Genomic DNA, 551,636 nt, shown 5'->3' with positions numbered 1-551,636 from the left:
GGCCCTTCATGCGCAGGACAGTGCATGCAGAGGCATTGAGCAGCACACACACGATTCAGGGGTTTCTGTTGGGACAGAAACAACATGTTAGTCATTCTTTAAAAGATAGTGCCACTCCACAACAGCACAGTAATAAAATGGTGGCTACGAAATGTTATTTGTAATACAACTTACCGAATTTCATTACACAGGGTCGCTCGATTGTATCAGCCCTGTGTCATTGCCCGCATCAGCATTCAGCAATGACGACAATAGCTGTTCCCTTGAGACAGTTGCATATTATCGGAGAATTACTCTCTAATGTATGGGGACATGTTAAAATTTATGTATTTCGTCATTTCCGATCGCTGGCTCTTTCTCCTCGTTATCAATTGGCAAGGACATGTAGGTGTCTATCGACACCATTTTGAAATAATCAGGAACCTACTGTTTCTTTTTAATTATTTTAGTGAGCGCCGCCATTATCATCATCATTACAGCCATAGGACGTCCACTGCTGAACATAGGCCTCCCCCAATGATTTCCATAATGATCGGGTTGGTAGCTGCCTGCATACAGCCAACTGAAGAAAACGATGATCACTTAAAATTCTTATTTTATTGTTTTGTTATTGAATGTAGGTAATTAAGTATTAATCTGTTCAATGCTGCGGCTTTATACTTTTTTTGTAGTCACGACAAATTACTATAAATAAAATGCTTTGAAGATGTCTGACCCGGTGATATTATTGTAATTCTAAAAGATCAATTTCAGAACTCAAACTATTTAAAACATTGAATAAATTATTAATCACGTGTCGGATACCTTAAATTGTGCTAAGTGACTTAAGTCGTATTAACTTTTAATAAACAATCATGGTTCCTGTTTATCAAATAAATTTAATGATCTTTGTTTCAAAATTTGTGTCCACCCCAGGATTTTGGGCTACCGATTGGGAAATATCACGTATTTATTACTCTCCCGTAATCTCTCTGACATGGCATGTCAGGAACCAGCCTCCCCCTGAAAAATAACCCTAGATACGCCAATGGCAACCGACGTGATACGAGGCTTATTTTGCTTTTGTTTTTCTGAAGGTAATTAACTAAAACCTAGCTGACGTCTTCTTAGACGTAAAAACAGGCAAATACAAATCATTGTCAAAACATTGTGGGTGGGGAAACTACGTCATAGGTATACATTCATCACCAATTATCCTCTTTGGGGCTCGACGTGCCTTACCTCACACAAGTGCTTACGTCAATTATTTACCTATTGTAGGGTTTTCACCTGTTATTTGTCAATATCATAGGTTGTTTATGTATTTGTCACCGTAATATTGTGAATTCCGTCAGATTATAATCTAACGTAGTTAAATTACAATCTAAGCTAACCTAACCCACTGTTAGTTTACAATCTCACGCGTTATATTGTAAACTGTCGGAGTTCACAATTTCGCGTTGACATATTCGTAGCGAAATATGACCGCAACTACATTCCAACGGTATGCTTTATTAAGCATTTATCTTTTTTTAGCTCTCATTAGGATGCTGGAAGATTGGGTAGCACCTATGCATCTTTATTGCTATTTCAAAAGATGCAAATCAGTAAAGCTGGTAAAGTTTCATAAGGTACTGCAATAAAAGATACGCAACAAACGTCATAGAATGTAAAACAAACGCGTTTACCTGTACATGCGGTATTCCCCTGAAGTAATGTGAAGATTCTGATTTCTGAGTTGGTAAAATTCACCAGGAAAAGTCAAAAGGATAGGTAGATCTATAGAGATTAGATATTATAGGCATTTTAATACCTTTAACCTCTATTTAGATCCTACTACGGTATTACTTTAGGAAGCACTGCTTGTGCAAATATTAATTGACATACATATTACATACATTGTATTTTTAAGGAAATAAACTTAATAATCTACGAAATATTTATTTTTTATCCTGCTAGCATAGCAACTGCGTGCCTGCTTAGAACCTGGCTCTACATTGAGAGTTAAAAAAATATTTTTGTCACGAAGTTGTATCTATTAAAGCCTTAAAAAAGCCTAGGCCTATGTGTTGATAAGTTTAAAACAGAAAATCTAAATTATCTATTGGTTAGTGAACTTTACCTTCAGAGTAGGTAGGTACCGCTCAATTTTCAGATTCTTCTCAAGAAAGGAATTGACGAAATGATTTCGCCTTTACACATATTGTATCAAAACACAACAGCACTTAATTCAGCGTTAACAAACCCGTGTCATTATCAAGGCATTTTTATCTTTAGCGCGCGGAAACTGCTCTCAAGGGCCGTATTAATTAGCGCATAGCGGCGGAAGATAAACTCATATGTAGGTCGACTTTCTGAGCCTTATGGATTATCGTTGTTATTGTATGAATTTGGAACATTTTATAAGATAGTCAAATTAACAGGCTGTGGCATTAAATAAGTAAGCTTCTGAAGTATGAGTAAACAAAGTTTTTGGTCTTAGAAAGCTTATTTGCTCCGTCATCCATCACATTACTATTCCTTGAGGTGACATTTTAATGAAGAGTCAGCCCAAAAGTTAGTTTAACGGCTTCTGAAGTAGGCTGAACAAGTTTTGGTCATAAGAGAGCTTAATTTTTATCATTTCGTCATACAATACATTTTTATCTATACCTACTTACTACTAGGTGTGAGACCGTGGTTTTAAAGTGTTTGCCAAATCTGAACCCAAAAAGGTAGCAAACAACCCAAAGTTTGGCATGAACCAAGAAGGAAAACTTTTAAAACTAAATCTAAGTGAATTGATTAGTTGCTTATAAGGAAAGTAGCATATTTCAACACACTATAGATCAAGCAGTTCATTCGGTTCAAATTGCACAAGTCTCTATCTTGATAGCAAACATTTTCTTGAACTCATCATGTCGCCTTGATCTTCCTTATTCTCTCCTTTTCTCCCTTATCCTCTCCTATCCTCCCTTACCTCTCGTCATCTATTTTATATAAATTATATGTATGTATTTATGTACATATTTTGTATAAATATATATTATAATATTTTATGTATTATATTGTGTACATGTTTGTAGCTTTTTAGCACCGCCTACTCAATATCTCTGTTTTGCTCAAGGTCAGCTGGTAAAAAATGACTTATGGCATTAAGCTCGCCTTTTTGTACGGAACATTGTTGTGTGTGCAATAAAGTCTTTAAATAAATAAATAAAAAATAAATATCAAATCGTATTGTTTTAAAACTTCCGCTGAGGTTGTGCAATGGGTTAAAACTAGAGCAAATAGAAGCTTATTCTGGCACATTTATGGCTTTGGAACTTGTGGACAACCTAAATCATTACCTGTTATTTTATACTCTATAAGCGTGCGATTTTTTTAGAATTTTCTTACTTTAGTGTGATAGTTGGATTATAGAGCTAATAAACTTTTTTTTATTGTGGTGTATGTCGTAGTATTAGCACGAATTAACTTAAGTATGTACATCATTTAGGATAAAATTTAGTCACGTTTAACATTCAAATGAAGTATAAGTATTTATTTGTTAGTTTTCTCATACTTATTCAATTGATTTGATTAGGTACGATTCAAAATCTATTTTTCTAAAGACTAGATTTTGCCCGCAGCTCTCTCACATGGAGTTAAAATACTTGTACTGTAAAGTTTCATCAAAATCCATTTAGTAGTATTTGCAACCAGTTATCCGTCCGTCCACACAAACTTTCATATTTATAATGTAGGTACCTAAGTGGAATAGGATTAGATAAGATTATAAATCACGTGCAATCTGTTTCAAAGTAAAAAAAGTCCTGCACAAATTACCTATTCATTCGAACGAATAGCACATGTCTGTAAGTTTAGTATCTAATAATATGTAACACAGTGAAGAATAAATAACCAATACAATACACTATAAAGCTAGTAATTTTTGAGTAAATGGTCCATCTAATGTCCTAACAAAATAGCTACTTATTGAGGTAGCTAAAATGTTTATTTGCAAAACACATCGTTGACACACAATAAGCAAGAAGTGTAAGGCTGGGATGCACCATCTTAGTTAAAAATGGAAATGAACTGTGAAATTCTATTTCAAACACCGGTTATGGTTATAGTTACGGTTAAAGTGAAGTGGTGCAAAAACTCAGCCTAAAAGAGTGAAACAAAAACGGAGTAAGGATAAAAATAGTGACTTTAGAAGGAAAACAAAAGAAAAACCAAACCTGCGTATTGGTGACGTCTTTGTCTTCAATATCCAATTAACTAATTTATTCAGAGGTGTTTGTAAAGTCTAAATTAGAATAATTACTTCAAAAAACGTGCGTAGAGCGTGCATTCCTGAAAATATTTCCATTATAGCAGTTGTTTATTGCGATATTTATTACAGTGTTATTTCTAATCAATGAACTACGCCACAGCAAATAACTTTATTAATAAACATACTTTTACATTTCACTGGGAAAAATACCATAGGATTTATTGTTTTCTATGGTTATTATGTGTTTGCACCGTTAACTCACAATGTTTGAGTATTCATCGACTTTGAGATTGCTCTACATCCAATATTCACACAGAAATTTCTATATGTATTTCAAGCATAGTTAGTGTATGGGTATTTAGCAACAACAACATTAGTTCTAATCCAATAAGAGTAGGTATTATAATACGCAATTAATATGGCCCGGTGTACCATCGTACCATGTAGAGTCACGCTATCTCTGGAGTAATCATTATTTATATTCTATTTTACTCTAAATGTAATTGAGCATTTAATTAGTTATGTTTAGTTTTATTTTATTTTACTATTTAAAAACATAATTATTGTTTTATGAAACAAAAGTAGCTAATCCGTAAAATAATATTAAAATCTTACACAAACAATAGAATGATATAGAAATCATTAAATTCTAGTAAAATCTAACGCCATCAGTCACAATATTTATTATAATTAGTTGTTTTATTCCGATCTAGAATGTTGTTGTTTATTTCATTTTCTCTACATTTTCCATTCGTATCCACGTTGTACCTATACCTACCTATACTAGTTCTTACGGATTAAAAGTAACACGGTAAATGTAGACTGAAAAGGCCTTGCTAAGTCAAAATTGTTACGCTTTACTTACGTTTCTAGGGTAACTGTAAGAGTCATAAATGATTATGGTTAAAGACAAAAATAGGCCCGGTTTGTAACAACGAACTTAATAATAACCTGGTCAGTAAAATTAATGTTGAAATTAACTCTAACCAAACATGTAGTACTGACTGGTGAATTTATTTAATGACATAGTTAAATAGTTAACGATTTCTATTATTTTGTTACGCATTTCACGATTAAGATTTAAGGATTAAGGTGTGATATACCTCTTTTTACCACAATAACCTCTTACATACTGATAAGTAGCGCTAAGTCTCTTTGTTTTTCGGTTGGTATTCTATTACACCCATGAGACAAAACTAGCCCAGTGTTACATAGAATCTTGAGTTCCATGGCTATGTATTGTAAATTGGTAAATAAAGTTTTATTTACATATCAAATGTCTTTAGGGGTTTAACTGAAGTAACAGTGCGCAGAGCACGTAGCGTGAAGAGCCTGATAGGGCCCACAGGGGAAAAACTTTAGAACCAAGACAGCAGTACACACGTGTGTAAAGAAAGACACAGATGCAGGCATTGCAGAATGTTATTGTGTCTTGGTAAAGAGGCTAAAATAAGTTATTGGAACAGGTATTCATGGACTGTACTTGCAGGATGATAATTAGTGAATTATAAAGGGCTTAAGCAGTTTTCATATTATTAACCTAATAATGACGGAGAGTAATCTCTTAAACACGTGCTCTACACACACTCGAATCCAGAACTAATTGATTCATGTTTCGAATTTTGCACGCACTATGCGCTGGCCTATCATAAACAATGCCTGAAAGAACGTCTCTACAGAGACGGAATATAAAACTAATCACTCTAGTATCTATGAAGTTGTATAAGGTTGCGTAGGTTGTAACAAAAAACAAAAATCTTCGGACGGGATTAGGTGGTCCTGTCGACTCACCATAGAGGGAGGGCGTGGTGAGGCCTACAGATTAGGGCGGAACGTCCGTGGAAAGCGTACATCTTGGTTATTTCTATTACCCAAAACGCACTAAGCGTTAGTAACATCCCAGGTTTTAATGGGTCCTGGCCCCACATAACCTGCCACCCCCCGGCGCCATGAGGCCATTTTCCTGGGATTAAAAGAACAATCTGATATGCCATCGACTGCAACTGCATTTCATACTTGACCAGTATAAGAAGGGTTTTGCGGAAGTCCAGATTCTTGCCCTTACGAGCGAGTCAAGATAAATGCTGAGCGGGACCTATTGACGCAGTGGCCCACTATTTTCTGTGTTCTATTTGTGTTGTTATTGTTTATAATTTGTGCTTACTGTGATCAATAAAGTCAATTCTATTCTATTCTATCCTGCATCCGTATATCTACGGATCAAACTTTGTAAAGATTCTCTCGCACCTCATCTCAAGTCTTCGTTATCAAGCTGTATAAAAATCGTTGTCGAAGCCCTGAGACCTCAAGGCGGCAGAGTAGCGCTTGCGCCGGTGAGAGGCGCACGTCGACGCACAATGTCACGATAATCGATCCGATACATCGAGAAACTGTTCGAAATAACAACTTTTTGAACAAAATAACAAAGTTAAAAGTGCGAACGAAGACTTCAAAGAATTTAGAAGTGGATAAGAAAAGTTTTGGACGCTAAAGAGGTGCTAAGGTGAACTAATTAAGGTAAGGATTCGATTTTTTCATTGGTAAATCGATATTTCATGTAAATAAGCAGGTAATTACGTTTGTAGGTATATCAAAATCGTTATGAAAACGGTAAGGCAGTACAGTTTTTGAATCTGACACTTGATGGTATACTCGGTGGTCTATCATCGCACTCGTATTTTTATCTAAGTACCTAATCTAATAATGTAAGTATCAGATTATGAACACGACTTCATTGTAGAATATAAATCCATTCCTTAGTTTTAATAAAATTTAATGAAATCGAATCCCAACAATTTTGACACGTTATCGGTTGCTGATTTAATTTTTAGGAAGTAAAAAAGGCCAAATGCATTTAAAGGACACTCCATTATCACCTTTAATTTAAGATACATTTTATACTTTTTAGATAAAACATTACCTTAGTCTAAATGAAAGAGACATTCATACCTATCGTCAACAAAAAATATAATATGCACCTACTTAAAATTAATTTTACTACCTAATACTCTAATGCAGGACTGAGAAGCGAAATGTAACATAGCGGCGATCAAAATTCGTCCAAACCGGTATAAGACTCAATTGAACTAATAACAGCTAAGTACACTACTAATGAAAAAATAGTTAAGTAATCAATTCATGTCTTAGTATTAAGTAGTAACAACAACTGAATAATTTTGAAGTCACCTGTCGTTGACAGGTTTCAGGTGAAATATCTCTATTCCTTATATCTTATTTATTATCAAGATAGGTCACTCACAGATTACACACATAAAAATACACTGTAGGTATCTATTACAATTTATCGGAGTTAAGGAGGCCTTCTTTATCGGTTATTCAATTTAACTGACTTGGCTTTATGCTTGGAGTGTTTGTCTAAGTTGAGAATCAAACCAGTTGCTTTCATAGTACATATTTAGCACATAATTGGGCATACAGAATAGTATTAAGTCCCGAATTTACCTAGGTATGTCTGGACTCTATTGTTACATTACATATCGCGTAACCTATGTAACAAGAAGCTAAATTCAACACAAAGAATACTAATTATAGAGTCAGAGAATAATTAATTAACAAAATAACATTACTACCGGATGTTGTGGTAACTGAAGCAGTCAATTTTAACAAAAACGTGTCTCGCCGCAGATTGCAAGTTAATGTAGAAACACAAGTTATAATAACGTTAATCTTGTGATGAACACCTATTAGGCTCATGTCTTATAACTAGTTGTCAAGGAAGCTGTAGGCAAGGGCATGTAAGACTAGACCAAGATAAATAAAAGCAAGTTAATTCAGGAACAGATTTTGCTACAGCGGTCTTAAAGAGAGATTAAAAAGACCTTTAAATATTTGTTCTAACTTTTGTTTGTTCTAAATGTTGACAGGTAAAGAATACCATACTCTACAATTAATTTCTAAATAAATAACTTTTAAACAATTGGTTACAAGGACAAACAATAATGCTACAACAAATAACAAACTACCTCTGATACAGAATTGTCTGTTATATTTTATTCGACATGGTTGCCGAAGTCTCAGCTCAGTACGTGTTGTAGTAGCCAGACCAGATGAAATGATGATGATTAAAATAATAATAATAGTTATCTATGAAAATAAGGATAAAATCATTATTAGGTGGCTTGTAGGTATGTCTTTCCGTAATGCAATACGAAGAGATATAATATAATAAGTATAAGTAGGAAAATAGCTTGGGGGCTCGCTTGTTCGTCAATAGAATAGGATTCTTTAGTTTGTATTGAATGATTCAGCATGGGAATTATAACAATAACAATGTATTTCGTATGTGATACTCCTACTTTTGCGGTTGAGGATAGGTACCTAATCTTAATGAGTTAATTCACGTAGACAACACTGACCATAGTTTAAAGTAAACAGTTAGTTCATAATAACAGAATGAATGATAGATTACTACTTATAAGATTAATCTGAAATCATACTTGCAATTTTGTTTTTCCTACACACGCGCATGAGTAAAGACACTTCTTAATAAGATTACATTCAGGCAGATTTTTAATTTTGATTATATTGTAAAGATTACCGTAGTTTGAGTTTTAATCATCCTTTAATCAAGAACCGTTTCAACCTCCTCTGTGGTCTAGTGGTAAGACCACCTGCTTCAGACGCAGAGGTTCCGGATTCGATTCCCAGTGGGGGTAGATTTTTCTGTTCGGATTGGTTGGTTGTAGGGCTTGTTCTAAGTCCGCCTAGCTAGCTACCACCATCTTACCTAAGTCTGTCGCCATAACAACAATGTTAACAGCATGTTGTGTTCCTGCAGTTAGAGGTAAGATAGCCAGTTCTTCTGTGGTTGAGGAATGAGGATTCCGGGTGAAGCTCGCTTCCACCTTCGGCCTGATCATCACTTACCATCAGGTGAGATACGCCAAGAGCTTCCTCGTTGTGGATAAAAAAAAAGATTTCTTATCCTCTCCATAGAAGGACCTTTATTTGTTTTTTGATAGGTTGGTCTGGCCGTTGTTTTTTTCTAAGACGAGTGTGCGGGGATTAAATTGCCGGCATTACACGACGAATCGCTTATCAACAAAATGACAACCGTAAGAATCGCTGGCTAAATGACTTATTCACGTTGCACATAATGACATTATTTTGCAGTGCGCTATGCGCTTGTAGTATGTAGAGACGACAGAAAATGAAGCTAAACACTGTTTCTTAAGCAGTTGCAATAAATACTATTTTGGAAAAATTTATAGTGTGACGTGCTGTCTGTACAAAGTTATTTTTGTCTTGAAAATGACCACGTATGCGCGAAATAATTGTCAGAGCTATTTTAAAAGCAATAGAAATATCATTATTTATAAATCAATGTCACTTAGCATCATTTAAATTCAGTCCAATATTTTCGTTTATGTAGATGATATGATAGAGTTATAGAGTCATAAACTTGTATTTTAATAAATAGTTTTGCATAAAATCCGCGTCGTAAACCTCAATAAAATGTTACTGGGAGGACTGATGGCTTACCCTTGACATTTCATCCTAACGCACGATTTACCAACCTAGGTACGTCTATGTCCTGTTTCCCTGTATTGTAAATTTAATGTTAACTAACGTATCAGATCTAGAATAAACTGCATTTTGAAGAATAAACTGCCCTGAGTAAGGGTAATAAATAATAGTTTAGTAAAATTACACATACCACAACCATATTCAGGACATCTGACGACGTAGCTTCTCAACTCAACCCCTTTTCACCAGAAGGAATGCAAACTTTTCCTATGTTCTTTGGGTTATTTCGTTGCGCGCCCAATGACAGTTTAACTTTCTCTCCAACCATCAAAAAAGGCCTTTACTAGCTGTGTTTTAGTTGGTGGATCAACTGTAACAGCCTGGCTACATCAACAACAGTAGACGTGCTGGGAATAGTCCCGTTGAAGCACTTTATAGGTACTAAGATCTATGAGAGTTTGATTTTGAAAGTACCCACTGGAGGTAGGTTAAATATAGGCATAAATAACTTAAACCGGATCCCAAACAAGTGTCAATAGATTGGCAAACCGCAAATTGGTTAGAGGTTAATCGATTGGGTTGTCGATCAACCTGCATGATAGGAAATAGGAGGATTCCGTTGACTGGGACCGCAATTAACTAGGACCGCGGTCCCAATCGCCGGATCCGTAAAAAATAATTATTTTTCTTCCGGCGACTAGGACCAACTCATGAATTTTAGTAGTACTGTACCGATTTTGGCTTGAATAATATTTTCTTAAGTTATCTATGAGTGGTCGATCGCCGGAGGATAATTATTTAATTTTTACGGATCCGGTGACTGGGACCGCGGTCCAAGTTAATTCCGGTCCCAGTCGCCGGAAGCCTGGAAATGAGGGAAACAGCAAACTATTTGTAACATACCTATAACTTGTCTCGTTACCTTCATTTATGATCTAGAAATTTAGGGGTTACATTCGTTCTGCTTATAAATAATTGTAAAACATAATATTTTGAGGGAATGTAGTTTTTTAGTACATTGTAAGAAAAGAGATTTGATTGGTAAATTAGTTGTAGGTACTATAACGTTTGCATTGCAATCGATTCGAAAGTAATAAACAACTCAGAAACTTTATTAAAGAATGAAAGTAATATTCGTTCGTTCGTTTCAGCCAAATGACGTCCACTGCTGGACAAAGGCCTCCCCCAAGGTTTTCCACAATGAACGGTCCTGCGCTGCCCGCATCCAGGCTCTTCCCGCGACCTTTACCAGATCGTCGGTCCACCTAGTAGGAGGCCTGCCCACGCTACGTTTTCCAGCCCGTGGTCGCCACTCGAGAACTTTCCTGCCCCAACGGCCATCGTCTCTACGAGCTATGTGCCCCGCCCACTGCCACTTGATTTTAGCAATTCTGCGAGCTATGTCGGTTACTTTGGTTCTCCTACGGATCTCCTCATTTCTGATTCGATCACGCAGGGAAACTCCGAGCATAGCCCGCTCCATCGCCCTTTGGGTGACCTTGAGCCTTCTTATGAGGCCCATAGTAAGCGACCACGTTTCGGATCCATATGTCAACACTGGCAACACACACTGCTCGAAGACTTTCGTCTTGAGACACTGCGGTATTTCGGACATGAGTATATGGCGAAGCTTCCCGAACGCTGCCCATCCGAGTTGGATTCGACGATTGACCTCTTTCTCGAAGTTGGACCTACCTAACTGGACTGTTTGTCCCAGGTATACATAATTGTCGACAACTTCGAGTGTAGAGTCTCCAACCTTCAGAGGAGTGGGTGCAACACGGACATTAGACATGATTTTTGTCTTGTCCATGTTCATTCTGAGGCCCACTTGTTGAGAGGCTCTACTGAGGCCATCGAGCATTGTGCCTAGATCCTCCAAGGTCTCAGCCATGACTACGATATCGTCCGCGAATCGAAGGTGGGTGATGTACTCGCCGTTGATATTTATGCCAAATCCGTTCCAGTCCAGAAGCTTGAAGACATCTTCCAGGGCGGTGGTAAACAGTTTTGGAGATATGACGTCTCCCTGTCTTACCCCTCGCTGCAACTGGATAGGTTTCGAATCCCGATCCTGGAGGCGGACCGACATTGTGGCGTTTTTGTACAAACCCCTCAACACTTCGATATATCGATAGTCAATTTGGCACCTTTGGAGAGACTGTAGCACTGCCCAGGTCTCGACCGAATCGAAGGCTTTTTCATAATCCACAAACGCCAGGCAAAGTGGTTGATTATACTCCTCGGTCTTCTGTATAATCTGCCTTAGCGTATGTATGTGGTCTATGGTACTAAAGCCTTTTCGGAAACCGGCTTGTTCGGGAGGCTGGAAGTCGTCGAGCCTGCGAGCGAGACGATTCGTAATGACTCTTGAAAACAGCTTGTAGACATGGCTCAGAAGTGAGATGGGTCTATAATTCTTCAATAAGGTTTTGTCACCTTTTTTGAAGAAGAGTACCACCACACTTCTGTGCCATGTCGTAGGCGTTTTTCCTTCGAGGATGACGGAATTGAACAGCTTCTGAAGAGCCCTCAGTACCGGCGTTCCGCCTGCCTTCAAAAGCTCAGCCGTGATTCCATCATCACCCGGTGCCTTGTTGTTCTTCAGCTGTTTGAGAGCCATTCTAATCTCGTACAGACTGACGTCCGGGATATCTTCGGTATAGTGTCGGGTCAGTCTAGCTCTTGGGTCTTCGGCTAGATTTGTGACAGGTGCACGTACACTCGTGTATAATTGTCCGTAGAACTTCTCGACCTCTTCCAATATCTCCGGCCCCGACGAAATGGCTCTGCCATCCTCTGTCTTCAGCTTGGTCAGTTGACTTTGGCCAACAGACAGATCTCTTGCGAACACTTTAGAGCCCCTGTTTCGCTCAATCGCCTCTTTAATACGGTCTGTATTAAATTGGCGTAGGTCGCGAGTCAAAGACTTGGAGATCTGTCTGTTAAGGCGCCGATACTGAGCAGCATCTTCAGAGGACTGCAGAACCAAGTTCCGTCTCTCTTCCATGAGTTGATTGGTGAGGTCAGAGATCTTTTTGGTTCCTTTTGAACGACGGGTTTTAAAGAACTTAGACCCAGTCGTTTGGACAATTTCCACGAACCTGTCATTGTATTTGTCCACATTTTCGCAGTCTCCTAGGCATTCGAAACGATTTTGCAACTCGAGCTGAAAGCTTTCGGGGTTTTGGAGTTGGATGGGCGCTGGGCGGAGCGTAGACTTCATCAGTCGACATCTCTCGAGCTTGGGTCTGATATTCAATGTGCCTCTTACCATTCGGTGATCGCTTCCTGTTTTGACCGAATTGATCACAGAGACATCATTGAATATATGCTTCTTCGTCGACAAGATGAAGTCTATCTCATTTTTTGTAGCGCCATTGGGATGCAGCCATGTCCACTTTCGCTGTTTTGGCTTTCTGAAGAAGGAGTTCATCATAAAGAGGCCCTCCCTCTCCATAAAGCCAGCCAGCAGTTGGCCACGTGCGTTCCTCTCTCCGTACCCAAATTGCCCCACTTTCGGCTCATTATCGCTTCGTTTACCTAGCTTCGCGTTGAAGTCCCCCATCACAACGGTAAAATGGGACCGGGAGCCATGTATGGCTCTGGAAATATCCTCATACATGGTCTCCACTTCGTCGTCGGGGTGTTCCGTGGTCGGTGCGTATACCTGTATGACCTTCAACGAATACCGTTTGGTGATTCTGAGTATCAGGTACACTACCCTCGCCGAAACACTCTCGATCTGGACCACGTTGTTGACAAGGGACTTGTGGACGATAAACCCGACACCACCCTGGGACTGCTGGTCGCCCTCCCGGAAATAGAGCAGGTTTCCGGATTTAAGAATTACGGTGTCCTCCCCCTCTCTTCGGACTTCACATAATCCTACGATATCCCACCGTAACCTGCTCAGCTCTTCCTCGAGTTCCATTAGCTTCACGTCTGTACGCAGTGTGCGAGCGTTATAGGTTGCCAGGGCCAGAGGTCGTCGGTGTTGGTAGCCTGGCATCCCCCGGGGATTCTTCGCACCCCTTGCCCCACCGTTACCGTGACCGCTACCGTGGTCCGGGATAGTGGGGCCGCCGGGGACTAGGGGCCGTTTTTTTGTTTTTGCCACCATTTGGAGGGTTTTGCCCTAATCGCCACGCTTGGCAGGCGGGTTGGCGATCGCAGTTTTTTTGCTTGGTTTCGCACGCAGACGCTGCTGCCCGTCCGGTGCTACAGGAGTTTGTCGCCTCTTACGACACGCCTCCTGTTGGCGGTGGGGAAAAGTATTCTTTTACGGCCGTCCCCACACAGCACAGTAAAACCACAACCAAACCACACAGAAAGTAATATTATTAACTCTATTTTACGACTTGAACTTGAAAATAATATAAAACTATACTATAAAAGTATGTTGTTATTAGTAATAAAATGTGTTAAAAATGAACCATCAAAATCGATTCATCTTAATACAAGATCGAATGCGCACGTGCTAACATTCTCAATTTATGTTTTTAAATTGCAAGTTTATGGTACAAGTAAAGTATTTTCAGAACAAAAAGAATGTTGAATTGATTGAGCCATGAAAATTCTTAACTTATTAATAAATAAATGATTTGAAACACTCGCAAGCATTTACTTTAAGTAACACAGATCAAAAACACCTGAAAATGAATCTATCCTGATAGTATTCAAAATATTATTTTATAACTGTACATCCTCTACTATATGACTAAATTAATGGAAGAGCGTTGTTCCCTGATACAGGCTCATTAGCTTGCTAAGGGCAGCTGATAAGGGCGCTACGGTCACTAATACAATAATAATATACCCATTGTTATGAAATAAATTATTTATTTATTATTATTTATTCTAAGAACTACGTAAACAAATAAGTAAGTAATCCTACGTTACATAAAAAGGACTCTAAACAAAACTCCCCCGGGAAAAACACTAGCGTACCTATACAGGGTGGAACGATAAGTGATCTCACTCAATTATTTCTAAACTATACAAGATATCAAAATAATAGTTACTGATCCTGAAAGTGCTTCATGAGCTCTATCAAACGGTACCTATTAATAATAATAGGTTCTATCCGAAAATTCAATGTTTCCATCCTCCATACATTTGGTAAAGTCACATTATTTTAAAAACTACACATGATATCGTAAAACTGATTACTGATTCTAAAAGTGCTTCACAAGCTCTATCCAATGGTATCAATAATAGGTTACAGAATAAACTGGATCTAACCAAAAATTCAATGTTTCCTTCTTCCATACATTTAGTACTATCACAGTCATGACACTCATCTCTTGACAATATTACAGCAAGTAAAGCCTTAAACCAATGTTTTCCTATAATAATTTTAAATAAGAATACAATTTACGAGTTTATTAATCAATAAAAAATTACACTTCTAATATTGTGTGTCTGTCATACATTTAGTATGGAAGCTGGAAACATTGAATTTTCAGATAGATCCAGTTTATTCTGTAACCTATTATTAGTACCGTTTGAAAGAGCTCATGAAGCACTTTCAGGATCAGTAACCAGTTTTTCAATATCTTGTATAGTTTAGAAATAATCGAGTGAGATCACTTAACGTTTCCACCCTGTATATTAAATGGATTTCTTGCTATCAGTGCGGCGCATAGCCAAGCAGAAAAGCTTACAGGTTCGTTGCATAATATCCTAGGAAAGATTTTACTATATCACACAAAAAGCCACGCATAATAACTAGTTTTACATTATAATACATACACCTAAGTATTTACCTATTATACAAGATCAAACTGTAGCCTAGGGAACCTTGGCTACATGGCTGTTAATTCTAGAACAACTGGTAAAATAATTTCTTTTCATGATTGTTATTACCGCAGAACAATAATTTATTTATAGAATAACAATTATTGAACTAGGGTTTATTTTAATGGGCAACTCAATTCCGAGGACCTATCAGGGAAATCATGTTTCCCCAATAAGGAAAATTCAATATTTCCGTTTAGGAAAATATTTTTCACGCATACAGCCGATTACAGTCATCGAAAGCTCACTTCTCACGTCATTACTTACTGGGTTTCATCCAAATCAGTCCAGCAATTGTTCCGTGAATAAGTACAAACGTCGGGCAAATTCCTATTGACTGTCGATTTGTAATATTATAATAGTTGCTTGATCATTGGGCTGCGGTCATACGTACAGAAGAAATATTGATAAAAGTGATCTAGAGTTATGACTCTATTATGAATCAAAGGAAACTAAATAAATGAGAACATTCTACATTTACCTGAAGAAAATTCTTCTAATAAACATTCGATAAAATTGCGATATTTATCTGCTACTCGGAAACGACATGTGTTAGCGAAATAATTACGAATCGATATCAAATGCTATACATAAATTATACATTTACTGGCACTAATTAGGCATTTGGTCACCTGTCCTTTACGCCATGTTATAGGACGGCAAATCAATCTGTTACGCTTCATTAAAAGAAATTGCGCATATTGTAGCCGTAGCTTTATAATCTGACGAGTATTTAACATAACAATTCGCATTTTTTAAAATAAACGTATTGAAACGTTATCAGTTCAAGATGTGATAAAAGCAGGATAACAATAACATTTATCTATCATCATAATGGCGGTACTTTCCGGACACTTCGGGCACAATCAGGCACTCCTGATAATGTTCTCTTGACACACAAACAACCATTGATGTGCATGACAACATTCGGTAACGTGATCGCTACCATTTGAGAGAGATTATTTTTGATGATGGATAGATGGCCCCCCCATCATTCATAGCTAGGCTATTTTCCACTGAAAAACTTTCCATCTGTGTAACTTTCCATCGAAATAGGCGTATTTGGGAAATTCTATCAGATCTAGGTACGAAGATTCCATCTTTATTTAAAAACTTCCTATGTATTTTTCTAATATTTCAGGACTATGTGCGTAGGTAAATGAAGTATATGGAAGTCACCTGACTTCAAACAATTACGCACGCATCAGGGAATAATTTCATTGTGCTGAATTGACGCTACGAAAATTACGACGATAAAACTCTATTGTTTTTCAATTTCTATCGGGTCGTTATATTTGTTTAAAGTCTTTTGTTTTACAGTTTTATGGGTAACTATAAATTACCTTTTTAACATCTGATCGCAAATTAATGGGATATTGATTACCCTAGTAATAAACTCTAACACCACGTGAAAGAAAACGTTTCAGGGGTGAAGTGCACAGTGCTGGTAAAAGTGCTCACCTGTACAAGTTAGGCATTTAAATTTTAATCATTTCTATCTTAACTAGAACTGGAAAACATCTTTTACAAATATTATCGAAGAATCCATCTGAAATACTCGTAAACTGAAATTATGATGCTAATGAAGAAAAATATGCAATAATACTCGTAGCACCAACTAATATTCAATTTCCAAAAAAAAACTAAAATACTACATTTTATCACAATCTAAAGTAACCTGTTCGGTAAGTAGACCACCTGAAATTTTCTGTAACTTACCACTCTACCCAGTTGAAGTAAGAGAGCCTCGAATCTGCAGGATAGTTGAAAAATGTAAACTGTCTGAAAAAAAAAGTTAAATATCACATTGCATTAAATAACAGATTTATTTCCAACACTTGGGACATAAAAATCGCTAATAATAATGTTAGTTAGCCAATTTATATGCATATTTGCGAGTAGGTAATAAACTTCTAAGGGTTTATTCCTCGTTGATTTCGTCAATAAGTGGATGCGAGTGCATTTTCACGTAGCCTTTATTATTGTCACAAGTAGGCAGTAAACAATGTAGGTAAATTAAAGTATTGTATTGTATAGTCAAAGATTTTCCCTGTTGAGTGGACTAACTACGTTACGTGGTGTTGACGCTTTCGCACTAGTGGTTAGTATAAATATGAACTTGTGTGGTAAAGTTGGACAGTCTTCCTACGGTGTACAATAAATAATTACTGAAATCAATTGAAAGTTTTTGTGAAATAATTTATTTGAAATTCATCGGCAGTTGTTAAGGTTAGTAGCTTTTTTAATTCTTTTTTTTTTCAGTTTGGGAAAATATGTTTGGAACCTACTTAAAATAAATATTTGTGATCTGGTTTTGTTACATCTTTTTTTTGTTTTTCACATTATTTTATACTAAAACTACAGGTGAGATTTAATCTGCTTTTGACAATAATCGAATCGGTAATAGTCTGCCGGATTGCAATTAAATAGGATTAAGGATAGTCTAACCTATTCTGGATTAAATTACCGGAGGGACAGTGGGAATTCTTTTGTTCGGGAATACTCATACTTTCCTGAATCAAAAAAACCGTGTTTAAAAGAGATAACATGAAACTAACTAATTTAATAAGATTATCCCTAAGTTTAATCGCATGCTGAAACTGTTTGAACAAGTTGACAAATGTAAAAGAAAAACATTAATTTGGATTTGTCCCATTCATCGTCGGTAAATCTCGACACGCAAATCTTGTAGAAAAAGCGATTCGCATTTTCCTCGTCGACTCGAACTCGAACTCATCGAAGCCTACCATCCGTGTTGAGGCCACACAGTGCGGACAAAATGTAGAGCAGTTCCGTATGTTTCTATTTTTTTAGATTACAATTTAAAAATGTTAGATGTAGAGTCTAAATTGTTGAACCGTATCATGAAAAGACACTAAAGTAATAATAAAGATAAGTCTTTTAATTGTCCCAAATTGAAAATCTACTAATGATAGCGCTTGTTTCAGAACTTGAGAATGGTATTTTGACCAAGTAAATTGGGTGGAATTGCATTTTTTTAAATCTGTGGATTCTTCATTTTCCAATTTAAATCTATCAACATCAATAAGTACTATCGGCAACAGTGTTAACTACCCATTGCCGGTCATGTCGTCTCGTTCTATCACAAAGAATCACCATTTGATGACAGCGAGAGCAAAAACAGAAATGGATAGTTAACACTGTGGCCGTGTGTACATAGGTTAAATCTGAATTACTAACATGATTGCGCAAACGTTTCTTCATTTGACCCTTTTGCATTGTGTGAGCAAAATAAGAACTGCCCTACCCAACCCTAAAACGTCGCGAGCCGTACGTGACGTCACGTGCGCGCGCGCGGAAAATGGCCCTATTTCCTATTTGACTCACTGGGCTTCTATTCGAGTAACCGCCTTGAAGATTTGCCTCACTGTCCTTGTGAATATGTGCCAGCAACCGGCCTTTGATGACTAGGTGCATATTGCATAATGCTAGGAGCATATTAATAGAATGTCCCAGTTCGATTCCAGGCGGGGTCAAAACAGCTCGTAACATAAATGCATATTATGTCATATTTGTAGATCAATTTTATCCTCAGTGTCTTTTTAACATATTATTCAATATAGTTAATTATTTGTGAATATTAGAGACCTTTGCAGTTAGCTAGAGACCATTGGTTTAATGTTTATTGTTGTGTTTAGTACTGTATCTCATGTTGATAGCCCAATAAATGAATAAATATCCGTCCTGTTTAAGTAGAAGTTAAAATGAAAAAAGTAGGTATTATACACACACTCACGTGTTGATTAGAAAAATGAGCGCTTTTTGCATTTTAATTAACAGATTAATAATGTCGTTTTAATTAAATACTTACTCGATAACGTTGACGCATACTTAGCTCTTAATTCTATGCATTTAATATATTTTTTAATTTAGTTAATTAAGTCATGACTTTTCCTTAAACCTCTAAAAAAATTAAATCTTAATTTCCTGTATATATCGTTTATTTTAGTTATTGATTGATTGATGTTCGTTCAACAATTTATTTTAATTTATTACTTCAATCATCTTCAATCGGAAATAAAGATTATAAAAGTAAGGAAAAACATTTTACCAAATAGGTATAATGTTTCGAATTATGACTCTACTAGGTACCTACTTACTCTATTTGGAAAAACAAGTATTCTACGGTAATATGGTTTATCTATTTTATTTCTTCGAAAACCAATGTGTAAGGCAATGTGAACAGCCTAGATAAGATATGGTATCAGCCACTGAAGGGCACCTGTCTACTCGAAATTCTTGTGAAACACTTATGCCAGTATTCACAAACGATGCTTGCTTAAATGAAACAGCAAATCGAACTCACAGCGTTGAATACAGCTCTGTGATTGGTTCGTGTGTCGCCCAGTGCGTCCACGCGCACTGTGAGACCTCATACTAATGTTTGTGAATAGGGGCGTTATGTACAAACGATGGCATGTCAAGCTTACACTATTATAAGCTTTAATGCAGTTGTAATATGAGTGCTTATGCAAAAAAAAATTAAGAGTAAGACATGCTGTTTTAAAAAAAAATTGCAAATGTTTTGCTACGTATTTCAGTCACGATTGCTTTGAAATTAAATACCATACGTAGGTATAATTACAATGAATGTTAGGTACGCTATTTTAATTATTTTGATTAGTTCTTTTAAGACGTTGGCATTAATTGAGAAGCATGACATGCAGTGGACTACCAGAGGTCAGATTTGCCCGATTGTTTTTGTTGTTAACAGTATTCATAAAAAGTTATAGTTGTTGCAATTCACGAAGGCGAGTGAGCTTTGTGTGGTGGCTCGCTGCTGTTCATTTTTCAAAAGTTTTGATAGATATATTGCACTAACGTTATGTGCATGTAGGTCGTTTTTAAAAGTTTTGGTAGACATTGCACTATCGTTATGTGCATGTACACGTACACACACAAGTAAAGCTCACTCGCCTTCGTGAGTTGCAAGAACTAGGTATGTAAGTATTAGAGTCACTTTTGGTCGTTTTAAAAGTTAACTTCGTTATCTATCTGAAATGAGTAAGGCCCAGAACAGACGGTGAAACGCAACTGCAACGAAACTGCAACTTTCTGATGATTCTTATGAATGAAACTGAAACTGAAAGTTTCAATCTGGTCGCGTCATATGTGGTCTCTCAACGGACGCTATGGCAGAAAGTTAGATGCAACTCAAAAGTAACTAGCAGTTGCAGTTTTGTTGCAGTTGCGTTTCACCGTCTGTTCTGGGCCTAAGTGTTAGAAACCATTAAGGTTTCATTCATAGATCGTTATGAAAGCAATAAAATCATCAATCGGTGAAACAATGGATACTTAGGATCATTGTGTTGCTTATAAGTCATCAGTGACGTTCGTTTCCTCAACAAATTACTTTATGAAATTAATATAAATATAATAGGTACCTACCAATTTTCCTTCTGACGTATGATAATAAGTCACGTTTTGTTACGGTAGGATTAGCAAAAGGACTTTTTGTATTTAAAATAAGGCAAGCTCTCATTATTATCGCTTAAATGCTTTTCAGTGAGATAACACAATGGGTTTTTTTTTTTTTATCTTTGGACAATTTCACACAGCGCCAGCTAGCCCCAAAGTAAGCAATTTAATGCTTGTGTTATGGGTGCTAGCTTAACGGATATACTACTTATATACTTTTTTTTTTTTAAATACATACATAATATACATAGTAACACCCAGACCCGTCACAGAAATTAAAATTCATCATTTCAATTTCTGCCCGGCCGGGAATCGAACCCGGGACCTCTCGGCATAGTAGTCCGTTCTGAACCACTACACCAAACGGCCGACAAAGTAAGTACTATTATGGAAATTATCTATTTTTCACGACCAATTTAATACCAATTTGCAGAATTGTCAGCTAGGTAGATTTGCCTATGTCCTGTGCCTATAATAATAAATGAAAATTCGTTATTATAGTAATTTATTTCGTTAGGTAAACGTTTATATCCTCGTTTATGAACCTATAACAAAATTGGTGACTCTAGCTCTTACATGCCCGACTTTTCCTCTTTTAACAATCGCTTTAGTAACAAACCTTATTGATAAATCAAAGCTGAAGAGTTTGTTTGTTAAACGAGCTCGAGGAACTACTGTCTCTAATCGCAAAAATAATTTTGTATTGGAGAGTCCATTTATCGAGAAAGACTATTAGGCGATTATCATTATTATAACATTATTGATGATGAGGTGAGGAGGGATTAATTAATTTTTTGAAAAAAAAAAAAAACGGGAAAAATCTCAAACTATTTCACGATTGCGAATTCACGGGTATAGCTAATTATAAAACGAATTGATAATAAACCTTAATAAATCGTCTACAGGCACAGTTTTCATAATTCAGAGTCTACGTACCTATTGTGGAAAAACCAACTAAATATTAGTTAGGTATTTTAATTAGTTAGTTTTTATTAATATTTTTTCTAACAATAGGGAAGCCTGTCATTGGCTATACTATCAGTCTAAATCTTAACTAATATTTTCAATGTATCGCTGTTGGTTTCTATAAATAAATTAGAGTGGGAATAAATCCGGCGAGACGGCGCCGGCGCTTAGCAATTCTTTACCAATTATGTCACATGTTACGTACTTAATCAGCTTTAAAACTAAAGATTAACGCTTTCGTTCTTATTAATAGTAAACCAGGGCGATGTTTGACACCAACGGGACCTGTTTTACCTGTTTCGTAGTCTATGATTAGTTCGTTATGTAAAGAAGCATTTCCTCCGCATAAATTAGTAGGTACGTTTGATTGAAGACAAGTCCCTTTTCAAACACATGTAAATGCCTGAATATCAGTTATTTGATTGCCTTTTAATTGCACATTTTTATCTACATATTTTAAAGCATAGTCTAGGTACACGCCACACTGTAAAAATAAAAATGGGTCACGAATATCACTAGTTTCAGAATCTTATAAACAAGAAGTTTTGGACTCGTTGTTCAATTTAACTGTGCTTGTAAAATAATTATGTACTTAATTTTGTTTGTCTCTGTTTTATTGATTAAACATGATATTAAATTTAATCCAAAGGCCGAATGAGATACAATACCTACCTAGTTGTTACTTTTTCCTTACAAGCTTCTTCAATATTGACAACTTGTTTATTGATTAAAAACTGTTCCAGCAATCACATTAATGTAAATTGTAAATTGCCCAGCCTCAAACTGTAGGTTTTTAAAGGAAAACTTAAATATAAAATATACCAATGTCTGCCCAAGGCTTTAATGCTCATGAAAATCTCACAAAGTTTTGCCCCCTGTTGGATTCAAACCCGAAACCGCAACTGATGGTCACTAAAACCCACAAAGACCGCCATATGCGGAAAAAGGGGTTTATATGCGTAATGCTCTACATTTTGTATGCGTAACTAAGTACTTAGGATTTCAAAAAGTAGGCTTCGCTTGTAATCCACATCTAACTTATATACTAAGTAGGTACTTGGGTTTTGGGGAAGATCAAGAAAAATTGGCTCTACTGCCAATATTTTTGCACATGGAGAGGTGGTACTCTATGACTTATGGTGCAAAAAGTTTGAAAATTCAGCAATTTATTATGGCAATAACGAGAATTACAATAAAATCTCAGTAGGTAATTGATTAAGCTAAAGAAACATCTATCACTTTTTGTGCGAATCGACCGTTGGCGATAAAAAATTAAACGCTCTATCATTGTAACATTTGGACGTAAAAACGTACCGAGGTCAACCGAGTGACCAGACCACAGTACAGTTTGAGAAATGATATAAATGTGCAAAAACAAAATTATATAAGGATCTAATAAGTTCATCAACAAGTTCGTTCCTTAAATAGTTGTTTCAATATATCATACGTGTAAAAAGAAGTAAACAACAAAAAATAATTTATGTATTAGCATTAGTATGTATTTGCACAACACAGCCAAACTGGCCAAAGTGACTAGTTTGCAAAAATACTGGACAATAGGTCAAGGCGCCGAAAAGCAAATAAAATTGGCTATTCGAGCAGCGCTAATGATCGTACTATTAAAATGCCATCTCTAGCGACATGCCAGGGTCAATTAATTTTATATTGATTGCGTGACATTGAAAAACGATTTTTGAAAATGTTAAAAACCTTTTTTTACAATAGTTCGCCTTACCAGACTGATATGAATACAGCCAATTTATTTGCCTTGTCAGTTAAAAAAATATGCCTACATCTAGTTGCTTGAAACAGCAAGTAATACCAGATGGCCTTTATTGGGAAACGAGATTTGGAGACTTTATTTATACATAGTAATTACATTATATTGTTAGCTCTTTTACCAACTAAGGCTGATATCGTATAGATTTCTGATGCGAAGTGTGCATAATATTTATACGTGCGTATGGAATTTTGATGCTTTGCGAATCGAAACACCACCCATATTGGTCTGAAAAACTCTGAACTGGAGATAAGGAATTAAGAAAGGTACTTTTACATTTTCAGATGATACAACTGCTGCTGCTAGCGGCAGTCGCCGCGAGCTGCCTCGCTGAAGACCTCCCCCCATCATGCGAGAAGCCGGTCTACTGTGACAGCGAACTTCTCCATCACGTCCAGACCTCCAGTGTCTTCCCGGACTCCAAGACCTTCGTCGACCTCCACATGCTTGCAGACCCTGAAACAATATTAGAAGAATTCGACCAACTCCTAAACGAAACCAACAATAATCCTACTAAAGAACAGCTCCAAAGATTCGTCGAATCAAACTTTGATTCCGAGGGAGAACTCGAAGACTGGACTCCTAATGACTTCTCAGATAATCCCAAATTCCTTCTGGGCATTCGAGATGAAGAACTAAGACAATATGCAAAGGATATTCACAATATTTGGCCCACTCTCGGTCGGAGAATCAAGTCAGCAGTGTTTGAAAAGCCCGAGAGGTTCAGTCTTATACCAGTGCCAAACGGCTTCATCATACCAGGAGGTAGATTCAAGGAAATTTACTACTGGGACACGTACTGGATTATCGAGGGTCTACTTATCGGTGGAATGAATGAGACAGCAAGGGGAATGATCGAAAATCTAATTGAATTGTTGAGGAAAGTAGGTCACATACCTAATGGCAGTAGATGGTATTACCAGGAGAGGAGTCAACCTCCACTGTTGTCGGCTATGATGTCGCTATACATCCGCGAAACCAAGGATATCAAATTTTTGAAGGATAACATCGACGCCTTACAAGAAGAGCTTAACTATTGGCTTGACAGTCAGATTATTACATTTGACAAAGGAAACTCAACGCACACTCTGCTCAGGTACTACGCCCCAAGCAAAGGGCCTCGCCCGGAGTCGTACCGTGAGGATTACAACGGAGCTCTCAGGTACACTGCAGATGAACGCAAACAAGAGTTCTATATTGATCTAAAGAGTGCTGCGGAAAGTGGATGGGATTTCTCGTCACGGTGGTTCATCGGAGACGATGGGAAAAATGGTGGCAACCTCACTAATATTCACACACAAGATATAATTCCGGTTGATTTGAATGCCATATTCGCTAATGCTCTACAAAATATGGCTTACTTCGAAGGTATCCTGAAGAGGCCGCGAAGAGGCTCGCACTGGGCTTACCTTGCGCAGCAGTGGCGCAGTAATATAGAGGCTGTATTTTGGAATGAAGAAGATGGAGTATGGTACGACTACGACATGGTTCACGGCACGCACCGAAAATACTTTTATCCAAGCAACGTAGCGCCTCTGTGGATGGGGGCAGTCGATAAAAAACTGGTTGTGAAGCATTCTGCTCGAGTGCTTGAATATCTGGAAAAATCTCACGGTCTGGATTTCCCGGGAGGAGTTCCATCGTCGCTGATTAGGAGCGGGGAGCAATGGGACTTCCCTAATGCCTGGCCGCCTCTAGTGAGCATTGTTGTGAACGCGTTGGAGGCTTTGGGGTCAGAAGAAGGGAAGAAGGTGGCTTTTGATGTCGCTCAAACGTGGGTGAGGGCGTGCCGTAAAGGTTTCGTTGAAAACAAGCAAATGTTTGAGAAGTATGATGCTGAACAGCCTGGCAAGGTTGGCGGTGGCGGAGAGTACGTCGTGCAGTTTGGTTTCGGCTGGTCGAACGGAGTTGTCCTAGAGTTCCTCACCAAATATGGCAGACAAATGACTGCTACTGATGCAACCTCTTACTCCACACCTCATGAAATCGAATCTAAGGAAAATGTGTACACAATAGACACAAAAGAAAGTAGGAGATAGGCAATTCACGGAAATGTAGAGTCGTCAGATGAATAGCAATCGATAAAACGTTTAGACATAGCTATTTTCTTTACCTCTCAGTTGGTTGTGAATCACAAATAATAGGTTAAGAAGTGCCATAACAAGAAACCTTTGAAGTACATAATGAACAAACTCAGAAGAAATTTAAATAACAAATAATGTTACTCCCGATTTGGAGGGCTTTTCATGAAGGTTGAAAGTCGTGTTTTTACATTTGACAAAGGAAGTAATACAAACTTATTTATCCAGCGATAAACGCTCATGGCAAGATTAGATCACAACTCATTTAACATTTTACAAACAAGTCATCTAGAACATAGTAAACGAGAGCTTGGCATAAAATAACATTAACTTATAAAAATAGTTTGATAACCAATGATACTACTTCAATATTTATGTTTATGAAATAAGTAGATTTAAAGTTACTACTTTTGTAATTTAAAATGCAGGAAAACAATAGGGTATTATTTTATTTACTTTTAATATTCACAAGTATTCTTTTTTCTTTAATGGCAAGCTAAGTTTTACGTTTTTTATGTAATAACCGTGTTGGTACGTAAATAACTAAGAGTAGGTACTAAAGAAGTTAATAAAAGAACAGAAATATTTTTTTCTGAAAATTCAACTTCCAGACACTCCATACAAAATAAATAGTTTTATAAGTACAAGTAATCCACAATTTTACGATTTTCTCTACTCGTATTTTAATTGTAGAACTAAAGTTAGAGTGAATGAGCGAGCACGTCAAGCTACCACAAAATTGCACATTTCTTAGGTTTCGCACTCTATTATTGTAACATAGGATCTAAATTTGATTTGATTAATGAAATCACTACTTTTGTGGTTAGGTTGATAGCACAAGTTACCATGCATTTTTATAAATAAGGATTATCGTTCCTATGGCACATCTTTTAAAGTGATTTTTAAATTTATCATGATTTAAGATAATGCATAACGATTTTATGATACCTACTTGATATTTATTTGATTTATATTTATGAGTTCTTCTGTTGGTATATTTAAAGTAAAGACAAATAAAGTTGTATTACCATCTGTGCCAGCTATAAAGAATTTGTTATACTAGATAACAAGGACTATTATATTAAATAGCTTTTGCTGTAATTAACACATTGTTGGACTCGAGACATCATAATTATTTAAGTATACTTAATTACAATTATCAATTATAGACAAATATGGTATTAGAATACTAAGCACCACGTTTAGAATATATAAACAAATGTTACCACATCCCTCCTAAGTGTGATTTTTAAAGTATTTTAATTATAATATAAATACATAGTATTATTTTTATGTATTATATAGATAGATAGACAGCTATACATAATAAAAGTTTACGTACTTATTAGATGTAAATAAAAGGCTGTGTGTTAATTTCAAGCGGTTTTATTTTCCCAAAATGAACTCGTAGTAGTTAATACCTATCTGAATAACTTTAATTACTTACTCAGGCACTATTAACATCATTCAGTTATCTTCTAATGAATGATGAAATCAGGTAATGTAAAGTTTATTCGCGTAAAACAGTTTCATTTCAACATTGTTTCTATTAACGTACAGTTTGTATGACACCTTAGAATAAAATAATACCTCTTCATTTTCCTAGTATTGGCCCAATAGGCCATTGTGGAAATCATTGGGAGAGGCGTTTGTTCAGCAGTGGACGACCTATGGCTAAAATGATGATGATGATGATGATTATCCTAGTGGAGTACGGACGACAGTGATTGCTAAGAAAATGAGACCACAATACATAATAAGTAGTTATGAGATTCTCTGGACTGGATTCGAAACCTAGATAGGACTTACTTAACTAATGAATTTTACTACATATGATTTTCCATGAAAAAGGAATAAGTACTTGCTACGTGCTGAAAAAAGCCATTTTTCAACGAATAACGTATACTTACCTACTCGTACCTACTATGTCATGGGAATCACTACAGAATAGCGCACATGATTAGGTCATTGACACAACATGCTACATGAAATAAAAATAATTAATAATTCACTCAAGCGATTTGAATAAAAAATAATAAATTGCAAGCGCGAATTCGATAACAGCTTTTTACGATCATCAAAAAAACTAGTCAAAAGTTGTTTTATTGGCGGATCATTAAAAACTTGAAATGGACTGGTTTGAGAGAACTTGATTTTGGTTTGTTGTCTAGATTATTTAAATTAGTTTTTTAGTAGTAATACTATACGAATTGATATATTTATTCATGATGTTTATTAAATTACTATAGCAAATCATTAAACTCCTGATAATATTCAGTTTGCAATTAAAACTCGGTGAGTTAATGCTATATTAATTAGTTTAGTAGAATAGGTAGAGTTTTTCGCGGGAAGCGAAACAATGACGAACAAACTTTTTTCGATTTTTTGGACTTTTGAGTGGTAAAATAACAAATTGTCTTTGGTAGCAATAACAATGCGTATCTACTGCATATTTGTGTCATACTTATTAATATTCTGTGGTCATAGTACAATATTTGTCTTTTTGAGCTAGCTTATAACCAAATATGTCACAATCACTGTCAATTACATATAGATGACCCACGCTGAACTGTCCCGCCAAACTCAATGACAGGGGGGCGCTACCATCGTTCAACTATATGGTTTCCAACATGGCAAAAATCGGAACCAGCGATCCGGTATTGACGGTGGCGCCCCACTGTCAATGTCATCGATAGGACAGTCCAATATTTTGGAACTATAAACCGGTTTATTACCTCCTAGCTCAGTCTACACTTGCAACAATGTATGGTGCATCTAATTTCTTGCCCAGTTTGGTCTCAAAGAAAATTGCGAAAAGTTAGTAAAAGTGTGTCACATTGATAACTTTCATAAATCACCTGTAAAAGGTAGCCATCAAGAAAAACTGGTCAACTTCGTTAAAAGGAAAACTTAAGTGGATAGGTAATTGACTGATGGTGTAAAATATCTAAGGATATTTTTAAGTATTAATAAATTATATACGCTGAAAGGTAAACCTAAAGTAAAGCACTATGGACTCTCCTCAACAATGTAGTGTGGAGTCAGAAGATGAAAGAAACAGATTTTATCATAAAAGCAGCAATAGTGTTCCAGTAGCTCTTTTCAAAATCAGACTGATAAATCAAGGATTTTGTTAACACTAGAATAAAATCTCATTCCGTGGTTTGTAAGTTTTCTAGCAGTATTGAATAGGATTGCGTTATCTAATTCAGTGTGATCATGGCATTGGACTCTATCAGCTGATGCTTAGCGTGCGTGACGCAGTGATAACGTTACGCTACGAGCTAGCTCGTGCACATATTAGAATAACATTTGCTGTGATTGGTCGCGAGTGTCCAGGAAATAATATTTATTGGCTGCCGAGAAGCGGAATTCCTCACATTAGATTGTCAGTAGAGCTCATGTCGCCAAAGAAATGCCACGTGTTTTGTCTCAGACCGACCTAGTTAGCGAGTTGTAGGCCAAGGCCTTGAGCGTCTCGTACCGTATGCGAGCGCGCGCCGCAGTCTCGCGCGCCTAATGACTGCAAGCCGGGAGTGAAAGCGGGGGCTCGTCGTCATCTATCCGCGTTGCATCAGCGATGGGAAAAAGGCGGAGCACGGAGCTAGCTCGCTGACACACTGAGGGCGCGCAATGTGTGCTCTACCGGCCGACCGGACTCGCGGCCACTCGCCCCGCGACGTCGGAGCCCGCGCCACGCCGCTCGCGCGCGAATGTTATGTTTACTCCACGCGTCGGAAATCTCGATAAACAAACATGTTGAAGTTAAGGCGACTCCGCAGCGTGCCTCTGTATCCAGTGCTGGGACTGTTGGGCGCTTATGCTCATGCGTTCTCGACAGCACCTGCCTGCAACTCCTCGATATTCTGCACCGGTGAACTCCTGCACACAGTTCAGCTCGCGCGTGTATTTCCTGACTCGAAAACCTTCGTTGACTTAAAACTCGTTCAAGACGAAAATGTAACGTTGGCAGATTTTACGAGATTGATGCAAGAGACCCAAAGAAACCCGACACGAGAGCAACTTACGGACTTCGTAAACAATCATTTTTCGGAGGGAGATGAACTCATGCACTGGATGCCGCCTGACTTCGACCCTGACCCCCCCTTCCTCAAGCAAATCATTGATCCGAAGCTGAAACAATTCGCTAAAAGTGTCATCGGTATATGGGCAAAATTGGGTCGTAAAGTTGACCCTGCAGTTGCAAAAAATCCTGACAAATACAGCTTTTTATATGTACCCAATGGTTTCATAGTTCCTGGTGGAAGATTCAAGGAACTTTACTACTGGGATTCATTTTGGGTGGTGCGAGGACTTCTCATCAGCAATATGACGCAGACCGCTAAAGGCATGATAGAAAATCTTTTGTATCTAGTGGAGAAACTGGGATACATTCCAAACGGAAGTCGGATCTACTATCTGGGCAGGAGCCAGCCACCACTTCTCGCTGCAATGGTGGCCAGCTACTTTACCGCAACTGGAGATCTAGCTTGGTTAGAACAGCATTTGCCCACCGTGGAGAAAGAATTGCAGTACTGGTTGGACAAGAAGAAAGTGACAGTTAAAGTGAACGGTAAAAAGTACGTGCTACTTAGATATTTTGCTGATCCAACGGGTACAGGTCCTCGCCCTGAATCATATTACGAAGATTACAGAAGTGGTTTAGAATTGCCTAAAGATGAACGCGAGGATTTTTACAACGAAATGAAAAGCGCTGCTGAAAGTGGATGGGACTTTTCCTCCCGATGGTTCGTGACTGCCGGCGACATAATCGGAAACCTGACAGACGTGCATGCCACTCGTATATTGCCAGTCGATTTGAACGCTATTTTCGCCAACGCACTTGAACTTGCCGGTGACTTTCGAAACCGACTGAAGGACAGACGCGAAGCACAGAAATGGTGGAGTCTTGCCAAGTACTGGCGAAGTGCCATTGAGAACGTCATGTGGGACCCGGTAGATGGCGTCTGGTACGACTATGACGCCCAAGCGAGAGCGCCGAGAAAGCATTTTTACCCGAGCTGTGCGACTCCTCTTTGGGCTGGTACAATTGAAAAAGCCGATGGTGCCTTCTACGGTGCGAAGTTAGTCAAATATCTTTTAGCATCTGGTGGCATGAACTTCCCGGGGGGCATACCTGCATCAGTATTATACTCTGGTGAGCAGTGGGACTACCCTAACGCGTGGCCTCCGCTGCAGAGCATCTTGATAGGAGGTTTGGATGCGAGTGGAAATTTAGAGGCTGAGGAACTGGCTAAAAAGCAGGCGAAGTTGTGGATAAGAGCAAATTATATTGGTTACTCTACATGGCAGAAGATGTTTGAGAAGTACAGCGCGGAAAACCCTGGGCATGAGGGTAGTGGCGGAGAGTACGTGGTGCAGGATGGCTTTGGATGGACCAACGGGGTGGCGCTGGAACTTCTTCAGAGGTATAGCAAAGATCTGGTTTTGGACGAACAAGCGCAATCTACTGAGCCCTACGTTAGTCAAATTCGTTAAGTTTTAACTCTGGATTCAATTATTGATTAGTAAAGATTGTATTTGTATTTTTAAGAAAAATGTTCCGAGATAGAATAAGTAAATGAATTTAATGTTTTTGTTTGTACAAAGATGTGATATTAGATAGAGACTTTTATTGGGCTAACTAGTGTTATTTGTGTGAGAGTTTTTAATTACTATTTATTTCAATTAAGTTTAAGATTTAAAAATATAACATTTTATACGAGTGTTTTGTTTATTTATTCAATTAAGTTTCCTTATACGTAAAATTCACGCACTTTTAAATATTGACCTTATAATATCATAATAAATATAATAATAATATTATGTAGGTAGGTACGTATCGTACATAATTTTATGCACATTTACAGGAAATTACAATCAATTCCAACATTGCGGTTTCATAATTATTGTTGCTACATCATATTATAAGTAAGTAGAACAACAGTATTGATTACAATTGAATCCTCTGTTGGCTATTAAGTAGTTATTTACAAAGTTGGATTGTCTCGATCCAGAGGTCCTAGGTTCGATTCCCAGGCGGGTCAGATAAAATTTAAACCTCACTTTGAGCCAGTTTTTTTGGGTTTTAAATCAATCTGAGTATTGAATATAGAGCAAAAAAATTACAAATTACCTATGTACTAATAGCACCGTTAGCTCCTCGCAGTAAGTCAAATGTGCTTGTGTTACGAGTGGGTTTACTATAATTTTCTTTTCATGATAGACCCATGAAATTGTTAATAAAATAAGCTGAAATTCTCGCGGACGAAGTAATAGGCGAAAGCTAATTAGATTCCTAATAAAAATGTAATAAAAAGAAACACAAAGATCATCGATTAAATTGTCTACTAGTTAATCGTGTGGCCTACATATTCGTTTGTAAAAATTAAATCACAACACGACATTTAATATTGTTATCGTTTTTACGCTTACGCACAGAATTTTCGCCTTTTAGAGGTAAGTAGGTAGGATGGTAGCTAGTTTAATTAATTGAAAGGCTTTTTCATCGTTGATCGTAAAAAATACCATAATATCTTTTATTATACCTTTCAACCGAAAGAGCAGAGGAGAGCACAAAATTAATTATAATTTTATAGACGAAGTGCATACGTTAAAGAGAGCATTTTATAATTAAGTAGTTATTGTTTAATAAAAGAAAAATCTAGTGAAATGTTATGAGATCCAGAGATCTTATTACAATTTATTAGCTGGAAGCAGTGGTAGGGTTTAATACTGGGACGTGCAAAACAGCCTTTTAAAAGCCCAACTTGCAATTTTAATTAAATGAGTTTAATGAGTTTTACTACGATAAGGTGGTTTCCGAGTAGGTAACATCTATTTTAAAAAGTCATGTTCAAAATAAATTATAAGAAAGCCTATGCTTCACATAAACTGCGAGTTCCGTACCGTACGCACTTATCCGGTTTCATTGCGATATTTTCTTTTAATTGCAATTAGATAATTGTGCAAGCGCAGTCCATTGAATCGGCTGTTACTTTTTAGTAGCAATTAATGCCTTATTTTTAACATGGTTTCCTAATAACTCATGGAATAAGTATACTTTAATATATTTCAGATTTGAAATTTCCTTTTAATTAACTTTAATTAATAGAAAAATATCCTACTATTTATAATTTACTACACTAGAACTTTAATAATTGTAACAAATAGACAAAATAATTAATTATGCACAGGTTTTTAATGATACAATGGTGTTGTCGCTACAACATCTAGTGAAAGGCATGAAAAAATCCAAATCAGAAATTACGAATAAGTACCTATAGGTATCTAAATAATCCTGCAGGCAAATGAAACAAAACATAAACTAGATTTTCTGAGTCCTAGAGTCCTAATTCGTTGTTTTAAAACTTGCACGCGCGTAGTCTTTCTATATCCATGCGAAAGGTCACTGACTCACTCACTCATCACGAAATCTCAGAACAAGTACTAACTAGGAGCCTCAAATTTTGCATGGGGGCTGCTACCTTTTAGAACGTAGGTGCTCACTAAGACAGGATTTTGCAAAATTCAACCCCTAAGGTAAAACGGTATCCACGCGTACGAAGTCGCGAGTAGCCGCTAGTATAGGTATAAGTACTCGCTTAAAATACGATACCTAACATGTGACATTATTAAGTAGCGTCGACTGTTGATTACGAATTAGTCCAGTCATTATAGTAAGTTCACCTCGGAATTCGAGATACCCAGCTGTAAGTCTGTAAATACGTGTATATTGACACCCTAAAAGTTGTCTCAAAACCTACATATGGTAGGGTGTAAGCAACTATTAAATTTCAAGGTCAACGGTCACAAAAATCGGTATTTTGCGCGTTTTTTAGAAATATCTCATTTCCTATGGGTTTTTTGCTATTTGTATTTATTATCAATATTGTAGAATACTAAATTCTCTACAAATTTGCTTCAAAAAATTTTTTTAAACGGTGAACCGTTTTCGAGATAGAGGGCGGAGAGCGCGCGCTCACTGCATCACTTCAGGTCAACTTAAGCGCTAATTCCCGTGGGAATTTCGGGAATTCCTTGTTGTAAATAAGCTTTAAGTTTACTAAGGTACCTACATGCCAAAGGACAATGACCAAAAGTGGTCCAAATGTCCACCACTAACGAGACCCATATTGGCTTATAGTCCATTAAATAGAGATTAACTTTCAGTATGGGACGAAAAAAAAATAAGCTGTCAGTAAAAAGTTATGACTGTTTGAAATAATGTACTGGTCCGATTTGAAAAATTATTTTTCTTATGGATAGCCCATTTATCAAGGATAGTTTTAGGATAAATAACATCACCCTACAACCAATACTAGGGGCGGAGCAGTAAAGACAAATGTTGTAAAAATGGAAAATATTATTCAAACTATTTTCACGCGTACAAAGTCGTCGGCACAGCTAGTATAATATTTAATAAAATTCATCTATAACCCCGCTTTACATGCGACATGACATAACATGCGTAGATTAGTCCAAAATGTGCAATGGATAGAATGATATCAAGAACATTTTTCGGATGAAAAGGTAAAAAACAGACTTTTCATTCAGTCATAACTTTTCACTGACAGCACATTTTTGATTGCGATTTGGTTATAATGAATCAGTATTTAGTAGACTATTTTACTACATAGGTCTCCTTAGTGGTGGACATTTGGACCACACTCCATACATTTTTGGTCATTGTCCTTTCAAGCGTCTAACTTTCGTTAAGCGTTTAGATTTTTCATACAAAAGGATTTTCCCGCTAATTCCTGTTCCCGTGGGAATTCCTAAGTATACTATAACCTGCCCAGGTGTATGAAGAATAATTGTACCAAGTTTCGTTAAAATCCGTCGAGTAGTTTTTGTTTCTATAAGGAACATACAGACGGACAGACAGACAGACAAAAATTTTACTGATTGCATTTTTGGCATCAGTATCGATCACTAATCAACCCCTGATAGTTATTTTGAAAATATATTTCATGTATAGAATTGACCTCTACAGATTTATTATAAGTACTAGCGGCCGCCCTCTATCTCGAAAACGGTTCACCGTATAAAAAATTTTTTTGAACAAAATTTGTAGAGAATTTATTATTCTACAATATTGATAATAAATACTAATAGCAAAAAACCCATAGGAAATGAGATATTTCCAAAAAAAGCGCAAAAAACCGATTTTTGTGACCTTTGACCTTAAAATTTAATAGTTGCTTACACCCTACCATATGTAGGTTTTGAGACAACTTTTAGGGTGTCAATATACAAGTATTTACAGACTTACAGCTGGGTATCTCGAATTCCGAGATTCTTACCTAATTTAAGCTTAAATGACTGGACTAAATGGTAATTGAAACTAGAAGCCGTAATTGACCCAGCCGTTGACATGCGAGTTGTGGATGCAAAACTTATTCTTATTGTGAAGGGAGTAAGATCCAGTTTAAAATAAAGGGGATTGTATTGCTGTAGCACGCAACTCGACCTAAGTAAGTACTAAGTAGAATATAAGACGGTATGGTTAAGACTTTAATGAATACCTAGCTAGTATTAGGTCTCTATTTTTAATTCGTGTCTCGTTTCCCTAATTTGTCGGCCGTTTGGTGTAGTGGTTAGTAATCGTAACGCACTACTATGCCGAGAGGTCGCGGGTTCGATTCCCGCACAGTACAAACATTTGTGTGAATAAACATATTTGTTTGTATTGGTCTGGGTGTTTTAAATGTATTTATTTACAAAAAAAAGTATTTAAGTACATATGTTTTTATCCGTTGTCTAGTACCCATAGTACAAGCTTTACTTAGTTTGGGAATAGAGGCGCAGTGTAAAATCACAAAATAATAATAAGTACTTACTACTAAAATCTCCAACGATATTGATTTATTTATTTATTTAATTTTGCAAAATTGTCCAACGAATTTAGACCGTGATTCATTAGTGAGCAATGTAGAGCGAGATAAACAGACACGACACAACACGACCACGAGGCGGACGACGCGAAATATTCCACGGAAGTGACAATCAACGGAAGTACATTTTGCTGCGACATTAAAAAATAAAATGAAATGAGTAAGTAAGCAGTACAAAATGACGTTTTATCTTACCAATTTATGACGAAGCCAGATATAAAGATTTTTAATTATTCCAAAATCAGTTTCATGTAGAGTTCCCAAGATGAGAGCATATGACTCGCATTATGAAAAAGTTATAGGATCAGACCCCATGTAGCTTCTAACTCCTAGACTCTCATATGTTTCATTAATAAAGATAAATAAAAAAAAACAAATAACTCTCTAACTCTATAAGCCCTAAACTTTACAAACTCTACATCTCATCTTCAATCAAAATATGTGGCTTGGGAGTTACAGTATGATATGAACGTTTTTCGGTTATAAACAATAATATTGTAGTTTCATCAAAATCCGTTCAGTAGTTTTAGCGTGAAAGAGTAACAAACATCCAGACATGCAAACTTTCGCATTTATAATATTAGTAGGATGCGAAAGTAACTCTGTCTGTCTGTCTGTGTCGCTTTAACGCTTAAACAACTGAACCGATTTTAATGAAATTTGAAATAGAGATAGTTTGAGTCCAGGGAAAGGACATAGGATAGTTTTTATGCCGAATTTAAAAAAATAAACACGCGGGCGAAGCCGCGGGCGGAAAGCTAGTAAGCTATAAGTAAGGGCGTAAGATGAAAATTTATTCACGCTTCAGTAATTTTCTGTTATACAATACTTACTGAGTTCTCGTAGTAACGAAATGCAAATAGCCGTGCTGAAGATGTAATGTGATTGAGCAACCATCTCGTAAATGGTTGTTTAAATCATTTGATCGTCTGTACTGAGAGTTTCCCTACTTTTACGAGGATCGTAACATTCTAAGAAGGTAACTTTCCTTTTTGTTTTCCAACCTTCCGCAAGTAAGGTAGGTACGCTCTTTACGTTTTTTTTTTCGAGAGACATCCAGTACATCCACAGCTGGACTAAGCCTCAACCGAGGTTTTTCAAAACAGGTGCTCTTATTGCTTTAATTTCGCTTGTAAAATTCTGTTTTATTTAAATTTATGAATAATAAAATTATCTTTCAATCTGTAGAGACAAATTTTCACCGCCGTAGGTGCGAATTTCTAGGAGCACTTATATTAACAATCTGATTCTACACGGGCATTTAACATATTTAAAACGTCTAATTTTGTTTTTCGTTAGATATTTATAACTACTTGGGGTTAAAGTATTTTAAGAGAGATAAAGAAAATACACAGTGAAAATGGTTTTATTTTTAAAATCTTAATTAATATAATAATGAAAATATCAACAGATCAATGACTAGATTTGTAAGTTATCTTAAATTATTTGGTTCTGTGGACTCGAATGACATCTTAACTAGAGGCAGCACAGAAATTGGAAGAGTACCGGATTCACATTCACCCTAGCAGCTAATTTACTGTATTTTATACTTAGTTACGTAGCAATTTCATTTTTATTCAAAGCTATAGGACTGTTTATACAGGGTGGAAACGACAATATGTAAAATAACAATAAAATAGTTACATCGAGCTCGAGCCAAATATGTATTACGTACAAATTGTGAAAAATTATTTATCCTAATCTATGCGAGAGTTGGTGTTATCAAAATGTACACTTTTTTGTCATCTCCAACCTGTACGAGGTAAAATGAACCTCACAATCCGTTTATTATCAGCTAGTCAATTTATTATTTAAACTTATTTATTAAGCAATTATAGTAAGCAAAAAGCCCACTTTAAAAAATGTCCTTCTGTTATGTAAAACTTGCTTATGACTATGACATATTGTTTCTAAGTCTCCTGTAAAGTGTATACCGAATTATTAACGTGTTTAAAATCGACTTGAGCTTTGATTTCGCTTATGAGTAATGGATGAATTCGAATATGGGCACTTTTGAGTCATATTTTAGTATCACTGTCCACTTTACCGCAATAGCAATGAAATGTATAAAACCGTCTTGTGTTTCTTACTTACGAAGTTTTATTGTACATAGTTACTGCACACTGTCAATAATTGCACCGTGATGTTTAAACCGGTCCGTATAGCGGGTGTAAAAAAACTTATCACGAATCCGAAGCTGAAGAAGAAAATGTTCTATACATCTTGATGATATTTTTTTTCTTCAAGACTATTACCATACAAACATGGCTTTGGAGATATTAAAGGTCAAAATCCAAGTCCCCATGAATGGTTTGAAATATTCAAAGCAATTTTAAAACTTGAAAAATTAATTAGGCGGGAAATGAACTCGCTTGCCGGGCGATTTCTCTGACGGAGACAATTTTAGAGCATTTTTAACCCATCAATACCCAATGGGTCGCATATGGGCGCGTAACAATTGACTTGAAGGGATAATGCAAAAGATCCTTATATTATATTTTCGTCATAACTCACTTAGTGAAGAGTGCTTCAAGCTTCTTCGTGCGTGAAGTATTTTTACACCCTGTATAATTCTATGGCTCCTGCCTGTTATTGAGTCCAACAGTCCACTTATTCTATGGTCCGTACTGCACTGTTTAGTCTACCGGCTCGTGTAAGTCCTGTATGACCCCTATGACCTCGCCGGCCGGTGTGAGGTAGGGTAACTCTGCCTGCATTCCGAATTCGGCTTCGTACAGCACCTGTAAAGAAGATAGCATGCTGGTCAAAGAGGCAATAAGATACTATAAACATGACGTGGATGGCGGCGTTAAGATAACTCAAAGTAGATTTAAATAGCTGGCATAGCACATAACTGAGTACCTAGGTTTCTGCAGTAGTGTCGAGATTATATAAATGTCTGAATCACATCTGAAATCTCACTGATGTTTGACGTAGCAAAAACACACGTTTTCGCACCATTACACAATAACTCACTCCGTTATGCGTTATGTCTGTAGATTATGTGAATTGCTGAATCTTAGTTCAAGCGCCACTGCAATAAGATTGGCAAAAAGTTTGGCAGGAAAGCTCCTCCGAGTCGTTCCTGTAGCAATGACCAGGAATTAAACTCACCTTCTGAAACTGCTTTGCGCTTACCCGCTGCAGGCTTGAATTGAAGATGAAAAAGTTGCAGATTTCTAGTCAGTAATAATAAAACTCACCTGCTGAATCTTTAACCGCGCGCCAGCATTCTGCTTCGCGCTCAATCTTTGCAGGATCGGCGCACAGCTCAGCAAGAACAGTTCGTCCGGGTCATTCCTGTTGCAGTGGCAGCCCTCCTCGTCCGTAGAGTTCAGGCGCGGCTTCTTGGGCGACGGCTGCGAGTCCTGGTCCTCCTCGTTGGTCTAGTCGCTCGGTAAGGACAGGTCGGGGAAGGAAACCGAATTGGATTTTGCCACATTAGTAAAACTCACCTGCTGAAACTATTTTGCGCTCTGCCACTGAAAGATGGATGCACAGCTCAGCAGGAACAGCTGAATGGTCGTTCCTATCACAGTGGCAGATAGCAGTATTCCTTGCTGATAACACTGACCTGCTGAATCTTTAACCGCGCGCCAGCATTCTGCTTCGCGCTCAACCTTTGCAGGATCGGCGCACAGCTCAGCAAGAACAGTTCGTCCGGGTCATTCCTGTTGCAGTGGCAGCTTTCCTCGTCCGTAGAGTTCAGGCGCGGCTTCTTGGACGACGGCTGCGAGTCCTGGTCCTCCTCGTTGGACTCGCTCGGGAAGGATATATCCGGGAGGCTCACCATTAAGGAGACGCAGTGGAACCGCATTGTATTCTTCCACATCAGTAAACTTACCTGCCGAAACTGCTTTACGCTCAGCTGCTGCAAGATGGGCGCACAGCTCAGCAGGAGCACCTCATTGGTCTTTTAAATTACAGTAGCAGACAGCTGTATTCCTCTCCGATAAAACTTACCTGCTGAATCTTAAGCCGCGCGCCAGCATTCTGCTTCGCGCTCAACCTTTGTAGGATCGGCGCACAGCTCAGCAAGAACAGTTCGTCCGGGTCATTCCTGTTGCAGTGGCAGCCTTCTTCGTCCGTAGAGTTCAGGCGCGGCTTCTTGGGCGACGGCTGCGAGTCCTGGTCCTCCTCGTTGGACTCGCTCGGGAAGGACAGGTCGGGAAGGCTCGGCATTGAGGGCACGCAACGGAACCGCATCGGAGGGTCGTCTTCTGTGTCCGATTCCTCTTCTCTTTTGATGACGCTGGAAAGATTGATAGTTGAGGATATAGTAGTTGTAAAGAGCGATGATATTTTATTTAACCTTTAAGCTAAATTCAGATGGTCGTATGACTCATAGGTCATGAGTTAGCACACATCAGGCAGATACTGACCACTAGACAAGACCTAAGTCTAGCGAATAACAGAATCAGCATCAGTTTATTAAAATTATACAATAATACAGTATCAGTATCGTCTAGCATTGTATTTATACAATAATACAGTATCAGTATCGTCTAGCATTCAGACACTTCATTAATATCTCGAAAGGACCTATCTAATTATAATCAGGGCCGGATCTACCATATGGCTTTTTGGGTTTCAGCCCAGGGCCCCGTGGATTCAAGTGGCACCCTAGTTAATTCAAGTCAAAGTAAAAAAAAGACGATAATGCAGACATAGTAGGTCCCTAAGAGCTCTTATACACGAGCAGCACATTGACGACAGCAAAGGCGACCGCAGTCGCCGTCACTTGTCGGCAGCTAGCCGTCGACGTGCCCGCAGCAAGCTGTCGACACGTCGACGTCTGCCGTCGACGAGTCGACAGCTTGCTGCGACGACCGTGTCGGCGTACGTCTTTGTACAGGAGCCAGCCAGTTGAAAATGGATTTCATTGAAGAAACACTGTTGTTGCATTTACTCCGTCGTCGTCGACGAAAGAGAAAGAACCGGTCATGATGGGTTTAAGAAATGGGATTGAACAGAGAACGAGACTACACACACCGACGCCCATGCTCTATTTTTTAATGTTTTATTATGGTAGCCTTCTAAATTCGAGTTCCATATTATTTCATTGTTTTTGACAGCACTAATTTTTTAGCAATTCCGAATCAATTTGTTTGGAACTCATTAGGTGTGCGTGTAAGCTCCTGGACTACTGACAGTTGACCTTCAAAATGGCGGAGGCGGCTAGCTGTCGCCACCTGCGGCGGCAGCCGCGAACGCGTCGACAGCACGTCGGCAGCATGTCGACAGCTAGCCGTCGCCTTCTGACGTCGACTGCAGTTACATGCGTCGACAGCAAAATGCTGTTCGTGTGTAAGAACCCTTAGGTGTGCGTGTAAGCTCCTGGACTACTGACAGTTGACCTTCAAAATGGCGGAGGCGGCTAGCTGTCGCCACCTGCCGGCGGCAGCCGCGAACGCGTCGACAGCACGTCGGCAGCATGTCGACAGCTAGCCTTCGCCTTCTGACGTCGACTGCAGTTACATGCGTAGACAGCAAAATGCTGTTCGTGTGTAAGAACCCTAAGTAGTATTAGCCCAGGACCTTAAACTCTCGGTCCAGCTCTGCCAATAATATTCAATTTTGTAATTGCTGTGGCTATGGGCAGGGCATAATATTACGCAGAACCACAGAATACATAATAGTAGCAACAGAAATTGCACTCCTTTGTGTAGGATCAGATGCCGGCATTTTAACGGTAATAATAATAATGCAAAATATCCAACGCACATGGTGCATTCGAAATCGCACCTTACTGCTACGCTCACAAGAGCGCAATTTTTTTGTGTTCAGAATTGATCTACCTTACAGCTCAAGCGCCAGGGTTGTATAAGCAAAGTAAAATAAATAAAAACTTAATTTTAAGAAGCATTTATTGTATTTACGATTGGTAAACTTTAATCTAGTGGTGTTTGTATAATCGTACCATCTTTAAAGTACCTACCTATTAATAAACTTCAGTGTTGCGATAATTCAAAATTGGACAAACAGTTTTAAAAGGTGTATTGTCGGAAAATAGACATGGTGATGTAAAGTTAATGTTTTATTAGCTAAAATAGTTTTTTGTCATAAGTATTTCAAAATTATTTAAAAAGTGTAGTTTTTTTAATTATTTAAATCACTACAGTTAATTATTATTCCTAAATATTACGATTTTCCATTAAAGTATAATAACAGTGCTGTTGGAACAATAAACCTTGATTGCGACGATGATCGACCGAGCGTGTATAGAAATACGCATGTGCTCACAGGCGCGTGGCGGCCCTGATTGATTTGCAACTTGAAGTTGTCGCGCGCTGTAGGTAATTATCTCGGCCGGCATAGGCGAGTGACGGAGGCCTGGCAGAACTGACGGCCGATGGGACAGCAAGTTTCTGGAGTGAAGGCCACGTAAGTACTGGAAAGCGCAGCGTAGGACGTCCACCCACAAGGTGGACCGACGGCCTCATAAAGGTAGCGGGAAGGCGCTGGATGCAGGCCGCCACCAACCGGCCATTCGGGGAGACCTATGTTCAGCAATGGACGTCCTATGGCTGAAATTATGATGATGATGATGTGGATAAAAGAGAGTAGGTATTACTTGTTCTCCATCTTGGGCTCGACGTGCGGCAGCAGGAAACGCATGGCGTGGTGGTAGGGCCAGCGCGTGCGCCCGCCGTGCGTGCGCTGCAGCTTGATGAACGAGTCGCGCAGCGAGCGCCAGCGCTTCTTGCACTCCGCCTCTGTGCAACACTGAAATAGACTATTACTTGTTCTCCATCTTGGGCTCGACGTGCGGCAGCAGGAAGCGCATGGCGTGGTGGTAGGGCCAGCGCGTGCGCCCGCCGTGCGTGCGCTGCAGCTTGATGAACGAGTCGCGCAGCGAGCGCCAGCGCTTCTTGCACTCCGCCTCTGTGCAACACTGAAATAGACTATTACTTGTTCTCCATCTTGGGCTCGACGTGCGGCAGCAGGAAGCGCATGGCGTGGTGGTAGGGCCAGCGCGTGCGCCCGCCGTGCGTGCGCTGCAGCTTGATGAACGAGTCGCGCAGCGAGCGCCAGCGCTTCTTGCACTCCGCCTCTGTGCAACACTGAAATAGACTATTACTTGTTCTCCATCTTGGGCTCGACGTGCGGCAGCAGGAAGCGCATGGCGTGGTGGTAGGGCCAGCGCGTGCGCCCGCCGTGCGTGCGCTGCAGCTTGATGAACGAGTCGCGCAGCGAGCGCCAGCGCTTCTTGCACTCCGCCTCTGTGCAACACTGAAATAGACTATTACTTGTTCTCCATCTTGGGCTCGACGTGCGGCAGCAGGAAGCGCATGGCGTGGTGGTAGGGCCAGCGCGTGCGCCCGCCGTGCGTGCGCTGCAGCTTGATGAACGAGTCGCGCAGCGAGCGCCAGCGCTTCTTGCACTCCGCCTCTGTGCAACACTGAAATAGACTATTACTTGTTCTCCATCTTGGGCTCGACGTGCGGCAGCAGGAAGCGCATGGCGTGGTGGTAGGGCCAGCGCGTGCGGCCGCCGTGCGTGCGCTGCAGCTTGATGAAAGAGTCGCGAAGCGAGCGCCAGCTCTTATTGCACTCCGCCTCTGTGCAACACTGAAATAGACTATTACTTGTTCTCCATCTTGGGCTCGACGTGCGGCAGCAGGAAGCGCATGGCGTGGTGGTAGGGCCAGCGCGTGCGGCCGCCGTGCGTGCGCTGCAGCTTGATGAAAGAGTCGCGAAGCGAGCGCCAGCTCTTATTGCACTCCGCCTCTGTGCAACACTGAAATAGACTATTACTTGTTCTCCATCTTGGGCTCGACGTGCGGCAGCAGGAAGCGCATGGCGTGGTGGTAGGGCCAGCGCGTGCGGCCGCCGTGCGTGCGCTGCAGCTTGATGAAAGAGTCGCGAAGCGAGCGCCAGCTCTTATTGCACTCCGCCTCTGTGCAACACTGAAATAGACTATTACTTGTTCTCCATCTTGGGCTCGACGTGCGGCAGCAGGAAGCGCATGGCATGGTGGTAGGGCCAGCGCGTGTGGCTGTCGTGGGTGCGCTGCAGTTTAATGAACGAAGCGCGCAACAAGCGCTAGCGCTTCTTGCACTCCGCCTATGTGCAACACTGAAATAGACTATTACTTGTTCTCCATCTTGGGCTCGACGTGCGGCAGCAGGAAGCGCATGGCGTGGTGGTAGGGCCAGCGCGTGCGGCCGCCGTGCGTGCGCTGCAGCTTGATGAAAGCGTCACGCAGCGAGCGCCAGCGCTTCTTGCATTCCGCCTCTGTGCAACACTGAAATAGACTATTACTTGTTCTCCATTTTGGGCTCGACGTGCGGCAGCAGGAAGCGCATGGCGTGGTGGTAGGGCCAACGCGTGCGGCCGCCGTGCGTGCGCTGCAGCTTGATGAACGAGTCGCGAAGCGAGCGCCAGCTCTTATTGCATTCCGCCTCTGTGCAACACTGAAATAGACTATTACTTGTTCTCCATCTTGGGCTCGACGTGCGGCAGCAGGAAGCGCATGGCGTGGTGGTAGGGCCAGCGCGTGCGGCCGCCGTGCGTGCGCTGCAGCTTGATGAACGAGTCGCGCAGCGAGCGCCAGCGCTTCTTGCACTCCGCCTCTGTGCAACACTGAAATAGACTATTACTTGTTCTCCATCTTGGGCTCGACGTGCGGCAGCAGGAAGCGCATGGGTGGTGGTAGGGCCAGCGCGTGCGGCCGCCGTGCGTACGCTGCAGCTTGATGAACGAGTCGCGCAGCGAGCGCCAGCGCTTCTTGCACTCCGCCTCTGTGCAACACTGAAATAGACTATTACTTGTTCTCCATCTTGGGCTCGACGTGCGGCAGCAGGAAGCGCATGGCGTGGTGGTAGGGCCAGCGCGTGCGGCCGCCGTGCGTGCGCTGCAGCTTGATGAAAGAGTCGCGAAGCGAGCGCCAGCTCTTATTGCACTCCGCCTCTGTGCAACACTGAAATAGACTATTACTTGTTCTCCATCTTGGGCTCGACGTGCGGCAGCAGGAAGCGCATGGCGTGGTGGTAGGGCCAGCGCGTGCGGCCGCCGTGCGTGCGCTGCAGCTTGATGAAAGAGTCGCGAAGCGAGCGCCAGCTCTTATTGCACTCCGCCTCTGTGCAACACTGAAATAGACTATTACTTGTTCTCCATCTTGGGCTCGACGTGCGGCAGCAGGAAGCGCATGGCATGGTGGTAGGGCCAGCGCGTGTGGCTGTCGTGGGTGCGCTGCAGTTTAATGAACGAAGCGCGCAACAAGCGCTAGCGCTTCTTGCACTCCGCCTATGTGCAACACTGAAATAGACTATTACTTGTTCTCCATCTTGGGCTCGACGTGCGGCAGCAGGAAGCGCATGGCGTGGTGGTAGGGCCAGCGCGTGCGGCCGCCGTGCGTGCGCTGCAGCTTGATGAAAGCGTCACGCAGCGAGCGCCAGCGCTTCTTGCATTCCGCCTCTGTGCAACACTGAAATAGACTATTACTTGTTCTCCATTTTGGGCTCGACGTGCGGCAGCAGGAAGCGCATGGCGTGGTGGTAGGGCCAACGCGTGCGGCCGCCGTGCGTGCGCTGCAGCTTGATGAACGAGTCGCGAAGCGAGCGCCAGCTCTTATTGCATTCCGCCTCTGTGCAACACTGAAATAGACTATTACTTGTTCTCCATCTTGGGCTCGACGTGCGGCAGCAGGAAGCGCATGGCGTGGTGGTAGGGCCAGCGCGTGCGGCCGCCGTGCGTGCGCTGCAGCTTGATGAACGAGTCGCGCAGCGAGCGCCAGCGCTTCTTGCACTCCGCCTCTGTGCAACACTGAAATAGACTATTACTTGTTCTCCATCTTGGGCTCGACGTGCGGCAGCAGGAAGCGCATGGGTGGTGGTAGGGCCAGCGCGTGCGGCCGCCGTGCGTACGCTGCAGCTTGATGAACGAGTCGCGCAGCGAGCGCCAGCGCTTCTTGCACTCCGCCTCTGTGCAACACTGAAATAGACTATTACTTGTTCTCCATCTTGGGCTCGACGTGCGGCAGCAGGAAGCGCATGGCGTGGTGGTAGGGCCAGCGCGTGCGGCCGCCGTGCGTGCGCTGCAGCTTGATGAAAGAGTCGCGAAGCGAACGCCAGCGCTTCTTGCACTCCGCCTCTATGTAACAAACGAATTTTAACGCTTTACAAATCATATCATTCATTGTTTAACACATTCGTTCGTTCGTTATGGACGAATGACGTCCACTGCTGGACAAAGGCCATTTCTACAACGACCGGTCCTGCGCTGCCCGCATCCAGACACCTCCCGCGACCTTTAATAGATCGTCGGTCTACCTAGTTTAGGACATTAATGCCCATTTTCACCATCAATCCCTAATTTTCAAGTGACCCCTATGGTAACAAATAGCAGGAATTTTGTTTACATAAGAGTCACTTAAAAATAAGGGATTGATTGTGAAAACGGGCATAAGACAAGCGAATAAGTGGAAACTAATTCTTAACTAAGTCCCATGCCAAAAGAGTTAAATAAATAACTATCCTTGTATTCCTTGTAGGTACCTACATTTTACACTGCGCCTCTAGTCCCAAACTAAGCAAAGCTTGTGTTATGGGTACTAGACAACGGATATGAACATATAATACTTAAATACTTTTTTTTGTAATTATTACACATAGAAAACACCCAGTCCAAACAAACAAATATGTTCATGCACACAAACGTTTGTACTGAGCGGGAATCGAACCCGCGACCTCTCAGCATAGAAGTCAGTTTCTAAGTAACCACTTAATAAAATATTGTGTAACTTTGTTTCTAACTTTAAATATGAGGTGTGCGTACTATCGATAGACTTCAATAGTGAGGGAAAAACCTCTAAGAAAATTACCCTGCCTATAGAAAGGTTTGCATAAGAAGAAGATAACTTTGGAGCTTTGTAATTGTTGTTATTGTTTACCTGTAACATTCAGGGCTTCCTGCACCTCTTTCCACGCGTCATCCCGGAGCTTGGTTTTGTTGAAGCCACTCACAGACTTATCGTAGAGGATCGGTCGTTTCTCCACCTCCTTGATCAAGTCGAGTTCGTTCATCGCAACTCTACAGCTCAAACTGGCTGGAGAACTTGACAGCTGCGATCCTCAGAAAAAGTTTACACAATTCGCGCCTAAATTTGACAGCTTATTTTTATTATCACTTTTCTTTTGTCTACTAACCTAGTCACATGCGATTCACGTCTGCTTATCAATTTCGCTTACGATAGTTTAAAAACTACTGAACATTAACTTGAGGTAGAACATTCGTTGTTTACATTATCCGACTTAAGTAAAAATCCTTAATCTAATTTGTATTCCGAATAACTAGATTCTAAAATAATTATTTTTTTATTTCAGGATTGCACAGGGCTGTTGCCGGTGAGTGTTTTCGGCACACTGGGCCATGACATTCCCTTCGGGGCTCATAGCCGCGCGGTACGCGCGGCGCGCGTGTATTGAGCGGCGCGGCAGCCCTCGACGCATTCGCCGCGTCGACGATTTCAACCCCACTTGGCGACGGAATCAGCAACTCTATTACGTTGGTGCTACAGTCTAAAATAACACGCTTACATTTTATCAAGGTATTTTAGATAGGTATGTAGTTAAGCATCTACTTTATCATTGCGGAAAAAAGGGTAGTGATGCAAGAAAAATATTTAACTACTCGTATTGATGACGCTTATAGATGGATTATAGAACTGAGTTCCTTTTAAAGTAATATTTGTGGTAGATATCTAGCAACACATTAAATGGTTAAAATGCTATCTTTCATGAAACAAAACAACATATTAAGCAAGTATTGGAAGAATCTATCTATTTAAAAGAGGGAAAATGGACATCGCCATCATAGATAAAAACAACAATTCTCCTCAAAATACATCAGTATTTTATTAATCCATAAATCATCATTTAACGAGTTATTTTAAAAGTAAGTAAATTGATAACACATCTAGTCAGTCTGATATATTAATCATATTGAATTCAATAATTAAACGATACACAATCTTCTTACAAACTAGGATTTTAACAAAATTGATTGTTTTCTGTAAACATTTCACTAAACTTAACTGGGTGGTATAATATACACATACATACTTAATAGGTACTTACATATTTTGTTTCGTAAAACTTATTTTATTTATTTATTTATTTATTTATTGCAATAAAATACATTGTACACTAAGAAACTTAAAACTAGGTAACTTAGGTAACTAATGCACACCCGGTTGGGTACAGCAATCTACTTACATATTAAGTAGGTACTATATGTTATCTTACATACTTATTTCAGTTATTAATAGATTTATATAAAATATTATATTATATTTATATAACAAATGACAATAATATATACCTCTACTACTTCTAACAAAAACTATTATTTATCTTCCATAAAATCTTTAACACTATAGAAACATTTATTTATTAGGAATGCTTTAAGCTTTTGTTTAAATATATGAATGTTATCTATATCTATATTTTTTATACTATCAGGAAGTTTATTAAAAATTTGTATGCAACGATATGCCGGGCTATTTCTAAACATTTCACAGTTAGGGGTTGGAAGGAGAAGTTTAGTCCTGCGGCGGGGGTTTGGATCTTGCTGGAATAAGTACATGTGCTTTCTTACGAATATTGCTGCTTCTAAAATATAAATAGATGGTAGAGTTAACATTTTTTCATTAATAAAATGTGGTTTGCAACTGACTCTTTGTTTTATATTTATAATTATTCTTAAGCATTTCTTTTGCATAATGAATAAGTCTGGAAAATCACAGCTATGACCCCACATGATGATGCCGTAGCGTAGCCAGGCGTACGCATAGGCGTAGTAAGCTGAGAAGGCGGTTTCTTTTGAGGAATTGGTTTTTAGAACGCTTAACGCATATAAGAATTGAGATATTTTAGATTTTACTACTTCAACATGTTTTTTCCAGTTCAGGTGAGTATCTAATGTGATGCCTAGAAGAGTAAACTCGTTTATTTCTTGTACATTTATTGTTTTAGTTACAGAGTTAAGGTTAAGTTGTTTCTTTTGATAAGGTTTAAATTGGATTAGTTTAGTTTTTTTATTGTTAATTTCGAGATTATGTTGTTGGAGCCAAAGTTTTAATGTGTTATAAGATTCAGTTATGTTATTAAGGATATTGATTGAGTCGCAATTTGGTATTTTAAATAGTAGGGATACATCATCTGCATATCGCACGTTCATAATCAAACTGTCACTATACAAAAAAGTCGATTTTTCAGGAAAAGCATTTGAAATGCTCAAATTTTAAAACCTTTGCAAAATGAGCAAAATGCTATTAAATGTTTTGTTTTTTGTTAAATACCAGTAGTGGCTTGTTTGGCTTTTACGGAAATATAATTATCTTTCAAATTATCATAATGGTTTATTTAATATTTAATTTTTTCCCTAAAAATAGTGTCACTTTTCCACTAAAATTGAGACCGTGACAGTTTTCAATTAAAAACATGTTAATGTTGTATTATTAATTCCGGTAGAAATGTCACTATTTTCATATAAATTTGACGATGAAAAATTAAAAAATGACTATTATTAAATAAAACTAACATAGAAAAATCAGTAATTTTAATGAACTTAAAACGTAATAATTTGGATTAAGTGGTACCAATGGTAACAGTAATAAATGTAAATTCTCGATCAGAAATAAATACGTTACACACATGAAATTACTATAAAATTACATCACATAAATCAACTTCTTAGAAAATAAGGTACTCTCTTGTTCAGGCAGCCTTTAAACAACCAGAACTTGATGACCTCGATGAACTTGACGAACTAGATAGTGATTTTTCATGGGAAAAAGGCTCAGAGAAGTAGGTTTAAATTCTGGATCATTATCCAGCGGCCATTACCTCTGCGAGCTATGTGCCCCGCCCACTGCCACTTGATTTTAGCGATTCTGCGGGCTATGTCGGTCACTTTGGTTCTCCTGTGGATCTCCTCATTTCTGATCCAATCACGTAGGGAAACTAACTGAGCATCGCACGCTCCATCACCTTTTGGGTGACCTCTCAGATTCATAAAATATCACTGGCAACACACACTGATCAAAGTTTTGTCTTGAGGCACTGCGGTATTTCGGACGTGAGAATATCACGAAGCTTCCCGAACGTTGCCCAGCCGAGTTGGATTGACGATTGACCTCTTTCTCGAAGTTGGACCTACGTAACTGGACTCTTTGTCCCAGGTCAACAAACTTTCGAGTGTAGAGTCTCCAGATAAGTGGATACTACATGGACATTTGACATGTTTTTTGTCTTGTCCATATTCATTTTCATACTCATTCATCAGGCCAACTTGTTGAGAGGCTCTACTAATCTACTTAGGCCATCGAGCATTATGCCTAGATCTTCCACAGTCTCAGCCATGATTACGACATCGTCCGCAAATCGAAGGTGGATTATGTACTCGTTGATATTTATGCTGAATCCGCTCCAGTTCAGAAGCTTGAAAACATCTTCCAGGGCGGTGTTGAACAGTATCGGAGATATGACATCTCCCTGTCTCACCCCTTGCTGCAACTGGATGAGTTTCGAGTCCTGATCCTGGAGACGAACCGACATTGTGGCGTTTTCGTACAAGCCTTTCAACACTTCGATGTATCTATAGTCAATTTGGCACCGTTGGAGAGACTGTAGCACTGCTCAGATCTCGATCGAATCCAAGGCTTTTTCATAGTCCACAAACGCTAGACAAAGTAGTAATTACCTTGTTAATTTCTTTGATTTTACTAGTGTTTGGATTGACTGGTGGCACTTTTGTTAGATAAAATTATAACTACTTAATCATTTAAAAATCTTTCTTGTTGATTTAATATTTCACTATTTGGATAAACACAATATTCTACGAAGTGATAACAATATTTTTAAAAATTTAAGAGAAATATTGTCACTTTTTGTTTTAAGGCGTTTTTCGTATTACTTTATTGTGACTTATCTTATGGTTTTGGAGTAAAAGCGTCTTTATGCTAAAAATGACGTTTTTCAACACAGAGTTTACATAACTATCACGGGGTGCCCGTCCAGATCCCGTCACTACTAAAAACGTGTCACTGTTACTCACAACAAATGCCGGTTTTCCCATTAAACTCCATAACGACACTAGTGATATCTGCCGAACTATTTGAGCTTTAAGCGTGGGATTTTTACAGCATGCACTTTTCACGGAGCGCTGATAAATGGCGTTGTTAACTCAATTTCTCCCAATTTCGTATAGTGACGGTTTGATTATGAACGTGCGATATAATACGCTAAGTGTGTTGCATACTTTAGGTAAATCATTGATGTATATCAAAAAAAGTATGCATCCTAAGATACTTCCCTGGGGGATTGACCAGTTAGTAGTGATGAGTTTTGATTTTACATTTTGTATTTCGCAGGAAGATTCATTGAAATATTGTAATTGTACACATTGTTGCCTATTCTTAAGATATGACTGAAGCCAACAATATGCGTCGCCACGAATGCCTACCCCGTAAAGTTTTGAGAGTAAGGTTTCATGGGAAACTCTATCGTAGGCTTTAGTCATATCTAGTAGTAGTCCTACGGCGTAACTCTTGTCATTGATGTAACTAAGTATCTCTTGAGTGTATGTGTACACAGCTAAAGTGGTTGAGCGATTTTGACGGAACCCATATTGATTAGTGTCGAGAATATTATATTTTTCTAAGAAGTTGCAAATTCTATTGGCCATAACTTTTTCAAATATTTTAGATATTGTTGTCGGAATGGCTATTGGTCGGTATTGGCTTACGTCTCTGGCGCTGCCACCTTTTTTCAAAATTGGTTTTATTAGTACTGTCTTTAGGCGACTTGGAAATACTTTTTCAGAAAAAGATTGATTTATAAGTTTTGTTATTGGGGGGGTTATTTCTTTGGCACATAGTTTGATTAAGGCAGGGGGAATTTCATCAATACCGGAGCTGTATTTATTTGATAGGTTTTTAATAATTTTAAATATTTCTTGTTCTGTTGCAGGTTGTAAAAACATAGAGTTTACGGCGGGACTGATTACCGGGCAGCTCTTATCGGGATTATGTATTAATGGACAGTTAGATGTTTTTGGTTCACCTATTGACGCAAAGTATTCATTAAAGATATTTACGATGTGGTTTGGACATATAATGCTGTTGTTGGTTTGGTCAATAGTTATATTTTTTGTGTGTATTTTATTAGATTTAGGGGTAGTTACGCGTTTTATTATATCCCACATTTTCTTTGTTTTGTTATTTGCGTTAGTCATTTCTTTTACGAATGATAATTTTTTTGACAGTTTTATACATTTTTTTAGGATATTGGAATATTGAGTGAAATGTTTTTTCAACAATTTATCATTCGAGCGATTTTTTAGTGTGTATAGAAACCTTTTATATTTGCAGGAGACTTTTAACCCATTTGTTAACCATTTATTATCCTTCCTAGTATTATAGCTTAATTTAACCCTTTTTACAGGTATTCTAAGGTTGAAGATTTGTTTTATAGTGTCATCAAATAAATCGTAATTAATGTCTACGTTAGTGTTACAGTGTAAGATATCATCCCAGTTTATTAGGCCGATGTCAGTTAAAAAAGCTTGTACATTATTTGTATTATTTATATGGCGTATGTTTTTATAGACTACTTTTGAGTTATTTTGGCATTTAGTTTCAAAACTATATAATATTGAATTATGATCTGATATGCCTAGGTCTTCAACTGTTACAGTATAAAATTTATTGTTTGTAAAAAGAAGATCAATACAAGTAGCACTCGTAAGTGTTTCTCTTGTAGGCTTATCAATGATTTGGTGCAAATTAAATTCTAACATCACTTCTACAAGTTTTTTGTATTCTTTAGGATTCTTTAGGGCGTTGATGTTAAAATCTCCAGTAATTATAACATGTTTTTTATAATGGTGTGATTTTAGTTTGCTAAGTAGGCGGTCTAGAAATTCAAAAAAAGTGTGTAACTCGCGGTCACCGCGGTATAGACTAACTAGCAATACATTAGGTTTCAACTCAAGTGCACAACATTCGATAATATATTCTAAGGATAAATCTGTTATGTCCTGTCTTTCTGTGTAGCTGGTCCCGTCGGGCAGCAGGATGGCAACGCCCCCGCCCGCGCGCCGGCGGCGGCAGAAAGAGGCGGCGAACTCGTAGCCGTTCACTTGCACGTAGGGTCGCTGCTCCTCGGTAATCCAGGTTTCTGATAAACATATCGCTTGATAATGGTGGTCTTCTAAGAGGCTTTCAAGGGTGGAGATCTTATTTTTGATACTTCTTGCATTTTGAATCAGTATGTTGAATTTAGTTTCGAAAGGAATGGTTGGTTCTACTCTTAGTTTGAGTTTTGTTTGATGCGGTGGAAGTTGCAGGTTCTGTTGTATCATGTGTTCTTGATGTAGTTTGCTGGATAGAGGTTTGAGAATTGCTTTCATGTAATTGATTGTTGTATTGTCGTCCATTTATTATTAGTGAATTATTTCTAATCACAGCATGATGACCTTCTTTGCGTGCTTCGTGGAGTAGTTTTCTCAGTTCATTATGTTTTTGAAGATCGTCATTTTCGAGGAACTCGCTAACCGCCATGCCAGATCGGGCAAAAGCTCGTTTACAGTTTAGCACCATCTTCACCATTTTTTTACCAATCAGTTCTATTACTATCGGACGACGGTATCTATTCCTTCCTAGTCTCTTTACGCTTTCAATGTATCCATCTATGTTTATATTTGTGAAGTCACGGATGATATTGACTAGCCGGTGATGTAGCTCATCTTCCGTTTCCCACTTATGCTCTTCCAATCCAAAAAATACCAGTTTTTTACCTTTTTCGGTGTTTATATTCTCAGTGTTTCGTACGGTGTCCAATTGACTGTTTAAACGAGTTATTTCCTCCTTCATTAGGGTAATTTTTTGGTTTAAGTTATCTATTTCAGATTCGAGATGATGGTGTTTGTTAGTCACAGATTCTATGCGCTGGGTAACCTCATTATTCAATTGTTTTATTGAGTCTTGGATTTCTTGCTTTACTAGTGATTTTATTGCATTTTCTAGGAGTTTAACTATTTTATTTTCATTTTGTTCCAGTTTTCTATCGAGAAGTGTACTGATTTGATCAAGGGTGAGCGCTGATCCACTAGGTGTTTCGCGTCGACATGGGAGTATATGTGATATGCGAGGGGTAATTGTTTCCCCCAGAAGGCTTTCATCATTTAACACATTCTCAGCTACCGAGGTTTCTTCCATTTCTGCCGTTGGTTCAACTGGAGGAAGTTTATTTGACTTGCAATTTTTTCTCAGCGTAACATTTGCGTTTTCTTCATTTTGTGTTGCAGGTCGTACAGGTGTATTTATGTTATTTGTCTTCGGTTTGTTACAAATACAGCACGGGCATTTCCATGTTTTTCTGTGTTCAGCGTCCAGTGTGTTGTAAAAACGTTGCTCAGAGACATTAGCACAAATCAAGTCATATACTTGGTCACATAAGCTACATACCAAATATCGTCTGCTATTTATCTCATTGCGACATCCAGAGCAAATCTTTTTTCCAGCCATTATGAAGTCCTGTGCAGGCTAAGAACCTCAATTTAGCATCCAGCACAGTTAGTTAGAAGTTTCAGCTCAAATTAATAGATGGCGCTATTCCGTAATTCCTTCGAAAGTTCTTGTTGTTAAGCGGCAATTTGAATGGTAACGGATAAGTGGAAAAAATATATTTTGCACATTATCATCACTAAACCAGGTTAAAAGTAGCTACAATCAGTCCATGTATCACACTGAAGATATTGCGTAGTACTTTATTATGAGTTTTGTTCCGTTTTAACACTTTTATTCACTTTTTTAGTCAATGTTTACAAATTGTTATTAATCCATAACTACTTCATATTAACTTTTACCAACAATCACACACAATATTTAAACACTTTTGACTATTTTTAACAAGTTTTCACTTAAAGTTATTTGTTTTTACTATTTTTAAACACAATTTATTTACGGAGCCTTTGTTTACGTGGCAGTGGCGCTTATTTAACTGAATAATTGTAATTGATATAAAACCTATACAGTACCTATTCCGTATTTCTTGAGATTCATATCAACGATGAACCATAATAATTATCATTCAAAATTTAACATTAAAATGGAAACAATGGAACAGACAACATTCCTAATATATTTTTTAATTAATAAGGTTAAACAATTTCATTTCTCATGTTTCCAAAATTTATTTGTCTTATAACAAAACTTCAACTGCGTAAAATCACAACAATAGCACAGTGGAATGCGAATAATAATACGTTTGACATAAACGATTTATGCTTTGATAATATGATTTTTCTATCATTCCAACAATAAAAAATAGGTCCTATAACTAGTATTTTTTCATGTTACTGGCTCTCGGAGATTAAAGAGAGAGAGAGCATTAATATTTATTCAGAACCTAATATTTATTTATGAACACAATTTTTAGCTTTGTCCCCGATGAGTTGCACCATTTTATGTTACACTAGGAATAGGGAAAAAATATACCAAATAGTTACAATGTAACTCAATGCTCATTCTCGAAGTACCTATCTCATTAGACTAAATGGCGAGCTAAATGATTTTGACAATTAATTACATAAAAACCTCGTTTTTATTTATCTAAATGAGTTAACATTAAGTTTATAAGGCACGTCTATTCTAAAATACCACAATTATAGCCCAAAGAGCCCTTATTACTTTTCAATTGATATTAAAATTTGATTTTTAAGTTTGAAACCAAAATAATCAATTGACTCGCCGAAAATATTTCGCCATAACCATTTATGGGAATTTTATGGGAGAAAAGTAGGTATTCTCTGGGTCATCAACTAGCCTGGATTGTTGTATGGGTATTACTTGACTTCTCAAAACAATCGCACAGATCATAATAATATTTTATAATATTTGAATACAATAACATCTTTTATTATGTATAATCTGTTCTTTTGCCAACAAAATTCCATAACGATTACAACAATGTGCCACATTTTGGCTTATTCCCAAAGGTCCTATTATTTCAGCCTCTATGATTTTCAAAAAATGTAAGTTCAAACTTTGATTCCCAACGGGTTCGACGACATTAAAAATAAAAAAGCAATTTTTTTCGAACGGGTCCATGAGTTTAAATGTATTTGTTAAAATCAACAGTAAAAGCTGGGTATGGAAATTAATTGTACTTCGGAAGTTCGGAATGTCTTGTGTAACAATAGAGCAGTGGACCGTGAACTTCAGTTTTGAAAAATTACAAGTTTACAAAGTATTTCAATAATTGAATGAACATCACTATTTAGAACGTTTTGATTTAGTCTGGTAAATATATTTATGACTGAATTTAAGGTGTCGAAGCATTAAAGATCTGGTTTTAAATTTGCTTGGACAAATGTCGCAATGAAAATTCAATTTTTCAGTATGAACATTCAAATGTGATACAAAACCGGACTTAGACGTTAGAATCTTGTCACAAATCTCACATTTGAACTCAGAGACACAGTTTTTTTTAGCTTTGTGTTTCTTCAAGCAGGATTCTGAAATGAAACTCTTCCGGCAAGTATGGCAATACAAGAGTGTTGAATGTTGTGAAAATATATGATACCGAAGACTCGATTTCAAATAAAACCGTTTACCACATTCATCACATTCATATCTCGTTACATTGCTATGAACTTGCATGTAATGTCTCTTGAGTAAAACATTCTTTTTAAATTTTCCATCGCAATAACTACACATGTGAACACCCTCATTCCCAACAGTGTAGTGTTTAACTTTATCAGGAAACATACACATGTGCATATTTTGTATGTGCTTCACTAAATTATGTTTGACTCTACACCGGAACCCACAGTAGTCGCACTCAAATCTTTCTGTACGAAATATATGCATGTGCTTAATTTGTATGTGGGTTGCTAAATTATGTTTGTTCCCAGAAAGGTGCCCACAGTAGTCGCACTCAAATTTTTTATCTTCGTGAATTCCCAAGTGTAATTTGAGGTAACATTTCCGCGAAAATCTCTTGGAGCATATTCGACATTCGAAGTTCTTTTCGTTTCTGTGAACGGTGAGGTGTACATTTAAGGCGTTTTTATTCCAGAAATATTTGGGGCAATGCGGACATTTGACGTCTTTCGTGCCGCTGTGCCGTTTGCGGTGCACGATGAGCCCGCTGGCGTCGCTGAACTTCATCCCGCAGAAGCTGCACTCGTAAGGTTTCACGCCTGTGTGCGTGCGCTCGTGGCGCTTGAGCGCCGACGGGTCGCTGAACGCTTTGGGGCAAAACGAGCATTTGAACGGCTTCACCCCCGTGTGAATCCGCTCGTGATTCCTCATATTGTGCAGGCTTAGAAATTCTTTTCCGCAATAACTGCAGCGGAACTCCTTGACGCCGCTGTGTATCTTCATGTGCGTGGAGAGCCCCGACGTTTGCGTGAACCTCTGACCGCACAATTTGCACGCGTACGGCTTCACCGGGGCGTGGGAGGCGAGATGCACCACCACGTTGCGCTTCGTTTTGTACACCTTACGGCAGGTCGGGCACGAGAAAGTTTTGTCGTCGTTTGCTATTATCAAATTCTCTTCTTTGCACCTGTACGTCGCCGTCATGGATCCGGTCCGACGTCTGGCTTTTTTCGCTTTTTTGACCGGTTCGGCTTTAATTTCCGGTTCCTTTTTGACGGTGTAAAGCACGTTCGGCTGCCAGATCTCGTGTTTGAACGCCCTCTGTTCCCGTTCGGTGAGCGCTGCGAGCGTCTGCTGTATCTGGTCGAGGTGCAGCAGGTTCCTGTGGGCGCGGAGGTCGTGCGCGCGGTAGAAGCCGACGCCGCAGGGGCAGGCGTGCGGGAAGGGCTCGTGTAACGCCGCGTGCGCCTGCAGCGTGCTAAGCTGCACGAAGCGCCGCCCGCACACGTCACACGAGAAACGCTTCACGAATCTGTCGTCGACGTCATCGTCGTCGTCCACACTTTTCCTGGAAAATTATACGATGATCAGCCCCACAATGCTCAATGCTCCCCATCAGAAAAGGAGTTAAGCAGATGGCACAATGAGCTAACTGTTGATTGATTTTACGTAATTAATGTTTTTTCAAATATTTTATGTGCCAGATTCTAAAGCGATGTAATTACAATTTCTTTAACTAATTGTAATAATATCCGAATTTACGCCTCTACACTATCTGACTATTCACTAACCAGAATAAAAACACTAATTGAATAATTATGTCCATCAATATGAACAACTTTTACTGTACCATAAAAATCAATTAACATTTTTGATTCACAAGTCATCATTATATTTTGGTTCCCACTGCTTGCGTTAAGGTTGAGGTTTGATTCTCGAAAAATTACTTAAGTTTGTTATTTTTAATTGAGTGTGGTTTTTACTCGAATATGTAAATTACATAAATCGTATACGATTTGAGCTAATTCGTATGTGAATTAGAATTTATTTTAGAAATACGCCTGTAGTACAAATTGCCTGAAATTCTAGGACTTTAATACTAGTATAAGTTTTGGTTGATCATATAAATATTTTTAAAAGATATTAGCATAAAATATAAGGTGTTATTTTTTGTACTGATCATACTTTACCAACGCATCTAATAAAATCATACAAATACAACCCAAGTGTTTTTAAAAAAAAAATCAGGCTAGTTTTCGAGTAAAACGACAAAGAATGTTTCGAAAAAAATAAAAAATAAATCATCCTTTGAGCGCGGTGAGTATTCGTTTGTACGCACTATCGTAGTAGCCGGCCGAGGGCAACGACCACTGCCACGTGCCGCGCCGCGTGAGTCGGCCATATTGATATCGCTGCCAGTCGCTCCGCGCCCACAGCCCGCGCCGAGCCGCCGATCGGCATGCGGGAGCGCAACAACATAAATAATCGTCCCAGTCCGTCCAATGCGCCCAAACGTATTGCAGTGTATGTGTGTGGTTTATTACAATGCCGCGCTTGATCAATAACAAAACGCAGGTGAAATTATGTTTCGGGCACACTAACTGGCCGACGAGAAACATTGACGAGTCGAAAACCTTCATACCTTGCTTGTTTGGAGCCGCGCAGCGCTTCAGGGAGCGCAGCCGTATCCTGACTTGACGAGATTCCGTGCGCTTCGAGGACGAAGTTCTGGATTTCAATTTCAATCACCGGCACAGTGCTGGCGGTACCCAGATGCGAGCGCCGCAGACGGCGGCTTTTGCGTAAAAATACAAGGAGTTGTTGCCAGAGGGCCACGACCGCGACCTAGTTCTATCGATGGTTATTGCGGAAGTCTACCTAGGTACATAGTATGTACCACATACCTACAGTGTGATTTGGACAGATGAGTGCTTGTTTACGCGAAAGGGACTTTTTCCGTAAAAAAGTTAGTGCGCGAATTGTGAATACAACATCCGACGTGGTGTCTAGTGAACAGCAAGCAAGTGTGCAGCCCGAAAGCATTACCTCAATTCGATCGTGGCTAGATTAGACAGTGCAAGACAGTGTTTACGTGAACATTTAACAAAGGCTTGACGTTCAAAATGTATTGTGATTAGTGTAATAATAACCTAGGAACTTTAAATAACAACATTCAAAATAGGTAAATGTGTGAATAAGTAAAATCAATGAATCTAAAGTGTGATGGCAAATCATAATTTAGGAATTAAAACCAGGAAAATTGATCAGTGAGTTTTATTTACAACACATTCATATTCAATATTAGGGTGCATTTCCACTGAAGCGAAGCGAAGTAGTAATAGGTATGTACCTATCAATTTTTTATTACGTCTCTAAATAAATTGCGTAGGCATTACGAAACCGTAGATATTGAATTCCAATTTCTATCCTTTTTTAAATTTCTAGTTTAACGCGGATGATTCGCCTCGGTTCGTTGGAAAAGTCCCCCGCTATTACACTAATGAAAATACACTTATTTACCTACTTATGTAGCTAGATTTTGTTTCTCCCAGCGCGTAGTACCTATTAACATGACGTAACATCGTACATACTCACGAGTGATAATTTTTGGTAACGTAGGTTTAGTGTAATCTAACCTTTATGTGTGTGAACGTTGAATGAATGCGCGCGGCCATTGTTCGTACTCGTATGAATGAAATGAGTAAAGAAAGAGAGAGAGGCAGTGAGTGAAGACAGGATGGTTGTAAAAATAATATCTTTTTTTTGTTAGGAAAAGTAAAAACAAAAACTAGCCTGAATTTTTTTTTAAAAACACTTGGGTTGTATTTGTATGATTTTATTAGATGCGTTGGTAAAGTATGATCAGTACAAAAAATAACACCTTATATAAATAGGCGTGATAATTTGAAAAATATACTTACGTAGGTTGTATATGTTTTACTGCATGGAGTTTTACATCCTTTGGTCGGAAGAATACAAGATTACATTTGTCGCATCCATAGTACTTTGTACGTTTTAACAACACTTTTATTGACATCATCTGAAAAAAAAAAATGCGTGGTTAGGTAAGGCTTCAGTATTAAACCCTGACATTAAAACATTTTAAAAATTATTTCGTCTGCAAAAAGAGTGACAATACAATTCCCAGCAGAGAAACCTACAGTTTTTTAAATACTCGCTTATACTTACATGCTCTAACTTTACAATTGAAATGTTATTCTTTTTATCACAATTTTCTGGACTTCTTCTCACCTAAAAATTTCAAAATTTTAATTATAAATTGTATTGCGTACCACATTAAATTTTTACTTAGCCCTATGTAATAAATTACCTCGAGACTAACTTCGACCTTAGTATTGCTGCTACTGCTGTTGTCTGAATTTGAATTATTTTGTGGGTCTAGTGCCTAGAAAATAAATAAATTGGTATTAACAAAACATTTACATCATAATGGAAGCACTTTGACCAGCCCTTAGCGTTTGACTCTGTACCACATACCTACAAAACTAGTACTGTATAACTTAAGAAACCATTAATTTAATGGATAGTCATTTGTGATTGAAACCTATTTTAATAATAATGCATACCTACATTTTTATAAAAATTTAAATAAATTTTAAGATTGGACTTCCACAAGGACAGATTCTAGGTCCTCATTTATACTTTATTCATTAAATACCTTTTTTTAGAGTTAAAAACCATTATCCATTATTTCAGAAGTTCTAGAAAACCAAACTCTATGGATCCATACTTTTAAATAGTTAGCAGGATGACTGGCTATAAGAAAATCGAGACAGTTTAAACTCCTTAGCACTTCTTAGGGGGAAAACTCCAAATTTAGCAAAGGACTGTTACTAGACAATGATTAATCTGTGCATTTATAGGCTTCTATGAATGTTCTATCTATACATTTGAGTGACTAGATTACCTTTGTAATATTTACTTCAGAAATGGTAGTATTTTGATCTTCATCTTTAGTTGTGCTGCTGACTAAGGTGTCAGGACTTTTTTCATTGTTATTATTAGACAGTTTGTTTACCTGAAATATGATATTAAGTACATAATATTAATTTATAAGACTATTCTTATTTTATCATTAATCTGAAATCTTTTAAAATATTGCAACTAAGTACCTCAATATTATTATTGTTCACATTGAAACTCTTGTCTGAACTATCATGTGAATTTTTATTAACAATAATAGATGGTTCCATGACCTGAAATAATAATAATGTTTGAATTATTTCACTATTACTATTAAACATACCTTACATGCACTTATTTAATAATAATAAAAATCTATTTATTTGCTATGTACAGAAGCAGTTTTCATAGTGTCATTATCACCATTATCTAGTATGATCATTATTATCATGAGGTGTTTTATCAATAATGTGTTGCATTGTATCAATTCCCTAAAACAAGGCCATTCAATCTCAATGTACAGGTGTCAGTACATCAAGATAAACACTGTGGCACGTTAGGTGGCTGTGATAGGTAAATGTTTGGCCACAAAAATGTATAGCTTGAAGCTGTTGACTGTACTACTGTTTGTTGATGGATAAACACAACACATTTTTACATATTAAAAAACAACGTTGCCCTCTCCCAGTGTCTGTGCGCTTAGATCTTTTAAACTATGCAATAGATTTTAATGTGATTTTCATCTAAAGATAATGATCTACAAGGAAAGTTTATAAGTAAGTGCGAAGCTGGGACAGTCATATCACTATTAAAAATATAAACAATGTTTAAATTACCTCTGCATCAGTTTCTAGCTTCAAATCTAAGTCATTTGTAATCAAATTATTATTGCTTTGTGATATTTCATTCATAATTTCACCAGGTACCATTACCTAAAACGAAGTATTAAAAAAAATCAACTATTACAATCACCAATAGTGATTTTATGTCAAAATTAATACAATAGAATAGACTGTTAGACAAAAACAAAATGAAATATTAGTATAGAAATCTTGGTGAATAAAATAAATAATTGAATTACCATTTTATTTGTTGAATTACTATCAAAATATTTATTTTCTTCATTGTTACTTTTCAGTGGTTGTAAAACCTTGAAGACAAACATTATTAAACATTTTCAAACCGATGGTTATTGATAAAAAATATGTTGCTAACAATACTTTCATAACATCAACTATTTTTTATCTAATGTTTTTAACATAAATTATTCTAATATGAAAATATTGAAAGCTAAAATAAATAAATACCACCTTAGTATTATCATCAGTCCCATTCATGTTCAAATTAGTTTCAGTGTCATCCTCAGCCATTTCTGTACCAATTTTTTTAAATTAAGTATTAAAAAACAAATTCAATTTGAATTTACATTTAAATCAGCAACTTCAGTCATGGATCATTAACTTTGTCAACATTTTTAGAAGGTTCTTCTACCTAGAACAAAGCAATACAATATTACATTAAAATATTCCATTCATTTCAATTTGTAATGTAAGAACTTTTAGACTAATCACAGACAGGTAGGTAAGGATTGTGATATAGTAGCAAGTGTCAAAATAAAACAAAAGCTTGTGTGAATTAGTTTAACACTGTTTAACATAAACATTTAAGTAACATTGCTGAATTGAAAAAAAAGGAGGAGCAATACATTTACACGTAGAATAGGATAAATACCTACCATCTTTGTCTTAAAAGCTATTAGTTTTCAAGTTCAACCTAAGAGTTGAGGTTATAGTTATTTTAGTTTACGTATAAATACTTAGATAAGTAATATCATGAATAGTATTTATTAGTAGAGGCACTCACATTTTTTACTTCTTTCTTTTGTTTTTATAACAGAGCATTTGTCTAAAAAAAAAGGTTTAATTTCGTACCGGGCCACAGCACAGAGACAGACTAAAAAAGTCAGATTTTTAATTCGAGTTTCGACGGAAATTGACGGAATTCTGACAGCTGTCATTTTTTGACAATTCAGATGTAATAAGCCTTTTTTGCTTTGAATTATTAAAATGAATATACTTCTTCTTCTTTTTTGATGATGTTGGCAATACACGTCGAGGGCGACGTGATTTGTGCTCTAATCCATATTCTGTGTTTGTGCTATTTTCAAGTATTTATGTGATACGAGTTACAAAATGAGATCAAGTAATGATAATAATGAAGGATGATAGATAATACCCCTTCCCACCCTTTGCTTTGAGTCTCAGTAAAGTTGTGGTACTTTACTGAGACCTCCTATGGACAACTTGAGAGAACCAGAAGAATCACGATGCAGGGCCGAGCCGCCCCTGTGTGCGAAGTGTGCGGCGCACACAGGCGCCAAGACAATAGGGGCGCCGCGCCGCTATTGCCACTTAATTTTTTTTAAAATGGAATATCGAGTAAGTAGGTACAGCATGCGCAACATAGGCCTTGTACACAACAAAACAAATATTACGCTTATTAACCCATTCTCTCAATATTTATATGTTTATTATGATTCACGTTTATGGTTTCATTTTACGCTTAGGGTTTTACTTTACATTACATAACGTTAAAACGGCGCCAGTTCTTTTAAACCTCAGATAAAGTACTAGTTATTTTGAACCGTAGAGGCGCCGAGTTTGTCATACAATTTTTTTTATGACTATGAGTGAGTTTATGAACGCAACCCGATGCGATGCGTGCGACACAATCGAGATGGGGTCACGGGGATTCCCCACCAAGGGGATTTTAACGAACGAGATAGCCAAGCCAAAACCACAGTATACAGGGTGTTTGGCGGAAGGTTAGACAAACTTCGTGGGTGTACCTATAGGTAAGAAGGTCATTTTAAGAATTTACAAGTTCGCCCATTTTACCCTAAGTTTTTTTTTCTTCCTCTTATTATCTACCTCATTATCTACGATCGGCCATCCATAGCCATAATTAGATGTGTTCTGGGAGCGGATTATTTGACTGGTATTCCATCGAATAGCAAAGTCCATCACTGGTAAAAGCTCTACTTTCTCTCGCTGAGCTCGAGGATGTGCCATCTCTTGAGGCGCTTTGTATCTTCGTCCATTAGCAGGTTCTTGGCCAGCGCGTTGCTATGTCTGTCGAGTTTCTGCCTGTACTTTTTGCTGTAGTTGCTCTTCCTCCTCAATAGTCGGCATCTCAAGGTGTTCATGTATTTCTGCGTTTCTCACAAACCAGTGGGCGCTGGAGACTGTTCTCAATGCAATGTTTTGGAATCTCTGTAATATTTCCAGGTTGGAGTTGCTAGCAGATCCCCAGAGTTCTATTCCGAAGGTCCAGATTGGTTTGATAATAGACTTATAGACGAGCAGTTTGTTGTTGATAGAGAGTCGGGATTGTCGTCCTATCAGCCATGACAGAACTCAGGAAGTTGCATATTTGCTTCAGTTCTCTTGGCTTTAACATGATTTACCCAGGTTAGCCTTCTATCAAGGTGCAAGTCCAGGTACTTCACAGTGTTATTGGTTGGCAAGGGTTTGCATTTTACCCTAAGTGAGCTACTTTTTTTAAATTGATGTTTTTGTTTTTATTGAATTTTTTCCAAAATATGACCTAAAACCTGTTTCAATTCTTTTTCTCGCATGTTTTCAACCGCTTTTTTTATTTGATATTAATATCGAATATGTCTTTAGTTAAATAAAATAAATTTCAGATCCAGATAATGATTGAATAGGTAATTTACGAACCGCCAAAGTTTAACAAAAGTACAAACCACGATAAAAAATTCAACTTAGAATTCGATTTAAAAAAAAATTAAAGGTGATAATGGATTGCCAATGATCTTAAAAACATCTCTAGCTTCTCTTCTTTTTTTTAATTAGATATTGAAATTCGTCAAAAATTCAAAGTTTAGGGAAGAAAATGGAATAATAATACAAAAATTATAATTATTATAAAAGGGTCAAATGGGCGAACTTGTATTCTTAAAATGACCTTACCTATACACCCACGAAGTTTATCTAACCTTCCGCCAAACACCCTGTATTATTTGATAGAAAGGGAGTGTAAGGTGCGCATTGAATTATTATACCTAATTGAGTTTACTTTTTCGTAGTAGGTAATTGGCAAGCAGAACGAACGGGATTTACCTATTTAGTAACCTAATTCCTAAGTGGTATGATAATTTATTATCTAAGTAGCTACTGTAAAACTGGAGAACATTTATTTTAATCAAAATTAACAATTAAAATATTCGTTAAAAATTTAAATTCGTTTTTTTATGACGATTCATTAGAAAAGAGGCGCTTCATAAGTTCCGCCTTAGATTAATTAATCTAAGATTTCCGCACACAGGCGCTGCTGGCGGTCGGCGCGGCCCTGTCACGATGCACTGTTTTGCTTCACTTGCCCACACTCATGTACGTTCATGAACACTTAATGGTTAATAATCCACCATTATTACACATTGAATAGTAATAGTCGCCCAAACACGAATTTGAGGAAATGAAATAAAACAAAACCGCTAACATGACGCTTCAGATTCCCGCCAAGAAGTCGACAGATACACTTTTGAAGTTTGTTAAGAATGCAACCACAGATAAAGATGTGCAACCCAGTCTTATGCCTTGTCGAGTGGCGAGTAATTTAGTGCTAAACATGTCCGAACACCAAATAAAGTTGAATTGCACTCACAATATCTCAGGAGCGGATCCACCGTTGTGGGCACTGTGGGCATGCCCACAACCCTAATTTGCTTGTTTTAATTATGATCTATTGATAAGATCGATAGGCATGTATGTATGTCCGGGCATGTAGTGATCCAACTCTCACTTTGCTAAGTTGGTGGCTGTGCCCACAATCTTTTTTGAGGGCTGGATCCGCGCCTGCAATATCTACTAACTATTGTAGAATATTTAGTAATGTACCTACGGTACAAGATTTGCAACACCCTTACAGGGTCATAAGTTGAGACTAAGTTTAAGATCACCACCTATGTACACTTATGAAGCAATAAATAAATGATTATGATTATGATTATGATCTGTAGTTGCACTACTAAATTACTCGACCAGTGCAAACAAAGCTTTAGTCTTGCTCAATGTTGGTCTCGAAGCGCTCACAGAGCATGATAAAGCAAAAAGATTATAAGACATGCAAAGGCTAAGAGTAAAACTCATTTTTAGTTTGACATTTATGTACTATTTTAATAGTATTATATCTATACAAATACAGAACCTTTTAACTTGACAAAACATGATCTCAACTTTTATCGGCTTATTCCACGATTCCCCGTTGACAATCCCCGTCAACGGGGATTAGTGAACTTTTTGTTCATTAATCCCCGTTAACGCCAATTTGAGCTATTACCATTACGTTAAAAATAAAATACTAATGCATGCATGAATCAGGTACCTTCTATTTATTATTGGATAAGAACTCGCTTATTGATCGAATTAAATTTAAGCCTAATTACAATACTTAAAAAAAAATACTTAAATTAAAAAAACTTTTTAGTTCATTAATCCCCATTATGAGCTCCATTTGGCGTTAACGGGGATTAATGATCCCTAATCTCGGGGACTAATCCCCGTTGACGGGGATTGTCAGCGGGGATTATTGAAATAAGCCCTTTTATCAATTATTATTTTCCATTTACATTCCAGTTCCGTTCTACGTGTTGACGCATTGAATCTCGGTTACTGGGACAAAGGCCGCAATGACAAAATTAGATTTTACTGACTTTGGCACAGATAAAGTTCCAATATACTGAACTGTCCTATCCGTGACATTGACAGCGGGGCCCCACCGTCAATACCGGATCGCTGGTTCCGATTTTAGCAATGTTGGAAACTATACAGGGTGTTGATTTCTTTGAACTTTCTCTTTGACGCAAGGACCTTGTCACTTTCTCATTTGAACCCAGCGACACACTCTTTTGACATTGGCAGAATCACCGCGGCAATAAATCCGCGGGACACAGTCCAAAACAAAAAAAAAAAGAGTAAAACTTACTGGCACACTCTTTTTACACGACTGCGTCAGAAGGAGGATTATGATTTTTAGCTTTGTGTTTCTTCAAATCGAAAATGAACTTTTCACAGCAAATATAACAATTTAACAATACAACAACGTTGAATGTTGTGAAAGTATATGGTACCTATACAAGATTAGATTTTTCATAAAATCGTTCACCACATTAATCCCATTCAAACCTCGTTCGTTACATTGCTATGAACTCGCATATAATGTTTCTTCAATAACAAATTATTTTTGAATTTTTTATCACAATAACTACACATGTGGGCACCCTTACTATGCACAATAGAGTAGTGTTTCTTTTTATCAGTAAACTTAAACATATGCATTTGTATGTGATTCTTTAAACTATATCTGTGTCTAGAACGGAACCCACAGTAGTCACACTCAAATCTTTCAACTTCGTGAACTTTCAAGTGCGCTCTGAGGTAACATTTTTGCAAAAATCTTTTTGAGCATATTTGACATTCGAAGTTCTTTACGTCACTGTGAACGGGAATGTGTTGTCTTAAGGCCTTTTTATCCCAGAACATTTTGGGGCAATGCGGGCATTTGACGTCTTTTGTGCCTTCGTGCTGCCGTTTGCGGTGAGCGATGAGCCCGCTGGCATCGGCGAACTTCTTCTCACAGAAGTCGCACCTGTAGGGCTTGACGCCGGTGTGCGTGCGCTCATGGCGCTTGTGCGTCGACGCGTCGCCGGACACTTTGGGGCAAAACGAGCATTTGAACGGCTTCTCCCCTCTGTGTATCCGCTCATGTGACCTCAAATTTTGCAGCCTTCTAAATTCTCTGCCGCAATAACTGCAGAGGATCGGCTTAACTGGGGCGTGGGTGGCGAGATGAACCACCATGCTGTCCTTAGATTTGAATATCTTATAGCAAGTTGGACACGAGAAGCTATTGTCGTCGTTTGGTTTGATAAGATTCTCTTCTTCGGACCCGTATCTCGTCGCCGTGGATTCGGTACAACGTTTTTGTTTTTTGACTGGTTCGACTGTAATTTTCGGCCTCGGTTCCTTTTTATGCATGTGCTTATTTTGTATGTGTGTCATTAAATTATATTTGTGTATAGAAAGGAACCCACAGTAGTCACACTCAAATCTTGCCACTCCGTGAACTTTCAAGTGCACTCTGAGGTAACATTTTTGCGAAAATCTTTTTGAGCATATTTGACATTCGAAGTTCTTTTCGTCACTGTGAACGGGGATGTGTTGTCTTAAGGTCTTTTTATCCCAGAACATTTTGGGGCAATGCGGGCATTTGACGTCTTTTGTGCCTTCGTGCCGTTTGCGGTGAGCGTTGAGCCAGCTGGCGTCGGCGAACTTCTTCCCGCAGAAGTTGCACCTGTGGGGCTTGACGCCGGTGTGCGTGCGCTCATGGCGCTTGTGCGTCGACGCGTCGCCGGACACTTTGGGGCAAAACGAGCATTTGAACGGCTTCTCCCCTCTGTGTATCCGCTCATGTGACCTCAAATTTTGCAGCCCTTTAAATTCTCTGCCGCAATAACTGCAGAGGATCGGCTTTACCGGGGCGTGGGTGGCGAGATGAACCACCATGCTGTGCTTAGATTTGAATATCTTATAGCAAGTTGGACACGAGAAGCTATTGTCGTCGTTTGGTTTGATAAGATTCTCTTCTTCGGACCTGTATCTCGTCGCCGCGGATTCGGTCCAACGTTTTTCTTTTTTTACTGGTTCGACTGTAATTTTCGGCCTCTGTTCCTTTTTATGCATGTGCTTATTTTGTATGTGTGTCATTAAATTATATTTGTGTATAGAGAGGAACCCACAGTAGTCACACTCAAATTTTTCAACTCCGTGAACTTTCAAGTGCACTCTGAGGTAACATTTTTGCGAAAATCTTTTCGAGCATATTTGACATTCGAAGTTCTTTTCGTCACTGTGAACGGGGATGTGTTGTCTTAAGGTCTTTTTATCCCAGAACATTTTGGGGCAATGCGGGCATTTGACGTCTTTTGTGCCTTCGTGCCGTTTGCGGTGAGCGATGAGCCCTCTGGCGTCGGCGAACTTCTTCCCGCAGAAGTTGCACCTGTGGGGCTTGACGCCGGTGTGCGTGCGCTCATGGCGCTTGTGCGTCGACGCGTCGCCGGACACTTTGGGGCAAAACGAGCATTTGAACGGCTTCTCCCCTCTGTGTATCCGCTCATGAGACCTCAAATTTTCCAGCCTTCTAAATTCTTTGCCGCAAAAACTGCAGCGGAACTCCGTGACGCCGCTGTGTACTTTCATGTGCTTGTAGAACCCCGACGTTTGCGTGAACCTCTGACCGCACAATTTGCACGCGTACGGCTTCACCGGGGCGTGGGTGGCGAGATGAATCACCACGTTTCGCTTAGATTTGAATATCTTATAGCAAGTCGGACACGAGAAACTATTATCGTCGTTTGGTATGATAAAATTCTCGTCTTCGGACCTGTATCTTGTTAGGGATTCGGTCGAACGTTTTTGTTTTGTTACTTTTTTGACGTCACTGTGAACGGGGATGTGTCGTTTTAAGGCCTTTTTATCCCAGAACATTTTGTGGCAATGCGGGCATTCGACGTCTTTTGTGCCTTCGTGCTGCCGTTTGCGGTGAGCGATGAGCCCGCTGGCGTCGGCGAACTTCTTCTCACAGAAGTCGCACCTGTATGGCTTGACGCCGGTGTGCGTGCGCTCATGGCGCTTGTGCGTCGAGGGGTCACCGGACACTTTGGGGCAAAACGAGCATTTGAACGGCTTCTCCCCTCTGTGTATCCGCTCATGTGAAATCAAATTTTGCAGCCTTTTAAATTCTCTGCCGCAATAACTGCAGAGGATCGGCTTCACCGGGGCGTGGGTGGCGAGATGAACCACCATGCTGTCCTTAGATTTGAATATCTTATAGCAAGTTGGACACGAGAAGCTATTGTCGTCGTTTGGTTTGATAAGATTCTCTTCTTCGGACCTGTATCTCGTCGCCGTGGATTCAGTCCAACGTTTTTGTTTTTTGACTGGATCGACTGTAATTTTCGGCTTCGGTTTCTTTTTATGCATGTGCTTATTTTGTATGTGTGTCATTAAATTATATTTGTGTATAGAAAGGAACCCACAGTAGTCACACTCAAATCTTTCAACTCCGTGAACTTTCAAGTGCACTCTGAGGTAACATTTTTGCGAAAATCTTTTTGAGCATATTTGACATTCGAAGTTCTTTTCGTCACTGTGAACGGGGATGTGTTGTCTTAAGGTCTTTTTATCCCAGAACATTTTGGGGCAATGCGGGCATTTGACGTCTTTTGTGCCTTCGTGCCGTTTGCGGTGAGCGTTGAGCCCGCTGGCGTCGGCGAACTTCTTCCCGCAGAAGTTGCACCTGTGGGGCTTGACGCCGGTGTGCGTGCGCTCATGGCGCTTGTGCGTCGACGCGTCGCCGGACACTTTGGGGCAAAACGAGCATTTGAACGGCTTCTCCCCTCTGTGTATCCGCTCATGTGACCTCAAATTTTGCAGCCTTCTAAATTCTCTGCCGCAATAACTGCAGAGGATCGGCTTCACCGGGGCGTGGGTGGCGAGATGAACCACCACGCTTTGCTTAGATTTGAATATCTTATAGCAAGTCGGACATGAGAAACTATTGTCATCGTTTGGTATGATAAAATTCTCGTCTTCAGACCTGTATCTTGTTAGGGTCTCGGTCGAACGTTTTTGTTTGTTTACTTTTTTTACTGGTTCGACTATTTTCAGCTTCGGTTCCTTTTTGGCTGCTTTAACCACTTTTGTCTGCCGGATCTCGTGTCTGGACGCCCTCTGTTGCCTGTGGGTGAGCGCGGCGAGCGTCTGCTGTATCTGGTCGAGGTGCAGCAGGTTCCTGTGGGCGCGGAGGTCGTGCGCGCGGTAGAAGCCGACGCCGCAGGGGCAGGCGTGCGGGAAGGGCTCGTGCAGCGCCGCGTGCGCCCGCAGCGTGCCGAGCTGCACGAAGCGCCGCCCGCACACGTCACACGAGAAACGCTTTACGAATCTGTCGTCGATGTCGTCGTCGTCCACACTTTTCCTGGAAAATTATACGATGATTAGCAGCACAAAATTGACAATTTATTTTCTTTGTTGCTAATCTGAAGACGAACGAAAATCTGCTTTTTGAGAAATCCATATCGCGGTAGCGTTTTGACATCTAGTTCAAACGAAGTTGAAACGTAAACGGAGCGCAACTGCGCCTTTACTCAAAAGCTGATAGAAAACTACTTTTTCTCAAACGCAATTCAAACGCTGCACGAACATTTGCTTTTAGTTTCAAAAATAAGGTTTTCGGACTTTTAATGGAAAGTGCATCTGTTGTTTCGTCTTGTTAGCTCGTGAACTTACCGTGATACCGAATTGCACATCAGTTGTAATTACAAATTAGAAAAATCAAGGCCCTGAGCTAGGACAAGATGACCAGATTGTTTAAAAGCGATATAATTACTAATATACATTTTTTTTTATCTATCATCCCGAATCTATGCCTTTACAGTTCTACACTATCTGACGAAATATTACCCAGTTATTATTTTAACTATTCGGTTGTGCCCATCAATATTTTCATTTTCTTTATTAGGACAGACATAATATAAATCATAAGTATACGAATTACAATTTAGTATATTTCTAAACACGGACTGAAATTCTAGAGCTTAAAAATACGTCTTCTACAAAAGCTCTAAAGGACAATGGGCAAAATGGTACCCGGCTCCAATAGATATGCTTCTAGTGTCGTTTGAAAGGTCTTACCAAGACGAACAACTTTTACTATGGCCACCAGCCTCAGATCTGGTTGTGTTCGAAGATAAACATATTTTTTTGCAAAATGGTACCCGGCTCCAATAGTTATGTTTGTAGTGTCATTTGAAAGGTCTTACCAAGACGAACAACATTTACTATCGCCACCAGCCTCAGATCTGGTTGCGTTCGAAGATAAACATACTTTTTGTGTAACCGAAGTATCATACGTGTCCATCTTATGGTACTTAGGTTATGCGAGGCATAAAGGGTTTACTGCTCCAGCATCCTTCCTTAACTCTATAATTATTGGTAGAGATAATTGTGAAATAAATGTTTTTATTTGAAGAACACTACCCCCTTATTTAAAAAAAAGTTATACCTAGGATGAACCTTGGATTAAAATGACATTTCCATACCAAATGACAATTTAAATCAGAGTTCAACTAGGGTGTAACTTTTATTAATAAAGGGGTTGGAGTTTTATTATTTTTTAAGGGTTTTATTATGGGTTGCTAAAGCGAATAAATCCACAAGACCCAATAAGTCCACCCATAAGATGGACCGACGACCTTATAAAGGTAGCGGGAAAGCGCTGGATGCAGGCCGCCACCAACCGGCCATTGAGGAAATCATTGGGGGAGGCCTATGTTCAACTGGACGTCTTATGGCTAAAATGATAATGATGATGATGATGAAAGCGAATAAAGGGATAATAGCTTGGGTAGTTCATCGTAGGTATAATCCTTTCCTTTTCAAGGCTTCTTTTAGTTATATTAATAGATTGTAGTCATAGTACATACTCGTATACATGGATGATTGTGTTATACACACATTATAATACTTAGTGGAATTACTGCTTTCAAAACGTGAATTAGAACTGGCCCCATAGCAGACATTTTCCTACATCTAAAGGCCTTTTGAAATATATATTGGTTATGGCTATTGGAGCGGGTACCACTTTCCATACATTTGTGCCCATCATCCTTTAAAGGATGGGCACAAATGTATGGAAAGTGGTACCCGCTCCAATAGCCATAACCAATATATATTTTAAAAGGCCTATAGATGTAGGAAAATGTCTGCTATGGGGCCAGTTCTAATTCACGTTTTGAAAGCAGTAATTCCACTAAGTATTATAATGAAAGTATAACACAATCATCCATGTATACGAGTATGTATTATGACTACAATCTATTAATATAACTAAAAGAAGCATTGAAAAGGAAAGGATTATACCTACGATGAACTACCCAAGCTATTAGCCCTTTATTCGCTTTCATCATCATCATCATGATCATTTTAGCCATAGGACGTCCAGTTGAACATAGGCCTCCCCCAATTATTTCCACAATGGCCGGTTGGTGGCGGCCTGCATCCAGCGCTTTCCCGCTACCTTTATGAGGTCGTCTTTCCATCTTGTGGGTGGACTTATTGGGTCTTGTGGGTTTATTCGCTTTAGCAACCCATAATAAAACCCTTATGAAGTAATAAAACTTTAACCCCTTTATTAATAAAAGTTACACCCTAGTTGAACTCTACCTTAAATTGTCATTTGGTATGGAAATGTCCTTTTAATCCAAGGTTCTTCCTAGATGTAACTTTTTATTAATAAGGGGGTAGTACTTCTTTAAATAAAAATATTTATTTCACAATTATCCCCATCAATAATTATAGAGTTAAGGAAGGATGCTGGAGCAGTAATCCCTTCCTGCCTCGCATAACCTAAGTAGCATACGATGGACACGTATGATACTTCTTCTTCTTCTTCCTCGGTCCCTCACTGATGAGGATCGCGACCACAGATAGTGTTCCACCACAGACTGCGGTCATAAGCTGTGTGGACCGCACGATGCAAACTCCCGCCCACCGTCTTCCTCACCGCGTCCGACCATCTCGTCGGTGCCCTGCCCCGAGCGCGTCCCCCTTCATACTGTATGATACTTAGGTTACCCTAAAAGTATCTTTATCTTCGAACGCAACCAGATCTGAGGCTGGTGGCCATAGTAAATGTTGTTTGTCTTGGTAAGACCTTTCAAATGACACTACAAACATAACTATTGGAGCCGGGTACCATTCTGCAAAAAAGTATGTATATCTTCGTACACAACCAGATCTGAGGCTGGTGGTCATAGTGAAAGTTGTTCATCTTGGTAAGACCTTTCAAACGATACTAGACACATATCTATTGGAGCCGGGTACCATTTTGCCCATTGTCCTTTGGCTTATTCCGCTATTCCCCGTTGACAATCCCCGTCAACGGGGATAAGTGAACTTTTTGTTCACTAATCCGCGTTAACGCCAATTGGAGCTTATAATGGGGAATAATGAACTAAAAAGTTCATTAATACCTGTTATTATTAGGATTTTATTTTGAACGTAATGGGGATTAATGAACTTTTTAGTTCATTATTCCCCATTATAAGTTTCAATTTAACGTTAACGGGGAATAGTGAACAAAAAGTTCACTAATCCCCGTTGACGGGGATTGTCAACGGGGAATAGTGGAATAAGCCCCTAAATTTTCAGTCACGCGTTATGTAAAAGATAGCTTGATTTTTTACAAGATACTTACATAATATCTTGTTTATGTTTAACTGCATGAATCTTTACATCTTTTGGTCGGAAGAAAACAAGATTGCAACGGTCACAACCATAGTATTTGGTGCGTTCTAACAACACTTTTGTTGATATCATCTGAAAAAAAAAGAATGGATGTAAAACCCTTATTATACAATTTTAAATCCTGTTTCCCCTGAAAAGAGAGTAACAATCTCTAGCAGAGCAACCCATTAGTTTTTAAATTGTCTATTTTTTTATACTTGAAATCTTATTAGTTTTTTCACTATTTTCAGAAAATCTTCTCACCTAAAAGTGTCAACATTACAATTTCAAATTGTAGCACATTAAAATTTTACTTAGGCCTATTTAAGGGCCTATTGTAATATACATTACCTCGAGGTTAACTTCGGCCTTAGTATAACTGCAGGTATCTGAATTTGTATGATTTTGTGGATCTATTACCTAGAAAATAAATGTTAAACATTTACAAAATCATTATTTATTTAATATACCATAATGAAAGCACTTTGATCTGTCCATAGCATTTGACTTTGTATCATATACCTACAATGTTCTAATCTAGGGCCTTATAACATTAGAAACCTTTCATTAAAAAATAATGCACAAAATAATATTAAAATAATAAAACACATTTAAGATTGTGCTTCCACAAGGAGTCATTTTGGGTCTTTATTTATACTCTGTTACATTACATTAAATGCTATTTTTAAGAGTTAGAAGATTAAGAGGTTTTATTTTAAGAGTAGTTTTTTATTTTAAGAGATTATTAATCAATGAAAAAAATTACACTCTAATATTGTGTGGCTGACATACATTTAGAATGAAAGCTGGAAACATTAATTTTCAGATAGATCTAATTTATTTTGTAACCTATTATCAGTACCGTTTGAAAGAGCTCATGAAGCACTTTCAGGATCAGTAACCTGTTTCCGATATCTTGTATAGTTTAGAAATAATGGAATGAGATCACTTATCGTTTCCACCCTGTATAACTTAATATGCTGTTGAATTACTTTGAAAATTATTTTCAGTTTCTCCGTTGTCACTTTTTGGTGTTTGAGAAACCTAAAAAGGACAAATTAACATCCTTACACAACGTCTCCAATAACACAAAGGGGCGAACATCATACAAATGGTCAAAAATATAGAAAGAAAGAAAGAAAGAATTCTTTCTTACAAACGGTCAAAAATATGTTGTTTTTTGTATACAGGAGTATAATAAAAAAAAAGGTTCGCTCCTTTGCGGCGTCGGTGACGACAAAATCTGTGGTTACAGACTTAAAAAACCATTTAAAGCTAGAATAATTATTTACCTGCTAAGTAATAGGTATATTCACTCACATTTGTGTTCACCGAATTTCAGTATAATCTTCAGCCATTTCTGTACTCATGTATTCACCTGAAAAGTAAGTTTATGTCCCTTTGTGTGGTAGAACCACTCACATTTTTTAAAACTTACTTCCATTGATTTTACGCCGATTTGTATTTTTGTACCGGTCGGCCGATGAGAATCACAGAGCACGTACCTAAATCTGAGAAAGACAGACAGAGACAGACGCCAGCAGACGACCATACCGTGATCAGTCCGAATTAAGTTGAATGGTTTTTAATTTAATATTAAATTGATAGAAAATATTTCGATAACTTTTGTAATTTTACTTTAAATTGCAAAATATTATCAATGTTACGTATGTTTGTCCTCTTTTACATTTTTCTTGTTTCTAAAACGCTGGTGTAGTGCTTTATTGTTATTGAGATTGCAAGTATAACAGTAAAATTCGGACATTTCGGACCACAGTTTTTACTGTCAGTCAGTCCACAGTGCTGTCATCTGTGGTGCTGTCCAGGTGCTGTCACTACACGCTAGTGATGTCGGACAATAATTATCGAATATCTATGTAAGGACTTGAACATTATCCATTTGAATCATAAGTTAGTATAGCCCGACCAGAGCTATACTAACTTATGATGGTCGGGCTATAAGACATTTATTATGACCATTCAATCAATCTTAATAATGTCTAAAAATACATTTGTTTTTACCCGACTGCGCCAGAAGGATGATTATGTTTTTCGAGTGTATTTATGTGGGTATGTATGTATATTTATTTGGCACGGCCTACAGCCTAAACGGCTTGACGTGTCGTTAAATTCGTCTTAATCGTGAGAGTGACACTGGCTCGTGTTAAAATTGATTTTAGGAGCCATAATGTCTTCAAAATATTTTTTTTCTCTCAAAACCTATAGTGGGGTATCAAAATAAAAGGTTTCTTAAGTAGCTTACAAAAATGTACGTTATTTAACTAAATGGCGAGCCAACAACAAAAAAAAAAAGATAAAAACAAGACAACTTAGTGTTCACAAATGCAGTCGGAAGCATCAAATACATTATATCACCAACAAAAAATTAGATATTAGACTATCGATAGATATCACAAGCGTACCAAAAACAACAACACTGGCTGGTGGGCAGTAAATTCGGACTGTCATTTTTGTGACTGACTGATCTTGTGAGTTTGCGGTTTGCGCAGCCCAAAATAATACCTTCCAATAATCTAAGTTCCAACCAACTCTTTGTTCATAGAAGCCGGTATTATTATACAAGCAGTACGTAAGTATTTTGACTAATTAGCTAAAATTATGTAAATCTGATGTATAATTATTTTAACTACTATGCTATAATTTATTTCTTTAACTCATAGCGAGCTGAGTAAAAAATCTTATAAATTCCAATTCAACTAGATATTTGGATATTTAATAGTCTTTATCAATTTAAACATCATATTGTGCCAGTTTAGAGTTTAGATGTGATCATTAGCTTAGAAATAAGTGTTTCAAATGTCTTTATCTACTGCTGAAGTAAACACTCATATAGATGACCCACGCTGAACTGTCCCACCAAACTCAATGACAGGGGGGCGCTACCATCGTTCAACTATATGGTTTCCAACATGGCAAAAATCGGAACCAGCGATCCGGTATTGACGGTGGCGCCCTACTGTCAATGTCATGCATAGGACAGTTCAGTATTTTGGAACTATAACTCTGTTTATTTTTCACTATGATTTATTGTAGCAGGTAAGAAAAGTATGCCTCATAAAAATGGCGTACATAAAATTTGCTACCTTTGCAAGTCTAGACTACAGATCAGATCAATAATCGATTGACAATTTATTTTAATGTATGTTGTGACAATTAATCTGATTATTCACTTATTTTTGTCACTCCTCAATTCTTATAGCTCTTGTTAAGTTAATTTCTATTTTAATAATAAAAAATGTCAGTTTCAATACTTTCATTAATGTATTGTAATCTGTAGTTAAATAGTAAATAGTATAGCCCGACCAGGAACATAAAAACCCTCGCCATGTTGCGGAAAACTAATGGTACTAATTTCTTTTAATGGCAACAGTAACTGAAAACTTCATTGACATGTCACCTTGCATGTCAGTCTATAGCTGTCAAAGTGTAAACAAACTTTATTTTAAATGTGCGCAATTGATTTTGTGAATTAAATTGCTAAAATCTTTTCATAGTCGTGAAAGAAAAGTGATTCACAATGTGTTAAAGTATTTGTCGAAGAGAAATAGTAAGGGTTCGGACAATATTTTCATTGAATAATGTTTCCGACAGAGGTTGTCAAATTGACTGACATGTTTATCGTATAGTACAGTCCACTATGAAAATTAGCTGTGGTTTGTTTCAACTACCTATTTTAAAATTTTTTGTCACTTTCTAAGTGTTGAATTTTATGGAATGGACATGGCGCACAATTTTTGTTGAAGATGCCAAAAAATACTACAAAAAATTAGAATGAATACTGTATTTTTACTTTTTTGATATCTTTAAAAATGACTGAAATATTCAAGCTCAAAGTGCGCTTTTCCGCTAGGAGCGATTTTCCGCGCGGATTTTGAAAATGTGACGTAGTAACATGAAAAGCTGCATGTAAGATATTATCTGTGTACAATGGTTAGAATGGTTAGTAGGGGAGCCGAAGCGGGGATTTCGGGACTTACTAAAGAGTGGCAGACTAACATACAAGGAAATACTTTGTACCTGGTTGATTACCTCTAAGTATGAATTTTTGATACAAAACGGCATTAGTTCTTATGCCTCTCACCCAAAAAATACCTCAATTAAGCCCAAATTTGAGACCGCAGCCAAACTTTGAGTGACGATGGAAACTAGCCTAGATGGAGGACACATGAAATTGAACTTCTGCTTCTTCATTGATAAAGACTTATCATTTACCATACCTTATCATTTTGTATTCCATTTTCAAGTCACTTTTTTTTCGCTTACTGTTTAAATAAAACGTGGGATTTTTTTAAATCTCAGGTCTTTTGAACGCACATCTGAACGATGTCTGGTTTTAATTTCTTCAGTTACTCCGTAACCATGGCGTGCCATGGCGCTTACAACAGTGCCGAAATATTGGAAACTCAAAACTAAGGTACCTACATGGTAGCAATCCCGTCAGTAATAATAATAGGAAAATGTCTTGAAAAATAAGTAAATCGTATATCACTTTATGTAACTAATTTTATTATGTATCATACTTATAACTAATCACTTCATTCAGAACTAGAAAACGATTCCAAGGATTCCACTTTTCTTCAATAGATGATCAAGATAATAGAGTTATTTATTATAAATTGCTCTTCCACCATTTCAATTATTCTATCTTACATCTTACTTGATGAAATCTTTTTCAATTTTATTTACATGGTCATAACATTTTCACCATTCCTCTGCACCAATTTGTGAGGTACACCTGAAACCCCCGATAAAGCAGCTATTATAAGAATAATATTTAAAAAAAACCCTCCTTCTGACGCAGTTAGGTAATAAACTAAATGTATCCAATTTCACTCCAACTTACTGTCAACTCAACGACGCGCTTTAAAATCAAAGATCTTTTTTTTTTTCGCTCACCCATCGACCAAACTTTGTTTTTTGATTACTAAATAGTGTAATAAACCAAACTTACTATGACATGTATACCTCTAAACTCAGTCTGAACTGAGTTACGAGCATTAGAAGTTTGATGAATTTCATACTAGATTTGCTTTTTGCGCGCAGTTTTGTAAGAAATTGCAACAAAATAGTGAGATTGTATATGTAAACAAACAATACCATCCATTAAAGGCTCCAGAAATCAGTATGGAGCAGAATCAGCGCAATAAAAAAATAGCGCAATATTTTGTTGCAATTTCTTACAAAACTTGCGCACAAAAAGCAAATCTAGTATGAAAATCATCAAACTTCTAATGCTCGTAACTCAGTTCAGACTGAGTTTAGAGGTATACATGCCATAGTAAGTTTGGTTTATTACACTATTTTGTAATCAAAAAACAAAGTTTAATAAATATTTTTCTTTTTATCATCAAGCTTAGCAGTCTAATAAGTTACTATGACACTCGAGTTAATCCACATTCAGCACTATAGCCTCCCCTTCTACAAGGCCCTCTACAAATGTCAAAACGTCACTTAACCCTTTTAGCACCAGTTCTTTTGTTTTTGAGAAGATGTACCCAAATTTTTATATCAATTTAATTATAGTCCAGTCGTTTGGTACAAATTAACGTGGTTACCTGGAAAGTGTTCCGGGAGTTTTGAAAATTGGTGATTAAAATAGATTTCGCTATGTTCTCTGTTAGTCTGTTAGTTAAGTGTGATTGCCGCGCTCGTTGCGAAATTGGAAAAATGCTGCCTTAGAGAAGATTTTTGATAGTTACATTCTTTCCTATTTCGTCGTTCCAAATGACGTTCACTGCTGGACAAAGGCGAGAGGCCTTTGGGTTTTCCATAGGTTTTTCATAATGAACAGTCCTGCGCTCCCCGCATTCAGGTTATTCCCGCGACCTTTGCCAGATCGTCGGTCCACCTAGTAGGAGGCCTGCCCACGCTACGTCTTCCAGCCCGTGGTCGCCACTCAAGAAATTTTCTGCCCCAATGGCCATCGTCTCTACGAGCTATGTGTCCCGCCCACTGCCACTTGATTTTAGCAGTTCTGCGTGCTATGTCGGTCACTTTGGTTCTCCTGCGGATCTCCTCATTTCTGATTCGATCACGCAGGGAAACCCCGATCATAGCCCGCTCCATTACCCTTTGGGTGACCTTGAGCCTTCTTATGGGGCCCATAGTAAGCGACCACGTTATATTGTACAGTTTCAACAAAATCCGTTGAGTACTTTTTGCGTGAAAGAGTCACAAAACAAACCCGAGACACAGGAATCTTCCTAGTTCAGGTATCAACCCACCAACATTCTTACTTTTTGTTTTTCCTAATTGTTTGTTATCATAATATTATCTGTTATATTGGTGAGAAATAAACATTACTTTACTTTATTTTAACCTTCCAGACATCAAAAAAAATGTATACTTCAGCAACGCGAATTTTTTTATACTTCAGCATATTTAGAACACCCGGCAGCGTGTCCTGCCATGATCAAAGAAAAAAGAACTCGCAATTTAGCAGGTACATTAATTTGACTGTTTCACAACTCTAAATCTATTTAACTTACATTACATGAAATTTATCACATTTATCAAAGCTTCTTAGCTTGTCTATGTCAAAAAATAATAAAATGAAAAAAGTAGTTGTCAAAAACCTTTTATAAGGCGGATTTTTTTCAATAAGGCGGGCGCGCGCACGGCTATAAACTAGGTCACAAAATTCGGAAAGAACATATAGCGAAATCTATTTATTCACCAATTTTCAAAAATTCCGGAAAACTTTCCAAGTAAAATTAACAAATAACTGGACTATTTACTTGTTATTGAGCACAAAGACACAAACTTGGTTATTTTTCCAGAAAATTTATATTTAAGTGCATAAATGTAAAAATGGCTTCATAGTGCACAAAATTGGCAATAGGTGGCATAATAATGGTAACTTTTTAGCGCCTAGTTTAAAATGTGATTGAACGATGACAACCAACAACAGTTGTCAGTTAGGTAAAATTTTATTTTAGTTGGAAAAAGACAAAAAGTGGTAAATGGGTTAACGTGCGGGGGCTGCAAAATCATGTTGTGACGTCACGCGCGAATATTGGAAATTTTTGAAAATTTTAAAAAGTCCGTAAACTTCTCGAGGCTCTATCTTCGGTAATACTGGATGGATTGAGGTGAAATAAAAACTAGTGTAATGTGTGTGATCTAAACTTTAAATTAAGTCATAATTTAACTTAATATTACAACTTATGCGTGTTGTCCATTGGGAAAGAAGTACCGAGTTTGAAGCGTTCATGAGCAGACATTGCAGTTGAATATTCAAGTTCTGAATTTGATTATTGATGAATAATAAAATAAATCCTACTAGCTCGATTGATGGTTTTATTTAATTTATTTAAACCAGGTTACCTATAATAATATTTTTTCGTTATTTTATGAAAATATCAAATTAGCCCGTAATCCTGAATCCTGATACATAAAGTTAGCCTATTAATTTAACACAGGTACGACTGTACTCGGTGTTGCACTATCAAATGCAATTGACGCGCCTCTATGCCAGGGTTTTTATGTTCCTGGTCAGGCTATAATCTATTGTACTCTCCCTACAAAGATGCTCAACTGAAAACATAAACTTATCTGTCTAATGTTGGTAATTTTCAATTTACCTATAATTTTATTGAACATTTATCACTTGGAGACACAATGTTACGTTGTTTTTTAAGAAGTTATAAGCTTTTTATGAAATTTACTAAATGCTTCATCATCTTTTCAGAGAGATCATATGATCAAAATGGCGTCACAGGTATGTTGGCAAATTTTTGTATTGTATGTACATAATATACCTACTGCTATGACTAATGTTGTGGATGACTCTATGAAAGAGGCCTTAGGTTCCTAGCCTGGTTGATTTAGAAAACTTCTTTCTTAATATTTTTTCTGCATTTACTGGGTGACAATTAATTGGATTTATGTCGACTAACTTGCAAACCATTTAAGGCAAATCATAAGACTTATAATATCAAATAAATTCTACTTTTGGTAGTGAATGTGAAGCAAAACATACTACTTCCTATTCTATGACTTAAAAAAATATTTTCATTGTATTTACAGATTGAAAATATGATAAATGCCTACAAAACATTGTCAAAAATACCTTCCGTTTTGGGCGGTAGGCTTATTAAACATGGTACCAAAATATCATCAAGGTGGTCAGTCAAGAATCTAGATAAAGGGAAGAACACTAAGTTCCTTTACAACTATGTGTTGAATGACAGCTTCAATGTGATAGCAGAGAGTGAATTTGGAATTGATATTAGTACTGAGTGAGTATTATTTTATTATAGCACTAGCTGATCTTGCGAACTTCATACTGCCTATGTTCATCAGAAATAATATAGGGTTCTAATGGTGAAATAATTTTTCAAATCAATCCAGTAGTTTCAGAACCTATTCAATTCAAACAATCAAATGTTTTTTTTTTGCAATATTAGTGTAGACCGTAGATTTATAAAGCAGCTGTGCTTAGTTTTTTTAATAGGATAGGTAAAGGGGTCACAATATACACATTTTGCGAGCTTATTAAGATGTAAAATGATACTGAGGATGTAAAAAAGTATGTTAATTAAATCTGATGAAATTTGAAAGGAAACATTTTTTCAATTTAAAAAAATATATTGTGCTAAAAAAAATATCAAGTTAAAAATAACTGGGATTTTTTATAAGATTTTAAACTTTCGCGTTTCATTTCAACTAAAATAGAAAGATTCTGTTTGTGAACTCGGCTGCAGCATAGCAGGCGAAACTTCAAGCCGTGAGTACATAATGTAACTCATTCATAAATGTCGCGTTATGACCCATGTCTTTCTATTATGGAGTTTTTCGTTCTAAAATTCTGAGCCAGTTAAATTCAATGATCTGAATGGATGCTAAGAATAGCCGTAATAGTTAACTCGCGCACCACTTAGCAACACTGCTCAGAAATTGGCGAAGAGAGCATTGAATGACGTCATACCGTTTGGTGTAGTGGTTCGAAACGGACTACTATTCCGGAGGTTGCGGGTTCGATTCCCGCACAGTACAAACATTTGTGTGCATAAACATATTTGTTTGTATTGGACTGGGTGTTTTCTATGTATAATATGTATGTATTTAAAAAAAAAATGTATTTAAGTATGTTTATATCCGTTGTCTAGTACCCATAGTACAAGCTTCGCTTAGTTTGGGACTAGAAGCGCAGTGTAAAATGTCCAAGGATATTTATTATTTATAATTATACCACTTTTGCAGGGTGCTCTCATCAGTGTCGCCTCGCGAGACGTTCAAGGCAGTCATTCGTGAAGAAAAGGACAAGGATGTGAAGAAGCAATACTTGGAGGTGTGGAGGAAGAACCAACTGCTGCACAGCATCAACCTTACCGCGTTGGACTTACACGGCGACGTCTATGCCGACCGTGAGTGCAATTTTCACCTAATTGGGCATTTGACACCATTCCCCAATAATACCAGAGTAAATACAAATGAGTAGGTCATCTTCATAGAAACGCACCAAGCGCGGTTTGTATGTGAGCGCGCCAATACGTATGCGGTGCACGCACACACTGACACATTTTAGCGGGGATTAGCGGGGTGTTGCGCCGAATTTTGTCAGTGTGTGCGCGCGCCGCATACGTATTGGCGCGCTCACATATAAATCGCGCTCGGTGCGTTTCTATGAAGATTACCTACTCATTTGTATTTACTCTGATAATACTAAAGCACAACAAGGTTTATATCATTTCAACATTATTTTCTTTCCCATCATGTTGAATCAAAATAACGTAACCATTTGGCTTTTCACCACAATTACCACAGTTGATGTTATCAGCGGAAACTGACAAGAAGTTAGCACACCGCATTGTTTTCGCTGTGGTTGTTATTGAGATATCAATATTACCTTCAGAGAGAAGATAATGAAAAAACTGCATTTTGTCTGACTGATTTTATAACTGAAGAAGTGAAAATGGCTTCTAAACTTACTGGTCAAATGGCGAAGACATAGTGTCCTAAAAGCTTACCCCTCTTCCCTTCCACTCATTCAATAGGATATACATAAATATTTCTCATTTTGAGTATGCTTAAAACTATGTGGGCTATCTGAGCATATGCCCAATAAGACGTAATGCCAACCTTTTACATTATAGCTGAATTCGGCGGACTGGACTGGTCGCCCGACGAGTCGGCCGTCTTGTACGTGGCGGAGAAGAAACTGCCTAAACCAGAGCCGTACATCAAGAGGAAGCCCGAGGAGAGGCCACAGTGCAATGGCGGGACCTGCGAGACTGCGCCTAATAATAAGGTATGTAAATAGCAGTCGAGTGTTGCAGTACCTAATAATATATTTTGTTGTTGGTGTATTGTATAATATATTTACAGATTTTATTTTTGTTTTCCAGTCTCTGTGTGTGTGTGTTTTTTTTTACCAACTGCAGCGCCCTCTGTTGCGCGCCTTTTTGCCAAGTAGGTATACTACGAACAGACACGAATTAACAATAAACCGTCACCACAAAATATAACAGAAGGTAAACTCATATACCTATGTACTTCGCTTTGCATACCTACGCTTGGCCATCGCGCTAGGGTTGTCCTGTTGTGTTTTACGTTATTTATTTGTAATAGAACAATGACTCAAGCGAACGTCAGTCGCGCTCGCTTTCATCCGAGACAGTCCCAGATAACGCGTACGTGAGCGGTGTCTGTGTGCGTAACTCAAGCGCGCTTAGTATGGAGTTTACCTTCTGTTATACAGTGTGAGTCACGTTAAAGTGTACATATGAAAATAGATGAAACTAGACCTATTTTTATCGACAAAAAAGAGGTCAAAAAATTTTTGAGATTTTTTTTACATGTGATTTTTGGTTTTACAAAGATAATACAATAGAGAATAATACAAAGTAATAAAAACCACCTGTTATAAGGGCATTTTTTGGAGAAATTTATCAAATAACCAAAAAAACACGAATTTAAAAGCAGATTTTTTCAAAAAGTATAATTTTTTATTATTTGTTGGCATTTTTTGTGTATTTTATGTATTTTTTTAGTATTGCCTGTTATTTAGCATTATTACTGTTTTTATTTTATCAGGATATACCGCTTAGTTTAAAAGTTATTACGTTTTCTTTACAATAAGTAATTGGAAGAAAAAAAAATACTATAAAAAATTTAAAAAAAATCTCAAAAATTTTTTGACCTCTTTTTTGTCGATAAAAATAGGTCTAGTTTATTCTATTTTCATATGTACACTTTAACGTGACTCACACTGTATTTTGTGCCGTCACTGTCAAAAGGGCGCGTAATCCCCCCCGTCGTGCGTCGGTACCCGCTGAAAACCAGCTTCGTGACTTGACGACTTGTCATGTCACGATTTTTACTGAGCGGGCGCCTTTTCAGCATGCCTCAATAAAGTAAAATATACAATGTATGCACCTAAATGTTATGTGCTGAATTAAGTAATTGTATTCTATCTATTCTATAAATAAGTTTATGCGAAACGCGAAAGCCAAATTAGACCGCAATGTCTATAAAGATAGCACATGCTACAACGATATCTTTGTGGTCATTGTGTTACTTTACAATATTTTACATACTTGCTGTATGTATATGAAAGAAAAAATTGTTTAAAGTTTGTTATATTATCTTATCTGGTACCCATAGAACAGACAATGGCACATCAAACTAAACAGAGGCCTTTTTGTATCAAGTATAGAGGCGATTTTGTAAAAATGTACTATGAACAAAGTTGACGCATAATCAATTCTCATTTTTAATGTATATTATTCCTTAATGTATGCGTAATATAATATCAAAATCCTACCAATGTACAACTCTGTACACGGTACCCTAATGGTCGTTCACTTTTACATAATTATGCACGAAATGACCATACTCAGTCCCGCCTACATTTTTTTCTTATGTCTTGTCTATTATTTGAAAAGAAATAAATGACGGTTGGGTCTAGTCGCTGCGGAGAAATATAAGCCGGGTCTCCAGCGCGTCAACAACATTCATCATTTTTTGTAGGTAATTTTGTTAAATGTTGACATGTTTTTGTTGATTGTGTAGCGCAATACATGCGCTGCAGACCCAGCTTAAGGTGTTCAAGCGTCAACTTTGTTAATGCCATAGTCTGATGTGCTGTTACCTAGGGTTTGCTCCCGGGAAATCCCGGTACTCACTTTTCCCGGGAATTCCCGATAATCTAATCCTTTGTCTAGTTCCGGTACTGACGATGCAATTCCCGAGACTTTCAGTACTTTCGGGACTTCAATAATTTATTTTTTTAAAACAATTTTTTGACTAGATGCCATCATCTTTTTACGTACACACTATCAACAAATGAAAAAAATATTCATAAAGTTCCTAATTCATTACTATCCTTTTAAGACTGATTGTTTTATCTGATTGTACTTAGGTACTACTTATTATTTCTTATACTAGCGTGTTTTTTTATAAACCTAATTTAGTTAATTTATGTTTTGTCCCTAACTCTTGTCGCTGCCAGTATATGACATTGATAGAAAGTGAGAAAACATATTTTAACTAAATTATTAGGTTGATTAAACGATTGTTGTTTTTTATTAATATGGCGGTTATGATTTTTAATGGGCATTTATCACTAGTTTTCTCAAGCGAAACCAAGTATCTAGGGGTAACTTTTGACCAAAAGCTTATTTGGAATTCGCACCTAAACAACATCATTCAAAAAGCCAAAATGACTCTGTGGAGTTGTTGTCGAATGGCAGGGTCAAGAACTCAAGATGGGGACTAAAACCCGCAATCGCCCTATGGCTGTACACAGCGGTCGTGAGACCGATAATAACCTATGCCTCTGCCGTCTGGTGCAGCAAGGTCAACCAAATGACAACAATACAGAAACTGAGCAGCCTACAACGGCTAGCCTGCATCACAGCAACCGGAGCACTATCAACGACACCAGGGGCTGCATTAAATGCTCTGCTTGATCTTATACCACTGCATATGCATGTGCAAAAAGAAGCCAAGCAGAGCACATATAGAATCTGCACCCGCACGAAAGTCAGATGGGCTTCTCAAAATCTGATAAGACTCAAGGAATCAGTACTTGAAAACAAACTTCTGTGCATGCCCAGTGACGACATGCATACGGAATGTAACTTCACCAAACTATATTCCGTAAACATACCTCCTAGAGACAAATGGCTAGAAGGCCAAATGTCATTTAAGGAAGGTAGTCACGTCCTTCAGTCGGTACACGGACGGATCCAAAAAGGAAAATGATGTAGGTTGCGGGATCTACGGAGAGAGGCCTAAGCTTAAAGTTAGCCTAAACATGGGGACTGAAGCCTCAATCTTCCAAGCCGAAGTCTTTGCCATAAACAAATGTGCAGAGATAAACTTGGAAAGGAGGCTCCGGGATCAACACATCTACATCAACTCAGACAGCCAAGCAGCACTGCTGGCCTTAATCCTTCGAATACACGTCAAAATTGGTGCAAACATGCACCGACACACTGAATGCACTGGGAAATACCAACAAAGTAACGCTTACATGGGTACCAGGACATTCGAATATAGAAGGAAACGAAGTAGCAGATGAACTCGCCAGAGATGGAGCCGATAACCCTCAAATCGGCGTAGAACCGTTCTGTGGCATCACCAAACAACGAGCCACCACGCTACTAACCGCCCTCTGCAAACAAGAGTCTATTGAGTGGTGGAAGTCTACATCGGGACAAAAACACTCAAAAGCACTCATTCAGGGATATAGCAACAAAGTAACTAAGGAACTGCTAAAGTTCAAAAGATACAAAGCCTGTGCAGTGACTAGAATACTAACCGGCCACTGCAAACTAAACAAACACAAATCAAACATGAACATGACCGAGGAAACTCTGTGCAGATTCTGCCATACAGAAGAAGAAACGGCCATGCATGTTCTTTGCTCATGCGGCCCGCTTATGAGCAAAAGAAGTATCCATCTCGGGCGACACATCATGCACCCGGATGAGATAGCAGATATCACGCTCCAAAGAATCTGGAAATTTATAGAATCAACGGGACTAAGCAGTGAACTCTAAAGACAAGGGCTGCCACAATAGATCAAACCTGGTCGAGCTGGCGCAAATGAAGGCCCAAAACCAATAATAATAATAGTTTTGTCATGTTGTGTAACTGTTTTGACTGGTTTATTATTAAGGTAACAGACCAATTGAACTGAACAGAAAAAGTTAATTTTATTAAAATTACGTACAAATTAGATAATTTGTTTTACTAACCATTCACGTGGGTACCGAAATTCCCGAATTTCCCGGTTTTCCCGGTACTGGCTTAGACCTGGTACCGGTAATTCAGTAACACTCCTTAGTACCGGGACTTGCAACCCCTACTGTTACCTGTATTTGCTTAGTTTGGACATAAAGAACGGCCAACGAGAAGCGATACCAAATGTAAACAAACCCAATGGCATGGTCATTTGGAATAGTAAGGGTGGGTTGCACCATCTATCTTTAACGGTAACTATGACGATAACCGGTGCTTTTTGTATGGAATTTGACAGATTTTTGACGTTGTCAAAGTTAAAGTAAGATGGTGCACCCCAGCCTAAGGGCTTGACTTTGACATATTATGGCGGGAGAACGAGACATTACGACAAATACACAAGATGGGAAGAGACAGAATAGATTGTCAAAGTCGAATCGACCTTTTGTATCGCTTCTCGTTGGCCGTACTTTAGTATTGCTGTGTGACCAAAGATATTCTTGCAGGGCGAAGAGTTCCTGTACAGACAAGACTGGGGCGAGCAACTAGTGGGCAAGCACTTATCCGTGGTGGTGGTATGTCAGCTGGAGACCGAGAAGGTCTCGGTCCTCGGAGGCCTGCCGGAGACCTGGTGCCCGGGACAGGTGAGTCTCATATTACGTCTTTAAAATTACAAGCGTCTTTTTTTATTTTTATCCACAACGAGGAAGCTCTTGGCCTGTATCTCACCTGATGACTCTACTATTAACATTAATATTGACATCTTACATTGATAATATTGGAATTTATTGAAATGTTTAATAATTAATTAATTTAATATTTGCATGTCAGAAATGACTAATTGTGAGATCTAACCATTAACTGTATCCACCTTCTGTACCACATTTAAAGCAAATAAATGATGATTCTGATTCTGATGGTAAGACGATCTGGCCGAAGGTGGAAGCGAGCTTCACCCGGAATCCTTAACCACGGAGGAACTGGCTATCTTACCTCTAACTGCCGGAACACAATAGCAGAGTAAATACAAATGAGTAGGTCATCTTTATAGAAACGCACCGAGCGCGGTTTGTATGTGATCGCGCGCCAATACGTATGCGGCGCGCACGCACACACTGATAAAATTCGGGGCAACTCACTAGTGTCCGACCGAAACTAGTTTTACGACCGAAACCGAAACCGAAAACGAATTTCGGCAACGGTGTCTATTTCGGCCGAAACCGAAACCGAAACTTCCTTACAAGACTCATATTTGAGGGAAAAATAAAGAAAACGTTATTATAAATCAGTCAGTCTTTAATAAATAAATATCCTTGGACATTTTACACTGCGCCGCTAGCCCCAAACTAAGCAAAGCTTGTACTATGGGTACTAGACAACGGATATAAACATACTTAAATACTTTTTTTTTGTAAATACATACATATTATACATAGAAAACACCCAGACCCGTCACAGAAAATTTAAATTCATCATTTCAATTTCTGTCCGGCCGGGAATCGAACCCGGGACCTCTCGGCGTAGTAGTCCGTTCTGAACCACTACACCAAACGGCAAACCAGCCGTTTGCCTTTACTTTATTGTTTTCTCTTTAAATTGCATTAAAATTGAACTTATAAAGCACCTTTTTACTCTAAAAGGTATCAAATTATGTATTAAAAAAGAAAAAGAAGGATTTATAGTCTAGATTTTTTTTAATTATTCGCAATATTCAGGACATCTACATAACCCGTCCCATGGTCGGGTCTTTTACCTTAATAATTTCTCAAAACAAATTTGGTAGTACGTAAGTTAGTATCTACTGTAGGTACTTGTCACTTGGATACCTTGGTGATAATTATACTAAAATGAACTTTGAAACTCTGAATCCATAATATTATCACCATGAAATGCACTATAGTCATTACTACTACCTAACTAATGTTTGTTTACGTATAGCATTTGCCAACCAAAAAAAAAATTATAGGGTAGATTAAACTTGATTATACTTTTATCAGTCATATTGAATTTTTTTTTTATGTTTACTACCCGCTCTTATGTTATAACGACTTAAAACGAGATAAAACTTACCAAATTCAAAATAAATCACTCGAAAACTCGCCACCACAACAAAACAAAACTAACAAGCAAACAAACAAGCGAGCAAATCACGACATTGGCTCTGATCGGATTCATTCGCTCATTGAACGCGCCGAACATGACCGATAACAGCGCGGAAACTCCCGAATGCACATTCGGTTTCGGTCGTAGTTTCGGCAAGTTTGCCGCCGAAAACGAAACTAAACCGAAACTCGTGTTTTTACCGAAACTCAACCGAAAACGAAACCGAAACCGAATATTCGGTTTCGGTCGGACACTACAACTCACCGCTAATCAACGCTAAATTTTGTCAGTGTGTGCGTGCGCGCCGCATACGTATTGGCGCGTTTACATATAAACCCCGCTCGGGCGTTTCTATGAAGATGACCTACTCATTTGTATTTACTCGAACTTGACGGCCAGTGCCCGGTGGGAATACGTGGAAATGTGAATTCATTTCAATTCAATACTAAATAAGGTTCAATATCCAGGTTGTTTTCGCGCCGGACGGCGAGAGCGTGGTGGGCGTGGCCTGGGAGACGGAGCCGCGGCGCCTGGGCCTCAAGTTCTGCACCAACAGGCCTAGCTACATCTTCAGCCTCACCAATGATGGGACTATGAGTGAGTATAACAGTATTGCATCATGCATAGGTTTTTAAAGTCAATTATTCCATAAATAAATAAACAGTTCAGTTAAAGCCTAGTCGATGTATGGAACAAGGTGTCGAAATAGGATGCAAACACAAAATATACAAGCTTTTCAACTTCATGGAATCGTGACGTCACAAAAAAGATGAGACTCTTTTAGGTAATGTAGATACGCGACACGTGCCCACGCCACGTCCCTTCTATGAGACCGTTTTTTGACATCGGAAAATGCTTTGCGCATATCCACTGATCCAAGAGGTCGGCCAGTGGGTTATATGGGACTCTCCTCATGCTTGACTTATGGTCCTATGTCCCCTAGATGGAGCAGAGGGCGTCCACAACAGTCCTCCATTGCGTTCGGTCTTGAGCTATGTGCCATGTATACCGGCACAAGCTATAAATAAATAAATAAATAAATCTTTGGACAATTTCACACAGCGCCAGCTAGCCCCAAAGTAAGCAACTTAATGCTTGTGTTATGGGTGCTAGCTTAACGGATATACTACTTATATACTTTTTTTTAAATACATTAATATTATACATAGTCACACCCAGACCCGTCACAGAAATTAAAATTCATCATTTCAATTTCTGCCCGGCCGGGAATCGAACCCGGGACCTCTCGGCATAGTAGTCCGTACTGAACCACTACACCAAACGGCCGACAAATGTGACTATGTGTTTGATCTCGCTCCAAGTCTTGCCGATCTTCTTCGCCTCGTCTGCCACAGTGCGCCGCCAAGTTTGCTTGGGGCGACCACGTTTGCGTTTTCCTTGCGGGTTCCAATCCAGAGCCTGCTTGGGGATGTGATCGGGATCCCTTCGGAGAGTGTGGCCAATCCAGTTCCACTTGCGGCGCTTGATCTGCTGGTCTATCGGAATTTCGTGGCAGCGTTCCAATAGCTCGACGTTGGAGATTTTCTCAGGCCAGTAGTAATACTCTCCTCATGCGGGGCCATAATAATATGATATCACTAGAATAATAAACAATATTTTTTCTTGTGTTTCAGAGAAACTATCTAGCGAAGGCATGGCAGTAAGGTCGCCTCGCTTCTCGCCCGAGGGTGATCTGGTGTGGTTGCAAAGAACCACGGGCGGGCCACACCACGCGTGCCACGCGCTTGTCATGATGAAGAAGGGACAGGTAAGAAAGAAAATGAAAGAGAGAGATAGACAGAGAAAGATAGATGAGTAATAGTATGAGAGAGAGAGAGAGAAAGACTGTCTAGTGTTGGTATGACCCTGAGGTCGCCTCGCTTCTCGCCTGAAGGTTACTTGGTTGTTGGTTGGTTGGCGAACCACGGGCGGGCCACACCACGCCTGCCACGCGCTTGTCATGGTGAAGAAAGGACAGGTAAGAGAGAAAATGAAAGAGAGAGATAGACAGAGAAAGATAGGTGAGTAATAGTATGAGAGAGAGAGAGAGAGAGAAAGACTGTCTAGTGAAGGTATGACCCTGAGGTCGCCTCGCTTCTCGCCTGAAGGTGACTTGGTTGTTGGTTGGTTGGCGAACCACGGGCGGGCCGCACCACGCCTGCCACGCGCTCGTCATGATGAAGAAGGGACAGGTAAGAAAGAAAATGAAAGAGAGAGATAGACAGAGAAAGATAGGTGAGTAATAGTATGAGAGAGAGAGAGAGAGAGAAAGACTGTCTAGTGAAGGTATGACCCTGAGGTCGCCTCGCTTCTCGCCTGAAGGTGACTTGGTTGTTGGTTGGTTGGCGAACCACGGGCGGGCCGCACCACGCCTGCTACGCGCTTGTTATGATGAAGAAGGGACAGGTAAGAGAAGAGAAAGTGTAAGAGAGATAGAGAGAGAGAGAGTAGGAAAGGTGAGTAATAGTATGAGAGAGAGAGAAAGAAGTTGTCTAGTGAGGGCAGAAAAAGGAGAGTAATAGTAGGGGGTGAGAGAGAGGGCGACTGAGTAAGAGAAATACTGTGAGAAGTTGTCGAGCGAGGGCATGGCAGTAAGCTCGTCTCGCTTCTTTGGTGTGGCTGCAGCGAACCACGGGCGGGCCGCACCACGCCTGCCACGCGCTCGTCATGATGAAGAAATGACAGGTAAGAGAGAAAATGAAAGAGAGAGATAGACAGAGAAAGATAGGTGAGTAATAGTATGAGAGAGAGAGAAAGACTGTCTAGTGAAGGTATGACCCTGAGGTCGACTCGCTTCTCGCCTGAAAGTGACTTGGTTGTTGGTTGGTTGGCGAACCACGGGCGGGCCACACCACGCCTGCCACGCCCTCGTCATGATGAAGAAGGGACAGGTAAGAAAGAAAATGAAAGAGAGAGACAGAGAAAGATAGGTGAGTAATAGTATGATAGAGAGTGAGAGATAGAAGTTGTCTAGTGAGGGCATGGCCGTGAGGTCGCCTCGGTTCTCGCCCGAGGGCGACTTGGTGTGGTTGCAAAGAACCACGGGTGGGCCACACCATGCCTGCCACGCGCTTGTCATGATGAAGAAGGGACAGGTAAGAAAGAAAATGAAAGAGAGAGATAGACAGAGAAAGATAGGTGAGGAATAGTATGAGAGAGAGAGAGAGAGAGAAAGACAGTCTAGTGAAGGTATGATGACCCTGAGGTCGCCTCGCTTCTCGCCTGAAGGTGACTTGGTTGTTGGTTTGTTGGCGAACCACGGGCGGGCCACACCACGCCTGCCACGCGCTCGTCATGATGAAGAAGGGACAGGTAATAGTTAAAAATCAAGAAAAAAAGAGATGGAAATGAGAATATTAGTAGGAGAAAGAGAGAGGGCGAGGAGATTAAGAGTTGTCTAGTGAGGGCATGGCGGTGAGGTCATCTCGCGTTTCATTCGACGTTGATTGACTTGGTGTGGCTGCAGCAAACCACGTGGAGAGTAAAGGAGGAGAAAGACGGAGAGAGCGAGTTTAAAGTCAGTTAATAGCAGTTTCTATTAACGATCATTATCCTTTGCGATGAAGGATTTCTCTAACTTACCTTCTTTCTTTACCCAATCTTAAAGGTGTCCGAACGGATATGTGGATTTTAGCCTACGCGCAGACCACCGACTTTTAGTTGGCCAATAGTTGGGCCCGATTCTAATTTGAATGAAGAATCGACTGATACCAAATTGGTGTAATGTGCGCACTTTCATACATCTCCATACTGATCAACAGCCCGACCCAACTATCGGCCAACTAGAAGTCGGTGGTCTGCGCCTAGGCTTAAAAAGAGAAGTATAAAGCATCAGTCCATCCTGTACCTTTACAATAACATTCCAGAGCGAAGTGTCAACCATCATAGACATTGTGGAGACCGAGATCCAGATCGCCAACGGCTCGTTCCACGGCCTGTACTGCCAGGCGCTGCCCGAGCGCTGCTTCGTGGACAACAAGCGAGTGTTGTTCTCCACGCCGCAGCAGACTGAAGTTAGATCCTACGTGGTCAACTTAGGCAAGTGTAGCACTTGGAAAAAGGACCTATGTTTATTTGTTTTACATGGTTTTTTCCGCAGACAGGTAGCAACTTAAGAAAAAGTACAACTTCTACCAAAGATTTTCACAGAGCCTATCCTAGGTGCTTCCTACGACCTTCACCAGATCTTCGGTCCACCGATTGAGAGGCCAGCCTAAAAACGTATTCAGGTCTTTTCTGTCACAACGGACATCAGTTCTACGAGTTACGTGAACCGCCCATTGCCACTTAAGTTTGGCAATTCTGCAGGCTATGTCGATAACTTTGGAGGAAATCTTCGGGGGAGACCTTTGCCCAGCAGTGGACGACATTTGGTTGAAACTACTTAAGTATCATGCGGCTTGTTGCCAACGGCTCGTTCCACGGATCGTACTCTAACATGCAATAATTGTTTTTACAGAAAGCAAACACATTGTGGACATATCGAACAGGACGACGCCCGGCTCTACGTCGGTGCTGGACATACAGTCCAATGTAGTCCTGGCTGTTTGCTCCAACATGACCACTCCTGGACAGGTAATAAAGGAATAAAATTTAAATATTTGTTGTTCGATGGAATTGGATTTTTTACCTATTTGAAAAAAAAAAAACCATATTTTGGTCTGATTTGGCGTGTTTGAAAACTCTACTACTACCTACTTCAGAAGTCACAGGTTTGGTCCCTGTAGTATACAAACATTAGAGGGCATGGACATTTATCTGTCAACTAGCTGACCCGGCGAACTTTGTTCCGCCTTAATGGCAATAAATAAGCAGACTTTTTTTTTATTTCGAACGGGATAAAAAGTATCCTATGTCCTTCTCCTGGCTCTAAACTACCTCCCTGACAATTTTCAGCTAAATCGGTTCTGCCGTTCTTGAGTTATAAGTGGAGTAACTAACACGACTTTCTTTTATAAATATAGATATTGACGATGTATTGTGTCCATAGGTCGCAGCTTTATAGGGTTACACATTCTCTTATTTATTTGTAGTAAGAGCGACTTTGCTAATAGTCAGATGTTCAGTCGACTGCACAACTTAGATCAAGTGTCCGCAAATTATAGAATGTGTGTGACCGGCATAAAGTTCACTTTGCTTTACAGTTGTTCGTGAGCCGAATGCCGACGGCGGGAACAGAGGCCGACGCGCGCTGGGTGCGAGTGAGCGAGGCGGCCGACGTGCCTCTCTCTCTTGCTACCAGCTCGGTGCAATACTTGCAGCTTACGCATGAGAATTCGGAGGACAGCGTCAGTATGTATCGCTCTTAGAATACATGTTACAATAACGGGCAATAAATATTGCACATCGACCTTTGGAAAGAGAATCGGTTAATTTCGGCTCGTAGAGCGTTATCTCTGTCGCACACTACCTATACCATTGACAAAACATTATTCAATGAAAATATTGTCCGAACTCTTAGTATTTCTCTTCGACAAATACTTTAACACATTGTAAACCACTTTTCTTTCACGACTATCAAAAGTTTTTAGCAATTTAATTCACAAAATCTATTGCACTATTTAAAATAAAGTTTGTTTACACTTTGGCAAAACGTCATTGTCAGTCATTGTTCAAGTGCGACAGTGATAACGCTCTACGAAACCGAAATTAGCCGATTGTCTCTTTCTAAAGGTCGATGTGCAATATTTATCGCCGGGTATTGTACATTGATACTCGACCTTAAGACAAGGCGGTACGGTTCACATTTGGGTGCGAGTGAGTGAGCCGGCCGATGTGCCTCTCTCTCGCCACTAGCTCGGTGCAATACTTGCAGCTTGCGCATGAGAATTCGGAGGACAGCGTCAGTATGTATCGCCCTTAGAACACATGTTACATTGATTCATAATCTACCTTAAGCTGAGGCGGTACGGTTCATATTTCGGTGCGATTGAGTGAGCCGGCCGATGTGCCTCTCTCTTGCTACCAGTTTCGTGTAATACTTGCAGCTTACGCATGAGAATTTGTATCGCCCTTAGAACACATGGTACATTGATATTAGACTTTAAGACAAGGCGGTACGGTTCATATTTGGGTGCGTGTGAGCGAGACGGCCGACGCACCTCTCTCTTGCTACCAGCTCGGTGTAATACTTGCAGCTTACGCATGAGAATTCGGAAGACAGCGTCATTATGTATCGCCCTAAGTGATACATTGATAATAGACTTTAAGACCAGGCGGTACGGTTCACATTTGGGTGCGAGTGAGCGAGGCGGCCGACGTGCCTCTCCATTGATACTCGACCTTAAGACGAGGCGTTACGGTTCACATTTGGGTGCGCGTGAGCGAGGCAGACGTGCCTCTATCTTGCCACCAGTTCGATGCAGTATGTATTTGCAACTCACGCACGAGAGACCTCGGAAGATAGTAACTGTAGTATCTATCGCCCTTGAAGATGAGGTAGTACCTGTGTTAGCACGGTCTAATGATAGTCGCGTATGGCAAACAGTTGGTGTCGTAACTGAGCCGATCGAATCTTCAGTTTAGAATAATAACTCACAGCTTTTCATTGGTTCCGGAGGGCACTATCAGGTTTTAGTAGGTAGGCCCCTCCAGAGTCCCACGTAACCTGCCAGTGGGTATGCGAAAAGCCTTTCCTGATGGAAAAGCGGGTGTTTTAACCCTTTATACGGTAGTGGGAATATATTTCCCTCTATATTTTGAACTTTATTCCCTTCTCTTAAGGTCCAAAAACAAAAGAGCTCATAGACTAGTTAAAAGTTAACCGCCTCTGTGGTCTAGTGGTTAGACCACTTGCTTCAGACGCAGAGGTCCCGGGTTCGATTCCTAGTGGGGGTAGATTTTTCTGTTCGGTTTGGTTGGTGGTAGGGCTTGTTCTAAGTCCGCCTGGCTAGCTACCACCATCTTACCTAAGTCTGTGGCCATAACAACAATGTTAACAGCATTGTTGTGTTCCAGCAGTTAGAGGTATGATAGCCAGTTCCTCTGTGGTTGAGGATTCCGGGTGAAGCTCGCTTCCACCTTCGGCCTGATCATCACTTACCATCAGGTGAGATACAGGACAAGAGCTTCCACGTTGTGGATAAAAAAAAATCTTTTGGGCATACCGTTAATGGTTAACTAGTCTATGAGCTCTTTTATCATCGCACAGGTTAAATACATACATATGTCATTAACTTTGTCGCTGTCCACAGAATCATTCACGGCGATATACATGGCGCCGCAGAAGGAAGGCAAGCTGCCGCTGGTGGTGTGGCCGCACGGCGGGCCGCACTCGGGCTTCGTCAACGCCTTCGCTAGCGAAGCCGCTTTCTTCGCCATGCTCGGTGAGTCTGCTTACTAACGAAGTCCGGTCGCCGAGCAGATAGAACTTCGTACAATGACCCCAAGCTACCCATCCTTATCCTTACCGTCACTGTGCGACGGGCGGCCGCAGTGAATGTGCGAGCGCGACAGCAATATAATTACGCGCGCGCGCGAGGATGGGTAGCTTGGGGTCATTTTACGAAATTCTATCTGCTCGGCGACCGGACTTTTAGGCATAGCGCATAATTAGCTAAGTTCCTGTGGTGGTACAGTCAGCGTCAAGTAGTTCGTGATACCCAAATTGGCCAAAAAGTTATTACAATTGTAACAAATACTTGTTGCGAACTTTTTGGCCACTTGGGTGTCATGAACTATTTGACGCTGACTGCACAATGTGGGGGACATAATGTCACGAGTCGAGATTTCAGGAGGGTAGTAAGCTATATTACGTCACCCCTCCCGCACCCTTCTACTACCGCAGGAAACTACATAGAGCGCTATGCCTCTAACAACAGATCTGATATGCTATTGGAAACAAAAACCCAACGGACATAGCAAATTAACATTACGACACACCTAGTTAAAATTTAATGATCGCTTGCTTGCTACATATCTTCCTGTTGTCACTTGCTGGTAACAACAGACAGCTTAAACTTCATCCTCGCTTCTTCCTAAATTATCCTCTATTGCAACATACACTAAACACACATGCTCGTGTTACGTCGACGTTTGTGACCCAACCAAGCCTTCCTTGCAGGCTTCGCGATGCTCCAAATTAACTACCGAGGGTCCACAGGCGGCGGCCAGGCTTCCGTTGGCTTCCTGCCTAAGCGGGTCGGCTCAGCTGACGTCGTAGACTGCAAGCTCGCCACAGATATAGCCCTAAAACAGTTCCCGATCGATGAGAACAAGTTGTGCCTTGTCGGAGGCTCGCACGGAGGCTTCCTGGTCACGCACCTCAGTGGACAATACCCAGATCTATATAAAGTTGTGGCAACGAGGAACCCGGTGACAGATGTCGCTACGATGTTCAATTCCACTGACATCGCGGATTGGTAAGTGGTAGACTAGATTCTGTTGCGGTGTTGTGATTGATTTAGCAGCTGGACTTCTTCAGTCTACGTCGTCAGATTTTTGGTAAGTATTTTAGAGTATAGCAACGGAGGCCTGACCTAAACCGCCTGTTACATTTGGGACAAATTATACTTCGACATACACAACAGTATAACTCGAATGAGTCGCGAGTTTTGTAGTTTTTTGACAGTTGCATTAATTCAGACTGACAATGACAATTACCGTAGGTGCTCAATCTTTCAACTGACGTAATGCTCACACATTTATTTGCTTCTTTCTCTTCTTTGCTCCTTTTTATGCCAATGACATGGGTTTTGGAAATCACACACACATAAATACAAATATCCACTCACTACTCACGAACTTAGAAAATAAATCCCGCACAATAAAATTCTGCCTTACTAATAAAAATCTATTTGCATCCCACAGCGCAAATTTCTTTTTAAGATTACTAATTTATACCCATTACTTATAAAATTCCTTGACTAATATTGAATCTGTTTAAAACTAGGGTATAAACTTACGTAGAATACGCGGGGCGAGTGACATTGAGACAAATATCGCACGTCTCTAGTATGCTACGAAACAATGAATTATCTTAATTAAAATCAGATTTAATATCCATCCATATCAAATAGAAATTGCATAAAATAAGTAGTAAAAGAAAAAATATCTGACAGTTAAAGTGACATGAAGTTTTGCATTAGTGCCAATAAATACCATAATATACTATTTTTTTTGACAAATGGCTATCTTTAGGTCTGGCCTCCGTCCGGATAAACTACCGCGGCTCGACCGGGCACGGCGACGCGAACGTCCGATGCCTACCCGGCAACACCGGCAATGACGTCACCGACTGCCTTTTCGCTCTCACCTCCACGTTAGAGCGGGACGACCAAATCGAGGGAGTTCTGTTGTACGGGAGCAGTTATGGGGGCTTCATAGTGGGGCACATGGCTTCGGAATGCCCGGACGAGTTCTTGGCGATGGTGATGAAGAATCCGTTGATAGACATGGCCACTAAAGGACAGTATGCAGATAACTCTGACGGGTAAGTGAGGTCAAAATGCCTGTTTCGATTAACTTACTTGTGTAAAATAAAAGTTGCTCTCATAGAATCAAATGGCTAAGTTTTTATTCTCAAAATGGCTCTACCTATACGTCCAACGTGTTTGTCTAACGCCCGTTTACAAACGATGCTTGCTTAAATGAAGCAGCAAATCGAACGTACAGCGTTGAATAGAGCTCTGTGATTGGTTCGTGTATGACCCTGTGCGTCCACTCCACGCGCACTGTGAGACCTCATAGTAATGTTTGTGAATACGGGCGTAACACTCTTTCAAACACCCTGTATGAATATATGAACATATCTGAAAAATACAAACAATTTTAGGTATCCCTTCTCTTAGCACAGAATCCTATGGTAGGACCCAAAAGATAAAGAGACATGTAAAGTGCCCCATAAGGGCTACCTTTTCTATAACTATATTTTGACGTTCATAAGTGCCACTTGTGGTCTAAACCAGCGGTTCCCAAACTTATTTAGTCTACTGCCCACTTTGAGAATAAATTATTTTTTAGCGCCCCCCATTTTTGTAGTCAAGAGTCGAGCTCAGTCGGTGTCTAAGAGTCCTCCTAGTAGATGACGCCTCCCAAGCCTCTACACAACGTCCCGATTTTTTTTTCTGGGTCTTTTACCGCCCCCCTTTAAGCCTGCAGCGCCCTCAAGGGGGCGTTATCGCCCACTTTGGGAAAGACTGGTCTAAACTATGTGCCACTTGTGGTAAATATTTTTGAATTTGATTTTTTTTTAATCAAATATCATAATTTGTACACAGGTGCGCAGTAGAAGCCGGATTCGAATTTACAGAGAAGGGCCCGGTGTCCGAGGAGCATATGCTCGCCATGCGGCGTTGCTCGCCCATCGCGCACGTGCACAAGGTCAAGGCGCCCACCGCTATGATGTTGGGAAGCGGCGATAAGAGGGTGCCGCTCTTCCAAGGACTGGAGTACGCCAGGAGGCTCAAGGCTAATGGGGTTACCACTAGGTCAGTGTGTACAACGGATTTTTATGGATATAGGTCGCATAACGAGAGTTGAGGCTATCAACACAAGCAAAGATTTGTATCAGTATACGCTGTCGTCTTGCGTAGTCGGACTGACAAGTGCTTTCTATCTCGCTTGCAGACATTTAACAAGAGCGAGGTAGCTAGTGTATTCGATTTGGACTTGGATGTGTAATGTGTCGTTTTTGTTATTCAAATATTACGTCAGTGTAAATACGTGTTCGCCTCAACTTTCGTTGCGCGCCCTATACAAAATCTTTAGTGAGCCATGCGGCGTTGCTCGCCCATCGCGCACGTGCACAAGGTCAAGGCGCCCACCGCTATGATGCTGGGAAGTGGTGACAAGAGGGTGCCGCTCTTCCAAGGATTGGAGTATGCTAGGAGGCTCAAGGCCAACGGGGTTACCACTAGGTCAGTGTGTACAACGGATTTTTTTATTAATTTAGATCGCACAACGAGAGAGAGAAAAAGAAAAGTTTTGCGTAGTAAACATTACAATCCAAAGTGAATAAAATTAGGACCGTTTGGTCAGGCGGGGTTAATGGTACTATTCACTCGAAATAAGAATAATCATTAAAATTCCACTATCGACAATGTTAGTTGGAAAATATTGCATTAATCGAGCATGAATCATCTCATGAGTTATATATGCTACACCCCAAGTCATATTGAGTGACAACCTGAAGTCAAGGCCAGTGTGCCACAGCCACTAGAATTGCGTAGATTCCGTTATTGGACTGTCAAAATATAGATAAATCACTCTGCCCGCATTGTAGTCCGAAACCTACTTAATTTACTTATTTAATGAGTACTATTTAATTACTTCCTATCTCAGTGAACAGCTATTTGACGTTAATTGAAAACTGATATAGGTAGTGTGTGGACACTGAAAAAAAGCTTTTCAAAGCATACAACTTTTTACGGCCCAAATATTCTTTGTAAATAGGTCCTCTTCGGACTGCGGTGTACGTACAACCCAATCGCCTTTTTCGAATTGCGATTCAAATTCGAGGTCCTATAAAAAATTCATTTTTTTCGATGATTCACACCAGTGTGAAAACTCCTTTTCAATGCGGATCGCATTGAAAAGGAGTTTTTAAATGCCCGGGTGGTCCGAATTTCTCGTAGTGTGAAACGACTAACGCCCCATTTGCTTGGTCTAATTTCTATTTTGTTTTTCCAGGATATACATGTATGACGACAACCATTCGCTGTCTTCGCCGGCTGCTGAAATGGACCACGTTATCAACACAGCCAGCTGGTTCTTCCAGCACCTCTCGTGAACACCTTGACTGATTGACGTAGCATCCAACCAATTTTTATACCTTCATAAAATATTCTCCGACGTAGTATTCAACCAATTTTTATACTTTCATATTCTCCCATTTGCTAACTATAGATATAAGGATGTTTTGTATAAGTAAAGTAGTGGAACTGACAGGATAAATATCGAATAAACATAAGTAGGTACTTTTTGGATACGAATTTGTGATAAGCCTAAAATAAAAATAGCTAGTCCTTTTCAATTCTTCACATCAGGGGGTTCTTTACAGCTTTTGATATCATTTTCTGGTTTATCTGACTTTGTCGCTTATGCCAGAATGAGAGAAAGATAAATAGATCTCACTAAGCCCCAAAGCTTTAGGATTTTGTACAGAAAAATAATTTCCTTTTAGATATTAATTTACCTACTATTGAAATTTAGATATTAGTTTTCTGTTGCTATTATGTTATTACTTTTTGAACCTATTTAGCGAATGTTTTCGTGCCAGATCTATTGTTAAGCTTTATTTAATATTGCATTTTTTCTTATACACGCAAATATTTACTTGATTTATTATGCGAATCATTTTATTTTATTATTATTGAAAGCATTTCTTTTTATCATTGTACAGTCAGTTCTGGAGTTGGCTCAATTTTGTAATCAATATTATATGTAATATTATTTAACAACTTTTTGCTGACTGTACATCGTTACTTTAGTTTATTAAAATAAAAAAAATATTTGTTAGATTTTTTTGTGTTTTATTTAAATACATACGAATGCTAAAATATTCCATATTATTTGATATTAAACCAGGCCTGTTCATCTCCGCGAGTTTGCATCGAAAACAAAACACGCGCGACAACCCCTCCTGAGGTACCTAATCGACAGGACAATCACGAGCGAGTATTGACGCACGCACGTGTATTCTTCACCCATTTGCATTGTAAAGACAATAAACTATATGTAAAATCGGTGGTGTAATTAATACTGTGCAGTATTTTTTAACTGCCCGAAGAATAATAGAAACACAAAATATAATTAATACTTAATCATGTATTTACTCCGCCATTTTCCGTAGTTTGGCACCTCACGTCACACATCAATTTACCGAAGTCAGCCCTATGGCTTCGGCGCAGTACCGAACACTGACGTTTGTCAACAAAATGGTGCTTGACTCTTGAGACAGGCTAAATTACACCATATTGTTAACGACATTAAGCATACATTTTTTTAAATACCTTCGCGAAGTAAAACTTCTGTACGTAGTACTTATTATTATTCTGTGATTAAACCCTAAAAGTCGTGTTGAATAAGGTTGTTTCGCAGCACTGGGGAAGGAACTGACTCAAATCATTCTATGAATATCTCAAACATTTTTTTATTGAATACAAAAGTGTACCACCTGCTGTGACAGTAGATTTTGTATTTATCAAATTCACATCCCCAGCGAAGCTCCATAAAATTTTCTGCTCAATTTAGTCCAAACCCAACCTTATACCCATTAATTTTGAAGTAATTACGTCCAAACAAATTGCCAGTGAACATGTCCACGATTGCACCCCGCTGCCAATAAAACAATATAAATAAAAGCTACTCGGTCGTTTGATTGCTACGTGCACTTACTCCCTACTCTTAGGCGCTTGAAAGAAAAGTGTAGTAAGCGCCACTGGGTAGTAATTTAAAAGACGAAAGGGGTGTATTAAGACTGCTGATAATGTCCCTGATAGACTATCCATTATAATAAACTACAACAATTTCACTGGTCTCGGATAAAGGTATTGGCAGATAGACAGTTAATCAGAAACCTTTATTTGTTAGATAACTAAGTTCATGACAACAGCTGCATGAGAACGGTGTGCCGTGACAGTTCCATATAAATTAACAGCTGTGTGCGTGTGCAGTGGCTACACGACGACTGTCAAATTGTGACTTCAGGACTGATATCCATGCAGGTGGAGCCACGAGTAAAAGCTGGCGTACTATTCTTGTGGCATTTACGACATTTTACTTTACACATCCATCCACCCCACAGGTGCGTACGACATATGCTGTAACGTCGATCACGGGTAGCGCACTGTCCTAGGGGACCGTTAAGTGAGGGCGACTCAAGTTACCGTGAAACTAAGCTACGATTAGCACGATTAAAGTTAAGTGCGACGATATCAGCGCGTTAAGTTGTTTGGGGGATCAGGAACATAATACGGGATTTCATTTACGAGGTGGTCAAAGTCAGTCATTTGGTTTTAATCTGTTAATATAGTACGAAAACTACAACAGCGCCCTTGTGATCTAAGTATGAGAACTGCTTGCATGCAACTTATTTCAAAATTGTCACGTTATCGAAGATTGAGTATGGAATTTTGTCGAATACGCAAACGATTCGAAGACGAAAGTTGTTCATGTTAGAGGTACCTACGGTAATGTGAGATTCGATAGTCGCTTTTTTGAAACAGCGGATAAAATCGAATGATACCATCTCCTACTCTACATTGTCTTAAGGTTAGAGGGAGTCACGGGGAATCATGAGTAGGTACCTACCTACTGACATACCTATGTCACCAATAAACTTTGGCAACATTGCAAACATTTGAATCCTCTAACTAATGATCTTAGTTTTAAGTAAACTTTACCAATGGCCAACATTTGCAAGTATCAAGAAAGAAAGTCCCAAAATCATGCAAAATCTAGAATTTCCTTAAAAGGCAAGCGGACTTAAGTAAGGCAATAATTCGCAAATAATTATATGCCCGAAGCCGGAAACGAGAGGTCGATACAATACAACAGCTTTGACATTCCCATAGAAAGCGCAATTAAAAGGGCATTTCAAACAGGCTGCCTACTCCTTATGGGTTATGCAGAAATATTTGGGTGCAAAGAAATAAATATTGTACTTAAAATCATTACCTACATTCAGAAACTTATTATTGGATTATCAGGTCATCTTGTGTTAAGCTAATTAAGTAAGCATACCTATAAAAATATATTAAACATTTTTCTTTATTTATGAATAACACCTACCAACTGACCTAGTGATTCGCATACCAGACTACAACGCCATCGTGGTTTCGGGTTCGAATTTCGCGAGCAATTTACTCATCGCACTTTTTTTTTATTCGGAGTTGTCTGTCATATTTAGGGTTATTAGTGCGATAAATTAAAACAATTTACTCATTTCTACTAGGACCCTGACAAGCTATTCCTATTAGCTCTCAACGGTTTCGAGCAACCCCTATCCACCATACTGCAAGGTGCTGCGTAGCGTAGCGGAACGTGCCAGCCTGTCCCGGCGCCCGGTCCCTCTCATTGCAATACTGCACACCCGGGGGAGTTACAAATCGGCTGGTTTTAGGGATACTGGTCTTTATTAATACTAGCTTTATCGCAGTTTTGCTTGCTTGGTTTTCGGTCAGCCACAAAGATTCGATTCACGCGCATTTCCCGTCCAAAGATGTGACTTTTATTTAAATAACTTGTACTTTTCTTATCGGCAACACGATGACTAATTCCCCGAACAAACTCGTATCCTCTACATACCTACAAGTTTCACCCCCTTGCCCTTCAAGTTTTATTTTTGTGACAAAAGGTAGCCTACGTCCTACTCCAATGTCCAATCTATCTTTTAAACTTATCAAACTTGGTTCTTTAAGCGTCAAATTAAAAAAATCTGTAAATCTTTTACGAACACAAAAACGGGGGTTGCTGAACTTGGTAAAGGAAAACGCGGTTTATCACGTTACCCATATGGACACATTTCCAATTCTCCATCCAGTTTATTTTGACGGCCGAGCTCAACAACCTCCGGATTGACCTTTATGTGATTGGGCAAAAGCCCGGGTCAACGTCTCTTCGATTTAACTTTATTTGGGCCCTTGGACCTAAGGCGGTCAATATTGTACCTAAGTACTCGTAGGTAAGTCAATAACTTATTCGTATCGTCTGAGTTAATGTTGTCCTAAAATCATTACATACTAGGTACGTAACTGTCGAATTCGAAGAATTTTCTTCATGGGTCACATGACTCACGGTGGTTACGTAGAAAACTAAGTTTGTTTTTCACTGAATAATGAAAACATAGTAAACCAATGGCAGATGTATCATGCATTCTGGTTTCAATTTCTTTTTGTGGTGTAAGAGTTTAAACTTGATTTAAGAGAATTGTTTCTTGATTAGCTATTACGAAACCAATGTTAGTGAATGTCGATAGAGAGAATAAAGACCTTTGTTTAGGACGAAACATTGGATAGGAGTTCACTGCCAGTGAACTTTTCGGTGTAAATTTCATTAATCGACAACGAACCCAACCCCTCCACGACATTCTGTCATTATCGAGTAAAGGCAAACAGTGGGATGGCTATGAAAACAAGTATCGGACGCCACCACTCGTGCCTGAAGGGCGCCAATTGCCAAATGCTTACGTAAGTACTCGAAGCGAATATTCAGATATGTTACTCAAAGGAAGTACCCGCAGGGTCGAAGACTCCGATAACGGGCGTTGAGATAGCCGTGACTAATTGTCCGGAGCTATCGTCGCCGATGCGGGCGGTTTTCTTGCGGGCGGAAAAATATCGATCGCTCGGCACACACCTGTTCGACGTGGAACACAATGGGGACTCGCACCTGCCACAACCGCGCGCGCCGCCGCCACCACCACACGCAGCGAGGGAGGGGCGCGCTGACCGCCGCGACGTCACTCCGTCCGCGATCGATCGCCGTCCGGCATCTTGGACTACACCACTCAAAGCTCCTCATCTTCTTCAGGTACCAATCCATTTATTCCCCAAAAAACTTATCCCACCATCAAAAATTCATAAAAAAATCATAAAGCAATCACTTCAACACCACCCGATCAAAGAAACGACCCAATAATGACTCATCAATTTCTTTGTCGCAATTCCAGGGCCGACGAGCGATGTAGTGACACACCATGCATATAACGTCAGGACTGTCGCCGGCGTCCGGCGAAATGCTGGACACATCTGCGCTGAATTTCTACGGAGATGCGGGAGATCAATGCGGCGTGACTTACTTCGCAGCGGATCACGCGGTGCCGGAGTCCTCGCACACCGTTGAAATTGAATACGTGTACGAACAACCAGAAACCTACGCTCAAAATGACCTCGCAACGGATTTAAACTTGCCTCAAATCGAAACGGCTGCTGCGAAACCTGCAGATCAAGATGAATCTTTGAAAAAGATTCGAACGAAACACAAGCCCGAGAAGCCACCGATTGAAGACAGTGAAACTGATCTGACGAATCTGACATGGCTTCAAAATATAACAAATATTATGTCAATTCCTCAGTTCCCTATTCCGCCGGTGTCGCCGAGTCCCCCTGTGAAAGTTCCACCGCAAAACACGAGGCTGCAGAAGTTCAATCAAACGATAGCGAAGTGCCAGAAGGACTTTACGGAGAACAAGCACGAGTATCAAAACAATAGTGAGAAGAAGCCGCCGTACTCCTACAGCACGCTCATTTGCATGGCGATGAGGTATAACAACGACAAGATGACCCTTTCGGCGATATATTCTTGGATAAGGGAAAATTTCAAGTACTACAGGAACGCAGACCCCACTTGGCAGGTGAGTGAGTGTTATCATTGCAACCGTGCGGTAGTGAGTAGGGAAACCCCGATAGATTTATTAAGCGTTCAATTTGTTTACATTACGCGATAAAAACTAATTGGATACGGTTGAGTGGCGCGGATTGATAGGACATGAGTGATATTAATATTTGATTACGTAGATGATTCACCTTCGAATTCTAGCTAAAGGAAAATACCTATTGATGGAAAAAACTCATTTGAATTAACGTTATGTAAACATTCGACACAATAGAAAATGACTCAAGCAGACCTAACAAATCAAGTGTATTAAATTGTGTAAAAAACAAATAAGTTTAAGAAAGAATATTTCTTTTCAGAATTCAATCAGGCATAACTTGTCGCTGAACAAAGTGTTCGTGAAAGTAGCTCGCTCCAAACATGAGCCAGGCAAGGGCGGCTTTTGGAAGCTGGATCTTGGGCATTTGGAAGGCACAAAGCGCATATCAAACCGACCTCATAAGAAGAAGAAGTCCAACGCAGCTGCAGGACCAAAAGAAACGCCCAACGAAGACGGAATTGCCGTAGCGAATATACCTCAAGCTAAGACAATAGAAATAGTCGAGGCGATGGTAACCGACGTGGACAATTCTGTCACCTTGCATCTACCGGATTTCAACCTAGGAAGCATCCAGTCCATATCGAATATAGACTTGGAAACCAATATAGGGGCAAATGTGATTGTGGAGCCTGTCGCTCCTTCGCCCCTGATACCTGAAGATGACCTCTCCTCTCTCCTCCTCAACCCTACGGACTGGGATGACCTGCAGCTGGATATGTTGGACAACTACCTGGATTCGTGTTTCAAGTAAGTTTGTGATTTCCTAGTTTTTTGCATGATTGATAAATGTGTAGGACTACAGATAGAGACGAAACTATTAGTATCTAACGTTATACGAGTAGGTATTTGTAATATCCTCATAAACTTAAACAGTTTTAGGGTTTCTGTTTTTAACAATCAGTAAATTGTAGCATTGTTTACTTACATCAATAGTTATAGCACAAAAAAAACCGATACCGAATACTGATAATCGAATTTTTATTGTAATAAATAGCTAACGATTACATTATAAAACACCCAAACCAGTAATATAATAACCTGTACATCTTGGTAAATAAAAAAAAAATCATAGTTTGTGAATCTGTTTCGTAGATATCATTTACAACGTTTATTTTTATAATTCTTAAGTGTATTATAGTAACCGAATAGTCTAGTCACAAAATGCGAAAGATGTAACGTAAATTAATTATTAATTTATTTTTGTTATTTACGTAGAGTTAAGGCGATAGGAGTTTGTGCACTATTTAGTATCATTTAAGGGCGTTTATTGTAACAGTATTAAATACTTAGTTATTGTTACATTTTGCTCAATAAAATGGCTCAAAATTCAAAAGCAAGTTAACTTAAAATAACAGTATTAAAGCGAAGCTTATTTGAAAAAATATTTTATTTACAAAATGAAAAAGTATTTTCTTCTTCTTTCACAGTAATAATAAACTTAAATGGGATAAATAAGAATCTGTATTTGCTGGCAGTAGGTATTACTTTAAAAACATATTCGTAAATTCGTATAAACGCTCATATTTTAAAAATTGTGTTAACTACTTTATTAAGAATTAAATGTATGTAGATATTGCATCATTGACTTTACCGCTCAGTATTATATTGTACAAAGTTAATTATATTGTGTGGCAATGTTAGATAACAATTTATTTATTTAATTAGTACTTTAGCGTGTTATTTAAAACGTTTTTCAATAGAAATTTTCTGTCAATTTAAATGGGAACGAGATTTAAATACAAAAAAATTAGACTACCCTACCCTAATACCTACTTTATGAGTAGGTAAATAAATCATAAAAGAGAATTTCGAAATAAATATCTAGTCTGAAAATGAAAATTTCTATTGAATTTCAAATTAAATGTATGAAAAATGTTATCAGATAATCCGTCCAGTATTACGAAAAGCGGTCTTTACTGCAATTGGGTAATTTTTGCTCAGCACAAAGTGTAATTTGTCAATAATTATAATTTAAATTATTGATATTCATTGATTTCATTCAAGTATTGAGTGTTAGACAATGTATTAAAAATTTGCACAAAAATATGTACCGATGTAAATCGGGGTTTTATGTATAAATAAAAAATAAAATTATGATATGTTAAATTATTAGTACTAATAAATCTTCCGTCCATGAGTGTCTTAATGTAAAAATTAACAGCATAGTACAGTGGTACCTACCTAAAGTTTAAATAATGTAAGTACCTTTATTATGCATTTTATCTATCGTAATATCAAACAAATAAATATGTAGTTACGAACGACAAACATTTATTTACAAGTTTAGGTACTTTAATGAAAATATAATTTTTGTGTTACAATAAGTACCTATGTAACAAAGTAAAGTTACTTACGGAATCTTCAGCCGCTTGCCCAAATTATTCGACAACTCAACTGACTATTTTAGTGTTTCTAATATAAAGGAAAAATTCTAACGAAAAACGAAATTTTTGACGAAAGAATTGGTACCTACGCAAAAAATGTGGTCAAAAGTGCAAAAAATTGAAGGGAAAATTCGCGCCCCAAGTTAGTCGGTACAAAGGTTTCTAAAGTTTGGTTAAAGTTAATCTAAGGTGTCATTATAAAAATACGCGCCACTTTGATTTTGGTAGAATTGACCCCAAATCTAGTCATTTAAAAATATTTGTATGAAATTGTAGGTTTTAGTGTTTAGTGTAAAAGATTTTATGAAACAAATGTGTAATCGTAACTTAGACAAAGTCGTTTTGATTGAACGCGAACATAACTAAAGATTTTTGTATGTGTTTCAATGATACTATGTTATGTTAAAGAATACCATGTAGACACGGTACTGTCTTGAAGTATGTAGCTCTACTGTGAAGTGCCGTGGGTATCTTCCTTCAGAGACAGAGTTACAGTAGAAATATTAGTTAATTAACTGACCCGAACGGGAATCGAATCTGGGGTTGTATCTATGCGTACATATCTACCCACAGCGCCATGGTTCAAAGAATTGGTATAATGTAACGGGTAGAATTTAAATTGATGGTGTTATCTAAAAATCTATTTCGTCCAAGTTTGCCTTAAATATATTTTTATGTATATTAAATCAATTTTGTCTGTAGTAACTTAAATATTGAAATGGTTGTCTGATTAACGAGGCTCAAAATGTGTATCGCAGTGTTTCATGTTTAGAAGTGTCCTTACTACTTTCAATAAAGTGTTAAGAAAACTTTAACAATGTTTTATTGGGGTTATGTAGGCAATAGCCCTTAATATCGTACCATCATGACATATTTTTATATGAATTTGAGTTAAATTATCGATACTATAGACCAGTACGTTTGTCATCTTTTTTTTATACATAACACGGCAGGTATTCGACCACAATCGCACCGATAAGTGGGATGCAGTCTAGGATGGTACATATATCTGCCCTGTAAGTGCCTATATCCCGGTCGAAATACATAGCCCTTCTCTAAACGTTCGACCATGCTAGGATTTACTTTCTAAGTAAGTAGATTGACAAACGATTTCTGTTACTTACTTTCGAAAACTAAAATACCTACCATAAGAAATTTAGCTTTTTCTGCTGCTAAGAAAGGATTTTAAAATAGTTAAACACTTTTTTAGACTAGATTTTTATTGCACTATTTGGCACTATTTCTAAAAGACTACAAATTAAATTATCCCTACTTATCTACTGTGTTGTTTACGTAAGCATACATTTTGTAAATTCTCAAAAATATAATCTGATTTGTGACAAACTAAACTTATATTAACCCTGTGATAAGTATTAGACAATTTTATACCAGTTTCAAAGAACAAACTAGCCATCATAGCTATGGCAGCATTTATATTTCCACTTGGCAGAGTGGGTAACACTGAGGCATCAGCAATGAATAGGCTTTCTACACCATGGACTCTGAAATTAATATCTACCACACTGCTCGATGAAGAAGGCCCCATAGTGCAAGTCCCTACAGGATGATAGCTGGTCAGAGTCAAGTGTCTGACATAGCATTCCCAATATTTATCACTAAAAAAAACAAATTCTTCACACCCAGGGAAATGCATCGGATTTATATGAGCTCCTAAAGCTTTCATAGGCAATGTGTTTACAAATTTAATGACTAATTTGATCCCATCTATTAAAGTTATCACGTCATCGTTATTTGATAAGTACTTAGGGTCTACGCAAGGAGGCATTTTGGGGTCGTTACTATTGATATAAACTTGTCCTTTGCTTTTTGGATGTAAAATTATTGGTAAAATCGTTGCGGCGTGTTTATCGAATGCTTTAACAAAATAATTTTCCCATACTGTTTCGTTAATACCCAAGGATTTCTTTAAATGTGTACCTCTATCTGCTGATATGCCTACAGGCATGACCATGAACTGTAAATCAGGTGTTTCATCATTTTTCGTGGATAAAAAACCAATGGCTTCACAACCAGGGGTGGTCAAAGGTCCTCTACCATTTACAAAATATTCATGAACATTAAAAGGGTTGAGCATATTCATAGGATTCACAGCTAAAGACTTGTTGAATAGAACTAAGTCAAGTCCAGTTGCAATGTGGTCTTGTAAATTAAAACCCACTGGCAAATCCTTTATAACTGGAATATTTAAAGGATCCAATACACTCTTAGGACCAATTCCTGATAATTCAAGAATTTTAGGAGTATTGTAGGCCCCTGCAGACAGAATAACACCTCTCTTAGCTTTTATTTTATGACTTTTATTTGAAACAAATACAGTGACTCCATTAGCTATGCCATCCTTAATATTAACCTTTTCAACTAAAGCATTTGTTAGGATATGTTTTGAAATATCTAAATTATCAGATGTGGACCATCTTTTGCCTTTATTTTGTGACACTTTGCTTTTTCTAAACCCTTTATTGAATTCCTCTATAGTGCTATACCCTAGCTCTTTTGCAGCTTCTACGATGGCAGTAGCTAATTCACTTTCATATTGAATATTGTCTAAATGTAAAATATTGTCTTCTACAAATTGGAACTGTTGTTTAATGAATCCCTTAGTATATTTGCCTTGAAACCAATCAACATAATGAGATATATTTCCTCTTACATGTATCATGTTGTTCAGTTTTGAAGAGCCTCCAACAATTTTTCCTTGTGGCAGTTTGCATATCTAAAATAAACATAAAATTATGTTACATTTATTTATAGCTCTGTGTATGGTTCATCACATTAAATGTCAAACTTTTTAAACAGATGATTTTGATGAATATTCGAGTACAAGACAAGTTATCTTTTAGGGTTTTATGTAATGCTTGAGAGCATACAGCATACAATACTGTGAGCAGTTGAGCACTCATGACAAGAACTTATAGAACATTCCTATAGAACAGTATCACAAAATAGGCAAGTTCTTCTTTCTATTAAGTAATAATAATTAGGGTATCAGTACTTATGAGCCATACATAATCACAGTAACATCTCATGAAAGAAAACCATAACCTACCTTATCATTCATAGCCAAGCAAGCATTCTCCTGCGGTGTAGTTTCCAGCTGCCAATCATAAACGGATCCATGCAGCATTGGGCCAAGTACAGGTATGTCGAAGAGTGGACTCCCTTTCCCTCCTGCCTCCAAGACTATGAAGGTGAAGTTCGTCTCTGTAGCCAGTCTGTGGGCGATTACTGATCCTGCAGTGCCAGAACCCACTATAAGGAAAACAGGGTAGATTAAACAAAATTCAAACAAACAAAGTATACCTAACTGTAGGTAGACACTAGGTACGAGGTTTAAAGTAAGCATGGTTGATTTATTAAGTATTTAAAAAGTACTCACCGATAATGTAGTCGTATTCGTTTTCAAATGTATCAAAACATTTCGAAGTTATGAGTTGACCATAATAAATTAAATAAATGAGACATGAAAATGAATTAACACATATAAATAGGATAAACCAATGGCAAGTGTTAAGAATCCACATATTGAACATATTTTATCTGTTTAATTACATGAATGAAGAACTTTACAAACTTTTTAGGTTATGTTTATTATTTACTTGAACTGACACTATTGACAGCTTGACAAGAATTTTCGAAAGCTATCTGTAGCAATGGCAATGAAAACTATACAGCATTTGAATTTTGAATATATCAGAGTTAATATTAGTTCTCGTCTCGTGTTATATGGATTCTGTTCAATAACTTTGTAAAGGAGGAAGTCGAAAGACAGATCAGTGTATAAATTGTGATTTTATTAAAATAAAATTATAATAAAATAAATATGTTAAAGCTTATAATTAAATATGCAGCACTTGTGGTTCTAGCTTTAGTCTATCGATAGTTTCTTGTGGCATACAATAGGTAGGGTTCACGAGTTTTATGCTAGTATTTCCTAGTAGGGATAGTCCAGCTAGCCCAAACAAGGTGTGGAAAGGGTCTGGTATGTCGCCAGGGCGGTCGCTGAATCCACCAGTTTCAGCGTCTTGACACGCGAGGATGTATTCTTCTAAACTCTTTTTGTCTACCCAGTGTATCCTGTTCAGCATAGATAGTGATGACATTACCCACCTGAAATAAAAAAAACATGCATGAACTATTTTTTTTTTCATTTATTTAACAATTAAAAAATTATTACATTTAGATAGCTTTGAAAAACCACTGGGGTTTGATATAAAGCTAACAAATTCACAGTAGGTACCTACATTCACTGTATCTGTCTTTTGTATTAAACTTTATTATTTTTTTGACACTCAATCAGTATTGTCATAGGCATAATCAATTTAAAATATGGATAGTGTGAATTTTTAGTAGTAATTTTAGGAATAGTACTCACCAAGAATAGCACAAGTCTGGTAACTTCTCTGGTCGTCCATTTAGCCCACCACTGGGCAGCTGCCTCTCACACAGCCACCACGCTAGCTCATCTGCCTTGAGTGCGTCCATTCGTTTGCATATTGACAGGGTTCCAACACAGCAGTAGATCAGACCTAGTAATTTAACATTAGAACACTTAATTTATCATAATATTAATACTAATACAAAGAGGGAGATGGAAAAAAAAATGCTGTGTGGCACATCAGACACATTTTTGTTGGAATTTTGTTCTTATAACAACTTTGTCTTTTTTTTCATTCTTTTTATTTTATAAAGGCCTTTTATTTACAACTTTATCTGCAGCATTAAGATGCTATATGTACAAGTACAGAACTGGTCTAGCTTGGTGTGCTATCTTCCATACCTTGACATTGAATGATTAAAGTTTAAATAAGAGGATTTTAACTATTTGGGTGTTTAATATTTACCTGCATGACTTTCTGACCCAGGTTTTGAGCCAAAGCCCCCATCAAAGTTCATACAACTCAATACAAAGTCAACTGTTTTGGTGGTGTTGATAGCATCCAGCCGTTTTAGCAGTGACAGAGCCATCACTGCACAGAAAGAGAACCTTGTGTCTACTTCACCCCATTTGTCACCTGGAAATAAGAAAGTATGTAAGTAAGTATTGTTGGCAGACCTATAAAATAAATAAGTAAATAATAAGTGGAAGGCTTTAATTTGAGGAAGCAATTACAGAAAAGTAAAGTAAGATAATTTATCTAATACTACTGGGACCAAATTGAGCAAGTTTTACAGTCTACAGAGTTCAATGCCAATTAGGAGGCCTGTATCAAAAGACAGACTGAATAATCTTTTGTTACTAGCATGGAGCAATATAAATGACTATACTTTATGACTTGTATGCTTCGATACGCAGATCATGAAGACCAAACCTGAAATGAATAGATTTATGTAATACAAAAAACTTACCAAAGAAACTTCCATCATCCTGCTGCAACGAGGTGATATATCTCACTACACCGTCCACATCAATAGCATCCAGCCTGTCATACATGGCTAGCACCTGCACTGCGCTCAGGGTATACAGCATGTGTGGGTCATGGCCTATACTGGCCGAGACCCCACCACTCTCTTTGTCTTGACATGATGTGATGAATTCTATGATTTCATCTTTAGGCATCCTGCAAATTTTACACATAACATTGTTATTATATTACATTAACTTAAAATGACTAAAAACTAAAATTTAAAAACTATTTACAAAATAAAAAATACTTCACCCCCAGCGCCGCAGTCAGGAATCGTGCCCAAAAGGCTGGCAGCATTGCCACGTTGAATGGCCAGGCTAATTCTCTGACCAAAATAGCTGCCAGCCTTTTGATCACCGGTCACCTCGGTGAGCCTCTTTGCCAGTTCCTTATAAAAGGAACGAGCGCTTGGACCCCATGGTCCCATAGTCTCAACCCCAAACGGCACAAATATATAACTCTCATTGAGAGCTGCATATTTGCGCCGCTTGGAGCACTCAGCCGAAGCCGCCGCCGCGCCTGCGGCAAGGGAGGTACCTCCTGTATGAGACGGAGCAAGCGTATCCGCGCATGTTGCGTCCCACACAAGAGGACGTCCCTGCTTCCAGGGAATGAGCGTCATGCCGTCAGGTCTCTTGCCGTCGTCACGGAGTATGCCGTTAGGCTCTAAAACTGCTGGCACATTGACGGCGACAAGAGCTCTGCGGATGACGTCATTGATGCAGGCGTGTCGGGAGACTCGACCAGCGCTCATTTGGCATGAGAGGCCATGGTGTCCTAACTCACCGACGCGAGTACCGCAACGACAGCGATGGGGATGGTTTGTCTTGACGCCAAGTCTAAGGGAAATGGCAAGGGACAGTGTACTCCTGTCAAGCAGAGTCCCGATATTGGCCGAAGGAAGAGCATGTAGCCAATAACCGGACTCTGCCTGAAAGACCGCTAGTAGGCGAGCACGCTCTGCAGCATTTTCGGAGGAAGCCAATAGATCACTCTGAAAACGCAAGCAGAGCGGCTCGTCCCACTGCCTCTGAGACGATAGAGAGGTAGGTGGATCGGCTCCCGGGCATGCCCTAGTCCAAGCGTTTCTGGCCTCTGCGAGGTGAGCCAACTCCACTACCCCTAAAGAAGGGGCTAGTAATTTATTAAAGAGTTCGGCTGTACCATACGCAGAAGACAGAAAAGCTGGAAAGGCTATATGCGATATCTGACGTGTGCCTAGTCCTCCGAAACGCACAGGGAGAGAGGCCTGTTTCCAGGAGTTATCGCTAAATGCACAATTTAGAATTTTGGAGAGTGTCTCCCTGAGCGAACTATCAATGGTTGACAGTAGTCCTGGAAAAAGCCAAAAATGGGTACTACGTAAAAAATATATAAATTTTGGGGCGTATGCGCAAAAACGGATTAAATACAAAGCCATGTGAGGGTTTATCTTTAGCATATTTTCGGAGGACTGCTGAAATTTGGAAATTTGTTCATTAATAAAAATCGGAATAGCCTCGTCAAAAATAGGGGAACCTAGAAGACGGAGTGACGTATTATTGAGAATTTTGATATTGGGAGCTAAAGCCGAAAATTTTGTAATAATGTCTTGTAACTGAACATGTGAAAATTTTGATTCTGGGATAAATAGCTCGCATTTTGAATAATTGAGATCAAGTCCGATACTTTTGAATTTATCAATGATGGTGTGGAAGTCTAAGAGAACGGATGAAATTATACATTGTTATTTATATTTATAAGCTATTGTAATGCGTAAGTACTTAGATATGATGTTTTATATCGGTAGAATACGCAAAATGTGGGCTGATGGGACCGAATTGAATGCAATGTTCTCAATAACTTTATACTTAATAACAACGATTAGAACTAGGCTACTTGACGATAGTTTTACAAACATACCTTGAGGATTGCCCCATGAGCTCCATGGCAGTCAGGCTCCAGTATATGCCAGACATTCGAAGATATTCAGTCATACAAAATTCGAAGTCATCTTTGTCAAGTCCATAACCTGCTAAATAGTCGGAATGTTTCTGAAGAAGTAGTGACTTAGGTCGGTCCTCTTTGAGGATCACATCTTTGGTATTGAAAGACATTGATTTGTTTCTAAATTAATTAAATTTTTAATGCAGTTCCTGTTTGATGAGTCGAAGATTCCAGGGTGAAGAAACTTCCATACAACGGTCATCGAAGTGAAACTTGCTTCCAAACAGCGACATCGGTGAATAAATTCAAATACTTTTTAACTACCCTAAAACGCTCTAGATGTCGCTGCTCCTGTTTCCTTCATATTTTCATTTTTTTCTTAATTAAAATATATTTGAGAATATTGTTAATTACAATGTGATAACTTTTTTTAAATGAAATTAATTTGTTTTAATTTAAAACTGTTTTTTTTTTTTTTTTTTTTTTTTTTGGGATGGACTGTCCCGCTGAAGCGCCCAGGGCGCCACGCAGAATTTAAAACTGAACATTGACATTTTTGTTATAATTTACATAATAGAGTAGTAGAAATTACTATTTAACATATGGCAACTTTGTTTTTCCTCCAAAATGGCCGGTGTTGTTTTTGTTAGGTTGAATTGAATGCATTATTTATTGTTTTCTTAGCCATCGTTTATGAGTTCTGTGGCCCTATTAAAGTATTGAAGAGTCGAGTCAAATTCAAGTTCATTCCTTCGTACCTGCTGCTGTTCTGGTTCATCGGAGTTTTGTTCGTTCCTTCGTGAATCGCGAAGAAACTTTCTGTTATGTTCACAAGTGATCTGAGTTTTCTCAATGTGCTGTGTTCTGTGTTTAGTGTTGAAAACTTTGCGAAAAGACGCTTTTGGTGTATAATATTATGTGTGTTCATAAATAAAGTAAAATTATTAAATTCAAAAGTTTTTGTTTACTTATTTGCATTTCCATGTGCAATGTAGAATTTTTCCAAATACATTGTTTTGAAAATACGTACACCATAAAGATAAATATTTTCAAAATAATGGATTTGAAAAAATTCTACATTGTACACTTAGATTAATAAAACCTAGATGGATAGTCTTCATACAAACGCTTCGTCAAGAGTGAGGCAAAAATCTTATGTCATTAGTGTCAATTTTGTTGGGGAGTGTAGACAGTGAAGGTGATTTTCCCGAAAGTAGGGAAATTTTCAATACGTTTTTAATTATTTTATAACTAACAAAAACAAAACGCATCATGTACTTACTTATTTATTGAATTCAAAGTACCTACCTAATTACAATAAGATAAATCGACTGAAAAGTCTCGATTTCATAAAAAAGGAAGTGTATTTGTACGGCGAACAATTGGGAAATAAATTTTCTTGTTACTGGTATCATTTCCGTATTTAATTTTTGAAAGCCAAATTCAAGCAAAATACGCGTCGAATCGTAGTACTTACTTATGAAATGTAACACTGGTCACTTTCTTTAGTTTTTCTGATGTATTTAGACACCCTTTCACAGCACAAACCGTCTTAATTAATTAAAAGTCGTCGGACGTGTTTACCAATTTTTCACTTTGACAGTTCATGTGACGTTTACGAGTAAGCCATTCTGGCTCACTAAAATCTGCCTCACCTTTCGTGCACTGACTATCTATCTAGGTTTTATTAATCTAAGATTGTACATCATAAAAACAATAATTCTTTGAAGGTTATGAGGGCCTATGTGTGCGTGAACTGTGTGTATGTGTGCGTGGACTTTATGTATGTATGTGTGCGTGTACTATGTATGTATGTGAGCGTTACGTACGTAGGTTAAGTACAGGGAATTTAACACCAGGCTATCAATTAGTAGGCTCAAAAATTTGACAGAGAGGGTTCTCTATTTCCTATGTATTACTTTTCTCTATGGAAGATTCTTCTTCACTTTTTGACATTGACAGTGAGTGACAAATAAATGACATTGACAGATTGACTGCTTATGGAAATTGACAAAGAAATTAATAACTATACAGTTTTTCCGCAAATGGAAAATAGCAGACATCGTATTTTCATCAAGTAATTTTTCCATCATTTTAGCGATCAATGCCAATATCTTAAAAGAAACCAAAAGACTTCATTCCTATATTTGTGATTCCAACAGTAGCATTTTTCTTTCGGCGCTCAAAATAAATAATAACATCGATACGATTTTGTGGGGTTTTGCGTAAAAATGCTTATGTAACTTTCAGAGATAATAACTAATTAGCCCAAAACTCCGCCACAAGAGTGGCGTTTTCAGTAGCCTTAAATAAATCTTCCTGCGGTTCCTGCGTGCTAAAGTTGTTTGGTTGGGCACGCCGTGCACGACATCATGCTTCGTCGACTGGGGAACAAAACCACACTTGCACTCCAAGTTTGAGCCATCTAAGAATTCCCATAGAACAGATGATTAATCAGTAGTAAAGATAATGAGAGTAAAATTAAAAAAGTAGGTAGGCATTTGTAGGTACTAATATTAAAAACATAGAATAAGGTATAAGTTTATGCAGACAGGGATTGGTTTGTCCCAAAGTTTTTACATAGTTGATATAATTTTGAACCCTCGTGTACGGAATTTAAATCGTTATTTGTAAAGCTAAAAAGTAAACAACGTTATTACGCAGTACCTACATATTTGTAATTCGCTCGTGTGAACAAGGACTTGATTGGCTGCGTTCCTTAACTCAATTTATTTCTGAAATTGGAAGCATTGGACAAATTATAATGTAATTAAGTAACACTCTACGTTAATCTTTTCGATTTATTTTTAACTAGCAGTTAAGATAGAAGCAAAAACATACTTTACAGTAGGTTTTACGTGCCTAGGTTAATAGCTCATCTTTTAAAATACTTAGGTAGGCTATTTCTTAGGTAGGGACTAGGGACAATATTGAATTGCAGTAACAAGATAGTTTGACTACGATTAAAAGGGGAAATGGAAAACCGTTATTGTCTCCTTTCGTAGACCACGCGGCAAAACTTTCACTCATCAAGTTACTTAGCTCTTTCACTCACGTTAGCAATTTAAGTGCGTGAAAGAGGCGGATAGATTAGAATGAATAGGTGGTTATTACATGCCGACATATCGGTTCAATAGATTACCAATCCCAGGATTGTAATCAAGCAAAGGTCACCGGTTCCAGCCCCAATCGTCGCCACTTCAAACGCAACTCTTCAGGGGGATTGGACATAAATTCCCTATTCCCTTTAGGAATTTACTTTGTGGATGGGTTCTGTAACTGTCAAGGATTAAGTTTAGTTTAATACTATTGCACTAACGCTTTCTCACTCGGGACGTGCACCGACTCCAATTAAGAAAAATAACCAATACACCTTTTACGAAAAATCTACAACTATTATATTATATTATTTTTACACTGAAGAAAATAGGCAGGTAAGGTATTATGTAGAATTGTGTAGTGGATGGCGTGATGGCGCAATAGTGAACGCCTGGAAGGAGTCCCTGGTTCGATTCCCGACTGGATGTAAGTATGCAGCATCTGTTGAGCGACTACTTATTGTTGCTGTCGCTCATATTGCGATGAACAGAAACTATAAAAACGTCAAACCGCGTATCTGGGAAACTTGCTTCTCGTACATTTTTTTCTTATTTGTTGACAACACCTATAATAATCTATATCTATAAAAGCGAAAGGTCACTGATTGACTGACTGGACTTACTCATTCGTCTCTTAGTCTCAAATTTTGCATGGGGGTAATGGAAAACGTACCTAGGTGCTTGTCTACTCACGGACATTGCCCGCGGGCGGCGTGACCGGAGGGAGCGGCGAGCGTTCGGCGAACGAACGAGCAATGTTCGGTTCGCGAGCGAACATCGAAGAAGACGATCCTGACGCACTCTCTTCAACGACTTTGCACTAAACGGTCTCGATAATCTTGTAAATGTAGGTATACCGAATAGATATTTTAATTCAAACAGTCCACTCTTTTCATTTATAAACTTCCACTACACACATTATCGAAGTAACAGTGCTCTTAGAACGTGCAGGTCCTTTTAGAACGTAGGTGCTCACTAGACGGGATTGTGCAAAATTCAACCCCTAAGGGGGTAAAACGGGAATACGGGATTCACGCGTACGAAGTCGCGGGCGGCCGCTAGTTCCATATAAAAACTAGTTCATACCTACCTATTTAAAAAATTGATTAAGTAGGTACATATCGTGACAAGACGGGTAAATCCTTCCATTTAATCCACGTGAATCTTATCGTATTTCTAAATTAATCCAAGCAGAGGCGTGGTCGTGCCTGACGTGACTAGGTAAATATAATTTGTTTATTAACGAATCTACATTAATTAGATTGTATTTTAATTAGTTAATTATTTCCAAGAAATTTAACGCTTTGTTTTTAGAATAACAAGTGTGGGATAGACTATAAATAAATGGATCAGAGAATAAAAAGGTCTGAAATTTTTATACTTGAGAGGGCTATCGTTTTTATACTTAACAGTTGGCACCCCTGGCGATTGACAGGACCTTACTCTACAGTGGCGCCATCTTGATGAGTGCAAATACGATAGTCCTCCTACTACCTACTTTCGCGCTCACCAGTTGGTGCCACTGTCTTCGCTACTAGCAAGTGACAGCTTAGACAGGACCTTACTCTACAGTGGCGCTAACTGGTGAGCGCTAAAACGATAGCCCTCGCTGATGACTTTGCATGGGGGCCTAATTTTTTTTTGAGAATTTTATATCGGTCCTGCATTTGGTCTTGTAGGCAAGTAGGAAATGTAGGAGTTGTATTCGAGTAGTATATCCATCCACCCTTTTTGTTTGAACAAGTATAAAACTTACACTATGTATAAATTATAATTATGTAATTGCTGGAATTGTAGACAAATACTCAGATCTTGAAACTTTTAGTGCAATTAGCAAAAAAGTAAGCAAACTAACACGAAAGCGTTTATTTATAACATCGATCCAATTTCTGATTAAAGTCCTAGGGCCAACTAGACTACTAGAGGTTAAGGGACTAAGGTGCTTGAAAGTTGCATTTGATGAGATATTGGAAAATGTTGAACGATTTATTTAGTTATTTGACAATTTTATTTTCAAAACGACATCTTAAAAAGGTTTTTGCATTCAATAGAAATGACTATCGAAAAGATAATTTTAAAATATTGTGAAGAATAGATTTGAGGCACGAAAAACGCTGAAGTACCTATTTGAATTGGTTTTTACATTTCGTGTCAAATTTGATTTTTTAACATAAAAATAGTTTAAATTTAAAATTAAATTGACAGTAATTGCTACTGAAGCCCTTTAAATACCTCCTAATTTAATTTTATTCAATATCGAAGTACAAATTCAATAGGCCTAAGCAGACTACCTAGTACCTACGAAGCTACTATTTGCCTTTTGAGACTTTTTAAGCGCTTAGAATTGTCAGTTAAAATTAAAGAACCCTCAAGTTTCTAGAGGGTTCTTAAATATTAATTTAAAATGATATTGCTTGTGTTGCTAAATTTCAAAGGTGACAAATGTTTACCAACACAACAACTTTGAGTCTAGACAATTTGATTAAACGAACCACTACTGCCTTGTTTGTTACAATTTAAACTAAATTGCTGAAATCCTAAAATATCTCATTGGTTGCGGTTGATCGAACGTACAAATCGCTTCGGACAGTTTGGTTCATTCCCGCGTGTCGCTGATCGAGCAACCCCCGCCGTACATAAATTGATTGAGACATCAATGGAGAGGCTGCGGCTTGTCTAGCGCGACAGCGGATACAGAGAGCAAAATCTTGGACTTGGTGATTCATGGAGACACGTAGGTCAAACAATAACGAGATACCTGAATAAAATGAGAGAAAATATCATATAACATACTTACTTACATGCATTTGCATTTTTGCAACTACACCACCAGCTTCACACCACGCATCATAATTTGGGAACTTGGCTAGTGGCTACTCAATAGATTTTTTTGCGCGGCCAAGCTGTAGAGCTTGGCTAAGTCTGGAATCGCAGCAATGGAATTTCCATTATTGGGAAATATCTACCTCAAGCCACGTATTCCCAAGTGCCGTTCCTGAATTTTCTTAGAATGTTCAGTCGCTTACTTACCTATGTCAGTAAGAAGGTATACGAGTATGAGAGAAAGTGGTAGTCGATAAAGACGAAAATATCACTGAATTAAGTATTAATAGAATATTGCAACAATGGCAAATGTCCACAAACGTGTTGCTGTCACAAAACACAATAAAGGCTTTTCAGGTCTCCTCAACAACACAACTCAACAGTTTTTATTACACCCGCTAAAACTGGGCCCGGAGCCTTATACCGGGTGCATTGACTGCTTGTTTACGAAGGTTCTATCCATTCTTAGAACGACTTAATGCAAAATGTCTCATTAGAGATGCATACTGATTAGGATTTATGAGCTTCTCGATCAACTCATCTATGAATTATAATGATATAATCTAAAGCTTTTACAGTTATACAACGACCTTTTTGTTTTGTGTAGGCTGTAGGTAAACAATGCTATCACGTTTAATCCACCAAAGCGAAGAGATGTTTGAATAACTAATCAGATTTCTGAATCTGAGCTAGCGGAGAGGTGAAATTACGAAAACTCACATCTGGTGAGTACCAATGATTTCAAAGTCACAGGGTGACTTTGAAATCATTGGTATCCTTTTAATATAAGACTCTACTCATGAGACATTGCATTCTCCAAATATGAGACAAATCCAATGAGATTTTTCGTCATTATTTTACTATGTATTTGTATATTAGTGTGCTCTTTTATAGAGTTTAAAACTACTGTACAGTCAACAGTACATCAGCCTGCCTGACTGTTCTGATTCGTGAGCGGCTTTCTCAGCTTCAGCAAAATTGATGTGCTGTCGTCTGTACAAGATTTTAAATATTGAAATTTTAACCCATTGGGTCTGTCTCATATTTGGGGAATGTGTGTAATGTAGTAGAGACTTATTTTAAAATGATGCCAACGATTTCAACGTCACCCTGTATACAATCCGTTCGAGCTAAATGCGCACCTCGCTGAAATCCGACCGGCACACCTCGCGTTCGCCAAGTCCGCACCAGCGTATAGACGTTACGTCACGGCTGCCAGGTGCGCAGTTAACTAGTAGTTACGACCCGGTTGGGGTTTGGTAGAAACCGAGCCTAAAACGGCGGATAAGCTTTACAAAAGCAGGAATCATCATCCATAATGGCCAATTAGGTCGATTCTACGATAAACAAGTATTATAAAATCCCCGCATATAAAATCAAGGTGCCAAATAAGTAGCTAGCATCTTTTTAAGAGTAAATAAATTGTAGTAGTTTTCTGTCCAAAGTGGTTGTCACTGAGCTTATGACAGTGTTTTAATTAAAATTTTAATGGTCTGTTATGTTTTAATTTTTAAAAATAACTACGATTAAAGATAAAAGTATTTTTAAAATATTGTTTTCATAGATCCAATTTGCGGTTTATTGCTTTGTTTGATATTTCGCATTTTTTTAATACACAATATTTTGTATTCGTGAAATACGTAGGTATATAAAAGTTATTCTGAATGCCGGACGAAATATGAGACTATTTAATTATACCACGTATTCCGTTAATGAGTCCACAATAAAATGAGATTAACCAGTGTGAACGACACACACTCGTCAAAACATTACCCTCCTTTTGCAAATGAATAAACACATGTTATACGAGAGATACACATGACGTATTGTAAGCGAGTGATAACGCTATCGCGAGGGTTATAAACAATTGAGTTGACCTGCGATAATGGCATACTGACTGCCTTAGGCATAGTGCACATGAGCGAGTTTTTAACGCTCAAGTAACAAGTAAATAATAAAAAAAACAACCCCCAAGGGTGGAAAATTGGGGATGAACTTTTTTATACGCAATATCTCCGCCGATTATAAACCAATTTGAACGATTATTTTTTTGTTGAATAGGTATTATCAAAAGGGTGGTTTCATGCGAACTTGAAGAAAATATTTCACCCCCAAGGGTGGAAAATTGGGGATGAACTTTTTTATACGCAATATCGCCAAGATTATGAAACATGTAAAGTTTGCCTGCACCGACTCCAAAAGTATCAATCATGGTATACCTACATAAATATTAATAATTAATTCGTCCTAATAAATAAGTAGGTAATTAGTAATTATTTTTCTACGTTTTAGTGTAGGTTTTTTGGAGTCGGTTTTATTTTTTTTTATAAAATTTTACTTATTTCTTGCTTTTTAGTTAACTAATTATTACCTTGATGTTACCACTGAAGGTAGGCAGTACACTGAGACCAAAAAAAATTGGTTCATAATCGGCGGAGATATTGCGTATAAAAAAGTTCATCCCCAATTTTCCACCCTTGGGGGTGAAATATTTTCTTCAAGTTCGCATGAAACCACCCTTTTGATAATACCTATTCAACAAAAAAATAATCGTTCAAATTGGTTTATAATCGGCGGAGATATTGCGTATAAAAAAGTTCATCCCCAATTTTCCACCCTTGGGGGTTGTTTTTTTTATTATTAAATTTAAATGGGACCACCCTTGAGATATTACCTATACGCCGAAAAAAGATTTGTTCAAATCGGTTCATAATTGGCGGAGTTATCGCGTAACAAACATAATAATATAACCTCCTCCTTTTTTGAAGTCGGTTGAAAATACTTAAGAGAGAAAGAAGAAAAAACATTTATTTGGTTCGAACATAATAATTAAACAGTTGATTACAAGGAGATAAGTTAGAACTAAGAATGACATAAGATATTCTAGAAAAAAGATCTTATTTTCTGCAAAATAGGGTTTTTAAAGCGCTTTTACAGGTCTCAGTATAACTTTCACCCTAACATTACTTCAGGACAATACCTAGTGGGCCAGTGCTGAGAAGAAGCAGCTCAAGAACGTCTATTATTAAAATTTCCATTGGCTAAAATAAGTTTGCATTTAGATGAGAATTTTTTATAACACAACAAGCTAGCTAGCAGTCACTCAATTCACTATGCTATTTTTTTTATTAAAGTACAAAGGAAACCTAATTTCGTCAAAGAATGAAAACGCTAAGCGGCATCTTCACTTAGTATGCTTCATAATGAATAATTTTTGAATGTAAAGAGATACGGAGGATCACCTTTAGAACGTACCTACATTTTTGATTGCAGACTTTCAGAGGGTCACCTTAGGACGCTCTTTTCACGAAAATTATACACAATGCGACTACAAGCTTAAATTTAAATACTGTTTAGTACTATCCTTATTAGTCTGACCTCAGCACGGTCACTAAACTGCCAGTTCATCGCTTAATGTGTGTAGGGAAAGGAAAATCCTTTAGCATCGTGACTAGAGCTTTGACCGTTGTAGGTTACTTGTAGAAAGGCCATTATTATCGCATTATGCGAGTGTTTTTTAAAGCAAAGTGGGAATTTATTATCCCATTGAATGGGAAAGCGTTTTACAAAGAGACGTGGTCGTTAAGTCTACGTAACTATATTTAAAAGGTTGTAGGGTAGTATTACTAGGCAGGTTTTATTTTAAAACGATAGTAAATAAAATAACCTTATCTATGAAGAAGGTTAAAAATAGGACATTGAATTCATTCTTCGTGTTTAAAATTTCAGCTGTACCGTGTATTTGTTAAAAAAGGTAAGTATTTCTTCAATAAATTATACCTATTTAATGTACGATTGATTGCTTCTATCAACATTTGCAGGAAAAATACATAAATATAGATTTCATTTCCAGATTGAAAGTCCTTATTACCTACTTCGATTCATACTGTTTTTCAGACATATTTTAAAATAAATACGGTACAACAAACATAATTAACAAACGATGAACAGTCAGTGATTTCTTTATCGCAAGCAATTAAAATCGTCATTATACTAATAAGCAAGTTTACAAAGAATTCGTAATTAAACAAAATTCGACACTGAGCGACATTAAAAAGCGAAAGTAACGATCAATCAAAAGAATGATTTAGGGGATTGGTCCAGTCTGAAAACTGTTTCCATTCGTAGTTTTTAGCATTCGTTTTCGTTCAATTCTTCAAATATGTATTAAATTTACAAGTGGCTTAACCAGTGCGTACTTAGAGGTGTAAGGTAAAAAAAGTTTTGAATAATCTTAACTGTATTTTTAAGATGGCCATCTTCAGTGTCACTAATTTATATGAGAAAAATATTCAAAAATGTATCACCAGTGTGCACTATCCTTTGCTTTACGTTTATTGAACGAATCTCCCAGCTGCCACAGTGAGTGCGAGGGCTACACTGATTCGACTCATTCACAAGCTCCACACACCAGTGGCGAAAGGTACGTAAATAAATAACAAGTGTACAACACACCAGGCTATATTTTTGTTGAAAAATCACCGCTATCACGACTGAATAAGGTGTCCGAGTGTTCAGTTTTATGTGCCGTCTGTACCTATACCATACTCTATGAGTAAAGAAATAAGTACGCTACCGTAAATTGAATCATTTTTTACACGAGTTCGTTCCCTAAATTAACTTGATGATGGTTTTGTTTTGTGTCAGCAATTGTTTCTTAGTTTTGACAGTTGTTTTGCTCTAATTAAAAGAAAAAGTGATTTATTTTTTATTTCAACTGCAATGTTTCGTTCACTCTGTGTATAAATTCGAGTCGAGACTTCACCACTTCAACATTGAATAAAAACAATACAGAAACTGTATGAAGAATGCGACTAAGTATTATTCATTTTTATTGTCAATAGTTTACAAGCATTTCGTGACTACATATTATACGTCTTAGCCGGCTAGTATTATGTTTCAAGCGAATACTTAGCATCATGTTTCCTGTTTTACGAACTAGATATTTAACTTACAAATCAAAGTACCTCGGCAAAGTTATTGCTTCCATTTCAGGTTCATTTATTTTGTTTGTTCGACAAGTTCCCTCTTTGGTTAGGTTTTATTGGCGATCAAGCTGTAAGGAGATTTTGGAATGAATAAGTAGGAATAGTGTAATAAAAAAAGGTCAACTAAAAATATTCAAAATTGCCAATAACTCACATAAAGGGACATGAAAATAAACCATCTTTTTCACTTACATAAATCATTGTATGTACATATAGGTACCTACACTCTGTGTGAAAAACACCATCTCTTTCTATTGGATTCCTTATTGTTATCTTGCTATTCTATTACAAAAGTCGTAGGTGTCACCAATCATTTTATTCTGCGGTATACGCCTCAGTGGCTAAAGTGTGATTTCTCTGTCTTTTGTGCTACAAAGCCAACGCGCGCGCGGTAAGCAACAAAAATATCTAACAAATAATTCTCTACGTACAAGAATACCGAGTTTATTGGAATTTATTGACTTATTATGTACGAGTAGGTATGTTCAGAATTATTTCGAAATTACTTTTGTGCTTTGTACATTTTTCTCGGTTTACGCAAGTAGTAACAGGTATTTTTTGCAAAAATATTTGTTGTCAAATAATACAGGTAAAGTTAATTCATTAAAATAAGAAAAGAAAATTCATTTGTAAAAATTAGACAAAAAATAAAATACAGTTCATTGACTTGGTATTATCATTGATCTGCAAATAATTTCTTCGAATTCACGAGTAACTTAACTATTTTAATTTCAGCAGATGAATGGGAATGACAACCCAACAGAATCTTGAAATTAATTCTGCATTCATTTATAAGTTTTCCATCGGTAATAGGTAAAGTTTATTTATATGATCGGTTTACTTAGTTCCGGAAGACAAATAAACATTTAACTTTTTATCTAATGGTTAAGATAAACTTGTGACATGGCAATGATAAGTATTTACCTACTCATCAATAGGATAATTCAAACAGTATCAGTCCCTGTGATCAAAACAATAAACAAGATTCTATGCTAATCGTTTAACGTCAATTTCTGTAATAGTAATCAAAAATAAGTTTGGAACTTACATTAGGTTAGGTAGGTACTAAGGTACCCACTTAGTTACCTATGTAAGGTAGCTGTGTGCTAAATTGGTCATTAAAGTCTTAATGGGATGGACGCAGTGTGGATGGGTTTTTTGCATGGGATTCATTTAAATACCACCCGCTTTCCAGGAAAAAATAACTCAATGTTATGTTTAAATTTACATTAATTTAAAAATGGCGCGTGACACTTTTTGCGTGCACCATGCTTAACCACAGATTATACAGGGTGTGACTTCAAAGAAGTTGATTTACACATAGCCTATTAAATAAATAACTTTTTTTTAATGTTGACACACCTTTTTCGTGTAAGTTAAGCATTTTTTTATGATATTTAAAATGCAGATTGTACCTACACGAAGAAAACAGTGTAACCAGCTGAATAAATAAAATAATTGAATACACTTAATTCTTATCACTTTAGAGCACTATTTGTTTTATTATGTGGAGAAATACTAAAGGTATAAAGCAATAAAACGTCGGTGTTTATTGTAATAAAGTTAAATTGTACTGTACTGATTAGTAGATATTCATACTTTACCTATCTTGTTAAATTAATCCTTAAGGCGAATCGAAAGATAATTATTTCGATTGCATGTAACTAATTTTACCTTTTATGTTTATATGAATTGAGTATTTGAAATTAAATTGCGTGATAAATTAATAAAATTGCGACCTTAATAACTGGTTTGAACTATTGATATAAATATTTATTTATTTTATTTCGAATTTCGATTATCATAAATCCAACATATCCGGCCAGTGTGTTGTTTATAACTATTAACTTGTGAAAACTCATTTTTTTTAAGTCTAAACAGGATTTTTATTGTGATTTTTTTTAAGTTTAAAGAAGAACGGTCATCTGTGACCCAGGCCCGACAGAAACGAGACATACCTCAGTTTTTTTGTCATGTCTTAATTAGTTAAATTATATATTTTTTATATTCGAAATCTATGTATAACACCAAAATATTACCCTTTGTTTTTGTTCAGGCGTTATACAAAAACTAATACAAAATGCCTATTTATCACCAAAATTGGTAAATGTATGTACCTAAATGTCTATTACCGCTTCTATGGAATGTATCTAGGTGAACTGGAGATATATCCGGATTATACAGGGTGGAAACGAGAAGTTACAAAATCCAAAAATTCAATGTTACCAGCTTTCATAATCTGTAACCTATTATTGGTACCATTTGAAAGAGCTCGTAAAGCACTTTCAGAATCAGTAACTAGTTTTTCGATATCTTGTATAGTTTAGAAATAATCGAGTGAGATCATTTATCGTTCCATATGTATTTATACATCGATATCGAGAGATCGTGAAGATAATCGAGATCGTATAATCCGGATATATCTCCAGTTCACCTAGAACCACCCTGTATAATCCGGCTGTATCTCCAGGTCACCTAGATACATTCCATAGCAGCTGTAAAAGACATTTAGGTACATACATTTACCACTTTTGGTGATAAATAGGCATTTTGTATTAGTTTTTGTATAACGACTGAACAAAAACAAAGGGTAATATTTTGGTGTTATACATAGATTTCGAATATAAAAAATATATAATTTAACTAATTAAGACATGACAAAAAAACTGAGGTATGTCTCGTTTCTGTCGGGTCTGGGTTTTTTTTGTATGGGGCGTGACCGTTCTTCTTTTAGTCATGAAAACATGAAAATGTAGGCTGTTATAAATCAAGTAGATGCTTTATAATGTTTTTAAATAATTTTCCGTCCAAGAGTCGTACCTCTGGTGCTAAAAATTCAGATTAAAGTATGTTTTTGTACAGAAAGATATTGTGCTATGAATACATAAAATGTCCTTTCAAGGTATAAGATGAGGAGCCGCTAACCGCCCACCGCATTGTACGCAGTCTCGCCTACGCAGTCGCCGCTTGATTAATTTCAATTGAACGATTTCAATTTCACAGTTAAATAATTTTTTTCTTGCTCTTTATGAAATTGATTGTATATTCAGTAAGAAAGTTACATTTCGTACTTCAGTTACGGGACTATACTATACCCACCTCTCGTTCCCACCGCTGCAAGTCCTGTGTAGCCAGGATCTACAGCTTGACCAATAAAAACCCAACCAGTGAAGGTCAAGTTTGTCCTGGGGGAAAGTTAAACTGTCATGCACGTGTATTTACCGACGACACTTCACATTAGATTAAACATTTTTGTTGCAAAACAGCACTTATTACCACAGCATAGGTAGATGCCACAGTGTTTAGGTTGATGTGCTGTCGTCTTTAACTGTCGGCCGTTTGGTGTAGTGGTTCTAAAACGGACTATTGTGCCGAGAGGTCCCGGGTTCGATTCCGGGCCGGGCAGAAATTGAAATGATGAATTTTAATTTCTGTGACGGGTCTGGGTGTTACTATGTACCTACTTAAATGTATGTATGTTTTTAAAACAAGTATATAGCACCCATAACACATGCATATTAGCTGCTTACTTATTGGGGCTAGATAGCGCTGTGTGAAATTGTGTAAAGATATTTAATTAACTAACAATAGTCCCGGCACGCACGGATTTTGAGCGCTGAGAGAAAAATGCGCAGAAAGTTTTGTTGATGCTGTTTTCATTTGCAAACCTACACAACTTTAGTTAAAAAAATGTATTAAATGAATAAATAATTTATTTCAACGAATCGTTTACGTAAGCCCACATTATAAACTTCCACACTTCAGACCTTTTTGCGAGAATAAACTCTTTTATGATTTCCTTCTCAAACATCTAACCTAAGTATTTTTGTATACCCATTAATAATTAAATTATGTATTTCAGTGGTATACAGGGTGGCCAAAACAGTGAGATCTAAAAGAAAAATTTAGATTCCTTACATCAAGGTGTACCTAAATCACCCCCATGTATGTAATACGATTGTGCTTAGTTTAGGAGATAGAGTTAATTTTGTGACATTTTAAAATTTTATGACCTAGTAGGCTTTAAACATTTTTATCTTTTTTTTGGGTTGACTTTTTTCGGATTTCTTTTTTTCGACAGATTTGTTATTAATTGCAGATATTTAAAAAAAATAATCACCTTCCTAGCTTTGATTCAAGATACAAAAGTTTTGCTAGAAACATTAAAATTATGCTTTTATCAGAATGCTATCAAATTTTCAACTTAAAAGTTTAAGTAAAAAAAAGAACTTCCATAGGTCCAAAACCATTTTAAAAACTGCGCCGTTTCCTGAACATTCATAATAATACAAAAAAACATGTACTTAATGGGCCACTATTTCCTGTAATCGGTCCACTAAAGTGGTAAGTCGGAGATTCCGTTACATGTTTTTGACTTTCTTAGAGTGAATTTATATTGAGAATCCTCTAAGTTTACATTACGTAGAACAGATTTAGAGCAGCAACTGGACAGAACATGTTTTTATTTTCAACGAGGAAGCTCTTGCCCTTCATCACACCTGGCGGAAACTGATGATTAGGCTGAAGGTGGAAGGGAACTTCAACTACAGAGGAACTATAGCTTACTACCTCCCAATGCCGGAATACAGTAATGCTATTAACATTATTGTTATAGTGACAGACTTAGGAAAATAGAGTTGCTAGCCAGGCAGACTTAGATCAAACCCTACCGCCAACTAAACCGAGCAGAAAATTTCACCTCGACTGGGAATCAAACCCGGGACCTCTGAAACTTACCTCTTACCACTTGAAGACAGAGGCAGTTGTTACATTTTACTGTTACCCTTGAAATACCTACTACAGTGAGAAGAAGAAGGAGGGATATTTGGTTTATGTTCATTAAAACTTACTTAAAATAACAATGTGTTCCAGAATTTGGAGGTAGGAAGCCATAGTTCCTCTGTAGTTGTAGTTCCCTTCCACCTTCAGCCTAATCATCAGTTTCCACCAAGTGTGATGAAGGGCAAGAGCTTCCTTGTTGAGAATAAAAACATGTTCTATCCAGTTAATGCTCTAAATCTGTTCTACGTAATGTAAACTTAGAGGATTCCCAATATTAATTCACTCTAAGAAAGTCAAAAACATGTAACGGAATCTCCGACTTACCACTTTAGTGGACCGATTACAGGAAATAGTGGCCCATTAAGTACATGTTTTTTTGTATTATTATGAATGTTCACGAAGCGGCGCAGTTTTTAAAATGGTTTTGGACCTATGGAAGTTCTTTTTTTTACTTAAACTTTTACGTTGAAAATTTGATAGTGTTCTGATAAAAGCATAATTTTAATGTTTCTAGCAAAACTTTTGTATCATGAATCAAAGATAGGAAGGTGATTATTTTTTTCAAACATCTGCAATTAATAACAAATCTTTCGATAAAAAGAAATCTGAGAAAAGTCACCCCAAAAAAAAGATAAAAATGTTTAAAGCCACTAGGTCATAATATTTTTAAATATCACAAAATTAACTCTATCTCCTAAACTAAGCACAATCGTATTACATACATGGGGGTGATTTAGGTACACCTTGATGTAAGGAATCTAAATTTTTCTTTTAGACCTCACTGTTTTGGCCACCCTGTATGTATGTAAAGTACCTAGGTAACCGACACTTTTAAAGACATTATGTAAATACGCACACTCTTTCCAGAAAATAAAAAGAGTAGGTACAAAATTGAAACGGTACTAATCAGGCGGTCTTCCAGAAAACAGTATCACACTTAGAAGTTTTCTATCTTTTATAACGTAAGCAATGAAACAAACTGCCTGTAAATTGGTATTCGTGACGTCATCGGCTGTTTTATGGGCCAGCGTTTGCTTATCAGTCTTGTTTTGGAGGTTAAGGTTAGGATAGTCGTAGCGAACACGGAATACATAATTTATTTTGCTTCGAAATTCTACGGTACAAGGAAAAACATTGTTTCCGAAAGGAACAAGCGAGCGACTTCGAATTTTTCTACGGTAGGTACTTACCTACGAGGAAAAATATTGTTTCCGAAAGGAACAAGCGAGCGACTACGCTGTTCTAAAGTAGAGGTAGAGGTAAAACTATGTTTCAGGATCTAGGTATGTTAGGATAAAAAAAGATGCCGTAGAATTTGAATTAGGTAATGTGATTTACATCTTTAATTTTCTCCGGTCTAGTAGGCCTAAGATGAGCGCCGCGATAAGCGGTATTCACGCTATTTTATCGATTTTGCCCATACATTTTGACGTCGATAAAAGTTATCACGGCGCGCATCTTAGGCCTACATGTGTTGTTGTGATCCCCGAATATAAGACTTATATTATAAGTAGGCCAAAAGATGAGCGATCTTATACAATCAAGAAGAAATAATATCATACTGCTCAGAGGTGGAATTGTGTAAAGCAATCGTAATCATTTGACAGTCAAAGCGTTTGACAGAATAATCGTACGTTATGAACTGTCAAATGATTACGATTGCTTTACACAATTCCACCTCTGGTTAATGATTGATGACCATGACAATAAGGGCAATTTTCCTTTGCAACTCACCAGATAATATTTGTTGACGTGGACTGCACTTTTAAAAACTCGTTCTTTCTTTTTCGTCCCTAACGATGCCATTTTTCAACACGCCGCGCCTTGCACTCGCAATTTTAAAAGTCCATTTCTCGGTATAAAGAGATGGATGGATTTTATTGCACAACACCACAAAAATTTTCGAATAAAATAAATACAACATTGGAACTACAGACAATAGAGAACAATTGGAATATGTAGGTACTCGTACTAGAAATCATAACAATAATTGAGTAATTCCTTTCAATAGTAAAAATAAAATAAAAACCTTTATTATAAATGTGGCACATTATGATGTGTAAGAAGACCTACACAAAGAAAGCCATATTTGTGAATAGAACTGGAGATATAACAATTCAAATTCCAAATTCTTTATACGAGTAAGTTGTCATTTGGGCTCTTTTCGGAGCACTTATACTTGACCCAAATTTTCTAGACTTTAGGGCCTGTACACAACACGTTTTTTAAGAGGGCTGTCGACGAACATTTGTAGCGGTATAGATGCGAATATGCAAATCGAACACAGACTGTAGTACAGTACACATACAGACCTTTGTAGAAAAATAGCGCGTTACTAAAACGGCGGTGTGCACAGGCTTTAAGGGCCTATGCACACGTTTTACGAGCCCGCCGTCGACAAGCGTTTGTAGTGATACCGACCGACGTGATGCACATGAAAGTCGACCCCAATTTATAGATATTTGTAAGAAAAAAGGTGTGCACAGGCCCTAAGACCAACAACCTTGACTGTTTAGGGGTTCCCGGAATAAATTCGGTCAAAAACTAGGACACAAGACATCTATTAAAATCTTCTCGTTCGTTCGTTTCAGCCAAATGACGTCCACTGCCGGACAAAGGCCGCTCTCAAGGATTTCCAAAACGACCGATCCTGCGCTGCCCGTATCCAGGTTCTTCAGTGACCACCAGATCGTCGATCCACCCATCCTATACCAAATGTCTAACCTGTAGAGATGCTCCACAAAATGGGCCTAACTACGGATGACAGTTGTCGAGCATGTGGAGAACATGCGGAGTCCATGAAACACCTACTGTGCGAATGCGACGCGCTAGCTAGAACTAGAATGGGGGTCGGCTTATCCGACACCAGAAGAATATAGGTCCTTCTCACCCAAGCACCTGATTCACTATATGGATAGAATCTTTGCGGATGAAGGGGGATAAAGGTATATTATTATGGAAGCACAAAAGATCCCAATGGGTCGGCGACGTGCACTGCGCCCATGCGCGGCCCTAAATAAGATAAGATAACCTGTAGAGATGAGGATCTTGACACACCGATGCTGGTTACGCTACATACCTACCTTCCAAGTGCTTCCCCGTAGCACCCTCCCCAGACTGGGAGGTAAGATAAAACGGGTCTGATACTATGCTACATTCCTACTTTCTAAGTGTTTACCACCTAGTGGGGGGCCACCCATAAGGTGGATCGACGACATCATAAAGGAAGGCGCTGGACGCAGGCCGCTACCAACCGGGCAACATGGAAAGCATTGGGGGAGGCCTATGTTCAGCAGTGGACGTCCTATGACTGAGATGATGATGATGGGGGGTCTGCCACGCTACGTCTTCCGGCCCGTGGTCGACTCGAGAACTTTTCTGCCCCAACTAAACTTAAAGTATAAATTACCTTTCCAGATGACCAACGAAGTGACAGCTGTCGGCGATGCGGCGCTGCTGCGGCGCGCGTGCGACACGTTTGCGACTCGCTTCGGGCGCGCGCCGGCCGCGGCTGCGTGTGCGCCGGGCAGGGCCAACCTCATGGGCGATCACGTGGATTATTGTGAGGGCTTCGTGCTGCCTGTGGTCAGTATAATCATTACTATTTTGAGGCTGGTCTTGTAGCGATCAGAAACATTTTCTTTGTTTTAGACGAAAAAAGCAAGGTAAGCTTTTGTCCACGCAAATGAAGGTGCGCTCAACGTGCGAGACCCAGAACCTTGCTCTAAGGGTGCAATTGTGACATGACCTTATTCTACAGTGATGCCAACTTGTGAGGGCAAATTCGATAGCCCTTATTGAGGGGTAGTTCTACTAGGTGGGTGCAGTGCGGATTAATAGAGGAATGGGTGTGATGAGGTATGTGGCCTATGTGGTGGTCTTACAGAACCCCCGGGGTTTGTGAAGATCAAGGTGACATTCTTTTGAGTGACACCTGTGTCAACGTGAGTTCATGACATTTCAAGATACTACATTTTAGTCGTGGTCGTATATTAAATCGGATAGTGGTAAACATATTAAATACCTATGTCTCGAACTTTTGGTCAAATTAGTAATTAATTTAAATGATTTATAGTCCAACAACTCAAAACTTAAGACAGACTCCCCATAGGAGAAACGCCCACTTTAAAGTTATGTTTGACACTTATACGTCGGTTAATCTCAGGCTAAGTTGGGAAAAGGGCACTTCTTCGAAATCGCATTCTTCGGCTGATTCATATGGACAAATTTCAAATTCAATTTTAGGTTTGTAACATAGACTCATATGAAAATAGGTACACCCAATAACATATATTTGGATAAGGGACTCGTTTTTGTAATGTAGTTTTCAAGATATCGACGTTCAAATATTTTGTGCCCATATGAATCAGAATTTGTTACATATTAATCAAAAATAGAAACAAAATTTATGATATTTATGTACAATTGGCTCTAAATCAAGAAAATAATCATATTATAACAAAAACAATGATCTGTTGTTATGAACAAATGCAACGATTCCACAATAATTCGTGAAAAAACATTTTTTTAAAACTTTAGTATACATCCATAATATTTTGTCATCATCATAATCATTTCAACTGAACATAAGCCTCTCCCAATGATTTCCATAATGACCGGTTGGTAGCGGCCTGCATCCTGCGCCTGCCTGTGGGAGGACGTTCTACACTGAGCTTTCCGGCACGTAGCTTCCACTCCAGAAACGTGATGGGATAGCATCATTTCTGTATACTATGTGTCCTGCCCATTATCACTTCAGCTTGCTAAAACATCGGACTATGCCACCATGCGACTTTAGATCGTTTACGGATCTCCTCATTACAGATTCGATTGCATAAAAAAAACAAGCATAGTCCACTCCAGTGTACACTATGCAACTTTGTGGTTCGTAAGCCTACAGTGAGAGGCCGCTTTTAAGTACAATTTGTCATCACTGATACACTGGATGTAGACTTTCATCTTATGGCACTAAGGTATTTTAGATGACTCTACCGAGCTGTATCACTTATCCAAGCTATTGTTGTTAAGACGTCCACCTACAAGGTGAAGAAGGTGAGATGAGCTTATAGAGGTTGTAGCAATGGCAATCAGTTAATCTCGAAATCATTGGAGGCCTATGCTCAGCAGTATATTATTATGTGCTATGGACGCCATAAGTGTAGCTGAAATAATAATAAAAATAAATAAATCGTTGGGCAATTTCATACAGCGCCATTTAGCTACAAAATAAGTAACAAATATGCTTGTGTTATGGTTGCTAGCTTAACGGATATACTACTTATTTACTGTTTAAACACAAATTATTCTTAACATAAAAATGATAATGTTTTTTTATTCATAACAAGACCGCAATCGCACCTGGTCTTAAGTGAGATGCAGTCTGGGATGTCATTCTTAGTTAAAAAACCCTTTTTTGGTGCTTGAAAGACCAAAAACTAATTTATTTTATGATTCATATAGGGTCCTGACCATATGAATCACGCACAGATAAATCAGTTTTTTGCCTAAAATCGAGCAAAACTTGTCATACATACAGACTACAGTGTTGTCACTTTTCTACATGATTATATAACCCAAAAGCATCACAAGAAAGACAGATTAGATTTTTAATGCAATAATGTAATTTTATAAAGTAGGCATTGTAATCAGCATGCCACCTGAACCAAGCACAGATGAATCAAGTATTTGCCTTCGTCACACCGGGTTCTAAGCCAACCAGCTCCACGTCTGCCTTCTAGCTCATCCGTTGCAAGATGGGCTTGCCTCCACGCCAGAAACCAGAGTCTCATGATTAAAACCTGACCAGTTATGGTCAAGAAAAGCTCACGCCATATGAATCAGTATTTTATGCCGGACACTGCTTATTTATTTTTTTACGAACAAACTAACTTAATTAAAATTATGACACATTTTTTTTGTAGAAGGACAACTCATTAGCTTTCGAAATAATTTTAATTTATATTGATTATATCAAAAGGAAAATGCTACATCAACCATTTTGTTCCGGAAAATGGCTAACGGACACACCATAATAATATGAATCAGAGAATCACACTTCAAATATTTTTATTTTGTATAAAGACAGCAATTATGTCAAAAATGTAATTTGCGCCAGATAGGGCTATAGCTAAGCTATACGAAAAAAAATATTGCATGCCATTTTGTTAGTTGGTTACAGAACTATACCCAAAGACATCGAAAATTTTGCCTCCGAAGAAATACCCAAAAGTCCTCAACCGTCACTCCCACTCCGTTTATTAATAACTTTATACTACCTCGATTTAGCTGTTAATACTCCTGAGAGTAAACTAAAGTAACAAGTCTCATAGACACTGTTCAAAATAACCGGAGACTGACTTTCATCTTTCATCCTTTGACATTAAAAGTTGGAGTTTATTTCTCTATCATCTTTTGATCTTTTCTATTGCTTTAACTTTTAAGTTCACAGCAGACTTATTAACTCGGTAAAAGATCAACAACGAATCGTCTTTCGCGAGGTGTTAACCGCAAGGCGAGGCGTTTACGTTGCGGTGCGTTGCAGTATGGAGTTTCATACAAAGAATACTGACGACCTCGATTTGATACGGTTACGATCCCTTTCCGGGTCGATTAGTGTGCTACGTCCTTTACTATCAGAGTTCATCAACCTTCATAACTTGGTAACATTTTAAAAAGCACTTGATACTTCGAGTTTCAGGATTCGTTTTACTACATATTTAGATTTTCACTTGGAATTTTCACACTACTATGGCCACTATTTTCACCTGCCCAGTGTAATTGAAAATAAGAAAAGATTTAACTTATTGCTTTGATATTTAGTAGGAAGAATCTCTCAAAGAATAAATCAGTGTAAATTGACTTTTACTTTTTCAGAAATTGTAGATTTTGCAAATGTAAACTGGCATTGTCAATACTCATTTATTTATTGCATTTCAGCACAAGATCTTACGATAAACATAGTTTTTATCATGTTCTTTTAACCAAAAAAAAACTACGTTACATAAAACTAATTTCTATAATAATCAGCCTACCTATCTCTTGTTACATTAATTTGGTAAAGCCTCAAGGAAGCCTTCAATTTACCTACAATTTATTATTCTATCCCATTATCCAGATTTTCATTATTTTTGTTTACTCGAGCGCGGTAAGGTAACTTTGTTTAACGGTCTTACGTGATGATCACGTCGGGCGTATTGATACACTGTATACGTAATGATCACGTCGGGCGTATTGATACACTGTATACGTAATGATCACGTCGGGCGTATTGATACACTGTATACGTAATGATCACGTCGGGCGTATTGATACACTGTATACGTAATGATCACGTCGGGCGTATTGATACACTGTATACGTAATGATCACGTCGGGGTCACCTTTTGCTGTAAAACCGCGCATATTACAGAGCATGTAACGAGTACACGGGTAAATAAATAGCAAAGTGCTCGGCAGATGCGATCTTTGCTGATGCGGCCATTAGTGGAGATTGTGTGTACATTTGCAGCTCACAATCTAGCATAATGTAGCTTCTACAGGGTGGAATTGTGTAATGCCACCTGAAGGAAAAGTACTCTTCATACTTTAGATAGAAAATTTTACTCAAAGAAAACATTCCTTTATTTTTGAAAACAAAGAGAACTGCATTCAAAGATTTTAGAAATTTTCTATCTACAGTATTAAGAGTAGGTACTTTCCCTACAGGTGGCATTACAAAATTCCACCCTGTATACGGGCAGAAGTCTAGGGATCTAGGGATTTAAACTCTTCGAACTGAAATAAGGTTGAATGTCACGAATGTATTTCAAAATTAAGTTTGTTAACGAATCAAAGAATAGAATAATCTTATTGGCACCGGTACACTATGCGCCTCGGCATTATGACTAGATACTTGTCGAAGATATAACCCCAAATCAAGACGCGTGTTGGTCAACCTGGCAAGGGCAAGTAACTCAGTAGCTGGTAGCGCGGAGTTTGCCAAGTTGACTTGGGCGCACTTGCCGACAGTGGGATGGGATGAAGAAACTTGTCGAGTTCTTATCAAGTATGTGTTCACATTGACTTGACCAATTTCCCGCATAGTGTACTCGCACCATACGAAATGTAAAACAAGTAAATAAATAAAATTTTAGGGTTAATATTAATGTAGCAAAGTGCTCGTCAGATGCCAATGCGATCTTTGCTGATGCCGCGTAGGGCTGCGGCCATTAGTGGCGAATGTGTGTACATTCGCAGCTCACAATCTAGCTTAATGTAGAGACGGGCAGAAGGGTTTTTAATTCTTCGAACCGAAATCTATCAGCACGCTTGCTTTTGGAGTGTTTATTTAGAAAGAAAGAAGGTTTATTTAGTACCGAGCAGAAAATAATACAGAAATTGATGCTTTAGCGCGTTTTTTTGTAAGACTGTCAAATTATGAAGTGACTCTCCTTCGGCTTCGCTCGTGTTTATCTCTTCTCTTAAGTTCACTTCTTGGAATATTATTTCCTAACTACGTTGCAACGTTGCACAATATGAATTGAGCTTAGCCTAGGCGCAGACTACCGAATTTTAGTCAGTCGATAGTTGGGTCGGGCTGTTAATCTGTATGGACATGTATGAAAGTGCGTACATTACACTGATTTGATATCGGCTGATTCATACAAATTAGAATCGGGCTCAACTATCGGCCAACTAAAAGTCGGTGGTCTGCGCCTAGTCTTAGATGCATCGTAACGCTGTTGGCTAGCCTGCCTGTTGTACAGTCAACAGCACGTCAACGTAAACACTGTGGTATCTTACGTAGTTGCGATAGGGGCGACTTTGCAACGAAAATGTATAGCTTGATGTGCTGTCGACTGTACCTACATAGAAGCGATTGTACTGTTCCATTCTCTATTACACACAGGCTTTAGAAAATGGCTTCTAAAATTAGACACCTCTGTGTTGATCGTGCTAAGTTATTGCCTGTCTTTATGAAGTAAACAATTAATGTAATTAATTGAAGATACAAGACGAGGCAAGTCTTAATTATCACAGAATTATACAGGGTGTTAGGTAAATGGGTATGTGAGCCGACACTAGCCCATGTTAACATGGTCATATAAATGGTATGGTGAAGTCAGAAAATTGATATCCTCATTTTAATTATTTTATTTTTTATACAATCGGATTTTATAAAATTTATTTAGTATGAAAATTAAAAAAATTAAAATGATGATATCAAATTTCTGACTTCACCATACCATTTATATGACCATGTTAACATGGGCTAGTGTCGGCTCATATACCCATTTACCTAACACCCTGTATATGTAGCTTCCTTCCTTAGATAATAGGTATATAAATAGAAATTAGTTAATAAGTAATAGAGTCAAGTTTAGACTAACGGGAATAATGTCCTTTGAGTAACAAAATTGACAACAATAATTAAAAAGTAATAAATGTATAAAATTGTATGATACTAGCTGTCTCAGCGAACTTCGTACCGCCAAAAAAAAGGAGCGATTTTCACCCGCGCCCACTGCCGCCGCTTTAAGTCACTGGTACAAAATAGTCGCGCCCGCTGCGGGCAAAAACCGCGTCGTGAGTTTGTGCAATAGTTTTTTTTACATAAGTATCTGCATTCTACATTGCCAAATTGCGGAAAATGGCGGAGGAAATAGTAATTTGTTTAATAAACAATAATTCCTATTTCGAAGTTTTTTACTAACATTTTTGAAAACATTATTAGCCTATAGAAAATTACTTGGATTCTTATGGTGAAAGAGTTTTTCAAATCGCTCCAGTAGTTTCGGAGCCTATTCCCTCTATACAAATAAACCTTTCCTCATTATAATATTACTATAGATAAAAAGGAATGTAGGTAATCCCATCCAGTTTTAATCTAAAAGTAGAGAAATTTTTTATTAATCTCACACAACCGACTATTAATTAAAATTCTGTCTAAAGGATATACAATTTTATTCACCTCATTATTTCTGTTCATAAGTTATCTGGAAGACATTGCTACCAGTGCTAAGACGGCCTAGTGCTAATGTGTAAGCGTTAAAATATTTTAAATATTTTTACTAATATCGATCAAATATTGACTTTTAAGTCAGTACGGAATAGTTATTATAAACTGGATTCAATCTTGCCAGTTCAATAAAAGCACTAGAAATGGCATCAACTTTAATATTATTGACTTAATGTTACATTTTATTGCCAAAACTAACGATGCAAAAACGGAGGGTATTCCGTTAATAGAATCAATTACTGTACTGTATTTAGTAACATGTTTAATTGCCTATTGTTGTAGGACTATGACAAAAAGTACAAAAACAAAACTGTAGATGAGAGAAAAAAATTAACTTTTTAAAAAAATAAAACCGACTTCAAATGCGTGAACACAAAAAAAAACTAAAAATTAAAAATATTGCGTATAAAAAAGTTCATCCCCAATTTTCCACCCTTGGGGGTGAAATATTTTCTTCAAATTCGCATGAAACCACCCTTTTGATAATACCTATTCAACAAAAAAATAATCGTTCAAATTGATTTATAATCGGCGGAGATATTGCGTATAAAAAAGTTCATCCCCAATTTTCCACCCTTGGGGGTTGTTTTTTCTATTATTAAATTTAAATGGGACCACCCTTGAGGTATTACCTATACGCCGAAAAAAGATATGTTCAAATCGGTTCATAATTGGCGGAGTTATCGCGTAACAAACATAGAAAAAAAACATACGGGTCGAATTGAGAACCTCCTCCTTTTTTGAAGTCGGTTGAAAATGTTATGAATGAAGGTAAGTATACGAGTATACCATAGATCCATTGTTTATCTGCTTCTGGGAAGCGAAATGAGATGGTGTTGTTGTTTCATTACCAAAACTGTGTAATGGAAATTCCTGGAACCTTTTTAATACACAATCTGCGCAAAACAGGAGCAACGAAAACAATTGCTGAAGACAGAGCCAATTTTATTTAAGGTTCTTAATCAATGTAATTGTGTAAAACTAAATTATAAACTAATATGATTGATGACGGTCTAATCAATTTAAAGATTTTAATATCTGAGCTGGTAGAAAATTGAGAGCAATAACCTATTATTTTCGTATTCTCTTAAATTTTTAGCATCTGTGTGCGGTTAATCGTTAATTTATGAAGTTGACACTGAGTAACGGATTAACTTTTTAGTTAACTTTGGAACTTATTTGGACTCGTTAGCTGCCATTAATCATCAGTTAATCGGTAATTAAGTAACTGCTACCTATACATTATATCCAGACAGTCAAAAGTTTTCGACCTCTGCCAATATGTGAAATAGCTCAATCGACTTAACGTGCCCTCCGAAATGTGAAATCACCAGCGTATTCAGTTAGGAATCACCTTCCTGGTAATTAAGATTAGTTTAATGAGTAGTTTGCCTAAACTGCACTTGATTGATGATTAATATAAAACCTTAATCACTATTTGATTTGATGTTACATTGTTATTATTTTTGAATAATTAACTAATTAATGTAACTTCGTTATTGATTTCGCTTGTATTTCTTCTAATTATAAGTAGACAATAAAAACCAGAGCTAAAATTTGATCTGTTAAAAGTAAGTAATGTATGAAAGTAAGCAGATAAATTGATACTTTTGCAGACAGAAATGAAATAAAGTAAAATTTGTGAAATATCAAGTTTTCCCGTTCCTGCGCTATGTGCCAAGTGCCAACACACTTGTAGAGTCTACAGAATCGTCGTAATGATCTGCAAATCGCAGATTTCCCCTTGTTTTTTATTATGATCCCGTTTATTTTAACAACTACGAGTATACAGGCCTACAGGGCGTCCCAAAAACAATGGATATCCTTTTAACCTTACAACTATCGATAGGCCTCCTCAAGATCTACATAAAATCAAAATTTTGACCTAAGTAAGAATATCTCACAATTAAAAAAAAATGATTTTAGAAAATTGCCATCTGTGATTAGTTTTTTTCATGAAATTCAACAAACTAGTTCCAAAGTATTTAAAAAAAATGAAAAAGAAGAACAGGAAAATTTAATTCATAATCTCGCATCGCAATCGCAGGTGAAAATTTTGTAAAAATACTAAAAATCTCGAAATCAAAATACAAAAAATCTAATTACAAAAAAACTTAAAAATCTCGAATCTAAATATTATCGATAGTTACAAACTTACAAGGTTATCCATTGTTTTTGAGACACCCTGTATTGAATGTTTTTTACCCCTTTGTGGTGCCCTTTCGGTCTTGCCCCGACCTAATCCTGTGACCCAAGGTCAATATCCCCAGATTTGAACCCCGAACCCCATTGGGCCGGTGATTAGTATGAAATATTTACAAAATGTTTTCAGCATAAGTATTAGAGCAATTATATGAACCAAAGGCAGGACAAAGAGGAATATTCGCAACAAAATTGTGCGATGAAAGTGGATTTGGGTCATAATTGTTCTCATTATTGCCGGTGTTTAGTGTTAATGGTTTGCTCTTGGCCTTTATAAGAGTAACTTAAACGATAAATGTAAACCTGAATTATTATCCTTTAATTTCGAAACAAAGCTTTGTTTTTTTAATCACTTTAATTAATATGGATATTAATTAATCTCATATAGAAAATCATCGCTTTATACTTTATACTGTATCTTCGGCGTCAGTCAAATGGTTAGTTGCAGGCAATTATTTCCTAAACTGCAGTTACTCAATCTTCCCTCATTGTATATTCTTGAAGTTTGTCTATTTGTAAAAAAATATGATTATTATTTTAAATCTAGGATAACCAGACTACATCGCAAAACTCGCAATAAAATAGATATATTACCCCATCATACATCGCGCACTAGTTATTTTTCAAATAGTGTCTTTGTTGTAGCACCTAAAATTTTTAACCATTTACCTGACAGCCTAAAAGAGTTAAATTATAAAAACTTCAAGACAGCACTGTGTGACATTTTAGTCAAAAAATGTTATTACTCTTTAAATGAATATTTACAAGATAAAATTAGTTATTGATGTTATTTATTTAATTAGTCTAACTAGCCTACCTTAAGCTACAAGATTTTAAAATGTAAGATTGTTACTAATTGTTCTAAAGTTTGTTATGTGTTTATTGTTTTGTTATGTAGTTATAATATCTTGCAACTACGTAATCTGTATTCATACGAATAAAATATTGTACGCCCAATCGGCAGGTTATAGCGGACTTATGTATACATTTAAGATCTGTGTTATTGTAATACCTATAACTAAGACAATAAATGATTTATTGATTGATTGATTGATTGATTGTACTCTATCTATCGATTTGTATGTTATGTGCACTTGTTATTGGAGCTGCAACAAGTTATACTGTATAACCTGCTTTAAACGCTTTGTATGTTATGGTTGTATCCCTGTTTTGTGCACCAAATAAAATAAATAAATAATACATCTCTAGGTGTTTACTGATTGATGTCCAACATCGTGTAGTGGACAAAAATCATCATCATCATCATCATCATTTCAGCCACAGGACGTCCACTGCTGAACATATGCCTCCCCCAATGACTTCCACATCGCACGGTTGGTAGCGGCCTGCATCCAGCGCTTTCCTGCTACCTTTATCAGGTCGTCGGTCCACCTTATGGGTGGACGTCCCACGCCCCACGTCCCACAAAAATCATCGCTTTACATTTATAGTGTGTATTCTAATACATTTTTGTCAGCACATCAGATTATACATTTTTGTTGCAAAACGGCATGCCACAATGTTGAGGTTGATGTGCTGTCGTTTGTACCAGTTTTGCATGTGTCTTCAGTAGTACATCTTAAAAGGCAAGAACCACCTATTCTAACGCTGATTGTACCTAACTAAATAGTCCAGAAAGTTCAGTCCAAGTCAGTGTTTCTTTACGAGATCGAATGAGAAATGAAGAGATCTGGAAACGCGCGCTAAAGTCCTGACATAGCCCGATGGATTAGCAAGCTGAAGTGGCAATGGGCAGGGTGCATTTATTACGCAGAACTGACGGCCGATGGGGTAGGTTCTGGAACGCAGCGTGGGACATCTGACGACATCATGAAGGTAGCAGGAAGGCCGCTGCCAACCGGGCAACATAGAAAGCATTGGGGGAGGCCTATGTTTAGCAGTGGACGTCCTATGGCTGAGATGATGATGATGATGATGAGATAGTCCAGTAATTGTAGAGTCGGTCTCCCCCTATTGTTTTTTTAACCCACGAAGGTTTAAAACTTTTGTTTCCTCAGGCCCTTCCCTTCGTGACAGTGGTGGTGGGTTCCCACAACGGTACAGGCCAGTGTAACGTGCTGTCCGCTGGCCAGCTCTCCCAGGAAGCCAGTTTCTCCGCGCCTACGCCCGACGCCCCTCTACGGCCGGGAGAACCTGCCTGGGCCAATTACGTCAAGGGTGTTGTCGCCAATTTCCCAGGTATTTTTAAATTGAATATTAGCTATTTGTATTGCACAGAAGAAGAATATGAAGAATAAAATTTCCAGAAAAATACAAAGTAGGTAGGTATACTAATAAGATTTCAGGTGACTTACTAGTAGTCCCCAAACTAGTTAGTCCTGTCTTTTGGGGGCTTAGTACAAATGTGTTTGATATAGTGTAGTAATTAGCAGAAAACACAATGAATCCTTGGGGGAGGCCTTTGTCCAGCAGTGGACGTCTTTCGGCTGAAACGAACAATGAATACTTAGGCTGGGTGGCGCCATCTTGCTGTAACTTTAACAATCTTCAAAAATCTGTCAAATTCCACACAAAAAATACCAGTTACTGCTATGGTAACGGTTGAAGTAGGTTGGTGCAACTGAGCCCTAGAAAAAAGGAGGAAAACTATTGCTGACAAACTGTAATGCAATCTTTATGTATTGATGTGTATCCTTTTGTGAACTACAAAATAAATAAAAGTGGTCAAAAATGACCGCTATGGAATGCAGATTATTAATAGTCCAGTTAACCCCTCGAGCTACAAGCTACATTAATCCCAATTGAAGTAGTCCAGCGACGACGGGGTTTGAATACCGATACCAGTATGATAGACGTAAATATACGAGTAGGTATACTATTATTATACGTGTTTTAGTAAACAAGATATTAAGATTCAATCGTTGAGACTTCAGTCAATATCTATTATTAGACGTGTTTTGGATATTTTGTTAGCGTTAGGGTTCGTTCACGTAATATGAAATCCAAATGGCAATTGTTAAAATCTGTTCAAAATCAGTGTTTTAATAGAATTTATTGAAACGTAAAACGTTTTTTATTAGATACCTTGACAAAAAGGAATATCTAGTAGACTTAGGTAACTAAACTTTGTGAATTAACTCAATTTACTTTTAGGGGTAACTCAGGCGGTAAATTAGGTTGCTAGAAGAGAACTTTAAAATAATAAAATCGTTAAAAAAGTAAAGTAATATCCTTGATCTTTTCGTGGTAATTCGAACTTTTAAACGGATATTTAAATAATTCTTAAAGGTATACTTGAATTTCGAAGAGTCAATACCGAGAGATTTAGGTTAAGCAAGCAATAATACGCTATTTACATAATAATTAATACAGTTATTTCCAGGGAAAACCAGCCAGATCCGCCACAAACTGCATATATGTAAAGTAGGACACGACGCAAGTAAATAATGTAGTATTTAATTAGTATTTGGCTTAAAATCACAAGAGTATTGTTGCTGACGTATTTTCGAAACATGAGAATTTCAAATTCTAACTAGAAGGTGCCGAATACGGAATACAAAGTCGTACCTAGGTATACTTTTTGTGCAATTCTGTAAAAATCCAAACGGAAAAAGCAACTGCAGGTAGAGGGTTGTTCGGTCCACACAATCTTTTACCTCTAATTCTCCAGTTCCGATTGTTTATTTTTGGGCACCTACATCTAATATGTTACGTTTTTTTTTTAAATTAGTCCCGTTAGCCCCTCGTTCTAAGCTAAAAATGGTTGTGTTACGAGTGGGCTCACCACAATAGTCGAGCGATGGGAATTGAACCCGCGTTCCGCGGATGTTGAGTTGGCCAATTTTGGACTTATTTATTACTATCCTTGATGTGATGACCTCACAAACATGCATCGGCCGGTCCTACAACAGTACGAATATAACACCTGGAAACCTCTATCATTCAACTCAGTTCAAAATTCTGGTGTTTTTGATGATAGATAGTACTAACCCACCACCACCCATGGTAATTCCTGCCTCACGGCGTACGAACCGAATCTCGAGAGAGCGCGCGGGTACTTGCTCTGGGCTCTTTTCCCCGGGCGCTTTGCTTGACTCCCTACAAATTTATCTGATCCATGTCCCTTCTCATAGTCAATTCTCCCCCTTCTGGGGCTTGACACCACAAATATGGTACTTCGCGTCGGGCTGCTATCGTTAATAAATGTCATCACTTCTTCTCATAACTTCGCCTGATTGTGTGCCAGGAGTGCGCGACGATAGATAGTACTGTGATAGTTGCTAATTCACTGCTTAAATGAGTAGTACCGACACTGGTTCTGGGTGAAATTCCACAGCCGAACATGACCGTGCCATCGCAGTTGTTTCCCAGACTCATTGTTTCAGTGACTATGTCATCATCAACAGCCCTTTACAGTCCACTGCTGGACTATGAGCCTCCTCTACTATAGTGGAGGGTTTTGCCATAATCCCCACGATTGGCAAGCGGGTTGGAGATCGCAGTTTAAAAGATTGATGTTTTTCAGAGAGCGCTGCTGCCCGTTCTCTGTTTGATATGTAGTCCCAGAGTCGCCCCTTACGACACCCGCGGGAAGAGTAGAGGTTGGTGATAAATGTATTCTACTCTGCTGTCACCATACGGCTTAGTGACTATGTGCCTCTTGAAAATTCTATGGCGATTCCGCTTGTAGGGACCAATAGAATCGTGCAGTGCAGTCAGCGATTAATGAGTGGGTACTTCAGTTGGGGTCACTAAAATGGAGCGTGTGTTGATGTGAGGAGGATGAGGTTAAATAATTATCGAGACAATTAAACACGGTCAATACCAAATACACACTGATTTATTGTCATAAGTAAATATCGTGCAAGGCCGTTTGGTGACGTTTCGTTGGCCTAGTTGCAGTACGTTCAACCGAAGTGCCTACATACTTGATTTGTTCATGTGTGAATCGAACAATCAATTCGAATGCCTTAACAATTATCCCCTATGGCCGGAGCACTGACCTGGGGAAAGGCCGACGTCACTTGTGACGTCACAAGAGCCCTCGAGTGTTTCCGTTAGTAATTATATCGTCCGTAACGTTATCGCGGTAATCCCGTGGGATTCTCCCGGTGTAATCGAATTACCGTGAGTGGTGGTTGCTTGATAATATTAATTGCACAGTGTTTATTGTTGGCAGGCAAGAGCTAGATTGATTTCGAAGTAGTCAATAGGTAGGTAATTCAAACCTAGAACCTAAAGGCAGATAATGTCAGTATTGTTACAAATAATGCTCATTGTCGTTTATTTTAGACGTCCTTTTCATTGACTGTACAAAGAATGCATAGGTATAGCTAATTGATTTGATATAATACGTACCTTCTTATTATCTACTTCTGTTGATTAACTAAATCCTTTTTTTACTTCATCAACAGAAAAAGATAATAAGTTACTATGTATCATACATAGCAAATGCTTAGGAGACAACTTGTTAAATGCATCAAAATATACCTAAGTAAGATTCTCATGTAATTACTTTGTGTGTAATGTTGTTGGTAGGTGCCTCAATAAATAAATAAATAAATAAATGCAGGTGCTTTATAAATTTATTTCTCTTACAGATGTTTACTGTTCTTGTTTAAGATTTTTAGGTCTCATCTCCATTATAGGCTTCATTACCATTTTCTGGGTACGGAACCCTCAATGTTAGAGTCCGACTCACACTTGCCAGTCTTTTTTTCCTCAAATTGCGTAACTGGCAAAGTAGGATCTATCGAAGTTTTTAGCTGGTAACGACTAGTTACTAGGTTTTCGTATTAGAAAAGTTAGGATACAATATTCACTAGTGATGTCACGAAATGGTCTGTTACGAATAAAAAGTACGAAATAAATGAAAATTTGCCGAATGCACATCTTTGCTTCGTTCGTTTCAGCCAAATGACGTCCACTGCACTGGACCTCTTTGCTTAATCCAAATATTTTTTCAAGAAAAGTGACTGTTGCTCGCAGTTGAATTTTTTCATAGTAATAGTTGAAATATGTTCTGAGAAAAGCATAATATTAAGGAAACGCGTGCTTGTTTTATTCAAAAAACAAGTTCGGAAATTTCACGATATTCGTTTAATATTCGTATTTCAGTAGGTACTACAAATATTATGGAAACGCGTCTTTGTTTTTTTTTCAAACAAGTTCGATATTTTCATGAAATTCGCTCAATATTAGTATTTCATTATACTAATGTTGCAGCACTAAAACTCTACACGTGTATTATGCTATTATATTTGTGCGTCTGTGTCTGGATTTTCCTATTGTAGAGGGTCTAACTAAATGAATTCACGCGTGAAGTAAATAGTCTGATAGTTTTGTAATGTAAGGCTTTATTAACACGTGGTTATTCTCATTATAAATAAATAGGTACCATTTATTTAATTATAGACAGGAAGGTAAATAAAGGAAAACTATTGAAAATGTAGTGGCAATGGGCAGGGCACATAGTACGCAGAACTGACGGCCGATGGGGCAGAAAGGTTCTGGAATGGAAGCCGCGTACCGGAAAACGCAGCGTGGGACGTCCACCTACAAGGTGGACCGATGACATCGTAAAGGTAGCAGGGAAGCGCTGGACGCAGGCCGCTACCAATCGATCAACATGGAAAGCATTGGGGGAGGCCTATGTTCAGCAGTGGACGTCCTATGGCTAAAATGATGATGGTGATGATGATTGAAAATGTATGTAGGTCGAAAAGAGTTCGTTTTAGCCAAAGGCCAGAAGGGAGGCCTCCATCAAGGATATTTATAACAACCGGTCTTACGCTGCCCGTATCCAGATGCCTCCCGCGTATCTAGCTACAAGAAGAGAAAGAGTACGGACTAAACACAATGAGGGCTATCGTTTTTATACTTAACAGTTGGCACCCCTGGCGATTGAAAGGACCTTACTTCTTGTAAAAGGATCTTGATGAGTGCAAATGCGATAGTCTTCCTACCACTTTAGCGCTCACCAGTTGGTGCCACTGTCTTCGCTACTAGTAAGTGACAGGACCTTACTCTACAGTAGCGCTAACTGGTGAGCGCTAAAACGATTGCCCTCATTTCGACTTCATTACCCAGTCAACATCCCTATTGAATCAGCAAAGTGGCTGACTCTATCTGTTTGTCCCCAGGCCGTGTGAGAGGTTTCGATGCCGTCATAGTGTCGGACCTACCCATGGGGTCGGGGCTCTCCAGCAGTGCATCATTGGAAGTAGCTGTTTTCACCATCCTTGAGGAACTCGAGGGAAAGAAGGTTGAGTGAGTATCTTTTGACCGCCGCTAATAATCTTTTAAAGGCCTCTGTACCTCTAATAGTAAGACCACCTGCTTTAGATTCAGAGGTCCCAGGTTTGATTCCCAGTGCGAGCAGATGTTTATTTTCAGTTTGGTTGGTGGTAGGGCCGCTAATACCGCTTGGCTAGCTACCAACATTTACCTTAGTCTGTCGCCATAACATTGTCGCCAGTTGGAGGTAAGATAGCCATTTCCTCTGCGGTTGAGGTTTTCGGGTAAAGCAATACTGTAGGTTGAGTAGCCCCGGAAGATACTGTTTTGAAATCAGCAACGAATTTAATCAGAAGAATAAAGGAGATTTACAATAACCTTGTATTTTATCGAAGGAGTATTCCACCTTTTATTCCCACTGCTGCAACTCCTGTGCAACCAACATCTACAGCTTGACCACCAATTTTGTAAGGATGTAGGTACCTACGTACTTGCATCAAATAAATACTTTTTCTTACTTTGTTTCAATAAAAACCCAACCGGCGATGGCCAAGTTTTTCTCCCAGGAAAAGGAAAACAGTCATTAGACCCGCAACGTTATTTTATCACAAGAAAATACTTGTTGTGGTTTCACATAATGTGAAGGTCAAGCTAGAGCAAATGGTCCTTGAAGCAAGGTCTACCAAAGACAAAGAAAGGTATAAAGGTTCGACCGTGTATTGTTTATGATAAAAAATGTTAATGTTACATCGAAGAGTCTCTTGCTTACTCGATCATTCCTTTCTCGATCTAACCAACCTTGTGTTTATTTATTGAGGACTGAACTACATGTTTTATTTATTAGGTAGGCACGTATAAGTTTACAGACAGACTTACATGACAAGACCTCAAGCAGAGTAAATACTAATAAATGAGTAAAGTCTGTTCGCCGAGAGTTGATAAAAAAAATTAAATATCAGAGTTTCTAAACTCATTATAAATTGCGGCCCGCTAATTATTTTTGTCGATATAATGAAAAAGTTGGTAGATTATCATTATTATCTCTTTTAAATTTACGGGAATTATTCCGGTTAGGGCATACGTGGGGATACGGATCAAACACGTGGCGTCCATGTGTTGGATAAAAAGTATTTCATTATTATCAAGTGACTTATAGTGGTGTATCCCAATGTTGGGCAAAGCCCTACCCACTGTCATACCATTCATTTCGGTCTTATGTAAAATAAATCTATTCCGTTTCACACATTGCGTTTCACACATTGCGGCCCGCCGGCCGGGGCGCTTGACGACAGCTGCGTGGCTCGTACCATGGTACTTAGTGCGCGTTGTGACAAACGACGCCCGCCATAGCATTCTGTATGGCGAGATAATTAAGCGACAGTCGCTATTGCAAGACATTTCATAATATTTATCAACTCTCGGCGAACAGACTTTAGGTCATTTTCATAGAAACGCACCGAGCGCGGTTTGTATGTGAGCGCGCCAATACGTATGCAAATAAAAAAAATAAAAATGAAAAACAGTAATTTTGCGTTCGGTTCCCAAGGTGAGTGACTTATAAAATACGGCACTCAATTTAATTTTCAAAGTACTTATTGAGCGTCACTTGATGGAATACTTGGAAATCTGTTTACTTCATTATCATTAGAAAATAATAAAAGAAAAAATAATAAATATGTCAGTAATTTTTAGAAATAATCATGAAAATGAAAGGCACGTAATTACAGTCTAAAAACCATCTAAGATTTTAAGACAGAAAACCTATAGGGATTTTCCTATCCGTTTTCTTGTACTCGATTTTGAATATTTAATACAAAAAGTGCTGGTACAAAGTCTATCTTTAAAGAAAATCTTGGTCTTCATAACAAATTCTCTCAGAAGTAAATAGGATTTGAATACCTATCACTTTTGCTTGTTTGTTACTTAAAAAAATCTTTAGCTACATGAGTTTCTAAAGGTATCTTTTACAAATCAATATTAGTCAGCATTTTAAGCATTAGGTATCTGGCGATGTTTAGACAGAAAGGGAAATTTATGTTTTTATTTTTAAATCTGTAATATGAATGTATTAATGTACAATACCTTAAATATTATTGAAACCTATTTCAATAATTATAAGGAATGTTAAATACACATGATTACAAGTTATTGTTCTTAAGCTCGTTTTCACCATCAATTCCTAATTTTTAAGTGACCCCTATGCATATTTATTAAGTTAAGTAGATTAATAAGTAAATCTCAACTCTATCGCAAAGTGCTCATTTTCAACTCAGGCGGGAAGGATATATTTTCTCGTACCTACTAGTAGAGTTTGCTTCAATAAGTCTTGAAACCCTATATTGTTGAAGCGCACCGTTTTAAAAGCGCATTTTATTTGAATCGAGATTATTGAAAAGTTTGTCTAAAACAAATACGAATTTAATCAAACGTATATTTTTGTTTGACGTCAGTCATTATAAAAACCTTTTCTGTTAGCCTCAAGAGTGTCACTTTTACATAATAATATTATTGCTAAGAAAAGAAAATAAGAATGTTTGCCATCTTGGAAATGAGTAATTTTAATTATAGGTACATCAGATTTAATCTTAGCTCGCTAGCTTAGATATGCTCGTACTCCTTTAATCTCAGAAAATATATAATATGACGTACTTACGAGTACCTGTAACGTAATATAATACATACAAAGGCAGGTAATGTAAATATCATACAAAGCATTATTGTTATGCATTAAAAAAAAAAGTAAATTGAAACGAGCGTACGAGCTTTGAACATTATTTACATAGACTGGCCTGCAAAACTAAATAACATTAATTTTTTTTCTAATACATAAGTCTGACTATAGGTAAGATCAGCGGTAGTCTTTTATGAGTATCAACTTAATATTTATACATTACTAGCGGCCGTCCGCGACTTCGTTCGTACGTACGCCCGTTTACCCCCGGGTTGAATTTTGCAGTCCCATCTTAGTGAGCACCTACGTTCTAAAAAGAACCCCTTTGCAAAATTTGAGACTCCTATCACTTGTAGTTACTGAGATTTCGTGATGAGTGAGTGAGTCAGTCAATCAGTCAGTCAGTGATACTTTATAATTATAGATATAGATATGCCGTGTTTCAGAATTTTTTTAATGTTAAGTAATCGAATACAATGATAGGTCACCTTATCTGTCTGGTGTCTGTGATGAAAAAATATTGTAATCACGAAACAAGTATTATAATGTTTACATTATTTTTTGTTTACAAATTGTGAACTGTCGATTAAAGTTATCTCACAACGCCAAGCTGAAAATAATTTCAGCTGTGGTCTTTATTTATTTATCAGGACTTTGTTTACTGGTCCTGTCTAGACGACCTTTTATCATTTAGAAGTTTATAAACTAAGAGCTAGCGAACGCCAAACCTACGTCATTTTATAAAAGCTGAAAGTTTGTCAGCACATGCTCCCAAAATAGGCTAGAATGTTGGTGCATTATGAAGTTTGGGTCATCGTGGCTTATATGGCCAAATATTATTGTATAAAAATCAGATTTTAAGGTATAACGTAAGCCTAACTTTTACGGTGGCCTTTGCTGTATATTCATTGGACTGTAATTCTACTTACGTTGTACCATAGAAGCTGATTTTTATGTGTTAGTATTTGGGCAATGACTAGAAGTTGTTTCCTCATAAACCAAACAGGTTTGACAGTTCCAACTCCTTGCTAGACAATCTTTTGAGGGTAGCTGCCAAAGCCACGATGACCCAAACTTCATGATGCACCAACATCCTAACCTATATTGGGGGCATACGCTGACAAACTTTCAGCTTTTATAAAATGACGTAAGTCTGGCGTTCCCTAGCTCTTAGTCTATTATAAGAAAAACGTTTTATAAGAGACATGAAACAAATAGCGCGTAGGTAAGCCTTTTTAGAGTGTTTGGGTTTATGTGATTTGTTATTAATTGAATGTTTTAAAATAAAGGGTGTTTTAGGTATTATACGTGTATACCCATGGTATACCCACAGAATAACATGGATGGATGTGTGCAGAGCAGGACCAGTTGTTATGAAATTCCTTGGTGGAGGCTTTTGTCCAGCAGTGGACTTGGTTAATGATACGATTCAGTGGTAGTTTTATAAAACCACTAATACTTATTAAGAAGAGGAAATTTTTGATTTACCTACATTGAATAGGCTCGAAAACTACTGCACCGATTTGAAAAATTCTTTCACTAAGTTCGCCAGGTCAGCCAGTAGATCTTCAATGTTCGGAACGAGAAATGAAAATAGTTCCGTAACCAATCTAGTACTACATAAAGTGCGTCAATAAGGGTCAAAGTTCTAAGCTTTTAACCTTTGTTATCAGGACTATAGATTACTAGCTATGCCCGTGACTTTGACCGCGTGAAAATTGTTTTAATATTTCCCGTTTTTCCAACATTTTTCTTTACTGCTTCGCCTCTATTGGCTGCTGCTGCTGCTGCTGCTGCAAAATCAAAAATATTTTTTTTGGAAGCCGAAAACATTGAATTTTCGGATAGTTCCAGTTTATTCTGTAATCTATTATTGGTACTGTTTGAAAGAGCTCGTGAAGCACTTTCAGGATCAGTAACTAGTTTTTCGATATCCTGTATAGTTTATAAATAATCGAGTGAGATATTATTTATCGTTTCCACCCTGTATAGCCTAAAACTACTGGACCGGTTTGATGAAATATTTTTGTGTTGGATAGTCTTATCGAGGAAGGCTTTAGGGCCTAAGGCATGAGCAGTGGCGGCGTAGCATAGGTTGGCACCCGGGGCGATCACCCCCCCCCTGTAGACTGTGTGTGTCATATGTCAAGTCGATCCTAACGAGTTTGCTTCTAGGAAATCGAATGTATAAGGGACATCCGACGTTAAATTGTATTCATGAATAAGAGATAAAAATAATCTAAATATGACATGATTCTGATTGTTTATTTTGATTTGCAATACTTATTGCGAAATTGTTTGTTATCCCAAACGAAAATAAAATAAATAAATTGTTCGATTCAACCTTCGATTTATAACGTATAAGAATATGTTTTTTACGATATTTTTGTTGATTAGCATTATCCACAGTTACCAAATGCAGCCAGCATGCCAGTTAGGATAACATAGGCTTAGTTGCACCACCTTAACTTAACCATAATTAAAAGCGGTGTTTTTTTATGGAGTTTGACAGATTTTTGGCGTTTGTTAAAGTTAAAGTTAGATGTTGCAACCAAGCCTTAGGATCGATACCAATGGTGGTTTTTTGACAATTTGAAAAAGAAAAGTAATTTGTAAATTATTTTTTGCATTTTTAATGACTTTGAAGTAAGTATCTCATCCATATAATTATGCATCAGACAACGTTCAGCTAACAACAAGTTTAATTTGCCAAAAGTGTCAGCAGATTTAACACGTGGTTGACATAATATGTCAAAACTCGAAAGTAACTTACGAACACGTATTGGATACCTACCTTAGAACAATAGAATTACACGAATTATGAATCAGAAAATTTTGGCAATTTCAACGAAAAGTTCGTCATAAGGTTTGGCCAAACCAACGCGTGCAGCCTGCGTGCGCGATGGCGATGGCGATTACCATTATTACGTCGTGTATGAATTTGTAGCGATGAGTTCACATCAACGCGTCCTGTCATTGGTCGCGGCGATATATGCTTGCGCAGTGATGGCCATATAGCCATCGCCATCGCTATCGCCGACGCGTTGGTTTGGCTGAAGCTTTAATGTAACTGATTGAAACTTTCTGAGAGTTCATAAATAATTTCAATATAAGTACGTGGCCTCAGAAGTTTTCATAACTTGTTACGTATTGTAGGTATCTACTATTTGTTTAGAAAACGTACGCGAACGGTTCGATGTTTGTCTTGATGGTCTAAGTTGAGTATTACTTTATCTTTAACTTTATTACTTATACTTGAACTTGATTGCTACAGTAAATAAATTCGAATTGACTCAATAGGTATGTATGATCACCGGAGGATATCTCTAATATTATGCTATGCTAGCAACTATGCTAATACATATGTTAGTGAAGTTTTATATGCTAGTGCATGAAATGACATTTTAGTTGTTATCTGAAGCTAACGCCCATATTTACAAACATTACTATGAGGTCTCACAGTGCGCGTGGACGCACAGGGTGACAAACGAACCAATCACAGAGCTCTGTTGAACGCTGTGCGTTCGATTTGCTGCTTCACTTAAGCAAGTATCGTTTGTGAATACGGGCGTAAGAATTTTTAGTTGACAGAAACTTTCTTAAATGTCATCAGGAATTTTAACAGCAATTACAAACCTGACCAAATAAGTAAATAATCTTTCATCAACCTCTTGATTATTCTCGGACATCCTCAATATTACAACTCATTATTTGTTTCAGCCCAGTCCAAAAAGCGAAGCTGTGTCAGAAGGCGGAACACGAGTTCCCCGGCATGCCTTGCGGCATCATGGACCAATACGTTGTGACACTGGCCAGAAAGGACCATGCCCTTCTAATAGACTGCAGGTTAGTGACCTACATTTTTTATAAAGCTTCAACCACACCAACGCGTGCAGGTCGCCATCGCCGGCGCGATCATTAGCCCATGACAGTCCGCGAGCCCCATGACAGTCCGCGAGCCCCATGACAGTCCGCGCGACCCATGACAGTCCGCGCGACCCATGACAGTCCGCGCGACCCATGACAGTCCGCGCGACCCATGACAGTCCGCGCGACCTGTCATTTTCCTATGATCGCGCCGGCTATGGCGATCTGCACGCGTTAGTGTGGTTGAAGCATAAAAGAATATTAGTAATTTGTTTTTGTGGACGCACAGGCTTCAAAATTCAACGCTGTGCGTTCGATTAGGCAAGCATCGTTTGTGAATACGGGTGTTAATCTGTGTCAAGAGTAGGCTCACCACAATGGTCGAGCGTCAGCGGGGTTCGATGACTATTCGACCAGTCCGACCCCTTTATAGTTCGGCTATCGTGACCTACATTGCTGATTTTCTGCGTTTGCTTGATATTTGTCTGTCGTTCGCCCGCCCGTATTCACAAACTATACTATGAGGTCTCACAGTGCGCGTGGACGCACAGGGTGACACACGAACCAATCACAGAGTTCTATTCTAAGCTGTGCGTTCGATTTTCTGCTTCACTTAAGCAAGCATCGTTTGTGAATACGGTTACGATAGTTTCAAAGCCTTCTAACCTCCTAGCTTTAAACTTAGCTTAAGTAGCTTGATAGTAACCAAAACTTCAGACAGGCATTAAAAAATAGTTAAGGTTCTGTCGATCCTAAATTAGTACGAGTAGCTAGGTAAAACTTTGGTACTAAATCATTTACGATCAAATAACTTTCACAAAATCTTTTTTATATTTTCTAAAGGAGCAAATAAAAGGTAATGGAAAACGGAGCGTTAAAAAAAGTTAGTTTGCCTTTTTCTGGTTCTAAAAGTGTAAATATTGGCATAGAAACGCGATTTAGATGGAAAACCTAAAATGTTTTTATAATATTAATGTTTTCTAGTTTTTTACGGTTAGTCTCGTACTCGATTGAGTTTATTTGATGATACAACTAGGTAGGTATATCAATATAAGCGATTGTAAAACACTCACAGACTGAAAGGATTACTTGAAATAATTAGTTACATTGTATCTATTGTATAAAAGATTGCATTGTACAGAACGTTAATTGAAAGAGAATAAAGTAATAAAGTATTGGGTACCACTCAGTTAGTACGCAAGAAAAATCAAAAGTGGAAATACATAATTTACAGATGAGATCTTCTCTATAAGACAGTCAATAGATTTTCGTTTGACTTTCCGTCGTAAAATTCCAACAATGATAAGTTTTTAAATCCTAGAAAATGATATTTGTGAATAAAGATTCATCATCATCATCATCATCATCTCTGGCATAGGACGTCCACTGCTGAACATTGGCCTCCCCCAATGCTTTCCATATTGCCCGGTTTGGAGTGGCCTGCGTCCAGCGCCTTCCTGCTATCTTTATGATGTCGTCGGTCTGCATTGTGGGTGGACGTCTTACGCTGCGTTTTTCGCTACACGAATAAATATTTATTTATTATTTAAATAACAACAAGAATATTGTCACCAGATCGTTAGAAGCCAAGCATATTCCAGTAAATACGGGTGACACTGCGATCCTGGTGGTGAACTCCAACGTGAAGCACCAACTGACTGGCAGCGAGTATCCGCAGCGCAGGGCGCAGTGCCAGGAGGCGGCTGACAAGCTTGGCTTGCCCTCTCTAAGGGGCGCTACCAGGAAAGACTTAGAAGGTATGATGTAGCGTAGTATCAGAACCGTTTCATCTACCTTTCATCTTCCCTCCCAGTGTGGGGAGGGTGCTACGGGGAAGCTCTTGGAAGGAAGAAGGTATATAGCGTAACCAGTATCGTATTGCTTGCAGTTCCCCTACGTCATCCAATCAGAAATGAGGCGATGCGCAGGAGAACCAAAGTGACTGATATAGCTCGCAGAATTGCTAAAATCAAGTGGCAGTGGGCGCGGCATATAGCACGTAGCGACAAGGGCCGTTGGGGCAGAAAAGTTCTCGAGGCCTAGGTGGACCGGTCGTTATGGAAATCCTTGGAGGAGGGAGGTCTTTGTCCAGCAGTGGACGTTTTTTGGCTGAAACGTACGAACGAACTTTTTAGACAGTGGGAATATTACAGTTCCCACCAAATTTTGAATGGGATGGGACTTCCGTGGAGGGTGTAGTTATTAGAAACAGAACGGCGCCGTCCACTAAGCAGGAGCAATGACATATAAAAACATCTTAGAGCAGGAGAAGGAACTGTTTTTAGTGGATTCACCTAAACTAGGCCAAACTTCCGATGGCAGGTCGGTATAGATAATAGGTAGACCATTTTCCTAGGTAAAGCTAGTCTAGGAAACTTTAGGTTAAACAACAAGCTTCGTGTAACGGTTTCAGCTTTAGTTTAGTTCTGACATGCTTGATTCATCTAAGAAGGTGATTTTGTATCTCTGAGGGTACATTTAGCCGTAATCTGCCTACGGGGAATTGTCTGCTGTAGGTACTGCCTGATTTACGAGGAAAATATGAAAAGAACCTTATTTCCATATTACAAAAGGCTGGCTGGCCTTCGTAGTCAAGTTTAGTTTATCTCAAAGTAAGTTTGGTTTAAATTGAAGCCCTATTTCGATACCCTAGGTGTCAATGACATGATCGAAGTGGGAGTAAATCCCTATTTATAACAGCGAGTATCAATTTTCATAATTAATTTCGTCATAATGTAAGGCATCGAGCACGAAAATGCTTTAAATTAATCGCGGGCACGTTTCCTGAAGGTAATTCGGTAATAATCAAAAATGTTTACAGAGAGAATGTAAAATGATTCTTATTGTTACGATACACGTGTCTAAATTTGAATTTTTGTCGTCGTTTTACGAAAAAAGGAAATGTTATGGTATTTACATTACTTTTCAGGTTTTTGATCATGGATTTTTTAATTATTTTAGGAAGGCCCTTATGCGTAATCTTTTCCGGGATATAATTTACATCAAGTGTTAATTTACAATTAAATATGATATTATATTATGTCTTTTTTATTCTATATAAAACGACGGTAAATCTTGGCTCCAATAGAAAAATATGAGTACTACTTAGAGCAACAGTACCTCTCCCTCCGCCATAAGACCGACTTACGCATGATGTGTTCATACATAATAACGCTAAGCTTCTTGGCACTGCTTTTGGAGATATCTTGTTACAGTCTCTTAGGATGCCGCCCAAAGAGAAATATTTCGCGTACCCAAATACTCGAGTAAATTCAAATCCTGTATTTTACTTATTTTATTGCATGCCGTGGCTGCCTGTAATTAAGATAGCACCTAGTCCTAAGACAAATTACTCGTACCTATGTATGTAAACCCCTTTACTTCTGTCTGTCTTGTTGGTTCGTTCGTTCGTTTCAGCCAAATGACGTCTACTACTGGACAAAGGCCTCCCCCAAGGTCTTCCACAATGAACGGTCCTGCGCTGCCTGCATCCAGGCTCTTCCCGCGACCTTTACCAGATCGTCGGTCCACCTTCGTTCCTTGTTGGTTGTCGTAAATAAATAAATATAGATGAGTAGAAAATTATTTGCAACGGGGAAGTACGTTATGTGATTTTTAATGAAGAATTGTAGCAAACATTATTGCGACATTTTTTCCGTCTCACTTTTTTCATGATATATTTAACTCAGGAGTTCTGGGTCCCAGCTGGGACCTATACTCGTACACTAAAGTTATTTGCAATAACGTTTACCACTTCTCTGTGTGTTCAGACTCAGTCAATAGAAAATCATGTAGGGATTCCGCTTAAATGTTAATGAAAAGCAGGATCAAATATGGGATAATTCCTGGAAATCCTTTGAAATAGCGACTTGTTTCACACTTAGGTGATTCCCCTAAAAGAGCTATAAGCGCTTGAGTGAAAAAGTTGGTAATATAGTTCATTGTTCTTGCCGTCAAATGAGTTTCTGCGGATATTCGTCCCGCTGGATACACATGCTACTTTTAGCGTTGGCTATGGGCGATTTAGCCGTTTTTATTTTATTTTACTTTATTCGGAAAACAAACAGTGTTAATTGACTTATTAGAAGCTGAATGCAGCGACCACATATCTCCCCATACAACAAAAAACTCCAAATGCAGCGATTGAGTTGCTTTTGGGAAGCTCGATGCAGCAACATCGACAGCAGTCGCTAAAGCGATTCCGATACCGCGTCCGAACGCACAAGTCGCGAAATCGCGGTGCTGCATAGATACAGTCGCAAAAACCCCGTTGCTAAAAGTAAAATGTGCTGTGGCCCTTAGTGACGTGTCACGAAGTTTTCATCAATTACGAAAGGATAAATGTTAATATAATAACTTCTAAATTGGTTCGCATTCCTACTAAAGTACGGTACTTTATACATGCATTTTCTTCCTCAATGACTCTATTGTCTATTGATTAAAAAAGGTCCTGATACCTAGATAGCACACAATACAATTTATGCTACCTTTTTCGAGTTTGGTTAGACCGTTGTACTAAATTCAACTCTTGATCAAGTATATGTTTTTGCCTTCGGTCTGACAATCACATTTCATTCCATCAGATGAGAAACAGGCCAAGAGCGGATGTCGCAAATGACGTATGATTTATTAGGACTTACATAGGATACGGAAAACAGTTAGTCCAATAAGCTGAATAAGCCTTGGATAAAGTCTGACATTAGGGACATAATTTCAGTGCTATAGCCCGACCAGGAACATAAAAACCCTCGCCATGTTGCGGAAAACTAATGGTACTAATTTCTTTTAATGGCAACAGTAACTGAAAACTTCATTGACATGTCACCTTGCATGTCAGTCTATTGCTGTCAAAGTGTAAACAAACTTTAATTTAAATGTGCGCAATTGATTTTGTGAATTAAATTGCTAAAATCTTTATAAAGTCGTGAAAGAAAAGTGGTTCACAATGTGTTAAAGTATTTGTCGAAGAGAAATACTAAGGGTTCGGACAATATTTTCATTGAATAATGTTTCCGACAAAGGTTGTCAAATTGACTGACATGTTTATCGTATAGTACAGTCCACTACGAAAATTAGCTGTGGTTTGTTTCAACTACCTATTTTAAATTTTTTTGTCACTTTCGTGTTGAATTTTATGGAATTGGGAAAGAAGTACCGAGTTTGAAGCGTTCATGAGCAGACATTGCAGTTGAATATTCAAGTTCTGAATTTGATTATTGATGAATAATAAAATAAATCCTACCAGCTCGATTGATGGTTTCATTTAATTTATTTAAACCAGGTTACCTATAATAATATTTTTTCATTAATTTATGAAAATATCAAATTAGCCCTTAATCCTGAATCCTGATACATAAAGTTAGCCTATTAATTTAACACAGGTACGACTGTACTCAGTGTTGCACTATCAAATGCAATTGAGAATGTTACTAGGTATGCAAAATCACTTGAAACCTATGTTACAGTTAAGCTTTTACATTTACAAATACATTAGTTTTTATTTAATTCAAAAATACCCAGTAGTTATGATTTTATAGGCATTCAAAGTTCGCTTAAATATTGAGTCCCGCCGACGGTCACGTGACCCCGTGTGACGTACATTCACAGCGTCCGCTCACTAGAAAACGGATATAAACATACTTAAATATTTTTTTTTTGTAAATACAAACTTATTATACATATTAACACCTAGACCCATCACAGAAATTAAAATTGAACCAAACCCAAACTTGATGCGATTGTGTCGTTTTATTGCGAATTACCTTCCAGCTCCATCATTAGACCCCGATTACTATATAGAATTAAAATACTCATCAATACAAAACGAACGAGCCCAAACTCGATGCATTTAAGTCGTTTTATTATAGAGTTCCTATGGCTACCTTCCAGCACCATCATCAGATCAGCTCCATGTCATCATAATATTGCATGGTCATCCAAATCACATGTGTTTGCGAAATTTCAGCTTAATCGGTTGCCTGGAAGTGGGTCTTAATTCAGCTTGCAAGATTCCACCCATACAAATATGAGCCAGTCACTGTAATATGACGTCACGCGCATAAAATGGAGGGCCGGCCGCCGCCCGCACTTTTAAAATTCAATATCTTGGAAACTAATTGACGTATCGAAATAATTCTTTCACGTGTATTTTTTATTTTTAACAGAGAATACAGAAAGCTAAAAAACAAAATTAGTGAACATTCTTCATTGACGCGCCTCTATGCCAGGGTTTTTATGTTCCTGGTCAGGCTATACCTACATAATTAAAGAGGAAAAAGTTTTACATTCGGGATTATGACAAAACTTGTGACGCATAAACATAGTATGCACGGACGACAGCACATTAGCTATACACAGCGGTATCTTATCCTATTGTAATACAGTCTATTTTGCAACAAAAATGTATAGTCTGACGTGCTGTCGACTGTACCTACTACCTACCTGATTTTTTTTATCCACAACGAGGAAGCTCTTGGCCTGTATCTCACCTGATGGTAAGTGATGATCAGGCCGAAGGTGGAAGCGAGCTTCACCCGGAATCCTCAACCACGGAGGAACTGGCTATCTTACCTCTAACTGCCGGAACACAACAATGCTGTTAACATTGTTGTTATAGCGACAGACTTAGGTAAGATGGTGGTAGCTAGCCAGGCGGACTTAGAACAAGCCCTACCACCAACCAAACCGAACAGAAAAATCGGCCCCCACTGGAAATCGAACCCGGGACCTCTGGGTCTGAAGCAGGTGGTCTTACCACTAGACCACAGAGGCGGTTGAATGTTGTTTTTTAAGAAACAATTTTGTTGCAGAACTCAAACGGCAGAACTGTGATAAGCTGGTGCTGATGAGGGCTGAGCACATCATCGATGAGATACACCGCACGGAGCAGGTGGCCAAGAGCCTCGCGCAGATGGACTTAGATAGGGTAAATAATAAGTACCCTATTTCAGAATGTCACATGCTCTGCTTACGTTAGTTTTGATATTAAAAAGATAAAATTACTTACTTTAAATTTCCGCTTAGTGACGCCGGCGCAAGTACCCAACAACACTACCCGCAACCATCAACTGTGTTAAAGTACAAGTAAATGCAAAAAGCACATGCGATTTGTGGGAGGGCGGGCGGCGCTTTTTGCATTTGTGCTTGGGTACTTATGCTGGCGTCACTAAGCGGAAATTTTAAGCTAAGTGATTTTATCTTTTTAATATCTAATTAATTATGCATTTCCGCAAAGTAACGCCTGATACTATTACATAATTAAGTTAGTTTAGCTTAAGTATATCTGACGCAGTTTTCCAGTATTTGCAGTCTGCACAAAACTATTTAAAATTGTGTAATAAACTAACTTAGCTTAGCTCTTGGTCTGTAACTAGCATTAGTACCTACGTATTGGGGTTAGGAATCATTTTGAAGGTGTCAGGAATTTACTAATGTGAGGAATATTTTATAACTTTAATCTTTAATTGTCCTATTTTGTACAAGTTTTACTTCTATGTTGTGAAATCGTTATTTAATTATTAAAAAAAAATAGCCAAGTGCGTGTCGTGGCACGCGCAGTGTAGGGTTCCGTAGTTGCCCGTCCTTAACACAATATATTTCAGAAGCAAGCAATTACTTCATTTAAAGTCACTTTTAATATTTTCTTCTAAGGGATTTTCATTAGTTAAGAAATTTTATAATACATGAGTTAAATGAATATTACCCTTAAACTGACTGATGTATCTTAACCGCTATGGTTTCCTTGAATGTTCATGAAAAGCAGTATAATTACGAATTTTTCCAGATTTTTAAAGCCAACAAACAGTTTATTTAGAGGGGGGGGGGGGACGGGGGGACGGCGACGAAAAAATGATGTGATATTATGTGTAGTAACCCAAGGTCATACTATGGGTGCAGTGTCAATAACTGGGTCCTAGCAACGACGGTCTCACCACACTCTAATACACCCTGAATTAATGACTGCGAACTTCTAATTAGATTATAATTAGAAGTTCGCAGTCATTAATTAGTTATAATAACAATTTTCCCTTGCCCACGCTCAAATTATTTCTAGGAACACAGATTTCATTGAAAGTGTAAACATTTTAACACTATTACTATCGTAGCGTATTTAATTAACACTATTAGTTCATTAGTGTTTCAACAGCTTTTGAATGTAATTACTAAATCTATGATATAAAATGAATCGCAAAATGTGTTGGTAAACGCATAACTCAACAACGCCTGGACCAATTTTACCACTTCTTTTTTTTAAATGTTCCTTGAAGTCCGAGGATGGTTTTTACGGTGAGATTTGTATAATTAAACCCCTAAGGGGGTAAAACGGGGTTAACGCGTACGAAGTCGCGAGCGGCCGCTAGTTTGTTTTAAATCAAAATTTCTGCCTGCCTCTTGTACCTTTTTCAAGCTACATTAATTTTAATAAAGGCTCAAAGAGAAAATATTATTTCCGTATTCCATTACACGGAAATCTTGCTTGCACTTCAGTAATTTTATAAATTGCTTATTATCCAAAGCGTTTCTTGCGAATCAGTAGCCCATAGCAACCTTCATGGTCAAATGTTATTATAATGTATCTTTACAATAGCATAAAACAAAGTCACTCCCGTTGTTTGTACATAGGTCTTTTACGCCCGTATTCACAAACGATACTTGCTTAAGGCCGGGTAGCAGAGAAAATGGCGAAAATGAGGTTTTCATTTTTCATTTTTGAGGTACTAAACAGTAAAATTAAAGGCTAAGATTTTTATTAGGCATAGTTGAGGATATTTTCTAGGGCTATTAACGGATGGAAACACGATTTGATGAAGTTGACTCGATAGAATATATTCCCAAAGTTACCTCTATTCGTTTTCTATTTATGGTTTTATTTTTAAAATAAGCGATTTGAGATTCTAAATCTTTTACTAAACTAAAGTTCAGAAATAACTTGAGGGCTTTTAACGGATGAAATTTTTATATTGCGTCTTATTTAGTTACTATGTTTAAAAATGTGGAAAAAATCGTCCATGACGGCTTGGACAATCTCAATCAGTCGCGCGGTGGCGCTTACGGAGGACGGACGCGTGTCAGTTTTATGGCCGTGACAGTTCGCGATTTGTCAATATTTTTGACAATGATGACTTTGATGAGTCACAGTATAATAATATCAGTGTTACTGGAGAAAGCTTAAATTTTTGATAATTAAGAATTATCAATTTTGTCTACCTATAGAAATTTAAATCGTTCGCATCCTTTTAAACGAAGACTCTACTCATGATACATAGTACATTCCTCAAATAAGAGACAAAACCAATGAGTTAAAATTACATTTTAATAGTACCTACATACAATCGTCTTACACTCTTTAGAAGAGCACACTGACACAAATAAATAATAAAAAATGCTGTCTAAGGTCTGTAGCTAAAGGTCTAAGCTGTAAGATAGAAGAATCTTCTAGCCAAAAAGATGGCAGATGCAGCAGATGTTAACGGATTTAAAACTGGAGTTCATATGACTCCTTGTAGACTTGAGTCTCTAGAGCGTCCCTTCCTCCACCATGCGTAAGAATGTTTCAAAAATACTGTCTAAGGTCTGTAGCTAAAGGTCTACGCTGCAAGATGGAAGAATCTTCTACCCAAAAAGTGTGTGATGCTCATTGCTCATAGTGATTTTCGATACAGAGCCCCGTACATACGTTATACATAAATTATGGAAAGAAAACACCCAGACCAATACAAACAAATATGTATGCAATTTTAGTATGATATTTTTATTTATTAATAAACAAAAAGACTGAACAAAATTTGATGCGTGTTGTACTGATTAATGTAATTAACCACATGCAAAGCTTTGTGAATTGCAACAACTATAATTTATTATCCAATTGCCTACTTGTAATTAGTCACAATATTACATCATTTACTTTTGCACTCGGCACCACCTCCAAATTGAAATGTAAAACAAAACATAGTATTATTATTATTATTGGTTTTTGGGCCTTTATTTGCGCCAACTCGACCAGGTTTGATCTATTGTGGCAGCCCTTGTCTTTAAAGTTCACTGCTTAGTCCCGTTGAGTCTATAAATTTCCAGATTCTTTGGAGCGTGATATCTGCTATCTCATCCGGGTGCATGATGTGTCGCCCGAGATGGATACTTCTTTTGCTCATAAGCGGGAAGCATGAGCAAAGAACATGCATGGCCGTTTCTTCTTCTGTATGGCAGAATCTGCACAGAGTTTCCTCGGTCATGTTCATGTTCGATTTATGTTTGTTTAGTTTGCAGTGGCCGGTCAGTATTCTAGTCACTGCACAGGCTTTGTATCTTTTGAACTTTAGCAGTTCTTTAGTTACTTTATTGCTATATCCCTGAATGAGTGCTTTTGAGTGTTTTTGTCCCGATGTAGACTTCCACCACTCAATAGCCTCTTGTTTGCAGAGGGCGGTTAGTAGCGTGGTGGCTCGTTGTTTGGTAATGCCACAGAACGGTTCTACGCCGATTTGAGGGTTATCGGCTCCATCTCTGGCGAGTTCATCTGCTACTTCGTTTCCTTCTATATTCGAATGTCCTGGTACCCATGTAAGCGTTACTTTGTTGGTATTTCCCAGTGCATTCAGTGTCTCGGTGCATGTTTGCACCAATTTTGACGTGTATTCGAAGGATGTTAAGGCCAGCAGTGCTGCTTGGCTGTCTGAGTTGATGTAGATGTGTTGATCCTGGAGCTTCCTTTCCAAGTTTATTTCTGCACATTTGTTTATGGCAAAGACCTCGGCTTGGAAGATTGAGGCTTCAGTCCCCATGTTTAGGCTAACTTTGAGCTTAGGCCTCTCTCCGTAGATCCCGCAACCTACATTATTTTCCTTTTTGGATCCGTCCGTGTACCAGACGTGACTACCTTCCTTAAATGACATTTGGCCTTCTAGCCATTTGTCTCTAGGAGGTATGTTTACGGAATATAGTTTGGTGAAGTTACATTCCGTATGCATGTCGTCACTGGGCATGCACAGAAGTTTGTTTTCAAGTACTGATTCCTTGAGTCTTATCAGATTTTGAGAAGCCCATCTGACTTTCGTGCGGGTGCAGATTCTATATGTGCTCTGCTTGGCTTCTTTTTGCACATGCATATGCAGTGGTATAAGATCAAGCAGAGCATTTAATGCAGCCCCTGGTGTCGTTGATAGTGCTCCGGTTGCTGTGATGCAGGCTAGCCGTTGTAGGCTGCTCAATTTCTGTATTGTTGTCATTTGGTTGACCTTGCTGCACCAGACGGCAGAGGCATAGGTTATTATCGGTCTCACGACCGCTGTGTACAGCCATAGGGCGATTGCGGGTTTTAGTCCCCATCTTGACCCTGCCATTCGACAACAACTCCACAGAGCCATTTTGGCTTTTTGAATGATGTTGTTTAGGTGCGAATTCCAAGTAAGCTTTTGGTCAAAAGTTACCCCTAGATACTTGGTTTCGCTTGAGAAAGGAAGAGTTTTTCCGTTTAATTTCAGATTTACCAGTTTTTCCAGTTTTCTCTTCCTCGTGAATGGTATTATCACTGTTTTATCCGCATTAATAGATAATTCGTTTTCTCTACACCACCTACTTATGGTGTTGAGAGCGCCTTGCATTAGACTTGAAATTGTGCTCAGGCAGGGACCTCTGATGATAACCACTAGGTCATCAGCATAGCCTTGAGTATCATAGTCTTTTTCTGCCATCTTAGCAAGAAGTTGATCTACTGCTAGTGTCCATAAAAGTGGGGATAGTACGCCTCCTTGTGGACATCCTCTTGTGGCAAGAAATTCAAGCTTTGCAGCATTGAGGGTTATGTTTACTACTCGGTTGGAGAGCATGTTTTTTACCCATCTGATGGTGCTTATATCAATCCCTTTTGCCTCCATTCCTTTTAGAATGGTTTCTATAGGGGTGTTGTCAAATGCACCTTCAACATCGAGAAAAGCACATAGGGCCGTTTGCTTATCCTCTAGGGATTTTTGCACCTTATCGACCAGATCGAGCAGGGCTGTTTCAGTAGATTTTCCCTTTTGGTATGCATGTTGGTTGATGCTTAGTGGTCTTTTCACTAAGTATTTGGCTCTAATGTGCTGGTCTAATATCCTTTCCATGGCCTTCATCAGGAAGGATGTTAGACTTATGGGTCTGAAGGATTTGGGTTGTGAGTAGTCCCTTTTCCCCGTTTTGGGTATAAAACGAACTTTGACCCAATTCCATGGTTCTGGTATAATACCCCAGGCGTAACTTGCTCTGAATATTTTTACCAGATGCGGGAGAAGTAAGTTATTACCTTTTTGTAGAAGAGCAGGAAAGATGCCATCTTCTCCCGCTGATTTAAATGGTTTAAACTTTTCCAAAGCCCATCTAATCTGGTTAGGCCTAAAGATATTGGAGGCCTTATTCCAGTCTGAGCATTTAGCCCTATGGAGTTCATCATTCCTTTGGGTATTGCTTTGTGTATTGATTTGGTACGAACCCGGAAAGTGTGAAGACCTAAGGAGATCCAGAGTCTCCATCTCGGTGTTCGTAAATGAGTTATCTGGCTTCTTTAGTAGTCCAAGATAGTTGTTTGGGGTCTTAGCGAGGATTTTGTGAATTCTTGCTCCTTTGTTAGTTTGTGCAATTTCTTCACAGAAGCGTCGCCAAGAGGCTCTTTTGGCTTTTCTGATTTGTTTGTTATATTCTGTTAGGGCCTTTCCGTACTTGTCCCAGTCGCACGGTTTGGCACGGTTGAATATACGACGTGTGATGGCTCTGAGCTTTTCTAGCTTCTTGTTCCACCACATTGGTGATTTGTTAGATTTTACTTCTTTTTCGGGGCAGCTTAGTTCGTAGGCATTGATTATGCCATTATTGAGCATTTTGACCGCGGCATTAAGAGAGTCCGGTGTTTTGATAGTTTTGGGTATATCCTTTAGATTCTCACTGAGCAGGGTTATATACATATCCCAGGAGGTGTCTTTTGGATTCCTTACTCTTGGATATTGAGCTTCTACCAGCCCTGAAATATCAAAACGTATATGTCTATGATCAGACATTGAGTTCTCGCTGCTGACGTGCCATTTTGTTATACATTTTGACACATTTTCTGTTGCGAATGTTATATCTATTACTTCCTGTCTGGTTTTTGTTACGAATGTTGGCGTGTGGCCATTGTTCAGCACCTGTAGACAGTTAGATAGAAGAAAATCGGATAGTAACTCACCTCTCATGTTGGTATCCGAGCTTCCCCAGATGGTATGGTGGGCGTTAGCATCGCATCCCACTATCAGTTCCGACTTTTGTCTTCTAGAGTATTCCAGGACGTTAGTCAGTTCTTCAGTGGGATCTTGCTTATCTCCAGGAAGATATGCCGAGCAGAAGAGTACTTTGGACCTGTTCGGCCCTTTGACTTCTACGTACGCGGTGACAGTATCTTCGCTGCAAAGTTCTGGAACAGGTAAGAAGTTAGTATTTTTGTTAAACACGATACAAGCCCTAGGTTTGCGGCCTTTTTCGCATACAAGAATCTTACCAGCGTTGTTCAGACCGGCTACCATAGAGTCGGCGTTTATCCATGGTTCTTGAATGAGGGCGATGTCCAGGCCACCTTCGCTGAAGATCTTTTCTATGACCGCAGAGGCTGCGATAGCGTGGTGTAGGTTGGCCTGTAGTATCGCCATCCCCTTTGGGCGTTGAGGTTGGTGGGGACTATTGTGTTTGGGAGCCGCGGCGCCCTTGTGTGCCCCGCCGCCCTCGGTACGGTCCTCTGTGCTGCCCCCTTCCTCTGGGCGGATGTGCGCCCCTTGTGGTCCCCCTGTTGGGGGGAAACCGCGTTCCCCTTCCCCTGTTTGGGAGTGTGGAAGTGGAGGTTGAGGGGGTGGAAGGAGGGTTGACCCGTTGTGGTCCTGTGCGGACCTGCACGGTACCCTCAGGGGGGGTGGTTAAGGATGCGGGTACGGGGGTAGAGGTGGTGGTGGTTGCGGCGGTGGTCGGGGGTTCAGCGGAGGGTTTGGAGTCCTGTATGGGGCCCTTAATTCTGAACTGGACCTTTTTGAAGCCAATGTTGGCCTTTAGGTCCATCATCTTCAGGGCCTCAAACGAGTGGTCGTCTAGGGATACGGTCAGAGTTAGACCTCCCTTGTCAACCTTCGTATTGAGGACCTTCCAGTGCTCGGTGTTCAGACCCTCATTCTGAGCACCGAAGAATTCTAAGGCCCGCGTTGCGCTGCTGGCTTCAGAGATAGGAATATATACCACCCCCACATTAGGTTTTCGGATTTCAGACTCGCTCAATAGAACGAGGCTTGCTTCCGGCCACGGTTTGAGGGGGGGGACTATATTCTCAAGCCAGGTTTTTGAGCGCTCGTCCTCACACGTGATGAGGAGCCAGCCTGGCTTAAAGGAGCAGCCCACGAATTTAGGCCCTTCGCCCCTTCCGGATTTGGCAATGCTTTGCAGGATGGTATTGCGCAGCGACTCCAGTTGTGTGTTAGTCATCAAGGACTTGGAGTCTTTTATGCCGACCCGGATTGAGCGTACGGCCTCGCTGTAGGCTACGGTGGTTGAGGTGTTTAAGGTCTCACTCACCTTTGGGACTTTGGTAATATGTCCCTTTGGCGATTCCTCCTCCGAGCGAACCCGTTTTACCGGTTTGCGCCCAGATTCAGGTTGCGAGGCCTTAAACTTGTACCCCATCTGCTTCAGCTCAGCGAAGCTCTTGACCGCCAGTGTTGAAGCCATATTCGGCTCCACTCCCAGCTGCCTCAGAGCTCCGAAGCGCTTTTTTGCCGCACTTGACATTTTCCTGCCAGTGGGTTTGGAGGCGGTGTATTCATCAGTCAGCGAGTGTGAGCCGCAAGCAGCCCTTTCTGCCGTGCTGATGGATTCCTCTGTCTCCATACTGAGTTGCTCTGATATTTGGGTCGGTTGTTCTACTCCTTCTATCAGTGGCATAAGTTCCTGGCATAGGTCTTCCAGGTTACCGTTACTTTTTTTGGGAGAGCATTTATTCATGTTGGTCCCACGAGTAGCTAGGGAAAGTAGGTCCACTCCAGCAGAGCCCCGCATGCCGGAGTAAGGCTATATACACCTCGAGGTCGCCTGGTATCGAGGGCCCACCGTTAGCGACTGAGCTCCCCCTCAGCCACGCATCTCTCGGCACGGTACGGATAACACCTTAGATTGGGTATCGAGTCTTCGGCCGCCAGGTACCGCGTCATTGAGATCCCATTATGAGATTTCAATGCAGCACTATCTGACGTTGCCCAGGATGAACCGCAACAGGCGCTACTATATCCCTTCCGACATGTCAGAGTGGATTCAGTAACAACCCAGTTTTACGTGGAGGTAACTCGAACTGACACCCCTAAAAACATAGTATCAGATTTTCTTTATTCCTTCTCGTACTAAATGTGTCACTTAGAAATATTTAACAATGTTCAATCAGTCGCACACCAACCTCTGTACATACTGGTTATCTGCAATATAATTTGAAACAGAACATCTCTAATTATTCCTGAAGAAACCTCTCACACTTCATCCATCCACCGAGGTCAGGAAAACAATCTCTAAATAATCGCTACTACGAGTAACTGATCATAAAATGTTTTTCCAATCGCTCAAGCTCCCGAGGATCTACCGATAGGTCGGGTGACGTAATCTTGAAATTCTTTTAGCCGGCGCGGAACTTCCGGAAGGTCGGGTGACGCCACGCCTCTTTGAACCGTGTTTACTTTGGCAGTTATATTCTACACCACAAAATTTTTATCACCGAAAAAATTTTAACAGATTATGTAGAAACCTGTGGAATATTGAAAGCAAAAGAAAAAGAAATGGTTTTCATAAAGTTAATTTTTTTATTAAATTTTCGTTAGTCTGTATTTTACGCGTCACAGCTTTGTCACTCCGCTGCTCGCTAGAGTAGTCGTACACGCTCGCACGTTGCATCGATCTGTCTGTCTCGCTCACGCCTCGACCACGCTTCCAGTGTTATTATTACATACTTCTAACTTAGACCATTTTGAATTCTAATAAGTGTTACATTATCGTACTTAAATAGTGCTAGCGACGCGTGTGTCCATAAATTACCAATTTTAGGAGGAAATTTTGAGTCGCATTATTTAACTTCTTTTTTTGCACAAATGGGATCAGTATCAATAACTCATTACCCAGAATTTTTTTTTCGGTAATAAAAATTTAGTGGTGTATATTTATTCGATTCTAAAATATATACCCAAAAATTTTGAAAGTTGTTTTAATTTGTATCACTTGGATATGATTTGTATTAGAAAGTGCTGTGAGTGTGACGCTTGAACGGAAGGAAGTCAACCTAACCTAACCAACTGCGTATTTCTACACTGTGTAGCCGCGAGAGCTCTTTGGCGCGCTGTCTTCGGCGAAGTATTGCGCGCGCAGATTTTGACAGCGCGAAATACCTTCTTTAGCAGAAATACCAAGCCTTAAGTGAAGCAGCAAATCGAACGCAAAGCCTTGAATAGAGCTCTGTGATTGGTTCGTGTGTCACCTGTGCGTCCATGCGCACCGTGAGACCTCATAGTAATGTTTGTGAATACGGGTATTTAGAGTCCCTACAAACTATAGACTTTTCTTTGGTCGATAGTTGGGGTGGGACCGATTCTAATTTGTATGAAGAATCGGCCGATGTAATGTGCGCACTGACTGACCCAACTATCGTCCAACTAAAAGTCGGCAGTCTGCGTCTAGGCTTAAACTACGCAATGGAAGGATTTAATGCAGTTTTCAGCAATAGAGTGATCTAGAATCACTATTAATCTATGTGTATAACTAGCGGCCGCCCGGGACTTCGTACGCGTGGATCCCGTTTTACCCCCTTATGGGTGGAGTTTCGTAAAATCCTTTCTTAGTAGATGCCTGCATGCCAAATTTCAGCCCGATCCGTCCAGTAGTTTGGGCTGTGCGTTGATAGATCACTGTAGTATGTGTATGTCAGTCAGTCAGTCAGTCAGTCACTTTTGAGTTATACAGGGTGGAATTTTGTAATGCCACTTGGAGGGAAAGACTATTAATACAGTAGGTACCTCATACAGTACATAGAAAATTTTACTGAAAGAAAACATTCCTTTATTTTTGAAAAGAAAGAGAAAGCATTCAAAGATTTTCGAATTTTTTTTCCAAAATTCTCTAATGGTGTGGTATGGCCATACAATTTCCTGTACATAATTAAAATAATTTAAGATTTCATGGTTTTCCTTTCATTTGATTTATCAAGTTTATTAGATAGATTTCATCCTTATCTTAACCCAAACGATCGATGCAATAAAATACCGGGTGTCATTTTTAACAGATTTTAGTTGGTTCGAATTCCGGGTGTGACAAGCAAATGTTTGAATGCAGTTCTATTTCTTTTCAAAAACAAAGGAATGTTTTCTTTGAGAAAAAATGTCTATCTACAATATTGAGAGTACTTTCCCTCCAGGTGGCATTACAAAATTCCACCCTGTATATATTTAGATAATAGCTATGCCTATGCTCTACAGCTATATCTAAAAACTCAAGGAAGGTCCATATGTATAGTAATATGTAGTAACCTACGTAACACCTGTAAATTCTTCCACCAGGTCGGCGAAATGTTCTACCAGTCACACGAGTCGCTAAGCACTCTGATGCAGGTGTCTTGCCCAGAACTGGACCAGCTCGTGGACATCATGAGAGGAGCACCAGGGGTCTACGGGGCTAGGATGACTGGCGGCGGGTTTGGAGGCTGCGTGGTTGCTTTGGTAAGATACTTCTCTACTTCTAGTCTAGTCGGTTAGTAGTTCTAGTCGGCCGTTTGGTGTAGTGGTTCGAAACGGACTACTATTCCGGAGGTAGCGGGTTCGATTCCCGCACAGTACAAACATTTGTGTGCATGAACATATTTGTTTGTATTGGAGTGGGTGTTTTCTATGTATAATAAGTATGTATTTACAAAAAAAAAGTATTTAAGTTTATATCCGTTGTCTATAACCCATAGTACAAGCTTTGCTTAGTTTGGGACTAGAAGCGCAGTGTAAAATGTCTAAGGATAAGGATATTATTTATTTATTTATTCTTACTACCATAATTCTCGCAATTCAAAAAATAGCTGCAATTTAACAACGAATTACAATAGAATTAGACACCACGTGATTCTCCCATAAATATTGTGAAATAAACTGACGATGTTTCTACTTTGCCAACTTAATTGACTTTAAATCAAAAACAACTAAAAATCCAGTCGTCGATATAAAACTAAAATGTGTTTTGGAATTATTGGTAATAGTGTCAAACACGCCAGCAAATACCTCATTAATAGTAGGTATGTTCATTAACATGCCCACAACTTCGTGATTTAATAATAATATAATGTTCCCCTTGAGGTATTTGAAATATTTCAAGTGAAAATTCACGGGATCATTACAATTTTGATACCCTTAGTTCTTGCTAGATGTTTAAGAATATTTATGAGGTTAAGGACCCTTCTTTTATAAGATCTGCCTATTCATGTTTACATTCTTTAAGTATTACAATCCAAGAAATAAATAAAGCAAATTCCTTTGTTTTCATTTATCTGTTGTCGGAAGAAGACATGATAAATATCGAATTCAAATCGTCTGTCTGTATATTGAACTCAATTTTCTAGGAAACGTGTGCGACGCTACGTGATCGTGATTTCCTCAAAAACTTTAGTAATTTTGGTATCTAATAATATTATTCATTTCCTAGGGGAATCTCTTCAAGGTTTCTCGTCAAGTCGGCAGAAAAACCGATCCATTGAATTTCATTCGGAATATATAATATCTGCATGAATGAACCTCTGATTTAGCCTATTTTCCTTCCTTCCAATTTTCATTTATTCAGGCCTATTTGTTCAGTGTGTCCTCTGGAAACCACATAACGAATTTGCTAATGTCTCTTTCCGTTTCTACATATTCGCATTTGTACCCAAATCCACAGATCCTGGGTAAATTAAATTATGCTATAGATAAACTGTCCTTGACATTTCCAGTTCTATATTTGGGTTTGATGAATAAATTACTGAATAAAAATCTGAAATTAAATCATATAGTCACATCCACGGAAAACTCACTAATCTGTAAAATATGCGCGCCGCGCGTTTTGAAAGCCCGATTGCGCTAAATATTTTCAACTACAACGCGACTAGACGACGAAAGAAAATCACAAATTCGTATCGCGGTGTCGCTTTGACAGCTAGTTCAAACGAAAACAAAACGCAACCGCTTCTTTGTGTAAAAGCTGAAAGGAAGCTACTTTTTCTCAAACGCCTTCACGAACATTTGCTGTGTTTTAGTGAAAAAATAAGGTGTTTTGTGTATTTGAAAGTTTGTAAATCTAACTAATATCTTTTTCTTATGCTGAATCTACTACATATCTAACACATTGAAAAAGTTACCATTAACCTTGTCCACAGGTGAAGAAGGGCGACGTGGAGGGCCTGAAAAGCAAGATATTGAAGAACTACAAAGGGTCGCCGACTTTCTTCGTGTGCGAGCCGAGCGAGGGCGCCCGCGCTCTCCCAATAAAATGATGACAAATACTCTATGTTATTATTTATTTAGGACTCTAGGATCAACATAAACATCTGGACCGCGCAGTTAGATTTCCGTATTTTTGTAACCTTCCATCCTTATCACACATCCCTAAATATTGACAAAAAAGAAAGAGAGAGAAGATAGGAGTAGGCCTGTAGGTAACTTCAAGTAACCTACTTGACTGTAAATATTTTGATGTTACGTTTTCCTCTCCAACACATAAAGGTTAGCTGATTTGAATACGTGACGCAGTCTATATCATTCGGGTCGCTTCGTGGAGCGAAGTACCTACTCGTAGTTAGGTTAGGTATACAAAAAAGCTAGGACGGAGTGAATTTACTTACATATTTCCGTAGTGTAGTACCTACCCACAGTACAAAAGCTTTACTTAGTTTGGGACTAGAGGCGCAGTGTAAAATGTCTAAGGATAATAATATTTGTCTAAGGGGCAGGTGGTCCGTGCACTGGACTAGGATAAGTATCCCATGTAGCTAGTTCGAATCCCGCTTGTAACAAATTAGTATGATGAACATTACGAAAGTTCTAGTTGATTATATTGGTAAAAATGTAATAACGATATCTGGCAACCCAGAAGCGTTGTATGGTCTATGGCCCCTCTCTATGGTCTCTTTTTCCTACCATTCAAGTGTGTGCACCACATGGTTGTAAATTATCTTCTCAATAAATAGAATATCACTGAAGTTAAGTGTCCTTTGTACCTGCCGCATCACTCTGCTCATGGTCCTTCAGAGCTGGATGCAGGAGTCTGTACTGAGAATCTGTAGTTGGAGCAGTTTTTTTTTTCGTGTTGTGTGCGGCCGGCCCGGGGTGACGCTAACGCATTGCATACCACTTATTGCGTGCTTTCAAAATGCCCCTAACCGGCGAGGATACCAGCAGTGATTTTGCTCATCAAGACAAGCAAAAATTGATAAATGTGAGAAGATACATCAAAGGCCGCATATCACTTGTGGAAAATGAGCTGGGGGACATTTCTACCGTAAAATCCACCGCCATGTTGGATGTTGCCGCCGAACGAATTAGCAGTCTTTTTACGAGATTGGAGGACGTCAATCTCAATTTGGAATCGATGGATACTTCAGAGACCGCTGAGGGATCGAAAATCGAGTCAAGGTGTCAAAGAATACTAACTGACATTCGTGAACGTCGTGAGGCGCTGAAGCATCATTGTAACTCATCGGCGAGTGACTCCGGATCGACGCAAGAGCACCAGCATAAACCGAATCTTCCCAAGATATCGTTGCCCAAGTTCAGTGGAAGTTATGGAGACTGGTTGTCGTTCAAGGATTTATACGTCACTATGGTACACGGAAATGAAGATTTAAGTCCCGTGCAGAAGTTCTATTACTTGAAGTCGTGTTTGGTCGGCGAAGCTGCCTCTTTGGTTACGACTTTGGAATGTACGAACGAAAACTACGTGAAGGCATGGTCTGCGATTACATCAAGATATGACAATAAGGTTCTTATAGCTAAATATCATTTGCAACACATTTTGTCTTTACATAAAGTCAATGGTAAATCTTATACATTAAGGCAATTAACAAATGATTTTATGCAGTATTATAACTCACTATTATCACTGAATATTTCAAACTTGCAAGATATTATTCTCATACATATTTTGTCAACAAAAATTGATTACAGTTCTTTGCGTGATTTTGAATTGCAAAGAGATTCCAGTGATTTCCCTAGTTTGCAACAATTTCTTAACTTTATACAGCAGCGCTGCCAAGCATTAGATATGCTATGCCGTGATGAAGCAGTGAGCACTACAAAGGTCGTGCCTCCGGCAAAGAGCACTAGTCATGTGACTGTTGGCAGCGGCAGTAATGCAAATGGTAAGTTATTTTCTTGTTTGTATTGCAACAAAAATCACTCAACTTACAAGTGTTTTAAATTCATTAAATTGAGTCCCAATGACAGACAGACATTTGTTAACAAAACTAATTTGTGTGTTGTTTGTTTATCAGATAAACATTGTACTAGCAATTGCACATCCAATATTGTCTGTAAAAAGTGTTTACAAAAGCATCATCACTTATTACATCTTGATTCGCAGACATGTAATGAGACTTCTGCCCGTAGCTCTACTTCAAATGATTCTCACATCAATTCCCCGAGTAATGTTGTAATGACATCTTCAATAGTTACACAAAATAGTACCTCTGTATGTCAAGTGTCCCTTCTGCCCACTGCATTAGTGAATGTGTGTGACAGTGATGGTAAGCGATATGACTGCACTGTGCTTTTGGACATAGGTAGCCAAAAGAATTATATTAGTTCTGCATTTGCTAATAAATTGGACTGTGTTAATTTTGAAGATGCTAGTCAAACTGTGGCCGGGGTGGGAGGTCATACTTGTAAAATAAAGCATAAAGTTGCACTATCAGTTTATTCTAACTGTTCTGATTTTAAATATTGTTCAGAATTCGGTGTGTTAGATTTTATTACTGATCCTTTACCAATGGTCAATGTGTCTAAAGAGGCACTGCCATCTCTCATGCATTTGCATTTAGCTGACCCTAATTTCAATGTGTCTAAGGACATTGATATGATTCTTGGTGTTTCATGTTTTGCAAAATGTCTTCGAGAAGGCAAGATCGATCTAGGTCCAAATATGCCCACATTAATAAATACTGAATTTGGTTGGGTATTTTGTGGTGAATTGTCTGTGGTAGGTCAACATGTTTCGGGTTTAAAAAGCCAATGTCATTTGTCTGTCCTACATAACGACATTAAAAAATTTTGGCAATTAGAAGAAATGCCTAATGATAATATGTTGTCATTTCAGGAGAAAAGGTGCGAACAGAGCTACCTTGATTCTGTGTCCAGGGATGAAGAAGGAAGGTATCATGTCGATTTGCCAATAAACAAAGAACTTCTACCAAAACTAGGTAATTCTTACAATGTTGCTTTTCGTTGTCTTATGTCATTGGAGAAAAAAATCCAAAATAATTCTGACTTTTTTAAGGCCTATAAAGCATTTATTGAGGAATTTCTTAAACTTGGCCATGCTCACTTTGTTCATATAAATCCACACAAAAGTGATGAAATTGAATATTACATGCCTCATCATGCTGTCTTGAAGGAAAGTTCCTCTACTACCAAGCTTAGGATTGTATTCAATGGTTCTCAACCCACTTCTACGGGCTTGAGCTTAAATGATGTACTTCTTGTGGGTCCTGTTGTTCAACCTGACATGTTTACCATACTTCTGAGATTTCGTACCTATGTTTATGTTTTTGTGTCTGATATAACTAAAATGTACAGGCAAATTCGAGTGAAACCTCAGTATCAAGCACTTCAGCGCATCCTGTGGAGAGATGATCCATCGCATGATATACAGTGTCTTCAGCTGGATACTGTTACATATGGAACAGCATCAGCCAGTTACCTTGCTACACGGACATTGGTGAAATTGGTTGAGGATGAAGGTGATAATTTTCCATCTGCTTCTAAGGCATTACTTCAAAGTACCTTCGTTGATGACATTTTGCATGGCGAGAATGATCTTTCTTCTGCATTAAATACCATAAATGAGTTGCAAGAGTTGTTAGCTAAAGGAAGGTTTGAATTGCACAAATGGTACTCTAATAGCTCAATGTTAATGTCGCAATTTCCTCCTGAAAAACTTGAAAAATGTCATTTTTCCTTTGACAATAAAGAAGGTTCTTGTATTAAAACGCTAGGTTTGAAGTGGGAGCCAAACTCAGATAAATTTCAGGTCGAGGTACCTAAATATACTTCCACTAGTCATACCAAAAGAAATATTTTGTCTGATATTGCTAAGGTCTATGATCCCTTGGGTTTTATTGCTCCAGTTACAGTCTATGCTAAGTTGATAATGCAAGATATCTGGAAGGCAAACGTTGACTGGGATTCTGAGGTGCCTGATGCTATTTTATCTAAATGGAAATTTTTTTGTGCCAATCTTGAATGCTTGAATGTCATTTCAGTGCCTCGTCTCATGGTTAATACTGACGCAGAGAGGGTTGAGCTTCATGGCTTCGCAGATAGCTCCACGAAGGCGTATGGCTGCGTCGTGTACATCCGCTGCAGTTGTCCTGAAAAAACTACAGTCCACTTAGTATGTGCGAAGACAAGAGTTGCTCCTCTCAAACCTGTCACTCTGCCTAAGTTAGAACTTTGCGCTGCACTGTTGCTTGCTAAGCTTATGAGCACTGTTTCCAAAACTTTAAATATTAGTTCTGAGAACTCATTCTATTGGACTGACTCCATGATTACCCTGTGTTGGATACAGAGTGATCCCGCTAGACGAGATGTTTTTGTATCGAATAGAGTTGGCCAAATACAAAATTTGTCTCCTAAAGACAATTGGTTTCATGTAAAGTCTTCAGAGAACCCTGCTGACATGGCTTCACGTGGTTTGGAACCACAGGATCTTTCCAATTGCAAATTATGGTTTAATGGACCTAACTGGCTTTTTCAAAGTGACTCACCTTGGCTTCATTCACCTCAAGTGTTTTCTCAGGATGACTCAGTGGGTGTTGACACTTGTAATGACATGCCAAGTGTAGCACTACCTACCTTTGAGGAGACTAAAAACGATTTTCTTGAATTATTTGAGAGATATTCGTCTTGGAGTCGATTGGTTAGAGTCATGGCTTATGTACGTCGATTTATTAACAATATGAAAAATGCTAAATCTAAAATCACTGAATTTCTCACAAGTAAGGAGCTTAATCAAGCATCAAGTTGTATCATCAAATGCGTGCAGCATGCTCATTTTCAAAAAAATGCTAATGGTAATGTTTCCTCGGAACTTGGTTCAGGTTCTAAGTCTTTGAAGTTTTTAAACATATTTTCAGATGGCGAAGGAATGTTGCGCGTGGGTGGTCGCTTACGTTATGCTGATATCCCTGTTGATCAAAAATTTCCATTGCTACTGCCAGCACGTTGTCATGTCACTGACTTGTTGATTAGGTATGAGCATGAGAGGTTGTTGCATGCTGGAACGCAGACGACTTTGTCCAGTTTACGAAGATTTGTGTGGCCGCTAAACGCTCGAAATTCTGTGCGTCATTTCATACACAAGTGTGTACGTTGTTACAGGTTTAAGGCAGAAACTGCTTCACAAATAATGGCTGACCTACCCAAATGTCGTATTACTCCTTCTCGACCTTTTCTGTTCACAGGCATAGATTTTGCTGGACCGCTGTCTGTCAAAGTTGCTCGTATAAGGAAACCTATTATAACTAAAGGTTATATTTGCCTTTTTGTGTGCTTGAGTACTAAAGCTATTCATATCGAACTAGTGTCGAATCTCACTACTAAGGAATTTCTAAATGCATTGCGTAGATTCATTTCTAGACGAGGTAAATGTGCTAAAATATTCAGTGATAATGGTACTACTTTTCATGGGGCAAAAAATGAGCTTCATGAGTTATTCAACATGTTTAAGAACGATTTTGAACAAGTTTCAAATTATGTAATTTCAGAAGGTATTGAATGGCGGTTTATAATTCCTCATTCAGCTCATTGGGGCGGGTTATGGGAAAGCTCTGTAAAACTTGTAAAGCATCATTTAAAGAGAGTGTTAGGACACACTGTACTTTGTTATGAACATTTGTATACTCTCTTAACTCAAATTGAAGCTATTGTAAACAGTCGACCAATAACTCCATTGAGAGACTTGGATGGTGATGAGCAGTGTCTCTCATTTTTTTAATTGGGAGCAGTCTGACTTCGTTTCCAGAGGGTGATTTTGCAGAATTTCCTGACAATAGATTGGATGTATATCAACAAATATGTAAGCTACGGCAAACCTTCTGGAAGCGTTGGAAGACTGACTATTTAAATACATTACAAATGAGGTATAAATGGTACAAAGAAAACCCAGATTTAATGTTAAATACTATTGTTTTATTAAAGGATGATAATCAGCCACCAATATCTTGGCCATTGGGTCGTGTAGTTGAATTATATAAAGGTAAAGATAATCATATTCGAACTGTTGTTGTAAAAACTAAAACTGGTTTGTATTCTCGACCTATTACAAAAATTGTCCCATTGCCTATTGAGCAAAATAATTAACTTAAGAACTGATAAATGTAATTTTATAATTACTGCCTAAACTGTAAAAGTTAAAAGGTAAATTATGTATTTGTTTAACTTTCATTATTAAAAACATAGTTTGATTTGTTTCTACACTATGAGTGTATACTATCTTGTGTATTAAACTAAATATTGTATACATAATTACATTGTTATATTTAAAGGATTTACAATAAGTAAAACTTGTTTACTACTAGTATGTAACTGGTAGGCTATTATAGCTCGTAGGACACCTTATGGTTGTGTACTTATGTATGATGCCAAGAGCTTGTACTTATGTATGACGCCAAGAGCGCTTAGGTTTGTTGAACTTACTTACCTTAATTAATTTCTTTCTTGTTAAGTGCATTTCTTAACTAACTTAACTTACTTTCTTCTTGTTTGTAGGTGTATTTCATTGCTTAAGTATTATATTGCAAAATGTAAGCTGTAATGTTAATAACTTTAACTTCTTTGTTTGAAGATTGAAATGTAATTTCAATGGGGCGGGTGTATGGTAAAAATGTAATAACGATATCTGGCAACCCAGAAGCGTTGTATGGTCTATGGCCCCTCTCTATGGTCTCTTTTTCCTACCATTCAAGTGTGTGCACATGGTTGTAAATTATCTTCTCAATAAATAGAATATCACTGAAGTTAAGTGTCCTTTGTACCTGCCGCATCACTCTGCTCAATATTTTAGTTTCACCCGTAGATAAGTTCAGTTTTCGAGTAAATAAACTCATGATGAATCAGCAAACACTTGTCGATTGGATTAGTACAGAAAAATACAGCTGTGTTAGCAAATGTTACTTTTATTAACAACTTGATTGCGGTAACAATATCAACAGCTTTTTGTAGAATATGATGTCGTGCAATGTAGTAGTGATTTAGACGTAAATGTTAGAGGGTTATCCCTCTTCTGTTGGGGTAAGCGCGAGACTGTAATAAGTACGTATTATCAGTAAACAGGAAGAGTTATTTTTAGATCACGTTAATATAATTGATTCAGAGTCGCAAACCTGCGAATCATCGCGTATTCGTAAATGCTGCCAACACGACAATCTGTGTACATTTATCACTGTCACACAGAGCACAGTGATTTGTGGCGCCGTAAAATTGGATTTATTTATTTATTTATTATCTATGAATAACATAAAAACCGTGTGGTTCCGGCAGAGTAGACAGAGAACACTCCTACGCGACCTTCCCATTTATGTCAAACAAATATGGGAGCATCAAGCCTCCCAACCCTTCTGACCAGGCGTGGGGAGTGTAGGATCAAATCCTTCATTTGCGTTTGGTAAATTAGAGGGTCGTGCTCTTGCAGTGGATGCTAAATGACCTGTGGGCTGAGTGTGAGTTTACACTGCGTTTAAAAAATTTATGAAAATTTTAGTTTCTGAAAGTTTCCCGCTAGGGGCGCTGTACAATCCTTCATACATATAATGTCATTTTTTGACATTTTTGATGTCAAAAAATGACATTAAACGCGCTCACTAGTGAGCGCGTTTGAAAAAAAACTCACACTCAGCCCTCTGATGATTATGATGATGATAAAGTTACATAATTATTTTGTATTTTTTCATGTTTTTTTAGCATGCAAAGTTTTCTAATTTAAGCATCTACTTAAGAGTAAGTACCTAATGAGGAAAACACAATTAGGAAGCTATGCGTGGGCTATCGCCATTGTTATTTATAGGAACTAAAACATTTCAAAAACAAAACAGACGTATAGTCAGCACCAATAGAAACTGGAAATATTTGTCTTATCTGACTAATATTATAAAGAGGAATTATTTGATTGTTTGATTTATTTGAGAAAAATCTTACAACGTTGGAATCCTACATTATTTCTGATAAACATAGGAGGTACGAAGTTCGCAAGTTCAAATAAAGCCGAAAAACCATGACACTGAGCTGTTTATGTATCTTGTAATATTAGTACGAGTTCAGGATACTGAGACATTTTGATCTGTTTTTGCGTCGATTTTTTAATGCATTTACAAAATGGCAGTTTCCATTGTGGCACACTACAGAGTGGGCGAATAAGAACGTTGTTGTCCCGTGAAACGCTCCACAGTGACTAAAAAATCATAAAATTATACAGTTTCTCAGCATTCACGCGTCTCTATCTCGATTCGTTTTCGGAAAATCAAGCGTTGCTATTTGCACAAATTGTTGGCCCACCCTGTATACACTCGTAGGGGAGACTGGGTACGGTTGTAACCGGGTATGGTTGTAACAACTCTACTGTTGCTCGGCAGGTGAGATTGTATGGACTAGTCGCCCGTATGCCCTTTGTGCCGGTATGCACAATATTAATTTAATCTCTGCATATTTTATCTTGATCACGTTCACAGTGTCAGCACATTTATCACGTATGGTGTTGATGCTGTAACGTTATTTATCTGTAATCTATATCGTATAAACAATCATATAGTTCACGTTAATATAAGAGACTAACAACAACCTTTGTCTTATTCATACGGTCCCTACCATGGCACACCCTTCACCTTGTACCCCTCACCTACCGAGCACCTATCCATAACATTCGAGTTGTTACAACTGTACTCAGTCTCCCCTACATGAAGACATATCCATATAAATGAAGATGTTTTGATCCGCGACGTATTTTTGTCCGCAAGGGCAATATCGTAGGCCGTCCGCGGGGAATACTAATATATGTAAGTCAACTCGTGAGGATTATGGCGTACGCGTGATGTGTTTAACAGTCCAATGTCGTATAAAGACGCGGTTCGTTTTATTAGGGCTTGTACCCACGGATACATCCCATTTTTTGCAAGACCTGTTTGATCCCGTTTAGGCCCGATTCGACCAAACTTTTATCAGAGAATGACTCCTGGTATAACTGGCACATTGACAGTTTCAGTATGGGTGGGAAATATGTTAAAATGTCGAATAACTGTCGATTTATTTGTTTGGTCGAATCCACTCTGAGTAGTATACGAGCTTTAATATTAACGTTCACACGAACATTCCGTTGGCACGGTACGTTTGCAGTGTCCCGCAGAAAACTGATCCGTTCGAATGTGGGATCCGAATTTCAAACACACACTTGGGTGTCACGACAGTCCCGTTTTGCGGGATTCTGCATTACTGGATTGCTGAGGGATAGGACTTTTAGGAAAATAAAATAAAACAGTGATTAACCACTAAGGCCCGATTCGACCAAACTTTTATCCGAGAATAATTCCTGGTACGAGTAGGTATAACTGGCACATTGACAGTTTCAGTATGGGAAATATGTCAAAATGTCGAATAACTGACGATTTATTCTGATATTAATATTTACTCTTGTTTGGTCGAATCCACCCTAAATCATATCCTTCATCACTACATAGTATAAAACAAAGTCGCTTTCCGCTGTCTGTCCCTATGTATGCTTAGATCTTTAAAACTACGCAATGGATTTTGATGCGGTTTTTTTTAATAAATAGAGTGATTCATGAGACGGTTTATATGTACTTAGCAGGTCGCTAGTATAACAATCTAAAGAAGTAAGAACAAATAAAATAAATTATTTCAGAAGTAGGTACATATTGATAAATGATTTTCAAGGAAAATACCTCGTACCTTTTATCATTACAGCGAATGAAATGGATCCCTAATGGTCTTACCTTCGTTTAAGTGCCGAGCAATGTACATTATGGTAGCAATAAACATATTGGTTAACAATCAGAAGCAATCTATGGGTATTAAGATACCAATCGCACGTCGTTAGTAAAAATATTATGAAGAGGTAAGAGTGAAGAGGCACTTACAGGGCAGATATGTACCATCCTAGACTGCATGTCACTTAATACCAGGTGCGATTGCGGCATAAAAAAACAATTTTAGGTTGATAACTCATTTTCTACGAGCTATACGTAGAAAAAAACAATCATAGCTCGCACATAGCTCGTAGAGACGATGGCCGTTGGGGCAGAAAAGTTCTCGAGTGGCTCCTACTAGGTGGACCGACGATGCGGGCAGCGCAGGACCGTGCATTGTGGAAAACCTTGGAGGAGGCCTATGTTCAGCAGTGGACGTCATTTGACTGAAACAAACGAAACGAACGAACTCATTTTCTATGTTCTGGTAGAGCAATGCATAGAACCAAATCTATAGCTAAAGAAGATCGGGCTAGGATACGCGCTGTGATAAAATCATATGGATGATTTTAGACGATAAACGTATGGGCTTATCGCGTGATAAAAGCTTATCGTGGCGAACATCCTAAGCTTACAGGAATCGAAGCTTTTCCTTGTATCCATGGCGATACCGTGTCAATTATGAGCTGAAGTAGTTTCAGGAATAAAATTTTTGGCACATTGTCCTCATTTCGACACCCTTTATTTGTAACACGAGTCTACTTAATAATACGAGTACATGCTATTTGATCTGTTCTTTTTTGTTTCCTTTGTTTATTTGCTAGAATTCAAAGTGAGATATCTATTATGGTATTTTAAGACTAGTAACACAATATAGTCTTAGACTGAGTTGCACCACCTAACTTTGACCGTAACTATGACGATAACCGGCGTTTTTGTATGGAGTATGACAGATTATTGACGTTTGTCAAAGTTAAAGTAAGATGATGCAACCCAGCCTTAATAACACATGCCATTTGATCCGTTTACATGTTCTTCTTTTTTGTTTCTCTTGTTTATGAATAATATATTTAAAGTGAGATATGTATTATGCTATTTTAAGACTAGTAACGCAATATAGTCTTAGTTGATTTCGTGGGAACTATGTTAGGTAGTAACATAAAATGAAACAAAGTAGGTAAAAAGTATTTAAAGATTGTCGCTTCCACGTTCGGTCGGATCATAACCATTTTATATTGTGAAAATGGTCTCAAGTTAATTTAGACATTTAGACTTATGTATTATTTAGAAATAACCAATTCCTTGTAAGTCATTATAAAAATAAAAAGACAAAAGTCTTATAAATGTTTCTCTTAAACAGCCATTTATTTAATTATAGGAAGAAAGAAATCTGAATGTTTTCTTCCCGGAAATTGACAGTTCAAGGGAGGTTTATTGGGACGAGTTGTTTCCGCGAACGAGGTTGTACGAAAAGGTTATCCATCAACGAATTAAGAAAACCCAATTAAAATTAGCTTAGCATCAATAAATCATTCAATCAGGCCTTGAACATTGTCTTAGGCTGAGTTGCACCACCTAACTTTGACCGTAACTATAACGACAACCGGTGTTTTTGTATGGAGTTTGACAGATTTTTGACGTTTGTCAAAGTTAAAGTAAGATGGTGCAACCCAGCCTTACTGTATTTTGTCTCAGGCACTTAGTGATAAAAGTCTAGAAATAGCAGTAGATTTTTCCATTCTTTATTTTACTGTACTGTCCTTCCCTGCGTGATCGAATCAGAAATCAGGAGATTCTCAGGAAATCAAAGTTACCGGCATGCCCGCAGAATTGCCTACCATATGTGAGGTTTAGACTAACAATAAAATTTGCAGAAATTGACTTTGCCACTATGTATACCACAATAGCTGTGGCGGCAACTTCTGCAAAATTCACAATGTGGTGACATTTTGCGGAAGTCAACTTCTGCAAATATTATTGCTAGTCTAAACCTCGCTATAGAGTTGCTTTGGGACAGAAAAGTTCTCGAGTAGCGACCACGAGCTGGAAGGCAAGCCTTACATTAGGTGGACCGACGATCTGGTGAAAGTGGCAAAGCACCTGGATGGGGGCAGCGCAGGACCACTTTGTTGGAATCTCTGGGGAAGACCTTTGTCCAGCAGTGGACGTCATTTGGCTGAAACGAACGAACGAAGGTAGGTACTGTGCTATGTGTAAAGTATGCAGTTGCCTAAGGACTTGAAAACTAAATTGTAAATAACTTCAAAAAATCGCACTGCCTAAGGCGGGAATGGAACCTACAACTTCTTAACCTTGAAACCATTACTTGAAAACATTATCTTATGACAAGTGCAATGAGGCATACGAGTAAGGTACTCGTATTATACAGGGTGTTTCTTGTAAGGTGTCAAGCCGAAGGCAGGTGATAGGTGAGGGCTAGACCTATCGATTTCACCCCCATGTATGTTCTACGATTTTTCGTAGTTTAGAAGTTAACGTTAATTTTGAGATTTTTTCTAATTTTATGACCTAGTAGGCTTTAAATTTTTTTATCTTTTTTTTAGGTTGACTTTTCTTAGATTTCTTTTTTTTGACAGATTCCCTATTAATTGCAGATGTTTGAAAAAAATAATCACCTTCCTATCTTTGATGCAAGATACAAAATTTTTGCTAGAAACATAAAAAATATGCTTTTAGCAGAACATTCTAAAATTTTCAACTTAAAAGTTTGAAAAAAAAAAGAACTTCCATAGGTCCAAAATAATTTTAAAAACTGCGCAGTTTTCTGAACTTTCATAATAACACAAAAAAACATGTACTTAATAGGCCATTATTTTCTGTAATCGCTCCACTAAAGTGGTAAGTCGGAGATTCCGTTACATGTTTTTGTCTTTCTTAGGACTAACTGATGTTTGCAATCCCTAAGTTTACGTTATGTAGAACACATTTAGAGACAATAACTGAAAAGAACATTTTTTTTATCCACAACGAGGAAGCTCTTGCCCTTCATCTGGTATACAACAGGGAATATGAAAATATTGATGAACTGCGGACAAAGCTGTCTGAAGCACAAAACCACATTAGAATGCAAGAAGAAGCTTTTGTAAATGGCAATGCCAGATTTTGTATGTAAAGTGGCGTCGTTTTTTTTTCGCGCGGCCATCGACCAAACTTTGTTTTTTGATTACAAAATAGTGTAATAAACCAAACTTACTATGGCATGTATACCTCTAAACTCAGTCTGAACTGAGTTACGAGCATTAGAAGTTTGATGATTTTCATACTAGATTTGCTTTTTGTGCGCAAGTTTTGTAAGATGCAATGCAATTCAATTAATTTCACACACACACACACACACGCACGCACACACGCACGCACGCACGCACGCACGCACGCACGCACGCACGCACGCACGCACACACACACACACACACACACACACACACTCTAATAGGTAGGTATATCAAATTTAATCGTAAAGTAACAATCACCACTGTGGTCTAGTGGTAAGACCACCTATTTAGGACAGCCAATTCCTCTGTGGTTTAGGATTCCGGATGAAGCTCGCTGATCATCCATCAGTTTCCATCAGGTCAGATGAAGGGCAAGAGCTTCCTCGTTGTGGATAAAAAAATGTTCTGTTCAGTTATTGTCTCTAAATGTGTTCTACGTAACGTAAACTTAGGGGATTGAAAACATTAGTTAGTCCTAAGAAAGTCAAAAACATGTAACGGAATTTCCGACTTACCACTTTAGTAGAGCGATTACAGAAAAAAATGGCCTATTAAGTACATGTTTTTTTATGTTATTATGAAAGCTCAGAAAACTGCGCAGTTTTTAAAATTATTTTGGACCTATGGAAGTTCTTTTTTTTTTAAAACTTTTAAGTTGAAAATTTTAGAATGTTCTGCTAAAAGCATATTTTTTGTTTCTAGCAAAAATTTTATATCTTGCATCAAGGATAGGAAGGTGATTATTTTTTTCAAACATCTGCAATTAATAGGAAATCTGTCAAAAAAAAGAAATCTGAGAAAAGTCAACCCAAAAAAAAGATGAAAAAATTTAAAGCCTACTTGGTCATAAAATTTGAAAAAATCACAAAATTAACAATAACTTCTAAACTACGAAAAATCGTAGAACATACATGGGGGTGAAATCGATAGGTCTAGCCCTCACCTGTCACCTGCCTTCGGCTTGACACCTTACAAGAAACACCCTGTATAATATTGTGATATACTCAATACTTTATTGCATACCATACGAGTATGTGTAGTAGCATATAAAGTTACGTAGTTCACTCTACTAAGACGCAATTCCAACAGTTTTTGGTCGATTGGAAAATTCCACACCTTGCGAGTGGCACTTGAAGGAATTGAATTCGTATGAAATGCAAAATATGATTAATTCTGAAATAAGTGTGGCGAGTAAAGGACGCAAAGCATTAGCATTGTAGATGTTAAGTAAATATTTTCCACTGTAACATCTATCATTTAATTTTGTTCCGCCCTTCGAGTCCGCCCAGATGTGATCCGCAGTCTGCTCTGGGCGGCTGTTGACGACGCTTGTGTGAAAGCTGCGTGACGCGCGCCTCTGTGAGTGCTCCGAACTTTCTTGTGCTTATGCTGGAGCTTTGAAAGCTCTTAAACATTTGACAATTGGTGTTAAGAAACTTTTAGTGACACTTGATGTTTGTTGTAGTGTTTAGTGATTAAATAAATTAGGATTTTCCGTCATCAATTGATCAAGTAAGTAAACTTTTATTTATACTAAAGTATTATATATAAAGTATACTCGTATGTATATTTTAGCATAACAAGTAAATAATATCCCACCAAAAACATTCTGCAAAAAACTAGCCAAGTCTCGTTAGAGCTGCTTGTTTATCTCTAAAAAGTAATGAAATCTAGACAAAGTCGTGCCAAGTCTATGATGGTTCCTTACTGCGATTTCTTTATTATTATACACTCAACATCAAATAAACCGCACCTTCCGCGACGCGTACTTTAAAGATTTTCTCTTGAAACAATCATAGTGCCCCAACAATATTGGTGTTATTTGAAAGGGCAATAAATATCCTTAAAGAAAAACACAATTAATTTGTAATAAATGATTAACATAATACCATAAATGTGACTTGAAAATAGACCTCACTTTGGGCTCACCTCTGGGATCAATTAGACCAAATTTTATGGTTATAAAACCAAATAATGATCATACGTATCCTCTTTAACAGATGGATAGCGATTAATCCCAACTTAACAGTTTTATAGCCACAAAAGTTGGCTCAAGCGTAACTACCTATTTTTTAAAGAAGTGACTCTGGATTCTTCTAAAGACACATTTTTGGGGTAAAAACCTTTCCTTTAATGAAATTAAGTTTAGAACTAGGCTTTTAAATGGTGCCAATATTGGTGGGAAGTGGGGATGCATACGTTTGAAAGTGCTTGTCGCGGGAGGTGCGATTTATTTGATGTCGAGTGTAGTTAATGTTGTGTGACTTGGCCGTTGAAAGAGTTTAGTTATTATTAGAGTAATTATATTGATTGCAACTTTAAACAGAAGCCTCTGAAAGGATCCTCTATTGAGCAAATAAAATTATTCAGCCTTTAAAGCCCTTTGGTTTTAAAAGGATCTTTTTTTGAAACCAAGTTCCACAAATAGGGATGATGACTGGGTAATGAAATCGAAATTCTATTTAGTCCGTCAGACAGATAATTAGAAAATATTACTCATATTTTTTAATTTTTTCCATAATCGAATAATTACAGTATTAGATATATTGAGTTGAAATGTCGCGTGACGTCACTTTTGAGTTAAAATTCTACTCAAGCGTGACGTATCGCACCATTTTAACTCGATGTAGCACTGTTATTATTTAATTATGAAAGAAAATAAAAAATATGAGTCTAATATTTTCTAATTATCTGTCTGACGGACAAATAATTGAAATTTTGTAATCTAGTCTATTGTGGCAAAGAACAGGCCGAAATGTGGTTCAAAGATATCGAATATCGTTATCAAAGAGAAAACGGTACCAAATAAATAGTTCAGATGATATTTTGGTTCATATATTTCAGTCTTTATAAAGGAATTAATGTAATTCCTAGTACTATGTAGATAAATGTATAAAGTACGAGTATTTTATAGAAGTTCGAGACTTTGTTCGCGTATAGTTCGTAAACTTTGATCTTTTATTTTGCCCATATCAGTAAGGAATTTTCATACATAAAGGCACATAGACGTTTCTATTGTATCGAAGTAGTCAAAATCAAGTGATTTACTTTTAAACAATTTAACTTTAGTGGTATTATTTTGTGATTACAATGAAATGGTGGGGTATAATGGCTGTCTTTGTTAGAGTCTAATTTGGAAATTAGATCTCAAGTCAGTTTTTTTTAATTATAATACAGGGTGACTTTGATATCAGTATCCAAATTTTTTAATAAGCTCTTTAGAACAATTTAACAATACAAATTTATCTTAATTATTTTCATCGTGGTATATTTCGCAAAAAAAATATATCGAAAATCTAATTTGCGGCCCATATCTTAAGATTTAAAGGTTATGGCTTATTTTCGCTCACCATTATGTCTATTAAACTTTGCAGTTAACTGTGTGTACGCAGTGTGTGAGCTAATTTTGAAACCGCGCGCAGCGGATAAAAATAATGAAATATGAAAAAAAAAAGTTTTCTTTACCTAAATCGATTTGGATACAGAGGTGGAATTGTGTAAAGCAATCGTAATCATTTGACAGTTCATAACGTTCGACAAAGTCAGTTAAATAAAGCGTTTGACAGAATAATCGTACGTATCGTACCCCACTTTAATTAATTCTTCTCGCAAAGTACTTTAATTTGCAAATCTCAGCTAATCTTTTAAATAAATAAGATTAGCTTACTAATTTGTCAAGATACGAGCAGACATTGATCTGTTGAAGTGCCTAGGTAACTATATTGATTAAGACTTAATGAAGTTTTCGGGACAAGGAACGTGTTTGCCTATTGAGTGACATGTCACTTGAGATTACCTGAGACAGGATTATGTCAACAAGTAACCGTTCGTTGAAGACTTAATTGCTTCGCACAGTGATTGAGACAATCCAGTAGTATCAAGAATCCTTTGTTCTAATAATATAGGCTGTTTGTCTCGAAGCGCTGCTGCTGGTAGGGCCCAAAAGATAAGGAGACATGCAAAATGCTCCTTAAGGGCTACTTTTATTATTATATTTGACATTCATAAGTGCCAAAATATTGGTCTAAACTTCTTCTTCTTTTCGTGTCGACAACAAACCTACACAGTGTCAGCCCAAAACTCCGCCACAAGAGTGGCGTTGTCAGCAGCACTCATCAAATCCTCCTGAGTGCAGTTGTTTTAAACTTTAGTTTAGTTGGTCTAAACTGAATAAAATATTTTTGATTTTGATTATGATTTGAGTTTTTGCATTAAATCATTTATTAGCAAACACTATTGACACACAAAATTAGTAGTTGCAGTATAACTTTCGATCAAATTGAAACGTTTATCTATGGAAACTGATTAGGCTACTGTGCTGATTTTATTTTTTAAGTTCACATGTATTAATTCATACTGTTTGTTTTCTTAATAATAATTATATTTTTTGAAAAATATTTTAAAACATAATTATATTTAAAAACAGTATAAAGAAAGAATAACCGTACGTAGGTGGAGATTTTCTTAAGTAACATGTCAATAGTGAAAAGTGGGTAGAAGCCTTTTTAAACCTTTCAGTTAGAGGACGGCAGGCCTCCATTCAAGATCGCCACAATTAGACGCACGTACCTCAAACATACGTGACGTGCGCCTACACTTAAATAAGTATTAGGGTAGCGTGGGTTCAAGCGAACATTTTGGCCTGTAGCGTTTTATTACGCACTAGTTGTTACTCACGGCTTTGCTCGTTTGAAATTCCGTTATAAAATATAGCCTATATGTTACTCTGATGTAAAACAATAACACTGTAAAGTTTCATCATAATCCGTTTAGTAGTTTTTGCGTGAAAGAGAAAGAAACATACACCATTAAAAACTTTCGCCTTTATAATTTATTATTAGTGTGAATTAGGATCGTAGTCACGCACGTAGTCGCGTAGGCGCTACGACGTACTCGTAGCAAGCTCGAGTGAATCGTCTACGCCGTAGACTATGAAGCCTCGTAGTCGTAGACTCCGTAGACTCTACGGCTACGGAGCTGCGTAGTACAGAATCTATTATGTATTCATATAACATAGATTATGTCATACTTACATACATAAATTAGTTTACATTTGATAACAGAATACATATTGTGTATTCTGATATTAAATGTATATGTAGAATACATATTATGTATTCTGTTATTAAATGTAAATTAATAATTTGTAGCCACGTCTAGACAATGAATGACAACACGAATAATAGAACTTTAAAGTTAGTTCTCTTGATTGTCTTTGGGTTGTAAAATTAATATTCTGCGACTTTGAGGGCTCTTGTAACAATAACAAAGAGATAACTGTTTTTCAATTGTTTATGGTAATTTAATGATTTCAGCTTTAATGCGTAGTGGATCATAATTTCAGCTGCGGTTGCAGATTCAAATCACGCTGGGGGCTTGAGTTATGATATGTAATCCTACTTCGAACAATATAGCGTGTTATCCAATAGTTACTCGTATACAGGGTGTTAGGTAAATGGGTATATGAGCCGACACTTACCCATGTTAACATATTTGAAAATTATAAATAACTTGAAAAAATCGAACTGCCTAAGGCGGGAATTGAACTCAGTTGGAAGAGCAGTCGCCCGGCAAGCGGAAGGTCGTGGGTTCAATTCCCGCCTTAGGTAGGTCGATTTCTTCAAGTTATTTATAATTTTCAAATTAGTTTAAAATGCGATTCTTAACGCTAAAAATTAAATAACTATGTTAACATATGCATATAAATGGTATGGTGAAGTCAGAAAATTGATATCATCATTTTAATTATTTTAATTTTCATACAAATCTGATTTCATAAATTTTATTTTTCTGACTTCACCATTTATATGCTTAAGTTAACATGGGCTAGTGTCAGCTCATATACCCATTTACCTAACATCCTGTATACTTTAATATTCTATTATATCATGGTTGTATGTTATGTAAGGAGCAATTTAGCTGTATTCGCAATTCTTTTTCTTTGTGGGATTATCGTCATCTGGAACAAAAGATACTTTTGTAATGTTTTTAGTTGAAGTCGTGACTGACGTAACACATTGGACAGAATTATGTTAGCTCGTTAATATATTGAAATATTTATTAAATATTATGAAATACTTAGGTATTTATTTCTTAACTAGCTTTTCCACCCGCGGCTTCGCCCGCGTGGAATTTTGTCTGTCACAAAAAAACTTTATCGCGCGCGTCCGTTTCAAAAACCGGGATAAAAACTATATACTATGTCCTTTTCCGGGACTTAAACTACCTCTATGCCGAATTTCGTTTAGGCATGAAAGCAAGACAGACAGATAGACAGACAGAGTTACTTTCGCATTTGTAATATTAGTACCTATAGATAGTATAGATTGAGTACCTAAGAGATTAAAATTTTGCGGGCACAAATTAATTAGATTTTCGGATAGTAAAATATTGGTTTAGAAATTTTATTACGCTCATCAGTTAGCTGTCAGTTCAATTTGAGCTAGCCCACCTGCTACTAATATACAGCCATGTTGGTTTTCAAAAAGATTAACGCCAGTATTCACAAACGATGCTTGCTTAAGTGAAGCAGCAAACCGAATGCACAGCGTTGAATAGAGCTCTGTGATTGGTTCGTGTGTCACCCTGTGCGTCCACGCGCACTGTGAGACCTCATAGTAATGTTTGTGAATACGGGCGTAAATTGTACATTCATGTATTTTGATGCATTATTTTTATAAGGGTCGTCACCTTTTGATACCCACGCGTTAGATAAAGTAAAATGTATTATTTTTCACGTTATAATTTTCAAATACATTATTGCTCTCTTGGTTATAACGAAAATCAAATAATGTTGTGTTCATATACTAAGTAAGTTTCACTGAAGTAAGTGAAAATAAATAAAGATATAAAAGATGCTTTAGGTTGGAAAAGCTTGACGATAAATCATTGTCGAGTGGTGTGAAATATTTACGAGTATAATATTAAAGTACACTCGCGAGCAAAAGTATGGAATCACTTACATGAAGTTGTTTCCACGCGATCTTGTGTACTAACGAATGTGTTAGTAACAAAAAAAGTGACACCATTTTAAAGATTAAACTTTTGACTTTAAATTGATACCAAATTCATTTAAATCACACCAGTATTTAAAAAGATATCCTGGCTGAAATGAAGAAGTAAGGAAAAAGATATGTATCAACTGTTTGATACGTCGCGAGTTGCGGCCTATTTAACCCCTTTAAAAGCACATGTTTTCGGATTTTTGCTTTCACACGTTAATCCATACACATCTTCGCTTCTTTTGACACTTTACCTGGGATTCTACACCTTCAGAAGCAGCACAAATCGTTGCACTATTGCAAGAAGGGCTCAGCCAGCGGGCTGTCTCACGTCAGCTCCACATAAGCCAGTCCTGGGTTTCGAAAGTTCTAAGACGCTTTCGGGAGACTGGTGGATTTATCCCGAGGCCAAGTTCTGAACAGCGCCGGTGCACATCGCAGAGGGATGACCGTTTTTTCATGTCAACCTCTCTATGAAATCGTCATTTGACTGGTATCGACGTCCAGCAAGAGCTGCTAATTGAAAGCGTGCTTATCGGTGACCTGCCGTCAGTTTCGACCCTGTGGCAGGCCTTTTTAGAGTCAAATTCTATAGTTTATATCTTAGACGAACTGTCCACTCGCTAACAGCTATCCTACGAACATTTCTGAGCTCTTGCTGGACGTCGATACCAGTCAAATGACGATTTCATAGAGAGGTTGACATGAAAAATCGGTCATCCCTCTGCGATGTGCACCGGCGCTGTTCAGAACTTGGTCTCGGGATAAAGCCACTAGTCTCCCGAAAGCGTCTTAGAACTTTCGAAACCCAGGACTGGCTTATGTGGAGCTGACGTGAGACAGCCCGCTGGCTGAGCCCTTCTTGCAATAGTGCAACGATTTGTGCTGCTTCTGAAGGTGTAGAATCCCAGGTAAAGTGTCAAAAGAAGCGAAGATGTGTATGGATTAACGTGTGAAAGCAAAAATCCGAAAACATGTGCTTTTAAAGGGGTTAAATAGGCCGCAACTCGCGACGTATCAAACAGTTGATACATATCTTTTTCCTTACTTCTTCATTTCAGCCAGGATATCTTTTTAAATACTGGTGTGATTTAAATGAATTTGGTATCAATTTAAAGTTAAAAGTTGAATCTTTAAAATGGTGTCACTTTTTTTGTAACTAACTCATTCGTTAGTACACAAGATCGCGTGGAAACAACTTCATGTAAGTGATTCCATACTTTTGCTCGCGAGTGTATAATATTTCGAAACTGCGTCGTGAAAATCGTAGTGGAAAATCCGACGAAAAGCAAACAATTGAAGACCGATATCGGTCGAATAACAAGAAAAAGTTTCATAACGGCCAGCGATAGAGGAGTTTGGCCATAAGCTCCCGAATAGGGTTGCCAGGTGTCCGGCATTTTAGGGACTTGTCCAGCCAAATATTGTCTAGTCCGGCCTGTCCGGCTTTTTATGTGGCCGCGCCATTCGAAACTCGAGCCATATAACAATGTTCATTCAAAGATGATAGTACCCACTGATGAGCTATGACGCTAGTTCCACCCCCCCTCCTGTAATATGGTACGCTAGCTATTAAAAAGGTATGACCGGCTTTTAGGGTAAAATGTCCGGTCAAATGAAGCACAGTGTCCGGCAATTGCTTTTTTGGACCTGGCAACCCTACTCCCGAATCCCGAATGCAGAATCCAATAGTTGCTGCCACATTACCTAATGGAGGTTTAATGTCCAAGTATTATTTTATTTCTATTTTAAGAAATAATAATAAAATGCTTCAATAACAATACCTCATTACGCATTCCCTTGTTTGAGATTAATTCATTTTGATGAAAGTCAATGATACCAAGTCTGGGGAAAACTTTGTTGAAATAAAAGCATTATTTTGATTTCGCTTGTTTAATTTATTTAATTTAGAGAAAAATGTTATTATTATACTTTCTATGTAAAAAGAAGAATATTGTTTGATGTATTTGATAATAATATAAAAACTATGGATGCTCATATTAAGTACCTACTCTGAGCCGTGTGTACAAAATTGGATTTTTCCTTGGAACAACAAAATATACTGTAAACTCTATACAATAACGACACTTAAGGGACTGTGGGCTGAGTGTGTGAGCGCGTTTAAAAAATGTATGAAAATTTTAGATTTTGAACGTTTCCCGCTAGGTGCGCTGTACAATCCGTCATACATTTAATGACATTTTTTGACGCGCTCACCAGTGAGCGCGTTTGATGTAAACTCACACTAGGCCCTCTGAGCATTTTTCGACGTTATCGGGCGTGGTCGTTAAATAGAGTGACATAGTAAAGCAGATAGAAAACAAGGTAAACCAACAAAGTCAAGAAATTTCGACGTTGTGAGGATATTGTCGTTAAATCAAGTGACGTTATAAAGAGTTTACACTACATTAATTTAATAAAAATATTTTTGGCAGAAAGGTGGCCGCCTCATTATAGTCTCGTATTCTTTTGTTATAGGATTTATGTGATGTTTCCAGATCCAAGTTTCGGATAAATCAACTTTTCATATAAATTCACTTACCGGTAATATTGTATGTAGCATTGAAGACTTTTACCACTTTTACTTTGCTTTTCACCTGTTTGTTATATTAATGACTGTTCTTAACATAGTGCAACTTAAGTAAAACTTTTTGCACTAACTTACTTACATAACGTAAGTTATTATCTAAGCAAATGAAGAAGGCTTTTCTAAAACTTGGAATTCTAAAGATATCTGATTATTAACACACCCACGTGGCTTGAGAACATTTAGTATTAATGAATATTTAAAATTCAATTTAAATTCAAATTTCAAAATAGACTTCTTTGTAAACTAAGATTCAACATCAAGGCACAATTTATTAAGGGTTACTTGCAAGAAAATTTTAACTAATGTTTTTATTTTTGTCTGAAATTCTAAAATATCTTAAAATCGCCTTGGCCCTTTAATTGTTATATGTTAAAATATGGATAAAGTGCTTTTGTAGAAACTTCTTTTTGACGAACGATGACGCAATTTGTTTTCATTCTAGAATTTTCTACGTAATATTTCTATTGAATACCGTTACCTAATATCATTTTACTATATTTAGCTAGATCTAATACAATGCTCATATTCATGGAAACACGATGTTTCGCAAATAGGTTAGTTCTATGAATTTAGTAGTATTTATAAATCAATAGGTGTAAACATGTCATGTAAACAATAAACATACTTGATTGGTCATGATTTGTTACATTAGTTTAGAAAGGGCATGAATGGATTTCTATTGTTTTATTTCTCTAGGTTACTGATAGTTATGTCTTACAATGTAATGTAATCTTTAATTATAATTAACATAATATGACTTAAAACGCTATTGACCTTACTAATAAAAAGTTACACGCTTGTTGAAAATTGTTTTAAAATGACATTTCCAACACTGTTCAACGAGTGTTTTATTTTTTAAAGGGACTTTATCAGCATTTCCAAAGGGCCCTTATGCTTGAGCCTTTACACAAAACATAGGAACCTATAATCGGGTAAGAGGGTGTACAACCCTACGATAGCGCAGTGTGCATGGGAAAATGAAAGCTATTTTACAGGCAATAGCATCATTTATTGAGATTCAAAGCTAAGCTATGTGAACCTAGTTGAACCTAGCTGAACCTGGGTGGGCATACATTTCCAGGGGGTATATAAAGCCAGGAAAAAAACAAATGTTAGCGCGAGCTAAAGGAGCACAGCGCCATCTGTTATCCCAAATATAAACTATGTTTTACTTACCCATTGTTCTTGGTGGACTTGCTTTTCACTTGACACTCAAACTTATACAGAGGGTATGCTCAGCTCTCCTCAACTTTAGGCCCAGTCCGTTTACAGCTTATCATTTACTTAACACCTTCTTCTAATGTATGAATGGACCCTATACGGAAATTATCTGCCAAAATTCATGATTGTAGGAGTTATAGTTTCTGTGATTTTGTGATGAATGATTGAGGCTCCTAGCACTTGTAGTTTCTGACGCCCGTATTCACAAACATACTATGAGGTCTCACAGTGCGCGTGGACGCACAGGGTGACACACGCACCCAATCACAGAGCTCTATTCAACGGTGTGCGTTCCATTTGCTGCTTCACTTAAGCAAGCATCGTTTGTGAATACGGGCGTAAGATTTCGTGATGAGTGAGTCAGTGACCTATCTTTTGCTGAAAACATTGAATTTTCGGATAGATCCAGTTAATTCTGTAACCTATTACTTATACCGTTGGAAAGAGCTCGTGAAGCGCTTTCAGGATCAGTAACCAGTTTTTCGATATCTTGTATAGTTTAGAAATAATCGCGTGAGATCACTTATCGTTTCCACCCTGTAGATAAGGACTATTTAATTACATTGTATGTTTTTGAAGGAATTCAAAGGTCTCTGACTCCATTTCTGGTTTAATTTGTAACGTAAGCTGTCACATAAATGAAGACGAATCTTCGATATAAAACAGATTACCGGAATTCCAATTATAGTAACTTACCTACTGTATGTCTCTAAAAGCCTTTTGAAATGAGATTGTGAATGGAATTTTACCAATCTCCAGGGGCGTAGCTGCTGTATCAATGGTACGGGGCCCCGGGCCCCAGTGGCTCCGAGCGTGAGTAAGGCCGAGTCCGCACTACGGCTAAACCGCCGCGGTTTTTAACCGCGTGATTTTATAACCAAGTAAAACTAATGCAGGCGTCCGCACTGCGGTATTTTCCCGCGTATACATTTCGGGCGGTAATGTAAACTCACACTCAGCCCACTGTTTTGGCGGTTTACCGCTTGCGGGAAAAACCGTAGTGCGGACTCAGCCTAAGCAACGGATATAAAAATAAACGTATTTTGGGGCCCCGAACAAATTTTGATACAGGGCTCGTTTAAGGCAGCATCACCAATCTTATTTAATTAGCTGGTAAATCAATGAAGGTTTAACATTCTGTCCTTTGATTTCGAAAGTTTATTAGATATGTGACGATGACAAAATTAATTAAAAGTCAAAATAAAGATAAAAAGTAACACTCACTTAACAAAATAAATAAAGATAAAACTAAATGAGAGTAGGTACATTTTTTTTACATAACTTACATCTATCGTAACGTAATAAAAATAACGTAAGTAGGAGATATCTCAATTGCTAACATTGACACCGAATTTTTATGGTCCTATAGTAGTGAACTTATCTTTTATTTATACTATCTACCTACTTACTCATATCTACTACACTACTGGAAATATTCCGATATGAGAGTACTTGCGTGGTTCTTGGTTCAATGGTAAAAATAAAAAATAATAGCTTATGAATTTGTTAGCAAAGAGTGAAAAGACTTAAAGATTCAGTCCATATTGTCCTTTATTATTTGCTTTGAACATCCTATATTACGGGCTCTATTACAAAAAGTTTTAACGCGCGTTCAACAATGTAATTTCCATTTGTATATCTCGGTCATATCGTGTTTAACATTTTGTTGTAAGGCCTTTTAATACTTAATTTGTTTAGGTTTGGTTTAGATTGTTTGTTTACAACTAAAATGATGGAAAACTAGGGCACTATTTAAGTTGTGAGCCTCGACAACATAACGTGTTGTTAGACGACATCTGATACTTTTAATGAAAAGTTTGTCATTTTTGACTACAACCTTATTCAAAACTTTTTATCATTTGAGCACGTTTTGTATTATTAACATTGAATTGAAAATTATCTTGACTACAAAAACATGGAATTGACTTGCGGAAATTTTCGCGCGAAGATTTATTATGACTTTTGACGTGGTTAATCAATACAAAACTGAAGCGGTCAGCTAAATTTCACTTTTGGTGATAAAGATCTGTCCTTTACCATTGTAAAACGCTAGTTTATGAAGTATAATATTGTATGTCATTGGCTCACCAGTGAACTTTGCGAAAGTCGTCCAAAATGACTAATAGTGGCGGAAAACATTGATGTTGTCAGAAAAATGGAAGAGAAACCTCGTCATGTGATATATCGTAGGATTGAGATAATCCTAGGCATTAATTCCACTAGCAGTAATAAAATATTGTATGACCATATTATGGGTAATACGTTTTTTTCTCGCTGGATGTCACAAAATTTTTCAAACGCTCAATAGGACGCTTGTGTCGTTTAGTCCTTGGAAATGTTTGATAAATACGTTTAAAAAGCTTTAAAAGCCGTTTTTAAAATTGTGACAGTTGACGAATTAAGGATCTATGCATAATGATCCTGAAAATAAACAGCTATCGACTATGGAGGTGTTTTAAGATGAACCAATTCCAACATAAGTCCCATGCGCTCGGAACACTTTGAAACTTACGGTCGCCTATTTTTCCGAAATATCCGATTATATAACAGAAACGTCACTAGAGAAATTTAGAGTGGTTAATTCTTATTAGTAAACAGCCACTTTTTTTCCAAAAGTCTTCAGTTTAATAAGGGAAACTGACCAGCATAGTCGAATCGCCATTCGTGACGAAAACGTGACCTTTTACACGTCTCGTCAAATAACTGACTATTTGAACACACAAAATATAAAATAAACAGGTCCAACGCTACAAAATTTTTGCTTGGAATCTAAACACTTCTTTTGGTACCCATATATTAAAATGAAATGCGTGAACAGCGATTTATGTAGCCAGAAGCAACTGTCGGTGCGGTCAAAAACCATGCTTTGGAGGTGCCTCAAGCTGAGTGGAAAAAATACTATGAAAAGTGTTTCGGACCCATTAAAAAGTACATAAATCATGAAAGACAATACCAATAAACGCAATCAATACCATTTTAATAATAAACTACTTTGTTTTCATAGTTAGGCTCACTACACGAAACAAAACGACTAATAAACTGTGTACTAAACAACATTGAGTACTTTAACTGATGAAAATTTCATTGGCGATCATGTTTATTCTATGAACTAGGTCATTGTTATTACCACTCGACACACTACAGAACTACTTGGTTATTTTGAACACATTTTCGATATAGAATTAATTAAATTTTCAAGCTGATGGGGTTTTAACGGTTCAGTAAAATATAGTGGAAATGATGATAAAAGATATTATTGTCACATTACAATTGTACGCTTCATTAAATTTTAACCGGATTATTTTATATGATACTAGCTTTACGCCTGCGGCTTCGCCCGCGTGGAATTTTGTCTGTCACAGAAAAACTTTATCGCGCGCGTCCCTGTTTCAACAACCGGGATAAAAACTATCCTATGTCCTTTCCCGGGACTCAAACTATCTCTATGCCAAATTTCATCCAAATCGGTTCAGTGGTTTAGGCGTGAAAGCAAGACAGACAGACAGACAGAGTTACTTTCGGATTTATAATATTATATGTTCAATAGTCTGTCCTGTACTTTAATAGGAATTATGACTTCATTTCTGCGTAGTTAAAATCATTATCCTGATCGATAAGTCTAAGCATGTCGTGACACATAATAGGACCCCTGCCGTTACTTTATACGATTTGCGGATCTCCCGACCATAAAGCAAAAAGTAGACGACGCGACATCTTAAAAGCATACATAAAAACCATAATCGTAATAGAAGTGACATAAACCCAGCGATTTCGAAATTACGAGTATAGTTCACGGTTCTGAGGATTCCAGAGAATTAGACTTTGTTGTTATACCTAAGATCCCGCATATTATTAACATTTCTTATTATGTAGGTACTAAATTATTACCTAGGTATTTCCTAGGTGGTACGCCACATAAAATGCAAATGTAACATTTCATTATACCATGTGAATGTATTAATGTAATGACGTTATTTACATTGTGTATGTTCACATTGATATTACTATTTACTTTGTTAGAAGTCTTTTCATAGTACATTTTTTTGTGCAACTCCTGTACTTTCTTTATGTGACTAGTGTCAGATATTCTTCTTGTGTAAATAAATAAATATTTGGCTCCAACAAAAACCAAGTACATAATAGGAAAAAAAAAACAGACTGATTCTATTAATTTCCAATCAAACGGAAATAATAAAACCAATTTACATAGTTAAGCTTCAGTAGAAAGGACATTGTCAGAAACCGCCTAAAAACCGCCCAAAAACATTAACCCATCATAATTATTTTCTATTTTTTTTAATACATTAAGCACCCTTTCATTCTAATGGACACTTAAGCATTGAAAAATTAAATAAATAAGTCTTTTAACGTTTATTCTATAATACTATTACAACTTCCGGACGTTTTGGTGCGTGGCGTGGTCTAAAACCTATCAAGTTCCATTATTTTTGCCGATAAAATCTGTACGAGGCATTACCGTACTTTATTGCTGGGAGTCCATGTATAGTGATGTTCCTGCGGCCATCATAGACAATAAAATATCGATTTTGAAAATAAAATAAATCGATTAGAAGACTAGATTTGCGTTAAAAGCTAAAAAGATATTGATACTATTACAAGAAGCTATCTAAAGTGTCCAACTGGTCGAAGGTCGTAAATAAAATGAAAATAATTAGGACCATAAACTGATATTCATGGTATCATAACTGTAAAAGTGTCAGAATCCGATGTTGAATCCAATGCCAGTTGAAGTGAGAGAAACATATATCAACCTAGTATAGTTGCCAGTCTCTTATAATCTATGCCAATGAGGGTTTTCGCGATTGAAAAATCCGCGAGATGGCAATACGTATACGCGAGGTCCAAATGCTGCATGATTGGTGGATTTTGACATATCTGTCAATGTCATGTCAAAAATAACCAATCATGCAGCATTTGGACCTCACGTCTACGTATTGCCATCTCGCGGATTTTTCAATCGCGAAAACCCTCATTCATAGCGCATGTATAAGAATATAAATAGACCAAATGAACTTTTATAGATTGTGAAAGAGAAGATAAAGATTTTATTATTTTATTAAAATTGCCACGAGGTAGTTTTTCAGTAGAAACCAGGATTGGATAATCGCTACAGGCAAGTATCAGAACATTTTATAAATATTTTTAATCGATTATATCCTTGTGAATCGTTTTAATAAATTGTCATTTTACTTTTTCAATTAAAACTTTTTCAATCCCTAGTCTTGTCAAACTGTCATAATGTCAACAAATTATAAATGTCACGTCAGTTGACTCAATTTCAGTCTTCTGTGCGTTTATTGTATTTTTATTTCAATTAAATAGTGCTTAAAGGGTTAGTACTAAAAGTGAAAGCCTTTTTTCAGAAAGAAAACCAATGTGGTGCCCTTATTATTCATACTGTTTGAAAGTTACAAGTCAGTGATACAGAGTTGCCGCCATTATAACTCCGTAGTGATACCATACCAAAGAAGAAGTTTTCCTAAACACTTGTGTTATTTTTATATGTGATCAAATAAAAAGGATTAATTCTACTGCTCAAATGGAATAACTTATCCCAAGAGACCGAATATAAAAAAAAAACCTCTCCATATAAATTATCACCATCACGAGAATGTGAATTTTTTTGAGAATTTGATATTGGTCCTGTAAGAAAAGTAGTTGTATTTCAGTAGTAGAATCAACCCTTCTTGTTTCATCAGCAAGAGTAACTATAAAAACGCCCTGTAGGTAGGTATTATTAAGCTGAAGAGTTTGTTTAGTGTCAAAGACTGTCACACAGTGTAACTTAAATTGGCATATTATGATAATGAACATAAAAACTTAAATAAATATTTATGTTAATATTTTTTCTATTTATTTATTATCCCAAAGCTTCACAGTGACAGCTGAAACAGCAATACTGTTGTAAAACTAACCTTAGAACAAACTGTTACAAATATTTTACAAATTAAAATAAAACCGCATGTTGCTTTACTTTCTCGTATAGGTAATAACGGCGTTTACCCGTGGTCCCCCCAACATGTCCCCCTGGTGGGTCCACGGGTAATTTTTTTTACCCGTTGTCCCACCGTTCTGAACAGTTTTTGCCAGTGGGTCTACGGGTAATTTATTTTAACCATAGTCCCACCGCACAGTGGTAAACGTTGCATGTCACCTCATATTCTTGGAAAAAAATCGATAAAATAAAATAGAAAGTCTATTCTTTTTTACATCAATTTTAATTAAAAAATAATTGGAAATAAAATAAAATAAAATAAATTTTCTTCTTGGAATAAAATTGAAAGTAAAGGATGATGGGCACAAATGTATGGAAAGTGGTACCCGCTTCAATAGACATAACCAATATATATTTCAAAAGGCCTTTAGATGTAGGAAAATGTCTGCTATGGGGCCAGTTCTAATTAATAATTATAGATTTTTTTATAATTATACCTAGGTGACATGCAACGTTTACCACTGTGCGGTGGGACTATGGTTAAAATAAATTACCCGTAGACCCACTGGCAAAAACTGTTCAGAACGGTGGGACAACGGGTAAAAAAAATTACCCGTGGACCCACCAGGGGGACATGTTGGGGGGACCACGGGTAAACGCCGGGTAAATAAATGTAATTAATGGCTAGATTATTAATGTTACTTTGTTACCCTTAATAGTGAGGAGATCTTATAAAATGGTAACCCTGATTTTCATTGTCATTCAAGTGCTCTTTCTTCGCATAGGCTTCTGTGATTTGGCCAAGGGCCACACACATTGCGATAACATTATGCGACATTGATTTGACAGCAGCGGAGTGAAGTCTTGCGACTATGCAAAATGATACCCTGTAATCGTAGCGCATATAGACATAGACGGGGCGGGGCACATAGCTCGTAGAGCTGATGGCCGCTGGGGCAGGAAAGTTCTTGAGTGGCGACCACGAGCCGAAAGACGTAGCGTGGGCAGGCCTCCCACTAGGTGGACCGACGATCTGGTCAAGGTCGCGGGAGGTGCCTGTATGCGAGCGGTGCAGGATCGGTCTTCGTGGAAATCCTTGGGGGAGGCCTTTGTCCAGCAGTGGACGTCATTTCGGCTGAAACGAACGAACTAACGATACGTATTACCGCTATTTACCAGACATTACTATTTATTGCATACTCGCCGGATTACACGTAGGAGCACTCGCGTTACAGCTTCGGCCTTGCATTATTATAAGATCTTGTTCCGCCCTTTTTCGAACTTCCTCCGTGAGGATATCCCCGCCGAATTCTATGATGAACCTATCAAAAGTCATATTCTGCAATGTCAACCCACCACAAGGTGGACCGACGACCTGATAAAGGTAGCGGAAAGGCGCTGGATGCAGGCCGCTACCAACCGTGCGATGTGGAAGTCATTGGGGGAGGCCTATGTTCAGTAGTGGACGTCCTGTGGCTGAAATGATGATGATGATGATGAAATGAATGAAAATGACAAATCTTCGAACGTGTATAATACCGTGCCAAAGTAATCATATAATTTTGGCACCTTAATAACTATTGCCGTTTTTGTTGTAAAGATCATGCAGCGCTACTTGCGGATATTATTGGAAAGAAAACTATGTGGGCTCTAGATCTGAAGCCGCTTTAACGAACACGAAGTGCTCATACAATGCGGCGTATTTTCTTCCAGTCTTTAGTCAGGAATTTAGTCGAATTAAAACCCCGGTTGAACGTGATATAGCCGCACTAGAATACGATGCTTTTTTGCATAATCGCAAGACTTCGTTCCGGTGTCGACCGAATGTTATCATGATGTATGTGGCCCAGGGGTTACTGTAGCCGCTAAGGTTTGAAACTTCTTGCTTAAAATATTGTAGTCTTTGGCATAGACTACGACGGTAGTCATGGAGATATGAGTTTGTTATCTCGTGTCAGATGTAAATGGTGAAAAGAAAACTCATGATTCGTGTTATTTTTATGCAATATGTAGGTTTTTTATAAAAGTGGAATCCCGAGTGATCTGCAAAACCCATTCTATTATTATATACGATTCGGCTTCGATATCTATAATACAATAGGAGTTTATTTCATGTGTCAGATGACAAGGGTGGAAACAACCTACGATTCATGTTGTTTATTTACGTGCAATATGTGGGCATATTATAAAAGTGGAATGCCGAGTTGTATTTCTAAAACTTGTTCAATTATTTTATACTATTTGGCTGCGACTCGGCGTGACGACAATACAAAACATTTTTCGCGAATCGGTGTTCATACATTCACACAATACATTAGACGCCATGTTGTCTACGACATATTATAAAATCGCTGTGATTTAATATTCTTAATCATTAATTTTATGGCAAGTGTCCATCAGGAATCATTGTTCTTACACACAGAATCATATTATTTCGCTTTCGGGTAGTAATATGTCAAAATTGTTGGTTCTTAGGCGAACAATGTATGGAGAACGAACATTGTCCTTTCAGTTAGAGACTGTATGGTTATGAAGTTATATTTAGATACGAATAAATTTCAGAATATGTATCGAAACCTAAACTCGCCCAACTACTATAAAGTTTCATGTAACCTAACTTTGAATTTCTAAATAGGTACCTGTATTTTTACTAGATACCACAATACTGTTGGAATAAAGTTATGGATTTGAATGTTGTTCCTACACTCGTAGTAAATCGTACTTAATTTTCGATTATTTTGATGCAATTATTGCTGATTTAAATAGTGCAATTAAGTATCTCAATATGTTCAAGTACTAGGTACCGAATATGAGCTTACAAAAAACGGTGCACAAGTACTCGTAAATAGGTATACAAGAATGTAAAGGCACAATAATTTACACTCTGTTTAAGGAGCAATATTAAATTGTAATTCTAACGAGTTAAGTTCTTATCGTTTATTAAACTGGTTAATCTTTCCCCAAACTGTTACGCTAACTGAAGTCGTATATCTGTCGCAGTAAGATAGATATAGCCGTAATATAGTTATATTCCTAGGGATATAATTATATACCGTAACATAGTTATACGAAAGCGATTCATTACTATCTCACTAGGAATATAGTTATAAAACGGCCCAAGTTTAGTGATATAGTTATATTACTAGATTAAGTTCAGTGTTATAAATAAATATATTACTTGATTAAACTTAGTGAAATAAAAATCTACCATATACATACAGTGTGTTTGGGATAGGGTTAGCGATAATTTAAGGCGATGTTGTTGTGATGTCAATTCTATCGACGAAATTGCCCCCAATTTTTTTAAAAGTTTTATGGTCATTATTTCTCATTTTTAGGGTTCCGTAGTCCTGGCAAGGAACCCTTATAGTTTCGTTATGTCTGTCTGTCTGTCCGTCCGAGGTTTTGCTTGGAAACTATTGGCACTAGAGAGCTGTAATTTTGTGGAGGTATTTTGTGGTGTATAATTATTATTTTTTTAAGTTAGCTCCCCTACATGTATAGTTGTGATGATTTTTTTTTTCATCTTCTACTTATTTTAAAATGGCTTAGGGGTTTCTAAGACCATATTTCGATTTAGGGATCCGTTTGCAAAATGTTAAAGTAAAACTTTGTTCCAATTTTTGTTCGAGTAGGGTGTCCCCCCCCCCCTCTAAAAACTAAACTGTTGGCTTGAAAAATCTGAAAATAATTATGATTATAGTGCCTTTTATGAACTTTCAAGAAAAACTATAGCGGTAAGATAAATCAGTTAGTTTAAGAGTAATAGTCGTTTTACTCATGTATTATAAAATTTCATACTTAATAAAAATTTCCTAAAAAGGAAATATTAAAAGTGACTTTAGATGAAGTAATTTCTTGCTTCTGAAGTATATTGTGGTAACAACAGGACAACTACGGAACCCTACACTGCGCGTGGCACGACACGCACTTGGCCGGTTTTGTATTTTCATTTAATGACACATATTATTGGCTTTCAAATGATGTTTTTTGTTTATCTGTAAGACGGGCAAATAAGAAATAAATAACATTTTTGTGTAGTCACATAAAAAAATAAATTAAAAAAATTAAGCCCACCTATTCCAGGAGGAGGGGGGGTAGGCCCACATATGGGGGCATTTTTTTCGATAAAACTGACATTAACATCGCCTTAAATTATCGCTAGCACTATCCCAAACACACTGTACAATTAAATAAAACAATAGGTACTAAATAATTGGTTTTATTTTTATTAAAAAATCAAATTTATGTATCCTGCAGTTAGTTACAATTCTTTGTGACATTAACAACCCCTAATCAAACATTAACAATATTTTAAAGCTAATCAACAGTTTCGAGATATCTTGATTAAGGTTATATCAACTAAGTAAAAATCAAGATCTCATCTTGATTTTTTCTTTAAAAGTATTTTTTAATTTTTGTTCAGACAAGAAGAGGAATCATGACATCTAGAATTACATAGCAGTGAATGCTTCTTACAGGCACATCTTTTAGTAGAACACTGTATATTCGATTTTTTACAGGCCACCAAAACACGTAAATTTTTGGCATATTTCTCTCAGTGACAAGTTTTCATTTGGTATAGGCGCCGCACACTCCGAAAGCTATTTCACTAAACTTAATCTAGTAATATAACTATATCACTAAACTTGGACCGTTTTATAACTATATTCCTAGTGAGATAGTAATGAATCGCTTTCCTATAACTATGTTACGGTATATAATTATATCCCTAGGGATATAACTATATTACGGCTTTATCTATCTTACTGCGACATATCCACAGGCAAACTTTCAACGTTAATTACCTGAACAATGTGTACAACGAGCTTAACAATTTGTTAATCTATTGAACCATGATATCTTGTGAAGTATGATAAATATCTAACGAATCCAAGATTTAGCTCTCATTTATGCCACATTTTAATTTTAGGGAACTTTTAGAGTAGGCGCACACCGTTGATTTTTAGTTGGCCGATAGTTGTGCCCGATTTTAATTTGTATGAAGAATCGGCCAAATCGAATCGGCGTAGTGTGCGCACTCCCATACATGCCCATACTGATCAACTGCCCGACTAAACTATCGGCCGACGAAAAATCAACGGTGTGCGCCTACTCTTACTATCGTGCGGATTTCATCACACACGCGGGATTGCCCCTGGCCCCCCCACCCCCCGCGTACGTATTCCACGCATTACAATATGTCTGGATGTCTGGATGGATGTTTGTTACTCTTTCACACAAAAACTACTGAACGGATTTTGATGAAACTTTACAGTATTATTCTATATAACCCAGAATAACATATAGGCTATAATTCATGACGATCTGTTACAAACTAAATTACACGCGGGTGAAGCTGCGGGCAAAAGCTAGTTATTGTATAAAAGCGAAATACCACTCACTGAATAATCACGAAATCTCAGAAACTACAACTTGATATTTAACAAGAAAGTCCACACCTAACAACGGGATAAAACGGGGGTTGGAAGTTTGTATGAAAGTCCTATGTTTTACGCGTACGAAGTCGCGGGGATTCCCGCATGCGTGGTGAAATGCACACGATATTAGATGTGTTACAGTCAAAACTCATAATCGGTCAAAACCACTTTTGACTGCAAAAATTAGTCAAAAGTAATTTTGACTGAATGCCCTTGGTCAATATCACTTTTGACTGTTTTTTCCAGTCAAAAGTGGTTTTGACCAATTAAGAGTTTGGAATGTAACAGAAACGTCCTTGCAATTTATTTTCATCACTAAGGATAAAAAAATACGGTATCAAAGTTAATCGGCTTTATTTGTTTGCCAGACGGCCAATTTCAGGCACGTCTATAAATACAACGGTGAAAATTGGCAGTACAAATTGAAATCGCTTCGATGATTATACAAAATTCTCTAGCTGACTGAGCGAAATTTGTACGAACGGATAAACAATAAATACTTATAGGTATAATACTAATTAGGTAACTCTAACTACATCAGAAAATTATTGAACTTGAATCAGAGGTGGAATTGTAAAGAAATCGTTATTGCTACTCACACGCATTGAAAGATGCATGAACGAGATTAATTAAAAGTCGGCCGTTTAGTGTAGTGGTTCGAAACGGACTACTATTCCGGAGGTTGCGGGTTCGATTCCCGCACAGTACAAACATTTATTTTGTGTGCACGAACATATTTGTTTGTATTGGACTGGGTGTTTTCTATGTATAATATGTGTGTACCTATTTACAAAAAAAAAAGTATTTAAGTATGTTTATATCCGTTGTCTAGTACCCATAGTATAAGCTTTGCTTAGTTTGGGACTAGAAGCGCAGTGTAAAATGTCCAAGGATATTTATTATTATTTAATTAGTCAGCTTTAACTATGAATTTCGTTGGGTATACCGTCTTACCGGCTATCCCGTCTTACCTCCTAAACTACATAAAATGAACCCTATGTTAAGTAACACGTAGGTACCTACTTAAGTTAAACAAACCGTAGGTTATTTTCTTGAGTTGGTGCTCGTAAAATCTATTTATTTAAGGATTGCATTGTACGGCGTGGAAGTATGTCTCGTATATCACCCAGCGGGATTGAGACTCGATCCGGTAGCGAGCCCGCCCGGGCGTCAATATTAAACAGATCAACGACTTTGCAGCTCGCACTCGATCACCGTATCGCATTTTTTAGCTTTTTGCAGCGACTGACGTATATCAGCGAGGAATGATTTGTACCTATGCAAAAATCACCGTGTTGTTTGTAGTGTAGTACATTGTAGTGATATACAATGCTAAAGTGACTTTTCCTGTTCCCTACTTAGTAGTTTTAATTTTCCCTAGTATTTACATCCAAATTGTTAAACTGATTTTGATGATTCTGAATCCTTAGAGATAGGAAAAACCTACCTTTTGTTGCAAAAATGTTGTAGGGGGCAAAATAGGCAAAGAAAGTTTTTATGATAACTTGAAGAAAAAAGTAGGTGCCACACTGCCTAATTAACTTATTGTCGATAGATAGCCAGTCTTTTTAATGTAGTCTACACACCAATCCTGCCGACTCGCCGATATGAATCGTTTGACTTTTGACATGTTGTCAAAATTCATAGAAAGTACAAGTCGTCGACATGATTCTTTTGAAATAAAGCCGCCGCGCTATCAGCAGGCTTGTGTGTAGAGTCCATAAACTTTACTTCGCAGTTTGTTCTCTGGAGCTATGATAAGCTTGACATCTTCGTACCTATGACAAGTTGTAAACTTAACTTCGAAATGTTTTCTGAAGACGCCATCTATTCATTTTCATATGACAAGACGGTCCGAGGCATACAGGCAGCTACGGAATGTCATTGTCTGTCCTCTGTTCCTGAACTCCCCAACAAATTTGACCTTCATTCACGAGTGAACGAATCTTTTCGGCAAACTCGCTTGAATTTAGATCAATAAAGAGAACTTTTACCAAATCCAACCCACTTATTATTATAAAAGTCACTGATTACGAACTAAAAGTAGCAAGTCTACGACAAAGTTCAGGCATATTTTATGACGCTCGCCGCTTCATACTTTGAAATATTAAAATTCCTAAGATTGTAACTCGAAGTAGAAGTTAACTTCACGTTGATGTGCAGTAGAGTATTAAATTACTCGACCTACTTTGAGTTCACTGAAACTGCGGGTTGCAGTCGATACAATAAGTTAGTAGAAGGACGGAGAAAAAGTTATTAAAGTACTTGAAAGAAACCATAGAGATCTAGAGAGATGCCATGCCAACTAACGTGCTGAGTTCGAAACTCAGTGTCGCATTGGAAATTCACACACTAAAACAATACGTCGCGAAGAGTGTGTGTCATGCACACATTGCAGTCACTCAGTGCTACTATTCGTTCGCATACCAGGTTGCACGTAATGTACGTACAACACCACTACATACGCAGTGACGTGCGATTGAATTAATTATGTTAGTGTGAATGTGCTCATTATCCACTGCGGTATCAGTACTCAACGTTTGAATAATCTTTAGGACTATGCAAACAATGTAAACTGTTATACGATGTCACTGCTCATCATTGCTATCGCGAGCAATGTGTTCTGTTTTTGAGCATATTGTTGCGACACCGGCCCCACCTCCTTTTCACATTTCCCTTTAGTTTCTGTGATCTGTGAAAGAAACACAACAAACATAGCCACCATTGTATGTTGGTTGAAGTATTCTTTTTCCTGTTGTGGCAGTTATATTTTTGGGAAAGTGTTACAAATATTTGGTTACAGACATTCTATTTCCAACTACACAAGTTAAATTGAGTACCTAAATAAAATACTGAAAGAATTTCTGTGCCATTTTTATAGTTCGACATAGAATTCCTTTTGATAAACACAGATACAATTCCTGTTGGACAAACAAAGGTTTATTTGAACCGAAATTCCCAGAATGGAACTTCCCGGGCAGCTGGAGAAATTGGGTGGAAGAATTTTAGTAGGTAGTACAACCACCTGTAGAACTTGCATTTTGCTTTGTTTCTTTACATTTCATTTTTACAATCACAACCTTTATCAAAGCAAGGAAGTCCATTGTGCGTTGCGATGCTTTGGTATAAAAAGTTTATATCGTCGGCTGATTGCAAGAAGTCAATAACTAGCAGAAACAAGAGAAATAGCTTAATGAAGTTTGGAGAGAAAAAAGCCATTTAAAAAAAATATATCGCACACCTAGATCTAAACTGAGACAACTCAAAAATTGCCAATTTTGACTTATGCTTGTATTCAAATACTCGGTTATCATACGCATCTTTCCAACATAACAGGTTTAATAAAGCCTTGATCCATTTGCCGCTAGATGGCGATAACTTACTTTTGTTGAATCAACGCTTGTCAACCCCTTCCAACTAAACAAGCGTTTTGTCAGTTGACCTTCGCTAGTATCAGAGAGTTAAGTTACAGTTAAGCAGAAAATATGTAATGAGTTAATTTGAGTAGTAACAGTATTGATGAATTGTTCTGCAATAGTCAACCAGATCATTTTGACTTGTTCCAGTTTTGTTTGATAAAGTAACTTATATTTTGTTACTATTTTGAGTTGAGTTTGTTTTGATGAATCAACTTGTGAATTTCTAGTTGGCGTAGTTTTGTTGGAACAAATTTCAATTCAATGTTTTTCTATACAGAACGCTTAGTTTTGCATGTTTCACCTAAAATCAGGTACAGTATGATAATCCCTGTTCCTAAATAAAGTTAGTTTTATTCAAACTGTTCAACTGTTGTGTTTGAGAAGAGTGTTTTGAGTTAACTTACTATTCTTGGATAAGTAAAAATTACAGTGGATTTTTTTTTATTTTCCGAAAAAAATATGCTAGGTCGTTTTCTTTTAAATATTTTGAGAGAACAGTGTAAAGATAGTTAAAATAGCAATGTACAGACGACGGCACTTCAAGTTAAACACTGTAGTAACTAATTTAGTTGTAATACAAGTGTATAGTCCGATATGCTGTTGTCTGCACAAGAGATAAAACCTTCTTTATAATGTAGAAATAAAAAATAATGTAGAAAAAAGGTCTATAATAAGTAAATAAATAATAAATAAACATATCAATCAGCTGATGCTAAGAAAAAGTGGCTGAAGAAACTCAGACACCTATCATGTTCACCATGTCATGAAATCTTCATTTATATCTCTTATGCTGATCCAAATCGTGTTAAAAAGAACTGTTTTCTCAAACAATTCCTAAATTGATGATTAAGGATATCGAAACATTCAATGAAAACACTTTAATAGTGCAGGAAGAGGACTCAGCCACATCTTGAAATTTTGAAATACAGAGGACCAAAGAACGTGGAAGAGATGACATTTGAAAAGTTTGATGACACTAAAATCTTGCAAAAAATGTGGGCAACTAATTTGGTTGTAGACGAAAATCGGAATCAAGTTAAATGGCACGATAAAAATTTTAAGAGTGGAAAAGGAGGACTCAAATCTCAAAATGTCCAAACAAAACTGATTCAAGTCTAAATGTACTTTATTATTTATACAAAGTCATTCCCCTAAAATGTAACAACTAAAAAAACTTAAAGGTAAAAAGGATAGATTTTTTGACCCAGTTAATACACAGGATCATTTCACAGCCTATCAATAATCCAAAATAAAACTGAGTTTCATAACTTCCCTAACAAAATATGTAGTAATACGTTTTTTTCGCCTCCTGAAAAATGCCCTTTTTTGAGTTGTCTCAGTTTAGATCTAGGTGTGCGATATAATAGGTAGCGCCGCAATGAAAATGCCGATACATAAAAATAAGTCTTAGTAATCATTTTTAGTTACTGGCATTTCAAAATAACGTACACAGTATTTTAAAAAAATCAAAATATGAAGTTAATGTCTTTTGACTGACGGCCAACTATAACAAACCAAGAAGTAATTACTTTTTACTTTATCGGATTACCGTGATACATGTTAAATCAAGTTAAATTACGTTTAAAATAATATAATAAACAATCATAATCATCATTTCAGCCATAGGACGTCCACTGCTGAACATAGGCCTCCCCTAATGCTTTCCACGTTGATCGATTGGTAGCGGCCTGCATCCAGCGCTTCCCTGCTACCTTTACGATGTCGTCGGTCCACCTTGTAAGTGGACGTCCCACGCTGCGTTTTCCGGTACGCGGCCTCCATTCCAGAACCTTGCTGCCCCATCGGCCATCAGTTCTGCGTACTATATGCCCTGTCCATTGCCACTTCAGCTTTCTAATCCGTCGGGCTATGTCAGCGACTTTAGTTCGTTTACGGATTTCCTCATTTCTGATTCGATCTCGCAAAGAAACACCAAGCATAGCCATAGCCCTCTCCATAGCACGCTGTGCAACTTTCAGCTTCTGTATAAGGCCTATAGTGAGAGGCCACGTTTCCGAGCCATAAGTTACCTATCACTGGTAACACACATTGGTTGTATACTTTCGTCTTCAGGCACTGCGGTATTTTGGACGAAAAGATGTTACGTAGTTTCCCGAACGCTGCGCAGCCGAGTTGGATTCTCAAAATTGGACCTACCTAGCTGGATCGTTTGTCCGAGGTAGACATACTTGTCAACAATCTCGAGAGTTGAGCTCCCAACTGAAACTGGGTAGGGCGCAACATGGACATTCGACATAAGCTTCGTTTTGTCCATGTTCATCCTCAGGCCTACCTGTTGGGAAACTCGATTAAGGTCTTCGAGCATTGTGCCAAGATCTTCCAACGATTCTGCCATGACCACAATATCGTCGGCAAACCGAAGCTGAGTGATGTACTCGCCATTAATGTTTATGCCGAATCCTTTCCATTCCAGGAGTTTGAAAGCGTCTTCCAATGCAGCGGTGAACAGTTTCGGAGATATAACATCTCCCTGCCTAACGCCTCGCTGCAGTGGAATCGCCTTCGTGTTCTGCTCCTGTACTCGGACCAACATGGTGGCGTTTTTGTACAAGCACTTCAGCACCTCAATATACCGATAGTCAATACGGCACCGCTGGAGAGATTGTAACACTGCCCAAGTCTCAATCGAATCGAAGGCCTTCCCATAGTCCACGAACGCCAAGCATAGTGGCAAGTTATACTCCTCAGTCTGCTGTATAACCTGTCGCAGCGTATGGATGTGGTCTATGGTACTATAACCTTTTAGGAATCCGGCTTGTTCGGGAGGCTGGAAGTCATCGAACCTACGCGCGAGACGGTTCGTGATGACTCTTGAAAACCAGTTTGTAGACATGACTCAGATTTTATCACTATTTGGTTCCAAAGTTTTTTACACAAAAAGTCATTATAAATCTTTATTAAGTTCTGGCAGTTAGTCAAAACAAAGTGTGTACATCGACTATGTTACGACACAAAATCATTAATGGACAATAATTATTTTAATGCTATAAAAATTGACGAAACTGGATTTATCAAGTTTTACAAAAATAAATCTTCCAAAGTACCTACGGCAGATATCCATTTAGCGATTTTTGCATAATATAGTATAAGTCGCGGCCAATATCGCCATGCTAGTATGGACACTTAATGACTTTTTGTAGTTAATGACTTCTTGGAATCAGCCGACGATATTTGATTTGAAGAAAAGTAAAAAATCTCAAACAGAAACCAGGCCTTAGTCATCTGATTTACATCAATATCAAAATTTTATGCGACTCCATAAAATTTATGCTAAAACTAAACATGTTTGTTACATTAATTAGTTCCAACAATTTTTTTCAAGTTTTTTATTTGGATGTTTGTTGGTGTATTTTAAAACTTAAATAACAATTAAAATAGTAAGACACGGGTCTTAACGCGACGTTTATTAATGAGTTATATTATGTACTCACTATTAACTAACAATTAAACATTAAATAACAATCTTTCACTGACCACATCTGCACATCTGGTAGGTGTCATAGTAAAAAAATAATGAATCGAGTAGTTGACCTAATTAAATGTTTTTATAACATGCAATTTCTAATTTATCTCTACAGAATGACGCACCTTCAGCTCAGTAGAACTCGAGAAAGAAGATTTCAATTTGTAAGATTTTCTTACTTTAAAACAGAATCTATGATAGGAAAGCTAAGTAAATTAATGTTGAAAGGTATCTTAGGAATGCAGGTGCACTAGCCGGTGCCAGGTGTTATCAGTCTAGAGCAGTGGTTCCCAAACTTATTTAGTTTACTGCCCACTTTGAGAATAAATTATTTTTTAGCGCCCCCCTTTGTAGTCAAGAGTCGAGCTCAGTCGGTGTCTAAGAGTCCTCCTAGTAGATAACGCCTCCCAAGCCTCTACATAACGTCCCGATTTTTTTTCTGGGTCTTTTACCGCCCCCCTTTAAGCCTGCAGCGCCCACAAGGGGGCGTTATCGCCCACTTTGGGAAATACTGGTCTAGAGCTTATCAGTACTAATGGCCCAAGCCCCGGTGCCCAGGCCTGACCTACATCCGGTATGATGACCCTATGCATCTAGGTCATGTCCTGTTTCCAGTTGCTTTAGATTTTATACCTTTGTACTCATTTATTATCATTTATTCAAACCAGTTCTGTTAATTCCTGTGTGCAGCGGCCGCAATCTCTCGACCGCAGGACCTGAATTTAATATTATAATGGGAAATATAAAACGAAAATCGTTTTGTGTTTGTCAACAATTTGTTAGTTTTCAAATTCAAATGGATTGTCCGAAAACAAATTATGTATACTTACTAAGGTCCGATTACACGAAGCCCTAGGGTTTAGCGCTTAGGCTAACCCAGAGTAAAGTTGTCCAACACTGAACCGTCCCAGCTATGACATTGATAGGAGAGCTACTATCAATATTGGGTGACTATTTTCGATTTTTGCCACACATTAGAATCGTTCACATCAGTAATGTCACAATATCATAACTATTACTGAAGAAAATAAGTGCGTAGTAAATCAAGATTTTAAAATGGATTGTGTCCTGAATAAGTGAAATAAAGATTAACTTTGACTTTCGTCTGCTTTAGTCAGTCGGTAGATCTTTATTGACACCAATTTTTTAGGTTTATTGAAATATCACATAATGGTTTTGCTGACCTTTGTTTTACTGTAACTTATAGGAAAGATGAAAGTTCAGACAATAAAGAGTCATCATTGCCATTTGTAAAACGCAAACGACTTTTTAATATGTACCTAAACGATTCTTACATTTTATTAATTTAGCTTAATTCAAAATCCTTGGCATTTGTGCGAACGGTTTATGTGAAAGCAGTTTTATACATATATGTAGAGACCTGTTGCACGCAGAATGCAAGGCGTTGCAGTAAAATCAAGCAGTAGGTCTAAACTAGATATGTCTATATGATGCATATGAGTGGTAGAACATCAAATAAACATTCTTTTGTATTTGTATATTATTGCTCAATATTCCAGTCTGTATTTATATGGTTTTGGTTTGCCACAAAGACGTAGGCCCGTTTACAAAACGACTAAGACTTAAAGTGATTCTCTTTAGTTGGTTTAAATATAGGAATTAATTAATGGTTTAAATATGGCTGATTGAAATTTAACCAATTTTAGAGCGTCGTTTCATAATAAGACCATTGAATTTAAAGCATTCGTGGGTGGGTCGTGGGTCACATTTTCACGGCGACGAGAAATAAAAAAGTAATTTACGTGCCTTACCTATTGGATGTTTCTCGGATTAAAACCTCTTTATAAAATTTGTACCTAAGTATTATAACAGTGAAAAAAAAAAAGGATTCCTATTTACGAATACCTTCAAAAAGAGTGACAAGGAGACTTTAAGTTTTACTTTACTAAGTCTCGGCCGTTCGTCCATCCATCTGGCTGTCACCGGGCTGTATCTCATGAACCGTATAAATAGGCAAACAGTGAAAATTTCACAGAATGTGTATTTCAATTGTTACTTTAGCAACAAGGGATAACGATAAGGGATAACAGTTAATACGGATAATAAAAAGGTGACTACTACGGTTCGCTCTATGGCAGGGGTTCCCAAACTTATATTGTCTACTGCCCACAAATATTTTTAGCGCCTTCTCTTAGTAGATGAAGTTACAAATTGACCAAGCCTCTACACAACGCCCCGATTTGTTTTCTGGGTCTCTTAAGGTTCAGCCAAACCAACGCGATCACATGCGTTCAGCCGGCGTGCAGCGATGGCGATCAATGCATTTATGTCTGATCGCCATCGCTGCACGCCGGCTGATCGCATGTGAACGCGTTGGTTTGGCTGAACTTTTACCTCCCTACCTATAGGCGCGGCGGTAAGAGACCCGGGCTTTAAGGGGGCGTTATCTCCCACTTTGGGAAAGGCTGCTCTATGTTAAAGGGAATCGACCTACGTGATCTATGCTCAGAGTTTCTTCAGAGTTGTGATCGAATCAAAATGAGGAGATCCGTAAGAGAACCAAAGTAACCGACGTCATAGGTGGCAGGCAGTGCAAGACTGATCGTTGTAGAAATTGGAGGTCTTCCCGCTGTAGACGATTTTTAGGTTTTATTTTATTCAGAACAACAATCAATTACATAATTTAGCTTATACCAGTATTATTAACAATTATTAATATTACTAATTATGTAACCAATATCATTGTTCGCAAAGTAATTTAAAAAAAAAAGGAAAACAAAAACCAAAGCAGTGACAGTCTACTAGTGTTACGTGGGTATTAATTATAACAAATACAAGATAATAGCGCTGAAACTGTTATGTTACACAAAAGTGAAATAATTATATTTTTTTAAAATTAATTAGGTTAAAGGCTAACGAGAGAGAGGTTTATTATTAACGTTTTTTTTTGTTTTTATTCGATTTACAAAAGTATGTAAGTATTATAAAGAACTAGCTTTCCGCCCGCGGCTTCGCCCGCGTGGAATTTTGTCTGTCACAGAAAAACTTTATCGCGCGCGTCCCTGTTTCAAAAACCGGGATAAAAACTAACCTATGTTCTTTCCCGGGACTCAAACTATCTCTATGCCAAATTTCATCAAAATCGGTTGCGAGGTTTAAGCGGGAAAGCGTAACAGACAGACAGACAGACAGACAGACAGACAGACAGACAGACAGAGTTACTTTCGCATTTATAATATTAGTTAGGAAGTTAGGATACATAGATAGTACATGGGATTCAATCTTGTATGATGGTAAAGAACCCGTCTCGTGCGACGAACTCGCACTTGGCCAATCTTTTTACATGTTTTTCTGTGTGAAATTTATCTCTGTTATTCCCCTCAGGGTGAAAGGTATCGACAAAATGTTACCTCAGAGAAACTAAACTTTGAATTTATTATTATGTCTTTCTTACCTTGGGACAACTTCGTTTGCATTTTCCCACCTCAAACATAGGTAGGGAATCTTCTTTTAAAGGATCTACTTAGCGAAATTACATACAAACGTTAGGAGAGGGTTTATTTTTATTTTATTTTATTTATTAGGACAACCAACAAGACAAACACGCATACATGGAATTACTATAACTAAAAGCAGAGTAAATACAAATGAGTAGGTCATCTTCATAGGAACGCACGGGCGCGGTTTGTATGTGAGCGCGCCAACACGTATATGGTGCGCACGCACACACTGACAAAATTTAGCGGTGATTAGCGGTGAGGTGCGCCGAATTTTGTCAGTGTGTGCGTGCGCGCCGCATACGTATATTGGCGCGCTCACATACAAACCGCGCTCGGTGCGTTTCTATGAAGATGACCTACTCATTTGTATTTACTCTGCTAAAAGTGCTTAGAACTAAGTGTTGTCTCAAATAAAGGCTGCCACGACATGCTATGTGGACAGTTGCAAATTTAAAAACTAACAAATAGAAACACAGTAACTATTTAGGTATTTGCTGCCGCTGTAAGGGACCTCAGAACAGGTTTACCCAATAGTCCAATAGTCGATGGAGTTTAAAATTTTATGCCACAACCAAACTGGTGCCAACTGTTAAAATGTTGCAACAGCTGTCGCTACTAAATAATCAACTAAACTAAATTACTTACTAGACTAACTAACTAAAGCAAAAGTTTCAGTCAGGTTCCAATGCTATGTTATGTTTACATCAAGCTTAGAATATATGGTGCTAACCCAAAGTAGCGTAAGTTTTAATAACTTTTTATTTCATGAATTTCGGCCGCATAGCAATTGAATCTCGAATGATTTCCTGGAATGAGATTTGATAAATCAAAAGTTTCCTAAATTTCCCTAAATTAGTGATATTATTCGCATGATAAAACAAACGAGTTTGGTTGATTCGACATTGGAGAGGGGCTAAAGTTAAAATAATACTGAAATCAAAAGAAAAATAACAGCAAAATTTTCTGAGAAAAGAAAGGACTTTACGATCCACTTTAAAAAGGGTTCTTGGAAGATCAAGTGGTTCGGGAACAATACTGGTATTAGATAAATAAAGTAAGATAGGTCCCAAAAGGGAATTTTGTGGTCATTTTCTGTCACTATGCTGATTACTTTGGGATCGGCTGGTTTTATTCTCGAAAAATGTTATAGAGAATTTATGTAATACTATGATGATGTAGAACTAGAAAGCATATCATAGTAACGTCATGATTAAGGTAGGTAGATATTCATTCATAAAAGCATCATTATATTAGTTATTTAATTTTTAGCGCTAAACTAAGAATAGAAGTCGCCCGGCAAGCGAAAGGTCGTGGGTTCGATTCCCGCCTTAGGAAGTTCGATTTTTTCATTTTATTTATTTTTTCAAATTATTATTTTATGTGACGATTCGACGGTTTGGTATTTAGGATTTAATTACATCCATGGAGCATCCACTACTTCCTCTCAGACCTTACTGCAATATTTATCGAAATCCTAGGTAGTAGATTCCATTTAAAATTAACTCGCATCTCATTATCATATTACTATCTCAGATATGGCTCTCTCTTTTGACGAAAACTATCTTCCAAAACCCAACAAATAAAACTTGCGTTGATATTAATAGGTAAATGTCATAAAATGTTTTCTATACAAATAGAACTGTCTAAACAATCAGAAAAGCTTTTTTGATACGGATATAGACTCTTTCATAGAGCCGCCAAAACCCCAATTTATTGTGAGCTAAATCCATGTCAGCAGTTTTCTGATTTAACTGAAAGGACGCTTTCGTCGTGGGTGCTATTTCTGAGTATGTTACGTGTTTGAAGACTTTTTCCGGTAAAATGTTGATCGCTTTTGATATTCGTCGGTCAATCAAGATTGCTATGGCATTTTTAGGGCAAAAAACGGAACCCTTATAGATTCGTCATGTCTGTCTGTCTGTCCGTCCGTATGTCACAGCCATTTTTTTCCGAAACTATAAGAGCTATACTGTTGAAACTTGGTAGGTAGATGTATTCTGTGAACCGCATTAAGATTTTGATGCAAAAATAAAAAAAAAAAAAAAAAATATTAGGGGCTGCCCATACTTAGAACTGAAACTCAAAATTTTTTTTTCATCAAACACATACGTGTGGGGTATCTATGGATAGGTCTTCAAAAATGATATCGAGGTTTCTAAAATACTTTTTTTCTAACTCGAATAGTTTGCATGACAGACGCTTCCAAAGTGGAAAAAGGTTGGTCCCCCCGGTCTAACTTCTAAAATAAGAAAATAAAAAATCTAAAAAAAAAACATAAATGATGTACAGTCGCGGAATGAAAAGGTTCGTCACCTTAGTGTCGGTTTTCGCTTGCACTAATAGGTACTGTGAGAGTCAAACCTGCCAACCTAACAGTGCAAGAAACAGTGCTGCTAACATTTAAATAAATATGACGTTTGCTAACGAATAAGGTTTTGCTTGTTTATTTTTCTATCCCATCAGTGCAATGCAATGATGATATTGACCAATTGACAATAGTTTTTTTTTATTTAAAAGAAATAATAATGGCAGTTTGAACCAACAAGAAGGTTTTAGTTTATCAATCATAATAATCTTCTTGACAAGATAAATCGTCAAACAACTTTGATGTGAATAATTTTGAACTTTACTGACGAACAGTTAAAGATTATTTTCTCTAACTCGAGATTATTCTGTAACATAGTTTCAAAAGGTAATATGTGCTCGCGATTCGTTGAAGGAATCAATTTGAAAACTGACGAACCTTTTCATTCCGTGACTGTACATTACTATAAAAACTACCAACGAAAATTGTTTTGAACGAGTAAGTAGTTTTTTTAATACCTCGTAAATCGTAAACCGCTTATTACCGCGAAATCTTTCATACAAATAACTTAAATTGAAAAAAAAAAATCATAAATCAATGGTACCTAACCCTTTGTGCGTGAGTCCGACACGCACTTGGCCGGTTTTTTTTTATTTAAAAAAAAAAAGATTATTTGTAATTTGTTATTACACAAGTTACTAATAGTCCAGTTAGCCCCTCGAGCTAAGCTAAATATGCTTGTGTCACGAGTGAACTCACCACAATAGTCGAGTGGCGGCGGGGACCGAACCCGCGTTCCCTGGATCACGAGTCGGCCAGTCCGACCCCTTCACGGTTCGGCTATCGTGACTTTTGCTGCGCTTCTTCACAGCACTTGCCAAATCTTGGTCTCAAAGCGCTGGTAGGGCAAAATATTATGAGACATGTGAAGGCTCCATAGGAGCAAAACTTTAAAGATTGTTTTTTGTTACTCTTTTATTTTTCTTTTTTTTAAATTTAATAGGTTGACGATTTGTAAGCACTATTTTTATAGTCCATGAAAATAAAGGAATTTTGATTTTGATTCCGAAAATGAAATATGGACGCTCTCCATTTTATGGTTTGGATTAGTCCGGATCAAGCCTCAGACAATCAGAAAATCTCAGGGCTTAATATTTTATTCAAAACGTTCCCTTTTTATTCTTCAACAATAGATTGAGGGTCAGCTACGGCCTGAACAAATATGTCTACCGAATCATTACGGATTCTAACGAAACAACCTTGTCGAAACATCAATATAACTTTGGATCGAATGTCGGAATGTATTTCAATAACGTGTGCAAATTGTTAGAATATTATTTTTAGCATAAAAAGAATTCAAAGTTTATTTACCTGCTGATTCCATAAATAAAATTTCGTGCTTCGAAGAGCCGCTAAGCCGGTCTGATTGTGCCATGTCAGACGCCTATCATATGGCGGTTCATTACGTCTGAAACAACATAGCTCTTAGAGTCACGGCCGTTTTCACAAACATTACTATGAGGTCTCACATTGCGCCTGGATGCACAGAGTGACAAATGAACCAATCACAAAGCTCTATTCAACGCTGTGCGTTCGATTTGCTGCTTCACATAAGCAAGCATCGTTTGTCAGTGTCTGAGGCAAGGGAGCGGCACGGGAGAGCTGACATTGACTATGACGTGACAGAGCAAACAAATCTGAAGGCGATTTGAAGTCTCACTGATGTTGGACCGTCAAAAAGGAACACTTCCCGTGCCACTCCCATGTCTCAGGGTTCTCAGTTAAGAGCTAGACGTAGGGGAGACCGAGGAGAGTTGTAACAGAGGAGAGTTTTCAGAGACATTGTCGATTTTTTGGAAGTTATTAACTACTAGCTTTCCGCCCGCGGATTCGATCGCGTGGAAATTTGTCTGTCACAGAAAAACTTTATTGCGCGAGTCCCTGTTTCAAAAACCGGGATAAAAACTATCCTATGTCCTTTCCCGGGACTCAAACTATCTCCCTGCCAAATTTCATCAAAATCGATTCAGTGGTTTAGGCGTGAAAGCGAGACAGACAGACAGACAGAGTTACTTTCGCATTAATAATATTAGTATAAATCAGCGAGCAAAACAGCACGACTTTGTTAGCTCGAGACTTGAACTAAAAAGCGCGCACTGTTACGAGCTCGTTAGTAGTTAGGTAATAAGTTTCTAAAAATCGTCAATGTGTCAACTCTCCTCGGTCTCCCCTATACTTAGCCTTGCAAACACAATTGTCACAACTCACACGATTGAAGGTGGAGATAGTTTCCATTTAGATGGAAAAATATTGCATATTGACACAAATCATTTTATTTTCCTTTTTACTAGCCTACTTACTCATAATAAAATTTCTTTTATTTTCAGATTCCATCTCAATTCGGACCGATCGAAGATGAACTGAAACCATGGCGATCCACATGACTCTCCACTTCCTCCTTCTTCTTATTTACGAAATTTGTGCTAAACCCCACAACTCTAGTAACAATGAAGCAAATGCCAAAATGCTTCTGTTCAATGCTACCCTTGAAAACGATTTCAAAAGGGATTTCGATGACGAACTGATCTACAATATAACTGAAGATGTTAATGCTACTAATACCTTACCAGAACCACGTTTGATTTTGAAGAAAACATGTGAAGCCCAAAACAATACGAATGGAAACGAGACTGTGTTTGTGAATAATAATTTGAATTCCATATATTTGAATAATATTTACTCTAGAGTGACCACTAATCTTATTGAAGAGAAAGTCACGGTGGATATGATAGATTCGGATGGGGTGAATCTGTATCAGATGGTGAACAGTGACTGTGGCGGCGCTAAGGTGTGTCCTCCCGTGGCACAGAATTGGACAGACGAGAAAACAATTACGATTGGATTCCTGGGCGCTTATGGGAGAAGTCCGGTAAGTAAAATTTCTAGCTAAATTAATTATTGGAATTATTTGTTTTGTAGACAACATTTTCGTAGCATTACAAATTGTTTGCTGGTACGCGCAAAGAATTGGAATCCAAGTCATAGTCATTTATTCCATAAAAAGTAAGTATAACAAACATAAGCATGTGTGTGCCTTTAAATGCAAAACATAAAATACAAGGCTCGATTTGGGACTCCTGATAAATGTTACCAATTTGTTAGTAGTTGCTGGTTCAAAAGTTAGGCAACTTACACAACACGTTATCCTAACAATAAATTAGGTATTTTTTGCTGTCGGTTGTTACCCTTTCCTCACAAAAACCTGTGGTGTAGATTAAAGACAGGCACGTAGCCCGCAGTGTGCGCAAAAATAATGGAACTAGAACTGCCTAATTAAGACGTGTAGGTAGATGACATGACACATAGTAAATATCTAAGTACTTAATCATGAAATAAAGATGTGTATTTAGAAACATTATGTTTATCTATACTAATATTATAAAGCTGAAGAGTTTGTTTGCTTCAACACGCTAATCTTAGGAACTACTGATTCGATTTGAAAACTTAATTTTGTGTTTATCGAGAAAGGCTATTAACATCACCCTATAGCCAATAGAGACGGAGCAGTAAAGAAAAATGTTGTAAAAACGGGAAATATTATGTAAACTATTTTCACTCATACGAAGTCGCGGACACAGCTAGTCTTAGATATTATTAAAGTGTGAGTGACACCGACAATTAAGTAATCCAAGAAAACTATGTTACAAACAACGTAATGACTACTCATATCCAAGAAAAGTAATTCTACAGAGACATGGAGTCTCTAGTGCAAAACAACTTTAATAACTCTTTTTCATATCTAACGTTATTCGGCGAATATTAACATTGAAGTTTTCCTTACTCTATGGTCCTTTGATAAAGGTCAGGTCATTTAAATTTGGTTGATTGGGAGATAAAAGGGGACCCCTTTAAAACTCCCATGACAAAATATGAGTTGCTGATGAAGTTGGAAAACATGAATTATTCCGTTCCCGTCGTCCACTGGACTATACATACAGGGTGGAAACGATAAGTGATCTCATTCGATTATTTCTAAACTATACAAGATATCGAAAAACTGGTTACTGATCCTGAAAGTGCTTCATGAGCTCTATCCAACGGTACCAATAATAGGTTACAGATTATTAACTGGATCTATCCGAAAATTAAATGTTTTCAGCCTCCATACTAAATGTATGCCAGCCAAACAAAATTAGAAGTATTTTTTTTTATTAAACAATAAACACTTAAAATGAACTCGTAAATTGCATTCTTATTTAAAATTATTCATGGAAAACATTGGTTTTAGGCTTTACTTGCTATTATATTATCAAGACATGAGTGCCATGACTGTGGCTGTACTAAATGTATGGAAGCTGGAAAAATTGAATTTTAGGATGGATCCAGTTAATTTTGTAACCTATTATATTGGTATCGTTGGATAGAGCTCGTGAAGCACTTTTAGGATCAGTAACCAGTTTTTTTAATATCTTGTATAGTTTATAATATTATGTGGTTTTACTAAATGTATGGAAGCTGGAAACATTGAATTTTTGGATCTAGTTTATTATGTAACCTATTATTGGTACCGTTTGAAAGAGCTTGTGAAGCACTTTCAGAATCAGTAATTAGTTTTTCGATATCTTGTATAGTTTAGAAATAATCGAGTGAGATCACTTAACGTTTCCACCCTGTATACATATTGTGTTGTGGTAAATCCACTCTTAATAGGTACTTTGATTTAGGCCTCCCATGCCGCTCCCATACCTCAGGCACAGACTAAGTTAAGTGCTAGACTATAGTTACTTTTATCACAGAATAGTAATAAGTACTAGGTACGTAGGTACAGAAGTTTTACTTCGCGAAGGTATTTAAAAACATGTATGCTCAATGTCATTAACAATATGGTGTAATTTAGCTTGTCTCAAGAGTCAAGCACCATTTTGTTGACAAACGTCAGTGATCGGCAGTCGGCACTGCGCCGAAGCTATAGGGCTGACTTCGGTGAAATGATGTGACGTGAGGTGCCAAACTGCGGAAAATGGCGGAGGAAATACATGATTTAGCATGAATTATCATGAATAATACTAACTACTTATTTACCTCTCAGTGTCTTGAGGCAACTTAAAAAAGTACATTCTGTGCTTTTATTATTATTTAGGCAGTTAAATACTGCACAGTATTTAGTACACCATTTTCTTTATTTTCTTCCATCATACACAAGAATACGCGTGCGTGAGTCAATGCTCGCTCGTATGTGAGGCCTTGTCGAATAGTATCCTGTAGGTGGGCCATCGTGCGTGTTTTGTTTTCGATGTAAACTCGCGGAGATGAACAGGCCTGCTTTTATTCAGAAGATTAGCCACAGAATCGACCTGTGATTTAGTAGGTACTTACCTACTGTAGTATAATTTTCTCAAATTGAATTATTATACGAAACTATAAGACAAAGTAGTTAATACTTTAGGCTTAATAGAAATTCTATTATAAAATTTAATTCTCAAACGAAAATAATTCTATTATAATTAATACTCGCACCTATTTCAATCTACTTTGCGAAATTACGTTTTTGAGTCAGACGATTAGATATTTTAAGATTTACAATATCTCTGTTACTATAGGTACAGGCGACAGCATGTCAAGGTATCCAAACCGAAGCCTAGGCGCAGACCTCCGATTTTTTAGTTGACCGATAATTGGGTCGGGCTGTACGGCTAGCACGAAAACTTTTGAGTTCGAATCGTTTGCGTATTCGAATCGCCATTAAAAGATTTAGTACGAAAATTATCTACAACAGCATGAACGTGTTTTCAAGTGAACTTAGTATGAGAAATGGTTGCACGAAACTTATTTTGAAAATCAAAATTGTCACGTTATCGTTTAATTCGAAGGTTGAGTATCGAATTTTGTCGAATACGCAAACGATTCGAAGACGAAAGTTGTTCATGCTAGAGGTACTGTACAAAAGTGTGAAAAAGCTTAAGCCGGGACTCCAGCGCGTGTTTTGCCCTATACGGTCAACAAAAAAATTACAACATTCAACATTTTTTTTGTAGGAAATTTTGTTGAACGTTGACATGTTAGGGCAAAACATGCGTTGGAGACCCGGCTTTAAGCTAGTAACTCTAGACATAATCTCTTGATGATCTATATTATAATTAGAGAGACAAAAAGGAATGGTCTTTTGAGGATTTGCTTGTCAGTAAAATTAATGGTAGCTCATGTAGTGACTTATACCTAAATTCTTTAGAAATTTCCTTAAATGTAAACAAACACTTGTGCACACAATTACGAGTACACCATAATCACTTACGTGTTCATAATTTATTTATTTATTTAAGGCTCACAAAACAAGTTACAGTCATATTCAGGCACAGATAATATTCCATAGATTAATCTAAACCGCAACTCTAAACATGTGTGCACAGAATGAATTGAAAATGATGAAATAAAGAGGGTAAGTAGTTAACTTATTTTATGCTTAGTATTTAATGTTAATAAGTGTTATTAAAGTTTACAAAGGACAACTTGACTTTATATTCAGGATATCTCTCCTGAATTTGGACAGCTTAGAACAGAATATGTCCAAAGAAGAGTGTTCAGTGACAGTGTCATTATAAAGTCTGCACATTCTGGTTATAGGGTTGTAAAAAGAGGTATTGTTTTTGTAGACTTGGAGTGAAAATAATTATTGATAGGGTTTCGGGATTTGTAATGAATGTTAAAATTAAGAAGGGAAAGAAGATTTGGTGAATCAAGTTCAGAGTGCAATATCTTGTGCAGACAGACCAGTTCAAGACATTCACGTCTGGAGGCCAGAGACGTCATTTTGAAGCGCTGTAGCCTTGCCCTGTATGACCTATATTCGCGACCCAAACCCAATCTGAAGCAAAGAATATTCAGAAACTTTCTTTGGACACCCTCAATTCGGTCCGAGTGAACATTAAAGAATGGCGACCAGATTACTACTACAGATACTCCAAGATGCTTCTGATCAGTGAGTAGTATAGGCATATAAGGGTAGATTGGTTCTTGAAGTCCCTTGTAGAACGTGTGACAAAGCCAAGGAGTTGAGTACATTTGGAGACAATATGGTCGTAATGACAACGAAATGAAAGACCCTCGTCGAAGTACACCCCCAGGTCTCTGACAACGGATTCCCGTCTTAATACAAATCCGTGTAGAGAATAATCATAAATGTTTTATTTTTAGAAGTACCAAAAGATATAACAAGGCATTTGTTGGTATTTAAGAACATATGGTTATCAGAACACCACTTGGCCACCAATGACAAGTTCCTCTGCAGTTCAGAACAGTTTCCAAAATCATTAATTTCTAAGAAAATTTTGAGATCATCAGCGTAGAGCAAGCAGGGAACCGTTAGTTGTTCAGCCAGGTCATTGATGAAAATCGAGAATAGCAACGGTCCCAGATGCGAGCCTTGCGGAACACCGGAGGTGATAGCTGTCGGCGATGAAAGATGCCCATGTACACTTACTATTTGACTCCTATTATCCAGATACGATTCTAGCCAGCGCAGTAGACTGCCGTGGACACCATAACCCTTGAGCTTCCGACAAAGTATGAAGTGATTTACCTTGTCAAATGCCTTAGAGAAGTCCGTGTAAATGGAGTCCACCTGGCGTCCCCGAGCAAAGGCCGAGCAGAGATAGTTCTTGTATTCTAAAAGATTACTCACTGTCGATCTTTTCTCGATGAACCCATGCTGGCGAGGGGACAGATGTTGCTTGAAGAAAGAATAGAGAATGCCATAAGTCACAGATTCGAATAACTTGGCGAAGCACGATAAAATGCTGATTGGCCGGTAGTTTGTACATTGGTCTTTTGCTTCTGATTTATGGATTGGAATTACATGAGCTATTTTCCAATAAGTGGGAAATTTTCCTGTCCTAAGCGAGTTATTAAAAATTATGTAAAGTGGTGCACATAGCTCATCGCAACAACTCTTTACAAAATGTGGAGGTATTCCATCAGGTCCCGCGCCCTTACTGCCGTCAAGACTCTTGATCTTAGCTTTTATACATTTTAAGTCGATTTCAGCAGTTGATAATGAGAAGTGATGATGATGAGACTCGGTCGCGTACAAGGTGTCATGGCTCTGCTGTTTACTTTCAAATACCGACCCAAAGTAACTGGAGAACATGTCACATATTTCTTCAACATTTGAGGAAATGGTGTTTCCATACTTCATTGTCAGGGGCATTGAAGAAGACGCTTTTTTACCATTGCCATATTTAAAGAAGTACTTGACATTATGTTTTATAGAAGTTTCAACTGAATCAAGATAACTTTTGTAGCATTTTTGTAGGAGAGACTTACAGCGAGTGCGTAGAAGGCAAAAAGTATCATAGTCCAGTGGGTTACCGTATTTCCTGTATTTTTTATGGTATTTGTTTTTTTTCTTTCATGCAGCGTATTAGAGCCGGACTAAACCAGCAGGGAAACTGATGGATTTTTTTGTTTGTTAGAGGTGTATGTTTATGAATAATTTGGTTTAGTTTATCATAAAATCTATTCACAGTTACATCAATATCATCACCCGCCAGACAGTCATCCCAATCGATTGAATATCATACACATTATTTCACAAGCCCATGAAACCAACTTTATTCTCACGATTATACAAGTTTGGAATCAATCTATAAACAAATTATTTTAGCAAAATATGTGGACGATGAAAATTTGTGAGACTTGTCAAATTGACTTGAAGTTTAAAATTATGTGTTATCTCCATGTTGTCTCTGACACATCAGTGTTGTAACCTGTAAGTCATAGACAATAATCGGTAAATTTAATCGATTTTATTTCAATTATTCAATCATTTTTATTACTGATTGCATTTAAATAGATTTAAATAGGGTCTTAATCAACAATGTATTTTTTCTTCATTGAATGTACTACTAATTATTTATTGCACTGCTTTATAAAGCATTATAAATTCTTTCTATAGGTACGTAAGTACTACAATAATTTCAATCCGCGATTAACGAGAGGTTTTGTCGCCTCACTAGGGCACAGATTAAAAATGTTTTAATGTCAGTTGGCCATATTTGTTTACATATAAGGAAATTTCTAAAGAATCTGACTTTAGCTACACAATTCATGTTATTTACTAATTATATCTTAGATAAGAAACATGTCCTTTCCATGCAATAACATAGAAATACATATTTTTAAAGGAAATAAGAGAATAGTAACCTTGATGAAAGCCAAGTAAAAACAGAAATAAGCAAAGATTTTCATTTTAGTTAGGACATTCTAACCCAAGAAAGCAAGACGACGACAAAGAAAAGAAAAATCATTATTAAAGAACATAAAACAAAATGAACCAATTTCATTTTAATGGGCACTTAGGTTGCTTAGGTACCCGCTTTTTAAAATGTGCTATAGTACAAAAACGCGAAAATCTTCACGCGAAATCGGAGTAGGTACTTTATCAAGAAGATTAATATCTAATATTGCGTTAAGTGAGTAATATTATTATTACGGTCTTCGCGCCTGCCAATCTGCTACTATTGCAAGAAAATTAGAAGGAAAGTATTATTATTTTTTGAGTTTCCACGAAACCTAATATTTCACTTCAATAAACGAGTAGGAATAGGCAAGCAACGCGTGGGGCTGCGCTAACTGTGTGTTCATGTTATTACAAAAGTCGAAAGCCGTTTGTTTGACTATTACAAAGGGTTGGTATTTGTCTACCGAAATAAATCTGAGACTTGTTACACTTATTTTTATTACATTGGTTACTGTGGAAGTAGGTAATAATAGCGTATTTGGTATACGTGAGGCATTATTTATAGGTTTCTCCAAATCATATGTAGCAGTTTTGCTTGAATCCTGAAGTTAAACACGTTTAACATCCATAGCAGGCTTAAGATAATATTGTCAATCTATAAAATTAAAAGAAAGAGAAGATAAATACTACGATTCTAATAATCGAACCCTCTTCGAGTTCCGTTTTGTGAGTGGGTAAAGAAAATTATTCATGAATAAAGTCAAATAACAGAAACTAGATTATTAGAAAATGTTAGTTGGTATCCGCTAAGAATTCCAGTAAATTCTTAAGTTCCTAAGACAGTGGACTTCAATTCACTAAATGAAAAGCATTTGAGGAATCCGACACTAGAGACGAAGCTCGTGACACAAATTTTAGATTAGGTACAAACAGAATACTGAGAAGGTAGCTTCGTAACTTATTAATTTAAACTTTTAATTATTAAAAGGGCTCGTTTGCTTTTAAGTAGTTTTCTGTACAAACTCAGACGTATTGTGTAACAATGCTAAAATGTTATTAAATGAAACGCAAAAGTAGAATAATAGTATTTTAGTTATAAGTAAATAAGAAGTTAGGAACTTTCTTCTTTGGGTTTTGGGACTTTGGATGGAAGAGACAATAATATTAAATATCTTAAAAGAGAAACATGAAACATTATTACCTATTGTTACTGGCCAAGTGCTAGCAAACACTAAAATGAAAAAGGTAGTATTTTTCCTTCGGGTGATTTTTTACTTTATTCGGGAGGACATACAAAAATTCGGGAGATTCTCGCCAAATCCCGACCATCTGGCAACTCATTTTGTGTCTCCTACTAGAAAAGCCTTATGAATGAAAAGATTTTGTCGATATATCGTCTCGTTTCTATAATTTCAGGATAGGTAGTTCAATCTTTAATCTAGTTGGTTATAGTTAGGTATACAACACGGACATTATGAGCCGACAAAGGGCTGTGGTATATTAGGATTTATATAATTCAGTGCCTGATCTTCATTTTCAGTAATCAGGTTGTTAAAATTACTATATTAGTGGTTTTGTTCACCAGTCGATAAAGCGCATGATGTCGTGCCCTGCGTGCCTGACCACGCCACTCTTGTGGCGGAGTTTTGGGCTGACGCTGTGTAGGTTATTTATCGACACGACAAGAAAAAAATTTTTTTTTTATCCACAACGAGGAAGCTCTTGGCCTGTATCTCACCTGATGGTAAGTGCTGATCAGGTCGAAGATGGAAGCGAGCTTCACCCGGAATCCTCAACCACGGAGGAAATGGCTATCTTACCTTTAACTGACGGAACACAACAATACGGTTAACATTGTTGTTATGGCGACAGATTAAGGTGAGATGGTGGTAGCTAGCCAGGCGGACTTAGAACAAGCCCTACCACCAACAAACAAATTATATTCAGGGTTTATACTTTCCTAATCAAATCGTAACATATAAATTATTTTTCTCTTTGTTGTCCTCAATCAAATTTGTAGATATTTACTTAACTTAATGAGTTTATGTCTCCGAGGAACTCTGTAATCTAGGGATTCTATCTGTGGTTGACGTTAGTAGGTAGCAACAAAAGCAAATTGGGCCTAGTAATCGTCTCAGACTGAATTTACAGACTTGTTTTCCAGTCTACAGCGTTTAAATTTACGCCTATTTGAAAATGAAAATGCTGGAACTTTCCAATACATCTAGATTTATGTTAGCATTTAATTTTGCTAACTGGAAATGAATTTTACAAATTCCGCTAAAGCAATATTAATTTGTCGATAAAAGTTTTAAAGGGATGATTTATATTGGGAAGTTATAGGAGTGCTTGGATTTCCAATAAACATTATTTCTAGGCACGCTTATTTAGCTAGATAGAATGGCCAGAGTGGAATGATTATGTATCTAGCTAAAGAAAATATAAAATCCATCCTATTGTGTAACCGAAACACCTAACCTGTAAGATCTTAGGCTGCCTATTGTCGCAAAAAAATTAATCTTTTGAGAGCAGAACGCAAACCACGTGTAATTTCCGACTATAATGGGAAAAGATGTTAGTACGAGTATGTACGTATACAATTTTCCTAGTATGTGTACCGTTTAAGTACTGTGACGGTACGTAGATACTGAAATTATTGAAAATTGGACTGGTATTTCGAGAAGCGGGTAGGTTTTCCTTTTTCATGTTACTCACTGTTCCATTTATGCGCACTGTATCTGAATTTACTGGCAATAATAGGATTTTATTGAGCAGGCTTACTCACTTGTCTTGCCTTCTCAGCCAAGAAGGTAATATAGTAGTATAGTTTGCGAGGCGAGCTGGCCTAGCTGTAATAGAGTATTTTAAATTTTCTATACATCATCAAACCGCCTTGATATGGTCTAGGTCAAGAGGGCGCGCAATCCGCAATCCTCATCGTGTGTTGGTTCCCGCTGAAAACCAGCTTCTCGACATGGCGCTTGTTATGTCGCGAATATTGCTGAGCGGACGCCTCTTCAGCATAGCTTGTGGTTTAATGTTATGTAGGTACTGTATTTTTCTTTTTATGCTGAATAAAGTATTTTTATTCTTATACTTGGTTATTATTCGCAGACGGTGCTGGGCGCCATGCCGTTGGCGGTGGCAGCTGTCAACCGCGACTCTAGTTTGCTGCCTGGGCTGCGCCTGCGATTCTTAGCCGCCGATGTGGGCCGTCCACGCGCACACTTACCTATGGACAAGGACAGCCTTACTTTGAGGTAAGGTTTATTTTTTTATAGACAGACAACTTCACTTGGAGATAGTTTAGTTATACCTTGCTGCTATCAACCGCGATTCGATCTTACTGATCTTCTTAGCTTAGCGATTCTTAGCTGCCGACGTGGGCCGTCCACGCGCGCACGGTAAGTGCGCGGACAAAGAAGTCTTACTTTAAGATAAGGTATTGACTTTGGAGATGGGATTCAATTGAATGCCGAAATGAAAAGGGAAAGAGGCATTACGAGCGATGTGTTTGGAGCAAATGTGCTACACCTGACGTTGCGTGGCTCGCGCCATAGACTTGGGAGGAGTATGCCAAAGCTGGTAGCAAGCACAATGACAGTAACTCATCTCAAATTCTGTTCCTAAGGCCCCAAATAATACCTAAGTACTTTCAGTATAAGCCATCTCATCTCTCTTTCTCGTGTACATTACTTCAGTAGGAGTAACTCCTAGAGTGATATGAGTGGAATGTATAATTAATTAGTAGGTACCTAAGGCTGGTGTTAATGTGCGCCGCATTAAAGATCACCTAAAAGTTTCAGAGGTTGAATTGTGTAAAGCAATAGTAATCATTTGACAGTTCATAACGTACGACAAAGTCAGTTAAACAAAGCGTTTGACAGAATAATCGTACGTTATGAACTGTCAAATGATAACGATTGCTTTACACAATTCCACCTCTGATCACTTACACACACACAACCCCCGGACTGGTAGCAAAACAATTTAATATATTTCCTTTAGAAAACAGTATTGGACTTTACAACCAGTGACCTTCAACCTTCAACGTATTTGTCTACAATTTACTGTGCAACAACAACTTTGTTGCAAAATGGCACTACAATTGTAGATGATGCCACAATGTTTCTTTAAAAGCATTCTCCCATTAACACCCGTATTCACAAACATTACTATGAGGTCTTACAGTTCGCGTGGACGCACAGGGTCACACATGAACCAATCACAGAGCTCTATTAAACGCTGTGCGTTCGATTTGCTGCGTCACTTAAGCAAGCATCGTTTGTGAATAGGTACGGGTGTAAATCAGTTCTGTTTTAACCCAGATCCAGACCGCATATAAAGAGCGTTTATCAACAAAATTACCTATATTGAACTTTGAAAAGAAATTTACTTCACTCGTAAAGTAACCTACTGATCCTTTTGAATCTCGTTTTGGGTACAAAGAATATTTATTAGGGGCGTTGGATGTGACAGATAATGTACAATTTGAACGCATTTTTATTCCACGAATTTGCATTTATGATAGATCCCGTATTCGTTGGCAGTGTGTTGCTACAGCTTGTGTGATTCATATAACGGTAAATTTTAATAAGGAGTAACAGTGAACAGTAATATCTCATGAAAAAAATATAATCTCATCTTTCTACTGAGCAAATCGTTACTAAAGCCATGTAATGTGATATATTACACGTACTTTCAGCACATGAACAAAGAAACGAACGAAGACAAAGCTGTTTAGGTACGTGACAAGTGGACCTATTCTGATAGGATTGGAACAAAATTTTACCGTTAACTTTATGTCGAAAAGGTGTTACTAGAATTATACACTAACACCTAACACTCTTTACAAGCAAGCGCAAACAAAATAAAAAGAGGAATAAATTCCATGCGCGATACAAGCTTTCGAAATTATTAGAACCTTGCATACAATTTTTTTTTCGTTTTTCTACATACAAAAGAATAAAGCTTGTTTTTTAAAAAGTTTTTTTTATTTTATTTTTTTGCATCTTAACTAGTATAGGGAAGTCGAACCTTAACTTCGAACTCCCTATGTTCTTCTGATTAATTTCGTTGCGGGTCCAATGACAGTTAACTTTCCCCGGGACAAAGACCGTCACTGCTTGGGTTTTTATTAGCGGTCAAGTTGTAGATCCTGGCTACACAGGAGTTGCAGCGGTGGGAACGAGAGGTGGGAATTGTTATTGCTAGTACCTAATTCTAAGGACTATCTACTCTATATTCTTGTACAGACTGCCTCAATAAAATCTGTCAATTTTTGTGACCAACAAAAATAAAACTACCTATGCTAAAAAACATTGACCTGAACCTATAAGATTGCAAAGTGAGGTGATGGTAAGGACACGAATAGTCCAATCTCTCTTAGAATGAAAATTGACAGTTTGTTTGTCGTGAACCTTAAATACCTACTTAAAGCCTTTTATAAAATTAATTATCTATTCAATTTATTTAATACTTCGATGGCGGTAAGAAACTTGCAAAGTGTTTACGATGTTATATTTAGCCGTAATTAAAATATGCGTGAGCACTTTCTCTTCGAAAATATTGAGTAGGTACTTAATTGATATCAGTATTGTAGAAAGGGTAAAGGAAAGTAAATTTGGGTCATGTAGGTAAAGTAAATTTACATTGTGAATAGGAGATTACTTATAATGAAAGACGAACGTTACAAGTTCAACGTTACGAACAAGGTTTAGGTTTATGTTTGTTTGAAAAGATTTTGTAATAATGTAATAGCACTTTAATGTAACACTCAAGAACGAAGATAAATGTGTTTCGGTCGTATATTGAAATATTTTTCTACACTGAAGCATTTATAACTGGAATTAATACATAATAATATTATCGCGCACAAAGTAATTAGGTATTATTTCCCAGACCTGGCCATAAACATAAGAAGAAGAAGACTACTTACTAGAAAAATACTTACCGTTATAAAAGACAGTGTTTCTGTTGCAAAATCCCGTGAGAGTGACAATTTTTATAGTAAAAATGCAACATAATACAGGGTGGTCCAGAAAGAAATTCATTTTTGAAAATTCAAGAAAAAAAAGTCTGTGTAATTTTGTAGAACTTTATTCATTACAATTCAAAGAAAATTAAATGAAATTTATTTTGAAATTTACCTTTATTAAATTACATCGTCCAGGAGATTTCCTTGACGCTTACAAAATTCGATCAACTTACATCAAAATCTTGAAATGCGTTCGTTAGAATTACCTCAAAACCTATTTTCCATTTTTTGCCGAATGTTGAGCTTCAGTTGTTGCATGGTTGTTGGATTATAAAAGTATACTCTATTCTTAAGGTAACACCACAAAAAGGAGTTTTCTGGAGTGAGATCAGGGCTTCCTGGTGGCCAGGAGATGTCACCCCTGCCTGAAATTATTTTTTTGTGGGAATATATCTTTTACCATCTAAATGCTCTCATTTGAAGTGTGACACGTAGCCCCATCTTAATGAAACCAAGTGCTCCTGTCATAGCCTTGCGAATCTTGCCACTTTGAAATCAAAAAGCTTTTCGGCATGCCAGTATAGCGCTCTAAAAAATTAATCATGCTTTCGATGCAACAAACCAATTAAGCAGGGGTGAAATCTCATTGCCACCAAGAAGCCCTTATCTTATTCCAACAGACTTCTTTTTGTGGGTTACGTTATGAGCAGAGTATACTCTAATGATAATCCAAAAACTCTGCAGCATTCATCCATCCTGAATCCATTTCGAGGAAGTTCCAAAATCTACTCTAACGAAAGTTTTCCAAAATTTTTGTGCATGTTGACCGAATGTTGTAAACGTCAAGGGAATCACATGTACGATCAAATTTAAAAAAGAAAGTAAATTTAAAAATAAATTGCATGAAATTTCCTTTAAATTGCAATAGTTAAAGTTCTACAAAAATTTATACTTTTAGTTTCCTTACATTTTCAAAAGTGAATTTTCTTCTGGGCCACCCTGTAGTTTAAAATAATGTTAAATTAAATGTTTCCTGTATGTATTGTAATAAAGGTTCCATGATAAAATCGGTAAAATCCCTACTCAATTATTTAAATAATTGATATTTAGGAGGTGAGGCCTGAAGCGTGAATGGCGTTTTCAGCTAATTATCAATAATTAATCTTATAATAATTATCATCTATTACACCGCGCGTATTTCGTTTCAATAATATTTTTAACACATTTCCAGTGAAAATTAAACGAGGTGCCGGAAAATGTGTAATAAATATGTATTTGAATGCATTTAAAATTTTAAACACAGTAATTATGAAGTTATAAAGGTAGCAGGAAGGCGCTGGACGCAGGCCGCTACCAACCGGGCAACATGGAAAGCATTGGGGGAGGCCTATGTTCGGCAGTGGACGTCCTATGGCTGAGATGATGATGATGATGAAACACATTATGGTCTCAATGTGGCTAATGAAACAGAATGAAGATTAGGAAAAGAATCGCACTAAATAAAGCAACGACTGCCTGGTCTACTCGATATTGTGGTGCACCCATTCGTAACATAGCCTACTTAAGCATATTTAGCTTACCACGAGGCGTTAACGGGTATAATATAGCAATTTGTATTTTCAAAGTAAAAAGAAACAAACTGTTTCAGTATAATTTTGAAGGAAGTGATTGATGATTGTTTGCACGTTAGCCATTAAAAGGGCTTTTAACATCTATGTTTAGGGAAGATTAATTCAGACTCGCTACGTCGCTTTTAATTAAGCGTAAAACTGCGTTTAACGGAAATCGATATATTTGGGATAGGTTTACGAGATTCCGTCTGCTAATTTGAATCGAGCTAAAATTGACTCAATCGATAACTTCGTTGGAAGATAAATGTAATTAGCCGACTGAATCAATCACAGCATTGCATTGGCATTACCTTAAAAGGTGTTTATCAACAAATGTTGCATAATGAATACATGGCTTAATGTTTGTATGGAATTGTGATATTAAATAGGTACAGCCAATTTATGATCATTTTTATGGCCCACTTACATATCAACGATTTTTTTATATGTAGGTATAGTAGCGTACTTTCTCGAGCATTTCTATGTAATGTAACGCTCTTACATAGTACGAGTACATGGAAACAGCTCAGTTTCCAAAGCACGTTTGGTTCGTGAAAGGTTGATAGACTAGATTCAAGAACATCATAGAGCAGCTCGTTGTTCTGTTACAAGCAATTTCTCTAGTCTATTACTCACCTTTATGCTGTTGCATAAAGGTGCATATTTTATACGCTGTTTTGTTAAACAGCGTATGACATAAATTTCGCGTTCTTCACTTCACTTCACTACTTCACTTATTAACTTTCATTCGATTACCATTGTAAATTGATTCGATTACCCATACCGTGTATGGGCGACGGTAATCACTTACCATCAGGTAATCCGTTTGCTCGTTTGCCTCCTGTCACATAAAAAAAAAAGTCAAATAAACGTTACAGTCAAAATTTCAATCAAAAATTCTTCATTTACTCGTACTAGTATTACCTATCCCAGCTAAACCTGATCTGCTAGTCGAGGCGATTAACGTCTATTTAAAAAACAGGAAATGTAATGCTTACAACCCGGTCGAGTTAACTGCGCATCTGGCAGTTATGACGTCACATTGAAGCTCTAATACGGACAGGGCAAACGCGGCAGAGTACGAGGGATAGCAATTCAGCAAGGTGCGCAAATTAACTCAACCGGGTTGTAAATGTTTGACGAAGTTATAGATTTAATGCTTTGTTCACGCCATCTTATAATAATAATATAATAATAAAATCATATTTATAATCTTGCCTTGTCCACAGAGTGATGACCCAAATGCGAGACCTTGGCGTGGTGGCGTTCTTTGGACCTGACAGCACGTGCCACACTGAGGCCAAGTTGGCTGCTGCATGGAACCTACCCCTTATCTCTCATGTGAGTATGGAAACTTCTTTACAAAAATCATCATAAAGCCAACTCTCTTAATGAGCCAAAACATGAAGGCATTGATTAAATTAAGCTCAGATTTCATCAAAGTTCAGTATAGATGTCCTACACTGACTGATAATATGACATTAGAGGAGGGCGCTAATACCAATACTGGGTTGTTTTTGATTTTTGCCACTCGACGTTCCAGAATCGTGGAACTATATTTACTTCAGCCCATCGATATAGTACATAAATAACTACATTAGATTGGTGATCCGAATACCGCTCTGTTCAACCGAACTGCACTGCAATCCGTACACCTTACTTTAGTGCGATTTTGACATTCATGTAAGTGCATGCACCTTTTGAAGTTGGTTAGACGACAGAGCTAATGCAGCAGCTGCATTAAAGGTACTTTTAATTCGTTCCAAAATACGATAGCTTCTCTATAGGTAACTACTTTATAACTCTACGCTTCAGCTATTTCTCAGGTTTGTTTTTCATGCGTCTGCACGTTTTAGTACCTGATGGTACGTGACGATCAGGCCTAAGACGAAACGTGACTATTCAGTTAATATGAGAGTACCTATTTACAGGTATATTGAAAAAGATGATAACTTTACTCCTTTGTGGTTTGCTTAATTATCAAATCAGCAAATCGTATCGTTACTTATCAGTTTATTTTGTGAGTCTAAAGGGTCTCAAACTTAACGGCGTAATATTTAGCAGACTTTGGTCCTTCGAGTCCGACTTAATGTTTAAAGTGGAAATTAAGTTTCAAAGTCCTAATAGGGCCAACCGTCCGCCATTAGCTTGCTGGCTTACAAAGATAAAACGCCTTAAAAACCGGACAGGCCAAATTGGTAAATAGCCGGACATGATTTTAAAAGCCTGTCTAACCTTATTAATTTGTCGTAGCAGTAGAGCTTCACTAATAAATAACATTTACTCCGTACAGTTGGTACCTAAAATAGCTTTCTTGTAAAACACCGTTTTGTGAAAAAGTTAACATTTGACACCATAGCTCCTCACCTTGCATTCATTTTTAACACATGCATTGATCAGGGTTGCTTTCCTAGTTTAATGAAATTAAGTAAAATAATCCCATTGTTCAAGGCTGGTGATAAATGTGACCCCTCTAATTTTCGGCCGATTTCTATTTTACCAGTACTTAGCAAAATTTTTGAGAAAATTATATTTCATCAACTTCTTTCTCATTTTATTTTCAACAAATTACTTCACAATAAACAATTTGGTTTTACCAAAGGTAGAAGTACTACTGACGCTGGAGTAGCACTACTGAAACACGTCTTTGATGCTTGGGAGAGTAAAAAAGACGCTGTTGGTATTTTTTGTGACCTTTCAAAAGCGTTTGATTGTGTAGACCACCAAACCTTACTAAAAAAATTGCGACATTATGGTGTTTCGGATGAGGCACTTGATCTGTTGAACTCGTATCTCACAGGCAGAAAGCAAAAAGTTTGTATTAATGGAACTGAGTCTTCTGGAGCACCTCTTACCATGGGTGTGCCGCAGGGATCGATATTGGGACCTTTGCTATTTCTTATTTATATTAATGACCTTCCCTACTTTGTAAAAGATCTATGTGATATTGTGTTATTTGCTGATGACACATCTCTCATTTTCAAAGTTGATAGAGGTAAAGTAAACCTTGATGATATAAATGACACACTCTCACAGGTTTTGCATTGGTTTACTGTTAACAACTTATTGTTAAATGCAAACAAAACTAAGTGCATTAAATTTACCTTACCTAATGTGAGGCAGGTTCCCACACAATTGATGGTGAAGAATGAACCATTAAATAGCATAAGTTCCACAACATTCTTGGGAATCACTTTAGACTCTAAACTTCAGTGGGGTCCTCATATTGAAACCTTGTCAGCAAGGCTCAGTTCAGCTGCTTTTGCAGTGAGAAAGATAAGGCAATTAACTGACATTGAAACGGCAATATGCCGTATGACATTATTAATAATTTTAGCTATTTTCACAGTATAATGTCATACGGCATATTGTTGTGGGGCTCAGCTGCGGACATTGAAAATGTGTTTGTTCTGCAGAAGAGAGCAGTGCGGGCCATTTATAACCTTGGACCCCGATTTTCCTTGAGAGAATTCTTTAAGGAGATTAATATACTGACAGTAGCTTCACAGTTCATTTATGAAAACCTTTTATATGTTCGCAAAAATATAGAGCAATTTACTAGAAAGAGTGATTTACACAAGTTCAATACAAGAAACAAAAATAAACTTGCCGTTCCAAATTTCAGACTGCACAAGATTGGTGATTCATTTATGGGGAAATGTATTAAACTTTTCAAAAAATTACCACAAACTGTTGTAGAATTGCCCATTCATTTTAAAGCACATATCAAAAGCACCTTAATGAAAAAGGGCTACTATAAAGTTGATGATTATATAAAAGATAAAAATGTTTGGAATGTTTAACTACCTAGCTCGCATCAATACTTATGACTATAATATTTTGTATATTTTAAAGACTGTAAACCCTTGAAAAGGAGGCTGACAATAGTGACTGAGTTTCTTGCGCTGCTTCTTCTCAGCACTGGCCCATTTATTGTCCCGAAGCAGTGGTAGGGTTAATATTGGGACGTGTAAAAGTGCTTTCTAAAAGCCTATTTGCAAAAATAAATGAATTTTATGAATTTTTATAGATAAAACAACAACTGATATCAATATGCAAATACTTAGCTGCTTTCAAGAATGAAAGTCTTATTTATTTTGTTCCTCCTAGCACTAATTTGTATTTTAAATTCATAATACATTCCTACAGTGCACGGCTGCATCAAAATATCTTTCAACTAAGAATTTGTTTGTATAATGTTTCAAATTTACACTCTAGAGCCTTTAAGATTTTCATAAAACTTTCTTATTAGAAATGCGATGATGTGTAAATATTTGTTCTGGACGAGTTATTTGCAGTTGTTTTGAATTTTAAGCCAGATTCATTATTATTACTAACTGGAAAGTGGAAACTTATTTTCAACGAATGTTCTAACCACTGATATGACTTCACAAACTTCAATTATTAGATAATGCAAAAGGTTATCAGATTTTAATAAATAGTAGCTGACAAAGGCAGAATATAACAAAATATTCTTTTCTATAAAGGCATGTTGTTTTTTATCGAAAAAACAGATACGGCGTAGGCTACAATACCTATTGTTTATCAAAGAAGATCTGCCATTGACCTAGACACAGTAAAAACGGTCAAAGCAGTATAATTATTCCGTGAGATTTAACACTGTAGTCATAATTTCAGGGTAAACATGAAAAAGAAGCAGACAGTCGCCATAAAGTCGTATTCACAAACGATGCTTGCTTAAGTGAAGCAGCAAATCGAACGCATAGCGTTGAATAGAGCTCTGTGTTTGATTCATGTGTCACCCTGTCCACGTGCACTGTGAGACCTCATAGATGTTTGGCGAATACGGGCGTAAGGGTGGTAGGTATTCGAATAGGATATTTTAATTTCAAAAATGTTTAGTTAGGACTCCTCTGTTATGACCAGCATAGTTTAGGCGTGGCACTCCAATTATTATTCATTAAGCAGTAAGACAAAACCATCCTAGTCTATTTTTAGTTTTTTACATTTAAAAATGTCTCTTGGAAATATGGCGGGTGACATGAAAGATAACCTCGAAAGCGATTTAACTGAAAATGAAAACTTAAAATTCCAAAAGTCGCGTCTGGGAGTTTGATGTAATTTCTGCTTTGTCTTTAGAATACAGAAATTTCCTTGGCACTAACGGAATATTTATAAGTAATGAAATAAGTATGGAAGACCTTATTTTTTAGATACTTGGTTCGACTATTTTACAAACCATTTACATTAACAATAGTATTTCCCCTGAGTTTATGATTCAAGGTAATTCAATAGCCACTCCCGTTATTTGTTTCTTTTTTTCAATTTCAAAACTAAAAATAAAAAAAACAGTCATAAATGACGTCGATTTCAGAGGTAGAAGAAGTATCTATGACGAATCGAAAATCACACGAACAAAGTCGCGTACAAATGCTAGCAGTAGAATACAGTTTTACCAAGTACCTACAAAATTGGGTGGTGTAAATACAGAACATAAACTCTAAAATTAGAGCGAAAATGTATGTTAGGTAATAAGTAACATTAATGTTCGAAATCCTAAAAGTACATTACACAGTAGACATAAAAATAACGAAGTAGAGTTTATTCTTTGTACCTACACATTATAATTATCAGTTACTCCGTGATCATGGCGCTTGCAACAGTGCCGAAATATCGGAGACTCGAAATTAAGGTAGCAATCCAGTCAATAATAATGATTCTGTTAGTGACCATGAAAGTTTAAAACAATATACTGCACCTACACATTGATAATATCCCATCAAGTTTGATGTGGCGTGATAAAAAGCTTTTTTCAGTGTTATGTTTGGCGAATCACTTTGGACACCGCATATATTATGCCTGGCAGATTATGATACAATGAAATGAAAACATTCGTTTCAAAACCGATTCGATTAGTCCCTTATCTACGTATATACTAGGTATACGTAGATATACGGCTAGGCTTTAAGGCAATTTAAATTTGTGGATTGATAGCGATATTAATTTTGGCGGTTAGTGACGTAGTACCTACAATCAAGAAAAAAATCTATACCGACCAATGGGACATCGTTTAATTTTAAATCGGGGATTGACCGACCGACCTTTACAACCGGAGACATGGGTTCCCAACTCGGAATCTGACACATTACCTGCCTCTTATGTTTTCCTAAACGCCGCGGATATAGGTACAATAGACTACCTACATTAGGCGTTTGTAAAGAGGGATATACCTATTAAAGAAAGAGGAATTTACCGCTTTAAATTACATTGTGGCAAAACCCCAAAAGGGCGAAATAAATCACTTCTTAAGTACTGAACATATTGTTGCGCAAAACTTTTTTCGTAAGATTCTGTAGCTAAACCTTTTGTTATATTTCGTTTCATGTGACGGCTACTACAGCCCACGTAATTCGCCGACTTAGGTACGAATTATTGAGACATTACGGTTAGTCAAAGAAAGGATATCTACCCACTTCTGTACTGTCTGACTCAGATCAGATTACTAAAGATAGGCTAGGTGTAGGCACCGATCTTATTCCTAAAGTTAATATTCCTTCGGAATAGAGCAACAACCACGAGCTGTCATACGAAACCAATTTTGAATGACACTTATGACAATGTATCAGTGTCAGGAATTCAGGATTATTTCACTGTTTTCTACAATAAATCAATCACTGAAGCAGTCACTACGTTTCTGAAGCACTTTTCTCATAAACATCCAAGATTTCATTCACGTAAAATCTGAAATAATATGAGCGTTGAAATTTTCAGTGTGCCTCTGAACTGTCAAATTTGTCTATCAGTGTTGCTGCTAGTGACATCTCACTCGCTCAGTTCTTAGTTGCTCTATTCCACTAGGTATATTATCTTATAATCTTATTACGCGGCTTATTAAAAAAAAACTTCACTAATAGATACTAATAGTTAATTGTTTTCCTGACACGTTCCGCAGCTCTCTAGCTAGCGTGGGGACTGGCCAAATCTTCGATTTGCCTTTAGTGAGAGGGCGTACTCTTGCAATGAAGACTAAACCTGATGATGATGATGTTAACTATTGCTTTTGCCTCACCAATATCTTCTGTTTCAGAAATGCACCGGAGCTCGTGGCTCCTCTCACGAGGGTACCAGCTTGGGCACCACCTTTGCCAGGACTCTTCCACCAGCGTACAAGATCAGCAAGTCTGTGGTGTCGCTGCTCAAGGCATTCGGATGGTCTAAGTTCGCCATCGTGGTGGGGAAAGCGCTGAAAGCGGCTGCGCAGCAAATGGATGCTATCAAGGTATAAATTTGGAGTCTCATCTCTTTTTATTAGGGTGTAAGATAGTACTTAGATGAAAATGAACAACATTTCAAGGCAGTCTATTGCTGGAAGTTAATCGAGGAACGCCACAAAGAATGATCTCTCGATTTTTTCTTCAAGGCAGTACCAGTAACGGTCTTGTGGTCCTCGGTTCATCTTGAAATACACAAAAAAAATACAATTTGACGGCGCGATAGGAGGAGTGCGGTAAATTGCCTTGAACACAGTGGGCGAAATGATCAATTCACATTCATTTATTTATAATCTGCCAAGGTTATTATTATTAGGCAAAATACGCAAAGTATCTACGCCCACCGACTATCTGAATGCAAACCTTCCATAATGACTTGTAAAGGATGGGCTTAACGGCGGATATTATACAAAACGGCGTAAATATTTCAAGTCTAACCCTAGGAAAACCGGAAACTGAGTAATAAGAGGAATCGCCTGAAAATTCGGATGTTCAATACTAAAAATAACCTACTGCGTAAACAATCGGATAATATTGACTATGTGTGTCTCGCTCAATATTTCCAGCATTCAAAAGTGTGTGAACAGGATAAGTAGATAGAGCTATAACCATAAAGTTAATATACTCTAGCGGAATTGAGTAACAATAATCGCTCAGTTCGAGCGAGCGAGATTTCATTAGCAGCAACATTGTGTGATAAAAAGAGATGCGTGATGCCGTTGTTAAACCGTTTTTTGCAACTATTATACAGTTCAGAGACACGCAGAAAATTGGAACTCTGATAAATATTTTCAGATTTTACGTGAGTGAAATCGTGGATGTTCATGCGAAATAGTGCTTCAGAAACGTGGTGGTGACTGGTTGTACAAAACTGTGAAATAATCCTGACATCGTGACAGTCATCCAAAATTGGTTTGTTTTGACAACTCGTTGGTGTTGCTCTATTCCGATTTTCGAAGGAATATTAACTTTATGGCTATAGTTAACTGAAATAACATTGCAGGATAAAGCCGACTGTCCACCGCCAGCTAAACTTAGTTAGTTTAGCTTAGCTCGCATAGTTGAGCCAGTTTTTCATACATGTGCGTCCACCGCAAACTATGCCAGCTAAACGTGAAATGCCCCAGCTAAGTGGAACTAACTTAGTTGTGCGGCCGATCCGTAACTTAGCTAAACGGCTTATTCCACAATTCCCCGTTGACAATCCCCGTCAACGGGGATGAGTGAACTTTTTGTTCACTATTCCCCGTTATTATAGGACTTTATTTTTAACATTATAAGCTCCAATTGGCATTAACGGGGAATAGTGAACAAAAAGTTCACTAATCCCCGTTGACGGGGATTGTCAATGGGGAATAGTGGAATAAGCCAGCTAAACTAAGCGCCTCTCACCCCATATAACGATAGTCCTCCTCTAAAGTCTCGTCATCACTCGTGTCGTCTTCCATATCACGTCCGGTTTAAACTCAATGTTCTAGCACAAACTAACCATTACTAACGTAGTTTTAGCTTATTTATTGGTGGACGGACAACGTAGTTCTAGTTTAGCTTAGCTTAGTTCACTGAGTTTAGTTTTCACTTTGTTTAGCCGGCGGTGGACGTTCGGCTTAAGGCCTCAATCAAAGTATCTCTAAACGGCTTAAGTTGTTCGAAATGTTACAAATTATGTCAATTACGAAGCTATCTATGAAGGCAAGGGTTGAAAGCTAATTTCCAAAGTAGAAACATCGATTTACGTCACAGCTGTTGTTGTAAGGGATTAAACAACATTAAGGGTATTGAGGGAAGTGTGAATCTGCCTAAATTAGAAAACAAAAATATTTAAGGATATTTTGAAGATGCGATAAACGTCAAAAGAAAAAAAATATATAAAAATTATTAAAAAATATAATATAATCATAGACAATTATTTTTAAACTTTATTGCTATTCAGTTGATGCTAAAATAATAATCATTAAACGAAGAGTAAAAAACACATTGTTACAACTTCTTTACACTTCAAGGGCAAAAATTAGAATAATTTATTAACCCATATTCAAAGTTTTCAAAGGATAAGAAATTTAATTTGTCGAGAAAATTATGCAAAGTTTAAAAAGTAAACCTTCCAAGTTTTTAGAATATTCAATTACAATCGCAAAAAATCAAATCTTGAGACGATACTTGGCTTAACCTTGTCTGAGAAAGGTACGGATATTATAGTTTGAATTTTCTTAGAAGAAGAAAATTATGAAGAGTAAATTAAATAAACTACTTACACACCTAAAATGTTTGAGAATTAGGTATTATAAAGAGGTAAAGTTTGTGCGTTTGTATATTTGTTGAATTGTAAGGGGTAATCTCGGGATCTACTGAACCAATTTTAAAAACTCTTTCACCAATAGAAAGCCACATTATTGCTGATAAAAAATCGAAAAATTCCACGCGGGCGAAGCCGCGGGCGGAAAGCTAGTATTGTAATACGAGTATTAATTATTATAGGTAAAATATTTTATACCAGACTATGTACCTATCTACTAACTTAGTTATGGTTACAAGTACGCAAATAAATATACGGAATCATCTAAATATATTGTGTTACAATAACCCAATAATATATTCCGCCATTTATCTGGCAAACGGTAAGCCTTGCGTGTTTTTGAAATATAAACAACCATTAAGCGCAATCATTTCACGGCGCTACGTGACATGTTAAGCAATTACAGCAGGCTGTTTCTGAATTCAGTTACAGTAGGGGTTCCCAATCTTTTTTATCCCGCGGCGCAGTTACAAAAGTATTTAGTGACGGGCCACGGCGTCCTACCCTTTGAAAAAGATACACGGGACTATTCCCACCGCTGCAACTCCTGTGTAGCCAGGATCTACAGCTTGACCGCCAATAAAAACCCATCCAGTGAAGGTCCTGGGGGAAAGTTCTGTCATTGAGAACTTAAAAGTCAGAAGAACATAAGAGAAGTTCGACTTCCCCCAATGCAAAGCGGGTAACAGGGGACAAAACAAAGGAGTATAAGAAAAGATATACATCACGGACAGTAATTATATCAATTATGGGGACCTATCTTGTGTAAGCTATTAGCTGCTGCCAATAATATTTTTCACAAAATCGCTGATTAAAAAATATACAGTCGAAACACGGGCGGGTAAAGACGTGGGAGGGGTAGGGTATCAACGGTTTTCAAGCGCCAACGAAATTTTACTTTCTACGGCACACCAGGGCGCCGCGAAAACACTTTGGGAACCCCTGAGTTACGAGTTACAGCAATACACAATCAAAAACAGCAAATCCTCACAGATCCGTTCTATCCGAACCGATCGCTCGATAAATATCAAATAATCCCCGAAGATTGGGATAGATTAAACAAGTAGGTATAGATCTAGCACTCGACTCGCTCAGTGCCTGAGGTATGTGAGCGACACGGGAGGGTGTTTACGGGACGTCAAACGTTAGCTTTCAAATGTGCTTCAGATTTGTATGCTCTGTCAGGCCTGTTCATCTCCGCGAGTTTACATTGAAAACAAAACACGCACGATGGCTTACCTACAGGACACTATTCGACAAGGCCTCACATACGAGCGAACATTGACTGACGCACGCGTATTCTTGTGTATGATGGAAGAAAATAAAGAAAATGGTGTACTAAATACTGTGCAGTATTTAACTGCCTAACTAATAATAAAAACACAGAATGTACTTTTTTAAGTTGCCTCAAGACACTGGGAGGTAAATAAGTAGTTACCTAATATTATTATAGATAATTCATGCTAAATCATGTATTTCCTCCGCCATTTTCCGCAGTTTGGCACCTCACGTCACATCATTTTACCGAAGTCAGCCCTATAGCTTCGGCGCAGTGCCGATCACTGACGTTTGTCAACAAAATGGTGCTTGACTCTTGAGACAGGCTAAATTACACCATATTGTTAATGACATTGAGCATACATTTGTTTAAATATCTTCGCGAAGTAAAACTTCTGTACGTAGAACTTATTATTATTCTGTGGCTCTGTCACGTTATATGTCAATGTCACCCTCCCGTGCCGCTTCCATACCTCAGGCAGTGACTGAGTTAAGCGCTAAACCTATACATAAACATTCTTAATCCCTTCGTATTATTAGAAGCTTCATAGACAATAATTCCTGGAGTTGCTTTTTTTGTCCGTCTGCAAGCTGCTCATTTAAGTATTAAGGTCAAAGTAGAAAAACTAGAGTATTTTTACGATCGCGATTATAATAAAAATAATCTAGTTAATCTTGTTTTTTCACTAAAAACTTTCCAACTAACAACAATGTTATGGATTTCCAATTTTGTAGTCTAGCTTTTAAATTTGGTTACTATCCAGTCAGTGTTAGAAATAATGAATTAGTTCAGAATTGTTATAATATGAACTACCAAAAATAACTTTTATAGATTTCGTTGGACCAAAGTATCAAGAAAATTAAAAAAGTACCAAAAATAGCTCTTGTTACCACTAACATAAGTTCCGACAGTGTTTATCTTCGTCGTCTGTAGACATAATAAGAAACTTATTTCGAGGTTGGCTGGACAGATGCTGATTAATGATGATAGTGATAGTTTGTTACTGCTGCCAAAAATAGGCAAGTGATACAACCTTCTAGCGGCATTGGTTCCCAAAGTGGGGGGCGCGCCCCCTAGGGGAGACGCAGACCTTTAAAGGGGGGCGCGGGCCATCTGTGTACTTAAGTATAAAAAACCCCTTGCAATCGCTGGGAGAATGCATTTCAGACTGCTCGATACGACCAATAAATAATTTTTTGTATGGTCGAAAGGGGGCGCGTCTCAAATAAGTTTGGGAAGCAATCTAGCGGTTATGTACGCGCACTATTATTATTATTATTTATGTATGTATATTTTATGCAGTATAGGTTAGTGTCCGTGACTCCCACTCGGCATGGGGCACACTGAAAACCAGCGTCGTGGCCTCCCTCACCGGGGGCCATGGCATATGCTGAGTGGGGTCCCATTGCGATGGACATCGCTGTGCGACAGGGTGGCACTGCTCAGTTTTACTTTCACTTTCATTGTATGTTTTATTTTATGTCACCTATGTCTTATTTACTTTTTTTCTATTATTTACATCTTTTGTCTTCTGTGATGTCCATGGCAATAAATGTTTCTTTCTTTCTTTCTTTCTTTCTTATGTACATTGTACAGTTAGCAGAACGGACTCTACATGTTTGTTGTGAAGTCGCCAAAATTTTTGAATTGAAAAATGTTCATGCCTTTCTATTCTTTGAAGTGGTCTTATTAATATGCTAGAGTTCCAGGAAATAAAAACCTTGTAGTTCGTATCTAATTTTTAAGCTCTATACAATTCAGATATCTCGGAGCATTACACAGTAAAGCTTTGTTGTCTATGTAGGCTATTATCGTTCTAGGTATTAAGATTTCTATTTTTATAACGTTATGTAACGTAGATGTTGCTTCAATTACATAGGGAAATCTGTTTTCAATCGTTTTTAAGCACGTTCATTTATTCACAGGAACTGGCCCACTCGAATGGCATGACAGTGACAGCTGAACACAGCTTCGAGGACTACATCCCCTTACACATCTCAGAAATGGAGGGAATCGTCGACAAGACCTATGAAAAAACCAGAGGTATTTACCATCGCAGTTTTGCTAGCCCTTGTCATAGATTGATGATGGCAGTTTATCTATGTCCACGTGTTTCGCTCTGTATTTTCTCTAATTTTTCAAAGGTAGATAAGGAAGGAGAAAATGTTTAGTCTCAGGACCGATTTCATAAATTACCGCCCGTATCCACAAACGATGCTTGCTTAAGTGAAGCAGCAAATCGAACGCACAGCGTTGAATAGAGCTCTGTGATTGGTTTGTGTGTCCACTCCGTCTCTGTATGTCCACGTGCACTGTAAGACCTTATAGTAATGTTTGTGAATACGTATGCGTATGCGTTAATGTATTGGGTAGGTAGTAAGTACCTACTCGTTTGAAGAATCAATGGGTGTTTACTGTTTACATCTAAAAAGTACGTATCTACTTGGAAATATTTATCAGAAAAATTGACACTATTTCTTTGGTGATTCCAAAAAAAGCCAAATATCAGTCTATTTTCCTACAAGGTAATGATCCACTTTTTATGGGACAGATAATTCACGCGCTATTTCTTTTTAATAAGATAAGGGAACTGGAGTCTGAAAATCGCAAGTTTCTACTGACGGAGTAATATCAAAGAAATTATCGGTGAAAATGGATCTTTTATGGCGATATTTCAATGACGCATGAGCCGACCACGCAATGTGATAAAATCCGATTATCCTTGTTTTTCTTGTCTTCGTCAATGTCCATTAGCATTAAATGGGAGTAACAATGTAATTAGGGCCACTTTAATTAGGTTTGGACAAGCTTTTTCTTAACGAACATCTGCTACTTTCATTATGCATTAGGGAGTTTTTGTCCAAAATTAACCTACTACGTAACTTCGTTTCCGTATTTTTTTATCATAATTTACATTTTTTGATGTGTCAAAAGACGGAAAAAATGGAAAAAGTGATATATTACGATGTTACCAATTACGTTGAAGATATAGAAAAATTAATCAAGTGCGTATCGAACCAGTGTAAAAGAAATTTCGTATTTTAGTATATTCCTTTTGAATTGTGTGTGAATCAAATCACGTGTTTTTAACGATCGAAATATATTTACCTACTTAATAATATGATATTAATTTAGCCGTCAAGGATAAGTGTGGAAAAGTAGGTATCTTCCTTGACCCAAGGGATTGTGTAAGGATTCCTTCCACACATTTCTGAAGAAAGGTGCGTCTCTACACAATGACGTAAAGGGTTGGCATTTTGAGATACGGTACGTTAAAGAAACTCAAAGACCTAAGTATTTTTAGACTGACTTAGATCGTTTCATCCACAAAGACTCGCCCCACCACTTTTTAGTCGAGGGAAGCGCGGAGTGCGGGGAGTTTGATTCGAATAATCCGAGCATCATTATTGTAGTGTGCGTGTGCACTCATGGATAATTTAGCATGTACCGATAACACTCGAACATTAACGGAAGGATGGTGGGGCGCGTCTTCGTGGATGAAACGACTGTAACGGTATATGAGAGAGAGGTATTATAGGAGAGTATAACGGTATAATTCACTAATCCACTTAGTAGTATTTACTCGTGGGTATTTCTACTTAGTAGAAACTTGCGTAGGCAGATTGTTTTGGTAGACTCGTATGTAATTACCATGTAGGTGTACCTAGTTAAAAGCCTCTCACATTCACATCAGTAGTACTCCAGTGTTAAGTTACTTTATGAAAAGAATTTTGTTACTAAGTATTGATTTACTAAGGCCAAGGACATATAAGTGACATCTACATACTTGTACCTACGATTTAAAAACAACGAACTCAAGTCTTCTTTACTGTGATTAAATCATAAATATGGAATTGGAAAGCCTGGTAAATTATACTTAAGCATGTCACAATGTATGCGCCTCAGCTCACGAATTAGTGTGTGCATTTGGTTTAGCAGAATGTTTAATGCTAAGACAGACTCTTAAAAACACTCGAAGCGTGCGAACCACACAACAGGTGGGATTGAGATGGGATAAGCATGGGAGCTATGTTGTTGTGTTGTCAGCTGTCTACACTGTTCTAGACTAAGTTAAAGTGGTTAATGGACCCTAAAGCCAACGACTGACATGAGCATTTAGGTCGTAACGTAACATTCAAGGCGAGCGTGTTACGTTACAGCATTACCTGACTGACCTGTACCCTTGCTCGACTGCGCTCCGTCTCATTGGTAACGCTTGGGGTTGTACTGACCTAAAATTAATGCGTAACGTAACACTCAAAGGGATTTGCGAAAATACCGACAACCGGGTGGAGCACGCGGCGCTCGCAGCGAGCGAGTCGGCTCGCTGTACTGACATGCAACATTTAGTCGTAATGTCACGTTACGTTACGAAGAAATGTTACAGGTCAGTCGCCACCTTACCACTACGAGCTACGAGTAAGTGCAACTATAGCTGTAGATACTTTTATTTATTTGCTACATTGCTATGTAGCAAATGAAACGTTTCAGTTTTCTACTGCTCATTTACTTTTGAGAAAGTCTTGTGTATTGACTGTCGAGGGACTGCTTTGCTTTGTTTTTTTTAAACATTGTGCTAGCATTATTTTCGGCCGTTTGGTGTAGTGGTTTTAAACCGGACTACTATGCCGAGAGGTCCCGGGTTCGATTCCCGGCCGGGCAGATTTTTTTTTTATCCACAACGAGGAAGCTCTTGGCCTGTATCTCACCTGATGGTAAGTGATGATCAGGCCGAAGGTGGAAGCGAGCTTCACCCGGAATCCTCAACCACGGATTGAAATGATGAATTTTAATTTCTGTGACGGGTCTGGGTGTTACTATGTATAATATGACTGTATGTATTTAAAAAGTATAATATTTATGTAGTACTAGCTGACCCGGCGAACTTCGTACCGCCTTAGCGTAGAGATTTTCTTTATATTTTTTTCCGTAAAAACCTTGTACAGAGTATTAGAAAACTACAAAAAAAAATCAGCCAAATCGGTCAAGCCGTTTTCATGTTATGTCGTGACAACGGAAAACGGGTTTCATTTTTATATATATAGATTTAGCTTTTGTCCGCGGCTTCACCCGCGTGAAATTTAGTGTCACAGATCGTCATAAATTATAATTATAATAAACAATAATACTGGAAAGTTTCATCAAAATCAGTTCAGTACTTTTGTGTGAAAGAGTAACAAACATCCAGATCCATACAAGCTTTCGCATTTATAATATTAGTAAGATTAGTAATATATCTGTTAAGCTTTGGGGCTAGATAGCGCTGTGTGAAATTGTCCAAAGATATTAATTTAATTATTAGCTGCCTTCATGTAATCACAAAACAAGCGAATATTTCTACCTGTACTTGTATGTGATACATACGGTTTTCACTACCAATTGTAAATAAATAGGTGTACTATTTCATCTTTTAGACATTGATTTGTTTCTGTGGGATATCCAGTTTGTTTAACATCACTCTTTCCTTAAAAGTATACAAGGTGACAGGCAATTCCCTCGGCTTTTTGCTTGCCTTATATCGCTTGACAATTTTCTAGAAAATGACGCAAGGGAAAAACAGGTCCCAAGGAAAAAATAGACGCGTCAGAAAATGGAAAGTAGGTACTAAATTATAGCTCAAGACATTACCGTAATATTTTAGCTTAAAGCCTTTGTTGGTAAGCACTTACATTAAAATTTAACAGCGCTATGAGTTTAATAATGTAAAGTAGGTATAAGTTTAAAACTTTTAGGGTCTGATTTGAATAAGAATGTTTTTTAGTTATTTAAATTTCATTTTAGCCACTTTTAGCTCTGAACTTAAAACCCAATTAGGTAGTTATCAATTAAGTAAGCACTTAACTCTTAAATTGGACAATCTTTTGTCAAGTTGAGTTTTGTTAGCAAAATAAAATTGAAGGAGATTTAAATAGAGGACGAAATTGTGTGTGTGGCATCAAACATTCTCGTATTGGCGATGAAACTTATTTTTATGCATTGCATACACATTTTACATTTAAATGATTGAAACATAATTTACGCGCGAGCGATAAGGATGGGTAGCTGGGGGTCATTGGACGAAATTCTACGTGCTCGGCGACCGGGCTTAGAAACTTGCTGAAGTTGCTAAGCAGGAGGCACCAATAGAATCACGTTAATATAATTTATTATTAATTGTAGCATAATATAACTTAATAACACTTTACCTTTACTTAATTTACATTAATAAAATTAACAACGAGTTCGGACTTCAGAAAATAACTTAATACAAGTTGCTTTACAAAATTGGAAGTTTAAATTTAATCACTGGTTAACTGTACCTAATAAGCAACTACTTTAAAATGAAGTTATCCTGTCCATTATTAAATAGGGGACCCAAGGTCAATTGCCGGTCGGTATGTTTAGGAAACAAACTTTTTAAATTACAGCGGGTCCGTTGGCACCACAAGGATATTGGCTTTTTAACATCATAGAGGTTCTCAAAGAGTTAAATGACATTTAACTTACACCCGTATTCACAAACGAAGCAGCAACGCTATGCAAAGTCGAACGCACAGCGTTGAATAGAGCTCTGTGATTGGTTCGTGTGTGTCACTCTGCCACTCAAATATTGTCTATGAATAGGTTTTTGGGACCCTGTGCATCCACGCGCACTGTGAGACCTCATAGTAAATACGGGTATTAGTTATGCACAAAGATTAATCTAAGGTTAGGTAGGTACCTAACCTTAGATTAATCTTTGTGCATAACTAATACCCGTATACCTACCTAGGTACTATGTAATATTTGCAGTCTCAGTACCTAATCTGTTGTTCATACTTTGACCTGACCGCAGACCGCATGCAGTGTGACTAATCCATTCTTTCTTATTTAAAATAGATAAAAAGTTTCATACCAAGGTTATTATTGTTATTATAATAGCTACGAGTGGTTAGGCATTCATTATTTATAAGAAAGCCAAAGCTTTATTATTCGAATGCTACTTCATCCAATTAAATTTATTTATTTAGAAATTCCTCTAAAATTGCACGTACACGCGCAGGTTTTTATACAGCTTTTAATTAATGTAAGTCTGAGTATTATACTAAAGAGTCTGTTATCAAAGAAAATTCTTAACTGCTTTAAAATATCATGTGAAATATAATAAAATATTAGTGCAAAATAAGCTTCGTTACAAAATTAATTATCTGTACAAATAGAACTTAAGAAAATCGCAGAGACCAAACAGCTCAAGAATAAAATGTTCCCTAAAATAAATTCTAAATCCTAAACTACTTAGGTAATATAATTGTTTGTTCAAGCTTATTGAGTTCGAGAACAACCTTAACGCTTATAGTAATGAAAATATTGTATCGGTGTCATTAAAGTAAAGGACAAGTGGCTAGTCGAACACAACCTTGAGTCCGTCAGTCTCGTGATACATAATTATGATCCTTAAGTTTGCTTCCAATAGGTAAACTCAACCTTCAGGGATCTCGTGTCACAATAAAGAATATGATAAGCAGTCATTAACTGCGGAACATAAATCGTATCTGTGAGACCACATTACTCTTGAAGCCATTTTTTATCTATTCCATCTATACGTCCTTAATTTACTATTATTGTCAACAGTGTACGTCTTTCTTGGAGAACACATTGCGCTGGTAGACTTTGTGAGCGTTCTCCAGAGAAGAGGGCTCTTGGACAAGGGCGAGTATGCCGTGGTAGCCGTCGACGATGAGATCTACGATCCAAGTACTGCAGCCATCACACATGCAGGTATGTGACTTTGCTCGTCAAACGATGCTTGCTTAAGTGAAGCAGCAAATCGAACACACAGCGTTGAATGTGCCCTGTGCGTCCACGCGCACTGTGAGACGCTTGAACACGGGCGATACCTACAACAATCTACTGTGACATGTTCACGTCAAAATTCCAAAAAATTCCTTTGCGGGAAATATTTGGAAGAAGCTTTCTAATATCTTGAATGCGTAGCAAAGTCTAAGGGATGTGATTTTCGATGTTAAATGTAGTGAAACACCACATGATTCTATTATTCTATTAGTAGGTAAGTACCTACTCTGTACTCAGAAGCGCTAAATTTTGTTAGCATTACACGCACTAATTAATTTGTGGCGGGAATCAATCTACTTACCTACAAGTGAAGCATGTCGTAAATTTTATTAAATGAATAATACCTATTGTACTGAAACCAATGATATTATATAAAAACAAAATCAGATATGTTATAAGCGCTCGCGCTGTGAATACTCAAATACGTCCCAATTGGGACGTCTTGTGTTTAGTCTTCGTGTGGCCTGCGTCGTGCGCAATCGCGTGCGTACCACACCGTAAGTTCCTGTGTTCTTACCAAAATAAATAAAAAATGCCATCGTGTGTGTTTCAAAAGTGTACCAATTATGACTCTAAACTACTCTAAAGTAAACAAAATACAAGGGATCTCTTACCACATGTGATTATGCAAAATTATTTAGTATTTATATTTTCAATTATTTATGCAAACAATCAAGACGCTATGCGCCATGTTCAAGTTAAGAAAGAGAAAGCGATCTTGTTTTGACGTTAGAGCGATAAGGATGCGTGCGATGCGGACATAGATTAGTTAGTGCAGAATCGTTAAAACTATAGCTATCTCTTTCATTTGCGTGCTATTTCGTATCTTTTGTTTCACTTATCAGTAACATTTGTCAATGTGTGCAATTTGGAATAGCTCGGCACGGATTAAAATCGTAATTTCTATGAACGTAACATAATTATCTATAGTTCTATAATATCATTGACTGAAGCCCATGCCTGTATTGTATTTGCCAAAGTAGATTGCTAGTTTACCTCATTATCTGGGGGCCGCATAAAAAAGTGACATTAAATGTACCTATAGCAGATTGTACAGCGCCACTAGTGGAAACGTTCAAGAACTAAAATTTTCATACATTTTTTTAACGCGCGATTATCTGAGTACCTATTTTATTCGAGCAGACTCCAACTAAGAAGAATCCCTCTAAATTCATTCACAAGTAAATAATTTTATTTACTTGTGAATAATAAACTTGAACAGAAAATAGCGGTTATTTTTTAATGCAAAATAAGCCGAGAATAAAATTTAATCTAGGCCGGCACAAAAGGTGCGAATCAAATAAATATCAAGAAGCTTGTTGGATAAAGCTCAGTCAAGCATCATAAACGAGCATTAATATACTTTTATGAAAATTTATTATAAATGTTATGTGCGAGTAAAAAGCCAAATCTTATGATGGAATTTTTAAGTATGAATAACTCAGATAATGTTTTTGTCATATATTATGTTCAAACGATCAATCTTCATCATTTCGAATACAACCTTCCTTCGGCCGTCCGCGTTGGGGAAAAATATAAAGACATGGGATTTACATGCGTTAATAGTGACACGTGCCGTTTGTTTGGTTGCTTCTGAAGCCTTATTGTGTCATTTATTTTCTTTGAACTTTTTCGTTAGCTTCAGTAGGATGTTTTTCCGGCATCAAAATAATATTTAATTTGACTTGGTAATTAATTTTTTGAATAGTAATATTACCGAGCTGAAGAAATTATTGTATATTTACATTGGTCCTACAAACAATGGGATGAAACTTCTAATGGAATGATAAATAATTAAAATGATTGTGTACCCAAACACCGAAGTTAAGTAAACTTTTTATTGATTTTTATCAAATTATTTGCTTGAAGCTCTGGATGTTTTGATTTGCCGAAAATAACTAAGGCGCATCCCTCGGGATCTGAGTTCTCGGAAAAGGAGTAGCCAAATTATAATATTAATGTTTTGAATGTTGCCTAACTAACTATTGAATAAAAAAAATATATATTAAGGGCTACTCACTCAATGTTATTTGACATTCAAAATAAGTTTGGCACTTTTTTAGTTTCTGGTAGCTATTTTGTAACAGAATTTTTTTATCTTTTGCTATTGTTAGTTACTTACCTAATATTACGGAACTATTTTAAATTATTTTAAGAATGGCTAAGAGTTGTGATTCAAAAACAACCTACACAATATGATCAGTATTTAGCGTTTAATCTAGCTAGAGAAAAACTTTGGGGTAAAACTTGTGTCACACATTTCACAAAGTTGAAAATTACCTCTAAGAAATAATTCTTCGTTTTGTTTCAAGACCATTTGGGGCAGAACAGCAGCAACATACTGGCGTTCCGTGCAGTACTTAGACTCACACCTTCGTTTCCTACTAATCCACATTACGAGTAAGTAGTCGTGCCTAAACACATATTATGTGTTAAGTTACAGTCAAAACTCATAATCGGGCAAAATCACTTTTGACTGCAAAACAATTTATTTAACCGACCTAACAAATTAATTGTCTACATCTTTTACCTGACGAATACCTGGCCATATTACTGTAGTAACTACTTAAGTTAGGTGGGATCAGTGCTAATTTTTGCAGTCAAAAGTGGTTTTGACCGATTATGACTTTTGACTGCAACATAATTATTATGCTTCCATAATAAATAATAATATTCTGAATCTAGATTCCTCGATTCTCGATATACCTACCTTTAAATGCAACGTGTTAATTAACTGTACATATTTTTAATACAGGATGTTGTGCCAAATGATTCGAGAGCTGTCAGCTGCGCCCCCATTTTGCGTGCCGAACTATCACAAGCTCTTTGAGGATATATCGGTAAGTTTAGTTACATAAAATCACGTTATCATTTTTATAAAATTGTGCAGGTAATTTTATTATGACTTAACTGTTAAGAACTCCGATTTCAGTAAACTTAGGCTGGGTTGCACCATCTTATTTTAACTTTGACAAAAATCTGTCAAATCCCATACAAAAAGCACCGGCTATCGTGATAGTTACTGTCTAAATTAGGTGGTGTAACTCAGCCTTAATTTAAGCATTGTTAGATTAATAAATAGTTTATCTTGACTGTAAATACCACCCAATACAAGATAGCCACTTCCAGTAAACGAACAACTCTTTGTTTTAATACCAACTAATCTGATTTCGTAAAAAAATTCACAGCGAAAGTCCTAAAGGTAATCTAATGATAACTTTATTTCGTTGTCGTCTTTATTAAAACCTTTTTAAGACTAAACTAGAGACGCGTTAGATTAATAGAGGGTTCAGTGAAAAAAGCGTTTTTACTCAATGCCAACGCGCCAGTTGCTTTGGTCATTTAAAAATGGCCCTGAAAAATGGATGCCATAAAGCTTGGACATATTTTTAGTCTGTGCACTGAGTCCTCATATATCTCGGTGTATCCTTGTTTCGAAGGTTGAATAAGCGATTAATCTTAATACTTCGATATAAGTAGGTACGCAGGATGGCACATCAAGTACACACTGTGGCCATATGAGTAAAGAAATTTACTTATGCGCTGTGACATTATAATGTAGATTTAATGTAAAATAAAGGACGATTTTTAAACAAAAATGAATCGTTCACACAACACAAGCAATCGACGAGGTTTCATCGATGAATTGTGATTCGACGAGCAGTATTTCGAAATGGAGTAGTGAACCCCTTTTACAATGACTTCTAGATTTGAAACGAAAAGACCTACGTAATCCAAAATTGAATTAATGGAGGCTAAAGTCTGGTTTGTTTATGAATGGAGCCAATGGGAAAGGGACTTCGTAATATAATTATGACCCAGCATTTCGCGATGCCTTCGGAATACTAATTACTGGTGGCAAATCTGCTTTCTCTAAAATGAAGTTAGACCTTACTATGGGTTCACTACTCCATTTCGAAATACTGCTCGTCGAATATTTAATTTAGTCTTCAATTTATAAAATCAGTTAACGAAAGCATCGAAAACCAACAAATTTATTTTATCTGTGATAATGTTTAAGCATTAAAGTTTGTCTGCGTGTAAGTAATTTATTAAATAAGTATTAATGACGTGAATTTACAAAACTTGAGAAATTTCAGACACGTGCAAAAACTAAACAATTTATTCAGGTATAGAGTAGGTAAGCTTCATCATCATTAAAACTTATTTCATTCACATTACTCAAGGTATTTTACACATATAAGAAACTTTGTATAGTAACTTCCATCTTTTTGGCTCTATTGTTACATTATTTGCCTAGACGCGTTCTCTACATAAAACATACCCTATGCCCTCCAACACCTAAAATGAAAACATATTGCTCTGAGTTGCAAATTACGAATGAAATTAAGGCTAAACGGTCAGACTAAAATTTATTTGTCTATTGAATAAAGCCGTTACCCTCGTCCAGCAAGCGATATAGGTCATTAACCGGCACTTTGTTATTAGTCCTGTCCTTTGGAGATATTGATGGTCCTTCTTTGGAGCTGAAGGTTACCTAAACACTATCAATAAAAGTCACAGTGTTTAATGTAAACAAAGACTCACTAATGATGCTATCAAAAGGAAACATGTTTTAACATGTTAATCATTAGATAGTGACAGTGATGTTTTCCGGACTAACATGAATGAAAGATCTGCAAGCATCGCAGACTCTAAGGCCGTACCCTTCCCACAAAATATCATTAATTAATATATCCTTTCATAAATTATATGTAAGCTACCTCGTATAATTTTATCTGTGATAATGTAAATGTAAACAAAGACAGCGGTTTGGAGAAAGAAGACTGTCCTGAAGGGGACCTCTACTGTGCTCTCCGAGTTTCTCACACGCACTAGGCAACAACTTTTTACGGAAGCAAGGAAAAGATTTGGCATCACAAATTGCTGGAGTTTTGATGGTAACATATTTGCTAAGTTGCCCAACGGGATGCGTCGCCAAATTCATTGTGAGCAAGATTTGGAGTGCCCCAAGCAGCCTGTTCCTGCTGGACCGGCGAGGGAGAGCCCAGCCACAGCGGACAAGAGGAGCAAGACCGCGTCCACCTCGGCCCCGCAGCGCTCCAAACGCACGGTCACCAAACAGGTTGCCGGGAAATAATTGTACCCTCCATAATATCTTCTGACTAGGCTGTTTCCTGAGGTACCTATACCCACATTTTAATTTTAAAGCACTATTATCTTTGTATACCTTTTACGAACACTTTTTCTCAAAATGTAAAGTAAATTGACAATTTAGCTGTCAGAGTGACATATGTCATTGTCACGTTCGTCCAGAAACGTGATAAAAACTTTTCTGTTCTGTTACATTTTTTTTTATAGTATTGTCCAGTTACTACGTTCCGTTTCACGTAAACATTTTTTTTTTTTTTTTATCGTTGGGTACCTCAAGAGCTTTTACTTTTTATTCAATGTTTTAGTTCGTTTTATTCTTAATGTAAGCCGGCAGGCCAGAGTGCAGTGCAGGTATATGTATATCGTATTTGTCTTTTATTTATATTCGTAGTTTAATTATTATTTTTGTCATATTTATATATTATTTTTATTTTTTATATTACAAATAGGCATGGATGACGAATCATTTTATTCTGCTCACGAGTTTTCTTCATTCGATGAAGACTCATTTCATGATACTTTATCCCTTAGAGATACGTTAAATCGTAACTTTTTGAACACAAAGCGGTTTCTCAATATTTGCCATATTAACGCTCAAAGTGTCCCCTCACATTATCCCGATCTCTTGGAAACTTTCACCGGTGAAAACCTTCATGCTGTCCTCGTATCGGAGAGCTGGCTCAAGCCATGCCTTGACTCCACATCCTACGCTCTCCCTGGTTTTATTTTAATTAGGAATGATCGGATTGGCAAGGGTGGTGGCGGTGTCGCCATATACTTGCGCAGCGACATCCCTCATAGGGTGTTGTGCATGTCGCCAGCTCCCTACAGTGCGTCCGCCGAGTTTCTCTTCGTCGAGATCAGTGTGAGGGGCATCAAGGCCGTCCTTGGAGTGGTGTATTGCCCTCCTGGTATCGATTACCTCTCCCAACTTGAATCCACCTTGGAACCCATTTGTACGGATTACACGCATCACGTGATCATGGGCGACTTCAACACCAATCTCCTTGTCAAATCTTCTTCTTCTACTAAGTTGTCATCACTCTTCACTTCCTTAAATCTGTCTATTCTTCCACTACAACCCACTCATCATAATATCGATTCCCCTGATACTTGGCTTGATCTAATTATCACCTCTTCCCCTGACTGTGTCATTGCGCATGGCCAATATGCTGCACCAGGCTTTTCACGCCATGACTTAGTTTTCGCGACCTATAGGCTCCACACCACCAAGCAAAAACCAACTACGGTGCTGATGCGTAACTTTGGCAAGGTGGATGCAGATGCCATTAAGCGCGATGCAGCATCGCTCGACTGGAGTCCGGTTCAGTCCGCGTCAACTGTAGATGATAAGGTGGCCTTATTTAATTCTAACTTGCTGTCTCTCTACGATGTGCATGCTCCGCTGCGACCTGTTAAACTTAAACATCTTCCTGCTCCTTGGATCTCGAGAGAAGTGCGTGCGGCGATGAACCGCCGTAATAGGGCTTTCCTCAACTTCAAACAAAATCGTTCTGACATAAACTGGTGTAAATATAAAGTTGCAAGAAACCGTTGCAATCAGATGGTGAGATCGGCCAGACGCGGTTATATCCATGATAACATTAATAACGCCTCGTCTGCGGATGTGTGGAAGTTCCTCAAAACACTGGGTATTGGCAAACGCCCTACCACACTTTCTCACTCTTCTTTCTCTTCTGATGAGCTAAACACCCACTTCTCCTCTGCTTCCACTTTGGATCCGCTCATCAGATCACAAACTATCAACGAGGTAACTTCCACAACTCTTCTACTTCCTGAAGTATTTATGTTTTCTGCTGTGTCTGGTGATGAGGTCAGGAAAATTATCCTCTCCATCAAATCCAAAGCCGTAGGTTTTGATGATATTAGCCGTACCATGATCCTTATCCTCCTCGAATTCCTTCTCCCTTTTATTACCCATATCATTAACTTTTCCTTATCCTCTGGTGTGTTTCCTCGCAACTGGTGCAAAGCCTTTGTAATCCCTCTACCCAAAATACCTAATCCTTCCACCTTAAATAATTTTAGGCCCATATCCATATTACCATTCCTCTCAAAAACCCTAGAGGCGGTTGTTCACTCCCAACTGTCCAAACTCACATTCACAAACAACCTCCTCAGTCCTTTCCAATCCGGTTTCCGTCCTGGCCACAGCACCAGCACTGCACTGCTCAAGGTGACGGAAGACATCAGAATGGGAATGGAACATGGCCAACTTACATTGCTTGTACTCATTGATTTCTCCAATGCCTTTAACACAGTTGACCATGAAGTCCTCCTATCGTTGTTATCCAGATACAATATGTCACCAGTTGTCATGGATTGGTTCGCTTCATACCTCTGCGGACGCCAACAGGCCGTACGCATAGATAAAACTACTTCCCACTGGCGTGACCTCGTGACCGGTGTTCCGCAGGGTGGTATACTTTCCCCTCTCCTTTTCTCTATTTTTATCAATTCCATCACCTTCGGTATTGGCTCGTCTCACCATCTGTATGCCGACGATCTTCAACTTTACCGACATTGCCGCTTTGACGAAATTGACCAGGCTGTACACCGCTTAAACGATGACCTTGAACATATCAGGGAATGGTCAAATCGTTACGGCGTTGCTGTTAATCCCAACAAATGCCAGGCGATAATAATCGGAAGCCAGCGACAACTCTGTCGTTTAAACATGGATAGTGTCTCAACTGTCACTTTTAATAGTGTGGACATACCATACTGTACTAGTGTTAAGAACCTTGGCCTATACCTTGACTCTACTCTTGGCTGGACGACTCAGGTCTCTGAGATTAGTCGGAAGGTCACTGCTACATTGCGTTCTCTTTGCAGATTAAAATATTTCCTTCCTGTCAAAACCAAGATTTTACTTGTCCACGCCCTAATTTTCCCGCTCATAGATTATGCTGATGTGTGTTATCCGGACCTTAATCAAGTTCTCCTTAACAAACTGGACCGCCTTCTCAACAATTGTATCCGGTTCATATTTTGTCTACGTAAGTATGACCACATCTCCTCCTACCGATCTGAGCTCAAATGGCTACCTGTTCCTCTACGGCGTAATGCCAGAATTCTCACTACACTTTTTACCATCTTAAACGACCCTAATGCTCCTTCCTATCTGAAATCTCAGTATACTCTTCTAAGTTCAACTCACGTAAGGCAACTTCGTTCCTCCAACAAACTTCTTCTTTCTACCCCATCCCACCGCACTGGTTTCCTCTCTAACTCATTCCTTCTCCAATCTATTCGCCTTTGGAACGCTCTTCCTGAGAACATTAGGCAGGCTCCCAGCAAGTTTGTGTTCAAATACTCTGTGCGCAAGCATTTCCTTGAACATATCTCGTCGTCTTGATCTCTCTTAAACCTTCTCGTTATCCACTGTATATTATGTATATGCATATATTTATGTAGGTATATATATATTTTGTATTAATTTATATTATAATATTTTATGTATTATATTAGATTTTATTTTTTTGTATTTGTACTATTTTGCACCGCCTACTTAAATTCTCTGTTTTGCTTAATTTTCTGGTTAGCTGGAAGAGAATGCCACATGGCATTAAGCTCGCCTGTTGTACCACTGTATTTTTATGTGTGCAATAAAGATTTTAAATAAATAAATAAATAAATATAATCCTACTAAATAATAGTCGTTCGTAAATAAAGGATCAGAGGCTGGCGCCGTGACCCGAATAATTAAGTATTACTATAATTAAGTATTCTATGTGTTTAACTTAACAATCGTTTCATGAACTCAAAGTTTAAGGCGATTAGTGTCCTCAATGACCTTGGGCGTTTGACCTTCACGCCGCGAGCAACACCCGCGTACCCCGCACCAAAAACTCCGATTTGACACCGATCAAAAATACACGGGCATAGGTAGATACAGAATAGAAGCTCTTTCTTCATACATTACTGCCTATTATTTTTAACTTAAATTGATGAACCTTGATGTCGGTGTCATTTAACTCAAGGTATTTAATAAAAATAACAAAATCCATGAACATTTTGTACGGGATAAAATTTTATTTTATTTTTCGTAAATTTTCTAATGCTTTTGTCGGTTCAGTCGTTCTCGAAATTTGAACAAACCCGACTTTATTACAAGCTTTTATTTAGCTTGCAATTTATGATGTATGTAGGTAATTACATAAATGTTTGTTCGGGTGGAATCTTACAAGCTGAATTAGTTGCAAGCTGAATTAGTTAGACCAACTTCCTGACGACAACTAGGCTAGATGACAAAATTTCAATTATTTGTCCGCCAGACAGATAATTAGAAAATATTAGACTCATATTTTTTATTTTCTTTCATAATTAAATAATAACAGTGCTACATCGAGTTGAAATGGCGCGATACGCCACGCTTGAGTAGAATTTTTACTCAAATGTGACGTCACGCGACATTTCAACTCAATATAATACTGTAATTATTCGATTATGGAAAAAATTTAAAAATATGAGTCTAATATTTTCAAATTATCTGTCTGACGGACTAAATAGAATTTCGATTTCATTACCCAGTCATCATCCCTGCCCTATTGGAACGCATTAGTACCTAGTATTGTCTATGGCCTAAAAAAGCAAATGTTTCTGCTTTTGTCTATCACTTATGAAGAATAAACTGAAAATGTATTTGTCTTTTTATTAGAAATCCTTCATCAATTGATTGAGTTCATATACATGTAATTCGGGTGACAATGCAATATTGTGATGACATGGAGCTGATCTGATGGTAGAGCTGGAATGCCAGTGGCCCCATAGCAACTCCGGGAATAAACGATTCCATCGAGTTTAGGCTCGTTTGATTTGTATTTATTTATTATTATACCTAAATAATTTCATTACAATTTTCTAAAAATTCACAAAAACTTAAAAATCTTGAAAACGGTGATATTTTTACTGGGGTCAAAATTGGACGTTAGGGAGACCATGGCGAGGCCTATCGATGGTTGAAGGGTTATCCATTGTTTTTGGGACACCCTGTATAAGCAAGTACCTAATGTTATGTAAGTAGGTACGCTACTTTGAAAATCATGAGTCTTCAATGTGGAGCTGGAATGTGGCCATAGGAATAGGCTAGTTTCTTTAAAAAAGACTTTTGGTCCGTCAAATTTACATTATCAAAAAATATTGGACACAGGATATTTTTATTTTTCAATTAAACAAGTAATTACGAAGATAATGATGCGATGAAATTCCGCGTGACGACACAAATCGCCACATTTTTAAGCATGCCTTGACGTCATGTGCCTCATCTTCTGAACTTTGGTGCGCTTCATCTCTTAAAATTTTCATAAGTTTAAAAAAGTGAAAAATACATTTAGAGTTTTTTTTTGGTAAGTTCACCGACGGACTTATTCAAACTCTTGCTACTTTCTTGCTTTATCCACGAAACATCCCTATTCTTCGAAATTATTACGATCTACAAACGGAAAATCTCTGCTACTACGCCGCAGTAAATTCTCCATCATAAATAAAAAGATTTTTTTTAAAACATGCTCTTGTATGCTAATAATTTTGGTTTCATGACATGCTCCTAAAATTCATCACCTTATAAGAGGATTTCAGTTTTTATCTGCGAAACTTTTTAATAATATACTGTACGTTTCATGGTTTGGTAATTTAGGGAAGTTTATTTGCACTTAACATGAAAAATATGGTATCAATGTACTGAGTACCTATGCACCTTCAGTGGCAACAACAAGGTCTACTGGGTACCTATCTACTAAAGGCATGAAATAGATTAATTTCACTAAAAATTAAAACCAACTCCAAAACGAATCACCAAAAGGTAGGACACCGACACCGACTCCGAAAATGGCTAATTTTGTAATCAGTATCCAAATTTTTAATAAGCTCTATAGAACAATTCAATACCACTTTATCTTAATTTTTGTTAATGTGACAGGAGGCAAACGAGCAAACGGATCACCTGTTGGTACCTAAATGATTACCGTCACCCATAGACACCCGCAGACCCAGGGGCGTTACAGGTGTTATTTTTAATTGTGGTATTTTCGCGAAGAAACATATTTAAAATCTAATTCTAATAAGTATGAAAAATATAAATTGTTTTCTTCACGTAAATCGATTAAGTTACAGATTCTGACTAGCTCCTAATTTGGATACTGATTGCAAAGGCCTAGTAAATAAATAACGTAATAATTTTTCTACTTGTATTTATCTAGTGCAGTTGTTTTGGAGTCAATTATAGTTTTTTTACACTAATAGATTCTATTCAGGTAGAAAATAGCGTCTGAGCGCGTCATAATTCAATTGTATCGTCTGACTGCACGTACTCTATGAACAATTCTGACATAAAATCTATTGTCGAACAAAAGCTGGGTTGCACCATCTTACTTCAACTTTGACAAGCGTCAAAAGTCTGTCTAACTCCATACAAAAAACACCGGTTATCGCCAAAGCTACGGTCAAAGTTAGGTCACGTCAGGTGGTGCAACTTAGCCAAAGAAAAAATTCATTTTGATCGCTAATGTCAGTTTGCAGCGAGTGACACAACCTCCCCGTCTGAAGGCCAGCGGCCGACTGCCGCCCGCACCCCGCGAAGGCCCCCTCAACAGCAAAACGTTCGGAATTTATCAAAAGTAAAATTTATGAATGAAAGTAATGTTCGATTGAAAAACGCAACGTGTCATTTAAAGATTAAAGAATTCCCAATCTATTCGTGCAAAAATCTTTTAAATTAACATAGCCGTTTTGGAGGAGTAGGGAATTTAAGTAAAAAATCGATGTCCCGTATTTATTTTTTTAATCCAAAACAAAGAGACGTAGCGAAAATTCAAACGTCACAAATGTAGTCCTTGAACTGTTGTATAACATATATTTTTTTCAACTATTTCTGTCCAGCAGTAAAAGAGGAGTAGGCTTTACAAAATGCCCATTTGGCGCGGATTGAGGACACTAATCGCCTTAAGGCCTCGTTAATTTGAAACTAGGTATTCGTACGCGTGTCGTGGTCAAATATAATTAGCTAAGTAATGAAATATGGTTTAGATTATAACAGATTTTCAAATTAGGGTGTTAGTAATTTACTTAAAACTACTATTTAAATTAAAAGCTTTTCATTAGCAAAATTTAAAGGACATTTATTTGGAGGGAAACACTATCATAGATATATCATTAGGTAATTGATTAAATTCTCAGTTTAATGCAATAGGATACCTGTAGCTTTACCTCAAAGTAACTAAATAAAATGACATTGATTGATCTCCAACTAAGCAAACATTATACCAACTTATTTGTATTGAGTCGCTATAAAATAAACGGTGTTAGTACAAAGGGAATTACTATTAACTACATGGCGCTCACAAAATTGATAGCACTGTCACGATAGGTTGACGACCCCGCATTACTAAAGCATTATCTAGCACTTTGAAGTAATTATGATTAGATCATCGAGATCAGGGTTTCCCAATTTTTTTTTGCCAAGGAACCCTAATTGTTTATACTTTTCCTAGCGGAACCCCCGTACTACTCCGTCCGCATGCCCTGCCCCTCCCTTGTGCGTAAACAAGTCGGTGCGAGCGAACAACGTCGGTCACGAAACGTGGGATAATATTTTTTACGGAACCCTTGCGGCCTTTCCACGGAACCCCAGGGTTCCGCGGACCACCATTCGGGAACCGCTGATCTAGATCAGATCATTACTATAGATAGATCAGACAAAATAAATTTACGTAACCTATATTTTATACAATTAATTTGTAGTGTCTCTGATGTATTAGAATTGTGTGTATGCCTATGCATATTATTATCTGACAAACAGTTTCAACTTTTAAGTAGGTACTTACATTATGACAGTCTCGCTGTTGATTTGATTACACATAGAGTTAATACTAGACTACTTTTTAATGTAAAAAAGGTCGCCTATAAAATAAACAATAAATGCTTTGACTTCGGATATACAGTCCCACTTTCATTTACCCGACGGCCTGCAGAGAGTTTAGTCACAGCATAGGCCAATAATATGTTATTTTGTAGGTGCCAATAGAAGCTGCTCATCTCTACGACGGCGTCACCCTCTGGGCCAGGGCTGCAACGGCAGCAATGCGAGCTGGACTGCAGCCGACAGATGGAGCCACTTTGATGAAGTTGCTCCGACCCACCACCTACCGCTCCGTCCAGGGTTTTGATGTAATTTATTAATTATTGTAACATAGCAATATTACTTAAAGCATCTAAGGGTTGCACCATCTTATTGTGCTATAACGCCGTATACTCCCTACAAAAAACACTGGTTACCGTTATAGTTACGGTCAAAGTTAGGTGGTGCAACTCAGCCTTAAGATACTAAAGCTTGTACTGCTTGTACAGACGATAGCACGTCAAGGTAAACATTGAAATCTTATGTCGTTGTGATAGGTGCTACTTTGTAACGAAAATGTATAATCTGAAGTACTATCGACTGTACAACAACAGTAAAACTCATTCAGCTGTGAGGAATTAACAGAAAGCGAAAGCAACGTTCATATTTCATGACAAAAGCATATTCTTGTCGGCACTGAGTCTCCTAAATTCTCGACAACGGGCTTACCTATATTTAGATTACTTGGAAAGGTAAAATGGTTTTAGTAAATTTGACACCACAAATTACAAGTAAAACTTTCTAATAAATAGATAAATGTTTGTTTACCAGGTAAAAATGGACAACAGCGGAGACGCCGAGGGTAACTTCACAGTCATCGGCCTAGTCGCTGACGAGAGCGCGGCGGGAGGGTGGAGTGCGCAACCAGTCGCTACATTCCGCTACGCCAATACTTCTGACGTGTTACCAGTATGTATTATTAGATTTTTTCAAGATTAAGGATAAAATAAACAAGAATACTATCAAAAAGCTGTAGGTAAAACATTAAGCACAAAGCAAAAAGCCCTATTCATAAAACAATATTCATGCAAGTTTTCAGTACCCAATTACTGAAAGTTTCAGGCCATCTTGAATGTAGATAAGATTAGACACCGACCCGCGTCACCTGAAATTTTACACTTAGCAACTTTTATTATCAGGAAGTTTCTGAATTAGGTTGGCACTAAGGACGAAAGCTGGATGTAGGTATAGGTACCTTACATTTTCCAAAAAAGCAAAAAATAATAAAAGCGATACCAAGAAAAGCAAAAATATAACAAAAGACATTATGTAGCGATGATAAAGAAACATAATTGGTGTTTTAAAAGGAATTGGTAGGCGCCAGCAAGATAGCTTGGATCGGGGGTCAGCCTCCTGTAGCAGAACCAGCGTGTGGCTTCAATGGTGCCAAGTGTGCCAACCCCAAGGAACCTGGAGTCCTCACGGTGGTAGCCGCGACCGCAGTCGCAGCGGCCGCCATGTTGGCTGCTGCCCTCTTCGCTCGCCACTACAGATACGAGCAGAAGCTTGCTTCGGTCTTGTGGAGGATCGAAGCAAAGGACTTGACTTTCATATCGACGTGCAGTAACGATAAGGTGAGAGACGTGTAATTAGACCTGTAACGTTACCTTAATTTATTCTGGGGGCTAATGTGAGTTTACATCAAACGTCGTCACTAGCGAGCGCGTTAAAGAAAATAATACACTGGTCATCACAAAAATCGGCCCACCTACTTTTTACAGGAAAACTCGTTTCTACTGACACAATTATGGTGCCCCAACAATATTGGTGTTATTTGAAACCCCAATAAATATCCTCAAAGAAAAACACATTTAATTTCTTAATAAACGATTAACATATACAATAAACGCGACTTGAAAAAAGACCTCACTTTGGGCTCACCTCTACTGTTTGACGTACCTAAACTCACACTACGCCCTCTGTTTCAAATGTCACAAGACTCTGAAATACGATATCAAGGGCATCTGCTGCTTAATTAGTATTCACGTGGCAGTATACAAATAACAAAATTGAATATCAACATGTATGCCGTTCAGTTGTTTTTTGATGATAGCCAATACATTTTCGCTGTCATCAAAAAAATCAACAGTGGCCTTTAGGGTAATAATTCAAATTTTAATAAAACGATCTCCAAAAATAGAAACTTGCCAAATTTTGGTCTCGAAGCGCTGGTAGGGAAAAAAGATTATGAGACATATTATGAAGGCTCCATAAGAGTAAAACTTTTAAAGTATTTATTTTTTTCAATTATTCTTTCTTTTTCTTAATATTTGACGATTTGTAAGCACTATTTTTAATAGTTTAAGCAAATAAAGGAATTTTGACTTTGACTTAAGACATAAATACTTACGAATCAATGAATTTATTGAGACAAAGTTAGTAAATATAAAGTTCATAATGGTACATACAATAAATACGTAATATATTATTCGTAATCCATATACACTCACTCACCTTAAGGCCGGGTAGCAGAGAAAATGGCGAAAATGAGGTTTTCATTTTTCATTTTTGAGGTACTAAACAGTAAAATTAAAGGCTAAGATTTTTATTGGGCATAGTTGAGGATATTTTCTAGGGCTATTAACGGATGGAAACACGATTTGATGAAGTTGACTCGATAGAATAAATTCCCAAAGTTACCTCTAGGTATTCGTTTTCTATTTATGGTTTTATTTTTAAAATAAGCGATTTCAGATTCTAAATCTTTTACTAAACTAAAGTTCAGAAATAACTTGAGGGCTTTTAACGGATGAAATTTTTATATTGCGTCTTATTTAGTTACTATGTTAAAAAATGTGGAAAAAATCGTCCATGACGGCTTGGACAATCTCAATCAGTCGCGCGGTGGCGCTTACGGAGGACGGACGCGTGTCAGTTTTTTGGCCTTGACAGTTCGCGATTTGTCAATATTTTTGACAATGATGACTTTGATGAGTCACAGTATAATAATATCAGTGTTACTGGAGAAAGCTTAAATTTTTGGTAATTAAAAATTATCAATTTTGTCTACCTATTGAAATTTAAATCGTTCGCATCCTTTTAAACGAAGACTCTACTCATGATACATAGTACATTCCTCAAATATGAGACAAAACCAATAAGTTAAAATTACATTTTAATAGTACCTACATACAATCGTCTTACACTCTTTAGAAGAGCACACTGACACAAATAAATAATAAAACATACTGTCTAAGGTCTGTAGCTAAAGGTCTAAGCTGTAAGATAGAAGAATCTTCTATCCAAAAAGATGGCAGATGCAGCAGATGTCAACGGATTTAAAACTGGAGTTCATATGACTCCTTGTAGACTTGAGTCTCTAGAGCGTCCCTTCCTCCACCATGCGTAAGAATGTTTCAAAAATACTGTCTAAGGTCTGTAGCCTAAAGGTCTAAGCTGCAAGATAGAAGAATCTTCTAGCCAAAAAGATGGCAGATGCAGCAGATGTCAACGGATTTAAAACTTGGGGTTCATGTGACTCCTTCTAGACTTGAGTCTCTAGAGCGTCCCTTCCTCCACCATGCGTAAAAGTTTTCCAAAAATACTATCTGAGGTCTGTAATAAAAGTCTAAACTGCAAGATAGAAGAATCTTTTAGCCAAAAACATGGCAGATGCAGCATATATCAACGGATTTAAGACTGGATTGGACCTTGCAATGTTATCCTCTCATTGTTATCTGTAATGTAAATTATTTTTAAAATGTATTTTAAAAATAAAATGTTCGTTTTATTATTTCAATAATTTGACATCGTTACATTGATCATGATCATCATGATCATCGTTACATTCCCTCCAATATGGTCGAGTGAAGCGATGGCTGGTTCACTCGTCATGTCTGTGAACAGGCGCTGCTTTCGGGGACTGGTCAATCCAAGTTATTCAAATTTATGTATGCGAGTCATTTCTACTAGTATCTTAATATGTAAGTCTAGATATTAGCACGTCACTACCTTGTTTAATATACCACGCAATCTTGTATACCCATTCTTATAAGATACACCATACAAGAATGCATGGTAAATTCAGTGAACTGCTCCTGAATCGAATGTACCTACTACTACTATTTATATTAACCGGCAGACAGTGGTGACTGAGTTTGTTGCGGCGCTTCTTCTCAGCACTTGCCAAATGTTGGTCTCGAAGCGCTGGTAGGGTAAAAAGATTATGAGACATGTAGAGGCTCCTTAAGAGCAAAATGACGATTTGTAAGAACTATTTATTAGTCTAAACAAATAAAGAAATTTTGACTTTGACTTTGACCTCTCAACTCAACTACACAAACACCTTTGTTCGCAACTGTACTGACGAAACCTCGATATTATACCGTTCATTTAAGATGGCAAGCTTTTTGCTGCAGTAATGCACTCCAGGTAACCGTGTGTGATGCTTATTGCTCATAGCGATTTTCGATACAGAGCCCCGTACATACGTTATACATAAATTATGGAAAGAAAACACCCAGACCAATACAAACAAATATGTACCTATGCAATTTTAGTATGATATTTTTATTTATTAATAAACAAAAAGACTGAACAAAATTGATGCGTGTACTGATTAATGTAATTAACCACATGCAAAGCTTTGTGAATTGCAACAACTATAATTTATTATCCAAGCTCTAAATAATCGCTACTACGAGTAACTGATCATAAAATGTTTTTCCAATCGCTCAAGCTCCCGAGGATCTACCGATAGGTCGGGTGACGTAATCTTGAAATTCTTTTAGCCGGCGCGGAACTTCCGGAAGGTCGGGTGACGCCACGCCTCTTTGAACCGTGTTTACTTTGGCAGTTATATTCTATATTTATTCGATTCTAAAATATATTCCCAAAAATTTTGAAAGTTGTTTTAATTTGTATCACTTGGATATGATTTGTATTAGAAAGTGCTGTGAGTGTGACGCTTGAACGGAAGGAAGTCAAACCTAACCTAACCAACTGCGTATTTCTATACTGTGTAGCCGCGAGAGCTCTTTGGCGCGCTGTCTTCGGCGAAGTATTGCGCATATTATTATAGCGCGCAGATTTTGACAGCGCGAAATACCTACTTTAGCAGAAATACCAAGCCTTAATTATTGCTGATGTATCATTAGTATACGTGTACATCATCAGAGTGAATGAGCAGTTTGATTACGAAAACATTTCAAATACCTACCAGTAATATTCGTATCTCGTGACAGAAAATAATTTGACGAACAATATACATCGATATGTGTTTCAGATCAATACTAAAAATATCAATAATATTAATAATACTAAGTACTAAATATTATATAAGGTGTTATTTTTTATACTGATCATACTTTACCAACGCATCTAATAAAATCATACAAATACAACCCAAGTGTTTTTAAAAAAAAATTCAGGCTAGTTTTCGAGTAAAACGACAAAGAATGTTACGAAAAAAATAAAGAATAAATCATCCTTTGAGCGCGGTGAGTATTCGTTTACGCACTATCGTAGTAGCCGGCCGAGGGCAACGACCGCTGCCACGTGCCGCGCCGCGTGAGTCGGCCATATTGATATCGCTGCCAGCCAGTCGCTCCGCGCCCACAGCCCGCGTCGAGCCGCCGATCGGCATGCGGGAGCGCAACAACTTAGACAATCGTCCCAGTCCGTTCAATGTGCCCAAACGTATTGCAGTGTATGTGCGAGTTATTACAATGCCGCGCTTAATAAATAACAAAACGCATGTGAAATTATGTTTCGGGCACACTAACTGGCCGACGAGAAACATTGACGAGTCGAAAACCTTCACACCTTGCTTGTTTGGAGCCGCGCAGCGCTTCAGGGAGCGCAGCCGTATCCTGACTTGACGAGATCCCGTGCGCTTCGAGGACGAAGTTCTGGAGTTCAATTTCAATCACCGGCACAGTGCTGGCGGTACCCAGATGCGAGCGCCGCAGACGGCGGCTTTTGCATAAAAATACGGAATGCCTTATCAAGGAGTTGTTGCCAGAGGGCCACGACCGCGACCGAGTTCTATCGATGGATATTGCGGAAGTCTACCTAGGTACATACCTACAGTGTGATGCGGAAGTCTACCTAGGTACATACCTACAGAGTGCTTGTTTACGCGAAAGGGACTTTTTCCGTAAAAAAGTTAGTGCGCGAATTGTGAATACAACATCCGACGTGGTGTCTAGTGAACAGCAAGCAAGTGTGCAGCCCGGAAGCATTACCTAAATTCGATCATGGCTAGATTAGACAGTGCAAGACAGTGTTTACGTGAACATTCAACAAAGGCTTGACGTTCAAAATGTATTGTGATTAGTGTAATAATAACCTAGGAACTTTAAATAACAACATTCAAAATAGGTAAATGTGTGAATAAGTAAAATCAATGAATCTAAAGTGTGATGGCAAATCATAATTTAGGAATTAAAACCAGGAAAATTGATCAGTGAGTTTTATTTACAACACCTATTCATATTCAATATTAGGGTGCATTTCCACTGAAGCGAAGCGAAGTAGTAATAGGTATGTACCTATCATTTTTTTATTACGTCTCTAAATAAATTGCGTAGGCATTACGAAACCGTAGATATTGAATTCCAATTTCTATCCTTTTTTAAATTTCTATTTTAACGCGGATGATTCGCCTCGGTTCGTTGGAAAAGTCCCCCGCTATTACACTAATGAAAATACACTTATTTACCTACTTAAGTGGCTAGATTTTGTTTCTCCCAGCGCGTAGTACCTATTAACATGACGTAACATCGTACATACTCACGAGTGATATTTTTTGGTAACGTAGGTTTAGTGTAATCTAACCTTTATGTGTGTGAACGTTGAATGAACGCGCGCGGCCATTGTTCGTACTCGTATGAATGAAATGAGTAAAGAAAGAGAGAGAGGCAGTGAGTGAAGACAGGATGGTTGTAAAAATAATATCTTTTTTTTTGTTAGGAAAAGTAAAAACAAAAACTAGCCTGATTTTTTTTTTAAAAACACTTGGGTTGTATTTGTATGATTTTATTAGATGCGTTGGTAAAGTATGATCAGTATAAAAAATAACACCTTATATTTACATAGACGAACTGTAACAGAGAACTCACTTAATTATCCAATACCGATATTTATCTATTGTAATTAAAAACTGTAAACGAAATAAAACAGCTAGTAGCTATGGAACTACTGTATTTGTTTTCGTCAGGAAAATAAGTAGGTACTTGAATTTGTATACCCACCAGCCACGGGGGCAGCTAGTGGATTTTCTAGGGTTCTCCCTGCTTTCTGCCCTTCTAGGCAGGGCCTACCCACTAAAAACCTGGCGTTGCCCTTGGTAAGCCACGACCTGGTAAAGTAGAAGCAGGCCGCTACCAACAGGGCGATTTGGAAGTCATTGGGGGAGGCCTATGTTCAGCAGTGGACGTTGTGTGGCTGAAATGATGACGATGATAATGATTCGTCCGCGTTTCGTCCACCCGTAGCCCGTCAGTAGCTGGGTCATCTGGTAGGTTAGACGACGTCGTAGCCACTCCGCTAGGACAGGCAGAAGTTCCTGCACTAACGGCCAAGCCCTTGCAGCACATGGAATTACCACCTTTGACTTAGTATCTTGTTTCCACCCAAGTTAAGTATAGGCAGATGGATAATGTAAATGTGCTGCAACATCCAGACTGAATTTTGCAAATGAGAGAACGGTAAAAAAATATAAATTCAATTGAATAAAAATCAAGGTTTGTGATAATTAATTGCCCACAGAAGAACATAAATATGTCAGTCACCTATGAGCAATAAGTATTTTTGTAAGGGTCTGAAATTAAATTCTATATTATATCATTTTTATTTATTTAAGCACGATATATTTCATGAGATATCACGGAAGTTTCCCAAATTTAGGATCTCCGAGGATTTAATATTGTCATGCCAAGTAGACATCCCATTTTATCACTTTACGCATTAATGATTTGATGCGATCTTGCTAACGAATTTCTTTATTCGGTTTTATGAGTAGAGGGTTTTTTTACGAGGCAATGTTTTAATAAAGCTGTAAGAAATTATTTGAGGTCTTGTGACATACTTGAGAAAATAGAGCAGCAGTAGTAGATATTTACCAAACCCTTAAAAATTTAATTGATATTGCAAATAATATTGTAATTCCTTTTTGAGGTCTGATACTTACTCTCTTCTGAAAAAGACACTGGCAGTTCAGGCTCTGTTTTTTTATCATAATTAAAAATAATTTAGCAAAATTTATTGAAGCCGACTACGCGAATTCGAGACATTACACAGATGACGTTTATTGTGCCGTAGCAGCTACAGTAGTTTATGACCAATTTTTTAGATTAAAAGCGATTGCTAGGTATATGGATGACTCTTAATATCTGTCTAGTACGTGCACGTAAATTAGAATAATAAATTTTAACCATTAATTAACTATAGCCTCGAGCGAGTCTATTCCACGATGTCATATAACAACAATATTTCAGTGTCTAGGTCACCTTTACTTGTAGCCTTTCCTTTTGGACTCAAATTCAGGCGTCTAGATGAAGCTAGATATTGTAATTACCCGTCCGTTTATTTTGTAGTTAGTTAATTACTATTAAATATTACTAAACTAATTACGAACATTATTCTGTTCGTAGAATTAATTAGTATTTTATTAACACTTCGTAGTAACGGCAAGGCAAATTAATTAGAAAATTAAGTTTATCTAGTAATCAAGGTTAGGTACTACAAGATGTTACAGACAGTAAACAAATAAGTACATACCTACTCATCTCACTAAAATTAATTCCTTTATTAAAATACGTCGAAGACAAAAAACATTTTCAGTAAATAATAATTACTTAGTTCAAGTAGCTTTGTCCCATTTCAGGGCTATCAATGCCATGAAACAAAATGAGTAAGGCTTTTCAGTAGACACCAGTCGATCATTTCACTGCATTTACTTCCTATTTAAGATCTACTCATAATCAAAATCCATAAGAAAAACATAAGTTTGGAAGACCAACGAATGCTGTAGCGATTTTTTTCCACTGCCTCGTAATTTCAAAAGTTCTGTTTCAAAAAACAGCGTTTGTCCGAACAACGGCATTCGAAACTAGGGGTAACCATTTCCATTGGTATGTAACACAAAATTCTTGTTACAGCCTATAACAGCTCAAGAAGACGACACCCGGCGCGCACATACTACTATTGCGCTATGTCGCGGCAACATAGTTGCTGTAAAACGGCTTCGGAAGAAAAGCATCGACGTTACAAGAGCCATCAAGAAAGAGCTAAAGCAGGTATTTTTAAAGCTATACTATGCTTAAAAACGGTTAAAAGCAGGTCGGACTTGTATTTAAAGTTTCGTAGCAACAATACCACTATAGCTCTATGTCGCGGCAACATAGTAGTAGCTATAAAGCGACTTCAGAAGAAGATCATCAACGTTACAAGAGCCATCAAGAAAGAGCTAAGCAGGTATGTTTAAAGCTTAAAGTATGCTTAAAAACGGTTAAAAGCAGATCGACTTGTATTTAAAGAGTTTCGTAGCAACAATTACTATAGCTCTAGGTCGCGGCAACATAGTGGCTGTGAAGCGGTTTCGGAAGAAGAGCATTGACGTTACAAGGGCAATCAAGAAGATTAAGCAGGTAATTAATTATATTTGATATTTAGAAATGGCTATGAAATTAAGGCCCAGTTTCCACCAAGACGGAGCGGAACAGAGCAGATATTTGTTTTGAATAACCAATCAGATTTCATTCCACAATCGCTCCGCTTCGGTGAAAATGGATCGAGCTGTGCGGAACGGAGAGATGTTGAAATTATGAAATATGATTGGTTATTCAAAACACTTTTCTGCTCCACTTTGCTCTGCTTTGGTGGTGGAACCCGGGCCTAATACACACTTTGTGGATTCACGTCGTAGATACGGTTATGGTTCAAAAGATTTAGGGATTTATATTGGCCTTGTGAGCCGACTAGAATCTAGATATATTTTTGACGTGGATACATAGGAGCCTTAGTAACAGGATTCTCTTTAAAGCCCTTAAATGGTTCTGAAAGTAAAAATCTGTAACAGAATCCGATCTCTGAATTTTGAGATATCTAGCCTTAAAGTACTTTTCTATTTATAAGAGTTGTAAACTTCGTTCTGGGGGTCTACTGGACAAAAGATTTCTGTGAATCGCCGCTATTAATCTCTCTGCCATACCCCTGTCAGAGAGCGGGAGAGAGACATTTAAAGATCGGAATAAAATTGAAATCAGTTTCCGAAGTAAAATAGAAGGTACCAACTAGGTAGGTACTTATATGGGATGTAAATTTTCATATCGTGAATTATTTGGAACTGAACACAAAGTTTTAGGAATTACTGCTCAACAGTATTCTTATATTCTTTTTTCATCTTGAGAAGTTGTAGGGCCGAGTTAGTTCTACAATTACTGTTTGAAGTAAATGACCCGTCTGAGAGTAGGTACGGCTAACTCACATTGAGTGTTGATTGGGAAACGCATCCAGGGTTTCAATTAACATTAATGGTGTACTTAGAACTAGTAGAACTTGGACCCAAGGCTGAAAGTTGAATGAAACAAACTAACTACTCAATTACTACTGTTGTCTAACGCCTAGTAACGCCTCCTCGAAAACTTTTTAAGTACAAAATAATTAAGTAAATGAATACACTTGTGACACGATGTTTTTTACTTCTGGTACAACTTTGCCGGTATATTTCTTATGAATGACTTAATTACATGTTCTAGAATACCAGAAAATTTTAAGGGATATGTTTTTTGAGCAAATAGCAATTTTGGAGTTAAATTATGCATTACTTCCTTTAAATGTTCATAATATTTCAACTTGAAAATTCCTGGATTTTTTCATTCGCAACTCCCTTTAAACTTTGTACAATTTAGATGGAATTTTTTGAAAGCGAGACGACACTGAAAAATTACACCCTCTGAACAATTTGTAAAATACTGTCCATTTTCGTTTGTTAATGTCATAGTTTTATTAAAACTGAGAGAGAGTAGATAAATTGAACTTTTACATGATGTTGAGAGCCATTTTGTACTTGGATTGCATTACGTAAAATGAAAGCAATGTGTAGTTAGCACGTGTTATTTGACATTATTTGTGTTTGGCAGTGATGTTTAAAGTTATAATATCATGTAATATAAACATTTTAACAACATAACTTTATTGGACTACATCAGCACGTGGCCTAACCAAAAGTTTATGTTGTCAATTTTCTGGGTAGTAGCGTAACTTTTGGAACAAAATTGTGACTAAATAACTAAACTACCAAAGTTGACGCTATCGTATAATAGTCTAAATTAAGAAAATTGTTGGATATCAAATAGATAAATAATAAAGTTTGAGGCAAGGATTTTCAGAACATATTAATTATACGAGGCTATCTTGTAATTATATCACATCTTCTAAATTGAGCAGCTTATTTCAATGCTAACACCTGAGACGGTAAAAAATATAATCCTTAATGAAGAAACCAATAAAGTTCCCGACATCTCAGTCTTCTAACTGGAAACGGAAGCTGGGAGCGGAAGCAGTGAGGAAGTAATTAATTAACAGAGGTAAATAACCAACAAGACTTGGTACCAATGCTTCCTTGATTAATTCATCTTCCTTTAGTCAAGCATTTTGAAATTCATTAACGGTTCTCAATGGCTGACGATTGGATCGTTGTTGAACGTAACATATTTACGATGAGACAATACAATTCAGAAGGGAAAATTAAAATTAAATTAATACAACACTGGGTTGTTTACAAAAGGAAAATATTTTACGTATTTCCTACCCACGCTACCGACATCAAAGATGTATCCCATACTTGGAAAACCACATGTTTTCTATGGCCCTGAAAAAACGGGACACGAGCAAGTTCAGTAAGGGCAACTGACCCCGACTATCTTTATCAATTAAGCTTACGCCTCAATTAACTACTTCCATTTAACAGGAATAGGAGTCAACAGCCTCAGCCAGAATAAAATCAACTTTTACAAATGCGACACTCACAGAACACGACCTTCAGACGTTTGAGAAACCCTGATTAAGATTGAGATTCCAAAACTTTCCCTCACATTCGCAATCATGTCGCCGAGTTGGCGACGTCGATAGACATAAAACTCCCCCTGATTTCAGAATAGAGATTTTGTTACACTTTCGTTAAATAGCGTTCTTGACCTTTGATGTGGGATAAGGTTGTAGTCCGCGATCCTATTTCGGAATCGAGGGTCGGATAGTTTCAGAAACTATTATATCTTTTTGAGTGGTAGCATGGGAACAGTAAAAATTTGGTCACTAAAAAAACTAATGGGGGTTATTATAAATTAGTTTATTTTATTGAACAACTTAGTTGGACATAGCTTTAACTAATTAATGTTATCATAAAGGTATTTCGGATAACCTAGTTCGAAGTGGGTAAAATAATAAGCTACTTACATGACTACATACCTACATTTCAGTCCCAATTACCTGCTTATTCTGATAAAAGTTATAATAACTTGTTTTGTCAGATCTAGGTTCTTAGATAATAATTATTATTATGTACAGAGTACAGACTACAGCCTATCAAGATAGACATTGACATTTTATGTTGTTGTAATATTATGCTATTTTGTAACAAAAATGTAGAGTTTAAATGGTGTTGATTGTAGGCTTTTTCCTATAAGCCATCATTTCGCTCTCACAATGCTTAGAATTTAATATTATTTTATTTACCTGAACATGCTGATATGACTACGTGCATTTTTCTTAGATACGGGAGCTCCGCCACGAGAATCTTACCGCCTTCGTTGGCGTTTGCGTCGAAAGTGGCGCTGCCTGCATCGTCTCAGCGTACTGCTCCCGCGGTTCCCTTGCCCGCGTCCTGGCCGACAGAGACTTGCACCTTGATGACATGTTCGTGGCTAGTCTGGTGGCGGACTTACTCCGAGGCTTGACGTATCTGCACGACTCCGCACTGATTTCCCATGGGAACCTGACCTCGAGCAACTGCTTGGTCGACAGCCGGTGGGTGCTACAGATCTGCGATTATGGACTTCATAACTTGAAGAGTAAGTTTCCTTTTAGCTTAGGCTCGATTCGACCAAACTTTTATCCGAGAATAACTCTTGGTATAACGGGAACATTGTCAGTTTCAGTATGGGAATTATGTCAAAATGTCGAATAACTGACGATTTATTCTGATATTAATATTACTCTTGTTTGGTCGAATCCACCCTCAGTGCCCTTAGTACCTAATATTGCATTATGTAAATTTTTTATCAATTTGTTTAGGATGAGTTTGATTTAGGATTTGAAGGAGCTTTTTGTATGTATTTCGTCCTAAAATCCTATCATAGAATACGTGTCTTTTGACGAAAGCAAATTGCTTTATCATACTCAATTTATGTCAGAGGCAAATAAACCTATCACACCGCAGGAAATGATCGCGTTTGGAATATAAAACTTCAATTTATTGGGACAAACATACATTGGGTTGATGAGCGGAATGACCAACGGGAAAGTTATTTTTGTGTCATCTTTATAACGCTAAAAATAAGGTGTTGCGAAGGAAACAAATTGGGAAGGGTTTCATATTCGGGTAGAAAGCGTGATATATTTTGGTCAGGACGATACAATTCAATCAACATCCTACCCTCATTGAATTGCACGTTTGCGTGTTACCAGTAAAACATTAGGGAGGAGGAAATAAATGAATAAATAAAAATGTATGCTGCAAACAAGATACATACTTTCAGTGCACGTAATTTGGATTACGCATCGCGATGAAAAGGGCATAATAATGGCCATGCCCAAATCCGACCGGTTTTATCGCAAACGGACCTATTCTCGCGAACGATATTGCAGCCTGGGCACGTAAAGATTAGCACGACATTGTCATAAAAATATTTTTAGTGCGAAATGGTCGAATGGTTAGATTTTGATAGAGCTGGGCCTATCAACCCATTACCCCTGGGTATAATTGAGATGAGATCTCGGTACACTGTTTCGCGACAGTGAGTCGGGTTTTTGAGGTTGTGTGTGATTTCAGACATATTATTATGTTATTCATTCAATAAAAATGTTGTTTATTATTTCAAAATGAAAAATATTATTTCTTCTTTAATAAAGAGCTTCCTCAACTCCGATATGGTTTCATTAAACAAACAACTTGGATAAGAGAAAGGCATATATGCCAACATTATTGAGATTCAAACCTTTTGCTCGCATTAAGCCATTTCGTCAGATATATTTATGGACAATAAAGCATCTGGGGGCTATTTCTTCTTATAGTAATGTCCCATAAAGCCCACGCTTTTACTGTAGGCCTCGGAGTGTTAATGATAACGATCCAGCTGCGTTTGTTTGGCAATAAACGAATAGTGGTTATCTAATACGTCCAAAAAATAGTGGTCCATTATGATGACCGAAAGTTTGTTTCATAATGCGACTACAAAAAATTGAGTCAATTTAGATGATAGAAACCGCCGTAAGAAACAACTTACTGCGGTTGTAAACGAGTTTAAAATTTTATATCAGACTAGCGGCCGCCCGCGACTTCGTACGCGTGGATCCCGTTTTACCCCCTTCATCTATCTTACGCGGTTTAGATTTTTTCATACAATTTTTTTCCCGCTAACTCCCGTTCCGGTGGGAATTTTGCAATATCCTGTTGTAACTAAGCTTTATGTTTACTAAGGTACCTGCATGCCAAATTTCAAGCGTCTATATTACGCGGTTTAGATTTTTTCATACAAATGTTTTTTCCCGGTAACTCCCGTTCCCGTGGGAATTTTGCAATATCCTGTTGTAACTAAGCTTTCAGTTTACTAAGGTACCTGCATGCCAAATTTCAAGCGTCCAACTTAAGCGGTTTAGATTTTTCATACAAAAGGATTTTCCCGCTAATTCCCGTTCCTGTGGGAATTCTTAAGTATCCTATAACCTGCCCAGGAGTATGAAGAATAATTGTACCAAGTTTCGTTAAAATCCGTTGAGCAGTTTTTGTTTCTATAAGGAACATACAGACAGACAGACAGACAGACAGACAGACAAAAATTTTACTGATTGCATTTTTGGCATCAGTATCGATCACTAATCACCCCCTGATAGTTATTTTGAAAATATATTTCATGTACAGAATTGACCTCTCTACAGATTTATTATAAGTATAGATTACAAGTTTGATGAAGCTATCTATAACTCTCCAGCCAAAAATTAAGGGTAAATTGAGGGAAAAAAATGCTGCATCAAAATATTTTTAAATTGCAAAAGCATCCAATCAATTTGAATTCCAATAGTTATTTATGGACGAAATATATCAAAAGGGCGATGATTAATGACACTGCAAATAAAAGATAGGTGTTTCCAATTATTAAAAAATATTATTTGTTGTTTTAAACAATTTGTAAGTATTGCATATTGTAATGTACGTTTGCGGTTTGAATCGTATTAGGTAACGTATTTAGGTCGCATCACAACATGTCAGTTCGGTTTCACATTAAACCAAGGTCGAATCAGATAATAATATGATTATTGGGACATTGTGAATTAAGTAGGTGAATGAACTGTTTGAACTTTGAACTATCACACTAATACAATTATTACTCCAAATTAAGCAAAGCTTCTACTACTACTTGTTAAGGGATAAATACGATAGTACCTTAATATTATATTACATAATGTGATAACGCCAATCATGAGTTCGGATAATATCCCTAATCCCTATGTTAATGAACACTTTTGTTTAAATAGAGATTTTGTAATATAATATTAGCAATGACAAAGATTTACAAATTACAAAAGACAATGCCGGAAATTGGCGTCTTTTTTTTTCGCGCGGCCATCGACCAAACCATGTTTTTTGGTTACAAAATAGTGTGATAAACCAAACTTACTATGACATGTATACCTCTAAACTCAGTCTGAACTGAGTTACGAGCATTAGAAGTTTGATGATTTACATACTAGATTTGCTTTTTGCGCGCAAGTTTTGTAAGAAATTGCAACAAAATAGTGACGTCTTTTTTTATTGCGCTGATTCTGCTCCACACTGATGGCTGGAGCCTATAATGGATGATATTGTTTGTTTACACATACAATGTCACTACTTTGTTGCAATTTCTTACAAAACTTGCGTGCGGAAAGCAAATCTAGTATGTAAAATCATCAAACTTCTAATGCTCGTAACTCAGTTCAAACTGAGTTTAGAGGTAGGTATACATGTCATAGTAAGTTTGGTTTATCACACTATTTTGTAATAAAAAAATAAGGTTTGGTCGATGGCCGCGCGAAAAAAAACGACGCCACCTTCCATACAAAATTTGGCATTGCCATTTCCGTAGGCGGTTGTGCCGACGCGGAAGACGCTCTGCGCATGGAGAGACGTATGCTGTGGAGGGCACCGGAATTCCTGAGGGACCCGAACCCACCTCCCAGAGGTTCCCAGAAGGGGGATGTGTACTCCTTTGGAATTATACTGTACGAGATTTTGGGAAGGAATGGACCTTGGGGCGACACAAGCCTTACGAATGCTGGTAATTTATTTTTTATTACTTACTAAGTTAGAAACTTTTGAAAACATACTAACGGTTTTCCCTTGAGGCTAGTAGAGTCTAAGTAAAGTTTGCAATTTTAAAATAACATTAAAAGTGAAGCAAGGACAAAGTTTTACTCTTAACTTTTCTTTTGATTAACTTATTCCGCTCCGCAGTCTATGAAACTTTCACTTCATTTACTTTTTGGCCTACATTAAAAAAAAACTTATACAATAGCTGAATAAAAAATGACTAACAACTTCCAGGAATACATAAAACAATATTAGCAATTTCTTATAAGGAACCGTAAGAGAATAGTTTAGTTACGGAATGTGTTACGAGGTACCTAATTTGATTAAAAATTCTTTGTTCCTTTAGTAATGAATATTTTTTTAGCAAACACAATATCGTAACCTACCTACGAAAATTCACGTTAACTTCACAGTTTTTATACTGTTTTAGAAATAATAGGCAGAGTCCGCCAGCCGATCGGTGGAATACTGTTTCGGCCTCCACTGGGCGGTTTGGCAGCACGACCTTCGGTTCTAGCTGTTCTGAATGCCTGCTGGAGCGAGCGACCTGATAGACGACCGGACTTGCGTTTGGTGAGGCTGAGGCTAAAGGACATGCATGCTGGCATGTAAGTCAACTCAACATTTATGTATGAGACACTACAGAAGACTATAGGTCCCTCTCACCCAAGCACTTGATTCACTTTATGGATAGGATTTTTGCAGTCCTATAAGATATCTACACTTATAAAGAGGACAGATTTGATTGTATTGAATATAATTCGAAACTACTGGACCGATTTAAAAAAATAAACAGTACTTATTAGAATATATTATTTTTGATGTGCATAGGCGGTACAAAGGTCGCCGGATCAGCTAGTCTTTCAGATATGAACTTTATATTAGTTTTGAACACGTGCCAAGAAATTCCAAGGGACCAAAACATGCCAAAACTCACTGTTTATAGTAACACTTACAGATAGATAACAATTAGATTACCCAATTCACATGGCGTAACTACCCATACCCACCCAAGAACAATATCGGCAAATAATTAATGTGGGGCAAACAGATATTCAAATACAATTAATCATCTGCGATTTACTTTTATGAAGTTGGAATTAGTGTTATGAACAGCTTTTGGGTAACCATTCATGAAATTGTACGAATGAATTGCTTGAATCAGTAGGTAGATAATATAGTCATTTAAAAAAAACTTCCCTTGACGCTACTTTACGGAACATCAGCGTAAATTAACTTCCTTTTAATGCTTTCCTTTAGACGAACTGTTTACTTAAGTAATTCTCTTAATCAGAAACAAGCTTTGCCTTGCAGAAATGTTGGTTTCTCATAAATAATAAATACGTTAGCGCAACTCTTGAAAACTCAATTTAGTCTTGAGACAATAGTACTTTAGCTAAACCTGTTCTTTGATGTGGTAACTCATTTTGAAATTAAAAGAAGCGAAACGAAAATATATGATGTATATGCTTTGTCTATACAGGAAGACAAACATATTCGACAATATGCTGTCCATGATGGAAAAGTACGCGTCCAACTTAGAAGCACTACTCGCTGCCAGGACTAAGCAACTATTGGAAGAAAAACGGAGGACAGACGACCTTCTCAACAGGATGTTGCCAAGGTAAATCAAAGTCAAAATTCCATTTTTTGCATGGACTATTAAAAATAGTGCTCACAAATCGTCAAATCTATATTAATATTATAAAGAGGTAAAGTTTGTGTGTTTGTATTTTAATGTTACCGCATACCGAAGCACAAGACTAATCTTGGAGTACACTATCCCATAGCCAGAATATGTAACCTGTACAACGAAACGAAAAACATAATACCAGATATTGACATTTTCAACGATTCCTCTACCAAATTCAAAACCAAATTAAACAATCATTTTCAGCCTTTCAGTACACACTCGTGATAGGAAAACTTTATTGCTTGACTCGTTGGTTGTGAAATTCTTAGTGTTTTGTATACACAAATAATATATTTAATAAGCTGCAATGTTTTGGAAATTGTTGTGTATACCTGTAATTGGCAAACATATTTAAACTAAAACCCTAATATGTGTTGTATACTGTGAATGTCTTAAATGCTGTTGGTGTACCTTTATCAATAAATAAATAAATAAATGTTAAATTGTAAGGGGTAATCTCGGGATCTACTGCTGAACCGATTTTAAAAATTCTTTCACCAATAGAAAGCCACATTATTGCTGAGTGTCATATCTTATATAAAAAACAGAAAAATTCCACGCGGGCGAAGCCGCGGGCGAAAAGGTAGTATTAAAACAAAGATATAAAAATAAAAGGCTAATAAAAAAAACCTTTGAAGTTTGGCTCTTATGGAGCCTTAAGAAGAACCCAAGCGATCCAAACTGTTATTTAAACATAGTTACCATTTCCAGGAAGGAACCGAAAATAACATGCGGTCCGGCACAAAGGACCATAACTGTGTACCTTAAACGTGAATATAAAATGAAAACGCTACTCCTGGTTTATAACGTGAAAGTGGAATTAATGTTGCTGTGTTATGTTCTAAAGACAATTACTGTATCATATTATTTTCTTACCAAAATAATGTGTACAAGACCTAAAGATTATAAAAGTTTAGCTTTCGTTATACCAGGGGACAATAATCGATCATCTTTTCTGTGACAGCTAATTTTACGTAGGATAATAAAGCCAGTTTGTATTTTTTGTGAGTGCCATTTGAGTTTGATAAATGAAAATATATTTGGCTCAGGCAGCTGTGAAGAGCAAGGACAGAGTTAAGAGTGTTCCTTTGAAATTTCTTAAATTCAAAAGAAACGATCCGGCTCGAAGGACCACGTTTAATCAACTAAGCAATTAAGAGCCGAATGATTTCCAATTTTGTTTTTACTTGACATCGACCTACGTTTAATGTTTTTTTACGCCTTTGATGTTCTGAAATAGACTTTGATTGTTTTCTTTTCACTATTTATTAAACCAACTAGAAATATATTATAATGAAAATCAAGAATCTAATCTACAACTACTCTTAGTTTCAATGAGTTTGAGCTGTAATATAGAATAGAATAGAATAGAATAGAAAACTTTTTATTTGCAAGAAAGGTATAGGTACAAGGTATTATAATATCATTCAGAAGTTCAGGTAGTAAGCATTTAATACAGCATCTGCTTATTATATGAAGCACTTAACCTTGGTCATGGCGAACATTTGAGGGGTTTAAAAGGGATTAGAGTAGAAATTAAGGTGATTAAACATGAAGTAAATGGTGCTACGTACCTTAATAAACGTTTTAGTTTCAACACTTAATCTTATCTAGGTATGTAGGGTAGGTATACAGGCTTTTCAGATGTCTATGTGAATGAATGTGTTTTTAGTAAACATTAATATACGTCACGCAAAGAGTAATGATAGAGGCAGATTAGCAGACATAATTATGTCTGCTTCTGAGAAAGTAATTACAATATGTGGTGTGTGAAAAAGTAACATAGTATAGAAAGACGTTGACAACTATCTAGAACAGGGTTTCCCAAACTATGGGTCCCAGTGGTGGGTCGCGAGCGAACATTGAATGGGCCCTACCTGTAGAACGACACACCACCCTACCGATCTAACCGCTGGGCAGCGGGCGAAATTTCCTATAGGTGGATCCCGAGTTTGGGAACTTGTATTAGATAAGTCTTAGCCCAGACAACTTTGGGAACCACTGATCTAGAAGTTTTGACGAGAAAACTTTACGAATGATAATCTTGGAGTAAATGATATACGTATATTATTGTAATTATTATTTCTTTACAGGACAGTGGCTGAATCTTGGAAGCGTGGGGAGCATGTCCAGGCGGAGAGCTTTGAGTGTGTGACAATTTACTTTAGTGATATCGTCGGCTTTACTGGCCTAGCTGCCACCAACTCACCTATGCAAGTGAGTATAGCACTTAAGAATTATTCGATTTCGGTTAAAATATCTTTTAAGTCCGTTACATTTGAGGTATTCATTCAACTTTATTAACAATAAACAGATTTTTTTTAAAACTAAGGCAAACTTAACTCTACACAAAATAAAAATATAAACTTATTTTACTCAAAAATAAGTGTGTCCGTGAGGCAAAGAGGCGAGAATGCTGGCTGCATTTCCTCGCTGAATGGCAATACTAAGCCTTTGTGCAAGGAAAGAGCCAGCATTTAGATTTTCCGAAATTTTAATTGTACTGTAGTCATGGTCCCAATTGAAAATTTTAAACAACAGACGTTATCTTCAGGATGTAAAGGTTGCGGTTGATGGCTGGTATATAACTAATATTATGTTATTACGCCAGTTTAATCTCGGGGGAGTATTCAACGAGGATTTTATTAAAAGATCTATCTGTCTCTATCTCTAACGACGTCATTACATATTAAGTAATAGAGAAAGTTATATTCAAATATATCAGTAGCTAATTTTAAGGTAGACTAGAATTTGGTCGTCTGAAAACTTGACCTCTAACAAGAATGTCACACCGTTGTCCTACATTAACCGTCCCTGCTAGATAAACATCTACAATGCTGTTTAAATGTTTTCTCAATTCGCTATTGCGAAGACGTTGGAAACTAATATACGACGAAATAGAACTCTTCCATTAGGCAATAAGAAAATTAAAATCGTAATTATTTACTTTCTTCGACGAATTATATTTTGGGACACGAGTATCGGCTAGACGAAACAATTACGAGTAGGTATGGTCCAAAAAGGGAACGTTAGAATTCTCTGAATTTCGAATCACAATACAAAGGATAGGATCGAAGATAATATCTTGGCAACCTACCAAATACCAACCAATCTAACCAGAACAATGGCGAATAAGATACTAAGGCAACCGATAGTTAGGATGTGAGAATTTTAGGGTAACCGTTCATTTGGAGTAGATATCCATCCATTGTTCGACTAATAGGTACTGATCTGATTCACTGGTTTAAGAAAATAGCAAATACCTAAATAACTAGTTTATGCTCCTAAAACTACTGAGAGAAACTCCAACCAAACTTCACCTATTAGTACCTAACGTTTGATCCTTCAACTTACGACAGGCTACCGGAAGTTTCCACAACATTGTACGTTTCTAAAAATGTACAAAATAAGTTCTAACTTATAACTTGTAATAGCAACTGAAGACAAATTATTGTCAAGGATAAAACGCGACCTTTTAAGGTCGTCAGTCATCCACTAAGAGTTTTGTAAACCCATCCCAAGTTTAAATGGAACATCGTAAATTCGATAATATTATTAAAGACTTAAGAATTGGTATTTGCGTTTCAACGGTCACATTTCAGTTACAGACACCTAGACATCTAGAATTGGAAGACAAGGCAAAACTTTGAATTAAAATAACAGTTGACTTAATGAATTTGAGAATAAAGTTTTTGAAAGAAATATTATGAAGTTGTTCTACGAAAGTAGCGAAGTTGTTTCTAACCCATTTTGTTATTTTCAATGTTGAAACTGTTATTTTACATACATTATAACTTTGCAGGTAGTTGAGATTTTAAACGAGCTCTACACGTGCTGCGACGCAATTATATCGAACTACAATGTTTATAAGGTACGTTGTTTAAAATGTATTCAGTTTCACGAAAAATATCTTGATAAAAATACGTTGGATATTGCTATTCTCACTGTATCTATGTCATGGATATAAGATCACTAAACAATAAAAATAAACATTTTGGGAAATCCTAAATAAAACAGATTACCCAGAAAAGGTATTGTTTGGGAGCAAATATGTAGCCAAAAACAGCTTGAAATATTTGATCAAGATTAAACAATCTTTTTTTTCTGTGCCCTTTCCCATATCAATTTTGTGGTCGACCCACCCCGTTTTAAGGCCCCAAGACAGTTCGTCTTGTGTTGTTTGGTCTTTGATCCAAAAGCCTTGACACTGTTGTCCACCATGTGGCCAGTCAGTGGGCGTTCTACGCCCTTTATCTTTTCGTGTATAGATCGTTTCATCCACAAAGACGCGCCCCACCAATTTTTGGTCGAGGGAAGCTCGGGGTGCGGGGAGTTTGATCCGAGCAATCCGAGCGTCATTATTGTAGTGTGGTGCGTGGCAGTCATGGGTATTTTAGCGTGTACCGATAACACTCAAACATTAGCGAAAGAATGGTGGGGCGCGTCTTCTTGGATGAAACGATCTATAGCTAGGACTTCATCAGATGTAACAAACGTTTTCATATCGCAGGTGGAGACGATAGGTGATGCTTACATGGTCGTGGGTGGTTTGCCCAAGAGGTGCTCCCGACACGCTGCAGAAGTGGCATCTCTAGCGTTGCACATACTCGATGCAGTGCCCAAGATACGAATGAGGCACACGCCTGCTGCCAGGCTGCATATCAGGATAGGTAAGTGTCCAAACTATGTTAATTCTAGAAAATTATGGATTGTGGATAGATTTACTCCGCTGCCGCGTTGTTTAGACGACGTGAGAATACTAAGCAGTACCATTGTAGGCACAGACTAGAACTTTTTGGTCTCATGACAACTATTAAAAAAAGGGAACGATTCTACAATTAGTGATTTTTCCATCTTTAAGATAACTAAAATGCTGCGCCTTTTTGGTCCCTTATTTTGTCGCGGAAGAAATGCTTTGCGCACCGTCACCACTGTCGGGGGACAGGGTTGCTCCGTCCTGAAAAAGACAGAGTATACCCACTAAAATCTCCGCGGCGCGTTCCGTCATCGCCCGAGTGGGGGGTAGAGTCGCAACATCGCCGCGAGTTACCGAGTATCCGGCCGTAGCCTTAGACTTCCGCGACAGCGCTTTTTTCGTCCTGCGTTTTGGTTTCCAAGAAAAAAAGGACGTCAAAGTTAAATAAAACCTCAATTTCCGATAGAAAATATTGACCAAAGTTAATTTTGAAACGATTTACTTCAGGAATACACAGTGGAAAATGCGCTGCCGGCGTGGTGGGAATCAAAATGCCGCGATACTGCTTATTCGGCGACACCGTCAATACTGCAGCCCGAATGGAGTCCAGCGGTGAACCGCAGAAGATACACATAAGCCACGACACGTATAAGCTGTTGAAACATCATGGCGGCTACCACTTCAAGGAGAGGGGGGTTATGAACATCAAGGTAGATAGACAAGTTTCAGTTTCAAATGGAAATATTGCAAAAGTAGGTTTCTCGAAGATTGATAACCCACTGCCTATTGCCCACCCCAGAATGATCCTGTGCCCACCCCACAAAATCTCAGAAATAGTAAATCTACAATACTATAAGACCCTAATCGTACCTCCCTGAAAAATAACTCTAGATAAGCCAATGCTAAACAATCGTAGGTTGCTTGATAAATGACTTAAAACCTTTCTTTTTTCAACAGGGAAAAGGAGAGCTGAAAACTTGGTGGCTAACTGGTGAAGATCACGTCCGCAGAACATACAGCTTTTACAGACACCGTATGTATCAAACCGTTGTTATTGTAGTATCAATTCACCATTAGTTCTGATTATTATTGATATGTACATATTATGGTTTTTCAGAGCCTGAATTGGATGGCATCGAGGGAAGCAACGAAGAGTGGTGGAGTCCTCACAGGTCGATTATGAACATCCGCGATCGAGCTCGTCTCTCTTGTGGAGGCTCTCTAGGCCCAGGATCAGCTCTGTCCTCCCCTGGACCCCCAGCCTGCGCTTGCTTCGTCCCCCAACGAGACCATCATTCTGCCCCAGCCGTGACCTTCTGCGAGGACTGACGTTAACCATTAGGAGGTCACACGCTCAACTACTTATGGGCAAAGAACGAGAGCAACGATTCTTGGAAACCCATTCTTAATGGATATACGGACGATATTGTCTTGCCAAATATATATTGTAAAATAGACGAACAAAGCGTATATTTGCAAGACGTTTTTAGTTCGTATAAGATGGTTTACGAGTGTGACTTTAGGGAAAACGATAGGGAAGACGCCTTTATAAGGGCCAGAAAGCTAGCAGCGTTTCAGAGGCTGTATTGTGTAGATTATGATTTTTGGTTGTAAACCAATTTTAGCTAGTATTTTGCGACTTGCTTTTTGTGAAATTCAACAAAACAGCATCAATTCTTGCGAAAGACTGTCCAGTATTATTTTTATTGAAAGTTACATATTTTAATACTTTTCAATTTAAAGGAACAATGCGATTCCGTCCAAAAAGGGTCACTCTGATCGAATGCGACCAAATCGTGACGACTTTTCGTCAACTTTTAATCCGTTATAGTTTTGTTGAACGGCTTCTATGTGTAAAATACAACGACATGGACAGTCAGTATTATAAATTAAATCAAATATATAATTGTAAAGCACACGTGAGGTTAAGAAGAAAGTAAGTAGGTAGTTATACGGATTTGTTGGTCACTCTCAGGGTAATGGATTGTAACTCGAAGATTGTATTGAAAATAAAGGAAAAACGGAAAATACCAACTCTAAAATATATCTATTTAAGTATAAACTTGAATTTTAATAGAATATTATATTCAAATTGAATATTATGATATTCGATCTGCGCAGGATTTGCAAACTTGGATCTAGGTTTATTCGAAAATTTAGATTAAGATAAATGTTCATGAGTTAAATATACTCGTAAATGTATAGGGTAAGATAAAAAACGATGGTACCTATAGTAAGAAATAATACTTTTTCGATGTATTTTTCTAGAATACTACTAACTATAATATACCTACCTACCTACTGATTAGACCCTTTCCATATTAAAATAAATACCTAAGTAGTTCAGCCAATCCCTGCCATAGAATTTACCTACCTGTATGTCATTTTGAAAGCTTTTAATCGATCGACTATTGAAGAGATATAAAGAATTGCTGTGCTCAAATTAGATCAATTACATTATTTATCTTGTCTTAAGTTACACACTTACGTGATATTTAAATAATAGTTTTTTAAATCTGTTTTTTTTTGCCGGGTCTCTCCGCGCTCGTCTGGTATTAGGGACTAGGGAACTAAGGACATAAAATTTTCTCTCCCTTGTCAAATACCCACCCTTGTAATCGAATTTGGAGATTTTGAAATAATCATAAACATATCCTATACTAATTACACCAAGGAATAGTGTCGCTTTCAATGAAAAATTCTGTGAATACAAAGTACTTAGTATAATATAATCATCTTTTTGATCTGCTGTGACGTAAATTATGGTATTGATACTCGATACTGCCTGCCTATGTTCTTAAATCTAATCGTACCTACTTACCTACAGTAGCTACAGACTATTACTTAGTAAAGTAAAGTACCTACGAACTAGGTCTTTCCTGCATAATATTGTGTGGTGTAATACTTGTCTAAGAACCCTATCATTAATCAATCAATTTTAGTTCAATTCACAATCACTTAATAAATTATAACCGTTTTCATTCAATTTGACAGTTGGGATAGATTGGTTACAATCAGAGAAAACTTTTGAGTATTCTCAGTACTATTAACTCATTTCAAAATGATCTTAGGTATACTTATACACCAGTAATATTTAATTAATAAATGACTTGTTTAAATTTATTTCTATGCTTTGAGAAGTATCTTAAATTTTATACCTAATAATTAAGTAAGTACTTAGATAATTTGTTTTAATAATAACTTTGTTATAATAATCTCAGACTGTATTTTATACTGTAAGCTGCAAGTGCTGCAACATGTCAAGATTAAAGATACTTTAAGTAATTTAATACTTATTATTATGAAGTTAATAAGCATTTATTGCCTACTCTGTTTTGGAGACTATAGTTTGTAGTGCATAAATGTGTTTATACATGCTGTATAAGGAAAGGTTAAGTTATTATCAATGTATTTTAACTCACCTACCTAATGAAATATTGTATCTTAACAATTATAAATAGATGTGAAAAATATATTTAAATGACTGTTGGCTGTTGATGATGAATAAATAAATTTTTATAATAAAATTTCATTGCACTTTCTTTTACCCCTCCAAGATAGATAAGAGAGATGGCAGACAGGGTTTACATAGAATTCAGTGGTTCTTAACCGGTGGTCCGCGGGCCACTGGTGGTCCCTGGAGGAATTTCAAGTGGTCCGCGAAGACGTCGTAATAAACAAGTGACGTGACGTGAAGAGTCGAGTAAACAATGCAAACGGCGCACAGTGGGCGAGAAATCGACCACCCCTTTTACAGGATAATGAAAAAAAAAAAAAGTGGTCCTGACAAGATAGAAATTTGGTATAATGGTCCCTCGTGACTTAAAGGTTTAAGAACCACTCAGATAGATAGAGATAAATAAATAACAGTATTTTATTATCAGGTATCTATTACATTCCAAATACATAGATATAAGGAACAACAATAATATCTAATGACTAGTTATATAGATGGATAACATCTTAATTACTTACAAAATTTTAATATCTTATTAACAATCAAATTTAATAGCACAAACTTATTTACAGGTCTATCTACTGTAAAACTAGTTACAATAATCTACAGGACTACATATTAAAGTGTATGGACAACAGCATATTAAGACATAATCACTGTTATTTTTTTATTTATTTTCACATTTTCATTTATTTGTTACACCTTAATTAGTTGAGATAGATGACATTTTCAAGCAAAAAAATTTAGTCTCATATGCTGCTGACTATATCTACATCTATCTACTTTTTTTTAAACCGAATCCTTAGTTCCATTTCCAAGTAAGCTTTCATTGAGGGATCATCCACCATTTTAAGTACCTTTTCTTGTATTTCCGGCCCTGCATTCTGCATCTTGTTGGCTAGTGCTTCAGCCCACACTATGAACACACAGTTGGAGCAGCCAGAGCGACAGCAAGCCGTAGGAGGGTCATCTATTGAGGCCTGAAAGTAAAAAAAAAAAACGTAACTTCGGTCTAAGGAGGTTTGTATTATTGTGACTTTTTGGATTATTTGAGTAACTTCTTAGCTGCCGATAAGAAACAACGATGTTTAGATACAGTTTGGTAACAAAACGATTTGTTTTCAAAGCAAAACATTAGTGTAAGAAATGAAATTTCTAAAAACTCACATCTTTGGCTATCCTCTCGAGTTCCTTTTCTTTTTCCTCTTCTGTAGCACTTGTTTGAGTAGTACATGTTCTTTTGGAGTGTGTAAGAACTGTTAATTCTTTTGGTTTTACCCTGAAAAGAGTAAATAAACATATAATTTCGAAGTAGTAGTAAGTTTATTGGACAACAATTTTCATAAGAAACGAAAAAATACTTACAAAGTTATCTTGGCAGATTGTAATAAAGCTTTGGATTTCAACATTTATGCATATTTATAAAATAATTCTTTGAAATGATTAAATAATTCGATTAGAACGTAAAAACCAAAATATTTTCCTACTTTTTTGAGGTTATAATTTTTAACTTTTTTTTTGTATTTTGACACTTGTTTGTGCTGAGAGTTGAAACTAATTTGCCAGCCTTCGAGTAAAAATCATGCTAGGAGACAGCATCGAATACTTTTCCAATCTAAGAAAAAAGAATACTCTTCAGTCTTTCAATAACATTCCATAACTCCATATAACTTATGTGGCCAGCAGACCCATAGAGCAAAGTAATATGCAGACCCTTGATAAATTAATCAAAACTTTGCTATCTTTGTGCGTTTACACCTGCGGTTTACACAGTTGCAAGAAAACGACATTTTAGTAAACTTCCATACACTGAAAATATTTAGCTTTAATTTTTGGCAAAAGAAGTAGGTACTTCTCCATAAAAACTAAGCTTTATGCAATGCAATGGTATAGGTGTACCAGAATCTCATGGCAAATAGGGAAAATAAACTTTGTTGAGAGCAATACTGGGGAAAATGGAATAAACGATCTTGATACTGTTTAATTTTTTACTTTTATGACTTTAATATTAATGAACATGAAGTACGAATATACATTTTAGGTAGGTATGTAGGTACGTCAAAATCAAAATCAAAAATATTTTTATTGAGCCATCCATTATTCTTACTAACTAATCAACAAAAACATAACTTATCAGTAAGTGTAGGTACATTGTTTGTTTACACAATATAGTTTTACATAAATTATATTAATAGTAAAAAGTACTACTGAATAAGCAATAATGAGGGTGGCAAAATGTATCAGATTCCGTCCCCTACCCGCCGCTAAGTAAAAACTGTGTTGCGACTGGTAGTGTTCGTCATCGTCCAACCGGGCAACGTTTGGCCGGTACACATCTTCCAACGTTGCGGTACAATGCTTCCAATGTGTATGAAGAATGTTGTTATACATCGGGAAAATGTCTTGAAAAATAAATAAATCGTATTATTACTTTAAGTAACTAATATTATTATACTTTTAATTTATTACTTCATTCAGAACTAGAAAACGATTCTAAGAACTCCACTTGCAATTTCTTGTTCTTCAATAGATGATCAAGATAAAGAGATAAAACCTTTTTCAATTTTCTTTACATGGTCATAACATTTTGACCATTCCCCTGCACCAATTTGTGAGATATACCTGAAAACCCCAATAAAGCAGCTATTAAGAATAATATAAAAAAAACATAACCCTCCTTGTGACGTATTTGGGTAATAAACTAAATGTATCAAAACATTTCAGTCCAACTTACTGTCAACTCGACGACGCGCTTTAGAATCAAAGATTGACTTTGAATTATGCCTTATTTTACAATTCACATTGAAAACAATATGACTTGCTTGAGCTTATTCGACTTTTTCACAAAAATAACAAATATTCAAGAAGAGATTACAAAATTTTTGCAGCGGCTGACAGATTTCATAATTTTCTTTGACAGGTGACAATTAAACCATAGACAATTGCCATATGAAAAACACACTTTTCCAATATTTTTGTTTGCCATGAGATTCTGGTACACCTATATGAAAAAATATCGGATATTGTTTAAACCATAAGGCTTATGAACATCACTATGTGCCAACCAGAGACAAATCTGCCAAACAATAGACAATTGATGGCGACAACCGGAAGATTTTTCGTCCGTCATTTTTGATCTATAGATTTTACAAATTGCTAATTTTTCGTAAATATTATTTGATTTTTGGTGCCTTTTGCCGTTAAATACTTGCGGTTTATTTGTATCGCCTTGTAATCGTCACACATTTTTTATTGGAACGTGAGTATCTTGTATAATTCCTGTGAATGCTAGCATAATCCGATGTGCCGTGGGTCTGTATGACGAAGCCGCTAGTCGGCTATCATGTCATGTTATTGTCGCCGTATTAAACCGAGACGCTGTCGGTGAACCCTGCAGTTATAAATATCTCTGTTTCATTTATGAATGTATAATTTTTGCATGCCGATTTGGTGTCACTGATTCACGTAAAGGGCGGATCCTGCAGCGTGTTTCTAGAAAATTGCACTACAGAATCTCATTATAAACAGGATCTCAGTATCGCCGCCTTGTTAAATTCGACAGTTTCTTCTAGGGAGTCCTAGATTTTTTTTTAGGTTATACCCAAAGCTCTGGGGGGCATTAATTTTGTTGTAAAACCTACAAGATGAGTAATATTTCAGTTTAAAATGTCTGGAGAGCCCGAAGTTGCTCGTACTCCTGAGGAGGAGGAGACTGAGGAAGAAATCAAATCCACTTACAAACCTCCTCCGGAAAAGACGATTGAGGAGATCCTAGCCGCAGACCAGGAGGATGAGTCGTTGAGGAAGTACAAAGAGGCATTGCTGGGCCAGGCACAAAGTGGCACTGTTGTTGTTGGTAAGTGATAGTTGGTACTTAAGATGTAATGAGTATTACTTATGAATATGGATAAAGCTAGCCATATTGTTGGTTGAAATATACCTACTCAAGTCAAGAATACTTATTTGGCGTAATAACCCCCATGTTGGTATCCGCTGAAATCCAGCTTCGTGACTTGATGACTTGTGTCATGTCACGATTTTCGCTGAGTGGGTGCCTTTTCAGCATGGCTCAGTAATTTAACCTCTGTACATGTATGCACATAAATGTTAATGCTGAATAAAGGTATTCTATTCTAAGATATTTCATGTTGTAGATAAGACATTATTGATTCTTATTTACCATAGGATTTTTTAAATGAGACAAGATTTTGAGTATAATTCTGAAATCTTGTTGGATTCTATTTTTTTCTAAGTATTAGCTATAATAGCTATTAGTTTGCTTGCATTCAGGTACATTTATCTACTGCATAAAAAATACCCAATATTGTTGAATGTAAAATTTATTCATACTAGATAAGGCTAGTATGTGCTATGCTTACTAACTTTGCCCTTTCTTGTATAAACAAACATTATTTTCCAGAATAATCCAATAAGTTTCACCATTTGCTATCAGGCAGGCAACTTTATCTATAACATATCTGCCACTGATAGGCAGTCGTGATAAGCGCCAGATAACTCCGGATAGAGTAATCCATGTGTGATCTAATTGCCTATGAGAATTTATCTTATTTACAAACCATAAATGACGAGTTTAATATTAGTAGCTGAGAGTAGATTGGATTAAATTATAATTATCTACTGCAAACAAGTTTAATTTGTTTATGTAATACAGCACAATGTCAATTTTATTGACTAATTGATAGGTCAATGAAAATTTTTTTTATTGATTTTTTAATTTTTATTATCAATGAACGATACTTGTTGTAGTTGTTGATAACAATGCATTTAATATAATGAACTTGTTAATTATGAACACATAAACAAACACACTGAATAGTCAAATCAAATAGTTTATTCAGTACATAGGCTTTCCAGGGTGCTTAAACACGTCCTAAATGTAGCTTGCCCTACCGTCACTTCAGGACAACATATTGTAAGTCAAGGTCGGGCCTTTGAACCATCATTAATTTAATTAGACTGCTAATTATTAAATCTAAAGCCTTCAAAATGAATCTCTAGCTCGTTAGTTACACCCATGGTCCGGAGATAGATAGTTTCATCCACAAATATGTGCACCACCATTCTTCCGCTAATCTTTGAGTGTTATCTGTACACGCTAAATTATCCATCAGTGCACATGCACACTACAATAATGACGCTCGGATTGCTCGGATCAAACTCCCCGCGCCACGCGCTTCCCCCGACCAAAAATTGGTGCGGCGCGTCGTCGTGGATGAAACGATCTATAACAAATGAATTTTCCTCAGATGTCAACGACCCACGGAAGGTGATAGTGAAGAAACTGGCCCTCTGTGTGGTCGACCGGGACGATCTTGAGCTGGACCTGACTGGTGACCTGACCAACCTCAAGAAACAGGTAAGGAAGATTGTTGTTTATTCGTACTGGTAGAGTTTGAATACGTGTTGGCAGGGTAAATGGTGTATTATTTATGAAAATCTTTGGTTTAAATAGTTTTAAGTAGCTAATCTTTACCATAAGGTTTGCATTGATATCATATTGACGAGAGATTCAGAGAGTCCATACATCCAGTATTCTGGTAATTAAAATCTATTGATGATTGGGTGAGTGCCGCAATTTATGACTATTGTCAATAATGATGGTGAAAGAACCAATAGATTTTTTGACCTAGTTCTAACGTAACCAAAGTTCAGTCAATTTTTTTTACTACGCCATTTGATTTCAATCACAAAAGTAACTAATTGATTTCTGTTCTTGAATCTAATTGGTTTTTTGAGACAAATGATTCAATTATACAGCACCTGCGCCACAACAAACAATGTTATCAATATCAATGAGCATTATCATAAAATACATATTTAACTGTTAGCGACGTCGACCAAGGAAATACGCTAACTTATTAATTAGAATCGATTAGCAACGTTAACAGTCAGATAATGTTGTAAAATTATCAATTAGAGTCGATTAGAGATAAATTACATTCCATCTCTTTCTCACATTATCTGTCATCTCGCTTGCACATCAATTACTCTTCCACACACTTCTGGAATATTCGAGAGAAAAAGAAACGGGACGGCAACATCGGACCTCTCGCTTCGAACATTCCAGAATTATGGTCCAGAACATGAGAGACAGAGACAGGAATATCGGGAGAGAAAGGGATGGATATAGCCCGGGGCCCTATAAATACGGAGCGAGGCGCTCCGGGAGACAAGTTTAAGTTTATTTGATGTTATGTTCAGTTCAGAGAACAAGTGCTCCAAGCAACAAGTGATCTGAAGAAGCAAGAACTGAGAAAAGGAAGCGAATAATAAACGCGAGAAGTCTCAGCAAGTGAAATAGTGGTTTTATTCCTGCAAGTAGCACCTACTACGCCTGACATAGTAAGGGCAAGCTCTCAACGGCAGTCATCATCGTCCGGTCAGCGCTCTCGAACACACACAAACGCATACAGTCCACTGCAGTCCACCACATTTTCCTGGTCCTTCGAGCCGGATCACCACATTTTCCTGGTCCTTCGAGTAGCCGGATTACGGGAATAGCGAAGATGCCTGTCACCAGGTCGGAGAAGCTACGAGGTGCCGCCGCCGCGGCTAGCGCCGCCGCCGCAGGGAGAATTACGTCGCCGCCGGTTCATGGAGGAAGTACTCCGACGGAAACCACGGATACTTCATCAACGCTGACCCCGTATCCCGCCGGGGGCGCGTCCTCACCGCGCATCGCCAGGGACCACGCCGCGCCGGCTGTTAGCACCCGGGTTATGGGAGAGCCCGGCGTGCATTTGGGAAGAGGGGAACCAGCACCGCGCTCCTACACAGAGGAGATAACCGCCGACGTCACGAAGCCACACGAAGCACTAAGGGCCCGTATCGCGGAAGCAGAGAAGAGACGTGCCGCCGCCGCCGCCTCCACGCCCACCGCGGTCAATGTTGCCGCCGCCTCCGTTGCCGCCGCCAACGCCGCCGCCGCGACCCCCGCGACTACGGTGACCACCGTGCCGACTGTTGAAGGACAGTACGCGCCACCCACGCCGCAAGTGCATGAACAAACGCCGCGACTGTCACGAGTGAATCAAGACACGCGCTCCGTCCGCTCGTCAAGAAGAAGGGCAGAAATAGAGGCCAAATTAAGAGTGGCCCGCCAGGAACTGGAAGTTGCCAAAGCGGAATTGGAGTTGGCCCAATTGGATTCCGACATGGAAGAGGATCCAGAAGAAGTGCAATACAGGCAAATGCAGATCGAAGATTGGTCGAACCACTCGAGCATCATCGCCGAGAAGGTACCGCCGAAACCACAGCCGCTACCGCCGCCGCCGCAAGTTCTACCGCCGCCGCCGCAAGTTCTACCGCTGCCGCCGCCGCCGCCGCCGCAAGTGTTGCAGCCGCCGCCGCCGCCGCCGCAGCCACTACCTTCGGAAGGGAGGACCGATATTCAAGAATTGGCCATGGCTATCACCAAGCTGTCACAGAGGGCAGAAGGTGGCCTCACAATGCAACTGGTCGACCTCCCAAGTTTCAACGGCGCATGTGAAGAATGGCTCGCGTTCAGAAGGTCATATGAAGACACCGCGCGCTCCTTCACACCGGCACAGAATTTGGTGCGACTTCGAAGGTGTCTCCAGGGGCACGCGAGGGAGGCAGTCAAGAGCCTCCTGTTCACCGCCGAGGATCCGGAAGAGCTGATGAAGAGCCTGGAGGTCCGGTTCGGCAGACCTGGAGCCATAGCCCTGGCGGAGTTGAAGAAGATGGAAAGGCTGCCAAGGGTCAACGAGTCATCAGGGGAGATCTGCATGTTTGCCAGCCGAGTCCGCAACGCCGTAGCCACCATCAGGGCGCTCGGAAAAACGGAATATTTGTGCGCACCCGGGGCCGTGGAGTGTCTTATTGAGAAGATGCCGCCAACAATGAAGTCTCGGTGGCTGATGTATCAACGTGAGCGCCGGGCAGAGGGAAAACCAGCGCTCGAACTCATGTACGACTTCATGGAAGTTGAAGCAGAAATGAACAGCGACTACGCTCCCCCAGAAGTGTCCTGGGACCAGAAGAGGAACATGTTCAAGAGGCCGGTCCACCACGTCCCACAAGCAGAGGAATACTACGAAGATCAGAAGACCGACGTGAAGAAGTGCCCAGAATGCCGAGAAGATCACTGGCTGTACGAGTGCAAGAGGTACAGGGAATCCAGTGTAGACGGAAAATGGGAAATGGCAAAGAAGGCAAGAATGTGTTTCAAATGCTTGCGCTTCAAGCACGCTAGGAACACATGCCGGGCACAGCCGTGCAAGAAGTGCACGAGGTGGCATCACACCAGTCTTCACTCGGAGAAGTCCGCAGCGGCGAAAACTCAAGAGAAGCCCGCCGAAGGAGTTGTGTCGTCAGTGCACGTCACGAGCTGCGGAAGGACCTACTTGAAGATGACGCCGGTAAACCTCTACGGGCCCAAGGGGACAGCAAGAGTGCTCGCGCTCCTGGACGAAGGATCCACCATCACGCTGCTGGACTCATCAGTAGCAAAGAAGATTGGGGCGCAAGGGAAGCCGGAAGCCATCACCATAGAGATGGTCGGGGGGAACGGAATGGTGAAAAGCAACTCTCAGAAGATCAACATGAAGATCAAGGGGGTCCATTGTAGAAATAAACTCAACATAGAAGCGAGAACTATCGACAACTTGAAGCTGACGAAGCAAGGTGTCGAAGAAGGAATGCTTCAGAACTGGAAACACCTGAAGAAAATTAAGAAGAAGCTGGTCTACAACAAAGAAGTACCTAGACTTCTGATTGGGCAAGACAATTGGGGGCTGATAGTCACACGGAGACTACGCAGAGGGAAGGCCTCCGAACCAGTTGCCTCTTTGACCAGCCTTGGATGGGTTCTTCATGGATGCAACACTGGAGGAAGTGATCCAGTGAAGTTAGTGCACCACAGCAGACTAGTAGAAGATGGAACGGAAGCCTTGGTTCACCGACACTTCGAGAAAGAGGACATCGGAGTGGAACCACGTCGGCCATGCAGCAGCGCCGACAAACCGGCTCGCAGTGTCCTGAAGAAGACCAACAGAGGGCATCAGGCGCACCAGCGTCCCATCAAGAAGAAGTTGGATGATCATCACACCAGGATGTTTGAACATGGGAGGTGCCTAGGAAAGAAGGGTCCGCACGGTGAAGACGACACTAATAGCCGTCCTGGAAGAAAAGACATCACCGGAAGAAGTCCTGCACACGCTCCTCCTCGAAGCAGAACACATTGTGAGTTCGCGTCCACTTACCTGTATCAGAGCGGATCCCAACGACGAAGAAAGACTCACGCCGAACCACTTCCCGAACGGAAGATCCTGCGAAGCAATGGCGCCGGGCGTGTTCAAGGACTGCTACCTCATCGAGAAGGCGAAGACGGATCACTTCTGGCAAAGGTGGCTGAAAGAGTACCTGCCAACTTTGATGCCAAGGAAGATAGCCGGCCGGGAGACAGAAGACCCTCAAGTCGGCGACGTCGCCTTGAGATTCGACGCAACGCCACCAAGAAACTCTTGGCCACGAGGGAAAGTACAGCGGGTATACCCTGGACCGGACAGAAGAAAACGAGTCCTCAACGTGCGAACACCCGGAGAGTGCTACGGCGACCGACGCGACGAGTGGTAGTCCTGGTTCCTGCCAAGACGTCGCATCCGGAAGAGAGAGTGCTTCGCACTGCGGGGGAGATTGTTAGCGACGTCGACCAAGGAAATACGCTAACTTATTAATTAGAATCGATTAGCAACGTTAACAGTCAGATAATGTTGTAAAATTATCAATTAGAGTCGATTAGAGATAAATTACATTCCATCTCTTTCTCACATTATCTGTCATCTCGCTTGCACATCAATTACTCTTCCACACACTTCTGGAATATTCGAGAGAAAAAGAAACGGGACGGCAACATCGGACCTCTCGCTTCGAACATTCCAGAATTATGGTCCAGAACATGAGAGACAGAGACAGGAATATCGGGAGAGAAAGGGATGGATATAGCCCGGGGCCCTATAAATACGGAGCGAGGCGCTCCGGGAGACAAGTTTAAGTTTATTTGATGTTATGTTCAGTTCAGAGAACAAGTGCTCCAAGCAACAAGTGATCTGAAGAAGCAAGAACTGAGAAAAGGAAGCGAATAATAAACGCGAGAAGTCTCAGCAAGTGAAATAGTGGTTTTATTCCTGCAAGTAGCACCTACTACGCCTGACATAGTAAGGGCAAGCTCTCAACGGCAGTCATCATCGTCCGGTCAGCGCTCTCGAACACACACAAACGCATACAGTCCACTGCAGTCCACCACATTTTCCTGGTCCTTCGAGCCGGATCACCACATTAACTTTAAACATATTGATAATTTTGTCCTTATCTCTACATTGAATAATAATCGTGCGTGCATAAATAATATAATTGAAACAATATTTATTATTTTGGAATGCCAATCACATAAAATTGCAGCCAAGGTTTGCGCTGCGACCTTAATTTACTGGGGAACAAATATCGGGTTAACATTTGTATAGTGAACTAGCTGTGCCCGCGACTTCGTACGCGTGAAAATAGTTAATTTAAGGCGATGTTGTTGTGTCGATAAAATTAAAACATCACAACATCGCCTTAAATTATCGCTAGCCCTATCCCAAACACACTGTATAATGTTTCCCTATTTTGCAACATTTTTCTTCACTGCTCCGCCGCTATTGGCTTTAGTGGTATATAGCCTAAAGCCTTCCTCGTTATATGGGCTATCCAACACAAAAACAATTTTCCAAATCGGACCAGTAGTTCCTGGGATTAGCGCGTTCTAGCAAACAAACTCTTCAGCTTTATAATATTAGTGATAAGTAGATTAGTATAGATACGAGCCTTCGATCAATCATGTTTCAATAAGTATCTTCTAATGTCATAGTTTTGTATGACTCAGTGCATTCACATCTGAACCTGCGACCTTGCTACAATGTCTAGCACTGTCCTGACGTCACGCACTTGCCAATAGTTCAATGAACTGGCAAAGATTCGTCCTAACAACAAAACAAAAGTGTTCTCGACGAAAAATGTGTTCCATTCTGTGTCGATTTGTTTATTTGTTCACAAACCAGTTCGTGACCGTTTATTTCAGATCTGTATTTAAAAAGTAATGTGAGTTATTAGAAATAACAATTTTGTAGAGTAGGGATAAAAGAGCGTGAAGCTGGTTTACTTATTCATTATTTTCATTCAAAAAGCATTTTAATCTGTAATCGCTTCGATATTTCCTTAATTCGTTTTAAAACAGTAGAGTAGGCAGATAGCAGTAGGAAGCAACGTTGTCAAAAGGTTCTGAAACGCACTGCACTTCTCTGACTTCCAAAGTGATAAAAGATATATCAATATTTCGCAGAATGCCGGATTATGCAACTTACAGTTATTCAGAGCGTATTCTAGCGCCAATTCCATTTCGTAATGTTTGTTGTAGATTGCCGTATCTATCAGCTCGTGAAATTCAGAAATAAGTTTTGACAAAGATTTAATATCCCTAATTGATATCATAATGATATCTCCCTTTCGCCAGTTATTTTGATTCACTGCCATAAAGCCATTTTATAAACTGCATATCCTCGTATGACCTGTGGTCGCTGTTTGGGTGACCTTTCCTGTCAAAACCCCAATCACAATTCCAATGTAATCTTCCGAATCCGTCGGTTGACATCCTTGATTTTTATCGGACAGCTGAGTGTCAGCCCTAGTTCACTCGGACACGTCATAGGTACATGCTTAGATTAATAAAACCTAGATGGATAGTCTTCATACAAACGCTTCGTCAAGAGTGAGGCAAAAATCTTATGTCATTAGTGTCAATTTTGTTGGGGAGTGTAGACAGTGAAGGCGATTTTCCCGAAAGTAGGGAAATTTTTAATACGTTTTTAATAATTTTATAATTAACAAAAACAAAACGCATCATGTACTTACTTATTTATTGAATTCAAAGTACCTACCTAATAACAATAAGATAAATCGACTTCAAAGTCTCGATTTCATAAAAAAGGAAGTGTATTTGTACGGCGAACAATTGGGAAATACATTTTCTTGTTACTGGTATCATTCCCGTATTTAATTTTTGAAAGCCAAATTCAAGCAAAATACGCGTCGAATCGTAGTACTTACTTATGAAATGTAACACTGGTCACTTTCTTTTGTTTTTCTGATGTATTTTAGACACCCTTTCACAGCACAAACCGTTTTAATTAATTAAAATTCGTCCGACGTGTTTACCAATTTTTCAATTTGACAGTTCATGTGACGTTTACGGGTAAGCCGTGCCGGCTCCCTAAAAACTGCCTCACCTTTCGTGCACTGACTATCTATCTAGGTTTTATTAATCTAAGGGTACATGACATATCACACTGAGCGGCGGCAGTTGATTGAAGAGTCAGCCAACCAAACAGGTGACAGCGATATTGGATAGTACAATTTTATCTGAACACGGAAACTGTGGATACGTTCCTGAATGTTTTACTTTAATTAATTGGGTATATTTTTTTGTAAATACATGCTGGGCTAGGATTGCCTAGGATGCGCGCCATGACGACAATTTTAGACGATAAATGTATAGGCTTATCTTGAAAAGTAGATAAAATTATCGAATAGGCCATACATTTGCCTCGATATAAGTTTATTATGACGAGCTTCATAAGCCTACAGGTATTGTAGAATAGAAATTATATCACAGGCGATAGATATTTTATACCTACACTTGACCCGAAACTCGAAATAAGAACTTTCATTTCTGAAATTCGCAATTCCTGCAGAATGTTCGGTGCTGTTGATCAAGCGTTGCTATTTGCCGGCTTGGATACGGCCGAGTGCTCGTAACTTTTTGATTTATCGCATGCAATACTTTGCTAACTACTCAGAATTACATTTACTGGGCAGTAACTGCGTGACCATTTTAAGGGTCTTGAAATGATCCCAATTATTGTACACACGACAGCACATCAGGCTACCCATTTTTGTTGCAAACTCGCCCCTATTAGAACTGCACAAGAACCCACAGTGGTTACGTTGACGTGCCGTCGTCCCAACGTAGGTTTTTAAAGTGAAAAAGAATTGTCTGAGTAATACGATTTCGGTAGCTGGTCCAATATTGCAGCAGATGGTGTACTTATACGGATTTGAAAGATCGACAATGTAAGGACATTGTCTTTTTCCTCCCTAATGTTAGACTTGCTTATTCTGTTTCAGGATGAGGAAAACAGTTCATAGCATTATCAATTTTTGCTCCCATTGATTTATAGCTAGAGCAATTAATTTATGGTATGCGGTGCGTGCGGTTCATATAGCGTTTCCTGACAAATGCTGTTTGAAATGTTAAGTGCTTACTGCCTACCTCGAAATGAAACTAACTTATAAAGTTTTGGTTCTTCGTCCTGCGCTGTAAAGTCACTCACTACGTGTTCCTGTCAATTTATCCCTTATTTTCTTCTTTAATAAACGCCGTCGATTTTCCGTAAATGCAAACAAAAAATTTCAGATATTTCGCATATTACACAAGTATTTCGCTTCAGTGACAGGTGTGCCCTATGCATCATCGTCCCATCTTGACCATAAAGTGGGCAGCGCAATTAGCACGATACGATACGTTGGCGACCCGCCAGCGCGCTGTTGCAGGAGCAATTGGTGGCCTTTGCACATACAAGCTTTCATTCAAGCTAAGAAAAAGAATTGGATTTCATTCAGTAGAGTATTTGTTACAAACGGGCGAATATATCCCTACCACGCTGTAGCAGGAGAAAAAGCTTTTGGGCACACTTATTGAAGCTCATAAAAAGATATGGATTTCATTTATTCGTTAGAGAACTTGTTATAAGGATATCAAGATTATCCTCAGTCTGCTGTAACAGTGTTTGCCTTGTACATATTTATTAATTCAAGTTGGAAGCACCTCTTTAGGAGTGGGTTCGCCAGAGGGTTCAGCGATCGATGGGGATCGAACTGGAATCGGCAGTCCGACTCCGAAACCTTTGGGATTTTGTCCCCAATAACGAAAGAACATTAGTGGTACCAACCAATGCTTAGATATCAATCATAATGGACGTCCAAGTTTCATTGCGCTATTACTGTTTGTTACCCATAAACTTAGCGAGCCTGTTCGGTCCCCGCCATTCACAGCTTGGCCCCACTCCAAGTCGACTACATACAGGATGCGCCAGACACACCTTTTGATGGCTACCGGTCGATGAACGGAAAAATAGACGCTCTATGATCTACGTCATAAAGTTTATATTACTCGGCAGCGAAAATAAATTGCGACCATTGTTATTGTAACAACTGGTTGCTGGAAATAGGGTATTTTTGAAGTTCCATGAAAACTAGGTGAGTATGGTGGCGTGTGTTTTTACAGTGCGCAATGTATTTCGTCTTCTATCGTATGTATCTTGAGCCAAGCCAACAGGCCACAACCCTAGTGTCTAAAACTATGAATCACCGTTAAAAGTGATCATCTGACAATCGGCAACGACTTGCTATTCAAAGCAATCAGGTTGTGTGTGACATCTGGGAATCACACCTAGAACCACACTAGTCGAGAGATCTTGTTCTTGCAATAGTAACACCGAGGCGTGTTTTAAATGCATATTACGTTGTTGGAGAATCAGAGACTTCGAACTCTCTGATTCAACTGGCTGGCTTTATGGAGCCAGTACATGATGCTATAAAGTTTTATGCACCACATTTCTGGTTAAAGAAAATGTTGGATGTCTAATTTCTTTCCCACAATATTGATTTTGAAATTTTTCTATAGTCGGCAGCGCTTAAGGAACACTTAACTAAAGAGCAAAGAAAACGCGTCAAAAGAATACCAACCTCGATTTGCATCGTACTATGAATGCAATGAGGTATGATTTACGCGCACCCGGTATAGCGCGGTCTAAATGCAAGCTGAATGGCGATCGAATTAAATCCGTGTCTTCGGTTTATTTATGTTTCGCGTCACATACCCGCGCTATTTTCACCCTTATTGCTAACCGGACGGAGTACAAATTACGTTTTAGGTATTTCTGACATGTCACGCTAACGAACATGCTGTTATAGATAAAGTTTGTGTAGTAAGCTTAAGCCCGAAAACGACATTTAAAACTGCGTGAATTTTAGGTCACTTCCCAAAGATATTGTATTATTTAAAGATATTTGTTTTTCCTATTCATTTATGCCGACATATTGACATGTCAGAGAGCAATAGAGAAACGAATTAAAGGTATCGTTGTAGGGAAGTCCTATCCCATTGATTTTCGTTACAGTCAGCGTCAAATAATTCGTGACGCACAAAGTAGCCAAAAAATTCACAACACGTCTTTGTTACAATTGGAATAAGGTTATGTTGTCAACTTTTTGGTTACTTTGGGTGTCACTTTTGATGCTGACTGTACGTTCGTTATAGGCATTGGCCTCGTAGTAGCACATCGAAAAATATGGCAATCATGTCTGCTCGTACAAAGTGAGCCTTCTTTACTTTACTCCAATATGACACTTCAGTTTCGCCACTGACATGACGTTTCGACGTAGGCAGATGAGCGGTCATTCGACGCAAATCCAGCGTGAAACGTGACGGAGTGAAACATTTGAGGCATTCCCTCTCGTCCCCAATTCACGCTCTTCTGCCCTCATTCCTAATGATGCGTGAAAACCATGTGTTTCAGCCAGACCCACTTTCAGCTGTTTAAACTCCATTTATCTTGTGACGTCTTTTACATTGCTACTCAAATGTTGAATATGTGAAACAATATTTTAAAGCGTTATTTGTGAATTTTACCACCTTGAACATGAGGTGGGCGGGGTCCCGCTGTCCCAAACCATTTCTCACCCACTAACGGATATCATTCAACCCCTAGCTCTGAAAGAACATAAATGAGAATTCAACAACATTTCGCTTTATCAATTTCAGTTTTTTAAGTTTTAAAAATACTATATGGATATTATAATTTATAGTGACGTAGTCATTGGCATCGCGATCATCTTTCAGTTGATTTCCATTCAAAATCAAAACATTCAAAAGGCAAAAATACAAGTTACTCCAACTAACATAATATGGTCCACTCTCGCCTTTCCAGGTGTTCGTGATAAAAGAGGGCGTACAGTACAGGATAAGGATCGACTTCATCACGCAGCGCGAGATCGTGCACGGGCTCAAATACGTGCAGAAGACGTACCGGCTCGGAGTTCCAGGTAAGAAAATATATTTTTATGAGGCATATGGCTATTATCCGACAAAAAGAAACCACGATAGCCGAATAGTAGAACAGCCGTACTGTACGGCTAGCACGAAAAACTTTCGAGTTCGAATCGTTTGCGTATTCGAATCGCCATCAAAAGATTTAGTACAAAAACTACAACAGCGCTTTTGTGAACATGTCGTAAAGTGAACTTAGCATGAGAAATGGTTGCACGAAACTTATTTTGAGAGTCAAAATTGTCACGTTATCGTTTAATTCGAAGGTTGAGTATCGAATTTGGTCGAATACGCAAACAATTTCAAGACGAAACTTGTTCATGCTAGAGGTACAGTAAAGGGGTCGGACTGGCCGACTCGTCATCCAAGGAACGCGGGTTTGAACCTCCCTTCTCGAATATTGTAGTGAGCCCACTCGGGACACAAGCATATTTAGCTTAGTACGAGGGGTTAAAGGAACTATTAGTAATTTGTGAAAAAAACGAACTAAAAAAAATGTCAACAGACAAAAGCCCAACAGTGTCTTTTGAGGTTCGGTGTTCGATCCTCGTTGTCCAATGGACTAAATGGTGAATCCACTTCCTACACACAGGCAGCTAGAGGAAGCAGCGAAAGATGAATGAGAAGCAGCTAAAGATGCAAGCTTTTCCAAGGATAGAGTATTTGTATTATCAGAGGTGGAATTGTGTAAAGCAATCGTTATCATTTGACAGTTCATAACGTACGATAAAGTCAGTTAAACAAAGCGTTTGACAGAATAATCGTACGTTATGAACTGTCAAATGATTACGATTGCTTTACACAATTCCACCTCTGAGTAGGAAGGGTTTAGTGCATTTGGTGATTTGTACACCAAATTCGTTTAAAAATATCTTAGTAGTCCAATGATGGCGGAGTTCGAACCTGCATTCCTCGGATCTCGAGTCAAACAGTCACCATTGGGATATTGTCGTCTAATATTCTCTAATATTACTGATTTGAAGTTTAAATTTTAATTGTAGAATTAAATAAATAAGTGTAGACTTAAGGTATTGTTGAGTAAGAACAAATAATTAATATAAATCTAATTGATATAAATAAGTCCGTTACATTAATCAGAAACATTCAATAACTATGTTTGTTGAATCAACTTCCTCATACATATAAAATAATAAATTTTTCTTTCCCGCTTCCCTCTGGACAGTGCCCGGTACGTACTATTTATTTGTATTCATAAGGAATATGACTGTGACTATACTACACCCATATAGGTTAAGTTATTGAATACAGACCAATGCTTTGTGGCACGTTTTTTGGTATAATATGCACGCGGAATTTTAATTGTGTTGTAGTTATGAGTTTGTTAGTTTTGGAGGCCAGGTATGACCCAATTGAAACAATTAAAACATTACAGGCATTTTTAAGATTGGGCCAATCAAATAACAGAGCATTTTAGGTGTACATTTTAGGCGTAGTAATATTTATTTCGGCTAAGCCCACAAATTGCCATTTTGTAAATCTTTAAGGCCCATAGATTTAAGATTGTGGCCAAAATATTGAAATAAGTCCAATGTTTTGACCCTATGCTTGATTTTGAATAGAGCTTAGATCTCAGTTTTATGATATGATCCTATGAGCTTAAGGTGTCATGGGTTGCGCGACCTGTTATTTGCCTATGATCGCGCCGGCGATGGCGATCTGTACGCGTTGGTGTGAGCATTAGATAGTTTAGTTTAGTTTTGTAGATGGTTTGCGCCTAGGCGCAAACCATCGATTTTTCGTCGGCCGATAGTTTAGTCGGGCAGTTGATCAGTATGGGCATGTATGGAAGTGCGCACATTACACCGATTTGATTTGGCCGATTCTTCATACAATTTAAAATCGGACACAACTATTGGCCAACTAAAAATCGGTGGTCTGCGCCTAGTCTAAGTTCTTTTTGTAGCCGTAGTCATATTCAGCACTAGCTTATTATCGTATCGCCACAATATCGATTCACCGCATCATTATTTTTCATAGTAACTCATCACCCCCCACCCCTAATCACAGCACAAAACCTCCTTTATTTAACCCACAAAAAAATCCATATCTAACTTTACATTTTCTCAATTCCAGTGGACAAAATGACCCACATGGTCGGTTCGTACCCTCCCAAAACCGAGATCCAATCTTACACCACGCCCCCCGAAGACGCCCCATCGGGTCTGATGGCTCGCGGGGCCTACACCGTCAACAGTCTCTTCACCGATGATGATAAGAACGTTCACCTACAATGGGAGTGGAGCTTCGAGATCAAGAAGGATTGGAAGGACTAAGCAGCGACGATTGGATTGGGCTCAGCAGTGCCATAAGGTATTGGGTTGGGAGTGCGGTTCGTGGATTGGGTAGCCTTTTTTGGTCGGTTGTTAAGTATTTTCTAATGAAAACTGTGGTATATTAGCAATTGAGTTCATATTGAAAGGATTGATCTTGGAGGAATAGTTAAAAAATGAATTCTACCTCTCAAAGAACTCAAAACTCATACAACTCATTTTATTTTTGCAAGTAAGCTTTTCAAAAGCACTTTTACACGTCCCAGTATTAACCCTATCACTGCTACGGGTCAATAAATGGGCCAGTGCTGACCGATTGGCGTGTTTGTATAATGGTACTTTTAAAAGTACATAACTTCAACTCAGTGCCTTTTAGCCTCGAAAATAATGTACATTTTCGTGTGTAGATTTAACGCATTGAACACACGCAAAAGCGTCGACTAAGCGACACCACTCTGTTATCTAAAGTTATCTTAAACAATCTTTTTTCGTCACAGCTATGGTGTCATGCTAGTAGTGTGTTGCTTCCAAACCATTATGGTGAGATGCTGTATCGTGTGCATGGGGCTTAAGATCACGGGTCGTACACGTTGACAGTTCAAATATCTCTGACCGACATAAAAAGGCTACCCGTATATTATTGGAAAATCAGTATTAAATCCTATCAAAAATATGATATGGGTGACAATAACCACATTTTTTAAACGGCACCGTTTTGGAGGTGAAGTGAAATTACTTCAAAATTTTGTACTAATATTAGTACACCATAAGAACTGGCACTCCTAACACCTAGATCAGATTCGACAGTTGTTAACCTTCTCACGTTACATGCCTAAGTTGTTGGAAGATTCTTCATCTACCCATCATTGGATTTATTTTATGCTCACTTCAAAATTGTTACATGAAATAAAATTGTACTGTAAAAATTTCAAAATATTTCTACGATATTTTTAAAGGCATGTAGCGTCTTGTGATTATTGAAAATATCAAGCGACTGTTAGGGACCCTGTCACATAACTACTATGTAGTTATGTGACATAAAAGTTACATAATATATTAGGTCCAATCCAGTTTGATAATGTGTCGGGTGGCTGACTGAAATCCGATTGTAACTGACATCTTAGACTTAAGACATTACAGAACCACTACAATTTATTTTCATTACTATTTCTTTTAGTATCTAGAGTACCTACCTAATAGTTGTTTGTATAAATCTATACAATATAAAATATGTCACATGAAATTCAATATAGTGCTAATCAAAGTATTTACAATGATAACTATTTTAAATATGTTTCTATTTCATATGTAAGGTAGCAATATTACTTTTAAAGTGTTTATGCGCTAGTGGTTATACAATCTAAATGTTAGAATGTATATTTCTATAATTTAGAATAGGTTATAGATAACGGATCGGTGTGCGGGAGTGATTTGTACTACATAGAGTACATAATATAAATTGATATTTCACACAGAATTATGTATAAAAGAAATCCTTTAGTATTTCTTATTGTAATGGTGTTTTAAATAATATTATGTGTAAGCTTCCACTCGCCTTATCTTAGCTTTTAAAAAACATTAATAACATATTTACACTATTCTGTGAATCCTAAAGGCGCAGTTAAGCCAAGTGTCCCTTAAAAGTAGACCTTAGCTTTTAAGATATAAGATAATATTCTCACCTCAGCAGGGCTACCCCTTAACGCCGTTTAGGTACGTAGTTTCAGATCTATCTGACCCTGTCGCTCACGTCGACATTTCACTTTACGTGAAAGGGATAGAATATTTGGAATTTCAGATGTTTTGGTAGTAGCCTTGTTCTCATAAAATAGACCAAGCATACAAATATACGTCTGTCTCACTCCCGCAGCCTGTCAGGCCACTGTCAGACACGATGCTACCAGCAGCATTCCTACCGCATTTGAGCCAAGCCGTGAACGCTTGTAGGTATATCCTAGCTCCTCCCGCTAAGCGAGCGAGACCAAGGTCTTCCGTTGCGTTGGCCATTATAACACTAGTTTAACTAAAGTCCGGTCGCCGAGCAGATAGAATTTCGTCCAATGACCCCAAGCTACCTATCCTTATCACTCGCGCGTAATTATATTGCTGTCGCGACAGTGCGACGCGCGGCCGCAGTGAGTTTGTTACACTCGAGCGATAAGGATGGGTAGCTTGGGGTGCTTTTGTACCCTTTGCACCACCGGCCTGCACCACTGGTGGTGCAAAGGGTATTTTTTAATCCCTTTTGCACCACCAATAGTGCCGCCCTACCATTAACTGTAAAACGATTATCTATAATCATATAATATTAATATTATAAAGAGGAAAGATTTGATTGTTTGTTTGTACTGAATAGGCTCCGAAACTACTGGACAGATTTGACAAAATAACATAAAAATTAATAACAACCATTCATACCTACATACAACGAATAATATTCCTAAAGTACCAGGGCAACATAATCATAAAGGAGCTAGTTATATCAAATTCTTCTTGGTTGACCCGAGAAATAAACATGTATCATAAAATAGCTCCTTTATGGTTATGTTGCCCTGGTACTTTATTCGTTGTATGTAGGATGTAGGTCCGGGGTATCGTGGGTCTGAAGTGAAATGTTTATAGGCACTTACACACACACAAATTAAAACTTTTAGGTAGGTTTTGATTTAGTTATAACAATTAAATTATTAAGTATTTTACAGTCTACTACTAGTTTTACAGTCGATGGTAGCACAGCACTATTTGTTGGTGGTGCAAGAGGGATTTAAAAATACCCTTTGCACCACCAGTGGTGCAGGCCGGTGGTGCAAAGGGTACAAAAGGGCTTGGGGTCATTGGACGAAATTCTATCTGCTCGGCAACCGGACTTAACAATATACAGCTATTAGCTGTCTTTGGAAATATATAGCTCTTAAATGTTTCCAACGCAGCGGATGACCTACTCGTAATAGGTACCAAAATCTAGTATTAAAACTATATAAGGGTATTGGTGCACCAAATAAAAGAAATCTATTTTTAATATTTCACATTTTGCTTCAAAATTCAACGGCGGAGGCGTACCGTGGCAATAATTGAAAAGTATCAGTGTATCTAGTTTTTGCTGTTCCCTGTATAAATAGAACTAAGCGGCTACAAAGTACATACGTGTGTTGTTCGAGCTGAATACTCAGTGCGGCTCTAGTGATGTGGATTTGTCGATATCGATGTTTTGGGATATCTGGCAAATTTGATTTTGGCTAATTTAGCACTTTAAAATTTTCTAAAAACTTGCATTTTTAACGTTAAAATATCGATAAATCGATATCATCCACACACTAAAGTTAGATATCGAGATATAAGGCATTTAAGGCTGGATCGCTTTGGCGCGAAGTATCAAGAAGGTGCTCAGTGGACATCACTGGTGCTCTTCTTATTTTAACCTAAAGTAAGGCTTCCCTTTTATAAATTATTATAATTATACTAGTATGTACCCCTTTTTGAATACATTTTTCATGTTGATCAGTCAGTATGGATTAGAGGTGGGCGCCGATATACAAATGGTCGGCGGCGGCGCGCCGACTTTTTGACTTCGGCGGCGGCGGCGTCGGCGGCGTGACCTTGTTTGACCTTTATTCATTAGGTTTTTTTTTAAATCTGCTTTTTTAGTATCTGTCGTCAAGACTAATCAGGTAATTTGCAGTTGGTTGGGGTTTGACACGGTAGAGCCACTGGAGCAGTGGTTTGCCCTAGTAAATTAGCTCTCTTGATCATAGATTCTTTGATATTTGAATAGCGGGTTTGGCTGAGATCAGGTTCTCGTGAATTTGCCGATAAAAGTACCCTTAACATGCATTGAGCTCTTTGGAGGCACATAGTTAATGTTGGATTAGCTGACTGTCATGTCGGTCGAATATGTTCAGATCTGTTTTATTTATTTTTTATTGTCTTTCCATGACATCCTACGGTCCAGGTTTTTAATGCAGGTTGATTGCAGCAATGTGTCGAGGTCTAGATTGACCGAAGGATAAGTTTCACGTCTTAAATGATAATATGGTGAGACTTCGGGGCTTGCTTACATGCGCCACTTGGCCAGCCAAGCATTAGTAGCATTTAGCTGACTTTGCAACAATCTAGTCGCTTTAAGGTCTCAGTTACATTTGAGGAAGGCCGCAGCTTTCTGGTGTCTGGGCTACTTTACCAGTAAATGTTATAGAGTGCCGGACCAAGTACAGAGTCCTGGGGTACTCCAGCTCTGCAGCTAAAAAGAGAAGATTTTGTCACGGAGTTTGATTTAAAACTGTCTGTCACTAAGATAAGACTCCATCAGCAGGTAGTAGAAGTGTGCTGGAAGGTTTTTGATTTCATAGAGTAGTCTAGAGTAGTCCTTTATGCTAAACCCAGCTGAAGCCGCAGCGATAGCAGCCGTACAGGATTCTTTCTTTTCCAAACATTGTACTTATTATGGTTTCAGCCAAAATTCATGATCGGGACATACTATATTACATAGGTCATACGTAGGCAAGGGAATAAACGAGCAAGAATGATTCTTTTCCATAATTTTAACAATACAAATGTCAGATTAATTAAGCGATAAGAGGAGAATTCGTTAGGCGATTTGGCAGCCTTATTATGGATCATTTCCAAAGTTAAGAGACTTGCAGGTTCTCACTCAGTGTGTCATTGTCAAGACCATGGACCGTGCAGCAAATGCAGGTGCTTTACGAGGGTCCATTTTGGCTATTTCTTTAGATTAGGCATCTCTCTTAGCGTTCGTTCGTTTCCGCCGAAAGACGTCCACTGATGGACAAAAACCTCCCCCAAGGATGTCCAAGACTGGTCCTGCGCCGCTTGCATCCAGGCACCTTCCGCAACCTTCACCAAATCGTCGGTCCACCTAGTGGGAGGCCTGCCAACGCTACGTCTTCCGGCTCGTGGTCGCCACTCAAGAACTTTCCTGCCCCAGCGGCCATCAGGTCTACGAGCTATGTGCCCCGCCCACTGCCACTTGATTTTAGCGCTTCTGCGGGCTATGTCAGTCACTTTGGTTCTCCTTTGTCTTTCGTCCTTACTTAGCGTAGTAGGAATCAATCTTCTACTTTGAACTTGAGGAGGGTAAGCGGAAACATGGCGGTCAACTCCTCAGATATTAGTAGATTACAATGGGAAGGACCGAAATCATTCGGATGAATCATCATCATCATCACTAGGAATCAAAGGCAGACATAGCTGCAAGTCTCAGATCAAGTTCAATGCTTGATCTTATTTTTTGGATTGAATTGTAGATTTTTTGAATTATCCGTGTCAATGGGTTTAAATAAACCGGCTTGTCATGTAGCAAAGGTCTGAGATTTTTCTTGTCAGTTCGCACACGTGTATTACCGGACCTAATAAGCGGTAAACACTTTGAGGGAGGTACTTTGTTGCCTTCCAGAGGTTGTGGTTTCTATTTGCATTCTGAGACATATTTGCCAATCTATGTGTGTGTGATTCGTCCAATAGTGTGGGTTGTCTGCCAGATTTTCTTGACAGCAAGAGGGACCTGCGCCTCTCGCGATCAAAGATTTACTAGACCAAGCAGCAACTTGAATAATGTATTGGATTAGCTGTTAATACAGTTAGTATTAAATTATTCAATCAATTTATTAGTATATCAACGGCATTAAGTTCGCCTTGTGTACCAATTTATATGGCATTAAAGAATAAATATTATAGTTAGTTCTTTTGCGTTCGAATCACAAATCCAGAAAGTACAGTATAGGAGAGGAATAAGTTGCTAATAGTTGGTATAGTATCAGTTTCGGCGCGCCGACAGCTGGTCGTCGGCGGCGGCGGCGTGAAAAAATTCGCGGCGGCGGCGGCGCGCCGGCGTGGCGCCCACCTCTAGTATGGATGACTCGGTAAATATAAAACTATGAAATTGAAAGTCTTATGTTTTCAAGATTAGTTTGTATGTATTGTGCTATATTTTATGATTAATTTGTTATGTCACAGCTATGAATGATTTTTATTTCAATAGATGTTTATGCATTGTAATAGTTTGGCCAAAAATAAAGCTTATTTATTCAATTTTATCTTTTATTCCATTTTCCACATTTTATAATTACATTAAACACGGGTCCACTTACAGCTCTGTCAATTAAGTTCTTTGGCTCTATAGGTGCCTTATTAGCTAACAAGACATTTTCATAATAGTACCCGAAAAAATAAAATAATCCAGGTATAGTAGTGGTAGTAAGAAGTTAACGCAAGGAATCCAATTTATAATAAACACAACATTTTCGCTATACTAGCGATGACTCAAGATTTCAATCAAGTAGTTCTGGCATCTGAGCCTCAGACAAAGTTAGAGGCGTTACAGTTTTTCAATATCGCTTCACAGAGCGTAGTAAGGAAGTAACTGAAAACATGCTAGAATAATAAAAACGCCGGAATGAAGCGAACTTGGAATATTATCTGTCGCGAAATTCACTTTGGGCACTCTGGAATCTGTATTTAGCTCATAATCTCCTCTAAGTTGACGTCATAGACTCGGCTGGCGACGCGTTTGCCGCCGCCCGCGTGTTTCTTCAGCGCGATCATGACGCGCTGGTCCGTCTTCCTTGAGGGACAGAAGGCTGTCAGCCTGGTTGGCACGTAGTTGCTGTTGAGTAGCATGAGTGGCATCGCGATGGACATGCAGCCAGTGTCTGAAATAGAGATAAAATCAGCCTGTAGGCCAAGATGCGCGCCGTGATAACTTTTATCGACGTCAATTTGTATGGGCAAAATCGATAAAATGGCGTGATAACCGCCTATCACGGCGCGCATCTTAGGCCTACTGGTTAAGTTGTGCGCCATGATAAAACCTTACCGATGATCTTATCGCGTAAAATCGATAAAAGTTTTTCGTGGTGCGCATCCTAGGCTTAACATGGTCCGCTGGCCAGATTTCATGGCCAATGGATCTTGTAAAATTAAAGAGTCTCCGGCCCGTAAACGGCTTTCCAGCAATGAAAGGCTTCTACAGGGTGTTAGGTAAATGGGTATATGAGCCGACACTAGCCCATGTTAACATGGTCATATAAATGGTATGGTGAAGTCAGAAAATTTATATCTTCATTTTAATTATTTTAATTTGCATACAAATCGGATTTTATAAAATGTATTTTGTATGAAAATTAAAAAAATTAAAATGATGATATCAAATTTCTGACTTCACCATACCATTTATATGACCATGTTAACATGGGCTAGTGTCGGCTCATATACCCATTTACCTAACACCCTGTATAGAAGGATTAGGTTGATATGCAGCCTCGATAAGGATTATAGAATAATAATTTGTAATTTTAGCGTAGTTCAGGTAGGTACCTATCTATACCAGTTAGGTAGTGTGCTTGATATATTTCGCACTCACTATTATTGTAAGGAATTCCGATCTACGAGGGGCGGCTGAAAAGTTTTGAGCCTAGGGTATTAAAAATGCCGATAGAAAAGTATAAAAAATATATTTTTCTATTTAATCTCCCTCTACTACAACGGACTTCTTACATTTGTGTAAAAGAGCTTTTAACCCACTGAAAAAAAATTCGCAATCTTTGCCTTCGAAATGAGCCTTTAACGCTGCCTTAATTTCTTTGTCACTCAAAAATCTTCGTTCCTGGAGGACTTTTTTCCAATTTGAGAATTAGACAAAATAGCTAGGGATTCGGACTAAACTGTGTGGTGGGTGATTAATTTCTTGAAATCCAGTTTTACCCGGGGCAAGTCATGCAACATGCGCGGTGTGCACGGGCGAATTGTCTTGCAATAAAAGATTTCCTTTCGCCAGTTTGCCTCTTAATATTTCAACAACCACTTGACGTACTCTTATCAGCAGTACAGCATAATAATCCCCGTTTATTGTAGTTTTTTTTAAGTAGGTAGTCAATGAATAAAATTCCTCCACAATCCCAAAAATAGTGGCTATGAGCTTGGGTATCGATTGCTCCACTTGAATTTCCGCGGCGGCGTTTTCCCTTTTGAATCCATTGCATTGACTCTTATTTTGACTCTAGATCGTACTGCCGGATCTATTATTTATCAGTCGTGACAATGTGAGAAAAAAAATTGTTAGGATTATGACCAAAGATGTCCTAAAACTCCTGCGAAGTTGTGACTCGACGCTGGCTGTCGAGCGGCGTGAGCATTATTGGCACCCATCGCGCGTACCCCTATTTCATGTGTAAATGAGTATGAAAAATATCGCCAATATGCTCCTTGCTAATGCCTATAGCTTCAGCTATCTGTCACAGCTTAATTCGCTGATCTCTTAAGCAAGATTCTTTAAATTTTCATTATTTTATTCGTTAATGGCGAAATCTGGCCGCCCTGACTTGCGGTCATCTTTTAGCGACTCCCTGCCATGCTTGAACTATCGGATCCAATCTTTCATGATGGCAAATGAAGGCCCAGACTCCCCATAAACTGTAGACATCTCTTCAAATGTTACCGTCAGCTTTTTGTTCCTCTTTTTGAGGAATTTTATGACAACAGTGTACTTCAATTTCGTACATTGCGCGGATGACTGAGACATGATGATGTTTACGGATTAATTACTAAAAGCGTGATGACGCTAATGAAATGAAACTTTGTACATATGCTAAGGAGGTTATTGGCAAATTAATTCAATCAAAATAAAGTCAATAATAACACTTGAACATACTTAGGCTCAAAACTTTTCAGCCGCCCCTCGTATTAGCATTACTTGTACACACAATTACTGCATGACAAGTATGCTTCTTATCTTCATATCATAACTAAGCCTTTAAAGTAGCTTATTATAGAGGTATTTAAATAAATAAATCTGCAGTGGCACTTTTTGATCGGATCGAAAATTAAATCGAATCCGTTCACGGTGCGATGTAACTCCATACAAAAAAAAACGCCGAAGCCAAGGCCTTTCGACATTACAACTGACGTTTTGCCACTTGTCTAGGGGGCGCAGTGGGTCTAGCTAGACAAAGTGCAAATTATAATCGCAAACCAGTCGGAAAAGTGGTCGAAAAGCCCCTTTTTTGTATGGAGTTTTGACGGATTCGATTTTCGATTCGATCAAAAAGTGCGTTTTGTCTAGGGGGCAGGTTTCTACTCAAATTGCAAATTGTCTTACCTGGCACTTTCCTTTTCATGTTGACGTTGTCTATCATGTAGATGCCGCTTCTGCCCAGCAGATTGGTGATGGTCCTGGTGGTGAACTCCCTGGTCTGTTCTGACTCCAGGGTGGGGGCATCCGTGGCCACTCCCACCACGTGGCTTAGGTTTGCAGCAATCCATTCTGCCAGTTCGTAGCTTAAACCTGGAATGAAAAAGTAACTCGGGGTCTTTTAGTTAGAGTTATTATGAACAAATTACAGTAGTACTTTTGTCCCTCCAAGTTAAGATAAGTTCTCGTACTTCCTTGCTCCTTAGGTGGGCTTGTACCTCATATTACCACTGTCGCTATGTGCTTATGTTAGCCTATTGGGAGACACTGGAAGGTGAATTCTAAAATCCCACTTGCCTTGAATCATAATTTTGCTGTGCAAAGATTGGCGATGCCATCCAAGTTGTATCATTATTGGGGCCCAATAGTCCATTTCACCTAACCCCCTTTATCTCCTAGCAGTAAAGATGTCGCTTTATCGTTTACTTTGGATAGATCGATAAATCTATCGAATGTCGACAGCAAAACCTTCGATTTTGCAATTTTCCTTTTGAAACCCAGTGATTAATGAATAACGTAGCGCTTAATCGAAACTCGTAGATAAGGTACAAACGACAGCACATCAAGCTGTAGGTGCACTGCAGTATCTTATTGAGTTGAAATGCTTTATTAATTTAAGGTTGTAATAGGTGCTATATTGAAACGTAAATGTGCTGTCGTCTGGATCTAAGTACCTCTATCTATCTAAGGCGGTTATTACACTGCGCCGCGCTCCGCAGCGGAGCGCGGGGCGACAGATTTAATCAATGTATGCAAGTACCTCAGTTTGTATAGAAAACACGCGCGGCACAACACACTGACAACGCGTCCGCGCGCGTGATTTTTTATATGAAAATCACGCGCTCCGCGGCTGAGCGCGGCGAAGTGTGATAACCGCCTTACCTGGTATCTCACAGACGCAGCTCCTCCTCATATTCTGTTCCTCTTTCCACCCGAACTTGAACAGCAGCAGGGTGGGTTCCTTGGGGTCCGTCTTCAGTGCCATCCACTGCAGGGCCACGTCCAGCGTCAGCACTAGAGATGGGTGCAGCCTGGTCAGCGAACTGACGTCGATGATCGATACTGGAATGACGATTTTACTGATTTCAAATTATCCAACGAGGCTGGTGATAGAGTGCAGCTTCATGAAGTGCAAAAATGTTTTAATATTAAATACCTTATAAGTAGTCTACCAACCGAATTTATGTAAAATATGATGTATGGAACATTTACTGTTTTCCTCTGTTGAAAGGCAATTTTGCATATCATCAGAATTTCTGATACGTACTTTTCTTATTAGATTTGATAATAATCTGTTTAGACTAAGAAATTCTGTTGTTGAGAAAGCTGCTCAATGAGTACACATTCAAATTCAATTGAAATAATTTATTAGACTCTTTTCTGGGTACTTCAGAACATCCCAAATCCTACAGCTTGTCATGCCTTACCACCACGTAGTTAGGTATTTAGGATCAGTTTTAAATAAAAGGTTCATAATTTACATCTCGTCAGAAGAAACTCCATCGGTATGATCGCGGGATGCATGGACCCTGGCGCCGAGTTGGCGAAGTCCAGGTGCATGGCTGTGCCCAGGCCGGGGACGCCGCAGTTGATGCACATCTTCCTGAAAGAATAAGCCTTTGGTTACAACGAGAAACATCATTAATATCGGGCATTTAGTTTCTACTGCAGGAGCACGACCCTCTCTAAGCTGGACAAAGAGCACGCAGAACATAAAAAGGTTAGAAAGTGAACTGTATGCAGAATTTTAAATTTTGTGGTTACACACGCTTGCTGCTACAGGGATCATCGGAGAATTCCACTCAAGATTAAGACTAGGCGCAGACCACCGATTTTTAGTTGGCCGATAGTTGGGCCCGATTTTAATTTGTATGAAGAATCGGCCAAATCAAATCGGCGTAATGTGCGCACTTCCATACATGCCCTGCCCATACTGATCAACTGCCCGACTAAACTATCGACCGACGAAAAATCGAGATGGTCTGCACCTAGGCTAAAACTTACTACACCTACTTGCGAGATTTGTCCGAGTCGTTTTACATTAGCTACTAAACTACAAGTTTTATTTTTAGAAGAGATAAAGAATTTACTCTAAAATGGTCATAGCAAAACAACAACACACACAAATCCGCGCTACATCGGATAATAATGCACACGGGTAGAAAAAAACTGCAAGGCAGAACCTTTGCCATACTTGACGGAAATCACGATTTTGCAGAAAATAAATGATTTAGTAGGTAGGTACTTCAAATTTTTACTGACCAATGTTTCTCCACAGCCGTGTAATACGACGACAGGTCCTTCCAAGTTGTAGCTTTGGTGAGATCCACAACATTGATCATCCCCATACTTTCATCTGATTTCTGATCCAGAAGCACCTTCCCGAAGCACTGTTCAATTAGTACCACGTAAAATATTATTCTGTACATAACTTTTTATTTATTTAACCCTTACTACAGGAATTTTCTTTCATTTCCTTGTGAACTAGATGAGGGTTGGGCCCAAACTAATTTGGTAGAGACAATAGGTTTTTCTTGTTTGTGTTTACCTTTGATTAGGTATCGTCATCAATGCATTGTTATTTGCAGCGGTATTCATAATACCTAAATATCACGCGGATGTTATTGTCTACATCCGTGAAATTATTGTTTTGCTAATAATTTAGGTAGGTATCTAATAGTTATTAATTTCACATTGCCCGGTTGGTAGCGGTCTGTATCCAGCACCTTCCTGTTACTTTTATGAGGCTGAGGCGATCCACCTTTTAGAGAACGTCTCACGCTGCGTTTTCCGGTGCGTAGCAGCAGAGTTTATACAAATGAATAGGTCATCTTCATAGAAACGCACCGACCGCGGTTTGTATGTAAGCGCGCCAATACGTATGCGGCGCGCACGCACACACTGACAAAATTCATCGCAACACCCAGCTAATCCACGCTTATTTTTGTTAAATATTTGCGTTCTTTTGTTAGTTTTTTGTTTTTAGTTGTAATTTATTGTTTTAATTACCTACGTTTTGCATTGTCATGTACTAAAGATTACATAATTCTAAAGCCTTTGTTCATTATTTTGGCCTCCCACGTATTCATAATCCTGGTGTTAACTAGAATTAAACATATCGAATAGTTTTCGCTCGTTAGATAGCAGTTCCTATTGTTAATCCATGGCTTAGCCACAGTAAAAATCCTACTGGGATTATTTACCTATGTTATCAACTTGTTTACGTAAAGTACAAAAGTACGTAACTAATGCGTACAGTTACCTGTGACGTCATGATGGAGAAAATGAACCGTTAAAATTAACTTTTCTATTTAAAACTATCCTTTTCCGGGACTCAAACTATCTCTATGCCAAATTTAATCAAAATCACTTCAGTGGTTTAGGCGTGAAAGCGTGACAGACAGACAGACTGACAGACGGACAGACACACAGAGTTACTTTCGCATTTATAAGATTTTTATTTGCGATGATCTTTTTTCTGTGATCTAGATTTCGGTACGCGTTCGGATCTAATCCGCGTGCGTGTAAAATCACGTTGCTGGTTGCACGCAGGACAAAGATTTCGTATTGTGTGCCCGCAGCCAATCCGCGTTCCGTGTGCGTGTAGCTCGCGTAATAGGAAAAACATGTATGAAATAATGAAATGCGGGCAGCTCGCATGCGGATTAAATCCGCACGCGTGCTGAAATCCGCATCACAAAAAAAGGCACTTCTACCTTAAGGATGCTTACTTAATGAAGGAAAAAAATCACACATGCCTACTTTACAGCTAGGTAGGAAATGTTTTTTTGGTCATTTTTCAGTCACACGTCTGTGCAAGTGTAACGTGGTGTAACTAACAATAATTTTGGAAGTAAGTACATAGTTCAATCATTCTTCAGTCGGTAGACAACTAAAGTTACATAAAGATTAGCTTTTGGTTCGTAGATCACCGCAGATCTGATGCATGTGGAAATTCCTACCTAGTTTATGCTGATATCAGTTACCCACCACCCAAACCCCCAATTTGGGTTCACTACGCCACTTCGAAACACGTTCATCGAATTACGATTCATCGATGACACCTCATACTTAGTACCTATTTTAGGAGCCTATTCATGGAAATTTAAGTTAATTGAAGAATTTGTTGATAAGATATAACTACATTCCGTTAAGGACCAAGTCTCCACGATTTAAATGCTAGCGATGTAGGATGTGAACTTAGGATTTGATAATTTAAAGTGATGATGATGAGTCGACAGCCGTTACACAACAGGGTTCGACGAACTACTGGATTCTGGAGTCCGACTCTAACACTATTATAAGTTGCCTTAGTTATCAAGGGGTTGCAAATACGAGATTATATAAAAGATAAAAATGTTTGGGATGCGTAACTGCCTAGCTCGCATAAATATTTATAACTATGTATATTTTAAAGCCTGTAAACCTTTGAAAAAGAGGCTGACAATAGTGACTGAGTTTCTTGCGCTGCTTCTTCTCAGCACTGCCCCATTTATAATCCTGAAGCAGTGGTAGGGTTAATACTGGGACGTGTAAAAGTACTTTTTAAAGCCTATTTGCAGAAACAAATGAGTTTTATGAGTTTTTATACCTATAATAAAAACAAAAGGACACCTGACTATCGCAGTTTAGCACGCACAGGTTCAGACGAGCTAGACTTTATTAATAGGATTAAGTTCTTTAGATTATAAATCACTAACTCACTTAGTGTAAAATGTAGGAAAGTCTGGGCCTTTTGGCGTTAAAATTAAATTATCATTTAATTAACGATTAATACTAATCCCGAATTAAGACAAGTTACACAAAACGTCGTTAACATGTCGTTACTGTTTGAAATTGCTTGCTAGAATAAGATTACTTTTTATTATTGAAATAAGATTTAACCTTAGAAAATCCGTCCTTTATAACCATTGCCTTATACAGGAATATTACTACGAACCCCCATTTATTTTTAAGGAAATTTTCAACGTCTTAAACTAACTTCCCATCCCTACATTTTTTAAGTTCTTTCCTGTAAATAGGTACTTCAAAAGACAACGCAAAAGCTGAATTATCAATCTGAACATAACTTTTCACTTAATCCGTTAACGCCGCGGCTTAGTCAAAGACTTAATCAGAGATTACGCATTAACCATTATCGGTGCCACCCGTCCGTCTATCCTTACAAAAGTCGTCGATCCAACATGTCCGTAAACAGTGCTTGCAGAAACCCTGTGAAGTATGTTCCGTCTTGTAGTGCTAGTAGGGTGCGTGGGCCTGGCCCTTGGGGGAAGGTCCCCGAATGCCGATGTGGTCGAAAAACTGCTGAGGATGAACCCTCAAGGGAGGTACTCTAACAACCTCATAGAAGATTCTTTGCTGGATGTGGTGAGTTAAATATTTTTTCAACAAACTTGTTAATATTTTCAAACTTTTCTATTTTTTCCAGGCCTCGTCTGGTAGGTAGTCAGATAAATTTTGTTTCAGGTGTGTAATTCTCAGGATCATTCTTCGGATTTCAAAATGAAATAAAACCGTTTAAGGTTTCAATTTCAGCTACCTAGTTGGTGAGGATACCTGCTGCTCTGGCTAGAATCAACCAGATCGTCTGAAATATGATCATGTGCATCAGAGGGCAAAAAGGCCAAGTCAAGCCTTTGATCTGATGAAGTTTAATAAACTCTTCATTTAGTTTTTCAGTTGCTTTAAAATCAACAAGTTTTTTTAAATTTCTCAGCCATATTACTAACCCAATCACGTTGATTCAAGCTTGAAATGCTCCTAACCAAGAACTACCACTATTGTTGTAAATGTCCAAGATCAGTTCATTAAAGACTTGCTTCTGCACCTTTCAGCCGGACCTAGTAGCGAAGTATGGCTACCCTGTCGAAAGCCACGATGTGGTCACGCAGGACGGCTACGGGCTGACGATGCACCGTATCCCCCATGGCAGAGACAAGAACAACAAGCCTGACCCCAACAAACCAATAGTGTTCTTGATGCACGGCCTCCTGTCTTCTTCTGCTGACTTCCTGCTGTTGGGACCTGGTAGTGCCTTGGGTAAGTTTCACTTTTGATTACCTATACCAGGGATGGCGAGCCTTTATGTATCAACATGACACTTTTCTAAAAAAAATGTTTGAATCATGGGTTTGAATCAAATAACACTTCGTGCTATTAATGAGGGGTATTGTGCAAGAGGTGCCAGAGAGGTTACTCTACAGTGGCACTAACTGATGAGGGCAAATACGATAGCCCTTATTCAAAACACATTATTTACTATTTTATTTTTAAGTGAATTTTGTCATTGGTGACGTGCCCTGAATATTGTGGCGCGTGCCATGGTTTCGCCATCTCTGACCGTCTAGCTAGGTATTGCTAAAAATATTTTAACTAGGTAGGTATGTCATCCACTTGTAAAATGCTGACTGTTTTAATGAAACAACATAGGAAATACGAGATGATTCATCATACCAAGCCCAAACATCAAACAATCCTTATCATGTGCAAATAGACATCTTTATCGGCGTAAAGATTAACATTTTGACATTGAAAAGGGACATAATTATGAAAAGAAAGTCAAGGTTTCACCATAATTTTCTGTGAGAGATACCTATTCATGTTTTAAAATGCCCTATTACTTGCGACTATATTGGCAATGTAGAACACTACATAAGAAGGGTTACAGTTGTGGTTACAGTACCTACTATGATGATGAGGCTCAGTTTATAATGTATTTACCGAACCCGAAATATTCCAATGATGTAGGTAATATTACCTACGAACAAAACATCCCTTTCATTGGATTCTTTCATCAAACCCCGTCTACTGCTGGACAATTAGTATATTATCTTAAACTACTTACATATTATTATTTTTCTGGTTCCTTTATCTGTTCATTGTCTTTAACACTCTCTCTTTTTTCCAGGCTACATCCTCGCTGAAGAAGGCTACGATGTTTGGATGGGGAACGCTCGTGGCAACTACTACTCCCGTCGCCACACTAGCATGAACCCTGACAGCAGACTGAACCAGAACTTCTGGAGGTTCAGCTGGGATGAAATTGGCAACCACGACTTGCCTGCTTTCCTCAACTTCATTGAGAAGCACACAGGACAGTCCAGACTCCATTACATCGGGCATTCCCAGGGTGGAACCGCGTTCCTGGTGCTGACCACTCTAAGGCCCCAATACAACAGCAAGTTCATTTCCTTCCAAGGATTGGCTCCTGCCTCGTTCTTTACTTACAATGAACACCCTACGTTTACCAGGCTAGCGCCGTTGGAAAGTGTTTTGGAGGTGAGTTGGGGAAATACGTCATGTAGTGACAGTCTATCCCATAACTATGCCTTAGGCTGCAGTACCTTATAGGAAATAGAATCGATTAGGTACATGAGTCTGACAAAACTTATCACGCTAGAATCATGGATTACTAATAAGTTAGTAGAATCTTGAATTATCCTGAGCGTCAATAATGACACATACTAAAGTCCGCGTTAAAAGACTTTGGAAAAAACCAGTAAAGGCGACTAACATTTGAATTTTCCATGTCCCGAGTAATATTAGTACTAATTAAGTACCTACTTAATTTTTGATTGAAATGAAATAAATTTTAAATCACTAAAAAGGTATTCGGCAATAGGCTTAATTTGTCAGTTCGTTGATGTAGACTGAGTGTTTTAATGCCCCAAAATTACAATAACAAGTATTTTTCTTCATATTCCAGACCGCCGCATTCGCCATGGGTCTGGGAGAGATCCTTGGTAGAAACTGGTGCGCTGACGGGTCTGGTGTTGATCAGCTATGTGACCTTACTTTGAACGAAGGCTCTTACTACGTCAACAGCGTAAGTATGAAGTTTATGTGACTGCAAAAAATATCGCTGCAATAGGTTTATAGCAAGTGAAATTGCCAATGAATAATACAAAAGCGAGACTTCTTTAGACAGTTAATGGTCAGTTTTGATGAAATCTAAGAGTATTTTCAGTGAGATGATATAGGATTTAGATTACGAGTATAAGTACATAACCTACACATAATTAATATTGAATAATTAGACAAGTACCTACCTACTTGTCATCTTAACAATGCAGCAATGTTTAGTATCCTACACGTTTAGTATAAGACTTACATTCAGTTGTTGTTGTATGTGCCTTAAAAATATTCCATCTACTATTCAGACCTTTTTCTTTCAGAGCATGTTGCCCCTATTCGTCGCGCACACTCCAGCCGGAGCTTCCATCCGCCAGGTCGCTCACTACGGCCAAAGCATCAGGTTCAACACCTTCCGCCGATTCAACCACAACGCCGTCACCAACTTGGCCACTTATGGCCGACTGACCCCTCCTTCCTACGACCTCTCCAGAGTCACAACTCCATCCTACATCCACTACGCTACCAATGACCTGCTGGTTCACCCCAAGGACGTTCATATCCTAGCATCGAAGCTGCCGAACTTGCAAGGCTTATACCTGGTCGACTCGAAGACGTTCGACCACGTCGACTTTATTTGGGCCACCAAAGCGCGCGTGCGAGTTTACAGTAGATTGCTGGCCTCTATGAAGGCAGCTGAGAAGTTATAAATGTCTAATATATTATGGTGCTATGTAAATATATTTTCTTATTAAGAAATTAAAAATTATATCATCAGATCTGTGTTTTTATGTATCTTGAAATCATGGGTTCCCGATACGGTGGGCGAATGGTTCATAGACCAATCGTTTTTTGGTAAACCGTTTCAGTTATTTAAGGATTGGATACGATTACTAAAATGACAGTTACATTTATTTTGCATTAAAACATTGATTGATATCTGTAGATAATCCTAATCTTACACAGCTGTTTATAAAAAAGTCCCTTTGCATTTATTTAAACAGTGATTAAAGTGACAGCTTCTAAGTATAGTGACAAAGGCAACAAAGGATAATCCCGTACCTATCAGACATGATTTACAACTGTATAGCAGTTGTTGTTTTGAAAATAAGATAATGATGAAGAATAAAAGACAATTAAAATATTATGAGGATTAATAATCTATAAATAATGACAATCTTGTAAATTCAAGTGTCGTTAGCGTGTGGTAAAACCTGAGGGTAAAACGTTATGTACCAATATTTTATGTGCAAAAGAATTTAAGAACCTATTGGCGGTATTTTAGGTTAAATGATTATGAAGTCAGATCACCGTCCTAACCCTTTTAGATGTGATGATTCAAATGGCCATTGAATGATTTCTATGATAAGATAAATTCCTCACAAGGAATTGATCGACGAATCTTGTCTTCGTCTTCTTAGTCGTTTCGCTCTTGGCAGAGTGGTCGTGGTCACGTTGTGGCGTTCCAGCCATTTCTCCCTGTTGACCGACTGTCTGGTGCCATCAGATACGCGGTTTCCCACTGCCGATTTTACTTAATCAGTCCAGCGCATAGGTGATGCCATTCAATCGGGATTCTTCAACTTTTCCTTGAACGACTAGTCTCTATGAAGTTGTCATCCCGCCTTGAGACTTGTCCAAGGTTCTGAATCATCTTGTAATTAAGCTTCATTTTCTCTACCATTATTTATTTATTAATACCTACCTAATTGGAAAATATTTTTCTTTGGCATTTTGTATTAAATACAAAAAGTAAGTACTTATCACATTCGTGTTTCATACGTTTGTCTGCGTCTGGTAGGTATCTTATCTTATTCTTGTGTAAAGGTTTGAATATTTTGAACGTGACGTGGAACGATTAAGCTAAAAAGTCTACTTACATCAATGATGGGAAATAAAAATTAATAGGATGGCTAAAGAAAAACTAATTGACAGTTAAGAATAAGTAAAAACCTCACTGCATCTTGCGGGTGCATCCTTCATTCAAGTGTCGGGGAAGTCCAAGGCTTCGGCCAGGTACTCGTGACACCACCACGGGTCCCCTAGTAAGTTCGAGAGTCGTTGTAGCGTTGCACGCTGTTGTGAATTTTTTTTCCACTGCCTTATAGGTTTGAAAGCTTATGGACTCGAATGACGCGCGAATGACGCTGATTCGGTTTTGTGGGTATCTACTTATACCCCGTACTTTTCATTTTTAGGGCGCCGGGAGACCCACATACCATTCTGCCCCCACCATTGGTGATGTCCCAAAAAAACGTCCTCTACGTCAAAAAAATCACCTCATTAACACCTGTGTAGCCAAGATCTACGTCTTGACGATCAATATCAAGCAACCCAATCAGTAAAGGCCACGGAAATAGTTAATCGGTTGTCGTCATTAATAAGTACCTACTTTTAATCAACTATTGCTTTCATAATGAACTTAAAAACTGAAACATAGAGGTATTTAATAATTGCCCTTGTCTGTTTTTGTAGGATGTTTGTTAATTGTAATCCGTTGTTTATCTTATGCATGTTAGTATTTTAGATATCACAAATCAAGATTTCATACATTTCTTTAATGTTGAACATTATCTGATTGTGTTAATTACTGATAAATTGTGACGTAGAATCTAGTAGTAGGTACCTACTATTATTATTATTGTCACAAGTAAAATAACATATTAGACTCGTGTATGGCATTTTTTCGGTACTATTCCCACCTCTCTTACCCACCGCTGCAACTCCTGTGTAGCCAGGATCTACAGCTTGACCGCCAATAAAACCCAACCAGTGAAAGTCAAGTTCGTCCCGGGGGAAAGTTAACTTTCATTGGACTGTCATTGGACCCGCAACGAAATTAATCAGAAGAACATAGGAGGAGGTCAAAGTTAAGGTTCGAATTCCCTCCGTTACAAAGCGGATGACAGCTGGTGCGAAAAAAGGTTTAGTAACCTTTTTAAAAAGATATGCACCACGGACAATAAACATCGTGTATGGCATGGTTCAAAATGAGCTAATCTACTGTATTGCAAAAATCTTACTATTCTCTGATTCCTGCCCCTCTACATCTTTACCACACTAGTCACCTTTATTTTACCCAAATGTCTGACTAAACTAGCTGGTCAGTACAACATTTCAGTTCTCTGTAGGTACCTACAAATACTGTCGGATACCTATTTGTTAGTATGAAAAGCGTTAGTATTTAGTATTTACTCGAGCCACTGTCAGTACCTTAATATTGACGGGTTTGATTTCTCGTATAATATTGATTTACCTATGTTTTTGAAAGTCATTTAGACGCCATTTTTACAAGAAATGAGAAGAGTGAAAACCAAAGTAATCGACATATCCCGCAGAATTGCCAAACTTAAGTGACTGTGGGGGAGGCACATATCTCGTACAGCTGATGGCCGCTGAGGCTGTATTTATAATGGCAAATTCAACAGTCTGATCATTGCTATTGAATCATCATCATCACTTCAGCCATAGGACGTCCACTGCTGAACATAGGCCTCCCCCAATGACTTCCATGTTGATCGATTGGTAGCGGCCTGCGTCCAGCGCTTCCCTGCTACCTTTATGTCATTGGATGGCTGAAGATTTAATAATCCTTATTGTTTTCAGCTGCTACTACTACGTAAACGTACTTAACTAGAAAAAAGCCTACCAAAAATCTTATCAACAATTTGTACCTATTATCGCAATAACATAAACACATCTCTGATTTAATCACTGGCTAATTATTGTTGTAATTTAAGGACGGTTTAACTAAATTACGTAATTTAATGCTAATTTAAATTGAGCGTTAAAAATTACCTTTGACAATTTTGTAAGTATAAACTTAAAGAGTTGCGTTTAGAATCCATGGAAAACAACATTCAAAGCTTGGTAAGTGTAAGAGTAATAATTTTTTTACAAATATTTATAGGTAGCATTATTTAATTAAAGAACATTTAGTCATTTCATTGCATTAAAAACTTATAGTCACGTACGAGTAAACCATGGTAAGCTGAATAGAATTGTGTTACTTTGATGTTAATTTAACTAAGCTAACATTTTGCATTGATTAATTTTATGCATACATACCTATTGGGAATGTTCTATCCTTAAACAAAGGCAACCACGCTGTGAATGATAAACACATTTAACAGTGTGTCAAAGTAGCGTAACGTTTATCGGTTCAACCGACCCTAGATCAAGTAATCGGATCCTTTTTAAAGCCCCCTGTGGTTGCTTCGAAAACAGTACGTGCTGGAAAGCTCAAGCAATGTTACGTCTATTGCTGCTGGTGGGCTCAGTGGCCGCTGCGCTTGCGGGTCGATCTCCGCATGCGGATTTCATAGACCAGCTGGTGGCTTCTGCACCCTCTGCCAGGTACTCCAATAACATCATTGAGGATGCACTTCTGGATGTGGTGAGTACACTTTAAAACAGAAGTCTCTAAGATTCTCGGTCTTATGGACCTCTTGTTAGGTTTGTTTAGAATTAGGTAAATACACAGACATAACTAATTGCTTATGATTATGCTAACACGCTGCCTACAAGATAATTATGTAATATACAAACTGAATACAACTGAAAAACTGAAACTACACATTAATGGGAAGAAAACACCGTGCACTGGTTCCTGAAATACAGTTTTCACTAGTTTAGGAGTCAGCTTCAATTTAAAGTGCTACAGCGTGATATTTCTATTTCTATGATTATAGCATACATTTTTCTACGGAAGCTTTATCTGGAAGTTCAGTATTCAGTTATGGGTGGATTTTTAATACGAATTTGTTTTCAGCCTGGTCTGGTTGCCAAATATGGCTACCCCATCGAGTCCCATGAGGTGACAACCTCCGATGGCTACATCCTCACGATGCACCGCATCCCTCACGGACGAGACCAGAACAACAGACCAAATCCCAAAAAACCGGTGGTCTTCCTTATGCATGGTATGCTGTCATCCTCCGCCGACTACTTAGTTCTTGGCCCTGGAAATGCTTTGGGTAAGTCTCTTCTGCATCTTGTGGTCTTAACCAAAGCATCTAGCTCTACAAAATATAGGTTATGCCTTATTGCGTTTCTTGTAAATTCAAAATTCACTGCTGACGTTTAATCTTGATGACATCAATGCTGATAGGCTACTACAAACACCTGTTTACGACAACTAGCTATCGTTTCTTCAGATCTTTTAATTTCAACTTTTAAATGGTATTAGGTATCATTCTCCGTGATTATTCTAGAATGACAATAATATGACTCCAAAATTATCGATAACGATCCCCAAAAAAAGCTGTTCATGTTGCTTTTTATTCTAAAAACTGCACTTGTTATTTTATATATCATTTTACAGGTTACATCCTAGCTGAAGAGGGCTACGATGTTTGGTTGGGCAACGCCCGGGGCAACTTCTACTCCCGTCGCCACACCAACCTTAACCCTGACAGCTGGATGAACCCGGCCTTCTGGAGATTCAGCTGGGATGAGATTGGCAACCACGACTTACCCGCCTTCTTGGATTACATTGAGAGGCACACTGGCCAGAAGAAACTCCACTACATCGGCCACTCGCAAGGAGTAACTTCATTCCTTGTCCTGAACTCTCTGCGTCCAGAATATAATGCCAAGTTCATTTCCTTCCACGGAATGGCTCCCGCTGCGTTCTTCAAACATAACACTCATATGATCACATCCCTTGCGCCGCATATTGACCTCATTGAGGTGAGATCTTCCTATGACGAGATGTAGAATGGTAACTCTTTGAACAGTAGATTAAATTCAATCTGCATTTTCAGCCTGCTGCTTTCGCCATAGGCCGAGCTGAAGTCTTTGGTAACCGAGAATTCATAGAGTGGTTCAATATGAATATGTGCGCCGAGTCATCTATTTTCGCGCCTGTCTGCTCTGCCATATGGGTTAGCACTACTTCGGACTACTTCAATACGGTACGTTTCATTCCTAAATGTTTCAAAATCTCTCAATTATCTAAAATTATAGTGTACCATAACATTATTAACTCCTAAAGTAGCTAATTTCTTAAGTTTATTTATGGTTTATGCCCATCCTATTGGGACTTCAAACTGATTTGGTATTTTTCATTAAAGTGACACTTTACTAATGCTTTTTCCATTTTTCTTCAGACCATGATCCCGTTGTTCCTTGGACACTCTCCAGCCGGCTCCTCGATCCGTCAACTCAGCCACTACGCCCAGAGCATCAACCACCACACCTTCAGGCGTTTCGACCACAACCCTGTGACCAACCTCATCACCTACGGACGCAGGACTCCTCCAGACTACGACCTTAGCAAGGTCACAGCTCCGGCGTACATCCACTACGCTGTAAACGACCTGATGACCAACTTCAGAGACGTCGAAATCTTGATCGAAAAGCTACCCAACGTTAAAGTAGCACACTTAGTGGATTCCCCAGTGTTTGACCACTTGGACTTCGTTTGGGGATCTGGGGTTAAAACCCGTCTGTATGACAAGATGATTGGGCTCATGAAGGAGGCAGAAAGAAACGCTTTGTAAATAATAATAAATATTTCGGAAAAATAAATTTGTTATTTATAAAATACTGTGTTTTTATAATACTAGTACCTAACCTTTATAATGTTTTGGGTGTTCAAGTATATGATCAAGTATTTCCTTTCCACTAGTTCTACGATAGTAAACTATCGCCCGCATTCACAAACGATGCTTGCTTAAGTGAAGCAGCAAATCGAACGCACAGCGTTGAATAGAGCTCTGTGATTGGTTCGTGTGTCACCATGTGCGTCCACGCGCACTGTGAGACCTCATAATAATGTTTGTGAATACGGGCGTCTGTGACGTGCACATTTATCAACACAATAAAGCTAGTCTTATTAGATAACTAGCTTTCCGCCCGCGGCTTCGCCCGCGTGGTATTTAGTCTGTCACAGAAAAACATTATCGAGCGCGTCCCTGTTTCAAAAACCGGGATAAAAACTATTCTATGTCCTTTCCCGGGACTCAAACTATCTCTATACCTCATCAAAATCGGTTCAGTGGTTTAGGCGTGAAAGAGAGACAGACAGACAGACAGAGTTACTTTCGCATTTATAATATTAATATAGATTCATGTAATTGCTGAATTGCGTAGTACTGGAAAACTTTAAAATTATTTGATATTGGCTAGTGGAAGACGATCAATACGGCACAATCACATTACGTAGGTAAAATCACAGTCAAGCACCGGATTATTAGCAAGTACTTACAAGGTCTTCGGATAATAATATTAATTTTATCATCAAATAATGATCAATTTGCAGATTAGGGCAGGTGACACAAAATTATTTATTTAAATCAATTATGAAATTAAACGCTTTATTGTTAGAAGTCACTTTGATTGAAGATTTTTTTCACTACCTAAGTAATATTAAGTAGCACTTTAATAATTTCAGTGCTGAAACTTATAAAAATGTCCTGTGCCCTGAGCATGAAAGACATGATCGTCTAGTAACCACATTCTTTATAAAACCGTAGCGGAGCTGTTTAGTTTTTAGAAACAGATCTACTTACTCAGTCAGTGCCTGCTGAGGCATGGAAGCGTCACGGGAGGATGTTTTTGTAACCTTAAACGTCAGCAAGACTTCTGAGGTGGAATTGTGTAAAGCAATCGTAATCATTTGACAGTTCATAACGTACGATAAAGTCAGTTATACAAAGCGTTTGACAGAATAATCGTACGTTATGAACTGTCAAATGATTACGATTGCTTTACACAATTCCACCTCCTTTGGTCTGAATCTCCTTTGGTTTGCCATAATCAATGTCACACCTCCCGTTTCGCTCCCATATCTCAGACCCAAGTTAAGCGCTAGGCTTATACCATCCATAACGAGATCTATATATACTATATTTATTCGTGCTCAGGACACTGACTAAATTTTTTAGAATTTTGTCGTTTAAGTTCTATCACCGCATAAGTCATTTTCAGCAACTTTACGAGCTTGGACGTTACGCCGCGTCTTTCGATTCTCTAACTAGCGAATAACAACAACAAAATGTCATAACCGCCAAAAAATTACTTACGTGGTGATAGAACTTATCCGACGATTTGTCAAATCCGCTTATCAATAGACAGTGCAACCGAGCTGCGACGCTTTTAAAACTCCCCTGCCGTGATTTCGGTAAACAGTTCTACTTAGAGATTGGTAGAAATGCTACGTCTATTGCTGGTGGCTGGCTCGGTGGCCGTGGCTTTGGCCGGAAGGTCCCCTCATGCCGACTTCATAGATGAGCTGGTGGCTAGCAAGCCGTCTGCTAGGTACTCTAACCACATCATTGAAGATGCGAAACTGGACGTGGTAAGTGATATTTTAGCGGTAATTAGACTTCGATTTTATTCTTTTGGAGCAAACCTTGCCTAGGCGCAGGCCACCGAATTTTTGCTGGCCGATAGTTGGGCCCGATTCTGATTTGTATGAAGAATCGCCTGATACCAAATCGGTGGTCTGCGCCTAGGCTTACAGTCAATCTATTACATGTTTTTGGAGTGGAATCTTTGCAAGACATGTTGCATATAATTCAATGTAGAACAATACAGCTCTTTGGCCGCAAGTGGGTATTTGGTAGCTCTATTATGTTTAGCTTTTTGTAAGCCCACTCTCCTTGTTCAGTACAATCTTCAGTTTTATTTTATAATTGCGATGTCCTTGGTGGGAAAAAGTCTCGAAAAATACTCCGAGAGATCTTTTCATTCCGAGAGAGAACAGATCAGAACTTAATCTTCATCATTTCAGTCATAGGATCCACATCTCGGAGTATTTTTTCTATTCTTTTCCAACGAGGGGCATCGCAATTATAAAAAAAACTGAAGTTTGTACTGAACAAGGAACTTATAAAAAGCTTACATTATAGAGCTACCAAATACCCACTTGCGGCCAACTGCTATATAATTATCAAGCCAAAATTACCTACAGTAGATACGGCACATTTCATGCATGCCGATGATCCATTGACAGGTTGATTCGACCAGATATAAATAAAAGAGTAGGTGGAGTGCTCATAAAATATTACCCCCTTACTAATAAAACTTACAGGCTCGTTGATCAGTGTTTTAAAGTGACGTTTAGCATGGAAATGTCATTTTAAAACAGTAATCAACAACTGTGTAACTTTTTATTAGTAAGGGGGTCTAGCAACATTTGGAAATCTTTATCAATGTTGTGTAACTAGAAGATTTTTTTCAGGGGCTCCTTTATCTTGATGATAATGATGATGATGAACTCATCTGCTTTTAGCATGCATTTTGCTTAAAAAAACTTTATCTAGAAATCCAGCATTCAGTTTTTCATGGATTTTTAAAGACAATTTTGTTTTCAGCCGGGTCTAGTAGCCAAATATGGCTACCCCATTGAGTCCCATGAAGTGATCACTCCTGATGGCTACATCCTCACGATGCACCGTATTCCACATGGGAGAGACCGGAACAACAAACCAGTTAGGAACAAGCCAGTGGTCTTCCTTATGCATGGAATGATGTCGTCATCTGCCGATTACTTGGTCATCGGGCCTGGAAACGCAATAGGTAATTTTACTTCTTTGACACTTAACTTTGAGTACAGCAAAGACTGGTATAGCATAAAGATCTTTCAGCTTATAGCACGCACGAAACTTGCTTCATTTTTTAAATGTTTATTTTTTATGCATGCATGGTTTTGTATTTCTGGATCACTTTGGTCTCAAATTTCGCGCGCTACGAAGTAATGTGATGAATCTTGGTGACTAGATATCCTGGTTTGAAAGGGTTTGTTTAGTGCTTTTTACGAATTAATTACGCTTTCAATTAATTTCTAACGAAATCAATTGTTTTTCATGAAAGCAACGCTTGTTACACCATAATCCTTATTGATTGTAATACACTTACACTGCAAATAATTCCGCACCAGATTATTTTTATCTAAAACATTAATGACTTTCATGTTTATCAGTTCCTTCTTTAGATAGATAATTGTTGTTATTGATGAAAGGGATTGAGTCTGACCTTTACTTTCAGAAGCTTTAGATATTAAGCAACTTTAACATTTTCCGCTTAAACAATATCAAGACATGATAACATTCTTTTATCTTTGCTTCAAATTCCCAACGTTAGGTATAAAAAACTTCATGTATGCCTCTGTTGAATCTAAATCAATATAAATTTTTACATTGTTTACAAGAAGTACAGGAACAGAGCCATTTAATTCTCTATACTATATTGATGCATTCTTAACTTTCAGGCTACGTCCTCGCTGAAGAAGGCTACGATGTCTGGTTGGCCAACGCTCGCGGCAACTTCTACTCGCGTCGCCACACCACCCTCGACCCCAATGACAGAAGCAACCAGAACTTCTGGAGGTTCAGTTGGGACGAGATCGGCAATATCGACTTACCAGCCTGCTTGAGCTACATCGAGAGGGTCACTGGCCAAACCAGATACCACTACATCGGACATTCCCAAGGAGGCACCTCGTTCCTCGTCCTGAACTCTCTGCATCCAGAATATAATAAGAAGTTCATTTCCTTCCAAGCAATGGCTCCTGCTGCGTTCTTTGAACACAATTCTCATTCAATTTACTCAAATCTGGCACCGTATATACACATTCTTGAGGTAAGGCCCACCCAGCGCCCCCTCTTTTGTATTTCTATGAAAATAGTAGGATACACCCCATATAAATATTTTTTCTAAACTAGTTTATTTAAATTTTTAGCCTGCTGCTTTTGCGTTGGGCCGCGGTGAAATCTTTGGCAGCCGGGAGTTCATTGAGTGGTTTGCTTTGAACATGTGCACCGTTGGATCCATTTTCGAGCCAATGTGTTCTTCCATAGTGGTTAGCGCTACTTCAGACTACTTTAATCAGGTATGTATAGTTCTTCTATTTAAGATATATTTTGTTTTATCTGATAAAATGACATTTTAATGTAATCCCTTTCATTTGCAGACCATGATCCCACTTTTCCTCGGGCACGCTCCAGCCGGCGCGTCGATCCGTCAGTTCACCCACTACGGCCAAGGTATCAACCACCACACCTTCAGGCGCTTCGATCACAACCCCATCACCAACCGCCTCATCTATGGCAGCAGAATACCCCCCGACTATGACCTCAACCTGGTCACGGCTCCTACATACATCTACTACTCTGTCAACGATGCCTCTACCAACTACAAGGATGTCAGAATATTGGTTGACAGGCTACCAAATGTAAAGGGATCCTTCTTAATGGATTCTCCGACATTTGACCATTTGGACTTCATTTGGGGGTCTGGGGTCAGACATCGCCTGTACAACAAGATGATTGGACTCATGAGGAACGCTGAAAGAAATGCATTCTGAATACATGACTGAGATATTTGAAATTTAATTTTAGTCATTTCATTTTCACTTGTTTAACTTGTGACTGATAAGTACGTACTTAAAGTAAGATAATGTTAAATAATAATATGATTTCTAATAGATTTGTGATAACAACAGATAATGTTATTTATTAGACCAACATAGGGTGATAAAATCACAACTAATCCGAATCGTCGGAAGGTTTCCAAGATTAGACAGAATTATCAATAAAATACAAACTAATATCAGTTTTTCTAGAATAAATTGCACATAATTATTAAGTAAAGAAAATCAAGTAAAACACAATATGAATTTGATAATAATAAGTTTAATACGATAACCATTTCATGAAAGTATCGAATATAAGTATGCTAATAGAGGTATACAATATTTACATTACAAAGAAATGTAGAAGAAAATTTCGAAGATTATCAAACTAATACGAAATCGGGAAGTGTAAAAAAATAATAAGAAAACAAACACAAAGTTAAATTCAAGAAGTTAAACAAATAAACAGAGGTAAATAGTAATGTTGATTTTCTTTAGAAGTCTACCAAATTACACAGTGAAAGGTAATAAAAAATACAAACAAAAAACAAAAACTGGCAGCAATCAAAACTAAATCGTGTGATCTTAAGCCAATTTTGCCTACAAACAAAATTACCAAGATACTGTTACTCGTTAGAGCTTAAATCAACTTTATAAATTAGAAAAATACATCTAGTTTCCGCAACAGATTCAGGGAATTTATCTTAGCATTGGCTGCTAGCTAATCTCTTCAGAAACTAGTTGCAGTGAGACATTACCTTCCCAGCTGGGATTTAATATTGCACTAGTCAACGTAATTAGGTACAGATCCTTAAATTAGTCGTTGGTTTAGATTACTGATAATGTGAGCGTGGAGCGCATCAATACAATCCCGAAGGCATATCAGTGACTTTATGCAAGCCAAAGTTGTTGGTTGACCCCATGGGTGATAAGGTACGCTTCAGATCCGCGTGGCTGTGGGTCCCAGTCATCACAAGACTGGTCATGCTCGCCGGCGCATCTCGTAACAAGTGAGCCCCAGAATAGAACCCTGCGTTACTTTGTCCGCGTTTCACTAAGAAAGACTGATTGTTGTAGGAGGTATGGTTGTCGTATGATCCAGTACTCAGTTTTGGATGAGGTAAGAAAAATTTCTGGGAATCCGATTTGGGTATATCGTCTTTTCCTTTGTTGCACGAAGATCGGGTGTCAAACCTCTGGGCGAAACCATTCAGCCTACTATTCGATCTGGTAACGGGCACCAAGGGAGTTTCCTTCCCAGCGTCACTGCTGGTTCTGGAGCAAGATCGTTGTCTTCTTTCGTAAGGCCACGATGGTTTCTTAGGCTCGGACAGCATCACAATATCTACCATAGAATTCAAACCTTCATCAATTCGGTCCAAACTTTTCGTTAGTTTCTTCGATTCTATTAAGTTAACTATTTCGTCTACTCGGCTGCATTTGGAATTTGACCTCTGAAGAGGAGTGATGGAGCCGATGATAGAAGTGTGATTTTCGTTGTAAAACATGCTGTCGATGTATTCGCGTTGGCGGGAACCTTTTTCGGATGTTTGGAAAGACTCGCTTCTTTTGATTGATGTTTTTCGATTTTCTTCTCTCGATCTAGTTCTGTGTCGTTTTTCTCTTCCAGTATCAACTTTGTCTTTTTCCGCCATTGTATTAAATAATGCTCGGCATTCATGGAAGTCAAAACTGGAGCCGGATGGTTTCTTCGTGACTGGGTTTTGACAGCGAGATGCGCTCAATAGGGAGTCAGACCCTTCATCACTTGAGTAAAATGTATCATCATACAAATCAGGTGGCTTATTATAAAGTAATCCTTGGTCGGCCGGTGGGGTGAACAAATGAATCAGACTTTTCGCTTTCCTCGGTGGATGAGGCAGAATTTTAGTAGGTACAATTTCACTTTCTTCATCATCTTCATTACTCTCTTGGGCAAATTCTCCGCTGGAGGTTATTTGGATACTGTGTCTGGTGCTCGTGATAGAGTCTTCTTTTTCGACCTCTCTGTGCTTCTGACATTCCAGGGTTTTGACTGAGACATTAATTTCAGAGGTCTGGTTACATCTTGATGACCTGTCATCAGTGTAGATTTCACCTTCTCTGTTGTATTGTTCGGTCTCAGCATGATTAACTATGTTTCTAAGCTCTTGTATGACTTCATCAATGGTCGTTTCATCTTCTTCGTCCGATGATTTTTTGAGGTCAACGATCTTCTTGGTTGATTCGAGTTTTTTGTGTAGAGGACGTTTGTTTCGCATCAAATCGTAGGTTTCGTTCTTGACATTAAAGACTTCGTATACCAATGATTCTCGTTGGGGGTCGCCTTCAGGGCTCAGTGATCGCTCCGAGGAACTTATACCTTCATCTTCAGGTGGGGATGACTCGTCTGAAACAGATAATAGTACAAATGTTAGTAAAAGGCTACCTGGATGTATCTAAAGTTGAATATTATGGAATTTTAAAATCAAGTAAAACCCACCTCTGTTTTTATGAACCGCGTTTTTTTTCTTAATAGCAAACGTTTTCTTTCTGTTCGAGTTTCCATGTTCAGATCTCAGCGATGACACCTCTTCTTGGAGCTCACAGCATTTTTCTTTGAGGCATTTTTCTAACGACAGCAGAATGCCCTTTTCTTCTTGTAATATCTGTAATAAAAAAAAACCATATTAAAATGATGATAAATTCTCAAATTCACTCTAGCAGCTTGAAGTTTCTTAGAAGTTTTTACCTTAACACGTTTCTCTAACAGTTCCAGCTTGCTTCTGAGATCGTCCTTTTCTTTCAGAGCCTCGTTAGCCTTTTCGCTCAGAGTATCAATATCAATCAGCTGTTTCTCGTACCTTTCTATTTCTTTTGCTACTTGTTCATTCCCATTCGGCAGCTTAGAGACCATCTGCTAACAAAAATGCATGATTAAATAAAGAAAACTGTTACTGCATTATTATATTGGTACGTAAGTATTTTAATCATTATTATGTCGTATTAATAAGATAAAGAGTTTAATTTGATTTATCTAAAACTTATTTTTATTAGTTAAGTAGGTAAGATTAATCATAATATTTTTATTGTGAGATATAAAATTGAACCAATTAGTAGAGAATGTAAAAAGTAGAGACAGCCTCCCAAGCCCATCTGGACAGCGTGGGGAGTGTAGACCAAATCCTCCATTTGCCTCTGGTATGTTAGAGAGGGTCGTGCTCCTACAATGGAGACTAAATAACCTGACGACGTGAAAAGTCCAAATACCTTTTTCAAAGTGACAATATCGAATCCAGCCTGCTCCAGCTCGGCCTGTATATACAATTTCCTTTGAGGAGTTGGAGCACTGATGAGGAGGGCGTTGATGAAGGCCATCCCAGCTGCCTGGAGGTCTCCTGACCCTCCGGCACTCTGGAGCATCCCCACCAGGAACCGGAAGCGGACCGGCTCTCCGTAACGGAGGCGGAGGGTAGAGAGAGATTCTGAGACCATGCTGTGTCCATTGGCTGGCGGGTAGCACGCTTTTGTGAGGAGCTGGAATTTGAGGATGATAATTTAAAATTGGAAAAGTAGAGTAGAGTCGCTTTATCAGCTTTATTAGTAAAGAAATCAATTTTAATTCTAGGAAATAGAATACAGCTTTTGAAGAATATTAAGACCAGCAAAAAGTGGGAGTAAGTTAAACAATTATCTAACAGTCAACAATTGATGTGAACTAAATATCCAAGTACGAGTTTATTAGGGAAGTCTTGTTATTGAGAGTGGCCTTAAAGTAAAGCTGATATGGACGGAAGTAACGTGTTTATCTTATCAGGGCGTATAATAATGATATGAAAACATGCTAAGGAAGTGAAATAGAATGTAATTAGGTAGGTATTTCAAAAATTAAAACATACAATAAAAATTATTGATAGCGTATAGACGTCACCACATCAAATCACAAATAATGATCCAGTATGATGAGATTAAACAACAAAATGTCTGTACCTGTAACGCCAATATCCTGGACTTGTTGACGGTGGACATGATGCAGACGGTCAGCGTGTAGACGCCGTTGGAACCAGCCACAAGTCTTCGCACGCAGTCGGGGTACCTGCTACAGCAGCTCCACAGGCATTGTCTGAAATTAAAGAAAAACTTGCTTAGTTCACAATTTAATCTAATGGCCTGAAATATTTTAGAGCAATGTGGAGTTTTTAAAGTCAATCTGTCTCAAGCCTCTTAAAATCAATTTCGCTATATTAGCCACATTCGGTATTGCTGATTACTCTGTATTTTATAGACTTCTTCTAATGGTATATTATTCAATGGAACTAGACGGCTTAACGTGCTATCTAAATTGACGGAAATCACGGAATCTATCTAATGTAGAATACAAGAAATAGATTGATCAAAGCCCAAAATGCCCTAAGCAAATGAGGAGCGTTTTTTGGATTCGTATGATCAGTAACTGGTAACAAAGATGTCGAACTGAGACTCGATCAAGTGAACTCTTTTACTAGTTGTCTACGAAGCCAGTTGAGATTTAGTTGAATTGAATTAAGTATCCAAGTAATTTTCTAGAAACAGGAGTTTTTTTATCTATTACGTATTTTTACTAATAAATACTCCTTATCTCTAAACGATAGCTTGTCAATTTAACTCGTAATCACACCCGCGAATCATTTATTTCTAAGTTCTACTCAAGCTCAAGGTCTGTCAAACAATAATAAATGTTCCATACTAATTCTTCTACAATCCTTTATGACACTTTGGTAGGCAGATAGAGTCAGAAATTAACACGGCTCAATCCGCGGGCATAAGCTAGTGACGTCACTTACAAGCTAGCTCGTCTAGAAGCGGCCTGCACCTGTAAACAGGTGACCCTCGCGGCGCAGAAGTTCCAGCAGTAACGTAAACTTAACGATAATAATGTCACACCATTTAGCAACTCCCACGTGAACTTACAAACAAGCCCGCTCGATCAGAAGCAGCAGCAACGTAACGCCATTTAGCGACTCGCACGTAAACTATAACATAATGCCATCTAGCGGCTCGTGCGTGAACTTACAGACAAGCCAGCTCGTCCAGCAGCGGTCTGAGCCTGACAGACTGAGCTGCACGTTGCGCAGCAGTTCCAGCAACAACGTCACACCATCTAGCGGCTCGCAAGCGAACTGCAACGTCACAGCATCTAGCGACGTGCGCGTGAACTTACAAACAAGCCAGCTCGTCCAGCAGTGGTCTGCACCTGACAGACTGAGCTGCACGTTGCGCATAAGTTCCAACAGCAATGTAACGCCATCTAGCGACCCTCACGCGAACTATAACATAACGCCATCTAGCACCGCGCGCGTGAACTTACAAACAAGCCAGCTCGTCCAGCAGTGGCCTGCGCCTGACAGCGGGCGGCCAGCCATCTAGCGACTCCCACGCGAACTATAACATAATGCCATCTAGCGGCGGGCACGTGAACTGCAACGTCACGCCTTCTAGTGACTTGCACGTAAACTATAACATAATGCCATCTAGCGGCTCGCGCGTGAACTTACAAACAAGCCAGCTCGTCCAGCAGAGGCCTGCGCCTGACAGCGGGCGGCCAGCCATCTAGCGGCTCGCACGTAAACTATAACATAACGCCATCTAGCGACTCGCAAGCGAACTGCAACGTAATGCCATCTAGCGGCTCGCGCGTGAACTTACAAACAAGCCAGCTCGTCCAGCAGCGGCCTGCGCCTGACAGCGGGCGGCCCCCGCGCGCCCTCCCCCGCCTGGCTGAGCTGCACGTTGCGCAGGAGCTCCAGCAGCAACGTAACACCATCTAGCGGCTCGCACGCGAACTCTTGGACGAAGCTGGAAGTGAAAATACATGGATTTTATTCAAAGGTGTTCGAGGGTTCATGTTAGGATTCACCATCATTCATCAGGTCAATAATGCCCGTTTTCACCATCAATCCCTAATTTTTAAGTGACCCCTATGGAAACGAAATTCCTGTTATGTGATACCATAACTCAAAAATTAGGGATTGATGGTGAAAACGGGCATTAGTCTCTCTCTACCTCAGACAACGACTCTCTAAATGTTCCAGTAAATTGAGATTTTGGGCCTAATTAACTTTCCACGCTGATCAGACGGGTTGGGGAGGCATGGTTCGCATAATTGCCCCTTAGTCGTCAAATAGATCACTTCAAATAGAGAACTTCTGTTCCTTGCTGAACAAAAGCCTCCCCATGAATTTATCAACATTTCTTAGATCTTTTAAATTACATCATAACTTTAATACATAAGACGAATTATTTTCCCATTCTGCAGCCTAATGGCCATAAATGACAGTGAATTTTTCTTCGCAAACAATTATCAAGGCGGCAACAGTCTTTGCGAATTCCTTCAAGAGAAATGTAAAAATAAGTACACAGCAGTATTCCATTAGAGGAACCAAGATGGATAATAAACACAACCGTATAATTTGAAAGCATAAAGAAAAATTGCAGCCGCACATAAAAGCAGTTTCTGTGGAATCGTCCTTGCAATTTGAAGTACAAAAACTCAAAATGTGTGGCCATTAAACGAGCGGGTGGCACGACACGAGCTATTTTATTTACCGCGTTCTATGAATATATTTTAGATGTAGCATTTCAGACATGTAATATGAAATTACAATATTGCTTTTTAAACGCTGACAATAAATTTTTCTTGCACCAAAAGAATCAGTGACAAATTAATAGAAATATGTACTGAGAATTTAATATGAACACATTCAAATTCAAGTTGTTTACTTGCAGGATTGAGACTCCCTGTTTTGATTCGATCATTTTTGGTATAATGCATATTTGGACCATTGTGATTAAAAAAAAGATTTTAATTTAAAAAAATCACATTTTCCCATTTCATGGCCACAAAATAAGGTGCCCGTGTAATGCAACTCAAAAACGCATCTAACCACACCTCTGTCACGCGGATGCAATTATGTTTCAGACTAACGGTAGTAGGACTTATAAAAGTTTTTGTATAAACGTTTAATTGTTGACAAATTGTTTAGTAATTATTCTAAGTATTGGTGAGGACATCCCAATTTAAACTTAAGTCTTGACTAACCTTTTTGCATCTATAAAATACGAGTACGTATCAGGAGTGCAAAGAAAACTGTAAATTTATTATGATTTTGCATCGATAATGGACTTTGTTACTTTGAATAAACTTAATGGTCGCACGTCGTTAAAATTTTATACACCTATTAAATCTTAAAAGTGAGAGAGTTAGGTTTTATACTTACGAACTTATCTGTTTCGCATACAAAGTCAATGTAGTTTTAAGTGCACGTTGTAGAAATTATCATATATTTTTTATTCCTCTGCCGTGTTGTGAGCTTATTTTTATATCCTTGTAATAACTACTTGTAATTTAAAAGTGGCAAAGAAAAGTTATAATAGTATAGACATCCTACACATCATCCGACATATAATAGTATACAGTATCCTGCAAGGTGGACCGACGACATCGTAAAGGTAGCAGGGAAGCGCTGGACGCAGGCCGCTACCAATCGATCAACATAGAAAGCATTGGGGGAGGCCTATGTTCAGCAGTGGACGTCCTATGGCTGAAATGATGATGATGATGAAAGAAAAGTTCAACAATACTAACATTTAATTTCTTCGAAATATGTAGAATATATTTTATTACTTACTAAGTAACTGTTTAAAAGAATGTATTTGCATACTTTTAACCAGATAACTGCAATTGTGATTAAATTTTTAGATATAGGACATATTTTTATACACTATTAATTATAATTAGGATTTCTTAATAGTCGACTTGCTAAGAATCAATATGAACTTTTATGATTAAAATGGATAGTTTCAAACATTTTTAATGTTTTTACGGGAGACTCTTAAGTGATTTACTCTACTTAATGCATGTTTCTGATCCTTGGTCGATTAAGTGTAAGACCATAAAGCTATTTTGGTGTTAATTAAGTTGCTACTGTGTAGAGAGCTCGAAGGGGCTTATTGCCCATAAACTTTATTGATATTAATCTAGAAAATGATATCTAAAAGCCGTTCGTTTAAAATAACGAGGTTTTAAGTATAGCGTTCACTTTATGCTTATGGTTTAATTAATGAAGTTTTGTGACTGTAGATAATGGAATCTTAGTTATTACAATAGTTAATGCAAAAGTAAAATAAATAGAATAAATTATAAATAAATAGGAATTTGCCTGTCATTAAGAATATTTTACTACTGGTAGTTATGGGGCTTAAATATTTATAAAACGCCTGTAATTCTCTGTTCCGGCAGTGAAGAGGTAAGATAGCCAGTTCCTCCGTGGTTGAGGATTCCACGTGAAGATCGATTCCACCTTCGGCCTGATCATCACTTACCATCAGGTGAGATACAGGCCAAGAGCTTCCTCGTTGTGGTTAAAAAAAAATAACTGAAAGAAAATTGAATGGACTGAATTCAAGTACCACGTTCTAAGTACCTAATCACGTTAATTATGTTCTATCCTTGCTGAGGTGTTCTTGTACTTTTGATCGCGTTAACATTTATTTTAAATGTAAACGAAACACCTTCATTTCCTTTTATTTGACTCTACATATAATTTTACAAAAAGTTTTTGTAACTAACAGGTGAAAGTTGACTAAAGTTTTTTAAAACCACTTTTGCATTGTCATCCTAACTCCTTACATAAGTACATAAGTAGATATGCATAGTTAACTACCTAGTTATTTTATTTTAAAACTCAGTCAATCTCCGGTATGAGGTGCAAAAACGTAAGATGTGATTACTCACAGATAACATGGTGATTACGATAAACAAATAAATAAAACTGGAGTCTGTAATGTCAAAACAACAGTTCCTATTAATTGCATATCAAAATAGATCTTTATAATTTTTGCCTCTTCTGTTTCGCCTGATCTCCCAGCTGATCTAACACTGCCTTGCAAAATTATATTTAGACTTTCAAAATTGCAATATTTTTTAAAGTACAGTTACAGTACAGTTGCAGGCCTGAGTATTTTGAAAGAATTTTCATGGCAGGTAGCCGATGCTATAAAGGGTAACCCAGGGTGATGTTATTTTGGAAAAAATAAAAATTAGGAATAAAATTTGAGAAGATAGACTAGAATCTAACGCAGGTGAAGCCGCTGCCGGAAGCTAGTCATTTTTATGTTATGTAATAAATCATAATAAGTAGTTATTATGCATTTAATCAGCTCAATCAATCATCACATTGAGTTCAAAATCAACATTTTGAATTCAATTACTTAGATTACATTTATAGACAGCTTATGAAGCTCATTATAAACTAATTAAAAAGACTGTCAGCACACTAATTAAAACAAAATACGGATACATCAACAATATTGGCCCAATAATGTCCGTGGACTGATAAAATTTGACAAATGACAAGAGTTACGCCCGTATTCACAAAACCATGCTTGCTTAAGTGAAGCAGCAAATCGAACGCACAGCATTGATAGAGCTCTGTGGTTGGTTCGTGTGTCACCCTGTGCGTCCACGCGCACTGTGAGACCACATAGTAATGTTTGTGAATACGGGCGATAGTCTGTTTCACATAGTAGAATTCATTAGCTCTTATAAAAATCTTTTATTTTACACCAGTTATTCAACTATGCATATCAATCAGAACTAGAAACGTCTTTTTGTTTGTATAAAATTGATTCACGGAATAGGAAGTTATTGGTATCTCTAAAGCCTAGATTCTGAATTGAAATTGGCTAAAAGAATTTGAACTTCCTAGTAGCACTTTGGCTAAATTAATGACTGGCTTTTATTCGTTGACTAGCGGCCGCCCGCGACTTGGTACGCGTGGATCCCGTTTTACCCCCTTAGGGGTGGAGTTTCGTAATATCCTTTCTTAGCGGATGCGTACGTCATAACATCTACCTGCATGCCAAATTTCAGCTCGATCCGTCCAGTGGTTTGGGATGTGCGTTGATAGATCACTATGTCAGTCAGTCACCTTTGAGTTATAATTATGTATATTATAGATAGATACATTGAGCAGTGAATAAGTAGGCTTTGATTGGTTTTCAAGTAAAGTCAATAGTTGTTAGGTACATTATTGAAAAATACTAGGTAGTGCCCGCGACTTAATCCACGTAAGATTACGTCGAGTAGCTTTTTACGTTGTTTTCTCTGACTCTACATTTTGTATTTTATCTGCTACTAGAAACCCGCCCCTGCTTTGCACAGGTACAATACAACCTTCCACTTGAATCTATCTATTTAAAAAAACCGCATCAAAATCCGTTGCGTAGTTTTAAAGATCTAAGCATACATAGGGACAGAGTACACACAGCGAAGAGACTTTGTTTTTTATTATGTTAGTGAAGTGACAGTGATGATAATATTCGCCATTGTACAGTCTAACTAAGGTATGTAAAGCTACCAAATGTTTATTTCTTCAATCGATTGTAATATAAATAAAGCTTTTATTACCTCTTTAAAGAAAGTTTCAGATCAATTAACTCAAGACTTGTTATTTCCATTTATGCTTAGTATAGTTTGGAGCTAGGTGATTTTGGGTGATAATTAAGACATTTTTTTTCTCTAAGCAGGAAGAATGTTTATTATTAATTATCTTTTACACACAGTTATCTTTTGGCACAGGAGAGTGCTTTTGAGATGTCAAACGTCAGCGAGGCTTCAAATATGCTTCAGATTTGTATGCTCTGTCACGTGACGCTCCGATACCTCAGTCACTGACTGATTTAAGCGCCAGTAATTACTATTACTACATAATTACTTGATCACTAAACCACAAGTGCTACTGACGATAATGCGATCCGGATACGACATAAAGTGCAATCGAAATTAAAGTGCAAAGTGTAATTAAAGTAATTACTTTTTTGTGTGCAGTTGAAAGTGTGAAATGTTAATGCTTAAAGAAGTGACTTACCTAGGAAAAGACAGTCTTAGATCAGCTCTGAGTTTGGTGAGTAACTCGCTCGGGGTCCCAAACTGCCTAAGGGTCATCTCTTCGCCTACACTGAGACATGGGTTCCTGAAAGAAATTACAGCGTTTAATACAATTGAGTATCATCATCATTATTGTAAATATTATTGACTCACGTACTTTTACAGTTTGCTCGTACAAAATAGCGAGAAACTATTCCACTCTCTCTCAAAAAAAAAAAAACTATTTAAGAAAGTCAACATCTACATTTATCTCTAATTACCTGGTAATAAACTGCCAGACTAAAAAAAAAAAAAATACAATTGAGTACTTTATTGTCCGAGTTTTTTGCCCGCGTAGATATCAGACAGTAAAAAGTGTATTTAAAAATATTAGAGTCATAAATTCCCAACTGTTTCTTATTTTACTCACTCCTTTATTAATAAAAGTTACACCCTAGTTGAACTCCGGCTTAAATTGTCATGTATGGAAATGTCATTTTCATCCAGAGTTCATCCTAGGTGTAACTTTATTAATAAAGGAATATAATTATATTTTAGATGAGAGATATTTTATGGTTTTTAGGTAAAGATTTCGGGAAAAAACAGATTTAGCAATTCTAAATCTATCCGTTGGGGCAGAAAAGTTCTCAAGTGGCCACCACGGGCTGGAAGACGTAGCGTTTGCAGGCCTCCTACTAGGTGGACCGACGATCTGTTAAAAATCGCGAGAGAACCTGGATGCGGGCAGCGCAGGACCGTTCATTATGGAAAGCCTTGGGAGGCCTTTGTCCAGCTGTGGACATCATTTGGCTGAAACGAATGATGGATAATTACCTGAAGTCCTTGCTGCCCTGGCTGGGCAGCGTCCTCGCCTTGGTGGGGTCCTGCCCCGGCTCCAGCTCGTATAGGCTGCCGCCGCCCGTCTTCTTGCCCCATTTCTTCAGGGAAGTCGCGTAGTCTTCAGGGTTGTAGATCGGTGGTCGCTGCTTATCCTGAGGATAAAGAATATTTAATTAGTTACTTAAGATTGATAAAGAATTCACTACTGACATCCTCACATAGGTTGTTAGGTTATACCCACATAATATTGGAAAAGTGTTTAAATTGTTACGTATGCATTACTCGCAATTACAAAATAAAGAATATCATAAAAATCTCCAGCCTATCTGGTCTGCGCTGTGTAAAACTTCCAAGAATATTTATTTACTAGCAGCCGCCCGCGACTTTGTAGGTACGCATGGATTCCGTTGAACTCCCTTAGGAGTTGAATTTTGCAAAATCCCGTCTTAGGTTCTAAAAGGAGACTATGTTCTAAAAGGAACCCCCATGCAAAATTTGAGACTCCTAGCACTTGTAGTTTCTGAGATTTCGTGATGAGTGAGTGAGTTAGTGAGAAAAATTCTTCGTGTTTTTAATTTACGAACCGTGCAATTTGATTAACCAACCCTAATACCCCGATTGTTTTAGCTCCATAAAGTTTTAGACTCGTAGACTCTTGTCAAATCATCAGAGTTTTTACTAAGAAGAATGTACTTAAATCTCACGAATTCTTTCTGATAAACCACGCACTCATTAGCGACCATCAGTCACATAACAATGGCGGCATGACAGTCCAGAGAAAGCCTACTCTTGTGGCATTCAATCAGAAATGTGTGAAAGTGTGTAGTAAACTTGAGGCTAGTTTAATTAACGTAGTGTTGGTGCGCATTACTGCGTGATGCTGGCATTTTTGACAGCTGTCTCATCATCGGAGATGTGGTTGGAAACAACGATCTAAGTAAAGCTAGAAACACACCAGCTAGTTAAACCGATAAGTGAGAAAAAGTACACCCAAAACTGACCATGTGTGTGAAATCTGAAGTTCAAAATCACACTGTCAGTTTTAAGGATGTCCGTCACTTCAACTGATCAGTTTAACTGACTATGTGTGTCCAGCCTTAGCCTACAAAAATATTACAATCATGTTGTTTTTTTTAATTATTGTAGTTATTATAGAGGATCTATGAAAGTGATCCACCGAGGTGAACTAAGCAGGTGGACCACGACCCAACACTGGATAATGCGACGTTTTGGCCAAAATATAGGGCTGGGAGCTATTGGTAATGTATATGCGATCGGTGGAAGAGTTTGGTGGGAGAGAATCTATACTTATAATAAATCTGTAGAGAGGTCAATTCTGTACATGAAATATATTTTCAAAATAACTATCAGGGGGTGATTAGTGATCGATACTGATGCCAAAAATGCAATCAATAAAATTTTTGTCTGTCTGTCTGTCTGTCTGTCTGTCTGTCTGTCTGTCTGTCTGTCTGTCTGTCTGTATGTTCCTTATAGAAACAAAAACTACTGGACCGATTTTAACGAAACTTGGTACAAGTATTCTTCATACTTTTGGGCAGGTTATAGTATACTTAGGAATTCCCACGGGAACGGGAATTAGCGGGAAAATCCTTTTGTATGAAAAATCTAAACCGCTTAAGTTAGACGCTTGAAATTTGGCATGCAGGTATCTTAGTAAACTTAAAGCTTAGTTACAACAGGATATTGCAAAATTCCCACGGGGACGGGAGTTAGCGGGAAAAAACATTTGTATGAAAAAATATAAACCGCGTAAGATAAATGAAGGGGGTAAAACGGGATCCACGCGTACGAAGTCGCGGGCGGCCGCTAGTCGAGAAATATTTGTATTTTTGTAATTAAAGGTCTTAAGAAAAGCATATGCCATGGAATACATCTTAATGTAGGTAAGCAGCGTCTAGTCAAAACATTAGGTGAATCAGAGTGGCTACTTTCCAACACTGAAACCGTATTTTCAGGTCTTTCTGTCTTTCTATCACTGTCACTCGTGCTAGAATCATACTGTGAAAAGAGGGATGAAAAATAGTTACGAAGGACAAAAAATTGGAGCATTTCTCGGCACGTACTTTCGTGAACGTTCCATAAAAACCAATACTAACTGAACCATTGGACGTGCAAAGTGCACGGTCTTTTTGTATTACTTACTATCAAGTAAAGAATTGTGAATTATTGTGATCGTTAGTGACGCTCAATTTACCAAGGTGTCATTTTGCGAGATCGGATCCAGCTACTGAGAAAACTTATTGTGACCACTTCAAACTGTACCGTGTTTGAAGCTGAGAAAGTGACCATCACGGAATAGTGTCGTTATGTCGTTAATAATAGTCGTTGCCGTTAAATTATGGCGTTAACGACGGTATCAACGGGAGAGACCACCCAGCGTTAGTCGGGTCACGTATAGATGAAGAAAAATATTATTAAATTTTAATTTCGGCATACGTTGCTCTCTCAAATGTTCTATCAGAAACAGTAAAATATCAAAAGTTATATTTCATCTAATTGTATAATGCTTAAGTTGTAAGTACTTTCCGTTAAATGTAGATATACTTAAGGCAATAACACTAGGTATACCTAAATACAAAAGTAGGAACTTAGAGAGAGTCTTCATTGGATTTTATTAACTTTTATTTTTATAGCTCTAGCTATCTTATTTGAGATCCCAATTATAAGTTTTTAATTATGTTTTCACTGTCATCTTAATCGGCTATACTTATCAATGCGAGAATAGAAACACAAAAATAATCAAATAATATTTTGATGAACTACATATTAATTATTTCTATTTCTATTTCCGCTTTCTTTCCAATCGTAGCATCGCATTATTAGAAAGAACAATAAGAAGACATGTTCTAAGAAGTGGTATTAAGTAGGTAGTCATAGTCACTTACGATGCCGTCAACCGGAAACGGAAACGAACCGCACACGATCGACACGGCATGGCATAGATTCGATTTTAACTAGTCATCTTTGATATTTCTTTTCCGTAGTCTCTTCTTATAAAGATTTGCAGTAGAAATACAAGCTAACAGTGAGTAGTAATTTGTATATTAAGCTAAGAATCAGTGATCCCAATTGACTAAATAAATAAAATATTTATATCTGTAAAATATTATAAATTTTATTTACTTTAATTAAAAGCGTTAGTTTACGATTGAACTGAGATACATAATACCGTTACAGATTTAAATTTCTTAGGTACTATACTGCATACGTACGTAGGTACCTATCTATAATTTGATCAAACTTTCATTTAACAAGCAAAAAAGTACTACATATAATATATGTATTATCTAATGGATTACCTACTTTTAATGATCTGAAAATATCCTTTGTATTTTGTAGTTAATAGTACTTACCTATTAGTAGTAGGTACTCGTAGTGTAGAAATTGATTAAAAGCAATTTTGATTTACAATGGGCACCAGAATACGTACCTAAATACAAATTATAACATAGAAAACACAATTAAATCAGGTAAATATTTCTTACGTCAAATTCACAAGATTTTCTCTCGACTTACAACGTTTATAAACATCGCTATGACGCAACACACAGCCTCATAAGTCCGAGCAACAGTAGGCAATAAAAGAGAATTTTCATCTATACTAATTAATTTACGACGAAGAAAGCTATGCAGGTCGGTGAACTGGTAGGCATCTCAGATTATAATAATTGAAGCCAAGTGTGAAGGCTGCATGTGAGACGGCATCGAGTTGAGGCAGCTAGCGATTCATTTGTTTTTTCTTTTTGGCCGGCGACTTTTGTTTTTAATTCATTTTTTTTTACAGTAGAATATGACAGCTAGCGATTCGTTTGTTTTGGTCAATGAATTATTGCTTTGTTTTTAAAGGACAATAATTTTGTGCCAGCTACTTTTTGCTACACATAAACAAATAGATTAAAATGCAATTTATTGTTTCTTTTTTAAACTACATAAATCATGTAGTTATTATGAACCCCTCGCCTCGTACTAAGCTGAATAATGCTACGAGTGGGTTCAGCACTGTTCAGCTAGGTATTGTAAATTGTTTTTTTTTGTGGTCAGTGACTTTACTTTTTGTGCCAGCTACTTTTTGCTATTTTTTTTTTTTTGTTCCTCTCCATGGGGGGGATTTGCCTTAATCGCCACGCTTGGCAGGCGGGTTGGCGATGTGGTGAAGGTCGCGGGAAGTACCTGGATGCAAGCGGCGCAGGACCGGTCTTTGTGGAAATCCTTGGGGGAGGCCTTTGTCCAGCAGTGGACGTCTTTCGGCTGAAACGACGACGACGACGACGACGACTTTTTGCTATAAACAAGTGAGGAGATTAATGTCATTTATACAAAGATATTTTTTTTGTAGTAGGCTCTATTTTGATGTTATTAATAGATCTTAGTCTGATGTGATAAGGTGTTATAGCAAACCTAAAATATTCAGGCTTATAAACCTTGGGCACAAATAAGCGAAATTTATCGAAACATGTCGCACAACAACTAGTCAGAATGACCGAGAATGTGTGGCATCTTCGATCGGGAGCTAGCAAAATGCGCAGCATGCTGTGCGTGGGATATTCGCAAATATCTGTATCATTATCTGCATCATAAATCAGGTATTAAACTTTAACAAACAACCCGCTACGCTTGTGCATCCGCTCTCACTCAGACCATCGTCCAAATTATAATTTATTGTTCCGAACAAAACTTTGTCTCGATGCTATCTCCCACAGTATGTAATAGTAAACGAATTCGGGCGAAACATCTCGGTGCGTGTACATTTAATTATACACCCATACATAATTATAGTTTACAAAAGTCTGCGAAAAAGAAAGGAGATCTTATCTCTTTGAATGTCTGCTTGATTGTGGTGTAATTTGTGGCGCGAAGGATGACAGTTTTAACGCTGGTCTAAATAGTTGCAATTGTTTTTTTGGTAGAGTTATGCAAACCCAAATAACTACTGTAAGATGATTAAAGATAAAATGTATAGTATTAAATTTTAAGTAGGCCATATTGAAGTAATAGTAAGTATTTTTTTATGCATAACAAGGCAGTTATTTTTGACCACGATCGCACCTGATGTTAAGTGGGATACAGTCTAGGATGGTACATATCTGACTTATAAGTGCCTTGCCTAAGCCTTGAAAAGGTCCGTCTTCGGGAAAGACATTTCTGTTGCTATACACACATACATAATATAATAATTATCTATGTCCCCAGAGTGAATAAATAATGTTAAATCACTGTTTTCAGTAGGTTTCAAGCTGTCATGTGGCTGGGCACATAATTATGAGCCCCCATAGTGTCTGAAATGACCTTCTATGATCTGAGGGAATTCCCTTCTATGATCTGAGGAAATGACTCTATCAGACTGATGGATTAATGCCCTCTGAAAGCCCTATGATTTAGAAAATTAAGTGTTTCAAGACTACAATGTCTTAGATATTATTTTGCAGGGCTGCAACTGCAACTTTCTGATGATTCTGATGAATGAAACTGAAACTGAAAGTTTCAAACTGGTCGCGTCATGTGTGGTCTCTCAACGGACGCTATGGCAGAAACTTAGATGCAACTCAAAAGTAACTAGCAGTTGCAGTTTCGTTGCAGTTGCGTTTCACCGTCTGTTCTGGGCCTTATTACGACTCGTACACAATCAAATAAAGGGTGAAATTGCAAACAGTTGCTAAAAGTTCTTGATTATATAGAAGTATCTCATGGATATGTCACCGTAAAATTGTGAATTCCGTCAGATTATAATCTGACGTAGTTAAATTACAATCTAACCTAACCTAACCCACTGTTAGTTTACAATCTAACGCGTTATATTATAAACTGACAGAGTTCACAATTTCACGTTGACAAATATACAGCTAAGTCTTTTCTTGGTGACAATTAACACTACACAGAACTCATAATTGAAGAGGTGCTTCTTAACTTGAACTTCAGTTCAAAACACTATGATTATTGTAACAGTAACATACGAGAACCCATGGCGTAAAATTATTTGTTATTAAAACTGGAAATATGGCGGCATTCCCATGTGAGTAACAATGGGGTATCCAATTCCATAATTAGAAAAAGTGTGCATTCTCACATTATAACTGAGGCGATTATGAATTAATGATAGGGCCCGTGGTGGACATAGCCCAAAATAAACAGTCAATCGAAGTGGTCGGAGAAAGAGCTATCGCCCGTATCAGAGTAAATACAAATGAGTAGGTCATCTTCATAGAAACGCATCGAGCGCGGTTTGTATGTGAGCGCGCCAATACGTATGCGACGCGCACGCACACATTGACAAAATTTAGCGGGGATTAGCGGGGTGTTGCGCCGAATTTTGACAGTGTGTGCGTGCGCGCTCGGTGCGTTTCTATGAAGATGACCTACTCATTTGTATTTACTCTGCCCGTATTCACAAACATTACTATGAGGTCTCACAGTGCACGTGGACGAACAGGGCGACACACGAACCAATCACAGAGCTCTATTCAACGCTGTGTGTTCGATTTGCTTCTTCACTTAAGCAAGCATCGTTTGTGAATACGGGTGTTAGTCTTGTGTGTGTTCAGTAAAAAGATAAAAACTGTCAATTAAGTAGTTAATATTTTGTTGAAGTGCATAATGAATTTAAAATTACAGCAAAAGTGACAGAAAAAATAACATTAACATTTACACTAATATTTATATGGCGAAGCATGCAGTATGGGACATACTACAAAACTGTAGACAGTAAATTATTGTGTGATTATGTGTTACGAATGAGTGAGTGAGAAAAGTAAATGGTGTAGCTGTTGCGTGCTTTGGGCTGTAACATTTATCTTCTAAGAATTAAAAATTCAATAAGTCTAAGCTATTGTTTTAAAATCAGCTGGGTCATCAGTAAAATGTAAGTTTGAAATATTGTGTTCTATATTTATTTTAAAATAGTTTTAGAGTTAAACAATACTGCTATATTTGATGAACTAAAAGTTTTTACTATTTATTTAATTTCCCTTTTTAATAACTTGTTTGACGGTTACAGCTGTGTGTCCTCAGGCAGACTATTTTTTGCGCTTGCCTATTTACAGCCTCCGATATTAAAAATCTAGAATAAAAAACCTGTCACTTTCACTTCTAATCTATCTAGATTTAAAACTACCCACGCATTTACGCATTAGCATTCTATTTTTAGATACATTACCTAACGCAAATACTTGATAAGCGCAAGTATAGTATTGACTAGGATTTAATTTACGTGTAATTAATTGATGTTTAATTAGGTACACTCAGGTGCTACGAAAGTTAATTATTAGGTAACCGATACGGTCTAAGATATAAACATTAATACATATGATTAGCCGAGGTAGAGTTGGAGGTTGAGATCAGCGATGGGCAGCTTTTTATGTGAATGTTTTAGAGGTAAGGCGAGGTACCTACTTTGACAAGGTACTTACTTTTTAAATCAAAATATTTACAGAGTAATTTAAAAGAACAAAATAGCGAATATAATGCCTAACTAACCCCCTGCAGGGCAGCGTTGGTAATGAAGGTTAAAACTCTATCTGTATGTGGTAAATTAGTTAGAGGGTCGTACTCCTTCAGTGGTGTATAAATGATCTAATAATGTTCCATCCAGCTAATGCCAACTTCCAAAAGGCGTGATTTCATAAGTTCGTAAAACATATTATAATGTTCTAAAGTAAATCCTAAAACTCAATTATTAACCGATTGAGTCCCAGACGGCATTAGTTAATGTCATAACAATTGAATTATCTATTGTGTTCCAAAGATAACGTTGTCCCTCCATTAAAGTTTAAAAGTAAGGCAATTTTAAAAGTGATAAAATATAAAAATGTTTTACACTTCTGGTTACAAAATAAGCGTTACTTTTATATCGTAGTCGTTAACAGTTTTTTATAGTGCCGAATAACTAGTACCCATTAAACGATATACCAATTAAAAGGCTATAATTATTATTTTGGGATCATGCAAACTAGTTTTTGAAAAGTTTTATCTGTGTTAATATATTCTTGAGTTACCTAGGTGTAGTTTATGATAAATTACTACTTATTTTTGTTTTATTTTATTTTATTAGGGACAACAAACAATTGTACAAACGGTTTTACAAAAAGTCTTACAGATATATTATCTTAAATAAATGCACAACCAGCACCGTTATCCACGAAAATAACAAATAGAACAGCTACTAAGGTCGCACACGTTGGAAGAAATTATTTAATTTTAAGTTTATGACAATAAATACATAATGTTAATTTATTTGTAAAATTTTGCCCCATTTTAACATTTTGCCCCTTAAAAGTTACACCCCAGTTGAAAACTGTTTTAAAGTGACATTTCCATACTAAACGTCACTATAAAACTGTGTTCAATTACTTTTTAACCGACTTCAAAAAAGGAGGAGTTTTATGTTCGGCTGTACCTATGTATGTTTTTTTTAATTAATAAGGGGTTTATGTTTTTCTATAAGTAGATAAAGAAACGCTATTAATGAAGTTTTTTATCATGGCAAGACTTGGTTTTAGAACTTGTTGCAACAAGCCATGAAACCGTCAAAATACACAACAGCATTTAAAGAAAATAAATATTGTTCGTTTTGCTAAATTATCATTACAAAGCTTAATAGAACCCATTTATATGAATAGCCAGCGATATAAAAACCACACAGTGCAAATTGAGGTAGGTAATGCAATGACATTGCAAAATTTTTTTGGTTCCGAAGCGAATTTTAACATTCTACATTTCAGTCTAGTTCCCAGTCAAAATGATGATGACTTGATTATGTGAAATAAGCCACCTCTTGATTTAAATGGGACTCGATTCCACTCCTTTTCGCTAAGGAACTGCTTTTAACACTGAACTATACTGACACCGGTAACTCTGTTGAAGTTTAAAAACATTGTAACTTCATATGAATTAGACTTATTTTGGACTTTTTTTATAGGAAAGTTTAAAATATTTGTGAATTTATTACAAAGAAATTGCTGTATTGATTTTGAAAATTATTTAACCAAAAGAAAGCGACATTATTCTTGACAATTCTTTGACGTTCAATTCACACGGGTGACGTCGCAGGCAAAAGTTAGTTTTAGGTGATGAAAATACGCCCCATACGGCTTACTCAAATTCAGGCAGGTAAGCCCGCGGTCAAAAACTTGTTTTAAACAATGGAAATACATGTATTTTCCCTACAATACGATTTTCCTGACGCACAGTAGCTATTATATTTATTTACAAGTAGTTCAATGGTCCATTAGAGTCATAAATTCAAAAGTGCAATGACAATTCACTGTCTTTAACTCCGTGTGAACCTTACACGCAAAGTGCCTTGAATTTGAAACACTAAAGTCGCGTTAAGCTAAAGGCCATCAGTGGTAGCATTACTCTAATATTCAGAACGCCAAAAAATGCAGACTTACGTAAATCTTGTACCGTTATACCCTGGACCACAGTGCAGTAGAAAGGAGTAGCATGTTTATGCATACAATGTGAAGTTTCAAATTTTATTATGTAGACTAATGTAGAGAGAGATATGTACGCTATGGTTAATATTGCAACTAAATGTCAAGACGAACCATATTATTCGTATTTGGTACACTTATTTTACTTATTATTTTAATTCTATTTTATACATTTTTTCTCGCACAGCCTGGAAAAGATGGCTATGACCACTTTATTATGTTTTTGTGAATATCACATTATCTAAGTATTTAAAAAAAATATATTCTTCTTGTAGTAATTAATTTATCGAATTTTGTTTATTCAGTTATGTTTGATATTATAAGCAAAAATAAGCCAGTTTGTTAACGCAGTCTCAGACGTTTTCATACTATTTTTAGCTAATAACCTTTTTACTACTACAGACAAAAACACAGTTCAATTGTTTCTAAACATACCTAGTTATTTAATTTTTAGCGTTAAGTGTTGCAGCGTTTCAAAACATATTTGCCTATAAAAACAATTTAAATAATTGGCCTCAAATTAGAACTTTTTTTCGGATTTATACTTTATTTCGGCTCCATGGGAAGTAGCTCTACTATTTTTTCAACTCAGCTATGGCCGCCGTCGTTTCGCTCACAATGCTCGAAGCCCATAATTCGCACGCTCTCGATTTCGATACTTTTTGCGTTTCGTTTCGACACGCGAATTCAATCAAAATGTCTAATAAAATAAATGGGATGTGAACTCTAACTGCGCTAGAACTGAACGCTTTATTATCATGGTTCTATTTTTATTGCGCTAATTGATTCAGATTTACAGTTTCTTGACATGCAAATAATGAATGCTGAATGATTGTGGTCGAAAATGTTGCAGAAGTCAAAAGGTATTTTAAATTATGGCATTATGATTTGATATTAAGCGTACAAAGACTAAAGACCGGTAATGTGTTCTGAGAAACTTTTCAATGTTTTTGTAAAACGATGATAATTACTTAATTGTTTTATTTCAATACTTAGGTGTTTTCATTCGTTTTACATATTATAGGTTAAATATTATTTTCTTTTGGCTAAGCTATCTAGAATAACATTGAGTTTTTTGGCTAAAGAATCCGCCCAAAAAATGAATTTAATTCATGCAAAAAACGTCGGCCGTTTGGTGTAGTAATTCGAAACGGACTACTATTCCGGAGGTAGCGGGTTCGATTCCCGCACAGTACAAACATTTGTGTGCATGAACATATTTTATTTGCTTGTATTGGACTTGCTTGTATGTTTATATCCGTTGTCTAGTACCCATAGTACAAGCTTTGCTTAGTTTGGGACTAGAAGCGAAGTGTAAAATGTCCAAGGATACCTATTTATATTTATTTATTTATTAATTACTAGCTGACCCGGCGAACTTTGTTCCGCCTTAATGGCAATAAATAAGCAGACTTTTTTTTTATTTCGAACGGGATAAAAAGTATCCTATGTCCTTCTCCTGGCTCTAAACTACCTCCCTGACAATTTTCAGCTAAATCGGTTCAGCCGTTCTTGAGTTATAAGTGGAGTAACTAACACGACTTTCTTTTATATACATTACTAGCTGACCCGGCGAACTTTGTTCCGCCTTAATGGCAATAAATAAGCAGACTTTTTTTTATTTCGATCGGGATAAAAAGTATCCTATGTCCTTCTCCTGGCTCTAAACTATCTCCCTGACAATTTTCAGCTAAATCGGTTCAGCCGTTCTTGAGTTATAAGTGGAGTAACTAACACGACTTTCTTTTATATATATAGATTATATAGATTATTTAATCGTAGATTAAACTTTTGGAGCTGGAGTTCATTACGTACGAGATTTTGCAGGACACAAATGCCATTGAAATTATACCAATCAAAGGATTGAATGAATGTCTGAGAGTCATTTTGTTACATTAATCTTAATAACGATCTGGTAAAGGTCGCGGGAAGAGCCTGGATGCGGGCAGCGCAGGACCGTTCATTGTGGAAAACCTTGGGGGAGGCCTTTGTCCAGCAGTGGACGTCATTTGGCTGAAACGAACGAATCTTGATAACTGGTGTCATCATCATCATCATCATTTCAGCCATAGGACGTCCACTGCTGAACATAGGCCTCCCCTTATGCTTTCCACGTTGATCGATTGGTAGCGGCCTGCGTCCAGCGCTTCCCTGCTACCTTTACGATGTCGTCGGTCCACCTTGCAGTAACTGGTGTAAATGTAACTTACTTTTGACACGGGTTCCTCGTTCCAGCCCCCGCAGTTGGCCATGCCGTCAAACAGTGTCAGCTCGCTGTAACAAAACAGAAATTAATATTATTTTTCGTTGCTAACACTTGATCATTGAACAATGAACAGTTAAAATCAATGACGGTACGGGACTGCACATCACCCTACTACAAAAAGTCAAATGCCTGCAAGATTTTGAGCCCTATTAAAAATTCACATTAAAAATTCAAAACTCGTACTTTTGTAGCAGATCGAAATTTTATGTCAAATCTCAGTACAGCAATTTGCCGATAGCCTTTTCACATTAGTTAGTCCAGCTAATTCGGCGAGGTGATCGCACTTCGTATGAAAAATATCATAAAATAAATTTATTTTACATAAATCCAATGTCACACTGACCTGGTGGTCATAAATCAAGAATTCTATATGTCCCGTTTTAACATTTCCATAGCAACTGCATACCACATCTCATAAAGTTTACGAAATCATTTGCAACCGCCAACTCTCGATGCTGCTCAATATTTGCCCAAGATCTCATCCTCTGTGCCAATTCCATCCAAGCGGAACACGGCCGTTAACGACTATGAAAATTGCTCGGGGCACGGATCATTTTCTAAATGTTTAAGGGCTGTTACACTGGTGTCGTATAGTTTTTGCAGAGTGGAAGACCCAATCCCACTCCTCACGTGGATGTCGTAAAGGTGTCTAAGGGAATATGCTAACATCAGGCCTTCCCAAGCAACCTAAAGCTGGCGCCGAACACTGTAGAGTGTCCGCTGACTCCACGATTTTTTTAAATGCAGTTTATACAAATAAAGACAATTTCTAAGTTTAAAGTAATGTTTGAATACTAACATATTTTTTACTGAATGCAAATGAAAATAGAGTAGGTAATACAAAAACATAGTAAGTAAATAATATTAAACTACATATTTCTTTTCAGACAATTAAGATGAAAAAGACTCTACTAGAGTTGCCGCGAATAGTGGTTATAGCGAATAGTCGAATACCGATTAATCGCCATTCACTTTGGCGAATAGTCGAATAACTCTACATTACTATTCGACATAAAAACATTAAAATTATTTCTAATTTCTTCTAAGGTTGTGAGACTTGTGAGAAAAGAAATCAATAAAGTTAAAGAAATCTGTTTCATGTTATACATACCTACATTATATGTAGTAAATTTTGGGCATGTTTTGAAGAATCATCTATAGTGCAACCTACTGAAGAGCACCCCAAGAATGCTGCTGAAGAAATAGCCCACTACATCGCATTAGCAAAGGCTGCCAGAAAAATAAACCTATATGAATGGTGGACTTTGAGTACCAATAAGAATAGATTTCCTATATTAAGTAAGCTTGCTAAACGATACTTAATCACACCAGCAAGCTCTGTTTATTCAGAAAGACTATTTTCCGAGGCAGGTTAAATTTACGAGGAAAAACGAAACCGACTTGCTCCCGAACGTGCAGAAAAAAATTGTTTTTTGCACCACAATCTGCCTCTGTCGGATTTTAAATATTAATTAAAAAGCCTCATTTAATTTCATGAATATGATAGGCACAGGTACATATTACAAATAATAATTGATATTGTGTATTGTTTTATTAGCGAAAGTAATAAAAATATGATTATTTTTAACTCATTAGTTTTTTTGTTCACTAAAAGTTTATTTTAGACGACTATTCGCCGAATGCCGAATAATACTAGCTATTATTCGGTATTCGACGAATACCAAAAAAATGTCGAGTAATGCCGAATACCGAATAATAGCGAGTATTCGCGGCAACTGTAGTCTCTACGGTATTTTTATTAAGCTTTTCCAATTTATGTGTAGCGCCTGAGAATCAAACCTGTAATCTACTGAAAAAGCTCAATTATCTTACCAACACACTACGGAAAAGTAAGTTCACAACATTAATTTATTAAAATAATATGCATATTAATTTATAAGTAGGTATCATCGGTAGGTAACAACCCTAGACTGCAAGGTTGATAACAGCATTAAAACTTTCTTCTGTCGTTTGATTTTAGACCGCGGCTTTATGGTGACTTGTCGCTGTAATAGATATAATTTTATTGAAAGTGGAGGAATTTTAAACAGGCCATTGTTAACGGTGCGATTAACAGTACTAATGTGATTTATCGACCTAAAAAGCTGGTAATTTCTGATTATCGCAATTTAATTCTACGTAAAACAGTAAATTAATTTAATTAGTTTTTTTTTATCCCTAAATCAATAATAGGGTTGTGATTTCACTAGTTTTTGATGTTAACTGATCGATTTTAACGTACAGTTATTGCAATTCACGAAGGCGAGTGAGCTTTACATGTGTGATGGCTCGCTACTGTTTGTTTATCAAAGGTTTTGACAGAATTATACTATCGTTATGTGCATGTACACGTACACACACAAGTAAAGCTCACTCGCCTTCAGTTGAGTTGCAAGATTGTGCTATTGGTATTAGACATTTATTCGGCCGATAGTTGGGACCGATTGTTATTTGTATGAAGAATCGGTCGATACCAATGTCCACACTTTCATACATTTTCATACTGATTAATGCCAGACCCAACTATCGGCCGAAAAACGTTCTGTGGCTTCCTAATATTAAAAAACTACTGTTAGAAAATAAATAAAACACCAATTAAACGTTTTCTTTCAATGATACTTTAGAATTCATTGTAAATGGTCTCAATATTCATTAGAAATCGTTTACCAAAAATATTTATCTTGAATATTTCTTGTTGCTTCATTATTTTAAGATAGTTAATGTGAGATCGAGCTTAAAGCACAGTCAACATCACTTCAGACTAATATTTTTGTTGCAAAATAACATCTATTATAAGCTCACATAAATAAATAAATAATAAATATCCTTGGACATTTTACACTGCGCTTCTAGTCCCAAACTAAGCAAAGCTTGTACTATGGGTACTAGACAACGAATATAAACATACTTAATTTTTTTTTGTAAATACTTACATATTATACAAAGAAAACACCCAGTCCAATACAAACAAATATGTTCATGCACACAAATGTTTGTACTGTGCGGGAATCGAAACCGCTACCTCCGGAATTAGTAGTCCGTTTCGAACCACTACACCAAACGGCCGACTTAAAGATGCCGCAATGTTTTGCCGTCTGTAATCCATTCGGTTAACCTCTATTTAACGTTTATTGAAAACTATTAATTGAATCAAACGAATTACCGGTTCCCGCAACCGATTAGTTATAAGATTCCCATCTGTTAAGTTGATTAGAATTAACGGTTAAACCGCATTAACGTTTGTTAAGTGCTAGATACTGTGGGAGTAGGAAGCTACTGAGCGGTATTGTTTCTCCATAAGTATTTTGTTAATACATTTTGTAAGTAGGTACTATTTTAAGTGAAGACATTTTTTATGTGGAACCAACACAGAATTTCTCAAATGATCGGTCAGTTGTATAAATTCTAAAAGATTCAATGTTGATCCAATATAGCTAGTTCTTTTTTGTTTTTGAGCACCATAATTAAATTAACTTAATTGAACTCTTAAACATTTGGGACTATTCTTGATGTTACAAAAATTGTCATAGCCATCTCTTCAGTGAATATGGGCTTATTATTCCATCAATATGACTCTACGGCCAGTCGCTTCGCCGCACTATTTCACATGGATCCGCTCCACCACTCGGTCTCTCTCAAATTCTAAGCAAAAAAGACTTTCCCTTCCAACACCATCCCACTTTTTATCAAATACCCCCATTAAAAGTTTCCGCTCGTGATTTACTTGCGTGGATCAATACGATTGCGTAAATCGATCGAAAGCGATCTTAGATAACCCATTTTACTTGATTTTCCGCACGCCGATTATGAGATTCGCTGTTTTGTGTGAGATCTAGTTTTACGTATTATGTAGGAACACATCAGGGGTGTTATGGATATCCGTAACCGTAACCCAAACTTTCGGATATCCGAAATAAAAAAATATCCGTAACTGCAACCGATTCAAAAGATTCGGATAGTCTCGGATGTAGACAGTTTAGATTACTTTTTGTATAGCATTACATTAGGCATAACAGCCTGATTTACCTTTATAATGCCACTAGTATCATTTTTTATGTTTTTATTACTTTTTATTCCATGTAAAGTGTGCGGACATGAATGAACCGTGTTGGACAACTATTGCAAATAACATTCTCCAACACAGATATCCGTAACCGTAACCGGTATAATATTATTCCTATATCCGTAACCGTATCCATAACCGAAACTACATATCCATAACATCCCTAGAACACATAATGTAACTTTTGTTTATGTATACCGCCATAATACAGCGTGTTACAACGTTGTATATCGAGATACAATGTGCACGATATTGTCTGTTAAAAGTTAGAATGAGGAAATGGTTGGAAATCTGGATTATTACACTCTTATATTGCTAGATGTATTTTTGTCAGTCACGAAATCTAAATTCTTAACAATTAATCAGTAAATTGAAAGCCTATCCCAAGCAAGTTAATTATAGTTTTTATTTTCTTGAGCAAAGCTGATAAATACTAAAACGACATTTGTCGAATTATATATGTATGTATAGTATACCCTTGAAAAAGAGGCTGACAATAGTGACTGAGTTTCATGCGCTGCTTCTTCTTAACACTGGCCCGTTTATTATCCTGAAGCAGTGGTAGGGTTACTGGGACGTGTAAAAGTGCATTTTTTAAAGCCTATTTGCAAAAATAAATGGGTTTTCTTTTATAAAAATGAAATAAAACCAACCAAAGATCCAAATCAACTGGTAAAAGACCTGTTTTGATTTCATGGTAGCCTTGCCTTGTTTCCTCCTCACTCTTTATTTTCCATCGTTTTGGCCACAGGACCCAGGTACTGTAACCCATTTGTTCCAGCCAATTTCCACTCAATTTTTTGTCTTCAGTACTTAATTATACTCACTAAGGTTCTCTACATAACCTACAAACATGTCATGCTTACGATACGCTCTTGGTAATTATCTATAACCACAAAAGTTATTTGTACAAAAAATGTTACAACGGCGCCCATCAAGCGTAACAGCTCTACAAAAGTCGCTCTTATTCCTCACACAATACGTTTGATCAAGTCAAGATGCTTCGTTTATACTATGATGATAAACAAATTGAAACTTGATTGCTTACTCTGCGGTATACATGCGCGGCAATGGACTGGACTGGAATGGAGCGTGCGCCGGCGGCGGTATGGAATAGACCCGCCGCCGGCGATGTGGGATGAACTGAAGTTTGTAGAGAAGAAGTGAGAAGCTGAAAGCGGGTTAGGTGTCTTTTGCCAGTTTTCACCATCAATTTTTTAAGTGACCCATAATGTAACACAACAGGAATTTTGTTTTCATAGGGGATACTTAAAATTTAGGGATTGATGGTGATAACGGTCATTTATACTTGGGGGGCGACCGGGGTGTTAATAACGTTTGTTGACACACAAGTGAGAGGTAAAAAGAGGATTGAATGTTTTTAATTTTTGGGGATGGTTGCGACGGGGGCGATGTGGTAAGGCTAAGTTTGTAGATTTACAAGAGACAGAACAGAGAAGGAGTGTTTGATTCTCTTCAGTAACACGGGACTTCAGTTACAGGCTTCAAACCTTTACTTACTCTGCGGTATACATGCGCGGCAATGGACTGGAATAGACCCGTGCGCGGGAGTCACTTTGCGCCGCGGGCAATATGGGATGAACTGAAGTTTGTAGATGCACAAGTAAGAGGCAGAAAGCGGAATGTTTTTTTCAAGGAAAAATGCTTCACGTTCCTTTGATAAGAGAAGATAAGTATCCAGTTGGACTCTATTGACTCAGTTGAATTCCCGTTTTTCTCCAGTTTGTTTAAGACATTGAAGGTTTCAAACAATAAAATTTAGCTGAGGGCTCGTTTAAGCTACGAGAGTTTGATTGAGCTAATAATAAGTAGTTTAAGTCTAGTCATGAGGGGTAACCTCAATTGTTATAAACTGCAGACAGGTTTAAAATAACATTTAGTTTTGACATTCCTATCTGTCTTTCGCTGAGTACCTTGATGCTACCTTTACTTTGCCAGCAACAACTAGTCAACTATACATCAAGCACAGAATATAAAACCTAGCGTGTTATTTTGTATAAGTAGGTGTAACAATGCGTTTTTTAACATTGTTTTAAAACTAATGTCACCTTCAGTCCCCAAAAATAATCTGCATCATCAGTATTTAACAAAACAAAACCCTATTACGACATCAAGGATTGAATTTTAATTGCACACAAATGCCGGCCTCATAGTTTTAAACAATATGCACGATTGTTTCTTCACGGTTTCAGCTGAATGTTTCAATGGTGTTGGGTTCCCACGTCCTAAGTGAGGTCAGCGGAGCAGGTGGCTTGATGGACGTGTACTTATGTATGAGTGGGTACTCTCGCATTTAGTTTGTTGGTTATTGGGGTTGGTAAGGCTGAATGAAGGTCATACCAGACTTACTCGGAAAGGGATCAGCACCGTATCGCCTTTGCGAGCTGTCAACCGCGAGGCGAGGCGTTTACGTTACGGTGTTTTTTTTTAAAATGATCCCTAATTTTAAAGTTTTCAGAAAAGTATCAATTCAATGTTTAGAGTGGAGTAGTTTATTTACAATTAATGGTTTTTTGTAACAAGTCAGAAATTAAAAAAAAAAAAAAACGAATAACTTAGTAACCATCCAGTTTCGATCCCTGGTTCACTAGATGACCTCTAGTATAATCCTTTCAATGAATAGGTCAAGTTTCCCTATCACCCTGTATAAACCATTTATAATGTAAGTCAACCAATAAAGAATAAGTCTATCGATTCACGCTACTGATTTCAACTTGCACCAATCCAAACAATCCAAATGTATGAATTAGTTCACCATCCACCTTATACTGTTGGAGCTTGGTAGTCGCTTAGTTACCGCATAATTTCTAGTTGCAAACGACATTGCCTTTCCTTAGTAAAGGCAACAGCCCATCAAGCGAAACACTATTATTTTTTGACATTTTACACTGCGCTTCTAGTCCCAAACTAAGCAAAGCTTGTACTATGGGTACTAGACAACGGATATAAACAAACATACTTAAATACTTTTTTTGTTTTGTAAATACATACTTATTATAAATAGAAAACACCCAGTCCAATACAAATAAATATGTTCATGCACACAAATGTTTGTACTGTGCGGGAATCGAACCCGCTACCTCCGGAATAGTAGTCCGTTTCGAACCACTACACCAAACGGCCGACTATTGCACTTTATGTGGTTATAATAGGCCCTATTTTGCAAAGCAATGTTTAGTTTGCAGTGCAAGAGATGTATTTCCAACTAGCGGTTGCCAGTGACTCCGTGGACCCCGTTTTACGCCCTTAGGGGTTGAATTTTGCAAAATCCCGTCTTAGTGAGCACCTACGTTCCAAATGGGGGTTCCATGGGGGTTCATGTCATGCAAAATTTGAGATTCCTAGCACTTGTAGTTTCTGAGATTTCGTGATGAGTGAGTGAGTATGAGTTAGTCAGTGTCCTTTCGCTTTTAAATATAGATAAATAATAAAACATCATGCTGAAGCAGGCTCTACTGTAGGTACACAGAACAAGCAATAAATAAAATTCTATTCTAATTTTCACATAAACAATTGGAGCTATGCCCAAAACACTCCCATGTTTCGGATCTACCATTCATCTCACTTTGAATAGAGCTCTGTGATTGGTTCGTGTGTCACCCTGTGCGTCCACGCACACTGTGAGACCTCATAATAATGTGTGAATACGGGCGTTAGGCTTGTAAATAGAAAGGTACATGGTAGCAATCTCGTATAACTATTCTAATTGGCATGATTACAACTCTATGACCCTAATCATAATCGATTTTCGACCCGATGTCTCTAGTCATAAATCTGAATCGAACAGCACTAGCTGCAATCCATCCGTTTTTGCGGCGGCTCTAAATCACCGGGAGTCGAACCCGCTATCCGAACGAGGACGCCAACGGTTGCCTCGATTACGTGCAGGTGCACTGTTAGCTTGGCTATGTGTTGATATATGGGACATAATGTTTTTGTATAGTTTGAGGAATAAAGGTAGGTACTGAAAAACAGTAGTCATAGTTGGTACGTCACGATAAATACTGACTGCATTATGTAATACTTTAGACACTTTTATGTTATGTATTTAAATCTATCTCGCTCTATTCTTATTAATAGAAGTATGATTTTCATTAAATGCATAAGAAAAAAAGTAGCAGCACGAAGTTGTAAAATAATCATTTTAATTTAAAAGTTTGGTCTATTTATATTACATTCATAATTATGAATTTATTTATCCTTTAATATTACTAGCTTATCAAATAAACAATCCAGACACCAATTTAGAAAACGGACGATGCAATTACGATAAAATATTATATATTTACCTGAAATTAAATTGCAATAAATAATATTAAAATATAAACAAATGTTGGAAATAGTCTACTTTTCGCGTTATAATTTAAAGCTGCCTGTCCACCGTAGCGGAGCGGAGTGAGGGAGTAACGTGGAACGGAGAACTGACTGTGGACTAGTGGAATTGCTTTTTTCCATGAGCTCGATTCCATAAGCTGCCGGTAGTAGACGATTCGTTCACCCACGCTTGTATTTTCTCCTCTAAAATCTGCTTTCAAAACAACAAAAACCAAACAAAACCTTTGTATGATTTTTTGATTATCAACTCCCTCTCCAAGTGTCCACTTAAGAGGAGCGGAGGTTTTATGCAATTCTTTTCATCATCATCATCATCAATTCAGCCATAGGATGTCCACTGCTGAACATAGGCCTCCCCCAATGCTTTCCATGTTGGTCGATTGGTAGCGGTCAGCGTCCAGCGCTTCCCTGCTACCTTTATGATGTCGTTCTTTTGCTTTTCGATGCAATTCTTTCGCTGAATTTATATCTCGTTCACCGCTCCGCTATCTCGCTCCGCTTCAGTGGTGCTTCAGCTTTAAGCTATTCGTTGCTAGCGTGCGTAGGTTCGATGCTATCTTGCTGACCAGCTCAACAGCTGTGCCCTATAATTAACGACATATCTTTTATATCCGACGCTGGACGTGTATACTGTAAAATTAACTGGGACTGGAATTCACACTAGGCGAATATGTGAACAGCTCGCAAAGTTAATACCCTGTTATTTACTTACTTAATGTTGCAGTAAACGGTATTTCCATCATTTATACATAACACACTCTTAGGCTGGGTTGCACCATCTTACTTTAACATTGACAAACGTCAAAAATCTGTCAAACTCCATACAAAAAACACCGGTTATCGTCATAGTTACGCTCAAAGTTAGGTGGTGCAACTCAGCCTTAGAGGTTTTATCTTTGTTTGTTATCTATTTACATCGCAACATTTAGACTTTTGGCTGATTTAGACAACAAACTTGATCTTCACTGGTTGGGTTTTTATTGGCGGTCAAGCTGTAGATCCTGGCTACACAGGAGTTGCAGCAATAGTCCCGTTTTGGCTGATTAATTTTGTTATGGATCCAAGAAGAGTTCCCAACTGCCCATCTTGCACCGGTTAGGTTAATTCTTGGCGTTTAGAGATAGGCACTCGTACAGTCAGCGTCCACAACCTTATTCTAATATAACTAGTTGCGAACTTTTTGGCTACTTTGGGTGTTACGAACTATGTATTTGACGCTGACTTAATATGAGTAATATACCTAAGTAGCGTAATTAGAATTCAAATGATTCCCAATACTACATAGTTAATTATGTTTATTTTCATGTTTTTATCCCCGACCTGTGATAGCAATCATACGTAAATAATTATATTCATAATATATACTCGAACCTAATGTCTTTCATTAAAATAATATAGTTTTACAGTTAGTTATTTTCATGACTTTTTAATATAAAATGTATGAATTAACGTTTATCGTGATTTTACCGCCGACAAGTTTATTCGAAAGTTAGGTACTTACTTCATAACTGTTTTTAACTATGTATTTAGTATGTACTTTTACGGCATGTTTTGAACATTTTGTACATTTACGATCACTGAGAAACTTAAGGGACTAGCTTAATAAACATGTTATACAAACATAAATACCTGAAAGGATTGATAACACTTTTACAGTTAACATTTAACACCTTATTTCTATTCTATTAGCAACTTTTTACGTTTACGAAACGCGTAATAGCATAGCTACTAACGCGCGTTATTCGCATTTGCAACGCACTACAGAAAGTGATACTTGATGAAGTATTTTTAAACTAGATTTTTGAAGGTAAATCCACGTTGTTGATTTAAATAGAATCAGTACTTTGGCCTCCATACGTTATAGTAAGACAGTATTCACTCTCTACAGCAGCGCGACTGCAGCGCGACTGCATCGCTACAAAAAGTCGCCGTGGGCGAGGCTTAGAACCTAAATTACGTTAGAGGTAGAGCAAGGTATACTTAAGTCGGTATCTTAATAATATAAGTATTTCGAAATGATACTCCAATTGAAAACAAAAAATCGATGACACGATTGCTGGTATCAATCGAGAATCCAAAAGTAGAATCACGATTCTACGTGATTGCAATAGTATTGGTCGAAAATATGTCTTTAGAGTATAATAAATCGCTTGATCGTGCATGCCGTGCGGTAGGTCATGCTCTATAGAAAATGTGGCGACACAAGGTGCGGTAATGTGTGCGGGCCCGCTGCGATTAAATATGCCCTCAGATAATGATAATTATTTATGATGACTAACCTACTTGGTTAAGGAAATAATATGGTCATCATAATTATAATTGTATTTAATTTAATAAAACTGTCACAGAAAAGTGCACTGTCAAAACATAATGAAATTGTATGTTTAACTGAACGAAATTGTGCATAATGTTGTGTTTTATATTATGTGAACACTAATGACCATGTAAGATGAACGGTGGGTGGTAAAGATAAGCTAATTATACTTATGAAACACTAGCGGCTGCGCGCGACTTCGTACGCGTGGATCCCGTTTTACCCCCTTAGGAGTGAAGTTTCGTAAAATCCTTTCTTAGCGGATGCCTACGTCATAACATCTACCTGCATGCCAAATTTCAGCCCGATCCGTCCAGTGGTTTGGGCTATGCGTTGATAGATCACTCACTATGCCAGTCAGTTAGTCAGTCACCTTTGAGTTATATATTTAGATTATTGTACATTTTTTACAATTAATTTAAGTAGGTAGTACGAGTTCCCACTTCTGAGTACCTAATAAAGAGGTTATGAAATATCAATAACATTATAACAATGCCTTATAAAATTTAATTTTATTAATTTTATAAAACTTGCTGAAATGAAAATTAGATGCGTTTTAATTGCACTGACGTGTTTTGATGTTAATATAAATAAAATTACTTAATCAAACAAAATTAATTGACTGTGATTTCTATTTTAACATAGATTAGAAAGCACTTTACTCAATTAAATGTGTTGTTTAATCCAAGTAATTTTATTTAAACAGGTAATCAGCTGGCTTTTTCTCAAGTCTATTTATATTTTTACTTTCTTTTTATATTGCATTACCTAATAAGAGTTTACTTTCGTAAGTGGTTTTGTCTGTAGATAAGTATATTAGATGGCGTTACATAGTGCATAGTATAGTAAAAAATCATAGAGTTCTCTCTATAACCATGAAACTTGTGATGAGTGACTGACTTTCCTGAATTTCATAGCATAGGTATCATTGGTATACAATAAATAAGTATATCGAAAGAAAATTAGAATAACAAAACTTGGGGGAGGCCTATGTTCAGCAGTGGACGTCCTGTGGCTAAAATGATGATGATGATGGTAAACTTTGGTTCCTATCAACTAATTTAAACCGACCAGTATCTGTTTTACAAATGAATGCTGTTTGGAAATTTGACTAAAATTTATAAAAATATTTTTTCATAGGTAGGCTATTAAAAAGATCTTTTACACACTAGTCTTGAGTCAAAGTTAATTTCATTTAGCTTGAGTTTAGTCTGAAAAACGACTTAGTTAAGGAATATTACAATACGAACACCATTCACGTTCTTAACTCTTCAAAATCCATTTGCGGTCGTCGTGCAATAAATTCCCGTATACACTCACATAACGGTACAAACAATACCAACAATGTGTTCCAATCGTATACTCTTCAGTGCCAATATTGGTAAATTGGAAAATTGCTGGGAGTAATTAAATTTAGCTTCCCCCGCAGACCTGTCATATCCTAACGGATTTATGGCTTATTAAAGTTTGTTTCTACGCCGATAGTCCTCGTAAGGTCAATTGGGTGGGTACAATGACTTATGTTCGGTTAGAGAATACAATAAATTGATAAACATACACATAGTTGATATACTATTTGTTTCTTTACGTCTGTGCGTACTCCTACCTGTGGGCTGAGTGTGAGTTTACATTAAACGCGCTCACTAGTGACTGAGAGAGAAAATTTTAGTTTTTGAACGTTTCCCGCTAGGGGCGCTGTACAATCCGTCATACATTAAATGTCATTTTTGGCACTCACTAATGAGCGCGTTTGAGGAAAACTCACACTCAGCCCTCTGTATGATAACGTGTTATCAGTGAGTTACATGCATATTGTTGAAAATAAAAAAATAGGAAGTTGAACTTACTTTTCTTATTTCTTTGACCGTAGCGTAGTAGGTAGCATTTCTACCTAAAGTCATGTACGTTTATAGTATCTATTAGATAATTCGTCTCATATCTTTAGAATTATCATCATCACAGCCATTGGACGTCCACTGCTGAACATAGGCCTCCACCAATGATTTCCATGTTGCCCGGTTGGTAGCGGCCTGCGTCCAGCGCCTTCCTACTACCTTTAGAATTATGTTATCCATCAACTGTACTTAGTAGAGCTAGATCTATAAATACATTGTTGACCTTTATAATATGGTCAGAATCATGCAATAATAATATAGAATTATTCTCCCTCTTATCATGATTTAGTACGACAACGCTTGGAATGAAAAATAGCGCAAACAAACCCGCGGGCAAAAGTTAACTCTTAATTAATGCAATAAAAAACTCTGACCTTTCGTTATTGTATTCACATAGCGTGATAAGTCATCATGGTTTATCATTCCCACACTTACTGTTTTAGTACGTAGTAGTCATGTATAAAATTAATTGGGCAATTAATATGCCCGAGGAATGATAGTTGGTGACCGGTGTTATGTATTATGTCATAGATGTTTACTTCTCATCGCTGACCTACATTGTTATAGCATCTGACACGGGTCAGAAACATAATAATTGAGACTAGGTTCAAATTTAAACCAAATCAAATAATTTTATTTGCAGAACAAAATGTCATTCTTGAGCGACTTTACTTTCGTCTATGACCAGGCCTGTTCATCCCTGCGAGTTTACATCGAAAACAAAACACGCACGATGGCCCACCTACAGGATACTATTTGACAAGGCCTCACATACGAGCGAACATTGACTCACGCACGCGTATTCTTGTGTATGATGGAAGAAAATAAAGAAAATGGTATACTAAATACTGTGCAGTATTTAACTGCCTAAATAATAATAAAAACACAGAATGTACTTTTTTAAGTTGCCTCAAGACACTGAGAGGTAAATAAGTAGTTAATATTATTATTTCCTCCGCCATTTTCCGCAGTTTGGCACCTCACGTCACATCATTTTACCGAAGTCAGCTCTATAGCTTCGGCGCAGTGCCGATCACTGACGTTTGTCAACAAAATGGTGCTTGACTCTTGAGACAGGCTAAATTACACCATATTGTTAATGACATTGAGCATACATTTTTTTAAATACCTTTGCGAAGTAAAACTTTTGTACGTAGTACTTATTATTATTCTGTGCTATGATTCTATCTTATTGTGTTAATCTGGTAGGTATAATAATATTATGAACTGTAAAATAAAAAAAAGGTTTTATCTCTAACTTAATTTGCATTTGAATCGCGAAAATACGTGCAATGGAAAATTGAGAGTCGAGCGAGAAGAAAAAACAAAAGAGTAACAAGATTGATCGTCGAAAAAGAATTAATTTAAGTTTTTTTTAGTGACCACTGTCGCGCTGACTGCCGCACAAACAGTGTTATCTATATATATATAAAAGAAAGTCGTGTTAGTTACACCACTTATAACTCAAGAACGGCTGAACCGATTTAGCTGAAAATTGTCAGGGAGGTAGTTTAGAGCCAGGAGAAGGACATAGGATACTTTTTATCCCGTTCGAAATTAAAAAAAAAGTCTGCTTATTTATTGCCATTAAGGCGGAACAAAGTTCGCCGGGTCAGCTAGTTTCTCATATAATATAGACAATTTGTATTCATAATCCCAACTAATATTATAAATGCGAAAGTAACTCTGTCTGTCTGTCTGTCTGTCTGTCTGTCTGTTACGCTTTCCCGCTTAAACCTCGCAACCGATTTTGATGAAATTTGGCATAGAGATAGTTTGAGTCCCGGGAAAGAACATAGGATAGTTTTTATCCCGGTTTTTGAAACAGGGACGCGCGCGATAAAGTTTTTCTGTGACAGACAAAATTCCACGCGGGCGAAGCCGCGGGCGGAAAGCTAGTTATGAATATAGATGCCATCGTCATTAACACGATTATTTATTTCTATCTATTCAGCCAGGAAGTCTTCTCTGCTTCGATATATATATTTTTTAAATATTAGTGCTACTGAAATGCACTTGCAACTGGTGCTAACGGTTTACTCCAATTGCAATGCGGTGTTTTAGATGGAGATTTTGTGGGTGTTCATTTATTAAAATCTTTTAGGCTGTTTACTATATAGGTTATGTATATTTTAAAGCTATTGGTAGTTTCTTCTTTTTTGGTTATATCTATTCGATTGTAAGGATTTACGTTAAGCAAGCGAGAAGTAGTTTCATGGATGTGGCGTTGTGTGACGAATCTAGGGAATTGTGTAAGAAGATGTTCCCATGTTTTGAATGTTATACAGATTCAACAAATCAAAATCCTTTGATTTATTAAGCACCTTATTTGAAGTTATGAATCGATAGAATTTATTATAAAAGGTCTCGCGTTTAAATTAGTCAGTGCCTGAGGTATGGGAACGGCAAGTGAGGGGTGACATTGACATAATTATTTGACGTTACAGAGCATTTTGTATGTCTGAAAGAGATTTGAAGTCTTGCTGGGACTTCTTGGCGGGAATCTGAAGCGTCATGTTAGCGGTTTTGTTTTATTTCCTGAAATTCGTGTTTAGGCGACTATTAATGTGTAATAATGGTGGGTTATTAACCATTGAGTGTTCGTGAACGTGCATGAGTGTGGGCGAGTAAAGCAAAACAGTGCATCGTGATTCTTCGGGTTCTCTCAAGTTGTCCATAGGAGGTCTCAGTAAAGCACCACAACTTTACTGAGACTCAAAGGGTGGGAAGGGGTATCATCTATCATCCTTCATTATATCATTACTTGATCTCATTTTGTAACTCGTATCACATATAAACTTGAAAATGGCAAAAATCAAGTCGACGTCGACGTGTATTGCCAACATCATCAAAAAAGAAGAAGAAGAAGTCTTGCTGACATTTGACGCGGCCGCGTACCGGAAAACGCAGCATGGGACGTCCACCCACAAGGTGGACCGAAGACATCATAAAGGTAGTAGGAAGGCGCTGAACGCAGGCCGCAACCAACCGGGCAACATGGAAAGCATTGGGGGAGGCCTATGTTCAGCAGTGGACGTCCTATGGCTGAGATGATGATGATGATGATGATGACGTTGGACGGCACAAAAACACCCTCCATCCTTCAGACAATGACTGACTAAAGAGCAGGACCTATAAGCACTGTATTGGAAATTATGAATCGATGGGAGATGTATTATAAACTCAGTTCTATAGTTAAACTAAATGTCTCCATTGAACTTGAAAGGCTTGACCATAAAGAGCGTGGTGTACCGCAAAACGATGGCTATTTTATGCCCCTTTAGCGAGGCTTTCAGCTTTATGCTATGCGGGTCTTTTGTCTATTGCTTTAGAAAATTATCTACGGGTAAGATCTGTGGTCAATTCAAGGTAAAGTTTAAATGTGGTACTAATATGGTTAATAATTTATGAGTAACGTAGGGGTATAGTAATAAAATGGTAGAGGTACAATTGGCCTACCTAAGAAGTTTTTAAACGCTTATTCTTTACTAGCGGCCGCCCGCGACTTCGTACGCGTGGATCCCGTTTTACCCCCTTAGGGGTGGAGTTTCGTAAAATCCTTTCTTAGCGGATGCTTCCGTCTTAATATCTACCTGCATGACTAATTTCAGCCCGATCCGTCCAGTGGTTTGGGCTGTGCGTTGATAGATCACTATGTCAGTCACCTTTCGAGTTTAGATTGTGTGTAAATAAATATTTAGATTGTGTGTTCATTCACGTCTTACTAAATATCAATTTAAACTAGTAATCAACTGAAGTTTAACTTTTTGTAATAAGGCGGTTACTGTCTAATTTTTAAGCATCTTCTTCTTTAAAACTGCAAGAAGACGGATGTTGGTTAGAAAAAAAACCAATTAATCAGAAATTACTCTTTACATGTATTAACCTGTTAATGTATGATTTAGATATTGCTTAAAAAGGTACGTTTCATTCAATGAAATGAGTCGTAAGTTCATTCATTACTAATAAGTTTAAAAAAGTAGTTAGGCTTACTTTATGTGTTAATGGAATACTAATGATGTAATAAAAAAAGTTAGTTTTCATATAGAATTTCCTGTCTTTGTTCGAGTTTTTGCTTTACTTCATTAATGAAAATAACACTTTTACTGCGAAATAGAAATTGCTTGAACTTCCTTTTCATATTTGTCAGTTAAATTAGTATTAACCTTTCTTACAAGCGATAAAAATATACCATATTCCGTGGGAATAAGGCCACTAGTTGCACAGATCATGCTGAGTAGGTACATAAAAATACGCACATAAGCCATAATATTTATTTATTCATCGTATATGCATTGGATTTTACTGATATCTCTTTTTAATCACTTTTTAAGACATTGACACGCTCGTAAAATATTTTACTGGTTATTTTGAGTCCGCATGGAATTTAATAGCAAAAAACATAACCCTCCTTCTGGCGCAGTCGAGTAAAAAGAAAATAATTATAATGGTGCCGAGTGCATTAAAACTTAAGAGAATACATTTATGTAAATAATTGTGCCTATAATATTTAATGTGTACGCACGGTCCTTGATCTTTTACCGTAATATTAGTGATGCGACATTTTGTTTTTATCATCGATAGTATTTGTATCGATAATACGTAATCGAAGCTTTTGATATTGCTTTTTTTATTTACGGTAATGTGATCTTTCTAAAATGATGTCCACAAAAATTATTCCGGGTGAAGACCGCTTTTACCTTCGGCCTGATCATAACTTTCCATCAGTTTGCATACTAAAGGCTAGGTTGCGCCATCTTACTTTAATTAACAAACGTCACAAATCTGTCAAACTCTATACAAAAACACCGGTTATCGTTACAGTTTATGGTTAAAGTTAGGTGGTGCAACTGAGCCTAAAAGTTTATCTGTTGTGGTTAGAAACACAAGGAAAGTTCAAATGTTTTTTATAATCTATAGTTTTAAGGTTAATTTTGTATTTCTCTAATAAGTGAATACTGAACTGAATCGAGCTACTTTTATCGATATTTAACAGTAATAATAACCTCACTAAGACCGCAGTAAAACAATGATTGGTACTGACAATGTTATATTCACACGAGATGTACTGAATAAGTACCGACGAATTTCTCGACAAGCCTACAAATGTGTTATAGGAAAATAAATCATCCTATAAAGACATAAGCCATGTTTTCGAAACGCAAACGGAATCTTTTTTTGAGTTGTATGAATACATTTACATACAAAGATGACACTGGTACGCTCGTGGAATTTAATGGGAATGTAAATTGTATGAAATTGTATGCGTTTATTCGCCATTCGCTTTTATTAGGGTAACTGTTGTTATTTTTAACCGACTTCAAAAAAGGAGGAGGTTATATGTTCGACTGTATGTATGTTTTTTTTTTTTTTCTATGTATGTTCACCGATTACTCCGTCAATTGTGGACCGATTTTCAAAATTCTTTTTTTGTTCGATAGGGTACACTTCTGAGGTGGTCCCATTGTCACCAAGTCAGGATCTGATGATGGGATCCTAGGGAAATCGAGGGCAACCCTCAAATTTTATAGGCACGTATATCGTATTTCAAACTTTTTCTTAAGTTATTCAAGTATTTGCTCCTGGAAATCATCATCTCATATTGATGAGGTGATGATAGAAGGTACAACTCCTTAATGCTTAGGAGTTGGAGGATTATTCTTTTAATTTTATAGATAACTATAGTTTCTAAATTTATTCAAGGGTTTGCATCAGATAGTCATCATCTCATCATGATGAACTGGTCATGGTAGGTACAACTCCTTAACGCTTAGGAGTGGGAGGATAATTTTTTAAATATTATAGGTACAATAGACCCACAGTTGTATTCTTTCATGTTTTTAAGGTAGGCTGACGGTTTAAGGTCTTTTTTTTTAGGTTGCCGATATGATAACCTGTATTTTGTAGGGAATATTATTTTACACTTGACATGAAGAATACAGGGTGGAAACGATAAGTGATCTCACTCAATTATTTCTAAACTATACAAGATATCAATAAACTAGTTACTGATCCTGAAAGTACTTCATGAGCTCTATCAAACGGTATTAATAATAGGTTACAGAATAAACTGGATCCATTCGAAAATTCAATGTTTTCAGCTTCCATACATTTAGTAAAGTCACATTATTTTAAAAACTACACAAGATATCGTAAAACTGATTTCTGATTCCAAAAGTGCTTCACAAGTTCGATCCAATGGTATCAATAATAGGTTACAGAATAAACTGGATCTATCCAAAAATGCAATGTTTCCTTCTTCCATACATTTAGTACTACCACAGTGATGGCACTCATCTCTTGACAATATTATAGCAAGTAAAGCCTAAAACCAATGTTTTCCATGAATCATTTTAAATAATAATACAATTCACGACTTTATTTTAAGAGTTTATTATTAAATAAAAAAAAATACACTTCTAATATTGTGTGTCTGGCATACATTTAGTATGGAAGCTGGAAACATTGAATTTTCAGATAGAACCAGTTTATTCTGTAACCTATTATTGGTACCGTTTGAAAGAGCTCATGAAGCACTTTCAGGATCAGTAACCAGTTTTTCAATATCTTGTATAGTTTAGAAATAATCGAGTGAGATCACTTAACGTTTCCACCCTGTATAGTCTCAATGTACTGCCTACCTTCAGTGGTAACATCAAGGTAATAATTAGTTAACTAAAAAGCAAGAAATAAGTTAATTTTTATAAAAAAAATAAAACCGACTCCAAAAAACAAACACTAAAAAGTAGAAAAATAATTACCTACTAATTACTTATTTATTAGGACGAATTAATATTTATGTTATATCATGATTGATTCTTTTGGAGTCGGTGCAAGCAAACTTCACACGTTTCATAATCTTGGCACCGACTCCAGAAGTATCAATCATGATATAACATAAATATTAATTCGTCCTAATAAATAAGTAATTAGTAGGTAATTATTTTTCTACTTTTTAGTGTTTGTTTTTTGGAGTCGGTTTTATTTTTGTTATCAAAATATTCGTTTTGTTTGTCATTGCTATTTTTTAACTCAGCGGTAGTGGTAGCAGCGGTTCAGTGGGCATACAGAGGTTAAGCAACATAAAATATGAGCCAAAAGTTGATCGTGGTCGGGAGTTAAAAGGGAACAATTTTAGTTTAGTGACATTTATCAAAAAGTTCTGTGCTTTGTCTAAAGTTAGTCATAGCTAGAGGGCTATTATAGTAGTTGGGTATGTCAAGTTGGAGCGGGCGCCTTTTTGGCACAAAAATATGCGTGTATAGTTTTAAGTCCCTTTGTTCTGTTTTTTATTTTTTCTTTTTGTGTCAAATAAAGTTTTTCTTATTCTTATTCTTAAGTTTAATGCGCTGTCATAGTTTGATTTATTAAGGCCAATACGATTTTAGGTGAATGAAACAATAATGTCCGTTTTCACCATCAATCCATAATTTTTAAGTGACTCCTATGGTAACACATTTTCATAGGGGTCACTTAAAAATTAGGGATTCATGGTGAAAACGGGCATAACTGCATAAGAATTTCTTTCTAGCTTCTGCTTGCGGTTTTACCCACGTGGATTTCGATAAAAAGCCTAAGTAGCTATAGTAAATGTGATCTAAACCTGTTTGTATGTAATGATTCATAATCATAATCATTTATTTGCAATTAAACATGGTATATAAAGATATTCATCAAAACCTCATCCAATATTACAGTAAATAACACCTTTGGCATACATCTTTTCAATAGAAAATCTAATCTGGTTGACCATGAGTTACCTTGACTTCGTTATGCTATAGATATTAAACATGTACTCTTGTTGATATTCCTTAGATAGCCTTTAATATTCCTAAGCTTTATAATCATTATTATATTATCGATCGAATTAGTGTTATATTTTTTTAAAAAGAACAACCTTTAAAGGACGTGTTTAAAGATTTTTACCATTAGCGATCTTTTTATTATTAAAACCTTTACAATCGTTTGATCTAGTGTAATAAAATCAAAGGAAAATGATCTCTATCTTCCATAAATTAAGACTGAATTTACAATGATCTAGTTAAGATTTTTCAGTGTCACTGCGCAGGATCTAGGTATCTGATCGGTAATGAGGTCTTTAGCGTTATCGTCATTATATTAACCCTCGCTGTACGAGGTGGGGTGTGACACACCCCAGTGCTTTAAAAATAGCCACAATTTTAAAAATTTGCAAGTACTGAATTTGAAATTCTCAGTAGCTGGAATTATGGCGCTGCTGCTTCGATCAGCGTTGCAAAATCAGTCCAGCGATGACTACCAACTGAGTTACATGCCTTTAAAGTGCGTGTGGGTGTCACACACCCCACCTGGTACGGGACGTTGTTAAAAAGTTAAAAAAAAAACTAACAGTTTTGGTGTAATTTATATATTTTTAGCTTTGTCAATTGAATAAAATTCAATACAAATATTATTTTTCGTGATTTTTACGGTATCTGAAATTTTCAAGCACTTTTAGTCAAATGAGATGACTTTTAGTGCGAATCTGGAAGTTTAGTACTGAGATCCGAAGATGTATGTGAACATACACTTATGGGCTACAATTTATACTTGGTGATACAATTTATGGGCTACTGAAATGGAATAACATATTTTATAAATAAATAAAATTGTTACGCTCCCATTTTATGCATTGAGCATACTCATTTTCTTTCATCAGAATTGTGGTAAATTGAAAACCGAGGATCAAAACAAATTTATACCCTTCCAGTTTTTAATTTACTTTTAAATTATAAGTAAATACTTGTACTTTGTTAAATAAAAACGGTTGTCATAATTAAAGGCACTAATTAAAAATTATACATAGGAAACTGATTTCTAAATTACATGAACAACGGAAATTGTGTCTTTTTGTTTTTTTATGATAATAATGTTATAATACATATTTTCAGCTCAGAGCATTTCTTAAACCTAATTAGCATACGTAAATAATCAATATTAAATATTAAATTCCACCTAAAAAAAATTTTGAATGAAAATTTTATCACTTTGTATATTGGGGTGTGTCATACCCCACCTGGTACGGGACGTAACTTTTAGTCACCTCGTACACGGAGGGTTAACACCTAGTTTATGTCATTTACAATGTATGAGAAACCCGTTTGTAAGAGATTCCCAATCTGTTTTTTTATGTTGTGTGTACCTACGACTTTCAAGAAATTACCAACGTTAGCATTCATAAGGCAAATAACTTATGCCCATGGAATTGGCAGCAATGCAATTAGGTTGTACATCGCATTTTTTGGTTCACAAACCTCGGCTTATCTCAAAGGTGACTGACTGACATAGTGATCTATCAACACACAGCCCAAACCACTGGACGGATGGGGCTGAAATTTGGCATGCAGGTAGATATTATGACGTAGGCATCCGCTAAGAAAGGATTTTACGAAACTCCACCCCTAAGGGGGTAAAACGGGATCCACGCATACGAAGTCGCGGGCGGCCGCTAATATCAAAAAGTGCATAGTAAAGTAAAATAATTTTCTAACTTCTATTGAGGTAACTGGGACAAGGATAGTGTGTCCACTCTGAATCACAAAATCATTCTTTCACTGATTGCAAATTCACCCTGTATAGATGTGTGTTTAAGATTGCATATCCTCAATCAATATGGAAAGCTACTACTTTATTATCCTGAGAATCGAAGCTAGTACCTCTACGGATCTTTAACAATCTAATTTACATGCTAACCGGACTGTACCCTAACAAAAATAGGGGTTTATTTTTGTATTGATGTTGGGAACCTTAGAGTAGAGATCATCTCATAGATAGAGCCTTAATCTGCTAACGAAGGTGCAACTAATTTATGGGAAAATGTCCGCTACCGTGGATACGTAGGTACAGACAGTATACTTTACATTTTTGTAGCAAAATAGCCTGTGTTACAACGAGATAAGACGTCACTGCGTTTAGCTTAACGTACTGTATACGTATTTCATAAGTGCATCTTAAATCAAAAAATTTAAACATGTACGATATAAAACTGAACCTCTTGAGATTTTCGTTTTGGTTTAGTATAAACTAGCTGACATGGCGAACTTCGTTCGACCCAGTCAATTAATGTGTGAAATGACAATGGGAGTCAAATTACCTAATTTATTTAAACACTAGCGATCCGACCCTGCTTCGCACAGGTACCTGAAATACTTAAAAACCTTCCTCATTAATCACTCTATCTAATGAAAAAATCGTATCAAAATCCATTGCGTACTTTTAAAGGTTTAAGCATACATAGAGACAGACACACCGAAGCGACTTTGTTTTATACTGTGTAGTGATAAAGTATACTTACTCGTACTATCGAAATGTTGTTATTAATTAGGGTTTTCAGTTAAAGCGTTTGGGTTTTTTCAAGTTATCATGTAGAGTCTACTTTTTTTTATAGATTTGAGTCTTTAATTTAGTACGTTTTAGTAGTAAAATGTGTTTCTTTAATTGGCTTATGTTCAAGTTGTATCTTCGTGCACATGTATGTACAATTAAACATTGTTAAACAAATAAAATAAAAATAAATAAAATAAAATAAAGATTTTCGAAAAAATTCAAGCTCTAAGACCATGCTCAAGATCGCTTTCAGATAATATCACTTTATAAATATGGTCAGCGCCCTTTTGTGGGCAAATTGAAAAAATATATAAATTACAGTCTATTTGAAATTACAGCAAAAAATGCCGTGAGCCTTGCTAGTTGGCATTGCGGGTCGTTTGATAGTTCGCAGATTATATCTTAAGGCGATTAGAGTCCTCAATGACCTTGGGCGTTTGACCTTCACGCCGCGCGAAACACCCGCGCACCCCGCACGAAAACTCCGATTTGACACCGATCAAAATTACACGGGCATAGGTAGATACAGAATAGAAGCTCTTTTTTCATGACATTACTGCCTATTATTTTAAACTTGAATTGATGAACCTTGATGTCGGTGTCATTTAACTCAGGCGTAAAGGTATTTAATAAAAATAACACAATCCATGAACATTTTGTACGGGATATTTTTTTTTTCGTAAATTTTCTAATGTTTTTGTCGGTTCAGCCGTTCTCGAAATTTGAACATGTAATATGTAGGTAACTTCGGGTGGAATCTTGCAAGCTGAATTTGCTAGACCAACTTCCTGACGACAACTGTAGGTGTTGGAACACATAGTAGTATTGTCTATGGTTTAAAAAAGCAAATGTTTCTTCTTTTGTCTATTGTCTTTGTGACATTCTCTTTGTGTCACTTATGAAGAATACACTGAAAATGTGTTTATTCTCGTCTTTTTAATAGAAATCCTTCAACAACTGATTGAGTTAAAATTTTGAATATACATGTAATTCGGATGACAATGCAATATTGTAATGACATGGAGTCGATAGTCATAGTCATAGTCATATATGTTTATTGCATCATGTTGGTACATTTGGATCTTAAATATTAATACAGAGTCCCGAAACATGGCCCTGTAAGGGCATTGCAACATTATAGGTACATACAATATTAAAATCTAAATTATCAAAATAACAATATTACAGACAATTGCTTAGGTATATTTATTTATTTATCTAGATTTGAGATCAAAGAATTCTTTTAACGTGTAGAAACATTTACTTAGTAGCCATTCTTTTAATTTTTTACAAAACAAATTTTTACAAACAAAAAAAATCTGATGATAGAGCTGGAATGCCAGTGGCCCCATAGCAACTCCGGGATTAAACGATTCCATCGAGTTTAGGCTCGTTTGATTTGTATTTATTTATTTATATAAATATAAGTAAGTAATATTATGTAAGTAAGCTACTTTAAAAATCACGAGTACCTACCTACTTCAATTCTCAAAGGCAAACAGGGTCTGATGATGGAGCTGGAATGTGGCCGTAGGAATAGGTTAGTTTCTTAAAAAAACACTTTTAGTCCGTCAATTACACTATCAAAAAATATTGAACACGGGATATTTTTATTTGTCAACAAACAAGTAATTACGAAGTTATGATGCGATGTAATTCCACGTGACGTCACAAATCGCAACAATTTTAAGGACGCTTTAACGTCATGGGCCTCTTCTGAAGTTTGGCGCGCTTTATCTCTTTAAATTTTCATAAGTTTATAAAAGTGAAAAATACATTTTAAGTATTTTTTTGGTAAGTTGACCGACGGACTAATTCAAACTCTTGCTTTACCTAGGAAACATCCCTATTCTTCGAAATTATTACGAGCTACATAACGAAAAATCTTTGCTACTACGCCGCAGCAAATTCCGCATCATAAATAAAAAAATAAATTAAAAGAAAAAACCTTTTTTTTAAAACAAGTTTTTGTATGCTAATAATTTTAGTTTCATGACATGCTCCCAAAATTCATCATCTTATAAGAGGATTTCAGTTTTTATCGACGAAACTTTTTAATTATTATAGCCTATTACGTTTCATGGTTAGGTAATTTAGGGAAGTTTATTTGCACTTAACATGAAAAATATGGTATCAATGTACTGTGTACCTATGCACCTTCAGTGGCAACAACAAGGTCTATTGAGTACCTACCTATAGTCTACTAAAGGCATGAAATAAATTAATTTTCACCAAAAATTAAAACCAACTCCAAAACGAATCACCAAAAGGTAGGCTGTCACCGACTCCGAAAATATCTATCATGATATACGGGCATTTGTAATCAGTATCCACATTTTTTAACAAGCTCTATAGAACAATTTATCAATACCACTTTATCTTATTTTTTTTAACTGTGGTATTGTCGCGAAGAAACATATTGAAAATCTAAATGGCCCATTTGCGCCGAGCCTAAGTATGAAAAATATAAATTGTTTTCTTCACGTAAATCGATTAAGTTACTGATTCTGACTCGCTCCTAATTTGGATACTGATTGCAAAGGCCTAGTAAATAAATAACGGAATATATTTTCAACTTTTACTTATCTAGTGCCGTTTTTTTTGGTATCGATTTTTTTACACTAATAGATTCTATAAATTTAGGTAGATAATAGCGTCCGAGCATGCCTTAATTCAATCGTATCGTCTGACTGAACGTGCTCTATGAACAACTCTGACATAAAAACTATTGTCAAACAAAGACTAGGTTGCACCATCTTATTTTAAATTTTGACAAAAGTCAAAAATCTGTCAAACTCCATACAAAAAAACACCGGTCATCGCCAAAGCTACGGTCAAAGTTAGGTCACGTCAGGTGGTGCAACTCAGCCAAAGAAAAATTTCATTTTGATCGCTAATGTCAGTTTGCAGCGAGTGACACAACCTCCCCGTCTGAAGGCCAGCGGCCGACTGCCGCCCGCACCCCGCGAAGGCCCCCTCAACAGCAAAACGTTCGGAATTTATCAAAAGTAAAATTTATGAATGAAAGTAATGTTCGATTGAAAAACGCAACGTGTCATTTAAAGATTAAAGAATTCCTAATCTATTCGTGCAAAAATCTTTTAAATTAACATAGCCGTTTTGGAGGAGTAGGGAATTTAAGTAAAAAATCGATGTCCCGTATTTATTTTTTTAATCCAAAACAAAGAGACGTAGCGAAAATTCAAACGTCACAAATGTAGTCCTTGAACTGTTGTATAACATATATTTTTTTCAACTATTTCTGTCCAGCAGTAAAAGAGGAGTAGGCTTTACAAAATGCCCATTTGACGCGGATTGAGGACTCTAATCGCCTTAATGTGCAGGTGTGTTATAAAATTATCGTCAAAGGTATTATTAAGGGTCCCCATCACATGAGTTATGTACAGTAGGGGTAATAAGAATATTGAAATATTCTACTGCATTTAATATGATTATACCTAATTATCCGTAATTGCGAGTTAGTGCAAATAAACTGTAAACCTCTATTGGCTATTAATGTGACACATACGCCCGTATTCACAAACGATGCATGCTTAAGTGAAGCAGCAAATCGAACGCATAGCGTTGAACAGAGCTCTGTGATTGGTTCGTGATGGCCCTGTGCGTCCACGCGCACTGTGAGACCTCATAGTAATGTTTGTGAAGACGATCGTTAGAGCTATTTGGGGTCGAGATGCTTCGCCCTTGTGAACCTCATGCTCATCATTTCGAGGGAATTCGATTGTTCTTAATTGAGTAAAATTGTAATATGAAATCATAAGAAATGAATAATAATTTTTAAATTTTAGTTTTTGAGTCATTTTAAGTTAATGTATTATTATAAAATTTATTCTCTAACTAGCTTTCCGCCCGCGGCTTCGCCCGCGTGGAATATTGTCTGTCACAGAAAAACTTTATCGCGCGCGTCCCTGTTTCAAAAACCGGGATAAAAACTATCCTATGTTCTTTCCCGGGACTCAAACTATCTCTATGCCAAATTTCATCAAAATCGGTTGCGAGGTTTAAGCGGGAAAGCGTAACAGACAGACAGACAGACAGAGTTACTTTCGCATTTATAATATTAGTTGGGATAAACGATGTGAGTACTAAACAAAGTAAATGATAAGAGAAATGAATCAATTACTTTTTTCTTTGATAAAAGTCCGTTAATTAAATTAATTACTGTATTTATCGTTACAATTACAATGACGTTCTTCTTCTATCGTGTGGGTTGTACTTACTCGTAGTAATGTAATTTAATATACCACGCAATTTTGTATACCCATTCTTATAAGATACACCATACAAGAATGCGTGGTAAATTCAGTGAACTGCTCCTGAATCAAATGTACCTACCTACTACTGCTTTTTCTATTTATTTATATTAACCGGCAGACAGTGGTAACTGAGTTTGTTGCGGCGCTTCTTCTCAGCACTTGCCAAATGTAGGTCTCGAAGCGCTGGTAGGGTAAAAACATTATGAGACATGTAGAGGCTCCTTAAGAGCAAAATATTTGACGATTTATAAGAACTATTTAATAGTCTATACAAATAAATACAATAATTTTGACTTTGACTTTGAATGTCATATTGATGTCAAAATGTTCATGCTCAATTGGCTATTAATATCGAACGCATTATTTACAGAATAGGATCATAGGATCATGTTAATACACTTAACTTCTATCTCTACTAACTGTGGAATGGACTGTCGTCTTCGGTATTTTCGGACCGATACGACCTACAAACTTTCAAGAAGAGAGCGTATCTACAACTTAAAGGCCGGCAACGCACCTGTAACGCCCCCGGGACTACGGGTGTCTATGGGCGACGGTAATCACTTACCATCAAGTGATCCGTTTGCTCGTTTGCCTCCTCTCTCATAAAAAAAACCATTCAACCATATCCTCCAGGAATAAAACTAAAACAAGTATCCATTGAATTAGTACCATTCCCGTATAAATGGCTCTAGTAATTAACTAAGACGCGTTTGCTTGATGATTATCCAGTTAATTACAGCAGTTAAATCCCGCACTTTCCACAGAACGGGATGGATTGATCAAAGGGATTCCGTATACGGTGGTATGGCCATTACACACCGTGTAAGTGAGGACATATGAAGGATTGAAGGTAAAGCCTTTGGCGTCTTATTTCTTTGTAATAGGGGATATTTAGCTACAAAAATGAATGGTCTGATATGCTGTACATTGTACAGTCAGCATCAAATAGTTCGTGACTCCCAAAGTAGCCAAAACGTTGACAAAATAACCTTATTCCAATGAGGGCTATCGTTTTAGCGCTCACCAGTTAGCGCCACTGTAGAGTAAGGTCCTGTCACTTGCTAGTAGCGAAGACAGTGGCACCAACTGGTGAGCGCTAAAGTGGTAGGAGGACTATCGCATTTGCACTCATCAAGATGGCGCCACTGTAGAGTAAGGTTCTGTCAATCGCCAGGGGTGCCAACTGTTAAGTATAAAAACGATAGCCCTCATTGTAACAAAGACGTGTTGCGACCTTTTTGGCTACTTTGGGTGTCACGAACTATTTGACGCTGACTGTACAAGGCAGACTAAACTACCCTTGTCTAGTGGTTACCTGAAAAAGATAAGCTAGAGGAACTTTTTGAGGAAGGATTGGTTACCTTTTGAAGATAATGCTCGTAATGCAGGAAAAATTCTATCAGTTAATTTAACTTTGTGTGATTTACATACTGTTTGTTCCCCCGGAACAAACTTGACCTTCACTGGTTGGGTTTTTATTGGTGATCAAGCTGTAGATCCTGGCTACACAGGAGTTGCAGCGGTGGGAACGAGAGGTGAGAGTAGTCCCGCACCTACTTTAATTGTAGATAAATCAAAACTGCCTGAAATGCTTTTTATGGATTACCACTACTGTTTTGGACTGGAAAATTACCTGTAACAAAAAATAAGACAAATAAGTACATAATGTATAGAGAATTTTCGTCTGACTACTAGCATTGCTTTATCCTTTGTATTATAAGTATAGATCATTTAGTACCGTTTTTTTCTAACACATGAATCTTTGGCTCTATTTGGAGCTTTTGACTATAAGATCAGGCAGAATTGTAGTAAAATGTGTATTTTTTATAGCTATTATGCTCTAGCCTGAGCTTTTGTACCGACTCGTAGGGATGGATATATCCCTGGTATGTACCTATTTCTGGCTAGAAGATAGCCACAACACTTTTTGGCAGCTTTTTTTTTTCTCTTTTGTTGTTGTCATAGAGATGTAGAGAGCTGCCTACTAATGCGCTGAGTTTGAAACTCAGTGTCGCATTACAAATTCACACACACACAAATCGAATCGTATCAGTACTCAACGTTCGAATAATCTTTAGTACTACGCAAGAAATGTAAACTGTTTACATTATGACGTCTTTATGACGTCGCTGCTGTCATCATTGCTTACACGAGCAATGTGTTCTGTTTTTGGGCATATTGCTGCGACACCGGCCACGCACCCTTGTCACATCTCCATTAAGTTTATGTGATCTGTTGTTGTTGTCAAATACAGTTTTTTCTTTTCTTATTTCTAACTTAGATATTCTAAGGCTGGGTTGCACCATCTTACTTTAACTTAGACAAACGTCAAAAATCTGTCAAACTCCATACAAAAAACACCGGTTATCGTCATAGTTACGGTAAAAGTTAGGTGGTGCAACTCAGCCTAAGACGACATACACGAGGGTATTAGCACTCTTGTCCCCTTATCGGAGCAGCCCCAGGCAGATGTAGAGCGATAATAAATAATGGGCCCTAATGTGTTGGTGATGAAGTTGGTGTTCACAGCCGTAGGGTATTAATAATATTTTAACAGGTTTTTTCAAAGAGGAAACACTTAGGCTGAGTTGCACCATCTTATTTTAACTTTGACAAACGTCAAAAATCTGTCACACTCCATACAAAAAATAATTTCGGTTAAAGTTTGGTGGTGCAACTCAGCCTTAAAACACTCTGTTTCGAGCTTTTGCTTCAGAATCAGTAAATGTGAACATGAATTGGAACTAGAATATTAATTTTGATTATATTACATGTGGAATTATAGATTTTATGATTCAATCATAAATAAACTATTCAGGTTTCAGGTTTAAGAATTTATTTCTCAAAAGAAATTGTACATTTCACTTAAAATGAGAAACAAGGTATTTCATTTATTTATAAAATAAATGTAGGTAGATCTTAAACTAAGGGCGCACGGATTTAATTGTTCACCAAACACAAGACATTCGTCGGTAGACGTGAAAAAAACAAGACACATTGACCTTATTAAGTATCACTTTTTGACTCAGGTGTAGAATGCGATCACTTGCCATCAAGACCTTTATGCGGACCTTTGAGGATGTGGAACTTTAATATCTTTTTGAAAAACGGAAAAGACTGAATTTCTTTGATGTTTTTGGGTAGCTTATTATATTGCTGAGCTCCTTCATATAATATACTTTTTTTACCATAATTAGTACTACTATTCGATAACTAAATAATCAAACGGCATGATTTTTGTGTAGTAATTACTGTGCGTTTTCATTGAATCGTACATACAACAATTAATTAAGTAATCTGTTAAAGTACAGTTTAGAATTGGTTGTTAGGTGGATATTCGGAAATACGGCGAACTTCGTACCACCTAATGATGGTGTTTTTTTTTTAAATCGGTCCAGTACTTTTGGAGCCTATTTAATACAAACAAACAATCAAATCTTTCCTCTTTATTAGTGTACAGATTGGAAGATTTCATTTTAAGCAACTCATTTAAAATGTGCGTAGGTGAACTGGTGAATTACGAGATGATAATGCAAACTTTTGGTATTAAAGACCAGGGGAGAAAGTTTAAATGGCAAGTTCATACATGTAGCAAAGTGAGTGTAAACAAACAAACTTTTAAAGTTTTAACCGTTAAACTCATTAACCTTTTAAAATAATAAAACGTTTGCCTTCTACAAACAACATACAGAGCATTAATAAATGTTGGCAAACATGTAAAGTGCAAAATAAAATCACTGACCCGAGCACAAAAATACTTTTTTCATTAATGAAAGCCGAGTTTTTGCTTATCAATTTAGGTAATAGATAGATAGATTCTAACTAGGTACTAGACGGTATAAAAGCCGGCGTTTTTCCACAAAGCGGATTAATTGACCTATCAAAGGGCCCGGGTTTGGCTCCCGTAAATAGCAATTAAGAGCCTGCAGCGGAAACGCACAGTTTAACTTAACTAAGTTTAAGAGCTTCTTCGTTGTGGATAAAAAAAACTGTTACATCAACTTGGTACCTGAGGTCTTATTTTTTATTTTATTGAGAAAAGAAATGTAATGTTTACGAATGTCTGATTTAATTTAAACGTAACTTCTGTTACTACTAAGGCTGGGTTGCACCATCATACTTTAACTTTGACAAACGTCAAAAATCTGTCAAAATCCATACAAAAAGCACCGGGTATCGTCAAAGTTACGGTCAAAGTTGGGTGGTGCAACCCAGCCTAAGAAACTTTCAATCATCGTCAGAAACCCACTGCTTAATCTTCACAACCTAGTTCTCTCCATATTCAGGTATACAAGACACTGCATTTCCTAGTTTAAAATAATTTATTAAACATTATAAAAACCATTTATCTTCACCGTAAAAGTGTTTCAAAATGGCCACCATACGTCTAACTTATACCGCGTAAAAATAAATAGTGCCCATTACTTTTGCTACCAAGTCAGGAAAATCATGATCCACACCACGTCCTATTAAACCACACCATTGACTATATAATCATATAAATCTCCTCAGGCTTATAGCAAACGTAGAAGACACCATGGCTGCAACAAATTGCATTAACAGCCACCATTCGATTTTGAACTTTAGCATATAAAAGGTGAAGTTCAGTTTGGTACGCAGAAAAAGCTATTCCTATGAGGATTTATCATTTTCTGTATCAACGAGCCTCCGGGCTTGGAGTATCTGATTATAAATTATGAAGTGAGTCTATTCTCAAGTTAAATTGTATCCATTATACCGTGCTTTGGAATAAATTGCGCTGTGAGAGCGTCAAATTAATATCTTCTTATGAATACGGCCCCGGGCGTAGGCTTTTTTGAGGAGCGCTTTGGTAGTTTGGCTACTGAGGTAGCTAGACTAATTTAGTTATGCTTAAATTCATATGTAATTGATGGTTTTATTTTAGGGACATACTTAGCAGATCTTTCAAATGATTTACTACTCGTGTGAAACAGAATTAACTTTGTATGAGCTGCCAAAAGACATAGCTGATGAAATGATTTATTGAATCAAATTGGTTCTCAAAATCATTTGTTATGGGACTAATCCCATCAATCATTCTAAATGACTCCTATATGCTTGACCGCCAAAAATAAACCAAGGGAATGTTAACTGTCATGGGACCCGCAACGAAATTAATCATGAGAATAGATGGAGTCCATCCAGTGTCATGATCGTCACAACAGATGACAAACAAATGAATAAATAAATTATCTTTGTTAGTGAAAACTACATGTTTAGCACAGACGATAGCACATCAAGCTTTACACTACGGCATCTTATGCAGTTGTAATAGGCGCTATTTTGCAATAAAAATGTAGAATGCAAAGATTTTTTTGTATTTTCACAAAGTTATTTACAGATTTTCAACACCTTTCTGTAGAAAGTTCTCGTCAATTTCGAATCTTTTAGGAAATAGCTGGTAATGCTAAAAGGAGTCACATAGCTGATAAAAGACTTTAGAAGAGTGAATAGAAACGAGTGCTAAGAAAAATCCGGCTCGCAGGACCAAAAATGTAAAATGTAGTAGAACTGTGATGATATACTTACTAAGGAACATTTGAAGTTTTCATTTATTTGTCCTAACTCCTACCAACAGTGTACGCCCCATAAAAGAGGAAACCATTACAGTTACCATGTAAACCCATAAACCAGCCGTGCCGTGGGAAGGTGGACATGGCGCGGCTTCTGTTTTGATTTAAACCCCATTGAAATCGGCGCCATATTTATTTCGAGTTGCTTCGTTTACATGTCCTATAACTCTTACGTGTTCGGTTAATGTACAGTTGGCTGCACGAATTTTAGGGTCAAATACTAATTCAATATCAAGCATTTTGAGGCATATGATTTTTTAAATTTAATTTTAGGATTGGATATGTTAGGACAAAATCTATGTCTACTAAATCAAGTTTTGAGAGTTGTTTTACAATACAGAGCATACTAAAAAATATATTCGTAGTTACTTTAACATACTATAACATTATTGTAGTCTAAAAAAATAAAGGAACTCTCTTAAGATTGACAAAAACTTGAACGCGTATGGCTAGCTCTATTCGTTTCAGCCAAATGACGTCCACTGCTGGACAAAGGCCTCCCCCAAGGTTTTCCACTATGAACGGTCCTGCGCTGTCCGCATCCAGGCTCTTCCCGCGACCTTTACCAGATCGTCGGTCCACCTAGTAGGAGGCCTGCCCACGCTACGTTTTCCAGCCCGTGGTCGCCACTCGAGAACTTTCCTGCCCCAACGGCCATCGTCTCTACGAGCTATGTGCCCCGCCCACTGCCACTTGATTTTAGCAATTCTGCGAGCTATGTCGGTTACTTTGGTTCTCCTACGGATCTCCTCATTTCTGATTCGATCACGCAGGGAAACTCCGAGCATAGCCCGCTCCATCGCCCTTTGGGTGACCTTGAGCCTTCTTATCGGTCATTCTCACGATTAGGCGTTCTCAGCCTAATTACCATATCATTTTTGAAATTTGGCTTAATTGACTTAAACGCATTTAAATATGAAACACATGAAAAGTACGAATTTAACCATCGTTAAGGCGTCAAATTATTCCAAGCGGTTTTCGCGCAAATGAGACCCAAAAATTTTTATAGTCACGGTAATTAGATAAGGCTAATACTTAATCTAACGGTAATTAGAAAAAAGATGTAAAAACGCAAGAAAACAACATTAAATTTGTATACAAATATAAAGCGTCATAAAAAACGCTGTAGGTACACTCCGTACACTTAATAACCCTTTGAAAAAGGAAAACACTCGTTTCTATTATTTATTGTATCAAGATATTTTCAGTTTACTGCAATAATCGAGGCTATAACAGGAACATTTAGTTTCGGCCAGAAGGGGCTACGTGGCACAGTTTTTCATCAGAATCTTAATCATCATTTATTTGATTTCAATGTGGTACAAACGATTAAACGTACCTACAGATAATGGATCAGGAGATCTCACAAATTTTATTTTTCTTTTTAATCTATCTGCGATCAGTCATCACCCATTATCAGATTAAATTGAATTTGTAATAATGACAGTTCCAGCTCAGCATATCCTATGATTTGTCACCTCGATTCTTTTACAATAAGTTTTCAGATTGATGCTATTCGCTTTCTCCCGAGCCTAAATGCAGAATTCTTAGAATTTAGAAGGGATGCAGCAAATAGATTGCATGAAGGTCTAGTCTTTGGTTGTAAGCTTTACAGGATTTTCCACACCCTCTTTGACGTTTGGTATCACTTCAATGGACTTTGTAAACCAAGGTGCACAGCTCAAGATTTTTAAAACTTTATTTTGAAAACGTTAAAGGATTTCTACATTTGCGAGTAGGCTAAGTCGATGCCATATCTACATGGGTTTTAGGATCCATTTGTATATAGTTTGTTCTCCAAGCTTCTTCTGTCCAGTACCCATTGCATATCACGAAGTTTTTTCTATGCATAACAAAGCAGGTAGGATGCAGTTTAGGATGGTACAAAGTGCCTATGCACTCTTGCCTTGAAAAGTCCCATTGTCTGTTGATTTGTTCTCTTTTGTTCTTAATGTGATCACGCCAGGTAAGTGTTACTGTTGGAAAATCTCATCTTCTTAGGGAAAAGGTATTGTGGATAGATTTTAATGGTATTATATTACAATTAATTAATGATTTAAGATGTTAATATTAATTATACTAATAGCAAAAATAAATATCTGGTACGAGACATGTTTCATGCAGGGGTGACATCTCCTGGCCATCAGAAAGCCCCGATTTCACTCCAGGTAACTTCATTTTGTGGGGTCACCTTAGGGGTTAAGATATACTCTTAAATCCAACAACCATGCAGCAACTGAAGCTGAACATTTGTCATGAAATCGAATCTATTTCGAGGTTACTCTATTGAAAGTTTTTTAAAATTTTGATTGTCAGATTGGAAGAAAAGTCCGTACAGTTGTTATGCGAAGGTCTAGGTGTATTTCATATTTTATCATCATACTTATTCAATCGTGAGTGCAATTTGTAGGTAATAATTTCATACAACGGTGATTATAAATATACGGTAATTAGTACATGGAAATTATAAAACGACAGTTTTTCTTCAAAATCTCCAAAATCTTCAGCGTATGCAAATACTGTCTTACTACAACGTATGAAGGCCAAAGTACTGAATCTATTTAAATTAACAACGTGGATCTACCTTCAAAAATCGAGTATGAAAATAAGGACATGGTAAATAGAAAAATTGAAAACCAAAGATATGGTAATTATACTCTTACGCAATTCATCGACGGTACGCCAACGCAATAGACGTCTACTTGCTAACAGGTCTTAGAACTAACTAAGGGCTCGCGCCGCGCGCGTAAATGATGTGTCAAATATTATTATTTAGGCTTGTGTGCCCAAAAACAGAAAATGTCACGGGAATTAGGACTTTCGCTCGGACAAGCAGTTTTTTAATTTTAATTATTTACAGAATGGTTCTATTGAATAGATATTTTGCTATGCGTAAGACAATCTTTTGTACTCTTTAAAATGTTGAATGGAGTAAACCAAATCTATACGACATAAAAATTACAGCCAAGTTTTAACATTAAGTCGGTGTGCGGACGCGGTACGGTAATTAGAGAACAGAGGTTCATGTAATTAATTAAGTCACAAATACTTAAAATAGAGGCCTATGATTTAATGCACAACTGGATGGGGTTGTTAAGTAACATATAAAAATACTTGTATGTCTCTAATTTGTCATTTTTAACGATTTAACAGCCCGGACACGCAAAAACTAGCTCATCTGAGAATGGCCGTTATGAGGCCCATAGTAAGCGACCACGTTTCGGATCCATATGTCAACACTGGCAACACACACTGCTCGAAGACTTTCGTCTTGAGACACTGCGGTATTTCGGACATGAGTATATGGCGAAGCTTCCCGAACGCTGCCCATCCGAGTTGGATTCGACGATTGACCTCTTTCTCGAAGTTGGACCTACCTAACTGGACTGTTTGTCCCAGGTATACATAATTGTCGACAACTTCGAGTGTAGAGTCTCCAACCTTCAGAGGAGTGGGTGCAACACGGACATTAGACTCATGGAAGAGAAACGGAACTTGGTTCTGCAGTCCTCTGAAGATGCTGCTCAGTATCGGCGCCTTAACAGACAGATCTCCAAGTCTTTGACCCGCGACCTACGCCAATTTAATACAGACCGTATTAAAGAGGCGATTGAGCGAAACAAGGGCTCTAAAGTGTTCGCAAGAGATCTGTCTGTTGGCCAAAGTCAACTGACCAAGCTGAAAACAGAGGATGGCAGAGCCATTTCGTCGGGGCCGGAGATATTGGAAGAGGTCGAGAAGTTCTACGGACAATTATACACGAGTGTACGTGCACCTGTCACAAATCTAGCCGAAGACCCAAGAGCTAGACTGACCCGACACTATACCGAAGATATCCCGGACGTCAGTCTGTACGAGATTAGAATGGCTCTCAAACAGCTGAAGAACAACAAGGCACCGGGTGATGATGGAATCACGGCTGAGCTTTTGAAGGCAGGCGGAACGCCGGTACTGAGGGCTCTTCAGAAGCTGTTCAATTCCGTCATCCTCGAAGGAAAAACGCCTACGACATGGCACAGAAGTGTGGTGGTACTCTTCTTCAAAAAAGGTGACAAAACCTTATTGAAGAATTATAGACCCATCTCACTTCTGAGCCATGTCTACAAGCTGTTTTCAAGAGTCATTACGAATCGTCTCGCTCGCAGGCTCGACGACTTCCAGCCTCCCGAACAAGCCGGTTTCCGAAAAGGCTTTAGTACCATAGACCACATACATACGCTAAGGCAGATTATACAGAAGACCGAGGAGTATAATCAACCACTTTGCCTGGCGTTTGTGGATTATGAGAAAGCCTTCGATTCGGCTAGCTCTATACCATAAACAAAATAAACAATCTCATCTAATCCCCTGACACTCCAAGCTTGAACAAGCTCTAACTTGCCATAGACAATCTTAAAAAACCTGTCGACAACCTGAACGATGCTGTGACTAGATGATAATATACGAATGTACAGTCGACATCGAAATAAAAGCAATGTTAAGTTGATGTTTGACTTTATTGCTTGCTCATTCAGTACTTTTAAACTCTTTTATATTTTTTCATTTTTAAACTCTTTATAAACTATTCTTCTGATGGTGTATCCTATAAAATCATTGATTTTTACTAAATATTATGGTAATAAAACTAAATAAGTTTTGAGATAGAGAGAGCACAAAGCTCGTAGAGCTGATGTTGAATTTCTCGAGTGGTAACCATGGACCGGAAGACAGTGTGGGTAGACCCCCCACTAGGTGGACCGACGATCTGGTGAAGGCCACGGGAAGTACCTGTGGAAAAGATTGGGGGAGACCTTTGTCCAGCAGTAGACGTCATTTGGCTGAAACGAACGAAGCTTTGGGAAAATGCTTGGATCTTTGCACATTACCTACTAGTAGTTTTACGCCCGTATTCACAAACGATGCTTGCTTAAGTGACGCAGCAAATCGAACGCACAGCGTTGAATAGAGCTCTGTGATTGGTTCGTGTGTCACCCTGGTGCGTTCACGCGCACTGTGAGACCTCATAGTAATATTTGTGAATACGGGCGTGAGTGTACTTTAAACAGGCCGCATTAAGGAGCCGATACTCCTTGATAGTCCTAAGTGGGATTATAATGGGCCATCGTTTGGATCCAACTAATCTTAATCTAGACCTTAACAACTACGCCATAAAGGCGACCTATTTCGTCCAAGAGACCCGTTATAACGATATGAAGGTAAGTGTGATGATGAACGGAGGTAGGGCATAGAGTAAGATCATTTGTCATCTGGTACAATGTAAGTACAGGTTTGGTTTAGCCCGAGGGAATATGATCTCGTTTAAATTATTGCATATTTGCTTTTGTATCTGTTTCTGTTGATATACAATGTTTGTGACTTGAAAGATGTATTTCTTGTTTCTCTTTGCTTAATACTCGTAACAATGTGTGAAATAGCACGTAAGGTATTGCCTGGATATAGTGGTGTAGCAACTGTAATATCGGAAAGGCTTGTTTGAATAAGGTGGGGGAGAAAACACTGCAACCAAATCTAATTCAAAATCAAAAATCAAAATCAAAATCAAAAATATTTATTCAGTTTAGACCACAAGGGGCACTTATGATCAATATCAATTTGTATGTTTGGCATGTGTTAGGGCATTGCCTATGGTCGAGTGTCACTCACGTGTGTACGTCACAACAACACAATCCTAAGCGGGGTTGAAGAAAATTTGTTATTTCGGATGACTTCTATATAGTTGGCGGTGGTAAAGGAGTGTTAAACAAAAATAATATAAATTCTATAGGTTTTTATCATCATCATCATCATCATCTCAGCCATACGACGTCCACTGCGGAACATAAGCCTCCCCCAATTGTTTCCATGTTGCCCGGTTGGTAGCGGTGGTTTTTATGTTAACCATCTCTTTTAATAATAAATATAAATAAGCTCAATCAAATAGCTGAAATAAAAATGAAACAAAAAACTCTGGAACCAGTCTAAAAGGAGTTTGTTCCAATTTTGCGGGTTTGAGCAATTAAGAAAGTGACCGATAGGTAAATACTATCTACTCCAGGAGTGGACTGTATTCAACAATCAAAATTATGACATCTATTTAATCGGTAAAAAATATAAAGGTTCATAGCCTAAGCTCAATATTTGCTAGTGCTAGCTGATGTAAAAGCACTCATCCCATTTCACATAACAATTATAGCAATCTCCTATGCATAAATAACAAATAATAGCTTTGATATTGATAGATAATAATTTAAAACTTTACCCCTTAATTGGTCCACCGAAGTAGGGCGGTCCGTTGGTCGATAAAACCGTCATTATCGATAATATGGCGCAGTAGTGCAGTTTATTATGACCGCGATTTGGGCCACGCGGATTTACTTGATGTTAACGTTGGGTGTGTTTACATCGGGATAATGACTTGTGTCATAAGTAGTATCAAGGTGCGCTTATCAAGCTTTAAATGTATTTTATAGAATTAAAAACAACCTAGAGTCTCCAATAATTAGCATTCGAAAATAATGTATTTACAGTTTATATCCGATTTTATCATCGATAGATAGAGAGATTCCTTTAATTAATTAATTAATCACACTCAAACAAAATGACGTCATAAACTCGTGAATACATTTGATTAACTATTTATTGACTTCAAAGTTACTTACTGAAAATTTAATTTTACAGTAATTTATCTATGTGTCTTGGAATGGTATCAACTAGGTACCAATTAGTGACGTGCGTAGCTAAAAAAGACAAATCCCATGAATCAAGTAATCTACATAGATTTGACCATGACATCATAAGTTCGCGATTTAAAATTAAAAACAAACTCGGTTTTCAGGATGAGATTAAAGATTTTTTAAAGAAGTTGCAGTGGGCGGGAATGGCATCAAGAATGACCCAATTAGTGACGTGCGTAGCTAAAAAGACAAATCCCATCGGTACCAAATACCAATTATACGTCCAATGGCATCATACATTCGTGAACTTAAATTAAAAACAAACTCGGTTTTCAGGATGAGAATAAAGATTTTTTAAAGAAGTTTTAGTGGCCGGGAATGGTATCAAGTACCCAATTAGTGACGTGCGTACCTAAAAAAGGCAAATTCCATCGGTACCAACTGTAAGGCATTATTCCCATCCGAAGTGGAACAGAGCATAAGCATGTGACGATTACACTACAGTTACGTCTGGCTGTTATACATTCTGGTTTAGATGGCCATAAACCAAGTAATATCTCCCATAGATTTGACCATGACATCATAAGTTCGCGAACTTAAAATAAAAATGAATTCGGTTTTCAGGATGAGAATAAAGATTTTTTATTTTTTATATTTTTTGAAGGGACGCGCGCTGGTAGCTTGAAGAGGTTTTCCAGCTTCACCGGGCAGAAAAGATTTTTTAAAGAAGTTGCAGTGGCCTTAAATGGTATCAAATACCCAATTAGTGACGTGCGTAGCTAAAAAAGGCAAATTCCATCAGTACCAACTGTAAGGCATTATTCCCATCCAAAGTGGAACATAGCATAAGCAAGCATGTGACGATTACACTACAGTTACGTCTGCTGTTATGCATTCTGGTTTAGATGCCCCAGGTCACTGGGTAAGGTCGTATACCGTCTGCGCAGTTGTTTTTGCCATTTGACATAAGCTGATATACTGCTAATGTATTGTAAACGCGGAAATAAATAGTTTTAATAAGATTTTAACGATTTATTACATGTTAAAATTTTAACTATCGCGTTCCATTGAAATGTCACGTTGAGACCCGTGTTTTTTTATTTTAATGAGCAGTTTGTTTTGACACGTTTTTATGCCTCAGTGTCTGAACCAATTTTGATAAATTTTGGCATGGAAGTAGCTCGGACTTTGGAGAAAGGTATGGGCAATATTGTAAAAAAAATCACCAAAGAGCTCTAGATTTCTAGGTACTTACGAGTAGCATCAGAAGAATTAATATTACTCAATGTAACGTGGCAGAAATGGTACAAAACACCAAAATGTTTTTGAAGCTAATGAAATATGATTCTGTAAGAATGTTTCACCTCCTGTATGCTATAACTCTTGTTTCATAGTTCTCCGATAGATAAATCTGGAACATAAAGTTCCTATCAGCAATCTAAATAGCGTTGTATGTCACATGCAATTTAATCAGGAACGCGTAAAACTGGCCCCAAACCATCAATATGCTCATTATGAACCTAAGTATGTTTTGAGGCGTCTTGAAAGAAAGCTGTATGTCTTCAGACAAACAGCGGTAAATTCAGAACCAGATGGGATGTCACACTAAAGATATAACTTGTATGGATCCTGGATAGTGAAACAATGACTTGTTTAGATGTATACCACTTGCGAAACAAGATTGAAGTAATGTAGAAAAAACCTCTTGTCAGTGACCAACTTAGTTTATTCTGACTCCGGATTCACTCAGACTAACGTAAAGACCAGCAGGATATGGGATATAGATCTGTACCCACATATTGTCGTTGTATAGTCAGCGTCAAATATTTCGTCACACCTAAAGTAGTAAAAAAGGTCGCAATACGTCTTTGTTATTGGAATAAGGTCGTGTTGACAATTTTTTGGCCAGTTTGGATGTCGCGAACTATTTGACGCTGACTGTACTATAGTAATGTGATTATGCTCGTATTGCCAATTTTCAAAACAAAGTAACGCCCGTATTAACAAACATTACTATGAGGTCTCATAGTGCGCGTGGACGCACAGAGTGACATACGAACCAATCACAGAGCTCTATTAAACGCTGTGCGTTCGATTTGCTGCTTTACTTAAGCAAGCATCGTTTGTGAATATTACTTCAACTACCTATCTTCGTGGGACCCACGACTTTTTAAATCAGAGCACGATCTAAACTTACGAATTCTTCAGCAGAATGTAGAGAAACCTCTGGTTTAATAATCTTCGTTAAATTCACTTCCATTTCAATCAAATTGGAATCGGATTAACTCGGTCTATAATGAAAGTAGTTGCTTATTCTCTCCATATCGTCCAAGTATGCGCCTCGTTGGATCCAAATTGCTCCGTTCAAAACTCATTTCACCGTAATAAATTATGATCGCTCAAAATGCAAATCATTTCAATACTTTTCAAAGAGAGTGCAGACGTTATTGTAAGCTTTGTATCATCGTACTTTCTAAAATTTCGTTATAATTACGAGCACACATGTAATTTTACGATCCAGTTAAATAATTGTTGAAAATTGCGATTTCGGCGCCCTAACATACTATAATAGTTACGTTGGCCATTGTAATCATGGTAAAGAGTGTTACGAGTACATAACTGAGAAGTTAACAGGCGTAATTGAGATGTCTGATTGCAATCTTAGCTATTTTATTAACATACACGAGATACGTTCGTTAGGAAAACCATAGTAGTGTGCACGTGCAGTGCACATTTTAATCTTTAATGATGTCGTGGAAATACCATTATAATCAGTTCCTTGCATTTAACCCCTTTTTCCGATTTTCAAGGTGGAAAAACAATGATAAAACTTCAGTAAATTCAATTTTTTTCTTCATTGTTTTTGCACATACTAAACGATTAAAGAGTTGACATTTATGCTAACTGCCTAGCGCAACGAATGGCCTTTGTTTTTTTACTTTCTAAAACAGGCCTTTTTTCACTTACTTACAATTATAATTGGCCCTTTTTATAATATATTACTTCTTATCTGCAATAGGTACTTCAGGTTTTCTCTTGGTTTTAAATACTCTAAAGGCAAAAATCGCCACATTTGGTTATGGCCTATTTTAAAATAAATAAAAGATGGAGAGGCAATAAAAAGTTATTCAATTAATGTCAGCCATTTCTAACGTGAGCTTCACTTCAACCCTTCTTTAGAAAATGACCTTATTTGGGATATAAATTAAAATCTAACCAGCTCAGCCGCTTAAAGGCTACGCAATCATGTCTTGTCTCTTAACTCAGAAGTCTTGGGTTTATCTCATTGGTAGAAGTCACTAATTAATTAAGCTAAAATTATATTTACTATTTAACGCCACATTTTTGTATTGCATCATCATCATCATCATTTCAGCCACAGGTGATTTCCCCCAATGATTTCCATATTGCTTTATTGGTAGCGGCTTGCATCCAGCGATTCCCTGCTACCTTTATGAGGTCGTCGGTCCACCTTGTGGGTGTTATGTATTTCATTGAATAGTGGAAAATCATTTTAAAATGTGGTAAATAATTTGCACTTACTCGTAAATATAAAATCTTTAAGGTACCTAGTAATTTGTGCAAAACGGTATCCTTTGATGCGCTTATGAAATAATTTTATTGGTAAAAAAGCTATTTGTATGTAACTAATAGTCGTTAAACATAGAAATACAGGGTAGCATCTTTAGTAACCGCCCCTCGTACACCAAGTTGTGTTCCCGTTAATAATACAATATTAATGTATCGAATGTAACATTGAAATGGTACACGACGGCATTAGCATCTTAATGTGCACTGTGGGAGAGCGAGGGAAGTGTAGGTACATGTACAAGTAATAAAATTATTTATTTACGACTGAGTTCGAGTCCATTACGCTGTATGAATAACTTTCAATGAGTTTATGGATTATGATGTCTATTATTAAAGACTTCGTACGCGTGAAAACCCATTTTCGCAACATTTTTCATTATTGCTCTGCTCCTATTGATCGTAGCGTGATTTTGTTTAGCCTATAGCTTTCCTCGATAAATGGGCTATCTAACACTGAAAGAATTTTTCAAATCGGACCAGTAGTTCCGGAGATTAGCGCGTTCAAGTAAACAAACAAACAAACTCTTCAGCTTTCTAATATTAGTATAGATTTAATTTTAATTTGTGTTATCAGTAGATATTTATTAAGGTAAAAGATGGACTGGGTGCCATGTAGCAATAATGTTTCCCTGATGACCATTAGACTAAGCAGAAATGAAAAAAAACTTAATAAGTACCTAATAAAATAAACACAAATTTATTTGTTTGGCTTGAAGTGGTTAAAAGTTTGAAAATGAAAATGACGTGGTTAGTAATTTGAAGTTTTCTCAAAATGAGCTGAACTCATTGTGCAAATGTTTATTTATTTATGTGTCGGCTCGTCAGGGATTCGAACCTCAGATATTGTGGGCGAAATAGGGTATCGTGCAATGAGAATGAGTCTTGTGTTCAAACACTTTTAATAATCGTCAAACAGAGTTCAAAATCAGCACTTAGTTCTTAGTACTACAATCTAGACTTCGTCGAGCGATAAAATAGGCACTAGGTGAAACGTGGGACAGTTCCGTGACGATGTCTTCTCTTGTCGGCGTCCGGAGCGAAAGTGAGTTCGATCCGTCCCGCCGTGACCGTTACGACTCTGTCAAAGCGCGCCAAAGCGGTGTTGCGCCGATTCGCCGCTAGGTGGCGCACTTGCGTTTCACTTTAGTGTCCGTACTCATGACCGTCTGCGACACGGCCATCCTGCGTGTCACACGTCCTCGTGTGATCATCTGAAAAAACCAAAAGAACAGCACAGTATCCGCTCGGCCAATCCTATTTCAAGCAACTTATGTCCTTTCAGAAATGAGGAAACTAAACTTTCAGTACTACTAGATACTCTTTCTACAACTAGTTACTCTTTCTACAACTAGTTACTCTTTCTACAACTAGTTACTCTTTCTACAACTAGTTACTCTTTCTACAACTAGTTACTCTTTCTACAACTAGTTACTCTTTCTACAACTAGTTACTATTTCTACAACTAGTTACTCTTTCTACAACTAGTTACTCTTTCTACAACTAGTTACTCTTTCTACAACTAGTTACTCTTTCTACAACTAGTTACTCTTTCTACAACTAGTTACTCTTTCTACAACTAGTTTACTATACTCTATCCACTCTTCCAAATAAAAGCCATCCAAATAGATGTCTAGTGTTTCTAACTAGTAACCATAGCTATCTATTAGAAACTACCTAGATTTTAGGAATCCAATCACTACTATTCACAATTCCTAATAATTGCTACATTGAAGTCACTAAGACCATGTGGTAAATCATCATTACCAAAAATTACTTCAAAAATTGAATGAGTCCCAGGTATCACAATCGCGGTCCACATTTTGCTACCCTACCTCGGGAGCCTAAGTCAATCAACCAATGACTTTATGATCTTAGCTACACACTGCCAGATCCTACTGCACCACCCAGAACTATCGCACTACCGAATTCCCACGGACTACTCAGAGCAGATACCAGTTTCTAATAGGCTACGGTTACGGCATCCTGGTACAATCTCCGACCAAACAATTGAGAAACCTGTGCTTGTAATTAATTAGATGGAACTTAGTCATCCAACTCGTTTCCCTCACAATCTCAATAGGTACTGGGCCTTCAGGGGTCTTCCTAACACGATCATGTGAATACTCAATACACGTTTGTTAATTAGGGATCTTAAAACATAACGGTCACCATCACAGATTTCTACAATTTGAAACGAAGGTAGATGGGTTGACTCATAAAGTGGGTCAGACATGGCGGGAAAACTCGAAATATTAGTCTCTATTTGCAGTATAGACGTCTATTCCCACAATCAATTAGAATTTAATACGAAATAATCAACGATCAGTTAGATTTTAACGGATGACTATTCGGAAACGCGGCAGGTGCGATACAGCGAGACACGTACCACACGTACGCTACTATGTACCTAGCGATCGCTTGATACATTATCAAAACACAATAGAGATTAAGGTCCATCAAAACTCAATAAACTACATCATAATAACTAAGGTCAGCAAAGCAGTAAACAATACTCTTCATCTCCATCCGATTGTTTCTTACACCATATCACAAACATGGGCTACCTCCATCCGGTACCCGAATACAACACATCATGGGCTACTTTCATCCAGTGCCCAAATAAAACACAATCATGGGCTACCTCCCTCCGGTACCCGAATACAAACAATCCGGTGGACACACAGCGATCGTTTACACCTCCCCGCCAAACGCATGCCATTCACAGTCATGGCCGCACTGCTACGGGAAATCAAGCCCGATTTACGCTTACGACTACGAATGCACGGGAGATGCAAGCAATCTGAGTGACTTGCATACTACGATACTGAGAAAAAGAACTTTAAAATAATTGAGCTTTGATCGACTAATCCTTCAACTGGTTTAAGGTCCATCTCCATATGAATGTAGGGGATTCATTATCATCCATGAAAAAGCAATGTACCTCCATCAAGTACACTCATCTACCAAATACTTTATCTAGCATTTTTGTACTACATTAGACACGTCTACCTCAGGCGTTCTAATTTCATTGCAATCCAATGTTCATAATTACACTACCAATCGCTACCATAATCACTGCTATTAAAACATGAAAGTAAACTAACTCAATTCTAATTATTTTCTAAAATCGACACTTGATACATTATCAACTCTAATAACATAGAAGTAGCCAGGGCTATGTAACATGAAACACTTCAATAATCTTAGTCACTAATAAATTCGTAGGACACTCGAGTATCTCCATATGCCACAGTAATCACCATTACTGAAACTGTACCATTAAGTACCATCACAACACTGTGTGCATCACTCACGGACTACACACTACGGTCTACCAAGACCACGTCCTCTGCCACCGTGTGCATCACTCACCGACTACACACCACGATTTACGGCTCAAGAGCAAACTCGAGTTCCCATTACAGAAAAATAATCATCATCACCACAACTGTGATCAGCATGTACCTCGACTTCAACTTTAGACTGGTACATAACCCTATGGCATTCTTCTCAATTGATCATGAATAGTAGGTACGCAAGTGCAAAGTGGCAAGGCTGCTACTTTCCTAAGATGAAATCTTATTTTAAGCTCACCGCCCGTATTCTACTAAACGAGTACCTACAAGGTAAACCGACAAGGAATTCAGGAAGTCTATTTAAGCAATTCTAATAGTTTTAGTCTATTTACATCCGTCACGTACGTCCGTATCGATAATATTCACATCAGTGGTGAACCTACCACCTAGGAATCAAATAATTTACAATAACATCTTCATTCAATGTAAACTCAGCCGAGGTCACGCGTGATTGAGCACGTGATGTAATTTATTGCATGTTGTTAACGGCCCCCTTTTTTTGATACCATTTGTACCACTGAGCCAAACCAAAAATTATTTTGAATCAAGATTAAATTATCACTTGATTGGACGTAATAGTAATTTGCAAACAACTACCTTTTACCAGATGGTAAAACATGAAAATTCATCAACTGAAAACTACCTTTGTCCTATAAATCTTACTTTAACGAAAATACTAGAGAAAAGCCAAAAAGTACAAGTGCCTTTTAGTCAAATTTAAAGAAATCATCATGAATAGTAGGTATGTAAATGCCACAACTTTGAAAGCCATCCCTGTGACTCTCAAAATGAGTGAATGTTATCCCTGTAACAATCACTAGTAATCATCCCTGTGATTACAATTGCAATTATCCCTGTAACTGCACACTACACCCCAAGTCATCCCTGTGACTATAGGTTTCAAAATAATGTAATCATCCCTGTGACTACATTACTAATCGCAATCATCCCTGTGATCACGATATCGTCATAAGTCGAAAGTCTATGGTCCGTCATCAAGTCAAAATTATGTAATCATCCCTGTGATTACATCACACATCGCAATCATCCCTGTGATTACGAATATAGTGGTCATCCCTGTGACTATCACTCAGTGGCCTCTACATCACTAATATCATTACTCAAATCATCGTTATTACTAATCAATCGGCACTCGACTGATGGGCATTCCTCCAATTCGATCGTTAATCATTACACAACATAAAATGTATTCTGTGCTGACTACTTGTGTTTGACCTATACCGGTCATTACAGTAACATTATTGAAACGTCTGCCACTCAATCTTGGCGACAATCTTTAACCAACAACAACAAAGTATTCAGCAAAAGAATCAAATGAAAAACAATATCGCTCACCCTTGCAATCCAAAGCACTCGCGGGCAACCTCGTTCCGCGCCGCGCCGGTCCAATGTTCTCCACTTGACCGCCGCCGCCGCCCATTGCCGTGAGCTTGACCACCACCCCGCGCCAGTCCAATGCTGTGAGCTTGACCGCCGTCCTGCGCCGGTCCAACGTAATTGTGAGCTTGACCGCCGTCCCGCGCCGGTCCAATGCTGTGAGATGATCCTTCAACCTTCTGGCCGATTATTTTCCGGGCATACCCTCAGCTCGACTTTGACACCACTGTTCCGCCCTCAGCGCGGTACTAGCCCACCGGGTGAGACGACATTGGTCGAGGCCCAGTGAACGACCAGCGAGCGAGCGGTTCCTGGATGCCAAAGGAGCTTGCCGGTAGTAGGTATAGGTAGGTATGTTCTTATTTTGTTGGTCCAAATAGCACGTCGCAAATGTTGGCCTCTTCATTAGCGTGTTGGTTCCAATATCGTTGAAAGTGATCTCATTTGCACGATTCGATCCCAATTCTGATGTCGGCTCGTCAGGGATTCGAACCTCAGATATTGTGGGCGAAATAGGGTATCGTGCAATGAGAATGAGTCTTGTGTTCAAACACTTTTAATAATCGTCAAACAGAGTTCAAAATCAGCACTTAGTTCTTAGTACTACAATCTAGACTTCGTCGAGCGATAAAATAGGCACTAGGTGAAACGTGGGACAGTTCCGTGACGATGTCTTCTCTTGTCGGCGTCCGGAGCGAAAGTGAGTTCGATCCGTCCCGCCGTGACCGTTACGACTCTGTCAAAGCGCGCCAAAGCGGTGTTGCGCCGATTCGCCGCTAGGTGGCGCACTTGCGTTTCACTTTAGTGTCCGTACTCATGACCGTCTGCGACATATGTATTAAAATATATTTTTTTACAATATTTTCCAATTCAGATACTAAATACATAAGACTTTAGATAGATACAGGTTATTTTTTATTTAGTCTATAAAATCAATCTAGAACGGTTTACTTTCAGCAAAAAAGGAAAGTTTTAATAAAATAGACTAATTTATTCGGGGCACCAATTTCATAATCTAATTAATGCAAAACTATAAACATGGGCGTTTATGCTTTCTATCGATAATAACTGGGTGATGCGTCACGGTACTATCCGTATCGATGTTTTTTTATGTTCCCTATTCCAATTCTATAAAGTTCATATTTGAATGAAAAATCAATGTCGAAGCGAAAGCGAAAAGTGTCATCGAATTAAGTCATTTTGTTGGACGAGTGAACACTAATTAGTACGAGTATTTCCTGTAAAGAGTAATCAAGTGTAAAAGCCTGATTACGGTGCGCTGGATGTGAAAATCATAATTTCAGTATTACACCCACTATTCGATGCAACCATTGTAACGTATCGAATTTCAGTTCGATTCACTCAATTTGGTGATTAGAAAAACAATTGAAAAATGGCGGGAAAGTGTCTGTCACTTTTTCTTTTTTTTATGTCACCTTGTTAAAATTATAAAACCAGCCAGATATAAGAATCGTGCAAAAAAAAATACTGTCACTTTTTTATGTCGCCTTATTTAACGTATGAAAACCATGAGGCTTCCGGCGACTGGGACCGTAATTAACTAGGACCGCGGTCCCAGTCGCCGGATCCATAAAAAAATAATAATTTTCTTCCGGCGACTGGGACCACTCATAGATAACTTTAAAGAAAATATTATTCAATCTAAAATTGGTACAGTACTAAAATCCATGAGTGGTCCCAGTCGCCGGAAGAAAATTATTTAATTTTTACGCATCCGGTGACTGGGACCGCGGTCCCAGTTTATTGCGGTCCCAGTTGACGGAATCCTCAAAAACCATGTTTAGCATGTCAACAATAACAATTTAGTTAATTGTGGTTCATACTCATAGAGATGATTGATATTTTTAAAATCAGTCTGAATAACAAAAATACAAAACTTTTCAGAACTTCCAGATATTGACAAAAATTGTGCTTTGAGTGTAATTTCTTCTTTTTGTCGTGTCGACAACAATTCTATACAGAGTTCAAAAGTAAAGTAAGTGAGTGTCAGTGGTACTCTTAGACTGGGTTGCACCATAACTTACTCTAACTTTGACAAACGTCAAAAATCTGTCAAACACTATACAAAAAACGCCGGTTATTGTCAAAGATACCGTTAAAGTTAGGTGGTGCAACTCAGCCTTAGTCTCAGCCTAGTTTTAGTCACTTTTAGGTTTCCCAGTGTTTTTGGGGTTTTCCTGTTAATTTTAAGTTCATTCATAATTTTATGAAAGTTGTCAGAAATCATATCAAAAGACTTACTCTAATGTTGATGGAGTTTCATTCATGAATCAAAACATTTCTCAACATTTGACAAAGCCCCAAGATTGTTGACCCGTCTGCCGACAAAGGCCCACAGAAGGTATTACGTTAATTTATTCCGCTTTACGCTTCGGGTGACGTAACTTTTTATATCATTTGGGACCAGTGACCCCGACGTTAAAGGGTTAATACTTGAACTTAACATATAATGATAAGACTTTTTGAAAATTTTATAAGTTAAAAAAAAAACTTTAAAGCAAGTAATATTGTTATATGATGTTAAATAACTATGCCTCATCAGTAATGTCGATTGTATTGTTATGGATAATTTTGATGCTTCAAAATGTATAGTCAGGAATGAAAATATGTAATCGTAAATCGTTACATTGAGCTCATTGAATATTTTGATTTTTTTAAAATATGGATCCGAATCCAATAATTTGAATTTGAATTTGAATTTGAATCTTCAACTCCACCAGATTTTCACTCCTGATTGATGAAGGCCGTTATCGTATCTGTTATTTTTTTCTTAATTATTACATCCAATTGCTTCCCAATTACTATTTAATTAAAATTACTTCTTATGGCCTTTAAATTACTTTATAGCTAAAAAAGTTACAAGTCAAACAAACGGTTCCACTAGCGTAAATTATGATGAAGTGAGATAGCGCACAATTAGTTTTTACGACCATTCTATCTCTATCTATGTACAGTTCGCCGCAAAATTATGTCGATATGTCAAACTTTCTCATCCAATTAAAAATACCAAACAATTAATTAAAATCTAAGGCAAAAAGAACAATGTGTTTGTGTTAACACGAACATTTAATGTTATAACGTTAGCATTAAAATTTAATCACATAATTAATTATTGCCATTGTCAATGCCTTTGTAAGACGCAGTGAAAGTACTTTTTTCCAATATCGAAGGATAAACATTTCTGTTAGTTAACTTAAAAATCGAACATAAATTATGTTCCTATAAATAACAAAAAAAAAAACGTCAAAAGTGTGTTGAACTCCATCCAAAACACAGTTACGGTTAAAGTTAAGGTGGTGCAACTGAGGCATAGATTTACCTCAAAATTAACCGCTAAACTCATGAAAATTCGAGTAAATACTCTAATAAATAACAAGTCTTGAACAAATAAATGTAAAATAGTATAAAGAGGGAAATAATAATTTGGTTCTTTCAGTATAAGTTGCCAGCACCGCTCATTTACAGTAACAACACTAGAAGAGTTACCGATGCGTTAGCCACTTTTTTTGTGTTAAATATTTTTAACAGACTCCAACATATTTTAACCGACTTCAACAAAAGGAGGAGGTTCTCAATTCGGTTGGTATGTTATTTTCTTTTTTTTTAACAGCTTTGTTTGTTGTGTACTCGTTTACTAATATTCCAGCCCGAGTGTACATTCCTGTTTTCCCGCGGTCACGGTGCGCGCGCGCCGATTACATCGGGGGCGACTACCGACCATTTGCGGCGGGTATGAACTTAGCCGTGAGATAAGTGAGTGACTATTAGTATTGATAAGATGTGTGAGTAGTCAGCAAATTTTAGGGTGAGGAAATGAAGAAATGGTGATTTATAAGGGTTATAATTTATTTACAAGGGTTGAGGACTCCGGGTGAAGTTTGCTTCCACCTTCGGCCTGATCATCACTTACCATCAGGCGAGATACAGGCCCAGAGCCTCCTCGTTGTGGATAAAAAGATAAAAAATAAAAAGGTGACTAATGCCCGTTTTCACCATCAATCCCTAATTTTTAAGTGACCCCTATGGTAACACAGATCCATTTTTGGTGTAAACTGTCTGTGTATAATCTCAAACAGCATCGTAGGTATTGGCTCTAATTTATTACCATTCATTTCTCTTACATTTTCGTTCCCAGTTCCATTTAGGTTTGATTCTTGTACGTACTAACAATCAGGTCTAACCCTCAAATCACTTATTGAATAATGGATTAAGGTAATGTTTCTATGTATTCTCGTCAATTTAGTTATGTGTTAGTGACAGGATTTTCCACGAGGGAAAAAAAATGCACAGTGTTGAATAGAGCTCTGTGATTGGTTCATGTGTCACTCTGTGGGTCCACGCGCACTGTGAGACCTCATAGTAATGTTTGTGAATACGGGTATAGCCTACTCGATTTAAAAAGTCATTCATTTGTTCAATCGATTACGTTCTACTTCTCGTGTATTTCCATATTTCCCATATCGCACAAACTGCAACTAAGTCTCACATCGACTCAGCTTTCTTTGTAGCTAAGTACAGAAGACATACACTTGGTTCTTTTGCAGTTGTAATAGAAGCGATATTGCAACAAAAAAATGTATAGGCTGATGTGCTGTTGACTGTACTTGGTACTTATATCGTAACGTTACTTGGAAACGCCATTGTGTGACACTTCCTCAGCCATTGTTCTGGTAATGAACTAAATTTCGTATTACAGACGACAATGTGTAGTCATGTTGCGGTATTGAGTATCGGGATTCTAAGTACTTATTAGATTGTTGTGACTGGTAAGGAAAATCAACAAAGTTGGTACAGAAACCGTCCGGGACAGTTCAGTAGCTTTTACCAATTTGACTTAAAATTATGGTAAAATACTTTAACAGACTGGATTTATACGCGATGATAGCATTGTACTGTCCCTGTGTATTTCTTTTTTGTTCTTGTTCTGTGTGTGGTGTACAATAAAGTTTAGTGTTTTTTATTATTGCTAGTAATCAAAAATAGTTTCAATTAAATTACTTTTTTTTTTTTCAAATTCAAATTCAAATTTTTTATTGCATATTAAGTGTTTACAATTGGGTCTTAATCTAAACAATGAGCTTATAACTTAATAACCCGTTAATGGGTATTGCAATATTAGTGGTGAGAGAGGACTAGTCTAAACTTAGGTCTAGCAACTTACATTATGAGATGCCTTATCTTAAAAGAGTTTGTTTACTATTAAAGAATTCATCTAATGGAGCATTCCACGCGAAGCGGACAGGTAAAAAAAGTCGATGTTTCCGATTTCAGTGATATTTGAGTATGTTCTACCTATACATATTATTGATACGTGTACCAAATATTTTTGTAATATAATGACTAGTTTAAGAGTTATGGGTCTTCGAAGTTTTCGACAACCGGTTGGCATGCAGTACTTCAAAGCCGATTATGGAGTCATAAAATTATATATTAAAATAATTAAACCACGGGATTTATTACTTCATTTACCGTGCTTTTTAACTGTATTTTTGGAAACGAAAAAAAAATTATTTTTTCCTAAAATAAATGCAAATTAATTTTTTTTCCTTGATTTTCACAAAGTTCGACCCTTTCGATTTTTTTAATTTTTTTTATTTAAATAGCTAATATTATGTAGAACATTCATGCTAACTTTCAAAGTGGGCGTGGAAGTGGATTCGGAGCTAGACTGAAAATACTGCCGAAGGGTGGCGTCCAGCGCCGCGCCGTCGCGCTGCCGCGCCTGAAGCCCGCCGCCTGTGCGCGTTTAGTGAAACTGACAAGCAAATAAAATCACTTTTGACGGAATGTTTTTTAGATTTTTAATAACACCAATACATTTTTAATACCTATATTAAATACTAAAAAATACGTTATGGCCAGGCTTGTTCTTACTCGGACACTGAAAGGATCACTCCGAACTCCGAAAATCGGTCAAATAAACTAGTTCGGTTTTCTAGTACTATTAACTAGCACATTTTAGTACACTGATTCTATTAGGTAGATCGAACGAAAAAAGTCTTTATTCATATGCATTTATGGTCCAATATCGAAAAATACTCGCTACACACTCACAGAGCCGAATCCATCTCGCTCGCGCGCGGTTGTCACCAATTTCACGTCTCGTTCACACCTATTCATTAGTGATCGGCTGTACTAAAGTGAACTAAAAGACCGATCTGAACGACCAAGACGGAATAGTTCGTTCTCGTTCACTTAATTAAAGGAATTGCTTCCTATTAGTACATAGTACATGTACTACACACACAAGCCTAGTTATGGCGTATCCGCACATGCCGGGCGGCACGGCCGGTTCGGTTCGGTTCTGGATATTAGTCCTGAGCTAAATTAACTGGTGGATCTATTAATCCGGTCCACAATATCTTCTAATTACCAATAATTTACGACCTTTCAAAAGACTAGATAGAATGAAAGGTCTAGTATTCAATATAGATATCTAAAAATTATTATGAGCCACTTAATTTCATAGGAATAGGATGAAAGCACTGACGACCGTCTGCCTCCCACATAATCGCCTTTTGTAACTCGAAAGGTATAAAAATAACAGCTCATTCTATTTTTGTTAGGAAATATTCACAGTTACGAGTAATGTAATTTATTTTTCACGATACGGAAAAACGCAACTTTATTTACTACTACTACTTTATTTTATAACGTATTTTAGTATTTAATAGGTATTAAAATGTCTTGGTGTTATTAAAAATCTACAAAACATTCCGTCAAAAGTGATTTTATTTGCTTGTCAGTTTCACTAAACGCGCACAGGCGGCGGGCTTCAGGCGCGGCAGCGCGACGGCGCGGCGCTGGACGCCACCCTTCGGCAGTATTTTCAGTCTAGCTCCGAATCCACTTCCACGCCCACTTTGAAAGTTAGCATGAATGTTCTACATAATATTAGCTATTTAAATAAAAAAAATTAAAAAAATCGAAAGGGTCGAACTTTGTGAAAATCAAGGAAAAAAAATTAATTTGCATTTATTTTAGGAAAAAATAATTTTTTTTTCGTTTCCAAAAATACAGTTAAAAAGCACGGTAAATGAAGTAATAAATCCCGTGGTTTAATTATTTTAATATATAATTTTATGACTCCATAATCGGCTTTGAAGTACTGCATGCCAACCGGTTGTCGAAAACTTCGAAGACCCATAACTCTTAAACTAGTCATTATATTACAAAAATATTTGGTACACGTATCAATAATATGTATAGGTAGAACATACTCAAATATTACTGAAATCGGAAACATCGACTTTTTTTACCTGCCCGCTTCGCGTGGAATGCCCCTAATGTATAAAAGCAGTTGGTAATTAAATATTTTTTTAATTGGTTCTTGAAAATTTTGAATTTAGTTTGGTTTTTTATCTCTATAGGTATTTTATTATAAATTTTTACTGACATAAATAGTGGGCTGCAGTTAAGTTTTTTAATTCTAGATTGTGGAAGAAAGAGTTTATCTTTATGTCGGGTGTTTAAATTATGAGTGTCTTTCCTCTTTAAGAAGAAGTGCATATTTTTAAAGACGAATGTGCATATTTCCAGAATGTATATCGATGTGAGCGTGAGGATATTAAATTTTTTAAAAAATGGTCTGCAACTTTGGGTATTTTTAATTTGGGCCATAATTCGTATACATTTCTTTTGTTGTAAGAACAGATCATTAACATTGACGCTATTCCCCCATAGGATTATGCCATATTTGAGCCATGAGAAAGCATACGCGTAATAAGCTGAAAGGGCTGTCTTCATATTGGTACTTTGGTTAATTTGGAAAAGGGCATAAGTACTTTGCAACTTAGCAAGTACAGTGTCTATGTTAGTTAACAACAAATTGCCAAAATCAAAAGACTCGGATGAGATTTTACAGTAGAAGAGAATCTACATTTTTGTCGCACATCGAACCTATGAAAACTACTTAAGACGCCATAGACACACCTTACATGCCGTTGTGACAGAATTCCAGCCAATCAACAGGGTAGGGATGATACTAGACAGATAAAATTGAGATGATCTAGATTTAGTTTCATTTTACCATAATAATATTAGACCTTAAGAAAATGGTCCATCAACTACAACAACATTATTTTAACACTAAAACCTCCATTTTTTTTTATGCATAACAAGGCAGGTATTTGACCACAATCGCACCTTAAATTCCATTACGCATTTTCGATATAATTAAAATTACTAAACTTTACATAATGTCTTCCTGTGTCTTCTGAAACGAGTTGCTGGACAAAAAACGATCTGGTTTAACCAAATAGCTAAACGGTACTTGAGATCCTGTTAGTGGTAATGTGGGAATCTTGGGTCGACGCTCTTTGTGATTCGGATGGGCAGTGTGAGAGAAATTGGTGTAGGTAAACATTAAGTTAGTAAATTGGATTTGAATAGAATTAATTTTAGTTTGGACTGTTGGGAACATTCTGTTTCTTTTAAAAGGTAAATATACCGAATTATTTTGCACTAGCGACCCTTCTCTGCTTCGCACAGGTAGAATGTATTATACTTAAAAACCTTCCTTTTGAATCACTTTATCTATTTAAAAAATCGCATCAAAATCCGTTTCGTAGTTTTAAAGATGTAAGCATACATAGGGACAGACAGGAAAGCGACTTTGTTTTAAATAGGTATGTAAATAATAATCTTTCGGGATATGTCAGCGACTTTGTTAGTACCGATCTCCTCATTTCTGATTCGATCTCGTAAAAACAGCGAGCATAGCCCTTTCTATAGCACGCAAAGAGCTTCTTTAAAAGGCTTATAGTGAGAGAGCGGCCTCAATATTGAAACTTTATACAAAATCAATAAGAACTGCCTTGTCATTATTTATTTCTTTTTATTTTTACTCATTTCAAACACAAAAAGATGTAGATATCAAGGTAAACTTTTAATTTTAAGGCTTATTTAAATGATGACTCTATCTAAGTACCGCTTAATGCCAATAAAACTTTGGTAGTTACCATCTGTTATCTAATTTAGCTACTGGTTATCGAGTTGCAGGGTAAGTTGCGTACGACTACAATACCACAGTGAACATGAGTAACAGTTGGCCTACACCATAGAGATATAGAGAGATGCCAACTAATGCGCTGAGTTCGAAACTCAGTGTCGCAATAGAAATTCACACACAAAGTAATCAAAATATGTGCTCATTATCCATTGCGGTATCAGTACTCAACGTTCGAATAATCTTTAGTACTACGCAAGCAATGTAAGCTTTTTAAATTATGACGTCGCTGCTGTCATCATTGCTTTCACGAGCAATGTGTTCTGTTTTTGGGCATATTGCTGCGACACCGGCCCCGCCCCCTTGTCACATCTCCCTTTAGTTTCTGTGATCTGCCCGCACCCTATGATTATTGAGCAACGTTTAAAAATGTAAATCACGCCCGAGTCGATTATTACGTCAATGTATGTAATTTCTTATGGAAATTTTTATGTATAACAACTGTATAAGCGTTATGAAGCTTGTTATGTTAACATATTTCACTAGATTAAGCGATGTTAGTTACATAGGTAAATAGACATAAGGCATATGCCTGTATGATGAACTTATAAAGGTACATTCCAAAATAATAAATAATTGAATCACATGTAGGGCCGGCCATAATAAACCTTTATATCAAATGTATTAAGTGAAAAGCACTCGATAATATTTTTAGGAGAAAATCAGTTTTTGAGCAGACCTACTTATCAAAATAAGCCTAAATATTAAATATACAAAAATTATTCTGATCATAGAAAATGCACCTATTTGTTTTTCGAAGTCCCTAATTAACACTTTTTTATTAGGTCGTTGTGTATGTAACTAACTATGTAATGGAATTTAAGAATCTGAATTACACACACTTCTAATTCTTGTATCATCATGAAACTTGGCAATTATTAGATTAATGGTACCATCTCGAGTTGGTCTGATGACGGGACTGGAACTCCTAAACGAAACGGCGGAATCGCATCGAGTTTGGGTTCATTGGATTTGTCTTATCGAGAAAAATATGTATATTTTTGACCTTTTAGTGCAGTAATTAAAAGCGTTTTTTTAGTTTTTTAAACTATTATTTTTTTAGTACAAGAATCATAATGTGCCTTTAAACGGGCCTACTGCAGTATTCTTAGTTCTATGACACTGCCCTAGCGAACATAAACCCCGATGAAGGTTATGTTATTTTTATATCGACAAGTCGGAGAAATTGCATAATGGTAGAGTTGACTGAACTTGGAGCCACCTGCAGTATGCTTGTAGAATGTTTTTTGTTTAAGAAGTAAATAGAAAGTAAAGTGAAGAATTTTTGTAATTAATTCTATAGGTATGTTAATTTTCTGCAAATAGGGTTTTAAAAAGCGCTTTTTACTTGTCCCAGTGTTACTTTAACCCTACCACTGCTTCGGGAATTCGGGATAATAAGAAGGACTGGACATTTGACAAGGGATCTCTTAGCGTGATGAGACACAAGGAGCTTTATGCCCGTATTTACAAACAGCAAATCGAACGCACAGCGTTTGCTCTGTGATCGGTTCGTGTGTGACCCTGTGCGTCCACGCGTACTGTGAGACCTCATAGTAATGTCTGTGAATACGGGCGATAATCAATTTGACAAAAATTCAATTCGTCTTAAACCTTGCCGTTAATTTGACGTGAAATATGTAAGAAGCGTGACGAATTCACAAAGATTTTTCAGTGATAGAATTAGAGGCAAATTGACAATGTTATTTTATTATTTAAGTTCGTTTAAGTGAGGTTTATTATCATCAGTAGCAGTTAAACATGATTATATTTTAACTTTTTTCTTATCATTAACATCAATCATTCTGTCAACCTGTCAGTCAATATTTATGTAACCGAAATTTATTTTACACAGAACATGCACGTTACATAAAATGTTCACGTTATTAACGGAGTTGACAAGAAATTATTGTAAATAGGAACATGATTTTTTCATTCTCCTTTCTTTATTTTAATTTATTTATTTAAGGCTATCAAAATGAGGCTTTCTCATAAGTTTTGTATGACAATGTGGTACTATTGTGACATCATCAGACTAACTGTCAATTTTTCGATACAATAGCTACTAAAAATCGAAACTACCGATTTTCGACACTACAAAACTAAATCGATTTTCAGGGCTAGAATGAAGTTTAGTGTATAAATGAAGTTATATCTAGGAATTTTTGTTTATAGATCAAGTCGTAGTATAGTTAAGTATCCAATTTAAAGAATTAAGAAACTCCGCAGACTACACACTTTTTATCGGCCGATCGTATGGTCGGCTAATTTTTAGAGGTATTGGCCAATAGCAAATCTGTGTAATGTGCGTACTTTCATACTTGTTCATACTGCTTTTGACAGTCCGACCAAACTGTCGGCCGACAAAGTCTTTAGTCTGCGGGACTCCCATTCAAATCCGTATGTAGTCCAAAGCTATCAAGTCGGACATTTCCCACAACCAATCAGACATAAGGTCAGTGGCAGACGGGCTAAAACAAAGGTTTTCGATAGGGTTACCACACGATCGGGATTTGGCGGGACTTTGCTTTGTCCTCCCAACTCCCGAAAAAAAAACTCCCGAAAAATTACTTCATTTTGGTGATTGCACTAGGCCTGTGCTATGCTCGGAGTTTCCCTGCGTGATCGAATCAGAAATGAGGAGATCCGTAGGAGAACCAGAGTGACTAACATAGCCTGCAGAATCGCTAAAATCAAATGGCAGTGGGCAGGGCACATAGCTCGTAGAGCTGACGGCCGCTGGGGCAGGAAAGTTCTTGAGTGGCGACCACGAGCCGGAAGACGTAGCGTAGGCAGGCCTCCCACTAGGTGGACCGACGATCTGGTGAAGGTCGCGGGAGGCGCCTGGATGCGAGCGGCACAGGATCGGTCTTTGTGGAAATCCTTGGGAGAGGCCTTTGTCCAGCAGTGGACGTCTTTCGGCTGAAACGAAAACTAGGTCTGTAACAATAATGCTTAATCGCGCTGTTTTATTTTCTTTCCTTCTCCTGACTCTCTCTGATACCCAAAATCCTGTAAATAAATTCCCATTTTTATCTCCCAATAGTAGGGAGATAGGGTCATTCGATCTGGCAACCCTAATCCCCGACCAGGGCGACCTCTCGCGGCAGGGTGCATCAACAATAAGCCTTTGTAGCGCCTTCCCACACTGTATTTCCTTGTCAAGTGGTAATGTTGCCAGCAGAAGTGTTTACCGCATACACATAATTGAATAAGATAAGAAATACACGTAATTTTTACTAATTGTTAATTTTTACGAGCGGCCGTGCGATTGTGAGAAATTTTGCAGAAAGTCGAGCTATTTGTGCTGATTAGAAATAATAGGCGAATATTATTAGCTGTTGGTGTTGTAGCAAAAAGCACAAAAAGCTTTTACTGAAAACTACTTATCATGTTTTAAGAATACTGGCCCAATACTTTATTTTAGAGTTGAAAAACATAACTGACGTCATAAGGCCTTATAGAAATAGAAAAATATATTTATTTGACACTAAAATACATGAACAAAGAGAAAAAAAAAACTATACAATACATAGATATTATGGTATTTTACATTAGGTACAGTAAAGCTGTGTATTATTTTGTACTAGATCCTCATAGGCTTCACAGTTTAAAAAAAACTTTTAGTACGTCAATTACATTATCAAAAAATATTGGACACATATTTTTATTTGTCAATCAAACAAGTAATTACGATGTCACGGTGCGTTGAAGTTCCGCGTGACGTCGCAAAGTGCTACACATCTGGACGTCACGGGCCTAATTCAAACTCTTCCTTTTTACCCTGGAAACATCCCTATTAATTCTTGATGTCAACTACCTTACTTGCAGTTAAATAATATCTTGAAGCAGCTTATAAATCAGTCCCATTCTGATTTATCGAAACACTTCTGCCATTAATGTTACCTAGTTTACTAACAAATTCATTCCTAGAATCGCATAGCTTTGTTCGGAAGCCATACAGTGAAAGAAGATTTATTATTTCTGCTCCGATCTATCTTTGCATGACTAATATCTAGCTAGGAAGTTTACGATTTCCTTTCTGAAGCCGGACGAATAAACTTGTGTGCGAGTTGTAATTCTTTATTTAAAGGCTTTATGTGTGATTTATATCTGATGCTTGGTTATTCTTTGTTTCATGTATAACTAACCTTTTTTTTCTGATCCTGATTCACCAATAAAAAATTCATGATTACTTATTTCAGTAAATTAATTTCTGTTTGGAACATAGTGATACTACCTACTGTAATATGTCACCATTTCACCTATAAAGATACAATAAAAATTTTGGTGTTTGTATTTGTATCCAATATTTGACAATAGCTGACTCGTCGAACTTGGTGAAAATAGTGGAGTAAATACATAATTTATCTAAACATAGCTGACCCGATGTGAATTTCCTACCACAATGTAAAACCAATGATGATTTTTTTTCCAAATTGGTCTAGTAGTTTCGGAGCTTATTTAATACAAACATACAATTCCAATTCCAATACAATATTAATGTAGATGAATGTTTTACAGCTTATAAACGCAATCATTATAGTGTTAAGTTCGTCCAACTTAAGTGAAGTCGTTCAAAGAAAATAGTTACTAACAAGGATAATAATACAAGATTATTCCTGGGACTTATTTTTAAAAGCGCAACGGAAACGCAGCGTGGGACTTCCACCTGCCCTATGAATGAATGAATTCAAATTTATTCAAAGTGGCATCTTATGTCAGTTGGAATAGGTGCTAGTTTGCAACAAAAATATTTAGTTAAATGTCCTGAACATACTCGTAGATCTTAATTACCATTCATTCATTCAGTAGATTAACGGATGATCAATATTTAAGATTGCTCGCCATTCTAAATAGATAACTACTATCTTTAAAAAACAAATTACATAGCCAAAGCTAAGTAAGTACCTAGCTAGTTAACAGATTATTATGTAAGTAGGTACATAAATAATTTCCCCAGTGGGTTTCAAATCAGCAAAGTTTGCTGTAGTGCGGTAGGTAAACATTAGACCAAAAAAATACAGTTTAAAAAATACTGTAGGTACTGTTATTGTATTATACATATTTCACATTTTGTTGAGTTTTTATAATTTTCTTTTCTTTTGTTTATATTATGTAACAGAAATTAACCGACCTCAAAATAAAATTTAATGATAAACCATTTATACTTATTTTGCGTTACTAAATTACGTATTTCACGCACAAGTTTTCCATATCAATTTAGCACCATAAATCGGGCACTGCCCTTGGGAGGCTCTACGATTTTCCATGGGATAAAAATACGTGACACCACCATCGGATCGGCCGATTCGTTGCACCAAGCGTAAAAGCGTTCTTAGGCTGCTTTTCCACCAAGGATGTGCTAAGGTGTTGCGTTGCGAGCGATGTTTTTGTCAGGCACCAATATAATTATTTCGTTTACCTAGCTCAGCACTGTTTAGTGAAAATTAATTTGATTGATTTTTGCAGTCAAAAGTAGTTTTGACCGATGAGTTGACTGTAATCATATTATCAATATGAATAAATCAAGAAATGCGGGCAAGTGCTCAAATACTCGTCGATGGAAGGTTACTTTTTATTTAAAAAGGTTTCATTTTTTAATATTTCTGGTAATTTCTGACAAGACCCGACTGGCAACACTGATAGGCTACAACGTCCTTCGTGAAATAGTTAAACCCACTAGTGCTCGGAACGTCATCATCATCATCATTTCAGCCACAGTCCACTGTTGAATATAGGCCTCTCCCAATGATTTTTAAATAGCCTGGTTGCAGGCGACTTGAAACTGGCCCCACTCCAAGAAAAAAAATTTAAAAATTCAGGTCAGTGACTTGGCCCGTCAAGCTAAAAGAGTTTAAACGATTAACGTTTCCCTTTATAAGCTACTAGCTTTCCGCCCGCGGCTTCGCCCGCGTGGAATTTTGTCTGTCACAGAAAAACTTTATCGCGCGCCTCCCTGTTTCAAAAATCGGGATAAAAACTATCATATGTCCTTTCCCGGGACTCAAACTATCTCCCTGCCAAATTACGTCAAAATCGGTTTAGTGGTTTAGGCGTGAAAGAGAGACAGACAGACAGAGTTACTTTCGCATTTAAAATATTAGAATAGATTTTGTCGCTCAGATTCGGTCATTGAGCGTAACACATACAAATTATGGTGACAGATGGTGATAAGTGATGATGATGAAGAAATCAGTTTTGAACATAAGCCCGCTACGCTTCCTCGCACTTTTTCCTCGTATATCTCTAGTGGGAAAGCAGCCTTACGCTCTATATATTCGCTTTCTACCTTATTTAGTTTACAGCGATTACTATAATCTAAAAATTATAGCATGCGTGTAGACGCGCGGAAGTGGAAAAATCGCCGGTCGATTTGTATGTAACTGTACACTTTCGTATTGATCAGACGATCGATATTAAGATGAGTTTCTTTTTTATTTGAATATTTAGTTCAATACAAAAGTTATTTATTTAACGGCACCCCTGCTGTGTTTGGTTTTGAAGTTATAATGTGTCAGTCAATTCATATGCGAATCATTTATAAATAAATAATTATAAATTAAAATTGACTGATTCGTCCCATCCTTATTTGTTAAAATAAAAATAAGAAGTTATCATGGTACAGATTAAAGTTCAATGTCAAAAAGTAACAAAAAAGAAACACGCGTGAGAGAACGCAGAACAAGTTTGAAAAACAAAATACAAAGTTAACGTTATTTCTATTATCGAATAACTATTAGAGCATTTTATTAGTTTTTTCACTTATCCACATACTCGTATCATGCTCCAAAGATCATATTAATTAAAAATAGTACAACGGACATTTTTTGTTGAGCAAACATCGCCCGTTACCAGGCGTTCATGATTTTGTAGGAGGTAACTGACCGTTAGATTTACCAACATCAAACCTATCGTCATTGTAAAAATTCCTTTATTGCTTTTGAGATAAGGTGCTAGGGACGTGCAGAAGTAAGTTGGCACGCGTTGTTTGGTATCACGCTTCTGCTATTGACACGGTTGGAAAAAACGTGGTCTCAATTTTATTGTGCGGCTTAAGAAGTGTGTTTGCTTCGGTTGTTACTTTAGGTTAAACTTAAACTGTTTGGGATGTGTAGGAGATTGGTATCTACTCGTTTATGGATAAGTTTCGTATTTCTATGTAATTTTCTTGGTAGTATAAGTTAGTTGTTGGTGTCAAAGGTCGGAGCTTGGGATGAAATGCGAAAGAAATTAAATTATTGGACAAAGTACACAATGTGGAAAGACGGCAATGAGTCGGTCATGATTGCAGAATCGACGATAAATGAAGTGGACAGATTCTTGAATAGAGATCACGACTCGACAATCAAAGTGTAGATGATGGACTGACGATCTCAAGATGTGTTTTGTAGAGACTGGCATTTCTTGACCCTTCGGGAGCCTCTTCCGAAATCGAGGGACGGACTGACAGGCTGCAATGATGATGATGATGATGAATTTTAGTGTTCAGTGTTCATTATCGCACCCTTATTACATTAACAATATCTCTATCAGAAGTAATTTTGTTAGAAAATCTTGATTTTTTATGATTTTTTATTAAAGACCATTTATACGCAAATGTCTCTCACAATTTCCTATATTTATTTACATCCTCATAATATTATTAATAATAAATATGTAAAATGACACCACAGCATTCTCTAACAGTCACGAATAGCAAAATTATTACAAGCTTTGCTTAGTTTGGGACTAGAGGCGCAGTGTAAAATGTCCAAGGATATTTATTTATTTATTTATTTATTGCCTATTCATACATTTAGTGAACTGTCGTCTCATGACCCTTAAAGAGGTCCTAACCTCATGTTATGCTGGACCCTCAGTCCTCTAGCCTGGGTCAGGTTACATTAATAAGCACGTACACTCGTAAACAAATATCGGCACGGTCACCGAGTATGTCGACACGAGTACAGTCAGCTACAAAAAAATAAACTCTACATTATTTTAGTTGTTGCATTTTTCTAAAAGCGTGTTAACTATGTATATCCTTATTTTTCACTAATCAGAAATTAATAATCGCTGAATAAGTCCCTTATCAGACTACGTTAAAATCCCATTGTGACTTCATTTTTTAACATGGCCAGCTCGAATCTGTTTTTGGTGTAGATTCACACTTATCCTTTTGTGCTGATCTGAACCCTTGAAGCACAGACTGCATGATCTCAAACGTCAAAAGTACTGAGTACTTACTAAGTACCATTCCAAGATTGAATTTTAATGTTTTTTATTTTTATTTTTTGTTGAAAAATCGTACCTACCTATTCCAATCACATAAGATGCCGTAGTGTTTACGTTGATATACTGTCGTTTGCGCACGTCAGACTTGTTCTAACGTGGGTGTGTTGCGCATTATTACACATTATTATGTGAATTGTCAGAGAATGTTGACGCGTTCTTTCTATCTTAAATCATAGACATAATTATCCACTGTTATACTAATTATAATAATTAAGTTAACGATCTCCGAGTTTCCATAGTTGTTAGCCATATTTTATTGTTTCTTTGTACACGACGTTAAATGTAACTACAATGTTTTGCAGTGAAAGTGTTAGATATCATTGCACATGATTTTTTATTTGAAAAAATCTACAACCTCAGAAGGGTCTTGAACCCGGCATCTTTCACTCATCGAGCTCTGAAGCTATTAACGAGGTATTTAGTTCGTTGGACTTTAAAAGTGTATTTCCAAATATTTACTTACAGATGGTTGCATTAAATCAACAAAATCTGATACTCACTGATCTTTTCAATTTGTTTGCATAAAATTTTTAGAATTTTACGCGAATAACATCTAGGTATTGCGAGACGCTTTTTCAGAATTATACTGCTACAGTCTGATTATAATAATGACCATGGAATCTGCACTGGAGACTTTATTATGCTGACTGTACCTACGTGTCGGCTGCGTCGGCGCATGGCGTGCAGGCATCAGCAATTGCGGACCTAACCTGCATCGATAATTATGACTTATTATAATTTAATACAGGGGTTGATAACCTTTTGAGATGATAGAGCCAAAGGTATTTTTTTCCATTCCAAAAGAATCAAGTTTAAAGAGCCACAAGTATCAGTTACTCTTTATTGGTAGGTTGCTAAGTAGGTAGGTGGGTTTTAGTGGTGTCACCATTTCTGGAGACTTAAGTTTTTATTACACAACGATAAATTAATTTGCTAATTTGAAGAGCGCTTAATATTGACACCGCAGGTTGCCAACCCCTGGTATAGTGCGTTCGAGTTTCGAGTCACCACGCGACAAGAAATGTGTTTGTATCGTGCAAGTAATATGATAGGTATTCTGCCTGACATAGCTATGTATACGACCGTTAATCGAAGTTAACATTTCGAGCACCTTACGGATTAACTTTATACTATTTTGATATTTATTAACAATGGAGTAGAGTACTCTTTGAGCTAAACATTCGTGATAAACCAAACCAATTAACCCTTTAAAGAATAAGTATACTCGTAACAGAGAAAATATTCATAAGAATAAAGTTTCTGATAGGCATAATGGCAAAACCAAGGAGTTTAATAATAGCATTCTTAGTAAATACATAACACACATACTTTTCTTTCTTTTTATCTTCTACTTCTTATTCTGTGCTGCGTGAATGACAAGTTTTTGCTTTTGCTTTAAGCGCCTATTAGTAAAATGTAAAAATTTGGAAGCTATTTAGTACTATGTAACACTAAGAAATAATACCTACTATCGTAGTAGCAACCTACATACAAACTCTACAAGACGTAATACTTTGGCGTCAAAAAATTCTAAAAGTCGATTTATTTGTTGATACCTACAAGTACCATGAATCAGACATGGTGTATGCTAATTTTCATGGAGATTTAGGCGTTCGATTTTGAAAGCGGAACCAACTATGTGCACAACTTTCAAATCTGTCCAAGAGGTTCCTTAATATGACCAACGTTAGGTACTTAAAAATTAGTATTAGTAATATATAGTTTGTGTTTTACTAAAAATCTTACCTACTTATAAGCGCCAAATCTTGATCTAAACTCAATAAAAAAATATATTTTATTTTATTGCATTTGATTCGTTTTATCTATGGTTCGTGTTATGTGTAATATTATTACACACGGTGATGCTCGCCAATTCTGTTACTTGAACTAGGCTGGACACGCTACCGCGTGTCTAGAATCTAGATCTATACATAATCTAAAGAGAAGTTTATCACTTTTGGCGATTTATATACTTACAACATGCAAAAGAAAAACTATACTCATACAAAATAATCATTAATTTGAATCTTAGTTTATTAACGATAATATTAATCAGCGATGCGCATTGAAGTGCGTTAAATTAACTGTAATACTTACAAAGATACAGAAGCAATAAAAAATAATACAACTATAAATCTTTTAAATACATACAACACATTGACGCTCTATTTCACTTTACAATAATAACTTACTGTATAATTACTGTTATAATAACCTACTAAAAATTGAAACAAATTAAAGCAAGCATCACAACAAAGTCTCATAATAATAATAACTAGTTGGCTTTTTATATACTAGTAATCTTGCAATTGTTGACTTTCAGAAACATCATCGGGTCTCATTCTCATGAGAAATCTTTCATATTGTTCTAGCACTTTATCACTAAATCTTTCGATTCGCAATGTTCCAATGAAAGTCGGTGGTAGGTACAGTCGACGGAACAAAAATATGAGGTTTAGCTACTAGTCGACTAGTTACAATTAGTTGTATTTATAAACATTGATTGTGTTGGATATAAGATGGTTGGAATAATAACCCAGTATTGGCGAAATGAAAGCGTAAATACCCACATAAAAATTTTAGGAGTTTTACTAATGTAGTAAAATCGGCAAGCGATGGATTTTTTCAATTGAAAAATTCAGTTTTGGTTATTATTAGATTTAGTCTTATAAGATTTTAAACTTTCGCGTTCCATTTCAAGAGACACGAGTTTTAACGCGACATTTATGAATGAGTTACATTATGTATTATGTATGACTTAGTCTTGTAAATGATAAAATTCCAATGACCAGTACAACAACTATGTAGTGTACCAAGAGTCTATAAGACAGCATTGGAATTTAAAATTGTTTAGTTTTCCTTTACTAGATTACAATGAAACATCTTGAAACTTGTTTGTTACTCCGAAACGTCTAGCAAAATCATATTCTGACTACTCACCATTGTAAACAAAAGTAAAACGAAACGAAGTCGTGCGCGGGATTACGAACCCGACTGTACCGTGTTTTGTCACCGCATTGAGAACCGCGGCTAATCCGTTTCATATTTCTTGGACGCATTCTGCTGCGTACTTGATTAGTGGTTTATGCTATTACGCGTCTTCGGAAGTGATGTCGCTTTAGGGGTCCGCATACGAATGGAAAACGAACCATTTTTACTACAGGTACGCGTACACGCCAAAGTAGTTGAGGGTTCGAATCTCACTGGGGGCAATGTAGAGAACCAGTTCGTTTACTTACCTGGACTTATGATGTTTACCCAGAAGGTATACAATTGCATCTACGAGTATTTAGGGGCAATTGGTTTTGTTGGAATATGAACAATGTTTTTTCCTTTTTAGGAGGATTGTTTCGCTACTAAATAAATATTCCCAAAGATTTTTTACAGTGTCATCTAGTTGCATAGAAAACCAATTATACTTTTTTGTAATAAATATAGCGAGAGGGAATTGTAACTAATATTTCATACAATTTAAAAGCTAATCTAATAGAGGTAACTCTCGACCTAGACCTAAGAATCGAACTTGTGACCTCTGGCACACCACCTACGAGTGAAATGCAGAACGCGATCTACTAAGCCTTCCCTTTATTTTAATTTGTCGTTTTAACTACAACTCACGGAACCCCGAACACTCATCAACGCGCACTTACTCAGTTTTTATTGATACTAAGGCATTTGTTGATTAGTGTTCGCGTGCTCGCGGAACAGAACGGTGAAAATGTATTTTGTGGCTGTAGTTTCTACTTAGGCATTTAATACGATAGGCTTAGGACATACTATCCTATGTTACAACATTATTTAGGGAGATTTATGAATGAAAATTGAATTACGATTGCTTTTTTTAATACTGTGACGTGTGATAGCGAAATAAAAGCGAATTAATTATGAAAGTGAAATTATCTGGGACCAAACTTGAACGTGCTTTCCGAAGCACGGAGAAGTTTGTAATAAATGGTCAGTATGCTCATCCATCTGACTGCTGCCTTCAATAAGCTAGAAGCACCTATAGAGCACCCAAAAATTGATATGCAAACATTGCCCCTACGTAACCCACTCAATAAAGTAAGGTAGTTGTAGTATCGAAAATAAACAGGTTTATATTACGACATGACCTATGGATATTAACTTTTTTTTTACTGATACTTCAGTATTGCAGCCCGCAAAATGGGAAACGCTGATATACGAGTAAATTATTTTTTTAATAAATACACAAGCACTGATTTAAACCTTTTAAAATAATATGTAGAGTCGTGTGTCCTACGCTTTAAAATACATTCAAAGCTCTTGAACGTGGAAACTTGTTTATTCGGACTTTTATTGGACTTTATTAGCAGACTGTACGCCATATTTGGTTTTGTTTAATCCTAGTGTATCGCAGGAATAGACACTTAGGTATTCCTGAAACTCCAATTACTGTCTCCTTTAATTTAAATTAATTTTACAGGAAGAGCCTGGATGCGGGCAGCGCAGGACCGATCGTTATAGAAATCCTTAGGTCCATTGTCCAGCAGTAGACGTCATTTGGCTGAAACGAACGAACGAATTTTACAGGACATGGCAAGTGTGAAATTAATTTTATAGGATACATCCAGCTTCAAAACTAAACAACTATTTTGTATGCGTTGCAGGAGCACGACTCTCTCTAATTTACTAGAGGCAAATGGAGCATATGGCCTACACTCTACAACGGGGAGGGTTGGAGAAAACTAGGATATTCGTATACCTTTAAGGATTTGCCACACCTGTATACGTTTCGCGGTCTGCGGTCACGTCAAAGTAAACGCACGCGTACCAATATAAACTAACGCTTGCGGGCTGCGTTTATTTGACCTGACCGCAGATTGCAGAACGCATCCAATTTGACAAATGCCTAAGACATCTTCTAAGACATCCACGGAAAAAGTGACAAATAAGTAAGTACATAGGTACTATTAAATAAAACATTAATTTGTCTTCTACAGGATATGAACTCATGACAACTAGCAAAGGAGATCGATACACAAATCACTACACCAGGCAGACTGGAATTTATGTTTACAGTTGTATGGTCGAAGCAACAAGAAGATTTCGCTTATAAATTATAATACACATTCAAAACCATAAGTGGAAAAGCAAAATTATAGATAACATACAAAACATAAAATAACATTACCACGTTTCCTTATTTAGTAATGCATTGAATAGCATTCTAACAGTAAACTCAATTATACTTATTTAATTCAATTGAAATAACCTGTAAAGCATTTTAGTTGTTCGCAGACGTATTAAGTGAATCGAGATATTATTATGATATCGAATTATTATTATAGAATACGAGTAGAATACCGATGGTATAAGAGCCTTTGGAATGCTCATTAATATTATGTCAATATGGTAATCTGATTACGAGGTATTAAAATAATAAACCGGTTGTACAGTCGGTGAAGTGAACGAACGTGTGTTTGGTAGGAAACATAACCCGTTATTATAGCCCAAAAATATCGGTCTAAGTTCACTTTCTGAGAAATGAAAATATTTTTCAACGCATTATACGTTCTTTTCAGCCGAAAGACGTCCACTGCTGGACAAAACCTCGACCAAGGTTTTCCACAAAGGCCGGTCCCGCGCCACCCGCATTCAGGCACCTCCCGCGAACTTCACCAGATCGTCGGTCCACCTTGTGGGAGGCCTGCCCACACTACGTCTACGTCTAACGCATTATTATGCTATGCATTTTTTTAACTTCATTTAAGAACTTATGTATCATTTCTCAGTTTTATTTTACTGCCCCTTCATAAGCTGTGGTTATATGAGGGACTTCACAAAGTATAGTATCTGACAGGGCTCAATAAAATGTTAATTTTGATTAGACAATTTGTTATAGATATTATTACTATACATATATTAATACATCTCAGTGTACGTTGCATATTAATTTCTGCTAAAATGTTGTTAGTTAGAAAGTTTATGTTAATTAATAAGATTACATTTACATTATCTCGCATGTAAACATTGCATATACATAATAATATTTTACGAAAGAAAGTATCTTCAGCATCCTTGGGGAAGATCTAATCTATATCTTTAAAAGCGAAAGGTCACTGATTGTCTGACTCACTCGAGACTTTGCATGGGGGTTCCTTTTAGAACGTAGGTGGTCAGTTGTCACTAAGAACGGATTTTACGAAACTCCACCTCTAAGGGGGTAAAACGGGATCCACGCGTACGAAGTCGCGGGCGGCCGCTAGTACTCGTATAAAAAGTGTCTAAGCATGAAGTTTTGGAGAAAAAATAATGTAGGCAATTTCGTGGATACGTTATTTGAGCAATATTTGATTACCGTTTACTATATTATATTGTTATGTACAGAATCGAAGTCATAATATTTCGTGGAAAATTTCCACACGGAAATAATTGAAGTTCGAATTGAAATAAACGATTTCCAGCGGCCAAAGGGTTAAGCTATACCTATGCAGTTTGTATATGTCTCAAGTTCTTAATAGATGTAATAAATATTATAATATTGGTATGCAAGAATGATACTCACAAACGATCGGTGTATTGTTGTCAGTCGATAAAATTGACGCCGACATCTGACCTGACACGTTCTGACACTCTGACATTTCAAATAACTAGTCATTGAATATTTTACCACCCAATAACTAGAAACGTACCTGTAACAAAAAAATGCGAATTAGTTCATAATCCTATTGGGTTGCTGCAGCTGGGATGTAAGGTCGGTATTAGTGTAATTCGTCTAAAGAGTTCGAGGTTAGTTAATTTTTCAAACGTTAGATTTTGTAAAGAAAGTAAGTGCCTGTTTAAGTATCTACCTACTTATTTGAAAACATATCTTCACTCAGTTTATAATTTTTGATGTAAGTCTCTGGGTCTGACAGCAATAAACTAATTTGTGCATAATTTTGTACAGTGGGTTTTAACGACTACCTTGTTATTTCAAGTCTGGGTCTTAGGAGGTTATTGAATAGGCTCCGAAATTACTGAACGATTTAAAAAATCTTTCACCATAAGAATCTTACATTCTTTCTAAAGAATATTCTTATAACCGCCCATACAGATAGGCGGTACAAAGTTCGCTGGGCATACGTAGACCTAGACATATTGTGACAAGAGAAAGTCAAAAAATGCAGGGAAATAGCATGTTTTTCCTTTAAATATTTTACAATATTAATTTTTCAACAAGAATAGTAACTTCCGGTTCCTTCAGACAAGTAAAAATGCCCAATTTCCCATATGAACTGCAACATATTCAGCTGTCAAATGATTGGCAGACATTTAGCCCAATAAATTACTATAATGCGAGTGTGGGCCGATGGTAATTTAGTTTCGACCTTTGAATGTCAAATGTTATCTGATTGGAATAATCTTATTTGTTTTGGACCGCAAATTTTTTAACCGATATAATTATGGTAGTTTCATTAAATGATCATACGTCGGTGTCTTTATTACTCATACTTATGGGCCGGTGGGCATTTGTTTTATTTCAAGGATAATAAAACACCTTTTGATAGGTAATCTGCCTACCTTTTTACCTTCATGCACAGCACATCACTGTTTAAACAATAAGATGGTTTCAGTAACATAAGTGGCATGATAAGGCATTCAAATTGCCGGCCGAGGTTAGAAGAAAAGGGGAGACTAATAATTTTAGGCTTCGATCACTTTGATAAATACTCGTATATTTCTACGGGTATGGCAGCCAAATAAATGACGTCCAAATCCGTCCAATGCTAGACAAAGGCCTCCCGACTGGTAAACGAGTACTCACTCACTCATCACGAAATCTCGGAAACTACAAAGGGGGAGGAGTCTCAAAATTTGCATAGGGGTTCCTTTTAGAACGTAGGTGCTCAATAAGACGGGATTTTGCAAAATTCAATCCCTAAGGGGGTAATGCGTGGTCCACGCGTACAAAGTCGCATGTAGCCACTAGTTATAAATAAAGTTATTTCCCACCATCCCACCGATCTCATCCCACAAGCAGAAGCTTTTCTCCTATTTCCCACTTGTGGCCACCATTCAAAGCCCAGCCTCACCACTACTAAAACCATTAGCTGCGCGATTTTAAATACCCAATGATTTATTCCATTTTTTTATCCTCAATTTGCCGACAAGAAATGGCGCAAGAACAATGATTAACGGTTGACTGACATGCCTTTTAATTACTTACATTTGCGTGACGCAATCCCTTTGTTTTATTATCGAATCAATCATCAAATAATATACTGGGCGGTACTTTGCACTCGTGACAAAGGATTAGGGGTTATTCTTGCATGAGAAATGTGTAACGACACCATATTATATCAAGTTAGTTGAAAATGCCAACCGAAATGAGAGGCTCCTCATTTTTGAAGTCGGTTAAAAAAGCTTTGACTAATAGCTTCAATTGTGTGGATTTTAGACTGTTACAGAAACGTGGCAGCGTACTGTGCCCGTAAAACACTTCGAAAAAAAAAACTTCATTACAATTATTTTATTTCCTTAATACAAGAAGAGAAAGAATCTCTATAGAACAACTGAGTTGCGAGACTTGGTTTTTTTGACAAGTATTGTTTTTGATGGGATTATTTTATTTCCTTAATACAAGAAGAGAAAGAATCTCTATAATTTACTTATTTTAACGATTTCAATTTTCAAAATCTACAAAAGTTCGCTTAAATAATCTCTCTCTCTCTACCAAAATCAATAAAATTGGGTAGGTAAGCATTCAAATTCAAATGTTTTATTAGTACGTAAGCCTTTTTACATCCCAATGTAGGCTATATTGCCATACCACCACTTCGGCACAACAATGTCGGCTAATGCTCATAAGAAGCAAACTCAGTCACCATTGGTTATATCTCGTACTATCTCGTATGTATCCAACAAAAATGTACTTTTATAAAGAGGGAAACCTGTCATTGGCTATATCTACTATCTGTCTAAATCTTACTAACATTTTAAATGTATCGCTGTTGGTTCCTATAAATAAATAAATAAGTAGTGTAACCTTGCTCTTGGTAAAACGAGCTTATAAATTGTAGCAGATTCCAAGTACAAGGTATATAGACATAAAAACCTTTAAATAACAGTCATCTTCTACTCCCCAAGCAGCTTTTTGTCTAACTCACTAACCACGTGTCAACACTAACCGGTTGTTAAGCAAGACAATGATAGATCGTAGTGCGTGCCGACTTTTGGTGATGAAATATTCTGTCGTTAGATTAAGTTATAGTTATCAAAAGGTAGTTTTGTTTAACCTTTGGAGATGCGTTTAGTTTTATATCTCCTCTTATCTGAAAGATATTAAGTATCATGTATATGTTACGGCTACAGATAGGTTATCTTCGACGAGGTGTTAATGTTAGTTTCTTCTATCTTTAGCCGGCTAAACTTAAGTGTAACCGCAGGCCCTTGGCTAAAAATGTAGAAGGAAATCGAAGAGGAAACAATGTAATAATGTTTACTATTTTGACACGAAAACTTTATTAAAAAATAATCACTTTCATTACACATACTTTTATGTACCTATGTAGGTATTCAAAATTACAATTATTACAATAACAAAATATTAATTACTCAAAACAAAATCTACCTAATAATTAAAATAAAATAATAAGGAACCATTTGGTCGTTACAGAATCTTCTGTAGGTATTTAAAATTACAAAATGCGCGTTGTCTCCCCACCGCCCCCTCAAGCCCTCCGCTGGCCTGGCGCGCCCATATATTTTTAGCCGTTTCGTTTTGGCTAATGTGCACATTAGCCGGCTAAAGATGGAATATCACGACGCAAACTAACATGTTATCGAACTTTAGCCGCTTCTCGAAGATAAACTTAAGTTTAGCCGGCTAATCTTAAGTTTATGTTCACACCTATCTTTAGCCGTAACATATACATGTATTACATACATAGATATACCTACAAATCGTCAGTGAAATTCTAATAGTGCGTAAGTCATTTTTTGACGGTTTCAACGTTTTGATGCCATTGGATGAATAAATACCGTTTGCTTTTTTCGACTTATCTTCTGTAAAATGCACATTTTTGAATTACGCACTGTTGAAACTTCACTGACGAAATACTCTTTATGGTATATTTTTTTCTGTTGTATTGTGTAAAAGAGCTTTTAACGACCAATTTAGCTCGGTGGTTTAAAACCTGTATTTAGAACTGAGTATCAGAGGTCCTCGATTCGATCCCTTAATATAATATAAATACATTACATCCATTTATTTCTATTAAGAGTAATCAATAGGTATATTATTTAAGAACCAGATTCGCTTGCTTCATAACTAGATGTGGCGCCTTGCTAAATGTACGGAAATTATTTATTTATAAGATCAGCCCTTTAGCATCATATTCTGTAGCACGGTAGTCATAGTAATGGACAGGTTATTCATACAGGTTATGATGTTCGAGTTCTTGTGAAGACACGTTCTGTGGACAGATATTTTTCTGTTCAGAGACAAGTGAGCGACATGATGTACAGTCATGTAGAACAATTTGGTGGAATTTGTTAGAAATGTGATTTATGGTGCATAAATATACCGACATAAATGTTACCGACGTTTGCTTTGTTGTTTTTTAGAGTTTTGGAATGAAGATTTTCATTTCACGTGCCGTTTTAAATTGTCTTCCTTGAATATCATCCACTCAAAAGTTATCTTACTTTGAAAATAAATGGCTGAGTAGAATAATTGGGTCAAATGCCTGTTATTTTTTCACGGTCTCATTCAATTATATTTACTAAATATTTCCATGAAAATCTGTGAAAACTGTGAAAGGCATCTAATATGTATTAAACAAAATTATAATGTTAACAAAATTATTCTTCATCGTCCTCGATTTTGCTAAACTTACAAAAAACTTTTCAAACAGACATTATTTTGTTTCTAAAAGCTCGCTCGTAGCATTAGGAGCTTTTAAGTTTACTTATGGAATCTTTCCTCAAAAAAGCATTATTTCAATGTCACTTTGAAACCTCTCAGTAGTTCCAGTGCAGAGCACTTAGGTAATAAAATATAGGGTGATTACTCTATAAGTATCTTCTAAAAATACAATCCATCTTAGTCTGCTGAACGCGACTGTCCATCACTGACAGTTTTTTCATACATTACCCGATACGAAAACGTGACAAATGGTCGCCCAAGACGTTCCACATAGTCATATCAAAGCTAATGTCCCTTTTAATAGTTTTACTGTAGAGCAACTTATAGGGTGGCAGCTGTTTCCACTAGATTGTAAGAACTAGTAATACAATCCGCTCTAAGACTCCTGACCGCGACTGTCCATCACCGACAGTTTTGTCATACATTACCCGACACCCGAGAACGTGACAAATGTGCGCCCGAGCGCGGCGAGACGTATCAATCGAGGCCCGATTAACATTGCTAATTCTGACTGTACTTAGAAACCGGGAACTATGGAAAAAGTGACTGTATTGATTTACGCCCGTATTTACAGACGATGCTTCCTTAAGTGAAGCACCAAATCGAACGTACAGCGTTGAATAGAGCTCTATGATTGGTTCATGTGTCACCCTGTGCGTCCACGCGCACTGTGAGACCTCATAGTAATGTTTGTGAATACGGGCGTTACTTGCTCAAGAATATGAGTGACGTTATTACAATGAGTGTATAGCTCAATAGAATAGAAACACATCACAATAGTGTCATGGTAAAGAACGATTCTTCTTGTGTAAATACCTCCCCTTACTATCTCCTCGTGATAAAAGGCAACTGAAATACATATTGTATTGTGTGTTTCATCATCATCATCTTAAGACATAGGACGTCCACTGCTGAACATAGGCCTCCCCCAATGCTTTCCATGTTGCGCGTTTGTTAAAATTAAAATAATTAGTTTCAGGTTCATAACTTTTACATTTAAAATACGTTACAAATAATGAGTAATACTTGACTAAATAGTCAACGATCATTTTAATAATTTCTTTCCTTAATCAAATGTTTTTATTTCATACCGGTTACATTACATCTAAGTGCTGTATAAATATATGATTAATAATATTAATACACTTCGCGTGTTAAATAGCATTTCACATAGAATTACCAACTAAATCGAATGTCAGTTGATAATTGAAAATATCTCCCAGAAAGCAACATCAGTTTAAATATACTAGAAAAATCATCTATTCTCTCAGTAAAAAGTTAATGCTTGTATTATAATCAATAATGAATACATTATTGTATTGTCATTAATTAAAAGAACAAAACATGCACTTAATATTAATTACCTTACTTAATTTTATGCCGACATTCATACAAAAAGTAGCTAATCATCTCCGTGTTTTTAAGTTAATATAGGCAGATACAATACAGTTTTTGATATAGAGCTTTATTAGGTACTAGCGGCCGTCCGCGACTTCGGACGCGTGGATCCCGTTTTACCCCCTTATGGGTGTATTTTTGTAAAATCCTTTCTTAGCGGATGCCTACGTCATAACATCTACCTGCATGCCAAATTTCAGCCCGATCCGTCCAGTGGTTTGGGCTGTGCGTGCTTTGATAGATCACAATGTCAGTCAGTCAGTCAGTCAGTCAGTCAGTCAGTCACTAACCTTTGAGTTATACAATATTTAGATAAGTAGAGCTTAACGTATACAATAGAGGCGTCCTGTATGTAGGTACGTACGAGCAAAGTAATTAATTACGCCAGTATTTACAAACATTACTATGAGGTCTCACAGTGCGCGTGGACGCACAGGGTCACACGCGAACCAATCGCAGAGCTCTATTCAACGCTGTGCGCTCGATTTGCTGCGTCACTTATGCAAGCTTCGTTTGTGAATACGGGTGATAATCCCACAGTTACAATGTACCATTAACTATTAGAATTTTCGGAAACTACTTGTATAAGCAGTCATTTCTAGCCAAAATCCAGCTGTTTGTGCTTTGGCATTTGATTCTCAGGATTCATTAAGTAAACGAGAGTAATATTTGAACTGTACTTTCATAAAAGCACATTAAACTGTCCGCAAATTATCAATGCTGAGCACTTTGACTCATTACTACCAAATTCAACTTCAAAGATCAAAATCAATGTCTGAAGATTCAATGGAATTTAACAATTTAACTGCATGACTTGAGAATGGACACTTCCCTAATTGATACTTTCCAGTTGGGCAACTGCGAGTAAGAATATTAAAATGAAAGTCCTAAAGAAATCTCTGCTAACTATTATAATCATAAATCCTTTCAAAAATAATGATTTATGTATGGTTATGTAAATTCTTTGGAATATTTCGATCTTCTGTTATGTGCATTGTCATAACGTAGATTACTTCGACTGACTTTAGATGCCATCGGCATCTAATTTATGACTTCAATAGAACCGACAAACCAGTTTAAGCTAGTTTCTAGCGCCATTTGAACCACGTTTCTTATCACTACATAGTATAAAACAAAGTCGCTTTCTGCAGTCTGTCCCTATGTATGTATGCTTAGATCTTTAAAATTACGCAATGGATTTTGATGCGGTTTTTTTTTAAATAGAGTGATGCAGAACAAGATGAAGGTTTAAATGTATACTTAGCACCCGTGGGCCGGGGCGGGTCACAGTTCGTCATTAACGTGTTTTAAATTGCAACAACGTTTGTTACATTAATCATGATGATACCTAATTCTCGAATGATTTTTTTCTGAGATGGGAGCAGTCCACATAGACTATTTTATTTGTAGAGTCGCCAAAAGCCATTTTGGTTGCGTGGTGAATTGAAAATAATGTGGAAATAATGCCAGTATTATAGCAGAGATGATTATGTGCTGTTAGTTTTAGGAAACCAAATCGATTTTAGATTGCGGTTTTTTGCCCCGTAATAATTTACCTATTAAAGGCAGGTTAAAGTGATTGTTCTCTTATTTGATATGAAATGAAGTTGTGATGCAGTTAATAATAACTATGTTAGTAACGATTGATACAAATTAACACGAGTTTTATTTTTGTTCGTACATATCATTGAAGAACGTCACAAGAAAGATTTTTTTTTATGCAGCGCAAAGCTGCCCGCTTTTCACAGCAATCAAACATGATGGTAAGTGTGATGCGGTCTTTAAAAGATTAGGTACCTGAATTGATGAAGGATAAAAGTATACTTAACTTGAATTTTGTCTGAGATTTAGATATTTAATGTGCTTAATCTTAGTGTGTACACTAAAAGAAGATAAGATAAGTATTAATTGGATCAAAAGGTACCATCATTTAAAAATTAATAGAAACTTGGTGTACCTATGATAGAGTTACGTTACGATAGTCAAGAGAAATTCAATAAACCTTTAAAAACTTGAAAACACACGTTTTATAAGTTCCGTATTACGTCAATATTATACTCGTAGTCCCAAATAAAATGCTCGCATGTGGCCCACTATTAAGTGTGGGTATCCATTACATACAATGAAGCGATTACGCCAAATTGCTCGGCGTGTGCGCACGTTAGATGACGGATCTCGCGCACTAGTGTTGTGCCATGGACATAACTTATCGCATTTGTTATGACTTAAGTTCGAGGTATGGCAAAACAACTATCAAAACTTAATTCAGTCTCAGTCATAGAGCCCTGTGATTGGTCAATCAGAAACCTCAACCTATTCACAAAATTAAGTACATTTTCCATATTCCTAAATTAAACACTGAAATTCGTTAGCATTATAATAGCGTACGGACATAATACTTGTGTTAAGCATAGTCTTTTAAGTTAAACACTAAAAATGTTCTGAATTTATAAAAAAAAATAATCTCTAGACATTTGTGATTGAGTTCACTTTCGAAGATTTGCCTTCCTGTTACTTTCGCATCACAGCTTAAATAATATATCAATGTATTTTAGGCATATTTATGATTGATTTAATAACCAGCAGGTACATCAGAATTTGCAGGACGCGTACATACATAACCAAGGGCTAATGGTTATTTCTGGACAGAAATTATATACATTTACTGTAATGAAACACCATTGCAATGTTCCTTTTGGGTACTTAAAACATTATTTTTTATTGGCAACACCGACGCGCTGTATCGGTAACACGACAACACCGAATTAAAAAATGGCAGCCCATAAATTTAAATTGTGGATAATTATAGGCTGGCTTTAGCTTTCGTTGTATGGGAGCAAGAAATAATGTATGGCTTCATTAGCGATTGCTAGACTGAGGTATTCATGAAATATCCCACGACATTCCATACATAATCATAAATCTTTGCAAATCTAGTGCGAGATGGTGGAAAAAGTTAAGTAATAATCATAATTGACAAGATAAACTAGAATATTTTATCGTTAGATTAAATTAGAAACTCGCAAGGCACTTTGTTAACAGCTCATAGTCAAATGTTAATAAAAAAACAGCACACGTGGGAATCTTACTTTTTTAAAGAAAAAAAATATATCTCCGTTTTATGTACCCTACGTGGACGATAGACTCTCCGTATAAGTTTGAATAACGACAGACATATTTTTTTTAAAGATAGTAACTAAAAGAAGGCTCTTCAAAGACTATTCTACTCTAGTACCTACTCCCTTAGACTATACTTCTTAGCTTAGAAGCTTGTGTCAGGAATAGGGAGGTAGATAGGTATACAATAATGTCTATAATTTATAGACCAGCTGTCGACGGGAATCGAGCTAACAATCCGACTTCTAAATTGTCGGGAGTGACTATACACGGTAGCTACGTACTCTTTATTCACTACCTTTTTACATACTATGTTTTCAAAACTAAAATCACGTGTACACAAAAATAAAAAATAAAATTTGCCTCAAAAATCTCAGTCTTAACACCAATTACCATGCAACTAGTACACTTTCACCGAAGCAGCCAGTCATTGCGGAGAAATATCGCAACTCATTGCCTTTTGTCAATAGATGAACTGCTGATGATCAAAGAAATGGAAAGGTTTCGGTTTCTAGGGTCATGGTTGGGGGCCATCAAGGTTATGGCGGTAGAGGATTACTTACTTTTGCTAACGAAAGTTGTAAGAGTATTTTGTGTTGGTTTAACCTTAATTGATGTATTAGAAAGAAATACAATAAAGATAAATAGGTTAAAAATAGATAAATTATGACGTGTATCTTCCTCAACACTGTTTTGTCCCTTTTTACAGCGAAATCAACAACAACAGAAAGTGTTTGACATTGATGAACTAAAGGGTTAAAATGAAGTAGGTAATTTCGTTATTTATAATTAGGTATTTTATAAAACTATAAGAACATGTTTATTTTTCAGGAAGTCAGTCGAGTTTAAATCAATATGGAATATATACTTACAAAATATAGGTACTATTTAATCAATCAATCTTTGCGCCCCTAAAAGTTCGTTCGTTCGTTCGTTTCAGCCGAAAGACGTCCACAGCTGGACAAAGGCCTCCCCCCAAGGATTTCTACAAAGACCGGTCCTGCGCCGCTCGCATCCAGGCGCCTCCCGCGACCTTCACCAGATCGTCGGTCCACCTAGTGGGAGGCCTGCCCACGCTACGTCTTCCGGCAAACAATCAAAAAACAAACACAAAGTAAACAATCTAAAAGTTGTAGTTGATATCTGACAACACATTTTACATATCATATATTTCCGTTGCAAAATAACAACTATCACAACCACAGAAGCTTTAAAATTCCACTTGTTCAACTGATCGAGTAGGTATTATAAATAGTCCTCAATAGTTACCTACTTCCCTCAACGCACCGGTTAACAGATGCGCGGGCGCAGCGCAAGTTTCCTCTCCAAAGGAATGTAGGAAAAAAGTCAACATCAGTTCTACTATCCGAAGCAATGCAGTTAGAATGAATTTGCTGATGTGCATTGAATACACAATGCGTTTACGAGATAGTAGACAAGGATTTTGTTTGGTTTTCCTGTAGTTATCAATTAGGTAGAGGTTTGCTTTAGTTAATTGTTAATAAAGAGGGAATCTTTTAGTAGCTTTTCGTTAATTTTAACTGTCAACTGTCCACATTGCATGTCGTGGCAGCCTTTAGTTAAGAGAACACTTAGTTCCAAGCACTTTTAGTTATAGTAATTCCATGTACGCGTGTTTGTCTTGTTGGTTGTCCTAATAAACTAAATAAATAAGTACATTTTAATGGTTGAAACCGAGCAAGCCATCTTCCATGTAGAGCTTTGGCTTTGTTTTAAAGCAAAAGGCGTGTTTATTTACAAAATGAATATAGAATTTTAAATATACCGCATACCTACATAACATTACACCGCATTCCCGTGTTTTTCTACAATGTAGATTCTAGAATCGTCTCTTCAACATTGTATGTATAAGACATCTGTCGATAGATCGAATGATGATACTTTTTATTATTATGAAGTTAATGAAAAGCATTTTTATCTGTCTAATGCTAATTATAGTAATTCATGCATAAGATATTTAATAATATTGCAAGCCTATTGCCATGTCATATAAATAAAAAATAAGAAATGTTTACTTAAGTTTTACTAATTACCATGCAACTTTTGTAATCAAGTTTTACGTGAGCGTTGATAAAAAATTAAAATTATCATTTACTTGATCTTTTAGTCATAAATCACTTGAGCCAAGCGGCTAACTTATGTAACTTATGTAATGTGGACGTACATTACTTTCTCAGTACTATGTCCATATAAATCGGCCGGTCGTTCGCCATCCGTCACCTAAGTAATGTTACGGGGACTTGACCAAAACCAGAAACTGCGAACGTACTGAAGCGTGCGAATTATTGCGAATGTCAATTCGCGTTAAAAATGAATTCTTTGAGTGATTAAAATCTGCGAATGTACTTTTGAAGCTTGCGAATTATTGCGAATGACAACACAGGCCTGCAAAAAAAAAATATTTTTTTGGTGCAGCTCTTTTTGTTTATATGGTCGATAAAATGGGTAATGGACAATATATTCACATACTTCATTTCAACTCATCAGCTCTAGTTTGTCGACTACCCTCATTTTAATTTTTTTCCCGCCTTGTTAGGAAATAGTCATTATTACATTAATATCGATAAACTTTATGTTACTATTTTAATATGGCTAGTACGTCCAAATGTTGTGTTAACGATCCTGATTCATTTTGATAAGTTTGTGGTGAATACTACTGAAAGATCAGCGTCAAACCATTAAAAACACGGTAAATCGTTTGTATTTTGCTCACTTTGGTATTGAAATTCGGCACAAAAATTAAGTGTAGCTGCTTCATATTGTATGTAAAATATGCGTTGAACATCTGCGACGATGGGAGAAAGGCACACGTAAGTTTTTGAAGCTTGGAGTGCCTATGCTATGGCAAAAATAGTCAATTTTTGCAGTTAATTTCCCAGAATTTTCGTGGTTTAAGTACTGAAAAATTAAAAGAAGGTAGTTTTGATGGACTTCAAATAAGTCTATGAATAAAAGACACCACTAAATTTGAGATTTCTATGAATTATGTGGAACGGCTTGCGTGGATATCTTTTGTACCAGTTCTACAAAATTTCCTCGGAAAGCATAAGGCTGACAACTATGTAGAGTAGTGTAGGATGTGCTAGTTCAATTCAAAGATTTAGGCTGTTATATGGGTATACAATTAAACTATCTCAACAGTAACCCAGATCCACTCCAACAAAATTTAGGAGAACTAAGCGAAGAACAAGGAAAACGTTTTCACCAAGATATAAAAACAACGGAGAGTAGATACCAAGGAAAATAGGACACTTGTATGATGGTGGACTACTGTTGGGAATCGTGCGAGATTGCCCAAGTCAGTTTCATTCGAAAAAATCACTCAAAAGACAATTTCTTGATGTTTAATGCTAATAAAAATAAATATTAATTGTGAAAATTGTTTTTCACTTATCTCGGGAACTAGAGCTGATAGAGAAAAACTGATTACATTTTCGATATCAGCATGTAAGACATACTTAAAATCAGGTCTTAAATCCCCGGCACCAAAATGGCTGTAGGCCAGTGGCAATTGGCATTTTTCAAAGTTGAATTCTGTGGGTGGTTGAAGTGAGAGGTCGTATTCTTCTAGTAGTAGAAAAAGTGGCTTTTTTATTCTTATTTAAAGACTATGACGCTATACAGGGTGTTAGGTAAATGGGTATATGAGCCGACACTAGCCCATGTTAACATGGGCATATAAATGGTATGGTGAAGTCAGAAAATTGATATCTTCATTTTAATTATTTTAATTTTCATACAAATCGGATTTTATAAAATTTGTTATGCATGAAAATTTAAAAAATTAAAATGATAATATCAAATTTCTGACTTCACCATACCATTTATACAGGGTGTCCCAAAAACAATGGATAACCCTGTAACCATCGATAGGCCTCGCCATGGTCTCCCTAACGTCCAATTTTGACCCCAGTAAAAATATCACCGTTTTCAAGATTTTTAAGTTTTTGTGCATTTTTAGAAAATTGCCACCTGCGATTACTTTTTCTCATGCCATTTCTACAAATGAGGATACTTTTCAATCTAGTTTTTTTCCTTATCACAAGGGATAGTTGGGCTATCAAAAGAAAATATTAAAGTTCAACAAACTAGTTTAAAAGTATGAAAATTTTAAGAAATTGCAGAGAAGAAGGAAAAATTAATTCATTGTCTTGCACTTTTGATCAGCCGTCGTGTAAAAAAAATGTAGGAAGACCATCGTGCCCATTACCTTAAAAACTTCCTTGGTTAATTGAGATTCTAAAAAGGTATCACAAGCCTATGTATTCTGTATTATTTTTATCTTATGGCTACTTGAATAGCAACTAGTATGAAAACTGCAAAAATGAGTTTTTCTCGTAATAGTTAAACTAGGACTGCATAGTGGCAATAAATACAAATGGATAATTTTTAGCGTAGGAATTTTAATAAAGCAATATTTTATCATCATCATCATCATCATCATTTCAGCCATAGGACGTCCACTGCTGAACATAGGCCTGTACCCCAATGATTTTCATAATGACCGCTTGGTAGCGGCCTGCATCCAGCACCTTCCTGCTTACCTTTATGAGGTCGTCGGTCCACTTTGTAGGTAGACGTCCTACGATGCGCTTTCCGGTACGTAGCCTCCACTTGAACCCTGTCTTCAGTTTAGTAGCGAAAATAGTAGTCAAGCACTCCTTGTCAGCGTATCAGGTCACTCCCCTCTTTGCCTTGCTCCTTAATTCATAAAACTGAGATCCCTTGAAGGCATGACTATGGAATTCACATGTCTTATCACATCCACTAGTACGATCAAGATCAGGTAGATTTAATTAAAAATCCCTTAAAACTGCGCTATAACTCATTGAATATCACAAAAACTATTCCATTAAAGAACAAGGGCTTCTAGCATTAGTCTTAATTTTTTTGTTGGAATACCGTACTTATCACAGCTGCGTAAGGTGCTATAATTTGCTTCGACGTCGTTGGCTGTGTAGCAGAAAATCCTGAAAAACTAGTCGCATACAACTTTATTTTTCTAATTTAGATCCAGCAAACTTGTTCGGACGTTAATAATATCGATGCTATCTAGTCCCGCGGCATCGTACTTCTTAGGGAGTGGTCATACTGTGCTGGTGTCTTTTTCTGGATGAAACGATTTACAATCCAAAATGATGTTAAAACATAAGGGGACGATGCTTTAACCTAACACATTAACACACAAAGTGCTAAAATAAAATCTGTGTACAAACTCTAAAATGATGCTGCTTTTATAAAATTAAGCATCAACTCGTAAAAATTTTTAGTCTAAATTAGATTTATTTAGAGAGCTATTTTACGCCTTCTAACTTAATCGTAAACCATTGTTTCGGTATAAAGTGGGCCAGCGTTAAAAAGAAGCGTCGCACTCTGTTATTATTATCTTCATCTGATGTGTTCTTAGCCAGACAGAGCCAAAGCACACGATGCGTTGCGGCGCGTTGCGGCGTCGCACCGCAAAATTTTCACCGTTTCACGCAACACGGCGCCGCACCGCTCGTGGGCCACAGATATTTCTATGCAACACGACGCAGTGACACCGCTCCGGCGTCGCGCCGCCGCCGCAACGCATCGTGTGCTTTGGCTCAAATAAAGTGCTCACATGTACACAAATCCTTAGTAATCCGAGCTAAGTGCGCCGACTTGATTGAGCGGCGAGGCGTTAAGGCGACTAGATATTTTAATAGCTTCAGTTTGCCGTGGAATTTGCAGGAGAGAGAGAAAGGGAAGGAGAACCCTCAGGTATGAAAGGTACATGGTTTTATGGAGGTGACCATGAAACAATACTAGAGTGGCGTCTGCTCTTAGGTCATCATCATTCATCATCATCATCATCTCAGCCATAGGACGTCCACTGCTAAACATAGGCCTCCCCCAATGCTTTCCATGTTACCCGGTTGGTAGCGGCCTGCGTCCAGCGCTTTCCTGCTACCTTTATGATGTCGTCGGTATCTTAGGTACCTATATGTTTATTTGTTTGTATAGTTAGTTCTGCTGTTACTGAAGCCATCGTAGCTGGTAGTAATGTAGACGTAAGTATAAAGCCTATAACATTGTGTTAGGTACTTAGGTATCAATCAAAATCAGCCAGGGGATTATTGAATTATCATATTCATATTTTATGTATAAATAGTCAAAATAAAGAAAGATATCTTAAAGACAAATTGTACAAAAAGCCGTGTCTATTTCTTACTTTTTCCAAACTGTACCCAAGACAGTGCGAACGTAATATAAATAGGAAAGCTTCGAAATTATTATTATCCTTCAATATCTCGAAATAAAAATAAATCACTCTATGCAAGCGGATACATTTTTCATTTCAATATTTTTTATACTAACCACGCAAACCTGTTTGTTTAAACTATTCCAGCGGTATCATAACAATAATGTATACTAAGTCTAATGGGAAAGATGGCTATCTAACTGAAGCCATTAAATTTCTTGACTTATGTTCAGCGACTGCACATCAGCCTACACATTTTTGTAGCAAAACATCTCTTATTCCCACTAGATAAGGTTCACAGTTTTAAACTTGATGTGCCGTCGTCTGTACCATTTCTAGTAAACATGGGCTTATAATTAAGCGCCGGCGCATGAATAGAGGCAGTAATAGATTACAGTCATAATTCTGAAATAGGCTCCTCTATGGTGTAACGTGAAATTCCCTTAGAAGGCCTCTTCAATTTAGTGTTGTGGTAAAACAATTTATCGATGTTCGGCTTTTGTTATATCGATGGCTTATGGGATGTAAATAGATATAAGTCAAAATAGTCCTATTTAGGTTAACCACCACTAAGCTAGCTTTGAAATATTGCTCAGTTATTGCATTTTAGTTTTGATGGAAAGTGCAAATAGTGCGATATTTTTTTCACAGAGCGGACGCTCTTGGCTAAAATATTGATGGGAAATGGTGATCAGGGCGAAGATGAAAGCGAGCTTCAACCATAGATGAAGTCTCCAAATGACAAAACACATAATGACTACTCATTATGTTATTACAATAAATATTTTTTTATGCATAAAAAAGCAGATATTTGACTACAATGACACCTGATGTTAAGTGGGATGCAGTCTAGGATGGTACATTTATTTGCCCTGTAAGTGCCTTTTCACTCTCGCCTTGAAAACACCAGGATGTTATAGCGATATATTTATTATATTTTACACTGCAATGTGTCGTGAGAAATATTCTGAAATAATCAACGGTTGAGAGTTATTCCGTCAATAGGAAATGAAAAAGCGCTATAAAACCCTATTTGCAGAAAATACATGACTTTTATGACTTAAATACAGACTGCAAACTATCAACAGTTGAAATGATGATTATTATACAAGCAATTTCATCTAAAGGCCTTAATCATCGACACTTGCGCATCACTCTCATCCTGCATCCATTCACGACTAAAAGGGGATATGACAGGACAACTGAATGCATGCTTATTAGCATATAATAGAAAATGAATTTCAAAATGGCCGCCAATTTATATGCAAAAGGAGGCTTCGTGTCACATTGGCTGCGTTTAAGGAAATAATTGCTGGCACTTGGAGCTTTGATGATAGAGTTAAATATAGGGTTGATTTTTGAAGAAGACTTAAGAGCAAAATGACGATTTGTAAGAACTATTTATTAGTCTAAACAAATAAAGAAATTTTGACTTTGACTTTGACTCAAACACCGAGCTGTTTTAGTTATTAATCATCATCACCATCATCAATTAACACTGTATTCATAAACGATACTTGCTTAAGTGAAGCGCAACGTTATGTAGCACGGCGTTGAACAGAGCTCTGTGATTTGTTCGTGTTTGTCACTCCGCCACTCAAGTATTGTCTATGAATAGGTTTTTGGGACCCTGTGCGTCCGCGCGCACTGTGAGACCTCATAGTAATGTTCGTGAATAATATGTGTACTAGTCTCCATAGCCCTTCAAGTATCAGCGAATCAAGATACAACAGAAATGAATTGTTTTGTCTATTGCGACCACCTATGGTTCCACGAGCTAGCGAACGACTCTCTAACTCACCAGGGGTAAATGGAGAATTTATCCTACTACTACTACCCACTATAGCCAGATGGGTTTGGTAGGCTTGATAGATAATAGAAAAAAAGAAATTTCATTCATAAAAGAAAATTCAATCTCATAATCTGTATCGTTATTAACGTCTATTCCAATGCTATGAATGAAATTATAACTCGATCTTATTTTATGAATATCGATGCATATATTACTTGCTCACATATTATCAATTTTCACATATTATCTGCGAATCGTGCGTGTAATTACGGCATGTTTTATGCAAAGACGGCTCTGTGTCGGCGACATACTTTGTAATTGAGACTGACTTTAAATGGTCTGAAATGTTCTGCTTTTTATAGAACCTTGTCTGTAAGTAATAAAAATAAGAACTCGCTATTTAAAATGATTTGAATGATATTGACAGGATATCTCTTATGTCTTGGTGGACAATATGAAACACAAAATAAAATTATGTAAAAGTTTGTGAGGATGTATTGATATTTGTTACTCTTTTCTGTATAAATCATTGAGGCCCGATTCGACCAAACTTTTATGCGAGAATAACTTTTGGTACCTATAACTGACACATTCAGTATGGGAAATATGTCAAAGCTGACGATTTATTCTGAGAATAATATTTACTCTTGTTTGGTCGAATCCACCCTAAACCAATTTAAATGATAGTAGTACTAGCTGACCCGACGCACATTGTGCCGCCCTTTTTGAAAAATTTCTGTAGCATATGTTCATTACAGTTATTGTAATATTCCAATGGTGAAATATTTTCCCAAATTAGTCCAGTAGTATCAGAGCCTATTCAATACAAACAAATGAACAATAAAAATTATTTCCTCTTTATAATATTAGTGTAGATATAGTTTGAGACCCAGGAAAACCTATTTAATGATAGTTTTTATCCGGTTTTTAAAAAGAATACGCTCGCCACAACAACGTGGCTTATAACTTTTGCAATGTTATACAGATTTCAATTTCATTAATTACCGTAGTCTCAGTAATAGTTTTATATTCATGAATGAATATAATCACGAATAGCGCGTTTGACATGGCCAGCCAATAGCGCCGAAGTAATTAACTTACGGGCTTTAAAATTATTTTTCTGATTATTTTTATCCAGTAGGCTGTAATGTCTAGCGCTGTATTCATCAAACCTTATACCTTGATGTATAAAGATAAGATTGATAATCAATTGAATTTTTTATTCATTATTATACGAGTAGGTATTTGACCTCAATCTCAGATGATGTTAAGTGTGCAGTCTAGGGTGGTCTGGTACATCCTCTTGCATTAAAATGCATAGAAAATGGTGTTAGGGTGTTAATATTGCAATCAATGTAATTTCGTTATACATGTAAGTTTTAGAGAAAAGACGGGGGTCGGCGACGTGGTGGAAGAGATTGAGAGCCCTATATAAATGTAGATGGACAGGACACATTGCTTGGATGAACCACGATCGCTGGGCCAGAAAGACCTTGGAGTGGAGACCCCCAAATAACACCCGTGGAAGAGGGAGACCGCCTAAAAGATGGACAGATGACCCAGCAACAAACTGGAATAAACTAGATGTAAGTGGCCAGAGACAGAGTCGGTGGAAGGTTGAAGAGGAGGCCTATGTTCGAAGACGAATCCCAAAGGCTGCTACAGATAGACAGATAAGTATCTACGCATCTCGTCTCCGCTCTGCTTCAGAGGGAATGGTTAAACAGAGCTTCACTTTGCTTTAGTTTATCTGCTGGTTATGCCGCTCTCTTTTTATGTGACAGGAGGCAAACGAGCAGACGGATCACCTGTGGGCTGTGTGTGAGTTTAAATCAAACGTCCTCACTAGTGAGTGGGTTAAAAAAATGTATGAACATTTTAGTTCTTGAACGTTTCCGATAGGGGCGCTGTACAATCCGTCTTACATTTAATATCATTTTTTACGCTCTCACTAGTGTGCGCTTTTGATGTAAACTCACACTAGGCCCTCTGATCTTCTTCGCTTTGGTAGAAAACGGCCTTTAGGGAGAAATATGTGTACTTTTTATGTTTTTGGAATTATTTTAATGGGCAATGAAAAGAGTTATGATGTGAGAAGAATAATCTCGCCATAAATACCTTGCTTCCATAAATCTCAACTAAACCACAAATTAACCTGCGCCTCCGCAGATCATCGTCGATTAAATCGTACTTCCAAAACCGTTTCAAAATGGCGTAACACACGTTCAAGTAAATCACGAACTTGTAATTAGTTATGTAAACCAACCCACATTACTTTCTATCTTTACGATACTTTTCTTTTGAGATTAATGCAAATTATAGCAATTAATTCATGAAGCCCGCGGTTTGGAATCAAGTATGAAGTAACAATGCACGATTTTATAATGCACATAAAAATTACTAACGAAACGCATTGTCTTTCGGTAACAAGTTATAAAGTAATGAAAATACAGAGCGCTATTTTTATTTTATAATAGACCTATTAAGAATTTTATCGCATCGCTTTTGAAAGCCATAAGCCTTGCACTCGTAAATTTTATCTTCATCATCTTTCCAGCCATGAAACGTCCAGTGTCTACTGCTGAATATAGGCCTGCCCCAATAACTTCTATACTGGCCAATTTAAAAGAATTGAAAATACAAACACTGATTGATAAAAAACTTAAAATGAAAACTAAAAAGAATACAACAAAAACATTTGGTCTAGTGCCAATCTAGAATTGAATGGTCTTAACTGTTATACATACTAGATTGCTAAATCTAATTAAACCAAAATGTTAAAAAAATTGCAAATTCAATTCACAAGACATGACTCGAGCAAAAAATAAAAAATGCGTACGCGAATGTTAACACACAGACAGATTGACACTCCGAAATCGATCTCGGAGATTCCAAGTGGTCAATGAAAAAACATACAACGAAATGTAGATATTATCTAGACATACCTCTTTAGAAACAAATTAGTACCCTGCTTTGTGCTGTCAGATAAAACATAATGTCGTTTACAACTAAATGCGAATGTAGCCCTGTGTGACAATTTTTACGTTTTCACGAATAGCCAGATGAACCAATTTTGATGGTTTTGATATTATAGAATTCGATGGAGTTGAACAGAAGATATTTTTTTGTCGCAAAATACTACTTCTCACCCTAATAGTATTAGATTTTTAAGGGTGGATTCGACTAAACAAGAGTAAATATTAAAATCAGAATAAATCGTCAGTTGTTCGACATTTTGACATATTTCCCATACTGGAACTGTCAATGTGCCAGTAATACCAGGAGTTATTCTCGGATAAAAGTTCGGTCCTAAGAAGATTTTAAGTTGTAGGTGGACAGGAATGGAAAAAGAGTCCATTCCTTTACAGTGCGCATCAATCTAGTGCAGGGGTGGCCAACTTGATTAGACATAAGATCTACTGTTTACTAACAAAATCCTGGGCGATCTAACACTTACATACTTCTTGAAATGTTAAATGGAACAGCATAGTTTAGTACACAATCAGGTATAGTATTTTTTTGCCTTGCCACGATCGACTGGACTAATATTCGCGATCGACCGGTTGGCCACCCCTGATCTAGTGTAAGTATAATATTACAGCTACTAGGGAAATGTATCTGACACTGACTCATCGGAAGGAAAGTGCCTTAATTTTTCCAAGAGTCATAGGTTTTTCTACAGCACAGGAAGCCGGAGAAATAAAATTTTATAAGCACTTTTAAAGAAACCATCAAACGTAATCGATTTATAATCTATGCTATTTAAATATGCGGTTTAAAGTATTTTAAAATACAAATGGCGGACATTTTATTTCTTTTTAATAAACATGGCGTGGGCGAGTAATGGCAGCTGTCAATTTGTTTGATGGGTGTATAAAAATGAGCGTTAAAATTCAACGCAGTGTTTGTAAATATTACTTAATTTTGCAGTTATTTCAACTATTGTTTCAGGTTGTACCTACTGTTTTTATGTATTAATTTATTTTAAGTTACAATACTGTCATTTTCAATGTGTAGACTTTAAACATCTAATTTAGTGATCCCTTTCTTTAAGTGCCTAATAATAATATTGCTAAGTAATAAATAGTCGAGTAGTAATTTTTTAATTAGAAAATAGGTAAAAATACAAAATTTTCGAATATAATATTATGCAACAAGCACAGAAGAACAAAAATTTAATAATATTTATTTATTTAGTTATTCAAAAATTGTAATAAATTAAGGCACCGTTCGTATCCCTACTCTAACAAACTCAATAAATAAAGTTATTAGCATAAGGAATGAGATGTTAACTCCACATCCTTCATTGTAATTCCTATGCTCAATCTCAATAAGTCCGGTAGCAGGAGTACCGTTTTAACGGCGGCGATTTCGATTTCCGCAGCGTAAATACCGACAACACACCGGCCAATTAGGCTGCCGTACCGGGAGTATCTTTTTTACGGGCTATTATAGTTTGAGTTTGGAGCTAAAGCGGTTTATAGTTTCGTTTTGGTCGGCCCTTGTGCTTATTATTCAATAGTCCTTGTTATGTAATACAATAGAAAATTCTAGGAAGGATGCACTTTTCATCACGGAATCAGACAAAAACTCGTTATTATTAGCCATAAAGTACACACGTATGATTTCAGATTCAAGTAGAATCATTGTAGTAATTTGCGGATTCGTAACTTAATTACAAGAAGTATTGTACTAGGTAAAAATAGTTTTATAAGGTTTACACATTAAATGTAGAGAAGTTAGACACACGAACAAAGTACAAAGTACAGCACACTAATAAACTAAATAAATCAGACTAAACATTTTTGTCACAAAATCATTCTTATTACAAACTAGCGTTCCGCCCGCGGCTTCGCCCGCGTGGAATTTTGTCTGTCACTGTCACAGAAAAACAATATCGCGCGCGTATTTGCTCACCGTTTAGACCTACCCAAACATTTTAAAACCAAAATCAGCTCTCTCGAGTTGTAATCAGACTAACGAACATCAATTCATTTTTATTTATATAGAATAGATTTTGGTGGTACAGTCTTTAGCTTCTAGTAACGCCGGTAACAAAATCGACAAACCTATTTTATCAAGTTCTTCCAAAAAATGTTTTTAACAATATCTTTATTTAGATTGTCAGAATTATTCTTCCTGTGCTGACCATACCGCTCCCCGGCAATTCCGGCATTACACCGTCCCAATTAGGCGCCGCGCCGGGTGTCGCTCGTTACGCAGATTCACCGCTACTTTGTGGCTAATGCCGCGGCAGTACCGGGAATACCTTAGAGGTTTGGTGATTTAGAAAACGTTGAGATTGAGATAGGCTGTTCTTCGCGGGAAAGTGAACCGTCCTGTTTAGGTTTCATTTTATCTCAACTGTATTTCGTGTTTATGCTGAAAAATTATTTGTAATTAGTATGAAGAATTATCCAAGAATGTGCATGAGTGTCATGAGTGTAGTCAAATGAAATATATCAACTTTACTTCAAATTCTCTCAAAAGTATGCATGAGTTCTAGTACACTCGAACAGTGCCACATCTTTACTGAAACTCAAGGGATTCGAAATGATATCATCTAACATTCAACTAATACTATCCTACAATATTTATTACTTGTATAAGTGCTACAAGTGAAGTAATAAATTTAATAACTTGACACCAAAATCACTAACTTAACCAAGGATTACCTACACAACAAAAATATTTTTTGTTGGTTTCCAACGAATAACATGACGTCTAAAGACACATCACCACTACATCATACCATGACGCTCAATTTAAACTGATATAGCCTACTCTCAGAATGAAAATGGCCATAGGACGAGGAATGCCAGAAAAAAACGAGTCAAAATCGATCGGGGGAAACCGCAAGCGAATTGCGCTGGTAAGTGCTAGAATTTCACGGTTAAAGTGGAGTTATTGAAAAATTGTTTCTTTTTTATTTTACTTCGATCTGTAGCCGCGTATTGAAGCGTCTCGTTGATTCCTCAGAATGGATTTAGTGAAAACACAGCATAGATTGATGGGGAAATGCAATCTACTTTATTTTTGATTTGATTCTGATTTTAATTTAATTTTAAATTCCTGATTCTAATTTGATCTGATTTTAATTTGATATTACTTAATTTTAATTGTTTGATGCCCATTTTAATTTTAATTTAATTTTGTTTGAAATATTTTTACTAACCATTTATTGTTTAAGCACAAATTGTTACTAACCCATATGGATACTGTTTATCTGAAATAAATGATATTATTATTATGTTTGTACGCTTTGGAGCTCACGGGTCAAAAGTGGCCCGGTCCTTTATAAGGCTTGCGTGGGGATACAGATCCAACACGTAGAGGCCGTTTTAAGCGCAAAATAATCGACAAAAGTGATATTATTATTATTTAATATTAAAAGTGTAAAGTTTGTGAGATAGTTTAGAAAAAGGTAATTTCTAAAGTAATAAAGTGATTATAATCTTTCATCAGTTCGTTCGTTCGTTCGTTCGTTTGTTTCAACCAAATGACGTCCACTGCTGGACAAAGGCCTCCACAATGCACGGTCCTGCGCTGCCCGCATCCAGGCTCTTCCCGCGACCTTTACCAGATCGTCGATCCACCTAAAAGGTATTTCATCAGTAATAAGTAAAAAAAAAATTGTTTTCAAAAAAGTTATTTTCTTTCAGTGTTTTTTCTATAAGCCGTAACCGGTCGTAAGGTGTAGTCCGTAACTTTTGTTTGTGATGATAACAACCATTTATATTGCAAAAAATATAATTGACCGTTGCACGTGCGTATTATTATGCAATTCGTCAGAATAATAATAAGGTATGTATTCTAGAACTACAACTTTCAATCCACACTAAAAACACTAGTATTTATTTAATTGATTACGTGCGTAGTTAATAAATTGACGCCCGTATTCACAAACATTACTATGAGGTCGCACAGGGCGACACACGAACCAATAACAGAGCTCTATTCAACGCTGTGCGTTCGATTTGCTGCTTCACTCAAGCAAGCATCGTTTGTGAATACAGGCGTAAGTGTTTCAGCTATAAATTCCTACTTGCGATGCATTTTTTGTATTTATAAATCAAATCAAATCATTTATTTTGCGAAAATGGGTTTACATCAGTAGGTGTTACAATTTTTCTATAAGCAATTTTTTTCTAATATTTTTATAGCAATAATTTAAAAAGAAAAACTAAGCGATGTTGGTGCAATTATTCTATTTATAACTATCGCATGGTGTAATCTACGTTTTACAAAAAACTACTACTACTACGTTTTACATAATTTAAAGATGTTTTCGTTGTGTTATGGTGTGGAGGGAAAAAGTTATTTTATTTTGCATAAACAGGATGCGCGCTGAAAGTGTTTGATATTTGCTTTCACTTTTAATTTACTATTTTTAACGTAGATTATTATAATAACCCATATTTTGCATCTTCAGGAGGCCATTTAGTTTCTAATGCAGGAGCACGACCCTCTTTAATTTACCATTGGAAAATGGGATTTGGCATAAATATCCTACACTGCAGCGCTGGACATCTGGCTTCAGGGATCCGCTGTCCAGATACAGGGTGTCCCAAAAAGTAGTGTCAAGCCGAAGCCCAGAGGTAGAGCATTATTAGAGCTATCCAAATCACCACATCACCACACTACTTTTTGGCACACCCTGTATTATTTTATTGTCCTTTAATCGCCTTTAACGACATCCACGGGAAGAGTGGGGAGTTATTCTATTATACCACTTAAAAACAATAAAAAATTGAATTTGCAAGGAAGCAATCCCCTTCTAGAAACTACTTACTTCTAGCTAAATGATTTGGTTACGGTTTTCCTAAATAAATAGACAGATTCACCAGAAAAAAATGCGTATGTACTCGTTTGTAATGGCACCTATGGCTTGCCAGAGCAAAAATAATGCAGGTGGAATTCTACAAATAAATAGGCTAAGCTAAATAAAACTCGTAATAAATAATGACCCTTCGTCACGATATGTGCTGCCCGTAAATATTCTAGCAAAAACTTAACATAGGTAACCTATAAAGGGAGCATGTCAAAGATAAAAAGAGGGAGAGATGTCACATCGATGCTTTTAAGTTTAACGGCAATGAAGTGACTGGTCAGGCTGCAGCCGACGCCTTCGCCGAATACTTTGGCTCAGTGTTTCAGAGTGAGGTTCCACAGCTAGATTCTGGTGAGGCTGCACGTTCAGCACGTGCGGATGCCACTGCCATTTCTATAGATATCATTGACAAATCTGATCTAAGAGAAGCAATGAAGCGCATTAAGGCGCGATCATCTGGTGGCCCCGATGGTATTCCAGTGTTTCTTGCTAAAGACTGCATATCTGCTCTTCAGGAGCCCCTTTTGTACATATTCAACCTCTGTCTCAGACTCTCTAAGTACCCGAAGCAGTGGAAGACATCGCGGGTTACGCCTATTCCTAAGGGGGAGTCCACTATGGATGTCTCTGGTTTTAGGCCTATTGCCGTGCTTTCAGTGTTTGCGAAAATTCTGGAATCAATTTTGAATCTACGTATCGGCAAACAAGTCAACCACTTGCTGCATGATGATCAGCACGGCTTTCGAAAAGCACGATCGACCACTACTAACCTGGTTAGGCATGTCGATTATGTGCACGCTGAGATGGATGCTGGTCATCAGGTAGATGCAGCCTACTTTGATTTCAGAAAGGCGTTCGATATGGTAGATAATGATATTCTCCTTCAGAAACTGGCTCTTATAGGATTAACTCCAAAACTTTTGGATTTTTTTGCCAGTTATCTTGAAAATCGAAGTCAATTTGTAAGAGTGAATGGATTTGAGTCTGATGAATACTACACACGATCAGGTGTCAGTCAAGGTAGTACCCTTGGACCCACACTTTTCTTAATCTTTATAAATGACCTACCTACATGTGTTAAATTTTCTGAATGCCTACTGTTTGCGGATGATCTCAAACTTTGTTTGGGTGTCTCCAGTGTTCCAGACGCTATAGCATTGCAAAGCGACATTGCTGCGGTATTAGAATGGAGTTTCGTCAATCGCCTAGCATTTAATACTGACAAGTGTAAAGTAATAACTTTTACACGTAAACGTTCTCCATTGAATATTAATTATTATTTATATGACACTCCACTGGAAAGAGTTGCTGACATACGAGACCTAGGTTTAATGCTAGATTCTAAGTTGGACTTTCACAAACATGTGACAAAAATTTGTAAATTGGCTAGTAAGTTATTAGGGTTTGTTATAAGGACGTCTGCTCAATTTGACGATATTAGGGTAGCTAAGATATTGTATAGCGCATACGTCCGTAGCAAGCTTGAGTATGGTGCTGTCATTTGGGATCCCTACGAGGATAAGTATGCCTTAATGATAGAAAAAATTCAACGCAAGTTTGCTCGCTGGCTGTATAAAAAAAGATACGGATATTACCCCTATTTGTACCCGTCTTTGTTTGTCTCCGGCATGGTTGATTTGGAAACCCTTAAGTTTAGGAGGATAATGTCAAGTATAATATACTATTTGTCGATTATACATGGCAAAATTGATAGTCCACAAATATTAGCGAAAGTAGGCTTATTAGTGCCCACGCGCATACCACGGGATGTTACCGGGATGGTTGAACCGCGTCGCCGCCCTAGGCTGCTACACCGGCCGGTCACGCGAACCACTCGCGCAGCGAGCGCGCCTTCTACCCGCGCATTACGTTTAATCGGGGACTTAGTTGCTCAGCACGATATCGACATATTTGCCGACCGCTTAGGTACAATAATGGTATTAATTCATAGATTTTTGTGTAAGTAATAACTTTGAATAACTTTGACATTGATCTCTGGACATAAATGTATTTATCTCTTATTCTTATTAGTAGTCTTAGGTATGACATTCTATTTTGGACTTAATTATTATTTTATGTATTTAATTTTAATGTTATTTGACTATTATTTAATTTATCGCATTCTATTTTGGACTTAATTATTTTATGTATTTAATTTTAATGTTATTTGACTATTATTTAATTTATCGTTTTAATTATTTGACAATTTTACATATTGAAATTGATATTATAAATTATCTGTATTGTATAACTTGTTGGCGCGTTGGACTTTCTGTAAGCCTTCAAGCAGATTATAAATAAATAAATAAATAAATAAAGGCGCCTATTAGGCAGGTGTGTCCGTTAGTGCGTCTTTTTGTTCCTTTATACCAGGGATGTTAAGGATATGAAGTTTCGGTTATGGATACGGTTACGGATATTAGAATAATATTATACCGGTGTCGGTTACACTTACGGATATGAAATCATTTCGGATTATCTGAAAGTTTCGGATAATTTCGGTTAAGGATATTAGAATTTCAAATGTAAAATTCAATTAGCAAGATGCTGCGCGACCCACATAACCACTTTATTTACTATAATGACACCTATGATAAAGGTAAAACAGGCGGGGATATAAAATGGTGCCAGGGAATGCCAGACAAGTAACAAATATTAAAAAAAAAGGTTTAGGCTCCGCCTTTATCCGAAACTATCCGAAACTTTAAAATCGGTTTCGGTTACGGTTACGGATGTTTTTTTATTCCGGATATCCGATAGTTTCGGTTACGGTTACGGATATCCATAACATCCCTGTTTTATACGCTGGAAAGCTGTCGCATACGCAAGCCAGGGCAATACCCTGGGTGTGGACAGGTTAAAATGGTTCCAAGAGGTTGTTCACATATTTATTCTGGAGTGTAACGTTTATCTTTAAAATAAAATAGGTTAATGTTGAAATGGTGTTCAAATGAATTTTTTATATTTAGTTATTGGCTAACAGGTCGTAAAAATGGTATGATCTTATTTACCTGCGTTTTTAAGGGGAGCCTTCCTGTATGTGAATGACCAATAATAATTAAGAACTAGCTGTCAGCTCAATAAATACCTATAAAGTTAATGTAAGTACCTAAAGGTTGTGAGATAGTCCAAAACAGACGTTTTTTTAAAATAAACTCAATGTTACTTAACATTATTTAAAACACCACCAACAATCTTAGTTTAGTTTTAGTCATCATAAAGGAAATTTCGAGTGAATCTCACTGAGCTGAATTTTTATTTATATGCTGTTATTGCTAGATTTTTCTAAATTAATTGATTGGAAGTAAATTAATATGATTACTGTCGTGTTTGTTTAACTTCAATCATTTTATTCAACACTAATTGGATTGTACCTAATTTAATCAGAAAAATAACAAGTTTTCACATTTATGCGAAAGAATATTATATCAAACAGAAAAATCGACGACGATTTGCGTTATTCACAAATTATTTAATTATTTACTACTTTCAAATAAAAATTCACACTTGATCATGTTCAATCAATAACATGCCTAAATACGTGCTGATTTCTATGATCTTGTTTAGTTATAAAACTGTGTAAATGTCGAATGATGAAGTAAGTAGGTAATCTCTAAACAGAAAATTAAGTAGGCGAGGAGGAGAATTTATGACAAGTCACTGTTTAGCACGTAAACGAACTAAAGTCACTGACATAGCCCGGCGGATTAGCAAGCTGAAGTGGCAATGGGCAGGGCACATAGTACGCAGAACTGACGGCCGATGGGGCAGCAAGGTTCTGGAGTTCCGGAAAACGCAGCGTGGACCGACGACCTGATAAAGGTAGCAGGAAGGCGCTGGATGGAGGCCGCTAAGACCAACAGTACCAACCGTGCGATGTGGAAGTCATTGGGGGAGGCCTATGTTCAGCAATGGACGTCCTGTGGCTGAAATGATGATGATGATGACAGTTTAGTAGGTATTTCTAAAATCTTAGATATAGTAAGATAATTTGTTTTCTTTAGTTAGCGAGCTGTCGAAATAGAATCATTTCTATTATTGTCAAACATCAAAGGATATTTTAAAATTCATTTATTCAGCAAAGGCGTTTTTATGGTGAACAACGGGTTATGGTAAAACAAAAGTGGTCAACTTAATTGAGTTCACAGAGAAGAAAATGTTCTCAAAGTTTTAAACTAAAGCCGTACTAAGTTTTCTATAAAAAAAAATAGGAATTAGGTATTCTACGCATACTTTTATTTAGCAGGGAATACTTTTTTCTGTAATCACTAAGCTGAGTTGCACCAACTTATTTTAACAATAATCAAAATCAAAAAAATTTTTTTTAACGGTAAGTTACTATGACAATGACCGGTGCTTTTGTAAGGAGTTTGACAGATTTTTGACATTTGTTAAAGTTAAGTAAGATGGTGCAACTCAGCCTTAGGTTTCTGTCAGTTAATGTGAGGAAAAAGCATTTTACAAATGTAATTTTCACACCACGTTTTATCATGTTTGTGTTATAGTGCTACGTTGTTTGACAGAATTTATCTAAATTACCTACGTCCGTATTCACAAACAATGAGGTCTCCCAGTGCGCGTGGACGCACAGGGTGACAAATGAACTAATCACGGAACTCTATTCAACGCTGTGCGTTCGATTTGCTGCGCCACTTAAGCAAGCATCGTTTGTGAATACGGGCGCTAATCTCATCATTATGTCAAAAGTAATAATGTCCGTCTTTTAATGTTTTTTTTTTGCAAAATAAGGCTTTCCCGCATTATTTTAATTTATCTTTTCACCTGTTTTGCCCATAAATTTAATTATCTCCATTTACTGCAGCAAGTATAAAAAGTTATCGAGGAAAACCTATTTCTATTCTAATGGAATACGAAAATAGAATCCTATTAAACTGCAATAGCACCATCTGCCGGCGTAATTGAAAATTACAAATGGCGTTGAAATAGCTTTGAGAAACAAACAGCGAAGTGAATAGAATAAGACAAGCTATATCTTATTTATTTCTAATGGAATGAATAAAAGAACATAAGTGAAAAACGGTAGAGCTTTTTTTTTTTATTTTGATAGGAATAGTTTATCTTTAGCCTACGGCGAGATAGGCTAAATTAGCTACATGTTACATACTGACGTCGTCAGGACTACAATACCAGTTGGTCGCGGGTTCGATTCTGTGAGGGACAGGCACATTTTAGTGAGATAATTTAGAATATTTGATGACAGGCAATAAACAAAATCTTTAAGTAACCTTTAAAAATATTTTTTCCACGGATAGTTAAATATGGGGATTTATCACGTAAGCTGTTAGTTATTTTTATCAATAAAATATATTTCGCAAAAAAGCTTAAAATTACTTCTTTTAGCAAAGTCAAGGAATCGAAATACATGGTGTTCCAAAATTAGCACGTCACACTGACACTGGAGGTAGCTGAGTATAAGACGTATCGAACAAGCTTAATATGTCCATAGAAAAGTTTCATAAGTTATAAGATATGACCAATTTTATTTACTCATTTCCATAGAAAAGTTTGATGAGTTTTGAAATATGACTCATATTATTTATTTTTAAAAATGGACTTAATACGAGTAAACTTGTTAGATGTGTCTTAAGCTCAATTATCTCTGGTGACAGTGTGACGTGCAAAGTTTGGGACACCCTGTATATGAAAATATATTTATGTCATACCTCCGTAAGATAATTAAAGTCGATCTAAAAGCTTCATTACCTCGACCAATAAGTATAATAACTGTTTTAGTTATGGTTAAAGCTATAAATTCCTTGACAGTCGTAAAATGTTGAGTTAAGGACAGTATATTAATATTTCCGCTGTTACCGACTATTATTATCAGTCGATAAACGAAGATGATGGTATAATTTTATAATTTATTTTATACATAGGTATGTAGAAAGAAGAAGACGAAGCGTGGGCAGGCCTCCCACTAGGTGGACCGACGAAATGGTGAGGGTGGCGGGAGGTGCCTGGATGCGAGCGGCGCAGGACCGGTCTTTGTGGAAATTCTTGGGGAGGCCTTTGTCCAGCAGTGGACGTCTATCGGCTGAAACGAACGAACGAACGATAGGTATGCAATATGCATACTCAATATTTATAGTACCTTCGTTCGTTCGTTTTCAGCCAAATGACGTCCACTGCTGGACAAAGGCCTCCCCCAAGGTTATCCACAATGAACGGTCCTGCGCTGCCCGCATCCAGGCTCTTCCCGCGACCTTCACCAGTACCTTATAGTACCTTATTTAAAAGTAAATGAAAAAATCCAAAGAAAGACCAAGTCATAATATTGTCTTCAAAGTCAAAGTAGATTAAAGTTTTGTCGTATAGGCTATAAGCCTTGTGAAAATATTTTTTTCTTTTTCGGTGCTATTCAAATATTTGCCCCTCATATTTTTCAAAACTTCATTTAAATTATATTCTTTGACTTAATCCATTTCATAATGGTTTTAAACAAACCTTACATTGGAACTGGTTCCCCCAATCACAATCATGATAACAATGTGAATTCCCGTTACTCAAAGGCATTTTTAACATCTCTCACAGTCCCATCATTCTATCACATAATCTACGGGGCTATTTTCGCGACATCCAAAGTCCAAACACCATTCTAAACCTTATTTGTTAGGTAATAAAGATTACGACAGATAACTGTACAGTTTATTGGATCGCTCTTGATTCTCAGGAGTAACTGGAAATCCACTGACAATGTAGGATGCAGTTGTCTCGATGATAAAGTATCGAATGAAACAGCTGATAGCTGCTAATGGAGATAAAACAAGGCATTTTCTATCTTGAGTTATTTTTCTCATGAGGTTTAGTACCGGTTGCACACGTGAAAACGAAAGTAAATACTAATACTTAGGTACTATTATGCCAAAGCAGGTACTAATTACCTACTAGTTAGCCCTCATAAGGCAAAAAGCGGCATCTCAAAAAAGTGAAAATCTTTTTTGATTTCAAGTCAACTTTGAGAAGTGTTTTTTAAATTGACTCGACTTTATCATTGACTACGTAAATAGCTTTTAAGCTGCATCCGTTTGGCTTACCATAAGAACTGTATTTTTTAAACACAATGAGGAAGCTTTTGGCTTGCACTTCACATGATGGAAAGTGATGATCAGGCCGAAAGTAAAATCTGACGTTGTCGACTTTACAAAACCTTTAGCAACTTTGCTGGGCTATTTTCGACTCATCATCACATTTCGACCATAACTTTCTTTAATACTAAACGGCATGACTAAGCTTTTTGTAACCTGTGGTAACAAATCTGTTGTATATGTAACCATTGGTTACATACATTGGTCTTGAGGTATTTTAACATAAAAATACTTTTTCCAAAAGGAAAAATGGTAAAAGCTTCTTTTATTTCACAATCGTTAAAATAATGAAGTAGTCATGTAAGTTTTTTTTATCATTAATTTACTGTGTTATTATTTCGAACAATTAAAAGTTTCTTTACGAGTAACATTATGAAACCCTTTTAATTTAAGTAGCCAGTGGAGGTCGTAAAATTTTATTATTGTTCATTTTCTGCTTTACAATACAATTAAATGGAGAATTAACATGTACAGAGAGTTCATAAAATAAACAAGTAGTCTTATGGAGTTGTAATAGGTACTATTTTACATCAAAAATTTAGAATCTGATATGCTGTATGCGTCATACCTAGGTACTATCTTAAAAAAGGCATTCACGAAAAACATGTAAAAACGTCTAAAAGTGCAAAAGCATTGCTGATTCAAAATACCTTTTGGGTCTCCAAGAATATTTTGAAATTGTTGTTTTTGCTTTTAATTTCGGTGTTAATGAAGGACTTGGTGTGAAAACCAAACAGGATAGTAAAAGAAACATAATTCTTTTATAAAAGAGAAATACCCATTTTTGTCAAGTTAAACGTAAGATCTCGTTGGAAAGTATGATTTAATCTAGATGTTAAATAAACACATCCTTTGTAGAAAGTAGCCAGGTTTGCCAAAAAAAAGTACATATTAAATATTACTAAGAAACCAGTACTGATAGACAACGAAACATTCAACGTAGATTTCGATTCTATAAAATCGCACATACGAGTAGCTGTAAGTAGCTGTAACTTTGGAATGTACCTAGCATAATATTATTTAACTATTATATTATGAAATATTTATTACACTAAATTCTTTACCGACCATTTCTTTCTCAAATCAAAATAGGAGCAATAGAAATGCAGAATCAATTAGCAATTTTCATTAATGAACTGAATCAATCTAAATTAAAAATCGGCTTAGTTTTACGTAATAGTAATACATTATAAAAACATTTCTATCGGCAGAGTTCTCTAATTTATGCTTTCATGAAATCCGACGCTTCGCATCTAGTAGGTACATAGTACAGGGGTATACAGTAAGAGTAGGCGCACACCGTTGATTTTTAGTTGGCCGATAGTTGTGCCCGATTTTAAATTGTATGAAGAATCTGCCAAATCGAATCGGCGTAGTGTGCGCACTCCCATAGATGCCCATACTGATCAACTGCCCGACTAAACTATCGGCCGACGAAAAATCAACGGTGTGCGCCTACTCTAAATATTACTAAAGTTACGATTGGAACTTACCTCCATAAACAAACTATCACAGGTTTTTTTTAATTAGTGGATGATAGAGACAGTCTTAAACATTTGACTAGGTATAAGGTTTTCCTTAAAATCATGAATTAATGAAAAAAGCAATAATATTTAAATTCAATTAAAATAGTTACGAGAAACGTGTTGAACACCTAGTTTACAATAAAATTTCCATACTCAATGACAATTTAAACAAGTGTTCAACTTGCGTTTAACTTTTTGTAATAACAACAAACATTTTAAAACACAGTCCCCCATAATACAAAAAAAGTTAGACCCTGGTTGAACTCTGGTTTAAATTGACATTTAGTATGGATATGACATTTTAAACCAGTGTTTATCCCGGGTTTAACTTTTTTGTAATAAGCGGGAGTAGGATTACTGTTTAAACTTCATTTATAACCATGCGTTATGTTAACCACATGTAGATTGACAAGTTAACACGAATGCCATAGACCTGTGATATTAGACGCTATTCCTTCTTCTTAAAGTCGAATTTCAATCAACACCATTTTGTACGTCGTCGGGAAGCGTTTGAATATGGCAAGTGGTAAGTATTATGGACTTCCTCAAAAGGTGTTCATTATACTGTTTTAGGAAGCATCTGTGATTTTTATGTCAATCACACGTTGGTTCACACTTTTTATTAATAAGAAATACAGGATGTTAATACACTTTTACCATAATTATGTAGGTAGAGTTTACTAAACTAAACACCACGGAAACTTGAAAGAATCTGGCATTATTTTATTTAAACTTTTTTCCCATACATACAAGTAATGCGCTGTGGCGGATTTAATGCCGCATGGCATTCTCTGTCAGTCATTATCCTATTCCCCAACTAATAATGTGGCGAGGAAGGATGGATGCATGTTTATTACTACTTTCACGCAAAAATTATTGAAAACTTTTTTTTAAAACTTGGTACAAAAATAGAATAGGACTGGAATGGTTTTTATACCGATTTATAAAGAAAGAAAGAAAGAAGAAAAGGGGACATACTCGTGATAATGTTACTGTGACAGATCGAGATTTGTGCAGAAGAAGCCGGGGGCAAAAGCTAGTGAAATATATAATAAACTTAAGTCATTTAGTACCAATTAATGACCGCATCTCCGCGGGACTGTGACGGCACAGTTACGCAACTGCGCAGAGATTAATAATGTTTTATTCATACATAGCGGTTTCTTTCCGACTTCCGAATCCAACAGAAAATTACAAGTTATTGGTAAAAACGGAGTATTTGCAAGTCAGATTGGGATCATTTGGAGAGTTTTTTAATTATTATAGTTTGTTTTGGTTGATAAACATCACAGCATCACGATATGACGATGTTATGTCGCTATTTTTGCTGACCTTTTCAGCTTAACATGTATTTTTTTTAAGATTTTCAAAACAAATACGTGTTATGTATTTTGTCAAGCTGATTTTGCACCATCTTACTTTAGCTTTTGACAAACGTCAAAAATCTGTCAAACTCCATACAAAAAACACCGGTTATGGTTATAGTTATGATCAAAGTTAGGTGGTGCAAGTCAGCCTTAAAGTTGTCTTTCTTTCTTTCACTGATTAAGAAGTAGCAATGTTTATGAAAGTAAATATAAGGGACTGAAAGTCTAACCTTCAAATCGGGAATATATCAGGGAGATGGTCTGAAGTGTACCTTCATTGTCTAAATCTAATGCAGTAGGTATAGATCGTTTCATCAAGGAAGACGCGCCCCACCATTCTTCTGCTAATGTTTGAGTGTTATCGGTACACGCTAAATCATCCATGGGTGCACACGCACACTACAGTAATGACGCTCGGATTGCTCGGATCAAACTCCCCGCACCCCGCGCTTCCCTCGACTAAAAATTGGTGGGGCGCGTCTTCGTGGATGAAACGAACCATACACAGACAGTACATACGTACTCGTAAGTATTCTAACGTTCATACCTCCAATTTTAAATGCCCTATATAACAAAACATTTGTCTCCAGTCAGGAAATTAGATATGTATTTCCAAAATACAGGCCACTCTTAAACATGATTTTGAGTTATTAAACTTGTACGAAATATATCATTATTAATGTTACACTCGTAAAAATAAAATCATAACATCGAGAAGAAAGCAACCTCGACATCCAATAACATGTTTAAGAACTAATAATTTGAATGATAAATATTAAGTGCCACTTATGTTCGGTAACTTTTTTCCTCAGCCACTTTTTGCGTGTTCGTGATTTTGTAAAATTCCCACCGACTGTTGTTCCACCGCTCTATATTTAAGTTATTAAGTTAAGCTTTGGGGTCTGAAATTTTTTGAAACTATGTGAAAATTAGATGCAGATTTTAAAAACGTACTCAAAGAATGACGACTTTGCTGTTTGGAATCGGGATTTTCTCACGTAGGTCCTAAGAGAACTGGACTGATTTTGACAAAATGTTTGCCTACACAATATGCTCTCACTACTATGTGGGTGGTTTGAATTTACAATTAGACCCGACGTAATATGATTTTAATAGGGAAGTTACGTTGTACTGTAAATAATAAGGATTAAGGAATATTTTGAATTTCATGTTTTTTATCAACGAAGTCTGAAAATCTTTATTCAATTTTGAGCAATCCTTGGAATGAAGACCAAATTAACCATAATAAGGTAGCTCTTTACATCTTCTTCTATCTTCTATGCCCTACCAGCGGTTCGAGACAAACTTTTGATAAGTGCTGAGAAGCTTCTATTGTGCATCGTACATACATTACATCAATCCACTATTCCACAGTCTTTAAATAGATTTCGGACGCAGGTTGGCCGTAGTAAGAACAATCTGGTCAGGTGGGGATTCTTGGATGGCTTAAACATGGAGTGCAGGTGCGGTTTTGTTCCCCAGTCGATGAAGCACCTGATGTCATGCCCTGAGTGCCCAAGCAACTGCACTCAGGAAGATTTGATGAGTGCTGCTGACAACGCCACTCTTGTGGCGAGTTTTGGGCTGACACTGTGTAGGTTTGTTGTCGACACGAAAAGAAGAAGAAGAATCCACTATTCAACACGGATTTTCTAAAGTTTGTTACTCTTGTCAAAATTTACGACTTCTTACATTAATACTCGTTCTTGATCTCATTTTTCGAGTCTTTCCGCTAACTCGTACGGCTGAGGATTCTTCGCATAGCTCCGCGATAATCGCGAAAGTCATCTACAGATGCTTTCACATTTCCGACGTAAAATACACACGTTATCGGAATCTTAATTAAACTTAGTTGTAATAACGGAGTGTTCTTGAAGATGATGACAAACAACATGTTTACGTTATTATTTTGTATTACAAGAAACATCGAAAATGACGAAAAATTTGACGTTTATTAATGGCAATTTAGACCCTACTAATGTATATGATATTTTTAGTTTTTTTTTGTATGTAGATGATGAATGACAAGGAATTGTTTAAAAAAATTTTATGTAAAAATCTATATGACTTGTGTATCATCTTATTTTAAACCATTTGTCAGTAACAGATTTTCTTTTTACAGTTATGGGAAAGTTAAAATTCAAAATCAATGTATTTGAGAATGCGACTCTTACTTCTTATTCAGACAAGAGCATTTTGTAAACACAATAGCTACTAATCGCCATGGGTCAACCATCTTTTAGGACAAATATTGTCCTCAGGACATTATAATATTATATTATCAGCAAGCAAACAAGTCTAGATACAATATTATCCCAACTAGAACAGGCTGAAACTTGTTGCTTATCCCACAGCCGATCGGATGTTAGTGAAACTCGGTAATTACCGGCATTTTCTCCATATTTTCATAAGTTACATCGTGGGTTTTTGCCCGTTCTTAGATAAGTGCTAATGTAATGATGGACTCGTAAATAGAACCCAGAAGTTTTAGAGTGCAGCGACTTGCTAATATAATCACACATTGGATTTCCATTATGGAAATTAATTATAATAATCAAAAAAGCAATTTCAATATTATTTTGAAATACGATTCTCACGTAGATTCAAAATATCAAAATCAAGATAGTACTTTAATCCTACTAATATTATAAATGCAAAAGTTTGGATGTCTGGATGGATGTTTTTTATTCTTTCACGCAAAAACTACTGAACGGATTGTGACGAAACTTTACACTATTATTGTTTATAGCCCAGAATAACATATAGGTTATAATTTATGACGATATGTGACAAACTAAATTTAACGCGGGTGAAGCCGCGGGCAAAAGCTAATAAAAATATAATAAGAACTACCGGTGGCTCGCACGATAAAGTGTGCTCTATATTTGAAAAAAATCCAACAAAAATAATCCAAAATAAAAAAATCACACTAAAACGTACCTTTATCCGCTGACACAACTCAAAACTCCATTCCCACAACACAAAACACGTGAAAAATAATAAAAACTGACAGTTCGTATCACATACACTGCACTGACGCGTTGATGTCTTTTGGTCGGCGTGCGCTTGCGCAGCGCGGTCGCGACTAACTAAACTGGCCGCGCATGAACTTGGCCGCCGGTTGCCGATGGTATTCTGGCTCCAGCGATATCGATTCGGTATCGGTGGTCTATGAATGGAGGTGTTATTGTAAACTGATTTTTTAAATTTTTCACTAAGACTTTTTTTGATTTCGTCAGTCAGCTTTGAGTTTTCTTTTAACAAAGTACGTTTGTTTAAATAAAATAAAAAAGAAACATCGTGAATTATACTCGCAATATTAGATTTCTAAGAATGGACGACGAAGACGAAAGGAAAAGTAATAGGGTCCCATTCGCAATCTTCATAAGGTACGGAACCCTAAATAAAAATAAAGAAGAATCAAGAATCTACCAGCTGAAAGCTAATTTAATGATCTAATATTTTTTTGCAATGTTTTTATACTACATATCTAAAAAAGTATTATTATTAAAGTATAAGTATTGGAAGAAGAAATTAATTATTTTTCTATGTACTTCCAATTAGGCTTTAGGCCTGCCTCTAAGCTAGTTTCACACCAAATTACATAGTCTAGAAATACGAGTAGCAATTTTCGAATCATTGCGAAGTATCAGATGATTATTTGCCCGAGGCGTTTCGTATAACATCCAATTCAAATCTTTGCCAACATCGTTTCCTCAACTATCTGAACGAATCCAGAAAATGGTTTTCTCAATCCACAATCAAACTTGATACAGACACTTGATACAGCAAACACTTTGAATCGAATCTATCTCCCTTACATTGTGGCAGATTTGCAACACTTGCCATTGAAACGTAAGTATTATTATAATCAATTTAATATAAATAATAACTAATGGTTTATGTAAATAAAAAAGAGAAATAAACCAAAATATTAATTTTATGTGTAATGCATCGTAAAACGAGCAAAATCAAATGGCACAAAAGTTCTCTTGCGGTGCCTATAAAAAACTGTAAATATACCAAATTAAATACAAATCTGAAGCCTAACTAGTTCTGGGCATACATAATGGGTAGGATTGGTACATTTAATGCATAAACGCCCGTATTCACAAACATTACTATGAGGTCTCACAGTGCGCGTGGACGCACAGAGTGACACACGAACCAATCACAGAGCTCTATTCAACGCTGTGCGTTTGATTTTCTGCTTCACTTAAGCAAGCATGGTTTGTGAATACGGGCGAAAGTGACTCTCACCAAAGAGAGTTTTCCAAAGGTTTTTTACATTAATTTGTCTCTTGTCAAACCAACTTATTTTATAGTAACAAAATGAAAATTCAAAGTCAAAAGTTAGCAAAAGCAGCTTCAATCCAACAGTAGCACAATACCAGTAGAAATACCGGGCATTTCTCAAATCTGTATGCGGTTACCGCGGAGGCAGCGAGGTTTATACTCCATTGATTTCGCGTTCGATTGCTACTGTGTGCTGTACTAGTGGTAGGTACTCACTTTGTTCTCACTTATGTGATACTCGTTCTTTATTTTAAATCAATGTAAAATTTTATTCAAAATGTATCAAGTTATCGAAATCGAACCAATAAGGGTTAGATTTCGATAACGATCAATCCATAGTCGATAAAATGTATCTTCAGTAGGGCTAGATGACTAACCATTTTGGACAATGAGCACATAACATTTGTCGTCAAAATCGACAGAACCAATATCAGATGAAAACTTTATCGACCCTAAGTCGATACATCGAAGTCGATATTTAACTTATTTAAACAAAATGTGTAGGTAAACACTACACACTGTTGTAATAATATCACGTCTAATTTGGAATATTATGTGATGTGTATTTTCTACAGAATTATAGGTAAACAAGAATAATCTATGGAGTGTTAAGATTTTCCTGACTTATTGAGTGAGTCTTCCAGTGGCTCTAGAATCTTAGAGTGGGCCCAGTTGCTGGAAGAAATAACATTTAACCGCCTCTGTGGTCTAGTGGTAAGACCACCTTCTTCAGACGCAGAGGTCCCTGGTTCGATTCCCAGTGGGGGCAGATTTTTCTGTTTGGTTTGGTTGGTGGTAGGGCTTGTTCTAAGTCCGCCTGGCTAGCTACCACCATCTTACCTAAGTCTGTCGCCATAACAACAATGTTAGAGGTAACATAGCCAGTTCCTCCGTGGTTGAGGATTCCGGGTGAAGCTCGCTTCCACCTTCGGCCTGATCGTCACTTACCATCAAGTGAGATACAGGCCAAGCGCTTCCTCGTTGTGGATAAAAAAAAAACATTTGAAAACCCAATCCAGCGACTTGGACCGTGGACCAAGCCAAAAGTGGGCCAAGTTACTGGAAGACTCCATCGAGGAGAGTTACATTCGAGTTTGCTCACCAACGATCGAAAACAAATAGTAGCGTACACGCACCGGCCCAATCACGCGGTCCCGTTGCGCTCGCGCCATTCCGTCGCGCTCGTGGTGCTCGCGGCTCGGTATAAGGTGGGTGTGCGCAGATTCAATCAATTCCTTGGCTTGTTCCTTCCTTTTTGGATTCAGGTTGCCATTATCACTGCAGATGGTTTCGTTGCAGATGGATTTTGAATTATTATTCGAGACTTATACTGTGGTGGAGTTTGTAGTAGGAGTTTGTTATGAATTTTAATACATTTTCCCATTAAATACGGTTTCAGGATTTCGGCCGATTTAGCTCAATTTGTGATACATTGGTCATAAATACATAGCACTTAAAAATGGCGATGGAATTAGCCAAAACGCTTTTTATTGTAAAGAATAAAACTAAGAATTCACTTAAATTTTTAGTACTCGTAAGCTGTGCACAATCGATCAACGTGGAAAGCATTGGGGGAGGCTTATGTTCAGCAGTGGACGTCCTATGGCTGAAATGATGATGATGATAATGATTATTATGATGAAGCTGTGTACATGCGAGTACAATAATAATTAGTGAACCCTCCAGCCAAGGTAAAGCAAACATATCGCAGACCTAGATATTATCTACAACTCAAAATATTTCTTTTTACAAACAGATGGTTTTTAGGAACAGAAGGTCGATGGTAGTTCAGCTAGTGTTTGACGTACTGCTTAATGGCTGCAGTTCCTAAGTCACTCAGAAGTCCAGTTATTTCCAAGTAGACAATATTAGTGTGTTCATACAAGGTGAGGAGTCCCAACAACCGATCGCAATCGGCATGGGAAGCGACTGGTTCGGAACCAACAAAAGAATTGGCCTGTCTGTACGACTGTTTGCTGGCAAAACATTAATGCAGATAGTGTTAATAAAGAGTAGAGGTGACTCGACATAATCTTTGTTTATTTAAAACAGGTTAAAGTAGGCAAATGTGAAAAAGAAAAAGAAAAACATATTTTCCAATTCAATGTAACTCTAAGGGCAATACAGCCCTAATAATTTATGTACGCTAATATTATAAACAGGAAAGATTTGTTTGTTCGTCTTGAATAGGCTCCGAAACTATTCAAACGATTTGAAAAAAATCATTCACCATTAGAATTGTAGATTATTTCTGTTGAACAGAGGCGGTACGAAGGCACTCTAAACATTTTAGCTATTGTGTAAAATTAGGTAGACATTTAATACTGGGTCTTATTTACAAGAACTAGATAAAACTCAAAAAATAAAGGTTAAAATCTGTAAATATTGTTAAAAAAAAACTTACTTATTTTTTCCGAGGTAACTTTTTTTGTGTCTAAATATTCTTTAGTCTATGGTAAAGCCTAATGTACTGTGAAACAAATTAGGTAGTTTCAAGGCTTATTTGGTTAATTGTTAATGGATTTGCATAATATTAAGGAGCAAAGCTTTTAAACGTATCGTAGATCGGTACCTACAACTTTATTAAAGCAACAGTCGTCAACAGATCAACCTTATATTAAATCATGATTTTTACCATGTAATTATTCGTAGTATTTATGGGCATTTCTACTGTACGGTGTATTTTTTCTCAATTCGGTGCTAAGATTTATATTTAGTTTTTTAAGTAGTTTCAATACAAAAAAATAAATGTTACTCCATTCTGAATGTAAAAATAGCATTGTCACTAAATATTGTTAAGTGGTTTATGAGAAATGTTAAGCATCGAATTGAGAGAGCACCGAATTGAGAAAATGAATCACGGAATTGAGAAATGAATCTCCAAATATAAAAATCGCTCCGCAAACTTAGAATTGATGACATTATGAAGAAATACCTAATGTATTTCAATAATTAATATAATAAATACTTTAAACGTTTTGATATCTGATTGCTGGTCTATTAGTTAGATGGTTCATTTTAGGTTTATGTGTCTGAAATACCAATGGAATAAAACAAAAATCCTAATCAATATGATTAATTTTTTAATAAGGAACTATAATAAATTCTTAATTTTTATATATTATTTTAATGTTATTTAAATAAAACAAATAAAGACATAACACAGGGTCTCTTTGTTTATTTATTCTTAACCTTAAACATAAAACAAATATTGCAAAACCCAAGAGCTAGATTGACCTGACACTATACCGAAGATATTATATCGGACGTCAGTTTGTACACGATTAAAATGGCACTCAAATAGCTGAAATACAACAAGGCACCAGGTGTTACGGCATTATAGCTGAGCTTCGCCGGTACTAAAGGCTCTACAGAAGCAGTTCAATTCCGTCATTCTCGAAGAAAAAACGCCTCCGGCATGGCACAGAAGTGTGGTGATAGCATTATAGACTCATCTTACTTATGAGGCGTGTTTACAAGCTGTTTTCGAGAGTCCTTACGAATCATCTCGCTCGCAGACTTGACGACTTCCAGTCTTCCGAACAAGCTTGTTTCCGAAAAGGCTTTAGTATTATGGTACACACACAGGTACGCTACGGCAGATTATACAGAAGACCAAGGAGTTGCGATATCGGGGATGATATTGGAGTCATGGCCTCCGTAGAGCCTTTCAACAAGTGGGTCTCAAAATGAACATGGACAAGACAAGAATCATGTCAAATGTCCGTGTTGCACCCACTCCTCTGAAGGTTGGAGACTACACTCGAAGTTGTTGACAATTGTGTATACCTGGGACAAGAGTCCAGATAGTTAGGTCCAAATTTGAGAAAGAGGTCTATCGCTGAATTCAACTCAGCTAAGCATCGATCGGGAAGCTTCGCTATTACGTCTGATATACCGCAACGTCTTAAGACAAAAGTCTTCTACCAGTGTGTGTTGCCAGTGATAATGTATGGATGTGAAACTTGGTCGCTTACTATGAGCCTAATAAGAATCAGAAATGTGAATATCGGCAAGAGAACCAAAGTGACCGGCACAGCCCGTAAAATTGCATAAATCAAGTAGCAGTGGGCGGGGCACATAGCTCGTACAGATAATGTCTGTAGGGACTGAAAAGTTGTCGAGTGAAAACCACGGACCAGTGAGCAGGCCCCCACTAGGTAGACCAACGAGCAGGTGAAGGTCGAGGGAAGAACCTGGAAGAATTATTTTAATAAGATAGCAATAGCAGTGTATTTTTTTTAATGAAACCTCAAAAAATTAGTTTTATTGTCTTCTGTCCAATGACTGGTACGGTTCAATGATTGGTAGTTCACCCTATTATTATGCTCTATTGATTTCATTATTATTTTAAGTTACACAAACAATTTATAGCACAATAAAAGTATCTATTTTCATTTAATATCAATTCGGTGTACGTGTTTTCTCAATTCGATGCCCCATATTCCGCGGAATTGAGATCCACGGAATTGAGGAAAAATCACATTTCATCAAATTACTCGAAAATATTATAAATTACAACGATTTCTACCAAACGTAATGGCAGATATCAGTTAAATACTTAATTAATTCAGCAGTAATCTCATTAAATACTTCATGAACATTATTAATATCGCACACCGGTTTGAGAAATGACCAGTGACCAAAAATTCTGAGTGATTTCAAACCTCTGAAAAATGCTCCTCAAAGCGACTGATCCCTCTTTTATACTGCTCGACCACTCGAGTGCAACTGCTAGTTTATGGGAATCAGGCGTAGGTGTTCGTATTGTGCGTTGTTAGTGATATAGGAGCACAAAAGTAAAAATCACGGAATTGAGGCATACACGTCGGACAAAATTTAAATGTGTTACTGTATTAAAACCCAAGGACTTGCAAAAAAGAAACTCATTTATATAGCTTTATTAACTATCCCTTGTTCTGTGAATGTGGGTTTCATAATGGGGAAGTTATTATTTCAAAAGTTATGAAGCAAAAACGAGTAAATTCTGGAAACCGGACACTCCATTTTAAGCCAAATTTCGCCCGTTTTTGAACTTTCGGATTTTTTCAAGGCGAGATGTAAAACCTGGCGGTCTTCTAAATATGCTCTCCATCAAGTCAAGAGTTCTATAAATACGTGTGATTTTTTTCAAGTCCGTACTTCAATTTTAAAGGTACTTTTTTCACCCCAGTAGGTCGATCGGTCGTCCCCGTAGAAATGCCCTTATATCAAATAATTGAAAATTAGAGAAAAACAAATTATACGCGATCGTAGTGTAAAATAAATCCTAATAATTAATTAGTAAAGTTAAAATTACGATTTATATTCAGCAATTTACAAGAATCTAACATAACAATAACTGTAAACATCCAAACAATTGCCAATCCACGTTTTCCTTGAACGAGCCATTGTCACTTTCCCGGGAGTCGAACCGAAAGCAACGTTCGTGGAACCGCCATTGTTGGGTAAATATGACGGGTTCACGACTTAGCATTCGAGGCACGCTTCAACGCAGGGCTGAGGAAATTTCTTTGGAACCAACCAATGTATTGAAGTCTTAATAAAAAAAAAGAAAAGATAGACTTTACTGGGAACAGCCCCGAAAACATCATTGGAACTCAGTAAAAAGTAAATCTGTAGTACAGTATACAGGGAACAGTCAATCAAAATCAAAAATATTTATTCAGTTTAGACCACAATTGGCACTTATGACCAGTCTAGACCAGTCTTTTCACACCCTTTAGGGTCTAAGATGGTTTTAAGTTTAAATACCTAATGTACACTACTCATATTCATTTCACTGATTTTACTGTACTAGTCTTCGTTATTAGGAGTAGGCTGGTGTTCATACTTGATGGAATTGAAGAAAACCTCGGTCATTTCAAAGTACTAGGACATGCAGCGCCATCTATGAGAACTTACACGTAACTAATACTTGGAAAAGTGAATGCTGTAGGCTCAAGTTTGCCGCGACTCGTTTTACCTTTCACTGCTAGTTCAGCAAGGAAACGCTAGATGGCCGTATTTGTGAAATAATTAACTTCATGGAGAAAACTGAGTTTGCTCTAGTTTTCTGATTTACTTTAGAATAGATGTAAGGATCCAATGGACTTTAAGTTAGCGAATTTTGTTTAAAGTTTCTCAATATTACAAAAATGTGCACAAAGCTCATCGCAAACTTTCATTACAAAGTAGACTTTGGACGTAAAAAAGTAGCAGGCTACCAACCGGGCGATGTGGAAATCATTGGGGGAGGCCTATGTTCAGCAGTGGACGTCCTGTGGCTGAAATGATGATGATGATACTTTGTACGTAAGCCTCTTCTAAAACGATACAAAGCGTGATATTTCGCTTTTTTCATCCAGCTACCTACATATAACTCTATACATATCGTATCAGTTTAAAAGAGGCTAGCAAATAGAAGTAGAGTTAATATTGGACGTAGAGTGATCCCGCGGCGATCCGCGCCGGCCACAATATCCGATGCTCTTCCATTCTGCTCAATCTTGTTTATTGGGTTTCTGTCACCGATAATTAAATTGCAAATTTTTTTCAGTTGTCTGTCATTTAAATAATTTTTTTTTTACTTTTTATAATATCAAAATGTATAGCTATACAAAAATACTCATTATTATATTATACAGACAAGTGGCAAATAATGTCTCATGGCATTAAGTTCGTCTTATGGACTAAATTAATATAAAATTAAAAGATTAAATTAAAAAATTAATAGAGTATAAATTCCTGCCTGCTGCTGTCTTTCTCGAACACTAGAATCCGGGCTTTTTCAAGACGAGAGTGATTTGGCACTTAGAGGGTAGATAAGTACCGTCCTAGACTGCATCTCACTTAACACCAGGTTTTACCGGCTACCACAAGCCATGCGATGGAAAATCTGAGCAAAAAGTGTGGCAGTGGTGCTAGGGGAGGCATCACGGGTTTCAAAAATATCCCCAATAACCAACATGAGCGCAAAGGCAAAAATTGATTTACCCCAGGAGGGTACCAGCAAGGCTGGAGAATCCCTCCCTGAGCATCGCTCAGGCTGCCCTACGTATTCTGGGGGGGGCAAGCAATTGCGTGTTGGAGGAGCTGCAGGAGGCAGCAGGGGCCAGACCAAATTGGGAGGGCCAAAGGTCCCGAAAGGGATAAAGGCACCGAAAGGTGAAGTGGAGGGCGCACCAGGTGCAGGGAGTGGGGTGGCACCGTCGGGGAATGCTCCCCACATGGGGCGGGCACCTAAGCGGAGCGCCGAGAACCCACGGGGTCTCGTTGTGCGAAGCGAAGGCGGCCTGAACCAGGGGGGCGGCTCTGGCAGTGTGGCTCCATACAGTGCACCACCCGAGCAGCGACTGCCTGATGTGCGTGAGGCGCTAGGGCCGCAGGGTAACACCAGTGGCACTGCGCTTAATGCAGCGGAGGGCGGCGATCTGCAGGGGAGAAGGAGGCGCAAAAAGCGGTCGGGATGCCAGAGGAGGGTGAAGGCTGAGTTGCGGAGGCAACAAGCTGAGGACGCCACCTCAACGGCAGACCGGACTAAAAGGGCGAGGGAAATCAGCGGAGAGAGCCAAGTGTTGGTCAGCGCCAAGCGTGCTAAGACTGAGGAAACTCAGTCCTATGCCGCGGCTCTGAACATCTATAAGATGGCGATCACCGCTAAGGACTTTCCAGGGACCTGGCTAGGCGAGGAGGAGTATCTGGCGCTTCAGGGTATCATTTTTGATAAACTGGAGATCACGCCGGATCCCATCCCCGTCGTCAGCATGGGAAACCTGAAGTCAGGAGCGATTCTCTTCAGGTGTGAGGGGGAGAGCTCAATGAAGTGGCTTCGCACACTTGATGGCACTGCCGTCAATGGTGTGGAGCTTAGGGTGGTAGAGGCTAAGAACCTCCCAAAGCCGGTGAAGATGGCCTGGAAATCCAGGAACGTCACGAGGCAGGACACAGGGCGGGTCATGAGGTTGCTGCAGAGGTTGCATCCGAGCCTGAAGACCTCGAACTGGAGCATTGTTGGCTCCACTGTAGAGGGGATGACGGTCAGGAGAATCGTCCTGATGGACGAGGCCTCTGCGGCGTACATCAAAGACCGCCAGTACATCCTGAACACTGGGATTGACCGGAGCATCTTCAAGCTCCTCGAGTACGATGTAAGGCGTGGGGATGAACCGGTCAGTGCCAGTGTGACGGCTGAACAGCGAGGGGATGCGGTGGCGGTGCCGGAAGACTGCCCGCGGACAGAGGAGCAGGCCTTGGAACCAATAGCGGGACCTAGTGCCAGTGAAGGGCTATCCGGAGGGACTGGGGGTGCGGGGGAGGAGCTGGTGGTAGATGAACCTGCTGCCGCTCCGTCTCCCGCATCCATAGGCTCACTGGAAGCCATAGCTGACCTGGACCTGGGACGGTCCTCGCCGCTGGAGTATGATATCTCCGCGGATGAGGAGACCGAGCTCGGGGACAGAATTTGACGTCTGCAGCTCTCTTCGGGGGTTTAAGGTGCGTACAAATTAATCTGCATCACTGCAAAGCGGCGACTGCCATCATGGCACGAGAGCTCAAGGTCAAAAGATATGATATCGCCTTAATCCAAGAGCCCTACCTGTACAAAGGTGAGGTGAAAGGACTCGGCGGCACAGGTGGAATATTAATATATAATTGTTCTACTAATGATACGAGGACTTGCATTTATGTCAGAAATGGGATAAGTGCGATTCCTCTATCCAGGTTTTCTTACAGGGATCTCACAGCAGTGAAGATCCAAAGGGAGGGGGATTTGCGAGGAGTGATAGTGGCATCGGCATATCTCCCATATGAAAAGGCAGATCCTGTGTCAAGGCAAATGCAGGATCTGATACAACACGGCAACCAAGAAGATCTGGAAACCATCATTGGCTGCGATGCGAATGCTCATCACGTTGTGTGGGGCAGCTCAAACAACAACGCCAGAGGAGAGAGGTTACTGGATTTTCTGGTGAGTTCTGAAACACATATTATTAACAAGGGTAACAAACCTACATTCTTCAATGCCCGGAGGGCAGAGGTGATTGACCTGACGCTTGCATGTAAGAAGGCAGTCCGGAAAATCACTAACTGGTATGTTTCGGACGAGATATCATTGTCTGACCATAACTATATATGCTTTAAGTATAATGCTCCTATAAGAAAAGACGCAATTAAAAGAAGGAATCCCAGGAACACTGATTGGGAAGACTTCAAACGGGACCTAAGGACGGAACTTAGTGAACCAAAATGCAAACTCAACTCTGTGCTTGAAATAGAGTTTGACGCTGATCGAATTACCAATGCCTTGAAGACTGCCTGGAGGGATAACTGCCCGGAACGCGAGGCGGGATCGAAGAAACTTCCATGGTGGACCAAGGAAATAGCCCTCTTACGAAGGGAGACAAGAAAGGCATTCAATATAGCAAGAGCTAGGAATGACTTTACCGAGTATAGAAGAGCACTGACGGAGTATAGCAAAGCGGTGCGAAAGGCAAAGAGGAAGGCATGGAGGGATCATTGTGAGATGATCAACTCAGTTCCCGAGGGCATGAGACTCACAAAGGCCATGTCAACAACCAAAGCGAACCCACTCACTACAGTATGGAGTGAGAGGGGGGGATATACGGAAGCAGGCAAAGATACGTTGAAAACAATGATAGCAACGCACTTTCCTGAATCACAGGTCCTAAACGATGATCAAGATCCAATCAGCGTGGAGGAACAAAATAGAACAACAAACAAGCTCGACTGGGTTACGGCTAGGAGAGTAGTGGATGAGACTAAGGTGAGATGGGCAATCGGGAGCTTTGAACCATACAAGGCACCAGGCCCAGATTCGATCTACCCAATTCTCTTGCAGCAAGGAATCTCCATTCTGACTCCTCATCTATGCAGGTTATACAAGGCCTGCATAGCATTTGGATACATACCTAAGGTATGGAGAGAAGTCAAAGTGATCTTTATACCTAAACCAGGTAGACCGGATTACAACGACCCTAAGGCATATAGGCCAATAAGTCTACAATCTTTTCTTCTCAAATCGCTTGAAAAACTTGTAGATAAGTACATAAGACAAGGATCACTAAAAAGATTTCCTCTACATGAGCTTCAATGTGCATACCAGGCAGGGAAATCTACAGAAACTGCGCTACACTATGTAACCGGCAGGGCGGAGGCGGCTCTTGAGAGTAGGGAGGTTACTGTTGGGACATTTGTCGACATAGAGGGGGCATTTGACCGCACTACCTTCTGCTCTATAGGAGCTGCTGCTTCTGACCACGGGGTACCACTACCTCTATGCCGGTGGATAGACTGTATGCTTAAAGGCAGGATTATTCAATCAGAACTGCAAGGAGAGTGCATGAGTGTAAGGACTGTCAAGGGCTGCCCGCAAGGGGGGGTACTCTCACCCTTGCTATGGAGCCTGGTCGTGGACTCACTACTTGTGAAACTAAACAAAGGACCACTCTACACGGTTGGATATGCAGATGATTTGGTAATTATGGTAAGGGGCAAGTTCCCAACTATTGTGACAGACATCATGCAAAGAGCCCTCAACACACTGGAAGAGTGGTGTGATAAAAACCACCTCTCGGTGAATCCGGGAAAAACGAATGCTATTGCATTTACAAAAATGAGAAATACAACAGGGCTAGGACATCTCTACCTTTATGGTAAGCAAATAACCTGGACCAATGAAGTGAAATATCTAGGGGTAATCCTAGATAAGGAACTTACATGGCGTAAACACCAAGATACGGTCATAGCTAAGGCTATGAGAGTGATGGGAATGTGTCGTGGTGCATACGGGAAGGCATGGGGACTTAGTCCCAGAGTGATGAGGTGGATCTATATAACTATGGTGAGACCAATAATACTTTATGGCAGCATTGTCTGGTGGCCTAGAATTAGGTTACAGACGTGCAGAACGGCACTGGGCAAATTGCAAAGAACTGCATGCCTAGCAATAACGAGTGCGTTTAGAACTACGCCAACTGCAGCATTGGAAATTATTCTGGGATTGCCCCCACTGCACTTGGCGCTAGAAGTAGATGCAAGGAAGGCGCTGCACAGACTGAAGGGGGCGGGACTTTGGAGTACATCCAAACCTTGCACCAAGCACACAAGGATGGGGAGCGATCCTCAATTAGATGCAATAATGGACATGGGTTGTGATACAATGCAGCCTAGGTACATGTTTAGCAAGGATTTTAAAGTGTCTATACCAACAAGGGAAGACTGGAAAAGAGGACCAAAACGTCAACAAGACAGCCTGATCTGGTATACTGACGGCTCCAAGATGAACTCAGGAACAGGAGCGGGCGTCTACTCCAAACAATCTGAGCACAGTGAAAGCTTAGGGAGGTTTGCAACAGTGTTTCAAGCTGAAACCTATGCTATAATCATGTGCGCAGTAAGGAATATAGAACAGGCGCATAAAAAGCGTGACATTTACATATTAAGTGACAGTCAGGCAGCACTCAAAGCCATTGCCTCAGTGAGGGTTGGATCCAGACTCGTTTTGGAGGCAATCTTGGCACTGAATAAACTTGGAAGGCACAACAGGGTGACCCTCATGTGGGTACCTGGACATACTGGAATCGAAGGCAATGAGAGAGCCGACAGTCTAGCGAGACAAGGGTCAGAGGCGGCACCTATTGGGCCAGAGCCGATAGTGCCCTTATCTATAAGCACTGTACACATGGCCATGAGGCAATATATATCCAGGAAGCACAGAGCTGAATGGGAAAGCTCCAACGGTATGAGCCACTCCAAACTATTCCTAGTTGGAAACACAAGATCATGGGAAAAGCTCATACTCAATGGAAACAGAAGGCAAGCCCGAGTAATCACGGGTGCGCTAACAGGACACTACACTACAAACCACATGCTCCACAAAATGGGCCTAACTACGGATGACAGCTGTCGAGCATGTGGAGAACATGCGGAGTCCATGAAACACCTACTCTGCGAATGTGACGCGCTAGCTAGAACTAGAATGGGTCTCCTGGGGTCGGCTTATCCGACACCAGAAGAATATAGGTCCTTCTCACCCAAGCACTTGATCCACTATATGGATAGGATCTTTGCGGATGAGGGGGGATAAAGGTATAGGGAAGCACAAAAGATCCCAATGGGTCGACGTGCACTGCGCCCATGCGCGGCCCTAAAAATAAGATAAGAAGATAAGAACACCAGGTGCGATTGCGGTCAAATACCTGCCTTGTTAAGCATAAAAAAAAATCCGAACGTCTGAATTTTTCGGAAGTGGCACTGAAAGATAAACTATCAAACAGAAGTCGCAATAAAAGCTTCTCATACAAAGTTATCAGTTGGCTACCTAATTTTAACTAAAACAGAACTACAGGCAATACAAATCACGTTAAATAATATCTGAAATCGGAGACAGTAACCTGGTAAAGCGAGAATTGAACTCGAAGCGCGGTATTTCTACTCCAGCACACCCGCCCGGCATCAGCGCAATGAATTTAATTGTTTTCACAGCACCAGATGCGAGAAACTAGGTGTGGGCTCACTATCAGCGGAATATTACATACACTGGACCGCAAAAAAAAAGGGTCAGTTAGAAAATCTTTAATATCTTCAAAAGTACCTGACTAATGCCCGTTTTCATCATCAATCCCTAATTTTTAAGTGACCCCTATGGTAACAAAATTCAGGATTTTTTTAAGCTTTATAAGTTAGGGACTAAATTAATTCAAGCTTTTTGTTTAATTGGCATATAAAATAAATAAAAGTGGGCCTTGGCCTTCGTCCAACAGTGGACGTCATTCGGCTGAAACAAACGACATTAAAATGCTTAGTTTTTTAGTACGTTTTGTTTCATAAAAATAGGTCATATACTTTTGATATTTTTTTTTTATTTTATAAAGAAGCAATTACATATTTGATTTAAATAGTGTCTTAAATCCTCTTTTATGAAAGATTTTCTAACCGACACCTTTTCTTTGCTTTTTTAAGTATTTTCTACAAAATAATATGCTTCTAATAAAATAATGCTTTTCACGTGCCATCAATAATTTAAACCCAGCCACTGCTTTGGGACAATAAATAGACCAGTGCTGAGATGAAGTAAGTGCAAGAAACTCTATCACCTTTGTCAGTCTCTTTTTAATTTAATTTTTATAAGTTTTTCAGCCGGAAGACGTAGCGTGGGCAGGCCTCCCACTAGGTGGACCGACGATCTGGTGAAGGTCGCGGGAGGTACCTGGATGCAAGCGGCGCAGGACCGGTCTTTGTGGAAATCCTTGGAGGAGGCCTTTGTCCAGCAGTGGACGTCTTTCGGCTGAAACGAACGACCGAACGAACGAATTTTTTTAGCCGTTTTCGATTTCGTAATCCATTAGATACGCTCTAGTGAGATGTCCAATTAATGTATTAAAGAATTCATTCCACACTTTCTATTGTGCGATTTGAAGAAATCAATAAATAAACATTATTATTTGCAGTTTGGAAAAATCTTGTTTAAAAGAAATAAAGGAAGGAAGGCAAAAGTGAGAGCAAATTCAAGTTTTTCTATAACAATCCTTACTAATATCATAAATTATGCGAAGGTAACTCTGTCTGTCTGTCTGTGTCACTTTCACGCCTAAACCACTGAACCGATTTTAATTAAATTTGGCATAGAGTTTCAATGCCGGGAAAGGACATAGGATAGTTTCTATACCGGTTTTTGGAACAGGGACGCGCGCGACAAAGTTTTTTTGTGACAGACAAAATCACGCGCAAGCGAAGCCGCGGGTGGAAAGCTAGTTATACTATAAATCAGAAACTTAAACATACTCGTATCACTGCTACCAAAGTACACGCGCATTTGACATCTTATTGGCTAGTAATTCGTTATCTTTAGGTTTTAGAGATATTATATCCCACTTTTCTTGAAATTCGCGGCTAGTGGGTACGCAACTGCATGCATTTCTTGATAAAAAAAAGAAAAAGGAAAACAAGGGTATTAGAAATGGCCGACGGAATCTAAGTTGTATGAAGCTGGAAATGAAAATTTTATAACGGGTATTTTTAAACATGTTTGTTAAATGTTGTTAATACATTAAAATCCTTTTTAAGGTCAGGTTAGGTAATTGTAGTCATTCTTACTAAAATAGAAAGACACGGGTATTAACGTGACTGTGCTGTGGTCACAAGCAGACTGCAGCATAGCAGCTGAAACGTCCAGCCGTGAGTACATAATGTAACTCATTCATAAATGTCGCGTTAAGACCCGTGTCTTTCTATTTTAGTTGAAATGGAACGCGAAAGTTTTAATCTTGTTATATGGGTGAATATCCCAAGCACGTTTTTTACGCGGCGGAGCTGAGAATCGATGGGAGAAATGTAACTAGAGCAATGAATTTTCTGTATATAGTTTAAATAGCGTTTTACACGATAGCAAAGTCTTCAGGACAATAGGTAGTTATTTTATGTGCTGAAAAAATTTTCAAAGACACAAAATCTAATAGCGGTGGCGTGTCCTGACTCCATTTCTACTCAAAAATTGTGTTATTCCTTCTTTCTCGGGGATTCTAGTAATTTAAGAATAATATAGTCATAAAATACATTAAATAAGTCTTCCAAATGATATGAAAGAAATGTCATATTTCATAATTTAAGTGTTTTAAATAGCCTTTCAAAATTGTCCCACGAAAAAAAGCAATTACAGTGGCTCAATTTTGACACTCTCTTACTTCTCCAAAGAAGCTTTGAGAGACGTAGAGTTGTTCTTCCCTGCATCACTCAGCCGTGTCCTCCTGATCGGGCTATAAAGACTTGCGACACAAAATATAACAGAAGACAAACTCCATACTAAACGCGCTCGAGCCACGCACACATAGACACCGCTCTAGCAAGACTGTCTTGGACGAATGCGAGCGCGACGTGGCGCGAGCGCGACAGACGTTCGCCACACGTTCGCTGTGGTTCGCTTGAGTCACGCGCCGGTCAACCGCCTGTGATATTATTTTGTTTTGCGAAATTGACGAAAATGAGTGAACAGAAAAAGTCGTATTATAATTGTTCGGTATTTGGTTGCTTTAAACTCATCATTAAATACCGAATTTTCATTTTTTAAATTACCATTTGATTCGGGGAGGTAAGTAAGTTATTTATTTGAATTTCAATTGAAATTGAAAGCCAACTCAATTATTAGGAATATCGAATTATTTTAGAGAGGTTTTAGGAATTATTGGATAACTAGCTTTTGCCCGCGGCTTCACCCGCGTGAAATTTAGTTTGTCACAGATCGTCATAAATTATAGCCTATATGTTATTCAGGGTTATAAACAATAATACTGTAAAGTTACATGACATCAAAATCCGTTCAGTAGTTTTTGCGTGAAAGAGCAACAAACATCCAGACATCCAGACATCCAAACTTTCGCATTTATAATATTAGTTGGATAATAGTGTCAACCACTCAACTAAATACTACTTCCTTCTCGTGTATTTGTTTGCAAACTATTACTATAATAACGTACTAAATATAAATAAGTATACGTGGATATCTGTTATTGTCTTTCTTGCATAGTATTAAGAGTAACATTTTTCTATCATAACGAAATAAATGCAACACATGACAAGACAACCCTAGCGCGACGGCCGAGCGTGCGAGCGAGAGAGGTATGCAAAGCGAGGTACATACATGAGTTTACCTTCTGTTATATTTTGTGCTTGCGACTTGTGGTTTTGTTTTTCCAGTAGACACGTAAATATTTGTATCAGTGGCACAGGATTACAAAATTTTTCAATTCCGCTGTCAAGTGTATGAGTGAAAGCTACTTACTTAGATGCTAAACGATTCTTTTACATGATTAAAGTTTGGTATTTTGTTGTATCTACATACAGAAATTATTGATCAGAATTATAGTTTTCTTTATAATTTGAATTTTGTAACAGTTTTTTAATTCCGGTGGCGCAGTTTCGGTGGCTTCGGTGGCGAATCTATTGCCAAAATTGGTCTTATTGGCTCTGGAGCATTGTACCTAGGTCTACTAAGGTCTCAGCCATAACTACAATATCGTCAGTGAATCGAAGTTGTCTTAATACTGAGCTCGCTCTAGCTCAGAAGCTTGAAGCTCTAAGTGGGAGGTTGTGAAGACTTTAAGAGATTATGGTGTCTCCATGTCTTAATTCTCGTAGCAACCAGATAAGTTTCGAGTTCTGATCTTGGAGGCGGGCTGATATGATGAGGTTATCATACAAGTACTTCAGAAATTGCATGTGTCAACAGTCAATTTGGCGCCATTAAATAGACTGTAGCACAGCCTAGGTCTCGACCTAATCGAAGAAGGTTTTCTTATAGTACAAAAAGGTCAAGAATAATGACTGAATATAGTATCAGTCTTCTGCATAATTTGACGCAGCATTACATAGAACATCTTTCTGAAAATGAGGTTGTCTGTGATACTGAATGACGGATAGCGATAGACAGTCATATTTCAGGAAAAAGCAGTAAAGCCCGAAGCAGGAGGCCTCACCTGACTCTAGACCATCGCCGACGTCCATGTAATTCCAGATTACCACCTCCATGCCTTATTTTTTGGGTTCTGGGCCACTAAACATGGTGGTATTTAAGAGGACTTTAGTATTAGCATTCCATCTAATTTCATAAGCTCAGTTGTGATTTCATCATCTCCTGGTACATACCTTGTTGTTTTTAACAGGGCATTCTAATCTCGCTCAAGCTAAAGTCTAAGATATCTTCGCTAAAGTGTCGGGCTTCTTTTATTCGGCATTCTTCTATGTGCGAAACTTAGCTAGCCTGGACCAACATTTTTACTTATGGAAGATAAACCTAACACCAACCTGAGGCAGTTGGTCGCCCTCCCGGGAATAGAGTTGGTTTCTGGGTTTGAGGGTCATGCATGATGTCTTTGTGATGAGTTTAGAACAACGGGGCTGCCGGCGACTAGAGTCAAAAAGTTTTGGATTTGTTCTCTATGGAGGGTTTTTGTCGCTATCACCATGCTTTGCAGGCTGGTTAGTAGTTGCAGTATGGTAGTATAATACCTGGAAAGATGCTGCAGCCCATCCTCCAGTATTTTGAATCCTTAGTCGCCTCTTACGACACACATGGCTTTTCTAGGGTCACATCATGGGCCTGAATATTGTTACCAATTTATAAACATCATTACTGGATAATAATACTTATTTGATTACAAATAAATAAGTAATTTGAGACAATCGTCCATAATATTCCTAATTTCGCTGTATAAATCAATTTCGGTCGATTGGTTTTTAATCCCGGTGGCTCAAATACAATTTCGGTGGCTCTCGATAATTTCAAACTAACATAACTCGAGAAGTATTAAGAATATTTTGATCTCTACATTAACATTGAATAATACAAGTCATTTAGTACTATTTCTGTCACAAAAAAGTTTTGGAAAGTGGAAATGAAAATTCGCCACCGGAATTAGGCAAAAAACGAGTTTGTTGATATTCACCCATATAGTCATTTTATCAACCAACAAGCCGTTCATTCCAAGCATTTGTTCCAAAGAAACGTAATTTAATAACCAAATAAACTGTGCAATTACCGTTCCCATTTTGTACTTAACTTGAAACCGCGATCTGTTTTCTTTTAAATTCCCAAGGCTTCTTTAAAACAGAATCTGCAATAAATTGGTTATTAAGACGTCTTTGTCCGCCCAGCTGTTTAGTTTCAGGCTCTAAGAGCATTACGCCCTAAGAGCTCTGGGCGGTCTGTACTAGGGATGTTATGGATTATGTAGTTTCGGTTATGGATACAGTTACGGATATAGGAATAATATTATACCGGTTTCGGTTACGGTTTCGGATATTTTTTTATTTCGGATATCCGAAAGTTTCAGTTACGGTTACGGATATCTGTGCTTTAGAATGCAATTTGCAATAGCTGTCCAACATGGTTCATTCATGGCCACACACTTAACATCGAATAAAAAGTAATAAAAAAATAAAAAATAATACTAGATGGCATTATAAAGGTAAATCAGGCTATGTATATATGTAATACAGGTATATATGTAATCTATGTATGTGTATGTCTTTACATATTATAATGCAATACAAAAAACAATTTAAACTGACTACATCCGACACTATTCGAAACTTTTGAATCGGTTACGGTTACGGTTTCGGATATTTTTTTATTTCGGATATCCGAAAGTTTAGGTTACGGTTACGGATATCCATAACATCCCTGGCCTGTACAACGAGCTTTAAACGCTTCCGGCGTGTTGTTATTTTAACTTTTTGCGAGCTTTTATTTTTCGTGAAATAGACACGAGCAAAGGGAGTTTGTTTGGAATGAGCAACTAAAGAGATGGAATGAGCGCAATTAAGTACGAGTATATTTAAAATGAAAAATGTTTAATTAAAATGGATAAGTGAAAAAAACAGTTTCAGAATGTTTAGACTACATAGTATTAGTATCGTACATGAAGTGCCGCATATGGCACTTGTTTAATTAATATGAAAAATGAAAATTGAAAGTGGGACGTGACACTTAAATAGGTAATAAATCATTCAAAGTTTTAGTAAGTAACCTAAGTCACAGAATAAATAATATAATAATAGAATTCAATTTGTCAGTTGAAATCCGGATTTGGACAAGGATTGACTATAGGAAACGGGCGTAAGACCACAGAATAATAATAAGTACTACGTACAGAAGTTTTTCTTCGCGAAGGTATTTAAAAAAATATATGCTCAATGTCATTAACAATATGGTATAATTTAGCCTGTCTCAAGAGTCAAGCACCATTTTGTTGACAAACGTCAGTGATCGGCACTGCGCCGAAGCTATAGGGCTGACTTCGGTAAAATGATGTGACGTGAGGTGCCAAACTGCGGAAAATGGCGGAGGAAATACATGATTTAGCATGAATTATCATGAATAATATTAACTACTTATTTACCTCTCAGTGTCTTGAGGCAACTTAAAAAAGTACATTCTGTGTTTTTATTATTATTTAGGCAGTTAAATACTGCACAGTATTTAGTACACCATTTTCTTTATTTTCTTCCATCATACAGAAGAATACGCGTGCGTGAGTCAATGTTCGCTCGTATGTGAGGTCTTGTCGAATCGTATCCTGTAGGTGGGCCATCGTGCGTGTTTTGTTTTCGATGTAAGCTCGCGGAGATGAACAGGCCTGGTAAGACTGACATCTACTAAAGTTGTAATTGGTTCTGTTTTGCATATTCTGTGAACTCTACATTTCCTCACTATTCCTCTCACACTACGCAAACAGTGTAACGCGATTGCGGTGCGATACGTTCCAAAGAGCTGATCCCGCAGCGGCATCATTAAGCTGGATGTATTTGCGTACAAACCATCGGGTGAGCATCTCGCGGTTCGCAGATGAAATCGCGGCCATAGTACTGGTAGAACAGCCAGCCTCTGTTATTCTAAAATTAGGTACTTTTCAAGTAAAACAAATATGGGAGTTAGAAGTACATGTAACCTACTAAGGACTTTCATTACGAACAGTTACGATAGTAAAATATAGAAGGATTTTTATAACACTATGTTGTCATATTAGTTAATCATTATTGAGTAATATTCGTTGCAAAGTAGATTTAATTGGTTGTTAGCGCAAGCGACTACAACACCTCTACAAGCTCTGTTAATTGATTTTAAAAATTATAATTAGAAATTACGAAAAAATAAACCAGTTCAAACCCAATTCTTAAAATGACACAAATATGTTGTCCAGTGTATGTATTACAGAACGACGCTAAAAACTAGATTAGTAAAAATTTAGGAATTTTATGGGCTTTAATTATTTAGACCAATCACAAAGCAGAATCTATGAATGCGACTGAATCAAATGAACCTATGACATTGAGGTACTTTTATCTATACCTACTCATATTATAAAGCTGAAGAGTTTGTTTGTTTGTTTGTTTGTTTGTTTACTTGAACGCGCTAATCTCCGGAACTACTGGTCCGATTTGAAAAATTATTTGAGTGTTAGTTAGCCCATTTATCGAGAAACGCTATAGGCTATACAACATCACGCTACGATCAATAGGAGCAGAGCAACAATGAAAACGGGTTTTCTCGCGTACGAAGTCGCGGGCACAGCTAGTGAATCTATAAAATACAAAAACGAACAGTTGAGTTAACTGATTAACCTTGCCTGTACCTCTGCAAACAGTGAGGCAATCCGCGACCTAATGGATTGAGGCGCAAGTGTCGAGGCCCGCGCAAATTGAGTCTCAGATCAACTGCGCTCGCGGCGCTACTGGAAACTGTAATTGTACTTGAATGGTGACAGATTTTCAATGGGATAACGTTTACGGTACGTAGATTTAGATAAGCATAAACTAAAACGTATCCTAAAGTGCGTTCAAGACTACCTACTTATATTAAAACTCAAAATTACGTTGAAGTTTGTGGCTGATTAATTGCTGGATATTCACAGTCAGTTAAACTGATCAGTTGACGGACCTGTTATCCAAAAACTAAATTATTAGTATAGAATTAATTTCAGCTTAGTATTTCATACAAAATTTTGGAGCTTTACAATTTTGGAGCTTTTTGATCTACAGTATAATTCAATATTAAAATTGATTTATCAAAAGAAAGCTTTTGTTATAATTAATTAAGAAATAATTTACATTTTCGCACAAAAACCGATCATTAACCCTTCAGAAATATGTATGGACGTATGAAAATATTTCTGAAGGGTTAATGATCGGTTTTTGTGAGAAAATGGAATAGTCAAGAGCATAAACGCGACTTGAACCAAGATTTCAATAAACCTTATTTTATAACCGAAGTTACGATGAAATAAAATTAAGTCATTTAAGTTTCTCCGCTGCCTTTTCATGGAATTTTAATTGCCGTATTAAAGTAAATTAAGTAATGCACAAAAGCTGGAAACCTCCCTAAAATGTAATTTAAAAGTCTACAATCTATGGTTGGGATCGCGGCCTATTCTAACTTTTCGCATCAATCATTGGGACAAGTGCGATATTGATCAAATAATTAAAAAATGTCCTAACAAATGGATGAATCATTTGGTAAGCTAGATTACCTATCTGCGGAATCAGGTACCTAGTGGATCTACCAATAATTTAAGGTACATTTCATTTTCAAAATTTAACCATCCGAAATCCAAACTAAAGTATAATCGGAATTTTTGAAGAGGAGTCTTTTTAGATGGATGTGCGGTAGAGATATTCTAAGAGTACGACCAAAGAGTTAAATATTTTTTGTCAATAATTGATTGATTTTGTACTAACCTATTGCCAAAATATGCGCCGCACCTATCTGGTGGATACTGTATAGTTTAGGTCTAAGTTTCGGAACTAAAACTTAGTTGTAACCGAAAGTCTTTTAGTATACGTGAACCTTAGACTTGTACGTGCACTTGATAAAAAGAGTGACCACTTCTGTTACCCTTGCCCCGTCCATTAGCTGCTCAGAAGTGTGGTGTCTGCTGACCGTTTCAAAGTTTTCAGAATGGAGCTTTTCATGCGGACTTACCTGGAATAAAGATAAAATGTTGTTGAATTGTTTAGCAAATAAAACAAAATTATTTTCATGATTAAATTAGATTGAATATACGTATTCAGATTAGATTAGCTTTGGCTGCAAATCCAAGGTATGTAAATCATCTTTCAATATGCTTGAAGCCTATTCCTGCTAAGAAAGACCTCAACATAGTCCTCATACAACCTCATACCTCATACAAGATAAGTGTCAAAGACAAACAATAAACCTCTTTTTTTTTTTTAAGATTATTAGTAATTTGTATTGCACAAATTACTAATAGTCCCATTAGCCCCTCTTAATAAGCTAAATATGCTTGTGTTACGAGTGGGCTCACCACAATAGTCACTTAAAAGGATGATACTCAGAACATTTGTTAAGACTTATAACTAAATAATTTTGACTTTTAAATGGTCGAGCGGCGGCGAGATTCGGACCCGCGTTCCCCGGTTCACGAGTCAGCCAGTCTGACCTGACTGTTCGGCTATCGTGGCTTCGAACCAAAGGTAGAAATGTAGATAAGATATACATTATGAATAAGATAACCAACCTGACGCAGTCATGAGCGCACTCCCGCAGTCGGCAGTAGCAGCTGCATGAAGATGGTAGCTCTGATAATGATGATGATGGTGATGATGATGATGATGATGATGATGACCAACCTGACGCAGTTATGAATACAGTTCCGCAGACGGCAGTAGCAGCTGCAGGAAGATGGTGGCTCTGATGATGATAATGATGATGGTGATGATGATGATGATGATGATGATAACCAACCTGACGCAGTCATGAGCGCACTCCCGTAGACGGCAGTAGCAGCTGCATGAAGATGGTAGCTCTGATAATGATGGTGATGATGATGATGATGATGATGATGACCAACCTGACGCAGTTATGAATACAGTTCCGCAGACGGCAGTAGCAGCTGCAGGAAGATGGTGGCTCTGATGATGATAATGATGATGGTGATGATGATGATGATGGTGATGACCAACCTGACGCAGTCATGAGCGCACTCCCGCAGACGGCAGTAGCTGCAGCTGCAGGACGAGTAGCAGGAGCCGAGCTCGGAGTCGGCGAGGCTGACGGAATCGAACCTCCGCCGGCCGAGGCCCTCGCCTGAGCTGGGCACTGTGTGGGAGCCGCGCCATCTGAAATTGAGAGTATACTGGTCAGGTTTGGAGAGAGATAGATCGTTATCAGAGGCACAGAATAATAATAAGTACTACGTACAGAAGTTTTACCTCGCGAAGGTATTTAAAAAAATGTATGCTCAATGTCATTAACAAATTATGGTGTATTTAGCCTGTCTCAAGAGTCAAGCACCATGTTGTTGACAAACGTCAGTGATCGGCACTGCGCCGAAGCTATAGGGCGGACTTCGGTAAAATGATGTAACGTGAGGTGCCAAACTGCGAAAAATGGCGGAGGAAATACATGATTTAGCATGAATTATCAAGAATAATATTAACTACTTATTTACATCTCAGTGTCTTTAGGCAACTTAAAAAAGTACATTCTGTGTTTTTATTATAGGCAGTTAAATACTGCACAGTATTTAGTACACCATTTTCTTTATTTTCATCCATCATACACAAGAATACGCGTGCGTGAGTCAATGTTCGCTCGTATGTGAGGCCTTGTCGAATAGTATCCTGTAGGTGGGCCATCGTGCGTGTTTTGTTTTCGATGTAAACTCGCGGAGATGAACAGGCCTGTCAGAGGGCCTAGTGTGAGTTTTCATCAATAATGACATTAAATGTATGACGGATTGTACAGCGCCCCTAGCGGGAAACGTTCAAAAACTAAAATTTTCATACATTTTTTAAACTTGTCAGCGCGTTTGATATAAACTCACACTCAGCCCACAGGTCATTTAGTCTTGGCTGCGGGAGGACGACTCTCTTTAACAAACAGTGGTTGACTGAGTTTGTTGCGGCGCTTCTTCTCAGCACTTGCCAAATATTTGTCTCGAAGCGCTGGTAGGGCAAAAAAAAACGAGACATGTATAAGCTCCATAAGAGCATTTGACGATTTGTAAGTACTTTTAATGAGTTTATACAAATAAAGATAATTTTGATTTAATTTTGATTTTAACTGGATACTTGACACTAATAATTTCCAAGACACATTAATAAAAACTTCATTAAAGCCCTGAAAACAAAGAAGAACGGTCATCTGTGACCCAGACCCGACAGAAACGAGACATACCTCAGTTTTTTTGTCATGTCTTAATTAGTTAAATTATATATTTTTTATATTCGAAATCTATGTATAACACCAAATTATTACCCTTTGTTTTTGTTCAGGCGTCACACAAAAACTAATACAAAATGCCTATTTATCACCAAAATTGGTAAATGTATGTACCTAAATAGCTGCTATGGAATGTATCTAGGTGACTTGGAGATACAGCCGGATTATACAGGGTGAAAACGAGAAGTTACAAAATCCAAAAATTCAATGTTACCAGCTTCCATAATCTGTAACCTCTTATTGGTGCCGTTTGAAAGAGCTCATGAAGCACTTTCAGAATCAGTAACTAGTTTTTCGATATCTTGTATAGTTTAGAAATAATCGAGTGAGATCACTTATCGTTCCATATGTTTAGCCACCCTGTATAATCCGGCTGTATCTCCAGGTCACCTAGATACATTCCATAGCAGCTGTAATAGACATTTAGGTACATACGAGTACATTTACCAATTTTGGTGATAAATAGGCATTTTGTATTAGTTTTTGTATAACGCCTGAACAAAAACAAAGGGTAATATTTTGGTGTTATACATAGATTTCGAATATAAAAAATATATAATTTAACTAATTAAGACATGACAAAAAAACTGAGGTATGTCTCGTTTCTGTCGGGTCTGGGTTTTTTTTGTATGGGGCGTGACCGTTCTTCTTTAAGTTAGTTTGCAATGAGGGCTATCGTTTTTATACCTAACAGTTACAGTTAACCATTGACGATTGACATTACTCTACAGTAGCACCATCCTGGTGAGAGCTAAAACGCCTTGCCTTCATTGCCAGAATGTTTAGTAGTTTTTAGGGTTCCGTAGCCAAATGGCAAAAAACGGAACCCTTATAGATTCGTCATGTCTGTCTGTCTGTCTGTCCGTCCGTTCGTCCGTCCGTCTGTCCGTCCGTATGTCACAGCCATTTTTTTCCGAAACTATAAGAGCTATACTGTTGAAACTTGGTAAATAGATGTATTCTGTGAACCGCATTAAGATTTTGATGCAAAAATAAAAAAATGATAATAAATATTGGGGGCTCATCGTACTTAGACTGAACTGAAACTCAAAAATTTTTTTTTCGTCAAACACATACGTGTGGGGTATCTATGGATAGGTCTTCAAAAATGATATCGAGGTTTCTAAAATACTTTTTTTCTAAACCGAATACTTTCCAAAGTGGAAAAAAGTTGGTCCCCCCCCCCCCCTCTAACTTCTAAAACAAGAAAATGAAAAATCTAAAAACAACATATGATGTACATTACTATAAAAACTACCAACGAAAATTGTTTTGAACGAGATCTAGTAAGTAGTTTTTTTTAATACCTCGTAAATCGTAAACCGCTTATTACCGCGTAATCTTTCATACAAATAACTTAAATTAAAAAAAAAAACATAAATTAATGGTACGGAACCCTTTGTGCGTGAGTCCGACACGCACTTGGCCGGTTTTTAAATAAATTAATTGTCATTCAATGGCTAACGTCATAGCCACTCACCAAATAAAATACGAGTAACTAGGGGTATCCTGGATTGGACTGGACTGTCACGATCGCAACGATACAGTGATAGCGCAGATTAATCACAGAGTCACGGTAAAGTAGTCTGTACTAATAGAGAATGTAAAAAAAAGATGTGGTTATCTGGGGCCATTTCTACTAAAACCACAGATCACTGCTCTGGTTAAGTTACTACTGTAATTATAGGCAGTAAACAGTTTAAACAACCACAATATATTTTTATTTTACTACATGAGTACGAGTTATACTGTGTGGTTCCGGCCGAGTAGAATAGGACTGCTCCCACTCTTCCTGTGGATTCGGGACTATTCCCACCTCTCGTTCCCACCGCTGCAACTCCTGTGTAGCCAGGATCTACAGCTTGATCGCCATAAAAACCAAACCAATGAAGGTCAAGTTTGTCCCGGGGAAAGTTAAACTGTCATTGGACCCGCAACGAAATTAATCAGAGAACATAAGAGAAGTTTAGCATTAATAGCTAGTAATAGTAGAACATTATAATACGACAGTTCTATGGATTAACAATTTATAATAAATCTTCGGTTTCGATTAATTTCGATAAATCAATGTTATTTCACGTAAAACATAAAAGCCATCACGTGTTCTTTGATAAGGATTTCTATTTCATACATTCGACTTTTCCATTTCGTTTGGTACGTTATAAAACACATTGAACTGTCTGATATTGATGATTTATATAACCGAACTCGCGTGTAATCCAAAAGGACTGGGATAAAGGCTGAAATTCAAAATTAAATTTGTTTTTCGTGATTTATGATTTTACTACGAAATTCTCTTTGACGTGCAAAAAACTTTTCGTCCCCGTTTCCAGTTTGTTGACGTGCGATTCAGCGAGAGTAGGAAGTAATCAATTATTGTGCGCGAAATAGGCTGGAAAAACAATTATGGCATTCCACTCCATAAGCAGAGTTATGGCGCAAGTCGTTAATAGAGATGTGATATTGTTTTTGTGACATTAGCCCACACAGTAGATTAAGGTGTAGCACTTATGGCTCTTATGATAAGCTCATTTCGGCGCGTACTTACTGGTATTTGGGATTATAATGCGTTATAAGTGATGGAAGTTCTTAGTACGTATTGTTTAGTAGTATAAAGGCCTGAAATTGCCCCCCTGAATAGAACTCTCGCAATGGTTTCAGTCTAAGTGAATTTTAGAACTAAAACTGTCACGTATAATTATTATAGGTGACAGTTTTAGTTCTGTTTTTCCTCTCTATTAGAAAAATATCAGGTTGAATTGAATTAAAACAAAAACAAAACATACCTTGCACTTTTAGAATCCACGTGTTCAACTACGACATTCCAAGTCCTGTGTATCAGGTACAAGAGGAACAGCACTCTGGAAGACTCTGCGTGAGGCGGAGGCTCTTTCCGCGAGTACTTCCGGCTGGTGGCGCTACTGAGCCCGCTGCCCATACTTCCGGCGTTCGAATTTCGAATCACGAGGTCATTTCATGCGCAGAGCTCGATGGAAGCGGACGTGTGCACTGAAATAGGAAAGATAAACGAATTTAGGATACGTATTAAAAAAAATATCCATTTTGGGCATTTACTTTGAGATCCTAGAAAAAGTTAACAAACAATTTTTAAAAGAAACGTAGTGGGATTTAAACTACAACATTTTCAGAAACTCATAAATATGTACACATACCTACAGTCAATGGACACAGGACGCTACTATGTGATTAATTGCTACTTCAAACCCTTATACATTCCGTAATAATGAAGAAAAACAGCCCAAATAATTTAAAAATATTTCGACATACATCACAATTTGATACAGCAGCTTTCCATTACTTGCGTTTACAAATATGTAAATGATTTAATATTCGCAAGGGATGCAACATATCGCGTCTGTCGTTCATAAAATATTTATTACGAACATCTACGTGTCCGCAACGCGTAAATATATTACATTGTTAGTGTATTTATAGTCTATACATAGATACTTGTTTAATAATGGTTATAATGTCGCAATATCCGTCATAAAACGATTCACGATGAAACTATAACGGGTAAGTTAAATGTTAATTTAACAAACATGTTTATTAACTTCGATATAGTTAATTATTCTAGTTGAAATGAATGCCGACAGCCAATCTAATTTCACTTTTCGCGATTTGTTGTCATAAGTTATCAGTCATAAGACATTATTAATTGGTATGTCTAAATTATATCTATTAATTTTAAGTTTGAACGCACACAGAGGTAGTTAAACTATTTCCAAACTCCTGCTATATAATTAAAGGCTACTTAAAATACAGGGTGTATTTTGGAACCTATGTTTTACAACCTATGAACATAGGATCCGACTGGACTATTTAACGTTAATATATTTAAAGATGAAAAATATCTCATCCCATTCCAAGTCAAAGACAAACATTTTTTATTCATATGGACTATTAAAATGCTTATAAACGTCAAATATTTCAAGAAAAAACAAATACTAATAAAAATAACTTAGTTTTGCTCTTACATATCTCATACTCATTCTACCCTACCAACGCTTCAAGACCAACATTTGGCAAGTGCTGAGAAGCGCCGCAACAAACTCAGTCACTACCGTCTACTGGTTTAAATAAATAAATAGATAGTACTATCGGCAACAGTGGTAACGGCCCATTGCCGGTCATATCGTCTCGATCTATCGCAAAGAATCACCATTTGATGAGAGCGAGAGCAAAAACGGAAATTGATAGTTAACACTGTGGCCGTGTGTACATTGGTAGGCTCTTAAAATACAGCCTGTATGGAAATTTGCTGAGATAAACCTCATTTATTCGCATCTGGCTGGTGCAATCCTCATTTTTATTAGGGCACATTAATCCAGCCTCTGCGAAATAATGGGATGCATTTTATTAATGCAACTTTATTACTTCCCTGCTCGGTCCGGGATAAGGCCATTCTGGTTCCGGACTTGTTAAAAATTATAATGAAAAAGGGAAATATGCAAGGTTCGTCTAGTCGTTTTTGCAAGCTTTCGCTGGGCTGCTGTGGCGAAGATTTTTAAATATTAAAGGCATCTGGTAAAAGAATACCTGAACATTCGTGCCGAACCACGAATTAATATCTGTCTTCTGAAAATAATGACATCTATATGAATGGGATAGGTATTCATATGTCGACCACACTGTAAAACAGTTTTAAGTTGCATTCATTAAATAAAAATTATGTGATAGTAACAATAAAACTACGTTTCCAGCATATTATAAAACTCAATAACATTGTTTCATTTCAATTAATCCCTACTAATGTATAACTCTATACATTAGCAGTAGTTTTGCTATATCGGCAGTATTCGGCAGCGACAGGCTAATCCGCTCGAACTAGATTTATAGCGCTTTGTGGTTATAAGATTTACACCCTGTATTGTCTATAGGAATTATCTTGGCCAGTGATGAGTTTAGCTTTGAAATATATTTGAATAATGAAAATGAAACGTTTTATTTAGAGTTTAATTAGTTCAATAACTGTGTCCGTTAACTTTGCACCTAACCCGGAAGAGGTATTGTTAATTCGGTTAATTGTTCGCTTAACCGTCGGGAAACTAATTAGAGAGATTAATCGCCCACCCTTTATGTACTGTCTCGTGGTTTAATTTTGTATAGGCTGGGTCAAATATAAGGGCGGTTGGGACTTAAAATCCTAATCTATTAAAGTTCCATGCGCATTGAAACCTAACTAATTTATAGAGACTAAACTAAACTTTTGTAATGTATTTACATTAGAAAACTAGACACGATTAAAATGTAACATTATGGGATTATCGATTAATATTTTTAATGTTATGTTAATATTTTTCTAGGTTTATGTAAGCATTAAGATTTTTCTTTTTATTTATGATTGTGTCAGTGGTTTATCATCACAACTAGCGGCCGCCCGCGACTTCGTATGCGTGGATCCCGTTTTCCCCCCTTAGGGGTGGAGTTTCGTAAAATCCTTTCTTAGCGGATGCCTACGTCATAACATCTACCTGCATGCCAAATTTCAGCCCGATCCGTCCACTGGTTTGGGCCGTGCGTTGATAGATCACTATGTCAGTTACTCAGTTAGTCAGTCAGTCAGTCAGTCTGTCTGTCTGTCGGTCAGTCAGTCAGTCAGTCAGTCAGTCTGTCTGTCAGTCAGTCAGTCAGACAGTCAGTCAGTCATCTTTGAGTTTTATTATATTATTTAGATTTTCAATTTTATCACGAAAAACATAGCCAATAATGATTATTCTTAAAAACAAACTGTCGTTTAAAACCAGCAATTATTATTTACCGACATTTCCTAGTACGCACATAACTCTCGGCTCTACGGTTGACATTACAGTTTACGCCTGCGATCACACTCAGAGTAACTGCGGGTAAATCTAGACTTTCACACGCATTTCCTAGGTCCGGCCACTTTCCCTGAGATTGTCTGGGCTTCCTGCCTAGTTTAAACAGGGTAGCAAGCGTGCAGGTGTAAATGTAGGCAAAGAGGCTTTTTTTAAAATGTATTTACCTATATTAGGGAAACAAACAATTTTGATAGACAGACAAATAATCACACAAAAAATAAGACAGAAATCAGCAAAGTTTCCAGTTATTTTTTTTAAGATTATTAGCAATTTTTATTGCACAAATTACTAATAGTCCCTTTAGCCCCTCGTGGTAAGCTAAATAAGCTTGTGTTACGAGTGAGCTCACCACAATAGTCGAGCGGTGGTGGGATTCGAACCCGCGTTCCTCGGATCTCGAGTCGGCCAGTCCGACCACTTCACCTATTGTTACTGTACTGTTGGGCTTGGGCTATCGTGGCTATATTATTATTGCAGTTGCCAATTGCAAAAGGGTGGTTTATTGTTGAGAAGCACTTTTAAACCTTCACTTACAAAGAACAAAGAAGAGAGTGACTGTAATAGGAAGAAAAAAAGTTATAATAGGCTACAATAGGAAATTATCTATCTGTATAGGACGCGGCCTAGTCGTAAAGAAACACCTTGAAGGAGGCTTACGTCTAGCAGTGGACGTCTTTAAAAGAAATCTCATTATAACGCGCTATAAGTTGTAATTATATCCAAGCTATAATTCATGTAATAACTAAAGGTCATGATCGGTGGATTTTTTTGATCAACATAATCATTAATAAAGTGTCGCAAAAACGGGGAAAAATAGAAACTACCTATTTTCATCTTTACATACACAAAGTCGCGGTATCAAGTCAACTTCAAAGTTAAGAATTTATATTATGGTCACAGTCTAATGAGCTTTTAAAACGTAATAAAACAACTTAATAAATATTATAGTAATTAGAAAGAAACATTTAATCACCGTTTTACAAATTTTAAGAGTAAACAATCTACAGTAATCCATCAAGAACGTGTCAAAATGTATGTTTTCTTAAATAAATCGTGTTTTCAAGTGTAAAATTATAAATATCGCGCATTCTTCGCAGACCGCAGACAATGATAGATCGTCTTGGATATCTACACCGGTGGAAAAGTGTGGATACGATACTACACAGTTCTACCTCTGCTTAAAAGGCACCTACTCAGTGTCTTGGCAGATACGCTGTCAAGATGTTACTGAGTGGGTGATCTTTTTTGGCAACTTTGTTTCATTTTTTTATATTAATATGTGTATGTTTTTTGTTGCCAACATAAAATTATTTCCTTTATTTATTTCTTTCTCTTACTTTCAGTTCTGAAAACAGCCCATAGTAGAGACAACAGCACATCAAGCTAACTCTGAAGCAAACCAAATAGAATTGAATCGATATTTTTCATGACCTATACCACTGTGGGATGACAGCGAAGAAAAATGTTGCCTTTGATTTAACCAAAATGTACAAAATAAGTGACAGATTTTTCAGTAAGAAAGGTACCTAGCCTTAAAAGTCTCCCTAACTTTTAACCCCACCAGCACATCGAAGCAATCATTATGACTGTTCAAAAGTTAATTAAATCATTGATTGAACTAAAACTAAGTAGGTCACTACAGTTTAGGAGTTGTACCACTTTACTTGTAACTACAGGTACTTAACTACTGTACTATCCTTATTCCATGTATTTTCTCAAGTAGCCATCGGTAGTCTTATCCACACTATCCTTCTACAACCTCAGTAAAACTACAATGAACACGTCTATTTAATAACATGGTTTCGTAAATCTAACTCGCCATAAACAGAGATGAGTGATTGTTACGTACAGTAGTCAGTATTTACTGAACATTCAACAAAATAGCACTTATCAACAACGGACTAAGAGCTAAGAATATTTAGAACTAGGTCACCGCCCGCGGCTTCGCCCGCGTGGAATTTTGTCTGTCACAGAAAAACATAATAGCGCTCGCTCTTTTTCAAAAACCGGGATAAAAACTATCCAATGTCCTTTCCCGGGACTCAAACTATATCTATTTCAAATTTCATCAAAATCGGTTCAGTGGTTTAGGCGTGAAAGCGAGACAGACAGACAGACAGAGTTACTTTCGCATTTATAATAATATTAAATAGGATTTGTGTTGACTGTAATCGATCCACTTTTGATCAACGGGGACAATCGCTAACACTTTTACATTACGACGTGTAATGTTGATGTAAATTATGAATATTGAGTAATGATTCTGTATATTCATGAACCGCATGTATATTGATTATTCTAACAGTACGAGAAACGGTAGTGTTAATATAGTTTATACACAGAAATAAAATGTAAACTCGGCTTTGAAATGTGAAGTATTTAGCACAAGCATTAACATATAAATTAATACATACGTGTAATGATAACAGAATTCTTAATAAGCAAGTTAATTCCGAAAATGAAATAGAGACTTAATAGCAACGTGTGGTTCAGTGGTTAGAATTGAATTGTTCCTTAGGTTCAGAGTTTGATTCTCTCGTGGGACACATAAATTTGTTTGTTAGATTATTTTCACATTTTAAGCTTGGGATAGGGCACTGACGAAATGGTCAGACGCAGTTAGGAAGACGGTGGGCGGAAATATGCATCGTGCGGTCCACACAGCTTATGACCGCAGTCTGTGGAGGAACACTATGTGGTCGCGATCCTCATCAGTGAGGGACCGAGGAAGAAGCGAAAAAAGAAGCGAAACGAAGACCAAGCTAATTTGGTTATAATAATTCAAACAAAATTAGAACTAATTTGACTCTACATAAATACCACGTTACAATAACAAATGCTTCGGAAGTAAACTAGGTATTTAACAAGTAAAAACAAAGCGTAGACCGCATTCAGGAAATGTATGGCGTTCACACATACCGACTAAAGTTTTTCAGCAACTGTACAGGAAGTAAATTAAATAGAACAGTGTACGTGGCCCTTTACAGTTGTAACCGCAGCGCACACTGCGCAATGTACAGTTTAACAGCGTTTTTACTTTGTGCTGGACGATACGACCACAAAATATAACAGAAGACAAACTCCATACTAAACGCGCTCGAGCCACGCACACATAGACACCGCTCTAGCAAGACTGTCTTGGACGAATGCGAGCGCGACGTGGCGCGACAGACGTTCGCCACACGTTCGCTGTGGTTCGCTTGAGTCACGCGCCGGTTAACCGCCTGTGATATTATTTTGTTTTGCGAAATTGACGAAAATGAGTGAACAGAAAAAGTCGTATTATAATTGTTCGGTATTTGGTTGCTTAAACTCATCATTAAATACCGATTTTTCATTTTTTAAATTACCTGTTGATTCGGGGAGGTAAGTAAGTTATTTATTTGAATTTCAATTGAAATTGAAAGCCAACTCAATTATTAGGAATATCAAATCGTTTTAGAGAGATTTTAGGAATTATTGGATAACTAGCTTTTGCCCGCGGCTTCACCCGCGTGAAATTTAGTTTGTCACAGATCGTCATAAATTATAGCCTATATGTTATTCAGGGTTATAAACAATAATACTGTAAAGTTACATCAAAATCCGTTCAGTAGTTTTTGCGTGAAAGAGCAACAAACATCCAGACATCCAAACTTTCGCATTTATGATATTAGTTGGATAATAGTGTCACTCAACTAAATACTACTTCCTTCTCGTGTATTTGTTTGTAAACTATTACTATAATAACGTACTAAATATAAATAAGTATACGTGGATATTTGTTATTGTCTTTCTTGCATAGTATTAAGAGTAACATTTTTCTATCATAACGAAATAAACGCAACACATGACAAGACAACCCTAGCGCGACGGCCGAGCGTGCGAGCGAGAGAGGTATGCAAAGCGAGGTACATACATGAGTTTACCTTCTGTTATATTTTGTGATACGACTGTGTAAATAGATAAGTAGGTACTTTAAATTAATGTAATTGAATTTTTATTTTGATGGCTATTAGGACTTCATAATACCTGAGGCTTTCAATTCTTATATTTTTATGTGATTGAATCAGAAATGAGGAGATTGGAGCTGACAGCCTGTAAAATTAAGTAGTAGTGGGCGGGAGCATACATAGCTCATAGAGCTGATGGACGTCAGGACAGAAAAGTTCTCGAGAGGCGATTTCAGACTGGAAGTGTGCTCTGTTTCTGGTACTAGAAGAGGTGTGGGCAGGTCTCCCACTTGATGGTCCGAAGATCCGGCGAAGGTCGCAGAAAGCTCTTGGGTGCGGACAGCACAGGACCGGTTGCGGCAAAAATCCTTAGTGGAGGTCATTGTCTAGTATTGATTAATACAAGTAGAATCACTGACAACGAAGATACAGGTCGTAATCTAGTTTAGTAGTCAGGGGAGCCATATTAGTATGTGTTATGCTACGAGTAATGTCACTTTTGCATAGTAATATTCGCGCTCTATGTAACTTTTTGTTTAAAATAAACGATTATTTTTATGCATAAAAAGGCAGTTTTGGATGTCTTTGGGTCGCCGCATACGGGCTTCACGCCACGGCCACAATAGGCTACCTCACTGCATGTTAACGTCGCGTGGCCACACGAAAACTATGTAAAAACGCCGGTTTTTGCTGAAATGGAATCGCACAGTGTAAATGATACTTAGCTAAGTAATGAGCGTGCCCGAGACGGGGCATTTTTGGCACGACTCCTCAGGTTCGGCGGGCAAAAGGTTAATGAAATTGCAGGCTAAGTGCTGGTGTAGCTTACCCAAAAAACTAATGCTGCAGTACGACAATTTGTACTAATGTTTCTGTTTTTGTAACTTTGGTTTGGGGCAGAAAAACTGAATTTTAATGCAGAAAAAGGCAAGTAATTGAACGCAATCACACCTGATGTTAAATAAGATGCAGTCTAGGATCTACTTGGCCTGTAAATGTTTTAAGTCATTTTTTCCTTCTTTCTTTAGTTTCTTTAAGATAAAATGTTTGATCTACTACGAAGCAAAACCACTATTTAGCCCCAATACCCAATGAACCACAGGAAAAAAGTAATAGAAAAAATAATTATGCATATTATGATTATCATATACATTTTCTATAAAATATGCAAAAATTTGTGCGTGTGTCTCGTTTAAACTAATCTATAAAGAATAAAGATGCTATTAACATGCTTAAACAAAAACAATACAATCGAACCGTACATTAAAACGCATAATATAAATACAGTTATAGAATTTATCGACGTTGCTTGCTATCTCGCTCTCTCGTACGCCTGCGCACGATCATTAGTGTTTTTAGATCTTAATGCACCCGATGAGTTTATACTATGTCGATTGCAATATGAGCTCATGTTATTGCCTGTTTTAATTATTACATTACTTATGTACCAATTTCAGATCGTGATTGGAATTTTTGTTGAAATCTCATATACGAGTGAGTATGTATAAATTGATACTTAAGTAACTTTTAGTGATCGTTTTGATGAAATGGTCACTGGTTTTTTTTTATGGATTTGCTTGGTGTAGTCCGCGTTCATACGATTGAAATACAGTTTGTCACAGATCGTTATGAATCGTAAAGTTTCATTAAAATCAGATCAGTAGTTTAGTAGTATTTATCGATCAAAAATATACTATAAGTTAAATACATGTTAGTAACATACAGTCTGTCCATTAAATTGTCAAGTTTGTATAACGAAGCCTTAGAGTAAAAGCCTCTTAAAGTGTAAAAGAAGTTTTTCAGGAGGAAGGTAAAACTGCGCTATATTCTGTAAGATTGGTCGAAATGCATAAAATGTATACCTAAATTATGAGAAAAAATGCATTCCCGAGGTTTTCACTCTAAGGCAGGAAATAGATGGTAATAAATTACCTATAGCGTCCTCTTATACAGTATACAGTAACATTTGGCCTGTATAATTCAACGAGCGTGTCCATAAAAGAAGATGCATAGTTACTTAATAATATTATATGGTGAGATAAATGAACCTGCCCTACTTCGTTGATCTTGGCCTGCCTCCAAAAGGCCAAGCCTTCAGCCCCAAAGTAGGCCAGATCCGGGATGAAGGCAACCCAAAGAATATGTATTAATAGACAAGCTGTTCTAAAATAGAGAAACGCGACCATATAAAAAATAATTCATATAAAAGAACGTCGCGTTGAGACCCGTGTGGCCACTTGTAAACATCCGTTTTTTTACTACGGACTACGGACTACGGATTTTTTCCCCGGATTTAGAGGTGGAGTACGTGTGCACATGCATCGAACATAGTTAGGTCCCGCGAGAAAATTGACAGCAAGCAAAGGATATCCGTTTTTTGACGGTCCGTCGTCCAGTAAACAAACGGATGTCTACAAACGGCCTGTTTCTCTATATTAGTTGAAATGAAACGTGAAAGTTTAAAATCTTATAAGCTGTGCTGAATTTAAACTGTGTAAACCACAGGTAAACCTAAAACAATTGCAAATCACAAAAACAAAATGCGCTCGTAATGGCAACGTTTTGTTGGTCAAGTTAAAAACATGACTTAAGCCTATTTTCACCATCAATCCCTAATTTTTAAGTGACCCCTATGGTAACAATTTGTTAACAAATAACAGGAATTTCGTTTACATAGGGGTCACTTAAAAATTAGGGATTGATGGTGAAAACGGGCATTAGTTTATACTTATTAGGACGTGTAAAAGAGCTATTTAACAGACCTTTTTCGAGTCACAATTTGTGTTCTTAGGTTCTATCTATATTGTTTACTACATAACTCTAGAATTCACGTGACTACACTCACTTGGCCAGTTTTTAATTGAATTTTTATTCGGGAAAAACAAAACCAAAGTTTCCAGAAATGAAAGTTCGAGCGTTCTTTGTCAATTTTTTTTCGTTCATACACGGCACTTTAGTATTATTTCCGAAGTGCTAGTCAGTTTAGCAGTAAATGAATGTGTTTTATTTTAGCATTTAACCAATAAACTAACAAACAAATTGCTAATAATTAATTTGTTAGTGAAATACACGCGATTACATTTCAATAGTTGGATTTGTTAGTGTAAATTTCCAGCTGATTGACTTAATAAATGTGCTAATACATATTACCCCCTTAATAATAAAAGTTACATCCTAGTTGAACTCTGCTTTAAATTGTCATTTAGTATGGAAATGTCATTTTAATCCAGTGAATCGTCCCGGATGAAACTTTTTATTAATAAGGGGGCTAGATACTAAGATATCATGTAATAATACGACTACACAGTATAGATAATACGTTTTATGTTATTTGTGATAATACAAAGCAAAAGTACCTACTTTTTTATTTCAGCGTAAAACTAGACAAGGGATAAAAATTACATAGGTAGGTAAAGTACGGCCAACGAGAAGCGATACCAAATGTAAACAAACCCAATGTCATTTTCATTTGGAATAGTAGGGGTGGGTTGCACCACCTATCTTTAACGGTAACTATGACGATAACCGGTGCTTTTTGTATGGAATTTGACAGATTTTTGACGTTTGTCAAAGTTAAAGTAAGATGGTGCAACCCAGCCTAAGGGTTTGACTTTGACATATTTTGGCGAGAGAACGAGACATTACGACAAATACACAAGATGGGAAGACACAGAATAGATTGTGAATTCGAAAGACGAATCGGCCTTTTGTATCGCTTCTCGTTAGCCGTACTTTAGTAGGAAACTAGTGAAAAGGGCTTTTCAACACGTAACTATTTGTGATTTTTATTTACTTATCTGTTTGATCTATCTATCCAAATGTTAACTCTAGACAGAAAAAAATAGACGCAAATAAAATCGCAGACGGAAATAACTAAAAATATACTCACATTTTTAACCGTTACTAATACTTTAATTGTAGTTTTTGCTACCTCTCTGCTAGTGACCTACACTAGTCATTGACCAACATCAGTTAAATAATTCAGTAAAAAACCTAGACTTTCGCAGTCTTCGTCAGTCATGATTAATTATGAAAATGATACAGCAAAGTTGAAAGTTTAGAGCAAAATTTATTTAACTACTCTATCGGCAGCTTGATTCAAATGTTGGTCTGTCGCAAAAAGTTTTAATAGTAGGTAAGATGACTAACAAAACAGTAAATTGTAAATTGTGTAACACATTTTTTACGAAATGAAAGAGCATTATGAGAACATCTGGTTTCTGGGGAGTGCAGGTCAAATCCTCTTATTTCCTCTGGTAAATTAGAGAGGGTCGTGTTCCTGAAGTGAACCAAATGACCTGATACTGATGATGATGATAAGTTAATTTTCAAATGTCTAACTTGGATAATGATGAATTCTTCATACCAAACCTGTTATCTCTAGGAAGAAGCAAAGAAGATAATAATTAATTTGACATTCATCAGATTATTTCACCTTCTTCTTCTTTGTCATCGTTATTTAATGGAGATTTGACTCATTTTGTATTAGTTTAGACATTACTTTTACTACTTTGATAAATCTCTAATGAAAAGAGGCTCGCTCACTTCAATCAACTATAAAATTACCAAACAATTGTAAGAAAGCGCCCGTTTGTATAAATGTTTTGCGATTTCGTGGGAAGTCCAGAGATTAAACAAATAAATGAAAGAAAACCTTTGTGAGATGAGCCATTCTTTTAGAGAGAAAGTAGTTTTGATTTTGAAACGACAGTTACGGTTATTAGAATAGTGTTTATTGTTATAGTTAAAATAAAAATTAATCTTCAATACACTTTGTACCTTTCTAAATGTCAGTCATGAAAAACTGACTAGGGTATTTGTATGAATGAGATCTCTAGGAAAAATGTTAAAAAACAATGCAATATTGCCAAATTTCAGACAAAATATATATTTCTGCACTTCTTACAATCCCTAGTTCATGTGGGATACATTTAGTTCCTTCATTCGTACCTGCTTCAACTTCTTAGTAGCTAGTATCTAGTCTACCTACTGCAGCATCACCACTAATGGAAACCCAACCAGTAATGGCCGAGTTTCATCCCAGAGAAAAACTAAAGTTTCATTGGACTCACAACGAAATTATTCAGAAGAAAATCTGAGGTCTTCGAAGCTACGAGTCAGTACAAACTTATTTCTTGTGGAAAATGGCTGACAGATGAATACTGAATTATTGAAAAGCTTAATGGCTCCACGAATACCCAGATTTCCCTTTGAACAAAACACACAGCGTTCTATGGGAACATTACCCCGGCAATTGTACTGCACAATATATGATTTGTGCAAAATTAAGTTCCTGACGCACTCTCGTGTGTAATGGTGTGCATTATGCATGCAACATTTGCTGCATGGCTTTGGTAGGGTTGGCGATATGTGCTCTCTATGTTTTTGTGTTTTATGTTTATGGGCAGGGCACATAGTAGGTACGCAGAACTGACGGCCGATGGGGCAGCAAGGTTCTGGAGTGGAGACTGGAAAACGCAGCATGGGACGTCCACCCACAAGGTGGACCAACGACGTCATAAAGGTAGAAGGCGCTGGATGCAGGCCGCTACCAACCGGGCAACATGGAAAGCATTGGGGGAGGCCTATGTTCAGCAGTGGACGTCCTATGGCTGAGATGATGATGATGTTTTTGTAAGTATTCTTGTTGTTTTGTAGGTGTCTTGTTCCATAGAAAAAAAATTGTGGCTCTACACACATTTTCTCTCTCTCTTAGAGTAGGCGCACACCGTTGATTTTTCGTCGGCCGATAGTTTAGTCGGGCAGTTGATCAGTATGGGCATGTATGGGAGTGCGCACACTAAGCCGCTTCGATTTGGCCGATTCTTCATACAATTTAAAATCGGGCACAACTATCGGTCAACTAAAAATCAACGGTGTGCGCCTACTCTTAGCCTACGCCTACTCTTAATACAGGCTACTTCTGGACAAGTGCTGGACGCTCTATTTCAGATCGCATCTGCACCCCTTCAGTGAGACTGTTAACCCAGATATTCCATGAATACTCATAGTCACAGTCCTAAAACTAACCTACTAAGTAAAACAACCAAAAAAATGCAGATATTTATTAATAATGCCATAATTTCTGGAATGCTTAAATTCCCTCTCTTGTTGGTAATTCTTAAGTATTTACAGTTCATTTTGTAGCAGTTCTTTTGTTCAACATTAGCATTAATTTTCTAGCTGGTAAATAAAATATTTTAAAATGAAAAAGAATATAACATACCTCCATGGGAAGCTTGTAGTTCCGATATAAAAAGTAGCCATTGATACTTGGGAATCGCATAACTTAGTATAAAACTACGCATTATATTCAAACAATAACTATAGGTACCTGATTATTTTCTATTCTATACTGATAACATTGAAATCAATTTTACTCGTATAATGAGTATTTTTAATGCAGATTATGTGGGAAGTTCATTAATTTGCTAAAGGCATTATTATTTTACAATTAGGCTTTTAAAAAGAATTGAGATAGGTACCTAAACAATTAATCACAACTACCGTACGATTAATTAAACATAATAAAGGATTGTGTTATGTTTATATGATCATTACCATCCACTATCCTTAATGACTTAGGTATTAGGTATGGCATCGATAACGTCATACAGAAAAGTTTTATAACTATATTCAGTCATCTGTCTCTTTGTTTCGGAGCTACGTTGATATGAATAGACGAAAATCTTTTAATCTTCTGATTAAATTCTTTGTGGATTATTAGCTATCACCCTAGGTCAGTTATGTTTCATAGGAGGCCAGACTGTAGATCCTAACTATACAGGATTGCAGTGGTAACAGGACAAATCCCGCCTCTCGTTACTGTGGGCCCAGGAAGCGCTCCGCGATAATTTTATCGGCACGCATCCTAATCATAATCATTTATTTTATTCATAATCCTACTGGAAAAGTAACTAACTAGTTACTGAATAATATGATTAACTTGTAACAACCCTATTTAAAATAAGCGCACCTCTGCAGTCGACATGCAAAACAACCCACTTGGCCAGCGCCTCGATAATAACAGATCTTTGTTTTATTGCTTTCCTTTAGCATAAAGTACTGCATCTTGGCATGTTAAGATCTAGCTCGCGGCTCGATACGCCTTAGTTTAAAAACTAGTCATTACACGCTACTTTGTCCGCATGTTTGTTAGAGAAAGTCTTTACCATCAGTGGCTTTGAAAGAAAAGGAAGTCCTTGAAAAAAGGATACTACAACATAAATGATTATATGACAATAGTGCGTGGACTTTACCTGCCTAGCTCGCACTTATTACATATTTTGTTTCAATTTAAGTAGTATTTCCGGAACCGGCTTGTTCGGGAGGCTGGAAGTCATCGAACCTACGTGCGAGACGATTCGTGATGACTCTCGAAAACAGCTTGTTGTATTTTATTAAAAAAGAGGCTGACAAAGGTGACTGAGTTTCTTCTGCCACTTCTTCTCAGCACCAGCCCATGTTTTCCCGAAGTGGTGGTAGGGCAAGCTATTTGGGACATGTATTAAGCGTCCTGGAAAAGGCCTAAGTACAGAAAAAAAAACTTTGAGTTTAACTTGCCCTCTTGAATTGGAATCCCTTTTGTTGACATTGCGTATTTATTACTAACTGGCTGACCCAGCAAATGATCTTTTGGTCCTAGGGGTCTGAAAAGTACTTTTATTAACTATTCTCAGACCTACTGAATATACCCACTTTCATAAGAATCGGTCAACTCCCTTCGATGGAGTTTTGTTACAAACACTGTAACATGATTATTTTAATATTCTACTAAATAAATATAAGATATAATTTAGCATAACGAATTTAGCATAATTTTAATGTATAGTTCCACTTCTGTAAATTAATAAATTATTATTGTTTGTTTTTGATAAATATATTTTTTGTTTAGATAAATAATTTTCTATTAGATTTAAATTTAATATAATATGAATGTACTGATTAATGATTGTTTGTTTTAGAAACGCTTTAACAAACAGTTTATTGCCAATTAATATTTGTCGAACATTGAACTGTTTATGAAACAGTGCCTTGTTCATTATGAAACAAGAACAATATTTACCAATTTGGCATTAAATTATTAGTGAACATACTCAAAAGGTTATTTAATTATTTATACTAAAACACACACAATACGATTTATTGTGCAAGAGGTGAACTTAATGCCATTAGCATATACAAATAAATATTAAATAACTAGAGTGTGTGAGAAAGAGATATATAAGATAGAGAGAGAGAGCAATTTTTCTTTGGTTTTAAACCACGTAAAAATATACAAATAAGTGTTAATAGGTATGTTTATTAACCCTTAATGCGATACAAGATGTGTCTTTATACGTCTACTCATGTTAGCCATCTATTGACCAAACAATCACCTGTGTTTCAAAGGAAGTCACTCGAATTCAGAGATAGTTTCAGGCACACTTTCAGCTTATGAAATTTAGAATATAAAATGTAGATAATAAAAACAATTAGGTAACAATTTTAGGGGTAAAAACTACCTTTTAATTTAATATTATTGAAATTAAACAAAACAAAACTAAAAAAAAAAACTCTGAACTTAAGAACTAAATATATTTTTTGTGTTTCCTCCTATACCTATTTGCTCAATAATAATGGAGCTACATCACTGTCACTAATAATGTGACTCCTAAAAGTGTTAATTACAGTCTCACATTAATCCCAAGATACACTTGCAATTACTTTTAACAGCTTCATTGTACAAAACGCTGGTTTATTGCGGCCTGTTCTTATTTCTCTTAGCAATTTGTTTATGTTGAGGTCAGTAGAGTTGCACCAATTACAAGTTTATTAGGTTGGGGTCTAATATACCCCAGAATTTTACTAAAAAAGTTTAAGTTCTTAAACATACCTAATAAATTCAACAATCCTTTTAAATAGCTACTTTGCGCGATAAAAATATTCAATAAATAAAGAGTTTTTTTCCATTTTGATTTATTTTACATTTACCTCAATCTACATTAGCTATTATTATACAATACTGTCGGGTTGATTGCAATTTTTTATTTATTTGAAAATCATGTTTATACATATACTTTGTTGTATTAACATTAATGTAACATTATTTTGATTGAAGTGATTCGCCACGCTTCTAGACCACCGCTGACAATAAGTTAAATAAAAATCTTAGATATAAAAAGCTTTTAAAGATAGCGGGGTAATAAAGACCCAACCAAACAAAAGGTTAACATTGACAATTGAGAATGTTACTAGGTATGCAAAATCACTTGAAACCTATGTTACAGTTAAGCTTTTACATTTACAAATACATTAGTTTTTATTTCATTCAAAAATACCCAGTAGTTATGATTTTATAGGCATTCAAAGTTCGCTTAAATATTGAGTCCCACCGACGGTCACGTGACCCCGTGTGACGTACATTCACAGCGTCCGCTCACAAGAAAACGGATATAAACATACTTAAATATTTTTTTTTTGTAAATACAAACTTATTATACATATTAAGACCCAGACCCATCACAGAAATTAAAATTGAACCAAACCCAAAGTTGATGCGATTGTGTCGTTTTATTGCGAATTACCTTCCAGCTCCAACATTAGACCCCGATTACTATATAGAATTAAAATACTCATCAATACAAAACGAACGAGCCCAAACTCGATGCATTTAAGTCGTTTTATTATAGAGTTCCTATGGCCACCTTCCAGCTCCATCATCAGATCAGCTCCATGTCATCATAATATTGCATGGTCATCCAAATCACATGTGTTTGCGAAATTTCAGCTTAATCGGTTGCCTGGAAGTGGGTCTTAATTCAGCTTGCAAGATTCCACCCATACAAATATAAGCCAGTCGTTGTAATATGACGTCACGCGCATAAAATGGCGGGCCGGTCGCCGCCCGCACTTTTAAAATTCAATATCTTGGAAACTAATTGACGTATCGAAATAATTCTTTCACGTGTATTTTTTATTTTTAACAGAGAATACAGAAAGCTAAAAAACAAAATTAGTGAACATTCTTCATTGAGTTGTTTTCGAGATTAATTGTGTCTTTGTATGAATTCACTGGCCACATGTGGGAATGGAAACGTGGTGGGACTCGATTGTGGAAGATTAGCATTTGTTTGGAGAAACCGGTTTTTGTTACGTAACAAAATGGACAGTATCACTTTAATCCAAAAAAGAAATGAGTTCAAAATATCATGGCTCATATTCTAAATGAACGCTGAAAATTCAAGTAGGTACAAGTTAATTTTTTTGAAGCGACAACACCTCAAGGCTATAGTTATTGTAATGAACGAATCAAGATCCGAAAAAACGCGCGGGTTCGAACTTCGCCTCCGCTAGATTTTAAAACCACTCGTAACACAAGAATACCTATTTAGCACTAACTACAACGGGACTTTTTTATTTACAAATTAATAATACAGTTTTCTAAAAAGAATAAAAAATCATCATTTTATGGCTGGTATGCTCCTCGTATCTTTCAATGACCTGAATCTTAGTCTTCATACTTAGGCATTTATACACGATAATACCACTATACAATTTAGATTAATGTAGGTATATGGTTTTACATTTGTATTACTGTCATCATATAGGTCATAGTGCATTGCGTCCTCTAATTTGTCGCGCACAATGCGTTTAGTCGCAGCCACGGCTATCTCCGCATTCCGTGACCTGCCCTGCATTCTGAGCTATACTTTAGCACTTATCTCTAAGTGCAGGCTTAGATACGAAAGCTGTACTTAGAGTAGGTATATTGTAATTAGCTGTGTAAGGCACAGATTGGTTAAAACTTTAGCAACGAAGTTCAAACCCCGCTTTTATGTCGAAAACCTACCTATATTTTACGATATTGTCAATGTAATGTTTATCTTTTTATGTTATTTTTATGCACTTTGTATTTTTTTTTTATTATGTGACAGGAGGCAAACGAGCAGACGGATCACCTGATGGTAATTGATTACCGTCGCCCATAGACACCCGCAGACCCAGGGGCGTTACAGGTGCGTTGCCGGCCTTTAAGGTGAAGATACGCTCTCCTCTTGAAAGCTTGATTTTCGTATGATATTGTAGTCTTTACAAGTAGGTAGCTCCACGTTGCAGGATTAAAATAAAATTAGTTAGCATAGTATTAACTCTATACATCAAGGTCAACACTGTGGCAAATAAAATGTGTTAATGATATTGAATTTAGGATTATTTTATTACAAAAATCGTACAAATTATAAGTGCATTAGGTGCTTTGTTATTTCGTTTAATGTGCTGTCGTCTACCAATCAAAAGACAAAGTAAAGAACCGACATTGTTGGCAAATAGCAAGCTATCCATCGAAGACAATCGTTAGGTTTTTTGTGTGGGAAATTGGCAAGTTATTTTACAACTTCCGATTAGGTAAGATCAGTTTACAATTGTCAACCTATTGTTCACAATTACAACACGAATACAGGTAACTATGACCATACTAAGTTTAGAGTGCTAGCCACGTAAACATTTATTAGCCTTGGTGCGGACAAGTGGACCGACGATCTGGTAGAGCTCGCGGATAATCTGGAGTTTGTGGGTTCACCACAGTAGTCCACCCTCTGTGGTGCGAGTAGATAGACCGAAGATCTGGTGAGAGTCGCGGACGATCTGGTGTGTGTGGGCTCACCACAGTAGTACTCAGGCGTCTCTCATCACGCAGCGGGGTTCGAACCAGTGTTTCTCGGATCTCAAGTCAACCAGTCAGAAACCGACACCGTTGAGCGCGTCGCCTAGACTTTTAACTTTTTTAGTAATTTACTAATAGTCCCGTTAGCCCCTCGTACTGAGCTAAATATGCTTGTGTCACAAGAGAGCTCACCACGAGCGGCTGCGCGATTCGAACCAGCGTTCCTTGGATCACGAGTTGGTCAGATTTCACCGTTCGGCTATCGTGGCTTCAAACTTAGCATATACATTAATCTGAGGTACCAATTATCTAAACGTTTGTGAAATAAATCACAATCATGTTTATTGTAGGGTGATCAGCCGGAAGGTAATCACAATGATTCGCTTATCTAATGAAGTGCGGTTTCCTCCTTCATTTCACTCACAGATTTGTGAACACAATGCCCTACTTCCTATGTTCCTTGTACTGTTTTTCGTCGCAAGTAGCTCACTATTACTAAGTAGGTATTGTACATTCGACAGTAGGTACATCAAGCGTAACAGTTTACGCAAAAATTTCGTGGTAAATAAAAACTATACAGCCATAAGACGTCCACTGCTGAACATACGCCTCCCGCAACGATTTCCATGTTGAGCGGTTGAGCGGCCTGCGTCCAGCGACTTCCTGCTACCTTTATGATGTCGTCGGCCATCTTGTGGGTGGACGTCACACGCTCCGGCCTGCACTACAGAACCTTGCTGCCCCATCGGCTGTCAGTTCTGCGTACTATGTGCCCTGCCCATTGCCACTTCAGCTTGCTAATCCGTCGGGTTATGTCAGCGACTTTTGTTCGTTTACCACAAAAAATCTGCAGTCTGCGGGGACTCTTAAACATCACGCACAGTTACTTTACAAAATCCAACATTCTTAGTAAGAATTAGGTCACACTGCATCGCTAATATCTTAACAAGCGCAGCTCGGTAACGCTTTTAACTGTTATTATTTACTGCGGATACGTTGCGAATCGATTATGGTGAATATGTATTGACTTTCTAACGTTAGATGCGGGATAGAACACGAACTACAGCGGAAAAGGCTCAAGTTTTAAGCCATAATCCATAATAGATCCAAGAACGTTCATTTACTCTCTACTGCGGTACTACAATCTGCTCTTAATTTTATCAGAATCAAAAGAAGAGATTTAGGAAGCTATGGCAAGCGTGGCGTAAGATGTCCGCCTATAATGTGCATGCAGATGACTTTATAAAGGTTTCAGGACGCTACCAACTTGCCAATTTGGAAATCATTAGGGAGAAGCATATGCTCAGCTGCTGTGAGTCTTGTGGTTGAAATGATGACGATGAAAGAAAGATTTGGCTTACACTCTCTACACTGGAAGTCGGTCGTTTGGTGTAGTGGTTCGAAACGGAATACTATTCCGGAGGTAGCAGGTTCGATTCCCGCACTCTATGTAAATATAATAAGTATGTATTAACAAAAAAAAAAGTATCTAAGTATGTTTATATCCGTTGTCTAGTACCCATAGTACAAGCTTTGCTTAGTTTGGGACTAGAAGAGCAGTGCAAAATGTCCTAGGATGTTTATTTATTTATTTACTGGAACGGGTTTGGCATCCTAGGCCTGCATGCTTCCCCAAATAATATCACCATACGATTTTTTTATTGTACAAGTATCCGCTATCGAATCGAAATCCGCTGCCGCCTATGCTTGGACCACGCTCATAAACTGTCAAAGCGTACGGAAGGCGCGGGCGCAGAGCCACTCAAGCGCGAGCTTCATCACTCACTGTCTCCTCGAGGAAGCGTAACGCACAGGAAAGTATTTCGAAAATTGAGAAATAATCGAAACAATTAATACTAATAGAAAAGTAAAAATGATCACTAAAGAAGTGCCGTTATGATTTCAGAATTCGATATGAATTCTGAGCCAAATAGTGAACAGAACGTGAGGCTGCCATGTTTATTTATGAAATTCATTTTGGTTTGTAAACACGAAAAAGCGATTAAGAAACTAAGCAAGATAGGTCTTGAATTTAGATTTCACACGTTATTGATTTAAAATCTGCAAAAATACCAATGCCTGTAGATAAAAATGAATAGTCAGATGTGCTGATTTTATCGAACAAAATTGTTATTAAATGATCCATCACATATCTATCAAATGATACATCACTTCGATTCATCACAGCGACTTGTTTTTAATAAAACCTGTCGTGTTTATTGGGTTCCAATTTAAAGATTTTCAATCACGAACTTTAACTGTTGACCTCCATTTTGTATTGAATGCGCGTGCGCTTGTGACTACACAAATGTCAAATTCTAACTTTTAAATGTCGAGGATACACTTTCGGTGCATGGAGATGTCATATCTTTTGCAAATGTCATATTGAACATGGGATTATTGTTATATTTTTTTTTTATTTCCTGAATACATTGACACATAAATTCCCGTTTATTTTTACAAAATACGGAAGTCACTCACTAGGAACGAATAATATTTTTATTCTTAAAGTAAGTAATAGGTAATTCTAATTTTGTTAATTTATTTTTTTAAAGATTACTTGAGGGTCAAAATGATCGTACCAGTTAATTATGTCAAGAACGCACTATGAGACAATGTTTGATAATGATGGTAATTTTAGTTGAGTTTAGATAACATTTTAAATTAATATTATGCATTCAATAGTCACTCATTTAATTATTTCACCGAAACTAATTATGTAACCTTTAATTTTATTTAATTCTTCAACATACTTCTTTTTTAAAATGATGAAACGCATGGATTTGGCGTAAAGCATGGAGGAGTACCTAGTGGCATTATTGTTAGAAAAAAAAATATGAATAATTATTTGTTATTGAAAGTATGTATTTAATTATTTTATCATGCGATTTCTGAGATCTTACTTCAGTTAATCTATTTTTACTTTAGATAACATATTTTTTACTAAATTAGTCATAGAAAACTACTGAACATCTATAGATAAAATAAGATATAGAGATCTTAACTTACTTTTACCTTTTAATAATTGATAACTATTAATGAACGTTGTCGATATTGCTAATTAGTCAATTAGGACTATTATTCCAAAGGCAGTTTACCAATTTCTGAGAGAAAACAAAAAGAATATGGACGTAAAACACTCCAGGATGTAATTAGTAGTAAAGGACATAGATAACCATTCGACAGTTTGTTATAACCACGCAGTAAACTTTAATGTTACTTTCATTGCGGTATTTAAACATAGACTCAAGACTCTCTCTTGTATTATTTATAATTAAATTATAGCCCAGAAAGTTTCAAGAAGGAAATTGGATTAGTTTAAAGGTTCTTTAAAAAGTGCTTAACGTGATTATGTCATGTATATGCCTCTGGAAAATTATAGAGGGTAGTTCTCCTGCTGTGGCGACTAAATTACCAAGATGATCATGGGTACAGTTAGAGGTGGTCAGAGTGATAGATTGATAGTTAAGCAAGGTTCATTTTTTCAGAATAACCGCCTCTGTGGTCTAGTGGTAAGACCACCTGCTTCAGACGCAGAGGTCCCGGGTTCGATTCCCAGTGGAGGCATTTTTTTTTGGTTGGTGGTAGGGCTTGTTCGAAGTCCGCCTGGCTAGCTACCACCATCTTACCTAAGTCTGTCGCCATAACAACAATGTTAATAGCATTGTTGTGTACCGGCAGTTAGGAGGTAAGATAGCCAGTTCCTCGAGAGGATTCCGAGTGAAGCTCGATTCCACCTTCGGCCTGATCATCACTTACCATCAGGTGAGATACAGGCCAAGAGCTTCCTCGTTGTGGATAAAAAAAAATGACGCCCACAGCTGGACAAAAGCCTCCCAAGGATTTCCTCAACGACCAGTCCTGCGTAGCCTGCATCTAGGTACTTTCCGTGACCTTCACCAGATCGTTGGTCTAGGTGGTAGGCCTAGCCACTACGTTTTCCGGCCCGTGGTCGTCACTCGAGAACTTTTATGCCTTTACTAGCGGCCGCCCGCGACTTCGTACGCGTGGATCCCGTTTTACCCCCTTAGGGGTGGACTTTCGTAAAATCCTTTCTTAGCGAATGCCTACGTCATAACGTCTACCTGTATGCCAAATTTCAGCGCGATCCGTCCAGTGGTTTGGGCTGTGCGTTGATAGATCAATATATTGTCAGTCAGTCAGTCAGTCACCTTTGAGATGGCCATCAGCTAGATAGTTATGGTGTGGCTGCTAAACTTCAGTATGTATTACTACAGATGGCAATATGACAGTGACAGCAGCGACGTCATAATGTAAACAGCTTACATTGCTTGCGTAGTACTAAAGATTATTCGAACGTTAAGTACTGATACCGCAGTGGATAATGAACACATATTATTTTGATTTCTTTATGTGTGTGAATTTCTAATGCGACACTGAGTTTCGAACTCAGCGCATTAGTTGGCATCTCTCTATATCTCTATGCACTGTGCTTACTAGCAACACATAAAAAAATGATTATGGATGAATTAAAATAAAATTAATACAACAACTTCAATAACAATAGATATCTATCAAACTCGGTTTCTAAACCCCGATCAACACAAGACGGAATGTATTTTATAGTGGTATTTATTACGAATCTAATCAACCGTATGCTTTCAATCAGTTTTTGTGCTGAAACTATGGTTTATGGTTAGCCGAGCATGATCAAGGTTTGCAGGAGAATTCGCGTCAGTGATGACCAGTGAATTGAAATAAATTAGTATCATTACAAATTGAATGTACTTTATTTACTTACTTCACAAAAATATGCGTAATAGGCATGATAGGTAATTACTCGTACCTACATTTATTTTTAGTGCGTATTCGAAGGATGAGGATGATTCGCCAATTCGCCAAAACGTCTGACATTTTTTGATCATTGGATACAATATTTTGTTACTACAGAAATCAGAAGAGGGGTGGATCAAGTAAATTTGTGGCAGTCGATTCTTTCCTACATTTTTTTTGTTTTTTTGATACAACGCTATCTAGCCCGAAAGTAAGCAATTAATATGCTTGAGTTTTAGGTGCTAGCTTAACGGATATACTACATATATACTTTTTTAAATACATACATATTATAGGTACATAGTAACACCCAGACCCGTCACAGAAATTAAAATTCATCATTTCAACTTCTGCCCGGCCGGGAATCGAACCCGGGACCTCTCAGCATAGTAGTCGTTTTAGAACCACTACACCAAACGGCCGATAATAAACCCTTTCTATGCCTAAGTTTCCACCTCTTCACCCCTGAATAGAATCTAGCAACTAATTCAGGCTAGATCCAGAATTCCAGACTAGTCCAGCGCAGGTCAGCTGTCGAAAAGTCAACAGCCGGGAATCGAACTGCGATTTGAAATTCAAATTCGCCGGTAAAGATGTCTGCTGGCCGTGATTTATGCAGATTATGTTTTGAACTAGACCACTGGTAGTTACGGCGTAGTTTGGTTTTAGTGAGGTTAGCCATTATAGTATGTCTATCGATAGATTAGAGATGGCTTTGTAGGAAAAACATCGACCAAAAGATGTTGTAACTTTGCTTAATTTTTGATTATGTTCTGATAATTTGTGACTATGACTAATTAATAGTCTTGTGTCTAAGCCAGATGACAACTGTTCATCATCATTATTATCATCATCACGTCATCCGTCATCATGACCATAAAGCCATAACATTACTACTACAGAAAAAACTCTGTAAAATGCGTGCGTCGTTATAAGAATGTTTCTCGAATGTCGTTATAAGTTGACATTATCATCCGTATTCACAAATGACGCTTGCTTAAGTGAAGCAGCAAATCGAACGCACAGCGTTGAATAGAGCTCTGTGTTTGGTTCGTGTGTCACCCTGTGCGTCCACGCGCACTGTAAGACCTCATAGTAATGTTTGTGAATACGGGTGTTTGTAAGTATAACCCACAAACTTGAAACTTTTTTTGTGAAACATTCCGTATTACAAAACAATTATTCTCAAAATTCGATTCAAGCCCAATCATAGATTCTGTCCTGTATTGATTTAATATTGAAATTCTACCAAGAGTTCTGAGCTTCGTATACGCTAATTGATCCAACCGGACGTAGTACGTATCATGACCTATTTATAATATCATTTTTCCCACAGATAATCGCGTCCCCATATTATGATTAACGTCTTTTGATTACCATAATTACAGATTATCTATGGGAAGTTTACCACTAAAATAGCCATTCAAAGCCACAGGCGGTGGTAAGTGTGCCAATACTGCAGTAGTGCTTCAATAGATACCGATCTATCTGCATATTATGAATATTATCTTATAGCATTGACATTCATAATAAAATGACCTATAAATGGAAATATAGCAAATATTCGGGTCATAGCTTAATCATTAGCGGTATTCAAAAACGAGCAGTTATAGTAAACGCTCTCTTAACTAATTGTTATCCAATAAAATAACTTTTATGACTTAACGGTGATATACATATCAAAATTAATATTCCCGAAAAGAAAAAACAGTTATAATTATCGAAATATTCAAATTAAGTGGGGCAGATACAGTATGGATTCAATTAACTGACACTTGAATTTCGATTACTTTATCAGTTAAATGAAAGATACCACAAAGTGGTAGTAAAGAATAAGTTAAGTAATTAAGTAACTGATATTATTAAAGTGTATTTTGTACGAGCACCGAAAACCACTTAAGATTTTAAAAATGTTGCCGTCTTGAACCGTTTCTTGAGTTTCTACAGACACAGGGTTCATTTGAAATTGAGCAATACCTTTTAAGTAAGCAATGCGCTTTTGACTTAAAACCAAAATAATGTTTTGTTTTGATGCAATGTATCATCTTCAAAAGTGTCTTCCAGTGACTTGGCCCACTTTTAGGTTGGTTTATTTTTAAATAGTTTTTCTTCCAGTAACTGGGGCCAAAAAGTAAAAGTACGATAAAAGTACTTATTTTGATCTTATTAATCACTATAATGTAACTAAGTAAAGCACAATAAATGATTTATAGATTGATACCTAATTAGAAATTCCTAATCACCATTATCAATATCAATGCATGTCATCGCCCGATAATATCGCTTGATAAGACATATTGTGTCCATAAATCAATATCTGATTCCGATCAACAGCCTATATTGATAAATTGTTGACCTACCCCACAAAAGTGATTGGAATCTATGTGCTCGTAATAACACAAAAATAATGCGTCGTATCGAAATAATTTTATCAATTCAAGTTATAAAAACTCGTAACGCAATAAAAAGTAATAAATTCAATATGTTTTTTACGATGCTTTCTTTAATATTGCAGATGATACCACACAATAACAATTAGAAATGTTATATTGATTGCTAAAAATTCGCACTCAGCCACGTCAAAAATATAAATATTTGATTTCAAATACTTATTTTCATAACTGAATCAGTACAGGTTTTTTTTTTTCAAAATGTACGAACATGTATAAGAACTTAGCTGTAATTAAATTAATGCTTTTCACAAGACGATTGCCGCCTTAAGGCCTGAAACTTCCTGATAATAATATTGAAAACATAAAGAAGAAAATTGTGGAAACCATATTATGAAAATATATGAACGAAAATAGAAAATTGCTTTACAAAATGAGAAATCCAAGAATTTCACGTTACGTTACCAACTCTGCCGAAAGTCCTGCCTTCCCAGACAATTAAAACACCAATTTCCAATATTTACCTCACGCACTGTCAACGTAAATAACAAATCACGAGCACTGCACTTAATCACTGCTTTTCACTTCGTAATCGACACTCGATTGTTTTTGCAAAAAAATCACGGAAAAAACAAAATGTCGTCGATGTATACGAAGTGTTCGCGGGTTCCCGGGACGCGTCCGCGCGTGCGGGAGTGACCTACAGAACTGACTGATAGCGGCCGGACGGTGCGCCCGCGCAGCGCGCGACTGAGCATTCGAAAACGCTTGTACGCGGATGCAGTGGGTTTGATGCTTTCGCAAAATTATTATTATAATCCATAAAAATACAGGGTGTTTGGCGCATCGTGTGCCAAAATGATTTGGCGGATAGAATGGGTCATTTCCTATATTTTCAGCCCCCATAACACGTTCCATGCCAGGCGGCTACTTTTAAATTAATGTTTTTAGTAATTTCACCAAAATACCCAAATCGCATCATTTAATTTAGATTAAAAAAAAAACTACTAGGCGCAGCTCTAAAGTAAATATTTTGTTTTGACGTGCATTAATGTAGGGTTGCATCAAATCTAAATTTACTGGCAAATATCATCTACTTTTTTTTTAATTCAGCTTTGGAGTTTTCCGAAAAGTTAAAAATGGACTGAACATTTAAGTTTATATAGGTATAAATTTTTTTTTAAAAGAGATAGGGATCTTCGGATTTTATCAAAACTTCTCTAGTCTATCCTCATTCAAACGATATACTAATCTTGTTTAAATAATAACAACAACTTCACAAATTCCTTAAATTAGTGCATTGACTCTACTCGGACTGATTTGCGAAATTTGTGTTTATAGCCCCTTTTTGTGTGAATAGCACGTTGAACACCTAACAGGTAAAAATTATTTATCTTATGCAATGTAAAAACCTTTTCCCAATCGTTTTTCAATGTGGATTTCTTGAAATTAAAGACGAAATTAATTATTTTGATCGTTTATTAATTATTACAAATTTTGTTCAAAATGTCCGCCTCGGCAACGTATATACTCAAGACATCTTCTAATTTCGACTGTTGTCGTATGCAGCCACATTTCTCTTTTTACTACTACAAAGGCGTTTTCTATTCGTTGTAGTTTTTCTATTGTTTGAATGCGTTACGTACACCAGTTCTTTAGCTGGTCCCCAGACGTAAAAATCGAACGGAGTTAGGTCTGGGGAACGTGCAGGCCACTGTATAGGGCCATGTCTTCCAATCCACGAGTAGAAAACGCCTTTGTAGTAATAAAAAGAGAAATGTGGCTGCATACAACAACAGTCGAAATTAGAAGAAGATGTCGTGAGTGTATACGTTGTCGAGGCCATTTTGAACAAAATTTGTGATAATTAATAAACGATCAAAATAATTAATTTCGTCTTTAATTTCAAGAAATCCACATTGAAAAACGATTGGGAAAAGGTTTTTACATTGCATGAGATAAATAATTTTTACCTGTTAGGTGTTCAACGTGCTATTCACACAAAAAGGGGCTATAAACACAAATTTCGCAAATCAGTCCGAGTAGAGTCAATGCACTAATTTAAGGAATTTGTGAAGTTGTTGTTATTATTTAAACAAGATTAGTATACCGTTTGAATGAGGATAGACTAGAGAAGTTTTGATAAAATCCGAAGATCGCTATCTCTTTTAAAAAAAAAATTATACCTATGTAAACTTAAATGTTCAGTCCATTTTTAACTTTTCGGAAAACTTCAAAGCTGAATTTAAAAAAAAGTAGATGATATTTTCCAGTAAATTTAGATTTGATGCAACCCTACATTAATGCACGTCAAAACAAAATATTTACTTTAGGGCTGCGCCTAGTAGTTTTTTTTTAAATCGAAATTAAATGATGCGATTTGGGTATTTTGGTGAAATTACTAAAAAAAATAATATAAAAGTAGCCGCCCGGCATGGAACGTGTTATGGGGGCTGAAAATATAGGAAATGACCCATTCTATCCGCCAAATCATTTTGGCACACGATGCGCCAAACACCCTGTATATTAAAAATACTAATGTAACTATGTGCCTCCCCAACCCGTCTGGCCAGCGCGGCAGCGTGGGGAGTGTAGACCAAATCCTCCATTTGCCTCTGGTAAATTAGAGAGGGTCGTGCTCCTGCAGTGGAGATTAAATGAACGATGATGATGACTAATGTGACATTTGGATCTTCTATTTTTCTTCTGATGACTGTCATTGTCCGATGTCTGTCATTGTAAATCCAATGATCCTTAATTTTTAGTGCAATCAAGGTTTCGTATAAAAATTGCTTACCTACCAATCATACAATATTAACGAAATTATTCAAGAGTGTTCCTGAATTATTTGAATTTTAAATGCTAGCAAGCATCAAACCCGTTCCATCGCACTATAAACTCACGCGTCGATTCATAAGTTAAGAAAACCGCGTCTCTAATGGCGTTGTAAAGTATCGGACTAATAAGGCCGCGTGCACACTCGCTATCGCGGCCTAATGGCGTGTGTACACTTGTAAGAGTGTTAATAGCATGTTTTCTGCGCGTTTAGCAGGTGTGACGAACCGATTCGAGTAAAATGTACAAATCAGTTTTATTTATTGATTTATTGAAGATATAAACATAGATTAATAAAAATCAATTCTTGTTAGCACGATGGGTTAGCCTGATATTTGTATTAATTAATATTTAATTAAATATCAATTACAATATTAAACAGATGACTGCATATCAAGGTAGACTCTGTCTCATTTAATGGTAATAGCACAAAATAAGTATTTTGTGGTAATAGGGACGACTGACTGCGACAAGAATTTAAATTATAATATTGTGCTGTCATTGTACAAAATTATTTAATTAGCTGATCTTAAAACACATTTAATAATATGTAGTATGCGAACAAATTCAAAGAATTAGAAATTATTTAAGTTACATTTACAAGCTTAATTAAACCAATAAAAAATAATTAATAATAATAAATAAAACAGAAATATTTATAGAGATAAAAAAGTTAATGATAATTTATTAGGAATTTTAATTCGCACTTTCTTACATAGAACAAGGATCTAACATATAATACAGGCAGTTCCCACTTCATTATCAATATTTATAGCAAGTTCCTACCTCGAAGTAAAATTAATGTCCCTGGCTAATTGTGACGTAACTGAAAAAATATTTTTCTATTTGCAACTCAAACATCTAGCTAGAGTTGTCGTCCATTTGTAGGACCGCACACGGTTCTTAACTATAAAAGCGAAAGGTCCATTGACTGACTCACTCATCACGAAATCTCAGAAACTACAAGTGCTAGGAGTCTTAAATTTTGCATGGGGGTTCCTTTTAGAATGTAAGTGCTCAATAAGACGGGATTTTGCAAAATTCAACTCCTAAGGGGGTAAAACGGGATCCACGCGTACGAAGTGGCGGGCAGCCGCTAGTACATTATAAAATATTTCAGAAGAATTCAATTCAATGTGAAAACAGGATACTAACACCCGTATTCAAAAAATGATGCTTGCTTATGTGAAGTAGCAACGCCATGCGATATCGAATGCACAGCGTTGAATAAAGCTCTGTGATTGGTTCTTGTGTGTCACTCCCACTCAAATATTGTCTATAAATAGGTTTTTGGGACCCTGTGCGTCCACGCGCACTGTGATATCTCACAGTAATGTTTGTGAATACGGATATAATTCACGCTAAAAAACTAGCCAATCTCCACTGCTTAAATTAATTAACAATGGACACCCACATTGCCTTGTTTAAACTTCAAACAGAGCAATTTATACATCAGTCTCGATCGGTGTTTGAAATATTAAATTCTGCTTATTTAGAAAATGTCAATCATAAGTGAAATTGACTATATTAGTTAGTGTTACTTGAGAGCACATTAATTTAGTTCGATCGGGATCAATTCGATTCACAGTTTGCTTTATTATTTATATTCGATTTAGTCGCCAAAGAATGCGGGATTTCAGATTAACTTAGGCTGGGTTACTTTAACCACTTTAACTTTAACAAACTTCAGAAATCTGTCAACTCCATACAAAATACACCGGTTATCGTTATAGTTACGGTTAAAGTTAGAAGTTGCAACTTAGCTTTACACTTGTATACTAACCAAGTTGTTAATTCAAAATGAAAATTATTCTCACGTAATTTTACTATACCTCTAGACCATAAAATTCAATTTGATTTCAATGAGATTAAATTGAGACTTTCAACTGGTCGAATTTTAATATTTTAGTAGACAAATCGCAGGACAGAATCTATGACTATATTTTGAGCGTTGTTTTGAAATATTATTCAAGGATTTTAGGAGAAAATGATTCAAAAAACATCTTTTGAAATCTGAATATTAATCAACATTTACACAAGAAGTAATTAACGAAATTCTAACCGTTAGTACGTAAATTCGTCAACACAAACATCAAATTCAAAGCCTAATTAATTGATTCCATCGCCGCTCTATACTCTTTAGTAGTACAGAAGGTTAAATCCAATCAGTCATCGAAAATAATGACAAAATAAGCCCCCTAACATTCCCAGGCACCGGTTAGTAGCTGCCCCACTGACCAACGCATCGGGGTCGAGTTTTTGTCGTTAATCCGCTTACTGTCCGTCAACACTTGATATCGATAGCACATGAGGCTTTACATTGTTATGGCAATATAGCACTTAATACAACGGTGTAAGATACCACAGTGTTCGGCTAACACATCTAGATGTGCTCATATTTCTAAGACTTAACCGTGGATGCACCGTCGCATTGCTTTCTAGCTTATCGTTATGAGCATTGTATGTATTGTATAGTAACGCTAAATAATACTTTAACGTCTGTCTATTAGTTTGTTCAGTTTTAAGCCCATTATTGTACCAATTTTGATGAGTCTCTATACTTAAAGACACCTTTTTTCGCAATAATATTACAGTAGGTAAAAAAGGCGAGGAAGATTTTCTATGGTGACTTGGAGAGAAAAGTAGGTAAATACCTTTTTTATTGAAGAATATTTCATCTTGAACTATCTATATGACTATTGAAATAATGATGATGATGAAAGTGTGATTGGTCTTGTATAGGGTTGCCAGGCGTCCGGCTTTAGCCGGACATGTTTGGATTTTTAGGGACTTGTCCGGCCAAAAATTGCCTTGTCCGGCCTGTCCGGCTTTTGTTAGGCTTTTTATTTGGTTGCCGCGCCAGGTGAAAGTCGAGCCACAGAATCATATGAAGCGCATTTTAGGGTAAAATGTCCGGCTAAATGAAGCACAAAGTCCGGCTTTTGTGACTTTCGACCTGGCAACCCTAACCTTGTAGTCTTTCTGTGAACATGACCATGAGCAAAACCGGGAGTAAAAACTGTGTTTCAAATGCAATACATTTCAAGTGTACCAGTTTTCACGTTTACACCGCACTCGAACTCGCTTATTGATTTATCACGGAGCTGCAAATATTATGATCTTTATTAACCACTAACATACATAAACATTGTTTTAACTTTCTTCGTGTTCATTTAAGTAGTAATATAACTTTTCCGAGCGACAATCTGGTGAAGGTCGCGGGAGGTGCCAGGATGCGAGCAGCGGACCGGTCTTTGTGGAAATCCTTGAGGGAGGCCTTTGTCCAGCAGTGGACGTCTTTTGGCTAAAACGAATGAACGATAACTTTTCATTTGAGTAAATCTACAATGCGGCGCTGGATAAAGTGCAACCCGTGCAACCCCGGAAGGCGTGAAACTAAATCATAAATTACAGACAAAAACATATATTTTTTCAAAATATATCATTTTTTTATTTATTAAAATATTTTTATTAATTTCTAAGTAGACGTACAGTGTTTCTTCAGGACAATGCAATGAGTTTTTTTTTCCTCTCTTTTTTTCTTCACATACTTACCGTTTAAACTTTTACCGCACTCACAGCTTTCTGCATAGCCCAGGGGTTGACTGGCTGAGTCTGGCATTAAGTCCACCTTTTGTACGATTTTATTGTGCAATAAAGTTTTATAATAATAATAATGAGGTGGAGTGACCTCATAAAGGTAGCAGGAAGGCGCTAGATGCAGAACCTGCAAATTTTTTCGCTCCACTCTAATGCAGGCCGCCACCAACCGGCCATTGTGGAAATCACTAGGGGAGGCCTATCATGTTCAGCAGTTGATGTTCTATGCCTGAAATGATGACGATGATTATGACAAATACAATGTCTAAGTTGATCAATATTTGAGGAAAAAGCCTTAAGCTTAAAAAAGGTTTAAGTTTTCGTTATTAATACCTATAAAAGCATACACATTTTATCTAACCCTTAGTAAATAAAATGGAATACAGTGCATCAAATAACTTTCATTAAAAAGGTTAGTTCATTAATATTTGGAAACAATCCTAATTTCACTACATCGCATTTCCTGTTATTAATTACCCATTGTTGCTTTACAATAAATTTAAATTGCTTTCATCGGAATTCAGTTACTACATTATTTCATACTTTGCAATAAGTAGGTACTTGTTTGTTAAAATGTAACTCTGCGTTTCAAAAGATTCAACAATATCAAAAAGTAGGTAATCACTATTAATTATATTTAGTTGTAACAGTTTATTAAACATACAGGCTTCAATATTGCTTAATACTGAAGTCGTTATTTCAATAAAGATTGGGATTTATTTACCCCTTTTTTGTGGTGCATGGATTTTCAGGGCGCTTTTACTTCCCTAAATCACCTTCAATATTTCCACAAAATTGGTAAGATTCAAACTTGTATTCAGATAGTAATACGACAACGTCATAGTATACAGGGTGGAATTTTGTAATGCCACCTGGAGGGAAAGTACTCTTAATTACTACTCTAAGGGAAAGTACTCTTTGAGGCCAGGGGTAGACGTCATGATGTATTACCACCGGTCTTCCTTAATAACTCTGAACTGAAGAGAGTGCATAAATTTAAATATCTTGGTCACGTATTGACCCCTGGCCTCAAGGATGATGAGGATATAGAAAGAGAACGGCGGGCATTGTCGGTGAGAGCGAACATGCTGGCTCGCAGGTTTGCGCGCTGTACAGCGGATGTCAAGATTGCTCTTTTTAGAGCATATTGTACCTCCTTCTACACGTGTAGCCTGTGGGTTAGATACACTCAAAAAACCTTCAATGCCCTAAGGGTGCAGTACAATAATGCATTCAGGGTGCTGTTGGGACTGCCCCGCTTCTGTAGTGCGTCAGGGATGTTTGCAGAGGCACGGGTCAACTGCTTTTTTACCACAATGCGCAAAAAATGTGCATCCCTGGTGCGCAGGGTCCGGAGTAGTGGCAACAGCATCCTGACCATGATTGCGAGCAGGTTGGATTGTGTGTACGTGAGGCATTGCTGTGACACAGCCTATGGAGTGAAGCGGGGATGACTCATGTATGCATAACCTCACACTTGTGGATTTGGAATTGAAATGAGTATAATTTATTATAATACTTATTTCAATTCTAAATCTAAATCTAAATTCAATTTTACATCTGTTTCAACTCAACTAACATAGTTTTTAAGTGCAATTGTTATTAACAAACTGAGTCCTAGTAACTTGAATAAAGAATGATTTATTATTATTATTATTATTAATACTGTAAATAGAAAATTTTACTGAAAGAAAACATTCCTTTATTTTTGAAAAGAAAGAGATCTGCATTCAAAGATTTTCGAATTTTTTTCGAAAATTCACTACCATACCATACAATTTTCTGTAACACAATTAAAATAATTCAAGATTTCATGGTTTTCCTTTCATTTGATTTATCAAGTTTGTTAGAGAGATTTCATCCTTATACTTAACCCTAACGATCGATGTAATAAAAATACAGGGTGTAATTTTTAACAGATTTTAGTTGGTTCGATTCCCGGGTGTGGCAAGCAATTTTTTCGAAATCTTTGAATGCAGTTCTATTTCTTTTCAAAAATAAAAGAATGTTTTCTTTGAGAAATTTTTTCTATCTACAATATTAAGAGTACTTTCCCTCCAGGTGGCATTACAAAATTCCACCCTGTATACAATGATTCCATAGGAATAAACAAAAGCTTTTATGTTTTCTTAATTGAACTTGAACAGACAGTACCTATGATTAAATTAATAAAACGCAATTTGCAGTAGTTTTAGTGTTAATCAATTGCTTTTAGTTTTTACGTAATAATGAAAAAATGTTTACCCCATCGAGCTTCAGAACAAAAGCAATGTTTATTTTAAACTCGAAGTGGGTTAAAAAGCTATTACTATGCGATGTAGTGCATGCGATGAACAAACAGTTTTTAGGTTATAGTAAACCATTTATTTAATTTATGGTCGAGCTGTCTGATGGTTGCTGGTCAGCACACTTATAGATTTTCTTCGATGTTTCTGTTCTTAAATGCAGGTAATTTACAAGAGAAAAGTATGTAATTACTAGCGGCTGCTTATGACTCTGTCATGGACCCCGTTTTACCTCCTTAGGGGTGGAGTTTCGTAAAATCCGTTATGTCTGTCTTCTATGTTCTTATGTCTACAGCCTATAAGGAACCTACCTGCCAAACTGTAGCTATGTAGGTGTTATAGTTTATGAGATGTAAGTAATTTAGTTCATAAAATTTGTATAATCAGAAGTGTGTCAAAATAAGGTTTTTGTACTGTGTTTAAGGGGGCGTAGTGTGAGTTTACATCAAACGTCGTCACTATAGTGAGCACGTAAAAAATGACTATGTATGACGTATTGTACAGCGCCCTTAGCGGAAACTTTCTAGAACTAACATTTTCATTATATTTTTTTAACGCGCTCACTAGTGAGGACAATCAGCCCTCAGGTTATTTAAATGACCTGAGAAAAATCGAAGATTACTGATGAGTTTGCTATAATTTCACTCTAACATGCTGAAATAATTTTGATGGGTATGCTCGTAGAGTTAGTTGAAACTTAAGTATAAAGAAGATCATTGGCTGCCTATAATCGCTAAAACAGAGTTTTTAATATTAATTTTCTACGACATTCAAAAAATGTTTAAAACTGATTACAACCAGAGGTGGAATTGTGTAAAGCAATCGTAATCATTTGACAGTTCATAACGTACGATTATTCTGTCAAACGTTTTGTTTAACTGACTTTATCGTGCGTTATGAACTGTCAAATGATTACGATTGCTTTACACAATTCCACCTCTGAACAAAATACTTTCTAAATTCCAACAAATACTTTCAGGTACTAATTGAATCTGTTAAATAAATAAATTACTATCAGCAAAGTTGTAAGACTTTGTTGTGTTTTCAATATCAAAGAATAACAAGCATCGTCTTTATAAGTATTCACTTACGGCTTTGTAAGAAGACGTAGATGTATTGCTTTCCATGGAAAGCTCTTGCAATGTCGTCTTTATTAGGCTGAAGCCACACTACGACAAAAGATGGAGCTGATTTATTTTATTATTGAACTCGTGCAAAATAAAGATTCTGAAAGAAAGAAAAACTGTGCCAAGGGCTTTACGATAAAAAAAGTTTGGAATGTCTTGTTATAGTTGCAAGTCGTAATTAACTGTTTTTTTTTATTTCAACTATATTACTGTTAGACTTTTTCAATTATTTTAATCTAAGTTCTTACTTATAACTCTAACTTCGTTGGAGTTTCCACGGAAAGCCCCTGTTTTCTTCTGTATTTCTATTTTATAAATTAAAAGAAAAAGTAACTGTACTTACTTACTGTACGTACAGTAGCCATTATCATCATCATTCAGCCTATAGATTTATACCTAGAAATAAATAAGTTTAAACCTAAATACAGTTCCAACAGTTGCAGTAGTTCTTGCTATGAATTTCAAATGCTTTGGTCCTATTTCGATTTAGACCCCATCTCATAAGAACGCGGCGCACTGTGGCAGACGAGGCGAAGAAGATCGGCAAGACTTGGAGCGAGATCAAACGCGTAGCTCAAGACCGAACGCGATGGAGGACTGTTGTGGACGCCCTCTGCCCCATCTAGGGGACATAGGACCATAAGTCAAGTCATAAGAAAGATATCGCGAAGATAGTGTCGCAGTGTGGCCAAAGCATTAGGAAAGCGTGACATAGAGTTAACGCGAGCAGTTGTCCAACTGGTTTTGTTTACCGGCGTTTAAACTAATGCGTGTTCTGTGTCGGACGTGTATCGACATGCGATTTGAAAGCCATTTTGACCTTAGATCCTTTTGTTTAGTTATTTAAATAATATGAAAGTAAAAATCGTTTACGATGTGATAATAAAGCCCGTAGGTTAAAACCGCACAGAAGGCAAACCTACAAACAGACTAATAATCAAAGCAAATACAAAAGATCTTGAAATATGAATATCTTAAAACACCTGTTAAGATTTTAAACATTTTAGAAAATAAACATTAATTACCTAAGTCTGACGGACTAAATAGAATTTCTATTTAATTACCGAGGCATCATCCTAATTACAAAATATTTATCGTAACGTTTAATCAGATTTAAGAATTTATTAGAATTATTTAGAATTCCTAAGAATTGTGCGTGTCTATTGATCTTATACATTACTTGTACCAAGTAGTCACTAATTTCTTAATTAGCTAGAATTTAATCTAGGAAGGCTGAAAATCTAGATCAAGTGGTTAATACCAGTGATTCTAAGCTTGAGGTAGGCTCAGTGGGCTACCCGGTCGGTTCTAGTTAGTAACGGGAGTTCGAATAGTTAGTCAACATGTTTTAATAAGAATATGTGTGTTACTTGCCGTAATCTAAAAGATTTTTCTTGTAATATTATTAGGAAAATGGTAGAGAAGGGATGCTAATAGTACTTATAATTATTACAATGCTAATATGAACCTTTCTTTGATGGCCGACATCTAGTCTGCTGACTTTAGTTGGGCCTAACCAAGCCCACTCGACAGAAAAATCAGAAAACAAAATAATATTTAGATACCTACGATTAAACTAAGCTTTAAGTTTGTAAATAACTAGTTTTATCTAATAAAGGATTATACCTACATACCTACTTAGGTACAGATGATCTTATTTCTGCTAAGAATACATTCATCTCTTTAATCGTACTGTTTTTTTAATAACCTGATTTTTGTTTTGGATCTTACAGCTCCAATTGGTTAAAAGCTTAGCTTAGCTAGAATAGGCATGTTTTGGATAGGTACAATTTATTTGGTTGCATCTAAGTTTGTAACTTGTAGGTTTTTGTCTTCAATCACTAGGGACTAAACAATTACTGGTATACACATACTCTAAAAGAAAGCAAGGATATCCTAAAATAGCTAAGTGCACTACCAACTGAAAATCCGCGACATTTTCCACAAACCCCGGCGCTGTTCATAACTCACAGGTTACGTTGGAGATGACAAAAACACGAAGCTCCTGGGATTGTATTTTAAGCATTTACGAACTGAATGTGTTTCGAATAGTGGGGTAAGTTCAGAACAACTTGGGTGGAGTATTTAAAATTCTGCTCAGATATCATATGTCGGCGTTGCTGTGACCATGGTTTGAGTGAAAAGTTTAAAGATCTAAAGATTTCTTATATTAACAATGACTTTGCTAGTATTTTTAATTTAGATCTTTATTTATTCTCACAAGAGTTATAAATATCTTACGTGAGAGGATTACAGACTTGGAGTAGTATCACTTACCTAAAAATATTTTAATTACCTGTTTTTAACCGACTTCAAAAAAGGATAGGTTATTATGTTCGGCTTCTTCATCTTTACTTAATATGTTTTTTATCTTTTGGTTTTTTATGAATTGTGACTCTTTCTCTTAATTGGATTATATAACTTACAGGCCCTTACTTTACTAATAGATCTAAGAATCTTTCACAAATATCAAATCCCAAACTTGAGAAAACTAATTATGTCCTACTTATTTGAATAGCCTCTAGTAGTTTTTAGGTCTACTTAAGTAGGTAAGTACCTTAAGTACTATTCGCCAATAAACTTGAAAGCATCTGAAATATTCAAGCAGAAGCCGTCTGCCCAACCTCGAAGACTTACATTAGACAAGTACTTAGTCGAATTGAGGCTATCTAAAAGCTAAAGTTGGTACTTTGTAATTAATATTCTAGTATCATCGGTCGACAATAAAATCCATTGAAATTCCAACGTAGTTCCAAATTTTACTTAAGCCCTTTGAAGAAACTTATTAACTTTTCATTCGTTAGTGAGGTTGACTAATGAATTTTTTGAATACTAGAAAAAAAGGTCACGGGTTGAGTAAAAAGTTATATTTTTTTTTAATTTGAATCAGGCCCAATTTTACCATTTCGTGATTAAGTTTCAGCTAGTTAACGAAAATATTTATTACGATACCTAGATACAAGTTAACTTGTTACTTTATCTGCCAGATTATCTTTATCTAAAATCTGGGTTGCCAAAAGTTGTAGTTTATCTGATAAAGTCTCAGAATTTTCTATTATCCCATCTGGAATAGGCCCTTAGTCATTAAGTGTCTACCTACGTGTGAGCCTCGTTGTATGGGAACAGCTAATTTTAATGAGAAAACACGAAACTTTACGACACAACTGTGTACTCACTTTTCTATATTAAAAGTCAAAAAGGCGTAAAAAGTACTTAACAAAAACAAAAGAAATAGAAAACCTATAAAAAGTAAAAAAGGTTTGGTGTCGCTAACACTACATACTTTATACTTATTTTTCCCAAATCTTGGTCACCCTACTAGTCACGTCCCCTGCCTTGTGGATGTGTAATGCAAATGTGGAAATAAACAGGGTGTAACGCGGGACATGCTGTAACATGTCCCTGTTATAACAAGCATGCTTCGGACGTGCTCTTGTTTTTCTCGGAAATTAAGTTGGCTCCGTGTTGAAAGATATGTGAAGATGAGGGTAGACACGTGTTTATTATCTAAGTTGTTAGGGTAAAGGTGTTGACTGTTTGGCATTTCGACAGAAAAATAAAAGTAAGCAGACAATTTTTTTTTAAATATTAGTATTTTATTTACACTAATTATTACTAAGAGTCCCGTTAGCCCCTCGTTCTAAGTATTAAAAGGATTGCATAGTCAACAGTACCTCAGACAACCTACATTATTATTGAAAAGTAGTTAATTGGTGATTCTGATCACCACTTCTTAAGATGCAGTGTTTAGCCTGCTACCTGATTTACTAATTTTTTTTGTCGTGTCGACAACAAACTTATACAGTGTCAGCCCAAAACTCCGCTACAAGAATGGCGTTGTCAGTAGCGTTCATTAGATCTTGCGTGCAGTTGTTTGGGCACGCAGGGAACGACTTCATTACCCATGGATCAAATAACCCATGGATCAAATTATTTGATTCATGGGTAATCATTCGACATGACGCGATAAAGATAAGTTTAGGGATGTTCACTTTAAAGATTAGCATGTAATTTTATCAAAGAGTTTATATACGTTAATCCTAAAAATTACAACCAGATAATCAGATCACGCGGTTAAAGACTAGTGTAAGGTTTTGTTCATTTCTTATGCACGAAATCAATCCATCCGGTTCGTTGTTTACTAACTACCAAAAAAAGCCGTGAAAATTGCTAATTAATGTTGTTGTTTAAGCTATTCAACAACAAGTTTTGTCCGGCGCGCTCATGTGAACTGAAGCATGCTCATTGTTCTGACAGCTGCTTTCGCCACTGATGACTCGAAGTTGAAATTAATTTGGCTCATTGGAAATTGTCAGCAAAACTACTAGTAACTGATTCCTAGTATCCCTAGATCTCTAGGGATAGAGAGCTAGCTTCCACTGTGAATTCTAGGAACATTATAGTTGTTGAACTTACTCGGAATTCAACAGAAAATACTGAGAGAATTGAGAAACACAGGTCTCAACGCGATATTTTTATATCTACAGGAGTATTGTAATAAAACACGATTATTATTTTTTTTAAATAGAGAGACTTCTCAGCTGAGCATTGACTTCCCATCATTGCAGAGTGAAGGATAGATAAAATGAGTTATGAGGCAACAAAAGTCTATTGGTTATTAATCGATTACAGTTTTATTGCAGTTTAATAAATAATTATTTAGTTATTTTAGTTATTTTTTAAATGCTTTATTTTTACTCGCATAACATAGGTATTATAGCACTTTTATTATTAATTTATTGAGGCTTTTCTATACTAAAAGCATTTTCTAACTTCGTTCGAAAGGAATACGGAGAAATATGAACTAAAGTGTAACTTACATCGTCCTGGGAAATAAGAGATTTGTTTGTTGTTCCGAAGTTTATCTTGTTATAAACTAGTTATTGAAACAGTTTAACTTGGGTGTAGGTATTTTGAGAATTCTCAGGGTACAAATAAATAAAATAAAGATGATTATTGAGATTAACCTCGTAAGACCGAAGAGTAAATTTTGTCAACTTCTAAGTATCGCCGAATGTGCTTTCAGAGGAACGAATAATTTGTAGTAGTAAACGCCGAGCACTTCGAGTAAAAAATTTTCTATGTTAGAGATTTTCTTTTGCATTCATATTTTCAGGGGCCCTATATAATAGTGCATAGAGCTTATTTTAGGTGAAAAATACTAAAAAAATGTTTTCTCTTAAAAGAACATTCGGTATTACAGACTTTAAAAAGGAAAAGTAAATAAATTGTATTTTATACTTTAAAGTAAAACATAAATGTAACATTCTTAATAAATTAATACTACATAAAGATACAATAATGATATTAATTAATGTAACTGAAAAGGTACAACGGTTTTAATTTTATTTAATGTTTCATAATTAGTACTTTTAAAAGTACTATCGGATTTATAACATACACTAATGATAGGTTAGAATGTATAAGAAGTAAAGTGAATATTCATGTTAATTATAATATTTACTAAACTAAAAATCAGAATGTTCTCATGGTAAATTTTCTCAATCATATCATAATTTTAAAAGTCCAATACTCAATCCCATCTCAATAGAAAAAATATACAAAAATAAAACTTTCACCATCAAGACCGAATGTTCCTTGCAAAGAACTATTATTTTCAAACGAAAAAAAATCTTACAAAACTACTTCAGATTGGGAACAATATTTTTTTTGCTTGTTTAGCAGTATTTTAACTTAATTTATACTGGTCAGTTTTGCAATTAAACTACGTTTACGTGAAGAAAAAAAAAATATCGCACATCACGTCTTCTCGGACGAACCACCTTGTCAAAGAAAAATGATAATTTGACAGTGACATTTTGTTTTTTTTATATTAATAAGTTCGGATACCTGATTTTGAATACTTTGAGCCATAGACTATCAATCTTTTTTTTCGATAGGCGCGAATTTTTGAACTTAAATTTATCGCTAAAGTTTTAGTTCCTCTGAAGGCACATCCGGCGATACTTCGAAATCACCTCCGAAAATGTCTCGGCGTTACTGACTACAAAGTTTCAGTTCCTTCTGAGGCACATCCGGGCTTACGAGGTGTGTTAAATGCCTGAGTAACTGAGTAGGTATACTAAGCCATGAAAAGTAAAGTAACCTATGACATTGTAAACAAAATCCTTGAACAATCGAAATGCTGGCTACCTCGCAGATAAAAACTAACGTAGAAATATCCCAGATCCCAGATCGTACAAACATATTTAAATAAAAATAAACAAATTAAAAGATCTACCTTTATCCTTAATCTCATTGGTTAATAAGAAGATTCGCTCCTAAATTCCTACTAAATAAAAAACAAATTCTAGCCTTAGGTAAAGACACCTTCTTAAACTAAGTAATTATAAATAAAATAAAATAGTTCTTACCTTGTTTTAGATGACGCCCAGCATTTATTCTCACGACACACACTTTTTACACACACAAAAGTTGTTTATAACGTATTTCACAACCACTCCATATCATATCACGACGCGACTCACATTTGATAAAGAATAAATGATATTTAATTATGTAGGTAGACACTTATTAAAATATTTATCACTACCTACATGATTGAATGTGAATATCGATTGAATTCCCAACAATTTTATCGTCGAATCTGCTCGATGCTTTGTTCAGAAATATAATATCCCTCTGTCTAATAAGTCAGCGAACATTAAAACAAAACTACCCACAGTTATGCGAAACAGGAATATAAATTACAGTACTGTTGCATATCTTATATCACCACTTCTCACAACTGAGGAGTTTCTGCGAAAACTGGATTGAAATCGAATGAAGAATGGTGAAGGGAAAAGTATAGAAATAGTCCTCAACGCAATTTAAATTAGCACAGTTCTCGCTTCCTACTTACACTATGAAATTAAAT

The 551,636-nt window shown here is 37.4% G+C and overlaps 18 protein-coding genes across 28 annotated transcripts; 9 read left to right on the top strand and 9 right to left on the bottom strand.

Moving 5' to 3' along the window:
- The first annotated feature begins 6,535 nt into the window (after window positions 1–6,535).
- Window positions 6,536–31,497, top strand: LOC135074796 (uncharacterized). Its single transcript, XM_063969177.1, has 3 exons — window positions 6,536–6,736; window positions 23,975–25,726; window positions 29,525–31,497. Exons 2-3 carry the CDS (start codon window positions 23,975–23,977, stop codon window positions 31,268–31,270), a joined length of 3,498 nt encoding a protein of 1,165 aa, XP_063825247.1. The 5' UTR covers window positions 6,536–6,736; the 3' UTR covers window positions 31,271–31,497.
- A 6,728-nt stretch (window positions 31,498–38,225) lies between these two features.
- On the bottom strand, window positions 38,226–47,114 carry LOC135074905 (transcription factor Adf-1-like). The gene is made up of 4 exons (XM_063969277.1): window positions 46,561–47,114; window positions 45,620–45,761; window positions 39,631–39,907; window positions 38,226–38,408 (listed from the first exon to the last, which is right to left on the bottom strand). Exons 1-4 carry the CDS (start codon window positions 46,691–46,693, stop codon window positions 38,304–38,306), a joined length of 657 nt encoding a protein of 218 aa, XP_063825347.1. The 5' UTR covers window positions 46,694–47,114; the 3' UTR covers window positions 38,226–38,303.
- Window positions 47,115–54,677: 7,563 nt separating this feature from the next.
- On the bottom strand, window positions 54,678–63,389 carry LOC135074384 (zinc finger protein ZFP2-like). 7 transcript variants are annotated; one of them, XM_063968656.1, is made up of 11 exons: window positions 62,845–63,388; window positions 62,717–62,754; window positions 62,292–62,472; window positions 62,063–62,131; window positions 61,818–61,913; window positions 61,191–61,274; window positions 60,986–61,096; window positions 60,389–60,463; window positions 60,247–60,309; window positions 59,979–60,097; window positions 54,678–57,625 (listed from the first exon to the last, which is right to left on the bottom strand). In XM_063968656.1, the coding sequence occupies exons 3-11, from the start codon at window positions 62,349–62,351 to the stop codon at window positions 55,948–55,950; spliced, it is 2,355 nt and encodes a 784-aa protein (XP_063824726.1). In that variant the 5' UTR covers window positions 62,352–62,472; window positions 62,717–62,754; window positions 62,845–63,388; the 3' UTR covers window positions 54,678–55,947. The 7 variants fall into 7 exon arrangements, with proteins under 7 accessions (XP_063824726.1, XP_063824728.1, XP_063824724.1 ...); XM_063968658.1 differs by lacking the exon at window positions 62,717–62,754 and having other exon boundaries at window positions 62,292–62,353; window positions 62,845–63,389; XM_063968654.1 differs by lacking the exon at window positions 62,717–62,754.
- A 2,762-nt stretch (window positions 63,390–66,151) lies between these two features.
- LOC135074383 (zinc finger protein 721-like) lies at window positions 66,152–76,046 on the bottom strand. 2 transcript variants are annotated; one of them, XM_063968653.1, is made up of 4 exons: window positions 75,638–76,046; window positions 74,697–74,765; window positions 74,317–74,438; window positions 66,152–71,037 (listed from the first exon to the last, which is right to left on the bottom strand). In XM_063968653.1, exons 3-4 carry the CDS (start codon window positions 74,436–74,438, stop codon window positions 67,182–67,184), a joined length of 3,978 nt encoding a protein of 1,325 aa, XP_063824723.1. In that variant the 5' UTR covers window positions 74,697–74,765; window positions 75,638–76,046; the 3' UTR covers window positions 66,152–67,181. The 2 variants fall into 2 exon arrangements, with proteins under 2 accessions (XP_063824723.1, XP_063824722.1); XM_063968652.1 differs by having other exon boundaries at window positions 75,666–76,046.
- Window positions 76,047–76,562: 516 nt separating this feature from the next.
- On the top strand, window positions 76,563–103,115 carry LOC135074382 (acylamino-acid-releasing enzyme-like). Its single transcript, XM_063968650.1, has 15 exons — window positions 76,563–76,935; window positions 82,057–82,086; window positions 82,395–82,606; window positions 83,571–83,734; window positions 84,464–84,618; window positions 89,063–89,200; window positions 91,127–91,256; window positions 92,294–92,427; window positions 94,526–94,697; window positions 95,119–95,234; window positions 95,804–95,951; window positions 97,853–97,984; window positions 98,722–99,019; window positions 100,877–101,086; window positions 102,288–103,115. Exons 2-15 carry the CDS (start codon window positions 82,066–82,068, stop codon window positions 102,385–102,387), a joined length of 2,130 nt encoding a protein of 709 aa, XP_063824720.1. The 5' UTR covers window positions 76,563–76,935; window positions 82,057–82,065; the 3' UTR covers window positions 102,388–103,115.
- Window positions 103,116–106,993: 3,878 nt separating this feature from the next.
- On the top strand, window positions 106,994–111,247 carry LOC135074904 (forkhead box protein J1-A-like). Its single transcript, XM_063969276.1, has 3 exons — window positions 106,994–107,129; window positions 107,269–107,952; window positions 108,293–111,247. The coding sequence occupies exons 2-3, from the start codon at window positions 107,296–107,298 to the stop codon at window positions 108,782–108,784; spliced, it is 1,149 nt and encodes a 382-aa protein (XP_063825346.1). The 5' UTR covers window positions 106,994–107,129; window positions 107,269–107,295; the 3' UTR covers window positions 108,785–111,247.
- Window positions 111,248–111,428: 181 nt separating this feature from the next.
- LOC135074902 (glucose dehydrogenase [FAD, quinone]-like) lies at window positions 111,429–114,034 on the bottom strand. The gene is made up of 3 exons (XM_063969275.1): window positions 113,815–114,034; window positions 113,485–113,687; window positions 111,429–113,151 (listed from the first exon to the last, which is right to left on the bottom strand). The coding sequence occupies exons 1-3, from the start codon at window positions 113,966–113,968 to the stop codon at window positions 111,691–111,693; spliced, it is 1,818 nt and encodes a 605-aa protein (XP_063825345.1). The 5' UTR covers window positions 113,969–114,034; the 3' UTR covers window positions 111,429–111,690.
- Window positions 114,035–114,208: 174 nt separating this feature from the next.
- On the bottom strand, window positions 114,209–118,121 carry LOC135074901 (geranylgeranyl transferase type-2 subunit beta). Its single transcript, XM_063969274.1, has 5 exons — window positions 117,746–118,121; window positions 115,785–115,996; window positions 115,280–115,450; window positions 114,811–114,964; window positions 114,209–114,545 (listed from the first exon to the last, which is right to left on the bottom strand). The coding sequence occupies exons 1-5, from the start codon at window positions 117,937–117,939 to the stop codon at window positions 114,275–114,277; spliced, it is 1,002 nt and encodes a 333-aa protein (XP_063825344.1). The 5' UTR covers window positions 117,940–118,121; the 3' UTR covers window positions 114,209–114,274.
- Window positions 118,122–128,019: 9,898 nt separating this feature from the next.
- On the top strand, window positions 128,020–178,919 carry LOC135074372 (galactokinase-like). The gene is made up of 9 exons (XM_063968639.1): window positions 128,020–128,113; window positions 136,878–137,045; window positions 147,678–147,858; window positions 152,763–152,889; window positions 159,248–159,373; window positions 160,970–161,151; window positions 166,204–166,319; window positions 176,962–177,120; window positions 178,794–178,919. Exons 2-9 carry the CDS (start codon window positions 136,878–136,880, stop codon window positions 178,908–178,910), a joined length of 1,176 nt encoding a protein of 391 aa, XP_063824709.1. The 5' UTR covers window positions 128,020–128,113; the 3' UTR covers window positions 178,911–178,919.
- LOC135074370 (uncharacterized) lies at window positions 172,215–174,725 on the bottom strand. Its single transcript, XM_063968637.1, has 2 exons — window positions 172,896–174,725; window positions 172,215–172,811 (listed from the first exon to the last, which is right to left on the bottom strand). Exon 1 carries the CDS (start codon window positions 174,428–174,430, stop codon window positions 173,072–173,074), a length of 1,359 nt encoding a protein of 452 aa, XP_063824707.1. The 5' UTR covers window positions 174,431–174,725; the 3' UTR covers window positions 172,215–172,811; window positions 172,896–173,071.
- Window positions 178,920–179,009: 90 nt separating the features above from the next.
- On the top strand, window positions 179,010–182,816 carry LOC135074375 (uncharacterized). Its single transcript, XM_063968641.1, has 4 exons — window positions 179,010–180,394; window positions 180,656–180,773; window positions 181,727–181,829; window positions 182,206–182,816. Exons 1-3 carry the CDS (start codon window positions 179,786–179,788, stop codon window positions 181,753–181,755), a joined length of 756 nt encoding a protein of 251 aa, XP_063824711.1. The 5' UTR covers window positions 179,010–179,785; the 3' UTR covers window positions 181,756–181,829; window positions 182,206–182,816.
- Window positions 182,817–239,078: 56,262 nt separating this feature from the next.
- LOC135074795 (guanylate cyclase 32E) lies at window positions 239,079–300,522 on the top strand. The gene is made up of 20 exons (XM_063969176.1): window positions 239,079–239,209; window positions 244,766–244,877; window positions 250,585–250,776; window positions 256,269–256,386; window positions 261,934–262,080; window positions 274,782–274,837; window positions 275,305–275,457; window positions 275,960–276,097; window positions 276,496–276,762; window positions 284,290–284,427; window positions 287,904–288,201; window positions 291,475–291,666; window positions 292,129–292,306; window positions 293,182–293,322; window positions 295,485–295,608; window positions 297,194–297,262; window positions 297,902–298,061; window positions 298,595–298,797; window positions 299,045–299,120; window positions 299,205–300,522. The coding sequence occupies exons 1-20, from the start codon at window positions 239,079–239,081 to the stop codon at window positions 299,414–299,416; spliced, it is 3,105 nt and encodes a 1,034-aa protein (XP_063825246.1). The 3' UTR covers window positions 299,417–300,522.
- A 1,057-nt stretch (window positions 300,523–301,579) lies between these two features.
- Window positions 301,580–303,033, bottom strand: LOC135074900 (oxidoreductase-like domain-containing protein 1). The gene is made up of 3 exons (XM_063969273.1): window positions 302,910–303,033; window positions 302,712–302,823; window positions 301,580–302,524 (listed from the first exon to the last, which is right to left on the bottom strand). Exons 1-3 carry the CDS (start codon window positions 302,951–302,953, stop codon window positions 302,324–302,326), a joined length of 357 nt encoding a protein of 118 aa, XP_063825343.1. The 5' UTR covers window positions 302,954–303,033; the 3' UTR covers window positions 301,580–302,323.
- Window positions 303,034–304,620: 1,587 nt separating this feature from the next.
- LOC135074376 (rho GDP-dissociation inhibitor 1) lies at window positions 304,621–322,028 on the top strand. The gene is made up of 5 exons (XM_063968642.1): window positions 304,621–304,803; window positions 305,205–305,400; window positions 306,812–306,921; window positions 317,612–317,726; window positions 319,825–322,028. Exons 2-5 carry the CDS (start codon window positions 305,211–305,213, stop codon window positions 320,022–320,024), a joined length of 615 nt encoding a protein of 204 aa, XP_063824712.1. The 5' UTR covers window positions 304,621–304,803; window positions 305,205–305,210; the 3' UTR covers window positions 320,025–322,028.
- A 4,366-nt stretch (window positions 322,029–326,394) lies between these two features.
- Window positions 326,395–331,712, bottom strand: LOC135074374 (uncharacterized). Its single transcript, XM_063968640.1, has 5 exons — window positions 331,486–331,712; window positions 330,705–330,826; window positions 330,106–330,285; window positions 329,131–329,316; window positions 326,395–326,686 (listed from the first exon to the last, which is right to left on the bottom strand). The coding sequence occupies exons 1-5, from the start codon at window positions 331,650–331,652 to the stop codon at window positions 326,493–326,495; spliced, it is 849 nt and encodes a 282-aa protein (XP_063824710.1). The 5' UTR covers window positions 331,653–331,712; the 3' UTR covers window positions 326,395–326,492.
- A 2,691-nt stretch (window positions 331,713–334,403) lies between these two features.
- On the top strand, window positions 334,404–343,621 carry LOC135074794 (uncharacterized). The gene is made up of 10 exons (XM_063969175.1): window positions 334,404–334,590; window positions 335,058–335,262; window positions 336,131–336,501; window positions 336,929–337,048; window positions 337,398–337,783; window positions 341,302–341,470; window positions 341,846–342,050; window positions 342,338–342,765; window positions 342,840–342,989; window positions 343,185–343,621. The coding sequence occupies exons 1-10, from the start codon at window positions 334,444–334,446 to the stop codon at window positions 343,575–343,577; spliced, it is 2,574 nt and encodes an 857-aa protein (XP_063825245.1). The 5' UTR covers window positions 334,404–334,443; the 3' UTR covers window positions 343,578–343,621.
- Window positions 343,622–345,199: 1,578 nt separating this feature from the next.
- On the top strand, window positions 345,200–348,413 carry LOC135074371 (lipase 3-like). The gene is made up of 5 exons (XM_063968638.1): window positions 345,200–345,376; window positions 346,395–346,599; window positions 347,291–347,661; window positions 347,762–347,911; window positions 347,993–348,413. The coding sequence occupies exons 1-5, from the start codon at window positions 345,230–345,232 to the stop codon at window positions 348,383–348,385; spliced, it is 1,266 nt and encodes a 421-aa protein (XP_063824708.1). The 5' UTR covers window positions 345,200–345,229; the 3' UTR covers window positions 348,386–348,413.
- Window positions 348,414–348,808: 395 nt separating this feature from the next.
- LOC135074369 (uncharacterized) lies at window positions 348,809–535,626 on the bottom strand. Of its 4 annotated transcripts, none has more exons than XM_063968633.1 (12): window positions 535,437–535,626; window positions 509,096–509,318; window positions 505,049–505,204; window positions 371,818–371,881; window positions 360,153–360,310; window positions 359,320–359,424; window positions 354,098–354,247; window positions 352,403–352,535; window positions 351,683–351,949; window positions 351,165–351,332; window positions 350,916–351,081; window positions 348,809–350,822 (listed from the first exon to the last, which is right to left on the bottom strand). In XM_063968633.1, exons 2-12 carry the CDS (start codon window positions 509,245–509,247, stop codon window positions 349,294–349,296), a joined length of 3,048 nt encoding a protein of 1,015 aa, XP_063824703.1. In that variant the 5' UTR covers window positions 509,248–509,318; window positions 535,437–535,626; the 3' UTR covers window positions 348,809–349,293. The 4 variants fall into 4 exon arrangements, with proteins under 4 accessions (XP_063824703.1, XP_063824705.1, XP_063824704.1 ...); XM_063968635.1 differs by having other exon boundaries at window positions 351,165–351,329; XM_063968634.1 differs by lacking the exon at window positions 535,437–535,626 and adding an exon at window positions 535,378–535,392.
- Window positions 535,627–551,636: the final 16,010 nt, after the last annotated feature.

This window comes from Ostrinia nubilalis, chromosome 9, assembly GCF_963855985.1.
Source record: "Ostrinia nubilalis chromosome 9, ilOstNubi1.1, whole genome shotgun sequence".
Classification (NCBI taxonomy): Eukaryota; Metazoa; Arthropoda; class Insecta; order Lepidoptera; family Crambidae; genus Ostrinia; species Ostrinia nubilalis.
This window is presented reverse-complemented; position numbering and strand designations above follow the sequence as displayed.

Coding starts and splice junctions, on each gene's coding strand:
- LOC135074796 (XM_063969177.1), top strand. CDS start 23,975: ATGATACAACTGCTGCTGCTAGCGGCAGTCGCCGCGAGCTGCCTCGCT. Junction 25,727..29,524: donor ACACAAAAGAAAGTAGGAGA/TAGGCAATTCAC, acceptor TCTCGATAAACA/AACATGTTGAAGTTAAGGCG.
- LOC135074905 (XM_063969277.1), bottom strand. CDS start 46,693: ATGAACGAACTCGACTTGATCAAGGAGGTGGAGAAACGACCGATCCTC. Junction 45,762..46,560: donor GGAAGCCCTGAATGTTACAG/GTAAACAATAAC, acceptor TTTGTTACATAG/AGGCGGAGTGCAAGAAGCGC. Junction 38,409..39,630: donor CGCGGCTTAAGATTCAGCAG/GTAAGTTTTATC, acceptor TCTTCTTTACAG/GTGCTGTACGAAGCCGAATT.
- LOC135074384 (XM_063968658.1), bottom strand. CDS start 62,351: ATGGCTGAGGATGACACTGAAACTAATTTGAACATGAATGGGACTGAT. Junction 60,310..60,388: donor AGGTCGAAGTTAGTCTCGAG/GTAATTTATTAC, acceptor TGAAATTTTTAG/GTGAGAAGAAGTCCAGAAAA. Junction 60,098..60,246: donor CAATTGTAAAGTTAGAGCAT/GTAAGTATAAGC, acceptor TTTTTTTTTCAG/ATGATGTCAATAAAAGTGTT.
- LOC135074383 (XM_063968653.1), bottom strand. CDS start 74,438: ATGATATCAACAAAAGTGTTGTTAGAACGCACCAAATACTATGGTTGT. Junction 71,038..74,316: donor AAACATAAACAAGATATTAT/GTAAGTATCTTG, acceptor ATAATTTTCCAG/GAAAAGTGTGGACGACGACG.
- LOC135074382 (XM_063968650.1), top strand. CDS start 82,066: ATGATCAAAATGGCGTCACAG. Junction 95,952..97,852: donor GAATTCGGAGGACAGCGTCA/GTATGTATCGCT, acceptor CGCTGTCCACAG/AATCATTCACGGCGATATAC. Junction 97,985..98,721: donor CGCTTTCTTCGCCATGCTCG/GTGAGTCTGCTT, acceptor CCTTCCTTGCAG/GCTTCGCGATGCTCCAAATT.
- LOC135074904 (XM_063969276.1), top strand. CDS start 107,296: ATGCATATAACGTCAGGACTGTCGCCGGCGTCCGGCGAAATGCTGGAC. Junction 107,953..108,292: donor ACGCAGACCCCACTTGGCAG/GTGAGTGAGTGT, acceptor ATTTCTTTTCAG/AATTCAATCAGGCATAACTT.
- LOC135074902 (XM_063969275.1), bottom strand. CDS start 113,968: ATGTTCAATATGTGGATTCTTAACACTTGCCATTGGTTTATCCTATTT. Junction 113,688..113,814: donor CGAATACGACTACATTATCG/GTGAGTACTTTT, acceptor TTTTCCTTATAG/TGGGTTCTGGCACTGCAGGA. Junction 113,152..113,484: donor GCTTGGCTATGAATGATAAG/GTAGGTTATGGT, acceptor TGTTTATTTTAG/ATATGCAAACTGCCACAAGG.
- LOC135074901 (XM_063969274.1), bottom strand. CDS start 117,939: ATGTCTTTCAATACCAAAGATGTGATCCTCAAAGAGGACCGACCTAAG. Junction 115,997..117,745: donor CTCATGGGGCAATCCTCAAG/GTATGTTTGTAA, acceptor TAAAATTTGCAG/GATGCCTAAAGATGAAATCA. Junction 114,546..114,810: donor CCAGACTTGTGCTATTCTTG/GTGAGTACTATT, acceptor TTTTTATTTCAG/GTGGGTAATGTCATCACTAT.
- LOC135074372 (XM_063968639.1), top strand. CDS start 136,878: ATGACCAACGAAGTGACAGCTGTCGGCGATGCGGCGCTGCTGCGGCGC. Junction 137,046..147,677: donor AGGGCTTCGTGCTGCCTGTG/GTCAGTATAATC, acceptor TTGTTTCCTCAG/GCCCTTCCCTTCGTGACAGT. Junction 177,121..178,793: donor GAGGCTGCGTGGTTGCTTTG/GTAAGATACTTC, acceptor CCTTGTCCACAG/GTGAAGAAGGGCGACGTGGA.
- LOC135074370 (XM_063968637.1), bottom strand. CDS start 174,430: ATGCGGGGCTCTGCTGGAGTGGACCTACTTTCCCTAGCTACTCGTGGG.
- LOC135074375 (XM_063968641.1), top strand. CDS start 179,786: ATGCCCCTAACCGGCGAGGATACCAGCAGTGATTTTGCTCATCAAGAC. Junction 180,395..180,655: donor CATCAAGATATGACAATAAG/GTTCTTATAGCT, acceptor AACTTTATACAG/CAGCGCTGCCAAGCATTAGA. Junction 180,774..181,726: donor CAGCGGCAGTAATGCAAATG/GTAAGTTATTTT, acceptor TTGTCATTTCAG/GAGAAAAGGTGCGAACAGAG.
- LOC135074795 (XM_063969176.1), top strand. CDS start 239,079: ATGCCGTTGGCGGTGGCAGCTGTCAACCGCGACTCTAGTTTGCTGCCT. Junction 239,210..244,765: donor AAGGACAGCCTTACTTTGAG/GTAAGGTTTATT, acceptor CCTTGTCCACAG/AGTGATGACCCAAATGCGAG. Junction 292,307..293,181: donor AAGGACATGCATGCTGGCAT/GTAAGTCAACTC, acceptor TTGTCTATACAG/GAAGACAAACATATTCGACA.
- LOC135074900 (XM_063969273.1), bottom strand. CDS start 302,953: ATGTTGAAATCCAAAGCTTTATTACAATCTGCCAAGATAACTTT. Junction 302,824..302,909: donor CAATCTGCCAAGATAACTTT/GTAAGTATTTTT, acceptor TACTCTTTTCAG/GGTAAAACCAAAAGAATTAA. Junction 302,525..302,711: donor TCGAGAGGATAGCCAAAGAT/GTGAGTTTTTAG, acceptor TTTTACTTTCAG/GCCTCAATAGATGACCCTCC.
- LOC135074376 (XM_063968642.1), top strand. CDS start 305,211: ATGTCTGGAGAGCCCGAAGTTGCTCGTACTCCTGAGGAGGAGGAGACT. Junction 305,401..306,811: donor AAGTGGCACTGTTGTTGTTG/GTAAGTGATAGT, acceptor AATTTTCCTCAG/ATGTCAACGACCCACGGAAG. Junction 306,922..317,611: donor TGACCAACCTCAAGAAACAG/GTAAGGAAGATT, acceptor TCGCCTTTCCAG/GTGTTCGTGATAAAAGAGGG.
- LOC135074374 (XM_063968640.1), bottom strand. CDS start 331,652: ATGTACAGAATAATATTTTACGTGGTACTAATTGAACAGTGCTTCGGG. Junction 330,827..331,485: donor ACGGCTGTGGAGAAACATTG/GTCAGTAAAAAT, acceptor TTATTCTTTCAG/GAAGATGTGCATCAACTGCG. Junction 326,687..329,130: donor CATGAAAAGGAAAGTGCCAG/GTAAGACAATTT, acceptor TCTCTATTTCAG/ACACTGGCTGCATGTCCATC.
- LOC135074794 (XM_063969175.1), top strand. CDS start 334,444: ATGTTCCGTCTTGTAGTGCTAGTAGGGTGCGTGGGCCTGGCCCTTGGG. Junction 334,591..335,057: donor AAGATTCTTTGCTGGATGTG/GTGAGTTAAATA, acceptor TGCACCTTTCAG/CCGGACCTAGTAGCGAAGTA. Junction 342,766..342,839: donor CGCATATTGACCTCATTGAG/GTGAGATCTTCC, acceptor CTGCATTTTCAG/CCTGCTGCTTTCGCCATAGG.
- LOC135074371 (XM_063968638.1), top strand. CDS start 345,230: ATGCTACGTCTATTGCTGGTGGCTGGCTCGGTGGCCGTGGCTTTGGCC. Junction 346,600..347,290: donor CGGGCCTGGAAACGCAATAG/GTAATTTTACTT, acceptor CTTAACTTTCAG/GCTACGTCCTCGCTGAAGAA. Junction 347,912..347,992: donor CTTCAGACTACTTTAATCAG/GTATGTATAGTT, acceptor TTTCATTTGCAG/ACCATGATCCCACTTTTCCT.
- LOC135074369 (XM_063968633.1), bottom strand. CDS start 509,247: ATGGGCAGCGGGCTCAGTAGCGCCACCAGCCGGAAGTACTCGCGGAAA. Junction 351,333..351,682: donor ATATTGTCACTTTGAAAAAG/GTATTTGGACTT, acceptor CATTTTTGTTAG/CAGATGGTCTCTAAGCTGCC. Junction 351,082..351,164: donor TGTTAGAGAAACGTGTTAAG/GTAAAAACTTCT, acceptor TTTTTATTACAG/ATATTACAAGAAGAAAAGGG.